General features: G+C 36.5%; 4 protein-coding genes, 1 long non-coding RNA gene, 1 other non-coding gene and 2 pseudogenes across 44 annotated transcripts; 2 read left to right on the top strand and 6 right to left on the bottom strand.

Moving 5' to 3' along the window:
• Nucleotides 1–3,102: 3,102 nt before the first annotated feature.
• LOC130456027 (U4 spliceosomal RNA) lies at nt 3,103–3,216 on the bottom strand (annotated as a pseudogene).
• A 22,990-nt stretch (nt 3,217–26,206) lies between these two features.
• UNC80 (unc-80 homolog, NALCN channel complex subunit) lies at nt 26,207–256,615 on the top strand. 31 transcript variants are annotated; one of them, XM_056808099.1, is made up of 66 exons: nt 26,207–26,840; nt 27,818–27,866; nt 30,658–30,814; nt 33,879–34,180; nt 40,394–40,517; nt 41,276–41,349; nt 46,075–46,214; nt 68,428–68,689; nt 70,448–70,582; nt 71,500–71,716; nt 72,806–72,946; nt 76,527–76,795; nt 78,886–79,287; nt 82,740–82,886; nt 94,884–95,031; nt 101,459–101,607; nt 104,809–104,975; nt 105,939–106,031; nt 111,236–111,444; nt 111,813–111,919; nt 114,872–114,968; nt 118,274–118,446; nt 130,042–130,254; nt 138,180–138,351; nt 143,911–144,044; nt 154,445–154,610; nt 159,544–159,747; nt 160,731–160,831; nt 161,613–161,813; nt 164,385–164,492; nt 168,848–168,986; nt 176,470–176,651; nt 178,631–178,762; nt 184,313–184,499; nt 185,605–185,736; nt 186,589–186,732; nt 188,877–188,977; nt 192,286–192,321; nt 196,123–196,209; nt 199,501–199,684; nt 200,948–201,042; nt 203,671–203,760; nt 204,269–204,370; nt 207,748–207,928; nt 208,900–209,168; nt 211,298–211,432; nt 214,997–215,135; nt 216,416–216,512; nt 218,268–218,438; nt 220,572–220,664; nt 222,557–222,592; nt 222,983–223,201; nt 226,533–226,733; nt 229,244–229,367; nt 230,325–230,450; nt 231,698–231,821; nt 232,623–232,829; nt 235,403–235,587; nt 237,096–237,261; nt 238,162–238,341; nt 239,703–239,841; nt 245,073–245,129; nt 252,401–252,482; nt 252,577–252,688; nt 253,735–253,940; nt 255,976–256,615. In XM_056808099.1, exons 1-66 carry the CDS (start codon nt 26,749–26,751, stop codon nt 256,249–256,251), a joined length of 10,089 nt encoding a protein of 3,362 aa, XP_056664077.1. In that variant the 5' UTR covers nt 26,207–26,748; the 3' UTR covers nt 256,252–256,615. The 31 variants fall into 31 exon arrangements, with proteins under 31 accessions (XP_056664077.1, XP_056664080.1, XP_056664088.1 ...); XM_056808102.1 differs by having other exon boundaries at nt 111,236–111,450; nt 138,180–138,315; nt 185,608–185,736; XM_056808110.1 differs by lacking the exon at nt 192,286–192,321 and having other exon boundaries at nt 82,740–82,871; nt 138,180–138,315; nt 185,608–185,736.
• Nucleotides 256,616–260,546: 3,931 nt separating this feature from the next.
• On the bottom strand, nt 260,547–278,205 carry LOC103103731 (uncharacterized). The gene is made up of 3 exons (XR_001624340.2): nt 278,098–278,205; nt 264,446–264,513; nt 260,547–262,087 (listed from the first exon to the last, which is right to left on the bottom strand). It is a non-coding gene; the product is annotated as an uncharacterized LOC103103731 (long non-coding RNA).
• A 14-nt stretch (nt 278,206–278,219) lies between these two features.
• Nucleotides 278,220–318,853, top strand: RPE (ribulose-5-phosphate-3-epimerase). Of its 4 annotated transcripts, none has more exons than XM_056808135.1 (6): nt 278,220–278,436; nt 285,065–285,144; nt 286,768–286,907; nt 288,952–289,086; nt 292,251–292,337; nt 309,574–318,853. In XM_056808135.1, exons 1-6 carry the CDS (start codon nt 278,315–278,317, stop codon nt 309,574–309,576), a joined length of 567 nt encoding a protein of 188 aa, XP_056664113.1. In that variant the 5' UTR covers nt 278,220–278,314; the 3' UTR covers nt 309,577–318,853. The 4 variants fall into 4 exon arrangements, with proteins under 4 accessions (XP_056664113.1, XP_007501865.2, XP_007501866.2 ...); XM_007501803.3 differs by having other exon boundaries at nt 308,230–318,853; XM_007501804.3 differs by lacking the exon at nt 309,574–318,853 and adding an exon at nt 296,375–298,622 and having other exon boundaries at nt 278,233–278,425.
• LOC130455856 (voltage-dependent anion-selective channel protein 3-like) lies at nt 287,578–288,938 on the bottom strand (annotated as a pseudogene).
• KANSL1L (KAT8 regulatory NSL complex subunit 1 like) lies at nt 298,471–426,965 on the bottom strand. Of its 5 annotated transcripts, none has more exons than XM_056808133.1 (16): nt 426,773–426,963; nt 411,623–412,760; nt 394,140–394,281; nt 378,837–379,034; nt 367,469–367,590; nt 349,988–350,153; nt 327,385–327,550; nt 322,985–323,095; nt 321,563–321,700; nt 317,188–317,306; nt 314,711–314,835; nt 312,712–312,763; nt 303,891–304,003; nt 303,034–303,237; nt 301,561–301,738; nt 298,471–300,202 (listed from the first exon to the last, which is right to left on the bottom strand). In XM_056808133.1, the coding sequence occupies exons 2-16, from the start codon at nt 412,729–412,731 to the stop codon at nt 299,972–299,974; spliced, it is 3,174 nt and encodes a 1,057-aa protein (XP_056664111.1). In that variant the 5' UTR covers nt 412,732–412,760; nt 426,773–426,963; the 3' UTR covers nt 298,471–299,971. The 5 variants fall into 5 exon arrangements, with proteins under 5 accessions (XP_056664111.1, XP_056664109.1, XP_056664110.1 ...); XM_056808131.1 differs by having other exon boundaries at nt 349,988–350,192; nt 426,773–426,961; XM_056808132.1 differs by lacking the exon at nt 426,773–426,963 and adding an exon at nt 414,567–414,730 and having other exon boundaries at nt 349,988–350,192.
• Nucleotides 303,104–303,170, bottom strand: MIR7339 (microRNA mir-7339). Its single transcript, NR_127558.1, has one exon. It is a non-coding gene; the product is annotated as a microRNA mir-7339 (primary transcript).
• Nucleotides 426,966–444,044: 17,079 nt separating the features above from the next.
• On the bottom strand, nt 444,045–491,216 carry ACADL (acyl-CoA dehydrogenase long chain). Of its 2 annotated transcripts, none has more exons than XM_007501802.3 (11): nt 490,933–491,216; nt 486,634–486,789; nt 485,491–485,628; nt 482,675–482,839; nt 477,398–477,464; nt 473,603–473,767; nt 472,990–473,091; nt 463,746–463,859; nt 452,715–452,842; nt 450,391–450,477; nt 444,045–444,781 (listed from the first exon to the last, which is right to left on the bottom strand). In XM_007501802.3, exons 1-11 carry the CDS (start codon nt 491,055–491,057, stop codon nt 444,688–444,690), a joined length of 1,341 nt encoding a protein of 446 aa, XP_007501864.2. In that variant the 5' UTR covers nt 491,058–491,216; the 3' UTR covers nt 444,045–444,687. The 2 variants fall into 2 exon arrangements, with proteins under 2 accessions (XP_007501864.2, XP_007501863.2); XM_007501801.3 differs by having other exon boundaries at nt 490,972–491,152.
• Between the last annotated feature and the right edge of the window lie 215 nt (nt 491,217–491,431).

Genomic DNA, 491,431 nt, shown 5'->3' with positions numbered 1-491,431 from the left:
GGTCAAGAACACCTCAGTTTGAATCTAGGATACTTCCTAAGTGTGTGACCCTGGACAAGTCACTTAACCCTATTTGCCTAGCCCTTGCCTTCCTGTCTTAGAGTTGTTATTAAGACAGAAAGTAAGGATTTTTTTAATGTAATTGGGAAATGTGTGACTAGGTAAACAAAAAAGAGAATGCAACAAAGATATTGGGAATTTGTGGTTTTCTAAGTTGATATGATGCCCACAGGAATCCATTCCTATTTGAGTTTGACACCATTGCCTTGGACACCCAAGTTCCTCCAGACCTCAGTAAATGAATAAGTCCCAACAAGCCGCCATCACTCTAGCCTTCCAGTTTCTGCTCACTTGGTATCCTGAGGACTGTCACTACCAGGCAAACTTTCTGTCCTTCCCTATCCCTCTCCACTCAATTGTAATTTATCCATCAGTCCCTCCTCTCCAATGAACCAAAGTGTCACTACCTAGTGAAGCCCTCTTAATAAATGGGTTAGTAGGGAAGGGAACTAGCAACAACCTGTTAATGAACATATTTTATCTATGGCTTCCAGAGCCCCAGGACCTACTGTCCCACCCTTGCTTTCACTAATTCCAAAAGATCATCAATTTAGAGTTGGAAGTAAACAGAGGGTGGATCCAAACTCTTCCTTTTCCAGAGAAGGAAATGGGCAGATAATCTATTCTGCCTTTCCAGAGTCACTACAGTAAGGTGAGAGGCAAGTAATTTTGGGCAAGGAGGTAGTTTTCAGAGCATCCAATCACCTCTGGTAGGCTGCAACCTGTTAATACAGAGAAGAGTCTATGATAGAGTAAGGAAAGTATCTGACTTGGAATTAGGAAAGGCTTGAATATAATACTATGTGAAGATGGACAAGACAATCTCTAAATCTCACTTTCCTGACCTGAAAAATGAAAATAATTTTCCCTCAGTGGGTTGCTGTGAAAATCAAATTTGATAATGATCATAAAGTGTTTTGTCCAAATTTTGTCTGTGGGTTGGGTAGCTGGGTGGTACAGTAAATAGAACAATGAGCTTGGAGTCAGGAAGACCTGTATTCCAGTTTGACTTCAGATACTTACTAGCTGAATAACCTTGGGCAAGTCCTTAACCATGTTTTCCTCAGTTTCTTCATCTCTAAATTGAGCTGAAGAGGGAAATGGCAAACCACTCCAATATCTTTGCCAAGAAAACACCAAATGAGTCTTGAAACAATTGAACAAAAAGTATGGATAGAGGGCTGGACTTGGAAAGGGGGAGCCTTCCTTGGCTTAAAAATCTGTCTCAGATTCTATTTGTTCATCCACGGACAAGTAACTTAATAGCCAAATATCCTCTCGACCTCTCTATCTATAGAATAGTTATAACACCAGCTATTTGTAGAATTATTTTGACATGAAATGAATGAACAAATTTTTAAAAAGGCTTTTCTTAAGTCTCTTAATGTGGGAAACACTATGTTAAATCATGGACATACAAGAGTGCAAAAAGGAAGAGTTCTTATTCTCAGAGTTTACCTTCTAATAGGGGAAACAATAAACATTTGGGAGTGGTGACCAGTAGGAGGTAGTAAGTAGGACCATGGAGTAAATTGACACTTAATTTAGGAACAATGATAGAGGGTTGTTTTCTTTCTGTTTTGTTTTGCTGGGGTTTTTTGGTTCATGGTTCCAGGACTAGAGCAAGACTGGACAAGACTGAAATAACATGCAGACCCTAGAGATTGTGGAAGAGAGAACCAGAGAAGAGGGAGTGAAGCTATTTACTATCTGAAATGCTTACCATCAGTGATTATCCCATTCCATCCTATCCACTTCAGTTTTCATTTGCTAATAAGAAAATAAAGTTGACAAAATGAAAAGTCTTGCCCTGGTCCCCTGGATTTTCATCTTTTGTCCTTGCTTCCATTTAAGACTCTTTGGAAGACACTGAGTTGGAAAGGTCCATGTGAGTTGTCTAGTCAAATCCCCTCATTTCATAGATGAGAACAATGGAGGCCAAGAGGGGTAGATGTAAATCAGTTCTGTGTTTTTAAGTGCCTGCTGTGTTTAGAGCACTGCACTCACCACTTGAGGCACAAAGAAGAAAAAACATCAAACAGGAATTTCTGTGTGTTATGTTAACTTGGAAAATAATTTTGAAGACAAATCTATCTTAAAATAAGAGGGATTTATTGGGAGAGGAAAGTTAAGCATGCATGTGTGGCTAAGTCCCTCCCAGCAGGAGAAACTGCCCAGTGAGGGAGCTGTGAGCTGGGTTTTTAAAAAGGTTAAAATCACCAGTAGGAAAGGGATGAGGGGTTCTTGAGCAGTTAGTAAAGAAGGTAGGGATGTCCAAAACAGGAGAAGGGATTATCATTATGTCCCTAGGGTTCCTTCATTAGAATATCTGGTTAGTCTATCTATTCAACTGATCTCATCAGTGTGGCCAGCAGTTCTGAGTAAGCAAGGATGTGATCATTACTTAAAATTACTATACATTATAAATATTTTAAATATCCATGGTTAACATTTATTTTTCAAAAAAATGGTCCCTCTGTTGCATTCATTATTAAGACAATAAAAAAAATATCACTTAAAGAAACTTGGCTCTCTTTCTCCAATAGCCTATCTTGAATGATAGCCTAATGATCAGCTGGACTACCAAAGGATGTCTCATTTTATTCATTCAACCCTTCAGAATATTTGCTTTTAGATTGGGAAGTATGTAAGGTATGGAAGGTATGTAAGGTGGAGAGGATGTAAAGGAGAGAGTCTGTATTCCTACAAGAATGTGTAAAATCTCAGCCAGCTCTTCATTTGGCAACAGTTACTCTGCTTGGTTTTGATCCTACTAACATCATTAGCTTTAGCACCAGTACCTCTGCCCCTTTTCAGGTTCCTCTTATGTATTGTATATTTTATGTATTATAAAGCTCCTTGAGGGCATGGATTGGCTTTCTTTTATTTTTTTATATCCACAGCCCTTAGCACACTGCTTGGCATTTAGTGTTTAATGTTTATTATGTCATATAGAATTGAAAAGCATTTCATCCAATGCTCTACATTCAACAGCAGAGAAATGGAAAAGTACAATACTTTTTTTTCCTTTCCTTGCTTTTCCTATATTTATTTCCAATATTATTTCCCATTTGGTCAGACTTTTCAGTTTTCTGTTAGCAATAATCATGCCTCCAATAAACATCATTGGCTACAATACTGCCACTGTGCAAAGCTCTTTGGTCAGTTTTCATATACTCATTATGCTCTTCACACATAGGAATAGTCTGGTTTATTACCATTCCAACAACTAAGAGCAATCTACAGAAAATCTGTCCTCTACTGTCAGTCAGCTCTCACCTTCATTTCTCTTTCACTTCAAAAAATAGGTGGAAGTCATGATCACCAACACACGAGGTGGACAATTGCTGGGAAATAGATAATATTTGGCATGACATTAGCAATCCTAAGAATGAAAACATTAAGAACCTTTTTTGGACACTAGGATAGAAAAGTAGACTAAAGACAGCATTGTTGGGAGCAGCTAGGTGGCTCAGTGGATGGAGAGCCAAGCCCAGAGATAGGGGGGTTCTGCGTTCAAAATTGACCTCAGACATTTCCTAACTGTGTGACTCTGGGCAAATCACTTAATCCCCATTGCCCAGCTCTTACCACTCTTCTGCCTTGGAACCAATATGGAGTACTGATTCTAAGATGGAAGGTAAGGGTTTTTTTTTTGGGGGGGGGGGAATAGCATTGTTTTTGGCTTGGTATTACCAGCACCCAACCCACTTGTGCAGAGTTTTTATTTTTGTTTTTGGTGAAGAAAAGGCAGTGAGGAAAAGGAAGATTCTGGTGAGGAAATGCCCTCTACTCACCTGCTCTATAATATTTTGCCTTAGAGCCTCTGACACTGAAAAGGTAGAAGATTTGTCTAAGGCCACTAGACTATATCTAATTCTAAGAGACTTGAACATCACTGTCTTCTAGATTCCAAGTGTGACTCTGTACACTGGCTGTGTCTAATATTTACATTTACTAAATATTTAAGAAATTGAATTAAATTGAATAAAAAGAACATGTCTCAAAGTCATAAGATGATAATAATAATTTGGAAGCTGGATGACTTAGTGCATAGAGTGCTGGGCTTAAGAGTCAGGAAGAATTGAATTTAAATGTGGTCTCAGACACAAACTAACTGTATGATCCCAGGAAAGTCATTTATTTCAATTTTCTCAATTGTAAAATAGAAATAATAACAGGACCTCCTCTCAGGGTTGTTGATCATATATTCATAAATCACTTAGACCATAGCTAGTGCTATATCAGTGCTTTTTCCCTACCCTAAAAGATCTAGCATTAGCTCAAGACTCTGCCACTTATTTATTACTTGTGTGAAAATGGGCAAATTGCTTCCCCTCCCAGTACACATTTCTTCTTCTATAAGCTGAGTAGTTTAGATTTGATGATCTCTAATGTCATTCCCAGCTCTAAATATCCTATGATCTTATCCATATCAGAGAGTTAGGGGGTGCATTTTCTAGAACCATCCTTCTTTGTAGTTATTTGAATGGCTTGAGTCAAATTTTTCAGCTAATCCATTCTCCCTGAGGAAGCATCACTAGTTTTGAATTGGCATTCAGAAATTATTTCCATATTCTCATGAATAGTTTGTAGAAAAAGCAGTCTCTCACCTCTTGAAATCTTTTTCATTTAAACCAGATAAAAGCTTTAAAGCTCATTGGGTTCATTGTCAAAAGGGCATTTCTCTTAGATTTAGTAACCCAATCCATTTGCAATTTGAACTATATTGGACAGCTGAATTTACTTTTATTTTATTTTGACATACCTCAAATGTTACATAACTTTGACTTTCATTCTAGATTTCTCCACATTTAGGAATCAGAACCATGAGGGATATTCCTATGGGGAAATAAAGTCAGATTTAGATAGATATTCTAAAGCTCTCAGAAGGTAAACGACATGCCAAAGCTTAAATATGTCAGAAGTGGGATTTGAACTCTTGTCTCCATGACTTTGAGGCCAGTTTTCTATCATCTGTACCGTGCTGCCTCTTATGCCTACTTTTAAAGTCCAACTCAAGTGCTACTTTCTTCATGGGGTTTTCTCTGATACCCTCACAGAAATTAGATTCCCCCTTCAAAAATCATCATCACCATCACTAAAATTTACATAGCACTTTAAGGTTTGCAAAGTCTATCTCATTTATAAATATTATAAATGCTACCTCATTTGATCCTCACAACCATCCTTCGAGGTGGGAGATGAGGAAATTGAAGCAAGACTGGAATTAGTGACTTGCCCAGGGTAACAAAGCTAAGAAATATCAGAAGTTGAATTTGACCTCAAGACTTCCTGACTCCTAGCACTCTATCCATTGCATAGGAATGTTCAGTTTAGATCTCTTTTATGTCCCTATTTTATTCTATTTTCTATCATACTTATTTCTCTATCCTATATTCCTACATCCTTTCCACCATTAAATAGTAGGTTCTTTGAGAGCATTGACAACTATTTTTCATTTTTACATCCCCAGCACCTTGAACAGGAATTTGTACATAAATTTTTATTAAATTGTGTGTGAATTAAATATCTGAGGAACCTTTGACCCAGTCCAATCCCAGAGGACTCACCACAATAAGTAGCCACAGGAGTTACAGAGTCCTGTGTCTTACTCTGCTAGTGTGGCAGGCCAGATTCCTAATCAGCAGAAGTCAGAAGTCAGGGGATGGGACCTATGGGGACTAAAGGTCAATTGAGGGATCCAGAAGGAAGGCTTAGCCTGAACTTGAAAAGCCACCTGAAGTTCAGGGGAGGCTTGGCCATTCCTTTGTCCTTTTGAAAGGATCTCTCTCTTTCCCAGCCATCTGGATTATCTATGTAGCTATCTCTAGCAAGCAGCATGGTGGAGACCATGCTAGACTGGAATCTAGGACCTGATAGAGCAGAATTAAGTTAGAAAATTTAGTAAAAAGTCTCTCAAACTAATTTTTACTCCTAACAATTGAATTGAACGTTTTCTGTCTTGTGAACACACTATGGCACATAATTCTGCTTAAGTTCAGGAGCCACTATGTAAAGCTACCATGTTGAAACTTAGCCAATTACTTTCAGAAAAAAATTAAAATAAAAACTAAGGCACATGAATTAGTTAGTCAGCTCTATAAAACATGACTGTTATCTCTAATTCTTTTTAATAAACTCCAAATGCCACCTTCCTCTAAATGATCTTTTACTTTAGTCCTTCAGTGCCTGATCAAATCCATCACATAAAATGACCTTTACTCATAGCTTCACCTTAACTTTATTCTCACCAAAAGGGGCCACTCTAATATAACAACCTCACACTGACTTTATTCATCAGAGGAATTTTCTCCTTATGACCTAAGTTCACAAAGTCATCTCTCAAAGTTACCAACCAGATTCATTCCTCCAACCCAAACTCAAAGCACCCAATTCAGTTAATCTCATGACTGGCACAGCCTTACCTCTGGGGCCCCTTCTTACACACTCTACTTTACATGCATAGCCACTCAGAATCTACCTTTCTTGACTCCATGGATATGGGACATCGAAACATGCCTATTGGGATGGTCATCATATAATTCATGAGAAAGGAAAATGCTACAAGCATAAACACAGTTAATATGGGGGATCTTTCTATGACATTTTAATTTTTCTTTCTATAACAAAGAATTTGTTCCAGAGATTCTATTAATTCAGTAAATTCAGATATTTATTGGCCCCTATGCTGCTATAGAGCCTGAGATAAGAAAAATAAAGTGTTGTTGCAAAAAAGTATACTCTTCCCTAAAGAGATAATGTTGCTGTGGTTAAAATAATCTTGAGGGACTGATTTGAGAGCAAGAGTATTCGTTTATTGATTAGGTCAGCAGTATAACCAATAAGTGACATGACATTCGAAGTGACTCAAGACATTGATGGGTCTGGATCAGGAACCCATATATACTTTGGGGAGCTTGTTATTCAGCTCTTCCCTTGGACATCCCAAAATATCTCTAACTGGTGAAAAGATACTTAGGAGGCAACTGTCCATCAAACTCTCAGCCCTTCCCCATCTCCATGTTATTGGGTTTATGTATCCAGGAAAAGAACCTTTGTCCCCTTCATTTACGAACCAAATTCTGTTAAAAGGAAGACATTCTTTGGGATCCCTATGGACAAAGAAAATGCAAAAAGAAGCAGACTGGATCAAATATCTGACCCCAAAACTCAGACACAGAAATACACAGTAATTCTAATTTACAGGAATTGATTGGGGTCTTCATAATCCAGAGCCCTGATGTAGGAATTAATATAGCATATGAAAAATAAATTCTCACAATCCCCTCTCTGCTTCTTGGGGAAACTGGGCCACAGTTTCCCCAATGAAGCACCCCAAATATGATGACTATACATTTCACAGAGTGCCTAACTATAATGCTGGGGCATTTCATAATATGAAGTTGAAAAACATTGATGGATGTGTTGAAAAGTAGCCATTAGGGGACATTCCCCTTTTTTTGGCACAAGAATCTTACAAATAAAATAACAGTGCATGAGAGAAACATGAAAGGGAGAGGTGATCCAACCCACACTATCCAGTCCTTTATGGCCAAAGTTCCAACATCTTATGATGCAGGGGTCAGATTTCTGGGGACATCTTTTGTTATCATCTTCTTAGGCCATCTGGAGATTTTAGTCCTCAGAGCAGTTTCTTTTGCAGTTCTGCTTTCTCCTGGTTCAGGTAACTGATAACATCTTTCTCCAAAATTATTTGAAAAATAGATCTTGATACAATTTAACACAGCTACCAGATTTTGCATTATGAATAGTCAGGAGATAATTTAAACCTTAGGATTATAATTTTATTAACCTAAAGGATAACCAATTATAAAACTCTACACTAAAGAATTTACATTTCCTATATTTTTTGCTGTTGTTAATATCTGTCTGAACCAGGTACTTGCTTGGGAAACTGCCAATAACAAACTGAAAGGAAATTTAAAAGAATCTATAAGGATTTAATTAGCTTTTCTAATAAAAAAATTATATAAACCCAATTTCTTCAATTTGGTACTAGAACATGTACAATGCCTTAGAAGCAAATTAGAAATATATAATCATCTGATCTACTTTCTTCAAAAAAAAAATTTCAATTATTATCTCATCGCTTCCATTATTTATTCTTGAGATTATTTATGTTATTATTTATTATTCATCTTAACCTTCTCAAAATTTCTCAATATCCAAATAGGAGGATGATATTCTGCTGAGAATCTCATCATTTATAAAATTCATAGATGACTTGTGGTTTCTATGCCTAAACAATATGACGGAAGATAGATAAAATAAGGGAGGACTCTGGAAGTGAATAGATTGCTCTATAAATTATGGGCAGATAATTATATGTTTTTATATCCTTCAGAGCAGGGAACTAGAAAGGAGATTGAAATTTCTGCTATATTTCAGAGACTCAGGAACTCAGTGGTGAGGGCACTGTACAAGAAGATATCACAAACCCTAACTCCTCCATCTTTTAGACTTTTGAGTTTCTATGGCTGAAAATATTAATCACCTGTAGACTAGAGACTAGTACTCTTATGGTGAAGTCCTTTGAACTTAACTGTATCAGTTCTTGGAGAATAGACCATCTCTGAGTCTATCCTCAAAATTTTTCCCACTTGCTATAATTGGTTGATTCTTATGGAATACAGAGCATTTCAATGACAAGATGTAGTTTTAGAACAGGACGTTAGTAAATATCCTTATACACAACACACAAATGCAAACTCACTCACTATTAAATTGTATAAAAGAGTTGTGAATTACAATAAATCATGGGGTCCTTCAGCTTAGTGAACTACCTTTCTCCTAAGAAGAGAAACAAATCACCAATAATGTAGGGTTATTAGAAGAGTATATACAATGACAAAGCAGCAAACGAGCAATTTCTCAACTGAACTTAATTAAGTCCCCTCCCCCTCAATCTCAGATTCATTATCTTAGCAGAATTTTTCTCTACATGCTTCTAGAGAAATAGTTCTTCCACTCAAAAATCCAGTTATTTTTTTAAAACAAAGTTAATCTTTGAGAGCTATTATTATTAAGATATTAGAAAGAGAAATACTTTCTGAAGTGATCTATCTGTTCAGAATATTTTTAAAAGATGAAAAAATATGTAAATGGACCTTAATATGACCTTATTGTGATAAATAGTACAAAGACCTTTCATATATATTCAGAACTATTCATATAATTAGAATCAAAATGTTTTGCTTTCCTTATTAGAATGTTCTAAAAATGTCTAGGTGGTTGCTTGTGTATAATTGTGAAGAAATAAAAATGTATTGCTTTACGCTAAGGAAAAACACATAGTTTTTACACTAGCCCCATTTGCAATGAGGTCATCACCTTCTAAATGCTCATGGCATATTCATTTGTGTAAACAGCTAAAGCCAAGGGTGGTACTTGGCTATTTCTGGTGTCTTGCCATGACAAAAGTTGGAACCATGGCAACCACATATCACGTGGTAAGTATTTTTCTGAATATCTAAGCTACAATACTTTCAGAAAAGCCATGAACCCCTCCCCCACTTTAAAAAATCCTTTTAACAAAGTTTTTTTCTCCCCAAAATGAACATCATTCCTAGTCAAGTTGAACCCTATTCCTGCCCTTTAATGCAATGCTTCTTATGACTGTCTCTTTGTATTTTTAAATGGGAATGAGAGATCACAACTGAATAATAAAACTTCAAAGGATAACTGGGATGGAAATAAAAATTGATCCTTTTCTGTGGCACTACTTATTGAAAATTCAAAACAAAACCCATTTTCTATTCATGTAAATTAGCAAGCAAAGTTTCTATGAGTTCATGGACAGAGAAAGTTCCTGATGTAAAAACTCCAACTATCAACACAGACAGAAATTACAAATTATCTATAATTTATAATACAAATGATTAATCAACTTGTTTATTATCACATAGCTAGTGCCATAAACATCATTTGAACCTATGTCTATCTGACTCTTAGTCCACTACTCTACTAAGCCAGTAGTGTTAAAATCAGACAGAAATGGGTTCATTCAATCATACATAAGGATCCATATGATTTGCATGTTGAATTAGTTTTAAAATAGAATGCCATATTCATTTTACTTTATTTTTATATTTTAAATGTTAGATATCTCACAATTGCATTTTAATCTGGTTTGGGCCACATCAAGCAGTGTTGTTGATCTGTTGGCAGTGCCTTTGAGAATTATTTAAGTTATATTCAATTGTATGCAAAGGTATGCAAAAAGGTATAAAAGATCAAAATGAATCCCTTAGGAACAGAGTTTGGTGTTTTCAGAGGTCTATATAACAACCACACAAAGGTAAATGCCAGAAGTCTATGGTTATTACTTATCCATTGTAAAGGGGGGAAAGGGGTTATTTTTAGAGTTGGACTTGATTATTTAAGACTTTGGTAGCCAGGAATTTAATTAATTCCAAAGAGATTTTATTTACAATTTATTTACAAAATGTAGAAAGAGTTAAGCAAGCAATCAGAGAGAGGATAAGGTAAGATATCTAGCCTGAGAACTAAGTAATTTACTCCCAGCAAGGAGAACTAGTTTCAACTGGCCTCAGCAAAGCTGAGGACCTGGGAAGTCTCTTCAGAAAATCTAGCAGTTAGGAGTCAGCTTGTTCACTCACTGAGTGTCAGTCCAGTCAGTAGATTCTTCTGCCCTTCTTCACCAGCCTCAACTCAAAAGCATGAAGAATTGAATTCCAGCAGAAGTGGAAGTCCAAGTTGAACTCCGCTCCAAGGATCCCTGTTCCAAGTCAAACTCCACTTTAAAAGACATTTTCTCTTGGGTCACTTTCCCTAATTCCACATCTACCAATCACAATTGATGCTCTACTTTAGGACTGCCTAGAAAGCAGTCAGTCGTTTCTCAGTTGTCATCCACTATCTCACACGTGGGTCACAGATCTCCCACTTCATGATTAAGTGGGATATCTGCACTTTTGGTGATTAGATCTAAAAATCAGAAGGTCTCCATACTTAACTTTTAAGTAGGGTATTTACACTTATGGGGATTAAAACCTAAAAATAGACATGAGTTACAATTTAAATCTTCACAAATCTTCAGGGAAGAGTTAAGTACCTTCGTTGTTACAATCAGAAGAGAACCAAATCCAATCTACACATCATATATTCAGAATATGACTAAGGAATAAGCAAAAGTCACCACAGCTGCTCTCTAATATCTTGCAGACTTTAGGAATTAGATAATATCCAATATTTTAATAGTGCTTTACCACTTACAAAGCAATTCTCATCTTCAATCACATCTGAACCTCACAATAACCCTGTGAGCTAGGTGGTATTGTCCCCATTTTAAAAATGAAACAGCTAAGGATGAGAGGTTAAGTGACTTTCTCATAGTCTTGCAACTCTTATATATGTGAGTCAGAATTCTGACTCAGGTCTTTCTCCAAATCTAACAAATTTTGAACTATGCCAAATAGTTGACTAACAAAAAAATTTCATTTAAAAAATAAGTTAATGGAATATCTTCATAAAAGAGGCATGTTAGTAGTAGATAGGGTTCTAGCATTGGAATGATCAAGAATTGGTTTCACATATTTCTACTGATACTTACCAGCTGTATGAGCAAAAGCAGGTCCTTTAACATCTGTGTGTCTCAAGCTACCTCCTAAGTGACATTTGTATATTACTTATAAATCAATCTCAGCCTAGATCAGGGAAGCAAGTTCCCATATGGAAGGAGTTCTTAACTTTTTGTGTGTGTTATGGGCTCCTCTTGGCCATCTGGTGATGCCTCTGGACTCCTTCTCAGAATAATGCTCTTAATGCACAAAAAAATACAGAGGATTAAAAAGGAAATCAATTATATTAAAATACAATTTTCAAAAAAGCAATATGTCTTTGGAACTCAGGATAAGAATCCACACTTTATAGGGAGATCTCCATGAAAATATTACCCATGCCTGCATATCTGTGTTTATTAATTACCTAATAATTTGTTATGACCTCATCACTCAACTTTCTCAAAAATTATAAATATTCAATACTTTCTTAGTTGTATTGCTCTTTTTAAAAATATGAAAAATATTTCTCAATATGCCCCTACTTCTACCCATTCCATGGGAGACATCCCCTTACTACAAAGAATACAGAAGAGGGGGAAAAAAACAGTTCAGCAAAATTAACAACATATCAAACAAGTATGACATCTTAAGTAGCATTCCTCACCTATAGTTCCCCACCCCTAAAAATAAAAGATATGTATATATATTATTATATGTATTTTTGGAAACCAAGCTTGGACAATACAACTAGGACCTGATTTGTGTAACTAATGAATCCCATGAAATGTTTACATGTGTTTGAATTTAAATTACCCAAAGTTAAAATTATGTAAAATATGGCAATTGGTTCCAACACAATGGAAATATGCAGAGTAATTGAAATAATGGAACCTAGAATGGATTCATTAATCACACTAATCAGGTTGTAACTGTATAATTTCACAGCGTTCAGTTTCCACTTTTTGGGTTATTGCTACTTGGCTATATGTTTTCATTGTTTTAATCATTGAATATATTGTTTTCTTAGTCTACTTAATACATATTGTATCAGTTCATATGTCTTTCCTTGCCTATTGGTATTCTTTGTATTCATTCTTTCTTAAGAGCAAAATAATATTCCAAATTGGAAGACAGTGTGGGAGAGACTAGGAATAGATCAACACCTCACACCCTACACCAAGATAAATTCAAAATGGGTGAGTGACTTAAACATAAAGAAGGAAACCATAAGTAAATTGGGTAAACACAGAATAGTATACATGTCAGACCTTTGGGAGGGAAAAGGCTTTAAAACCAAGCAAGACATAGAAAGAATCACAAAATGTAAAATAAATAATTTTGACTACATCAAATTAAAAAGCTTTTGTACAAACAAAACCAATGTAACTAAAATCAGAAGGGAAACAACAAATTGGGAAAAAATCTTCATAGAAACCTCTGACAAAGGTTTAATTACTCATATTTATAAAGAGCTAAATCAATTGTACAAAAAATCAAGCCATTCTCCAATTGATAAATGGGCAACGGACATGGATAGGCAGTTCTCAGATAAAGAAATCAAAACTATTAACAAGCACATGAAGAAGTGTTCTAAATCTCTTATAATCAGAGAGATGCAAATAAAAACAACTCTGAGGTATCACCTCACACCTAGCAGATTGGCTAACATAACAGCAAAGGAAAGTAATGAATGCTGGAGGGGATGTGGCCAAGTAGGGACATTAATTCATTGCTGGTGGAGTTGTGAACTGATCCAACCATTCTGGAGGGCAATTTGGAACTATGCCCAAAGGACGACAAAAGAATATCTACCCTTTGATCCAGCCATAGCACTGCTGGGTCTGTACCCCAAAGAGATAATGGACAAAAAGACTTGTACAAAAATATTCATAGCTGCGCTCTTTGTGGTGGCCCAAAACTGGAAAACGAGGGGATGCCCATCAATTGGGGAATGGCTGAACAAACTGTGGTATATGTTGGTGATGGAATACTATTGTGCTAAAAGGAATAATAAAGTGGAGGAGTTCCATGAAGACTGGAACAACCTCCAGGAAGTGATGCAGAGCGAGAGGAGCAGAACCAGGAGAACATTGTACACAGAGACAAATACACTGTGGTATAATCGAACGTAATGGACGTCTCCATTAATGGCGGTGTAATGTCCCTGAACAATTTGCAGGGATCCAGGAGAAAAAAACACTATTCATAAACAAAGGATAAACTATGGGAGTAGAAACACCGAGGAAAAGCAACTGCCTGAATACAGCGGTTGAGGGGACATGACAGAGGAGAGACTCTAAATGAACACTCTAATGCAAATATTATCAACAAAGCAATGGGTTCAAATCAAGAAAACATCTAATGCCCAGTGGATTTACGCATCGGCTATGGGGGGTGGGGGGGAGGAAAAGAAAATGATCTATGTCTTTAACGAATAATGCTTGGAAATGATCAAATAAAATATATTTTAAAAAAAGGAAATGGCAAAAAAAATAATATTCCATTACATTCATGAACCAAAGCTTAAGGAGTTCTGAAATCTTAGACATCTACTTTATTTCTTGTTCTTTGTTACTATAAAATAATTCTTCTAAACTATTTTGGTCCATAATTGACATCATTGTGGCATGTGTCTATGAGCAGAATATCTAAGTTAAATAGTATGAAATTTTAATTACTTTCTTAGCAAATTTCAAATTGCTTTCTATAATACATAGATTCAGAGCTCTAACAACACTTCACTAATGTGCCTTTCTTTCCACATCCCCTCCAACATTGATTATTCACATCCTTATCAATTTTCTGGATGTGAAGAAAAATGTCAAAATCATTTCAATATGCTTGCTTCTTATTAGTTATATGGAAAAAATTCCACATAGTTGTTAAAAGTCTATAATTCTTTTTAGAATTCATTGTTCAGATCCTTCAACCATTCAACCACTGGGGAATGGTCATAAGTCTCCAAGGGTAGAGTGAGATTCCAAGGTGAAAGAGTTTCTTTGGTAGGGTAAAAAAAAAGTACTATTGAGAATCAAGATTACAATCTATAGAATGGTATACAGGCATACTTCATTTTGTGGCATTTCATTTTATTACACTTCACAGATTTTACTTTATTTTATAAATTGAAGATTTGTGGCAACCCTTCATCAAACAAGTGTATCATTATCATTTTTCCAATAGCATGTGCTCACATAATTCTCTGTGTCACATTTTGATAATTCTCACAATAATTTTAATTTTCTCATTATTTTTATATCTTTATGGTGATCTGTGATCAGGGATTTTTATGTTACTATTATAATTGTTTTGGGGTGCCACCCACTATACCCAAATAAGGTGGTAAACATAATTGAAAAATGCTGTGTGTGTGTTCTGACCAAACATTTCCCCATCTTTCTCTCCCTCTCCTTAAGACCCTGACATATAACAATATTGAAGTTAGGCAAATTAATAACCCTACAATGGTTACTAAGTGTTCAAGAGAAAGGAAGAGGTGGTCCATATGACAAGCTTCATTGTTGTCTTATTTTTAAAAATTGCCACAGCCACCTCAGCCTTCAGCAATCATCACTTTGACCAGGTAAGCATCAGCATCAAGACATGACCCTCTATTAGCAAAACAACAAAAACAAAAACAAAAACAAAAAAAAACTAAATGCTCAAATAATAGCTTTTTTAGCAATGAAATGTTTTAATTAAGTTATATACATGGATTTCTTTGGATATAATACTGTTACACACCCATTAGACTATAAGTATAATATAAACCTAACTTTTATATATACCAGGAAACGAATAAAAAATTGCCCATTTCTCTTTATTGTGATATTTACTTTATTGTAGTGGTCTGGAACTGAACACACAACATATCTCAGGTGAGCTATGATGTTAGAATTCATTGGTATTTTGTTGCATATATTCCTTTTTTATTCTTTCTTAGGAGAGAAGGCTCTCTGGAAGAGAGGAAATGGACATATTGAGAAATTTAGGTGATGTAAATAAAAATATTTTAGTTCATATCTTATTATAAGATTAATAGTGTTTTTTCTCACAGCAACTCTTTGAAGTAAACATTACAAATATTATTATTCCCATTTTATAATTTGGGAAATTGGGATCAGAGAGATGATGGAATACAAGATTGGAGAGCTAGTAAATATGGGAGCTGCTACCTTATTCCAAGTCCAGTGTTCTTTCTACTCCATCATATTGATATAATACCCATGATTTTAGTTCATGTTGTATTGAAAAATACAATGTTAAATATGAAGATGGGCGATTGGTTTCATTTTAAAAAAATTTTAACTGCTTTTTGTATTTTCTTCACTACCTACCTTTGATAACAAAGTGTAAGCTTATATAATTTTCATAATAACAGATATGTCAAATTGTGCTTTTAATCCCAGAATCAAGTTTCTGTAAGAAATAATAGAATGTTTTCATCTTTGAATATTTTATGTTAATTAAATACATATTGGAAATAAAGGAAAAGGCATTACTCTACAGTTCTTTTATTTGTGAAATCTTACTATTCAACTTCTAAATTAATTTTTTATAAAATTATATTTATGTATTTTTTTAATTGTGGCAACTTCAAAATCACCTTATCTCCAACATGGAGACGAGAAGAGAGGCACTTTTTAAATGTCTATCATAAGTCAGCAACTTTGCTAAGCATTTTACAAATATACATAGATCCCTCCAGTTTAGCAAAACAGAATTAAGCAAAACAAAGCATACAATGGTCTTCTCTGGCAATTATGCTTCACTCTGCGCCTATAGTCTATTCCTTTTCTTCTGAGGGGAGACAGCTATGTTTCTTAGTTCTTTAAAGTCAATAGTAATTGATTGATCAGAGTTCTGATATATTTCAGTCTAGTTTTCCTTGATATATTATGGTCATATTATGCTATTTTCTTGCTTCTGTTTTATCACCTTGTACTAGTTCATGCAACACTCCATAAGTTTTTTGGAATCCTTAATATTAATTTATTTTGGCAAATTAACATTTAATTATTTACATATACCACTAATTATTCAGTCATTCTCCAATTTATGATCAAATACTACTTTCTATTTTTTTAGCACCACAAAGGGGCTGATATAAATATTTTTGCATGTATAGAAATTCTCCCTCTTTTGTTAATCTCTTAGAGATTGATCAGAAATGTTATCACTAGTCAAAGTGTCTGTAAAATGTAGATATTTTTCTAATATAGTTACAAATGGTTTTCAAGAATGAGTGGGCCAATTTACAATTTCACCAATAATATAATGTACTTTTCTCTCCCTTCCCATTTCAATATTTGCTATTTTTGTCAAGATATAAGGTAAAGAGTATACGGTAAAAACTCATTGTTGCTTTAATTAGAGATTTAGAGCATTGCCTCATATTGTAATTCAAAATTTGTATTTCTTCTTTTGAAAATGCCTGTTTATAGCTTTTGAACTCTTATCTTTTAGACAATGACTTGTTCTTATGTGGGATGGAAGTAAATCTATTATTTCATTAATATGGGAAATCTCTGTTGAGTAAATTCACTCTACTAGTGTGAATTAGCACCTTCTTTATAACTTATCTTAATGAGTTGCCTGGAAAACTAAAACATTCATTTACCTATACAGGGTCATTATAGACAGTCTGTATCAAAGACAGGACTTGAACTAGTCTTTCTTGACTCTAATTGACTCTTAAACCACTACACTACTTTTCCCATTTAAATAGGAAGATGTTGTTTTTACATATTTATATCAGTTCCCCAAATGTAATCTAACTTTAGAAATGTCAGCTATTGGCATTAAATTGTCCTTCAAAATTATCAAGAATTCAAAAATATTCAAACAAAATCAAAACTGAGAAAATATAGGGAAAAATAAAATATCTCATATCAAAAGCAATTGACCTGGAAAAAAGATCAAGAAGAAATAACTTAAGAATAACAGTATTACCTAAAATCTATGAACAAAGAAAAGAGCCTTAATATCCTATTTCAAAAATCCATTTAATAAAATTTCCCAGACATATTTGGATAGGAGAGAAACATGAAATTAGAAATAATCCAGTTAAATCAATGCCAAAATTCAGAACTTCCAAACAAAATAAAAAATACTATTTGCATTCAAAAAGGAAAAAATCAAATATCAAATAAGCACAATCTTAATCACACAAAACTTATCAGCTCTTACATTAAAGAAGCTATAACATGAAATATTCCAAAAGATAAAACAAGTCTACAAACCAGAATAGCATACCTAGCAAAATTAAGTATAAAATTATAAGGCAGAGTGTACTTTCAGTAAAATAGAGGATTTTCAACTATAAATATGGAAGTCAAGAGAAAAATTAAAAAGATAAACATAATGAACAATAAAAATAATATTTAAAAGGATGAATTGTTTATATATTAATGCAGAGCAAATATTAAAAGGTATCTTTTAAAATACTGGGTTCAGAAGAGGTCATTTAGTTAGTCAGTTGGGAAAATAGACCTATAAATAGCTTTTTAGAAACTTTTAAGATGTTATAAGAGAAAAGAAAATAGAAGGGGAAAAGGAGGAAAGATGTGGTAACAAGATACAAAATCAGGTTGCATGGTAATTAAAATCATATGCAAACATGGAATGAATAGAGGGAAGGGATATCACATGGCTTTCATTTTTGTCTAAACTGATCAAAAAAGTAGCAGAAAATTATTTTGTATTGGTATATTTCAACTCAGAGTGATTTTTTTCTATGTCCACATCTGTATATATTCTATCTAATCTATCTACGGAGTTAGTTATTTTAAGTCTTTTTAAGTTCCTTTCTGATAAAGACATAGAATAGAAAGAAAAAGAAAGGTAAACACAAGAGTATATTCAGGGAGAGATTGGTCATAAGCAAAAGAAACTGTAGAGGGGTGATATAGATAGAGTATAAAGAAGAATAAGTTAAAAAGTAAAAAAGAAAGGGTAATAATTTGAAATAAAGAGTAAAAGGGGTGATTAGAGATAAAAACATAATAGAATAGAATGGAGAGAAATAAAGAATTTACTAGCTTTATGGTGGATATCAATGTGATTAACTCACCCATAAAATGAAAGAATTTAGCAAAATGGATCTGAGAGAAAAATCTAACAATCTATCATTTAGAAGAAACCAACTTGAAACACAAAGACTCACTGAGAGTTAAATTAAAAGACTGAAGCAAAATCCATCATTATGTTTCAAGTGAACATAAAAATGCAGGGGTAACAATTATGATTTCAGGCAAGGCACAAAAAATAAACTTGATTTAAAAAGATAGAGAAGGGAAACTATATTTTGCTGACAAGTAACATAATAAATTGATTTTTAAAACAAGATATGTGTAATCAATGGCATAGTTTTTAAATACTTAAAAGTATTAATAAATCATAAGGAGAAATAGGTAATAAATTATAGTAGAATAATGCCCTAATTTAACTCTATCAGTTCCAGATAATTATAAAAAATAAGGAAGAAATTAAAGAACTGATTAAAATCTTATAGCAATTAAATATGTTATATCTCTGCCAATTATTAAATAGAATTAGGTAACCACATAATATTCAGCTGCCTTTACACAAATTGGCCATCTCCAAGGACATGAAAACATATAAATAAATGCCCCAAATCAAAAATATTACACATATGACTTGCTAATTACAGTTAATTAAAATTATAATAAAGGACCACTGAAAAAAGAAACTAAATAATAATACTAAAGAATTATTGTGCTGATGAACAAATAGTAGAAATGATAGAAAATTTCAATAAATGATCACAATGAAATAACACCACAAAATGTTTATGATGCATCCAAAGCTGTCCTCAATACTCCTGTTAACTAAAAAAAGAAAAGAACAGCTCAAAGAATATGGAATTCAACCACAAACACTATGAAGCAAATATATTAAAAACTTAAGCACCAAAATATAAATCCTGAAAAAAGAGATGAAATAAGTAGTATTGAAACTCCCCAAAAATAGAATTCTTATATAAAAGTAGAAGCTGTTTAAAATAAGAAGAAACAAATGATTAGACGATTTGATTACAAAGAAGAGGAAAACCATATTTGCCAGTTTCAAAGGTGAAAAATATTTGCAGCAAATGAAGATTAAATAATGAATATTATTGGAAGTCATTTTGCCTGACTATCTGACAATAAATTCAATAACTGAAATAAAATTAATATTTGCAAGAAAATAAATCTAAACTAACAAAATGAGAAACAGAAGAGTTTAAGCAGCCTGATTTCAGAGGAAAAAAATTAAACAAGGCATTAATGAACTGTCAAGGATTAAAAAAAAAAACACCAGAACCAGATGGCTTCATAAGCAAATTTTATCAAATATTCAAAGAACAATTAATTACATTATATAAATAATTTGCAAAAATAACCAAAGAAGATATCCTACAAAATTCGCTCTATGATACAGGAATGGTCTTAATACATAAAACAGGGAGCTGACACTAGTGTCCTGATTGTTCCACAAACAAAACATTCCATCTCTTCTATATATCATCAACAAAACTCAGCAGAAAGGAATAGAAAGAAAAAAGCCATTTCAAAAATCTATAGACAACATAAAATATTGGGGATTCCACTTTCCAAGGCAAACCCAGGAACTACATGAACACAATAATGAAACACTTTTCAAATAAAGACAGACCTGAGCAACTGAAAAAATATTAATTGTTCATAGGTAGCCCAAGTCAATATAATAATGATAATTCTACCTAAATTATTTATTCTGTGCCATACCAATCAAGTTTCTAAAAATTTTATAGAACTAGGAAAAAAATAAAACTTATTTGAAGAAGCAAAAGATAAAGAATATCAAGGCAATCAATGAAAATATATTACTTGGGCAATACTATGCCCAAAGAGCTATAAAACTCTTCATGTCCTTTAACCCAATAATACCATTAAAAGATATGTGTTCCAAAGAGATCAAAGAAAAAGAAAAAGAACCTACATGTACAGAAGTATTTATATGTACAGAAGTATTTATAATACCAGAGTATTATAAAAGCAGCTCTTTTAATAGATGCAAAGATTTAGAAATTGAGGGGATACCTATAAATTGGGGAATGGTTGAACAAGTTGTTTTATGTGATTAAGATGGAATTTTTATTGTTCAACTGTTCATTCTCTTCTGATTCTTTTTGACCACCTGGATCATAGTTATTTCTGGGATATTCTTGGGAAAGGTACTGGAGTGGTTTGCCATTTTCTTCTCCAGTGGTTTCAGTGAATCCTTTTTTCAGATAGTCAGAAGTAAGTGACTTGCCCAGGATCACATAGTTAGGAAGTGTCTAAGGCCAACTCTGAAGTTCTGGTCCAGCACTCTATCCACTAAGCCACCTAGTTGTCTCCATCATGATGAAATTCTATTGTGTTATAAGAATGATGAGGGATGGTCTCAGAACCCCTGGGAATACTTGTATGAATTTATGCAAAGTGAAACAAGTAGACCCAGTCAAACTTATTATATATTAACAGCAATATAAAACTAAGATAAACTGTAAAAGGCTTAGCTTCTTTAATCAATATAATAATTCATGACAATTTCAAAGGACTCATGATGAAAAATGCCATTCACATTCAGATCAGAATTGAAGAATTCAGAGTGCATATTGAGGAATACTTTTTTAATTTATTTTACTTTTCTTACCTTTTTTTTGCAACATGGCTAATATAGAAATATGTTTTGCACGATTTCACATACATAATTGAGATCATATTGCTCACCTCATTTGATCTCATAACAACACTGAGGAAAGTACTACAAGCACCATCATTTTGTAAATAAGAAAATTGAGGTTCAGAGAGCGTAGAGTCATACAACTCCATAAGAATGGAGGATAAGATTCTGAGCAGAAGAAAACATAATATATTTTTAATAGTTCATTTATACCTTGTTCAACTTCTTACTCTGAAATTGGGCTGCTTAAACTTTCTATTTCTACTTTTGTAAATTTAGATTTTATGTTTTCTGAGTGAAGGAAAGTGGAGAGCCTAGAATGAATGAGTGAATTTGTAATTCAATTTTTGAAATGAATGTTAAAATAAATAATAAAGCATATTTTCAAAAATCAATTCATCTCTCAGCTCTGGGCATTTTCTCTGCCTATCCTGCTTTTAGGAAACATTCTCCCTACTGCATTTTGACTACTGATCTCTGTATTCTTTTAAGATTAACTAAAATTCCATCTTCTACAGGAAGGCTTTCTTCCTCTTAGTTCTATTGTCTTCTTTCTTTTAGTTATTTTCTGTTTATCTTGTATAACACTTGCTTTATATGTAATTTATTTTCATTAGATTGTAAGCACCCAGAATTTATAGGGATTGTATTTTGTTTCCTTTTATCTTCAGGACTTAGCACAATACCTGAAATTTAATAGACATTTAATAAATATTGATTGAGCTATGAAGGAACTACTAGACAAAAAATGATTGAATATTGGGGAGAAAGGTGATGTCTTTGAATAATCTGTATGAAGAAATTGGAATAATCTGATCATAGAAAGGAGATGACTTTGGTGCAGATAATAGCCACCTCTTCTTCAGAGAGTTGAGTTAAGGAGAGAATAAAGATAAAGTTGAGTAGTTTTGAGATACAGAAAAGAAGAGAAGAGAGAAACTATGGCAAAGAACCTTTATTTTCTTGGTAAACTATGAAATCATATCCTCTGCTAAGAAACTGGGTAAAGGGTGCTGGAGCAAGTTTGAGGAAAGGAGAGAAGAACTGAGATAGTATCTATATGGAATGTGATTGATTAGAGAGGAATACAAAGATTGCTTTGATAAAAATAATAAGTAATCAATTGCCTTATCAATACTTCAAAACTACTGATAAAAACAGAGAAAGTGTGTTATTCACAAAGATAAAAGTTAAAACAGCAGAAAGTAAATACATTAGGGACTAATTTTAAGTGGTAATATGTCAAGGGAGTTGTTTCTAAAGAAGAAAATATAGAAATAGGCAACAGTGGTACAGTTAGAGCTGGAATAATGATGAATTCAGATTACTATCCCACATTTGAACCTCAATTTTCTCATCTATAAAATGGTGATATTTGTATACTTTCCTCAGTGTTGTTGTGAGGATCAAGTGAGATTTTCTAACTTTAAAATAATTTGCAAACTTTAAAGTAATATGAGCTATTATTATTCCACTATTGCATTAAATGCTCTGATGATAAATGTTTCAAGTATGTTTTTGGAATAATAAAATGCTACTTGCTCTGTCTAGGAGGAAAAAAAAGTCAAATGTATAAACTATAGCCATAAAGAATCACATAATTTTGGTTATTTCAAGAGAATTTTTAAAATTCTACTTAATTTATTTTTTCACTTGATCTATGATTTCATTAGTGTGGGGTACCCCTGATCAGGAATTTCCTTTACCAATACATATTGTGACCTTTTTTGCAACTGATAGTATTAAAGAATATCTGCATCGCTGAGACATTAGGTGCCTTACCCAATATCACATAACCATTGTATAGTAAAGGTAGGTAAAAAATATTGACAAAAACTTGTCCAAGGAAATATAGAAAGTATATATATAATAATTGTGTTAGTGCCTTATTGAAATATTATACATATATGCTTTGTATTTGTTTAACTGTTAAAGAAATATAGTTATATAGTACTCTTGTTTTTACTTATATTTTGAAATGTTTGTTTGTTAATGGTAAGTTCAGTCTTTTCTTGGATTCTCTACTGACTGCCCAAACTTTATCTCTCCATCCTGGAATATGAATCTTCATTCTCCTAACTTTGGCAAATTCTACTCCCAAACTTTCATCTGAGGAAGTGGCTAAGGCAGGTATGCTCAGCCTTCTCAGTCCTCCCCCCGCCCTTTTTTTTCTTTTTCTTTTTTTATTTATAATATTTTCCATGGTTACATGATTCATGATCCCCCCCCCCTTTTCCCTCCCCCATCCCAGAGCTGACAAGCAATCCCATTGGGTTATACACACATCACTGTTCAAAACCTATCTCCATGTTATTAATATTTGTGATAGAGTGATCTTTTAACATTAAAACCCTAATCATATCCCTATCTAACCACATGATTGATCATATGTTTTTCTTCTGTGTTTCTGTTCCCACAGTCCTTTCCCTGGATGTGGATAGTATTCTTTCTCTGGATTGTCCTAGGTCATTGCATTGCTGCTAGTAGAAAAGACTATTACATTTGATTGTGCTGTCATGTATCAGTCTCTGTAAAATGTTCTTCTGGTTCTGTTCCTTTCACTCTGCATTAATTCCTGGAGGTCTTTCCAGTTCACATGGAATTCCTCCAGTTCATTATTCCTTTCATCACAGTAGTATTCCATTGCGATCAGATACCAGAAGTTATCCAGCCATTCCCCAATCAAAGGAAATCCCCTCATTTTCCAATTTTTTTGCCACCTCAAAGAGCACAGCTATGAATATTTTTGTACATCTTTAGGGGATACAAATCCAGCAGTGGTGTGACTGGGTCAAAGGGCAGACATTCTTTTAAAGCCCTTTGGTCAAAATTCCAAATTGCCCTCCAGAATGGCTGGATAAATTCACAGCTCCACCAGCAATGTATTAGTGCCACAATTTTGCCACATCCCCTCCAACATTTATCACTTCCCTTTGCTGTATAATGGTCAGTCTGCTAGGTGTATTTTGTATTATTTTAATAAGACTTAATCAATTTTTGTGTATTAATAATTAACCCACTATGTATTGGTGAAGCCCCCACTCTCCAAGTTTGAGCTTCTTCAATCCTGTAACTTGCTGACCATGGAGGAAAATGAGTCAACTTTATCACTGGATATTTTCCCAACACAAAACTTTCCAGAGGATCATTATGGAAGGTTTATGGAAATCCCCCATTCTGAGTCAAACCAAGCTTAGTCCATCCATCCAGTCTTAGTTTAGCTTGCATCACTGGACTATTTTTGGTACTACTACCATTTCTACTGTAAAAAAGAGCTGGCCTGACTGTCATATACATCTTTGGCTACTGAGGAACCTTGAATCCCTTTTAATGGTGATTGCTAGCCTTGCTAACAAATTGATCATGCTCAGATTTTTTTTCCTCAGTTTCTCTTTATCACAGATTTTTAGCATGACAACTGCATTACTTCTATTCATACATTCATTGACATTTTGGAAAGAGTACTCTTATGGTTATTACCATTATTGCTACCCATTTGTATTTCCTATTATCATCTTATTCTCATTTCTAAAAGGATATATTATATATCTATGAGACTGCCCTCTCATTTACACTTCCTCCTTTTTTAATTTACAAGGTTTCCAAAATCCATTATTTCACTAATAGGATTTTTCTTTTGTTCTGAACCTTCTTTTACTAGTTTTTCAGAATCAAAATTATTTTTATTTTTAATTTGGTATATTCCTATTTAATTTATTAGATTTGTACCTTATTAAAAGTTGGCACTATGCAATTGCTAAAGAAAAATCAAAAGAGAATGTTGTGAAATTATAAAGAATAAACATTGCTTGAAGGAAAAGATTTCAGAAGATGTTTCCCACACTACCCCTTTGTAGAGATGGGGAGAGAGTTCCGTAAGTGTTGCACATTTCACATATTTTCAAACTTTTTTGATGTATCCCTAACATTTGTTGATTTTTCTTTTTTTTTAATTAGTATTTGTTATATGAGATGGTTATTTTTGAGGAGGAGGATAGATAGTGGGAAAAATTATCATGATGTAAAAAAAACCTAATTTTTTGAAAAATTATCACTATGAAAAGTAAATGGGGAAAACGGTCATGTGCCAAAAATATCCCTAAATCAGAGACCATGCTCTTCACAATGAATATTTCTTATTACCTTGGTGTCTATTTACCTCATTCAATTAAGTGCCTATGATTTTACTTTTCTGCTTAATAGGTGACGATGATATGATGCTTTGCCCCCCAATTCTAGTGTTTTATTTCTAGGCCAATGAGTCTTCTGGTGCTGCTTTCTATCTATATTTTTGCTTCTTTCCATATTTGCTTTTACTGCTTTAATATTCCTAAACTCCATATAATTCTGAAACCTTGATATTCAATCATTTTGACTCTGGAAGCCCAAGAAAGAGAAGCTGACCAGGGAAAGAGCAAAATGGTGCCATTCAAATGTATCCAGTGGACCACAAAAAAATAAATGGCTGCACGAGATAATTATGTGTGCTCTTCCTCACACCAATTAACTTTCACCCACAACTGATTCATCTTGGTTTCTTTGGTTTTTGTCTTTCTCTGAAAGAAACAGTACAGGCAATGTCGGTTTCCTGCTGACATTTTAAATTCTCACATCACAGTAATTTGCAGGCTTCCTCTGACCTGCCAAGCTTGCAGTTCTTCCTGGTTTACACTCCCCCCCCCCCCCCCCCCCCGCCCTTCTATGCACCCTTCCAGTAGAGCTCTAGGGAAGGGAAATGTGTGTGCCTCTTTGTGTGTGTGTGTGTGTGTGTGTGTGTGTGTGTGTGTGTGTTGGGGTGGAGGTGGAAGTGGAGAGTCAAAAGGATGCACCTGATCTCGTGGCTAGAGGTGTGAGTGATGTTAGTGTCAATGACAGCTCCCAAATGCTCCTCCTTCCCAAACGGTGCTTCCCAGTCACTGCTGTCAGGAGGTCAGGAGACAGTGGACATTCCTGGGGTACAGCTAGTAGGAGAGGAACAGTTTTACTGCGGGATGTAGAGGCCAAGTTAGACGAAAAAAGACGCAGGGGGAATGCTAAGAGTGGAAGCTACCTACCGCTTCAACGGGTTGCTGCCTGCTGCCTTCCCATAACCCTTAGCTGAACTACTGTGTGCGGGTCGCTGTCCACAGTGGGAGGTGCTGAAAGCAAAGGAAGGGAGAGTGGGGGGCGAGGCGGACATCTTCTTCCTCCCCCCTCCTCCCTTCGCTGTTCCTCCAATCCTCCCCTCCTCCCGCAGCCATTTTATACTGGCGGAGGGGGGCGGGGGAAGGGGAGAGGGACGGGAGATCTGGGCGGAGAGAGCCGGCACTGCCTCGGGGAAGGAGGGGATGAGAGTTGGGGGGAACAGCGGGAGGAGGAGGAAGAGGAGGCGGCGGCGGCTACCGAGGAGGCAGTGCTGGGTCCCTCAATAGGGCTCACAGGAGCCACCATCATGGTGAAGAGGAAAAGCTCCGAGGGCCAGGAGCAGGACAGCGGCCGAGGCATTCCCCTCCCCATCCAGACCTTCCTATGGAGGCAAACCAGGTGAGGGGCATAGAGACACGCCGCACTGCGCGGTCCTAGAATACTTCCTCCCCGCTCCCCCCCAACCCCGATTCCCTGGGCCACTGGAGATGCTCTGGATGGGGCCAATGCTCTGCTGCTGTTGCTGCAGCACCAATGCGTGCAACTCCCTCCCCGGGGAGGAAAAAAGCAAGCCTTTGGAATCTTTTTTAATGAAGTTTGAGCACATACAGACAGGAAACTATCAAATATATAGATATAGATATTACATATATACATATATATCTTATTTGAGGATCAAGGAAGGTACCTGGAAAGGGAAGAGGGGGAGGAGAAACAAGGAAGATAAGCGTGCTTATGCGTACTGATTTCTCCTACACCTCCTGCTGTAATTTTGGACCTGTGACCTGTTGTTTGTCCAGTTTCTCATATTGAGAGAGTGCCCGTTATGACCACTTGTTACCATTTTTGCTTTCACGTAGACATGCTTGTCATCTTCCTGGTCAAAGCCCTTGAGGAAAGCTTTTCAGAGAAAGATTGCCTCTTTTTTTTTTCCTTGGAAAGGCCCAAATCCTTTTCCAATAAGCAACCTCTAAAATATATAGCTGCCAGATGTAAAAATGGATTCTGAAAATTGTGGCTTTCAATTCAACTCCAAGTCTAAAAAGATGTAATCATTTTCAATTTTCAACAGTATTAGTAGTACATTTGAAGTACACCAAGTAGATAACCATTTCTTCTAGAAATGTACTCTTACTTTTAGGTTAACAATGAGCACATGACCCTTGAATATAGAATTACTGTATAAAAACAATGACTGTAGCTGACAACAAATGATTGTTCATTAGCTGTTCTTAAACATGCCATTTGAGTCTTATGACACTATGCTTTTCATTTTGTTAGCTATAAAAATACAAAGGATATTTAATGATTATATATAAATAATATTTTGCTTTGATTGCTATTGCTTCAATTTTTAAAATTTGTTAATTTTTCAGTGCCTTTTTGAGGCCCAAACTGGGGAAACAATATGAAGCCTCCTGTGTGGTATGTGATTTTCACTTTTTAACTGACAAATCCATCCTAGTCACTGTGATAAATAGAAGAACCTGTGATTAATTTCAGTAGTAGATGCCTATGAGACATATATGAAATACTCAAGGAAGCAAAATAATATGAACTTGTGGATTTTTTCATGTGAATCATCAAATTTGTATGACAAGTTGAAAAACATATAAAGATACAAAGCATCAGAAAAGAATGTTCATAAACAAAAGATAATCTTCAAGTTATTTTCAGAAGTTTTCAGCTAGCCTACTTGGTCCAATAAACTCTACAATGACATAACTTCCAAAAACTAAGTTGGGGAACTTATTTGACTACTAGCAAATTATATTAGTAAATCTTCCAACAAACAGCTATACTACTGTGTAGCTCTGTTGTCTACATGGGAGAGTGCATATTTTCAAGGTTGTTGATAATGTTTCATTTCCACAATAACATTTATCCTCCCAAACTCCCCATAAAAGAAACTAGACAGGCACTATCCATCTCATCTTACAGACTGAAAAAATAGAGAGAGAGAGAGAGAAATGGAGATCTAGTAGAATGGCAATGGAATTCACATAGAACCAAGATAGATATAAATTGAGATCTAGTTGAGAACATTACATCTCTATTGTCATCCACAATACGTATATGAAAATTTGTTAAATGGCAGATAGGCATACCAACCAAAAATGGCCAAATGGGGCCCTAACCCAATCAAAAATCAGTAAGAGCAACTTAAATCTTTTATAGCCATTAGCTTTTGCTTGAAGTACACAATTTGAAATTTCTTATTCAATTTTTTTCTAAATGATCAAAACAGAGTTCTTAAAGATACATTTTCATAGATTCATTGCTTCATGATTCTGCTTAGCTCAGCTCAGAAGTAACTTTATGTTTTTATTACTATAAATTCTCTTTCAATGTGTATTTATTCTTTATCTGCCTTTCAGTAGTCCTAAATTTGCTCTTTGTACTTGAACTGGACCCATCCATCTATAATTTGGCATACCTATTTGGCAAATGTCTATTTATAAATGAAATATAAACACATGAACCAAGGTATGGAGGAAAGAGGGAGTGGGGAGAGTGGGGGTAGGGAAACAAGGTGTGTATGCAAGAAAAGAAAATTATTTCCAGGATTGGGGAAAAAAAAACAGTTTCTTAAGCAGCATATTCACTTAACATGAAAAGGACATGACTATATAGAATTTATACATAGATCATTTTAGATGCTAATTTTTTGCTGTAGGAAGTATTCTCAAAGATTATTTTAGGTGTTTTATTTAGGTGAATCTTTTATACTTTTAAATTCCTAAAACACTTATCCTTTAGTTAATTAATGCTTCAGATGCTTGGAGGCTGAAGAATTTAAAAGTATTTGGATCTACAACACAAGCACAATCTAAAGGCCTTTATTTAGCTTGTTAAGAGAAAACAAAAGGCCACAACTCTGATCTCTCCTTTTTTTCTATAACAGAATCACAGAATAGCTTTGATTACAAGGTCTTTTTTTTTTTATCTTTCATATGCATGTGAGGTAAATGGGTGAATTGGTACTTTGTAGGGTTTTAGCTACCAATTTGGTCATTTGTTTTTTTATCTCAATTTTCCCCAGCCTTAATTCCAACTCAATTCCCTATACATATTTGAAGTAGAGAGAGTAAAATAATAAAATCTCATTCTGGAATGCTTAGAAAAAGCTTAACTTTGTTAACATTCCAGAACAGAACATAGAATAATTGAAATCATTCATTCAAAAGTACCTTAGATGTGGGGGCAGGGTGTCCTACATCAGGAACAAATGCCAGCTCTGACTTTAGAGACACTTGAGAGTCAGTTCAGATGATCCCAGAATTAGGTTCAGTAAGGAGGTATTGTGTTTAAGATCAGAGGTACACAAAAGCAGAAAACATTTATTGACAACAATTTTAACCATGAAGACCCTTAAGATATTTGGTTCCTTCTGTAAACTTCAAGAAACCTCTATGAGTTACTCAAGAATATTTTAATTAGCATATTTCATTTTTCATTCATATTTCATTCTTGATTTTAAAAATCAAGACCAAACTAGCTTCTTTTCCCCATTGTATAGAAATTAATATCTACACATATGTATTTCATGCAAACTACAAAAATAGACTTGAAAATTTATAAATGGAAAAGTTATAATAGATCAATATTTACTTGAATACCTATAGAGATATAATTTTTAAGGTGACAACATTGAAGATTTTGGGGGCTTAGAATTGGTATCATAGATAGCATGGTATATTAGAAAAGTCAGAAGACCTGTGAGTTGAGTCTCAGACTAGCAATATGACCTTTGGAAAATCATGTGTAGAATAAAGGGATGGGACTAGATCACCTTGGAGGTTACTTCCAGATCTAAAGCTAAAATCCTACATGATCATAAGAATTAGAATTGTAAAGAACCTTAGAGATCATGTAGTGAAATCATTTTATTTGACAGAGGATGAAACCGAGGCTTAGAGTATTTTAATGGCTTTATTGGCACGGTCACAGATCTATGCTATGTAAAATTCCAACCCAGGGCCATTGACTCCAAATTGAGTGCACTCTTTACTGTACTGAAACCTCAGCTTTATAAGTTATAAAATACAGAAACTTAAGTTTCTCTACCTATATCATAAGGTTACTAAGAATAGGAAACACAAGAATGTATTTAATGTGTTTTGTAGACTGTGAAGTGTTATGTCAATGTGAGTTATTATTTTTATCTTTTAAAAATACCTGTTAGCATAAGTATTTTCTTTTCTCCATCTTCTAGTCCTTTGAACGAGTTCTGGTAGAAAACAAGCTCCATGGCCTCTCTCCAGCCCTTTCTGAAGCCATCCAGAGCATTTCCCGCTGGGAGCTGGTCCAGGCTGCATTGCCTCATGTTCTTCACTGCACTGCAACACTACTCTCTAACAGAAATAAGCTAGGTTGGTCCTCCATCATGTGCTATTCAGTGTATACCATTACCTGCCTATGGGAATTCTGGCTGAACCAATGTGTTCTTAGTGTGGTTCTCAGAAAACTAATGACAAATCATTCTGTAATGACAACCTCTACCTGTTGCCAATTTTTGTCTTCAGAACCAGCACTTTTGCCTCTGGATCCATTCCTTTCCTTTGTGACCATGGATTTATGCATCCATCTCTGAAGACCTTGCCCTGATAGTTACATCCTATTTACATCTCTTTGGATCACAGTTGTATTTTTAGTTTAAGGACTGGTGATTTAGATGTTACAGGAACTCTTCCTCCCAGAGACTTTCACAACTAACCTTTAGCTTATGCAGCGGTTCTCAACCTCTCAATTTGTAGCAATGAGAATACACAATGCATATCAGGTATTTACATTTCAAATCATAACTGTAGCAAAATTACAGTTTTGAAGTAGCCACCAAAATGATTTTTTGGTTTGGGGTCACCGTAACATGAGGAACTGTATTGCGGGGTCACAGCATTAGAAAGGTTGAGAACCACTGGTTTATAGTCTTGAGAGAGTATCCTGAAGTTAAGTTATTTATTTGCTTGTATTGTGCAATTTTAGCTCAGGTCATCTTGACTCCAAGTCTGACACTATCCATAAAGCCATGTTGCCTCTCTTTTGCTTTTTACTTGTCCCTTAAAATGAAGTGTAATCAATATTTTAAAACCCTTACCTTCTATCTTAGAATCAATACTTTGTATTGGTTCTAAGGCAGAAGAGTAGAATGGAATATAGTTAAAATTATATAAATGAGGAAAAAGATTCAGAAGGTTAAACAAGTGATATATATACATATATATACATATATATATATATTTTTTTTTAGAACCTTATCTTTCATCTTAGAATAAATACCGTGTATTGGTTCCAAGGCAGAAGAGTGGTAAAGGCTAGGCAATGGGAGTTAAGTGATTTGTCCAGAGTCACACAACTAGGAAGTGTCTGTGGCCAGATATGAACCTAGGACTCCCCATCTCTGGGTCTGGGTCTCAATCCACTGATCCAATCAGCTGCCCCTAACTATATCTTTTGTTTTAAAAAGTTATTTTATAATCTTTGTTGTTAGTTTCACTTCTATATTTTCTCTACTTGAATTTATTAATGAAAATAACCACATTAGGTCTCATATAGCAATCTCTGAAATCATATGTTAAGCCTATTAATTGACACAACTGTAAAAAGAATTTCTCAGCAAAATATACTTGGTATATACCTTTCTGTGCATTTCTTCAGGTAATCATCAATATATTGGTATTCCCAGTGGCAGCTGGACTGAAAGATTTTATGGTTAATGGTTACAATCATGTAGTGGGAGAACCTAGTATTATCCTTTGCTGCTCACATGAAATTCATAGAACCAGGAAATCTTTGACCTAACCTAGTTCTACTGCCACATGTGGAGGAACACTCAAAACTGAAATCCAGTCTTTCTGAACTGACATCCAATTATCTGACATTAAGCCAATATTTAATTACCTTTGAAAATTCACTAAAGGAATGGGAAAGAATATTTCTAAAGTTTAATATCTCTGATTCTTGTAAATGATTTTTAAAAAGATGTATTTTAATGATATAGTAATATAGTTTACCTTGTATTTGAAGGAATTTTGAAAAAGATTATAATTATTATCCACTTTGAGCAAATTTCATATTATGAAATTGAAAGGCTAATTCAGATAAATTATGGAGTGATTATTCATTTTATAGTATAGGATTCATTTAAATATTGAGGCCCTTTTTATATCTTATGAAAGAAAAAAATTAATACTAATACTGAGCCCTACAATTTAGGCTCAAATGTGCCAGAAACAATTTTATTTCATTAATACTAATCTATATCCAAGGAATTTCTAACTTGGAGACTATAATGAATGACTAACATAGCCTCCCCCAGCCCTACCACACCCCAATCCCTTTAATGTGACTCTTTGTTCCAAGAAAATGTCAGAAAATATTTATAGAAAATCTGGATGGACAAAGGAAAAATATGTTAAAATGCAACCTGGTAAACATTACCGAATTATCCAGTAAACAGCTTACATAGACCACCTCTCTCACTCCTAGCACTACACAAAGGGACTTCCTTCTTAATCCTTTCCCTGTAGAGAAGAGTGTTAGCTCACTAATCCTCTCTGGTGGGCCAGTAAAGGAGACTGTGCTTAGATGAGTCAATATATACATTACTTCAGAGGTGGGGAAGGAAATTATATAAATCAGACTAGATTTATTCTTTGTTAAAAAGTTTAGTACTGTCCTTAATCCATTTCCCTAAGAAAGCCTTGTTATTCAAGAGGCATTTCCAAGGATTTTGAACCATCTTTAGAGAAGAACATTTGTTAATATTTTCAAGTTTACTAAAAATGTTTTTATATTTTTATACAACCTACATGAATGAAAACCTCAACCCAAAAACCCTTATATAGCCATTTTTAATCTTTTTTTCTGCCATGGACCCTATTGTCATCCCCTATGGACATCTTCTCAGAATAAAGTTTTTAAATGGATAAGATAAAAAACAGGGTTGCAAAGGAAATCAATTATACTGAAATAGTTATCAAAGTATTTTTTAAAATAAGTTCAGGCACATGTAAAACCCAGTGGAATTAAGAATTGACTATGGGTTGGGGGTGGGAGGAAGGGAGGGTAAGAACATGAATCAGGTAACCATGGAAAATTTTTCTTAATTAATCATTTAAATAAAATTTAAACAACATAAAAACAAGTTCAGGACCTTGGGCCAAGAACTACTGCTTTATGATATTGTTCACCATTGCTTTGGGTAGCTGTTAATCCCTTGAAACCAGTAAATCTTTAACAAGTTGTTTCATTGCATTCAATTGACTGTTATTTTCAACACCCTTAGAAAGGGGGGAAAGCTAAAGCATGGAGTGCAGGTCCCCTCACCTGGTAAATTAGTAGCAGAAATCTCACAGTCATTTGGAACCGATTGCTTAATCCACAAAGTCTCTAGTCATGCTCTAAAGATGTCACCAGTAACTCTTTTTCATTCAGGTCATCAGGATAAACTAGGTGTTGCAGAAACCAAGCTCCTTCACACCCTGCACTGGATGCTGCTCGAGGCCCCCCAAGATTGCAACAGTGATCGGTTTGGGGGTGGTGAAAGAGGCTCCAGTTGGGGTGGTGGCAGCAGTGCCTTCATTCATCAAGTTGAAAACCAGGGATCCCCAGTGCATGCTCGGCGAAGCAGCTCCCATGAAGAAGAAGAGAATAGTCGTAGGAAATTCTTCCAGAACTCCATGGCCACTGTCGAACTCTTTGTGTTCCTATTTGCTCCTTTGGTGCACCGAATCAAGGTAAGGAGACTTCCAGAGAGAAATAAAGCAACCTCAAGTAACCTTCCTACCTCTGTAAGACCAAGTCTTGGTAGAATCATTTTTGCATATCAGTTCATAGGCAGAAAATGTCTTTTAAGACTAAGTGCTATTTAATCAATGAAAAAAAATTATAAACAATTAGAACTGGGAAAAAGTGGAATGGGCTGGCTCAAAGTGATCGGTTGCCCCATATGTATAGAACAAAGTTTGGATGGCCTCTTGTCAAGTGTAGTAAATAGTTGCTTTTGTTTCATGTTGGTCTAGATGGTTGCTTATGTCCCCTTCCACTCTCAAGTCTGTGTGACTCTGTAAACAGGTCCCAAAGACAGGGTGATGTTGTCCCCAAAGGAACAGATTATTCTTGATAGACATTGGCTTCTTGATACATAGATTGGGAAGGGAGGTATATAGGAATAGGATGACCTGGAAATGTTTCTACAAAATGAGAAACCTTGAGTCCTGATAACCTTTATAATCTCTGTAGCTCTATCAGCACAGCTCCATAGTCTAGTATGATATGTTCTAGGGACCCTTCCCAGTCTAGTGTGACCACTTCAGGGTCTTATATTCTGTGATTTTAAGTGAGGAGCTTTCTCTCAGGCTAGATTTAATCTAACTTACGTATTTCAGTTTTCTAAATGATCTAAAAAAAGTATATCTTTTTTGTTGTTCTTGTTCAATTGTTTCAATCATGTCTGACTCTTCATGACCCCATTTAGGGTTTTCTTGGCAAAAATACTTTTTGCAGATCAGGAAACTAAGGGAAACAAGGTTAAATGACTTGCCAGGCTCACACAATTAGTCAGTGTCTGAAGCCAGATTTGAACTCAGGGAGATGAGTCTTCCTGACTCTAGATCTTGCCCTCTATTCACTGAAAGGGTCATAGCAAAAGTTAGTCACACTAAAATCAAAGTCAAGTCTTGAGCCTAATAATGACCCCCAAAGACTGAGGGGAAAAATTTGTATATATTCACATCTAACCTTCAAATTAATATAAAGAAATATAATTAAAATGGCTATTAGTGGTGGCAATGATAAAGTAAAGAAGGCATAAATTTAACATTGTAAGAGAAGAATGTAAGAGGTAGCATGGCAAAGAAGGAGTTGGTCTCAGATTTTTTTAGATCAACTCAGATGACCCCATAAGAGACTTAGGTTCCCCTCTAACACTACTAGCTGTATGACTGGACAAGTCACCTAACCTCTCAGTGCCTCAGACAACTCTTTACATTCCAGAGAGATGGAGGAGATACCAGCATGTATTAATAGTAGAAGCAGCTGGGTGTTGCAGAGAAGAGAGTACAAAGTCTGGAATTAGGAATTAGGAAGACTCATGAATTCTGAGTTCAAATCTGGCCTTAGACACTTACTAGACTTACCCTGGGTAAGTCATTTACTTCACCCCTATTTGCTAATTGATAATTTGTTGTTGTTGATAATTTGTTCATTATCTGTAAAATGGGGACACACTAGAGAAGAAAATGTCACACCGCTCCAGTATCTTTGCCCAGAAAAGCCCATGAACTTAAGATTTGGACACTACTGAATAACTGAACAACAGCAACAAATTCATTACAAATTCTGATTTTAAATGTTATTTTAAAGTGTAAATATTTTTTTTAATTTAAATTTGAAACTTGAAAATTTTATGTTTTGTGGAAAAGTGTATGGCTCTTTTAACTGATGAAAACTCTAAGCCAAATATCTTCATCTGTTCCAAGAGAGAACCTTAGGAAACAATGAAAAACAAAGTGAAGGATGGGGGCCCAGCAGTACCAGGTCTTAAACTGTACTATAAAACAGCGGTCATCAAAACACTATGGTACTAGCTAAGAGACAGAAGGATAGATCAATGGAATAGATTTGGGGCAAATGATCTCAGCAAAATAGTGTTCGATAAACCAAAGACCCCACCTTTTGGCACAGGAACTCACTATTGACAGGAGAGAACCTTAGATGCAAAAGAACATAATTGCAGACAAATTCATAGCAAATAACCAATTGAGGGAGCAGGATTGACAGGCCTCAAAAGAAAAGTTTTAAGTAAGGCTTGGTGGAGAAAAACTATGTAATTTGAAAACATAATGTAATTGGATATAAGGAAGAGAATATCAGAAACTCATAGGTTAGTGAAAACTAAATCCATTGTGATTAGTAGAAAACAGTCATATTGAAATAACATATGCTATTTTATATTTTTATTTCCTATAAAACATATATTAGCATTCTCCATTTAAATTTGTTGTCATATGTCTAAGTATTCCCAAAAGCCCATCCACAGATCCCCTAACTTTTGTGTGGGGATTCTCACCCAATTCATTGCTATCATTGCTCAGTACTCTGTACCAACTTTTTGTCCATGAGACTGAACATTACTGAAAAGCAATCCAGCTCTTCCTCATGCACAAAAATCAGGTTTTGTTGTGTGGCAGATAAATCCCTGGACTTGGAGTTAGGAACACTGAATTTCAAATTCTCTGGAGACAATTACTAATTGTATGACCCTAGGTAAATCACTAACTTCCTCATTCCTGTGTTTGTTTTCCACTATAAAATGAAGATAATAATCAGACCTTCAGATGGTTGGTGGTTGTTGTAAAGCTCAAATCAAATAAGTTAAAATAGATGAAGATCCTTGCAAATCTTAAAGTGGTTTCTCTCTCATAAAGTGGATCTCCTCTCATCCCTGAAATTATTTTGGGCTTTTAACATCCTTTGGTCCAAATCAGGAGGGCTCATTTTGGCTCTACCTGTTGCAGCCCTGGTGAAAAGGCATTTTCTATATCTCCTATTGACATGGTATAACATCTACAACAATGAACCCTATGCTACCAAGGATGAAAACCAAGATGGTACACAATATAACCACACGCTAAGGATCTGTGGCTTCTTTCTGATGCCTACTGATTATTTCCACTCCTGCCTTTCCACAATTGCTATTTTCCCATCAATAGCCCCCAAAGCAGACAAAATGGGTTGGGGAGTTTTTCATCAAGAGCTGAGGAGGTCACTGAGCAGAATGTGACAGTCAAGCATGTGTTTTGGTCATGTCAATTTGGCTGGTCCATAAAGAATGAATGGAAGAGTTTTTAGTCAAGGAGTCCAGAGAGGAAGTTCTGGTAGTGATCTAAGTAAAAGTGGATCAATTAGGCACTATGATAACTTATGGAGATACAAGTATAAAAGTGAGTTAGTCAAGGCCAACGAGGTGGTTCAGTGGTGGAAAGCCAGGCCCAGAGATGGGAGATCCTGGGTTCAAATGTGGTCTCAAATACTTCCTAGCTGGGTGACCCTAGGTTAGTCACTTAACCCCCATTGCCTAGACTTTACTGCTCTTCTGCCTTGGAACCAATATACAGTATTGATTCTAAGATGGAAGGTAAGGGTTAAAAATATATGGGTTTTTTTTTAAGTTAGATAGTTTCTGTTGTATAAAAGATGAAATTTTGTTAGGGAAAAGGAGCATAATATGTTCACATAGATAAGTAGATACAGGATACACACCAAATGCACAGTGACTGGGAGGCAGGGAAAAGATGGACAGAATAAAGAAAGACTCTGAAAGGAAGAGTACTTGAGCTGAGCCTGAGAGGAGATGGAGTTACAAGAAGTATAGGTAACAAGAGTGAGCATTCTAGGTGAGAAGAGTAGCTGGGCAATGACAAAGTGACAAAAGATGGAGTGTTATCTTCAGGGAACATGGTGGCCAGGTTTTACTGGAGCAGAAACTGTGTGAGGGAGAGTAATGGGTAATCAATCAGGAAAGCATCTTGAGCAGGGAAATGGTATAGACAAATGAGAACTTTAGGACTCTCATTTTGGCAGCTGTCTGGAGGATGGATTGGAAAGATCACAGATTGAAAAGGCAGGCAGACCAAATAAGAGCTTATCACAAGAGTTCAAGTGAGAGGGAATGAGGGCAAACTATGAGTAACAATAGCTGATGAGGATAAATTGGCAAGACTTTGAAAAAGAGATTGAAGGTACAGTTTTTTTTTTCCTTAAGAGAAGATACTTTAATTTTCATATTTCTACTTTTATCTTTCATGATTATAAAATAAATATCGCCATAGATATATTTATTTATTTGTTTTTAACATTCATCTTTAAAAATTTTGAGTTTCCATTCCTCTACTTTCTTCTCTTAAAAAACAAAACTATCAATAAAAAACTTGGCAGTGAATAATGAAAAATACCCCTAGACACAAAATCCAACTACAAAAAAATGAAAAAAAAAAGAAAAGCTATTGGTCTGTGAGCTTGTCTCCATCACAAAATAACCCTTAGTAAATAATATTTCTAAAGCAAACATGCTCTTTCCTCTCCTATTGCTTAAACACACCTCCTAATTCTAAAAACAAAAACTGAGGTGTGCTTCCTTGCCACTTAGAATTTTTTCTTTTGCAAAAGCGTATACAAACAAGTCATATAAAAAATGAGGAAATAAAAATATTTACTTACTTTTTATAATTGAATTTTATCTTATATTTAGATCTGAATTTTCTCCCTCCCTTTTCCCCTTTCCGTTCCCAATTAGAAAGTAAGCAAAACAAAACCCATTACCAATATGTATAGTTACACGAAATGAATTTCCAAAATTATCCATGTCCATGCTTCAATTTTTCACTCTCTCTAGAGGGAGATTGCAAAATTCTAGAAGTTTCTTTCCCTTCTTCCTCTCACCCAGTAGTTTCTAATAATATTTAGCATTTCATTCATCTTTTTTAGCTTTCCTGGGAATGGACTGAAAGCCAACCCAGACAATAGGTCTCCCAGGGTGTGTGGTATTGTTGATGCAAGTTTTATAGGTTGTAAAAGAAACATGGATAATAGGATATTATTCCCACTTGTTTTATGAGTGACAGTAAAATGGCAACATTCCACCTACCACCAACTCATCCAATCGATTACATCACCAATATTTATGAAGCACATTCTATGTATAAGAACACTGTTTCTAAGGTAATAGAAGAGAAAAATCAGAGTATGATCCCTACTTTCATGGAGTAGAGTGTCTAGATGTGGAGAAGAACTAGGTTCTTCTTCTGGTATCATTAATGAATGAATAAGGCATTTATTAAGGGCTTAGTTTATACAAAGCAAAGCACTAAGTTCTGGGAATACACATTTCCTTGTTCTCAAAGAGCTCACATTCTAATGGGGAGACAACACTTCAGCTACAAAACAAATAGAAGGCTCAGAGTCCTCTGGAAACAATGGCAAAGCAGATATTAATGTTTCCTTTTCCATGTTATATTCTCTGATAAAATATCAGTTTCTGATGTTGATGTTGACCCATTTGGTAGTTCCAAGGACTTTGGTGGCCAGAACTAGCTTTTTTAGGCTCTAGCACCTGCAAGGCTACATCTCCCCAGAGGTTCCTTCCTAGGATGATGGCCAAGGACACTGGGATAGAACCATTACTCTTCTCAAGGTCTTGGACTTAGTGCTATCTCCCTCAGGGTTTGAAGGAGGATAATGATCAAGATGTCTGGTGGTGGTTTGATTTGCTTGGCTCATGCTCCCTAATATCTGTCCCTCACGCTGCTTTCCTCCTTGAGCTATATAAACTTACTTGGCTTATGTTAGTTGAAAGATGGTGGGCATGGTTGGGCACCCCTTTCCCACAGGTGTTGCTTCCACAAATGATAGCTGTATGGTCTATGGTAGAAACAGAAGCTGTGATTTTAGTGCTGCCACTCCCTGGGTTTCTGTGATTATCTTCTTGTTGGTGGTAATTGGTTAGCAGTCATGCTGCTCATGAGAAAAGTGGGATTCCTCCTTGCCATTATTTCTCAATCAATCAATAACCATTTAATAAGTGCCTAATATGTTGCAGGATAGTTTGGAAGTTGGTATGGTTATGGGGGAGCACTGCTCTCTCAAAGGTCTTGGCCTCAGGATGCTCAAGTATCTCCATCAGGATCTCAGAAGAGATGGTGGTCAAGACTGTGGTCTTTTTTTTTTTTTGGTGGCATGTGTTTGTTTTGTTTTGGTAGTTTGTTTAGTTTCCTGGCATATGCTACCTCTTGTCTGTCTCCCAGTATCAATACATCAGTTAGGCTGGCTTCCCTGTCAGATTCTTACTCTTTTTATTCCATGAAACTTATTTAATTCACCCCTGATATGAGTAGCCTTTTGTCCCCTTCTTAGGATCTAGATTAAGGATCTTGCTTTTTCTTTTCCACCAGGAATCTGACCTGACTTTTCGATTGGCCAGTGGTCTTGTTATTTGGCAACCAATGTGGGAACACAGACAACCTGAGGTCTCTGCCTTTACAGCTCTGGTGAAACCTATCCGGAACATTATTACAGGTAAGTGATTAGAGTCCCAATATATCCCATAGAGTCCCAGTGAGGCAAAATAAATAAGATTCTCTTGGGAATTTCCTTCTTTGCTCCTTTCTCATTTGGCATGAGGATGATAGGATGATTTTTTTTCAATGAAGAGGTCAATTCCTTCTGATAGATGACTTTTGTAGTTCTTATGAAGAATCTTTCAATCAACACACACTTATTAAGTACACTTAGTAATACAAAACCTAGCAAATGTATTTCTAGGTAAAAAGTGATGGTAAATTTTGATCAAATAGTGATAATATGTTCCTTTTCTTCTTTTATAACTTTGGTAAGTTAGCAGCTCTCTTTGTGATTCTTCACAAATAAAATGAAGCCTTTCCTGATAATTTGATTCAATCCAAGAAGTGCCTATTATTTACAAGACACTCATATTACCCCTTGTCCTCAGAGGAGAGTATAACTGAGTCTTATTTTGAAAACAGGTGGACTTAATAGAATTAATAGTTTTCATGCATTATATAAGTAAACTGCTGAATCATTGACAAAACCGTGTTCTATAGTAGCAAGCTTAAGGGAATAATTTAAGTAAATTTTAAATTTATAAGTATATTTTAAAATTAAACATTTGACTGATCTCAGAACATGTGTTCAAGAAAATATCTTCATTAGTTCTTCATTTTGCATAATATGTCATATTCCTTTGTTTTGATGATAAAATGAAATTATAAAAATCCTCACTTCAACCCTTCCATGAATTGTTTTTATCCTTGTAGCCAAGAGAAGTTCTCCAGTCAACAGTCAAAGTCAGGCCTGTGATTCACCTAATCAGGGCACAGGGCACTCAGAGGTAAGTTTATTAATATTATGTTAATGATATCCCTCTGAAGAACTCTTTGATGCCCCTTTCTGGCATCAAAGTAGCCAGCAGGATACACAGGGGGCAGGTCCTACCAAGCTGGAAAGACTTCAAGTACAGGCTTATCAATGACCTGGATGTCTATCATCCAAGAACCAGCCTACCCAAGCTCAGAAAGGCTTATGTAAGGGTGAAAAAGGGGTTATTTATAAAAGGTTAGAGTGGATTCTTTTAAAAATAGGGTTGCCAGAAATTTAATGTATTCCAAAGGGATTTATTTACCATTTATTTACGAAATATAGAAAGAGTGAAATAAAATCAGAGAGAGGTTAGGGTAAAATATCTAGCCTAAGTACTAAGTAATTTACTCCTGGCCCCTGGCTCAACCTGGGCAGGGAGAGTTAGTCTGTAGCTGACCTCGACAAAGCTGAGGACCTGGGAAAGTCTCTCTCAAGAGGTAGGTCTCTCCTGAGCCTAGTTTTTTTCAGTAAATCCAGGAAAGGAGTCAGCCTGTTCACTCACCATGTGTCAGTCCAAAGGAAGAGATTTAAGAACAGCCAGGGTCTCAGGTTCAGTCAACAGATTCTTCTCCAGTCTGGACTACAAAGAATGAAGAAGTCCCTCTCATAGGAAGTTCAACGCCAAATAGAACTCCAAGTAAAAACTGCACACAGGAAGTTGACACTCATTTTTAAAGACACTTTCTTTTGCATCACTTCCTGTGCCTTCCCCTAATTTTACATCTACCAATCATGGTTGAAGCTTTGCTTTAGGACTGCCCAGGGGCACTCAGTTTAATTCTGATTCGTCACCCACTATTACACACATAGGTCACAGACCTTAATGATTAAGTGGGATGTTTATACTTTTGGTGATTAGATCTAATAATGGGCAGATCTCCCCACTCAACTGTAAGTAGCATGTTTATATTTTGGTGATTTCATTTCCACAATCAGAGGAGAGTTAAATTTAATCTTCACACTTCTTATCTCTTCATTCTGTTAATAATTAATTTTGATCCATAATTCCATAATCAAGATCTAAGGGAAAAAAGTACAATAAAATAGTAGATCTAGAGTTGAAAAAAAAAACCCAGAAAGCTCTCTGGTCTTTTCTCAAATTTTGGCAGCAATTTTGAGAAGAATTATGGTGTAATGATTTTCTATCCATTATAGAATTCCAAATTCTGCCTTCAATACTATATCACTTAAATCCTCTGTGCCTCAGTTTCTTCATCTATAAAATAAAGAGCTTGGACTTGATGACCTCTAAGTTTCTTTTCAACTCTAAGGCTATGACCCTATGGTCTCAGAATAAGTTCTAAGAAATTACCTTTATTTTACAGAGGAAGGAACTGAGGCCAAGTAGCTTACGTGACTTGCCCCAATTTATATTGAAAGCAAGACTTGCAGTATAGTTTTCTGATTCTAGAGCATTTGGCAATGCTTACACTAAGGGAATTATATTTCCTTGAATGTATAAAGTAATAACGATGATGTATATAAAAGTAATACCTTGAATATCTCTATAAGTTCTCTTAAAATGCTCCATTGTCCTCTTCATCCATTCCCTCATTCAGTTTTAATTAAATATACACTAGGTACTCAGCATTGTGCTAGATGCCATAAGAGGATACAGAAAAATAATATGTCAATCCAATTTATCTTCTATACTTTAGAGTCTTCCTGGGGGCTCAAGATCTAACCAGTATATACCAGCTCTAGCCAATATGTAATTACATGTTAAATTAAAATTTCTAACTAGAGAAGAAAGAAAACAGTGAGATTAGTATATTTTAGAGGCTCCATGGAGAGAATGGGAAATTGGGAGAATAGGGTGTCTTTGTATAAATGGAACAGAGAAGGAAGAACATTTTAGACAATGGAGTCAATTCAAAGGTGATTCAAAGGTAGTGAAAATAGCAGCCTAGCTACGGTGGAAGGCATGGATTGGGAAATTGTAAAGAATAGGATTGAATTAGGTCAAATGGAGCAAAGTTATAAAAGGTCTTCAAAGCTATTCATAGAGAATTTCTGACCACAAGGTTACCTGAGCTGGAGATAGACCACGGAGATCCCACATATTGAGTCAAAAAGCCCTGAAGTTTATACCAGACCAAATAATGATTTTTTAAAAATCTGATGATATATTACAAAGAGGGATTTCTTCCATCTCTGAATTGTACAAAAAGTAACCAGGAGCCAAAGGACAACAGGAAAGAGTGTTACCAGAGACTTGAGGAAAAAGTCTATCTGCTACCATAAAAGGAAGTGACAAGAGTCTGAATACAAATGGAGATATATCATTCTTCACTTTATTTCCTCCATGACTTTTTCTCTAGAGTAAACAATATGTGTCTCCTTTTACCACATAATGAACATGGAAATATGTATTACTTGATAATGTATGTACAGCTATCTGGTATTACCTGCCATCCTGGGGAGGGGAGAGAAGAGGGAGGGAGGGAGGGAGCATAGATCATAAAATGTCAGGAAACAATTATTTAAAAGTGTATTAAAATGTAAAAAAACTAATATTTTTATAAAGAGAGCTACCACCAAGCCAGCCCCCAGAGACATGTGTAGCCTGCAAGGCTCTGTATGTGGAGACAGCAAGAGCATAAAGCTAACATGGAAAATTCATCTGCGGGACCCTTAAATATTCCAGACATTAACTTTGGATAATGATTGGTATTGCATAACAGCCTCCAGACAAGGACAATCCAAGTCCAGACTATCTGCTGTCCTTAACACTCACCTGAGATGCTATAGAAGGTCCTGAATATTCAGTACTGTGACCATTAAAGATCTATGGGAGAGAGGCCACGTCAAGAGGTGAAGGGCTGTGCAGGAACCCAAGCAACCCAGGGAGCTGAAGTAGGATTGACCTCCATACCCAAGCACACAGAGGGGGCCAAAACTAGTTCCTGGCACAAAAGTCCAATTCAATAACTAAAGCTGAAGAGATGAATAAATCAAAGAAAACATCATTCATTATAAAAATAGAGATCACTGGAAATATGGAATAACTGTAACAATGACAAACAGACTCAGAGGCAGGACTATGCTAGAGCCAGCTCAAACAGGTTTGCCAAGGCATATTGTTAAATTTTCAGAGTGATAATTTGCACCTTAGAAATTGGCAAATACTGCAAATCAATTTGACCTATTGTTTTGTTGACTGTCTAGACTAAGAAAGTGATAGAGAAAATGTTAATACAATGCAGATCAAATCTAAAAATATATTATATGAACATTGGGTATAGGGGAACTGGATAAATATTTACCAATACACCCCTGCAAGGTAACCTGCATTTTTCACAAGAATTATAAGAATATAAAAAATGAAGGAAGAGATAAGAAATGAAGTAGAAGCTTTAGAGGAAAGAATTGGGAAAAGAATAAATACTTTAGAAAGAAACTAGTAAATATTACCGATGAAATGAAATCCTTGAAATTTAGAATAGACCAAACAATAAATGACTATGCAAAAGAAAGAAATAGTAAAATGAAATCCAAAATTGAGATAATTGAAGAAATGTTAGCTGTCTTATATCAGAAACAACATACTTAGAAAACAGGTGAAAAGAGATATTTTAAGAATCATTGGACTCTATGAAAGTCATTAAAAAAAAACCTGAATAATATATTCCAATACAACAGAAATGAAAACTGTCTAAATCTATTAGAAGAAGGCAAAGATAGGAGGAAAAAATCCACTAATCCCCTTCCTAAGGAAGTTCAATAGAAAAATCCCATGGATATTGTAGTCAAAATCCAATGCTCCTGTATCAAAGGAAAATACGACAAGCATCCAGAAACAAGCAGTTGGAATACAAATGAACTAGAATCAGTTATTATTATTGTCAATGGCTCTTATCACCAAAGCCCATGAGACTGAAATCTTATGTTGTTGAAATAACCTTATCTGTGATGAGACTGATGAATGTGCAATTAACCATCATGGTAAAGGTTAAATATCCAACCAGAAAGATGGATTGGGTCTTACCTTTGATGAATGACTCCACAGAGAGAACCTTGTCTTTCAAATTTAACATGCAGTGCTTGCTTTTGTAGGTTTTGCTCTAATGCTTCACAGGTCTATTTTCAACATCTTCTCTTTATATAATTCACCTGATCTTTGTTTGATTAATTCTTTCGGGATTGCTCCTATCTTCCAAATACATATTATTCTGGCACATACTTGGGAAAGTTCCAACAGAAGACCATAGGATATTATATTTCTGTGGGAATTTTTTTAAATTTATTTATCAGATTTTCCTGATTTTTTCCCCTCTATTCTTTTAAGTAATCTTGTCTTCTAAAGGATAGCTATCTATGAAGAGAAAAGGTGAGGGATAGGGGAGAATTTGCATAAAATTGTAAAAATTGAGATAGCGATAAGAATTTATTTTAAAATGATTTTTGTTTCAAAACATCAAAAGATATCAGTAAAAAGTTATCTTAAAGAAAAAAAGATCCTCAGATAAGCCTGATTAGTGACTGAATAGCTAGCCTGGCTTATAGTATGCAACAGATGGGGAATTTGAAGAACAGAATGTTCTAAATTTGCAAATTTGCACTTGTACTGCCATGATCAACTAAGAAAAAAATACTTTTAAAAACATCAAGATTCCATATATGTTAAATACTAGATTGTACTAGAATATGCATATGGAAGCAAAATTAATTCCTGTTGGTTTCTCCAACCCACAAGGGTCTGCAGGTAGTAGGTGAATCATTCCAGTCAGATTCCATCTCACCAAGAGCCACCATTTCGGGCTGCCATCGGGGAAATTCTTTTGATGGAAGCATGTCCTCACAAGCGTCTCTAGAGAGAGGTCCTGCACATTCCAGGTGAGGACTCTTGATATGAAAAATGTATATATATGTGTATGTGTGTGGACATGTATCTGTGTATGTATATGTACATATATATAAATTTTCATGTAAGACAAAGTATAGATAGCCAGTATATATATATACATATATATAGGTATAGTGTATTTGTGTGTGTATATCATAAATATTGAATATTTTAATACTTCTTTCACCCAAATATGTAAAACATTGTTTTTATAGCATGTAATTTTTCCTAATAAAATAAAATCAGTAAATACATGTGAATCAAGTTCCTGAAAAAAAAGAAAATCCCTCAAAATTTCACAAATCTTCTCTTTGGAGTCCATATTTTTTTACAATATCTTTCTTATTTGGGTGAATTGGGAGAAATATCTGATTGAGAGAAAAGTTCCATGTGAGAATATTCTTAAAGAAATCCAGTTCTATTATTTTCAGTTAAATAGAAAGACTTCACAAGAGGTTTTAAAAATGTTGCCTAGTGTGATAGCTCAAAATGAGTTTATTATACCAATTATACATAAATGGGTACTTTTAAACTGCTTGAGACTGTTATTATATAGAATTTAAATATTCTCTCTATAATCTAGTTTATGAAGCTAATTTGCTTAGCTAATACATTCATTTTTTGTTAAGTATTTATCAACACCTTTCTGAATAAGTAGATTTTAGAATTAGTATTATTTTGTGACTCAATTTAATTCAATAAATATTAATCACTTAGTATGTACAGGACCCTTTACTCATGCTGGAAAAGATGAAAATGGACTCATCTCTAAAATAATTTGCAATTTTTTATGAGGAAAAAGCATGTAGACAAGTGATAAACAGATTAAAACATGATGAATGAATAGGAGAGGTCAAAAACATGCCACTGAATCTCAGAGAATCTGCTTGTGCTATATCTTGACTAATAATGGATAAATAATTTGTAATAATCAATGAATTTGTTCTTACTGGAATAAGTATATAATAATTGGAATCATTTATTTTTTCTATTTTATTTTTTAATTTTAATAACAAATTTCCACTTATGTTTTCCAAAGTCATATGATCCATATTGTCTCCATCCTTTCTTCCCTCCCCCCTCCTGGAGTTGACAAGCAATTCGATTTGGTTATACATGTATTATCATGCAAAACATTTTTTTAATATAATTGGAATTGTTTAAGGAAGATTAGCATGTCCCCTTGAAAGTCTGACTAGAGCCTTCCTTTCTTAAATTATTATATGATCCACCTTCCTTGTCTATGTCTTGTATGTATGTAATGGTTTAAATATTTTCTCTCATATTAGAATGTAAGCTTCTTGAGGGCAGGGACTATTTCTGCCTTTTAAAAAAAAATCTCCAGTGTCTTGTGTAAAGGATTGATACATATTTGTTAATTGAGTGTACAAATGCCTGCATGACAAGATAATAATAATAATAATAATTAGCTAACATTTATATAGCACTTACTATGTGTCACGTACTGAGCCAAACACTTCTTGGATAAGGAAATGGCAAACCACTTCAGTATGCCAAGAAAACCTCAAATGGGATTATGAAGAATCAGACATAACCGAAAAAAAATGAAGAGCAACATTGTTATGTGCTTTATAAAGATCATCCTTGTAGCTACCCAGGGAAGCAGGTATCTCCATCTTAAGATAAGGAAACTGAGACAAACAGAAGTTAGGTGATTTTCCTGGGGTGTCTGAGGTCAGATTTGAACTCAAATCTTCCAGACTCCAAATCTGGCTCTCCGTCCCCTCAACCTATTTTAATTACTTGGCAGCGTATCTTTTTCATCCTATTAATTATCCTATTCTATTAAGCTATAAGCTCCCTGGGGGTAGAGACTGGTTTTATCTCCAGAACTATAATGTCTAGCCACTCAAATCACATTCCCTTTATGTTCTCAGAGTCAGGGCATTTCTTTTCCACATCTTAGCATAAATACTTAATAGATGATCTTCCCAATGAGCCAGACCCCTTTCCTTTGCTTCTTTTTATGGTTTTTCGAATGCAGAAGTAGTACTAGAGTTGTCTGTATATTTTTCTTGCAATACATCTTCAAGACTACTTCTCCTCCCATTCAAGCCATTTTGGGCAAAACTAAAGGTTATTTATCTCATACTGTGTCCTTCCATTGGCCTTGGGGATGATTCATAAAATTTCAATTATTTCAAGATCATGATGTTCCATGCAACCAAATAGAATTACCTAGACAAGAAGGGTGTTAAAAGGTAAAGGGAAGTAAATAAGCATTTATTGAGCCCTTTACAAATATTATCTCATTTGATCCTCATAACAACTCTGTAAGGTAACTGCTATAATTAGCACCCATTTTGCAGATGAGGGAAGTGAAGCAAAGAGAGGCTTCTATATCTAAATTTAAGCTCAGGTCTTCCTGACACTAGGCTCTGCACTCTATCCATTGTGCCAGCTAGCTGCCTGTTAAACAGATGGGCTATCTAGCAGTGAGCTATTTGAGAACATTGAAAGCATTGCAGTTTGCCCAAGGTGATTATAATATAACAGACATAGATAATAGAATCCAGCAGCCAGAAAAGATCTCGGGGGCCACCTTGTCCAAATTGTACCTATACAAGAATCTTTGCTGCCATGTGCCCTATAAATTGTCATTCGACCCTTTCTTGAAGACCTCCAATGAGGGAAGAATCCACTTTCTTATTTATTCATTGTTAGATATCCTGGTGATTGGAAGTATTTTTTATTTAATTTTTTTATTTTAAAATATTTTTCAAGGATGCATGATTTATTTTCTCTCTCTACTTTTTCCTACCCCCTCCCAGAAATAACAAGCAATGATTGAAAGTATTTTTTAACATTTTTAATTTTCTAAATTTTTTCACATCATCCACCTATTGTTTACTACTTCTTCCATTTGAGACCACAAAGCATTCATTTTTCCATGTGATAGCCCTTCATATACTTGAAGACAAGCTAGTAGGTTCCCACCCCTTCCAAATCTTCTCCTCTCCAGTTGAAACATTCCCAGTTTCTTCAACCAATCTTAATATGTATTATCTTAAGAACCTTAATACTTTTCCCACTTGCACCCCTTGGTGAACCATTTCAACAAAACATGGTCCTTTTCTCTTGAATACTTTGCTCCTTATCACCAATCTTGTCTTCTCAAACTTTAGTCTTGCATTTCTCTCTCACATCCTCTGCCATTGTTTTGACCCAATTCTGCTGAATGAAGCTGGAGAAAATAAGAAAGCCATGGTAAATGGGATCTGCTACAGATTCATATTGTAGAATCTCACCTATATCCTCATTAAAATAAGGCATTTTCATCTGCATAATTATTCCACTCACAACAACCATTTTTCCAAAAGAATTTCCATCCCTCCTCAAACCTTTCAACTGAGGTGTTTTCCTCATATTTCACTGAAAAAAAAATGAGCCCTTCTTCAAGAATTCCCTCTTCTCCCCTCCTGATCATTTCACATTACCCAGATGCCTTCTGTTACTATTTCTGCCTTCCCTCCTTTCTCACATGAAGAGGTGTCTTTCTCCTTGCCAAGGCTAACCCTTCCACATGCACATGTGATCTCATTATGTGTTGTCTTTTCCAACAGATTGCCACCTCTTTTTATCATCCTCACTTTCACTTATCAATTTGTTCCTGTCTCCCAGGTGCTTCCCCACTGCCTACAAGGATACCCATGTCTCCTTCAACCTCAAAGAACCCTGCTCATCCAGGCATCCCTAATAACTATTGCCCCATCTCTCCTCCCTTTATGGCTAACCTCCTAGACAAGACCATCTATAAAACCATGCCTCTACTTACTCTCCTGTCATCATTCAACCTCATGATTCAACAAATTCATTTCTCCAAAGTTATATTTTTCTCTTAAAGAAAAATAAAGGCTTTTGCTCAGTCTTCATCTTTCCTGAATCTTCTTCAGCCTTAGATATGATCTCCTTCTTCTCCTCAATACTTGCTTCTCTGTAAGTTTCCATGACACATTTCTATCTGGTTTTCTTCCTACCTATCTAACCATTTCTCAGTGTTCTTTTTCTAGATCATTACCTCTAATGGTGAGTGTCCCCCAGAGCTCTCTCCTGGATTCTCTTCTCTTCTCTTTCAAAACTATTTTACTTGAGGATCTCTTCAGGACCTGTGAATTCAAATGTTATCTCTATGCTGATGTTCTTCCATTTACTTATCCAACCCTTACCTCTTTGTTAACATCTCCAACTGCCTATCAGACATCTTGAACTGTATGTCCTATGGATAGCTTAAATTCAGTGGGTCCACAAGTGAATTCCTTCTATTCCCTTCTTATTCTTATTTCTCCATTTTGCTTAAGAGTTCTACATCCTCCCATCAACATTCACCTATGTTTCATCTTGGACTCCTCTACCTTTAGTCTTTCTCTCCCCAACACCATCCAACATGTTGCTCCATCATGTTAATTTTTCCTTTCTAACAGCACTCATACATATCCCCTTCTCTCCTCTTTGACACCATGACCACTGTATAGGCCTTCATCATCTCACACCAGGATGACTGCAATAGACTATTACAAAAAAAAAAAACCTCTCCTTACAATAGTCCATTCTTCATGCAGCTTTCAAAGTGATCTTCATAAAATACAGATCTGACCATGTCACATTTCTATTCAATTAATCCTAGTGGTTCCCTATCATCTCCAAGACCAAATATAAAATGCTCTTTTAGTTGTACAAAATCCTTCATAACATATTTTCTTTCTTTGTCTTCTTATACCTTATTTGCCTCCATATACTCAGTAATCCAGTAAGCCTGTCCTCCTTGCTGTTCCTCACAAAAGACATTCCATCTCCCAACTCCAGATATTTTCACTGGCTCTTTCTCATGCCTAGAACTCTCTCCTTCCCCATCTACCTCATGACTTCCCTGGCTTCCACAAGTCTAAAATCCTACCTTCTGCAAGAAGCCTTTCCTTATATCATCCTTAATCTTTATGCCTTCCCTCTATTGATTATCTATGATTTATCTTATATATGTCTTATTTACACAAGTTGCTTGCATGTTGTCTCCTTCATTAATCTGTGAGCTCCTTAAGGGAAGGGATTGCTTTCATGTTCCTAGCACTTAAAAGTATTGTTCTGAATTCTCAACCACAAGCTCTTGAACATTGTGTCTCTTAATGCAATATAAGGTTATATTTCATTTTGTTTTTATTGGAGAGGGGAAGGGGATTAACTGCCATATAATATTAATGACTCATATTGAGTCTGAGGTATTTATTGATCCTCAGATCTTTTTCAGATTATCTACCATTTGTCCCCCATCTTGTACTAGTAAAGCTGATTTTTTAAACCTAAGTCAAAGATTTTAAATTCATCCCTAATAAAAATCATTACTATTATACTGAGCCCAATGTTCTAGCCTGTGTATCTTGTTTTTGGATTAAGGTTATCATCTACTGTATCTGCTTTCCCACCTACTCTATGTCATCTGAAAATCTGATGAACATGCCATCTGGACTCTGTACTGTCACTGACAAAACTCATAACTATTATAGAACCAAATATAGATATGTGACAGCATTCCATTAGAGACCTCCTTCATGTTTACTCTAACAGCCAGCAAAGGGAAAAAAACAGTCCCCCTCCAGGTAAAATCAGAGAGAAAATGAATCAGCCCAAGGCCAACGGTCTCTGTCCAGTAGAATTCCAGAATTCTGCACTCTGCTACTCCAAGTTCTGCCCTCTGTACACTTCATGTGCTTAAATCCTCTCTTCCTTTTAACATGATCCAGTAGAATTTATGTAGTTAATGTGGCCCCACTGGTGTAGAGACTTCTTCCTAGAATATGAATTGCAACCTATTCTTGTCTAGCCATCATTTATGGTTCTTTTATATGTCCCATGAATTTACCATAGGGATACTTCTAGGAGATTTCTTCATAAGCTCAGCACATTATGTATGCAAGTAGGGCATATGTATGGTCTATCCATTACCCTTCACTAAATAATCCATATTTTTGAATCATGCATTTCTCTAAAAACATCCTTTTTACATAGTTCCTCTTGTGTAATTGGCCAAGTTAATTTTCCCTCAAACCATTTTTTTATCTATAGACAGGGCTGGATTCCAAATTGTTTCAAGTCTATCTTGAATGAATGAAATTCACTTGGCATTTTTCAATACCTTTTTAATATTTTATTTATAAATTTGAGAAAATAACATAATTCTTAAATAATAACCCAAATGATACCAATTATTAAAAAACACTTCCAAGCTCTTTGATTGTCTATGTCAGATGAAAAGTTAAATCACAATATCAGTCTTCTCCAAGAGAATATCTCCTCAATAATTCTTGAAATTTCAACATCTCCACAATTTGTGCCTTTACTATTGCCTTCAGACATGTTCAAATCTCCTCAGTCTTTAAAAACCTTCACTTGTCACTACTGTTGTCTTATTTATCTTTTTAAAATGTTTTACTTTTTCAATTACATGTAGAAACAATTTTTGACAAGTGTTTTCTGGCATTTTGCAATTCAGATTCTCTCCCTTTTCACCTCCCCCCTGAGCTCCCCAAGGCTGTAAATAGTCTAATAGAGGTTATACTAGTGCTTTAATGCAGTACATATTTCCATATTTCTGATGCCATATCACTACTGTATCCTTATGCTATCTTTCTATATTTCTCCTTCCTTTCTCAGACAAATTTGTGGTAAAATAATTTTCTACACTCACTGCCTACATGTTCTCATCTCACAAGCTATCCTCAACTCTGCCATATGGCTTTTGACTTCATCAATCAACTTAAAATGTTCTCTTGTTTTTTTTTTCTCAGTCCTAACTCATTTTGACCAATGTACTCTTTCTGCTCTATCTGATGCTGTTTACTACTGTATCTTTGTAAATTCTTTCCCCCCTGTGAGTTTTTGTAATACTGTTCCCTTCTGGTTCACCTCTAATCAGTCTGATTGATCCTTCCCAATCTCCTCTGACTCATCATCCACTTTGTGGTTAATAACTACCTTTAGTCCCCATGGTTCTATCCTGGGTCCTCTTCTTCCTCTATGTGTTCTCTCCTGTTACTTTATCTACTACTATGTGTTTCATTTTCATTTCTGTGAAATTATCTCTCCCAGGACTTCAGTCTTACATTGCCATTTATCTATTGGAAAACTCAACTTGGATATTACAGAGATACCATAAACTTAGCAATGGCTAAGATTGAACTAATATCACCCCTTAAATCCTCCCCTTAAGTCATCCACAATTACCTAATCAAAGTTATCACTATCCCTCCGCCATATTAGACACCTAACTTTGGCATTATCCTTGACTCCTTGATCCATTTGCCCCATATATCCAAATAGTTGCCAAATCTTAGTATTCCTGACTTCACATCTCTTGCATCTGACCCCTTCTGAATTCTCACACATGTATTATCATAATTCAATCTCTCATCACCTCTTGATGAGATTCTTACAACAGCCTCTAAATTTGTTCCTCTGCCTCCTCCAGTCTATTCTCTCTCCAGTCTATCTATTTAATACTTGGCTACCAAAGCAATTTTCATTAAGCACAGATCTGGCTATAGGACTCCCCTATTCAATAAATACCATTTACTCCCTGTTGCCTTTATCATAATATATGAATTCCTCTATTAATCTTTTTAAGTTATTCACAACCTGTTGGCAACCTATCCTTCCATCATCATTGGGCATTATTGTCCTTCCTGTACTCTGTGATGCAGACAAACTGGCCTCTCTGTTTCTCATACACAACACTCCAACTCCCATCTCCATACATTTGCACTCTATTTCCCATTCTCTATTTCTGGAATTAACTGCCTCCTTGCCTCTACCTCTGTCTCTTCATTTAAGATATAGCTCAGACAGTATCTTTCGTATAAAGTCTATACTTACTGATAACTTTGATTTGTTCTTCTGAAAATTGCCTGACCATGAACTTTGACTGTTTATCAACTGTGGAGGTTCATATTATTATGAATTTGGCTCATTTTCCTGTGTATTTGAGAAATTAAACCTTTTTCAGGTTTTCTATAAAATTTTTCAACCAGTTTCTGGTTTTCCTTCTAATTCTGGCTGATTTGGTTTTGTTTGTGCAAAATCTTTAATTTCATGCAATCAAAATTATCCATTTAACCTCCTATGGTCCTCTTTTACTTCTTGTTTCATCAAGAGCTCTTCCTTATCCATAGATCTGACAGGTAATTTCTTCTATGCTCCCTTACTTTATTATATCATGTCTAAATCTTATACCCATTTTGACTGTTTTCTAGTTTCCCTAGCAATTTTTGCTGAATATAGATTTCTCAACAGAAAATCTTTGGATCTTTGAGTTTATTAAATACTAGCTTAATGTGGTCATTTATTTGTATATTTTGATTGCTAGTATAGTTCATTGATCACCCACTCTATACTTGAACTGTCACCAGATTGTTTTGATTATTGGTTTGTAGTATAACTTGAGATGGAGTACTGCTAGGCAAAATTTCTTCACTTTTTCATTGATAATCTTAACCTTTTGTTCTTCTAGATAAATTTTATAATTTTTTCTAGCTATATAAAATAATTATTTGATAGTTTGATTATTATGGAACTAAATAAATTAATTCAGATAGTATTGTTACTTTTAACATATTGCTTGACTTGCCAATGAGCAATCAATATTTCTTCACTTATTTCTATATGTCTTCATTTATGTGAAAAGTGTTTTTAATTGTGTTCATATAATTCTTAGGTTTCATTAGCAGGCAACTTCCAAGTATTTTATGCTCTTTCATTTATTTTAAATGGATTTTGTCTTTCTATTTTTCTCCTGGTTTTTTGTTGGTAATATATAGAAATGTTGATGATTTTGTGGGCTTATTTTATATCCTTCAACATTACTAAATTTGTTAACTGTTTCTGATAGTTTTTAGTTGACTCTTGAATTCTCTAAATATACCATCATATCATCTCTAAAAAGTAGTAATTTTGTTTTCCTATGAGAAATCCCTTCAATTTCTTTGCTTGTCTTATTGCCATAGTTTTCTTTCTCTGTTTCTGCCCACCTTGATTTAGCTATCAAAACCATATTTGTGCCATAGAAGGAATTTGGCAGAACTCCTTTTATGCCTATTTTTTCCAAACAGTTATGTAATATTGCAATTAATTGTTGTTTAAATGTTTGGTAGCATTTGCCTATAAATTCTACTGGTCTTGGGTTTTTTTAGTGAGCTCATTTATAACATATTCAATTTAATTTTCCAAGAGAGTTATTGAAATAATATTCTATTTTCCCTTTTAATCTGAACAATTTGTATTTTCATAAATATTCATCAATATCATTTAGATTATCAATTCTATTGGCATATAGTTAGACAAAATAGTTTATTTTTAAAAAATAAAACCAAATCATGGTTATTTATTAGTCCAATGGTCTTTTGGGCTTTTTTTTTTATTTTTATTATATCAATCTCTCCTTTTATCATTGGGATTTCCAGTTTGGTGTTTAATTGGAATTTTTTAATTTGCTCTTTTTCTAATTTTTTTAGTTGCATGCCCAGTTTGTTGATCTATTCTTTCTCTCTTTTGTTGATATCAGTTTTCAGAGAGCTAAAATTTGCCACAAATATGGTTTCAGCTGTATCCCATGAATTTTAGCATGTTGTCTCATTATTATTATCTTTAATGAAGTTACTGATTGTCTCTATGATTTGTTCTTTGGCTGACTCATTATTTAGCATTAGATTATTTAGTTTCCAATTAATTTTTATCTATTTTTAATGACCTATTCATCTCCTTAACTTCTTTCTTGTTTATTATTTTATGGTTAGATTTATGTAGGTCTGAGAGGGATAAATTGAGATTCCCTACTGTTATAGTTTTATTGTCTATTTCTCTTGTAACTCATATAACCTTTCCTTCAAGAATTAATGCTTTTTAGTGCCTCTCTGTTCAGTATTGATATTACTTTGTTTTCTATGGTAGCTTTTAACAAAATGTATTTTCCCTGATTATCTATTTTAATTATGCCTGATTTTGCTTCTACTTTGTCTGAGAACAATTCCCATTCCTGTTATTGTTTTTTTAACTTTGACTGAAGCATAATAGATCTTACTCCATCCATTTATTTTAACCTTGTGTGTATGTCTTTCTGTTTGAAGTACCTTTCTTGCAAACAACACATTGTTGGATTGTGTTTATTAATAAATTCTGCTCTCTACTTCCATTTTGTAGATGAGTACATCTTATTTACATTTAGAGCTATGATTGCTAACTGTGTATTTCCCGCTAACCGCTAAGAGAATAAGAATTCTCTTATTTATGCTTAATTTAATAATAATAACCTATTTATGCTAAATTTTTTCTCTGTCCTCATTTCAAAAATCTACTTGGCTATTCATCATAACCTCCCATAATTTGGTCTTTCTCTTGCTACTTCCTCTTTCTTAGTTCCTTCTTCTCCCACTTCACTGTTGGAATATGATGAATTTCTATGCTTAAATGTGTTTGTGTGTATGCGTAATATATGGGTGTACATATATTTATATACATGGGTATATGTAGATACATATTTACAGACATATATGTTATGTGTGTAAAATTCCCTCTTTGAGCCAGTTCCAATGAGAATAAAATTGCCTGCCTCCTTCCCCCACTTTCCCCTCCATTGTAAAAACTCTTCCTTGAATGTCGCTTTTATGTGAGATCATTTTCTCCTTTCTCCCTTCTCTGGATGTATCCCTTTTACTCACCATTGCATTCTTAATTTTTGTTGAGATCATCTCAATATAATAGATTTACACCTATGCCCTCTCTCTGAAGACTCCTTCTAACTCTCCTTTAAATAAGGAACCTTCCTAGATGGATAGTGGTAGATTGGTGGTAGTCTCTCGGTGACCGAGAATGACTATTGTCTTTGTGCATTATCATCTATTGATGTACCCTCATGTGGCTTTGAAGTCCAAAGGCTAAGGCGCAGAGTTTGTGGCACATGGAGCATGGGATGCCAGTTGTTACGGGAGGTGCAGTTGTGGCCTGTAAAAACAAGTTTATTGAGAGTAGGGAAATTATGAATACAGTCCTAAATCTATCCAGCTATATTTCCTCCCCTCCAATCTATGCCCCACCTCAGGGAGTTTGCTCTTCTGATCTTCTCAAGCCCTTCTCATATCTTCCTACTCTTATCTAAAAACCCCAAAAGCTATCTATCTCTAAACTAATCTATGTACTAGAGAATAACAAAAAGAGGAAAAGGAAAGGAATCACAGATGAATTTGAGATCTTATCTAATGCATGAGGCTGACTGCTCTAAGTAACCAAAAGACCCAGATGACAATCTTTGGATTACCTTGACCAAGAGAATTTCTAGCAGATGGATCACTGGCAGATGTTCTCTGTACTTTAGGGAAAACAGTTCACTCCAAAGCAGATTCTCAACCAAGGAGTCACTAATATCTCCACGAGACTATGCCTACCAAGAGAAAATCTGTCAGAGCAAAACCTCCTTCCAGCTCAGTGGAAACAGGGCCAAGAGTGAATGACAGTTAATGCCAGTACAAAATTCCCACAATCCTTCTTTCCTCAGAATATTCTCCCAGAGCTCATATCCAAATTCTCCTCTTTTCTTCTTAAGGCTAATCCATGAAATTGGCTCTATCCCTTACCTACATTCCTATGCTTAATAAGGATAAAGTTCCTTAGGAATTAATATGTATCATCTTCCTACATAGTAATATAAATTGTTTAGTCTTATTAAGTTCATTATGGCCTTTTCCTCAAGTTTACCTTTCTTTTCATTTCCTGGGTCATGTTTGAATGTCAAATTTTCTATTCAGCTCTGATCTTTTTATCATGAATTTGAGTCATCTATTTCCCTGGAAAGATTATACTCAGTTCTGATGGATAGGTTATTCTTGATTATAATCATTGCTCCTTTACCTTCTGTAATCTCATATTCTACATTCTCACCTCATCTCTTTGTAAAGGCAGATGCTAAATCTTGTGTGATTCTAACTGTAGCTTAGTGATATTTGAATTACTTCTTTTAGCTACTTTCAGTATTTTTCCCAGATCTAGGAGCTTTGGAATGTGACTAGAATATTCCTGAGATTTTTGATTTTGGTATCTCAAGAGGTGATTGGTGAATTCTTTATATTTCTTCTTTGCCTTCTGATTCTATGATATCTAAGAAGTTTTCCTTTATAATTTTTGAAATATTGTTTCTAGTTTCTTTTTTTTATCCTGGGTTTCAGGTAGTCCATAATTCTTAAACTGTCTCTTTTCAATCTATTTTCCAAGTCAGTTGTTTTTTCAATGAGATTTTATATCTTCTTTTTTTTCCCTAGACTTTTGACTTTATTTAACTTTTTTCTTGATATATCATTGAGTCATTAGGTTCCACTTGACTAGCTCTAATTTTAAGGACTTCTTTTCAGTCTCAACCTTCCCTCTCTTAATAGAAGATTTCTATGATCAGTTTCTTTTTTCTAGTTTATTTCTTGACTTTCAACTTTATGTTAGAGTTAGAATATCTTCATTTATGGGGCAGGGGGATGGCTATCCTAACCTTCTGTGGCTAGGTCCATTCTCAGTAAAGCAAAAACAGATGAATGAAATAGAGAGACTTCTATTCTCTCTATTTCTCTCACTAGGACTACTGTTTCCCTCTGACTTCAAATCATAACCACTCCTAACTGCCCTGGACTGGGTAATGGGTGAAGCAACTGCTAAATGGAACCCAATCTTTCTCTTGACACTAGAATAAGAGTCCTCCATAATGTCTTTCTGACCAGGAGTTTAGTACCCTTACCACTCTTGAAGTCATCACTGCTGCTGCTACTGCCAGACATAGAGAGTGCTACCACTTCCTTTAGTCCACACAGTTTGTACTGCTTTCTCCTCCTCTTCCCCTGCTCTCAGCCAGCCTCCATCCCAGTGTTCACAGGCAAATTTCTTGGACCTCCTATGCTGTCCTGGGCTGAAAAAAATGAGATGCTATGACTTTTTTTGTTGTTATGCTCAGAATTTGACTTGAAGATTTTTTAAAAACTTGTTCACACATTCATTATATTTGTACACTCTTTCCTCATTCTGTGAGTCATATGGCATAAAATTTGAGCAATGACCAAAATCTTCCTCATATTGATTATTCTTGCAAAGTTTCTTCCCTGAAGGGATTATATTACATTTAAGCATATCTGGATACTCATTGCATACTATATCATGTGTATCATATTTATGGATATGAGGAAAGAGTGTACAAATATAATGAATGTGTGAAGCCCTGTAATGAAAGTATAAGCATTACTCAACATCAGGGAATTCATACTGAAGAAAAACATTATAAATGTAATGAATGTGGCAACGCCTTTAGCCGTAGCACATTCCTTACTCAACATCAAAGTATTCACACTGGGAAGAGACACTATAAGTGTAATGAATGCAGTAAAGCCTTCAGTCAGAGAACCCACCTTGTTCAGCATCAGAGAATCCACACTGGAGAGAGACCCTATGAATGTAATGATTGTGGAAAAGCCTTTAGCCAGAGATCCCACCTTGTCGAGCATCAGAGAAACCACACTGGAGAAAAACCTTATGATTGTAATGAATGTGGCAAAGCCTTCAGGGACAACTCATCTCTTATTCGATATCAGATCATCCATACTGGAGAAAAAACATATGAATGCCTTGAATGTGGAAAGGCATTCAGTCATAGCTCAACCCTTACTCAGCATCAGAGAACACATACTGGAGAGAAACCCTACGAGTGTAAAACATGTGGGAAAGCATTTAGTCACAGCTCATCCCTTAGTCAACATCAGAGGATCCACACTGGAGAGAAACCCTTTGAATGCAATGAATGTGGAAAAGCCTTCAGTAACAGCTCATCCTTTACTAAACATCAGAGAATTCATACTGGAGAGAAACGTTATAAATGTAGTGAATGTGGAAAAGCCTTCAGCCAGAGCACCCATGTTATTCAGCATCAAAGAATCCATACTGGAGAAAAACCCTATGAATGTAATCAGTGTGGAAAAGCCTTCAGCGAAAACTCATCACTTACTCGACATCAAATAATCCATTCTGGAGAAAAACCACATGAATGCAATGAATGTGAGAAAATGTTTCGGCACAGCTCTTCTCTTAATCAGCATCAGAGAATTCATACTGGAGAGAAACCCTATGAGTGTAGTACATGTAGGAAAACATTCAGTTGCAGATCATCACTTTGTAAACATAAAAGACTCCATATTGAGAAGTTATATAAATGAAATATGTGGTAAAACTTTCAACAAGAGCTTATCCTTTATAGATACCTGAGAATTGCTACTGAAATGACGTACAAATGTTTACTATGTTTTCTTATAAAGTATATCTTTTTAAAAGTTACTTCATTAATCATCTGTATTTTCATCTTGTGTGGGTCCTAATTACTAATGAAGATTGTGACTCCTTTATACTAAAAAAAAAAAAAAACTTGTTCAAAAGATTGGGTTGGGAGAGCTGAGTAGAAATAATCAATTCCTTCCACCATCTTGGCTCTACCTAGATTAAATATCTACCATGCCAACCCACATCTCTCTCCTAAGGTCCAATCCTAAATCAACAATTACTGGCTGCACATATCTATTTGGTTATCCCATAGGTATCTCAAACTCAATGCATCCAAAAAAGGACTTAATATATTTTACACCAAAACTTGTTCTCTTTAACTTCTATACCTTTGCCAAAGACACCACCAAGCTTCCAATTATCAAAGTTTCACCCTCAGAATTATCCTCTATGCTTCCATGTCCATCGCCCCCTCCCCAATACTCAGTCATTTCCCAAATCCTTTACATTCCACCTTCACAAGGTGTCTTACCTCCATTTACTTCTCTCCATTAATATAGCTACAATTTTTGCTCAAGACTTCCTTGTTTCTTACCTTGGCTATTGTAGTAGACCCCTACATGGTCTCCCTGTATACAATCTTCCAACTTCTCTCTCTTATTCACACATTTATTAAAAAGCTTTCTTCTTCTTAAGAAGTTTTAGTGGCTACCTAATACTATAGCAAAAACTCTGGCATTTAGAGCTCTTCACAATTCTCCTCCAGATTATTTTTTCATAATCATTTCTCTTTCCTTCACATCATGCACTCTAACTTTCAACTAACAACATTATATCTCTCACACTCATGCCTTTGAAGGATCCCCCATCCTCAAAATGCTCTCCAACCTCACTTTCAAGTCTGGCAACTCCTAGCTGCCTTTCATACTGAAGTGCCACATCCTAGGAAAGACTTGTACTGACTTCCCCAATTAGTGTTTTCCAGTGCTATTCAGTGAATTATTTTCAACTTATTTTGAATATGTATTGTAGTTATTTACCCATATATCTGTTATCTGCTCCTTCTGGCACAGTGAATAGAGTGCCAGGTTTGGAGTCACAGAGACCCAAGTTCAAGTCCAGCCTTAGACACTTACAAACTAAATTATACTAGGCAAGTCATTTAAGGGGGTTAATAATAGTACCTACCCCACAAGGTGGTTGTGGGAATCAAATGAGATAAGGATAACAAATCTTTTAGCACAATGGCTGGCACATAATAAATACTGTATAAATGTTATTTATTTGTTGTTTCTATTATTATCATTATTGAAGACAGGGACTATTTCATTTTTTTTTGTCTTTGTAGTTCTAATGTCTAGGTTGGTCCATAAAAGTTAGCAATAAATCACCATATCATTAGTGAATTAAGTTGAATTAAATTTCATGGTAAAATTTCAAAGCCATAAAATTTAAAACTTACATTTCTTACATAGAAAGTCCTCTCAACCAAAGGTTGAGAAATCTAAAATAGAAAAGAAATATTTGCTTTTTATTTGTAACAAAATTAAATTTGAATTTTTCTCAATTGCCACCTGATGAAGGACAACTTCAACAGAGAGAGAGGTCTGTGTGAAGAAAATGGTGTTTTTGTGCTCTGGCCTTCATACACACACACACACACACACACACACACACACACACACACACACACACACACACACACACACCACTGTTGAATTAGAAATGAGTCAGTGGCCTGATAGAGAAAATAAACTATGGAGTCTTTCCATTAAGCTTCATTAGCTTGTTGCCATGGAACTGACAAAGCCCATAGACTTTTCTAAAGGATAGTTAAGGTCTGAACATTGGTGGAACCCATTTATTAATCACAGGAGAGAACAGAAGAGAACTTCAATAACCAAGGATATGTATATCCTGGCAACAGAAGCTGTTTACTCCTGCCAACCTAATCCAATTATAGCATCGCTTTCATCTTAATCTTGAGTGAACCAAACATAGCTGGCTATTCCCTGAATTCTACACTCATTCCATTGTGGTGCAAGTTCCCTAAATGAATATGAAATTCCATTTTTAATTACCAAAAGAATAGTTTTTAATTTCTGATTCATTAAAAACACCTCATGGGGTCAGGGCTAATTCTCATGGTTCAGAATTTACATCAATCTTTCTTGTTTTTAGGAAGCTAGCCTCCTGGTCCCAGAACAAGCATCTTGTAATTCAACAATCAAGCTTTGTAAACTCTATTAAATAGGGACCTAATAACAGGAAAATAGCCACTAAATTTCCTTTTTAAAGGTCTTCTCTTTCTATATTTTTAAAAACCCATACTTTCCATCTTACAAATGATAATAAGAATCTGTTCCAAGGCAGAAACATGGTAAGGGCTAGGCTATTGAGGTTAAGTGACTTGCCCAGGATCACACAGGTTCTCTATATCTTTTGCATTTAGAAAAATGGAGTCTCTTCTTTCTTTTCCTTTTTTCTTGTCAATTCTTTTTGATTCCCTTGTTTTAAAAGTCTATTTTTGATCAAACAAAAAGTTTGATTAATCATACATGATTTGGCTTTACAGAATGCCTCCAATTAAAAAAAAAAACCTGTATGTGAATGAACATCTGAATTTAAGGGTCAGCTAGGTGGCTCAGTGGATTGAGAGTTAGTTAGGCCTAGAGACAGGGGAAGTCTTGGGTTCAAATCTGGTTTCAGAGACTTTCTAGATGTGTGACCCTGGGCTTTATTAATCTTCTGCCTCAGAATCAAGCACAGTATTGATTCTAATATGGAAGATAAAAGTTTTTTTTTTTTTAGAAAATCAATTTTAAAACTAGATAAAATAGAATAATACTCAGGTTACAGAAGGATATTTCTCTTTATAAAATAGTTCACATAGCAAGAGTCCCCTTTTTTGTATCATAAGGTTCCTTTAAATCATGGCTCCCTGGTACATCTCAAATATGCATTTAGTTAACAAAATTGATTTATGTCCAACTTTTCAACAAGACATATTTATTTTTTTAACTTTTTAATTTTTTCCAAATATGTGTAGAAATAATTTTTTAACAATTAGTATCTGACATTTTGAGATTCAGATTCTCTCCCTCCTTCCCCCCTCCCCTTACTTCCTGAAGTAGTAAATATTCTGATATAGGTTATACCAGGGCAAGGTATACACTTCTTAAAGCAAGGGGAAATGGCTTTAGAACTCAAAGGTTGGTGGTTTGGGCATAATTGCTTGTTCTACTTTCTTCAATTTTTTTAATTCTTTCTTATGCATAATGACTGTCTAGGTGATGGGGGAGGGGGGGGAGGAATTGTGAAAGGAAACTATTCTACCAAAGACCTAAAACTCTTTTTCTTATTGTCCATGTCTACATGCACAATGGCCCATAATCACATATTTTCCTTGATCATTCAAATAATTGTTGATAACTGTAAATTTGTACTAATTAGTTAGTATCCAGTCAGTTCTAGGCAACGTGGTCAAACCAAATAAGTTGGTGGACAAAGCAAGCAGGGTAGTTCTTTTTTTTTTTTAATCTTTACCTTCCATCTCAGAATCAATATTGTCTTTTGGTTCCAAGATAGAAGAGGCTGTGCAATGGAGGTTAAGTGACTTGCCCAGGGTCACACAGCTTGAAAGTGTCTGAGGCTAGACTTGAATCCAGGACCTCCAGTCTCTAGGCCTGGCTCTCAATCTATTGAGACACCTAGCTACCCCCTAGATATTTTTGAGACAGATATTGACTAATTTAGATGATTGGAATACCAAATGGTAAATGCCTCTCCCAGACTATCTTACTCATTCCTCAGAAATGACATGAATACTGTTAGAATCAAGTACACTGTAGTAACAATGTATTTACCTATTCATCCAAGGTAGGAAATGGCTAATAAATTCCTATAAGTTGATACCTTACTGGACAGAATTGTTTTGAATGCTGGGATAATAAAATAGATTTTAATAAAACATAACCATTGCAGAGGGGGAACATGTCACCAATTCTTGTGAAATATTCTCTTTCTTTTCAAATATTCCTATATTTTTATATTATACTTTATACACATGATACCCTTCCCAGTAAAATCCAAGTTCCTTAAGGGCAATCATTATTGAATTTTATCTTTGCATTTTCATGTAGGATGGTCTCTGACAGGCACTTGACAAATGTTTATTCATTTGAATGCACAAAAATGTCACAATTTATTTTAATGCCAAATACAAGAAAATCTTCTACTAAAAAATAATTGTTTCTATGTTACCTTACACTAATTCAAAATACATATGCATTGATCTCAGAAGGCTAATAATTAATTATGACATATTAACCAGTCTGACTTTTATTTATACTGTTCTTTTTGCCGAGAAATTGAATTCTGAGTTACGCTAAACTGATAATGATGTTCTTAGGTAGCTTGGAGGAAGAATGGACCAAGCTCTGGACATGGAAAAATCAAGACTAAAGTTCAGATACTACCCAATAAACTTATTGACTGTGTGACCCTAAGCAAGGGACTTAACACAACTTCAGTCTTCTCCTCTCTACAAAATGGAGATAATAATGTTACCTTCCATATGGGATGTTACAAGAATTTAATACATAAAGCAAACCTGAAAGTGTTATATCTAAGTTATTGTTATTATTGTTATTATTTGATATTATTCTTCTTCGATATGAACGATAAGCATCTTGGTTTTAACTTCTCTCCATAGTATATTTATTTCTGTCAATGGCCGTATTATCCTCACCGTGACCCAAGGCTCCCACCCTCAGTCATCTTTGTCTCTTCCTTTCATGGAACAATTAATCTCCAACTTCAGGGAAGGGTGCCTCCCCAATATGTCTCATTTCTATCCCAATTTTTTATTTCTACTGCAACCAATTTTTTCAGATGTCCATCACCTCTCATCTATTATAATAGTCTCTTAATTAATCTTTCTATCACTTCTCCAATCTATCCATCAGAGCACTGCCAATGCACCATTTTAATCATCTCACTTCTCTCCTCTAAAACTTTTAATGACTACCTATTGCCTAACACTGACATTCAAGGCTATTTCCAGTCTATCTCCAACCTACCTTTCCAGCTCTGTCTCACATTGTTCTATTATATTTGATCTATGTTGCACCTAAATTACTATACTTTCTGAGTTTCTTTATCCTGCCTGGTCATCTCTCCATATCTTCATTATTGCTATTTCCTATGCCTATAATGAATTCCCCCACTTAAATTTTCTCAGAGAACTTTGGAGCTTTTGTTGCACCAATAGTAATAACAGGCATTTATAGAGTAATAATTGTTCATAATCACATTTATAGAGTAATAACAAACATTTATAATATGTATTTATTACATAAATGTATTTATGTATGTTTTGAAAATCACTCACTTTTGACATTTGATTGTCATTTTTCTTCATGCTTTATCGTGTTTTTAAATTATATTAAAATCACTAATAGAAGGCCTCTGGTGCCTTAGGGTAGATTCTCATTAGGAGACCAGATTTGCATAAAAATAACAAGAATGAAGGAAGTAAGGATGAGCAGGTGTCTGCATGGATGTAAGGAATGGCTACATTAATAAAATCATGGATTCATTGTAAATATTAGATGATAAATCCTTAAGAATAAGGGATGTGTCTAATTTCATCCTCATATCATCAGTGTAGTGCTCATACTAGACACTAAATAAGTTCTGGTTGAATTGAATTGCATTGAAAAGCAAACCAAGTTAAAGATTGGCCAAGAGAACCATCCCAGGCTTTGTCGTAAATGAAAATTGTGGAAATCATGATATTACTTCATCTAGCACACACCAGTGCTCTTGAGATTGGTTCTATTCAGGTTTAGCCAAAACATTCCATGTCAAAACTCTGTCTACGGGATACCAGATGTCAAGAAAATCTTTTAAATTCAGCCTACTTTTCTATTGACAGGACAGTAAATGTTTAGATATTTAGAATCCCCTCACTGTGAGGAGATTGATTTTTAAAATTTTATTCAAATATTTATTATTGTGTAGCTACAGTCTTGGCCTGGCAAAATATTCCCTGAAGATGAAAAAAAGGACTATTTTATGACTACAAACTGAGTCAGCATTTATAGTGGTTAGAGAGCTAGCCTTGAAGTCAGGAAGACTTGTGTTCAAGTCCTACCCTGCACACATATTGTCTAAGAGGGCTTAACTTCTCCATGCTCAAGGCATCATTCTAGTACTCTAAACTACAGAGAGGGTGCCAGCCCACCTGCACTGAAGTTTCTTAATCTGGGAGTTCCCTATACCAATGAAATCTCAGTTCCAGTTTTTATCCCTAATTTCTAATGTGTTCCATTCTTTTGCTATATTTCACTTAAAAGATCCTTTAAAGAGGAAAAGTTAGGCTAATTCCTTGATGTTCTCTTCCTTTGAAGGACTCCTGGAAGCTGGCTTCATCAACTGATACTAAGAAAGTTGCAAGCCTCCAAGCCAAACATGATGGAACTGGGGCTCCCACTGCCATCCCCCCTCCTTAGTCCCTCTTATGACCTTTCCCCCTGCAAGTCTCATTATTCCAATCTGATTTCACCTGTATAGAAATGTGGTTAGGGAACAGAGATTGAGGTGAGGGTGCAGGTCTTTGATATTTGCCCTCCTTCTAAGCACAACGTGCTTGGCTCTTGAAAAAATAACTTTTGACATATCCCCTTATCAAAGAGAAGAATCCTTGATCTGGATATCTGAGCCTGTTTTTAAGAGTAGAGGGAAACCCATCAAATCCAGATTGAATGGCTGAAAAGATCTGATTTCAAAGAATTAAGAGAAGCTGAGAAACTTCAGAGTTAAGTCTAAAATGTGACTTTCTCTAAGTGTTGCCTGGGGGCACCAGGAATCTACCTCATTGCAAAACAGAGACAATCTCATGCAAAATATGCATGAGATTTGGTGAGATCTTGTGAGTTTGTAGTGTATTTTAATTAGATGGAATGGGATGAGAGCATGCCAAGAAGCAATTAAAGCTAAAATGTCACTTTCCCTGAGTATTTCCAGGAGCCATCAGAAATCTATCCTATTGCAAAAATGGAGATGATTCCTAAAGTTATGTGAGATTTGTTGAGGTACAATGAAGTGTATGGTTAAGTGAGAATCTACTAACCTTGAAATTACTAATACTTATCCTTCAAGTTGGAAGTTGTAGCTTCCTTCAAGGTTAAATCCAACAGGTCTTGGGGGCAGCTGGGTGGCTCAGTGGATTGAAAGCCAGGCCTAGAGATGGGAGGTCCTAGGTTCAAATCTGGCCTCAGACACTTCCCAGCTGTGTGAGCCTGGGCAAGTCACTTAACCCCCATTGCCTAGCCCTTACAGCTCTTCTGCCTTGGAACCAATACACAGTATTGATTCCAAGATGGAAGGTAAGGATTTAAAAAAAAAAATCCAACAGATCTTACTTGATTCTCCCAGCTATTAATTCCCAACACTCTGAAAAACACTTTGTATTTATTTAGTATATCTTGATTTACTTATCTGTAATTATATTGTGTCACCTGAGGAAAGTAGTTCTTAACCTGGGGGCCTTGAACTTTTAAAAAATGTTTTAATAATTATTTAAATGTAATTGATTTACTTCATAATCCCATGTGTTTTATTTTATTTATTTTAAAAATATTCTGGTTTCCGTAGTCTTCATCATATTGCCAAAGGACCCATGCTGTAAAAATCAATAGACAAATTAATGACTGAATATATAGACGGATGAATAAATGAGCTAAATTAGAACCTCCTACCCTTGGTGAATATATAAGCTCCTTCTGCATAGTGGCTACTTGTCCCTATATCCCAAGCACTTAGCACAGTGCATGACACATGACAGATTTTTCCTAAAAGTTTACTGAATGATTTCTGATTTGATTTGATATGCAACAGGGCTTCTCTGGTGATACCTCCTTGCCAAAGGTCCCGCTATGCCACCTACTTTGATGTTGCCGTACTACGCTGCCTGCTGCAGCCCCATTGGTCAGAGGAAGGCACTCAGTGGTCCCTGATGTATTATCTGCAGAGATTAAGGCATATGTTAGAAGAGAAGCCAGAAAAGTCCCCAGAGCCAGAGATTCTGCACCTGCCCAGACCTCGAAGCAGTTCCATGGTGGCAGCAACTCCCTCGCTAGTGAACACTCATAAAACCCAAGTAAGAATATTTTTATTCACTCTGGAACAATCACTTTACAAATTACCAAACACTGGGGCAGGGAGGTGGCACAGTGGATTAAGAGTCAGGTCTGGAGTTGGGAGGGCCAGGTTCAATTATGATCTCAGATACTTCCTAGCTGTGAGATCCTTAGCAAGTTACTTAACCCAATTTGCCTAGCCCTTGCCCTTCTGTCTTAGAGTTGTTACTAAGACAGATGATAAGGTTGTTATTGTTTGTTTTTTTTAATTAAAAAAAGGGGACAAATAGGTGATTCAGTGGATAGAAAGCCATTCTTGGAGACAGGCAGTCACGGGTTCAAATTTGGTCTTTGACACTTGCTACTTGTCTAACCCCATGCAAGTCACTTGACTCCATTGCCCAGTCCTTACCCCTCTTCTGCCTTGGAACCAATACTAAGTATCAGTTCTAAAGTGGGATGTGAGGATTTATTTTTTTAATTTTAAACAAGTTGACAAGTATTTACTTTCTTCTATTTCTCTGCAAATAACTGTCATTGCTTTGTGGGCCTATTATATTTGAAGGATTGCCCACAAACTTTTATTTTTTCCTGTCTTTTGCTGCTAGAGTTTGGGCTTTTTAAATCATTCTTTTGCAATAAATTTAACCCCCAAACAAGAAACTATTAAATTAACTAACATACATTTAAGGTTTTTACTGATACAGAATGGAATGTTCTACTAAAGGAAATATTCTGGTAAACTGAGCTAAACATATATGCCACAATTAAATAGGCAACTTTTAAAGCATTTGATTAAAATAAAGATGCTAATGCCTCACATTTATGAGCTTGTGAATATTTACAAGCCGCTTTCCACACAGTTTTTCCATGGGGTATCAGCAAAACTTATTGATGCCATTTTAGGGATGAAAAAACTGATACAGTATAAAGTGACTTGTCCATGGTCACTTAAGCACTAAATATTATACTTGTGCTGAACATTAGTGACTTGATTTTTTAAAGTAAATGTAGATATTTGAGAAAATATGCCAAATACTTCTACCTTTACTCAGTAACAGATTCTGAAATTTGTTTAAAATGAACCCATTAGTTTATTTTTCTTTCACTAAAAAAGTAACAAAGTACAGAAAGTTTGAGGTAGAGTTAAGGGGCTCATGGGAACATAATTTTAGAGCTGGAAGAGAAAGCATCTAATATCACCTTTTCACTGTACAAAAAGCTTTCTAAGATTTCAAATTCAGTTAATTGAAAGTATCATCTTGGAAAAACTCTAGCATATGAATATAATTGTGGAATTTTGAGAGCAAAGATTAAAAGAGTAGCTAAATAAGAGGGGAGCTTGATATAGTAAAAATATGCACTTTCACCTGTTGGAGGATAATTCTAGCTAAAGTGGGTGGCTACTTGGATGAATCATTGCAGTGAAAAGTCTTCATTGCACCTAAAATCTTGGTCTTTCATTTTAATACAACCAGGAAATAAGACTTCCAGACTTCTAGACTATGCAACACCACAGCATGGTGTTTGTCCCCAGAAAAGTAGGACACAAAGTTAATAATGCATGAAATAAGATCTTCTTGCAATGACAAAATGCAGTAGTTGGGAAATGCCAGGCTTTAAAAGTTCAATACTTAATGGGCAATTTGAAAACAAATAATCTAATAACTCCTCACAAATAAGACCTCAAAAAGAACTGCATCATCTTAATATTACTTACAGGAGTTATCCATTGGCTTGATTTTTTTTCCACATCTGACTTGATTGTTTTTTTTAAGGATCTCACCATGAAATGTAATGAGGAAGAAAAATCTCTGAGTACAGAAGCCTTTTCCAAAGTGTCCTTGACCAATTTGCGTAGATCTGCAGTTCCAGATCTGTCTTCAGACTTGGGCATGAACATTTTTAAAAAGGTGAGTGAAACTAGCAAGGATGTCAAATGTATTATGGAAGAAAGACATAAACAACCCTAACTCAACTAGATACCTAGAAAGACGCAATATTGTCCCACGGAAAAGAGTATAGATGCCCCAATAGACAATGACAGTCCTAATTTTGTTTACTGCTATCATTTACATAGGAAGATGGTATGCCATGTACATAGGTTTGATTGTGTCTTTTTCCCAGAGCACTGACAATGTGTATTCATTCACTCACTGTACCTCACCCAATTCTCCTTTTGTGTCCAATGCCACTTATTTTCTAACTAACTACTTTTCATGACTGGCTTTCATGTTATGAGACCCATTACTTTGCCTTTCTTGTTACTGGGCTAACAGACCACAAGTATAAGCGAGTGGAAAAAACCACCTGTGCCTATCTTTGTTCCCTATTTTTAGGTAGTAGGCAGCTTTCCAGCCAACGGGCAGACAGATGAGTCACTGATGTCCAAAATAGAGCAAGGGAAGACACATGCCAGTCAATACTTCAATGAAAGATATCTGTTTTCTTCCCTTGTTCTGTTTTGGACAGCATCAGTGGTTTGTTCTATGTCTGTCCTTTTCCCAGAATATTATCTGTTTTTTTTTTTTACTACCAATTTTAAGGTCTCTAGATAACTGAACTGAGTGCAATCATTTCTGTGACCTTCTCTCCCCTCTACCTATATCCCTACCCCTACCCTTACCTCTCTCTCTCTCTCTCTCTCTCTCTCTCTCTCTCTCAATCTCTCTCTCTCTCTCTCTCTCTCTCTCTCTCTCTCAATCTCTCTCTCTCTCTTTCTCTGTTAATCTCTCTCTTTCTCTCTTTTGTCTCTCTGTCTCTCGGTCTTTGTCTGTCTCTCCTTCTGTCTCTGTCTGTCTGTCTCTCCTCACCTCCCTCCATTCTGCAGTTTAAAAGTCGCAAGGAAGACCGAGAACGCAAAGGTTCTATCCCATTTCACCATACGGGAAAGAGAAGACAGCGTCGAATGGGAGTGCCTTTCCTGCTTCATGAAGATCACCTGGATGTGTCACCCACACGCAGCACCTTCTCATTTGGGAGCTTCTCTGGACTTGGAGATGATAGACGTGGCATTGATAAAGGAGGCTGGCAAACTACCATATTAGGTAACAGCAAGGCTCAAATGTTTTTTGTGATGTCCCAATCTAATATTCTAAAGAATATAGAATTTCAAAATCATTCTGGAGAAGCTAGATAAAGATCTTGAAGTACAAGTTCCAAGTATAGAATAATTCCATGTCTTCACAATCAAAACAGAGCAAATTTCCTTTGAGGGATCTAGAGAACTTCCAGAGACCTGGCATTAAAGTGCTTCAAAGGCCTAAGAGGCATTTTGGATCCAAAGTTAGTTTAATAACCCTGATATATATATATATATATATATATATATATATATATATATATATATATATATATACATACAAATACCATTTTATAATGTAATAATGGAAATAATAATGTAAGAGAACAATAGGGAGGTTGATTAAGGTTTCAGAATTAGGAAAATTAGGGTTCGTGCTCAGCCCCTAATATGACATACTATGTGCCCCTGGGCAAGGCAACTAACTTCAGTGTTTCCCAGAAAACTTTTAATAACTATAAACTGCAGGAGTGGCTGATCTGCATAGTTTGAATGATTTTTCTCACCTGGAATTTCCCCATAGCAGCAAAATTACGGGTCAAAAAGAAAAAAGTAATAGCATCAGCTAACATTAAGAACCAATAGTTGGGGGCATCTAGGTGGCTCACTAGATAGAGCATCAATCCTTGAAATGGAAGGTCCTGGGTTCAAATGTGAACACAGATACTTTTTTAGCTGTGCGACCTTGGGCAAGTCACTTAAGTCCTATTGCCAAGTCCTTAGTACTCTTCTGCCTTGGAACTGATATTCATTATTGATTTTCAGACAGAAAGTAAGGGTTTTAAAAGGAAGAACCAATAGTTGACCTATTATATAACAGGTGGTTGCTGAAATGTGTGTTAGAATGGATTTGATCCATCCTCAGGAAGCTTCATATAGAGACTGATCCTAAATTTTAAGGAGTGCAAGATTGTCTGTATTTCAAGCTAAGCTCCATTACATTCTCATTGCTCCTACCTCCTCCTATGTCTTTTTTCAAAGATAAAGAATAATTAAATAGTTCAACAGAATCCTTTACAAATTAAAAAAAAAAACATGCCTTTTTTCACCTTAGGCAAGTTCACCAGACGGGGAAGTTCTGATGCAGCCACTGAAATGGAGAGTCTGAGTGCCAGGCACTCCCATTCCCATCACACACTTGTCAGTGATTTACCAGATCACTCAAACAGCCATGGAGAAAATACTGTCAAAGAAGGTATGTTCTGTGTTCTAAAGAGAATTCAAGTAAGGTTGAGGTGGGGGAAGCAGTGGCCCTTTTTCTGTTTCTGAATTGGTAGTATATAAAAGCTGTCAATGAAAATGTCTTCTTCTATTCTCTACTTGGGCATACCTTATTCATCCTAAAAGGATTCCTACTCTATGTCCTACTCTACATCTATTTTATCTAGCAGGGATGCCCATCAACTGGGGAATGGTTCAAGAAGCTGTGGCATATGATTATGATAGAATATGGCCATGCTCAAGAACATGACAAAAGCTTATTTTTAATGGAAAGACCCACATGAAATTATGAAGAGGGAAATGAATAGAACCACAAAAACATTATATCCAACCCAACAACTGAATTATTGTTTGAATAATGACATATGTAGGTCCATCTCCAGAGAAAAAACTGATAAAAAGAAACAAGAAAACATAGTTTATATATATATATATATGTATATATATATATATCTTCTGGTCAAATGCTGCCCTCTCTAGTGTAGGGAGGGCAAGGAAGGAGGGAGATACATGGAAATTTTCATGTAATATATTTAAAATCAATAGCATGTAGCAACTAGGTGGTACAGTGGATAGAATGCCAGCCTTCAAATCAGGAAGACTCATATTAATGAATTAAAATCTGGCCTCAGATATTGCTAGCTACATAAGCCTGGAAAAGTCACTTAACCCTATTGCCTCAGTTTCCTCATCTGTAAAATGAGCTGGAGAAGGAAATGACTAACTACTCTAGTATTTTTGCCAAGGAAATCCCAAATGGGGTCAGAAAGACTTGGACATGACTGAAACAATTGAACAGCAACAATATAAAACTAGGGCACAAAGTCAAAGACTTTAAAGAGCCTAGGGGAATATAATTAAGAAACAGAATCTAATATTTCCTATGTCCATCCTCACTAGGAAATATTTCACCTGTAACAAAAACAGCTGAGGGTGGGGCTTGGGGAGGAGATTGACTAAGGGTAGACAGAGCACACTGTGATGGAAAGAGATTAAGAACATGACAGGGATAGTAGCTAAATGAAGGAATGCCCACATAACAACTAGAGTCAATGAAGAATCTCTAGGTAGCATTTAGGGTTGGCACTTTGGGGCAAAAGTCTTATTTGATTCATGTAGTTTTTAGCTCTGTTTCTCTAGGTTGCTAAAAAGGAAGTAGAAAGTTTTTTACCCTAACGTGAAAGCTACACAATGTAAGGTTGGCTTCCAAGGAGAATTGAGAGTGTGCATCATGGCATATCCACACGTTACTGGCATCTCTGACTTCTTTTAATCTCTTCTTGGTTCCCAAATGATTCAATAGTGGCTTCCATCATGACATTTTTTTCCCCAATCACCCTTGATTTTTTAAGAGTCCTTTTCTCTACCTAAAACACATGGGTAATAAGTGATTAGAAGGACAAAATGGACATGGTCAAAAGAAAATATTTTAACTCAAATAGATAAAATTTTGATCTTTGAATTCAGTCAGTGATCCAAAAATCCAAAAATTGATCATTTGTGGAGGACTAAACTATTATCAGTAGAGGGAGGTTCCAAGATCATCCCAAGGGAATCATGGTGGAAAATGCTTGCAGTCTCATTGTAAATCAAAGCATGCCATCTTTCACTTTATTTCCTTTATGAGTTTGTTTTAATATATGTGTTAAGTGTCATCTTCCATGACATGAGGAACATGGAACTATGTATTACATGAAAGCACTAGTATAATGTATCTGACTATTTACCACTACTGGAAGGAAAGGGAAGAGGGAGGGTAAGAATCTGAATTGTAAAATGTCAGAAAACAATTGCCAAAAAATGTTCTACATATAATTGGAAAATTTTTAATAAAAAAGAAAGAATGTCATTTCTCTGAATGGTCAACTAGTCAGTGCTTTGCTACATTTCGAAGGCCATTCATAAATGATCCTGCTTAGACTGTGAGAACCCAGCCCAGGAATTAGGGGACCTATAAAAACACAACTATAAGAATTAAGTACAAAGTAGAATAAATAGTGAACAATGTTGAAGAAAACCGATCAGTTGTGATGAGGGAAATTAATGAGTTAATCAATTAATATTAGACAATTACAGAATTTCAGAGTTGGAAGGAAATGCACAGGTCATGTAGACTAAAAATACCCAGCAAGTATCCATCTGGCTTTTACCTAAAGTTCTTCAGGAAGAGGTTATTTACTTCCTCTTGAAGTAAATTTATTGAAGTTTAGTTTTTTCTTCCTTAACTTAAGCCTAAATGTGCCTCTGCAACTCCTTACACACATCTCATAGTTCTGCCTTCTAGGACCAAGTAGAACAAATCTACATCCTACATTTCAGTCCCTTAAATACTCAAAGACAACTATTATGTTCTGTATGAGGGTAATGATGAAATGATTTATCATTATGATTCTAAAATGGTTTATTTAATTAATTTATAATATCAAAAATTGTTTTCTGACATTTTACAATTCAGATTCTTACCCTCCCTCTTCCCCTTCCTTCCAGTAGTAGTAATACTTTAAATAAATCAATGTTAAGTCCCTCCATTATTAATATACTAGGCATTATGGAAAATACAAATCAATCTATGGACATCGAGTGACTTCTATGTGTCAGGCACTTTACTAAGTATTAGAAACGAACATCAGGAATTAGACAATCTCTGTCCTCAGGAGCTTACATTCTATTAAGAAATAATAAAGATTAAAAAGAATAATGCATGGTCCCTGTCTTCATGGAAGTCTGCCAAGGAACATATCATGTGTACAAATAAATATAAGGTAGCATGTAAAAGTGCAATGAAAGCATCAAGCTGCAGGCTCTAGGAGTTTAGAGAAGGAAACTTCCAATGGAGAATCATAGAAATAGGATTTAGAAATGTTGGAAGACAGGGGTTCCACAGGAAAGAGCATTTGATCCGGGCTTTAAAGACAGGTAGGAATTAGAACAGGAGGAGCTGTGCATGATTGGGAAGGAGATGATAGCATGCAAAGACCCAAAGACAGAAAAAGGTAACGGGTTCAAGTACTAAGCAGTCTCCCTTGAAATGAACACAAAGAAAAGTAAAGGGAAATAAGATTAAAAAGTTAGGCTAAGACTATTCTGTATCAAATTCTGTGCCCTCCTTGACAATGTTCAGCAATTTAAAAGCAATAGTAGTGGAGATGTGGTTAGAGTGGAGGATTGGTAAAATGATTTGGATGAAAGGACAAGGAATCTAGAATATTAGAGAAATAAGAATTATTTCAATATAATTGGTTCCTTGTGTATTCTACTCTGTTTTATTTTTTAACTCAAAACCATGCTTGTCAGGAGGCCATAGATTTCAGCAAGCTGCTAAGGGGGTACATGACACAAAAAAATTAAGAAACCTTATTTTATGTGTTAGCACATTTGAGAGTGGTGATATCCTCGTAATTTCTGTAGTGGTTTAGCCCAGTTTTAATATTGTAGCAAGAGATCAGAAATCTATGAAGCTAAAACTGTGGTGATTATCCTTGTGTTTATTGTGGATACGAAACAATGTTGTGAGCTCAGAAGGAAACTGTAAGACATTGTTTTCCCTTTCTCAGTACGATCTCAGATCTCCACCATCACAGTCGCAACTTTCAACACCACCCTGGCATCATTCAATGTGGGCTATGCAGACTTTTTCAGCGAGCACATGAGGAAGTTATGCAACCAGGTGCCTATCCCAGAGATGCCCCATGAACCTCTGGCATGTGCCAACCTGCCCCGAAGTCTAACTGACTCCTGCATCAATTACAGCTATTTAGAAGATACTGAACATATAGATGGGACTAACAATTTTGTCCACAAGAACGGCATGCTGGATCTTTCGGTAATGAACAAAGGTTAAAGTTTCTCATACTATAAACTAAGAAATGAATATTTCTTTGTGGGGTTTATTATGCTATAAAATGAGCAAATATGAGCTATTCTGATTGTTGTCCTTGTTATATTTATTACCAGAATTAAAGGGAGAATTGTGAATTTCAAGGAAAATTGAACTTAAAACAAAATAAATTTGTATATGTGAAACCCTTTACAAAACTACCTTCTACCATGTATTCATGCTTCAGAAAACTTTAAGTAGCTGTGATTTCATCAGTGCACTTGGAGGACTGACCTTCAAGGAAGAAAGACTTAGATCCCTGACACATACTAACTGTGTGACCATAAACAAGTCTGGCAAGTGTGTGGTGTCTGAAACAGCAAACACTTAAATGTTTATTGACTGTTTGACAGTCCTAACATCTCAGTATCCCAGGAAGCTCTTTACGACTTGAATTTACTTAAGGATTGTCAATCTATACTGATTGATGGACGGATCTTCTGTACTTGAAAGTCCATAAACAATCAGGAATGAAAGAAAGAAAGAGAGAGACTCAGTCAAACAGACGGAGACAGACAGACAGGCAGATAGATAGATAGATAGATAGGTAAGGAGAGAGAGAGAGAGAGAGAGAGAGAGAGAGAGAGAGAGAGAGAGAGAGAGAGAGAGAGAGAGAGAGAGAGAGAGAGAGAGAGAGAGAGAAGGACAGACCAACCAAGCGATGGATGGATGGATGGATGGATGGATGGATGGATGGATGGATGGATGGATGAATGGATGTTCGGATAGACAGAGAGAGAGAGAGAGAGAGAGAGAGAGAGAGAGAGAGAGAGAGAGAGAGAGAGAGAGAGAGAGAGAGATTCACATCTGTGTTTGGATATTCCAAACTCTTGGTACAGTTTTAAGCTATTAAAACACAAAGCTGCACTAAGACTTTTATGACACTAGATAAATGGAAAGATGGATAGCTATAGATAGAGATTGATTGTGTATACACACACACACATTTATATTATATATAATAGTTTATGAAGAACTGGCCTCAGAAGGAGGAAGGCCTGGGTTCAAATCCTTTAGTGTGCCCACTGAGCATTTATTTAATTTCTCATACCCTCAATAACATTATGTGACTATCAACTGCAGATCAACTGATCTGTTTTGGTAAAGAGAGTTTCCTAACTTGTTTTTTTTCTACCAATGAATTCACAGATATGTTCTTCCTCCCAAAAGAAAGTGTATAGGTGTAAATTACATATGGATATCATAGATGTGTTATATATATAAAACATTACCTATTTCCTTATCTTTATCTATATTTATGCCCACATCTATACTTATATCAATATCATATCTATATCATATGTTATATCATATCTATATCATATGTTCACATATGTAGCCATCAATATGTATATCTCTAAACATATGTGCATATAGATAAATAAGTATATACCTCAGCTTTGATGACTATCTATGTGCAGAGAAAAATTATAGAAATATTTTTTGCTTAGAGTATTTGGTAATTCTACTGTCACTCTGTCTCACAATTCTCATCACAGAAAGAAAAATAGTCTGTATACTTCACAGATATTTTGGGAAAGCTTAGTAGAATAGTAGCAATAATATATTTGATATTCTTTAGAAGATATATATGCTGTCATGTTTTGCTGACTAATGAAATACTTTTAAAACATCACACACATACACATCCTAGGCATGAGTCTATGCAAAAGGCCATATCAATATGTCCAAAACTATTTGGACATTGGAAAAAATTCACAAAGCAGAAGAATTCTTAGCTCAGAACTGTGTTAAGGGAAATTGGGAAAATTCTTTCCTCTAGTAGACTATGAGATCTATGGGAATAAAGACTTCTTTAAACTGTATTTATATTTCTAGTCCTTAGCACTGAGCCTATCACACAATAGTAATTTTTTTCCAGATTATGCATCAATACAATTTTAATAATAGTTTTATGACATTTTGCACATAGTAGGTAGTTAATATAATCTTGTTGGCTGACTGATGATTGACCAAATTGAACAGGTCAAGTGACTCAATATCTTTGTGTGTGTGTTTCCTTGTTTTCTCCTCAGGTGATTCTGAAGGCTGTTTATCTTGTCCTGAATCATGACATCAGCTCTCGCATCTGTGATGTGGCACTGAACATTGTTGAGTGCTTGCTCCAGCTTGGTGTGGTCCCCTGTGTAGAAAAGAACAGAAAGAAAAGTGAAAACAAGGAAAATGAGACTTCAGAGAAGAGGCCAAGTGAAGGGACCTTTCAACTCAAAGGGCCTTCTGGAAGCACAACATGTGGATTTGGGGGTTCCTTGGTTAGTGGAACTGGAGATGGTGGTGGAGAAGAAGGTGGAGGTGGCGATGGAGGAGGTGGTGGAGGTGATGGAGGAGGAGGAAGCGGAGGTGGAGGAGGAGGAGGAGGAGGTGGTGGAGGAGGTGGAGGTGGCCCTTATGAAAAAAATGATAAGAACCAAGAGAAGGTATGGTTGAATTCCATTGCATGTTATACTGAAATATCATCCCATGCTTATGCTCACTGCTCGTTGGCAAAAATTCTATTGAACTAAACCAATAACTACTGATTATTTTTGTTTGGTATTGAATTGGGACATGTTATTTCATCAGTTGAATTCAGTAATAATTTAAGTGCCTTCTATATACCAGGTACTATGCTGAGTGCTAGGGATGCAAAGTCAAAAAAAATGAGTCTCTGACCTTCAAGGGACATTCTACTAAAGACATTCCAGGTGTGGAGACTCTCCAGTGATGTATTTTGGAAAGTCTTCTGTAATTTATAGTTCTCAAGAATTTCCTGGGACATGATGTTTAAGTGTCAGCCTGGAAAGTGGCTAATAAAAAAAATGATTGATATGGAGAAAATGGTCCTTTGTGCTCCCAAAGGTACCTCAGTAAAATATTTAGATGAAATTCCAAATTTTTAAAAGTAGTCTTGCCAACCAGACAGTATTAGTGACAATGTACCCTCCTATTGCATTGCATGAGACATTGTCATAAACCACATGCTCCTATTTTTCTAAAAAACCCCTAAGAGTTATTTTCTCTTTCAGCATATTCTGGACATCGGTTAGTTCACAAAAATCTGAAACTGCATCAATTTGCTCTGTCTCATTTCCTTTTTTTCTAATTTAGGACATAGTTAAGGAGCTTTTGACAACCATTGTCTTAGGAAAGTCTCTCTAGACAAAAGGGAAGAGCATTCATCTACTCAAGACCCTTGTTTGCTGCTCCATTCCTTTATCAAACTCAATCTTTCCCTTTAGCCTTAGGGATAAAACAATAAACCTTGTTAGAGGCTACTAAGCCTAATTCCCATGCCTAACTTCAATTCACATATTAGTTTTCATTGAATACCCAAACAGTAGAACTTTCACATTCCCTGTACCAATTCTGGTTCACAGGTCTATTTAGGAATAGAAATTAACTATACGAAGTTTGGAATTTACCTAATATTTTCTGCTGGTGCATACTATAATCTCAGATCTAAACTAGGGATTCTCTATCTTTTTTTTTTTTTACTAAATATCACAGGACTCCTAATGATGAAGTTCTTCTCTTTTCTCTTTCTCCATCCCAAATTCCTCATGATTCAGCCTTTAGAGGCAGACTACTTCCTTCATTTGCCTCTTGACTGCCAATCACTATTTGCCCTTTGGTATTCTTATTTTTTTAAACCCTTACCTTCCATCTTAAAATCAATATTGTGTATTGGTTCCAAGGCAGAAGATCGGTAAGGACTAGGCAATGGGAGTTAAGTGACTTGCCCAGGGTCACACAGCTGGGAAGTGTCTGAGGCCAGATTTGAACCTAGGACCTTCCATCTCTAAGCCTGGCTCTCAATCCACTGAGCCACCCAGCTGCCCCCAGGATTCTCATTTTTTATTTTTATCTTTTTTGTATCCCTCCTCTCCAGTATGTCATTCTTTTCCTAACCTTTTCTTCTGCCCCTGAGGAGTCTTAAAGCCTATCCCTTTCCAATTCTGCAGGCATCCCAGAGGACCCTTTAAAGATGCCCCAAACATTGCTTTTGGGCAACAATGATTTGGACCTCAGTACAGGGTGGAATTGATTAAGTTTGAAAAACCCATTAATAGTATATAACCTTCACAACTAGTAACTACATAGGATTTAATGAGAATATCTCAGGTTATAGAGATTCAAATTTATAAAGACTTTATAAATGTATATATTATATATGTAATATTATATAATTACATATTGTATAATATATTATGTTGTTTAATATATAATTATATGTAATTACATAATATTACAAATATAAATCCTGATTACTCTTATCTTTCATATGCTATGTATCTCTTCTGCATATCCATAATCTTTTTTACTATATTTTTTAAAATTAATTAATTTGTTCCATTAAAATACTCCATTAACTCCCTCTTATAGGCTTTTATAAAGCAAAGAAAGCTATATGTAGAGAGGGAAAATATGGTCCTAGAAATGGTAGTAGGTTGCTAAACATGTTCATAAGAGGTCAAAAAGAAAAAAAGAGAAAACTGAAGTCATAGGGCAGCTAGTAGGCTCAGTGCCCAGAGATAGGAGGTCCTGGATTTCAATCTGGTCTCAGTCCCTTCCTGGTTGTGTGATCCAGGCAAGTCACTTAGCCTCTATTGCTTAACTTTACCACTCTTCTGTCTTGGAACCAGTACACAGCACTGATTCTAAGATGGAAAGCATTGGGGTTTTTTGTTGTGTTTTTTTTTTTAATGCCAATTATATAGTTGTTGGGATTTTTTAAGTCAAACTAGTAGTTTCTGGAATAACATTGTGGTGATCTATTTGAAATAATAGGAGCTCTTCGTGTATAATGCTTTGGAAAATAATCTGTTTAAGGTTCAAGAAGTATTTTGGTATTGACTTTTTTAATTAGAGAAGGTTTTATTTCCCCCTTAGCATTTCATTTCCATTAAAACTTGAAAGATCACTTAATTGTACAAACTGATAACATATAATTCCTCTACTGGTGAAAGAAAAAAAAGATAGTAAGGCAGGATATCAGATTTCTCCCTGTGTTTGCCACTACTCTGCTCTAGGACCTTGGGAAAATTAACCAACTTTTTTCTAATCCTCTTCTCCTATTTTTAAATAAATAGATTTTTCTGTCCTCCTCTTTGTGGATATGACCCTAACTCCCATACTTATAATGTTTCCTTTGAAATCCCACTTTTATTTTATAAATAAATCTAAAAATAGATATAAAATAAATTTATTTTATAAATAAATAAATAAAATCTTATTTTATTTTATACATTTGAAATCATTATTAGGAGAAAGTATTCCTTAGCTTTACCAGACTGACAAAGGGATCCTTCTCACAGACAGACAGACAGACAGACAGACAGACAGACAGACAAAGACAGAGAGAAAGAGAGACAGAGACAGAGACAGAGGGAGGGGAGAGAGAGATTAAGATTAGGAACCTTAAAGTTTCAAAGATTACTGGGAACAGTCATTTGGCAAACTGAAATTGATTAAAAAATTGTGACCAATTTTCAAAACTTAACATTCCTCACCTTGTGCTGGCATGGAGTTGTGCCTTCTGATCAGTTATCTTATTCAAGAAAAAATTATTTTATTTTCTCAGTGATTGCCACCGTAATCATACGTAGTTATTTTTCATGGCATCAAAGACTTGTAAAAGATGTACCAAATGTGTGGAGTAGCTTGGCTTGTTTTAAACAATATATATACCAGCTAATTTTGGAAAAAAGCTGCAGTTGTAGCTATCAACAGCTGACTAATATTCTTCAGGCTGTGGGGATTTCCTTGTAATAGACAGTATTTTAACTGGGGATCAAATATGGTAGCTTATTCAAGGTAAATGCAGAATTAGCCCAAGGACATGAATGGGAGTGTTAAACCAGTGTTTATTCTTCTCTCTCATGGGTACTAGGATGAAAGCACACCTGTAAGCACCCATAGGCTTGCTCTAACCATGCTCATCAAAATTGTAAAATCTTTGGGTTGTGCCTATGGCTGTGGAGAAGGACACCGAGGGCTCTCTGGCGATCGTCTGAGACACCAGGTATTCCGAGAGAATGTAAGAGAATTAAAGTAGATTCCATCTCCCTTCCCCATCCCTCCCTCCAGCTTATAGGATTCCTTATCAATGAGGACCCATAGTTTTCTATTAAATTGAATGCTTTGTAGCAATAATAATGTCATGAAAAAGAAATTATCTTAGTTATCTCAGGGCATTATAAAACCCAAATCGAGGAAAGTTTAATTAAGAAAATGACTTTTGCTACTTGTCTAGTGCAGGCTGGCTGGCTCTAAATTGAGGGAAAGATTTATAATTAGAATATGTGAACAGGGGTTTGAAATACACATTGTAAGTGAATAAATTTAACCAATTTCAAGTGTCAAAAGCCAAGTGTTTGTTTTTTTTAATCACCTGGCTGGATATAGTGGTCACGCACTTTAACTCTGGAAATGGGGGAAGGATTAAATATTTAATATTTTATTTTATTAAACATATTATTTAAGTATTGATATGAAATTCTGTGGAAAAAGTGGACAGCCAGTACCAGTAGTTAGTGTTATATCTCATGGTTCTGTTCCAGAACTGAATTAAGACTTTATTTCAAGACCAAAGTTGGTGAATTTGAGACCTTTATGAAACCTGAAACTCTACAGTTTGGGTCTGATGAACATTATTCCAGGGGGAAAATTGGTAACTTGTCCTGACGTGCACCATTTGCATCTTAATCCTCTAGATCAGAGGTTCCCAAGTTTTCAAGTATGAGAACTCAATATCAAAGAGATTCTGGGACCCCTACATGATAGAAGCTGGACAATTAGAGTCCATTGACTGGGAAAGTACATGATGGCAGAAAGCTAATCTGAATTTAATAATTCTTTTAAATGAATTTTATCTTCTTAATCACAATAGCATCCATATGTATTTGTAAAATAATATTTATATCTAAATTTATTTATTTACAGCTAGATTTATTTAATCTTCAAAATGATACTGCTTGAGGCATATTTGGACTTGCAAGTGACCCATTATAGTAACTCCAAGGTCCCCTACCTAAAGTCCACAGACTGGGAACCCCTGCTCTAGATTATTCTTTTACTTTCACTTTCAGACCAAAATAAACTCTGAAAATAAAAGCAACTGTTTGCTGAAATAGCTTGCTTTAAGTTGAAACATGGTTACAGCCTTTCTTTCTCTTGGCCTTTATTTTAAAATAAGAGATATAGGCAAACCTAAATCCAGGAGATCACTCTACAAATTTGGTCCAAGTTTCAAGATCTTGCTAACCTGAGTGCTAACCCAGTTTTAATATTAGCTTTTGTCCTGAAACATTCACTCAAAATTATTAGCATGCTGTTTCTTTAATTAATTTAAGGGTCAATCTTGCTTTTTCCCTTTTCTTCTATTGGAAAATATATATATATATATATATATATATATATATATATATATATATATATATATATATATTGTGCTTATTTTTAAATTTTTAGGTTATAGCAGAATTCATTTTTGACACTTTTATCTGGCCTTGGACTCTAACATACATTATTTATTTATTTTGAAGACCAGTTCTGCAGCCTACTTTGCAAATTTATTTTTTTTAACCTTCCTTTTGCTTCTCAATTTGAGTGACTATGTTTTGACTTAAGAAACCCCCTCACTATGGAAAGGATCAGTTATATAAGAAAAAAACCCATCAAAGTGAAGGGAGAAATGTTCATTTGTGATTGTCCTAGTTGGAACTGAGTTAAAAACTTTTTGGTATTGTAAGGGTAAAAAAAGGGTTAACTTTTTAAAAGTTTGGATTTTATATTTAAGAGTTTGGTCACCAGAGATGTAATTCATTCCAAAGAGATTTTTATTTACAATTTCATTACAAAATATAGAAAGAGTGAAGCAAGAAATCAGAGAGAGGATAAGGTAAGATATCCAGTCTCAGCATTAAGTCATTTATCTCCAGCCCCACCCCTGGTCAGGGAGAGTTAGTTTTAGCCAAGGACCTGGGGAAGTCTCTCTCAAGAGAAAATCTTTTCTGAGACCTTTCTCTTCGGAGAAAAAGCAGCAGTTAAGAGTCATCCTTTCACTCACCACATGTCAGTCCAGTCAGCAGATCCTTCTGCCCCTCTATACCAACCTCAACTCGAAAGCATAAAGAATTGAATTCTCATAGGAAGTAACAGCTCCTTTTAAAGACATTTTTTCTTGTGCCACTTCCTGTGTCTTCCCCTAATTCTATGTTTACCAATCACAGTTGACTCTTTGTTTTAGGACTTCCCCCCTGAACAGTCAGTCAATTCTGATTTGTCACCCACTTTTTCACATATGGGTACAGATCTCCCATTTAATGTGTGAAATGCGTGTTCTTACCTTTTTTGGTTAAATCCAAAATGGGTAGATCTCCATACTTAACTTTTAAGTACCCTGTTTACACTTTGGGGATTAAATCTAAAAATAGACAGGGGATTACCATTTAATCTTCACAGTCAAGGAAAAGCCAAGTCCCTTCATTGTTACAATCAGGGGAGAGCCAAATCCAATCTTCACAGTAGCAAGCCATTTGATCTAAGTTTCCACACTCTATAGAACAATATCAACACAAAGAGGAGGAATGATTATCATTGCTGACAACCCCCAAGCTCCTTTCCTAGACAAAGAGTCCCTATGAGAAAGGTAGCTTGGTATAATGGAGAAGAGACTGGCCTTGGAGAAAGGAAGACCTGGATTCCAGTCTTATCTCTGAGATGTATTGTTCTGTATAAAACTATATCAGGGCAGGGACTTCCGGTTAAGATGGCGGCTTAGAGAAAGCTGAAGTTCAGATCTCCGGAAAACCCTTCCCGACCGATCTCAAACTAGAAGCTCCTAAGGCGCCGAAATTCAAAACGATCAACAGCACAGACCCTGGGAACCCTCCTCCTGGACCTGGACCCAGTTCAAAAGGTACGGCTCCCCTTAAAAGCCAGAACCCGAGATCCCTCGGACCTCAGGGGTAGGAGCGCAGAGTCCAAGGCTCCCGGAAGCGGCAGCCGCGCCGGGCTCAGAGAGCAGGGTCTGAGGAACAACAACCCTCAGGGTCTTCTACCCAAGTCCCAGTCCGGGTGAAAGTTACTGCCCTGGGCTTCCGCTGCAAAGAGCCGGTCGGTCAAAGAGCCACTCGGTCCGGGTGAAAGTTACTGCCTGGGGCCTCCGCTGCAGAGAGCTGGTCAAAACAACAGCAACCCTCAGGGCGGGCAAGACAGCCTCACGGGCTGGATCCTGCTATCCAAGTCTCAGTGAAAGTCTGTGCTCTCGGAGCTTGGGGAAGCGGCAGCCCATCCCCCCGCAGGCCGAGGAAACAGCCTCACGGCCAGGGATTCTGAAGGCAACTTCCGGAAATCGAGCCAGGGGGAGAGTGTGGCCTCGTGGTCCGACCCTTCCATTCCAGTTCCAGTGAGGCATATTCAGTTTAACCCAGGGAACGCTCATAGAACCAACATCTGCCCAGGACTAAAGCCTCTGATCACCAGACAAAGACAAGAAAAGCCAATCCTCCACGTTCAGAGATGACAAACTCCACAGAAGCACAGAAGCCCCAAAATACCAAGAAAAATAAGAAGAAAGGGGCGACTCTGGACACATTCTATGGAGCCAAAATACAAAATACAGAGCAGATAGAAGAAGATATACAAGAAAATTCTCCAAAATCTTCCAAAGGAAATAGAAACTCTCCACAAACCCATGAAGAATTTGAATCAGAAAGGACCAAAAAGATGGAAGCCCTCTGGGAGGAAAAGTGGGAAATGATGCAAAAGAAATTCACGCATCTACAAAACCAGTTTGACCAAACTGTAAAAGAAAACCAGGCTTTAAAGCAAGAACTAATAAAGCAAAGCCAAAACACCAAGAAATTAGAAGAGAACATAAAATATCTCACCGACAAGGTGATAGATCTGGAAAACAGGGGGAGAAGAGAAAATTTAAGAATAATTGGACTCCCAGAAAAGCCAGAAATAAACACCAAACTGGACATGGTGATACAAGATATAATCAAAGAAAATTGCCCAGAGATTCTAGAACAAGGGGGCAATACATCCACTGACAGAGCTCACAGAACACCTTCTACACTAAACCCCCAAAAGACAACTCCCAGGAATGTAATTGCCAAATTCCAAAGCTATCAAACAAAAGAAAAAATCCTACAGGAAGCCAGAAAAAGACAATTTAGATATAAAGGAATGCCAATCAGGGTCACACAAGACCTTGCAAGTTCTACGCTGAATGATCGTAAGGCATGGAACATGATCTTCAGAAAGGCAAGAGAGCTGGGTCTCCAACCAAGAATCAGCTACCCAGCAAAACTGACTATATACTTCCAAGGGAAAGTATGGGCATTCAACAAAATAGAAGACTTCCAACTTTTTGCAAAGAAAAGACCAGAGCTCTGTGGAAAGTTTGATACCGAAAATCAAAGAGCAAGGAATACCTGAAAAGGTAAATATTAAGGAAAGGGGAAAAATGTTATCTTCTTTTACTCAAACTCTCTTCTATAAGGACTACATTTATATCAACCTATGTATACTAATATGTGGGGAAAATGTAATGTATAAATAGGGGGTAAAGAAAGACCAAATAGAATAATGGTTCTCACACAAAGATTCACAGGGGAAGGGGAGGGGAAGAAAACTCCTATAAGAAGGAGAGGAAGAGAGGGGGGGGGGTTTACTTAAACCTCAATCTCAGGGAAATCAACTCTGAGAGGGAAAAACATCCAGATCCATTGGGATCTTGAATTCTATCTTACCCAACAAGGGTAAGGAGAAGGGAAAACCAAGGGGGGGGAGGGGGAGAGGGAGAACAAAAAGGGAGGGAAAGAGAGGGGGGAGGGGGAGGGAACAAAAAGGGAGGGACTAAAAAGGGAAACATCAAGGGAGGGGACAAGGGGGACTGATTCAAAGTAAATCACTGGACTAAAAGGTAGAGCCGAAGAAGAAAAGGTTAGAATTAGGGAAGGCAATCAAAATGCCAGGGAGTCCACAAATGACAATCATAACTTTGAACGTGAATGGGATGAACTCACCCATAAAACGTAGACGAATAACTGAATGGATTAGAATCCAAAACCCTACCATATGTTGTCTTCAAGAAACACACATGAGGCGGGTTGACACCCACAAGGTCAGAATTAAAGGATGGAGTAAGACCTTCTGGGCCTCAACTGATAGAAAGAAGGCAGGAGTGGTAATCATGATATCTGATAAAGCCAATGCAAAAATAGACCTGATCAAAAGGGATAGGGAAGGTAATTATATTTTGTTAAAAGGGACTCTAGACAATGAGGAAATATCATTAATCAACATGTATGCACCAAATAATATAGCACCCAAATTTCTAATGGAGAAACTAGGAGAATTGAAGGAAGAAATAGACAATAAAACCATACTAGTGGGAGACTTAAACCAACCATTATCAAATTTAGATAAATCAAATCAAAAAATAAATAAGAAAGAGGTAAAAGAAGTGAATGAAATCTTAGAAAAATTAGAATTAATAGACATATGGAGAAAAATAAATAGGGATAAAAAGGAATACACCTTCTTCTCAGCACCACATGGCACATTCACAAAAATTGACTATACATTAGGTCACAGAAACATAGCACACAAATGCAAAAAAGCAGAAATAATGAATGCAGCCTTCTCAGATCACAAGGCAATAAAAATAATGATTATTAATGGTACATGGAAAACCAAATCTAAAACCAATTGGAAATTAAACAATATGATACTCCAAAACCGTTTAGCTAAAGAAGAAATCATAGAAACAATTAATAATTTCATCAAGGAAAATGACAATGGCGAAACATCCTTTCAAACCTTTTGGGATGCAGCCAAAGCGGTAATCAGAGGCAAATTCATATCCCTGAAAGCTCATATTAACAAACAAGGGAGAGCAGAGATCAATCAATTGGAAATGCAATTGAAAAAACTCGAAAGCGATCAAATTAAAAACCCCCAGCAGAAAACCAAATTAGAAATCCTAAAAATTAAGGGAGAAATTAATAAAATCGAAAGTGATAGAACTATTGATTTAATAAATAAGACAAGAAGCTGGTACTTTGAAAAAACAAACAAAATAGACAAAGTACTGGTCAATCTAATTAAAAAAAGGAAGGAAGAAAAGCAAATTCACAGCATTAAAGATGAAAAGGGGGACAGCACCTCCAATGAGGAGGAAATTAAGGCAATCATTAGAAATTACTTTGCCCAATTATATGGCAATAAATACACCAATTTAGGAGAAATGGATGAATATATACAAAAATACAAACTGCCTAGACTAACAGAAGAGGAAATAGAATTCTTAAATAATCCTATATCAGAAATTGAAATCCATCAAGCCATCAAAGAACTTCCTAAGAAAAAATCCCCAGGGCCTGATGGATTCACCTGTGAATTCTATCAAACATTCAGAGAACAGTTAACCCCAATACTATACAAACTATTTGACATAATAAGCAAAGAGGGAGTTCTACCAAACTCCTTTTATGACACAAACATGGTACTGATTCCAAAACCAGGCAGGTCAAAAACAGAGAAAGAAAACTATAGACCAATCTCCCTAATGAATATAGATGCAAAAATTTTAAATAGGATACTAGCAAAAAGACTCCAGCAAGTGATCAGAAGGATCATTCACCATGATCAAGTAGGATTCATACCAGGGATGCAGGGCTGGTTCAACATTAGGAAAACCATCCACATAATTGACCACATCAACAAGCAAACTAGCAAGAACCACATGATTATCTCAATAGATGCAGAAAAAGCCTTTGATAAAATACAACACCCATTCCTATTAAAAACACTAGAAAGCATAGGAATAGAAGGGTCATTCCTAAAAATAATAAACAGTATATATCTAAAACCAACAGCTAATATCATCTGCAATGGGGATAAACTAGATGCATTCCCAGTAAGATCAGGAGTGAAACAAGGATGCCCATTATCACCTCTACTATTTGACATTGTACTAGAAACACTAGCAGTAGCAATTAGAGAAGATAAAGAAATTGAAGGCATCAGAATAGGCAAGGAGGAGACCAAGTTATCACTCTTTGCGGATGACATGATGGTCTACTTAAAGAATCCTAGAGATTCAACCAAAAAGCTAATTGAAATAATCAACAACTTTAGCAAAGTTGCAGGATACAAAATAAACCCACATAAATCATCAGCTTTTCTATATATCTCCAACACAGCTCAGCAGCAAGAACTAGAAAGAGAAATCCCATTCAAAATCACCTTAGACAAAATAAAATACCTAGGAATCTATCTCCCAAGACAAACACAGGAACTATATGAACACAACTACAAAACACTCGCCACACAACTAAAACTAGACTTGAACAATTGGAAAAACATTAACTGCTCATGGATAGGACGAGCCAATATAATAAAAATGACCATCCTACCCAAACTTATTTATCTATTTAGTGCCATACCCATTGAACTACCAAAATACTTCTTCACTGATTTAGAAAAAACCATAACAAAGTTCATTTGGAAGAACAAAAGATCAAGGATATCCAGGGAAATAATGAAAAAAAACACATATGATGGGGGCCTTGCAGTCCCAGACCTCAAACTATATTACAAAGCAGCAGTCATCAAAACAATTTGGTACTGGCTAAGAAACAGAAAGGAAGATCAGTGGAATAGACTGGGGGAAAACGACCTCAGCAAGACAGTATACGATAAACCCAAAGATCCCAGCTTTTGGGACAAAAATCCACTATTCGATAAAAACTGCTGGGAAAATTGGAAGACAGTGTGGGAGAGACTAGGAATAGATCAACACCTCACACCCTACACCAAGATAAATTCAAAATGGGTGAGTGACTTAAACATAAAGAAGGAAACCATAAGTAAATTGGGTAAACACAGAATAGTATACATGTCAGACCTTTGGGAGGGGAAAGGCTTTAAAACCAAGCAAGATATAGAAAGAATCACAAAATGTAAAATAAATAATTTTGACTACATCAAACTAAAAAGCTTTTGTACAAACAAAACCAATATAACTAAAATCAGAAGGGAAACAACAAATTGGGAAAAAATCTTCATAGAAACCTCTGACAAAGGTTTAATTACTCATATTTATAATGAGCTAAATCAATTGTACAAAAAATCAAGCCATTCTCCAATTGATAAATGGGCAAGGGAAATGGATAGGCAGTTCTCAGATAAAGAAATCAAAACTATTAACAAGCACATGAAGAAGTGTTCTACATCTCTTATAATCAGAGAGATGCAAATCAAAACAACTCTGAGGTATCACCTCACACCTAGCAGATTGGCTAACATAACAGCAAAGGAAAGTAATGAATGCTGGAGGGGATGTGGCAAAGTAGGGACATTAATTCATTGCTGGTGGAGCTGTGAACTGATCCAACCATTCTGGAGGGCAATTTGGAACTATGCCCAAAGGGCGACAAAAGAATATCTACCCTTTGACCCAGCCATAGCACTGCTGGGTCTGTACCCCAAAGAGATAATGGACACAAAGACTTGTACAAAAATATTCATAGCTGCGCTCTTTGTGGTGGCCCAAAACTGGAAAACGAGGGGATACCCATCAATTGGGGAATGGCTGAACAAACTGTGGTATATGTTGGTGATGGAATACTATTGTGCTCAAAGGAATAATAAAGTGGAGAAGTTCCATGGAGACTGGAACAACCTCCAGGAAGTGATGCAGAGCGAGAGGAGCAGAACCAGGAGAACATTGTACACAGAGACTAATACACTGTGGTATAATCGAACGTAATGGACTTCTACATTAGGGGCGGTGTAATGTCCCTGAACAACTTGCAGGGATCCAGGAGAAAAAAAAACACCATTCATAAGCAAAGGATAAACTATGGGAGTGGAAACACCGAGAAAAAGCAACTGCCTGAATACAGAGGTTGAGGGGACATGACAGAGGATAGACTTTAAATGAACACTCTAATGCAAATACTATCAACAAAGCAATGGGTTCAAATCAAGAAAACATCTAATGCCCAGTGGACTTACGCGTCGGCTATGGGGGGTGGGGGGGAGGAAAAGAAAATGATCTATGTCTTTAACGAATAATGCTTGGAAATGATCAAATAAAATATATTAAAAAAAAAAAAAACTATATCAGGGCAGCTAAGTAGAACAATTAACAGAACACCAGTAGAGTCAGGAGGACCTGGGTTCATACTGGCCTTGGATACTTCCTAGCTGTGTGATCTTAGGCAAGTCACTTAAATCTGCTTGCCTAGCCCTTACCACTCTTATAAAACCTAGGATAGAAGGAAAGGGTTGTTGTTGTTGTTTTTTAAAGACTATATATTACTGACAAATTGTCTATGCAAAAAAATGGTGGAAGTTTCTATGCCAGGAGTAGCCCATATTGATAAAATAACAGGTCCTGAGGCAGGGATGGTGGAAAAAGGAATTCATAGAAATTTCAGGGAAGCAGAGAAAATACTCAACAGAAAGTTATTAACTCAGTCTGCAAATATTCCATGTGTTAACTTGGGACCTAGTTATATACTTATAATAGCAAATAGATTTGCCTGTGGATTTTAAGTAAATATGGTAAATAATTATACGGCTAGCTAGACAATAGATTTTCCCAGAGTAAAGCCTAAGAATTTACTAAAAAAAAAAAACATAAATCATTTTAAAACTAAGAATTTCTGAAATTTTCATTTTGGAAACTTCTCTAGTGTCCCCTCAAAACAGCTAAAAATATTTTCTCACTCTCCACTACTGTCTACCTCCAGCAAATGTGTTAAAATGGAACTGAAAATTATCAAGTTACTAAATGTTGAAATAGTTATTGAATTGGAAAAGAAGCAAATAGCTTCTAACATAGCCTAATTGCTATTATCCCAAGTGACTAAATGGTCTAAAATCTTCAAATTTTCTTAAAACTCTTTTAAAAGGAACAAAGTACACCATTTGAAGACTATTTTCTAAGCTTTATTATGAACTGCTCCATGGAATTTTTTAGAAGTCCTAATGGCCTCTGAATGATTGAGTTTGGCAAAATACTTTTAAATATTTTTAAACATTTATTATTTATGTATTTTAACATTTTTTCTTTTAAATTTTGAGTTCCAAATTCTCCATCACAATCATATGTCACAACTTGTTCATCCATTCAACTGATAAGCATCCCCTTGATTTCCAATTCTTTACCACCCTAAAAAGAACAACTATAAATATTTTTGTAAATGGACTTTTTCCTTTTTCTTTGAGCTTTTGGGGTATAGACCTAGTAGTGGTATTGCTGGGTAAAAGTTATTGTATGCACAATTTTATAGTCATTGGGCCATAGTTCCATATTTTTCTTCAGAATGATTGGACAATGATTAGACCAGTTCACTATTCTATCTTTATCGTCTCTGTGCTGAGAACTCCCTAAGCTTCTTGCTAATGCTTTTACTGCATGTTTGGGCTCCAGACAGGTCATCCCCAGGGGCTGGTATCATAGATATCTGCTAATCTCTTAAATTTTTTTAGTCTGAAAAAAATGTCTCTCTGTTGACTGTGGTTCTCCCAAATTTGGTTTGAGGCATTATTTTAAAATTGTTTGGAAAAATATTAAGAGAGTTCAGCTGGGTGGCTAGCCCTAATCTTCCATCTTGGCCTCACAGTTACTGGGTACTTTCATTTATTTTAGAGTAAATGACATAATTTATACATTAGCATTTTCTATTTCAACATTTTCTTTGCAAAAATTACAGTGCCATGTGACAAAAATCATTTCTATAATGAGATTTTTTTTAATCCAGCATTTTTATTTAAAAGCATGCAATTCTATTCTGTAACAAATAGTATTTATTTTATAGGTAAATAAATGACAATTTCACTGAAATCTAATCAGCAACCTGCTTGGGAATAAAGTTTGGTTATTCTTATTTCCAGCCTTCAAAAACTACTGTCTTTAGAGAGGGAAAATAAAACAACATTAGGATTATTTTACTTTGTGTAAAAAAAAAAAATAGGTAAAGTTTCTATTCACTGTGATTTAAGGATATAGCAAGAAACTTCCTAAAGATTCTAAATGTTAGTCTTTTCCAGTTAATTTAAAATTTTCTCAGGCTTCCATGTCAAAGAGATTGTTTTTTTAGGGTTAATACTCAAGGGAATATTTCATATGCCCCATCCCCAGGTCTGCCTTCCATGATCTGGCATCTTGGTATTAATTAATAGAATCCCAGGGCTTAGGGTCACTCCTGGAGAATCCCTTTTTAGGTCTTCCCTTTATTTTTGGTGGCCTGTTATTTTCTCTACTCTCCCTCCACCATGCTAGATTTATCATGATCGATTCCCAATTATTTTTATTAAAGTGTATCATTTGCTAGTCCTATATGTCATCCCCATAAAACCAGGATCTCTGCATTTCCTTAGGCTAAGATGCTCATGAAAAAGGCTTCAAGGGTCTCCTGTCACTCCCAGCTACTACATGGACATAGAATCTTGGGAATTAGGGCTAGTAAGAACCCAAGAGACTCTCTACTACAACCTCCTCATTTTGATAGTCATTTTCTGGAGATAACAGTCATGTTTTCATGAATGTCTACTTTGAGCATGAATGCTTGATTGGATGGTTAACTCCTTGAGAGTAGGGGCTATTCCAGACCTATATTTAGGATCTTAGGTTTAGAGATTAATGGTACCTTTGAAGTCATTAAGTCCAGTTGGGAAAACTGGAATCCAGATTAGTAAAATGACTTACCGAAGATCATGTAGGTAAATAAGGGACAGCTTCAGGATTTGAATTCAGGTCCTCTGACCTCTGATCCAACATTCTTCCCACTATAGCATCCTCAGCTCCCACCAGAGGGCCTGGACATAGGAATTGCTAAAAGGTTTGTTGGGATCAATGGGGCTAGACAGAGTAGCACTAGCCAAGATGAATTTATACCCTTACTTTCAGAGGCTTCTGGATGGTCGGGGTTGGAGGAGGAGGGGGAAAATGATAACGGTCACTTAAGTAGATGCTCTTGACTTTTTTACTTTTCTTACTTCGTTGCAGGCCCAGAATTGCCTCACTAAGCTTTATAAGCTAGATAAAATGCAGTTCCGACAAACCATGAGGGACTATGTGAACAAGGATTCCCTCAATAACGTAGTGGATTTCTTGCATGCTTTGCTAGGATTCTGTATGGAACCAGTCACTGATAGTAAGTATGGATGTCGCCAAAAGGACTAGGAGAGACCATGGTGAGGTAGGCCATGTGCTATTTGGAGGTCCTCTCAAGTTCCTCAAGGTAGAATGTGTTTAAAAATATATAAGCATGGATTTCCAGGGCCAGTTAAGTGAAGAAAAGAAGAAGGCTATCTTTCAAGACTTCGATTGGGGGAGATGCTGTGGAAAATTGTATATTTGTCAAGTATGCACCAATGGGAAAATTATTGATTGCAAAATAAATTTGCATTTTTATTATTGCAGGAAAATAACCCTGACTGTGCTCTAGAATAATTTATTGTCAACAGTGCTCTAGTGTGATTTCCGATAATCCTGAGATCTATGGTACACAATTAGCAAGCTGACATTAGCTAACATGGAAAAGGGAGCAATTTGTTCCTTTTAGGGAGAGGAATTAACTAAGTTAATTCAAAGTTCAGCCAGGTCCATTGATCATGGACTCTGATTTGATTAAAGGCAAGACCTCAGCCTTTAGTCATTCCCTAATCTTTGCAGCCAGTAGTCAAGCAAGATATATCTAGATTTGGCATCTCTACACTGGAGTGGGCAGGTTTCTGGGGATCTTTATTCTTAGTTCTCAGATGGCTAGAAAAATGCATATGCATATATATGGCTACATAATATGTGTGTATACATATATACTGATACATAGACACATGTAGAAATACAATAAACAAAACAGAATTGTATCTCTTACTTGAAGACTGACTCTAATGATTTTTTCATTACAGTATTTGCCAGAATAAACAAATTATACTAACATTCTATGCAAGTATAGGTAAAGAGTTCTATATTGTTTCATGGTTACAGGGCAATAGGTAAACTCCTCTAGAGGATGTGGGATCAAATCCCAGCTCTAGCCCTTACTACCTATGTGGCCTTGAGCACATCATGCCTCAGTTTTCTCATCGGTAAAATAAAAATATGGGATCAAATGGCCGCTGTGGTGTTTTCTAGCTCTAAATATTTGATTCTTTAACCACTATTCTAGTAGGAGCATTCCTTATAGTAATATAAGAAGACCATCTGGAATAGACCAAACATTTCAAATATATTTTTAATGAAAATTCAGCTACACATATACTACAAAATAATTTGTACTCAACAGTGTACTAAGTATGATTTCCAATAATCCTGAAGTCTGCAGTAAGCAATTAGCAAGCTGATTCTTAACAGGTTAAAGTAAGCAATGTGTCCTTTTTAGGCAGAGGGATTAGCTACAAGTTAATTCAAAGTTCAGTCAAGAATGATTAGTTGATCATGGATGCCAACTTGATTAAAGCCAAGGCTTCCAGCCTTTTGGCCATTCCCTAAGATTTGCAGCCCATAGTCAAGTGGAGGCAATGAATATTTATAAAGCACTTATTAACATGCCCAGCACTATGCTAAGAGCTGAAGATAAAAAGAAAAGAAAAAAAAAGTCCTTGCCTTGAAGGAGCTTACATTCCAATGAATATGTATTAGTAATAAGTATTTAAATTCTGGATTGGAATATCAATGACCTGTTGGGAAAAGGTTGCTAACAGCCTGCTTCCTTTTCTACATCCTTGGGCATTTGGCCAGCACTTGGGGGTACTGCTGGGCAGTAAGGATTGTGCAGGTCCACAACTCACCAAGACTTCATGGATCCCCAGATATTGCTAGCACATTCCCTCCCCATATCTTTTGGGTCTTTATGGAAGGGAGGACCAAATGACTAACAACCTTTAAAAACGGCATATATCACCACACTTCCTTCTCTTCTGTTTTCTGTGGTTTACCTCCACGCTGGTTCTCACATCTTTCTTTTCTTGATTCGAACCCATTTCCATGTTGTTGGAATTTGCATTAGAGTGTTCATTTAGAGTCTCTCCTCAATCATGTCCCTTCCACCCCTGTAGTCAAGCAGTTGCTTTTCCTCAGTGTTTTTACTCCCACAGTTTGTCCTCTGCTTGTGGATAGTGTGTTTCTCCTAGATCCCTGCAGATTGTTCAGGGACATTGCATTGCCACTAATGGAGAAGTCCATTACGTTCAATTGTACCACAGTGTATCAGTCTCTGTGTACAATGTTTTCCTGGTTCTGCTCCTCTCGCTCTGCATCAGTTCCTGGAGGTTGTTCAGTCCCCATGGAATTCCTCCACTTTATTATTCCTTTTAGCACAATAGTATTCCATCACCAACATATACCACAATTTGTTCAGCCATTCCCCAATTGATGAGCATCCCCTCATTTTCCAATTTTGGGCCACCACAAAGAGCGCAGCTATGAATATTCTTGTACAAGTCTTTTTCCTTATTCTCTCTTTGGGGTACAAACCCAGCAGTGCTATAGCTGGATCAAAGGGCAGACAGTCTTTTATCGCCCTTTGGACATAGTTCCAAATTGCCCTCCAGAATGGTTGGATCAATTCACAACTCCACCAGCAATGAATTAATGTCCCTACTTTGCCACATCCCCTCCAGCATTCACTACTTTCCTCTGCTGTCATGTTAGCCAATCTGCTAGGTGTGAGGTGATACCTCAGAGTAGTTTTGATTTGCATCTCTGATTATAAGAGATTCAGAACACTTTTTCATGTGCTTATTAATAGTTTTGATTTCTTTATCTGAGAACTGCCTATTCATGTCCCTTGCCCATTTATCAATTACATCTTTCTTTTCCTCTCTTATCAAGTCCTAGTTTGGACCCACATCCTCTCCCTGTGTATTATTTTAATAGCTTCATATCTTGTCTCTGTGTCACCATCTCTTCTCCATACCTCCAAATACATCCTTCATCAATAGTCATGCTAATCTTTCTAAGGCACAAATCTGACTAATAGCTCCACCATTCAAAAATTGCTTTTCTGTTTGATAATTCCTCCTACCTGAAATGCAAATTTGTTAGCTTAATCTTTTAAGGAAGGTTCTTTCATGATTTATCACCACCTTTCTTTCAGTCTAATCTCACATATTATATTAGTCCTTTTCATGCCTTTTTATGTTCCATCCAGACCATATTATGGCTACTACTACTATTACTACTTCTACTACTACCATTACTACTATCACTTACCACCACTACCACTACTACAACCACTAAAGCTTCTACTACTGCTGCAATTATTACTGCTACTACTACTACTACTACTATTACTACTACAACCACTACTGCTCATATTTAACATTTTATAGCACTTTAAAGTGTACAAAGAGCTTTGCATATATTATCTCATTTGATCCTTATTCTTAATATCCTGTCTTCTCCCACTCAATTAATAATGATAATAATTTTAAAAATATTATATTAATAATAATAGCTAGCAATAACTAGTGCTTTAAAGCTTACAAAATGCTTATAATTATTTTTTTCTTTTTTCTCCCAATAGGTAGGTGCTATTATTAGATAATTCCTCATTTTCCACTTAAGGAAAATGAGAGAGATTAAAATTAAGTGACTTGTCTAGAGTCACTAACTAGTTCATATATTGAGGGAATTATGGATTGGAACAGTAGTTGGTTAATTGTGAGAATTGAGTGAACCACACTAATTCCAAATCTTCTCAATTCTGTAGCTAGCTCAGTTCCTTTTCTATTCAATTATGGGTCTATCTAATTTCTTTCTTCTGAGAAGACTTTATTCAATTGTGGGAACTGGGAGAAAAGCTTATTGCACTGTTTGAACCTAGCCCTACATGGCTGGAAAGCTAAACCACCTCTACCTCCTGTTTAGAGATTCTTAATTAAGGACCTAAGTCATATTGACCAAAAAATGGTCAGATCCAAAGACTGATGAAATGAGTTTTCTTGTTTAAGATATTATATATCTTAAACAATGCATGTGTATTTTCTGAAAACTGTCCTCATATTGATCAATCGGGTATTGCATCCCTGTTCCTTTATCTGAACACAGACACTTGGGGTAAGGGGGACACTTCTCTTTCTGATTTCAGGGAACTGCACCTTTTACTCTCCTTTTCTAAATTTGGAAAGTCCTTAATCTGTCCTCCATTTAAAAATCAGATTAACTAATATTATATCCTGTTTAATTGTTTCTAATTGGCATTTTGATTAAACTTTTAGCGAATAAAATATATTGTATTATAAAAATATGCTATATACAAATGTTTCTCCCCCTGTTTTTGAGGTCCAGCCATGAGCTGAGGAAGAGGCTTGGTCTCAATTTGTTAGGCAATTGGTATGCACTGTTTAATAAATCAAAATGCTCTGCAAAGCTCAAACCTTTGTTTTCTCAAGCGTTTCATCTTTTACCTACCACAGTATGAATCAGAATTTGAACTCAAGTCAGCCTGACTGCAGGTCTAATACTCCTCCCAATTTACAACCTATCTACTTCCATTCTATTTAACAAACATTTAATATGTGACTGTAAGCCCCTCCCCCCACAAAGACCAAACATTCAATGGGGGGAGATTATATGTACATATATAAGCATATATGGGTCACCAACCTAGTTCAAACTACAGTAGTAAAAACAGCTTTTACCTGGGCCATTAAAATTGCCTTTTAATTGGTCTTTTACCTTGTCTCTCTTTTTTCCCCCCCAATTCATCCTCTACACATATCCCAAAGTAATAATCCAAAGTGCAATATTGATTGTCATTCCTCTACTCAATAAACTCTAATGAATCCTAGTGACCTCCAGGGTTAGAAGCAAATAGCTGCATGACTTTGAAAGCATCTTATAGCTTGGGGGCAGCTGGGTAGCTCAATGGAGAAGAGAGCCAGACTTAGAGACAGGAGTTCAAATCTGGCCTCAGACACTTCCCAAATGTGTGACCCTGGACAAGTCACTTAATCCCCATTTCCTAGTCCTTACCATTCTTTTGCCTTGGAACCAATACATAGTATTGATTCTAAGGTGGAAGGTAAGGGTTTTTTATATACATATATATTTTTATACATTCTATTACATATTTTATTATGTATTATTATATTGTATGAGATATATTTATACATATTTTACACATATACATATATATATAACAGCCTGATGCTAATCCACCTATCTAGCCTCCTTATGTGTTATTGTAAAGTCTTATTATTCATTATTTCCTTTCACAAACTTCGTGATCTAGTCAGATTGGCTTTGCTTTGCCTTCCACTCATCTTCTATTCGATTTTCCCCTCCTCTTTAATCCTTTTATCCCTGAATTCCTCCTTACCTTTAAATCCTTTTATATCAAGGACCAGTGCATTATCACCTTTTTCATGAAGGTGTTCCTCTTTCCTCACTTGCAAGTGATCTTTCCCTTCTCTAGATAATATCTAAGTTTCATACTTTGTGTCTCCAGTATGTAACATAGTCTATTGTGCATATACCCACATGGCTTCATAGATGTTTTATTACAATATCTTAAACAATGCATGTGTATTTTCTGAAAACTGTCCTCATATTGATCAATTGGGTATTGCATCCCTGTTCCTTTATCTGAACACAGACACTTGGGGTAAGGGGGACACTTCTCTTTCTGATTTCAGGGAACTGCACCTTTTACTCTCCTTTTCTAAATTTGGAAAGTCCTTAATCTGTTCTCCATTTAAAAATCAGATTAACTAATATTGTATCCTGTTTAATTGGATCTCCCAGTGTGAGCAATATTAGCAATGGCAGATGACTTGGCTTCCAACTTCCTGCATTTAACAGTTGTTTGAGATTCAGAAAAGTTGAGTCTCCCAACTAATGATTATTAAAAGTGAAATCTGATGTCCACTGTGTCATACTTTTTCCTTGAACATGGTTTGCCTTGGGTTTAACTGGTGCCTAATAAATGTTTGTTGGGTTGAAATGATTTCCTTGTCAGAATTTTCCATTTTTTCCCCTTTTAGCCTCATTTCATACTTCCTGTCAGCATTTCCTTCCTACTCCTTGTTGAGTACAATAGCTTAGGCAAGAAGTATAGCAACCCTTCACTGAATATGTGGGTGAACCCTATAAGATATCATTTAGACCGTGGGGGTACCATTTCGAACAGAAGAGATCATTGTTAAAATAATTCTATGTCTGAAAGTCTTTCCCTCCCACAAAAGATTAGAATTATAGGATCATATATTTAGAGTGGAAAGAGAACTTAGAGTTCATCTAATTAAACCCCTTCATTTTATAAATAAGGAAACTGAAGCCCAGAGTCTTCTACAAATATTACACTACAGAGCTAAGATTTGAACCCATGTTCTCTGACTCACATAGCATTCTCACCATTTCCACCTTTAGATGCTATCAAAAGATTCTCTAAACAAGATGAAATAATTATCTAAGAGAAAAGGCTGTAAAGGGAGTGCTGTTTATTTGTTTCAAAGTCTACAGGGTATTATTATGACTTTTGTTTCATAACGTGTCTCCTTTTGCTAGTGAATTGTTTGCAAGATCCCATTGTTCCACTAAGCAAATTGCCTTTAAATTGTGCCTTTGCTTTCCAGATAAAGCTGGGTTTGGGAATAACTTCACCACAGTGGACAACAAATCCACAGCGCAGAATGTGGAAGGTATTATTGTCAGTGCTATGTTTAAATCGCTCATCACCCGCTGTGCATCTACTACGCATGAACTACACAGCCCTGAAAACCTGGTGAGGATCTCTCTGCAGAAGGGTATGCCATCTCAAATACATGAGAGGCCTTAAAACCAGAGCAACAAAGAAGAAAGGAGGAAGGGAGGCTAGAGAAGTGGGGAAGTTGGGGCAGGGAATAGTAGATGGGTATCTTCTATTTTGTCACTGTTCCTTCAGCACCAGCAGTAGGTGATTCACTGAGGAAACTTAAGAGCACCCTCACTCTATAGTCCACTTTCCCTGGCCAAAGAATTCCCAAGATGGAAAAGAGGAAAGTAGAGGAATATTTATTAGCTATTCATCTCATGAAGATTTTTTAATCATTTGTGAGATGTTTGCAATGGACTTTGAGCTCCAATCAAGTAGGTACAGATTTACTCAGACTTGTTAAGTCCAACCTTGGCTCAATTGGGGAAAATTTTGACTGAATTCCACTCAGAAAATGAATTTACAGATGACCAAGAAAGTGGACTAGAATAGTGACTATGAGGCTGTCCTTAAATCCTATAATTTTAAAACTGATGATTTTAGAAAGATCTTGGAGAACAGAATGCCCTCTTAATAGATAAACAGTCTACAAAGTGACTAATTTCAGATAGGGCAAATATATAAATGGGCTTTGCTTGATTATATTTATTCGCTATTCAGCAATGCAATAATCCAGGACTCTTCTGAGGGACTTATGAGAAAGAATGCCATTCACATCCAGAAACAACTGTGGAAGTAGAAACACAGGAGAAAAACAACTGCTTGATCACATGAGTCAATGGGGATATGACTGGGGATAGAGATTCTAAACAATCACCTTGGTGCAAATATTAATAATATGGAAATAGGTCTTGATCAATGACACATGTAAAACCCAGTGGAATTGCTCATTGGCTATGAGGAAGGGAATGAGGAGGGGAGGGAAAGAACATGAATCATGTAACCATGGAAGAATATGCCAAATTAATTAATTAAATAAAAATTTTCAATTAACAAATAAAATGGGAGAAGAAAAATAAATAAATAAAAATAAAAGCTGAATCTTAATGAGGAAGAGATTAAAAATATATATTTGTTCACTATTTGGGATACCAAAAAATAAGAAAAAGAAAGGAATGAATGATAATGAATCATTTTTAAAAACACAGAAGGAGCAGAAAGAAGTTCAGAAGGGGATACAGACAAGTAAGACATTGTTGGAACTAATGTTAAATTCTTGACAGAACAATCCATATGTAATGAAGTTTCACAATTTTACATGCTGTCTGCCCTCTTTTTCTTTTCTTTGAACTGGGAAATGTTCATGTTTTTGTTGTATCAAGTTCATAATGACAAAAAATTTTAATCATAACAGTGATAAAGATTACAACAAAATGCTAATGGTTTTATGAGCACTATTCCAAATTATATTTGCTTTAGTAATGAATGCAAATATGCTATGGAATGATTGCCACTGTATATTAAATGAAGGTTATAATCTGACATCTAAGATTCCTAATAGCAGGACTGGGTTAATTAAACTCCCCTCAGGATCTTAAAGAGTCAACTGGGACAGGTGTGCAAGAAGTTATTATTTAATTGCTTCCCAAAAAAATTGTGGCTTGAGACAGTGCTGCCAAAACTGATTTTAATAGGTGGCTGAAGATATATTCTGCATTCTAACTAGCTATATATGTTACAGCCTCATAAACAAATTCTGCCCATTGGCACATAAGTGAGCCTGTGAGTAAATGAAGCACAATTCCTGCCCCAATTCAGAAAATCACTTAGAACTCTAAAGATTCAGATTCAAAAAGAGAATAAACAAAACAAGACCAAATGGGAACTATTTTTCCTGACTTGCAAAATCATCAAATAAAGGTCCTAAGTTACTGAATGCCTCATAAAAACCTTTTAGAGAGTTTGCTAGTCCCTTCTCTTACCCCTTCCCCTCTACTGATCACACAAATGACAATTTCATCACAAATATCAATTTTTCCGTCTGTTAACACATAAGTTGGGTTTGACTGACCAAAATGATTCTTTATATTCATACAGAATGGCTATTTAGAAAACAGGGCTAGAAATGGGCAGATTTTTATAAGATGCCATGTATCCTGACACCTAAGTATTGTTTTCTGATGTCTTTGAAATAGTCAGGCTTGTTGCAGAAGACCTTCCAATGAGAATTATATCAACTTTAGCTATGATGGAGAGAACTAAAAAATGCTTTTAGACAAAGGCCAAAAACTGGAATCAAACTCCAAATCAAAACCCCCTCCCTTTTTACTTCCTCCTTTGATCATAATTATGAATTATTAGTAGAAGCCTAGGAATTAAAAGGCTGGGGCTATACTATTATAATTTTATATTGCATCTGATGATCTTGAGGTCTAAAGTATTCAAGCTGACCTTATTTTAAATTAATTATATTTTTTTCCAATTACCAAAAACCTACTCTGTCTACCTCCTACCCAAATTCCCCCTGGGAAAAAAATGCTATAAATATGCATGGTCAAGAAAGACCCATTCCTTAATTGGCCACATCCAAAGTACATATTTTTCATTTTTCCACCCAGAATTCATCAGTTCTCCAAAAGCAGATTTTATCATTAGTCTTCTAGAATTCTGGTTGGCCCTCCTGCTCATCATTATTTTTAAAGGTGGTTTGACTTTACAATGCTTTTCTTTTCACATACATTTTTCTTCCTAGTTCTGCTCTTTTCACTCTTCATTGATTCATACAAGTCTTCTCAGTTTTCTCTAAAATTTCTCTTTTCATCATTTCTTATAACACAGTGCTTTTTTATTACATATCTCATATATGCAAATATATAGATTGTATATACGTGTATGTGTGCATGTGTGTATAAATGTACATAGAAACATCACAATTTATTCAACCATTTCCAACTTATGGGCACTTCCTTAGTTTTCTGCTCTTGACTACCACAGAAAGAGCTATTATAATTATGTCACACACATGACTCCTTTTCAAATTTCTCTGATGAAGGAAAAGTCTAGAAACACTTAATTTTATCACCCCCAGAGATGCAGGATGAAATTGTTCCTCAAGTTTTCACTTGAAAAATGTGCGTGTATTAGCACATAGCCTCAGTGATAAATCACACTTTTTTTGAAAAATTAATTTCAGCACTATTCCAAGCCCTCTTTTTCAGGCTCCAGAAGAAAACTCTCTAATGATATAACTGTCTCTCTTTTCTGCTTCACCTCATGCTTGCCATTCCATAGGGACTTTACTGTGACATTCGGCAGCTGGTTCAGTTCATCAAGGAAGCTCATGGAAATGTTTTCAGGAGGGTCGCCCTGAGTGCCTTGCTAGACAGTGCAGAAAAGTTAGCCCCAGGAAAAAGATCAGAGGAGGCAGAACAGGACTCAAAACCTTCAGGGAGCAAAAGGTATGTCTGTCATTGGGAAGGGAACTCATTACATGTTTCTATCAACCTTATGGCAAGATAGTATTTTGTTCCTTTGCATTTTATGTTTAATGGGTGCTTGCCCTGCAAAATTCACAAGTGAAGTCTTAAATTTTATTAAATTTTAAATTAAATATTAAAATGTTGTTTGGTGTGCAGCTAGATGGTTCAGCGGATAAAGAACCAGGCATAGAAATGGGAAGTCCTGAGTTCAAGTCTAGCCTCAAGCATTTCCTAGCTCTGTGCCTCTGAGCAAGTCATTTAAACCCAGTTGCCTACCCCTTACTGCCCTTATGCCTTGGAATCAATATTCCGTGTCGATTCTAGAGGGAAGGTCAAGGTTTTTTTTTAAATGTAGATGGGAAATTTTTAACAAAATAAAATATGATACAATATAGATAATATTAATTTGAGGTTTATTTTGTTAAATGTTTAATTTTAATCTGATTCCAACCTTGGCAGTGTTGCAGGGCATTTAGGCCACATGTTTAACACCTTTGCTCCTGCAGATAATTCAGCAAGACAATGCGTTTAGAGCTTCTTCATACAAGATTTCACAGGTCCAGCATCCATCCATCCCAATGCCAGAGGCAGAAGTATAACTTGTCAGTGTTCTGGACAACTGTTTAAGACTATAAGTTGGAGAGAAAGTATTCATATGCTTTGGTAAAAGGAGCTTCCCCCTCTGGGAGTTCTTTATTATCAATAAAATAGGTCCAGTCCCTATCGTGCATTTAAAAAGGACAACCAAGAGCTAAATTTACATTCTTTTACCTCAATATAAAATATATATTATCAAATGATGGCATTTTCAAGAAGATTAGCGATTGTGTTTTCATTATTTGTGTTATCATTTTCAAGCACTTTTTTTTTAATAAAATGACTACCTACTTTATTGACTGTACATTAGCCCATTTTAATGGGTGACATGAACTATTCCCTCAGGTCAGAGGCTGGAATTGATAAAGGCCAGGGATCATCAGCACCTGATGAGTGTCGCAGCTACATGTCTGGCCGTCCCTTGCAAACTCCAGAACAGTAAGTAGCAGAGAACGTGGTCCCAAAGAAATGTTGCAATAGTTAGTAAGGGAAAATTCTACTGCAAAATTATTGAATCATCCATTTGAAATTACTTGTATCATTTGTTTTCTTGGCCTTTCTATCTTTCTCCTTGGGGACATTGTCTACCTGACCATTTCCCTTATCCTTTATCTGATCTAGTCCTTTTGCCTTCAGAAATTCTTCAAACATGTTCTTAACAAGAGTCTCCAAGTTTGTGTCCACTACCATGATCTGTGCTGTGCATTTAGGAATCACAAATCATTAAATGTTTTTAAGGTAGATCAGAGTTTGTATTGCAGCCATGGAAATGATGTAGATCTGTGTCAGAATTTGCCAGAGAATGGTTTCTTTTTGAAATGGCATCTGGAGGATGATGGAACATAGTGGTGTTGCTTATGTATCCTACAGAATCTACAATCATATTTGTCATTTTGCTATATAAGATATTATAAATCCAATAGCCTAGAATAGCTGCCAGCACTACTACCCCACAGATCACTTGTTTGAACATCTTTGCCTTTAGGAATTGTGAAGTTCAGTCAGTCTGGGTGCCAAATTGTAATAAGAAATAATAAGGGACTATATTGATTGGTAATTGATAACTAATAGATCTGGCTGTTATCTTCTTTCTTCTGACTTTCCCTCCTCCCTCTTGCCTCCCCCCTTTTGGTGATTCTCCTTCTGGTTTCTCTAAATCACTCAGGGTGAGTTTATGATGTTTCACAGGAAATACTCTTTCTCTTCTTTATCTTAAGTAAAGGGTTTATTTGGGAAAACAGGAAGGGATAAGGAATGGAGGTAAGAGGGTTGGGGATTTCCCTAATACTACAATGAGTCTGGGTTGGAGGATGTTGGAATATAGTTCAAATTGAGAGAAATGGCTGATAGGTCTGGAAGTTCAATCTCTATCACAACAGAACAAGTTAGAGAGATATCTGGACTTTTGTCCTTCTTTCTTCTGCCTTCAAAGTCTCCAGACCATATCTTTTCTGTCTTCAAGGTTAAAAGACATAACCCTTCAGTTGGTCTGTTCCTTTCCTTCCAACTGCCTTTCCCGGAAACATTCCAAATAGAACCCTCTCATTTGACTAACAAAAGCAACTGCTTCTGTCTTTTTGCATGCTTTCCCAATTTCTCTCTTCCACACTTTCTAATGTTTTTTACCTTCACTCTAGACTAAGCATTAATCACTTTAGGAGCCTCTTGAATTCTGTTTTTATTGTGTTCTCTCTCCATTATATTCTGTAGACCATGAATGAATTAATTTTTGGAAAATCCCATTTTAATTCTCCTCAAAAATTTTCAGTTGCTTCCTATAATCAATAAGATAAAATTCAAATTCTTCAACATGGTGACCAGAATCTCTCTTAATTACACACCTCTTTGGCTTTCAAATCATTTCTTTTTTATCTTTTTTCATTATTTCGTTCTATCTCAATTTTAAAATCTATTTTGTCTCCAATACTATTAATAATTTTCATAGTCAAGCAAATTCTTACATTATCTATATCCCCTCAAAAAAAGTCTCATTCTGCAACATGAGCCCATTACATCTGTCTCAGGAGGTGGACAGCAGACTTCATTCATTGGCGGGCCTCAGAAAATGTTCATTATGTTAGTCAGAGTTTATGAGCTTTTCCAAATCATTTGTTTCACAATGCTTACTGTTGAATACAGTTTCCACCTGGTTCTGCTCACTTCATTTTGCAACAATTCATACAATCTTCTCAGGCTTCTGTGAAACTGTCCTTTTCATAATTTCTTACATATTATGATATTCAATCATATTTTCATGCCATAATTTGTTCAGGCATTCGCCCAAATTGATTGGCACTCCTTGAGCTTCAAGTTATTTGTAAGCACAAAAAGCATTGCAATAAGTATTATTATACATATAGAATTTTTGCCTCTTTTTTTGATTTATTTAGGTTAGTCCAAAGAGTGATATTGCTTGGGTAAAAAATATGTATAGATTATCAGTTATTTAGTAACTTTTCATTTTTTTCCAGATTGCATGTTGATACAACTTTTAATAATCATTTTCTGAAATTTTGCAATCCATGTTTTCTCTTTCCCTCCCATCCTACCAGCTTCTTTAAGACAGCAGATAATATGACCTAGGTTGTACATGTATTATCATATAATACATATTTCCATGTTTGGCATATTGTAAAAGAAAATACATATCACTTATGCTAGAAAAAAATTTCATGGAAGACATAAAGTGAAGAACGGTATACATCGATCTGCACTCAGACTCCATCAGTTCCTTCTATGGTGGTGGATAGCCCTTTTCATCATGAATCCTTTAGAGTTGTCATGTTTATTCTTGACTGTGGTCCTTTGTGCCTGTTCTGGAGGGAATATCCTTCATCTCTGTCTCTTCCAACCCATATTTTACCCATCCTTCAGGACACAACTAATCCAACACTATTAGTCCTCTGACTGATGTGGTCCCCTTTCTTCTTTCCTTTCTCCATATTTTTATAGTACTTTTTGTTAATAGGAGAGAATTTGTCACTTTATCACACATCAAATAAATGAGAAAAGGAATGTAAAAACACTTTGAGCTGAAAGTTGTGGGTCATTTGGGAGGACTATGTTTTTACTAGTGCAGGAATACTTGAAAAGATTTGCTCTATGGATGAGTCTATTGAATGATGAAGTACTAGTAGCCAGTGGAGTGAAGGGGCTACATTATCTTCCTTGTGAATGAACATAGCTTCCCTTCTTTTCCAACTGGGGTTCATACCCAATGTCTTTCCTCAGTTTCTCCACTTTTCACATTGGCAAACCTTAAATGTATCAAATAAATGTTCTCATGATATGATAAATTACTTGGTAGTTGTTAAAAAATAGAAGTAATGCTATGAAAAACTCATCATGATCCTTTCAAGCAATAATGGAAAGCCTATTTGTTATTTAACTGATTCTGTAAATATAAACCTCTCTTGATTTATTAATTTCTAATCATACTTTATATTAATCATGATGTATTTCAGCAATCTCTTAAAGCAGCATCTATTTTTACTCAAAACAGAAGACATATTGAAAGGGAAACTAAGGCATAAAGGAACAAAAACAATTTCAGGCAAATCCAAGGAAAGATATTGGACTCAGACTCACAGAAACTCAGAGGTCAAAGAGATATCAGAGACCATTTACTGATATCTATATATGAATGAGAATTTCTATAACATTTCCAACAAATATTCTTGCAGTCTTCTCTTAATATGTCAAGGCAAAAGGAAAAATAAAGCAACGTAATATTGTGCTTTCTTCCCTCACTTGGCAGCCCATTCCATTGATTTCTTCCAAAGAATTTCATCCATGGAATATTAGCTGTTCTTTCTTGGAACTCTTTGAAATGAACCTTCCCAAAATATAAAATGCATGTCAGACATATACTGACCCAACACATCCTACATGGCACAGTTTCCCAAGTTACAAAATGTCCACTCCATTTGGGAGCAAGAGCACTTGTGTGGTGATAAAGGAAGGTCTCCCTAGGGGAGTAGCATGATAGTGATGAGACCAGGGGTGAGAAGCTGGCAGCCAGGACACAGCTGACTTACTCTATCCATGGCAATAATATGGGACAAAGAGTTGGTCACTGATTCTGCGCTTTATCCATGAACAATACCTTAAGTCTACAACTGGCCATACACATGGCTCCTAACTCTCTCCTGTAGGTCCTATAGCACAAAGCCTCAGTGCCCTGTATTATTTACATCTGTACACATATCTCCTTACTTTTTCTGTTTCTTATTCTCCCTTTTTCCCTTGTTCTTTTATCCTTCTTTTTCTACAAAGGTTACATTGACTAAGTAATGCTCAAATGAATACTGGTTTTTAGGTTCTTATAGCTCTGGAATTCATTATTGATATAAAGCCATTAGACAAAGCTGACATACCACCCTATCATGATGGCAAAGCTGATAAATGGTCCCACTAGATGCTTTTTTCCCCCTTCAGAGAGCTTATTCATACACTGATCAGAATCTTATGAATTCTCTGAAGGTAAGAAAATGCATGTGACATTAATATTTTATATGATCCTGCTGAGGAACTCATTTCTACAAACTAGCATAGGTTCATTTTAGAATCAAAAAATAAAACTTGGGGTTAACAAATAAGAATTCAACGGTCACATATCACTGGTAAGCTTTGGGGAGATGAAATTGGATTTTATATAAGTTTCAGTGTGAAAAAATAAATCTTTTACATAGCACCTAGGAAAGATTCCAAATCTTGTCTCCAAGGGCTGCAAGAAAATTTTAAATTATTGTTTAAAATCTTATAAACACTGACTTTATCAATTGTTTTTGGTTCGTGTTGATTTCCATACACTACTTCAGCCTCTCATTTTCCCACATTGGAAATTTTACTCCCTAAGCTTGGTAATAACTGTTATCAGAATGAAATGTCTCTGCTACTATCTCACAGGCATTAAAACACTTGTCAAATGAAGCACATATATATATACATATATATTTTTTAATAAGTAAAAGCAAATATATGAGGACTCATCCATTTGACAATGTGATAATGGCTCTAAGTATCTTTGGGAGAAACCAATACAGTGGTATGCTGGTAAATGTTTAACAACCAGCTCTCTATGCGGGGTTTTTTTTTAAGTGCATGTACTTTTAGATTTAATCTGCATCATTTTTTATCCATCACTTTCTTAAATCTAGGCAATCCGCAAACAATAAATCTAACTCTGATTTGTAGCATTTGTCAATTTCTGAGGTGTAAATGCTAATGCTAAAAATTTAATAATAATCTCTCAGGAGTCGGTTCAAGCTGGAGAGTATATCGGATTACAGCTTTTGAGAAAGGCACTGTGATCTAGTGGAAAGGGTTATGCTGGGAGCAAAGAAACCTTGATTGAAATCCCATCTCAAACTAACCAGCAGTATGACGCTTAGCAAGTTATTTAACTTTTCTTTGTCTCTGAGTTTTAATAAATTTCTAACTCCCTTCTAGTTCTAAGATCTCTTATTTCACTCTTCCACACACTATGGTGCTTCTGTGTTCATAAAATATAGTTATATAAAATTATATATGAGATAACACACCTTGGCAAGTTTAGGGAAAAGATGAAAAGGAAGGTAATTTTGTATAAGTGTAGAAAGTGATATCTGCTGGTATTGATCCTAGATTTTATTTACTCACAGTGATGAACAGATGCAAGGGGCAAACCTAGGACGCAAAGATTTCTGGCGCAAGATGTTCAAATCTCAGAGTGCAGCAAGTGACACCAGCAGCCAGTCAGAGCAGGACACTTCAGAGTGTACCACCGCTCACTCTGGAACAACCACCGATAGGCGATCGCGGTCACGGTCCCGAAGGATTTCACTCCGAAAGAAACTTAAACTCCCCATAGGTAAAAGTAGGTCTATTTATTTATTTGTTTATTATTTATTTTGTATGTTGGCACTATAAAGGGGGCTAGGAATTCCACCCTATCAAATGAAATAATATTGCTAATTCATCCTGTCAATCAATCAAAAAACTATTTAGTTATCTACTATGTTTCTAGGCAGTGTCCTAGGCAGTGGACATAATCATCCTATTTTGAGCCCAACCTGCATATTTTCATCCCAGATAGATAGCTTGAATAATTTCTCAACATTCATACTCTTTCCTATTGTGATACTTTCCCTATTGCAAGGATATATATGCTAGAATTCTTGCTTGACTGAGTTTGGAGAAAATACCAAACTCTGTTAATAGACTTTGTTTATTAAATAGGAAACTGGTTAAAGCGATCATCTCTCTCGGGTCTAGCTGATGGTGTGGAAGATCTCTTGGACATTAGCTCAGTTGATCGTCTGTCTTTCATCAGGCAAAGCTCAAAGGTAAAATACTATCACTTGTTGGGAAAGCAGCATAAACTAATAAAACTTTCAGCATTGGAGATACCATAAGATCATAGACTCAGAACAAGCAAGTACCTTAAAAAACATCAAATACAAATTTCCCATTTTATAGATGAGAAAAAGTGAGCACAACTAGTAAACATGAAAGCCAAAATTTGAATGTAAGCCTGCCTTACTTAAAATATAGCATTCTGCCCATGACAACTCTCCAGGAGTTCACTTAAACATGATTAAAGATTCCTTTAAAGTAAATAAATTTGGAGAAGATCAAAGAAAAGCAATGAAACTGATACCATCTATAAAAATTTACTTTAGAGGTAGCTAGTTGGCACAGTAGATAGAACTCTGTGTTAGTTCAAATTCTGCCTCAGATTTACTAGCTTTGTGACCTAAAACAAATCCCTTCACTTCTTTCAACCTCAGTTTACTCATCTGTAAAATGGGAGGCTCAGATGTTCTAGCCACATCTATGATCATGGCTTGATAGATTGGTAGAACAAATGTTAGAGGATCAGAATTCCAAACTTATTCTTGATGCTAATTTGATCATGAGCAAGTTCTTTAGTGTCTCTGGTCCTTAGTAATTCCCAAAGTGAGATGAAAGAGTACTAAATAAAGGGTTAAAGGTACTGAGTTCAGAATTCAACTCTGGGGTTGAGAGATGGAGTGTCTTGTGTGAGGAACAACAAGAAGACCATTATCACTGGTCTGTAGATTTGATAGGAGAGAACAAGGTATAAGAAGATTGGAAAAGTGGGAAAGGTCCAGCTTGGAAAGACCTGGTCCCTCTGTAAGATGAAGTTGAACTTGATAATGGACTCTGTGGCTCTTTCCAGTTCTAGATTTAATAAACACTGAACAAATGCCTGTTATGTGCCAGGGTTGTACTAAGACTTGTTATACAAAAAGAAGTAAAAGACAATCCATGCCCTTATGGAGTTTCCAATCTAATGAGAAGACAACATGTAAACAAATATATACAAAGCAAGCTATCTCTAGAATAACTAGGAAATAATCAACAGAGGGAAGGGGCTAGAATTAAGGGGGTTTGGGAAAGGGTTCTTGGAAGGGGGGATTTTAGTGGGGACCTAAAGTGATCTAGGGAGGTCCATCATCAGAGTGGAAGAGGGAGAACATTTCAGGCATGGGGGAAGTCAGAAAAAAATTCCCAGGGCTGAGATAAACTATCTTCTTGATAAACCCACATAAATAATCAGCATTTCTATATAGTTCTAACAAAACTCAGCAGCAAGAGTTAGAAAGAGAAATTCCATTTAAAATCACCCTAGACAATATAAAATACTTAGGAATCTATCTGCCAAGACAAACACAGGAATTATATGAACACAACTACAAAACACTCTCCACACAATTAAGATTAGATCTAAACAATTGGAAACATATTAGTTGCTCCTGGGTAGGATGAGTTAATATAATAAAAATGGCAATCCTACCCAAATTAATTTACTTATTCAGTGCCATACCTATCAAGCTACCAAAAAACTTTTTAATAAAATCTGTCTCTGGTGTGGAGGATCTTTTCCTTCACTTGGAGTCCTTTTTTATTGTTTTTTTTTCCCAATAAATCAACAAGCATTTATTAAGGACCTTCTATATGCCAGGCAATGTTAGTTTCTAGGGATTTTAATTTTGCTTGGTTTTTTTTATTCCAAACCTACTATCCCTAAGTCAAAAGGAGTCTTCATATGAACAAATGAAGTTTTCAATTAATCATCATAAAAGCAGAATCTTTATATCATATAATAATGTGGATAAGACTAATTTCAGAAAGGAAAAGTAGTTTAGTAGATAGAAAGCTGGCCTGAAAGTCAAAAAGTAATTTTTGGGGGACAGCTGGGTAGCTCAGTGGATTGAGAGCCAAGCTTAGAGATGGGAAGTCCTAGGTTCAAATATGACCTCAGACACTTCCCACCTGTGTGACCCTGGGCAAGTCACTTGACCCCCATTGTCTAGCCCTTACCACTCTTCTGTCTTGGAGCCAATACACAATATTGACTCCAAGACGGAAGTTAAGGGTTTAAAAAAAAATAATTTTTTTTTCTGGTCTTGCCTCTGACATATTGGCTATATAAGCCACGGGAAATCACTTAAACTTTTAGCCCCTCAGGTGATTCTCTAAGTTTATAAATGGCCAAACAGTTATTGCTCTCCATTGGTGAATGGAATTTTCTCACTGTTGCTCCCTACACTGATGAAATCACACCTCTGAAGAAAATTTTAATAAGAGAATAAAAAAATAAAAATGGATGAGGGGTGGGGGAATTTTTGTTTCTATGACCTATTCTGATATCTTTTCATATTATTTATTTTTTAAAAATGTATTTTACTGCTCTTATTATTCCTGCTTTGTAACTTTGAAGTAAAAAAAAAATCTGAGAACCATTGGGCCAAGAAGAACTATGCTTTATTTAATTCTCAGAACAAGAAACAGATAAACATAGTACAGTATTTAAAAATTAATTCGTTTTAAAAACTAGCCTTTCTGAGAGAATTATCTGATTCTATTTGGCCCTCTTTAGCATCCGATGTTTTATTTGAAGTTGTTTATGTAAAGGAAGACCATGGGGTTTGTTTTTTGTTTTGTTTTTTTGCTGATGACTGTGCATTGAGGCTCCCTTGAGTCACATGCTAGGAAAAGAACATCATCATTTTTCACCAAATTATTTTTACAATGCTTCATTGTCAAAAATCCAATCTGTTCTCTGGCTATTCTAACATTTATTTTGCAATATTGTTATCAGCATGTGAGAATATACTACAATAATTAACCCAGCTTTTTTAGATGAATCCCAAAGCACTCAAAATCAATTTATGTGTTAAAAAAATTTTTCATGGCAAGGAGTAGTCATACCAGAACATGTTTCCATCTAATTTAGCCTTATTTCTTAGACCAATTTTCTGTTTTCTCAGGTTAAGTTCACCAGTGCAGTGAAACTATCTGAAGGAGGCCCAGGAAGTGGGATGGAGAATGGAAGAGATGATGAAGAGAATTTCTTCAAACGACTTGGTAAATGACATGTAACCATTAGAAATCTATCTAGGCTACATCACACTGAAAAAGAAATTATGGTTCCATTGAAAAATCTATTCCCATCTCTCCTTTTGTTTTCCTTTCTTTTTCTGCTTACCTACCTTCCTTTCTCTCCATTACTGCTTTTTTCTCTTGTTTTATTTTCCTTTATATCATTCCTATTTGTTGTCTTCCTTTCCCATGCCATTTTTCTTTCTGATTTGTTATAACGATCATACCATAATACCAGTCCAATCTTAAGCATCACTTGATTTAACTTTCCATAGAGAGATAATAGATGATAAATATAAGTATGTATATATTTTACATATGAATACATATGTGTGTTTTAACAATTTCCCTGACAACTTTTTACCCAGCCTCTGTTTGAATAATTTTTAGAGTTAGAAAGCTTATTACTTGACAGGGCAATCTGTCCCTTGATAATTGTTGTTGTTGTTCAGTCATTTCAATTGTGTCTGACATTCTACAACCACATTTGGAGTTTTCTTGGTCAAAATACCGGAATGTCTTGCCATTTACTTCTCCAACTCATTTTACAGAGGAGAATACTGAGGCAAACAGTTTTAAATAATCTGGTAGATGTCTGAGATCAGATTTTAGTTTGGAAGACTCACCTTCCTGACTTCAGACCCAGCACTTTATTTATTCACTGTGCTACCCACCTGTCCAGCCTTGATTATGACTATAATATTCCTCCCTGTCACTTTGGCCAATTCTACCCTTTATTTGTATTCTAAAGCTATAGAGAATAACTGCTGTTTCTCCCACAAGGCAAACTTTGAAATGCTTCAAGACAATTATCTTCTCCTTTTTTTCTTCTGTTGTCTGATCTAAAAATGCCCAGATGCTTCAACTTTTCTTCATATGAGAGGATTTCTATTGTTATTGTTATTCTGATAGGTCTCTGGATTTATCATGTTTATATAATATTCAAAATGTAGCATCATCAGAATGAAATCTAGTGGGACTATTACTTCCTATGCTCTCTGCATATGTGAATATATACATATATGTATACATATGTATATGCATTTGTACACATATTCTTTGGCTGATGGGCTGTATTGTTCTGGAGAGGTGGAGTAGAGGGAAGGAAGGAAGAAAAGGGCAAAAGCTTTTATGTACTGCCTACCATGTGCTAGACGTGCTAAAAACATTTTTACAAATATTAAGACATTTGATCAAAATGCTATTTCATAACATTCATATACTATAGTTTGTTCAATTGTTGCCAAGCTAATCAATAATTATTTTTTACCAGTTGGTTTCGCTATAACTAAAAATGTCACTGGCAACTTCCTCACATATAGGACCATTTTCTGTTTTTTACCTCCATGGCGTATATGATCAGGAGAGGAACATTGAAAGAGTATGACTAGTTTAGTGACATCTCATAATTTTTCACATTGGTATCCAGAAGTTCAACTAAATTATTAGGGCTCTACCAAGAGTTTATTTGTTTGCCTATCTTCCTAAAGCCCATTCAACATCGATTTCCATTTTTATACTCTTTTTCAAACTGGTAGCATTATGCTAGAGCATGACTGTAATAACTTTTGTCACTGGCATACCACAATTGAACTGACGCTCCAGTTATTTTTAGACAAACTACTATCCAGTAACTCCTCCCTCCTACTGAATTTTAGAAGTTGGGTTTTTTAGCCTAAGTATAAACTCTATATTAATCCCTTCTAGTTTCATCTTTTTGGTTTCAGCACAATTCTTTTTGAATCCTTACCTTGGTTTCCAGTGTGTTGGATATCCTCCTCTGCTTTGTGTTCTCTTTAAGTTTTTGTTTGTATTCCATCTGTCCCTTTATCCAAGTCATTGAGAAAAATTATTAAGCAGCACAGAACCAAACATAGGGAGATGATCAAGGCATTCTGCCAAACACCTAGTTCCAAGTTGACTTTCAACCATTAATGGCTATTCAATTTGTTAGCCATTCATTCAATATTGGTCACATAAATCAATTCTCATCTAACCCTCATCTCTCCAATATTTCACACCAAAGTAACCTGAAACTTTATCAAAATCTTTGTTGAAATCTAGAGAAACTGGACAGCATTCTCTAGATGTTCTGGATATTAGCTTTTTAGAAAAAAAGAGAGGATTGAGGTTTGCAAAGCATTTTATATTCTTTTAATTGATATATCATTTTAAAAATATTTTATTTGTTCCATTAAAAATTGAAAAGATTAACAGTCACTTTTTAAAATTTTGAGTTCCAAATTCTCTCCATCATCTGTTTCTGATAAAGTTAAAATAACTATTCAGTATTTGATTTTCTAGATGTCCACTAATATTTCTTCTTAGCAGTATTTTCTAGAATTTTGCTAAAAGTTTAAATCAATATCAATAGTTTAAAGTTTTTACTTTCCAATCCCTTTCCTTTTTTAGAAATCAAGACAATATCTGCCCTGAACTCATCAAAATCACACACTAGCTTCCTTATATCTTTACTTATCTTGGACATCAACTGACTACTAGTCAGTTTTATTCTGTCCTTTTCAGTTCGAAGAATATTCTTTCTTAATGAAAACAGAAGAAGAAGAATTAAATGGCATTTTTTCTTTATAACCATCTCTTAATCTTATCTCATCACCCCCTAACGATTGTCCTGTCTCTTTGATCTTCTTTCTCAAAGTAAAACATCAACAACCCTTTTAAAATTATATTTAGCTTTCCTGAGCAGTCAAAACTCATGCTTAACTTAACATACTTAACATTCCTAATACTGTTCTTTCCCCATTATCTGCTTTTGCTTCTGTTTTCCACATGTGGCTTTTAAAAATCTAAGTTAGTAGAGTAATTTCCTGTGCATCCACATCAATCTCTTCAAAACGTTTCCACTTTTCCTAGTTATTACAATTGATTCTCTTTGTTTCATGAGAATTCCATTCTTAAAAGTCCTCATCATCTGACCTCTCTGCTAGAATTTTCATCCTTTAGGATTTTACCTGTATTCTGAGCCTCAGATCATGCAATATGGTCCATATTTTAATATATGCTGTCCTTATATATTTTAAACTGAAACCACATTTTTTAGCTACCAGATTCACTGACTATCTGCAGTCTCAATGAATAAGTGTATTCAGGTCTTCACTTAACACATATTAGGTGCTTAATAAATATTTATTGATTGATATTTGTCAAATATTGATTTAGATTGGGAGAGAGGAAATTGGAATGGGGATGAGTGAAAAAAATTATTTTCAAAGTTCTTCTAAATCTGTGCTCTAATTCTCTCTCCCACTTGATGTTGTCTGCCTCTTCAGGTTGCCACAGCTTTGATGACCATCTGAGCTCCAACCAGGAAGGGGCAAAATATAAGAATGTGGTGAATCTGGGAGCAATTAGGCAAGGCATGAAGAGATTTCAGTTTCTGCTGAACTGCTGCGAACCAGGTACTATTCCTGATGCCTCCATCCTGGCAGCTGCCCTCGATCTGGTAAGTCATTTGAAGGTTCTGCCTAATGCTTTCCTCATTTTCCAAGTGACACTGTCAAGTGAGATAAGCACAAATAGTGAAACTCAAAGCTTTCTCTCCATGTCAAAGCAAAGAGTGGGCAACCTGGGTCCCAAATGGAAAGAGTTCAGTTTAGGTAAATATTTCCATATGTGACTCAAGTTCAGTTTCCAAATCCTTCTATGTACCTTCTACTTTTAAAACTACTAAGAATGGTGATTTATTGATATATCCCATAATAACACTAGATAAGAAATTTTAAAACATGAGGAGAGAGCTTTTCTGGCAACTTTCATATTTATTCAAACTAAAGCATTTGAAGACTTTATTAACAAACCAAGATCTTCAAATACAGTTTTAATTCTGTACTTTTACAGATCCTAGTTCATGAGATGGCATAGGGCTAAGAGATTATAAAGTTTATCTCCCCCTCCCATTTTACAGAGAAGGAAAGTGAGGCTCTGAGATGTTAAATAAGGTCATAGTCACACAGTCAGTAAGTAACAGAGCAAGTTATTTGAATCCAGGTCTTCTGATACTAAATTTAATACTTTTCCCACTTTGTTAGATTAAATTCCTGCCTGGGGTGTAAATTAAAATGGATTTAAAAGGTCTTAGAACCATCCTAGATTCCATGTCATGTCTTAGAAATCATCCACCCCTTATAACGTAATTCATTTAAATTGTTTTAGTGTATTTGCAGCTTCATAGAGCTAATTCTTATGTTAGGCAAAAGTCTTTTGCAGTGTGTAAAAATAGAATTTCACCCTCCAAAGATCCTAAATGTTAAATGTATTTTTTTTTATCATATAAGATGTTTAACTGTCAACCATAAAATGACAGAATTTCTGAATTGGAAAACACCCCAAATACCATTCAGTCTAAACTCTCATTTTACAAAGAATTCCCCTCTACAACTTTCTAAATATTGGCTTGGCTAGCCTTCACATAAACACTCCTGGTGTGCCTCCAGAGGCAGCCCATCTTGCTGACATCAAATCCAAGTAAGCCTCTGCAACTTCCATCCACCACTTTTGGTGGCTCTTTGTAACTTCCATCCTTTGGTTTCTTTGTAATGTGCATTACAAATCTAATACTTCATCCACATAGTAGTCCTTCAAGTACTTGAAGACAGCTATGTTCCTCTCCCTAACATTTCACTAAACAAAATATGATCAGTTCCTTCAATACATTTTCCTACGGCATGGTTTCTAGTCCTTCCACCATCAAGGTTGCCCTTTTCTGCTTCAGTCCTTTCCCTGCCCAGGGTTGAGGACAATATCTCAGATATAGTCTGATCAGGGCAGATTTATTTTTTATTTGAAAGGAAATATTTTAAAGAATTTTTTCTTTTAAAGAAATAAAGAAAATAGTTTATTTCTAAGAAAATATTTTCAAGAAAACTTTTGGTTTTTTGAAGATATTTTAAATGTTCATAATTATTTCTTTAAAGTATGCTATAGTAAATTAAAAATTCAAAATCATAAATTTGGAAAAGTCCTTGAAATATCTACTCTATCATTTCAACTTCAGGATGAATTAAAGTTAGACAATATGAGAGTGATTTGTATGTCTCCTTTTTTAAAATTTTTTTCATGAGAGAAAAATAGATATCAAAGATTCATTTTCTAGACCTTGGGATAACTACAGGTAGGTTCTAATCCTGAACTCAGACCAGTGATACTGGTGATGGCATAGACATGGCAGAACTAAACTGGAGCATGAGGCTGGACCAAGTGACAAGCACTAAGTAAGATCCTAATAGCAAAACCCAGGACACCAAATTAGAGCAGGAAAGGAAACAGGCTTGATCTTCCTAGATTATGAATTTGTGGATCTTTCTCTTTCTCCTACTGCAAAGCAGATTGGTCCCAGAGATTAGGCTAAACCAAAGGTAGGGATTTTACATCCACAGACCCTAAGGAAGTTATGTGGCTCATTTATTCTCTGATTGACTTAAGTAAAATCTATTTAATCTCTTGGCTTTTAAGACAGTTGAAGATGACGAAAAACCTCAAAACATGATTCATTTAAGAAGTATGGAATAACTGAATCCCCGAGCAAAAATACAAGTATATTGATGAATTATTGGCTCATTAATTAGATTTTAACTCTGATTTTTTCAATTATTGTTTGACATCCAAAGTTGAATTAATCAAATTGATTGAGTGAATATAATTACAGTTTTGAGTCTTTTTTTAACCTTTACATTCTATCTTAGAATCAATACTATATATATATTTTTTAAATATCCCAGAAATTTATTGAATGTTTTGCTTGAATACACTGAATGTAGAAAGACAGATTTTTTGCTTTTGGTGCTCCTGGTAAATTTCAAAGAGGCACTAATACTATGTATTGGTTCTAAGGCAGAAGAGTGGTAAGGACTAGGCAATGGGGATTAAGTAACTTGTCCAGGGTCACACAGCTAGGAAGTGTCTGAGATCACATTTGAACCCAAGACCTCCTGTCTGGACCTGGTTTTCAATCCACTGAACCACCCAGCTGCCCCTTAGTCTCTCGTTTTACACAAATATTTTTTATGAGGCAAAAGCTTCCAAATCCCTATTTATCTTTCAACAAAGAAGGTCCTATGTATTTATTTCATATATACGTATATATATTATATAATACAAATGTTGAGAATCCATTCAAAATGGGCTTAATAACCACATGCCTGTGGCTCTAAGGCATAAAGATTCTGGAATCTGTTGTTTGCTAAAATGCTTTATTTAATATTATGCAGTTGTTCCCTGTAACTCAGTCCAAAGGTCTGGACTTGAGTAATCATAAAACTGTTCTTTGCATTTGTTTTAAATCTAAAGCTTAACCACAGTCTTTTAGTTAAAGAAAATAATTTTCATTATTTTATATTTTTAAAAACACCAATGACATTTTGCCATCTTAGTCATATAATCTAAATGAATTTTTTGTTTTTTAGGGGAAAAGTTCCTAATACACTTATTAAAAGTACTATCTAATAACAATTACAGAAACATATAAATATGTACGGACTTCTGGAATGTTCAAAATTTATGCAAATGAAAGACAATTTATTTTAAATGTGTCCCCTCACATTGTTGCTATGACAACTGGCAAAAATTAGGGGCAATCAGCTCCAGTTTCAGGTCCACCCAGTCTCTATTAACATTTTTTTAAATAAAAAGTTAACAAGAACTGAATGTTACTTCTTTTAAAGATATTTGACATTTTTGAAAGGGCTTTCATTCCTTTCCAAAGCTTTATGTGTATAAACAAAGCAAAGACAATTATACAAACAGTCAAGTAACAGTATGAATAACAGTTCATTTAAAATATATATTTTAAGCTTGAAAAATCCACTCAATATTCTGGTAGGAAATCTGAGTATTTTTCTTATTTAAAAAAATGAGGAAACTGAGACCCAGAGAGTAGAGTTCTTTGCCAGGGTTCATATTCCTAATAAACGTCAGAAGCAATACTTATTCTAAGACCAGCATGCTTTTTACTAGATCGGACTGAAAAAATGCATCATGTTCGGAATAGTCACCACAGACTCTTTCCAGAGATAATCTCTGTCAACTAAAATATTGCTTCTGACCATAACTACTCTACGAATGGACAGAGGGAAAAGAACTCTGTCAGATGCCTGACATTTCATTTAGGAAAGAACTTAATACAGGTGAAGCAGTAAATATGGAATTACAAATTCCTGCATTGTAGTAGGCTTGGAGTCGGTGCATAGCCAGAAACACATCTCTTGTTTACTGTCAGTGACTTAAAGTCAGTTAGCATGCTGTATTCATTAAAAGTGTAGCCTGCTACATTAGGATGTATTATATTATTTTAGTTAGGAGGTCAAAAAGATCCATGTAACTGCCTAATGTGTGACATAAAAGATTAGATTCTACATAATAGTATCTGTCCACCACTATATTCTGGCAGGAAAGGATCAATTAGTGGCTATTTTTTACATTGTAAATTTAGATACTCTCCTTCAAAACATAAAAAATGGGGTTTGTGCCATAACTTCCAGCTGACAACAATACTCACCAGGACTTCCTAGCAAAATAAAATGAGAATCCAATTATTTCACCATTTTCTGCTTTAAAATACTGCTGAAGATCTAATCTTTTGGTTTTAAAAAGAAAGATTTTCATTTCAGCCGGTTCATGCTGGTTAATTTCCCTTTGGAGATCAAAAGTTGAAAAACAGATGATAAGAAAGGAATAGTGATGTCCCTCTCTGATTTTGCCACAAATTGAAGGTCAAATAGAAATCCTCAAAAACTTCTCCCAATTAACTTTATTTGATTTGAAATATGTAAAGAAATAAAGTGGAAATTTGTTCTGATTCTGTGGGGTGGGGTTGGAGGCTAGAAGTAACACCTGCCTTTGAAGATAACTTTGTCATGGTCATCATACATTTACTATACATATTACATTTGAAAAGAATAGGGTTTGACTCACTGTAAAATAATAGGCTATTAAAAACAGATTCTACTGCACATTTCACATAGCACTTTTACAAAAAGTACATGCTGCCAAAATGAACTGATTTCCCAATAACCTACTCCAAATAGCTTGAAAATTACTTTTTTAAATTAAGTTTAAAATCAATTGATCTCTTTAAAAATGAATCTAAGTTAATAAGATCTACTTAAACAATAGTCTAGTGAAAGCGTAGATGAATTTCCTTGTCATTGAATTAAGGTTTAATATTGTTAATTTCATGAAAGACTTAATTATTTTATGAGGAAATAAAGCACGTCAAGTAATTATTTATCTACAAACTTATAAGAACTGAATCTTTCCTACTTGGAGTGGGTTACTGGGGACCCTAACAACAACTTCAGTAGAATCCCCCTTTCTCCACTAGCCTTGAAGAGTATACAAAGCTCCTTCTGAGTTTATTATCTACAACTTATTAATTACACCCTCACTATGAAGTTATTATATCTTCTAGTTAAAAAGAAATTTTGTATTCTGATTTATTTACCAAGGAATCTTCCCAATGCACTTTCCCTTAGTTTTCTTGTCCTATATCCACATAATATGTGATTGGGGTTGAAATTAGAGAGTCCCAGATCCCCTAATATCAAGGAGGTAGTTTTCTACCAATTACTCCAGATCCTTCCAAGATTGAATACATTTGGAAAAAAGCAACTGTAACATTTTCCTCCCCAGCTCAGACTGAGGGAAAATAACATGTTTCTGTGAAAGCCAAAGTTCCAGGTCATTTCAGAACTGTTATTATTTGGTCTTTGAATTGCATAGAAAGCTTTTCCCAAGCAATTGAAATTGCCAGTTTCTCGCTGGGCTGATGAGGACTGATGAGGCTTCTGTGGTTCAGCCTGCTCCAATCTGACCGTGTCAACATGGCCTCAGAAAATAGAGCTAACTGTGGATACAGTTGGATGAGGAGCTGCATAATGCACAGAAATGCCTGGTCCAGCCAGATTGAAGAAGACCACAGATGTGACTAAAATGAATCTAAACTTGAAATGGTTTGGCCAAGGTCTGTACTCTCTGTTCATTGAATTGAAAGGGCACTTCGTTCTCTGGGGCAATCAGTGCCTTTCACGAAACTAAAATTCCTCCTAAGATTCAGTAAATTTTTCTTAGGGTAAGAATAAAGTTTTTTTTCTTAAGCAGCATCTGCAAGGCAATATGAACATTATCTCCCATTCATCAGCTGATGTTGAAAAAATTGAGAAATGAAAGTGGAAAGCAATAAAGAGGAAGGCTTGAAATTTGAAGCCCTCTGGTTGTAAATGTTATCGGGTAAAGAGCTGTATGGCATAATGACATTTTCAGATACCTGAAAATTCAACAAGATAATTTTAACGATGGAGGTCATCCCCTGTATTTTCACACATTAAGTTTTTTTTCTTTGGTATCATGGGAATTGTGAATCATTCATTGTTGGAATACAAGCATTCAGGTGGCATCAGTTCAATAAAAGGAGAAGGTAAATGAAATGTCTTCTGAAGAGTAGTTTTTAAAATATGGCTACTCTTATTTCAAAATAATAAGAAGAATTCTTTTTGGGAGTGCCAGTACAATAGAATTTTTGCTTTGGTGTTTAGTTTTAATTTTCATTGTAGTAACCTGTGGTTCTTTTCAGCTATGCAACATTCGCCTGATTCATTTTCTCTCCATTTGTGATGTGTTTCTCTGTGATGTCAATTCATCCCTGTCCATTCTGTCATATCTCCATCTTTCTCTTGCTGCTTCTTCAGATTGCACTGCGCGTTAAGAGGTAAGATCTATCAAAGGAGGTGAAAGTGACATATTTAAGTCCAGGAAGAATCCTCTCTCCAGGGAGTTCCATTTTTCTGCCTGAAAATCAGCACTTTAGCACAACTTTTTGTGAGAATCTTATAAAGACATTAGTTCTGTCTTATTCTCAAGTGTCTTGTTCCCTTCTCTGCACATGTTGAGTTTTGAATCAATGTTATGGAACAACCACTGTTCCACTAGTCCACACATCAGAGAACTTTTTTGGCACTTTGATTGACTCTCTCCATCTTCTGTAAAGTCATATACACACTGCAAAAGCAAGGGAAACATTTATTAAGATCGAACATGATTTCATTGACTATATGACTCCAGGCCCTATCACAGTATCATAGCAACACAGAGTTAAACCTGAAAGGGGCTTTAAAAGTCATTCAATCCAAGTCTTTCCTTTTACAGATGAAGAACTAAGATTCAGAGAGATTAAGTATATTGCCCAACATTACACAGGTAGCAAATGGCAGAGCTGAGATTTGAACTTTTCCTTCCATACACACTGCCTTATTCTTGAGATAATGTATGTAAAAAAACTTTGCAAATCTTAAAGCACTATTTAAATATTTTCAAATTTTGCCCAGTTTGTCTACACAGATTAAATTAGTCAACTAGATATATCTACCCATTACAAAATATATTGGGATCAAGTACTGTGTCATTAAGGGCATATGGTGGAGCTGAAATAGAAAGTAGTCTCTATTCAAACAGTAACCTTGGATCAGAACTTCCCCAGGTCCAATTAGTAACAATGCCTGATTTTTACTCTGTGAAATGCCTAAGAATTAAGAGCTGGTATTATTGCTAACAACTTGAATGCAACATCCTCACTCTTTTCTTGTAGTAGACACTATTTTGGAAAGTAATTCTTTTGAAGAGTGGTTTTTCTTGATGGGACGAAGTAATCAGCATCTACTAACTTTCTGAGACTCAAAGCTATGGTCCATCCATTAAGCCCTTAAATTCCTCACCTTGTTACTTTTGTTTTGTCATCTGAGAATTAAGAGAAAGTAAAAAGTAGAATCATTTTTACATGGATTTGGATTAGGGTAGAAGAGTCTTCTCATTAATCTTAGAAGTCAAAACATACCTCTCTTAATAATCTCCTCCTACATTCACATGAATCATCTTCTCAGGTCTCCAGTCATCATGCATTAAATCAGGATCCCCAGATGTTGAAAGTATGTCACAATATGCCACATTAGAAATAAACATGACTTTCATTGTCCTTCAAACTACACTATTTTTAAAACCCTTACCTTCCATTTTGAAATCAGTTCTATGCATTGGTTCCAAAGCAGAAGAGCAAAGAGAGCTAGGCAACGGCTATTAAGTGATTTGCCCAGAAGTGTCTGAGGCCAGATTGGAACCTAGGATCTCCCATCTCTAGGGCTGGTTCTCAACCCACTGAGCCACCCATCTGCCCCAAACTAGCATTTTTTAAGCCAGCTTTTCAAGGAAGCAGACCGGTTACACCCAATTTAGAAGTCTCTCAGCCTGCTAGTCAAATATGCATAGGATTTATCAATCAAATATCTAGAGCTGGAAGAGTCCCCAGAAGCTATAAAATCCAATATCCCTCTTTTTCCAGTTGAGAAAACTAAGACATAGGGAAGTTAAGGGACTTGCTGAAGGTCACACAAATAGTAGGTATCACAGATAGAACTTAAACATAAGTATTCAATGCTATTTCCATTACACCATTCTGCTTCTCATTTTATATAGTTGTGTTCATGTCCCATACCTATTAATAGGTATACTTCCTCATGAGATCAATGTTTGTCGATGTGAAATCATCATCATATTCTTCAAGTCAGTTCCTAAAATTTTTCATAAGCCTCATACATATAATATAGTTGGTGACAGATTTTTAGGACCAATGTTTGTTTGCTCTATTTGTGTATAGTGAGTAATGTATAGAAGTATACTTTGATCCAATAAAGAACATTTCTAGGCATTATAGGAAATAGTCACTGAGAAAATTTTGAAGAAACCTTCCTCAAATGAACCAGTGTGACAAATTCCAAACAATCAATACAAATAATACAAAAAATAATTTATTTCTGTTTAAATAACTTTAATTTTTTAAAAGCCAGAAAAAACATTCACAAAGGATCAGCAGGCATTAATCACAATTTCCTGGAGGTTTCTGAGCAAGCTTTGCCAAGAGACCAGGCATGTCCTCAGGCAGCATCATAAGGAATAGAGTTCTTGACTACACCTTTGTCCCCACACCTACCTTCACCTGGAAATGCCCTAGAATTTTATCTGTCATTCTGTATAGATCTAAAATGATCCTTTTGCATATGCTCAGCACATTTATTGATTGATTGATGAGGCTGATGGTCCATCACTGGACTGTAGAGATCAGAAAGAGTTTAGATGGGCTTCTACAGTAATTCAGTCATTTGACTCAATTAGGCAGGCGATATCAATAGAGTCATGCTCTAATTACTCTTCTTGTGGTAAAGAATGGGAGAAGTCCTGGTCTACTCTACCTTGAAAATCTTAAGGAATTCTTTAAGTAAATGATGCATGAAGGAAATAGAAAGATGGAAAGCTACTAATAGAAAGTTGTAAGGGAAATGAATAGTGATAAACTAAATTTTAACTTTGAATTGTTTAACAGCAATGAAAGCAAAGAAAAAGAAAGCATTGGAGCACCCCAAATGTTCAAATGGAGTGCCCAAAAATGTAATACAGTAATAATAAATGAAAAAGGGAAATGTATTGAGATTGCTATAGCATGATACTAAGATGTTGATAAACATCAGAAGGGATAATACAAGGTATAAGAAAGAAATTAAGATAACCAATGAAGAAGAAAACAGAGAAGGAAAAGGTCAGAACAATGGTTGAAAATGAATATCTTCAATAGGAAGCAAGGGGGAAAGGTAAGAAGGAAGGAAGGAAGGAAGGAAGGAAGGAAGGAAGGAAGGAAGGAAGGAAGGAAGGAAGGAAGGAAGGAAGGAAGGAAGGAAGGAAGGAAGGAAGGAAGGAAGGAAGGAAAGAAGGTTTTTTAAAATACCTGTCCCAATAATTGTATATAAAAAATAAATCATAGTCTTGAAATTGAAGAGCTGTGCTTAGTTGTCTATTTTATATGTCTATTAATGTATTCTAATTCTACATATAGCCTAGTAAATATTTCATATTAAAATGGTTCCTGAAGATAATACAAATCAATCATTATTGAATTCATTGGATAGGGAGAGAAAGAACAACATGATGGATCTGGGATTCTGTTTCAAATCATTGCCAAAATAAAGAGAAAGATTAAACCACATCCACTATATCAGTGGTTCTCAACCTTTCTAATGCCGTGACCCCGCAATACAGTTCCTCATGTTGCAGTGACCCCAAACCAAAAAATCATTTTGGTGGCTACTTCAAAACTGTAATTTTGCTACAGTTATGATTTGGAATGTAAATACCTGATATGCATTATGTATTCTCATTGCTAGAAATTGAGAGGTTGAGAACTGCTGTACTATATAGTATAAATAAATATTACTCACACTTAACTCTCTTCTCTTAGATCTTTTATTTAATTCCCTATGGACCCATCCAGTATGACAATATATTATTGCTAATAACTAAATTGAGATAGTAACTTACAAATCACTGATATTTTGTTTTTTAATGAAAGTAGCTGACAGTATAAAATGTTTATAAGAGTTGTATTAAATAGTAGTTTGTTAGTTTTCATTGCCTTCAAATAATACCTCATTTTTTTAATTACTGTGGTTTGTAGCGAAAAAACTTAAGATCTCATCCTTAGAAGGATTATAATGTCTTTGGTTCTAAGTTCACATTTAAGCTCTTGGAACCTCAACATTCTAGGAATCCTATCTATATCCTTCCTCACCTATAGCCTGCTTTTCAAAAACATCTCAACAGTAGTTGTTGGAGAGGTTAGAGGAAATATTTCACGTGTTCTCCAAAATGTTTCTTATGAATCAATTGGATAGTTTCCTTTTTTAATACACTTAAAAGTTAATGCCTACTTTTTTCATGTTCTTCATATAGAATAATGAAAATGGATCAATTTACTCCAAGACTATGTGTTCTATTTTGTGACTAGTCAGAAGGTATCTTGTGTTATAAGCTGGTAGTAATGTTATGATAATGAGGAGGAGGAAGAAGAGGATAATAGTATTTAGAGCATATAATTAAAAATATTTGTTTATAAGTTAATATAATTTATAGCAATAATAATTGTATTTACATTTATTTTAAACTTTGCAAAGTGCTTTTCATACATTATTTCATTTGCAATTCATAATAGAACTGTGTATACAGGAACTTTTGCTCCCATTTTGTAGGTGAGAAAACTAAGACAGAGAAATAAAGTTGTTAGACCTGGGTCACATAGCTATCAAGTGTCAAATACCAGATTTGGAACCCACAACTTTTAAACTCTAAATCAAATCCAGTCTCCAATTCCACATGCTGTTTGTCATGATATCAATGGCCACATCCTCCTGTTAAAATAACAAAAACAATAATAATACCTTACATCTGTGTAGGGTTCAACAATTTATAAAGCATTTCATCATACACAGTCTCATTTGACCCTCAAAACTCTGTGGGGGTAGACTGAGCAAGTTTTAAAAAACTTTTTTTTTCCTATAGACCATTTCACAGATGACTAAACTAAGTCTCAGAGGCCATGTAGACAAACTGAATAATATGCTTCAGTGGAAGGTAGCCAAGATCTTCTCTTTAGTGGGACAGTATGAATTTTATTTTTTGTTCTCTTCATACAAGTAGAATTTGAGGGAAACCAAATGGTCAAGAATTCTATTAAAATAAAGGCTTAAAGGACTAGAAATAGTTTGCCTGCTTCATAATAAGGATCATTCTTCCTCCACATATTCAGTGAAACCCCGCACTCTCCCACATACCTTGGTTTGCATGCCAAAGCATGACACAGCTGCCCCCTGAATGTACAAAAGTGGGTGGTGGGTGGTGGGTGTGGAAAATTTTGATGAGCTAATTGTGAAATCAATGAGCTCAAAAGCAAAAAAACTTGCTTGAATTTTTATTCTTCTTGATCCAAAGTTCTTAAGCCTCTGGACCACATGCCACCACATTAGACGGAGACCATTTTGGAAGTCCAATATGAGAAAAATGAAAAAAAGTATGGAGGTATAAACAAGCAGATTAAAACAGTTATTTGTTCACTCTGAGGTCTTCACAAAATTACCATTTCCCAAATGACACATTTATTTCCTACTTGAGCAACTGCCAGGTCTTTGCTTTAATCGTATCTAATTTCCCTTTTCCCTCCCATTCAAACCAGGAAGCTCCAGTGGTGGCCAGAGCAGCGCTGTTCCTGGAGTGTGCTCGCTTTGTTCACCGTTGCAATCGTGGAAATTGGCCTGAGTGGATGAAGGGACACCATGTAAACATCACCAAGAAAGGTCTCTCCCGGGGCCGATCACCCATTGTGGGCAACAAGCGGAATCAAAAGTTACAGTGGAATGCAGCCAAACTCTTCTACCAATGGGGAGATGTGAGCCACAGTTGTTTCTTATCTTGTAAAATCTGAGTGAAATCAATTAGCAAAGACTTTTCATAGAATAGGGTACTGATCATTTTAAAATATCTTCTCTAATCATTGAAATATAAATTAAAAAGAAAAGTGGGGGGCAGGGGGGATTACAGTGGTCTTTGAATTCATTCTGTGAGAATGGGTATGGTATCACAAAAAGAACTTGGATGATTGAGATCCAAATTTCAGGTTACCATTCATTCTGGTTTAGAAATCCAGGTCGGTTTCTATCTGTACAATTATTTCTCCCAGTACGAAAGGACAAGAGAATTAAGGCCAACATTATAAGCAAGCCTTACAATTAACTAATGAAACATGTTCTTCTTGAGGCTCAGTTTCCCCTCCCTTGAAACAGAAATAATAATGCCTGCCTTGCCTCTTTCTGACAGCATTTTTGCAAAGATTGTACTTCTAATTCAGAGGTAGAAAAGACCCCAAAGTCCATCTAGTCTGACCTTCTCACTTTACACATAAGAAAACAGGCCCAAAGAAAATCAGTGGCTTGTCCAAGATCATATAGGCATTATCAGAGGTAGGATTAAAATCCAAATCCTCTCACTCCATGGCCATTGCTCATCATTACACCCCCATCTAAGAGCCTGGTATGCCCCTATACTATTCCAATAGATAGATCAGATCCCTGAAAATGTATCCTTTTTTAAACAATTAACTGGAATAAAATACCTAACTTCCAATCGTAATTCAATCTAGCATGTCTATTAATGTATGCAAGAACTTAGAAGGGTCTTCTTTTTTTTTTTCTAATTGAGTCCTGCCAAGAAAAGCCAACTAGATATAAGATTTTAAGGCTTGTGCTAGCTACGTATGCTTGTGTATATGTGTATGTGAATTCATATTTAGAATTAAAGTAACTATTTTTGTGCTCTTAAAAGCAAGTCATCTAGATTGATAAAAATGGTATATTTTATACATTTGTTATTTAAAAAAAGTTTCTAGTTCTGATATTGAGAGAAAAGACTGCTACCTGCCTGATAGGATAACTGCAGATAACTTTGTTTTTATCTAAGAAAGCTAATATTTGCATTTATGTGACTCAAACTAGATGGGGATGAGATAAACCTGAAGCATTCCTGGAGGCATGGAAGTGCTAATGGATGTATTACTTCCATTCTCATATCTGAACTGATATAATGTGAATTGGAGGCAGTGAGGCCTAGTGAAAGGAATAGTAGGCAAAGCACGGGGGTTGGCATGTCTGCTTCCTTATTTGCATAATGAAGACATAACTCATCATTTTTCTGTCCATTGTCCCCATCCAAGTCTTTGAGGAGCAAAAAACCTTTTTAAAGGTTAGATAGAAAAATAAATCAAATATATATATATATATATATATATATATATATATATATATACATGTATATATAACCAATTCTCTAGAGCACTGTGAGGTTATCTCTCAGAAGGATGGTATCATGTTCCTATGGAAGCAGTGGAATGGTGAAAAGGGTTTAGGATTTAGAGAATCTGGTTCAAATGCTGGCTTTGCTACTCACTACCTGTTTGGCCAAACTCTCATGGCTTCGTCTCATTCATAAAATGAAAGGAATGGCCTAGAAATCAGGGACTTCTTAACCTTGAGATTGTGAACTTGAATTTTTCTTTTTTGACATTTTGATGACTTTTGATCATTTTATTTCAATTTAATTCCTTTCCTTTGCATCTAAAAATATTATTCTGAGAAGGGGCCCATCAGCTTCATTATACTGCCATAAGGGTGCATGACACCAAAGAGGTTAAGAATTTCTAAACTAGAAAATCTTGAAAAGCCCTTGCAGCTTGAAATCTTTTGATTCTATGAAGTGAATTAAAGTCTTCCAAAGCACTGTGTGTGTATTCTCTTACTATATGATGGCCAGCAATAATTCTTTATTCATTAAGGGTACCTGCTCTAGAGTTTCTAAGGTATAGCTATTCCCGTTTTTTACCTGAGAATACCTGGGCTCTAATAATTTAAACTAAATAGTTGATCCTGGTGAAGGTAATTTAAACCTAATGATTAAACTTTATTTAAACATGAATAATGGAGAGAAATAAGGATATTACTGGATAAAGATCATTACCTTTTAGAACTGTAAGGATCCATGGGCTTTTCTCCGAATATCTTTTTTTTTTAAATAAAAGGCAAATGTTCATTTCTCTTTTTATAAGTAACTTAATACCCCAAATAGAAAAGAATTAGAAATTCTTAGGTAAAAATTAGGTACCTGTCACTGACTGATTATAAAATCTCCTCATCTAAACAAGTGCTTTCCTTTAACTCCAGAGAAAGTCTGTGACCTTTCTATTAACTCCAGGCTGCCCCAAGCCCTTTTCATAACTCCTGGCCCAACCTGTTCCTTGAAGCTCTTGGTATAATAAATTCTGATATTTCTCTAAACCTATTACTCTGTGAACACTAACTAAACTTGCCTGCTCCCCACCAAGTTGGTCATTGGTCTATGGTCCAGAACTCCAAGTTCTCTCTTAGGATTATCATAAGGAGAAAAGGAAAGAGTTGTGTATAAGCTTTTGGAAAGTGAAAAATTTCTGTAAATATATGATTACTGTTGAGGTGCGGAGACTAGACCTGTGAAATTATTAGTATAAAGAACTTTTTGGTTGAGGATTCCTACTAATGCACAAAGGGCACCTTCTCTGCAATTTATGATCTTAAAGAGTTGCTAAGAGTACCAAGACATCAAATGATTTGTCAGAGGTAGTATTGGAACCTGGACCATCTAGAAGCTACAGCTATTCTCTGTCCACTCACCCTGTGGCCTCTCAGTAGCTTCTAAATGAACAAGTTGTTTCAAAAACTATTCAGAAATCCTCAGTGGATTGTGGTCCTTCCTTGCCTTCTCACTAAAGCATGCATGAGTAATGGCCCTTTGTTATTGTTGTTTGGTCATTTCAGTTGTGTCTTTTTGTGGCCCCAGTTGGGTTTTCTTGACAAAGGTAATGGAGTGGTTTGCCATTTCCCTCTCCAGCTCATTTTAAAGATGAAGAAACTGAGACCAACAGGGTTAAATAACTTGCCCGAGTCATATAGCTTTCAAGTATCTGTTATATTTGAACTCATTTTCCCAACTCCAGGCCCAACTTGTATCCCTTAGCAATACAAAATGTTTTAGAAAAACCCAGTGATTCTGTACCTCTCTCCACTCCAAAAGTCAGTGAGGATATTCAGTCATCCTCCTCACTTGGGAGTTTTAACAGATGGGAATCAAGCATTGTAGCTATGCAGTTCCTCCCACTGGGATTATGTTGTGTGTTCTTGGGCACAGGAGAATTTGAAAGTCTGTCACCTTTGTGGAAAGAAGTTGAGCTCTTGAGACCAAGAAGTTATTGGACTCCAGATGTTGTTATGAAAAGATCATCCCCACCTGCCTGTTTTTATGAGTTTTCTTTTGTATTTTCCCCTTATTAGTCATGCTTGGCTGGAGCTTATCAGATTTAGAGCTAAAAGTGAATTATTTTGCTGGAACTTTTCAAATCGCCCAGTTAGTTCTTTTTTCCTGATGTGTTGAGTTCACCACTTAATCTGAAAGGTAAAGACCAGCTCATGCTCTCTCAAGGTACAAAGAATTCAACTCTAATTGCATTTTTTATTTAGGGTACTTTGACAAAATCCATGTCTGCCTTGGTTTGGTATTCATCAAAGAAAAGATTATTACTTAGTAATTTGCTCAAAATCTTGATGTGTAATATTTATTGGGGAAAATGGGGAATTGGAAAAACAGGGGATAAGGAAGGCTTGTAGCAAGGAATGGAGGAGTTTAGGGAGAGAGGGAATATTGCTGCTGGTGAGGCAGAGGTGAGAGATTTCCCCTGCTGAGAGGCAGCAGCAGGGATCCGATAAGGACCGTTTGTCTTTAAATGACTGAGCTGATGTTCAGCTTCCTTTATGCCCAGAAAAGATAGTCCACTTATTTGACTGTGATATTCTTTTTTTTTTGCAGCTCATTTTTTTTATTTATTATTTTTTTTAATATGTTTTTTTTGATCATTTCCAAGCATTATTCGTTAAAGACATAGATCATTTTCTTTTCCTCCCCCCCACCCCCCATAGCCGACGCGTAAGTCCACTGGGCATTAGATGTTTTCTTGATTTGAACTCATTGCTTTGTTGATAATATTTGCATTAGAGTGTTCGTTTAGAGTCCCTCCTCTGTCATGTCCCCTCAACCTCTGTATTCAGGCAGTTGCTTTTTCTCGGTGTTTCCACTCCCATAGTTTATCCTTTGCTTATGAATGGTGTTTTTTTCTCCTGGATCCCTGCAAGTTGTTCAGGGACATTACACTGCCACTAATGGAGAAGTCCATTACGCTCGATTATACCACAGTGTGTTAGTCTCTGTGTACAATGTTCTCCTGGTTCTGCTCCTCTCGCTCTGCATCACTTCCTGGAGGTTGTTCCAGTCTCCATGGAACTTCTCCACTTTATTATTCCTTTTAGCACAATAGTATTCTATCACCAACATATACCACAGTTTGTTCAGCCATTCCCCAATTGATGGGCATCCCCTCGTTTTCCAGTTTTGGGCCACCACAAAGAGCGCAGCTATGAATATTTTTGTACAAGTCTTTGTGTCCATTATCTCTTTGGGCTACAGACCCAGCAGTGCTATGGCTGGGTCAAAGGGTAGATATTCTTTGACTGTGATATTCTAATAAGAGAAATTTTAATAACCAGTTTGGATTGGAGAGATATCAGGGAAAAAAAGAAGAGAGAAGTCCCTAAATAAGGATGGAGTCTTCTTAGCTTTGGAGCTGAGGCCAGGCCTCACAGGCTGGTGGAGGGTTTCTCCCACTCTCATCCTCTGTGGTAGTTTTGCCAATTTCAGAATCTAAGCAGTAGACAGAAAGCAACAAGAATAGTTCTAACTTTCAGAACTGGTTGGGCCTGTATCTTCTGGATGAACCAAGTAGAGGCACTCCTAATCCAGACTGAGAATCCAACGCTCCTCCCACCTCCAACACCAGGAAGGAAGGAAGCCTGGAAGGAAGGAAGTGCTAGTCACAAGCTCCAACTGCCACTCCCAGTTACCCCTTCCCCCATCAACTGTCAGTCTTGACAATTTCCTCTCTATGGATAGTCCCACTGTTGCTTATTCCAACACAATGGCAGAAAGTCCAGAACTTGTTCTTGTTTCCTTCCCACAGATTTAGGCAGAATTCAATTGAATTTAACATAACATATTTATTAAAGCATCTACTCTAGTGCTAGGCATTGAGATGCAAAGCTAGATAAGACTTAGATCCTTCTCTTAAGGAACTGGCAGTCTTCTACACAAATAAGTATGATAAAGAGCCATCAGTGCAAAAGATAGATCTAAGCAAAATGCTATAAGAAAATGGATGACAAAAGAGTTCATTTTCATGGGAAGTGTAGGGTTGTTGAGAGAGGAAAGGGGAGAAAAATGGAATTAAGGAAGACTTTGTAGAGAGGGCAGCATGTTAGCTGGACCTTGAAGGAAAGAAATGGTCCTCAGTAGTTAGAAATAGTATAATGGGGAAAAAAAACTGAGCTTGACATCTAGAGAAACGTGGACTCAGATCCTAGCTCTGATTTTTGCTTGTTGTATAAAGTAAGATATCACATAACCTTTTGGTACATCATGCTTTTTCCCTATTATAAAACTAGATTTTTTAAAATTTTTATTTAATATATTAATGTCTTATTAATTTAACATTAATATAGTTTGTATTTGTTTATATAGTAATATATTATTATACTTATTATTAATATATTTTGCTTTCATTCTGCCTTAATTTCCTCTTATATAAATCCTTTCCCACTTCGAGTCACCTCATAATAAAAAATTAGTTTTAAAATATATATAAACAAAAAAGGAAATAAAACAAAATACCATGAATGCGTTAGAAGAAATTGACATTTTATCCAATTGATAATAGAATAATCACATGTATGACCATTCCCCATATCCAAAGTCCAGTCAAAGGTATCTCCTCACATCTCTTTTTCAGGGCCAGGCTTCTTCTTTAAAATTTCGTAACACTGATATTCTGTTTGTCTTTTTATAGATATTATGTATTGTTTTCCTGGCTTTCTTTTTACTTCACTTTGCAACAGTTTATTTCCATAATAAAACAATTTGTTTTTCCATGCCTTTCTATTCATCATATTCATCATTTCTTACTAAATACATTCATCCACCACAATTTGTTTAGTCATTCCCCTCATTGATGGCCATCTATTTTGTTTTGATTTCTTTGATACCACACAAAGTGCTATTAATATATTAGCACAAATAGAACCTTTCTTTTTTTTTTTACCAACCTTATAGGGGTATATAACTAGCATTTTTTGAATATTCAAAGATGGTAATAGTGGAATAGGGCAGGGAAAAAATAGCTATTTTAGCACTTAAATTCATTTTTGAGCCACTTTTCAGGACATCCAAGGTTGTCTAACAGTTAGCTCATTATAATAAGGTCCCTGATTTGTTCATAACAGGGTTCACCACTCCCACTGTTTCAATAAGGGGTAGTGAAAAGACAATTTGGGAAGCCTTGATGACTTGGTCTCTTCTTCCCAATGGGGGGATTGGTAAAATAGGGTAAATTGGTAAAATTAGGGTAAATAAGGATGTGTAAATTTTGGCAGTGCTCTAATAAGAGACAATTCTGAGTTTCTGGATATAATGTTGTTATAAACTTTCATAGAGTAGGACTCTACCCATGTGCTATTATTAAGTTACTTTAAATAGTTCCTATTCCTGATGTAATAGTTGGGTATTATAGCTTGGTACAAGCAGCTAGGTGGCACAGTGGATAGAATGCCAATCTTTCCTGTATTCAAATAATCTGGCCTCAGACATTCACTGGCTGTGTGACCCTGGGCAAGTCACTTAACACTCTTTGCCTCAGTTCCTCATCTATAAAATGATATGGAGAAGAGAATGGTAAACCACTCTAGGACTTTTGCTAAGAAAACCCCAAACGGGATTGAGAAGAGCCAGACATGACTGAAATGACTGAACAACAATAACATCTATGTGCAAAATGTATTTGTTTTCTAGTTGATTTTGTTTTTCTTGCTCATTTGTAATATCACACAAGAAAATCCCCCAGACTATACAAAAGTAGACTGGGAAAAGTGCTTCCCTGAGTGGTATACAAAGATAACTTCCATGACTGAATACATTAAAAATTCCCCATTCATTACTATCCAGATAAGTATCATCAAAGAGCATTATCAGAAATCCTCCAGAGGATCAAGACTTGGTGTTTGGTTTTTTGTTTGTTTGCTTGTTTTGTTTTTTGTTAGCAATAGCTTCTACAACAAATCATTGCTTATTCTCTTAGATTTTTGCTATTAAAAAAAAAAAACATTCATAGACAAAAGAGAAATTTGGATTTGTAACATGTTCTAATGGATAGAGAGCCATCTTCTGACCTGGAAGATGTGGGTTGAAGTCCTGCCTCTGAGCCTCATTGGCTGTGGGACCCTAAAGTCATTTAGCTCCTTAATGCTCCAGGCATTTCTCTCCGTTGCAGGGAAACTGTACTCTCTGCATTGACAAAATAATAATAATAATAATTCCTCATTTGAAGCTCTTTTACCAATGGAATCTCAGGTCCAGTGCTATTCTTTCTCCACACAGAATTAACAAAGAGTAGATTGTTTGCATGGAGTTATTCATATAAAAATTTAGCCTAATACATCTTAGAGACACCATTAATGTTTTCTGTTTCTTGGTTTCTATATATGTAAAATCAGAAAAATGGTACTGCCAAGGCATGCCATGCTTGGAATGATTCACCAATATTACATTCTCTATAACACTAAGACCCGATTCTCAGAAACTGAAATTGTATGCTTTTGTTTTTGTTTTTTTGATTCTTTCCCCTCTTTATGGCAGGCAATTGGTGTCCGACTGAATGAACTGTGCCATGGAGAAAGTGAGAGCCCAGCCAATCTGTTAGGTCTTATTTACGACGAGGAGACCAAGAGGAAACTGAGAAAAGAGGATGAGGAAGAAGACTTTTTAGATGACAGTAAGGAGACTCCCTTTACTACAAGAACCCCTGCTTGTAAGAACCTCTGCTTTAGAAAGAGCACTTAATTCTCTTTTCTCTTTCATATTCTTGCCACTTCCCCACATGCCCTCACCCTTTTTTGCTGTGCATGACTGTAAAGCATGTGGACAGGGGCGCTGAAAAGATCACAAGGGGCTATAGAACAGAGGTAATGAATCATACTCATGCTGTCTCCCCGCCTTTCGCCTTTGTATTTGTCCTTTTGCATTTTGCTATCACACAAATATTAAAAATTGATTCTATCCCCTTCAGAGAGAATAGCCCTATTTAAAGTGGTGGAAAATTACTAGCATTTCTGAAACCTCCCTCCTTCTACCTCCTTTGTTATTTTGAGACTGACATGCCATCAGATAGCATAGAGAGAAATTTTTAACAATGAAATACTTTTCAAATCACCGAGGCCACTGAAGTATTGAAATATTTAATTGAATTATGTTGCAGCATTCAACATCCAATTGAAACCTAGAAAAAATAAATTCACAGGTGTTAAAAATGTGAATGCCTGTCATTCTGTATTTATAACTGGAAATCAAATTCAGGTCTCATGCCATAGAACTTCAAAGAAGTTTGTATATGTCCTTTCCAAGACCATTTGTGTACATGTGTTCTACTGTACCATATCCGCATGCATTTGTGAGTGTCCCATCACCTTTTCTGGTTATAAGACAATAATATTAAACTTATGAACTTCATTTCTTATGTTGAGAAACAGTATGGCTTGGATGGTAGAGAACAAGCCTTGGATTCAGGAACCTGTTCAAGTGTTGCCTCTGGTCCATCACTTAATTTCCCGTTCCATAGGCAGCTCTCCAAGACTCCAAGTTGGGAAGCGGTTCTTCCCTTTTTGGTACATGCAGTTGGACTTTTTACCCTGGGTGTTTACTCTGTCAGGGAAATCACAGATCTGGACCAAAGAATAAAATGCAGCCTAGAAGATTGAGAATATCTTTTTATGTATTTAGTTATAAATGTAAGAACATGATTCTAGGTTAATTCAATGCACATCTATTAATAGCTCAATCACTTCTATAGTGCTTTAAGGTTTGTAAACCGTTTTACCTATGTTCAGTCATTAAATCCTCACCACAATAGGTTGATAAGTGCTCTATTATACCCATTTTGCAATTGAGGAAACTGAGGCAGAAAGATTAAGTGACTTGTGCAGGGTCACACAATTAGAATTCAAATGCACATCATCCAGATTCCTGAGTCCTACCCCTGTGCCACCTTGCTGCCATCTGTGCCAGGAATAGAATAACAGTATAAATAATTAAATGAAATTTTCCAAAATGAAAAAATAAAGAAAAAAGAACACTATATTAGACACATCCACTGAGGACCCATTTCTGAGATGCCTCCCTCCACACTCGTCTGAGAGTCCAGTACAGGCCACGAGGCCTTGCAGGGCCCTCCTGGGACAGACTTCAGTCTAATTGTTTAGTAAAAGCATTTTGGTGGAGAGCAGAGGGAGTCCTGGACCTGGAATCGGGGGGACACATGTTTAAAACCTTCTTATTGGCTGTGTCAAGACAACGTGAAATGATCGAAAACCTCCTTAGGTGCCGGGCTCTGTACTGATCCCTATGACATTAAGAAACACAAAGGCAAGAGACGTCTGTGCTCGCCAGGAGTTCACACACACACATACACACACGCACGCACACACACACACACCCGCACACGCACACACGCACACACACACAGAGTAAATTAGTGCTACTTAAAGGAGACCAGGAAAGACTTTTTGCAGAAGAGAGTAGGAGTTTTTGGGACTGGAGGTATGTATTTTAACCTCGCTGAAACTCAGCTTCCTCATCTGTAATAATAATTGGTGGTGATAATAACACTTATTAGAAGTCTAGATGTCTGTAGGCAACAAAGTGGCTCCGTGAATGGAGAGCCAAGCCTGGACAAGGGAGGTCCTGAGTTCAAATGTAGCCTCAGACATTTCCTAGCAGTGTGACCTTGGGCCAGTCACTTAACCCCATTGCCTAACCCTGACCACTTTTCTGCCTTGAAACCAACACACAGTATTAATTCTAAGACAGAAGGTAAGGGTTTACATTTTTTTTACTTAAGGTGCCATAACAAGTAGGGCGTTGTACTTGGGAGCAAACTCTGCTTCAGACACTAACCGTGTGACCTTCTTTATGCCTCAGCGTCCTCATCCATAGGAGGAAGGAATTGGTTTTAATAGCCTCCCTTCAAGATCCAAACCACTGATCCTGTCCTTCCTAGCACAGCCCTGAATTTCCAAAGGTCCTTCAGAGCAGGGATGGCTTAAAGAGAGACTTGCCTTCTCAGGACCATTCCTTATGGGAGGCCACTAAGGTAGACGTGTATATATTTCAGCCAAGAAGCTTCTGTCCCCTTCCCTTCGTCATAGGCAGGGTTCTGAGGGACCAATTCCTAATGGAAGCACCTTTGTGTTCCCAGTTTTAGCTCAGAGAACTCTCAATACTATGCTGCCCAGAAACAGCACAGGGACGTCCACAGGAGGCCTTGGCAGAAAAGAGGTCCTTAAGGTGCATCCATCACAAGCCCTTTGTTCAGAAACGCTTTCCTGTGTGTGGCCCTGCCATGATGAATCAGGATGGTGGCCTTAAGAACAAAATGCAGAGAGAGAAAATAATGCAAACAGCCTAGTAAATGTCACTTAGCAACGTCTGAAAAGCCCAGCATCCGAGCTAATTGCTGCTGTGACTCAACCACAGAACACAAAAAGCATTTTCAAAAATCACTTCTGCCACGATGCTGTTGCTAGGGAGCTCAGAGATGCTGTCTCCATGGTCCCTGATGGGGAGAAATGGACCGCTGCTCATGTGGCACTGCCATTGGTCGATGCCAAAGTCACAGCAAAGGATGGTCTTAGAGAGCAGGGGCTCCGCTAGGGCAGATTCCCTAAACGCCCATAGGCAGCCAGCATCCCTCTAGGATATAATATATATACATATAATACATATATTATAATGTGCATATATAAGATACATATGTAAAAATTTATAAATATATATTACAAATATGTTTTAACTATTACATATATGTATATATATATATATATTTACAAGATAATCTCAGAAAGAAACCATTAGCATTAAAGAAGACCAGGAAAGACTTTTTGCAGAAGAAAAGAGAAGCATTTGTGACTGGATCTATATATAGTAATATATGTTAAGTTCACTATTTTAAGGAATAGTTTGTATTTCATCATGCCTGTCATCTCAACCTAAATGCCTATCTTATCTTTTCTATGATAACATTAAAATTATTTTTCTGTAAAGAAAGAAAAAAAAAATATATATATATCCTGTTCCCTTTCTATAAAAGAGATTAGGAGGCCAGTTAGATGGCTCAGTGGATTGAGAGCCAGTCCTGGAGATGGGACATCCTGCATTCAAATCTGGCCTCATATACTTACTAGCTACTGTATGACTCTAGACAAGTCATTTAGCCTCTGCCTTCCTCCGTTTCCTCATCTCTAAAATGGGGCTAATAATAGCTAGTAAAGTTGTGAGGATCAAATGAGGGAATGTTTGCAAAGCATTTTGTATAGCTCCTGGTATGTAGTAGGTACTTAATCAATACTTATCAACAGAGGTCGTCACTTGATTTTTTTTCTAATAGCTTTGATTACAGAGCTTTTTTGTCAAAATGAAAACTGGAAACAAGGATACAAAATAGTTGATTAGCAATTGTGTATTGAAAGCAGTAAAGGCTTCCACAATACGAAACAAACCAGTTCTGAGTTTCTCCCAAGATAAAGTTTAACAATTCTAATTTCTTCAGTATTTATCAAAATACAAAAGAGAAAAAAAGTAAAGATTTTTTTTTCTTTTCAGATTGCAAGTCTGACCCTTGTAGTATGGGAACATTTGACACATAGAGAGATAGGGGGAATTGTTCCAGAATCGAACTGAATACATCTAGAAGGAGTAACTCCCCAAGCTCCCATGCTCAATTTATTTTCTTCCAAAACCTAGATACCATAGAAAAATACCTAGTATTCTTGACTGTGTCTTATCTCCAAGCCAAGCTTTGAGGCTAATGTAGGCTGGGCTTACTATAGAGAGGTTTCTGGGACAGTTTCAAACAATAGCACCATACACTTAGCAAAAATTAAAAGGCTGTGTTTCTTGTTATCCAAATGTGTCAAAAAGTTGTTTTCTCTCTTCTTCAAATCTTTACTTTCAGGGGCAACTGGGTGACTCAATGGATTGAGAGTCAGGCTTATAGATGGGAGGTCCTAAATTCAAATCTGGCCTCAGACATTTCCTAGCTATGTGACCCTGAGCAAGTTACTTAACCCCTATTGCCTAGTCCTTACCATTCTTTAACCTCAGAATCAATACATGATTCTAAGAGGGAAGGAAAGGGTTTAAAGAAATAAAAAATAAAATTTTAATTTTTAAAAAACTCCTTACTTTCTGTTTTAGAATTGATATCAGGTATCAGTTCCAACATCATTCTGTTCCCTCTACCTAGCTGGTCCTCTAGAGCTGCTAAACTAATTTATGTTGTGCATTCCTCAAGGTAAAAGTGAAGAACATTCCATAGTTGTACTGTAGTCATGGCAACATATCAAGTAAATGGTATTAAAACCCAGAAAAATAGAGAAGGTTTAGGTCAGCAAAGCTTCTCTGTATAGACAAGCCATTAGATTATCTGGTTGCTGCTAAGCAGATCTTATTTTATAGCTCAACATTGAGCTTGTTTGCTTTCCATTACACAAATATGCAAAGGGTCTGTGATTTCTTCTAGTTTGAGAATTCTTTCTACCACCAAAGACCATTGTTGTCTTCAGGGGGAATAAATTCTAGGGAGCTGGCTGAGGCAGAAAAGGAGCAAACACTTATTATTATGCACCTACTGTGTGCTTTGCACATATCTCATCTGATCCTCACAACCTTGGGAGGGAGATGGCATTATGGTCCCCATTTTATAGTTAAAGGAACTGAGGCAGATGGCAGAGGGGAAGTTATTTACCCAGCATCCGAGGGCTAATAATTGTCTGAGGTTTGAGCTTGGCTCTTCTCCATTTCAGGTTGAGTTTCCTATCCTCTGCCCCATCTAGTGGCTTTTTCTCAGCAATACAGTTAGTAAATCAAGATTTAAGCTATTGGGCTTCCTTCTTGGCTACAAGACCAGCATGTCACTTGGCCAGCCTGTCCTACATAATTAAGATAACCTGAATCTGTTTGAATGACAAATTAAAGAATTTTTAGAATTCAATTTTTTTTTGAGCATTTGATTCTTAAACCTAGGATCCTTTACTCTCGATAGGGTCGATATAGTACTCAAATATCTAATGGGTTATCTGATGACATGATTCTGAGATCATCTCTAGAAAGTTGCAAAATGGACAACTATTATGTGTATAGATGTGAATAGACAGCCTTCTGAGGAATTAAAGTCTTCCACTTGACATTGATTGGGAATGCTTCCATGTTTAGAGATACACTTTGATTTTACACATGTGTAATGGTGTTCATCAGACTGAACCTCTGCATCATCCTTTGGGCTCTCCTCTTAACAAAGAAATGCCCTCCTTCACAGGTACTGTGAACCCCACCAAATGTGGCTGCCCCTTTGCCCTCAAGATGGCAGCCTGCCAACTTCTACTAGAGATCACGACCTTCTTAAGAGAGACTTTTTCCTGCCTCCCTCGCCCACGTACTGAACCTCTGGTGGTAAGTGAAGCACGGATGTTGAAAATAAGGAAAATATTTAGACAAGCGCACACAGAGGTTCATATGCTTTCTCAGCTTGCTACATTTTCTATGGCCAAATGTACAAATATAATTTTATAAGTTAATTCAACCCAAAGATTCTCATGTTTAAAAAAAAGTGGATTCTTTTTCCCCATAATCCTATCAAAAGTTAATTTTCTGCAGAGAAATCACAAAAGGGAGCACAGCTACAGAAAATAATTGACCCTTGTTACTAGCCTGTGAAGATAAAAGGGTTGCCTATTTGAGTAAGAAATGCTGTAGTTATTAACGTGCCTTAAATTTTTCCAAAATGGCAGATTGTGTCTTATAACCAAAATGTGTTTTCAAAAATAAAATCTGTGCTTTTGCCTATGTTTTTAACTCCTCTGGGGGAATATTTCTCCTAGTAAACACATTATCATTTAAGCCATAAGTAATAATGGTAATGATCACAACAATAAAAAAACTCAATTTTTTTTTACAATAAAATTTGTGCTTTTGCATATCTTTTTTATCTTTTGGGGGAATGTTTCTCTCAGTCAGTACATTATCATTTAAGTCATGAGTAATAGTGATAATGATAAAAAAATAACATCAACAATAATAAAAACCCACCTTTTTCAACAAAATCTGTGCTTTTGCCTGTTTTTGACTCCTTTAAGTGAGAATTTCTTCCAGTAAGCACATTGTCATTCAAGTTATGAGTGGTAATGATCATTATAACAATAGCAATAACAGTAGTATTTACAGAGCACTTTGAGATATTCAAATCTTTTATAAATTTTATCTCATTTTATCTTCACAACAACTTGAGAAGATAGATATAATTATTATCTTCATTTTACAGATGAGAAGACTGAGGCAAATGAAAGTTAAAGGATTTATTTGTTCAGGTCATCTAGCTAGTATGTATCTGAGGCAGGGTTTGAACTCAAGGCTTCCTGAATCCAGGTCCAGTGTTCTGTCCAATGATCTGCCTATAATTTGTCTTCTGCAGGCTAAACATCTTCTACTTCCTTTAATTAATCCTAATATGGTATGATTTTTGAGTCTCTTTGCCATCTTGTTTGCCCTTGAGCTTGTTCATAACCTTTCTCAAATGGAGCATTTCAAACTAAACTTGATATTCAGATGTTATCTGACCAAGGCAAAAAAGACTGGTAATATCACATCACCAGTCTTGGTTGCTGTGCCTCCATAGTCCTTGAGAGTCCCAGAATCTTAAGCAGGTAAAGAACAGGCTAACTGCACTTTCCTTATCTCGCATTGGTGAATGGATTTTTTTAACACAGTTATGAGACTGTTTATGAGACTATATTTATGAAATATAGTAGTGATATATATTATATATAAATAAGGCTTTGTTTAAAAGACTAATTTTGAAATATCGTAGTGATATATATGTGTGTATATATATATATATATATATATATATATATATATATATATATATATATATATATAGTCCTCCTGGATAAAGAAATGGCCTTGCATTGGGAAGGATTGAGTTCAAGTCCCACCTCTCACCTAAATAGGCTGTATGCTACACTGGACAATTTACTCAATGTCTCAGTACACTAGGCAACTCTGTAATTACTCATTTCAGAGTAGAGACTAATCTGCAGTAGTCACGTAAATGTTCTATACCAGTAAAACCAAATTTTGTCCCCCAAATCATATTTTTAGATTCAACCCAGTGCTCATTTTTCATGCCACTCTGCCATCCAATGGACTGGCTATTGCTCTGAGCATTTTGTTATCTGCAAGTGTGATAATTCTATGCCTTTATCCAGGTCTTGGATAAAAGCAGAACAAGACCAAATGCAGATCCTAAGATATTGCAGCTTCCAAATTGTAGTGGAACCATGAATTGTTACTTTTTGAGATATCATCACTCAACCCCTTCCAAATCCAAATTCCAAACTGTCCAGTTGACACCTATCCATCTTTTCAACAAGAAAAAAAAATGAAGACTTCATCTTTTGCTAAAATCTAGCCTCCATATATCAGTTCTAGGGTATTCTTCCTGTCCAATCTCCCAATAACACTGCTAAAAAAAATTAGTTTATCTGGAACAACTTGTTCCTAATGAAATATACCAGCTTGTTGTGATCACTGCTAGCTTTTATTCATGCTTACTAGCCATCTTTTTATAAAAATCTGTCAAAAAAGCATTTATCAAGCACATACTATATACCAGGCATTGAACTAAGTGTTGCAGATGCAAAAAAAAAAAAGGCAAAAACTATCTGCTCTCATGAAAATTGCAATGTAATCAAGGAGGCTATACTTATGCCACCATGTACAAACAAGAGACAGCCAATGAAAACACTGAGCTGAGAGATGGCGTGTATTGGGTAAAGGAAATGAAGGAAGGCCAGTATCATTGGGTCATAGAATATGTGGTAGGGAGCAAGATATAAGATCGGGCCAGGTAATGAAGGGCTTTGAGAGAAATATTTTATATTTAATCATAGAGATCATAGGAAGTCATTGGAGTTTTATCAAATATGGAGATGACATGATTGGACTTGGGCATGAGGTGATGAGGGCTTAGATCAGAGTGGCCATGTCAGAGAGAAGGGGACATAGATAAGAAATGCTATGAAAGTAAAATTGTCAAGACTTGCCAATAGGTTGGAATTAGGAAATAAGAGTAAGGAGTCAAGGTTTAAACCTAGAAGTCAGGGAAGATATTAGGGCCCTTGGCAGTAACAGGAAAATTCAGAAAATAAAAGGACTTGAGGGAAGATTATGAGCTCAGTTTTGGTGTTTAAGGTGGCTGTGGGACATCCAATCTAAGGTATCCAATAGACAATTGGAAATAGGAGACTATAATTCAGAAGAGAGATTGACTGGATGGATAGATCTGGGAATTAATAGGATAGAAATGATCATTGAATCTATAGGAGCTAATGAAATTACCAAGTGAAATGGTGTGGAGGGAGAAGAGAAGAGGACTCAGAATAGTCTTGGAGAATACCTGCAATTAGTGGATCTGACCTGAATAAAGGTCAAGTAGAACTAGGAGAGAGCAGTGTCTCAAAAACCTAGAGAGAAGAAAGTATTAAGGAGGAGAGGAGATCAAAAGTGACAAAGATTGCAGAGAAGTCAAGAAGAATGAAGCCAAAGAAAATGCAATGAGATCTGGTCATTCAAAGATCATGGGGAAATGTAAAGAGAATAGTTTGAATTGAATGATGAAGTTAAAAACCAGACTGCAGAGAGTTTAAAAGTGAGAGGAAAGGAAATAGAGATAACAATTGTACATAACCTTCTCAAGGAGTTTAGTCCAAAATGGGAGTATCTGGGAGCATGTGGACAGACTGAACAGGAGCTTCATGAGGACAGGGGAGACATGGGTATGTTTGTAGAGAGTAGGAAAGCAAGCAATAATTAGGAAAAGATTAATTATTAGTGAGAGAGCAGGGATCATCAGGAGAAGATGGTATAGAATGGGATCACTTGTGCATGTAGAGGGGTTAATTATGACAAGGAAAAGGTCTATCCTTGCATGTAAGACAGGGGTAAAAGGGACATTTTGGTGAATGAAACCTGAGTGAGATGAGATGAGATGAGATGAGATGAGGAGGGGAGAAGAGGGAGCTCTCTGTAAACAGCCTCAATTTTTACAATGAAATATGAGGCAAGCTTCTCAGCTGAAAGAGTTGGTATAAGAGCTATTAGAAGGAAAAAGCCACTGTGGTAAGTGAGATAGTAAATCAATTAGGAAGGGGTAAAAGGATTGCCTGGCCACACTGAGGACCCAGTTGAGATTCCACAACATAAATCTGTATAATGGATCTAACCACTAAAGTTTCATTGTTTTCTCCAACTTCATTCAATGAGTAGGGGTAAAGACAGTAGATGGTGATAATAGTCCATGGCAGGGTCAGATTAGTGATAAAATAATGGAGTAAGGGACTCAAGAGAAGAAGATAGTGTAGAAGTAAACTGGTTCACCAAGGGGTCAAAATGGAAAAAGGAGGAGAATATTACTAGAGCAAAAGTAATGACCTAGAAATTGGTCTGGAGTCACAATAAGGATGGAAAAGCAGGGTTAAGAGTCTCACAGCAGTAGAAAAGGTGAAATGATAACAGATTGGGATCAAATAAGTGAATTTTAGAATTCCTGAACCTATAAGTGGAACACTTGTGAATATTAACAAGATCAATGGTATAACCATCTTTATATGTAGCTATGATATGGCAGAAGAACAGGAAATGAACAATATGAGTAACTAGGAGGTTGAACATATGTTTATATATTTAATATATAGTTATAGTTATATAAACTTAACATATTATAACATATATACTTCCTCAGATGTGTAGATAGATAGATAGATAGATAGATAGATAGATAGATAGATACTTCTTCAAATACCCCAACCTCCCAGTTACATTAGGGCAAATCAGGAAAAGCTTCTTTTGGAAGATAGAATTTTGCCTGGGACTTGAAGGAAGTCATAAAGGCCAGATCAGAGATGAGGAGAAAGACCATTCCACTCATAGGGAGAATGTTTGGGAAATCAGTTGGTACCAGCCACTAGAATCTTGATTAGTTGGTAAATATAGATTGAATGAATTCCAAGGAAGTAAATGTCACTGAGTGATGGAAATAGAGGGAAGACTTAAAGTGCCATCAGGGAGCAAGAAGGATTCCAGCTTTCACGCTAGGACCATTGAGTCAGGAGGTTTAAGTGAAAGTAAAGCCACTATTAGAAAGGGTGGCCAGGGAAGCTGTGTTAGCAGGAGGGAGCCAGTGGTTTCCAGATTGAGTGATTTCAAAAAGATGGAAGAAGCAGGAGAGGGAAAGGTTTCAGATGAAAGCAAGTGTTTACCTTGCAGCAGGTATTCCAAAGAGCATTATGAAAAGTGCATTATGAGTAGTGAAGACTGAAATTCTTGAGAGGCAGTATTTCTTAACTTTAAAAACAACTTGTTAATTGTTAATTGACTGGTCAAGGAATCCTACCCTAGTCAAATGATTCTTTGAAAATTCAAATACTTCCAACCACTCTCTTGGCCCAGGCATCTATATACACTTCTTAGGAGCTCATAATTCAGCTTCTCCCTTGAACATCCCAAGACATGTCTCATTGGTAAATAGCTAATTAGGAGGTGGTCCATCATAATCCCAACTCATCCCCAAACCATGAAAGTCACATAAGCTTAAAGGGAATCCTTGTCTCACTATTCTGTTAACTAAATTTTGTTCAAAGGTTCAAAGGTGGGTTCAAAGGAATCCTTGGGATTCCTAAGGACAAAGAAAATGACCCAGACCCTAAATGAAGGAATACCCTGAAGTTCTCTCTGACCCATGGCCCTTTTATAGAAATTAATATAGGATATGAAAAATAAATCCTTCCAATAGCTTCAGAGTGGTGGAAGTAGATGAGTAGGCAGTGGACAGAGAAAAATTTTAATAATTTACAGCTGGATAGGGATTCATTCTTACTGGGATGGGAAAGGAAAAGTGATGTGGGAGTTTGTGAGAATTATGATGGTATTGGTACTTTGTTAATCATTATGGAGTGAGTGTGGGTTAAGTGATCGGCATCCCCAATGAACAACGTGTAGCTGGAAAGCTATTAAGGGGCAGGGGAGAAGAAGAGGTAGTATTCACAAGGAGCAGCAGGCTCAAGTAGAACATTGAGGGAGATTATGTGATACAATGGTGTATCTCTCCTTACCCTCCAGACAACTGGTGGGGGTATGAAATTGTGGCTAGAAATCTAATTCAATCTTGCCTATAATTTTTGACTATTCTTCCTTTTATTGAAAAATTAGGATTCTCTTTGTCATTTCTAATTCTTAATATTAGAACATGCAAGAGACCATTGCAAGCATCACTCTGTCCCAGCATAACATTTTTTTCAGTACCTTAGAATGCAATTATTCTGCACCTTATGAAGTGAACATATCAGAAGCAGAGTGCTCCTATTCTCTTGGGTTTCAACTCCTCTTGAACATTTTTTGTTCCTTTCTTTCCCATTCATACAGCCTTCTTACTGTGAGAAAACATACCAAATAGGAAAGGAGGCATTGTTCTATCATGATCATTTCATCTCTCTCAAGAAGACATTTTATCTCTTTTTCCTTCTCATAGCTTTTCTTTATTGTACTTACATTTTTCAACAACCTCACTCTGAGCTTTCATGCCCAATACCATTCCTGAAGGACTGTTTCACATTTTTATTCCTTCTGTTACCTCCATCTCCTTACTTTGAGTCAACCACAAGTGATGAAAATACCAACTATCATTTCTAAGCTCTTCAGTTTCTTGCCCCAAACTATTTTTTATAGATTCCTGCTGAGAGTATAATTTATCTTCATATGAATCAACATCTGTGGGCTGGATGGCATAAAACCTTCAAGGTGAGCTTTAATAGTGAACCTGAAGGGAGTTTGGATGCAATCCAGAGACAATAAAACCAAAAGGAGTCAAGGAAACATTCAAAAAGTCAGGGTCAGTTTGCCAGATGGTAAAAAACAATGTGACATCCTGAGAGAAGCCAACACAGCAAACAGGAAATTAAATCAGGCACAGAGAACATTGATTCCGATAACTTTTTGAGATAGAAACCAACAAAGAGAGAATCTATTTTTTTATGATGTGCCAGGCCCTGTGCTGAGTGCCAGAGATACAAATACATTATATTATAATACTGTAGGAAAAATAGAAAGGGGATCTAGAAAGAGGATCTAAGAGGGGAAGGTAAGTGTCCATGTGGGGGCAAGGCAGCCAGTGGGAAGGTAGAATAGAACAGAGAGGGACCCGAACAGGGAATGAAGGGAGCAGCATGGCTGGGGTGCCTCAAGAAATGGTGATCCATCCAGGTCAAGGGCTCTCCCATTAAAATAGAGTGTCCTCCAGAAAGAATCTCCCTGCAGGGCCAAGGCAGCAGCAGGCACACTGAAGCCTTTGGGAGAGTGAATTAAGCTGGGAATGAAGTGATCATCACTTCACTTTAAACAGAGTCACATTGAGAAACTGTAGCCAAAAAGCCATCCAATTTTACAAAGATTTAGTAAACTCTCTCAATATGAAAATCAATTTAAGACTTTGCATATGCATAATCTCTTCAAGAAAATTATATTCTATTAGTGGAGTGAACATAGATACACAAAATCCTACAAAATATTTATTGCAAATAAGGTCAGTTAGATTAAGTCATTGGCATCCCCAGTGCAGCAACCCAGAGACAGGCTGACCAATGAGGAGGCTCACTAATAGTCTAGGTGGTTGATAGGTGATGACTGTTAAAACAAAAGGGGTGGCTGTGTGAGTAGAAAGAAGGGAGAGATGGGAGAAAAGCCATTAGGTAGAAACTGAGAAGACTTGGTGGCTCATCAGATAGGTGGGACAAAGGAGGAAAATCAGGAAGAGCAAGAGTATAAACCTTGGTGACTTGGAGACAGAAAGAGGCAAGTTTGGAAGAGGGGTGGGTTTAGAGTAAAAGTTAATAAGCTCCATTTTGAACATGGAATGAATAAAAAAAAAATAATGTAAATCTTTCACTGAACATTCATGAGTTTAAACGGAATGGCTCCATTTGACATTAATGAATGCTCCAAAGCTAAATCCTAAATTTGTCATGAAAAGAAAATTAGCATTCTTAACCTGATTAAACCAACATGAAGGGTTATAAATGCTTGAAACTGCTTTCTAAGAGATGGCACTAAATTGAGAATGAACAATTGAGAGCTAAGCATAAATATTGCCCAAACAGAAATGCTCTAAAGATTTAATAAAAGAATGGCAGCAGGAGTGTTTGCAAACCTCTAGTGTATTTGATTAATGTAATAAAATTTGCACAGCTCTGGAAACCTACATTTGGCAGCATAATATGGGGAATAACACCATGTCTCAAGAGGTATAGGAGTAGGTCTTTTAAGAAATTCAACAGGAAGCAGTGAAAAGTATGGGTTGTAGAGGCTGCCAGGGATGAAAAAAAGGAAGGAAGGAAGGAAGGAAGGAAGGAAGGAAGGAAGGAAGGAAGGAAGGAAGGAAGGAAGGAAGGAAGGAAGGAAGGAAGGAAGGAAGGAAGGAAGGAAGGAAGGAAGGAAGGAAGGAAGGAAGGAAGGAAGGAAGGAAGGAAGGAAGGAAGGAAGGAAGGAAGGAAGGAAGGAAGGAAGGAAGGAAGGAAGGAAGGGAGGGAGGGAGGGAGGGAGGGAGGGAGGGAGGGAGGGAGGGAGAGAGGGAGGGAGGGAGGGAGGGAGGGAGGGAGGGAGGGAGGGAGGGGAGGGAGGGAGGGAGGAAGGAAACAAGCAAGGAAGCAAGGAAGCAAGCAAGGAAGGAAGGAAGCAAGGAAGCAAGCAAGGAAGCAAGCAAGGAAGGAAGCAAGGAAGGAAGGAAGGAATCCCTATTTTACCAAAGAGGAAATTAAGGCAAAGTGACTTGCTTAGGATCATATAGCTAGTAAGTATTTGGGGCCAGATTGAAAGTGAGATCTTCCTAATTCCAAGACTGGCACTCTATTCACTATTCCACCTAACCACATGGGAGACTTGAGGAATAAATGAATGATCAAGTAAATAAATGAATGGTGGCAGTATGTTAGATGCTTAAAAGTGAAGGGAGATATAAAAATAGGCACATATCAAAGTATTTTCTCACAACCTTGGGAAATATATAGTACAGATATTATTATGCCCATTTTAAAAGATGAGATTACTGAAGGACAAGAATAGGAAGTGATTTCCCTGTGGTCACAGAAATAGAGGATGCTTTAGAATATACATGCTCATAAATCCTGAGTCCAATTATCTTTCCATTATACTTCAATTAGATATCAAGAAACTTAAATTTATGTCTTTTTATCTCTGAAGAGAGCCCTCTTTCTTCTAGATTTTTTAAAATAAATTAATTCATATTCAGTTGTCATCATCAAATAGCAATTTTGGGTGCCTCATAATGCTCAGGGTAACAGCAATCATTCTGACACTCAAGCTAAATCTCCTTTAAAATGGAAATGTCAGGCACAAGTAACCTTCTATAGAATCATTTAACTTAAAGAATATAATAAATATATTCCTTTATTAGCCTTGCTTAGGAGCCCATCCTCTGTATTTTGCTTGGAGTTTCCTTCCATGCTGTATTTTTCTGGTCCTTAAGTAACATTGCCCAATGAGTGAAGACTGGTTCTCCCAGGCTCCAAATCATACTGGAAGGAATTTTGCACCTGGAGTGAGAGGACCTGTGTTCAAATCCCAACTCTGCCATTTACTATACTACATGACCTTGAACAAATAACTTTCAGTATCTGGGCCTCTGTGGCATCACCTTTAAAGTGAGATTAGACTATAATCCGTATGGTCTCACCAACACTAAAATTAAATTCAGAACCAAGCCTGTGCCTATAGTGTAGCCAATATGATTGGCACAGTGCTAGAACTGTGATGGAGGGCTATTAGATAGTTGCCAGATTATTGGAAGATGGTAGGGAGCTACAGATTCAAGAACAGTTATTTAAAGCCTAAATCTAACATTTACATCCATCAGAAGAGATCCAGTCATTAAAATATAACTAAGGCATACACAGTAACAGCAATAATGTATCATGATCAATTGTGAATGACAACAATTATCAGCAAAATTGATAGCAATGCAATGATCCAGGACAATCCCAAGAGACCTATGAGAAAGAACGCTATCCATAGCCAGAGAAAGAATGATGGGAGCAGAAATGCAGAAGGAAAACATTTGATTTTTCACTTGTTTATATGGGTATTGGATGTGAGGGTTTTGGTTTTTAAAAGATTATTACAAATATGAATAATATGGAAATAAGTCCTGAGATAATACATGTGTAACCCAGTAGAATTACTTGTCCGCTCTGAGAAGAGGGAGGAAAAGAAAGTGAATCATGTAACCATGGAAAAATACTTAAATAAAAATTAAAAAGAACAATTATCAGCAATACGAGGATCTAAAATAACCCCAAGACTCATGGTGAAAAAAGCTATCTACCACCAGAGAAAGAACTGAGGGAGTCTGAATGCAAATGGAAACATACCATTTTCTACTTCATTTCTCTTATGAGTTTTTTCTTACATAAGAAGCATACATATCTTCTTTCACCACAATGACAAACATGGAAATATGTGTTGCATGACAGCACATGTATATCCTACATCATGTTACTGCCATCTCAGGGAGGGAAGAGGAGAGGAAGGGAGAGAAAGGGCACAAATTGCAAAATGTCAGAAAACAATTATTAAAAATTGAATCTATTTGCAATCTTGAAAAGAAAAATATAATAAAATTTTTAATAGATATAACTCATGGAATTCTGAATGCTAGTCAGTTTGCTCCTTCCAGTCCAGTTCTCATCTTGGAATAAACCTTTAAACTGTCCGCCTTGGTGTTTCAGGACCTAGAGAGCTGCCGACTCCGGCTAGATCCCGAGTTAGACCGGCACAGGTATGAGAGGAAGATTAGCTTTGCTGGAATCCTGGACGACAATGAAGACTCAAAGGATTCCCTCCACAGCAGCAGTCACACCCTCAAATCTGACACTGGTGTTGAGGAGAAGAAAGGTATGTAAAAACAGAGAGGCTTTCTTGCTTCAATATTTCTTGCAGTGCATTCAGTTTGCAAGAAATGTGTGCCAGAAAGAAGCCATTAATATTCCCAGGAAGCTCCCATGTCTTTGGCTGCTAGGGCTGGGCTCATACAGTGACAGAGACCAAGGCAGCTTGCTAAGTCATGGGAACACTGAGATCAGGACTTGATTCCCAGTGATGGAAACAAAAATGAAGGAAACCAAGGCAAGGCTTTCATTTATTCCTAATCTCAGTGGCCCTTTCAAGGTTTCCTTCAAAAATGAAAACAAGAGAACATTGCCTTATTTCAAAACAATAATTTCAGTTTCTGTTGTAAGTGTTGGTGTCATCTTTGTCATACTGTTTATAAGGGATAATCATGTTATTTAGAAAAAAGATGGAATTTCTGCATACATCATAAATTAATATGATTAGAAGTTGGTGGCATTCGATAAAACTTACATAGCAGTTGTATGACATTGTATGGACTTTACAAAGAACCTAAAGGCTTATAAATCATTGAAAAATGAAAATTAAGGTGAGAAGGAAGAGATAGAAGAGAAAAAATAAAGCTTGTTAATTAAAAAAGGAAAATTGAATTAAAAATTAAAATTGATTTTAGAGCTGCCCATCTGTATTTGGTAAATATAACAGAATGCCTTCCATCTTTTTTTTCTTAAGCACATCTCATACTAATTTCTCCATACACTGTCATAATACAAGTGTTGCAATACAAAATGCAGTCAGAATTATTTGGCATATTCTCTTAAAAACTATATAGTGATTCAATTCATTAAACTAGATAAAATAGTTGGGAGGAAGGGAAGGGGAAGATATTCCTAGGCAATGTGAAGCTTAGGTTCAGGAAGACCTAACTTTGAATCTTGCCTCAGATTCTTACTTAGTAATGAGACCACTGATCTCATTTAACTTTTTTTTAACCCTTACCTTAGTTTAGAATCAATACTGTGTATTAGTTCCAAGGCAGAGAGGGCTAGGCAGTGAGAGTTAAATGACTTAGCTAGGAAGTGCCTGAGACCAGATTTGAACCCAGGACCCTCCCATCTCTTGGCCTAGCTTTCAATCCACTGCACCATCTAACTGCATCCTTGTTTAACTTTTTTCAACCTTAACTTTGTCATTTTTAAAATGAGAGAAATGTATTCAATGGTCTTTAAGGATTCTTCCCTCTATAAATCTATGATCCTAAGACCCTATAAGTTTTGTACACATCTATATAAAGGCTAAGCCATTTTAAAATAATTTTATTATGATAGTGTAGCTTAGAGATTATTTTAATTTTATGATTATCATTAAGAACACCAAAACATTCTATATTTTTGCCAAAATAAATCTGCATAATACCTACCCAATAATGATTAATACCTATTTTCTGCTCTTCTATAAATTCGGTACCTCTGTAGGGGAAGATTATTCAAGAAATAATTTTTTTCCCTCTGATGACATTTTCTTGTCAGTCTTCTAACACCCTGGCAACTTTTTTCTTTTCTTTTTTTAAATTTTAAATTTTTAAATTTTTTCCATGATTGATGTTTTCTCCCTCCCCTCATCCCTCCCCACTCTCGGAGTTGACAAGCAATTCCACTGGGTTATACATATATATATTATATATATATATATATATATATATATATATATATAATCATCACTCAAACCCATTTCAATATTATTCATTTTCATTAAAGAGCAAGTCTTTAAAATCCAAACCCTAAATCATGTACCCATATAATTAAGTGATAAATTACTTGTTTTTCTTCTGTGTTTCTACTCCCACAATTCTTTCTCTAGGTGTGGATAACATTCTTTCTCATAAATCCCTCAGAATTGTCCTGGATCATTGCTATTAGTAGCCATTTCAATTGCCTTTAATCATCCCACAATGAAGAAATGACTAATCTAAGAGTGAAATATGCATATATATGATTAATATGAAAATCAAACTATACATAGATACATGTGTGTATATACCAGTATACATATATGTATGTATGTATATAAAGGAGGAAGTATTCCATGAAGATTCTCTTTATCAAGAAGACTAGCTGAAGGCTACCTTATTTTGTAGGCTCACATTATCAGCTGCTAAAACCAAATTGAAGGTTAAGACCAGAACTCCCTAATGGTTTAAATGATTCCATACCAGCTGTTTTCTCAAAAACTAAGCACGGATAGGATTAATAGCTGAATAAACTGCTTCTGATGACCATTTTGGCTCTACCAAAGATAGTTGTAATGGGAGATCCTCTTTAGGGGCAAGAACTGCCTAAAATCTGTGACTGCCAAACCAGACCACAGCACAGAGCTCATCATGTCATTCCATGTAATTATGCAATACTAGAACAATACCAATGATTGTAATTAGTTAATTGAATCATCAAAAATTAATTACCAGGGTAGTCAATTATAATGAAATTTTGATCATAGAGAGCATGTCTGGGTCACTTCCAAGTTGGTGGTGCCAAATTAGGTTTGCTTTTGGCAAACTATCTTTTAATTATATTTTTAAAAAGAAATGAACTCAATGAGCTCATCAAATGATCCCAGTGTGGGAAACTAGGAGCCTGCCAATTCTTCCTTGGTACCTCTAGTAGAGCAAATTGCTTCAGAATTACCCACCTTGGTTTTGTTCCCCAAGAGATATCATCAGCTATAGTTTTGTCTGAGAATAAATGACAGGAAGCCTAGATGGGGATGATGATGTAGTCATGTGGTCACTGAAAGTCCTTTTTGGTAAGCATTAGCTCTGGGAGTTCTCAATCACCCTGGGGAACCTGTCAATCAGCTTCAATATAAGTTCATTAGACAGAATGCACAAGAGCATATATAAAGGTGGAAAGAACACTCAAATCAGAGGATTTGTCTACCCATTCCTGAAATCCTCATTACCTAGAAAATCTACTTAAGAATCCACTTCATTGGACCAATGTAGTCAAAGCAGAAACTGAAGTATGAATTGATTCATTTGAGACCATCAACCAATTGGACAAGTTTTTCTTCTTCACATTCCTGCTGATTATTTGCTATCACAGAAGTAAAGGCTAAAATTTGTTGTTGGAGGGTCATCAAATCTTTTATATGTGTAATTCAGAGGGAGAAAGGAGCATACGTGCATGCACTTCCCTGCTTTCCCAATAGTAAATTACTGATTCAATAGTTTGAAATCCTTATTTGGGGATGCCCGAAAATGTCCCTTTTTATCTTATGGGGGGATATCAACCAATCTCAGAACAAAGTATATTTTAATTACCTTTACATAATCACAGTGCAGTTTTGGTTGAGTGGTTCTGTGAAATCAAACAAATGGTGGGGTGTTGCCATCCCAAGAATAAGAATTCATATGAATCTACTTGTTTCCTTTCAAATCCACTGTAGTGAAATTGCTTTGAGAGACAAAGGCACATATTAGCAGTGATGCAAATTATAATTTTATTCTGTTTCTACTTGCTGCAGGTAGGAAGAAACAAAGATGTAGTAATTAAGCCTAAACAACACTGTGGAAAACATACACTGGAGAGTTTTGTGCTATAATTAAAATGTAGCCTGATGTTATATAGTCTTCATTGGCTGTGTCCAACTGTGCTTTGGAAATTATAATCTTCTCCAGATCTATCCAGATGTGCTAAAGGAGTCCCCTAAGGAATTTCCCAACCATATAATTTTTAGATAATTTTAGTCTGAGTTGAAAGAATGAATCAGAGAAGGAAGAATCTACATTGGTCCACAGTAATTCTTCTGGGTAGGTCTATATGCCTATAAAGACATATATAGCTGATATTTTAGTATCCATTCATTACATTAGCTTATACAATTGCCTATATGTTAGGTAACTGTGGGAAAATGTCACTTTTCGGACAAATTCTTTGTTAGATTTGGGTTCAACAGAAAATTTCACCTAATTTGTAGTTATTTATCCACCTCAGTAAATAGTTTGAGTATCCTGTTCTCCTTGTTCCTTGAGAACTCGTCACCTAAATATGGTCCCTGGTTCATTCATGTCTCCTTATGCTGAAAAATCTTCTTCTAACCCTTCCGAATAAGAATGAATGACAACAGCCATAAAGTCTTCAGAAGCATGACCTATATCTATATGTATAGACTCCCATACCTATAGACATGTAGATACGTAAAGAGAAGGCTTGAAGGGAAAAGGTCAAGTTTTCACGTCTAAAATTGTTTTTTTTTTCCTCTACTGATCAATTTCTCTTACTCACAGAACACTAAAAGATGAATAATGCATGTTCTTCTCAGTACATGTAGACTGTCAGGGTGACTCAGGGTGTTGCAACATTTGGACTCACAAGGAGGATCATGGGAAATCAGTAGGGGCATTGAAAATGGAACCATTTCATATTCATGCTCACCAAAAACACCAGCCCGAAAACAGATCCCTTAGCAGCCTTGCTGAAGACCTACTGCTGGCACGGAGAGAGAGGAACCACTTGGGGTATTAATTACTTAAGGTATTCCAAAATGAATGGGTTTACGCGGCTGCTCAAAGAACCGTGTAAGTCCCATTACAAAAATTGCATTTAAAGATTGTCATCATCCATTCTCTTGACTGGAACAATAATGAAATGTGAATATATTCAATATCCTAGATCATGCTTGTGAACCTGAGGCAAGGAAGGGAGCAGGTTGGTCCCAGACTTGATCATCCGTGTTTGCTAAACGCCTTTTTTTTCTCTGATCATCAATGTAGACCCTGCTCTAAATCTGATTCCCGGAGCTCGACCATAGCAATGGCTTTGGAGGAAGCCAGCCGCTTGGCCGAGAAAACAGTTTCTTTGCATACAGGGCAACAGTGAGGGGGCAGGGTAGGGCAGGGATGAGATGGGGAGGGCAGGGATGGCCACCAGGAATGGAGAGGACTAAGCGGGGGAAGACCTATTTTATTCTTTTAATGCAGTTCCCAGCAGGAAGATCAGGCTAGGAGGCTCCCGCCTGCTCCACATTAAAGGAACCCGCAGTTTCCGGGTGAAGAAGGGGGGTTCCTTATCCAGTATTCGCCGAGCCGGCAGCTTAAAGAGTACCAAGCTATCACGGCAGGACTCAGAGTCTGAGAATGAGGAGCTGCAGCTGTCCCAGAGCAGGGACACTGTCACTGATATAGGTAACATAGAGGAGATGGGTGGACAGGGAAATGGGAGGAGAAAAGACAGCGTCCTCTGGTAGCTCTTGGCCGAAGAGATGGCCGCCAACACCCAAGTAAATACGTAGCAGTGATTCAATAAGGGAAGATTAGGCAAAAGGTATTCATTAGTCAGAGGTGTTGACTGCACCCCAGCAAGACAAATCCATTAGCTGAAGAGAAAAGCAGCCCCACTGTTAGCTCATGATTGGACCTCTTCATCAGTTGTTTGGTTCCCCATCCATTGGATGATCGAGTCTAGAGACAACCCCCTAGCATTGTCTGGACCCTCGTGGAAACTTGCTTGGCAAGGCTAGAAGGATTTGGGAAGAGTCCATTTTTAGGAGAATTTCTCCCTCTTGGGTTCCCATGGACAAGATTGGTCTGGTGAGTTTAGGTGCAGGGTTCATCTCCCTCCTCAGCTCTGTGTACTCAGGGGTCTTCCCCCCCAACACTGATGCCCCCGTGGGGCAATAGCACTAGTCAGAGCTATAGCAGTAAGATGGCGGCAGTGGCAAGAACAGGAGCAGCTCCAGACTGTGAGGTCACCGTGTGAGGGTTGGTGTTCTTGTTCCACTTCAGCTGCCAATTCTGGTCCATGATGTGGTCACGGTGAACTCAACAACACAGGAGTTTTACTTATTTTTATCTCTTTTCCCCCTTTCTCCATATGTGAGCCATGGCCTGCCCTTCTGGTAACCATGAACTTGACCTGTCCTTGTCACTGCCAGTCCAGTGGGTGGCCAAGGGGGAGAGATCCCCCTTCGGTCTCTAAAAACAATGATTTTCTGTTCGGTTTGTTACCCAGCTGGGCAAAGGTGGCCTGCCTGCAAATGTTTTCCTTTGGATTCACAAGCATGGACAATGGTACTGCACAGTCACACACACTCACTCACACACACACACACATACGCTCACCCCAAAAGGAGAAAAATAAAACATTTTCTGGTACTTTTCTTTTGAAGAAGGGAGCCCCTGGAGTGCCAGTGAGCCAAGCATCGAGCCTGAGGGGCTGAGCAATACTGGCACGGAAGAAAACTACCACAGGAATATGTCATGGCTCCATGTAAGTAAAATCAATAAGCATTTATTAGACCCCCTACAGTAGGCAAGGCATTATGTTGTAAGTAGTGGTTTATTTTTTTTAATTAACTTTTTGGCCTTCCCTTTTAGCAAAGGGAAAGAAATGTCACTAAGATAAACATTTTTATACCACCATAGACTAGAAACTGGCAAATATCTGTTATATCTATTTCAGCTAAAAACCAGAGAATAGCGGAAGCTGATATTATACTGACATATTCTGTGCTAAGCCTGCCAGTGACTCCAAGATCATCTGCAGGCCAGGATCATGAGATATCTACGCCTAGTGGGAGTACAGATGGGCTGTCATGACCAGTTCATATACTTTAACCGAAGCACAGTCAAGGACCAGATTTTTCCAGTCTCTAGGGATCCTTTGCTGTCTCCCCCGCCCCAGGATGGTCATTTTCCTACTCTTTCACATAGTTTCTTCTACAATTATAAGGCATTAAATATTGCTTCATTGTTTAAGATCTCTATTTATCAATACTTAGAAACTAACATGCATACACATGTAATAAATAATAAAAACAATACACATCTATTATAGATGGATTATTGACCGGATTGAGTTATAAACAGTCATTTGCCAGTCTTTGTTTGCTTCACAGGACTTCTTAGATAAGAGGTTAATGCTGGTAGATAAAAGCAAACTGGTCCAGAAAGGAAGCATGCTCGTTAACATTCTTCTAACCACCTGCAGTTTCCCTTTCCAAATCTTCCCTGGCTGTTGGGAAACATCTGTAGGACTTTTTGTGTTTCAGGTTATGATCTTATTGTGCAATCAGCAAAGTTTCATCTGCACACACATCGACTATTGCCACCCTCACTGCTACCTTCACCACAGTCGCTCCTGTGCCCGCTTGGTGCGGGCCATCAAATTGCTTTATGGGGATACTGTGGATTCCCTTCGGGAAGACAATGCAGTCCATAATGTGGGCTTTCGGGGCAAGAAGCAAAAAGAGGTAAGAACATCAATTAATGTGGCATATGTTATGATTTACATTTCTTTGATAATTCATGAGGCGGAGTATTCTTCCAGATGATTGTTATTAACACAATAAAACTTTGAGACACTACCTCAAAAATTGAGGGAAAATTAAATTAACCAAATTCACTACTGAGAGAAACAGGTATACTCCTTCATTGTTAGTAGACGTAAATTTTTAAGATACTTTTTTGGAGAGCTATCTGCACATGCCCAGGAAAAGTTATAAAAATCATATTCTTAGACTTAGTACCAATCTGTTGCTGGGAATATACCCTGGAAAGAAAAATAAATAACCCAAGAGAAGCTATTTGTTCAAAGATTTTTTTAAGCAATATTATTTGCCATTGCAAAAACTGGAAACAATGAGTGTCCAATAACAGAAGAATGATTAAATAAAATGTGAGCCATTCCAGAAAGGAAGACACAGCCAACCTGGGAACTTTCCTTAAGAATGAAGACAAGTCGTCTAACTTCTTGAAGGTTCGTTTTGTATATCTGTAAAAATGCAGATTTTATTTAAGAAGAGAAGAGGACACTGGTATGCTATTCTGTCCTTTGACACACATTCAATGTATAAACATGAGCAGGTTATTTAACTTTGCAACGCCCTCTGAGTCAACTCTGAAAGACAGCCCAGGCTTAAAGGCAGGTGCTAAGCTGTGTTGATAAAGGGACTTGCCTCAGTGGAACCCAATGGAAGCTCAGGTCTTAGCCAAAAAATAAATACTTGTCCTATGTACCTCATCTTATTATGAGGAAAACACTGTGCAAAGCATAAAATGCTCCATGGAGTATCCCAAAAGCTTTAAGTGGTCCGAGGTGCAATAAGACTTGTGGGACATGAAGTATAAATGCAAGTTGTTTTTGCTGTTGTCATTCTTACCATTATTCAGAAGTGAGGCTAATTTCCCCCAGCACTCCTCTTTGTGAGATTTGAAAGCAGCCTCCAAATTAACTTATATAAGCACACGCTGCTTTATGCTCTGAAATGCTTTTGCGTTCCCAGAAAAAAGCAGTACATGACTCTCCTTTGCACAAATTATAGATGTTCCAAAGTCTGCACCTGCCTGCTTTTTGTCTTTGGAGAGCACGGCATGAGCTCTGACTCACTTGTTTCAAAAGCACATTCTTTGGGAAAGATGGAGCCATCCTATTCACAGAAATTCCGTGTGGTAAGCCTTTGGGGTCAAACTCTTGAAAGACTCTTCTGGAACCCATGGGTAGACTCAGTGTTCACTCTTCTCTCAATAACTCTACCTGTAACCCCATTCAAGAATGAGGCAGAAACACGATTCTTCTCCCTTGGCGTGGGTTGAAGAAGCAGCTCTCTTCAACCCACGCCCGAGGGGGAAAGAATGAACTGAAAGGACCAGCATGTACTGGCTTGGAGAAGGGAGAGTTCTGTATCTCCTCCCACATGATACAGCCCCTGAAATATAGCTGAAGGTCAAGAGAGCTTGGATCAGAGTGAATGAGTTATCTGTCCCCATTCAGGTACGGCACCTCCCACAGCTTCTCTGGTTTCAGAAGGGCCCACCAACAATTTTTGTATTAGTTAAAAAGTTTAAACTGGTGACTTTTCTATTGCTGGAATAAAAGGATAACAACGGTGACAATATAAGAAGCTTTTAAGCCCTTATCCCAGCACTTTCACATTTGGTCCACACAAGTAACCTGGTGAAGTGGTGTTATCATTATCCCCGTTTTACCAAAAACTCACCCAAAGTAGTTCGTGTGACTCACTCTGGGTCGCCTAAATAGTTTGAATCCTACCTCTGACTAGCTGCCTAGCCCTAATCAAGTCATTCAGCCTCATTTTCTTCAGCTGTAAAATGGGGAAAATAGTAACACCTAAATCACAAGGATGTTATAATGGCCAAATGGGAATATATGTGGAGCACTTGTGCTAACCATGAACAGCTGTATAATATTAGCTTATCATCAAATGTCTAAGGCAGGACCAAATCCAACTTGACCTAGGCTGAGAGGTTGCTCAGCAAGACAGGGAGAGGAAATGTTTTCTATATTCTAGGACTAGATGTTCTAGGGCCAGATTAGAACAGGGAGGGGAAATGTTTTCTGTGTTCTAGGACCAGATTAGAACAGAGAGGGCAAATGTTTTCTGTGTTCTAGAACCAGATTGGAACAGGGAGAGGAAATGTTTTCTGTGTTCTAGGACCAGATTGTAACAGGGAGAGGAAATGTTTTCTGTGTTCTAGGACCAGATTGTAACAGGGAGAGGAAATGTTTTCTGTGTTCTAGGACCAGATTGTAACAGGGAGAGGAAATGTTTTCTGTTTTCTCACGACCAGATTAGAACTCCCCCCCCCCCCCCCCCCCCCCCGCCCAAGATCATTAGTAGAGTGAATCTTAAATGGCCTTTTGGTTAATGAAGATGTCTACCCTTAGTTTCCAGAAACTTTTGGGCTAGAAGGAGATCTGATGGAGAAATCTCTACTGGAGAGTGGTTTTCCATTGCTTATAGATGTGTGCACACCTGAAATCCTTCTTTCTTTTTATAACGTATATGTCATGTTCTTTTCAGTGCTCAGATAAGTCATGCCTGAGGACACCCTCTCTGAAGAAGAGAGTTACGGAGACTAACCTAGAAGGCAAAAAGGACTCTGGGATGTTAAAATACATCAGACATCAGGTATGGGTCATTACATCACATTTATTAGTAACATATTTACAGTTATTCCTAAAATAAAATATATAAACATAGACAATAAGCATTAAATGCTTTGTATGAAGCACTCTATGAAGCATTGAGCATATGAAAAGAGGTAAAAGTCTCTGAACTCCTTGAGTTCACAATCTAATAGGGGCACAAAAAACAAATATGTACAAATAAGCTATGCATATTATAAGTAAGAAATCTTTAAAAGTGGGAAGGCATTAAAATTAAGAGGAGTTTGGGGAAGGCTTACTGTAGAAGATGGGATTTTAGTCAAGATTTAAGGGATAACAGTAGGCAGAGATGAGCAGGGGAGAACATCCAGAAAAAAATGCCAAGAGATAAAGTGTCTTGTTTACAGAACAGCAAGAAGATTGATATCACAGGATTAAAGAGTATGTTATGGTGATTCAGGTGTAAAAAGAGGGAAAAAATGGGTGATGAGAAGATAGGTTACGAAGGGCTTTGAATGCCAAAGAGAATTTCATATATAACCCCAGGAGTGATGGGGAACCACTTGAGTTTATTGACCAAAGAGAGAGGGTGATATAATCTCTGGCTCATTTTCTCAGAGCAGAAGAAAGCAGGTGGCTGAATGGAGGATGGATTGGAGTGATAAGAGACTTCTGGCAGGTTGACCAACCAACATGTGATAGTCCATGAGTGGGGTGATGAGGTCCTGTATCACAGCAGAGAAGGGAGTGTATTTAAGAGATGTTGCAAAGGGAAAATAGTGAGAGATAGTGAGGAAGCAAGGATGGAACTTAAGTTTTGATCTTAGGAGGACTGGTGGTATCCCTAACAGTAATAAGAAAGTTTGGAGAGGAAACTTTTCAGGGGATAAGATAATTGGTTCAGTTTGGGATATGTTGCTTTTAAGGTGTCTCTTAGATATCCGATCTGAGATGCTTTAAAGTTAAGTGGAAATTAAGACTGGAGGTTAGGGAAGGATAAATAGATTTGAGAATCATGAGAATGGAGATGATAATTAAATCCATGGTTGCTGATGAGATCATCAGGTTGAAGTAGTATAGAAGGAGAAGAGAAAGCACCCAGGAAAGAGCCCAATAGGATATCTATGGGTAAAGTCTCTGACCTAGATGACATTCTAGCAAGGGAGACTGAGGAATGATCTAATGGACAGGAGGAGAACAAGGAAAGGGCCATGTCCTGAAAACATAGAAGAGAATATCAAAGAGAAGAGGATAATTAATACAATCAAAGACTTCAGAGAAGCCAAGAATAGTAATAATTGATAAAAGACCACTGGATCTAGCAATAAGAGATCACGAGTGACTTTGGAGAAAGCAAATTTGGTGGAATGATAGTCAGAACTTTGATTGCAAATAGTTAGGAAGAGAAAAGAGACAAGAGGAAGACACCCAGTATGGGTGGCCTTTTCAAGTAGTTTAGCCACAAAGGGCAGAAGAGAAATAGGACAATGTTTAGGGGGGATGAAGGATCAAGGGAGGATTTTTGGAGGTGGAGAGACATGAGTTTATTTTAAAGGCAATAGGGAATGTGCCCGTAGACAGGAAGATATATGTGAGAAAGTGAGACAAATAATAGAAATAGGAGGTCAATTATGAAGGAAGATGAATTAGCCTTGATAAGGATTAAAAAAAAAAAAACCTTTTCATGTGAGACAGGGCTAAAAAAGGAGTAACAAAAAGCACTTGAGTGATATGAGATGAGGAAAAAGGAGAAGAGAAGGCTCATAGCTATAATGACCTCAAATTTTCTGTCAAATGTGAGGCAGGACTCTCAACTGGAAAGTGTGGATGACAGAGAGAGACAAAATATTGCATCTCTCTCTCGTCCACAGAAGATGTGGGGAGGGAGCCATGGGAAGCCAGAAAAGAGATGAAAAGGGTTAGACCAGCCTCTGTGGAGAGTAGTATAGTGAATGAATGGTGGAGGTGTACGAGAATTGCCTAGCAACAATGAGGGCTCAGTTGAAATTGTGTAACATAAATTTAGAGTGGATTCAGTGAGAACAGTTGCATGATTTTCTCCATCTTCATTCAGCAGCACATATGTAGGAGCAAAGACAGAAGATAGTGGGAGTGAACTAAAGCTAAAATTTAGTAAGGCACCATCATATCACAATATGAGGGGGCCAAGAACTCAAATGGGAAAGGACAGTGTAGAGTCATATTGGTTCATTAAGAGGTCAAGCTGGGAAAGAGAAAAGAGCAAACATACCTACAAATGGTCATCCCTGTTGAAGTGAAAAAGATTGCAGCCCCACTCATACCCTGCCGTGCTCAGAATAAATTCTTCCTTAGTTTATGGCCAGGGATCTATGCCAGTGAGGCTACAAGAGGAGTTCTCCACTACGGTTCTTAGAATGGAAATACTCCCTCTTTTAATGCCTATCAGAAAGCGAATTCTGCCCTTCTATCTACATAGAGAACTAAAGGGAAAAGAGTTTTCTGAATCCTAGGTTCTAACTTAGATCACTTCTTTCCACAGAAAAAATGTTTCTACTTGTCATCAAGTTCCCAGGCTAGTTCACAAAACCTGGAGAAAAAAGTAGCAGAAATGGTTACTGGTGTTAAATAGGACTACCTTGTTACCTAATTATAATTTGTAACATTATTTCAATTGGAAATATAATTTGGAATCCCTAACAGAAGTACACATCAGATTTTGGAAGAGCCCATTTATAAGTTGGGGGCAGCCTATGTTTTTAGAAAAGAAATGAATCCATAGAACAGAATTTAAGAGTTGGAAAGAACCCCGGGGGCTACTAAAACAACCCATGTATAAATGATTGTCCAGCCTCTACTTATCTTACTCAAGGCAGGGAGGAGGCTGAGGGGAATGCAGTATACCTTAAGGCAGCTATTCAGCTTTTTGGACAATTCAAATTATTAGGAATTTTGGGGGGCATCAAGCTTAAATTAGCCTCTTTGTAACTGATACCCATGCCCATTGCTCCCAGTTCTGCCCTCTGGGGCCAGGAGAGCTATTCCAATTCCTTCTCCGTGTGACAGCATTTCAGATAGTTGAAGACAACTATTTTATGTGCCCACCCCGAATCTCCTTTGCTCCAGTCCAGATATATACTGTGGTTTCAACCGATTCTCTGGGTCCAGCTTTCACCATCCTAGCTGCTTTCCTCTATTCACTCCCCAGCTTGTCAATGCCTTTTTAAACCATTGTGCTCAGAATGGAGCACAGTATTTTGACAAGGGCAGAGTACAGTGGAGACTCTTCCTTCTTCTAGAGGTCATGCCCCTCTTAATGAAGCTCCAAAACTTCATTGGGTTCATGGTCATTGTTGTCATTGTTTTCTGCCATATCTCACTGCTTACTCAAACTAGTCCAGCTAAAATCCCCATATCTTTTCAGCCAATCACTTAAGAAGCATTTATTAAATGATGGCTTTTTGTCAGATATTGTACTAAGCACTGCGAACAGAAGAATAGTCCCTACCCCCAAAGAGCTTACATTCTAATTTTTTTAAAAAATACCCGAGGAAGAAGGGATATGTCAGTGTAGGGTAGACAAAGTCCTGTAGAAATAAATCAGTAGCATAGCAGAAAGACATCTGCCTATCCATTCCACCACCACCGCCATCTTATTTTTGTGAGATTGATTTTTTTAATCCAGATATACTTTTCATGTATCCCTACTGAATTTTATATTTTTGGATTCAACCCAATGTTCTGGCCTATCAAGTTCCTTTTGGATCCTGATGCTTTCATCCACTGTGTTAGCTCTCCCTCTCAACTTGGTGACGTATGGAAATCTATAAGCATATCACTTAATATTTTATCAAAGCCACCAATAAAAATTGGCATAGGGTCAAGCACAGTTAGTTCCTTGAGGTGTACTACATTGGTAACTCCCTGCCATGTTGACATTGTAATGGTAAGAACTATTCTCTGCCATCATTCCTAATACTCTGAGAGTGTAGTCGTAGAGTACAAAACTATGTCTATAACCCATTCAGTGCAGCCTGATCAAAATCAACACAGAATATGGACATGAAGAGGTGTTTTCCCCTTCTTGTGCATCATTCTACTAACCAAAAAACAATTTGCTGACTGATTCCAAATCTGCTCCTATAGATGCTAAAATGTAAACTTATTTTTAATGAGTCTACGTATCACTAGTCCTAAGATACTCCTTGGCTTGATAGTAAGTCCTAATATACCTCATCATCTAAATAGCTTCTCCTTTAGGTAATGTTTCATTCTCACTTTGAGAAAGAACTAGGAAAACAAATCTGACAGTCTGTCAAATTTGGGAAACTGTCAGTGTTATCCTCATTTGAAATGCTTTTGAAATGTGATGGGGTTTTTTTTCATTCTTTTCCCAAGGTAATGAGTCTGTCCCCAGCTCCTTTGTCTCTGCTAATCAAGGCAGCACCAATTCTGACAGAGGAGATGTACGGAGACATCCAACCCGCAGCCTGGGAGTTACTGCTCAGTATGGATGAGCACATGGCTGGAGCTGCAGGTAACACAAGACAAGAACCACCCACGGAGTCCTCTATTGCTTTGCTACAGCTCATATTTTAAAATGAGAGCTTTATGAATTCAGATTTATCTCCTCAATCAGATAAAATGTCATATTGCTCTAGATATAGTGGTGAACTGAGAGATGGGTCCCAAGTTCTAGGAACCAAAGGATTTTAGAGCTGTAAAGACCAACTCTCTCAGTGTGTAGAAGAGAAAGATGAAGTTCAAAAGTTAACATTAACCCCAAATCAGATAAATAGTAGATAGCAGTCTGGAGATTGACATCCAAGCCTTTGAAAGCCAGGATGGGGATCATCCAATGACTTTCACTTCTGTTGAAGAATTGAAGAATCCTGTATGTATAAAATATGACTTTATCTTATAACTACACTTTCAAAGTATTTTCCATAAAAAAACCACAATTCTAAGTGATTTTTCTTCTCCCACATATACTGTGCATCATTACCATCATCAGTGGATACTTATTGGTTTCCTACTGTGGGCAAGTCACTGTACAAGGCATTTGAGGTATAGAAATCACAGAAGTTACTGACAAAAATGTTAAAGCCGCCCATAGATTAAAAAATAATAATAGTAGATGATGGTGATGATAATGATGATGGGAATAAGCATTTATGTAGTTTCTACTATCCTCATAACAATCTTACAAGGTAGGTTCTATTATTATCCTCATTTATCCAGTTGAGCATCCCTCAGTTGTCCCAATTAAAGAAACTGATGCATAAAGAAGTCAAGTGGCTAACATAGCTGTTAAATGTCTGAGATTTGAATTTAGATCTTCCTAACTCCAGGACAATGCTCTACCCAGTGCACAACCTAGTTGCCCCTTCTTTAAAAGCCTAGAATACTACATTGGAAACCTCTTTTCATGTTGCCATTGAACCATTAATAACTATTTTTTAATTTGGCCATCGCTTGCTGACACTCTCTATGTATACAAATAAAACAGCAATGTAAGATATCATATACTAGGTGACAGGTGATGGGCAAAAGAAACAAAACAGAAGTAAAGAAGTATTTACTTAAAGTTGGGGGAAATGCAAACAGAAAGGATGGGACTTGGCATGAGTCTTTTGCCCAATTCTAATTTTTAAAGAATGATTTTCTTCCATAACTTTTTCAACCTCCTTTTTCATTTGGTCAATTCTACTCTTCATGGAACTCTTTCCTTCCTTGGATTTTTTTTTACCTCTTTTTCCAGTTGGTCTTGACCTGAGTCTTCAGGGATGAATAGGACTTATATAATCAAAGACAGGGAGAAAAGTCTAAGCCATAGAACATTGTAAGCAAATAGATAAAAGCAGGAGTGTGAATGAGATGTTTGCAGAACAATGAAAAAACAATGGATTATTAGGGGAGTAGTAGAAGATGAGGAGTCTCAAAAAGTTTTAATCCAAAATGACTGAAAGAATAATGGTACTATTGATATAAAGGGGAGAGTCCAAGGGGAAAATTATTTTGAGGAAAAGATGATGACCTTCATCTGAGACATGCTGACTTTAAAGTGATGACTGGGCAAATCTGGTTAGAGACATGCAAAAAGTACTTGAAGATGTAGAGAGAAAGTCCTGAAGAGAGGATAAGAGGAGAAAGTATATGGAGAAATCACCTTTCTGGGGTGATACTTGAAGCCATGAGGATGGATGAAATCTTTCCTAAAAAGGGAGATGAGTCTAGAACAAGAACAGAACATTGAGCATTCAAGAATGCCCATGTAAACAAAGATTCTTGCTATGGGACACCAGGAGGAGCAAAGGGACTTGGGGAAGAAAGAGTGAAAAGGCAACTACTCCCCTTGAAGAGAGATGGAATAAGAGTATAGTTTCAAAGCAGCCAAGGTAGGGGGGCTTTCAAGGAGAAGATCATTAAGAGTGTTATATAAGTTAAAGAAGGCAAGAAGAACAAGAAGTGGGAGGATAGGGTGGATTTGGTATTAAGAAATCATGATTTCTCTTTCATAAGAAATAATATTTTCCTTTTGTCTTATGTAGAAAAATAAATTTTTATTGATATAGTTTGTCTTATTCCTTTCTCTACCTCTTCTAGGGCATAATGCCTTATAACAAAGAAGAAAAAAAAGAAAAAACTAGCCAATACACCAAAAAAAGTTCATTATTGTATATAGTATTCAACATCCTTAGTTCCACACCTCTGCAAGAAAGGGAGGGAGGAACTTTTCCATAGCTCTTACTTAGGAGTAAGCTTGGTTAGTATAGTTCCATGCCATTAAGTTTCATTTTTTGTTATTTATTTCCATTTCATTACTGAAGTTATTGTGTATGTTGTTTTCCTGGTTCTGCTTGCTTTTCCTTGCGACAACATTTTATATAATCTTCCAATGCTTTTCTGTATTCATCAAATTCATCTTTTTTCTGGCAATGCAGTAATATTCCTTTACATTTATGCACCATAACTTAAATATGAGGAAATTGAGACTGAGAGAGATTACATGACTTACCCAGGGTCCCAGAGCTAATAAGTATCTAAAGCAGGATTTGAACTCAGATTTTCCTAACTCTAGGACCAATGCTTCAGCCAGAGGTAACGATAAAAGGAGGTAGCACATTCCAGGTATTTGAGATAGTCAATACATAGAGAGAAAATGGATTATATAATGATCACATAGAGAGAAAATGGATTATATAATGAACAAAGTGAAGACTATTTTGCCTAGATCTTAGGGTGAAAGATGGGGAATACTTTCCAGTGAGGCTGGAAATGTAGGTTGGGGCCAGGATGTCAAGATTTGTAAAAACTAAGCAGAGAAGCTTGCATTTTTGTCCTAGAAACAAGAGGAAAGCACTGGCGTTGATCAATAGGATAGTCACAAGGTTAGATCAATATTTAAAGAAAATTACTTTGGAAGCAGTATGGAGGATGAACTGGAAATAGTAAAATCATTTGGGAGGCTGTTTGTTGTAATAATCTAGGTAAGAGATGATAAAGAACTGAAATAAAGTAGTAGATATATCAGGAGAGGAGGACATATCCAAGAGATGTTACAGATGTAGAAACATCAGATTTTGGCAGGATAATGCTAAGGTTTTGAACCTCAGATACTGGAAGGATGATGATGTCTTTCACAGAAATAGCTAAGTTTGGAAGAAGGGAAGGACCAGCATTGCCTTTGTTTCCAGTTCTTTGCTCTTGCTACTACTGCTATTACTACCAAAAAAAAAAAAGTGCCATTCTAAATATTTTGGTGTGTGCATAGGACCTTGGAAAGAGCATTTTCAGTGAAGCAGTTAGGACAGATGTTCTATTACAAAAGGATTGATAAATCAAGAGGTCATGGGTAAGTGGTAGCAGAGAAGGGAGGTTATTTCAAGAAGCTGAGAGGTGCTGAGATCTTTGGCCTCCACTCAGTGGTCTGCCGCTTAAATCTTTTAACTGTTGGTTCTGTAGGGACAAAATGAATACAGGGCTAATTTTTAGTTTTAATTTGCACTATTACTATTTTCTCAATCATTCTCTTATTTCTAGGCAATCTTAGGCAATAATTTAAGCTTTGATGTGTAACATTTGCTGATTTCTGAGGAGCAAATAATTACAGCAAAATTTTAACAATCGGCTCTTTCAAACCAGTAAGATCTGTTTCCAATACACCCTGCCTCTATCCCAAGTAGAATGGAAATCTAATAATCAAGTGCCTAGAAATAAGAAAATTTAAGAGCTAGGAGAGACCAGATTCAGAGGATTTTAAGTAGAACATCTAATTTAATCACATAATTTTTCAAGTAAACAAGGAAACAATCTCAGGAAGGACATGTGAAATGCTCAAGGCAATCCAATAAACCAACAACAGAAACCAAGAGTAAAACCTAGATTAGCTCCCAGTTTATTTCCCTTTTTATTACACTATGATAAGTCATTCTCCTAGAGTTTTGGGGAACTATGCCATGGGAACCTGACATGTAAAAAAACTTAAGTCAAAAATTCTGGTAAAATGAGTATAGTCAGTATAAATCTTTCCTGAATCATCCCTCACCAGGTAAGAATCTTCTCCTTTCTCAATCTCTTATGTCTACCTGACCTCAGACCTGAGTTCAAATCCTGATTCGTATGGTTACTAGCTAGATATGTGACTCTGGGTAAATCATTTATTCTCTCTCTACCTAAGTTACCTCCTATGCAAAATGGAGATAATAATAGCATCTACTTCATAGAGCTGTTGTGAGGATCAAATGTGAGAAAACATTAAGCTTTACATAAATTGAATCTTTTTGTTGTGTACATAGCACTTTCTAACTTATATTTGTTTGAGTACATGTCATTCTTATACTTGGCTGTGTGCGTCTTGAGAGTAGTCAGTGTTGACACAGGAAGACAGAATCTCAGAGTTAGAAGGGACCTCAGTGACCTTTCAGTCCAAATCAGACTCTAACAGGAATCCTCACTATGACACTTCTGACAAGTAGTCATTTGGTTTTTCCATGAAGTCTCCCACTGAGAGAGAACCCCTTCTTCTCTAGATAGCCCATCCCTCTTTGGGGCAGCTCTGACTTGTAAAATGTTTCAGGGCTTCAAACCTAAAGTCTCCTCTTTTCAATTTATACTTATTTTTCCCTGTTCTGGGGCCAAATAGAATATATGTCATCTCTTTCCCACACAGCAGACTTTTCAATACTTGGATGCAGATAATATGACAACCTCCTGTCCTTCTGCTAAGCAGCTTCATTCCTATCAACCAATTCACATGTGGCGGACTTTTAGCTCTTCACCATTCTGGTTGCTTTTCTCTGGACATTCTCTAATTTATCCTTGACTTTTCTAGAATTTATTTTTCATAACTGAATATATTGCTCTAGAAGTGATCCAACCAGGGCAAAGTATAATGCAACTGAAGCTGTGCTTCTCTCAAACTTACACTAATTTGGGGGGCAGCTATATCATGCTATTCATTCATATTCTTCTTAGAGTCCACTAAAACCCATGCATCTTTACAATTAAACTATTATGCAGCTTTGCCTTGCTTGGAAGGGGAGGACCTTGAACCCAAGTGAAAGGCTTTACATTTATCCCTATTTATTTTATTTTATTTATCCTAAAACTCAAACTTGCCAAGGTCTTTTTGGATTCTGACTCTGTCATCCATTATATTAGCTATCTCTCCCAGCTTTGTATCTATAAATTAGATAAAGATGCCATAAATGCTTTTATCAAAATCACTTATTAAATTTTTTCAAATATTAAAAATAAAAGTATCTAGATAGAACAGGATGAACCACAGATCCCTGAGGTGCTCCACTGGAGACCTCACATGTTGACATCAAACCATGAATGACTACCACAAGTTCCAAGTTCATCTAATTGTACTATCTATTCCATATTTTTTATCTTTTTCACAGAAGTAGCATGACATAATTTATCAAACACCTAGTTAAAATTCAGGTAATTTAAATCACTAACATTCTACTGATTTGCCAGTTTAGCAATCCTTTAAAAACAAAAAGGAAATTTCATGAGACTGACATGACATATTTTTCATTAAACCATGCTGGATCTTTGTGATCTTCCTCTTCATTTTCACTAACCATTTCTTTAATTAATAATACATCTTGGAATTTTCCTGGGGCAGCTCAGTGGTAGAGTGGATAGTCCTGGAATAAGAGGATCTGAGTTCAAATTTGGCCTCAAATATTTACTAACTGTGTGTCTCTGGGCAAGTCACTTAACCCTCTTTTGCATCAGTTTCCTTTCCTGTAAAATGAGCTGAGGAAGAAGCAAACCACTCCAGTATCTTTGCCAAGAAAACCCCAAATAAGGGCATGAAGAGTCAGACACAATTGTACAAAAGAATTTTGCCAGGGATTGGAGTCAAGACAATGAACCTATATCATTTGTAGGCTTTGTTCTCTAGACTTTATTGAAAACTGGCTTTCCTTCTTCTAGAGTTCCTCTCCCTTTATCTATATTATTTCTCAGAAATCACACTAAGTGGTTTCTTTAGAACCTGAGGATATAAACCCAGGTGTCATAACTTTATCAAAGATGATTATATGCTCTTGAAATCTCCTTATTTATCTTGAGTGCCAATTCATTGTTGGCCATATTTTTAAAATATCAGTTCAAAAATCACTGTATTTTCACCTGTGGATATCCAATTCCTAGAAGAGTGCCCTGCAAATAATATGCATTATAAATGTATGAATGGGGGGGGGGGTAAATTTTTAATAATGGGGGAAAATCTAGCTTTCAGAGTTGAAAGAGACATTAGAAAGTGCTTACCTCATTTTACAAATTGGGAACTTGAAAATCACAGAACTGAGTTATCCTTTGGTCCTACAGTATTCTACAGTCTCTCAAGTTGTAAGTGGCAGCTCCATTATTTAAAGACAGATACTTTGCCTTCAGATGAAATAGTCTCTATTACTGGGAGAAACATAGGATTAAATCCCATGTCAGACATGTAGTAATCATACAACAATGATTTTTTGAGGCTGAGATCCCCATCTTTCAAATGAAATTTTAGCTGTAAGAGGCAGAAGAGTCAAGGGAATGTTTTTAAGACAAGCAAAATCTGACAACACATGTAGAAGAGAAGTGAAAGCAATAGAGTTAGCAAGTTCTATTTCTATCAGAGTCACTGGTTCCTTCTTCCATGGCCCATGATTTGTTATCCTAAATATAACTTATCATTGTTCATGATGATGTTTCTGATTGCTGTTTGTTTTCTCGGAGACTCACAAAATCTCTTTCAGCATTCTTCACTTTCTTCATTTTAGGAATAATAGAATCACAGAGTTTGAGGTTTGAAAGAGACCTCAGAATTCATGTAGTCCACTGTGTTCTTGAAAAAAAGTTCCCTACAATGTACCTAATTAGCAGTCACCCAGCCTTTGCTTAAAGGCCTCCAGAATGGGGGAACACATTCTACCTCAGAAGACAGCTCATTCCACCTCCCCTAGATGATTATGAGTTTAATTATGAGTTCTCCCTTATGTTCATAAAGTCTGAAGTAAGTTTGAAATATGGATTTTTTAATTATCTGGAAAAGTTAACATTTTTATGCACTTATTCACTTGAAAGAACGTCTTTTTCTTCAAACCTTACAATATTTCACCAAAGCTGTTTATTTAAAACAAAATTTCACTTTGGATCAAATGACAAGAGCAAGAAATTAATTTTAAAAGAATAACAGCTTGAAGTCTGCTTTAAATAGGTCAATGGTTAGAGTTATATGATTGGAGCCCATCGACTAGAATAGTTCTAGCAAAAGTCACCATACTTTGGCCCTGTTAAAATGTCACTGCACTATGAAACCATAAATTGGGAGCTGGTGGGTGGAATAAAAGATGGTGTTCCATGCCCTTCTCTAAAACAAGGGGCTTTCTTGCCAGTATTGTTGGACAGGTTTCATTTCCCCTAAGGGTTGTTTTCACCAGAGCTTGGAGGGTTGTTTTCCAGACACATAAGCCCAGTGACATGTCATTGATTAATGCTGGATTGCTCCCTTCTAGCTGCCATGTTCCTGTTATGCGCGGTAAAAGTCCCAGAAGCTGTTTCTGACATGCTGATGTCAGAATTCCATCACCCAGAGACTGTGCAACGGCTCAATGCCATCCTCAAGTTTCATACTCTCTGGAGATTCCGCTACCAGGTGTGGCCTCGGATGGAGGAAGGAGCTCAGCAGATTTTTAAGGTAAGGATGGCTCAGTTATGAGAGGTACATCACTGTGCCCTGATTCCAAGCTCTTTCAATAAAAATAATGTCAAACTTTTTCAGAAAATCAGTTCAAATGAAAAACATTTCAATTCTGTTTAAGAAATGGTAGGGCATCTGCTGAAGCTGGTTCACTGGGATAATTCCTTTTTTATTATATTTTTTCAGTTCCAAATTCTCTCCTTCCCTCTCTTACCCACTAATAAGAAAGAAATGCAAAACCCATTATACTTATGAAGTCATGCAAAACATTTAATGGAGAAATTACTAAAGATTCAAACATCCTCATACCAGCTCATCTAAAATAGTAAACTATAAATAGAGCTTGACTATAACAATATTTATATAATACTTTAGGGGTTACAAAACATCTGCTTAGGTATTATCTCTTGTTATCTTCCTGATAACCCAACAGCTGTTATTATCCCCATTTTACAGAGAGGTAAAATAGCTTGTGCATAGTTATACAACTAGTACAAAACCAGGTCTCCTCTGACTGGGTCGAGAATACTTTCTATCTATATACTCATTGATATCTCAATGGCAACTTTATAGTTGTAATTATAGAGTTTTCCATTATAAAGAGCCAGAAGAATAAAATCCCTCAATGGTACTCAGCCATAGCCAAAATTATCTCCTTGTGTACTAGTAAGGTGAATGAAATGACTTTCAATTAGAAAAGCTCTTTTTAAATCAGAAATGACTGCCCTTTATATAGCATGGCTATAAATTCTGGGTTCTAATGCAAATTTTCAAGGTCTCCCTTTAAATATTTTATCTATTAATGATTAAAACTGCACTAAGATTTTTGAGACACCCAATACATGAGGTTGGGATTGAGGTTGGGGGATAGAGAGAGAGATGATGATGATGATGATGCAAGAAAGGAAGTGATTTCGTGGGAGAAGGCCATAGCATTTAAGTGAATCAAGGAGAGCATCTTATAAAAGAACAGCTGAACTTCAAAGGAAACTAAGAACTCCAAGAGACAGAGGGGTGAGGTGGGAATCCATTCCAGGCATAAGAGACAGCCCAGAACAAAAGTAATGAATTGGGAAATGGAGTGCTAAGTGAGAAAAGTAACAAGAAAACCAGTTTGGGTATACCTGGAGGAAAGTAACGTACAATGAAGCTAAAGAACATAGGTTCAGACCAGGTTGTGAAGGGCTTTATGTGCCAGAAAGAGGAGTTAATATTTGATGCTAAGGAGCTAATAGAGTTTATTGGATTTAGAAGAGTGATACCTTCAGAACTGTGCTATATAAAAATCCAATAAACTTTGATAGGAGAGAGAAAGGTGAGCTGACTATGCAGATCTAAATAACTGATTTGCCAACACATGGGGTTGTATTTAAATCGAGGGTTTGTGGAGCCTTCCAGAGGAGCTCTGAACAAGAAAGGAAAGGATCTTTCTGAGAGATCATTTTGTCAGTGATAGATTGGGGGTAGTGGTCCTAACAATGGACTTGAAGTCTGAAGACTAGAGCTTGTCTCAAGTCTATACTGTTCATGCTGTATGACCTTAGGTAACTTTTTTTTTAACCTTGATTTTTCTTCTTCTATAGAGATAATGTTGATTCTACCTCACAGCGTTTTAGTGAGGGTAAAATGAAGCAAAGGTTGAAAAACATTTTAGAAACTGCAAAAACAAATGCAGAGGGAAGGTGGCAATTAGTCCAACAACTTTATTTTATGTGTGAGGCAGCTAAAGCCCAAGGAACCTAAATGTCCTGACCAAGATCTCACAGCTGGCTAACAGAGTTGGCACTAGAAACCCATCCTCTGTCTAATGATGGTGTGTAAATTCATTTCCTTGTCATCAAAATCTTGAAGTAGCTTAGGAGCTACCATCAGAGCCCCACACCATTGGGACCGCTAAAGGCAGCCATCACAACTCTGCCCCCTTCAACACTATTTTCTTTTTCTACCTAACAACCTCTGTTTCTGTCTATTTACAGATTCCTCCTCCTAGTATAAATTTCACTCTGCCCTCACCAGTATTGGGAATGCCTTCAGTCCCCATGTTTGACCCCCCATGGGTACCACAATGCAGTGGGAGTGTACAGGACCCAATTAATGAAGATCAGTCGGTAAGTGGCCCACAAATTTATTTCTATAGCTTCAGGTGACAAAGTCACAAGGAGATGAATGAAAATATAAACTTTGTCAATGTGTTCCATTTTTTATTTTTTAAAGTTACGTTGAGCAATAAAAAATAAATACATAAATCTTTTCTTTAATTAATTGATTTTTTTTGTTATTGAGAGAGTAGGAAAGACTAGTAGTACTAACTGTTGAATTTTGCACTCTGATTTTCTTCCAGTTAGTAGACCATACAGGCACCACAGAAAGCATACTAGAAGAATATGGCTATAGATTGTATAGCCATTGGGGATCATCATTTTTGCTTTTAGAGTTCCTTCAGCTTGTACTATATGAGCTTAAGCCCTATTCTGCCCTTGTAGAGTTATAGTACAACACAAGATGCATGTTTGGAAAATCATGCAATTTGGAGAAAATGCAAATATGTGTGTGTGTTAAGTATACATGTATAGGGTTAATAGACATGTATATAGACAGGATCTCCCAAAATCGTGGTATAGTTTTCATCTTTAACAGCTTTGGGGACACTGTATATTAAGTTAGAGGCTTTAGGGGCAGCTGGGTAACTCAATGGATTAAGAGCCAAGCCTAGAGATGGGAGGTCCTGGATTCAAATGTGGCCTCAGATACTTCCTAGTTGTGTGAGCCTGGACAAGTCACTTAACCCCCATTCTTCTCATCTTACCATTACCTTAGCATTCTTCTGCCTTGGAACCAATACACAGTATTGATTCTAAGAAAGAAAATAAGAGGTTTCATAAATAAATAAGCAAACAAACAAATAATAAACAAAAGAGGCTTTAATAAATGCATTTTTTATTTTTGTTTTCAACATAACAACTGTCTTGATTTCCTAATGCAAAATTGATTGTCCTCTGGACATCCCAGAATGTTCTTCCTACTATTCCTCTCCCCATCCTGGCTTCCCTGGTTTCTCTTGTAATAGGAAGAGGACATTTGCAAAAGAACTGTGTAATGCAAACATTAGAGTGATTGACAGGATCATGTGACAGAGTCACATGGGAGACTAAAGGTAAAGATCTAAGTAAAGATTCTTCTGGGAGTTGTAATGATATATCCCCAGTGTCAGTACATTGAATCATTGCTCGTAAATTACAAAACAAGTCCTCCCAAGAAGGTTCATTGGACAGTCTAGCATACAAAGAAATGCATGTTCCACAGATAAAGGACCTAAAGTTATCATTTTTAGGTTGTAATTTTGCTACTCTCTCTGGTTTTCCAGTAGCTCCAATCACTTCCATAGTACCAACAGCTTTACAATCTTTAGGAAGACTTTGTAAAACTGATTTACTGGCTCCAGTATCCACCAAAAGATCATATATCTGATCCCCTATAGTTACAGAAACATAGGGTTCAGTGCTATTTGGAGGTTGGAATGTTTCAAGAACTGTTACAAGCACAATAACATCAGTACAAAGCTCAGTCATTTCCTGTCCATCCATGTCTACATCTGCTTGAATTACATTACTTTCCCAGGATTTTGTATCATTTGGTCTTATATTACTCTCATTGGTCCTTAAATTCTCCAACTTAGTATCATTGTTCTCATTTACAATTTCATTATTATTATTTAGTTTATATTCTTCATTAATTTCTCTTATTCTGCATTCATTAATATTTTCTATTAAATTTATATTACAATGTTCTTTCTCTGTACAATTATTTATACTAATTATATCCTCCTTTGATTCAATTAATTCATTTGTATCACCATCTATTGTATTTTCATTACCCTCAATTTCATTTATCCTCAACTCATTTTCATTTATACCACACTCATTTCTTGATTCATTTTCATATGTCATAGGGGAAACCTTCATAAGGCACATGTACCCTTATTCTGATCACCTTTTACTACCTGGTTGTACTTTGTTCTAGCTTCAGAATTTACCCATGATTGCATAGTATCTATATTTGGAGCTTGTTGGCCCTGGCAACATGCATTTTGGCATTAATTAACATATCTGTCTTGATTATTATTATTGTTATTCCATCTGTTGTTATTTTTATAATTATTACTCCGATTATTGTATTGTCTATTAAAACCATTATTCCTATTAATTTGCCTTCTGACTTGATTTCTGAATCTGCAGTCTCTGTACAGATGTCCAAACTGATCACAAAGGAAACAGTGCCTAGGACCTGATCTCTTCTCACTAGGCCTATAGTTATTATTATTATAATACCTTGGCTGCACAGATCTCAAAGCAGCCACTGCCTTTATTTCCTTAATTTCACTTTCCTTAGCTTTCATTTCAGCTTCCCTTAATTTTATTTTCAAATCTTCAACAATGGAATCCCTATCATCAGCTTTTTCTTCTGGATCATTTGTTAAATAAGTAGCCTTTCTCCTCAATTCCTCCAGATCAAGTTCCTCCCAATCTGGGTGATTTGACTTAAAGAATTGTCTGACCCTTGGAACTGCATTCTTCACAAAGATACCTTTGATGTGGACAATGGTGCCTTCTTCAAGTGCATCATCCCCAATAGAGTTTCAACTGCCTTGGTTATCCTTTCCAGGAAAACCTCAGGTGCTTCAGATACCTTTTGCTTTATGACCTCAAACTTGGACCAAGCATTGGGCCTCTTTGTATATCTCCCCATAACATCTGGGATTTCATCTCTTGCTTTAATTAGCATATCATGTCCCATCATCTGCAGTATCTAGCTTCAAATTTTCTGGTCATGATTGTAACAGAGGGTCTGATCTCATCTCCTCTATAAACTTATTTCTCTCTCTCTTAATTAGGACCTCTTTCATTAGGAGAGTAAAATCATTAAAATCAGGGTCATATAATTTAATTGTCCTACGCATCTCCTTAATCACTTTATTTGGCTCGTCACTAAAATTTGGGGTTCTCCTTTTAATGGATTCAAGGTCCTCCAGGGAAAATCTTTTGTGAGTTCTAACCTTATGCACCTCATTCTTTGTAACCACTGGCAAATCTCTAAGGGGACATAGATTCACTATTCCTGCTCCAACCTATTTAGCCTTTTTCCCTTATTGCTTATATAGCTGTTATCATTTCCATGTCCCAGGTTCATAGTAATGTTATTCATAAAGTGTTCCAGTGTATCCATTTGTTATTTCATGTGCATGATCATAATTTTCAAGTTAAAATCCCTTTTAAACCAAGCTACTAGATCTTTTAGCTGATTTCCACAAATACACAGAGGCACAAGACTTGTACATGACACACCCACCAATAACAGTAAGGGGAACATAGACCATTATATCACATAACTTCATGTCCATTACAGACTTCATACAGTCCATCTGAAATATAGCATGACAATAATTTGGGAAAGTTATAAATATAAGGAATACACATAACATATTCACATAACAAAATTAACATATTCCTTAACATTCTTGATGACATGTTAGCATCCATAGGTACAGTAGAATTTAAAACAATATTGTTACAATGTTCTTTATACATAAAACAAATAAGATGTTACAATTTTTTTCAAATTTAAAAAAACAGCTTTTTTTAAGATGGCCGCTCCATGATGGTTGCTGGAAGTCTGTGATGCAGTAAAAAATAACTCCCTTGGGCAAGCCAAGCCCTCAGAATTCTATTTGACTTTCCCCCTGAGCTCCTAACAACTTAGAGAGGTTTTAGAATGTCGACTCAAACTGAACTTCCTATGGCTACTTTACTATACTTAAGAAAAACTATAAACATACAATGAACATACAATAAACCTAGCTGGCTCTGCCAAAGCTGTAATAATGGGATTTGGTAGGGGAATGAACAAGAAGAAAACAATAAAAATCTCAAGTGGAGTCCAATCAAATGGGCCAGGATCTTCAGATGAAAATTGTCCAAAGCAGGTCCAGTGGAGAAGTGGGTCTTCAATCCTCTGTTCTAGCTGCCAGCAGCCAATTCAAAAGATTCCTCTCTTAAACTGGTGTCACCAAAAGTCAGAAACCTGTCAAAACTCCAATCCCAAGGTCCTTCAGGAGAAAAGTAGACCTTAGAATCTTTACCCAGATCTTGACCCTTAGGCTCCCTTGTGACTCTCTGTCACATGCTCCTGTCAATCACTCTAACGTTTGCATTACACAGTTCTTTTGCAAACATCCTCTCCCTATTACACTCTTCAGGCCTCAACTAAAACTGTACCTTCTACAGGAAGCCTTCCCAATGCCTCTTAATTCTACTGCCTTTCCTCCACAAATTGCTGCCTATCTATCTAGTTTGTAGCATGCCTGCACATTTTGTTTTCTTCTTGTCTCCCCCATTAGATTGTGAGCTTCTTGAGGACAGGAACTATCTTTTGCTTTTTGTTGCATCTCTGGTGCTTAGCATTGTCCTGGGCACCTAATAGTTGCTTAAGAAGTATTTACTGACTACTGACTCAGGTCTCACAAAATTATCTAAGAATTTAAGTTACAGAGGAGGCAATATTCTACATTAGAACAAGGGAGTTTGCTTTGCGCAGTGGGAGTTTTGTCTATATCAATCAAATCATAGTTTCAATTTTAAAAAAAGACATATCAGAGAGAAAGACGCCATAGAATACCTTGTACCTCTTGTCACAAAAAATCTTTTCTTCCTATAAAAAAAAAAAATTTCAAAGGTCAGTAGGACTAAGTCCCTTATGAAATCAGTCAAAAAAAAAAAAGAATTTAGTAAGCACTTATAAATGCCAGGCACTGCTCTTAAGTGCTAAAGATTTAAGGACAAAAAACAATCCTTGCCCTCAAGGAGCCCACATTCTAATGGAGGAGACAACATATCTGTAAGTAGGTACCTACAAGGTAGACATAGGAAAAAATGGAGGGTAATCTCAGAGGAAAAAGCTTTCTGAAGAAAGTAAGATTTGAGCTAAGTTTTAAAGGATTCCAAAGAAATAATTGCCCTTAATTAAAACCCCAGAAGAAAATGGAGTGGATGCTACTGTTAGAAAAACACAGATATTCCTAAAGAACTCTGCTGAAAAGAATACTGGATCTGGAGTTAAAAGACCTGTTTGAAACCCAGGCTAAACTACCTACGACCTGTATGACCTTTGTCAAGTTCCTTAACTTAGTTCCTCAGGGTCTTCATTTGCAAAATGAGAATATTGGATTAAATGACTTCTAAGGTTTTACATTTAGCTTTAAAATCTTATTATATGAAGTGGGACAGATTTAACCTGTACAAAACTAAGAAATAAGCTTAAAGGAAAAATATGGGATAATTGAAGCTATCACTTTGAAATCTTCCAAGAGTAGTTATTTGTTTATATAGTTCCTTTGAATTTGATACTTAACATGGAGTTCTTTGTGTGAACCTTGATTTACTTTTTGTGCAGACATAATATTGATTTGTATAAGGAACTCTAATTAAGGAAATTCCATCTCCTAGAGCAGATTGTCAAATGTTCTGAAATTTAAAATCTGAAAGTTGTGTAGGGCAAAGAATGTTTAATTGACTTGCCCGGGTAATCCACCACACAATGTAACCTGTCAAAATCCTTACCAGTTGCTATGAAATAAATTTGTTTCTGTCTTCAACTACCCTCAGAAATCTTTTTCTGCCCGAGCTGTATCACGGTCTCATCAGAGAGCAGAGCATATCCTCAAGAACTTACAGCAAGAGGAAGAAAAGAAGAGACTTGGTCGAGAAGCCAGCCTCATTACTGCCATTCCCATCACCCAAGAGGCTTGCTACGAGCCAACATGCACCCCCAACTCAGAGCAGGAAGAAGAAGGTGTGCTTTAGTTTCTCTTAGAAGTACAAGATGATAGAAACTAATAGTGATTTATAGAAAATGGACTTGATTTAATGGCTTACCATTTCAGACTGCTTGGTGAAGGGAAAAGCTAAAGAATCAAATCTTCCATTCTACTTTCCCATCCATCACCACCATCAAAAGAAAATGGAAGAATTTTTAAGAACAAACTCATCCTGTTTTAAGTAAAATATACTACCCATGATGAAAAACCAATCAATTAAATGAATTAAAATTTAATGAGGTTAGAGGAAGATTCTGAATCCTCCAAGTATCAATGGAAAACTTTTTTATTTTTAATAAAACATTGCAGAGTTAATCTTTGTTAACTATTTCAGTGGTACTTTTGTGGTGATGTGCCAAGTTATGAGAGCACTATAAAGGATCTATGAACCCAGAATGGACCATTTCAGTACATAGGCAGCAAACACAACCAATGACATATTGCTAAGAAATTCTCCCTTGAATTGGGGAGTTTGAACCCCTTCAAACTCACCTATGCAAGGTATTTGGTAACAACAGGTAAAGAATAGTTTGGCAGATGGCTCCAGGAGAACAATTTCCTAATTACTCTTTTTTTAAAACCCTTACCTTTCACCATAGAATCAATACTATGCATTGATTCTAAGGCAGAAGCATTGCAAAGGGTTAGGCAATAGAGGTTAGATGACTTGCCCAGGATCACACAGCTAGAAAGTACTGAGACCAGAATTGAACCCAGGACCTCCTGTCTCCAGGCTTAGCTCTCTATCCACTGGGCCACCTGGGTGCCCCCTTTCTAATTACTCTTAAGATCAGTGGTCCCCTTCCAATTATTCTTAGGATCAGTAGTCCTGCATAAATCTTGGAGGGACTCCTGTCTTTTGATCTGGATGAGTCAGTGTGTGTGTGTATGTGTGTGTGTGTGCATGAGTGTGTGCACACGCATGTGTATTCACTTGTGTGTTTTCCCCCAAAGCACAAATTGAGTCACCTAAGTCTTGTTTTGTAAAAAGGAAGGATACTATGAAAATAAAAATCCTAGCTGTTATAATGCTAACATTATTAAAAAAACAAAATTTATATTCTCTGTTTTCTCTGTCAGTAGAAGAAGTCACTAACCTGGCATCCCGACGTCTTTCCGTCAGTCCATCCTGCACATCAAGTACTTCCCATAGGAATTACTCCTTTCGCCGTGGCTCTGTTTGGTCTGTGCGTTCAGCTGTCAGTGCGGAAGGTGAGCCCTGCTGGAAATATAATTTATATTGCATTCTTCTTCATAATTTCTCATTTAATCTCATTTCTCATCATTGCATTTTCATGGATAAAGAACTTTTTGTTTCACAGTTGGCTACCTAAAAACAACATGAGATGTTGTGCAACAAGATGATTTTTCACCCAACCTTTACAATCATCCTTTACAAGCAGAGCTCATCTTTTTTCAAAATTATTATTATGGAGCTCCATTTCACTACGTTGGTGCCCACCTTTGGTTGAAGGCAGTTCCACACTGCCAGGCCAACTTTTGGCGAGTAGGCTTTGCTCTGGCTTCCTGTTTTGACACTGTTTTGCATTTTTTTAAAAGGCAGACTCAGTTACGTCTGTATTATGAGAAAGGCTCAGAATGCCTTATTCAAGAGAATTTGCTTAGCCTTTATGTCCCATGGAAGGAAACTAAGCAATGGCCTAGAAGAACACTTTCCATTTCTATTGGGGATCCCGTTCTCCTCAAGTCACTCCTCCCAGCTGGCCCCTGCTCACTTAGGAAGGTATCTGAAATGATTGATTCAGACATCCCTATTTCTGCCTCTCTGAAAAAGGAAGAGTTCTTACGAGGAGATGTTTTATTCATCACTTTCCTACACACTTTTGAAAGAAGAAACTTGTCATAATTTGAGTTTTAAGTTATTACAGAATGACGTTACCTTAAAAAATTAGAAATATTTTCTATTTCTGACTTGTTCTTTAAGAACAGAATAGCAATTAGCCAAGTAGACAGATAGAGATAAACATTCAGATTTGTAGACATCAATCGTCAGAGATACAGGTACAGAGAGATATCCATTTAGATCTCGCCTCCTTCCTTCAGATGAAGAACACACCACGGAGCATACGCCAAACCACCATGTGCCACAGCCCCCTCAGGCAGTGTTCCCAGCATGCATCTGTGCTGCGGTCCTGCCCATCGTTCATCTGATGGAAGATGGAGAGGTTCGGGAAGATGGGGTAGCAGGTAGGATTTTTGAAATTTAAATGATCTCAGCCCCTTACAAATAGGCTAAGAATCCACCATACTTTCATCTTTCCTTGCACAAATTACTTCTGTTTCCTTTAGAGATTTCTCTTGATTTCATGTTGTAAGATTTAGATTAATATCCAACACTCCAAGAATTATATTTCATAAACTTTATTAATAATCACTTGAAGTAGAAGGAATAAAAAGGAAATCAGAGTGAAAAAAAAACAAATTATCTAACAAAATTAAGACTACATGAGCTATAGTCTCCTGGCTCTCACCTCACACCACCTTCACCAAACCCCATTACAGGAAGACACAGAGAGGTGGGGCTACACCAAATTCATATCCTCTCTATGTCAGCACAGAAGTGAGAAGGAAGATGGGATGCTGGGAATTGGAGTTCTAGGGTACAAAAATAATGTGGAACTCTGTCAGGAAAGGGACTGTTCTGGCCTTCAGCCAAGCAGTCAATAAATGTTGAGTGCCAGGCACTGTGCTAAGCCTCCAGGGTACAAAGACAGGCAAAAGTGGCCCCCTGAAGGCACCAACATTCCAAATGGGAAGACAACATATCCATGATGAGGTACACACACAACACATACAGATCATCTTAGAGAGGAATCTGAGTAGGAATAGGAAGGACCCCCCTACAGAAGCAGGAATGGGAGCTGAATCTTGAAGGAAGCCAGGGGAAAGTAAGAGGTTGGGAGCTAGGAGATGGTGAAGGGAGTGTTACAGGGTTCCAAGGATAGCAAGTAGACCTTCCTTTGTATCTCGATTATAGAAAACCTAGAAGTGCACAAATTAAAAAAGGACCAAAAAAAAAAAACAGGAAGAGAACAATTTATCAAGAACTTTCATTGCCAGGCAGAGAATTTTATAATTGCTCTTCTAGGTAAAGGGGAGCCACTGGGTTTATTGATTGGTGGAGTGCTAGGGAGGAGGTCTATGGTCAGACCTAGACCTTAGAAACATGATAGAAGCTGGATCCAGTGAAAAAGAAACTGAAGCCAGGGAGATCAAGTAGATATTCCAGGCAAGAGGGCCTGAACTGGGGGCAGGAAGGGCTGTGAATGAAGGGGTATATGCAAGAGATGTAGAGAAAGAACTGAGCAGATTCTACCATGATGTGGATCTGTGAGGAAAGTGAAAAAGAAAGAACAAGGATAAGGCCAAGGTTCCAAGTCAGGGTGACTGTAAGGATGGCTCCCTAGAGAGTAATACAGATGCTTAGAAGTAGTAAAAATGATCTATGAATTCTATAGCAGCTATGAAAGCCAAGCATAAAGAAGTTCAAATTTCCCCCAGAGAACCTGACAATCGTGCGACTGTTCATCATAAATTAAAACGACACCCCTACCCTTGGCTCTACCATCCACAGAGTACATTGTTGAGCTGTTGTTCTAGGACACTGTGGCACTGATAATCCTTACTCCTGAATCTCATGTCCCTTTGGAACATTTGTGTCCAGACTGGTTGGACTTAGAAGTCAGGTTTGCACGACAATTTGTCTAGCCCTTCTTTCTACTTCATCATGCTGCTTCCCCCCAATTTTAATTTTTTTCATTTATTAATATTAATGAATTTGATTCTTAATATTAACATGTTAATTTAATTTAACAATTTTATAGAATTATAATAGTCGATATTCATATAATGCTTTAATGTTTGTCAAGTGCTTTATGCACATTATCTCATACAACTAGACAAGACAATACCTAGATTATTATTACTGTTTTACAGATGAGGAAACTGAGGCTCAGTAAAGTTGAATGACTTGGCACAGTCACCCAACTAATAAGTGTCAGAAGTACAATCTGAAGCTGGATCTCCCTCACTCAGAGTCTAATTCTCAATCCACTGTATCTCAATGCCTCTATGATACATGTTTACTAAATATCTTCATATATTCTATGTTAAAACCATTTTATACCTCCCAGTAGAAATCATACAGTCTATTCCCTCCTTTCCCCATGTAGAAGAAAATGCAAATCTGCTAAATGGTGCATAACCATTCTGTAGACCTTTCCAAAGGCAAAAAGAAAATGGGTATGACATCACAAGAAGTGTTCGGTATTGATCATCTCCACAAGCACCTCAAGGTTCCTCCCTGAGATAATGCTCTTTTTCTTTAAAAGTGAGTGCTGTAGCCCAGCAGGTCCTGTGGAACTGTTTAATTGAAGATCCTTCGACAGTCCTTCGACACTTCCTAGAAAAACTCACCATAAGCAACAGACAGGTAAATTACTCTTCTGTTGTTTTTGTAGAAAAGGAAATCAAAATACATGCCTACATAGCTCAGTTCACCAGCGGTATTCCTATAAGTCTGGGGTTTGCCTCAACATGCCGCCCTGGGAAGTGATGTCTCCTTTGTGTCACTTTTGGGATTGTCATCTTCTTAATACAAAAAAAGCACACATTCCAAATGAAATATCTTTTTATACTATACCAATTAGATATTGCATATGTTCAAAGCAAGGGGCATATAATCAAATGGACTATCAAGGTAAAGAGCAAGAAAAAAGTTCCTCAAGAAAAGGAAGACATTCTCACAGGTTCTCCTCATGAAATGGGAGAGGAAATGGGATAAGTCCTGCTTCCAGACACCTCTTGGGATTCAGTGAGTTCAGTCCCTCAGCAGGCTTAGGGTGTTTCCCTTCTGACAGCAAAGCCTATTTCCCTCTGACTTGGAGCTGCTGCTGACACAGGCAGCTGTAATGATCCTCTGCTACATTGATTCCCAATGTGTGGTCTTGGGGGTCTCTGGGACCCTTTCAGGGACCCTGTGTGATCAAAACTATTTCCTAAGAACATCTCTTACTTCCTAACATGATAAATATTGATGACTGTAGACCACACAAACAAAAGTTCTTTGGTGGAGGTGGGGAGGGGACAAAATGCTCAAATGCCCCTGACCAAAGGGTTCTTCTCCATTAAGTTGCTGCTACCCTCTGTTGCAGAGCTCTGCATTCCCCACTGAGCAACTGTTGTCATCTGCTGCTAGGCTGCTGCTTCTTCCATCAGGCAGTGCTATCACTCTTTCAAGATGCATATATCCTCCAAGATGCTGTCTGTCATTGTCTTCTGTCTTTCCCTCTTGGTGATCACCACCACTTCCATGGCTTCGATTATTGCCTTTATGCCAATAACACCCCAAATCTCTATCTCTAACCTCTCACTCCAGGTCTATAATTCCAGTTACCTGCTAGAGAGCTTTGCCTTGATTTTTCATCAGCTCCTAAAACTAACATGTCCAAAACCAAATTCCTCATCTTTTCTCCCTCCCTAGAATTTGCCCTTCTACCTAACTGCTTTTTCTGTTGGCAGCCACACAAGTCATAGAAGTGCATAAGGTATCAATAATGAAATATTAAATTGTGTTATGTATACTTTTTAAACTTAGATACATTTTTTAAAAATAATTTTTGAGAATTTCCAATATGTCTACTCTGTATGGTCTACTGAAAATCTCAATCCAATTTTAACAACATTTATCAAGTAACTAGTCTATGCAAGACATTATCTGAGTTTGGGGGATACAAAGATAACAATGACAAAAACTTAAAAGTCTATGAAGCCTTTTCCTCATCCTTTGAGATAGGCAATACAAATGTTATCATTCTCATTTTATAGATGGGGAACCCGAGCCTCAGAAATATTAAGTGGCTTTCCAGGGTCACCCCCAAAATAAGTGAAGAAGCAAAGACACGAATCCTGATCTTCACACTTAGACACTTATTCCCTTTCCATTCTAACTTAGTGAAATGACACGTCACTGGCCCCAAAGAGCTAGTGATTTGTGAACCAAAATATTTGATTAACTAGAACATATCCTTTGTCAATTTGTCAATATCATGTATTGATTCTACGATGGAAAGTAAAGGTAAAAAAAAATAGTCTACCTACCTCTGGTTGTTGATTACTGTTAAAAATTAGCTCCTAAAAAAGAAGCAATGTTGTAGAAGGTTTAAGTAATATTTCATGACTCTTCCATATTACTTTATGATAGGTAGTTAGCATATATAGCACTGGATTCAGGAAACCCATTTCTGATACTATCTATGTAATCATGGACAAATCACTAGCTTCTGGAAGCCTCAGTTTACTCACCTATAAAATGAGGGCAATGTTTTCCCTACCTCTCTCGAAAGATTTTTGTGAGGGCACACCATATAAATGTGAGTTATTATTATTTGGGGAACTCATCAAATAAAAATAAAATTGCAATGTGAGTAAAAAGTAAGGGAAAACTTCCATTGAATTATTTGTCTATATCTAGTTTCTACCATACTGTTTTTCAGTTTTTCCAGCAGTTTTTATCTATTCTTGTCCCCAAAACTTAGATCTTTGGGTTTATCAAACACTAGATTGCTATGATCTTTTACAGTATATATTGTGTACTAATCTATTCCTATGATCCACATTCTATTTATCAGCCAATACTAGATTGTTCTAATGATTAGTGCTTTGTAGTTTATTTTGAGATTTGATATGGCTAGGCCACCTATCATCCTTTTTTTTCCCCTTACTTCCCTTGATACCCTTGATATACTTGACTTTTTGTTCTTCCAAATAAAATTTGTTATTTTTCTGGCACTATAAAATAATTTTTGATAGTTTGATTGGTATGACACTGAATAAATTAATTTAGGTACAATTGTCATTTTTATTATATTAGCTCAGCTTACTCCTGAGTAATTCATATTTTTCCAATTGTTTAGATCTGACTTTGTATGGAAAAGTGTTTCGTAATTGTGTTCATTTAATTCCTGTTTGTCTTGGCAAATAGACTCCCAGGTATTTTATAGACAATATAAAATTGTCTACAGTTATTTTAAATGGAATTTCTCTTTTTATCTCTTGCTGCTGGACATTGTTGGTAATATATATATATATAGAAATGGTGATGATTTATATGGATTAATTTTGTATTCTGTAATTTTGCTAAAGTTATTATTTCAACTAGTTTTTTAGTTGATTCTCTTAAGTATACCATCATATCATCTGCAAAGAGTGATAGTTTAGTTCCCTCATTGCCTACTTTAATTTCTTGTTTCTTTTTTCTTCTCTTATTTCCATAACTGGCATTCCTAATACAATATATTGAATAGTACTGTTGATAATAGACAATCTTTTTTCATCCCTAATCTTATTAAGAAGACTTCTAGCTTATCCCCATTACAGATAATACTTGCTTATGGCTTTAGATAGATACTACTTATTTTAAGGAAAGCTCTATTTATTCCTATGCTTTCTAGTGTGAATAGGAATGAGTATTGCATTTTGTGAAAAGCTTTTTCTGCATCTATTGAGAGAATTATATATTTCTGTGGGTTTTGTTGTTATGATCAATTATGCTGATAATTTTCCTAATATTGAATCAGTCCTGCATATCTGGTATAAATTGAACCTGGTCATAGTGAATAATCCTTGTGATATATTGCTATAGTCTCCCTGATAGTATTTTATTTAAAATTTTTGCTTCTACATTCATTATGGAAGTTGGTCTATAATGTTCTTTCTTTGTTTTTGCTCTTCCTGGATTAGGTATCTGCACCATATTTGTGTCATAAAAGGAATTTGGTAGGACTCCTTCTTTGCCTATTTTTCCAAATAGTCTATATAGTATTGGGATTAATTGTTCTTTAAATGTTTGGTAGAATTCACTTGTGAATCTATCTGGACCTGGGGATTTTTTCTTAGGCTATTCATTGATGGCCTATTTTCTTTTTCTAAGATGGGCTTATTTTAGCATTCTATTTTCTCTTCTGATAATCTGGACAATTTATAGTTTCATAAATATTCATCCATTTCACTTTGAATTTCATATTTAGTGGCATATAATTGGGTAAAATAGCTCCTAATTATTGCCTTAATTTCTTCTTCATTGGTGGCAAATTTACTCTTTTCATTTTTATAATGGTCATTTGATTTTTCTTTTACTTTTTAAACTCAAATTATACAATAGTATCTATTTTTCCATTTTTTCATATAATTATTTCCTGCTCTTGTTTATGAGTTCAATAGTTTTATTACTTTGAATTTTATTAATTTCTCCTTTGATTTTCAGGATTTCCAATTTCTTTAGTTGGAAATTTTTAATTTTTTCTGTTTGTTTTTTTTTTAGTGCATATCTAGGGTTTTTTGGTTTGGGGTTTGTTTGTTTGTTTGTTTGTTGATATAAAGGTTTAGAGATATAAATTGTCCCATAAGTCCTGCTTTAGCTGTATCCCATAAATGTTGATATGTTGTCTCATTGTTGTCACTCTTCAATGAAATTACTGATTGCTTTTATAATTTGTTCTTTGACCCACCCATTCTTTAGAATCATCTTATTTAGTTTCCAATTAATTTTAATTTGTCTTTCCATGACCCCTTTTTAATTATAATTCTTATTGTATTATGATCTGAAAAGGATGCATTTATTATTTTTGCTTTTCTGCATTTGGGTTGTGAAGTTTTTATGCCTTGATACCTGGTCAATTTTTGTGTAGGTGCCATGTACCACTGAGAAGAAGGTATATTCCTTTTCTGTTACCATCCAATTTTCTCCAGACATTTCTAAAATCTAACTTTTCTAAAATTTCATTCATCTCCTTAATTTTTTTTCTTGTTGAACTTTTTTGTTGTTGTTGTTTGTTATTTATCTAGTTCTGAGAGAGGAAAGTTGAGGTCCTCTACTAAGACAGTTTTACTGTTTATTTCCTTCAGTAGTTCATTTAATGTCACCTTTAAAAATCTGCATGTTATGCCATTTAGTGCCTATGTGTTTAGTATTGATATTACTTTACTGTCCATTTTACCTTTTATCAGGATGTAATTTCCTTCCTTATCTCTTTTAAGTAGATCTATTTTTTTTGCTTTAGCTTTGTCTGAGATCATGATTACTACCCCTCCTTCTTTATTTTACTTCAGCTGAAGCATAATAGATTCTGCTCCACTCTCTTACCTTTATTCTATGTCTCCCTGCTTCAAATGTGTTTCTTATAAACAATATATTATAGGATTTTAGTTTTAAACCTGCTATGATTTCCAACTGTGTATTCCCCTCCATCCCATTTTCTTCTTTTGATCCTACTCTTTCTCTCTTCCTTAATGCTGACCTTCCTCACAAGCACCATTTCTCCCATATCATCCTCCCTTCTATAAGTCCCCTCTGTTTTTTATTCCCCTCCTTCTTCTTTATAGGGTAAGATAGATTTCTATGTCCAACTGAATAAGAATGTTACTCCCTCTCTGAGCTAATCCTGATGAGAGTAATATTTAATTATTGCCCATCATCACACTCATCCTCCCCTCTACTTTAATAGCTTTTTTCTCTTATTCAGATGAAATGATTTACTTCATTCTGTTCTCCCTTCCCTCTTCTCTCAGAAAAATCCCCTTTTTTGCCTCTTAATTTTTTTATCATGTCATCATAGTCAATGTATTCCCATACCCTCTGTCTATGTATACTCATTCTTAAAGTTCTTAGGAATTAGAAGTATCATCTTCCCATTTGAGAATGTAAATGTTTTGGCCTTATTCAATCCCTTAGTCTTTCTCTTTCCTGTTTACCTTTTTATATTTCTCTTGAGTCTTGTATTTGAACATCAAATTTTCTCAGGTCTAGTCTTTTCCTCAGGAATACTTGGTAATCTTCTATTTTATTAAACTGTAATTTTTTTGCCCTGAAAGGATATAATCAGTTTTGATGGGTAGATAATTCTTGGTTATGAACCTACTTTCTTTGCCTTCTGGAATATCATATTCCAAGCTTTCTAATCCTTTGACAAAGAAGCTGCTAAATCCTGTGTAATCCTGACTGTAGCTCCATAGTATTTGAATTGTTTCTTTCTGGCTGTTTGCAGTATTTTCTTCCTAGCTTAGGAGCTCTTGAATTTGGCTATAATATTCTGGCATTTTCATTTAGGAATTTCTTTCAATAAGTTATCAGTGGATTCTTTCCATTTCTATGTTATCTCTTATTCAAGAATATCAGGGCAGTTTACTTTAATAATTTCTTATAATGTGATGTTGAGGATTTTTTTTCATCATGACTTTCAAGTAGTCTGATAATACTTAAATTATGTCTCCTGGATCTATTTCCAGGTCTGTTGTTTTCCCAATGAAATAGCTCATCTTTTCTTCTAATTTTTTCATTCTTTTGAATTTGTTTTATTTTTCTTGATGTCTCATGAAGTTGTTAGCTTCCACATACCCAATTCTAATTTTTAAGGACTATTTTTGAACTTCCTTTTCCATTTAACTGATTCTATTTTTAAAGTATTTATTTTCTCCATTGAATTTTTGTACTTCTTTTCTCTTTCAGCCAATTATAATTTTTAAGGAATTCTTCTCTTCAGTGGATTTCTGGGCCTCTTTTATTATTTGGTTATTTCTGCTTCTTAAGGTGTTACTTTTCTTCCTTTGTCACTTTCATTTCTTTTCCTCATTTTTCTTCTGCCACTCTAATTTTTTGAAAATTTGTATGAGCTCTTCCAGAATATGAGACCAATTCCCATTTTCCTTTGAAGTTTTGCATGTAGCTGCTTTGATCTCATTTTCCCCTTCTGGGTTTGTGCCTTTTGCTTCCTTTTCTACATAATAATTCTCTATGGTTAGGTGCTTTTGTTTTGTTTTGTTTTATTTACTCACTTCCCCAGCTTTTTTTTCTTGACTTTCATTTTCATCTTAAATATGGGTTCTGTTCCCAAGATAGAGGAGGCATGCTCTTTTTTCCCCATTATTTTCTTGTTGCTACCCTCAAATCAAGTTCTGGTTATTTGTAACTTTCAATTATTCCAAAGTGGTATGATGGCCTATAGGCTAAGAAGCCATGTCTTCTGACTGATTTTAGTTTCCCTCAGGGACTGCTACTGGCTTGCACTGCTAGGCACACTGTTGGGGCTCAGGGACTCATTGATAGCTTGTGCTGGGGTTCAGACCTCATTGAAAGTTTGCATTAGGGCTTGGAACTTATAGAGGTGGGCATGAAGGTGCTCTGCTATTTGCTTATGCAGCGTCTGGGGTCCTGCTTTTGGCCTGGGGCCAGGTTCAGAACCTCATGCAGCAGGGGAAGCTTGCGGTTGGCCTAAGTGGGGCTCCTCGGTGTGGCCTTATTGCAGACTGTGCTCCCCTCTTACCCTACCTTCCAAGTTGTCTTTTGCAGGAAAATTGACTCACCCCATGCATATATGTTGGTTCTACCCCTCTAGTTTTCATTTTGAAGTTTTATGTTAAGGTTGGTTGGAGGGGATTTTCAGAGAGATTTGGGCTTTTGCGCTTCTACTCTGCCATCTTGGCTCTGCCTCTCACTAAATTCTTTATAGGATTAGATTACTTAAAAATTGGTAGCTAGAAGAAAGATGATCCAGTGTGTCTGAACAATTTTCTGTCTTTCAGGATGAGTTAATGTATATGTTGAGAAAACTTCTCCTGAATATTGGAGACTTTCCAGCTCAAACATCACATATCCTGTTCAACTACCTGGTGAGTTTTATCAGGGAAGTAATATGTGCTTGCCCATTTCCCACTAAGAAGAAGCAGCATTTGGTCAAGTAAAGATGTATGTACTTTCAGTATTCAACATCAATATACTTGCTTACCTTGGCTTCTATAATTCTATTTCTATTTTTTTCTATTTCTATTTCTAAAAAATCATGAATTTTCAAAGTATAGATTATTCTGGGAATTTATGTCTTTCATATTACTATTCTTTTTCATTAGTAATAAATATAAAGGACATGTCATAAGAAAGCTAATGATTACTGGTAGACACTAACAGAGAAAAACCATAGAGAGATTATCAGAATTTTCCAGAAAATCAGAAATATACTTAGCAGTTAATGTATATTACAATTATGAAAAATATATAAACAAAGAAAAAAGAAGTATAGTTAGTGGATACAGAGACTGCCTTACAATAGGTGTCTGCAGCAAGAAGCAGGAGTTGGACTCTCAAATCAACTTTGTAGTTTATGATTTGAAAATAACATCTAAAGTAATTGAAATTTTTTAATAATTCATTTTACTGGAAAGGTAAACTAATAAAAGGGGAAAATAGAGAGAGAGAGACAGACCAACAGACAAACACCAAATCAGTGATGCATTCATGACCTTGGACAAGCCATTTCAATATTCAATTGTTCAGATTCCTCATAATTAAAATGGCGATAATATTTACACTAACTATATCATAAAATTGTTGTGAGAAAAGCACTTTGAAACTTTAGGGCACCATGGAAATGTGGGATATTCTGATGATTATGATAAATACATGTGATTTTAATAGGTCCCTTTCCTCCACCATCACCAACACCTCTTCATGTTCCCATTACTGAAAATAATAGCAACTCTGCTTTTTTACTAGTTATGTCAACCTAGGCACATTGGTTTCCTCATTCCTACAAAATGAAGGTATTATGACTAGATAATCTCTATCAGGCTTCTGCTAACAATTTGTGTATCTCTGAAACCTATAGAAAAATAGGGAGGTCATGGGTGGGAGGGAATACAAGTGACTAGGCTGGTGTATATTGGGGAATAAAAGAAACTATGCCCTTATCCTTCATCCCCATCATTTTTTTAGCCAGTATTGAAGGGAAAATTGTATATACCATGTTGATTCTCCCCTCTGGCACCTGAAAATCAAAGGCCATCAACAATCATAGATTCTATTTGTATAATTCTGTATTATTTTGAAGGATCTGGGCTTTCACAAGTGGGAGCACTCCCACTCCTTCGAACAGTGCTAGTTGTAATCTATACATTTGACTTTGTTCTTAGGAGACAACATGGCACAATATTAGCTCTGCATTTAGAGGAATTAGGTTCAAATTCTACTTATACTTCTTTCTTTTTGTGTGGCCTTGGTCAAGTCAATTTGGGCTTTGGACCTCTATTTCCTTGTCTATAAAATTAGGTGGTTTGACTAGATGGCTTTGGAGGTTTTTTCTAGTTCAAAATCTACAATACGGATATATGATGATCTCCTCAATATGATCCCATAAAGAACAAAAGATCAAGAATATCAAGGGAAATAATGGGAAAAAAATGTGAAGGATGGGGGCTTACCAGTACCAGATCTTAAACTATATGATAAAGCAGTGATTATTGGAACAATTTGGTACTGGCTAAGGGATGGAAGGGCGAATCAATGGAATAGACTAGGGATAAATGACCTCAACAAACTAGTGCTCAGTATGATTCCATAAGCCTTGTCATAAGAGGTTGATACATTTTACGGAGGATTTTACTCTAGACCAAGAGTTCTTGGTGTCATAGGTTCCTTTAGCAGTCTGGTGAAGGAAGCCTTTGGATTCTTCATAACAGTGTTTTTAATGCATAGAATAAAAATACAAAGGATTTCAATTAAATCAATTATATTTAAATATATTTATCAAACTATTTTTCCCATCCAAGTTCACAGACCAACACTGCTCTGGATTTCACAATATTATATGAACTTTATATTGATGTTTTTCAGTTGCTTCAGTCATGTTTGCTTTTTTGTGACTCCATTTGGGGTTTTCTTGTCAAAAATACTGGAGTGTTTGTTCATTTCCTTCTCTAGCTCATTTTACAGCTGAAGAAACTGAGGCAAACAAGGTTAAATGACTTGCTCAGGGTCACACAGCTAGCAGGTGCTTGAGGTTAGATTTGAGTTCAGGAAGATGAATTTTCCTAACTACATTGGGCACTCTATCTCCTGTGTTACCTGGCTATCTCTGAACTTTGTCAAACACTTTATAGATCCAATCTCATTTGTTCCTCCCAACAACCTTTGATGCCCGTAACATAAATTTTATTGCTCCCATTTTGCAAATGTGTAAGATCGAAGAAACAATGGCAGGAATAAATTAAATGACCAAGCCAGTATCACAGTGGTATTAACTGGGACCACTGAAAATTATATCATGTTTCCTGATTCCAAATCCTGGGTGCTTTTCACTATATCACAGTATCTGAAGGATAAGATACTCTGTACATATGGATACATCTGGTGAGGACAGAGAAAGGAAAAAATAAGTAACATTGACATATTTCTTCCAGGTCTTATGGGAGGGCATGGGATAGTTTGGGGAAAGGGGTTAGAGAAGCAGATAATAGAAGCCACTCTTTGATGCCCAACATCAGAATTATTCTACACTTAGACAAATACCATCTGAAATGCAAATCATTTCAACAATCATTTATGAAATACCTACTACATGGATAGCATCTAGGTAAATATGATTCGTGAAGTACACATAAGCAACCTCTAAAATACCCTTCATGTGACATGGATAGGGCATTCTACTCTTGTCTCAATGATTTCTTCTTTCAGTGTTGTATAGAAATGGATTCATCGGTTCTAGGGTCAGTTCCCAGGTACCAGGTCACTAGAATACCATTGTGAAAACTATTAGAGGTAATCATAGAAGAAAGACTTCAAAGGATGTTAGAAGAAAATTGTTTTGTTTTGAAGGCTGAGGAAATATTAAGAAAGACTGAGGTCATTCACTTTACCAGATCTAGTGCCCACGGGTGCAGATATTCAGCTACAAGATTTTAGTTTCTCTGGTATTGCTTTTATCGGTAAGATCATAGTTAGTAGAAAGGGAGGAAAATCAGTCAGAGACTCATGACCTGGATGACCACAGATTTATGGCTTGGTTTTATACCATAATGTCACAATCATTGGCTGAAGACTACAATTTGTGTGGCTTGGGAGACTAACAGTGAAGTCACTTGCCGTGTTCTTCTTGACTGTGTCAACTCTTTGCCTTCTATGCCTTCCAGGTAGGATTGATCATGTATTTTGTGCGCACGCCCTGCGAATGGGGAATGGATGCCATTTCAGCCACTCTGACTTTCCTTTGGGAAGTGGTAGGGTATGTGGAAGGTCTTTTCTTTAAAGACCTCAAACAGACAATGAAGAAGGAGCAGTGTGAAGTAAAGCTCCTAGTCACTGCCTCCATGCCAGGTAAGACCGCCACTCTTGATTAAGAAGTCAATATTTGTTAAGCATCCGCTTATGTGCCAGGCATTGTGCTAAGTGCTCGGAATACAAGGACAGGCAAAAGACAGTGCCTGCCCTTAAAGAGCTTTCAATCTAACTGAGGAGACAACATGCAAACAAATATGTTGCATTACTATAATTTTTCTTTCTTTCACTTTCTTTCTTTTCTTTTATTTTTTCCTTTCTTTCTTTCTTTTTTAATATTACATCTACTCTGTTTTTAAAAAATTATAAAGATCCCCTTTCATGAGAAAATAATCCAGGTCCTATCTCCCTTGGAATCCAGTACATTAAAGAAATCTCTCTTAATGCAGTGTAGGGAATGACAATAGTGCCTTTAAAAAGTCAGCAGTTGCCAAATTAAAAATGGAGACATGAGAACTAAGATCCATGTGAATCAGTCCTTGAAGAGCTGCCAGTTTTGAACATTTAAAAGGTCTGTCAGAAAGGGGGTGCTGCTGAATTTGAAAGGCCTTCTGAATGGAATTTTGGCAAGTCAAAGAGTCAAGTATTGTGTTTGTGGCAGGAGTCCCACGGATTTGTAACCTGCATAGGTGACTGCTCAATGAAAAAGGGAAAGATCAATAATCATGAAAAAAAGAAAGTTGCAAAATAGTGAGGACAATCATCCAAACTCTAGGATTTAAAGGATTTTAGATGACTTCCTTTTCTGAAATCTTCTATAGTCTTTTACACTAATAGTGATTATGATATTCTATATATATTTAGGAGTAGAGAAATAGCACATCATTTCTAATATTCTGACTATTGTCAGTTAAAAGGATCAAGTTAGTATTATAGCAAAGTAATCTCTTATTACTGACACTACTCATTTTTTAACAAAGCTCAACATTATATCATTTTATTGTGAAAAAGTTAGACAAATTTACAGTTAGAAAATGGAAGTGCATGAACATAATAACTTCACGAACCAAACAAAGGAGTTTGAACCATGTTTCAAATCTTTAGTCATTAGATGAGCTTAGTTTTCTTTCTTTTTTTCCAATTTATCTATTCTTGGGGCACCATATGCATTAAAGAATAGGCTGTTTGTCTCAAGTAATGACTTTGAAGTGAAATATAAGTGCCAGCAATTAAAATTGCCTTTCTCAAAAATGATGACTATTAATGATTGGAATTCTCTTGTTGTTCTTATGCACATCTATTGAACAAGTATCCCATTCTATCACAAATGTAACAGCATATGAAAACTTTCCTTTTCCTTAGGCACAAAGACTTTGGTTGTACACGGGCAGAATGAATGTGATATCCCAACCCAGTTACCTGTACATGAAGATACACAATTTGAAGCTCTTTTGAAGGTAGAAATGACTTATTGGAAGAAGTACATAATTTCCTTTTTAGCGATGTATTCATATCAGTGAAGATCTAGTCCAGAATTTCATGGAGTCTTTGCTAGTTTACATGAATTCCTAAATTTGTTTCCTTTGGGAAGAATGTTTGGGGAGGGGGAAAAAAGAACTATAATGTTCTGTGCATATTATTTTTCTTTGCATGGGACTTTGTGCTGATATTTAATTTAAAATTAAAATGTCAAGAGTTTGTTCATACTGTTAGATACAAAAGCAGCTTTGCAGCAGTGGATCCAGAAACCCAACCCAAGTGTGAACAGAATCACTTTGGTTGTAAGAAGGCCACCAGTTTAAATCTACTTAATTCAGCAAGAATTTATTAAATGACCACTATACGTGAGGTCTTGTACTGTAAACTGGAAATACAAAGACATAAACATAAAAGATATTATCTTCGAGGCAGCTACATGGCTCAGTGGATAGAGCATCAGGTCTGGAGTCAGGGGGACCTGGGTTTAGATCTGGCCTCAAATACTTCCCAACTGTGCGACCCTGAGCAAGTCACTTAACTCTATTTGTGTGGCCTTTGTCCATCTTAGGGTTGTTACTAAGACAGAAAATAAATGTTTAAAAGAAAAAAAAATGTTAAGGTCTCATCCTCAGGGATTTTGCATTCTCCTGGGGAAAACATGTACACAAATAACTAAATACCATAGACATAGACTTAGTCTCTCTAACAGAATTATAACTCTAGGCTCAGATCTGAAGAATGACCCCAAAGGAGTAATTTTTCTCTTTAACTAATAGTCCTCATCTGGAGTTACTATAGAAAAATCTCTTATGACATTCCAATGGTATTGTTCATCCAGAAGTTTCCCTAAATGTAAACAAAATGGGTCTTCAGCCTTTAGATAAGCTCCTCAAGAAGCACATGAGAATTGGATATGAGATAACCTATATTTTACCCCACAGAAAAAAGTGCTTAAGATACAAAGGATTCATAGGAGCCCATGAGAGGAGAGGCAAGACACAAAGAAAGAAAATAGAGAAGGAAAAAGAAAGAAATAAGGAAGGATGATAGGAAGAAAGAAAATGTTACAGGGAAAAGGGAGGGAAATTTTACATCTTTTCTTTGCCTCTATCCTTTCAGATAACATTGAGGGACCTCCCAAGAAAAATGAAATTCATCTATAATTTATACTCTGATTTTGTTAAAGCCTTCTAATTGGCCTCCCTGCTTCAATCCTCTTCTCTCTTTAATCCAGTCTTTTCCTCACTGCCAAAATAATCCTTCTAAGTCACAGGTTTGACCATGTCACTCCTTCTTTCAAAAACATTCAGTGCCTCCAGCCTATATTTCTAGCCCTGTTTCTCATTACTCCCCTTTAGCCTAGAATATACACTACCATATCTTGTCTAGATCTTAGAATCCTTATCTCCTTTAAAAGCTCAGCTCAGGTGCCCCTTTCTCCTTGAAGCCCTATCTTATCACCCTAGTCCTGAGGACTCTTTCTAGTTGAATCTAATCTGTATATTCCATTCTGGTTATTATACCCACCAATGGACTGCAAATCCTTGAGGGCAGGAATTATTTCATTGTGTCTTTGTATCCTAGCATAATGGTCTGGACATCTAGATCTTTGTCAAATTGAATTCAACCAAGAGTAAACCAAATGAACAATAAACCTCCATTTATCTAGAGGTCAGATTGCAAGCAACTTCAACTAGTGTGTGAATCTAAAAACAGCAAGGGAATCGGCTAGCTCTGGGCCAAGGAGGAAATAAAGATCATGAATTGCAGAATTGGAGAATTCCTCATTGGAGAATTATGAAGCCATCGTCAATCTGTCATCCAAACAATTAAATGCATTAGCTTAGAAGCAGCCGTGAAACACTGAGTTCTAAAAAGTAATAGATTTCAGTGGAAGGCAGAAACTATAAAAAGAGAAGAAAAATTATGAGTGCTAGAGACAGGCTAATGAAGTATCAAACTTTATAATAAATCATATTGTCAATCATGTTTATCATGAAGATGCCGAACCCTCTATATTTAGTATGCAATATTTAATCCATCCATTAATAAACATTTTAAAATCGCTCACGATGTGCCAGGCAACGTAAAACTGAGCATACAGAGATAAGCAAAAATAGTTCTTAACATGGGGGAAACAACACTCCAATAAAGAGGTACATTCAAGATATATTCAGAACAGACTGAAGTTAATTTTGTATTGAAAGACTCTAGCAGTTTGAGGCGTTTGCAAAGACCTCTTATAATAAGGGGCATTTGAGCCGTGTTTTAAAGGCTGCCAGGGATTAATAAGGGGGGAGAGCATGCCTCTTGTAGCGTACAGCTGGTACAAAGGCATGGAGATAGTAGAAAATCTGTTATGAAAATTTCAAGCCAAGTCAGGAAGCATTCATTAAGCACCTACGGTGTGCCAGACACACTATGCTAAGCTTCCCACAGAAATCACTTTTTAAAACATTTGTAACTTCAAAAGGCAAGTCAATTTTGTGGAAAAAAATCATCCATGTGAAATAATTGCTCAACCATATTATACAAATAGCATGTTACCAATATATAATTTTACACACTATATGAACTAGTATATATATTTGTTGTTGTTGTTCTAGGAGTGTCTAGAATTTTTTAACATACCAGAAACCCAATCAACACACTACTTTCTTATGGATAAACGATGGAATCTTATTCATTATAACAAGGTATGGACTGCTATTATAAGACTCACTTGGAACTATTTTTAATGCTTCTCATTTCATCTTTGTAGCTCACCTACATCTAAGAGATAAAAGAAATGGACTAAATATTATCTTCTGTTATGTCTATCTCTTGTGCAATTCTTATTTCACTTTCCTAAATCATTAAACTTAAATAGTTCCAACCAGTGATGGGAAAAGCCACAGAAAGACAATTAACTTACCCATGAAGTGCATTTCTTCTTTTGGGGATGACCACTTAGTGAATTACCTGCTTCTCAGGATAGTTCTGCTTCTAATATATTCCCTTAGTGATCTGGAAAAATTGATCCAGCTTATTCCGAGAGAGTACCTAAGTTGTTCTGTTTCATTTGGAACAGGATGACTACACAGAAGACAAATAAATGTGATTTTTGTTTGCCTGACCTTCACTTTTACTTTCTTCTTAATATAGAAAAAAATAACATTTTGAAAATTTTTTATTTTTCCTTTTTTTTATATGCTCCTACTACAGACTTATGTGCGTGATATTTATCCTTTCCGGAGGTCCGTATCGCCTCAGCTGAATCTTGTACATATGCATCCAGAAAAAGGCCAAGAACTCATTCAAAAGCAGGTCTCCTCAACAATACAATATTCTTTTATATTCTGAATATAAAAGTTATCACCTATTTTGATCCTTTATAGAGCCTTATGTATAAAACATTTTTAAATATGTTATATATGTATATATTGATATGATGAGTGTGAAGTAGAAATTCAGAATTGCTATATTGATTGAATTTCTTGAATTTCTCTTCTACTGAATTAGATTATTTTTCACATGGCTAGTGATAATTTGCATTTCTTTCCTTGAAAACTGCCTAGTCATATCTTTTTACCATGTGAATGATCCTTATTCTTATAAATTGAATCAGTTCCTTATTGGAAATGAGATCTTTATCAGAGAAATATGTTGCCAATATCTTTCCTAGTTACTTGTTTTCTTTCCAATATTAATATAATTATCTAGCATTATATTAATTATATAATGTTATAATTAATAATAATGTTATTTAATATTATTTTATGCCAAAACTTTTCATTTTTATATAATCAAAATTATTCCATTTATCTTGTCACCATCTTTAACTCTTGTTTGATCATGAACTCTTTCCTTATCAGTAGATTCAAAATTTAATCCTTTCCTCATATCTCTTGAAGTTTCTGTGGGATGTGAGAGGTTTCTTGTTAACCAGAAAATATATAAATATAAATCTAATTGAAAAGCACTAGAAACACCTCAACAGAATCATCTTTCAGTGATTTTTTTTACATAAGTGAAAAAGAAAAAGAAGGACAGAGAAGGAAGATGGAAAGAAACAATAGATTTGGCATTCAAAATCTTAATTTTAGTCCCATTCTTCAAATTGAAAAGCTGTGACCCTGAGTAGTCATTTCTTTTCTAAAGACCTCAGTTTCCTCATCAACAGTATGAAGTACTTTTCAGGTTTTGGAACTTATGTGTGGAGAAAAGCATAGTAAACATATTTTATTCTAAATCAGATGGTTTAGAAGCATATTTAATGTTCTTACAATATAATAACTGGATAATATAACTCAACAGTGTGCCTAAGATTATTTTAATAAAGTACTTAAAAATCAAATATGTAAGTATCAATACCACCTTATTTTGGCTCATGGGGCATATCACTGAAATTAATTAACAAGTTAACTCAAATTAGATCTTCTGATTTTCATATTGATTTAGTATTTATAATATATGTGGTCAAAAGTTTTAATAATTTGTTATCACTTTGGTCATCCTATACATAAAAAAAACAAGTTAGTTGAATCTAAGCCAGAACATACAATAAGGGCTAGCTTCATGGAGGATTTCAATAAGACTTGCATGAAACTGGGTCCTTTCCTGCCTTAATTATAAATATTGTCAGCATTAATTTGCATAATCAACTATTTTCAAAAAGAAAAATAATCATCTTTACACATACACACACATATATATGCAAGTATGAATTCATGTCTTACACATGTTCTTGAATGATATGGAAAATTTCTAAGATCTTTAATCTAGAAGTCATTCTAGCCCCCTATTCCAATGAAAAATGAGATAGAAAAGTCTTCACAATGAAAAATTGCTTTATTCAACTTTTACCAAGAAAAAAATAATCAGAAGACTAAGCACTCAAGTTAAGAAATGTTCAAGGAAAATAATCTTTTTTTTTAAACTTATCCTAAGGTGGCACTCTAACATACTGTCATATTTGTTTCAGTAATGGTTTATTTTAACTATTTTTTCCTCCTCTTTTTGTACACTTTCTTATAAAAGTTGGGTCTGGGGAAGGGTGATTTTCTAATATAGAGTATCCCAAAATTCTATGTGCAATTTTGAGCTATAATAGCTTAAATAGCTTTAATAATTCCATCCACTAACTGATCTGTTTTCTAAGTTTGGATTGTCATAGCTTATGTTTCCTTAAAGCAAAAATACATTTAACCATGAACAAGAAAGACAGTCCATTGCAATGGACCAACCTAGGTGCAAAAGAAGAGGTGGGATGATGGTATGGATAAGGAGGAAAAAAACTTGGAATTAGGGAATCTTAAGTGGAGTCCCTGCTAAAGTTTTAATAGCTTAAAGCTGCACAAAGACTTTGGGGATACACTATTTTAGAAAAAATTAATTAAAATATTTAGTTAACCCAAAATGGTGATATTTCAAAATTCCACTATTTTTTATTACATGTTCTAAAAAATCTTCACTTTATAAAAGAGTCCTCATCCTACATATAAGCCAACTGGATTCTCAAGTTTTTCTACTTGTTCCTCCAAAATGAATGTTACAAAATAAAGTTGAATGTGCAATGCAGGTTCTGAAGTATTATGGATAAAAGAGGGAAGGTGAAAGGACTTCTACATTCTTTTAATTGCTGAAACTGTGCCTTGAAACTCCATTTATTAAAATGAGGGGACCAACAGAGGAGCAAGAGATTTTTTTTAACTTGAAATTCATTTTTTATTCTCCTAGACAATTGTATACAGCTTGTCACATAAAAGTAGTAAATTCTCAAAGAAAAACAAGCAATAATTTTTGCCTCTTATTCACAGGTTGGAAGGAAAAATTTTAACAGAACAATTTGCTTAGCCATTCCCCAATCAATGGGCTTCAGCTTTGTTTCTAGTCATTTGCTATCCAAAAAGTACAAAGACTTTTTCCCCCAGTTGACTCCTTCACAAGGAAATTTTTTTTTTAAAGCAAAGAGAGCCCTAATCCATCCTACTTAAATTCTGAATGGGAGCTGTACATCTTTGAAGGCATCTAAAGATTTTTTAAATTGATTATATGGTTTGTTTATTGATTATGGGTGGTTAACTGATCCCTTAGGTTCAGTTAAATTAAGACAATGGTGAGTGTAATAGGCAACAGCTAAAAAAATTAGAAGAAAAAGTGGCAAATGTTGGAGCAGTTAACTGATTTCCATATGGAATTTCTTATTTCACAACACAGAAGCAGAGATCTGAAAAAAAAAACTCAATTTCAAATGTTAAAGGTAGAAAGATAGACACAGATGGATGGATGGATGGATGGATAGATAGATATGAGAGAGCATTCATTAATCACTGTGCCACTGTGCTGGCCATGTGCTAAGCACTGAGTATACAAATGCCCAAAGAGGAAGGAAAAAAAAATAGTCCCACCTATAAGAAGTTTATGTACAAGACAAAGTATAAAGGGAAGCTGGAATATTGTGCTTTTCTATATATACTGTTGTACTCTGTGAGAGTTTGAAATATATAAGAAACTCTTTTCTATGCTGGAATAGTAGAAGGAAGAAGTGAATCAATGCAAATATTCTTTAATTTCTCTGTAGAGCTAAGAAAAAATGCTCCCTGCCTTGTTTTCACCAAGGTCTTTCTTTTGTCTTTCTACTAATGGACTTGGACCCTTCAAGACTTTTAATCTTCTCTGGTTTTCATTATTGGTTTGAGTAGGTGTTTACGCGGAAGCTTGAGGAAGTCGGACGAGTCTTGTTTCTCATATCCCTCACCCAGAAAATCCCCATCGCCCACAAGCAATCCCATGTTTCAATGCTCCAGGAGGACCTTTTGCGCCTGCCTTCCTTCCCTCGAAGTGCTATTGATGCTGAGTTCTCATTGTTTAGTGATCCTCAAGGTATGGGGAGGCCATGGTAGCCTCTTTTTTTTCTGCCTTCCAACCTCTCTACTTGATATCAAGGGGCTTCTTTGTCATGGTTCTGGGGTAGTTCGTTGTCTGTTCCACAATGCATGGTGGATGAGATTATTGTGTAGAGGACAAAAGCTGTGTAGTATATAGAAGAAGGAGCCCTGGTCTTGGATTCAGGTGGCCCAAATTTGAATCCTGGCTCTGCCACTGATTAATTAATTAGATATATCTACAGGAATTCCTCTCTGTGCCTAAATTTTCCTATGTTTAAAATGGGGATAATGTTATTGGTACTACCTGCTTCACAGACACGATTTGAGAAAAATAGTTTGCAAATTCAAACATGCCTTTTTTTTTTTTTATACAGACCTACAATTTCAATGATATAAAAAATCTATGGTAAAGAAACTGTACTGAGAGATGGTAACTGTTCTGCAACTTGTAGTCTTAGTCACCTAAGGCACTGAGAGGTTAAGAAACTTGCCTAGCAGAGCACAAGCAATATATTCAGAGGTGGAACTTATTTATTTAATTACTTAATCAATATTCCTAATAGATTTGAACGCATGTCTCTAACAATAGCAGCTATATGGCTCAGTGCAGAGAACACTGGGCCTGGAATTAGGAAGACCAGAGTTCAAATTCGGCCTCAGACACTTACTGGCTATGTGACTCTGGGCAAGTCACTTCACCCTGTTTGCCTCTGTTTCCTCATCTGTAAAATGAGCTAGAGATGGAAGTGGCCAACCTCTCCAGTATCGTTGCCAGGAAAACCCCCATGGACAATGTGGTCCACAGGTTCATGAAGAGTCCAACTCTTCATGAACAAATGAACAGCAACCACTTCTGACTCCAAGGCTGGCTCTCCATCATGATATCCTGCCCCTGTGAGTTCTTCTTGCCTTCTCAAGCTCACCATGTTGGCACAGCAATTATTCTGTCTCTGTTGCCTTCAACAGCTGGGAAGGAGCTCTTCGGTCTTGATACTCTTCAAAAGAGCCTCTGGATTAAGCTTCTGGAGGAGATGTTTCTGGGGATGCCCAGTGAGTTTCCCTGGGGAGACGAGATCATGCTTTTTCTCAATGTTTTCAATGGCGCTCTTATCTTACACCCAGAAGACAGCGCCCTGCTCAGGCAGTACGCAGCCACTGTCATCAACACAGCTGTCCACTTCAACCACCTTTTCTCCCTCAGCGGCTACCAGTGGATTCTCCCTACCATGCTGCAGGTGAGTCTCAGTGTTTTCATCTCTCCCTTCTCAGGTTCAGTAGAGGAAAATGTCTTTGTCTGATGGTCAAGCAAGAACTTTGACCGAGCCTTTCAAGGGATCTCACCAAATTCTCACGATAATTAAATCTATCAACAAACACTTATTGTTGTTCACTTTATGAGAGATGGGCAGCCAAGTGATGCAGTAGACAGTTTCTCAGGAAGACCCAGGTTCAAATTTGCACTGACACCAGCTGTGTGACTCTGGGCATTTTACTTAACCCTGTTTGCCTCCATTTCCTTATTTTAAAACCAGTTGGGGGAAGGGGGGCACTGGGTAGCTCAGTGGATTGAGAGCCAGGCCTAGAGATGGGAGGTCCTAGGTTCAAATCTGGCCCCAGACACTTCCCAGCTGTGTGATACACAGTATTGATTCCAAGATGAAAGGTAAGGTTTTAAAAAAAATAAAATAGAATAAAACCAGTTGGAGAAGGAAATGACAAACCACTTCAGTATCATTTCCAATAAAACTCCAAATAGGGTTGTAGCCAGACACAACTAAAACATGGAACAACAAATGTGCCAGAAGCCAGACACATTCTAAGGCAAAACACCAAGAAAGAAACAATCTCTACTTAGAAAGTGATTATATTCTCTTTTTAAAATATTTTTTATTAGAGAAAATAAAAAGTAATTCCAGAATTTGGACTCTTTAGCAATGAAAGTGAGCTAATTATTACTCACACATCAATCCCCAATGAAGTTTCACTTCCCTTCAATCCTTATTTTCTTTTTTTTAAGGGCTTATATTCTAACAGAGAAGTGGCAGAGAACAATAACAAAGATATACATGGATGTTTTATATATATATATATATATATATATATATATATATAACAGAATAACAACAAAGAGAACCAATAGACATAAATGTAAAGTAATTAAATACATCAGAATTTGAATGGCAGAGCACTACTAGTTGTAAGATGAGAAAAGTCTTCTTTGGTCTCTCCTCATTGGATTTTCCATGGTCTCTTAGGTATATTTTCCCCCTTTCTCTTAAAAGAACAACTTATACCCTAGGTCTTTTATTTCCCATATTCAATAATAAATTATCATGGGAGTATCTGGGTGGTTCAGTGGATTGAGAGTCAGGCCTAGAGACAGGAGGTCCTAGGTTCAAATCTGGCCTCAGAAGCTTCCCAGCTACATGACCCTGGACAAGTCACTTAATCCCCATTGCCTAGCCCTTACTGCTCTTCTGCCTTGGGACCAACACACAGTATTGATTCTAAGGCAGAAAGGAAGGGTCAAAAAACAATAATAATAATAAAATGTCATTATGATTCTATGTAGTTAAATAGCACAGTGGGTATAAGTACTAGATTTAAAGTATATCAATAGTACAAATATTTATATTTTATAATATATATTTTATAAATAAGGGATAGGGAGATAAAAATTTCATAGGCCATAGATGGTACCATGAGAGAATGCTGGGCCTGGAGTCAGAAAGATCCTTTACCTGAGTTTAAACCTGGCCTCAGGCACTTCTTAGCTATGTGACCCTGAGCAAGTCACTTATTCACCAACCCTATTTGCTTCTGTTTCCTCATCTATAAAATGGAAAATGAGAATGGAATGGAAAATAGAAAAGGAAATGACAAACCATTCCAGCATCTTTGCTGAGAAAATCCCAAACAGGGTCCCAAAAAGTCAGACATGACTGAAATGACTGAGCAGCAACAGTAACAAGCACTTATAAAATGTCTACCGTATATTGGGCACTGTGCTAAGTGATTTTTAAAAATATTATTTCATTTGACTCTCACAACCCTGCCAGGCACATGGTATTATTATCCCCATTATACAGTTAAGGAAACTAAAGTTAACCGAAATTAAGTGACTCACCCAGGGTCACACAACCATGGTACCTCCAGCCATATTTGAACTCAGGCCTGACTCCAGGCCACCAACTGCCTCCTAAGACTCAGAAAATTTAAGGGACTTGCCCAAAATCTCACCATTAGCAATGACAAAACAGGGACCATCACCTTGGTTTTTCTGACACCAAAGCCAGTGTTTTTCTATACTATGGACTCATTTAATGCAAGCAATGACTTCCCCCCACCCTTTAACTTTACTCAGGTGTATGCAGATTATGAAAGCAACCCACAACTGCGTCAAGCCATTGAGTTTGCCTGCCATCAGTTCTACATTCTTCATCGTAAGCCATTTGTGCTCCAGTTATTTGCTAGTGTGGCACCTCTCCTAGAATTTCCTGTGAGTAAAGTCTATCTCTTTCTTTGATCTATGGGACAACAGTAACAGAATAATTCCTTTCTGTTTCATCCAGCAAAACATATCCCAATCTATGGATAGCATCTCACAGAAAGGCAAAAAATGGTTATGGAAAAAAATGAACCTCTAGTCAGCCTTGCAGGAGACCGAGTAAAATTAAGCCTTGCCACGAGCTTTCTGTAGAGAAAACCAGAAGCAGGACAACAAGTAGATCTGAAGCAGAACAGATCTGCTAGCATTTCTTCCTAGTGATCAAGCTCAAAAATTACTGGTGAGCCACAACCTTTGGTTTGTATGCCTTCAGTACTTGGCGAACTATGTGAATCAATGGTACGTTAGAAGATGGAATGAGAGAAATGCTGCTGGATATGACAAAATATACATCGAAGAAATATGTTCTTGAGGTGACATAATCTTAAAGGTACTTTAGGATCCATTTTAAAGATATCTCAAAAGAAAGAATAGTCCCCCAAATGGAAAAGATGACAAGGATACTTTATGTCCTTCCCCACTCCCAACAAAAAGAAGACCAAGAGAACATCAGTAATTACCTCCTCATATCCCTATAGTCTTATGAAAAAGAGTCTAGACAGGCTTTGAGAAATCTTTGATGAATGCATGCGATTAATCATCATAGTTAATATTGACATAGCATTTACTATTTGCCAGGTACTGTGCTAGGTGCTTAATAATTATTATCTCATTGAATCCTACAGGAACCCTGCAAGATAGGTGCTATTTTTACCCTCCCTTTACAGAAAAGGAAAAGGAGACAAGCAGGGGTTAACTGACTCCCCCAGAATCACACAGAAACTAAGTTTTCAAAGCTAGATTTGAACTTGGATCTCCCTGGCTCCAGATTCAGAAATCCATCCACCACATCACCTGGGTTGTCCCCTACAATTAGCCTCCTTATATGCATTTCCATAGCAGCCATCACTTTATAGTTGGACAATGGACAGTTTTAAAGGTGTAAAGAATAGAAAATTCTTCTGTCTATTGTTTATATTTCTAAAAGAATTAGAATCAATAGAACAAATCACATTTTCAAACACTCTTCCCCAACCAGAGATCTTCCATTAACATTGCAAAGTTCTAAGAGACTCCATGATGGGCATCACCAAAGAGATAAGTGCTTAAGTGAGGTATAAAGCAGAGATATGTCCCCTCTCTGATGGCTGATGGCATGGACATGTCCTATGCTGAGTCAGACTCAAAGGATGCTCTGTTAAGGGTTATGCTCGCCTAATGACTTTACTCACAGATCGCACTGAGGGCTTTTATCAAATCTCCAAACACGACAAAACCTCCTTAATGTAACCCACTGCAATGCCACAGAAATTGGTTTATCCCCAACATATAAAGTCAGTTTTAAAATGCATATTGCCAAGATTTCCCATATTTAGATAAACAGCTAGATTGATAAGTTTGTTAGTATATACATACATGTGCTTGTGCATGTATGCATATATATGTGCATAAACACACAAGTTACAATATATAAATACACAAACATATATTTTAGAGTCAACTGAGTAGCACAATGGATAGAGTATAAGGCCTGGAGTAGGGAAGACCTGAGTTTAAATCTGGTCTCAGATACTTATTAGATTGCAACCCTGGACAAGTCACTGTGAAAGGGAATTCCTCATTCTCTTTGTCTATTTTTAATCAGTCTACTTAACCCATACTTTATTCATATTTAACCCCTACTTAACACTCTGTTAGCCATCAAGTAAGAGAATTCACAAGTCACTTACTTGGAGAGCTCCACCATTTTAACCCACTCAATCAGAAACTCGTGACTCCTTTGATAAAAGTTGACACCTTCAGAGGGTGAGAAGTGGATCCCACAGACATTGCCCCCCTAGGCAGTGCTAGGCAATTTGGAAGCCGTGATTGGCCCCTGTGAAGAGGGGAAGGGACAAGAAGTGAATATAAATAGTCCTGAACTTCTTTGGCTGTAGTCTTAGGCTTGAATCTTCAGCTTAGAGAATCTTAGACTGGGACTGTGGCTTGGAGCTATGACTTGAGACTTTAACCTCAGACTCTGGCTCTTTGACTGCTAAGACTGCTCCTGGATCTTCTCCTTTGGAGCTTCGGCTTGGGTGAGTGCGTAGCTGGCATTCCTTTCCTAGCTTCTGGAGAGATTAGTTCCAGAGGAGGCCATGTGGGTGGAACACTAGGTCCTTCAATCAAGAGTTAACAAACCCTGCCAGGTTGAGCTGAGCACCAGAGCAATATTTAGTGTAATAGGCTAGACATCTTCTCTACCCTCTTTTCGCATTTCTCTACTTCCACTCTTTCTACCTCTTTGTAAATAAAAGCTATTAAAAGTCATTTTAACTTGAGCTATAGTATTTTAATTAGGCAACCATAATATTAATTTAGAATTCTTATATATTTAGTCAAACTCTTAATTTAATTCCTTACATCACTAAACCCTGTTTGCTGACAATTCCTTATCTGTACAATGATTTGGAGAAGGAAATGGTATACCATGCTGGTATCTTTACCAAAAGAAAAAAAAAATGGCTCCCAAAGAGTTGAAAACAACTGAATAACAAATATATTTTAGGTGCTATAGATGTCCACAAAGAATACCCAAAATTTAGGGAAAATATCAGACCAGGCCATATTTGGGAAACAGCTTCTAGAGACTGCTTGTTGCCCCCAAAGCCCCTAGAATCAGAGAGAAGGTCACACAACCCCATAGTGTCTCTATGAAATTACATGGTTTAGTTACAAATTACTTGGTTTAGTAACCAAGCCCAGTTTTGTGTTCAACTGATTTCTCTAAAGGGAAAGGCTACACACTTTCTGTAATAGAAAGAAATTGGAAACAAAGTCTATATCCATCATTTAGAGAATGGCGAATGAAACTGTGGCATAGGATTGCAGTGGACCATGGTTATATTGTAAGAAATTATGACTATGAAGAATACAGAAAAGCATGGGAAGATGTTCATGAACTAGAGCAAACAGAAGCAAGCGGGACAAGGAACACACTGTCTACACAATGGCCACAATAATGGGATTGGAAAGAACAGCAACAAAAATCAGGACTCGGTGCTGCAAAATTATAATAAATGGTCCTGGCCAAGTTAACTCTCAGAGAAGATCTGGAATGATGGGCCTCATTCCTTCTTCACAGGGGTAGTGAACTCTGGGTATGGAATACTGCGTAAATGTAAATGTTGGTCCTTGTTAAGGAGCTGAGAGTTTTGCTGAACTGCTTATTTTTTTTCTCTTGTTTCTTTTTTGTTATAAGGATAATGCCCTGTCTCTAATAGGATGAGAAGCTAAGAATAATAGTAGGCTAGGAATGTAATGAGAAAAAAATAGATTTTCTTCCAAAAAAAATAAAGGAAAAGGCTACAGCCCTAAGTTATCATACTGCTTTATTTCATACAGAAATGGATAAGCAAACATGCTTGTTTTTTTTTCCTTTAATTTGACATTTGAATCTTGATTAAACTGTACAAACAGAGGCTTTAATATGAAGGTGAAAAATTAGGTTAAAAAAAAGCTTTGTCATTTACACAGGATGCTGCCAATAATGGGCCAAGTAAAGGTGTATCGGCACAATGCCTGTTTGATTTGCTGCAGTCTCTGGAGGGAGAAACCACTGATATACTGGATATCTTGGAACTGGTAAAAGCAGAAAAGCCTCTAAAATCATTAGGTAAGAAGCAAATCTCTGAAATCCTTATATTTTCCCAAAGTATAGATTTTTTTTTAATTTAGACTTGGGCATCAAGCCAGCAGGAGATATGTGGGCCAATCATGTGAATTGCATGGGGACATTGCACTCTCCCTTATTCTCTTGATCACCATGAAATACCACCTCGAGAAAGTGAATCTAACCTGTGCCCTGAAAACATGAGCTATGCAACATGGATTTTGTAGCTAACACTACAGTCTTTAGAAAACAAGAAACTTTAGAAAACTTCACTTCTTTGTTTTTTTGGACCATCTCCTAATATTTGTTCTGAAGGACTATCCCTATAAAAGGGCCTTTGTTATTGTCCCAAATATACAGTCCAGTTAAAGGCACTGTTTCTAACTTCAATTCCATGAACTTGTTTGGTTTTTTTTTAATATTTTGAGTACATATTCAACATAATTGGTTTCTTCTATAATCTATTTTCTATTTTTTTTAAGTGCTTATCTGAGAAGGGGGCCATAGACTTTCCCAGACTACCAAAGCAAACCGTGACACAAAAAAGGGTCACATTTGGGAGAGAAGGAGGTGCACAGCAAGGTGACTCAGTGGATTAAGAGTCAGCCCTGGACATGAGAGGTCCTGGGTTCAAATCTAGCCTCAGAAACTTCCTAGCTGTGTGACCCTGGGCAAGTTTGTTAACTTCCATTAGCCCATACCACTCTTTTGCCTTGGAACCAATACACAGTATTAATTCCAAGATGGAAGGTTATGGGTGTGTTTTTTTTAAGACAAATGATCTTTTCTTCTTATCCTTAGACTTGGAGAAGTAGCTTGGTATAGTAAATAGTTTGCTGAAGACCTGGAATCAAAACTTGACTCTGGCACATATATTATGTGACAATCAGAAAGTCGCTTTATTTGTCAATGTGGTAGGCACCTCTCTAGAACTACAAGTTACAGATGAGTTGCCAAATTGCATTGGTTCAGGGAATTTCCACATCAGGAATTTCCTACACTGATGAAATAATAAGTAGAGATCCTGCCAGACTCTAGACTTGCAGAAATGTGCAACAGCGTCATCTTCTGTTTCTAATCTACTAAAAAAAAATGAAAAATAGCAAAGTGCCTTATCTAGAGGACTGGACTGTCAGACTGACAGAATGAAGAACTGAAGGATGGAGGAAAATGTTCTCTTTGGGATGAAGGTCTAAAAGGGAGGTGGTGGTACCTTTATCTTTATTGTCTTTATCACCAGCAGAATTCACTGAGCTGGATTCCTTCAACTTTTGCCTCTGCAGATTTCTGCTATGGGAATGAAGATCTGACTTTTTCTATTAGTGAAGCCATTAAGCTTTGCGTTACTGTGGTGGCTTATGCTCCAGAATCATTCAGAAGGTAACTAAGAAATGTTCATCTGTTTTGGGCCTGGTGATAACATCACCTGAAACAGTGGGAGACGAGGGGGGGAAATGATGTAGGAAGCATGGTGCTTAATAAATGGAAAGAAGTCAAAATTACATTGAAAAATAACAAGAAATCATCATTCTTTTAGATGACACAGTAGTGGAACCATCATATGTAGTATCTATTGACTCAAAATCTGGTGTACTATATAGTGAGGAAAATATTTAAAGTAATGTTTATTAGGTGAATTTTTTAGCCACACTAGTACATTTTTCAGAGATACTAGTAAAACTTATTTATTTGAATGCCCCTATTTTGAAATCAGGAATGATTTAAAGGGGCTGAGTGGAGTCGTTTGATATAGGATAAATTACTACTATAAATGATTACTTGAAGGACAATTTAAACATATACAAAAGAAACAACTATTTGTTTTTTAAATTAAGTTTATATAATTAATTTAAAATATTTTTCCATGGCTACATGATTCATGTTCTTTCCCTCCCCTCCTCCTCCCCCTGCCCCCATAGCCAATGAGTAAAACCACTGGGTTTTACATGTGTCATTGATCAAGACCTATTTCCATATTATTGATAATTGTACCAGGGTGATCATTTAGAGTCTACATCCCCAATCATATCCCCATAAACCCATGTGATAAAACAGTTGAAAAATAATTATTTTTAAATACATATACACAAGCACACAGAACCATCCATTCACCTACAAATAATTGACAAGCTAATTAAAAAAAAATACCGGCTATTCATTTTAAAAGATCTCTAAGAACAAGACAATTTGAATGAGTGAACTATGCTAGCCTAGTTTGGGTTGCCACATAGACTTCAAAGAAATCTAGCTACATTTCATATTTTATATTGTGAAATTTCAGTCAGAAACTATTTTTGCTCCAAAACCAAAAGTTCATATATTTGTCTGGGAAATTATTTGCTTTTAGTATCATCTGGAACTCTGAGCTTCCCTTTACACTTTCTAACTTTATGGTTTACTGTTCATCTTCCTCTTTTATTCCCACCAACGTCTCACATTTATCACAATAAATATACCTCTTCCTCCCTTTCTTTGTTCTCTTCATCAGTCCATCCACTTTTTCATTTCATTAGTTTCTCTATTGGCCTTCATACATGCCATGATGAATTGTTTTAGTTCTATACTCACTAGCAGTCCTCATCAAATAAACAGCTTCCACTCCCAAATACCAAAACTATGATTTAAACTTGATGTCTTGGATAATATTTTGTTTTTCCATAGTCTCAGCATCAAAATTTCATTATAAGTCATCAGTTTCTCATATGAAATCAAAATACCCAGTTTGGGCCTTGGGAAATATCCATACAGATAAAATAATAGTGCAGAAATATTCATTTATGGAAATGCATAGCATCAGAGCTAAAGAAGGTTGTTTGTGTTCTAAAAAGCAGTGGGAAGAGCATTGGTTCTAAAGTTGGGAATGTGGGTCAAAAATCCCTTTTTGATGCCGACTGGCTATGTGACCTTGGACAAGTCACAGACTCCCTGGGCCTTAGTTTCCATATTCATAAAATATATGAGTTTGGATTCGATATCCTTTGAGATCCTTTCCAGCTCTAGATCTAAGGTCCTACGAAAGGATTATTGGAGACCCTTAGACTGCATCATTCTCATGTTTTATTTTTCCATTGCCTCAACTCAAGCAAGTGTACAGAAGCAGAATGTGAAACATGATTTACTTTTCTTTTGATGAAGCCTTCAGATGCTGATGGTCTTAGAAGCTTTAGTTCCGTGTTACCTACAAAAGTTAAAGAGACAGACATCCCAAGTGGAAACAGTCCCTGCCGCCCGAGAGGAGATTGCAGCCACAGCTGCTCTGGCCACCTCCCTGCAGGCCCTCTTATACAGTGTGGAAGTTCTCACCAGGTAATTCCATTCACAGAACTATCTCCATTTTTAAATCATGTTACCAGTAAGAAAGAAAATGCCATGACTCGAAAACTCCAAGCACACCCGGATTCATTTCCAGACCTCCAATTTAATAGAAACTTGGGTTTTCGTGGCTTTCCCTTGGATTGTATCCCTTTGACCTTTGACGTATCAGTTCAGAAGGAAATTTTATCTGGGTTTTTAAGGAAATAGTAAGGATGAAGAGAAGCTATTGGTGTATCACTGCAATCCCTAAAAGTGCTTTGATTATGGATTTCTTATCATTGTTGAGGGTTTACCAGTCCTAGTTGTTTTAAATACGGCCGAGAGAGAGAGAGAGAGAGAGAGAGAGAGAGAGAGACTAAGTGACCATAAAGTCTCTGAAGGATCTGACATTATTCTGTAGTCATTTGTGAGGCCAAGTGGAAGGGCTGACTATACTAGTCTCATACATATTTTCCATTTCTTATCTAGAATTATTAAATTTGCAGTTCCTATAGATTTCGATTTTTAGTGCACAAAAACTGTAAGAGAAAATTTATGTTGGTTTGTGCAGATTTTACCAATATGTTGTTTTAATTATCATGGTTATAATTGAACCTAAATTACATCATAAAAATGACAATGTTCTTATAGATTCATGAGGGATGGAGGGGAATAAGCATTTATTAAGCATCTATTGTGTGCTCAGCTTGGGCATATCACTTCAGTCAGTTTGCCCTGGTTTACTCGCTGGAAAATGAAATGGCAAACCACTCCAATATCTTTGTCAAGAAAATCTCAGGGGGGAAACTGGGTAGCTCAGTGGATTGAGAGCCAGACCTAGAGACGGGAGATCCTGGGTTCAAATCTAGCCTCAGACACTTCCCGGCTGTGTGACCCTGGGCAAGTCACTCAACCCCCAGTGCCTAGCCCTTACCGCTCTTCTGCCTTGGAGCCAATACACAGTATTGATTCCAAGGTGGAAGATAACGGTCTAAGAAAAGAAAAGAAAAGAAAACAAAAGAAAAGAAAAGAAAAGAAAAGAAAGCCCCAAACGGGGTCATTTGGAAACAGACAAGATAAGAATGACTAAACAACAAAAAACTATGTACTGAGGGAAGGAAAAGGGGGGAAAAAGCATTTATATAACACCTGCTATGTGCCAGGCACATGTTAAGTAATTAATTAATTATGACATTAATACAGAAAAATACAGAATTGAATTCAGGTCTTCCTGACTCTAGGTCCAGAGCTCCACTGACTGCATAATTAAATTACTCTAGAGAATCAACGTTCCCATTAAATACTTTTCTAATCCGATCCAACAAGCATGTATTAAACTCTTCCTTTATAAAGCATGGGTAGTGCTAGGGGCTGGTGATACAAAGACAAACCAAACTAAACCAGTTCTTGTCCTCTCTATGATCCATATGAAAAACACGAGTTCATAAATCGAATCATTTGAAGAGCAAAGAGACAACACTAAAAGGGAAGTCAGAGAAAAGGCTGGGAGGCCCTAAGAGGTCGAGGCTCTGCATCCCGATGACAGTCTAACAGTCACTCCAGCCCTGGCTCGACACTCTTGGTGCCAAGGATGCCTTTGTCTTTGCATACTTCAGAAATACTGTTGACTCGCAATGAGGACCTCAAAGATCTATACAGACCAACAATAACTCACCTTTATGTAGCCCTTTCAGGTTTTCAGAGTGTTTTCTCAACACAGTGAGGTAGGTATGGTAAGTATTATCTCCGTTGTACAGATAAGGAAACTGAGGCTTGGGGGGTTAGAGGACTTCTTTATCCTTGGTCACACATCTGGTAAGTGAATGAGCCCCAATTTTAGATCAGCTGAAAGCGCTGCAATTGGAGCCAAGGGAACCCCAGGCTCAGATCTCAGCTGGGCCACTTGCCACCCGTGTGCCTAGGAACGAGTCCCTTAACTTCCCTGAGCCTCGACTTCCTCCTCTGTCAAAAACCGTGGGGGCGGGTGAGGAGGCTGGCAGCGGTGGCTTCTAAGGTTCCTTCAGGCTCTGGTCCTCGATTCTGTCTGTGGTAAGTTCGCGTTGAGTCTAGAGCTCTGCCCACCCTCGTCAGGCTCCCTCCTGGATGGAGGCGTCACTCACGGCTTGTGGCTTCATCTTTTCCCAGGCCTATGACAGCCCCTCAGATGAGCAGGTGTGATCAAGGCCATAAGGGGACCACTGCCGCTAACCACACCATGTCGTCAGGAGTGAACACCAGGTAATGCTCCCCAATTGCTCTTCTGCATCCTTCTCTCTCTGTCCACATTCCTCCTCATCCCACACCATTGGGCTCGGTCTCAATCATGCCCCGCTGCGCATTAAATGGAGCTCTGCAAAGTGCCCCGGGGAAGGACAATTCTTGGCACCTCGGAGGTACTTCATTTCTCTACCTTAATTTTTTTCTTCCATCTTTAAATCAAAGGGTTGTATTGGGTGGCCTTTAAGGTCCTTTCTTATTCCAAATCAGGGATCCCCAAATCTCTTGTTTTATCAATGGGGAAACGGAAGACCAAAGAAGCTAAATGTCAAGGTGTCATCAGACACAAATTAAGGATTTGAACTCAGATCCTCTGACTTCAGAGGCTGTAATCTTTCCACAGGATTGTGATGCACAGAGTTAATTTTCTAAACCTCACATACATCTTACTCATACACCAATTGTAAATACTTTAATGGTCTGATCTTTTAGACCATTCAAAAAAACTCTAATCTATTCATTAGTGCAAATAACTTACTAGTTTACTATAATGAAAATAATATTTTAGAGGCATTTGGGGGAAACTTTCTGACTAAACACAATTTTAGGGAGTTTATTAAGAGAGAAAGATTTCCTCAAATATCTTGATTATCATCAGCCAGTGAATAATATGTCTCTAAAGCAGTTTTCTCTTTCTTTCTTCCTTTTTCTTTCTTTATTTTTCTTTCTTTCCTTCCTTCTTCCTTCCTTCCTTCCTTCATTTCTTCCTTCCTTTCTTCCTTCCTTCCTTTCTTCCTTTCTTCCTACCTTCCTTTCTCTCTTTCTTTCTTCCTTCCTTCCTCCCTTCCTCCCTTCCTCCCTTCTTCCCTTCCTTCCTTCCTCCCTTCCTCCCTTCCTCCCTTCTTCCCTTCCTCCCTCCCTTCCTTCCTTCCTTCCTTCCTTTCCCTTCCTTCCTTCCTTCCTTCCTTCCTTCCTTCCTTCCTTCCTTCCTTCCTTCCTTCCTTCCTTCCTTCCTTCCTTCCTTCCTTCCTTCCTTCCTTCCTTTCTTCATTCCTTTACCTTCTGTTTTGGTTTTAATTCTTAAGACAGAAGAGCCATAAGGGCAAGGCAGTTGGGGTTAAGATACTTGCCCAGGGGGGTTACACATCTAAAGAGGCTTTTTTTTTCCCTTCAGAAATCCATTTGTAGAGAATATGGAAAACAAAGCATCACAAAAAAGACATTTGGTCAATAGTCATAATTCCTTAAGCATGCAAATACAGCACCTAAGTCAAGGAACCCAATTTGCATGTACTTCCTATGGACAGGGGATATTAGCCAGTGGGTTGGCAAGCCTCGAGCTCTTTTTGGCTTGATGACAGCAAACATGGTGGTGGTAAGCGAGGGTTTAAACTGGCTGATTAGCCATGGGCACGCACATGGTCTTTATTTTGTATCCCTCTTATTCCTTTATTTTCTAATGATCATTAATAAATATCTTAAAATATATAATTTTATTATTGAGATTAAATTTTAATTTTTACAGTTGAAAAGCATTCATGAGGCCAGTTTTGAATTCAGGTCCTCCCAAGTCCAGGCCTGGGGCTCCCCAGTCACCCCTGCAGTTTTCTTTTTCTAGTTCACCACTGATAAGAGTGTCTTCAAATACATTTTTCTCTTTTGTACATTTTACTTGTAAAATATCGTCAAGATTCTTCCCTCCGGCCGAAGTTGCCTGGACCATATTTTTATTCTCAAAGTGTACAGATCTGGTATAATAGACAGGAACTATGGTTTCACCTTTCTTAGGTTTAATAGATATGTCATTGTGTGTTGATAAAGGTATGTACGCTGATGAAATAAAGCCTTAGCTGCCCCGTGGGAAGGGCCGTGTTGTTCCGATAATGATTCAGGCTACATTTCTCACTGCCCAGGTACCAAGAGCAAGGAGCGAAGCTACACTTTATCAGGTACGGTAAGCCTTGCATCCCATCTCACTCACTCGGCCATCCCGGGATGAACTCCTCTGAGCTATGTTACGGTACATCGGATTTCAGTGAATTGAGGCAAGGTAACACCTTTTCTGGTTAAACCGATGGAAGGTGTCTGAGGCCAGGAAAAGCAACAGAACTCCTCAGGTTGGAGGGACCCTCCTTCCCGATGCTGTCTCACTTCCTTTGTTCTTGCAGAAGGGCTATTGCTTTACAATTATGTGGCTCTATCAGTTCAGCAGGAGGGGTTCATCACCATCTATTCCTTTTGCTCACCTGCAGCTGCCTGCCTGCCTGCCTGCCTGCCTGCCCCACAAGGCTCGCCCCACTTCACCAACTTTTTTTATTCTTGCTATTATTCCTCCCTAGGGAAAACCTACATTTGTTGGAGGAAGGTCAAGGTCTTCCTCGGGAAGAGCTGGATGAACGAATTGCTAGGGAGGAGTTCCGGAGACCCAGAGAATCTCTGCTAAATATTTGCACTGAGTTCTATAAACATTGTGGACCAAGGCTAAAGATCTTGCAGAACCTAGCAGGAGAGCCTCGGGTCACTGCCCTGGAGCTGCTGGACGTAAAATCTCACATGAGGTACTGTCATTACTGTCCAAATGAGCTCTGTCTCTAGGGCTGTGTGGAACTCCAGAGAGACAAATTGGAGTAAAACGTGATTTGTTATGAGAACATCTGGCGGGAAAATCTTGTTGTTTGGTCATCTAGATAGGCATTCTATGTAGTTATGCTTGATTTCCAGCAAAATGGGAAGGTTCCTGTATTGGGAGAGCAATACAAGAGAGTGGAAACAAGTTCCTGGGGGCAAACAACCAGAATCAATATATTTTTTCAGTAAATATAGAAAAGTTAAAAAGAAAAAATATTAACATTTTTCTAGTCACTATTATAGTCAGTGCCCTAAAGAATATGAAAGAGCATTCCAAATATGGGCATGAGACATTTTTCAGGTATCTTAAGGATTGTATAATGTAATCCTCATTGTCTACTATGAGATGCTTTTTTAAAAAAATTGGTTGGATGACTACCAAAGCATTGATCATCAAAAAGAACCACCCAATTAGAATTCTAGTGAACTGGTGCCTATATTGCTCAGCTATATTGTTAATGACACACTTTCAATGGGAAACATTAAGCCACAATGTAGCATAATAAATGTAAATCTCACAGAAGAATATTCACAAAAATCATCAAAACTATATTAATGAGCAAACTTAAATTCTCAATGTCTAACGAAAACATGGAGTATAGTAACTACATAGGGTTGAGTGTCCCCAGTCTATTCCAGTATGCTGGAGCATCTTTAAAGAAGCAAACGCAAAGGGAGTTTGACAAGAACTAAAGTTGTTAGATGCAGGAAAATTTCATTCACCACTACTATCTTCGATGGATTTTATAGGAGATCCAGTTGTGTGGTATATTTTTTATTGATATTCTATGGCATATGGCATTCTATAATATATGAGGTGTCACAAAAACAGAAGTGCAGAATGACAGGAGCAAAAGACAAATTATATGACTTAAAATAAGAATTCATGAGTAATGAGAAATAGATCTATACAAGTAAGTATATGTAATGGCTGCAGTTCTATCTATAATATCAAAATGAGCCATATTTAACTTCAAATGACCAAGCAAAGATATCTATAACAAGATCCTATGTTATAATTCATTAAAATGAAATTTATTGTTATTGAACTTTGGTTGGCTAGAGAAGGAGACTTTCTTGACATCAATATATCTACTTTGTGGTAGATATAGATATAGAAATGGAGAAAGGACAAAATTTATACAATGGCATAATGAAATACAACTCTTAGGAAAAGAATAATATGATTTATCTGAGCAGTGATATTACTATATCAGTAATGGACCTGGGTAATGTGGCAGTTCAATTTGAGCCAATCTCTTAAAGAATTTACTAAAAGATCTGGCCTTTATACTTAAAAAAAAGCTTAATGGATAGTGGCCCAAATAGAATGAAAATACCATTTGATATGGACCTGTTGAGGCAATGTGTATTCACTATTTCCACACAGTATACATCACTGTATTTAGAGCCAAAAGAGATCTTTGAGATCAATTAATTCAACCCCATTCATTTAGCAGAAGAGAAACCAAATCCCACTGGAATGATTTGGCCAAAGTCACCTAGGTCATCAGTAGCAGGAGCAGGATTTGAAGCCAGTTCATATTGACTCCAATTTGGAGGGTTTTCCATTATACCAGTAACTGAGGCACATATTCGCCATTAGAGATGGTTCCTACCTAGTTATCCAGGATTTTTCCATTGTCACATTCCACTTTATATGAGCTTACTCCTTTCCTGGTCACCTTCCTGAATGAAAATATGCCTACCCCAGATCCCATTTGCCTAGGGTCCTACTACGTAACTTCTTTGCAAATCCCACATATTCCTCATATCTATTGGTGACAATGCATATAATAAAGGCCTTTAGTACCTTAACTCAAAAGAGTTTATTTGAAGAAATTTTAGGTAACACTCATTAATTAGGTAATTCTCATTAAATTAAATAAATAAAAATTAAAATTAAATTAAATACTCATTAGGTAATTCTCATTGAAGTCCTTTGAAGAAAAGTCCTATAAAGGACTCAAACCTCTCAACTAGAGGTCTGACCAAGTGACCCCTGAACTTATTTCCAACTCTGAAATACTATGATTTTATAAATTGTAAGAGGAATATTTGGAGGGAGTTGAGGTGCAGAACACGAAGGCATTTTATTGCCCTTTAAATCATATTACATAAGTAACTGTCTAATTATGACTAATAACACTCTGAAGCATTCAAAAATCATTTACTGAGCCCCAAATTTATACAAGGTGCTGTGTGGGATTCAGAGATGACAAAGACACAGTTCCCACTCTCAAGAAGCATACATTCTACGAGAAGAAAAAATATGTGCACCTATATGATAATATAAAATAGCATATTATAATAAGTGACTATAATAGGTGCTTCCTCTCTCCACTCTCCCACTCTCCCCTCCAAAAGGAAACAGAGACATTGAGGAAAGAGATTTTTCCAGCAGGCTGGGATTAAAAAATGCTTCATGAAAGTGACAGTCCCTGAACTGGCCTTTGAAGAATAGGTAGAATTTCAACAGGGATAGGCGAGAGACCAAGAAAAAGGAAATATATTCTAGATACAGAGGCCACATAGTACAAAAAGATGGCCTAAGTTCAGAGAAAAAGGAATAATTCATAGCAGAATCACTGCAGTATATAAATAGGAAAAGTTAAAGATAAGGCTAGAGCCACCCTGTGGAAAGTCTCAAATGCCACACAAAAGAGCTTAAGCTTGATTCATCAATGCATCTGTGGCACCACGAGTTCCTCCTCTGGACTGTTGGCCAGCAACAGCAGCAAATTCAGTCATTTTCAGGAATATTTTCATCTTGTGTTTCTCATTCAATTCAAATTGTCTTTAATAATTTATTCATTCATCTCAGCTAATCAGAATATTAAATTACCCAGAAAGCACATTGCTAATCACTTGGGAAAATAAGAACTTGCTATATATTAAATTTCTGTACGCTTATTCTCAGCCTAATAAACATGATTTTTTTCTATTCAATGAAAATCTGTATTCCCTAGATACCAGCACATGCATTAAAATTATCATACATGCTTAAACACATATGTCTGTATACTCACATAGATATAAGCATATGTATACTCTGATGTATGTCTCAGCCGTCAGAGGACTAGAAAGACTGCAAGTGCACAGCCATGGAAATTGAGAGTGTAAGATGGGGTATTGTTAATTCATTTAAACCAGCAATGAAAAAAGTCTATGATTCTGACAAGTGGGCAGCTATCATGCTGCTCTATGGATAAACTCACATTGTAGAATCCCGGGCTGCTTCTTAATGAGCAATAATTTTAGGTTGGCGGAAATTGCACATTCCCTTCTGAAACTGGCACCCTACGATACCCAGACAATGGAAAGCCGCGGGCTCCGCCGCTACATCATGGAAATGCTACCGATCACTGACTGGACTGCCGAAGCAGTGAGACCTGCTCTTATTCTCATCTTAAAGAGATTGGATCGTATGTTTAATAAAATTCACAAGATGCCTACCTTGAGGTGAGCAGGTATAATGGAAACAAATATTTGGCCTGTCTCTAGTGTTACGAGCCTTGATGGTCAAGCATGTCATTTTATTGATGCTGTCGTATTGCACGGAATTGGAACAATGAGTTAAATATAACATTGCTGATCTCACATACCGTTATTTTTATAAATTGCCTTCGTCATAAGTTCTCATTTGCAAAGGCAGGAGAGAAAATACTTAAAGAAGCAAAGGTGGAAATCTCAAAATCTCCTCTTACCTCTTACTATTATTAGTATAGAGAAAACAATGTTTTAGAGAAATGTAAACTATATATAAAATTAAGCTAGGAGACAGACTGAATTTTACACTAACATAGCAACATATGTGCATTTAAACTTATCTATGAGGCTAATCTGAAATTAGAAGTGTTCACATACAAGTTCAATTTCAGTAACAACAAACATTTATTAAACACCTACAAAGATAAAAAAAGATAAATGAGAAACAAGTCTTCCCTTAAGGAACTTCCAGCCTATTTGGAATCATAAAATAATTTTTTTACCTGATTTTTTATTTCATGAGGAACTCTCAGTGAGGAAACTCCCTCTTCTAATGCAGAACAGCACATATTAAACAATTTATAGTCCTAAGTGTTTCCTGCAGCTTTGAGAATTTAAAATTATTTTCCCAGGGTGACATGGTAGTATATCTCAGAGATAGGCTGGAACTCAGGTCATCTCCCATCCACCACACTGCCCTACATATCCAAGTTTAATACAAATGAGAAAATAAGGACATAAGGGGGCTATAAGATTCTTTGAGATCAGATGAGGGGGAGATCATTTTTGAGTTGAAGGAATCACTTCTAGTGGTAAGGAGTATTTGACCTTTATAAAAACTCTCCAAGCAGAGTTTAGTGAAAGTATTGAATTTGTCATACCAAACCAAAGTACAGGTATCTCAAAAATCTAAAGTAGTTGTAAGCTTATAAATTCATAAAGTAATACACGAAGATAGGTTGACCCCCAGAAATAGTCACAAATATTTTGTCCTTTAAAGAATAGATTTCCTTTGTGAAATTAATATCTCTGGTACCAAGCCAACTGAAAATTTAATTCTTCCCAATAATCCTATGCCCTCATGTGCTGAGAGTTCATTTAATAAAGCAATGTGTCAACCAGGTCTAGTAAACTAGGGTTATGGTAACTATGACAATCATCCAGACTTGGCAAAACCAAATTGGACTTAGTGAAAGTATTTCTCCTCCTTTCCAACTGACCCCAAAGTCTTGCTCAAAATTTGGTGATATTTTCTAAGTGTCATCCTCCAGAACTACTCTAATTCAGATTCTGCCACTCCTCCTCTTAAGTAAACTTTAGTAGTTTTGGATTTTCAAAAGGAAATGCCAAAAACCTTTTCTAATGTTTGGTGGTAACATAAATTTGTCCATATTCTTCACCTACCATGTCCCCTCCCATCTCAGTTTCCCACCTTACTGTCTGGAGTGGCTAGACTAGGATTGATCTATTTTTACTAAACCATTAATGTCTTAAGTCACTTTCTAGGCTTTTCCCCTCTATGGATCCTATTAATCCATTCTTGTCCTAGCTTGCCCCCAGATCTTGTAAAGGATGAGACTGACTATATTGTTCTTCCTGGGTACCTTAAATACTTCAGCTTCCAGGAGTGTCAGTCTTAGCTCTTTTATAAGCTATACATTTCCATTTCAAACCAGATAGCCAAAAGATTTTCTGATTATTTGAGGAAGAAAAGACAAGCCATGTGACCCCTCTTCATGGAAAACTCTGAAACTGATATCGGCTTTGGCAAAGCCAAAATTCATTTATTTTCCAACATTGTCAAAGCAAAAGAATACAAAAATTAAGTTCTCAGTCTTTGACTACCTTGCAGTTACCAAAACAAAACAAAACCAAAAAACCTACATCAGGTCAGTTTATGAAACTGGAACCTTACCATATCAGCTTAGATCCTTGTCCTCCCCCTCAAAAAAATCACTTCCTTCTTTGAATATGATTTTCATGACAGCAGGATCTAAAAAGTGTCCCAAAACATAATTCCCTGATGTATCAGTCAACGGTATCTATCCAAGTGCCATCTAATGAGACCAGTTCAAAAAACGTGAGATTCATTCAGGTGTGCTCCCCTGCAATGACTCACTCCATGAAGGATTTTCCAAGATGACATTCTCAAGACCCTCTTTCAGAGAAAAATATTAAGAGCTTAAAATGCAACCCATTCATCATCTTTGTTTTTTCTTCAATAGATTTTGTGTCATTAGTCAAGTGAGGCAGAAGTGCCTCTGCTACGTTTCCAATATCTTCTTCCCCTCCCAGTGTGCTCTGTACTTTTGGAACAACATGGGTAAAATCCATCCCGTGTAACGTACTTTGTTGTCTCAGATACCCATCCTGTCTTAAAATGTCTCCTCCTCCTGTCAGAACCACTGTGTCACATTCACCTTGTCTCCAAGCATCTAAGAAGGAGGAACAAGCAGCTAATGGCACCTACTGTTGTATTCCAGGCGACAGGTTGAGTGGGAGCCTGCCAGCAATTTGATTGAAGGGGTTTGTTTGACACTTCAGAGGCAGCCAATCATATCCTTCCTGCCTCACCTTAGGTCACTGATCAATGTCTGTGTCAATCTGGTGAGTAGCCAAGTGGCAATCTTCTGAACCTTTACTAAACTTCACTCTGCTATTGACTTCTTTGGACTGAAGATTACAGATCAATCACTTTGCCCACCCCTGCCCACTCATGTAAGCAGACTGCTCAGGTGACATTGTAAATGAGAAGGTACATTTTCAGAGTAGTTCATGGGGAGATGCTGGGACTGATCCCTGTGGTAATGGGTTTCAGGTATGTTGCTTCCCACGTACTACTTTGAAAATCCACCTCAGTATGTTGCGCTGAGAGTTGAGGGCTGCGAGTTGGAGAGTGGGGTGGCGGAGACTGCACAACTGGCTAATATGAGGGTCAGAAGGGATATTTCAAATATCCAGAGGATTCTTTTCTCCGGGGGTGGGGGGAGTACAAAATGGCACTATGAGTTGGCCAGGCTAATGTTGATATGAATGAAACCAATTACTCTACCATCCAAGTAATATCTAGAGTCTGGTCCTGAGGTTTTGTGCAATGTGTAGATGCCATGTTAGAGCATTTCATCAGATCAGAGCACCTTAGATTAGCTTGATGCTTAATTTGTAGAGTGATAAACTCTGCATTACCAGAATGCCTGATGCAAATAGACCAGTTGTCATTATCACCTTCATTAGAACATTCACCACCAAATATTTTTTGAATAGCTTTGAATTAAGGAGTAAGTATGTCCAATCTCCTCATTACATATAATGAGATGGCTTTTCAGTTCATATCTCATTGTATATTTAGTTGGATCTAAACATTGTACAATACTTAGGATGGATTAATGGAATAAACAGACCAGACTCCAGATATTACATGCCACAGGAAGAAAGCAACAGAAAAAATGGAAAGCAAAATGTCCAACCTTGTAATTCTATTTTACCAATGAGTTTAACCCTTCAACTGTACCTGCATGAAAATGCAATTGTCAAGGCTGGTCATGTGCTCTGTTTGTATTTCAGGTGATGGGAGTGGTAGGACCTTCCAGTGTTGCTGATGGATTACCCCTTCTTCATCTCAGCCCTTATCTCTCACCACCTCTGCCCTTCAGCACAGCTGTTGTCCGGCTTGTAGCATTGCAGATACAGGTGTGACTGCCTGGCCTGTTGTCAGGCTCATTAACTTTTTGGTTGAGGCACCAGATCATAGGTGCTCTCTTTATTGCTGCAAAGGCTGGGCAAAATCTGTGGAAAAAAATACACATCTACACACTACCCACTTTATGTAGGTTTAGAGCATCAGCCTCAAGCTTTGTCTTCACTAGTGTTTCTTTCATTCTTCTGAAGATCTCAAAAACACCAGAATCACTTGACCCTGAAACATTATAGGAAATTTTTCCAGTATATAGACATCACAGGAAAAGAAAATACCATTCACAGATAATCAGCTAACAATGTTTGTTTCAAAAAAAGGTCCATTATCGCCCTAAATATTGAAAGTCTGGCAAAAAGATTCAAAGATCATTACAAATACATCTTCTTTTTGGTATTGTTATCAGACTTTGAATATTTTAATTTTTTCTTTAATAAGAAAATTTTTTGTCAGTTGAATATCTGTGTGTGCTTAGGATTTTTATCCCTATTTATTTCATCTCTGCCAGAATGGCAAGCTCCTTGGCTTGTCTGCATTTCATTCAATTACAAAGAGAAATCATAGTCATCATAAAGGAAAACTGTGTCCCAAAGAAGTGTACAAACAATAGCTGACAAACTGGTGTGAAGGAGGTGACTGGTCCATCCATCATCCAGCAACCAACCGTATAGAACAGCCACCCAGAGCATGTATAGATTGTAGAGGAAAGGTTAAACTCAGAGCTATGATTATCCCTTAGAATGCAACAGATGACATCCCTAAAATGATGCGGTTTCAGTTACCCATGTAAAGATATTATCTGTTTCTTCCCATGTTGCTTAGCTCTTTCTGACTTGAAGAGTGCCCTGCTCAGGGGTAAGAGGACTTTTTAGTCAGACCTGACCTGAATGACTCTCAAGTGGCAAGTTCTTCTCTTCCTCTTCATTCGCCTCTAAAATAGAGGGCATTGGCGGGTAGAGAGGGAAAAGTAAAGGGGGGAAATTAGTTTAATCCACAGCATGAATATTGTTTTCCATGTCATTTTCAAAGCTGTATCCCTTGCCACTCTCTTTTTAGGCATATTCACACTTATGGCAAATGCATGGTCAGATTTCGATTTTGAATGAATCCAGTGTCCTACCTAGCCCACAACCATGCTCACAGTTTACAGGAGCAACAGGGAGAATCACCACCTGTGTTGTGTTATGAAAAAAGAGAGGATAGAGGTCAATTAATATCTCTTTTTTTTATTATTACTGCGCAGGCTTTAAAAGAAGATTTTCCTTTAAGCCATGTGATCTCCCCATTCACCAATCAGGAGAGAAGGGAAGGGATGCTTTTAAATCTGCTCATCCCATTTGTGCTCACAGTAGGATCTGGAAGCAAAGGTCTGATTAATTTAATGAAAGGAGATATATTGTTGTTATTGTTGTTGTTGTTGTTGTAATTGGTGTTGTCTTCCTAAATGACCAATGTGTGAGTTTCTTCGAAGGCTTTCCCAGAAGGTTGCCTGAGGGATTTAACCAAAGATACCTTAGGAAGTGTTTCCTTTCTTTTCAGTAGTCACTCTGGAACAACAGTTTCTCTACTGCACTTTCTGGATTAGATTTTTCCCTTTGGAAATGATTCAATACACCAAAAAGTCAGGAGGATGTGGCTAAGCTTAACTAGCATTGACAGAAGAAGTGCATCCATTTGGGGAAGGCATTGGAGGGTGGGATCTCTCTGGGGGAGGGAATGTGTATTGACCGTTTTTGGCTACCAAAGAGTTGATTTTAAATCTGTCAAATGTCACGTAATCATTTTGCATTCTCTCTCTTTCTCTTTCTTCTCCTTCAACCTCTTATGGGGATTTGCCCTTTTGAGGGGAAGAATTTATCTCAGATATAGGGGAAACAGTCAATGAGTATTTATTTGAAAAGAGAAAGCAGGTAATTTCTATGAGACCGCTGAGCCTTTCATGTTCTGCTATGAAAAATGTGCCTGGCTACAATAACATTGTCTTTGTCCATAGGAGAAGCCGTGCCTCTCAGCCTTATGAGATGGAGGAAAAGTCCTCAATGATAAATGTTCTAGTTTGAAAATGAAAACAGACTTGAATTTACTATGTGTAATGGGGGGGAGGGGGAAGCATGCATTTTGATTGGTTTTCTTTCCACTTCCCTACCCCAAATTCTGCCCCTCTTCAGATAGCCCATGGTTAGAGCAGCCTGAGGTCCTTCTGCTGCTCCAGACGGTTATCAATATCCTCCTACCTCCTCGAATCATTAGCACGTCCCGCAGCAAGAACTTTATGCTGGAGAGTTCCCCAGCACACTGCTCCACCCCTGGAGATGCTGGGAAGGATTTGCGTAGGGAAGGGCTGGCTGAGTCTACCAGTCAGGCTGCATATTTAGGTGAGTAACCAGCTTTGCCATGACAAAAGTCATTGATACAGTGCCAAACAACACTAAAAAGAATTAAAGATGAAACTAGTCCAATATGACATGGTTTGGTTTGGGAGTTTGTTTGTTTGTTTGTTTGTTTAAACAGATTATTGGCCCAATTACTGTCTATGAATGTATCTTCAAGGACATAAGGACTGGTTTGCTTGATTTTTAAAATGGCATTTGGAAAAGTAGGGAAGGTAGCTATAGTGAGGCCTCTCCTTTGATTCCTGGGCAATGAAAACAAAGAATGATCCATTATCGTTTGACTAACATGAATTCCTCAGCTAATCTAGAAGACTAGGGTCATAATTAACTGCTGGACCTACCTCTCCAAACTCATGTCTCCTTTTGGCCTAATGCAACTCTTCCTTCTAAGGAAGCCATTTAACCTAACCTCCTACCACCTTTCCCATGTTATTTCTCCCTCTCTGTCTTTCTGTCATGTTGATCCTGATCTGCATTATTGTGGCCCCACACAGTCAGGTCCTTGGTCAAAGTGATGGCTAAAGAACTCAATTATATGTGGCAGCAAAAATGAGAATTGGCAGACAGGAAGCAACAGGGAAGAGGAAGCCTTGAGAAGAGAACGGTGCAATAGCTGAGACTATATCTCCAAAGCTTTTCCTTCTGTAGAATATTTTGGTCATTTCTTGAAGTAAATCTTGGTGGAGATAAGGGAGGTTAGGAAAAAAAGATAAGAAAAGGTGGTAGTTGGGGCAGCAGAGTGGGCGGGTTACCATGGTGTAGAGTATTTGTGGTTGGATACACTCTGAGAAAGAATTTAATCACCCATTCTCATGTACCTGTGGCAAAACCATGCTACCCTCCTCTTCAGAGAGTTGATGGACACAATGTACAAAGTGAGAAGGATTTAGATGGGTCAATGAGGATGTTAGTTTTGTTTGACTATATGTATTTCTTATAAGAACTTTGTTTTTTCACTTTAGAAGGGAGTAGGAGAGGAAGAAAATAGATTTTTAATGGAAATAAAAATTTTTAAACCCTTACCTTCCATCTTAGAATCAATACTTTATATTGGTTCTAAGGGAGAAGAGCAGTAAGGGCTAGGCAATGAGGGTTAAGTGACTTGTCCAGGGTCACACAGCTAGGAAGTATCTGAGGCCATATGTGAACCTAAGACCTTCCATCTCTAGACCTTGCTTTCAATCCACTGAGCCACCCAGCTGCCCCTGAAATAAATTGTTTAAGTATGTTTGAAGTTGATAATTAAGGAGAAGGGAGAAAAGTGTATATTCAGAACTAAACTGCATTGGTGACTCAGCTGTCATGAAAGTGGAAATATGTGGCTCGGAATTGGAGACAAAAACCACCAATGAGACTGAACTGAATTCAGATTTGGTAGAAGATGAAAGAAGGCAGTAAACATGGGATTTTACTGCCCTTTGGAAAAGACAGGATAAATAAAGCTCATCTTACTAATTAAAATAGGATCTTCTCCATACTTCAATTGAGAAATTCAGGCATGATAAAAGCTAACCTCCATATCTATGAAAGTAATGGCCTCAGAAATAGAAGAAAGGGTAGCTTTAAAAGTTGGTGCAAAAGAAAAGGCAACTAGGAATTCCTGAGTGCAAGAATGGTTTCATTTTTTTCTTTTTGTGAGTCAACCAATTAATAACTAGTTCTTAAGTACCAACTGTGTGTAAAATAGCAAAGATACAAAGGCAAGGTTTGAAAAACTCCTCTACTCTCAAGATTCAAGATATCCCTAACACTTAACGCCTAACACATAGTTGATGTTCAATAAATTTTTGTTGATTGAATTGCAATAATTAAGTATTTATTAAGTGTTTCTGGGCCAGGCACTATGCTAAACAAAAAGAAAGCCTCTACCATCAAGGAAATTACTTTCTAATGGTGAAAGACATTTAATACATAAAACAAAGATGAGAAGAAGGGGCAGAAGACATGGTGACAAAGGCCAAAGAAGGAAAGAGACTGATCTTGGTCCTTCCTTAAAATGGAGGTTTCAAGAGGATCTTTCAAGTGGAGGAAGAGGGGCCCTGAGGACAAAAAGAGAAGGCAGATGATCCATGATGGCATGGTCCAGAGGGTTAAATCTGGTTGGTCTGGATCATTGCTCAAAATGAAGGTTCCAGGAGGAACTTGTTCATTTCTGCTTTGGAGGTCAGTGATAACATTGCTGTCTGCCAAAGCAAGACTGTACAACTCTCAGAAAATAAGAGATTACAAATCATGTTTTGAAAAATCTCCTTAGATTCTTTTCCTTATTTCTTACATCTGGGTCTTACAAGATTTTGGCAAAATGTATTAGAGAAGAGTATTTAAGTTATCTTACTGCAAAAGATGGAATCTAATTCCTGTGCTTGCTACATTAAAAGACTTGACCACTTATAAAAAGACTGAAGGGGGAAAAAATCTGCCTCTGAAGTCCCTGACTTTGTTGAAAAGCTCCTGAGTTATTTGTTAGCTAAGTATGAGTCCTGTAACCTCTTTCTTGTCCTAATACCAAAGCCAGCTAGTCATGCCTTTTTTTTTCTCATTTTCTCCACCTGCAGCTCTGAAGGTGATTCTTGTTTGCTTTGAGAGGCAGCTTGGCAGTCAGTGGTACTGGCTGAGTCTGCAAGTCAAAGAGATGGCACTAAGAAAGGTGGGAGGGCTGGCCTTGTGGGACTTCCTCGACTTCATCGTTCGAACTCGGATTCCCATCTTTGTGCTCCTAAGGCCCTTCATTCAATGTAAGGTGAGTGTTTCCTCCTCTTGAAGTCCATCAACTTACCAAATGGTGCCTAACAACTAACCATGCGTTATCTGTGGAAAAGAATATTATTAAACTTGCAATTTTTTAACCCCTTACTGTCTGTCCTAGAATCAATACGATATATGGTTTCCAAGGCAGAAGAATGATTAAGGGCGAGGCAATGGGATGACTTGTCCAGGGTCACCCAGCTAGGAAGTGTCTGAGGCCAGATTTGAATCCAGGATCTCCTGTCTCTAGGTTTGGTCCTCAACCCACCAAGACACCCAATTACCCTCAATGGTTGCAATTTCTACTACAATGTTTAGATAAAGAATCTATGAAGAAATACAGGTTTTGTATCTTATATCCTGAAGGTCCGCTAACCGAAGCTCAGGAAACACTCAAGAAATTAAAATTCCAAATGTTCTCCCCAGACCAGGCATTATCACAGAGTCTCTGAGTCTCCAGGAGGTCCCAGCTTCCAGGCAGGAAAGCCTGGGAAGAATGGTTCTATTCAGGGGAAGTTATGGACCTGGGTTCGAACCCCAGGTGTGCCATTGACAACTTAGATGATTTGGGGCAGACTTCTTCCCTGTTTTGGAACTCTGTTTCCTTTTGTACAAAATGACTGGCAAAGTCAACCCAAGAAGTGAGGCTGAGAGTGGACAGTGAGCCGTCTGACCCCTTGGACAGGGCTCTTAGCCACTCTAATAGGGCTCTTACCCTTTTCTGGGTGACGGGCTCCTTTGGCAAGGTAGAGCCCAGGAAGTTCTCTTCTGAATAATGTTTCTGAATACATAATGCAATATGCATATGATAACAAAAGAAATCAATTATAGTATAGAAGTATAGAAATCAAATATAGTATGCAAGAAGCTATTATCCAAATATTAAGTAAGAAATGAGTGGACAGACCTTCAGTTAAGAATCCTTATACTACAGACTCTAAACAATCACCCTAATATAGATAGATATTAATAATATGGAAATAGATCTTGATCAATGATACATGTAAAACCCAGGGGAATTGCTCATTGACTATGGGAGGGAAAGAACATGAATCATGGAACCATGGAAAAATATTCTAAATTAATTAATTAAATAAAAATTTTCTCATTAAAAAAAAAGAATTCTTGTGCTATAATGGATAAAAGATTAGACTTGTTGTCAGGAAGAGCTGATTTCAAATCCTGAATGACTAGCTATAGGGCTCTGGAAAAGTCACTTAAACTCTATAAACTTTAGTTTCCTCAAATATAAAATGAGTTTAAAACAGGCATGTCCATCCCAGGCTTGTAGGAGATGTGTACAAGGTTCTTCTGGGTACTTTAAAGCATTGTATAAATGTGGCCTGGAGTTATTACATGGCTGCACTATTTTAAAATATTTATAACTTGAAAACCTTCCATACTATCTATTATCCCACTCTCCTCACGTACAGCTTCCCTAGGAAAATGACTCAGCATTATGAATGAAGGAGATCCTATTGTTGTTGGTTTTTTCCCCTTCAGCTTTTAGCTCAGCCTGCTGAGAACCATGAGGAGCTCTCTGCCCGACAACACATTGCTGACCAGCTGGAGAGGCGCTTTATCCCCCGGCCCCTCTGCAAGAGTTCTCTCATTACTGAATTCAACAGTGAACTTAAGATTCTGAAAGAGGCTGTGCACAGTGGGTCAGGTAAGGATGCTGGGCAAGAACCACTACACTCTTTGGTCATTCCAAAGCTTCTCCATACCTGGATGAGCCAAGCTTCCAAAAAAGGTCTCTTTCGGTACAAAAGGCTATAAACATGCATTAAGCACTTTCTATGTGTCAGGCATTCCCTTTCTACAGCTCAACTGAATAAAGAAGGTCCTTGTTCTTCAATTTCCTAAAAATCTGCTCCCACCCCTCCTCAGTTGAATCCATATAAAACACCGTTTTCTGTCTAGAGGAGGCACCCGTATCCTGTACATGTGGAAAGTAAAAGGCACATTTCTGCCTTCATTGCTTAATATGACAAAGTGGCAAACAAAGAAAAATGATGAAAATATAATCCAGGCTTCGTAACATAATACTTACTGTTTAGATATTTGCTTTAAATATGCCACCAGGGTTAAGGGATATTAAAATTCATTTATTTTCTGGGGGAAAAAAAGGTTTGTCTTGGATTTTATATTCTGCTTTTTAACTGTGAACTGCATTGGAAATACAAATTTGAGCATTTTTTTATCAAGGTACATAAGGTAAACATTGACAAATTGGCAACACCAATAGCCTACAAATCAAAAGAAAAAGAAATAAAATCTGGCAAGAAAACAATATGAACACATTTCCTAGGTAATCCTATAGGTAACCGATGCCAATGTCATTCTCTATATATTTGTAAGTATATTTTATCCAAGACTGATCCTTCTTACTCTTTTTTATTAATATTTTTATATTCCCACTCTTTTTTCCTGCTTTGCCTTTCAGTGAAAATGTTTTGTCACATTGTTCACCTTTCCTAAGTAACACACATCATTGGAGAAAAGCTTTGTCATTTTTTAGAAACCCTAAATAAATGTTTTCTATATTCTGTTTCCCATCCATAAACAGCCTACCAAGGGAAAACCTCCATCAGCACAGTGGGCACCTCCACCTCTGCTTACCGCTTGAGCCTGGCCACCATGTCCCGCTCCAACACTGGCACTGGCACTGTTTGGGAGCAGGACAGTGAGCCTTCCCAGCAGGCTTCCCAGGATACCCTGAGTCGGACTGATGAGGAGGATGAAGAAAGTAAGCAACATGACAAATTTGAAAAATGGGGTTTTTCAGGCTAAAATGAAAGTAGGAATAGAATTTATTGACCTTCATGCCTTTTCTAGCTCTTGTTTCTTTGGATTCTTCAAAAATGCCTCCATAATTATTCAAACACAGAGTAATCATTGTATAATAAACTTGTCTCCAAAGTTCTTAAATTGTATTAAGTAGTCAAATTCTAAAATTTTTGTGGTAATTGTCCAAGGATACTATACAAAAAAGAAATGCACTTAGAAGTCCCAAACTTCATTTTTGCTCACAACTTCAACCTATTCTACCAACTGTAAGGCTTTTTGTTTGTTTCTTTGTTTTGTTATAGTTTTATTTTTTGTTTTTGTTTACTGAAACAAAAATAACAAAGAAAACAATTTGAATTAAATTTTCTTTCCTAAGACATTGTGTGCAATATAGCGGAAAGAACCCTGGACTTGGGAATCAATTATCCGAGGCTTGACAAAGATGTTATTGGGAAAGTATAAGCCATAACACATTGCATACATGAGCTATTATTATTTTCAAATGCATGCACTACACAAAACCACCAAAATAACCCTAAACTAGGCAAAGGAACTGGGGAAATGAAGCCAGAAGACCAGAAAGTAATCCCTAAATAACTGGAGCTGGCAATACCAGTTGTGACCTAAGATATCAACATATATGGGGAAGTAAAATTTGAGTTTGAATGAGAGATAGTGCCTTAAACAAGGACATGAGTGATGTCCTTCTATAGATATCACAAATCTAGCATCATGATGTTCATTGTGATATATATTGTGTGCATCACAAGACATGGATTTTTTGGATAAAAGTAGAGTATAAACAGAAGCATAAAAGTAAATAATTGACTCTTTAAAAGAATGTTTATTTGATACATGCTAATTTTTAATCTGCATCATTGACATTTTCTCCAACACTTTCTTAAGTCTAGAGTCTAAATTTTTTTTTAAAATCTTGGCAAAACAATAAATCAAGGTCTTATTTGTAACTTTGCCCAAGGTGTAAACACTCACACTGAAAATTTAACCATCAGCTCTCTCAAATCATTTTGAACTGGCTCTGCACACTCCTGAGCATATGGATATTTTATAGGCTATTAGAATGATTGGGGAGGAGGAACCCTTTCTGAATTTAGAGGCTAAAGATTTCATTAAAATAGGGAACTCACTAGATAAATAAACACCCTTTACCAGTGTAGGTCAGCTGAGGCTCTCCAATTAATGATTGACATTCTGAGCATTTTCCGATTTTCTGAGCATTTGGTACTGAGGTTTTCCACAAGAGTTTCTGTACCAATGTTGCTACTTCTTCTCACCTCATTTCCCTCTTTGCCTTTTTAGATGACTCGGTGAGCATGCCCAGTGTGGTAAGTGAACAAGAAGCTTACCTCATGAGCGCCATTGGAAGGCGGCGATTCTCAAGTCATGTCTCCAGCATGTCTGCACCTCAGACTGAGGTGGGAATGTTGCCCAGTCAGAGGTAAAAAACTCTTATTTTGTGTATTACCTTTTTTAAGCCTAAAGTAGCCATTCTGGAACTTAATCTGACCACAGTACCCCACCAATCAAAAACTTCAATGCCTCTCAATAACTTTCCACTCAATTACTTTTAAGATAAATTCCTCTGCTGCGCCCTTAAAGCTCTTCCCAGTCTGGCCCTTTCCTCCCTTTCTGGCCTCTTACACATCAGTTCCCCCCTACACACACAGTGCCTTTGTCCTGGCTGTCCCCTATGCCTGGAATGCTCTGCTCCCCACTCCCCAGCTGCTAGTGCCTTTCCTTGTCATTTTAAATTGTATCTCTTCTTTCTGTATCTTGTATAGATTTATCCATGTGCATGTTGTTCCTCTCATTAGGGTGTAAGCTCCTTGAGGGCAGGGACAGTTTGCACTTTTTCTCTGGATCCCTAATGTTTAGGACAGTGCCTGGCACTTGGTAAGGGCTTAATAAATGCTTGTTGATTGATTGGTTTACTTAGCTCAAAATGAAAAGGGGAGAGTGCATTGGGATCTTAGACATGCATTTAACAGTTATTTGCCACTTTAATTTCATCTATATAGATATAGATATTCTCCTCATTAGGGATATAGATCCCTCATTAGAACTCCACTCCACTGATAGTGAGCTAAAGTTCCAACAATCTCTTTAAAGTTGAGCATTTTTAGTGTATTTTATATATATATCCTTCTTGATTTAAAGTTATGCTTATTTTAAAATGATTGATTTGATGTTTGCTTTAGTCTTGTTAGTATGATTTTAGGGAGAATGTAAAATTCCTAAAATTCTTCATAACGAGCAATTTGCAAAGTGGTTGCTTGACCTGGATAAATTTAGCTTTAAATAGACATAGAGACATACTTCTTGTTCTGAATATTGTCCCTTGAAAAGGCTGGGTCAATTAAGACAATGTGTCTCCTTAACCCACTTTGACTGACCCAATCGATCCGCCATCCCATCCCACTTGGAACTGATCAAGGTATCAGAGCTAAGAACAGTGACTGATGGTTTGTCTCAGTCAACTTCTACTCTTAGATCCGAAATAATCTTGTATCAAATAGGCACTTGGCTTCCTTTCCTGGTAAAGAACATTCTCTCATCACTGTCAGGGCTCAGAAGACATGTAATGCTTGAGGACTTTTCTGGAATAATGAATTTGGTGAATTGTATCTTCTCTAGAAGGCGCCTGTGCTCAGTCTGAAGTAGTCAAGATGTGGGACTTTGGGCAAAGCATCTACCTCTGGGTTTTGGCTTCCTCATCTTTAAAATAAGGGAATTATTCCAGATTCTCTCTGAGGTTCTGTCTAACTCTTTTAGTCTGTTCTTCAAGATGAGATTTGACAGACTGTAGCGAGTAGGAAGCTCCAGTCTGGCCTCTGACACCTACTGGCGGGGTAACCCCAGGAGAGTCACTTAATTTCTCCACGAATTATAAGCTTATAAATTGCAAATAAATTGTCCATCTGTCTCAGTGAAGGGAGTTTTCATACCAAGGAGAATTCTCTACAATGATGAAATCACAGACCCAGATGAAAAACATTTCTGGAAAGCATTCCTTCCATGGTGTTAATAATATATGAGAGTGAAAACAAGAAAAATCCCAGATAACTGAACAATATAAAATTCTGTTGCAGGAAGTTAAATGCCTTAAAGGCAGACTCCATATTGCCCCATCTTTCAAAGGATTGCTCTAGAAGGTGTTTGATTTCTCTCTGTTCTCTGTCTCTTTAACTCTTAACTTGTCATAATCACATATATATTGAAGGAAGAAATAACAAACTCTTTGTCTTAGATCTGACAAACTTTAATTAAAAAAAAAAAAAACTCAGAGCTTCTCCTGCCAGAAATTAACTACCCCCAAAACCCTGAATCTTCTCAAAGTTCCCTTCTTGGCATACGATTGATCCTTATATAGACCAATCCCATGCCTGGAAGTAGGGTGTGTGGACCTTCCCTAGCACAGGATTGGCCCAATTCAAGACCAATCCAATGCCAGGAAGTAGGGGAGAGGGGACCCCTAGAGCACACTGGGGGATGTAGTTCCCCTGGCCACAATATTTTGAAACTCAAAACATGAAATAGAAATCAGGGGTCATGATAATTTCAATTTTTAAAAATTAGTTTTCAGCTAAATATAATTATGAAAGTTCTCAAAATTTGGTGTAAGTTTTAAAAGCATTTACCAAACCAATGAAAGATAGCATTGTGCAGTAGTAGATAGAGCACTGGGCTTAACATCAGGAAAATTAGACCTCAAATAATTACTACCTGTGTGACCCCAAGCAAGTGACTTAATCTCTCTGGGCCTCAGACACCTCTTCTATAAAATGTGAAGATTGGACTCAGTGACCTACCTGTATGGTCTTTTCAAGATCTAAGTCTATGATTCTATGATATGGCTCAGTGAACAAAATGTTGAAACTAGAGTAAAGAAGACCAAAGTTCAAATCTGACCTCAGATACTAGCTGTGTGACCTTGGGCAAGTCACAGAACCTCTGCCTCAATTTCCTTATCTGTAAAATGTGGATAAGAATAGGATCTACTTCCCAGGAGTTTTGTAAGACTCAAAAACGTTAATATTTATAAAAGTATGTTGCAAACCTTAAAGTGCTCTATAAATACTAACTAAAAAGATGAAATTAAATTCATGAGGTGAAGTTCAAGTTAGAAAGATTTTTAGAAAATAAGAGATTAGGAGGAAATTAACAATTATTTTAATGAAACATCTATGAAGTGTTCTATCCATAAAGCACATTATATAAAAGTATGTTATGATGGCTACCACAGGAGATCCACCAAAAATGCTAGAGAACTTCCTAACTTTTCCTCAATATCATGACAATACCAGTGGAGCAATTTCTATCACTTTGTCTTCTCTCCTTTTTCTTGCCTAGATATTATTCTAAAGAAATGACTAACCACAATTGATCATTTTTAATTTTTTCCAAACATTTTTCAATTTTTTACTAACAAGAATTGGTGGGGAAAACTTGTGAATCAAACATTGCAAACTCTTTAAAGGAAGTAATATTTCATTATTTCATGTAGCATAGAAAGCATGGTGTGGTGGCAGAAATTCTGAAGGGATCTAGAGCCAAGTTATTCCTTCTCTGCTCCTAAATATGTAAGGGACTTCAGGCAAGTTAGGGCACTTTTCAAGCTTCACTTTTGTCATCTGTGATATTAGAGGATAGCAGCTGATTGTTTCTAATATTAGTTTCCAGCTCTAGACCTATAATCCTATGAGATAGTACTTAATCAACAGAGTTCTGGCAAAGGTGGACCGGGTAAATTTATTGCTTCTCATTTTCCATGCAAAATAAGAATGTAACTTCTTGTCCATGTGGAGATTAGCCTTAAGAGACAAGTATTAGGGGACTCCATTTTTTAACTTCCTTAGTAAGTCTTTAAAAATCTGATTTCTAAGCTCATCAAAATACTACAAACAGGGGGCAGCTGAGTGGCTCAGTGGATTGAGAGCCAGGCCTAGATAGGGGAGGTCCTAGGTTCAAATCTGGCCTCAGACACTTCCCAGCTGTGTGACCCTGGGCAAGTCACTTGACCTCTATTGCCTAGCCCTTACCACTCTTCTGCCTTGGAGCCAATGCACAGTATTGACTCCAAGACGGAAGGTAAGGGTTTAAAAAAAAATACTACGAACAGTGAACATATATTTGATGGTCCAATAACCTATTAACATGTTCTTTTGAGAACCAGCAATGAACTATACTTAGCACAGAAATAAACAATGGGATGAAAACACTTATAGCGTATAAGTGGGATTTTGACCATTTCGACGTCATCCCCAGAAGTCCCTTAGTATTTCCCAAAGTTCCTTTTAATCTCCCCACCACATTGCGTGGTCATGTTTGTATAAGTTCTGAGGCTCCGTTTCCCTCTCTCTCTTTTTCTCCCGACTGGACTGGTTTTATGTAGTTCTTTTACTTTTTTTATTTTAATAAAACTTTTAAAATATAATAGTTATTGAACATTAATTTTAATCTTAACGATATCCTACCAACCATTTTCACCAAAAAATATATAAACATTTAAAATACAAAATTTTCAACAGTCTTAAACAAATGCAAATATTCCTTTCATCATTTTCTATAAGGATTTAGTTTATACCCAATGGGAAAAATGGGGGCAAGCAGTATGTCCTCAGTATGTTCAATTGCCATCCATCTGGGTAGATGGATAAACAGAACTACAATCTGGACAGACTGAAATTGGAGAGGCTGATGGAGATTTCTATATTTATTCATTTCTACTTGACTCATTAAATGGAAGGTAGAGGGAAAAACAGGGTGTTTTTTTTTTCATTTTCTACATTTGGAGAAGTAGAATATTTCCTAAAATTCTATCTTTTTAGTATAATTCTGCAAACTTTGAAGCACATCTAGACTTCTTAAATAGCAGTAATTAATTCAGTACAATCAAACAAGTATTTACTGAGTGCCTATGACGTGCCCAGCACTGTGTTCTACAGTAAAGTATAAGACAGAGCCCCAGTCCTCAAGGAAGTCTCTGCAGCAAGGAAACTCATGGCCTGTTTATCTTATTAATCTCTTCTTGACCAGCTGACAGTTTCCCTCTTTTGACATCTACTTTTCAATCATTATAATAGATGCAATATTAATTGCTAAAGGAGAAGATGATTTGAATTTGTGAGGATTTCCCAGGTTAAATCCCTTCAATTTACTTGCATCTTCATTGTAGTGTTAGCTTGGGCATATATTGATTTTGCTTTTTTGTTTGTTTAAAATATTAAAGAATCAAAAGTTGGTATTAGGAGCTCATGGTAAGTGGTTTGGGGTTCTAATTGCCAAGGAAAAATAAAAATTCAAAGAGAGTGATTTTCAATGAAGCTGCAAGTAAATTAATCAAATAGTTTCAAAATAAATATGTTTTGATTTTTTGTAGATTGTTTCTAGACAGCAAGACGAAGCTCATACATTGATTTGGAGTACTCTAAGTCCCAACACCTGACCTATAGATGGCTCCTTTAAATTAATATCCAGACATGTTTTTCATAACCCTGTGATTCCATGTCCTGATGAACCCAGTGTGAGGCCAAATGGTTGATTGTCCTCCTTTTCCTTCCTTGTTCTGTTGATTTTTTCCCCTTTTTTAGTTCTTAAAAAAATAGACAATTGCATGCTTTTTTTGCATTTTCTTTCCCTAAATGCTTCATCTCCCTACCCCTCCTGCAGTGAACCTAATGTCCTCGATGACTCCCAGTGCCTGGCCGCTGAGGGCAGCCTTTCTAGGTACAGTGTCAATGCTACCTGTCTGTCAGTGTCTGTGCTGGGATACTAACTGTACCCTGTCTCTCTGTCTCTTTTTCACCCCCTTTCTCTCTATTCCATTCCTTTCCCCATGTTGTTCATGGATACACCAGTCTGCAAGTCAAAGGTGTAGCAAACCTTTCTAGACTTTTCAGCTATATATGGCAAGACTATAGTGGGGAAGGGGGGTGGGGGGGGGGGAAGCCCAAGAACAGTTCTGTAGTGTTTTATGGGCAATCTGTATATCAATCTAAACAGTCTGATGTACCAGTGTTAAATTTTTCCTAGTTAAATGTTTCCCTTCCACACTAATATTCATTAATAATTTTCCAGGAACCTCATCAATATGTCTAATTTAAGTATGACAGTCAAGAAATCCTTTATTAAAATATTGAGGGGGAGGCTAAGTAGGTTGTCTAGAGATGGGAGGTCATGGGTTCCAATATGGCCTCAGACATTTCCTGACTATGTGACTCTGGGCAAGTCACTTAACCCCTGTGGTCTAGCCCTTACTGCTCTTCTGCCTTGGAACCAATACACAATATTGATTCTAAAACAGAAAATAAGAGTTTATTTTTTTCATTGAGACAGAGTTTTAGTGGATACCATATTTCATTTGAAAATACTATGAGAATAATGTCAATTTTATGCATGTTAATTCCCTTTTTGAATTCATTTTATAGAATCTCTTTCATACTTTAGGAAGCTTTTCCAAATAGAACTTATATGAGGAATTTACAACTCAAAATAAATCCAACTCATCTAACTAAAAATTGTCCAGTAAAATCAGCATAAAAAATGTTCCTTGGTTGAATTAGAAAAGTTTTATGATACCAGCACAACATACAATTATCATTCTGTAGATCTAAAGATTTTTAAAGAAGGGATGGACTGCACCTTTAACACTCAGATAAATGACATCAATGGTTCCTACCATTGTACTTTCATAGTCATACCTCTCAACTGATCCTCATTGTGGGGGGAGGGGGGAGACAATGCTTCCTGTCCATAACTAGTGTTTTTACTCCATTTCAAATGAATATCTGACCCTTTAAGTCTTGCACTTATCAACTGTTCCATGCCAGTGTCTCTTGTTATATAAGTAAAGATGAGGAGATGTTGAGAGGCTTTTCTTGTGACCATTCCCTTTTAAGAATTTTGTCACTTTTTTTTTAAAGCATTTTGTTCAGATTTCACATTTTTCTTTCATGTTAAAAATTAGAAATTCATTCCATCATCAGATGTATCTTTTTTGGTTAGATTAGATTCATGACATTCATTTATGTTTGACAGCCCTAACCCAGAAAGTTCAGTCTCTTATCATTGATGGAAGAGCTGCAGAGCTAAGATTTGTTCCCATTGGCAGAAGCTCAAATAAGGGTTATCTGGCATAAACAAAATAACAAAAAAGGAACAGTTCTCAAGATGGTTTTGTATAATTATGCACAATTTTTCTAAAAAGCAGATAATCTATAATGGAGTTAAAAATAGCTTGTCTTTTAAGAAACTTATCTGTCTACACTTAAGTTTATGTTTAAACAAGACAGCATTCCTTAAAAACTCCCTTGAAATTCTCTCAAAATGCTCTAAAGAATTTAGCATTAAAGAAATCAAAGTGATTCATTGTCTAACCCGTTTTGCTGACTTGAGAAGGGCATAATGCATTACATCAAATTTCCATTAGTCCTATTACATATCTGAAGTCAATGTGTTTTGGTCATATGTTACAAATCTTGCCATGTGGCCAGGAGCTATATCATTTAAAGCAAGAGGCAGGAATTGGGTCAAGAGAATGGGTCAACTCTTAATATTCTCTAAGGGAATTAAATACCTCAACCCAATCTTCCCTGGTTCTACTGTTGTTGAAAATAAATCTAAGATCATGTTCAGGCAAGAATAATTTTGTCAAGCCAACAGGTCAGAGTGTTTAGAACTTGTCTAGTCTTGGTTACAGAATAATCTGACTATTCCCAGTTAGGCTTCTTCTGAATATCCATATGGCTTGAAGCTAATTACAGATAGCTCTTGAACTTGAAGACAGGAATGTATTTTGTTTGCTGAAGGTAAACCAAGTTATTAGAGCAGTGATGTTCTACTGAGAGGCAACGTATAGACTTTTGCCACATACCACCCAAACTTCACCATGTCATCAAGTTCTTAGCATTTTACAAGTCGGGTTTTGTCAATAGAGCATGTTTCTGATGAAATAGTCTTAGCCAACATTTCAAAGTATCTGTAAGATAAAAAGAACAAAAGAATTTCCTTTTCACGAGTTAAAAATAAGTATCAAAGAATCCCTTTCTAAATATGTACCCACCTATTTTGAAAACTAAATCATGGTTAGGCAGAATATTCATGAGAATAAGGTAGACTAAATCATGTGAGGTAGCATATTCAGCAGAAAGAGATGAGATGTGGAGTAAGAAGACCTGATTATAGTCCCAAAACGTTAATATCTTCCAGTTGTGTGATTTGGGGCAAGTCAACAACAAACTCTCTGATTTTCAGTTTTTGTTATCTATAAAAGTCAATCCCATGCCCATCAGGGTTGTTGTATCTAATAAGATCATATATGTAAAAAGTCATTGTTGTTGAATTGTTTCCATTACATCTGTCTCTTCATGACTCTATTTGGGGTTCTTTTGGCAAAAATACTGCAGTGGTTTGCCATTTCCTTTTCCAGACATTTATAGATGAAGAAACCGAGGCTGAAAGGGTTAAGTGACTTCCCCAGGGTCATATAGCTAGTAAGTGTTTGAGGCAGGATTTGAACCCAAGAAGATAAGTCTTCCTGATTCCTGGCCCAGTACTCTATCCATAGCACCACCTTGCTGCCCCATGAAAATGTTAGACTAGTTTAAAAATATAAGGTGTTATGGAAGGAAACTACAACTAGTGAATAGGAATAAAAATGTTATCAGCTCTTCAGTACCAAAATTTCATGATCCACAGTTCTTTAGGTTACAATGTCTTTAATATTGTGGGTACTTGATAAATATTAAACGGGAAGCATATGTTTGTGGGGAAGGGTAGAATTTTGTTTCCCCCCTTTTTTGTGAATACCCCAAGCCATTTTCTGTGGCACCACAGTTTGTTACTGTGGTGGAAAGCTCACCTCAGACTTAACAATTCTTCTGTATGGGATGCTCCATTTGGAAAATCTCCAGTATGTACATATAACTTAGCTTGTAAGTATGACTAAAAAGAAAATAAAAGCACCTGCTCATTTTTCTTGTGCTGATCTCACATTGTAGTTTGTTTATTTCTCTTTTCTGTTAAGTATGGTCTTTAAGTCAGGGAAAGTAGCTTTCAATAAGAGCTCCGTGGTTCAAATTTTGTACTGCCTTGATGACCATCCTGAAGTCTAAAACAATTCTTCATGCATAATCTTGTCTATCTTTTTATTTTATGTAAAATCTATGATGAGTGTCGGTTTTGCTAAAATAGTCTCTTGCAGATTAGTGAATGATACAGACAGTGAATGATTCCTCTGGAAGAGGGAAATGCATACCAAAATCCTTCCAAGACTGTCTTAGCTCCTCTTGCAATTAAATAGTCCTTATAATTTATTCTTTTGGTGGGAAACATGTAGTAAGATTCTCTTTTGGTTTTTGGTAGCAGAGAGGGTTTTATTTGCTGTCATCCAGCAATCTCTTCAACTGGAAATCCTGCTTATATTATTCCTATAAAAATCTAAATTATGTAGTACACAATTGCTATGTTTCTTATCACCTTAAAAATGCAGGGGGCATCTGGGTGGCTCAGTGGATTGAGAGCCAGAGACAGGAGGTCCTAGGTTCATATTTGGCCTCAGACACTTCCTAGCTGTGTGACCCTGGGCAAGTCACTTGACCCCCATTTCCTAGCCCTTACCACTCTTCTGCCTTAGAACCAATACATAGTATTGATTCGAAGACGGAAGGTAAGGGTTTAAAAAAAAATGAAAGTGAACATTTCTCTCAAAATGTAATTCTAGAAAATGGTGTTAGCTTTATATTAGAAAACTCTCTGGGCTTTAGAATATACATGTTAATAATTTCTCCCTTGATAAACATTAAGGCAAAAGAGATTAAGTATCACTCTTTTCTAAGACTCAGAATTTCAGATGAAAAATGTAATAGGAAAGTTTATTTGTTTTGGGGGACAGAGGTTGTCCACTGATAAAATTAATACTGATTGTTCTTCTCTTATACATGATATCTGAGGTATCCTTCATGTAGAGGACTATGCTGATCTAGAAACTTTCATGATTTATGATAGGGTCTATAGTGATATAGACTCTGGATTTTTGTTGCAAGTATACAAATGATCCACATTTCAGTTATATAGGTGACCAGAAGTCAGGTATTTTAACTTAAGAACTTAAATAAAATTAAAATGTAACATTTTTGCTCTGTAAAATAAGAAATAAATCTGGTTGTTGTAGCTCTTAAAGCCGAAAACACCAATAGAGTTACATAGTATTCATTTTCCTTTACTTCTTAAAGATAAATTCCTTTAAAATGCAAGACATAATGTAGACAGGAACATGGCAATTTATATATTCACCTCAAAATACATTGTCTTGGCATTTCCAGTTCTATATATTTTCCTGGGTAAAAATTCAAAATTCTACAGAGCTGTTACAGATTTCCCTTGTTTTGTGTAATATGGAGATATGCCTACACTGAAATTATTTTTGACTTGTGATTGAAGGTTGTTTTAAGCATCTAAAGAAGAAATTTGTGGTATTAGATTCCATTCTACGCAATGGCTTCAATCATTGTTAAATCTCTCTCTATATGGGGCAGCTGGATAGCTCAGTGGATTTAGAGCCAGGTCTGGAGACAGGAGGTTCTAGGTTTAAATCTGACCTCAGACACTTCCTAGCTGCGTGACCCTGGGCAAGTCACTTGACCCCAACAGCCTCCCTTTTCCTCTCTTCTGCCTTGGAACTGATATTTAGTATTGATTTCAAGATGTAAAGTAAGTGTTTAAAAAATATCTATTTATTATAGTCTGTCCAAACTATAGAAGTAAACATCAGTGCTTTAGTGTCAGAAGAAACATATTATCTTATTATCTCACTTACTATCTTAGGTGTGTGTTTTCAAGGACATGTCTAAGATTTTCATCTTTTAAATCATTTATACAAAGTACTTGCTCTGATAATAAACTTTGTATAGTTATTTAAGGTAAGCCTTAAGTTTATGATCTCTGATTTGGAATTCTGACCAGGTTGCTAACATTGTACAATGATATCTATTACCCCTGACATAAGATGGTTTTTTCCTTCTATTTCATACAGTTTTCTCACATTATAGTATATGACATTTCCATTATAATCCTACTATCAATTCCTATTTATATAGCATTTTTAATGGTACTTCAAAACTCCATTATCCCCTTGATATTAGTACTGCCTCTAGTAATGCAGATCACAGTTTTCCACACCTCTAAATTCCTCACTTGGTCTTTAGATCACTAACAATAATCTTCTCTGTATTTTGCTGGTCGTCAGACAAAACATTTTCCAACTGTAGTTCATTTCAGTAATGGCTGCAGTGCTCTCCCACATAGATGAGCTTTGTTCTTAATGTGGAACTTTGGAGACTCGCCTCACTAGGAATTACTGATTTATTCTAAAAGAATTAAGAATAAGATCAAGCAATATGGTAAATATGGCCATAGATAGCATGGCTTATTTGGAATATCCCGGCATGTTAATGGTTGATTTTGTTCACTATCTGATAATATGACCCCAAATACTAGTTTGGCAATGTTGTAGTTCTTTCTTTTTCTATGCCTCTCCCACCCCTTCATTTAGCTAAGTCCTTAGGGGAAAGAGAAATAAGTGGAGAGATAATGTGAGGAAGTGGATAAAGAGCCAGGCTTGAGGGTGGATTCAAATTCCGCCTCAGACACATGCTCAATAGGTAAATATTAGTCACTTAACTTGCCCCTGCTCCAAAGAATTCTCCAAAACTAAGTTACAATGCTTCAACTAATCCACATTGGTAGAGGATATTTTCTCACTTGGAGGTATTTCCAAATATCAGTGAAATCACAGATCTGAAAACAACCACACAAAAAAAGTAGTTTTTTCTCTTAGACACTTCTGATTACTAATCACTTTATACAATGCCTAACTCTGAGCTATCATTAGGTAACAGCTCTTTATTAAGAACAAGGTAAAAAAGATTAAACATTAAATGAGTATTGATGACATCATTCTCTGAATTAAGTTGTGTTCCAGTGGTATAATACTTTCCCCCTTGTTAACAGCACTTCCCCTATGTGCTTATAGTTTAGGGGAAAACTGGCATTCATAGGTCAATTGGCCATCCACAAAGAAAGATCACTGCCAAGTTATATTTTACTATAAAGGATTCAATTCGATTCAACAAACATTTATTAAGCAACTACTGTGTGCAGAGCAATATGAGTAGAGAGAGAGATAACAAGCTTAGAAAATACTATCCTTGCCCACCCTCATGAAGCATTGACCCAATGACACAAATATCTCATTGATCCAGTAATTCTCTTTTAGGTTTAAGAGTAATGCTATGGAAATATTCAGAGTGTATCATTGAAAAAAGATAATTTAAGATACAAGGGAAAGTTAAATTTCAGTGCATTTAATGGGATTTAAAGCTCTAAAAATAAGTTAATTGATAGCTTTGATAGACTATGATATCAAAAAATTTTAAATATACCTACTTATGACTATGTTTAATCACTAGTCTCAAAAAGACTTCAGGCTGCAAACATAGATTGAATGTTGATCCTGTTCATGTGTCATGCCCCTTCACCTAAATGGAACCTGTGTCTGTTGTGTTTCACATTTGTTCATTTTCTTTTATTTAAATGGAAATTGTTTTAATTAAGTGTCATTATCAGAGAGAGCTGTTTCTCTTTCCTATCTCTCCCCAAATTTGAGATTACAAAATGCCATCTTATATTCTTCCTGTGAATGGTATGCTCCATAATCAGGGTATGCCATAGGTGGTTATTTTGGTATGAGGTGCAACATCATCTGTGGCTGAAAACAAAGAACCTCAATTTTGGCAGTTTGGAAATACGGGGCCTTGTGCCAAACACCATAACTCCTCAAACATTTGGAAATCCCCACCTAAGGATGCCCGTCCCACCTAGCCTTCAAAGATAGCTCTGTCTTTGAAGTGACTGTGTCACATTAGTGGTTTGTGGTCACACTGGCTAGGGCCAATTCTCTGTACTTCTTTGTTTTTGTTAATACTCCTGATTTTTAACAGGGTGGCAAGTATACAGAGTGAACCTGGCCAACAGAATCTCCTTATTCAGCAACCCCTGGGAAGGAAGAGAGGTCTAAGGCAGGTAAGTACTTGAGGACATACGTGATCGTATTCAAGACAGAGCCAGTGGATTCTCTCAAGTTTCTCTTGCCTTTACCCTATTTCATTTCTTTTAGCTAAGACGACCCCTTCTGTCTCGTCAAAAGACTCAGTCTGAACCTCGAAGCCGCCATGGGGCTCGGCTCTCAACTACTCGCCGAAGCATCCAGCCTAAAACAAAGCCCACAGGTAAGGCAACATTCACCCACGTGACAGTGTGGGTACACAATGACATGTTGTAAGGGGAGCGGGTGCCTGGATATAGAAGGTGGTACATAGTTTAGGGTTATCTTTTCCTTATTGTAAAGAGATGATGGGAGGAAGAGTTCTGTGCATACCAACACCGTTATTTTCTAGATGTTGGGAGATTCCACATACACATACCCTTTTCTCTCCACCTCCAGAAAGTAATATACTATTTGGTTAAGAGAGTTTATTTTTAAAAGGTTGATACCTTTTCAATCAAATAAGCAAGCCAATATTCACTAAACACCTACTATGTGCCAGGCGTTGTGCTAAGCACTGGAGATACAAAGAAAAAAGTGACAGTTCCTGCCCTCGAGCTTACATTCTAAGGAGGGAGACAACATGTACCAATGTAAGTATATACAGAATATATACAAAATAAATACAGGGTAGTTTTGAGAGGGAGGACACTAGCAGCTAGGGGTATCCAAAAAGCATTCATGTAGAACGTGGCACTTGAGCTGAGTAACCAGGGATTCCAAGAGATAGCACTGAGCAGGGAGAGAATTCCAGGCATGGAGGCTCATTGGTGCAAAGACCTAGAGACAGGGTCTTTAATTGTTAAAAATTATTAAATGTTTAAGATGGTGCTTAGAAGGAAGATAAAAAAAATTAAGGCAGATCCTTTTCTAGGGGAGGTACCTCATGTATACACATGCACAAAATACAAAAAGTCATAATGATATGCATCCATCTGCCCATACAAAAGGCCAAATCCTTAGCTCATTAATTAAAGCCAAGTTTGGACAGCTGTCATAAAGGATAATGATTTATTAGCTTAATGCAGTAAATCTTAATGACTTCATAAAAATAATGACTACAACAGATTTTTTTTGTATTATAGAGGCATTAAATCAAAATATTTACTTTTACTAACAGATAATAGTAATGCCAGTAAAGGCGGGAGAGCTTAGTTCAGATGAATGAGAGCTGAAAATGTCAATTGTGTTTTTCTGTTCATCCCCCATTTTCTGCCTCCCCGGAAACAGATCAGAAACGATCAGTGACCTTCACAGAAACTCAGCCAGAGACGGCACCTTCCCCAGCAGATACCCTTCCTGCCACCACCCAACAACAGTGTTGCAGCAAGAGCAGTCCTGGTCAATCTGGTAAACCAGAAGCAGGAGAGAAACCAGTCCTCACATCTTCCCCCGCCACCATAGTTGCTGATCGGCACAGCCAGAGTCCCTGCCAGGTAATGAATGGCTCTCATGATACCTTGAGACTGACTTCCCTTTAGGTATAATTTGAACATGCAGTGGTTTCCTGATTTTTATATTTTATGATCAAGCCTGAGGCAATTAACTTCATTTGAGAGAGCACTACTACTAAAGCTGAAATCAATAATTATTCTACATGAGGTACTTTACTTGATGGAGAAGAAACATTTTGGGTACAAATTTTGAGAGAAAGCATTTTGTATGGAACTCCAAAATATTCCTTTGAGGCAACAAGGAGGCAGGGTGGATAGAGTATGGAGTCTAGAATCAAGAAGAACACTATCAAGTTTGAACACTACTTCTGATGTGTAACTCAGCTACAGTTTACACATCTATAAAATAAGGATAATTCCACTTTGTTATAGTCATTTCAGTTGTGTCTGATTCTTCATGACCCCCATTTGCAGTTTTCTTGACAAAGATACTGGAATGTTTTGCCATTCCTTTTCCAGCTCATTTTACAAATAAGGAAACTGAGACCAGAGTTAAATGAGGGTAGTAAAGGTCTGAAACCAAATTTGAACTGAGGAAGATGAATCTTCTTGACTCCAAACCCAGCACTCAATCCACTGTGCCACCTAGCTGCCCTAACAATAATAATAACAATAACAGCACTTACTTCAAAATGCATGTAAAGCACTTTGCAAAATTTAGAATGCTATAAATGTTAGATATTCTTTTTGAAGTAATGGGTAGAAACATTTGATATGACAAGTTTCAGAGAAATGACTGGTATAATACAAGAGCGTTTAGAAGAAGAGCAGCAGAACCACACAGGGATAGAAATTGACAAAACATTTTTACTACTGATGCAGGGAGGAAAGAGAAAAACAGATGCCAACAAGGGAATGGTCTCATAGTCTCAGTGTGAAGGCCCCATTGCCCTGGAACTATGAAGTGGCTTTTGTACTCCAGTGGAAAGCTCAGAGCTCCTCATAACCCAAATTTATTAGATCTTTAGACAAAGAGCCAGCATGGCACCAATAGGAGACTACTGTACTATCCATAGAAATATAGTTGAGTGAGGATATTTTCTAAATTGCCATATAAGGAGTGAAGGAAGATGCGGGCATACAGGGAATTTAACTCCAGCTGTGCCATCTCACAAGACACAAAGAGACAGAAGGGGGAAACTTAATAACCAGTCTCTGGGCTTATTAGCTTTAGTATACATGCTGGGGTTCTGGGGCCAAAAAAAGCAAAATTAATTTTCACCAGACTATGATTGCCTTTGTTGAAATGAATGATTCAAATATCAAAATGGAGCTATACATATGTATGTATAGACACTCAAAAGTACTTGCCAGAAACAATTTTGCCTAAAAAGCATTGATTAATTTATATGTGGCCTTAAAATAAAGTCTTTTATACTTTATATTAAAATGAGAAATTGTATTCTATTCAATGCAACAAATATTTGTTAAATGCCTAGTGTGTTCAAAGTACCATACTAGGAATTGAAGATGGATACAAAGACAAAAATGAAACAGTTCTTATGCTCAAGGACCTTACATTCTCTGATATAATGTATATACAAATTAAAACATGAGATTTTAAATAATAAAATAATTTTAAGAGAGAGGGAGAAAGCAAAGAAATTTTTTATGAAGCCATTTCATAAAAGGGTTTAATAATGCTAAGTATTATGATTATAGTCTTTTCTATGACATTCTGAGGAAATTAGAGAGGTATCTGAAATGGAATAATTATTTTTGAAGCTCTTTGGTGGTACATGGAATCATAATTAGTGTTGCAGGTCATCCAGTCCATTTCTCTCATTTTTAAGATGAGGAAATTGAGAAACAAAAAGGCTAAGTGAATTACCCTAACTCAAATATATAGTAAATAACAAAGCTGGGACTGAAACCCATGTCCTCTGACCCCAAATCCCAGCAATCTTTCTCCTATATAAAACTGCCTCTAATCTCTGAATGCAAAATTTTGGCACTTAGAAAGAATATTTCCTCTGCCTTGTGAAGGTCTCAAACTTATTGGCTATCTTGGTTCTAGAGTAAGGACCATCCCACTGAAGAGAAAGTAAAGGAAAAAGAAGATGATGCTGAGGTCACACAAGGAGCTACAGCACATAGCCCGTCATCTACCCAGCTTTCAGACACTGAAGACTTCGCAGGACTTGAGACCACAAGCTTGCTACAGCCTGATGACACCATTCTTCATATCAGTGAGGAAAATGGGATGGAGAATCCTCTATTAACAAGCCAGTTCAGTTTTACTCATATTGAACTGGGGGAGACAGATATTGACCTAGATGAATCTCATGTTTAATTTTATATTTAATAGGGGTTAGGGGAAGAATGAATTATCTTGCTGAAGCACTTACATTTCTCTAGGTAAGACAGTGGTGACAGATTATCATTAGCCAATTTAAAAAAGCACTTTAGATCCATAGAGGGCACAAATCTAAGCAAGTTCGCTACCAATCCACAGAATATTTTTTAAAAATAATAAAATTAATTAGACTCATTTGGTTTTGTGAAGACCACATATGCCATAGAAGAATGGGAGAATGAGCCATTTCCATGCATATAATTTGTCATTCATTAAGCCTTGAGCTATTACAAATATACTGTAAACATCATGTTATCTAAGAAAAAGGACAAACTTACTAATATATTCTAAAAAAAAGAAACCCACTCTTTGAAAATGTTGGTCACATTTACATCTCACCTGAATGTTATTTTTATAGTTTCAAAATAAATATATAACTTATTCGTGAGTAGCAAATTATATTTAAGATGAAATAAAATACCAATATCACAAAGTTAAATAGAAAGAAAAGTCCACTGCTGATTTTCCTAGTAAAAAAATAATATCATTAAGGAAAAGTGTAGTTTTTTGAGGGATAGGCTTTCCCTTTCACTTTACTTTATAAACCAGAATGCTAATGTTATAAGAACCTTCTGTCCATTTCAAAATATAGCTATCTGGTTATACAGTATTATGTGGGGAGAGGAACAGTTCTTTACAAAGCTAAAAATTCTTTTCAGAGACAGAGATTATGATTATGTGAAGGCCAAATGTGAAAACAGTGGCTAAAAGGGATGAGATTTCTTATTATAGCCATGATTATATCAAAGTATGGCTATGGAGGCAATTGGAAATATGTATTTATTCTCAGGAATAGTAGTTGTTGTCGATCCTCAAAGACCTACTCTCCTATGGCTACTGTTAGTACTGTACTGAGGTTATTAGAACCAACTTAATAGCCTTTCCTTTATGATAACAGTATTCCTAAGGGCCTCAAAGGAACATACATTTAATATACAAGATAACACTCTAGAAATGAGAAGATTTCTCCATCATTTAGGCCAAGTCATAAGTTATTCCTATTCTTATGGCTTGCACATGGGCTTTTCATATGAAGTTATTTCCTTAGTGTTCAAAGAAATATGAAAAGAGAGGGATTGATCTCACTATGATAAAATCATAGGATTATGGATATCACAATTCAAAGTTGAATTTAAATGTTTATATTAGAAAACGACATGTCTATAAGGCAAATTACAAACTTATGCTTCTCTGATTCTTTGACTTATGCCTAAATTAAAATGCTATGTAAATGCAAAGTCTAATCCTAGAGTTGAAGTTAAACATAGACCTTATGTTACAATGAATTTTAAATTATTCTGTATGTCTATACTTTATCTATATTGGTTATATACCCTATCTGCATATACAGAGGAGGCTACTAAACCTAAATCTAATACAGAAAAGGCATTCTTCTAGTAGAGATACTTAATGAATCAGCTTAAAATTATATTTTGAATGATGTCAAAATGTAATCTAAAGACATTCTTAGCCCTGTCAGAGAATACGATGTGATGTATCGCTAAATAAATGATGAAACAAATACCTGCCTAAACCTAGATTAAGTAGAAATTCAAAAATTAGAGAGGCCAAATGTACTCTTATTTATTTTACAGTATTTCATATAGTTTGCACTTATTGCCATCTAACCCTCCAATGCAGGTACATATCTATTATAAGGATTTTGTGAATCTCTCAAGTAAGCTGGTATATTTCTGCTATTTAGAAAATATGCTGCTGCTCAGTTAGTGTTAGAGGCCTTATGTCTATGTAATTTTCAAGTGTCTGGGTTGTGTGAACGTCTTTATGTATGTGCATGTTCCAGTCCAGTTTATTGATTCAGATTAGACATAAACATAATTGTACAGGAGAGCAAAAAAAAAGGGGGGGGCGGTTATGGAGGGAGGTGGGATGTTAAGGAACAACGTTACTTTCAACAAGTATCTTAAGTACAGTTTCATATAGTTATCAAAGCACAGGACTCCTTTTAAAAGTGACATCATGCCTATTTGCTTTTTATCTAATCCCTCCTTGCTTTTCTACTGTTGATGTCTTTTAAAACTTCTTCAGTGTTCCAAATATCAGTATAGGTAAAAAAAAAATAGCCCCTCTTCTAAGAAATATGGCCTTATTTAGAGGGAGTGTTGACCTACTAGGGCAATATCTCTGCTTCTAGGTGTATTCAGGTTTGTTTGTTTTTTAGACGTCCTAAATTATGTTGAATGTCTATGTGTATGGGTAAAATATTTGTATGTATGTACATAAGATTGTCATAAGTTGTATTTTCAGGATTATTGTTGTCCTGGAGTTTAAAGGTATAGGAAGGGAGGAATAAAGATGAAGAAAATTATACAGAATTTTAACCATTTGCTTAATGTTCAAAACATTGAAAGCAGGTGCTTTTACTGAATGGAAGTCTCAATGTCATTTATCTTGACAAAGTAAATAGAATAACCTATTTCGAATATAGGGATCATTTGTTAAAACATTCATATATATAAAAATGTATTGATTTATGTTGGGGAAAATATAACAAGAGCCCTTCATGATGAATGTCTTCAAATTCAACAAATTGCTCCTTAAAATAACCCAAAAATGTCCAAGCCTAATTTGTCTTTTTAGATCACTTAAACATACCTATTCCATAATGGTCGATGATGGTTCAAATGAATTAGATTTAATTTATCCAGTTCAAATGCTTGGGATAGATGGTTGAATATTTTTCTAAGAATCTCCTACTTGCAAATTGTGAAACATTTTTCTCCAGTGTATCATGTACCCCAATGGTGTCAAACTCTAAAAGTAGGGGTCACTGTACTATACATAAGGATCCCAAAAGGCTGCATATTAACTTAGTTTTCAAATGTTACATTATCTATGCTCTATTGTATTTTTGTTTGTTTTGTCAAATATTTCTCAATTACATTTTATTATGGTTCAGGCCACACTCGGGAGTGTTGTGGGTCACATGTGGCCATGGGCTGCATGTTTGACATCTATGACGTACCTCATAATCTGTTGACTTCATATAGTACCTTCTATTTTATAAAAGAGGAAAACTGAGTCACAGAAAAGGTTGTAGTAATGCACGTAGGAATTATGCTGATAATATATACTTTACCAAAATTCTTCAAAGTGTGATGGGGAAAAGAGCCTGTGAGGTATCAGTTTCAGGCTAAACCAGGGTGAATCTTGGTTTAGGGAGTCAGTATGATCTAGTAGATAGAGCAATGAATTAAGAGGCAGATCCCAATTCAAATCCTTCAGTGAAGTCAGTTAATTAACATCTTTTGGCTTCAGTTTTTTATTGTAAAATGGGGAAAGGAGTGAGAATTAAATGATCCCTAAAGTCCCTTCTAGCTCTAAATCCTGTGCTCCACAGTTTCTAATTTTAAGCTTTTAACAATTATTACAGCATGACCACATGGCCCTTGTTTTGAAAGAGGAGCTCACCTTCTAGTCAACAAAGGGCATTCTTTTGCTCTGTTATCTGGCTAGGAAAACATCAAAGATAAAAGCAAGGTGCTGGGAGGAAGGATCATAAAAGGACATTATTTCAGCTCAATGCATAAATTAAAAGTTCAATCTCAAGTTATCAGAATAATAGAAACCAGAGGCTGGTGAATCTGCTCCCTGGTTCAGTAAATCATGCAGTGGTCTACATGACCTATACTTTACAATTCCATACTTTTAAAAAATAATATTTCATAAATTAGTCCTCCTTATTTGCCTCAGCTTCTAATATCAGCAATAGACTGGCGCTGTTTTAGAAAGCTTTGATTTTTCACTCAGGGGAATAAGAGCAAATTGAAGGTAGAGTGTACTTGATTAGGTTTGAGAACAATGTATGTGTTTTAAAGAATAGAGAAATCTGTCAGATTACTGCACAGTTTGTCCCAGAGTATTTTTTTATAGTCATTACAACAATAGGATGAACATTTTCCCATTAGCCATCTCAAAGATTTATGTTAGAGGTAATAATAAAAGATTGAAATTATCTATTTTCCCCAAAATGAATAACCGTGAAGACTGTATGTTGAATGACCAAAGAGCATGGATATGAAGAAGTATCATGACAAATACCATATGAAAAGTATTTGAAAAATGTTTATTAAATATATTAGAGTCCATTGTTTGAATATGCACATATAATAAAGTAAATATAAAAGCATTTGAAATTACTGTGTTAGTGTACCTCACTTCCTTATGTCTACAATTTTGACTTACTCTAGAATGGAACTTAACCTTTTATATGTCATGGACTCCTAAGAATAATGTTGCGTTGTATTTTTTTTAAGTGCATAGGATTAGAACAGAAACTAATTATATTGAAGTAAACTTATAAAAATAGTTTTCAAAAATAAGTTCACACAACTGTATTATAAAGCAGTAATTATCAAAACTATCTAGTACTTGATAACAAATAGAAAGCTGGATCAGTTGAACAGAACAGACATTCAACAAAGAGTGATAAAAGATTATAATAGTACCTTATATATGACAAAAGTATAGATCCAAGTTTTTGTGATAAGAACTTATTATTTGTTTAAAAATGCTGAGATAATTGAAAAATAGTTTGGCAGAAACCAGATATAGGCTAATATCTTACACTATTCATTAAGATCAAAATGGACACATGACCTAGATATAAAGAGAGATATCATAAGCTAATGAGAAGAACAGGGAATGTATTACCTATTAGATTTATGATAGGAGAGGAATTTATGAATAAGCAAGAGAAAGAGAGCCTTGTTAGATGTAACCATTACAGGAAAAATAGATACTGTACAAATAAAACTAATGTAGCTAAGATTAGAAGGAAAGCAGAAAATGGGGGGGGGGGAGGTTGATATTTTATAGACAGTTTCTCAGATAGACATCTCATACCTAAAATAGAGAACTTTGTCAAATTTGTAAAAATAAGAACCATCCCCAATTGATAAATGGTCAAAGATATGATCAAATAGTTTTTGGATGAAGAAGTCAAAACCATATGTAGGCTTTTGAAAAAAGTTCTAAATCATTACTGATTAGAGAAATGCAAATCAAAAGAATTCTGAGATATCATTTCACATTTATCAAATTAGCTAAAATATAGAATGGCAAAATCACAAATGTTGGAGGGGATGTGGAGAAATGGAGACACATACGCTGTTGGCAGAACTGTTATTTTGTTCATTTTGGAGAGAAATTTGGAGTTATGTCCAGTTATAAAACTGTGTGTTACCTTAGACCCAACAGTATCCCTATAGTATCTGTTTCCCAAGGAGATCAGGGGAAAAAGGAAAAGAAACTATATGCTCTGAAATATTTTTATTAGTTCTCTTTGTAATGGCAAAGAGCTGGAAATCACGGGGATGACCGTCAATTGGGGAATGGCTCAACAAGCTGTGGCATATTATTAGGATGGAATACTACTGCAACATAAGAAATAAGGAGTGAGTTAATTAAAAAAAAAACTTAAGACCTACATAAAATTATGAAGAGTGAAATAAGTAGAACCAAGAAAACAATACATGTAGCTACAGAATTAATATTTGAAGAATAATTTGTAAATGTCCAGCTCCAGAGAAAGAACTGACAAATAGAAACACAAAGGGCATAATTTATGTAAGAGAGGAAAGCAGACTTATCATGCTGGAAGGAAGGGCATGAAGGAGAGAGAATTCAGGAGAAGGAACAGAGAAACTGAGAAGATCCAAACAGTTGAACTCACTTCTGTTTGGGAAGCCCACCGGAGAGGTTGATCTGAGCAAACCCCTGAGCCTTCAGCACCCTCCTGGGAAGCCAGACCCTAGTATCCAGTGGAAGACAAACCATAGTGAATAAATAGGACTTTGCCAGAAAGCCATTCACCACAAGATTTCCTCTCAATCCCTCTAGAGAGCCTTGAATTTGATATCATAGCTAGGACAGCTAGGAATTAGGACAGCCCTTATAACTGACCCTATAGGGTCAAGCAGGCAAAGCCTGACCCTGCAGGCTTTGGGGAGAAGGGGTTCAGTTGTTATTGTCAACATGGAAATCTAGAAATCCCCAGTTTTTTTAGTTTGAGGGCAGAAACCCCAAGTTTTGACCTTGTCTCCGGAGAGGTTTCTCCCTGAGGAAGGTCCTGATTCACCAGACAATGGACATCCTGGTAGTTTTGGGTGGGAACAGCTAATCCTGTCCAATATTAAGTATCTCTTTTGTCCCTATGGTTTCTCCCCCTAGGCTAAGGTCCATTACCAAGGCAGCCCAGCCCTGAGCTGGGGCTTTCCCTTTTGTGCCCATTGTGGGGCATCAGCCCCTCTCTGTCTGGAACTCTTCATTTTCCTTTCTTACCATTGTAAAGTCAGTCTACTGTCCATCTCACTCCAATCCCCCAGGGCATCTAGAGTGGTATATAGGTTCCCCAAATTCTTTTGTTCCCTGGAGTCCATCCTGAGTTGGTGGCACTCCCAGGGGTCAATGACCAGGGCGTCCAGACTCTGTGCAGTCTCAGGGAGCAGCTCTGTGGTCACAATCTAGTAGTGCTAACCCCTTTTTCGCTTGATTAAAGAGTGATTTTGACTATTTAATAGTTCTGCGTTTTTTCTATTTGACAAATAGCTATTTGCTAGATCAAGTGTCTGCTTCAGAGTCTCCAAGAAGAGAGACTTTGGAGTTTGGGGGGAGGAAAGTTACACTTCTCTCCTTAGAGAAGGAGAGCTGTCTGTCCTGTATTTTATTTCAACCAAGTCTCTGAGGGAACAGTAACCTGTGATTTTGAAGGCAACCACAGTGGGATTTACCAGGGAAAGAGAGGGAGAAACCATTATATCCCCTCTCTCCACCTCTTGGCTCCATTCCATCTATACCACATTCTGGTCCTGAATTCAGTGGTGGGGGAACTCCATTTCTCTCCCTCTATTACATTTACACATACATTTTTGTTGTTTGGGGCTGACAAAATGGTGCAGGGAGGGGAGGAAGAAGGTGAGGTACCTAGGAATTTTAATGTAACCAACCAAGTAATTTCTAAAAAATTTTAGAGCAAAAAATACATTTATAGACCTCAAGTAAAGAAACTGCTAGAAATTCTTTATTCTCAGTGTATTTTGTTTTATGGGCATATATAGCTTTGTCAGCATGTCATGTTGGTACCTACATTACAGTGGAACTGAGTTATACAAACATTTACTAAATATATTTTCAAGAATACACAGGTGTTAACACTTAAAATTATCTTGATAGGCTGATTTGGGGGTAAGAATGTAAGTTTATTTAATATATCAGGTTCATTGGTTAGGCGAGCATCATAACCAATAAAGTGACAGAGCTCTTCACTCTCATGACCAGAGATGACAGAACTGAATCAGCCAACTTAATAAATAGGAGTTCACTATTCAGCCCCCTCCCTTAACCATTTCAAGATATCTTTAATTGGTGATAGATAATTAAGAGGTGGTCCATTAACCTACCTCCCCCTCCCCCATTCTGTTTGTCTATTCTGGTCACACTTACACAGGAAAAGAACCCTCCCCTTTATTTATTAACCAAATTCTGTTAAAAAGGAAGACACTCCTCAGGATTCCCAAGGACAAAGAAAATGCAAGAAACTGCAGGCTCAAAGGATAAACTATGGGAGTGGAAACACCGAGAAAAAGCAACTGCCTGAATACAGAGGTTGAGGGGACATGACAGAGGATAGACTTTAAATGAACACTCTAATGCAAATACTATCAACAAAGCAATGGGTTCAAATCAAGAAAACATCTAATGCCCAGTGGACTTACGCGTCGGCTATGGGGGGTGAGGGGGAGGAAAAGAAAATGATCTATGTCTTTAACGAATAATGCTTGGAAATGATCAAATAAAATATATTAAAAAAAAAAAAAAAAGAAACTGCAGGCTCTCTGTCCCAGATCTCTGACACAGGAATACACAGTCATTCTTCCTAATATACAGGAATTAATACATAGTAGATCAAAAGTAAATTCTCACAAAAGAAAGGACATAAGACGCATTTATTAAGCTCCAACTAAGTTCCAAGCACTGTGCTAAGTATTTTATTAATATTATCTTATTTGATCCTTGCTACAACCCTGAAAGGGAGGTACTATTATTATTATCCCCATTCTACAGTTGAGGAAATTGAGGCAAACATTAATTAATTTGTACAGGAACATACCTCTATTAAGTGTCTGAGGCCAAACTTGAACTTGGGTCTTCCTGACTCCAGGGCCAGCACTCTGGGCACTGAAAACACAAAGATGGAAAATATATGGACTGAAAAAAACAAGCTGGGTTCCAATCCCCACTTTGCTACTAACCGTACATAACCTTTGGTGAGGTGAAAAGGATAGTCATTTGGAGTTGTCAACTAGGAAAAACACAGAACTATTAAATAGTCAAAATCACTCTTTAATCAAGGGAAAAAGGGGTTAGCGCTGCTACTACGACAACAGAGCTGATTTCCAAGACTGCACCGGAGTCAAGACGCTCTGGTCACCAGCCCCTGGGAGTGCCACCGACTCAGGATGGACTCCGAGGAACAAAAGAACTTAGAGAACCTATATACCACTCTAGATGACCTGGGGGCTTTAGGATTAGAGGGACAGTTGATTGACTTTACAATGGTAAGAAAGGAAAATGAAGAGTTCCAGACAGGAATAATAGTGAGGGGCTGGGGCCCTACAATGGACACAAAAGGGAAAGACTCAGCCTAGGGCTGGGTCACCTTGGTCATGGACTTTAGCCTAGGGGGAAGAAACCATTGGGACAAAAGGGATGTTCAATATTGGATGGGATTAGCTGTTCCCACCCAAACTACCAGGAAGTTCACTGTCTGGTGAAGAGGGACCTTCCCTCAGGGGGAAACTCTCCTGTGACAAGGTCAAAACCTGGGGTTTCTATACTTAAACTAAATAAACTGGGGATCTCTAGATTTCCATGTTGACACACCCCCCTTTTGGTCAAGACTGAACGTCGCTGACCAAACATGGACAAATGAGTAATGCTATATGGAATTGAACTCCATCCCCTACTGGTGAGAAAGTCTAGGGACACAGATATTGGTGATTGGCATTTGGGGGCGCTCCCCAATGCCACCGGCACATTGACAATTGAGCCAGAAAGGCAGGCAGTCTGCCTTTGGCCAAAAACTGACTAACAATCAAAACACTACCCCAATTCCCAAATTCTTAAGTCTTTCACTTCTGGTGGGTCCTGATGATGCCTTCAGCCTCCTCTCTCTCAGACTTCTGTCCTCTGGCAGGCTCCTCCTTTGGTATCAGCCAGCTTCCTTGCTGCTGCAAGAGAAAACTTAAGAGAGATCTATAAACACATTCTTTAACAGGACTTGATCTACTCCCTATATGCTTATTCACTATAAGGATTATCCACACTGCTAACCTCAAATCTGTAATTCCATCTTATTAATTTTAATAATGTCTTTTCCACACAAATCATAAAATCATGTAATTTACATGCTTAATTAGAAAGATTGCCTTACTTTACCAAAATATAAAAATCCTACAAACTGTAGAAATATAAAAGCAGAAAAATTCTCACTATTAAAATGCTTCTAATTTTTCCTAAATTTAAAACCTTATACACTCAACTCACACACCCCCCTTTAGGGAGGTTGAGATGCTAGGGATTTTGAAATTGATTTCATTCCTTTTAGCTACTTAACCATAACCATGGTCCAGATTTAAAATATTTATCTTCTATTACTAACAATCATTTCTAGGCTCCATCATTTCTTCCTAACCTCTTCTGATACTACTTTGAGACAAATTAGCACTCTGGAATCTTTGCTGCAAATTCTCAGCTGTCACTTTCAAACCGTAGTCAGGTAAAAATGTTCCCTTTTAAAACTTTTCTTACTTCCACTAAGTTTGGGGAATAGCTCTGTCCTTTCCAGGTTCTCTACTTAAAAGGGACTTTGCTCAGGGTAAATAGAATCTTCAGGGGAAATAAAAATAGTTTTATGTCTGCTACAGAAACATTTCTAGTCAATGAAAATGATGAGACCCAATACTTATCCGGATCCAATATCTTGGGGCTCCTTCAGGTTTCTCGTAGGGATGTCTTCAAGAATCCTTCAGATTATAGGCTACAGGAAAATCTTGTCCAGGCTTTTGGCTCTTAAGAAATGTCTTGAAATTAAACTAATAGGTTTTAATCACTTCACCCACACTTCAGAATTGGGGTGGTAAAATACAGGACATTCCTAAAAAATTTTAGAATTTCCCAGGTGAGAAATTCCTTTATTAGCGGTCATGTGCCAATGATCATCAGAAATAATGATCACAAAACCATTAGTTCTCTCCACTAAAAAAAAGTAAAAATTAGTTATCAGTAATCACTGGTCTTTTAAAACAAAAATCTATTGTAATGGTTGCACTCTGGAAATTTACCTTAAAAATTCAAAAATTAGTTTATAGTTTATGATCCTTTTACTTTTTCAGAATCTAAAACCAGTAATATGTTTTTCCAAACACAAAATTTAGGATTACTAAGAAAGCTTAGAAATTACCTTTAACTCTGAATACTTCTACAATTCCTTTCTTTTCTTTCTTTCCTTTTTTTTTGCTCTAATTTACTTTTGGCTCCAAGTTTCCCTTTCTCTTATCCTTGCCTCAAGCCACTTTGGCCTAAGGCTAAAGCCGCTTCTAAAGAGGAAATTTGTTGGTCAGTTTAAAATGTTCTGGGCTTCCTTACCATTTAAAGCAATACCCTTTTCCCCATTATTTCTTGTCATTTACACCAATTCAATGACCAGTCAGGTCTGCAGTTGACCATCCTAAAATGAACTTTCTTTACTCCAGAACTCACACTTTGCTATTTGAAAACAATTAACAGCTTGGAAAAATGTAAAGTTATAGCACTCAAATAACCAATTAGTACCTAGAATAAAATGCACCTTGTTACTAATATTAACTGTGCTTGATACACAATATTTCACCCATTAACAAAACCAAAACTTTGGGAAGAAAAATTAGACCTTAAAGTTAAGAATTTCTGGACCTCCTTTTGCCTCCTGTTGGATATTCCCATATCCAGATCACCAGTTCTGGTCTCACCTCTTCAACTTTTGGGAGCAATTCATTGTTAACACAACTTACAGACATTATTTGCTAACATTTAAATCACAAGCATTTGATTATTAGCGAAGTCTCCGCCTAAGGAATCCATTAGACATACAATACAAGCAAAAGCCCACAGAAAAAAATTTGAGAAGAAATCCAGAACTTAAATTCTTAAGCTTCTATGAGCTTTTTTTTTTTGCAAAACTATTTAAATAATAAACCATTTAAACCTCAAACCATTGTATCTCAATTCATGGAGAAACTTTCTCTCTTTTAATCAACTTAAAGCAGTTACTCAGACCCTCAATTGAACACTCAAGGCTCTCACACCCCAAACTTGAGTTTCCCATTCAAAACTTTCAGCCAACCATTCACGCCTCTGACCAGCTCTCCTGGCCCTCACCTCTCTCTGGTTCTTACCCTTCTCCTGGTCTATGGACCGTTCTGACCTGGTTTTTCTTCGAGTGTGTCCCTCGAGCCTTTGGTTGAAGACTTCTTCAATCTCTCGACCTGCTTTGCTTAACACAGACTGCAGAAACAACATCCTTTCCTCATTGAGTGAACCCCACCTTGGCCAGCTTACCTTCGGATTGGCCTTTGTCATTGCTTGCCACTTCTCTAAGTACTTTCTTGCATCAGGTCCATACTTTGAAACCATATAACTTTCGGCCGTATTTCTTTGGGCTACAGACCGCCCCACCAAATTTTGGGACAACAGACAAGCTGTTACCCATGTCCAATGACTATGGACAAATTGACTAAGGATCCCTTAATTAAAGAGCGAGTTATTCCCAAACCAGAGATGCGAGTCCTACCTCCGAGAGAGCCGCTTACCTGGCCCTTGCTAACCGGACTCCTGACCCAACCCCAAACAGGTTGTGTGTGGTACCTCAAGTCTGGGGTCCTCGTTAGCTGGAGGGCTCAGGCCGCGGGGACTTCGGATCTCGCTGGGGCCTCCATTAATGTCAACTAGGAAAAACACAGAACTATTAAATAGTCAAAATCACTCTTTAATCAAGGGAAAAAGGGGTTAGCGCTGCTACTACGACAACAGAGCTGATTTCCAAGACTGCACCGGAGTCAAGACGCTCTGGTCACCAGCCCCTGGGAGTGCCACCGACTCAGGATGGACTCCGAGGAACAAAAGAACTTAGAGAACCTATATACCACTCTAGATGACCTGGGGGCTTTAGGATTAGAGGGACAGTTGATTGACTTTACAATGGTAAGAAAGGAAAATGAAGAGTTCCAGACAGGAATAATAGTGAGGGGCTGGGGCCCTACAATGGACACAAAAGGGAAAGACTCAGCCTAGGGCTGGGTCACCTTGGTCATGGACTTTAGCCTAGGGGGAAGAAACCATTGGGACAAAAGGGATGTTCAATATTGGATGGGATTAGCTGTTCCCACCCAAACTACCAGGAAGTTCACTGTCTGGTGAAGAGGGACCTTCCCTCAGGGGGAAACTCTCCTGTGACAAGGTCAAAACCTGGGGTTTCTATACTTAAACTAAATAAACTGGGGATCTCTAGATTTCCATGTTGACAGAGTCAAGTTCTGGCTCCGTTGTTTACTTTGTGACCTTAGGTGATGGGCATCATCTCTCTGGATCTCTATCTCCTAATGTAGGAAATAAAAGTCCTGGACGATCTCTAAGGTCCCTCCCAATTCTAAAATTATGACCTTGTTACCTCATCTCTGGGCTACTGTTGCCTCATCTGAAAAACAAAGGCAATTGACCTGGAAAGTCTCTTAAGGTTTTCTGCTCTGAAATTTGTTCTATTTGTGCTATTCATGATGCTGCTTCATCAGCAGCAGAAAATAACTGAAATGGTGATGATTATAATAAAATGTACATGGTGCTTACCAAGTGGAAAGTGCTTGATAATGATTATCTCATTCGATCCTCATGATGACCTTGGGAGGTGGGAGCTAGTGTGCCCATTTCAGAGGAAACTGAGGCAAACAGAGGTTAAGTAACTTTCTCAGGGTTACACAGCTAATAAGGCTCTGAGGCCAGAGGAAGATGCCCAAAGTGCAAGCTCTCATGGGTTCTGGACAAATCATAAAGATTTTTTGTATGAACCTGCCACAGACCATACCTTATCTTCAAGATACAGAAATGTCCATCATTAGAACACTGGCTACCCTGTGCTGGATGTTTTTGGACTCAGTACAGGAAGACTAAAACATGAAGGAAATTGGATCTGCTTTGCTAGAGAAAATGTGCACACAATGTGTAAGGGTAAATGTTAGGGTTGTGACTTAATCTAAATTTAATTGGTCACCAGGGAAAAATCCCAAATAAAATACTTAAGTCAGTTTTGAAAATTTTATGGTGGTTTAATTAATATAGAGGGAAGGAATTAAGAAGAAGAGAGAGGTAAAAGGGTATAGGATTTCTCCAGCCTAGCCTGTTCCAGGGGGAGTTCAAAGACCTCCATCAGTAGGTCTCTTCAGAAGATTAGAGGCTTTCTAAGAGAATAGTGTTTTGGAAAGTAAAGGAGAAAAGAATCAGCCTAAACTCCAAAAGAGCTCAGAGAAGACCCTCACCTGAACTAGGCTACTAAGGTTCCCCCAGTATTTGTATCAAGGAAGCTCACCGCCAAACCCGGACAATAGCTGCCGCCAAGATGCCAAGATGCTCAGCACACTGCTGCCAGCCACCTCTCCGCGAAAAGCGGCCGGCAAGAGGAAGTGGCAAGAAATATATAGACTGTTTTTTTATATCACTTCCTGCTTCTCACATGTACCAATGGTAGCTTACGCTTGACTTAGGACAGCCCAGAGGTCTGTTTCTGATTTGTCATTTGCTAGCATATGTCTATCATAGGCCATCCTTCTTGATACTTAATCCTTATCCAGTAGGGGTGTAGACATTCCTGTTTTGTTAGACTAAGCAGGGTGGAGTAAATTGAAAATTCACAAATGTGATCAAAGATATTCTTCTATAAAGGAAACAATTATTCATACCAGTTAAACAAAACCTGCATGACTCTCTGGTCTTTCAGCTTCTTCCTTCTCTCCTTTTCTAATCCATTTTCCTCTTCCCATGCCAAATGCTTACTCCAATTGTATCTGAAACTGGCTGATCTCAGTTCCATGAGGCATTCCAGGTAACCCCTTGATTCAATAAAACTGAGTGAATGGGGGAGGTGAAGTAGAGGATGACTGACTAGATGATAAAGTCATCCACAGAAATAAGAAAATTAAGAGGAAGAAGAAGTTTAGAAGTAAAGAAGAATGCATTTTGTTCTGGATATGTTGAGTTTGAGAAGCTATGAGACAGCCAGGTAGAGCTAAATAGCAGATAGACCAGCAGTAAGCCAGAGACAGAGAAGGACCAGGGCAAGAATGTGAAGATGATCCCGAGAAGATTGTTAGGAAGAACAAGAAGAGAGTGGTATCATAGAAACCCAAGGAGGAAACTATCCAGGATAGATGATGGTGAACCATGTCAAATGTTTTGAAGAGTAAAAAAAATGATGAGGACTGAAAAACGATTATTATATTTGGTAACTTAAGTGTCAAAGTGATGCTGTTTCACCTAGCTTTGGGCTATTTAGAATTGCCTTTGTTTTGTGAATCTTAAAATTTCTCAGACTCTACCTTAGAACAAAAGGTTAAGGTTATTCCCCATTTAAACAATGGAAGTACTTGATCAGGAATGTATTGAGAACTTTACATTAATCCACCCATACTTAGGCATACCTTAGGGGAAGATAAAGTTGTAAAACTCCTTACTGAACAATGAAAAGTACTTAACCCATACTTAAAGTAAAGCTAAAACCCTTAAGATGGGTCTATTTTTAGACCTAATACAAAAAGGTGCTAAGTACTTATGAAGGTCAAATTAATCAAATTAAAAGTTTAAGCAAGCTTAACAAGAGGTGTGAGGTTTTAGTTTACCCAGAGAAGGTGATAACAAGGTGTGAATTAAGAATGGTCAGTCCTGTGAAAACATCTACTGTGATTGGTAGATGTGAAAACTTAGGGGAGGTGACATAGGAAAAAATTCTCATTAAAAGGAGGTCAGAAAGGCCTCTGAAGTTAATTCACCTATGGAGCTGAATTGGAGGCTGGTCTCTGTCTCGATGGCTAAAAGGTAATTCAGCCTTGAAAGCTGAAGTGGAGTTTCCTGAGCTATACTGGAGGGTCTCTCTGAACACTAGAGTTTTGCTTGGAAGGATCTTGTGGTGAGTTGATAAAAGAGTGACTGATCTCTCTCTTAAGGCTTAAGCCTAGGCTGGCCTAGGCTGGCCTAGCCCTTTTCTCATTATTTCCTCTTACTCTCTCCCTTTCCTTAATTCCTTATTTGTATTCATTAAAATCTCCATAAAAACCCAGCTGACTTGGGTATTTCATATTTGGGAAATTTTCCCATGGCGACCACTTTATTTTTAATATAAAATCAGGACACAAAAAATTATCTTTACAGTTTTGGCAATTCGAAGTCTTGAAACCATATTTTCGCGGTCACAGTTTAAGGCAACCACTCTTTTGTCTATTACAGTTTCTAGATTTTGATAAGAAAAATCAGGATTAACCTAATAAGACAATGACATGAGCTCTATAGGTAACCCTGCAAATATTCCTTCACAAGAACTGTTCAGATTAGCCCTGAGCAGTCCCAGAATAGAACCAAGAAGGGAAGGAGCTTACAGGTTTTATAGTATTTTATAGTATTCTATGAAAGAGGGGAGGAGATCTCTGGGATAGGACAACAAGGGAGAAACTTCTGCCTAGCAATGGATATTCATCATTGGAATATGCATAAGAAGAAAGAGCAAGTTTGGAGGTGTAGATAATAAAATTTGTTTTTAGATATATTGAATTTGACACGCAAACTTAAAGAGGCAGCTAACAAATACTTTTCAATGAGGGCCAAGAGTGCAGGAGAGCAGACATGGATAGAGATACAGATTTGAGAATCATTTATCTAATAGAGATGAAAACATGGTAGTAGATTAGATTAGTGTGAGAAGGAAAAAAGAAAGAAAAGTATAGAACCTAGGTAATCCTATGTAGTATGAACTCCACTCAACTGGAATTCCCTGTATCTCCCTCTTGGTTGTGTGAGGTATTTAGGGATAGTCAACATTATCCAAATATAATTCAAGTCACCTTCCAATACATTCTCTGCCAACAAAGCAGGTCTAAAGGTCTTGCTCATCTTGAATGATTGAAAATCTGTTACCCTAAAAAAGAACTACATATCCCAAGAGCCCACTGACTTCCTGTCATTATGTACTTCCTGTAGACAGAGGATAAAGGGTGTGGGCTTTGAAGGCTCCTTCTCTCTGATGTAGAATCAGTATTGCTGGTGATGAGTGGAGTTTACTAAAAAATGGCTAACCAGCCATGGGCATGTGGTCTTTATTTTGTATCTTCTTTATTCCTTGATTTCTAATGATCATTAATAAGTCTCTTAAAATATAATATTATTATTGAGCTTTAATTTTAAATTTTACAATCTACAGCATTGGAATCATGAACTAAGTGAGGGGGTGGCTATGTTTCTCCTTCTTTTTTTAGGCCCTGTGGGCTCAAGAATTGGTTTTGGGGTTATAGGCCTGTTTCATGTTTCCTTTTCCATTGCAGACACAGGGAACTCAAAGCCATGGTGACCTTAAAGTCAGGAATCCAAGTTCAAACACAGCAGAAAAGCCTTATGAAGCTAGGATTCTGGGACTCAAGCCTGTAAAAATTAAATTATATCTCTAATAATAAAAATATTATATTTTATGAGGTTTATTAAGGATTATTAAAAGTCAAGGAATAAAGAAGATACAAAATAAAAACCACGTGTCCATGACTGATTAGTCCATTCAAAATCCCCATGTTTAGCTTACTTGCTACACTTGCTACATAATTGCAATGGAAGAGCAGAGACGTGGGAGGCTTTACTGCCAGTTAAATACCAATTGTGATCTCGCCTACCTGGGGACTCAGGAGAGATTATAGGGAATTCTGGTAAATACCAAGGACTTCTGGGGATTGAAGTCTAGGGTTCAAAATTTCCATTTTTACAAGCCCAAGGGTATTTTTGACTTGGGACTTGAAGGAACTAATGATATGTAGTAGCTAACTTAAACTGTGAACCTATTGTCCCTTCTCCCCCTACCTATTAAGGTGCTATAAGGCGGGAGGGGGATTATCCCACCCTATATCACACCAAGATGTTAGGTAGAATATTTGTCTGTTTACTTTCGAAATAAATATTCCCTTATAAAAGATAATCTAATTGTTAAATTGTTAAATGGAACCGGGACACAAAGGACCTCTGAAATTGAGGAATCATAATTGATGAGGGTGAATTTAATATAAATTGTATCTCATTCCACTTGAAAGCCCATTTTGGTTTGGTATCAACCTGCCCTTTTTCTGGGCACACATATGTACTATGAGAGGATGCCAGAGACCTTCTGCCTCCCTGACATCCAAGAAGAGGCTGGCCCCTAGCCCCTGATGACTCCTGGTATCCAGAAGACTGGGCTCTGATCTAGACTGAGGTCAAGTTTGTTCAACCAGAGACCCAGAAGAAATTATGTCAATGGCTTTATATGAGAGAGAGGAAGCATAGTTCTCTTGGCTCTGGAGACTTACTGGCCCTGCAGCTTTTAGGCTCAGCCAGGTGATTATGCAATTCTCTTTCTCTCCAACTTTTACTAACAATATGCAGTTTCTAGAGAATTTTAATTATAAGTCATTGAAGTCAATGACAGAGAGACTAAGTAACCTTAATCCTCCTAAAGCTACCAAGAAAACCAAGGGAGGATTAAAAATGTAACAGAGCTGGGCTGGCCTTTAGGTCATGAAGGTGTAAAAGGACCAGTATTTTGCAGCTTCTTTCCTTTCACTCACAATAAAGGGAGGCTTTACCTAAAAGAAAAATATGCACTGAGGACCTCATTGACCACTGAACCTACTATTCCCAGGCAGTTTTGTTATAATTAAAATAGGTGTCTGCCATAAACTGTGGCAGATTAAAAGAGTTAAAATGGTTGGGTGTCATAAACTGTAGTGAGTTAAAATAGTGGAAGATATAAATTATAGTAGATATAAGAGTGGGTGAGTAAAATTGTGACCACAGGAAATGTGTTTCACTACAGTGTCTTGGGGTTAAATCAATATATAAGGTGGTTGCCAGGGAAATATTCCCAATTATGAATATACCCAAGTCAACTAGGTTTTATAGAGAATTTAATTAATAATACAATGAGGAATTAAAGAAAAGAGAGAAAGAGAGAAAAAGGAAATAAGTATGAAGGGCCTTAAGCCAACATGGCCTAGACCTGAGTATTGAGAGAGATCAGTCAGTCAGTCTTTTATCACTCATCACAAGGTCTGTCTTAAGCAAGGATTCTAGTGACAGAGTTTCCTCAGAGAGAGTTCCAGCCAGAGTCCTCCTCAAAGAGCCTTCCAGCCAGAGACTGTTTCAAAGGGCCTCTCTCAAGAGCCTCCAGAGGGACAGAGTCCCCTCAGAGGAGCTCCAGTGAGACCTCCTTAGAGATTGTCCTCCAAGAGCTTCCCTTCTTCAGAGCCTCTCTCAAGAGATTCTCCAAAAGGATTCTCATCAGAGCTCTTCCTCAAAAGGATTGATTTCAAGAGATTCTGCTTTCTCTTATATAGGGGGTTTTCTCCTATGTCACCTCCCCTAAGTTCTTCCATCTACCAATCACAGTAGACGTTTTCTAAAGGACAGCCCATTACTGCTGGGTCGACTAATCCCTTTAGTAAGTTTGAATCAGAAAAAAACACTGCTGGGTCGACTAATCTCTTTAGTATGTTTGAACCAGAAAAACTTCAGAATAAGTTTTCACCTCTTTGCTCCTGGCAGGTTTACAAGTTGCCTGACCTTTAATAGGTACTTAGCACCCCTTTGTATTACTTCTAAAAATAGGCATGGCTTAAAGAACTTTTTGCCTCACTATAAGTATGGGCCCAAGTACCCTCATTGTTTAGCAAGGAGTTTTTTCCCCTAAAGCAGTCCTTAGGTACTGGTAGAGTAGAGGTCTTCCCAATTCTAATCTAAATAGAGTTCTCACATCCAAATGTGGAATGTTCCCAGGGGGGAATTGTTCTAATTGAGAATTCCCCAATGGGGAAATTTTTTAACATTCACAAGTCTGAGAAATTTCAAGATTTACAATTCCCCCTGATGATCATTGGGAGACTAGTCTCCCCATTGATCATTTAACATAATCATTTTGTAATCCTAAATGCACTTCTAACTAAAGATATACACAATATTCAATTTTTCTAAGAGGAATTAGAATAATGAGGGAGGAAATAGAAAAGAAAAGAAAGCAAAACCAATGTTTTTTCTCTTCTTTTGATAATTGACTTGACTTGAGAGAGGCTCTGGAGAACAGAAACTCTTGGAGGACAATCTCTAAGGAGGTCTCTCTGGAGCTCCTCTGAGGGGACTCTGTCCCTCTGGAGGCTCTTGAGAGAGGCCCTTTGAAACAGTCTCTGGCTGGAAGGCTCTCTGAGGAGACTCTGTCACTAGAATCCTTGCTTAAGACAGACCTTGTGGTGAGTGATAAAAGACTGACTGACTGATCTCTCTCTCTTAAGATTCGGGTCTAGGCCATGTTGGCTTAAGGCCCTTCATACTTATTTCCTTTTTCTCTCTTTCTCTCTTTTTTTGTGTTATTAATTAAATTCTCTATAAAACCCAGTTGACTTGGGTATATTCATAATTGGGAATATTTCCCTGGCAACCACCTTATATATTGATTTAAAAACAAGACACTGTAGTGAAACATATTTTCTGCGGTCACAATTTACTCACCCACTCTTATATCTACTATAATTTATATCTTCCACTATTTTAACTCTTACAGTTTATAGCTTTCAACCATTTTAACTCTCACAGTTTATGGCTCTACTATTTTAATTATAACAGTTTATGCCTCCCACTCTTTTAATTATCACAGTTTATGGCTTCACTAATTTAATTGTTACAGTTTCTCATCTAAGTACTAATCAGGCCTGACCTTACTTAGCTTCTGAGGTCAGATAATATTGGGGACCAGGTGGTAGTATTTTTTCTATAAAATGTGGGAAAATACGGAATCATAAGTTTAAGGCTGGAAGGGACCTCTGCATTATATTGACCAAGAAATTGAGAAGCAGGGGCAGCTGGGTATCTCAGCAAATTGAGAGCCAGGGCCTAAAGTTAGGAAGTCCTAGTTTCAAATCTGGCCTCAGACACTTCCTAGTTATGTGACCCTAGGCAAGTCACTTAATTCCCATTGCCTAGCCCATGCCACTATTCTGCCTTAGAACCAATATACAGTATTGATTCTAAGATGGAAGAGTAAGGATTTAAATAAAAAAAATGTTTTAAAAAGCAACTGAGAAGCAGAAAGGTTAAATGATTTGCTCAGTGCCACATGATTTGTAATTATCTGAGCTAGTTAATTTGAACTCCATTATTTCATGGAGTTACCACCTAGATTTTTTGTTTTTTGAGGCTGGGATAAGAGGAGACAATAGCAGCCAATAAGTAAGGAAATACTGAAAATTAAGGAGAGATGTTATTTTTTAAGGGACAAGTTGTTGGAGAAGACAGATTAGGATCATGGGTACCAGTAGAGGGGTTGTTTTTTACAAGAAAAGTCATCTTTATTTTCTGACACTGTTACAAAGGAGATAGGGATATGCAGGATGCCTGGTATAAAAATGGAAAGAAAAAAAAAAGAAAATAGAGCTCATAATGGATAGAAAAGAGAGTTGAAATAAATGTAGGATCTGTAATATAAATAATCAGAGAAAAGGAATAGTAAGGCAGTGAGGTCCTAGTTGAGGGCAGTTAATCTCTCTAACAGCATTCTAAAGCAAGAGTAGAAAAAAATAAGAAGGATCTTGGGATGGATCCAGGGCTAGAATTAGAAGAGATGAAAAATGGGGGTTGGGAATTCAAATATAGAGATCATGAAGTTAAACAGGTTACCTATAAGGTCAAGAAGAAAGTATGGTAATTAAAATAAAAATAAAAGTGATGGCCTAAGCTAAGTTGGGAGGGAATGAATAACTAGAGGTTGCAGGGAAAGTGAAGAATGTTTCAGAATTGTGAAGCATGGAGACAAATAGCAATGAAGTCTGAGCTAATATGGATCTTTTGACTTGGTCTAATGGTGTCCTATATTTTTTATAAACAGCTGGTACACTGAAGACCAGCAGTGCAGCTGTAATCAGAAGAGTAAAGCACAGGTCTTTCAGAATTCGGAATCAGGCTATTTTTGTCGGTGATGACCCTGAGGGTGACCACTCTAGTGACTGAGTTAGTGGAGTTAGAATCTGAGCAATTGAGAAGTAGTTAAGACTGAAGTCTCCAGGTAATGAGGGAGGGGTCGGGAGTGTGAGGACGATCTTAAGCCAGTTCAAGAACTTAAGCTCTGGAAAAAAATATATATATAAAGAAAAAGCAGTTTAAAAACAGAAATAAGCAGAGGGAAACTTTCGAAGTTTTGGTGACTTTTTAATGATTGTGGCAGGTCTGGAATTGGCAGCCAGGGGCCAAGTCCGTCAGTCAACATTTAAGTGCCTACAACCAGCTAGGGGCTAGTTGGAATACAGTCCCACCCAGTCAGGAGCCCCTTAAGCAGTCTGTTGGAGGCCTGGGTCACATCTCAAAATTATGTGTTTAACTGCATAAAATAAAACCAGAATGTTATCTAACCGGCAATAAACTTAAAACCAAATGGGCTTAAATAAATATACTTAAAAATAAACACACCTAAAAATCCATTTCCAAGTGGGGTAGTGGACTGGCCACGCAGCAAGACCAAGCCACCACCCGCAGCCTCGCTTCCGCTCAGAGAGGAGAAGTCGGGACTTCCTGTTCCCGAAGGACAGCGCCTTCCGGCGTCACCCGGAAGACTTGATCAGGAAGGGGAAGACGAGAGTGCTTGCGCTCTCTGTTAGAAGCATAGTCCAGAGGATCAGCACCCACCATGGCGTCAGGCTGCAAAATTGGCCCGTCCATCCTCAATAGCGACCTGGCCTGCCTGGGGGCCGAGTGCACCCGGATGCTGGATTCCGGGGCCGACTATCTGCACCTGGATGTAATGGACGGGTAACTTCGCCGGGGAGCGGGAGCCGGGGCTGGGGTGGGCCGGGACTGCTGCACATGCTCCTCTGGGAAGGCCTAGGTGGCCGCCCGGGCGCGTGTCTCTCCCTAGTGATCAGAGGGTCAGAACATGGCTCAGACGCCTCTCTAACCAATATAGATTCCAGGCAAGGAGAACGAGGCCCCCAAGGGATGGAAGGGACGTGCCCAACGCCCTGGCAGCAAGGGCAGTGCTCTTTCCACCACACCTAGTTGTGAACTCTCCCTATTCAGTCGGTTCTCTTTATCTAGGACTGATCTAGATGAATGTTAACCAAAACTTTATGTATTTGTTTTTAATAATAAGAATTTTTTCGAAACTTTTTTAAAGAAATGCCGTTAAGGTCATGTTTTATACAGCAGTCATTTGCCGATACCGTTTGTTCCAAAGATCTTAGTACAGTAATAAGCTCTTTTTTAAAAATCAGTTTTTAAGGGCTTAATGCGATGGCGCAGGCTGACCTATTCTGTTATCGGTATGAAGTGGTTATAACTATTAAGTGGTGGTGTAGTAGCTGTTGGATTTCCAGTTTTGGAACTCGTTTTGCCAGGGAGTTTTGCTTGCATCTTTTGCAACATTTTACTTGGTCTTGGCCTGTCTTGTATTTTTCATAAACATGTGGAACACCAAAGACCAACAATTCAGCAAGAATCACAAGAGTAATAAAAGCGACTTAAAACCACGCTAAGACTTTTGGGACACCTTTTATATTTACCCATCTCCATCAACACTCACAGCTAGGCCTTAAGATATGCAATATTTAGTGGATAAATAAGATTTTTATATAATATACAATCATCTGTCCTTTGACTTTTGCCTGTCCTTCTTGTTGCTTTAAGGGAGGTCTAGAACAATGGTTTCTTTGGTATAGGAACACAGTGAAGAAATTCCCCTTACAACCCACATCTCTAGCTTTTTAATTTTAGAAAGTATCCCTAGGGTCCTACAGGGGATATAGCTGGTACAAGTGGACAGAGTGCTGGACCTGAATTCATCCATTCTTACTTACCAGCTCTGTGTCTGTAGGCAAGTTAATTATTTTTAATTATAGGCAAGTTATTATTTGTTCGCCTCAGTCCCCTCCTGGAAAATGGAGATAATAATAGGACCTATCTCCCTGGACCTTTGATTTCTTTGCTAGTGGAAATTGCCAATGCAAGTTGTTACCTTCTCCATAACTTACAGTTAGAGCATAGAGAGGTTATGATGTTTCCAGCATCATTGAGTCTGTATGTCTGATGCGGCTTTATTCACTATATTGCAATACCCTCTATATGATTATCAAGAAAACCAAATCCTCCAGAACAAATGCTTTCACACCTAATACCATGCTTTCTTGCCTGATATATGCATTGTGAATAGAAAAATCCCTGAATAATTCCAAGCCTACTATTTGTCTCTAACTCTTTGTTTTTCTTTCTTCCCTGGCCCATATTTACCTGAACCACTAAGGAAAGCTTTCTCCTGTTTATCTTTTTATTATTCAGAGTATTCTCCAATGGGGGAATTCTACAAATTCAAATTTAACAAACAATGAACAATTACTTGGTGCTAAGCTCTTTGCTACCTGGGGAAGATAAAGGTTTAGATAAATTGACCTTATAAAGTAGCCAATCATTTTCTTAGAGGTTATCACCTAACTATTGGATAATAATGTAGTTAAAAGCTGAAGTGACACATTCATTCTGAAGTATCTCAACTATGCTATGGAAAAGTCCCAGGGAGAAAGTCCTTACTAACCAGGAAGTTCAGGGAACACTTTGTGGAGGGGATGGCATTTAGGTTGGACCCTAAAGGATGGCAAGACTAGATTTAGAACTAGAAGAGACTTTAGAATTCATCTAGTTCAACCTTATTATTTTTACCGATAAGGGAACTGAGACTCTGCAAGAATTAAATAACTTGCTTTTGGTCATGGTGTAGCAAGTTACTGGGCTGAGATTTGAATGTAAGTCCTTTCACTCAGGTCAATGGCTCCTTCCACTGAAGTCTGCTTTTGAGGAGGTGAGAAGAGAGAAAGGGTGTTCTGGGGCCAGGGAAAGGGGTTAATTAGCTAAGACATCAAGGCAGGACTCAAGAGAGATTGTTTAAGGGGACAGGAATCTGGTTTGATGAAGGCATGGGAGGTGAGGTAGAGGGATTGGCATTTTCCTCAGCAGGCAATAGAATCACTCAAAAGAGTTTTTAAGGACATGACAAGATCTGTGAATGCAGCAAAAAGGATAAATTTAGCATGAATGATAGGGGAAGGGGAAGTATAAAGGGATTACTGAAGACCTGTTAGGAAGCTATTGCAAGAAGAATTTAACAGTCTATTCTGTAAAGATAAAGCTAGTGACCAATAGTCACTGTTTAATAATGGTGTTTTGTAGCACCTTTCTTTTGAGAGCTCTGAGCTGGAACCTTTTTTTTTTAAACCCTTATCTTCCATCTTGGAATCAATACTGTATATTGGTTACAAGGCAGAAGAGTGGTAAGGGCTAGGCAATGGAGGTTAAGTGACTTACCCAGGGTCACACAGCTGGGAAGTGTCTGAGGCCAGATTTGAACCCAGGACCTCCCACCTCTAGGCCTGGCTCTCAATCCACTGAGCTACTGAGCTGCCCCCTGGAACCTTTTAAATACTCAGAAAGTTTAATAAGTTGCCCCAAAACCTTTTTGTTATCTGGCAATCAAAGCTATTTTTACTTTTTTTGTTATACAACAGTAAACCCTTAGATTGTATAGATTTTTCTATATTTCTCATGTTTTCATTCAACCTGAATTTTTATTAAGCTCCCAGAGGACTTTCATATTTTATTTGATCTTCACAAATACTCATTTGAGTAATTAATGCTACTCCCATTTCAAATGAAGGAATGAATGAAAAAGGTATTTATTGAGTATGTACTGTGTGCCAAGCAAAAAGGGATATTGATGTTCAAAGAAGTTGTAACTGGTCCACAGTTAAAATGGCTCACTGGCCATTACTACCTGCACTTAACCAGCTTACCATATTTCAGGCATCTTTTATATTCTGTTGCCCTTCCATATTCTTTTGGTACTCTTTGGTACCGTACCTTCAATACAAAGTAATATATAGGGTTTTGGGTTTTTGTTTTAATTAAAAGCCCTTATCTTCTGTCTTAGAATCCAGGCAGAAGAGCGGTAAGGGTTCAGTGATTTGCCCAGGAGTATCAGAGCAGATTTGAACCCCAGCTCTTTCCTCCTTTCAACTCCAGGCCTGGACCTCTATCTACTGAGTCACCTATCTGCCCCCTAATCGCCCTTCTTTTTTAAGTTGTTTTTTTTTTCCCATTGTGGTTACAGTCCCCTGGGTGATGGGTGGATCACTGGACACACCTAGAACAGGAAAAACAACCAAGGCAGTACTAAAACCGAGCCATTTAGGAGGCCAGAGGAACAAAAGATTACTGAAGACAAATAGGTTTAAAAATTTTTTTTAAGAAACACCCAAATGTTTGAGTGTTGTGTCAGACATAGGAAATGGAGCCAGTTAAAACACCAGCCATATATTTTTGTAATTTGTTAGTAACTGATAGAAGGCTGACCCTTGGGGAGGAGGGGGGTCATTATTTTTTTTAATAATCTATCATTTTATTCTCCATTGGCAAGTTGAGTTGTTTTTTGTTTTTTTTTTTTTTTGACGGAGAGTCAGGAGACAGTGTTTATGCCCTGAATTCTTTACAGTCTTTCTATCTTGTTTCTAAATCCTGAGGTGACCACTGATAACTCTTAACTAATCAGTTTCTAACATTAGGAAATGAATTGGGATGAGAACCCTGAGTTTTAGCTGAGCTTCTGTACTGTTATGAGAACCCTGAGTTTTAGCTGAGCTTCTGTATTGTCACTGTGGTTTTCTTTTTCTCCTAGTTGCCTTGGCTTATTCTCTTTCATTACCTCTTACATCATTAGAACTTGGATCCCTTCTCTCCAGGTCCGTCCCCTCAATCCATATGGTTATGGCTTTCTAAACAAAAACTTAACAAAAAGTACCTTAATTGATGAGGGAGGGAGTAATATTAAGAAGGGAACATTCGAGAGCCATTATTAGAGTTCCATGCCTGAAGGTCCAGAGAAGTTCCCGAGTGGTAGAGACCTGTAATATAATGACCTTCTTTGTGCAATTATGGGGACTTGTGTGGATTCTAATCAGTTAAATTCAGTATTTTTGGAAATGGCTTTCTGTTGTTATGAGGAGCTGTCCCCAGAGTGATTCATAGGAGTAAAGGAAAATGTCTGACATTATTTTCAGACAAGAGTTAACTGATTTTGAAGGGACCTAGGTCCAAGTCCTATCCCTACGGTCATATATAGTACAACTTTAAACCTTTTACTACTTTTGACTTTCTAGGAGACATGGAGAGGTATGTGGGGCATCCAGTTTGTTTAGGTATATAGCAGCAAAACTACAAAATGTCAGTGACATAATGTAAAACCAGGAACTAACCATTATATCTTTAAAATCACAGACCTATCAAAAGGAAAAGGGGGTCTGAATGTTAGCTGTAGGTTTACATATTATTGCTTGTTATTCTTTGCTGACTTGGCTCATTTCATTCCCTGGGTTAATAGTTTCTGAGATGTAAAATGAGAGAATTTCCCAGATAGAAATAATTTACATTAGATAGGTTAACAGTTGAGTGATTCTTAGTGAATAGGATAAAGAATTACCCAGGGTAAGATTGGGAAGATAAACTCAACTAAAGTCTCTTCATTCCTCATCATAACTTGGAGATGAGTCCTTTTTTCTTCTCATTCTTCAAATTCTATCCCTTGATAAACAGGCTTACTAAGCAAGAATAGAAGGCATGCTTTTGAATGATCAGTCTAGCTAGATTCTGAAAGGCACATTATTACATTTATATAAATTCATTTTATATATTTATATAAATTCTCAAACCATCACCCAAAGATGGCCTTGTTTGGAAAAAAACATGTACACCAACAGATTAATCCTACAAAGGGAAAGTAATCTTCAGCTACTTATATATAGAGAGAGAAGGGCTCAAAGTGGAGTAGTGCTTCTTAAAGAGTGACTATTGTTTATATCAAAGGAAAGAAGTGTTAAGAACCACCAGATTCACTGAAGTCTTTGATCCTATGATTCTTCTGTTTTCTGTTCCCTAGAGAGTTAGAAAGAAGGAAAGAAAAGCCTTCAGAAACTCTTTAATTATAAGAATAGCCAATGAACAATGCATCCAGTGTGCACTTGCAAAAAAATTCACTTACCTGAAACTAGTATTAGATTTAAATTTCTTTAGCCTTAGGACATAAGTTTAATTTCCCTTTTTGTCTGTCTAGCAAATTATACTCATCTTCAGTGAATAAATAATGTAAACTGAGGGTCAGTAGTACCTCTTTGTTTTATAGTCCACTATTTCAGTCAGGTGAAAGCATTTTACAGTTAATAATCCTCTTAACAGTAAAATAGAAAGCACTCCTTATTTGTAAAGGGGTTTGTCAAGTCAAGTCAAGTGCCTAAGCTCTTACCACAATTCAGAGCCAGGAGCCTGGAATACTATAGTTTGGGCTTTTTAGTGTACTATCCATTAGACCTTACTGCTTGTCCTTATGTCTCTTGCTCCAAAAGGTAGATAAACATAGGAGTCCTATTCTTGATCAACCTTGAAAATCAGTACTACTGGGGTAGTGTCAGAGTGACCTAACCTCCAGATTGCCAGTTTGACTCAAAGTATCTGTGAAGCTGTCCTTAGAGTAATTCACTTTCACCACCTCAACTGTCCCTTTGAAGCTTGTAATATCCAAATTCATGGCATTAACCTTCTGCTTGCTGAATAAATGTTTGATTTAAAATCTTACCTGCTTTATTAATATAAATCTTTTGAAGCTGAATATGTGCCAATGAGGGCAGTATAGTTCATGGTCAAGAACATTACATTTGGAAGCAAATATGTAGGAATCCATATACCTATAATGACACAGTTTTTGCCAGTATGCTAGACTGCTCTGGTGTTAGCATGCACAGTGGACTCAAATTCCAGCCTTCCCACTAATTGCCTTAGTTAGGCAAGCCATCTAAACTTTCTGAATTTCATTTTCTCCATCTATCAAAGGAAGATTATTCTTTACTTGCCCTGCTAACCTCAGAGTTGTTTTTATAAAATAATACATTTAAAAGGTATAAAATACTCCTAAGGATGATGTATTTGTTAAAGTTTCTAAGTGAGCATTGATTGTTCTTAATTCAACGACTTCAAGCATGTTTAATTTTGTTTCATACTGACACTGTAAAGTGTTTGGTCTTTTTTGTTGTTGTTCCTATCTTCCATCACAGAATCAATATTGTGTATTGGTTCCAGGGCAGAAGAGTGGGAAGGAGTAGACCTTAGGGGTGAAGTGACTTGGCCAGGGTCACATATCTAGGAAATGCCTTGAGGCCAGATATGAATCCAGGACCTCCCTTCTCTAGACTTGTCTCTCTTACACAATGAGCCATTTAGCTACCATTTGACCCTGTGAAGTATTAAACTGTTGTCATCTCACTGATTTCCCCATTACCTTTCAGTCTTTACATTGAAATGTTCAGAAAACAGTTAATTTCATTAAAATAAAATTTTCTTTATTTTGTAGGCATTTTGTTCCCAATATCACTTTTGGTCACCCTGTAGTAGAAAGCCTTCGAAAGCAACTAGGCCAAGACCCTTTCTTTGGTAAGTAGTTATGAAATTTTAAGTACAGTGATGTAGCCAATTAAATTAGATTCACAACAGTTTGTTTCTATGTCCAATGCCATAATGGAGAGAAAACGGTGTAAAGGATGGCTATTATTGACTATAGGCACCCTAAATCCAGCTTTTTTTTTTTTTAATAAAACCTGAATATGGCCAGAGAATTGTTTATTATATTTCACCCTTCACAAAATGTTTCATATTAGGAATACAGCCAATGGGAGTGTTGTCATGAAATTTGCAATCATTACATCTACATTTCTTTTAAATATAGAATTTTAGGGTTTGTTTGCTATTTATTTTAGTTGGATGTTTAGACAGTTTTTCTGTCTTACCTCACTGCTTTCGACACATATTTCTCCCACCATACTCCCAACTGGTAATTTAAATTTAATTTAAATTAAAAACTAGTCATTTCAGTTGGTCTGTATATATGGCATATTTACCAATATGTTTAATAAGGATATTAAAATAATAAAAATTAGCTTATTTTGATCCACACCATATTTATATATATCTACATAAATGTAAATAGTTCAAATTCTCAAAATCTGAAAGCTAATGATATGTGTTTGCTGTAAAAATTCTGGAAATTGAGAAATATTACTCTCTGACTAGATAATCCATATATTCAGTCTTTGCAAGTTTTCTATTGGTTCTTCTAATGAGATTATTCAGTAATTCAAGCATGGATGAGCATTGGGTCATGTTTGTGGATATCCTCCATTAAATTTATATGCTGATGCCTCAGTAGAGTGTAAGGGGAAATTTTTTTTTTGAAGGATCCCTTAACTTCTCTCTTAGAATCAATACAGTGTATTGATTCCAAGGCAGAAGAGCAATAAGGGCTAGGCAATGGGATTAAATGACTTGTCCAGGGTCACACAGCTAGGAAGTATCAGAGTCTATATTTGAACCCAGGACTTCACATCTCTAGTCCTGGTTCTCAATGCACTGAGCCACCTAGCTACCCCTTGTAAAGATGATTCTTGAGTTCTCATACATATAATCAGCAACCATTTATTTTTAAACTTTTGCCTTCTGTCTTAGAATCAATACTCTATATTGGTTCTAAGGCAGAAAAGTGGTATGGGCTAGGCAATGGGGGATAAGTGACTTAGCCAAGGTCACCCAGCTAGGAAGTGTCTGAGGTCATATTTGAACCCAGGACTTCCCATTTCCAGCTCTGTTTCTCAATCCACTGGGCTACCCAGCTGCATTCCAAGAAGTATTCTTGTGAAGTTCTAACACCTCAGTGCCTAGTGTGCCTTTTAAGAAATTAGGAATAGTATTTTTGAAAATAAAGTTAGTCAAAGCAACTGGACTGAACTAAATTTACAGAAAGAAATTCTACTGGAAGTTAAAATTTTGAAAATCACATTATCAAATTTTAAGATGTTTCAGAGAGGGATACAAGAAGTAAGAAGATAGTCATATTGTTATTACCCCCTAAAGGGCAGTTGTTATAATATCAACAGGTACTAAAACACTTCTAATAATCCCACCTCATTGATAAGTAGTATGTAATGGCTGGGACTTAAAGTTGATTACAGAATACAAATTAATTTTCTCTTTTTTCATACTTAATTTTGCTGTCCCTTTCAGACATGCACATGATGGTTTCTAGACCAGAACAGTGGGTAAAGCCAATGGCTATAGCAGGAGCAAATCAATATACCTTTCATCTGGAAGCTACTGAGAACCCTGGAGCATTGATTAAAGACATTCGAGAGAATGGGATGAAGGTAAGAATTAGTGATCTATTTATTTATTTTGTGTGTTTTTTTGGTTATTCCTTCTTTTGACTAAAGAAGATGGAGGAGTATGTAAGAAATAACAGAAGTTGTAACAAAAGTTACTATCTACTACCTGGAGAAAATAAGTTTTATTTGGCTTTGCCAATGTCTAAGATATACTGTCTTTCACATAAACTTTGTACCAAACATCTGATTCACCTTGTAGGGTTTCAAGAGACCTGAGGTTTGTTACAGCTTCTGCCACTAGCTAGTTATGACCTTGGTCAAGTTGCTAATGAGGAAACCTGGATTTCCTGATCCATAAAATGAGAAGTTAAGGGTTACATACTAGGTAATATTCCTTTTAGCTCTTAACATTCTCTGGTGTTTTCTTTTTCTTTTCCTTTTTCCTTTTTTTTATGTTCTAAATTTGATGCATTTGTTTTACCTTGAAGCAAAACCAAAGCTTTCACTTTAACACAGAGACTAATTTGATAAAAGGTCATGAAAAAGTGATGGAGGATCCTGTTATTTCCTTTATAATGTGGCACTACACTGTTGGAGAAGAAATTTAAATAACACTGAGAAACTCAATGGTAGTACAAACATTACAACTTCCATGCATGCATGCCTTCAAGGATCTCTCTCTCTCTTAAAATAGTCTCTAAACATCTAGGGTTCAGTGGGATGATGTTGCAAGAATTCTTTGGAAGGATAAAAAGTTTACATTGTTGAAATTTCGCAGAAGAATATTAAGCCCAAAACAGTGGGTTCATTTCTCTTCATTTCCAGGGATAGATCTGATATTTTACTTTTTTTTTTTCATCAATTAAAGCTGATAGTGTTAATTTTACACCTGTTCCAAGTAGGTTACAACCAAGTCCAATAAAGCTGGTTATTCACTTTACCAGATAGAGAAATTTGCTGATTCAGCTTACACCTAGCAGCAATGCCAAAATGGGTGTTGTTATTGTCAGCTGTTCAAGCAAGATTGATTGAAGTTTCCATCTTCTCATTAACTTTTTGGTAGATTGACCCTCCAAATTCAGTGCTATCTTTCGTGTGTGTGTGTGTGTGTGTGTGTGTGTGTGTGTGTGTGTGTGTGTGTGTGTGTGCCTGTGCCTGCGTGCGCGCGCGCGCGCTCGGGCGCGCACTGGAAGTCAGCAGCTTTATAAGCCAAGCAAAATTATTCTGAGACAATTTGATTTGGCTGTTTCAAAACTCATCTAACAACCAACAAGCCATCCTTCATGAGCCAATACAGCCCAGCCATAGATGATCAGTCTGGGAAACTAATATCAACATTTTCACCAAGACTGAAATAGCCTCTTCTATAGGAGATCTTTAATTTCCCACTCTTGCCTGTATTTGGCACAAATATAGTGAATAGTCAGCTTCAAAGTGCCAGCCAATTCATTCTCCATGCTGATTTCTGTCCCCGGCATATTGTCTGTGTTCCATTTTTGAATGAAGGCCCATAATCACAGATCTTGTACTTGATTTCCAAGTTACCTGAAGCTTTCCCTGTATCACTATATGAATGACCAGATTGTGGAAAATTCCACTTCACTGGAAGATTTGGTTCTAAGATCTTTTTTAACCATACCAAACCCATATTCTTTGTTGAAGATATCCTTAGCTGCCTTTCCTAGGTCACATTTATTTGGTGTGGTACATGTTTCTTCTCTGACTGAGGAGCCACTTTCATTTCTAGGGCAAAGCTGGAGGTCTCTACACTAACCTGTGTGCACTGTCTCTGTGTTTTCTTAATCCTTTTTAAATTAAAAAAGCATTCTGGTGATATTTTCCAAAAATTATTTCTGAAAAATGATAAAATTAATGTACTTATTTCCACTTGCCTTCAATAATTTATATACATACATATATTGAAAATGCCACTGGAGACTTTCAGCTGGGCATGATTATCCAAACAATATTTATGGAGATGGAATTTGCTAGCTTAGAAGTTTTTTTATGTCTAATATATAAAATATTTTACTGGTGTAATGTTGTGATAGTGATTCACAGATTAATATGCATCCCTTTATTGTAGGTTGGTCTTGCTATTAAACCAGGCACTACAGTTGAGTATTTGGCACCATGGGCCAATCAGATAGATATGGCCTTAGTCATGACAGTGGAACCTGGCTTTGGAGGGCAGAAGTTCATGGAAGACATGATGCCAAAGGTAATAAAGGGTGTGCTCTTCAGAGGCAACTGCTTATGTGTGTGGTGGAAATAACAGGTTCTGTCTTTTCACAAGTTTTTTTCTTTGGCCTTTGTGAATATTAGAACACTTTCTTTTTCCTCTTTGTTGGTGCTAGGGTCATTTTGGCAACTTGCTGAGTCTGTGACTTACATCTCTTAGTAAAAACTCACTCTCTTAGCTCTTTGTAGCATCTCCAAATAAGAGTCTAACTGTATCTGCTCCTCAGATTCAACCATACTTGATTTTTCTTCATAGCCACTGTCTCCAGGACAAAGTTAAAAAACCCCAAAACTTCAAGTTATTCCCAAGGGATAAACAACAACCATCATTGTTGTTCCTGAACCTATTTTTGCTGTTCTCTATTAAGGACACTAGCCACGATGCTTCCATTCACCAAGGTTCTCCACCTTGAAGTCATCCTCAACTCTTCACCCTTCTTCATCTTCCACATACATTCTAATGCTAGGTTAGTACTTCTGCCTGTACTCTTCTCTGGCTACTACCTTAATTTAATCTCTCATCCCTCCAGTAGTTTCTTTTAGCCCCAGATTGTATTTGCTCCCCCTTTCCAATGCATTTTCTTATAGTCTCCCAAATTATCTGCACAAATTTGTTATTCCTTTTCAGGAATATAAATGTTTCCTTCCAGAAAGACATAGTTTTTCATTTCCAACAATTTTCTGGTGCAGTTTAGTATCACTTTTCCTTGAATACATGTGCAGCTTAAATAATAAGTAGTGCCTCTTTCTGAGCCATAGAGTACTAATGGCTGCATGGATTGAAGTAGTGTCTTATAAATGACCCATAGAATGGCTGAGATACAATTGGCACTTTTAGTGCATTAACAAACTTCTGTACACTCTACATTGTCAATTCACATGGCTCTGCTGCCTAAGGTCCTGTGTGGCCACACAGAAGACCCAAGAAAAAGCATGTGGGCCATGTTTTAAGGTGTCTCAGTTCACCCTCTCTCCTACTTGATGGACATTTTCCCAGTGCCTATTCAGTGGCATTCAGCTTCTGGTATTCAGATGTCTGATTCTTTGATCAAGTGCACATTTGTGACCATCATGTCCTTTAGAACCTCTACCATCCCCTCAAGCTGTCAACCTATACTCTCCAGACACCTAGAAAAATCACCTACACTAGCTGCCTTGTCTTTGCAGTGTGGCTTCTGATCTCATCACTCAGCCAAAACTGCTCTCCAAAATTAACAACATTCTTTTAATTGCCAAATCAGATGCTTCTTCTCCTCTTCTCATTTCTTAGACCTTACTGCTGAATTGAACCTTTCTGATTGCCCTCCTGAGTCTTCCTGACACTCACTACTTTCTTCTAGGTCCTCCTGCCTGTGTTGACTGCCCTTCTTCAATCTCCTTTGTTTCTGACTATGCCCCCTAATAGTAGCTGTTCCACAGGGTTGCAACCTAAGCCCTGTGTGCTGTATCTCCTGGTGACCTCAGCAGCTCCTCTGAGTTTTCATTCTCTTCTCTGCAGATTACTGGGCTCTCTGTGTCCAGCCAGTCTCTCTCCTGAGTTTCAGGCTTACATAATCAATTGCCTCTGGGGCATTTCAGTAAGTTCAGTTCAGTAAGAACATTATCTCCCAAAGGGCACCCTCATATATATGGTCTGCCAGGTTTGGAACTCAGCGTCCTCTTTGACTCTTTTCACCACTTTAGATTACTCAGTTGCCAGGTGTGATTTGCTGTACTTCTCCACAGTCTCTCACACAGGATCCCTTCTCTCTTCTAACATAGCTCTCATCTGGATTATCATTTTCTTGCCCCAAGCCTCTCCTTATCTCAGTTCTCCCTGCATGCCACTTCTTGAGTGACTTTCCTTAAACCCAAGATCTGATCATTTCATGCCCTTATTTAAAGCCCTGGTTAGCTTTGAAAGCCTTACCTAATCTGACCCCAATCTTTCATCCCCTTTGGACTTGATGTCCCATCCCCCACTTTGCCATCCAATGAAGCCAGCCTTCTCTCTGACTCCTTGCACACAATACTCCATCTCCTGTGTAAATTGGTGCCTGTCCATTCTCATATACTTGTTTCTCATTCAAATTCAAGTTCCTTTAGAGAAGGGATTGTTTCATTCTTTGTATCTCTAGGCCTGGTGCAGAGTGTAGGTACTCATAAATGGTTGTTGATGGTCAAAAGTTGATTTGTCTACACCCTGACATCACTGTTTTGGGATGTGGCTGTTATTTCTCTTTGGTTCTAAGTTGCTTTCCCTTTCTGGAAAGGGTAGCTCAGTACATACTACCAGGTCATCTCTCAGCAGACTTGTTTTGATCTCCTGAATTAGTTTGAGTGATCAGGGAAACCTGTCATTTAACCTAAGAGGCACACCTGGGGAAAAGCTATTTTCTGTGGCCTTGGTAGGCTTCTTCTGGGCCTGGCCTGCCTTTCCAGACTTTCTCGCACATTACATCTGTTCATGGACTCTGCGTTGCTTCCAGCCTCACTTGCTTGCTGTCTCTTAACCTTGATGCTTCATCTCCTGGTTTTGATCATTTGCTGGGGTGCCCCTCTGTGCCTAGAATGCACTCATTTCTGCCCTCTGCCTTTTAGGATCCCTAACTTCCTTCAAAATTCAGACTATGTTCCTTTTTCCTTTAAGAAGTGTTTTCATCTCTTTCGCTGTCACTTTGGTCTCTTTTCCTCCTTCAGTTGCCTTATGTATACCTATTGCCATGTTTCTTGCCCTTCCCTTTTTAAAAAAAGAATGGAAGCTCCTGGAGAGCAGAGACTGTCCTTTTGGCTTTTAAACTCAAATCAAATGAAATGCTATATGTAAAATTCATTGCAAATCTTAAAAGTGTTCTGTAAATGTTCACTATTATTATCTAAAGTTTTATAAAGTAGAAGTGGTACTTTGCAAATAATAGAAATTTAAATGTATCTCTGAGTGATTTCTAGATCGAGAGTTTTAATATTAAGCATCCTTTAACCTTAATATAATATTTCAGATTATTTTTCCATAGGATTTTAATACTTGTAATTTTTTTCAAGACTAAGCAAAACAAAATGGCTATTTTTTTAAAATTTTGATGACCATAGTGAACATTTTTTATTAGACTGCTTCCACAAACTTCAGACTAGGATTCACAGATTTTTCCTGTCCTGTGTTTCTAGGTTCATTGGCTGAGGACCCAGTTCCCCTCTCTGGATATTGAAGTAGATGGTGGAGTAGGTCCTGACACGATTCATAAATGTGCAGAGGTAATTATTTCTATTTAGCTGGTTTGGACATATTTAGTTTTCTTCCCCCCATTAGATTATAAGCTCCTTGAGGACAGGCAAGGAATGTCTTTTGCTTCTCTTTGTATCTTTAGTGCTTAGCACAATACCTGGGGCAAAGGAAGTACTTAAATGTTTCTATACTGATATTTATGGTGGGTGGTGATCCACTATCAGTGATCTCTGAGTTCCTGAGGAAAAGGGACTGAGGAAGGCAGATGCCCTAATTTTTAAAAAAGGAAAAAAAATAGAATAGAGTCATCTTACTTTAGACTGGCGAGTTTTACTTTTATTCTTGGCAAAATTTAGAATATGTTTTTAAAAAGACGGTTAATCAACATCTAGAAGAGAAGTCCAGGTAGCCTGGTTTCATTAAGAGCAAGCCATGCCAAACTAATTTCTTTCTCTGGCAGGTTTCTTAAGTTGGTCCATTAGGGAATGTTGTAGATAGTTTACGAGCAGAACTTCTTATGCCCTTCTTGTGACAAAATAGAGATTTGAGTTAGGTAGTATTAGGCTGATTTGGAGCTAATTGAATGGCTAAGATCAATGGTACAGGAATTGCTGGTTTGGGAAGAGATCTCCAGTGCCACAATCCAAGAATCTGCAGTTGTCTTTGCTGTTCAAAACATTTTTATCAGTCATTTGGATAAAGGTATAGATAGTTGTATAAACAGTCTTTTATTAAATAGCCACTTTGTGTCAGAAGCTGTGGTAAGGGCTAAGCATACAAGTAAAAGCCTGCCCCAAAAGAATTTCCATTCTATCCCAGAAAATAGCATGTATGTATATAAACCCATATGCTATAAATGCAAGGTGGTTGTGGCAGGGAGAGCACTAGACTGAGGCTTTTTGTAGAAAATGGCCATTGGTTGCAATAAAGGATTCTAAGAAGCTGAGGTGAGGGAGGAAGAATGCATTCTAGTTTTGGCAACCAGCCAATGCAGAGGTACCAACGAGGGATGGAGTGTCATTTTGGAGAAACAGCAAGGCCAATTTGGCACAGTGTGAGAAGGGTAGTGGTGTATAATGAAGATGTCAGATAAGTAAATTAATGCTGGGTTGTGAACGTTTCTTTTTTTTTTTTAAACCCTTACCTTCTGTCTTAGAATCAATACTGGGTATTGGTTCCAAGGCAGAAGAGTTGTAAGGGCTGTGCAATGGGAGTCAAGTGAGTGAACATTTCTAAAAGCCTAATTGTTTTTTGTTTGCCCCTAAAAGCACTGAATTTGATTGAATAAAGGAGTGAAATTCTCAAATCTGCATTTTAGGAATGTCATTAGTAGCTTAGTGGAGGAAAGGTGAGAGTGAGTGAGGAGAGACTTGTAAAAGGGGGAAAGATGGCAAGTTCCATTTTTGGACCATTGATGTCTCTGGGATATCCAGTGTACAGTAGGTAGTTGGTGATGGGACTAGAGACCATGAGGGAGGATAAATGGCCCAGGTCAGAGATATGACATGGGGGGGGGGGGGTTCTCTCTCTCTGAGAGAAAATGAATGGACAGACGGCAAATGGTGAAAGGTGGAGAATAAGGACTGAGAAGACTGACAATTGATTTTTGGTTACTGGAGAGAATACTGAGTTAATAGTTGAGATAACTTAGTTCTTTATAGTCAGACCATAGATGGTAGAGAGTTAAGAGATGGAGAAGAGAAGAAATGAAGAAGGTATAGATTGTAACTGAGAGATAAAAGAACATATATAAATAGTCTGAGGTTATTGGTGGTGCAAATGTTCTTAGGATTAAGAAAATTCAGGCATATTATTAAGCAATAGGAAGGGACAGTTAGAAAGGGGGAAGGAACTGTTGCAAGGGCAATCTGGAGAAGGCAAGTGGGGTTGAAAGGAATATGCTGCTTGGGGTGGTGGGGAATTACAGGCTTTGATGAGAAGGCAGATTGCAGGAGAGAAGAGGGGATGGTGTTGGAGTTCTGAGATGTTGAGAAATGTAGACTAGGGAACTCCATATATAGCTTCAGTATTTTCTCAGTAAAGCACAAAGCAAACTTAGAGGGGACAGGATGGGACAGGTCAGATGGTGTGCTCGGCTTGAGAGGTTTGGAACAGCCTCTGGAAAATAGGATAAAATATAAATTAAGGAGGAGTTCGTTAAAATATTGCTTTCAGTGAGGGACAAATTGAGATTCATTCAGCATGCTTAAGTGATTTCTTCTAGCTTTAATTCAACAGCAAATGGATTGCAGCAGAATAGTTGGGTTGGGGAATGATCCCAGGACTGGGGTCTGGCAAGGTATGAGCATTGATAGGTCTGTGGGCAAGGACTCGAGAGGAGAGTCATAGAGTTAATTGAATTTTTAAATTGGGAGAATGGTTAAGTGAGAGCTGATGAAATGGATCTAGGATTGAGGGAAGGAAAGAGATCCTCCTAAGAAGAATAGGTTTAGAAAGGAGTAAGATACAGTGAGAAATGGGATGTCAGTGGCAGCAGGGCCCTGGCCTACTTGATAGCCAGGTCAGGGAATCCCCATACATTTGCAGGTGACCTAAAGTTGGGAGTAGCAGAAACTGATGTTTCTGTAGAGCTTCACAGGTTAAGGTTTTGTTCAAATAGGAAGACATGAAATTCAATAATAGGTATGAATGTAAAGGCATCCGTTTGGGTTAAAAATCTGCTTCAGTGGTACAAGCAAGTTACAGTGTAGTTAAATGGCATTTCATCTAACATGCTTTTAATGGCCTGCATACTCAATGTAATTCAAGATCAATGTGGCATTCCAAAAGGCCAGAGTGAACTTAGGCTGCTATAGAGAGGAATAACATCCTAAGACTTGTAAGAGGCAATATTTCTGCTCAGTTTTCTCTTTCAGGCCTCCTCTGTAGAGGCGTATTCAGTACAGCAGCTTCCTTAGTTCAGACCCTTCTCTCCTGTCGCCTGGGCCTGCTGTAACAGCCTTCTAGTTGGGTGCCAGCCCATCTTCCATAATACTCTAGATTGGCAGTCCTAAAATAGAGGTCTGGCATTGCTGCCCAAGAAGCTGGAGTGACTCCCTCTGCCTCTAGGATAAATTTCAAACTTTGTTCAGCAGCCCATCTCTCCAAAGTGATTGCATATTAATCTTCATACCTTTAATGAGCCTCCATTTCTTAGCTGTTTTCAGGGTCCCAGATACCACTTCCTACATGAAGCTTTACCCAATTCCCTAGCCATTCTCTCCCCTCCATCCCTCAAAAATTACTATGTGGTTACTTTCCTGTAGGTGTTGCATTTACTTATCTCTGCACATGTAGCTTCCCCTAATAGTATAGAAACACCTGGGGAGGAATGAAGGACTGGTTTTGCACCTACCTAGTACAGTCTTGCACATAGTAGGTACTTGATGTTTGTAAAATTGAAATGGGTATTGATTAGTGATTGTGGCGAGGATGGCCACCAAAATGGTGATGGACCTTGAGATCATGCAAAATGAGGAATACCTGAGAGTGGGGAATGAGTTGATGCAGATGAAGTATTTGAAGAATTGCCATATAAAAAAGAATAGTTTCCAGAGGCAGTGGAGGTTTTCAAACAAATAGTGGATAGCCACTTGTTAAGTTTTGTTAATGCATTCTTGCTCAGGTAGTTTGTTCCAGAAGTAGCTTCTGAAGTACAGTATTTGGATCATGTGATTCTGTTAATTAAATTTATGACTCAAAATAGAAGAATGAAAAACATTATTAATCAAGATTTAAAGTTTAAAGTTTGGTGGGTTTTTTTGTTTTGTTTTGTTTTGTTTTAATCTCAAGTGCTTATTTGGCAAATACTAAAAAAGTCATCATAGCCCAGACTTTTTATATTAAAAAGTTCAGGTAAATATATGGACACGTGTATACACACACACACACGCACACACCTTATTTATCCTGACCTTTGTGAATGTTGAAATTTCCTTAAAACATATATATGGTGACTATTTCCAGTAGTTACAGTAGTATGTATTTGATTTCCAGTCAGTCAGATGCTGAAGATTGGAAACATTCATCTCTTCCATTAGCTGACTTCCATATTTCTCTGTCTCAGGCAGGAGCTAATATGATTGTGTCTGGTAGTGCTATCATGAGGAGCGAAGACCCCAGATCTGTCATCAATCTCCTGAGAAATGTTTGTTCAGAAGCTGCTCAGAAACGCTCTCTGGATAGATGAGATTTCCAGGCAAATATCCTCCTGTGCCCAGCCCACCTCCTCAATAGACCAGATTATTCAGCCTCATTTTCACCTGGTGCACAAGAACCCAAGGAGCTCAAGAATCATGCTGCTGCAGAAGTGGGGCCACTGTCTGTCCCAAGCAGTTAAGCCTTCATCTTGTTGACTTCAGCATATATACCGATATGCTGAGGTCAAGAATGGAAATAGGTGCATATGTGATAATTACTAGGTTTTTAAAGAGTTGGGAATTAAATTTTTATGTGGCCTAAAGTACAGAGTTTTTACTAGAAGACTTGATTTTTTAAAAAAAAGAATATATTATGTTGCCTTGTCTTAAGGTTGAAAAAAATTTTGTCTCAGAGGCAGAAGAAAAAAACAGCAGCTGCTAACTGTAAAAGGACTAAAATGGGTAATACTGCTCCTCTTGAAAGTATTCTCAAATGTTTCTGCATCATTATAAAAGGTTTGCTTTACTCATTAGCTTTCTTTAGGAAACAGTTGTCTTTGTTTGGGGCATCAATTGATTTTCATATATGCAATTTCTTTGTGTGGCTGGGTTTGGTTTCTTGGGGGGAAAATCTAAGCCAAATGCTTTTGAGTGGAATGAGATGATTCCTTTCTAAGTTTCTTTATCTCTTTCCCCTCCCATCATCCCTTTATACTTATCTTGACCACATTTTCATGTGATTGACCACTGTACCTTGTTTTCCCAGTTGACCAAATGACACAAACCATTTTCAGCCCCCCCCTCCCCTCTTTTTTTCCCTTCATTTTGGGCAGTAACCTACTTTGGAACTAAACTATAAGACGACTGAGGATTATGTTGTTTACAAGAGTTTATTTTTTATATACTTAAAAAAACATTTATTTCAGGCTCCTTCTTGCCTATAGCAAAATATGTTCAATGCTTGTTGGACAGAAAGCCGACTTGTCTCTTTCTCCAGATCAGAAGTATGGCCTCAGATCCTTCAGGTGGCTGGGTCCAAAAATACAACAGTTTAGGACATCATTGTCTAGGAGTGTCCTCAGGTCACAAGGAAAAAGGTAGCGTGGACTATTCCAAGTAACTTTTAATTGACCACTTTTTAAAGAATTCATAATTTGATTATGCTAATACCAAGTTAGATCAGGAGTGTTTTCATTTAGTTCTGGACCTAGTGTATCCTTACATCTTACAGAGCACTCGGGTGCTTCTTGTATCCTGGATCTCATTTCATTCTTCTGACACTCTTAAAGGAAGCAGAACAGTTATTGTCCTCATTTTACAACTGAGGAAACCAAAGCACAGAGCAGTAAGTTAAGGCAACACATGGAGGTTATGTGGATAGAGATTTGGAGTTCAGACATGGGTTCAACTTGCATTACTGGTTTGATGTCAGGATCTCAAAGTCCTCTTCCAGGGTCTTTCAGAGCCCTAAATGAATGAACCTAGGTCCTTATTAGAAGTATGTCTGATCGACATGGTTTTATTCTTTCACCTCCGGTGGTAATAATGCAGAAGAATCCACTGATCAGAGGTTTATTTATAACTTCTGTGCTTGATTAAATATTTAGGTAATAACTGTAATGGCTACTTCAAGGAAAAAGGAGTAGAACTTTAATTATCCTCAGGTTAATGTGAATTTTTATGTCTTTCATTACGGTATATTTACTGTAAACACTTGATGTTTGTTGAATGAATGAATGAATAGGATGGGGAACCTAGAGTTGCATAGCATTAAAGAGGGATTTTGTGTTTGTTTTTTTAAAAATAGGACTATTTTGCTTACTCTGTGTGATTTGGGAGGCAGAAAAAGGAATATTTTGTAACAATAAGGATAAAACTTCACAAAGCAAAGTACTGAAAATTAATTGTACTACCAAGCTGTGTTCTTTTTTTTGAAGTTTTTTCCTTGACACTTTATATCTTATGAAAGGGTGATAGTATGGATCGTTTTAGTATTTTAATCACATTCACACTACAAAAGACATATAGAAATAACTTTAATTAAAAAACTTACATAGAAGATCATGGTATCAGACATGACAGCAAGATTCAAGTTTTAATTTTCTGGACAAACTTGTGTTTGTGAGGCTTTTGTTTTTGTTTTTCTTTAAAAATAAATGTACAGTGAAACTACAAGCAGAGGCTTGTCAGTGTTGAAATTTGATTGAACTCCCCCCTCCCCCCAAAGGGTCCAATATCAAGTTTTCCAATTCCTGACAAAAACTGTGTCAAATCACACAAACTAGGCCAGCTGGCCAGTGTTAGTTTAGTAAGTATGGGTACTACAACTTGAAGCAATAGTTTTTCCTTGAGAAAAAGTGATTTCTATAAATTGTCCTCAACTGCTCCATACAGCAAAAATATAATGGTATGGTAGCTTAAAAAGGATTCCATTTAAAATGCACACAACTTGGTATAAATCGTATTAGCCTCATTTTATGATACAAGTAGATATGAATGGACAAATCATCATTTGCTTTTAAAGCAAGGTATGGTAAGGAATTTAGAGATTCATTAGCTAGGAATACACCAAAGCAGTATTTTCAAGCTCATTCTGATGATTGTTTCCCTTTCAGTGAATTATTTTAAATATGCATATTTTAAAGACCCATTCAGGTTCTTGTAGCACAGTGAAAACAAAGTAGTAAATATAAGGAAAGCCAAAGTTAATATCTCAAAGACATGGTGACTTAATGTACCAATTAAACTCTAATGAGTGAACAGAAACAGTCTGTTGTGTCTAACAGAAATCAGTGATTTAAAAATAAAAGATTATCTCTTTTGTATATTAAGAATTTTATAAATGACTTCCACTTGTTAATGGTAGTAAAGCATGTTTAAAAAAAACAACAACCTCCCCACCCCACCCCCATAGTTAAGACCTTCAGAAGTCTGTATTTAATTAAAATCTTTCTGTGTTTATGGATCTATAAAGCTAGATTTTGGTTCTTATATCTTCAGGGTTGTTCATATGTGGATTTTAAAACTGAGTTGCTAGCCATAACAGTACTTTTAGTATATTTAAGGCAGTTTTATGAGTTTAGTGTTTTTGTTTCTTGTGTATTTAAAAAAAAAAAACATTATGCTACAGTCTGACACACCAGGACCATACAGTACATCTTAAAGGAGAAAAAGTATCAGTAACAAAAAGTAGGCATTTGACACCAGAATTCAGGAAATAATTAGGTTATTTTCTTGGTGCCAGTGATTTGGCCTTGCCTAATAAGAGCAAATGACTATTGCACCTGTGGTCTGAAGACCAAAAGAACTTTTTTCTCTTGTGGATCAAGAAGGAAAGAAAGTGTCATTTTTTTTTATTTTTAACCTGTCTCTTAGCACGAAAGATTAATACATTACATGCTGTTTCTCTAATGCATTGAAATTTGTGAGGTTTCTTTTGTTGTTGAAGAGTGTTGAAAGGGAAGGGTCTGCCTTGTTTTCTCCAGTTTAATTAGCTTTTTTCTTATGAACCACTAAGTTCCCTGTCACCTATTTTTCTTTAGACTACTGAGTCCTAGACCAGGAGGTTTATAATCTTCCAGTCTGTCTACTGATTGCTTTTTTGGAGGATGACTGTGATCTGACACAGTACTACAGAAGACTTCACCAGGGAAAGCTGTGCTTGGCCTTTCAACCTGATAGTTTTTTTCATCTTGGCACAATAAAGCTACCTCTTCATCCTTCAGTGGAAAAGCCCGTCGTTCCCACCACACAGACTGAAAAGCAAAAGGGGAAAAAATAGGATTTTCAGTTGAATTACAGCTGCTTGTGTTTGAACTCTTAAATCAAATTTTACAGAATTATTGTTAGGTTCTTTTGATAATGGAAAATTAATTACTCCAGGTACGTTTTTGCTGATCCTTGAATACATCACCTAAGCAAGAAAATACAAGCTCAGTGTCGATGCCCCTATCATTTAGGTCAATAATGTAAAGCCACCTCAGGAACATTAATTACAAGATCTTTGCTCTTGGAGAGTAGTAGAAGCTATACGCACTACTCATTTTGTAAAAGTACAAATTAAAGGTGTTTCTTAGGGGGTAAAGGCTACTTCCTACCCCTTGCCTGATCGTGCCTTCATCCTCAGGGTCACTTTGTCCTGAATCCCACCTATTAAAAGGCCACTGCACACAAACACCTTATTTTGCTCCAAATGAGAGAATGTATATAGTTTAAGACAAGCATAAGAAACTGCAAATTCTTCCTAAGAGAGTACAGGTGGAAAAACTCAAGACTTATTACATAATATGTACTAATGGTATGGTTGTTCATCCTTTCTGGCTGTCATTTTATCAACCACCTTTGCGTCTTGGGATTCTTTTACCTCTTTTTACTTAAAGCAGTTCTTCCATTTTTAAACTGGCTAGCTGAAAGATAATCCTTTAATCCTTTCAACTTGTAGCAGGGAGACCAAGCTCAATTTTGTATGTTATTTGGCACTGAAAGAATCACAAACTTGGCATAGCCTGCAGGCCAGTGGAATTTCCTGACCCACTAGACTTGCTGAAAGCATTTTATCTAAGAATTTTGTAGTCCTTTTTAACATTTAAAAATATAGAGTATTCACAACATTCTTAACTTTCATAATGGACCACAAAGTTCTTGGTCACCTATTTTTCTTTTAGATCAGGAGATTTGTAGTCTAGTTTGTCTACTGATTGCTTTTTTGATGTTAATAACATTTTGCATGCAAAGGGGAAAAAAATTTCTGAAACATTAACTTTAAGTTGCTAAGGAGAAGCAGCATAGTATATTAGATAAGAAAGTCTTAGAACCAGGAAGGCTTCTGACATACTATCCGAATGACTGCACAAGTGAGTTAAATATTCTAGACAACCCTCCAAGATTAGAAGCTTTAGAGAGCCATTCCTCATCCTGGAGTTCTCCCTATCCCTCAGGTCATCCAGTAAATTAGCAGCAGCAGGACCAAACATTGCACAAAGAACTTGGGAGTCAACATCATTTATTTAGGCCACAGAAGAACAGTTTCCAAGATAAGTATCTTCTACAAAGAGGTAAAAGTATGGGAAATTATGCATTACCCATAAGATTTTGCTAGGAATGAGTTCCCTACCTTGGCTTCTTGATTTTTGTTTAACAAAGGCGAGGTATGAACACATAGACCATGCATTTCAGAAGGAAACTCAAGGATGGCTTCAGAAACACAGTTCTCAATAGCATTGATATCACTGTGGTTTTCTTTTAATATTGAGTCTTGTCCTTGCTGCCCTTCAGCATTTTTGCCATAAGATCTAATGGGAAAATAAAAATCATCAGTAATAGAATTTATAGATTGTTCCCTTAATTTATATAAAGCAAAAAATTGAGTCCAGAGTTTTAACAAATAACACAAGGGATCTTATAAGTAATTTAATGTGATTAGACAAACCACAGCCTTCCTTCCATAAAGATCACCTTAATGGTAGAGTCATCAAGGTACTATTAGAAACTGGCAGCTGTATAAGGTGTAAATGGGGTGTGGGGTGCTATTGAATCACTTTCCCTTTTAGGTTTAGAAATGGCTCATCTCAGGATGATTTTAGTAAGCTGACCTCTTTGCTCCTGCTTTCCTAACAAAATTCACAGGTCACCTAATCAAATACATACCTGTACAGAAAGGCAGGCTCCAACATTCTAAATAAATTATCATAGTTGTTCCTTAGAAACCTCTGCTGTTCTCTAGGGTTGTGATGGCGAGCCTATGGCACACTGCTCAAAGGGGCACATAAGGTATCACCCACTATAGAGTTCATTACTAGAAAGGCAGAGGGACTTGGGGGAGAGCTACTCCCTTTCCCTTCTCCACCTGAGGACATTTTCTCACTTCACCTGCCCCTCTGGCCAGCAGCCCACCCTGTCTGGTGAGGGAGTACACAAAGTACACAGCACAGAGTCTGGTTGGGGTAGGGGGCATGCCATGCAGTCTCTAAAAGGTTCACCATCATTGCTCTAGGACATTGCAGATTATCTCTGGCTCTTTCCAGTCACTAGAAAGGATTTTCTAAAAACCTAAGTCCTCTTTTCTTGACTATTGCCCACTGCTCCTAGGTCTGATTAGTCAAAGAGAACAAACTCACATGATCTATCCCTTCTACCTCTACGTGCAAGCTGCTATCATATGCCTTCCCCCAAATCTTATTTTCTCCATACCAAATATTAACAGCATTTATATAGTATGTTAAGTTTTGCAAAATGGTGTACAAATACTGTCTCATTTGACCCTCACAACATTCCTGCAAGGTAGGTGCTATTATTACCATTTTAGTGGTTTGCCCACAGTCCTATAGCCAGCTGGGTAAATATCTCCAATTTTCTTAAATCATATGTCTTTATTTTTCACATATTTTCAAGGCCTTTCTTCCTGTTCTTCCTAAAATGTGCCCAGAATTGAAGAGAATACCTTAGATAATACCTAAATATATATTGTCTTTTAATAATCAGTAACAAATATGCTTTTCAGCTTGTCAAATTTTTCTGATGTTATTTTGTTTTTCAAAGGGCTTAAAATTATACTGTAAAAACTTTTTTTTTTAAAAATGGCAATTACCTGACCCCTATTGCCTGGCTCTGTGTTCCAATGGTATTCTGTAATGGTTGCAACGACACCCATGAAGGGCTCAATTCATATCTTCCCCTACACCTCTGCAGGGATAGATCTCTAGGCTGTGGAGAAAGATGTGAACTGAGCCTTGTACATGCTAGGACATCTCTTGGAGTGAGTGTTCTACAGCAAGGCTGGACATCTTGAGACCTAAACAAAGGAATATGTTTTTAAAATGCTAGTTATATTAACTATGCCACTAAAACTAAGAAAAAGCAAATGATTTCAAATTCTGCATAATGAACTAGGAACTCTCTTGCTTATTTATACCTTGGCTATATTTTTATATTATCTCACATGTAAAATTCAGTTAAACAAATTCCATTTATTAAGACTGCCCAGAGGTTTTTCATTGAAACCACTACCTCTAGATTCTGCAGGTTCATTGTTAAAAGATATTTTCTTAAAAACACATCTGATGAAACAGTAATGTTCACATTTCAAAGTAATGCTAAATGAAATCCATTAATGATTATCCTATTTTAGCCTATTTTATCTACAGAGAACTAAAATATTACTCATAAGCCAAAATCAGCTATCACTGAAGTTGGTGAATACATATGTGACAAGCCCAGTGCAGAAGTGTAGATTTCATCACTGCACCATTAGCCGTAACAGCAGTATCCTCAGCTGTGAAAAAGTCTTTGCTTCTTGTGAATAAGGAGAATGGATGTTGTGTTCACATGCTGCGACTAACCCAGTTTTCCAAGGGTTTTTCTTTTGAGTGCTTGCTTTCTAATACGCTCATTATGGGATCCTGGATGACTTCTGTTTTCAGGTCTCTTTTAATTTATAACACTCACCTGCTATTTCTTCTGTGCCACTTGCTTTGTTCCCACAGTGACCACCTTGCTTGCTCTCTCTCTTCATATTTTTTGTGGCGTAGGGAGAAGACTTCATCAGAAAGATCTTCTATCTGGAATTAGAAATAAAAGTTTACTGCTGCTTCTGTGAGGGACATTACAAAGAATGAGCATAAAGATCTTTAGTGCATCCTTTACAAGACAATCTGTGGAATAGTAGGATCATAAATTTAAAGCCAAAGAAGACCTTTAGAGGTCTTCTAGTCCAACCTCCTCATTTTACAGATGAGGAAAGGCCTCACTCAGGCCCATAGAGATGAAGTAAAATTGACTAAAATCATATTGATCATAGCAGAGCCCAAGTCTTGTTGGACTCTAAAACTATTATATTTTTATTACACCAGAACTCTAGAATAAATATGTTCAAAATAAAACACAAGAATAAATCTATTCTCTATTCTTTTAAGGATGACTTCAAATTCTTTAAAACGGTAAAGTTTGAAAGCTTAACTTGTGTAATCTTAGCTATATTCAGACTCAGCAAAACTGTAAGTTTTTTGACTGCCTGAACTACTTTCATACTTTTTCTATTCCAATAACACTCAGTAAAGTGTTTGGTGTACATCTCTAAAATACTTTCTAATTCATTAATTGTTAACGTTAACTAAAACTGAGAGCCTCGAATATATTAGATTTTTACCTTACAAAAAATTCATTCTAGAGTCAAACCTGCATTCAGATCCCAGATCTCTGATCCTATGATTCCACAAGTTCTCCTGTGAATGACTTCAGGTCCTGCCCTTATGGAGCTTACCATCTAATGGGAGTGAGGAAGGTAGGGATATGACACATAAATAACCATAATTCAAAACAATACATGATCAGTGCATAAAAGAAATACTCAGTACTACATGAAGGTAGGGGAAGGAAAGGACAGGACTGCTCAAAGGGTAGTCAGGTTGGGGTGTCAATTCACTGAAAAAAGCAGCATTTGAGTTGGACTATAAAGAACACAGATATTTAATAAGGTAGGAGACTTTCAAGTATATGGAACTGTGCAAGCAAAGGCACCAAGATAGAAAAGAAAAGAATGGGACATAAATATGGTGGATAGTAAGGAATTATTGAATCTAATTGGGAGTAGAAACTACATCAGAGGTGTCAAAACTTGTGGCTGAGAGCCATAAAACTTCCAAGTGATTTTAAGTCATATGCAGGGGCAGAGATCTGTTTCTATTTGAGTTTGACACTACTGGACTACAAAGGAGGAAGTAACGTGAGATAAGATCAGAAAGTGAGGGTGCCTAAAATGTAGAAGGCTTTGAATGCCAGGGAAAGGAATTTGAACTTTTATTTGAAAAGCACCAAGAAATAAAAAATAAAACCATAAAGGATATAAGAACCAGAAGGTTCCTTAGGGATCTAATCCCACAACCTTATTTTACAGATAAGAAAGGTGATGTTCAGAGGATGGACTCACCCAATGACACCAAACTAGTTAAATAGGAAAACTAGAAAGGGAGCCCAGGCTTTCTGACAGGGATACTACAACCAGGTTAAGTGTAAAATCTTGTTAGAAGGTACTTCCAAAAATCATTACAATACTGGTAATAAGACTGAGCTTTGTGAGCACAGAGCCTGGTTTTATGTTTTTTTAATCCTCCTAGTGCTTAATACCTTGTAAATAAATGCTTGATAAATACTTGCTGATCTGATGAAACAACAAAAACAAGAATGGATACCAGAGACACGAGCTAGGGAAAAGAATTGAGGCAGTGGGAAGAGTCAAAGATAAAAAATACAGTAGACATGGTATGTGGTGGTACTCTTAGTAAATAAAGTCAGGTTTAGCTTGGTGCGAGAGTAGTATCTGAAGTGCTGGCTGCTTCCTCACCTCTACCTACTGTTGGAATCCTTCACTTCCTCCTGTGGAAAGACTTCTTTCTCCCTCTGGAAGTTATATTTATTTTGTCCAAGTCTTATATACCACCATTATTAGTAAGAGAGAAGCTGAGGGAAGGTTTGTTTGTTTTTAACCCTTTCAGCTAGCACCTAGAATAGTACCTTGCCCAAATCATGTACTTAATACATATTGAATGGCAAGAAACGTCCTTAGGCAGCAGCTACTGCTCCTGAATTTGGGTGAAGTACAGGTGAAAGATACAATTTGAAAGTCATCTGCAAGAGATGGTAGTTGGAGTAAATAAGATTGCTAAGAGGAAGAGTAGAGACTGAATATTAGAACCTTGGTGAATAGCCATTTGAAGAAAGTCAGAAGAAGGTAAGATACCAGTGAAAGAGGCAGAGCAGAGGAAGAACAGTCAGGGGAGAGTGCTCTCTCCGAAGCCAAGGTAGGAGAGGATATCCAAAAAGGAGAGAAGGCACATATGGTCTATGCCTTCAGCAGCTTATGGTCGACTGGGTCAGGGGAGGGGAGATAATAATGTATACAGGTTAAGGAAATAAAAGGTCATTTGAAGAGGGATCATGAGCATACTAAGTGTGGACCGAGAGAGATATCTAAGCCTTAAATTCTAGTAACTGTTGTGGAAGGGGGAGCGTATGGTCAGCCAGTGCAAAAGCATGAGGACAGGAGATGGATTATGTAATTGAAAGCATAGCAGGGGGCCAGCTTGCCTGAAAAGGAGTACAGGAAGAAGAATATGAACTGAGTCTGGGAATAAGCCGAACTGTGGAGGGCTATAAATGCAAGACTGAGGAATTTGTACTCTTATGTGGGAGAACCAAATGGGAAGGCCTATGCCTTTGGAAGATTATATTAGTAGCTGACTGGAGAGACGGACAACAGGAAGACAATTATGGAACATACTGCAATATCTAGGTAATGAGGGCCTAAACTAAGGTAGTGGTTATGTGAAGGAATGGCACGGGCAGAACTGACAAGACAGGCTTACCAAACGGATGTGGTGAGGGAGGGAGACAAAAAAGTCATGAATGACCCTGAATTAAATAACTGGTGGTAGGAAAAAATGGTGCCTTCAACATAGAGAAGTTTAGGAGACTGGCAGATTTAGGGCAAAAGAAAATGGATTTGGGGAGGAAGAAGTATATGTTTCCTTCTCAGAGGTTCCTTTCCTTCATACATTTTACAAATAAGGATCCAACTGTAGAAAGTTAAGTCAGGTAGCAAATAGCTTTAAATATGTGTGTGTGTGTGTGTGTGTGTAATTTATAAGATTAAGCATTTTTTGGGAAAAAGTCATTAGAAAGAAAGAAGGAATGTAGGAAAGAAGATAAAGAAGCTGCAATAAGATTACCTTAATCTTCTCAAGGAAGTATAATAGTTAAAAGTTGGTATTAGAATAATAATAATTTATAATGATAATCACAAAAATAGTACTGGTTTTGTGCCAGGCATAGTGCTAAAGGCTTTTATAATTATTATCTCACTTGTTCCTCACCACAACCCTGGGAGGGATATGCTATTACCCCCCCTTCCATTTTATTATCTCAGTTTTATAGCTGAAGAAACAAAGGCAAACAGATTAAGTGACTTTCCCAGGGTCACACAGCTAGTAAGTGTCTGAGGCTGGATTTGAACTAGGTCTTCTTGACACCAGGCCCAATGCTCTCTCTCCACTGTGCCACCTTGCTGTAATAATAAGCAAAAAGCAATAAAGGCTAAAAACTATGTCACTGGTAAGGAATACATTGGAGCTTTGTTTTTCTAATCATGCCAAATAACCCTGAACATGATTTTCTTTCCTGTTCCCTCAAGGATGTGTCTTGATTGATTAAGAACTTCTCTAGACAGATAGATGAAATAAATAATAAAATTTTATTTTAATGAGCAAACCATTTAAAATTGTATTCTCAGATGAAACAGGTGATACCCTGTATCTCTATAGTTCTTTTGAACCCTGGAGAAGGCAGAAGGCACACCCTTTCCCCTGTACCTTTTCCCTCCAAACTCCTGTGTTCTGGAGCAGTGGGGTGGCTGGAGGATACCGCTCTGTTTTTCCCAACCTTGATCACAGGCCTGATCCCACCACTGATCTACCAGAGCTTGACCGAGATTGCTCCACTTGCCGGTGCTGGGCTTGGTTTAGACACTGAGCTGCTAAGAACTCTTGTTCTTAGAACAACACTTAGAACCCGAGTGATCCCCCAGGATCAGGGTCTACAGCCTCCATCCTCCACCCCTCCACCCCACACACTGTGTCACTGGAAGGTGAATCCTGTTGCAGATATTTCAGGTGAAAAAAATGTACTCTATTAAAGGAAAATGAATCAAGAGTTGAAGAAAATAGTTGTGAAAATTAACTGTTCTCTAATGAGCACATAATCAGGAGCTGAGATATCTCTGGTCCTCGTCCAGGTAACAACCACATTGTCACGAGGATGCTACTGCGTCCAACGCACAGAACACGTGCCTGTAACACAGCGAACTTCCTTGTAATACCACTTGCCATAATGGTGATGTGGAAGAGGCATGAAGGAAGAGAGAGAAATTTCAAGCATGCAAGACAGAAAGCTGGGGCCATGATCTGCCAATCAAGGTGAAGATTCCAAAACGGAATGTTCCCAGGAAAGACAGTTGGAGCCTGGCCAGAGGAGATGAACTGAAAAACTTCTCTGGGGGTTTTCTGATCAAAGGAGACTGGTTTCATCTGTCCTGGGTTGACTGACCTGCATATATCACCTTTTGAAATGCTCTATGGTCAGCCACTTTGGCATGGTAGAGCCACCTTACTTGTCCATGTTAAGAGGGGAATGTGTTCTTTATGAATACTTAAAACAGATACAATGTAGGATTGAAGAACTGAGGAAACTGGGTTTGCTTGTGCAAAGAATACCTCTAGATTTTTCGTTGCATAAGATAAAACCAGGTGTAACAACCCCAGCATCTATAAAGGTTGATCAAAGAGATCCATGGTTCCATGCTTCACATGTGAAATTGCATCACACCCATAATACTGAGTAGCCCTAGGAAAATAATCGGTAAGCAGTAACAGTCCCTACTGAAAACATAGAAAAGCACATGAGAGAGGCAAGTATGCCACCAGAACACAGACTAGAGAGCCCTGCACATGTTGAAATGATTAAAGGATAGCGCCCCTGAAGCAAATAGAATTTCATGAAGGAATACAGCCTGTAACACAGACAATAAGAGAAATATACATTTAGAACACTAGCAGCCATAAGAAAAAAACCTATATGATTTTTATACAAAGTCTGCCAGCCAACCATAGTAACAGAACATAAAGAAACAATGTTATTTCAAATGAATACATGATTCTTTAAATTCTATCTCCAAGAAATAAGTACAATAATCATACAAGAAATAATCACAGTAACCATATAATAAATCTAGTGAAAGGTGAAACAACAAGAATTCCTATATTCCTAGATACTTCAAATTATTCTTTACTCTTTAAAAAATCTTGAGAACTTATGCATAATGCTCATATCCACCCATGAAATATACATGTACAGCTTACTTGCATTCATGAAGCTGTACATATGCAAATCTTACCCTCATGCATGAAGAGAACACATATAAATCTTACTTTCAGACATGAAGATTGATAAATTCTAACAAACATTCATGAAGATTCTATCTTACTTCCATGCACATGTAAATTTCACTCTTACCTGCATGCACATGTAAAAACCTAACTTGCATACATGTTCGTGTGTTCCCGGTTCCTGATTATTCTAGTAGATCCTGATTTGAAGAACATGTCTTCAATCAAGACTAGAAGATGAAGAGTGGCATGCTGACCAGAGAGGAAGACAGAGTTCTACAAGCAGCATAAAAGGACATAGAAGGACTTTGGAACTTTGAAATTTTGGAACTTGTGATCATAAGGATATGTAAGAATGCATCATACGTGTTACCACCACATATGCATTCACATGCTACATAGAATTACACTTTAGGAAGACATCTCATGGAATGGGCAAGTATACAACATGCATAATTGCATAACAAAAAGACACTTTTTTGTGGAAAATTCAAACATTTCTTTTCTGCATGAGATTGCACAGAAATTTAGAATGCTGTACATATGTAAATCTGTACTAAGTACAACCTATGTGCACATGTAAATACTAAGTTACTAACGGACTAATTTAATTAGGATAGTTAATTAATATTCTAACTACTAAAAATACTGACAGCCTAGTGAATTTGTTCAAGTCTTAGGGAAATAGAGACTGAAGTATAGAAGTTAGATTGCATTATGATTGCAGGTTAGCATTTGTTAGTATTAGAAGAATTTTCTTGGTTAAATTTAGTTATTAGGAAATAGGACAAAATTGCATATTCTGTATGTTAGTGAAATCATTGGAATGATTTGAAAACTTGTTATAAGGATTTGTTATGAAATAACTATGTCATGTAAATCCCTTGCCTGAACTATTTTCCTATCCCACTCTTAGCTTAGCACTAGGTAGGCAGAATAGCTAAGATAAGTTAGGATTTTGTTATTTGGGGGTGGTTAAGAGAATATTTCATATGGTACAGGGTTAATAATAGATAGATAGAATTATAATAAAGGTAAGGATCATTAAAAAATGTAAGGTGCATTTTTTTTAAAGAAAAGGGGAGAACGTGGAAGAGGCATGAAAGAGAGAGAAATTTCAAGCATGCAAGTCAGAAAGCTGGGGCCATGATCTGCCAATCAATGTGAAGATTCCAAAATGGAATGTTCCCAGGAAAAGCAGTTGGAGCCTGGCCAGAGGAGATGAACTGAAAAACTTCTTCTCTGGGGGTTTTCTGATCAAAGGAGACTGGTTTCATCTGTCCTAGGTTGAAGGGCCTTTGAGGGGGCTTCTGGAATTAATCTGAGAAGAAATTAACTTTTGTTGGTGGCTTTGTGTAATTGGAAGAAAGAAGATTTAACAGTTGTCCTTCATCTTTCTGACTGTTTCTGTCACAGCTGTGACAGGACTGATATTTCCCAAAATCCTCCCAATCCTCCTTATAGATTAGAGACACCTCTATCCCTCTCACCTCAATCCCCATCCTGTTGTTCCCAATAAACCCCCTTATTTGAGAAAGGAAAAGAAAGGAGGTTTTCCTCATGAATCCCACAGTCCACTTGGGGGGGGGGTGAAGCCAAAAGGCTTCAAGAAGAGGGTGGTGAAGGGAATGGTCGAAGGGAGGAGGAGGGTAGGAAATATCTTGATCTATTAGCCATCAATAGTGATCAATAGGCAAACCCAAAGTAACTCCTCTAGCAGCCTCTCTCTATCTCTCAGAAGTACTTCTATCTCCATTTTAACAACTAGGCACCTTGAGGTTTCCCCTGGTAGTAGTGTCTCCATTTATAACTAGGCACTCACAGGTTCCCCTAGCATCTCTCTAGTCAAGCCAGAGTATATCCATTTACCACAACCAGGAATAGTTCAACCCCGATTGTCCTTCTTTATTACAGTACCAAACCTGTTTACTGCTTCACAAAGGATACTTCACTGTGAGAACCAGCATAAATCATTAATTACTAAACTGAATACTGTAAAATATCCCCAAACCAAATAGAATATTTTGTCTTCTCCCCCCAGATTCCTTCCCAAATGAATCTTTGGCTATTTATACAGATTTATTTTCATTGTAGTATCATCTGAAGAAGAAATACAAAAGAATAATTTTACAATCAACATTAATGCCCTTTTGGGTGGACTCTCTAATGGCCAACTAGGTGGCACAGAGGATAGAGCACCAGATCTGGAATCAGGAAGATCTGAGTTCAAATATGGCCTCAGATCTTTATAGCCTATGTGACAGTGGGCAAGTCACTTAACCTTTGTTTGCCTCAGTCTCCTCAATTATAAAATGGGTATAACAAGTCTCTACCTCCTGGGGTTGTTTTGAGGAACAAATGAGGTAACATTTGTAAAGCCTGGAACAGAGTAGGTGCTACATAAATGCGAACTATTGCTAAAGCCACACTATAGCTTCAGTACCAGTTGCCTAGCCCAGTTGCCTAGCCTTTGCTATTCTTCTGCCTTGGAGCTGGTTTTTAGTACCAGTTACTTCTATGTTACTTGATATTTAGTATCGATTCTAAGAAGATAAGAAAATAACTGCATTGAGCCTCCTATGATTTCACTCAAGGACCCCGGGATCTCTATTCCTTTTTCAAATAAACACGCCATTGGAGAATTTTATTTCTGCTTGTGCCCCACTAGCCTCCCTGGGTGTGCGGGGAGAGAAGGGAGCAGAGGATGAGGTGCCCTCCTGCTGCTTCTGTGACCCCCAGAGAAAGCGGCCTCTGCCTTTAGAGTTTGAAATTGTCCCGTAGGTGAAAGAAAGCATCTGCAGAAGAAAAATTTCTGACTTTCTGTTGGAACTTTTCTTTGCTAAGTTAAAAGATTATTTTTTCTACTACTTTCATGCAAATTCTTGAACTCTGAAAACTTCCTTTAATAAAATGTGCCAAATTTAAACTGTTTTAAGATGAATGAGGACATCTAGGAAAAAAGAAGCCACATGCTTTGTTCAATAGAGACATAGATTTCTATTTGATTTATTAATTTAAGAATTGCATATAGAAGCAAAGCCAAAGTGAATAGCCTATCACAGCCGTGGATAAAAACAATTGTTTTAATATTAGCCCATTTTCAGAAGAAAAAAAAAGGAAAATGACATAGATATTATATTTTAATTTCTCAGGGTAATGGAATTAGGTGTAACATGTAATCCAAAACAAATGAAAAATGCTCAAACTTGGCTAGTTTAAAAGTCTGTTGCTCCCTCAGAACCTCTCCCCGTCTAAGGTTTTCATAAGTTCAAATTCACTTTTAGAGTATACCTATAATTTGCATTTTTCCTTTCAATAAAAAGGTAACTTACTTCTTCCCCTAAATGAAATTCTTCCAGAGGCCGCAGATCAACAATCCTCCAGCTGTTGAAGATATAAATGGGTTCAAATATTATTCATTTACCAAAGTTGAATTCTTAATTTTTCTAATCAATTGATCAACCAGTGAGCATTTATTAAGCACCTACTACATGCTAGGCACTGTGCTAAGTGTTGGGGATACAAAGACAAAAACAATTCCTGCTTTGAAAGTTTAAAATTCTCAAGAGAGAGATTTTCTTATGGTATATACAGAATAGAGACAAAGATAAGGTACTTCAATAAAAGGACGGTCATTAAAGAAGGGCACTAGTACTTGGGAGCTTATGGAAAGAAGTCATGTATAAGATGTATCTTGAAGAGAGATTCCATGAGACAGAGGTGAAGAAGGAATGCATGACGGGATAGCCAGGCAAAGCTACTGAGACTGGAGATGAAGTACCAAGTGTGCAAAAGAAAAAAGGCCAGCTGGGCCAGATGTCAGAGTACAGGAAGAGAAAGAACATAATACTGAGGCTCCAAAGACAGGCGGGGCCAGGTTATGAAGAGCCTTAAAATCTAAATGGAGAATATAAACAGAAATAAAGTATAGGTGCTTTCCCTTGTTATTTCCATAATCTAGTCTTCTTTTAAAACTAATGAGATTTTAAAGAAAGGAAAAAATTCCAAATGAAATTTTGGCAAAAAGTCAGGAAAGTCAAGTAGAGGCTTCATTTCTCCCAAAAGAATGAACCCTAAACTGACTGGCTTAATGTTTGAACTCACAGATAATTTTGAAACAAGCTACAAATAAGTTCTTTAAAAATATAACCAGAAATATTTCTTTTCCACTCACATTACTTTATCTCACTCTCTCTAAGCTTTAAGTAAACACTGCTAATCTTATTCCCTCACAAGACAAATCAAGGTAAAGCAATAGTCAGTATTTGTTAAGCACTTGTTAGGTGGGAATTAATACTGGGGGAGAGACGGGCAGTAAATAAGACATAGTGACTGCCTTTAAGGAATTTATAATTTACCAGAACATTCATACTATCCAGGACCCAGTAGGCTTAAGCACCAAAACTGAATTCCAACTTTCTTATGCTTGGACTCCTGTCCTAGTCTCTTCACTCATCTCTTGACCCACTTCCGCTAAGCTTTGCCAACTCTAATTAATCCTACATGCTACTTTTATCATGGTATTCCCCTATAAATAACACAGAAGTGAAAACCATGCCGAGAACATAAGGCTCAAACTTCTTACCTTAGAATTCAACGCTGTCTGTCCAGTCTAACCTCATCTTCCCAAGGAAAATTGTATATTCATTGTATCCTGAATTGCATATTTTTGAAAGTGTCTCTGTTCCTGGAATGCCTCCCCTCTTCCCCTCCAGTTACAGAGATCCTACACTTTCTTGCTTACAGCCCTCTTGAAAGCTGAGACCCTCCTTTTTTATGAAGCTTTCCTATGTCATCCCGGTATCTAGATTTTCTGAATCCATGATGCTTAATCTCACTAACAATAACCTAGCGATATAACATTTGCTTTCTTCTAATCAACTTGTACAGTTATTACAAATATTATGTATTAATTTCTTGTTTCATAGTTAAATTGTAATGGTGGTATAAACAAGAATATGAAACCTCTTCCATTCCTTTACCCCCATCCCACACTATTGTCTATGTATAAATGCCCTACAATTAATTCATATCTAATGATTAAAGACTAAATTTAGACTAGGCATAAAAGAAACAAAGTGTTGGTAAAGTAAGGGCTTTTAATGAGAACTCAACATTTGCATAAAGATTTGTACTTTATTTTAGCACCAATGAAAAATGTTTACACTTTGGCTTTTTTTTTATGTTAACCCTCAATTTTTCTTTCATGATAAGGGGAGGAGAAAAAGCAAAATATGACACTTTTATAAGAAATATAACACTATTTTGTTGTTGAAATACAACACTTTCCCAAGAATAATTAAAAAACAATCAGGAAGAAAAAATATATACCTTGGAGTAAGTATTTCTTTATATTGCAGCTTCTCCAACTTGGCTGGGGCCACTAGTGACATAGGAATCACAATATTATCTATGTCATAAGAGCTCTCACTTCTTAATCTCCGCCTTGTCGTATTCTGCAAAATATAATTTTGCGACACAATCTATAGTTAAATTGTGTCTATCATAATCAAGATAAACCTAAAGATTGAAGGAACAGATTCTTTTTTTCTAATATTTATGTAAGTTACATTTAAGGGGTTTGGGAATCTGGCTCTAAAATCTGAAGAAAAAAGAACTGGGAAAGCCCAACTTGGAATTCATATTAGTAATCTAAATACAAAATATGTATTTAAAGTCACATCCTTTTTTTTTTGGTTGGGGGGGGGGGTTCAAGAATTCATTAGAATTGTCCTATGCATTAAAATCCAAGCCCAGTTTTGTGTGCCCATCTTTTCATGGTTCATTCAACTTAAGTCAAAAGAACCCTAGCATCTAATTGCAGCCACCCAGAGCAGGCATTCCTAACCTGCATCCATTAACTATTTTGGGAGTAACTAATAATAAATGAATAAATAATGATAGTAAAATTGGTTTTCTTATTTTATGTTATACATTTTGACATTATTCTGAGAAGTGGTTCAGAGACTTTGCCAGATTGTGAAAGGGGTCCATGCCACACTTAAAAAAAAAAAGGTTCAGAACCTTTGACCAAGGGAAAAAAGAAAATAAAGAGTAGAGAAGACTTAATTTAAAAATCTAAAGCATCCTGCTAAGTCTTCCTCTAAAATTTTCACCTTAAAATTATGATTGGTCTTATAGTCCAGGCTTTTTATAGATTGATAAATAGAATTGTTTAGTGTGGAGATCCGCCACATTTCAAATTTACTATGCTTTAGCTTATTAACATGTAGGTTAACAAAAGAAAGGGATAATGGTACTCTTTGCTACATTAAAAAATGCTACTAAATGGAATGATTGAATTTATAGTTTGCCATATTTTATCAAGCTGGGGGAGAAAAGGTCCTACCAGAATTAGTTGATACTAACCTAGAAGTCAAAATCTCTACATTTTTCTATTTGGAATAATTCATTTCCTTCAGAACTTAGCAGAGTACCTGGCACATAATAAGTGTTGAGTAAATGTTTATTGACTGATTGATTTAGGGCAGCATATCAGCTCTGTAAAAAGAAGAAAAGCTTATCTTTATTTTTTTTAATTGGTAGCAACAAAGTTGGGGTGGAAAGAGATCTGGCCCTATAGTCAGAAGCCCTGGGTTTAAAGTCCCCCTGCAACACTTCCAACCTCTGAACCATATATTTTAAGTTAAAAAGGCCCTTGGAAGTTCCTCATTTTACAGATAAAAAAACTGAGGCCCATGAAGATGAAGTAACTATGGCCTTGATTTCACAACCCGTGCTTGTTTTGTACTACCCCATACTGCCTTTTCATTTCATGACTGTGTAACCCCAGACAAGTCACTGCATCCTCCTCATCCTTAGGCTCCTCATCTGCAAAGTAGGAATATTACCAGACACTACCTTCCCCTAAAGGTTTTTTTAAGGACAGTGCTTTATAAAGCACTTGGTAAATATATGTTGGTATTGTATAATGAAAGTTCTGAGCCCACTAAGTGATTTTCTCTAACCGTCAAAAATGAAGGTTAGGTTGGCCTAGATTATTTCTAAAGTTTCCTTCCAGCTTCATTTTGCTGCCTTCAAAACAAATCTGGCCTCAGAAATTATTTTCCTGCCTTTACTACCTCTTCTCCTGAAAAAAAAAATTCTGAGCAAGTTTTCTTATTGACAAGTCTATTTCCACTTTGGAAAGTATGGGCCTAAGAAGCCCCTAGAAGAGTGAACTTTACTTTCAAAGATTTTAGTTCAATTCTGAGTGCAAAAGTGGATTTTGTATATGTATGTGTATATGTATGTTATATATATATATGTGTGTGTGTGTGTGTGCATATATATATATAAATATATTCCTAGAAAAGAAGAAGCTGTAGCTATAGGACAATGTGTGGCTTTTTTAAAACACACACAAAAAAGTATGTTTTGCTTTCATAAAATTCAGGCCTCAAAATATGATCATTCAAATCAGGCTAATACCAAACATCCCACCTTTTAAAAGTGAACTTGTGGTTGTATTATGGAGCTTATTATGGAGCTCAGCAACTGTGTTATAACTAGTCTTGGAGAACTGCCTGGGTTCTGAGAGAATAAGTAACTTGTTTGAAGTCATATGACCACTATATGACAAAGGCAGAACTTGAACTTGGGGCATTCCTAACACAGAGCAAAGTCGTTATACGTTGTGGCATATTGCTATCTCAACAATTCCCAAGTGGTTAATTAATATCAAGGGCTGTTACAGATTAGCTAAGATGCTTTATCCACGGAAAGAGCCCGCAAAAATAAAACATAAAAACAGTTTATTTTTAAGACTCTTTGTAATACAATTTTAGTAATCAATTAAAAATACATACTTGTGATGAATTCTGGGTTGACCTAGATATCATATTGATATTAGTGACCGCAGTAAAACTGTTATGGGACCCTGATTCCGTATGTTGTAAAGTAAATTCTTCAAACCTATTTCTTTCCCCTGTCAGAAAAGAAAACATCAAGAATGTAATAAATTAAAAAAGGGCTGATGGAGCAAGAAAAGTAATAAATCACCTCGATACCTAGGTTCCACATTATACAAGAAGCCTAATCACAGCACTCCCAGCAGGGAATCAACGAACTATAGAGATCTGATGAGACTTTTAGTCAATTATTCTCTCCAAATGCTTGTCACAGCCAAAAACAAATCTTGTTTTATTGACATGTTACAAAGTGCTATTACTTACCATCTTAATAATTGTTCCCACAGAAATGTTTTATCACCTGTGAATTACTGTTTTATGCCTGAGATTAACCTGATTTTAACATATTATGAAAAGTTAGCCTTTACAATTTATGAACAGTGATTATGATCAACCTAGTAATTACAAAATCTTACCAAAAAATTACAAAATTACAAAAAAACAAAAGAAATCACAAATGGTTACTCTGAGAGTTGGGAACTTGGTGATAAAACTAGTGCCCAGTAATACCACATGGAGAGCCGTTACTAAACCCTGAGAGGTCCCTCGCTGTGGAAGATGTACAAAGGGCAGCACGGCTATTGCGCCATCAGGAATGATGAGCCAGATGAATTCACAAAAACATGGAAAGTCTTACAAGAACTGATGTAAAGTCAAGTGAGCAGAAGCAGGAGAACATTGTATACAGTAACAGCAATATTACACTGATCCACTGTGAAGGACTACATCATCATCAGCCAAGCAAGTCTCCGAGATAACAACCACCAGGACCTCCCTCGGGCACAGAGCATTCCATCTTCCCCTCTTGTTTCCTTCATGAGATATCTATCGCCCTTGGGATGTGTGTCTTCTATCATAACATGAGCCATATGGAAACAGCATCACATGAATGTATGGCTAGGAAGTGGCGCACCCATCCAGTGCCAGTCTGGATATGCTGGTTTTATTAGGCCTCTGTTAGGTCTACATAATAAGGCTCAGCTCTGCAGCTTGCTAGCCAAAGTGGTGACCTAAGATTTTGTTTTCCTTATTTTTAAATTGGTGATAATACTACTAACACTGCCTGCTTTGTGGCATTTGGAGAGGGGGTGGAGGAGGATGAGGGGGAAACAAGCACTTGATAAGTGTGAATGATTATTACAAGGTAGCTTATTTTGTTTAAGCATTTTCCTTATCAATAAAACCAGAGGATAGACTGGGATCATCTCTAAGGTCTCTTTAATCTCCATGTCCTGTGATCCTATAGTACTAAACAAATTGTGGAAATCAATAGCTTTTTCAGAATATCCTGAGTTTTCACATTCTTGACATAAACAATTTTATTTGAAATATTTCCTGTTTTCTCACTTCAATTTGCACTCTTCAAGTTCATTAACACTTTAAAATAAATGAAATTTGTTATTGCTTTATTACCAAGGAAATCACACATCCATTGCCCACCTCCCACCCCCACAAAGACCTTACTCATTCTACTTCCTTTGTCAATACTATGACAAAGAGCACAGGGCAAGTAAGGGCTTGAAGGACCTTGGTAAGGGCTTAATTTTTCTTTTTTTTTTTTTTACATCAGACCTCTAATTTCATTTCTTTAGGGGAACTATCTAGTAGGGCACTTCTAATAATGCAGGTTAACAATTATCTGCACCTTATAGTCTAGAGTGACAGTATGCTATGAGTTGTAAGCACTGACTTTGGAGATAGGAAAGCCTAAAAGTTCAAGTCCCACCTCTGACATACAGTGGCTTTCTGACTCTGGGCAACTCTTGGTATTTCTCAGCAATAACCTGAAATCATAAAATATTCAAAGTAGTAGACTCTAAATTGAAGTTTCATTGTACCATTCAGTATGTTATCCAAACGTGTAAAAATTAAAAAAAATTTTTTTTAATTTTAAAATTTAAATTAAAAAAAAATTGCCACAAGTGGGCAAAATAAGATGTACCTCATATATGATCATCTAAGACTTTCCTACTTGAATTAAACATCCACAGGACAAAGAATCTTAACAGCAGATAATAAAAATATAACAACAACAAGCATCTTATACCAGCAAGTTGAGAAGTCTTTGAGTATAGACCTGGCAAAGACTGTGCCTATCATTTAAGAATCAGACTACAAGGATCATCACAATGTAGTTATTAGCTAGCTAGTTCTCATCATAGCAATTTACTAAATAATCTATTAAAGCATATAATGGTTGTGATATGACTTGAGAGGGTATCACACTAGTGAAAACAGATCTTTTGAATTATGGAGTTTATTTCTTTGAAAAAACAAAATAGGAACACGTAGCTCTCACTGACAGAACTACACTGATTTCTAAGCAAATCTCATTGATTCAGACATAATGATAATAGGTGATGACAGATTATCTATTATCACAGATGACAACAACACATCATCAAATAAAACACAGAATTTAGGTATTTTAATATTATAACTTGTCACGTTCCATGATTTATAGCCAGATAGCAGCATCAGAGGAATAATAGTGTTAACAAGATGGGACTTTGTTTTAGGAGAAAGTCTGAGGTCATTTAAAGTACTATGTAATTTCCCAAATGAAATCCAACCTACTCTCTTCCTCTGTTTGATTCCAAGCCCAGTTCGTTATTCATCCACAGTATCCCTGTAAGATATGTTCTGACATGAGTATATATTCATGTGTGTGTGCACAGATCTACATGTACACATAAAGATCAATTTCATATTTGTATAATATAAAGATTTGGCTAAATATAATAAAATAGACCCAAGATTTACATACAGATGTAAAGTTGGTCAACACATATACATATAAAATAGATATAGATATGCATACATATACCCTAAATCCACAGTCTATGAAGAATCAAAATTGAATGTCTGAAAGGGGAAGGGAGATATGCCATGGTTATAAAGAGATTTCAGCATATTGCAAATGACAAATTAAATATATGTACAAAGTATGAGACAAATAATCAAAGCGATGTATGACCAGAACAAAAAGGAGGCGGGCCTGTCCTGAAGAGCAGGGATGCCAACCTTAAATAGAAATGAGAATCTTTAAACTCCAAATAAGGGTCCCCTTGGGCTGGATACTTAGTTTTAAATTTTAATGTTATCTACATTATAGTTTTATTTATTTTATTAAATATTTCCCATGTACATTTTAATGTAGCTCGGGAGTATCATGGGCCATGTGTTTGACACATTTGACACAAAGCATCAGAACATCCTCCATGTAACACTGGGATCCAGGTGAAAGGGCCCACCCTTCCTTCTGGAGGACTTGGCTTGGAGAGCACTTTACACATTTATCTCATTTTATATTTATATATTTATATATATATATGTATATACATTTGTATATATAAGCTATTGGAAAATGAGAGGTGTCATGGGTGATTATCTGCAGCATCAGAGAAAGTTCTTGAGAATCAGTGAAATTCTGGATATATTATCGATGAAGTACAAGCATAATAAATTAAAATAGTTTTCAAAGAATGAGGAAGTACACTAAAAAAGTTGGTTGCTTTAAGATTGAATTATATGTTGACAGAATTTGTATTTTTGCTTATATGTCCTTTTCACCGAGCACAGTACAAGGCGCTTAGTAAATGCTTACTGGTTAACTGGAGCACACTCATTACCAACATGGTAAAGCAGCAGTTTGGGCTGATACAATTATACCGTCAAGGCTCTGCTCTCCTTCTTTATCCCTATTAGCTGCTCCCAGCCTGCACTTTTTAAAGTTCTTAGTCTCCCCCAAGAGATACATGGGCAAAGGCAGGGCCAAGGGGCTCTTTGAGCTTCAGGTAAGAGCAGGGAGTCACAAGGACTATTGAGAAAGACAATAATTGGGGGCGAGGGGGGGGCCCTATGACTTCCAAGTGATTCTTGTTAACTTTCAAGAAATCTCAGAAGAGTCTGTAATAAATAAGACATTGCCAGCAAGCACCTGCATTTGAAAGTAATGCCCCTGAGGTATCCTGAGAGATACTTGTTGCCAACCTATTGCCCAGTTTAAGATGTGCAAAGGAAGTCTAGGAATCCATGAGTCATAGAAATACAATCCTCATATCAAGTGGGGCAACAAGGAATGAAATTCTGGGGAGCCACCAGTAAGTCAAAAAGACAATGTTTTGCTCACCGAGAATTGAGAACTGATTTGTTCTTCATGTTATGACAGGCAGCAATATCTTGGTTTCCTTCTGAACTGACAATTATCCTGCATGATAGGCCGAAGGGCTGGGTTGCTTTTATATCTCAGGTTTTTACTCCTTTAACTTACCTATTGCGGTTTCACTTAAGTGCCTTTTTTTCCTTCCCTGTAACAATTGTGCGGAGGTTTCTGATCTGGTCTGAGGTTTGCATACGGGAGAATATCCACTCCTCCATGGGGTAAGGGGAGTACTCTGTGAAATATGTGCTACAGAAAAGAAAAGAAAGTCAATATGGCCTTTTAACAAATGAATCAATACAAATAGATAATGGCAGGTTCAATTAAAATCTTTAGTTTAAAAATATTTGAATATACAGGCTCAAATAGTCAAACAATGCCATAACAGATGAAAGGCAAAAACTACAAAATCCAAAAGTTCATCCCCACATGAACCCAAGCAATTTATTGAGATGGAGAGAATATGCATACCAGCAACATCCATTTCAACTTGGGCTACTCCTAGCTCTCCTCTCCTCTCCACCATCAAAAAAAAAAAAAAAGGATTCCAATCCACCATCACCGGTTTGAGTGTTAGGGAAGGATATCTTGCCTACTACCAATAACAAACTGGAAAAGCAAAGCAAAGGATTTTTCCTACTGTCAGGGTCTAGTGAGCAGTTACACAAAATCCCAGAATACAACCAGCTCAGTTTCTTTGTCTCACGTGAGTTTAGTTCTTTCCCTGCACTAGGAGTCATTAGTCATCTTCTCTGTATTGTTTAACTGATTCAAATCACAGATTTTTCAAACCTGCCATGAAGTTCGAGATTGTGAAGATTCCCTCCCCTCCTGCCTCTGCCACTCAGACAAATATGCTTCAGTGTTCTCATCTGTAACACCTCTCACTTCAAACACTCTGCTGGTTAATCTTGTTTAGCTCAGTAAGAGAAAAATCTCAGCCTTCTCTGATCATGAAAAAATATTCATTGGCAAACACTTTCACAGGGAAAATTTTTGTTTCTCAGTTCCTAGAAGTGTTATCAGCAATATAGGCAGAATGCTGTACTTAAAAAAATACAACTTTTCAAAGCCTGCCAATGTCAAAGTGTTAAAATAAAAATCATGAACAGCCAGAAAATCAAAATGTTGGTTAAAGGTTTCGTTGCTTGTTCCTATAAAAATCTGCTAATACTGAAAATTTTACAAGAAAATAGTGACCAATAGAAAAACAATTCATCAGAACACCTACAATGAAGGTAAATTATTGTTCCTGAGGAACATCTGTTAATTTCCCAACAACTAACATGTCATTATATCATAGGATACTAGTAACTTTCAACTTAAATTCAGTTGTGTTTCAATTTTAGCTCTTTAACATAAACAAAGTTTGAGTATGTACAAAAATATTTCACACAAGTATAATTTGACAGTCATAATTGTGGTCTGTAAAACAAAGAAAGAACTTAAGACTGTCATTCCAAAGTAGAAATAAGCAGGATGGGATTGAACTAAAAATACCTATAACTCTAAAGATTTTTCCATATATCATACCAGTTGAAGGAGATAAGATACATTCTTCTTCGAGTAATGTACTTTCAGCCGGGTCTCCTTTGATTTCATTCTTTTTCAACAGTGTTTCAAAATGTAAATGAAGTGGAACATCTGCAAAATGAAAGTAAAAAGTAAAAATATGTTCCATCAATAAATGTTTCATTTTGTGGGTGAAAAATGTTTTCTTTTTTTTTCCTTTACAAGCTGCATATTATTTTAGGAAAATAATAATAGTTTTTAAAGTTATAAATATCAGATTTAGCAAAGAACTTTTCTAAACAATAATATTCAAGACATTAAAGATATATTACTATCCAAGATTGAGTAATTAAAAAAAAAAACCTTTATCTTCTGTCTTGGAATAAATGCTGTATATTGATTCCAAGGCAGAAGAGTGGTAAGGGCTAGGTGATTGTGATTAAGTGACTTGCCCAGGGTCACACAGCTGGGAAGTGTCTGAGGCCAGATCTGAACCTAGGACCTCCCTTCTCTAGGCCTGGCTCTCAATCCAATGAGCCAATTAGCTGCCCTTGATTAGTAATGTTTTTGTTGTTGTTGTTTTTTTAGTCTAGGAAAAATACAGTAGATATAGGCCCATAGGCCTATATCAACAATTTAGAAATATTACATAAAAGGGCCTCAAGGGTTCTTAACTTACTTGTGATTGTTTGATTTCTAGAAAAGAAAACTAGATGTTCCAAATGATTCTACTAACGGTGTCTCAGAAGTCTTAGTGCAATTTTAAGCTGTAACAACTTCAAAAATATAAATGTTACAAATGTATAAAAAAACTAATATATGAAAGGTTTATTTTAAATATGGGCATTTCTCACTGAAATTTAAACATAACCAACATTTTATGCTAATATATCACTCTAGTTGACTTTTAAACTTTGTAAAAATTCATCAACTGCTTCTCAGTGAAAAATAGGATTTCATTTGTAATTTTAGCTTTAAGATCATCCAAAGAAAGAGGTTTTGATACATAGCTGACATTTTTTGACATGATCTGAAAAGAAAGAGTCTAATAGATATAGATTAGGTGACCAAGATAATCAAACAAGATCTCCTTTATCAATCCAATGTTCTAAGAAAATGTCATCCAGAAACTGTCAAAATACCAAATGATTACATTAAAATAAAAATTTTATCATTCATTTCAGTTGTAGAATTATTCAAAATTCACAAAACTAAAACAGTCAAAATTAAATTTAAATAAACTTTCAAATAACATTTTTCATATGTTTGTATAATTCCTGGTTCTAAAGTGATTTAAGTTTAGAACTGCCTGCACTAAAATTGTTGTGGCATTTTGTAATACACAAACTAGATAGACTTAAAGCTCATTGCGTACACTACACCTTGCAGTTTAAATCAATGAAGTTTTATTGAAATTTATAAAATATCATAAAGTGACTAAAATAATAGTGTCAAATCAGTAATATTAAAACTACAGTATGACCGTCTTTGCTTTCACAAAAGTTAAATATCTTCAGTGATAGATTCTCCCTCTTTTAAAGATGAACAAAGAAAAACAATATGTCATTGTATACTCAAGTACCTTGTACCTGTCTTCTAGCTAGGAGAAAGGAACTAACCAAGGAAATGAAACATACTTTGCATGTCAATTCATTTTAATCTACTAAGGGAACAAGAACATTTATTTACAAAGATAACTAATCTTGTTTTGAGATGTACTTACAAATTACCTCATAAATTATTTCAGATGTATATTAATTTTTCAAAAAGATACTTAAAGAAATAATAGTTCTCTGAAAAAGCTAGTTATAACCTAAATTATAACACCAAAATGCAGTAGAAATCCAACAAGGGAATCTGCCAGAGGGGATGCTTGGTTAGGACAGAGAATTTGAAGTTCATGGGAAGGAAAAGCTGATCTAGGTGTGATCCTTGCTTTAAAGACAATGATTTTCAAAGACAAAAGTATCAAAGTTAGGTAGAAGAGAGAAATGAGAGGATAGGTACTATTTTAAAAGTGGTAATCTGGAACTTTATCAAATATCCATTCAGTCTAAAACCAGAGAAGTTTGCTTTGTGGTATGAAATAAACAAGTCTGTGGGTACTTATGTGTGTGTACTTATATATACATGTATGTACACACATGTATATGTACACACATATGATGAATGTGTCCTCTAAGGAGTTCATAGTTCAGAATAAAAAGACAGGATGAAATAATTATAGCAGTCCTAGATTCCAAACTCAGCAGCAGAGGATATATGGCAAAATATCTCAAGTTCTAAAGAGTCAATATGCAAATAAAAATTAGAATTACACTCTCCCTCAAAATGTTGACTAAGCATTTAAATACTAATGATTCCCCAGATGGCTAACAAGCTTGTTTTCTGAAGAAATATGATCACTGATAGCTGATTTGGGAGGTAATATTCTTAAACTCCTCCCCAACTAAAACTTAACTTTGTGTGCCTGTCAATTACATACTTCTTCAACCAAGAACATCCTTATTTGTTGTTAGAGAAAACCTAAAAATGCCCAGGTCAGTTGTTAAAAGAGACCTAAAAATGTGCTCCCAAGAAGAATGTTAGGAAGAAATCAGCTTGAGCATATCTTTGGATAAAAACTTATTTGTAAGTAACTGGAGTTTCTTCATAGATAGGCTAAAATCATCTGTTTATATATTTTGGGGGGTTGAAAGGAAGATCAAGCTAAAAATAACCACTATCAAGCTTATAAGATTATGCTGACATCCTCAACAGGATAGGTTCAGACAATGGTGCTTTATTGAAAATGTTAGGGGAGAACAAGCTGGTTGACCTGCAGATTTCAAATAAGGAGTCCTTAAGAACTGTAATTATGGTTTCCCTTCTTCCTGAATGAATGCCATGACTTTAGAAGGCACAAGTAAATCCAGCCTCATCAAAAAAGAAAATGCAATTTGATAGTCCAAAGAGAAGGTACTTTTTTAACACAAATTAGACCATGAAGTTTATGACAAAAGGACACATACAGATATTGGTACTACTTAATGTCTTTCACCTTTCTTTAGATAAAAAATATAAAGATCTCCTCCTATCAGGGAAAAAGATGGGAAAGACAGAGAAGAATTATGTTTTGGTTGCTATGAATGCCAAACACAACTGGAAAGGAACTAGGCATGAGCCCTAATGATAGCATTGTTCTTCAGGACTGTCAAGAAATCAAGGGTTTGGCATTTCACTAATCCTTCTTGTGAAAATCTTCCAGGAAAAATACTTGAACAAGTATAAATATATGTTAAGAACCAAAGTGATGTTCATTTGCATGAAAATCGAGCAAAGAGCCCCTTCAGAAGGCAGGAAGTTAAAGGTGAGAAATGTGAAAGGTAGGGCAGAATGGCTAATAACATCTTTTCTAAAATCTTGGGAGTCCCATATAGAAGGAGAAATAAAAGAAGGTTTGGGCCCTTAGATGATAATCCAAACTCTAAAGTAAGAAATAAAACATTTAGGTCCCTAATATAGAGAATAATAAATAACTCATGCTGACATTTGACCAAAGTTGACATTTCTGGAGCACTTTGAAGTTTCCAAGGTGCTTTCTTCACAACTCTGTAGTAGGTTTATAGTATAAGTATTTTTATCCCCATTTTAGAGCTGATAAAATTGAGGCTAGGTTAACTAGCTGTATTATAGTCTTATCTAAGATATGAGTAAAACTCTAGTTTCTAGACTCTAAATCTAGTATTCTGTCCATCATGCCATACTACCTCTGAGCTTTCAATGACCACTGAAGGTAGAGAAGGCAAGAAATGTTCTTTTTTCCCTAATGTCTGGCAGTTCAAATGTGATCATGGATGGAAAGTCCTGAGCAACAGAAAATTAAAATCCAGTAGTCATTGAACACCCTTCTTTATTAGACACCCCATAGCTAAAAGAATTTAAGAAAAGATAACACAAGAGTAGATGCCTGAGATCATTTTATTCCATCTTTGGAAAAACTCAGATAAGGCAAAACGCAGATCATTATTATTTGGTTAAGAAAACTGTATCTATATATAATACTGCATTAAAATTTTATATTGCTAAAAATAAAATAGTCCAAAATGTAAGGAAGAAAATTGCATTTTCTTACCATTGAGAAACAAATTTTGGTAATGCTGACAGCATTAGCAAAAAAAATGTGAAAGATTTAACTTATCCAAAAGGAGGTCAAAAGTTTGAGCCTTTCCACCAAAATAGTTTCTGGTTTATTTTATGAATTTATTAAGCAGAGCTAGAATATTAACTTAGTATAGAATTAAACTTGCACAATTCTGAGAAAATTTTTGTTTCCAATAACTAGTAAATGAGACTAAAAGAAATATTGAGAAAACTGTTAATTTTCAACAAAAAGAAATAAATTATTAGTCTACTTGGAAATTCCTTATAAGGAGATTTACCTGATGGGAGTGATAAAACAGAATGGAAAGAAGAATCTAGCTCTGGTACATGTTGCTTTAATATCTCAGACTTTGTATTGTGATCACAATTATTCCAGGTTGAAGCTGATATCATGCAAGACATTTGTCTAGCATTATGAAATGGAGTTTCTTTGGAAGGCAAAGCCTGCAAAGAAAAAAAGACAAAATAAAATGAAGTAATAAACTGAAATATAAATTTTACTTTCTAAAACCCATCTAGCATGAAGAAAACTTCAATGATAGTAGCAGTGTCATAGAGCAATAGAATATTGCTTATTTAAAAGGTCACTTTTGCAAGAAGCCTGGTACATAGTAGGTACTTAATAAAGGTTTATTGACTGACTAATTTTTTACAAGAAGCATTTTCAAATAATCTAGAAAAGATAAGGAAACTTGGTAAATTTTCTGAGGTTCACTCTAAATTTATATTTGCCAATGCCCTAGTTAATTATTTCAACTGAAATTTCTCCTTCAAAGTTACCAAAGATCTCTTAGTCAGCCAACAAACATTTATTAAGTGTTTTCTATTTGCCAAGCACTGTGCTAAGAGCTAAGGCAGAAACAGAAAGGCCAATCCCTGAACTCAAGGAGCTCATAGCCTAATAGGGGAGATGACATGCCAGCAACTACAAACAAATAAGCTATATACATGATAATCAACATAGGAAAGGCACTGGAATTAAGAGGGGTGGGGAAAGGTTTCCTATGAAAGGTGGGATTTTAGATGAGACTTGAAGGAAGCCAGAGAAGCAAAGAAGCAGAGATGAGGGAGAACATTCTAGGCATGGGGGGACCACCAGTAAAAATGTTCTGTCAGGAGATGGAGTATCATGCAAGAATGATAAGCAAGCCATTGTCAATGGAGAGAAGGAAAGGAGGGAAAGTCTAAGACATAAGACTGAAGAGGTGAGGTAGGACTTGTTAGGAAGGGCTTTGAAGGTCAAACAATTTCATCCCAGAGGTGATAATGAACCCCTGGAGTTTATTGGGGCAGCAGAAGAAGGAGGGATGTGACATGATCAGACCTGTACTTTAGAGGGATCACTTTGACAGCTGGGTAGGAGATAGACTGGAATGAGGAGAAACTTATGGTGAGGAAGTCAACCAGGTATGAAGTAATGTCCAGGTATGAGGTGATGAGGGTGTATACCAACGAGAGGGCAGTTTCAGAGGATAGAAGAGGGTATATTCAAGAGATGTTAAAAGCTGTAGGCCTGCTATGAAGGAGAAGAGAAAATGAGGAGTTGAAGATGATATCTGAGTTGCAAGCCTAAATGTTTGGATGGTGATGTGCTTGACAGCAAGAGAAGTTTGGAATATGGGAAGGAAGGTTTTAGACATGTTGAATGTAAGATGCTTACAGTGCATTCAGACCGAGATGTCCAATAGGCAGCTGGAGATGTGAGACTAGAGGTCAGCAGAGGATAGATAAGTAGATCTGATCATCAGCATAAAGATGAGAATTAAATTTATGGAAGCTGGTGAGATCACCAAGTGAAGCCCAAGACAAGAGTCCTGTGGGATACTTATGATTAGCTGGCATGAACTGAAAGAAAATCTAGCAAAGGATATTGAGACATCAGATAGGTAGGAGAAGAACTAAAAGAAAGTGGTGTCATGAAGATTAGAGCACAAAGAAGATCAAGAAGAAGAGGGTGATGGACAGTGAAGATGAGATTGAGGAAAGGCCATTGGAATTAAGAGATCATAAGTAACTTTGGAGAGAGCAATTTCGGTAGAATGATCTTAGTTGAAAGCCAGACTACAAAGAAGTAGTACAATGGTCTTCCTGACCTCTGTGGCTTCTGACACTGCTCATCACCTCTTCCACACTACTCCTTCCTTTTTTGGGATTTCATTACTCTTCTCACATGGTTCTCCAACTAACTGCCAGTCTACTAGTCTTCCAAGACTGTCAGGTGCTTTCTTCTCTTTTTTTTCTTTGTTTATTTTCTTTTTTCTCTCACTTGGTGATTTCATCAAATTCCAGGAATCCAATTACCATCTCTATCCAGATGACTCCCAGCCTCCTTGGTGAGCTCTAGTCAAACATCACCAATTGTCTCTGGGACATTTCAAACCAGATGCCACATAGGCATCTCAAATTCAGCAAGTCCAAAACAAAGCTCACTATTTCCCTCTCCCCTCCAAGTCCACTCCTATTCTGAATTTTTGTATTACAGTTGAGGGTACCACCATCGACCTTCCAGGCACCTCCTTTTAAAACCCAGGCATCAGGCTTGACTCTCACTTACTTCCTATGTTAAAGCTCATTTCTTTCTCAACAATCTCTCTCAAGTACATCCACTTCTTTCTTTTTTCTCATCCACCCTCTTACTTCAGGCTTCAATATTTCTCATGTGGAAGAATGGGATACATTTCTACTTGGTCTACTCTCCCAACCCCAAGTTTCTCCCCACTTTAATCTATCCTTCAAAAAGCCACCAAGTAATTCTACCAAAGAGTAGGTCTAACCATGTTCCTCCCTTATTTAATAATCTTCAGAACTTCCCTCTTAATTCTACCATCAAATATGAATTCCTCTTCAACATTTAAAGCTCTTTGCAACCTAGCTACCTTGCACTCCAGCCAGATGGGCCTACCAGTTGTTCCTAATACTACAGGCCATCACTAGTCTCCCTCTTTTTATATTGATTATCTCCAATGTCTGGAATGATTTTCTTCATTTCCACTTCTTGGAACTTCTATTTCAAATAAATTGCCTACTGTCTATGCCTTTGACCTAGAGCCTCTACTACAGGGCATATGCCCTCAAAGAAGTACTATTAAGAATACTCCTATATAAACAAAATAAATGCATATTGATTTCAGAAGGGCTAAGAATATTATTTTCCATAAGTGTAAAGTGGAATTACTGTGCTAAAAGAAGTGATTAATATGACTGCAGAAAGCAAAGAAATATTCACAAGATCTGATACAGAGTAAAGTGGCAACATCAAGAAAGCAATATACACAATTACTATAATGTAAATGGAAAGAACAAAAAGCACAAAACAATTAAAAGTGAATGTTGCAAAATTACCAAAAACAAACATGGCCCCAAGAAAGAGCTCTAAGGAAATACCACTAATTCACTCTTTTTTTTTTAAACCCTTACTTTCCATCTTGGAGTCAATACTGTGTATTGGCTCCAAGGCAGAAGAGTGGTAAGGGCTAGGCAATGGGGGGCAAGTGACTTGCCCAGGGTCACACAGCTGGGAAGTGTCTGAGGCCAGATTTGAACCTAGGACCTCCCATCTCTAGGCTGGCTCTCAATCCACTCTTTTTCGAAAGTAGGAGGTTCACAGGTATAAAACTTTTGACAATTAAAAAAAATATTTTTATCTGTTTCACTGATTTTTTTCTGTTCCTCTTTTTTATGGCTCTCTTGGTGGGGAAATGGAAAGGAATACAGGAAGAAATTTAAGTGATACTATAAAAATTAATTCCCAGGCATCTTACCCTCTCTTACCCCCTCCACACAACATAGAGAAGGCATTAACGGATTAAAAAAAAAGTATATGTCATATCTTTCGCATTTCATCAGTTCATTCTCTAGAAGTGAACATTCACAAGTTATTCTTCAAATATTAATTCTGTAGCTTTATAAAATTTTTCCTTGGATCAACTCATTTTGCTTTTCATTATTTCATGTAGGTCTTTCCAAGTTTTTAAAAAACTAACCTGTTCATCATTTCTTATAACAAAGTAGAAACCCATAATAATCACATACCACAATTTATTTAGCCATTCCCCAACAGATGACTGTCCCTTCAATTTCCAGTTCTTTTCTACCATAAATGGAGTTTTTATAATATTCTGGTACATGTAATTCCTTTTCCTTTTCCCCTGACTTCATTGGGAAACAGACCAAACAGTGGTATTGCTGGGTATAAGGGTCTACAAAGTTTATAACTCTAGCTCAATTCCAAATTCCTCTCAAAATGGTTAGATCAGTTCACAGTACCACCAACAGTGTATCAGTATCCTCATTTTTCCATGTTCCATCCAACATGTCATTTTGCTCATTTTAGCCAATATGTTTATGTGAGATATCTCAGAATTATTTTGATTTGCATTTCTCTAATCAGTAATGATTTAAAGCATCTTTCAAATGCCTATAGAGCTTTGATTTCTTTATCCAAAAACTATTTATATCTTTTGATGGTTTATCAGTCCAGGAATGGCTCTTATTTTTATCAATTTGACAGTTTTCTCTATATTTTAGGCTTCTAATTGAGAAACTGGCTAAAATTTTCCCCATTTTTCACCTTTCCTTCTAATTTTGCTACATTTTATTTGTATAAAGCCTTTTTAATTTCATGTAATCAAAATTATCCATTTCTCTCTTATTTATTCATAAAATTTTCTCCTATCCCCAGTTCAAGTGCCCAGAGGGCAAATTCAAGCTGAATGTAAGCCTCCCCAACCCCCCACCCCCTTAACCAGAGAGAGCTGAGGGAGAAAGTGTTTGCTGTGGGTGGCTGGACAGAGGGGTGGAGCACACAAAAAAATGTCCTTAGGAATTGGGAAGAGGGGGGATGGAACAGCTCTCCACTCTGCATGAGTGCCACAGCTTTGCCAATGTGGCTATAGAGAGTATGTTCCCAATTCTTCTAATTTGCTTATATCTCCCCTTATGTCTAGGTCACGTATCTATTTTGATCTTAGTGAATGTTGTAAGATATTTATACCTAGTTTCTGCCAATGTACTTTCCAGTTGTCCCAGTAATTTTTACCCACTGAGTGAATTCTTATCTCACAAATTTGGATCTATACTTTTTCAAATCAAAGGTTGGCATAATCTTTCACCACTGTTTGTAGTATGTCTGTTCTGTTCCACTGATCTTTCTATTTCTTAGCCAGCACCAAATAGTTTTGATAATTCTTGCTTTATAATATGATTTAAAATCTGGTACTGCTTGACCGCCTTTCCTTTACATTTTTTTTCATTAATTACTTTGATAAGTCTTGATTTTTTTGTTCTTTCGAATGAATTTTATCATTTTTTTTCTAACTCAAGAAAACAACCGAATATATGATTTTTCAGAGCAGGGGAAATTTTAACTTTTTCTTTGCATAATCAGCACTTAGCTCTGTGCCTGGCATATCGAAAGCACTTAATAAATGTTTGCTGATTAACTATAGTACAGACACTCAATCTCATTACATTTTGAGTCAAAGGACCTCTCTGCTACTTTCTCCCTATGTGACACTGAGTCAGTACTTTACAGTTCTGAGTCCTACCATATCTAAAAGTGAGTCTCCTAGGTCCAAATCTATGATCCTCTGAATCACTCAGTCTTTCTACCTTTTCGGGGAATCATGAGGAATCACGGAAAAAAGGGGGTTTTCCTTATTCCTTCTGAAAATCTTAGCAGAGGGCACAGCGTTAATAGGCAAAAATGTCAAGACAAAAGGATTAGGTTATTGACTAGACCATGGGTCTAAGCAGGAGATGCAACTGAGCCTAAGGAACTTCATGTTCCCTTCCTTTGGCTGTACAGAGTGAAGCTCAAGTTTCTCTCTTCCTCAAATTAGACTGCCTAGTTTACCATGTTCAAGTGTATAACAGTATTTGATTAAAATATGAGCAAAAATTGACTATGTATATTATTAAGAAACCTACATTTTTAATTCAAAGTTTTCATTTCATAGTGAGTTTCACCAATACCACATCCTATTTAGAAATCAGGTATCTTTCATATGCTAATTTTAAAATTATTTATGTTTAATGAAAACTTTATGAAGTTTGTACCTACATAATCCACAAAAGGCACCCACATAACATATTATCTCATTTGACTATAGGACTGGTGACATTCAAACAGCACTTTAAAGGTTATAATATAGCTGCTTTACAATAACTCCTTGAATCAGGCAATGCAGAGATTATATCATTTTTAAGATAGAAAACCAAGTTGTAACAGGTTAAATGACTTAACCAAGGTCATTTAACACCAAGACTAGGGGGTTGTTTTGCTTTGTTTTGATGACACTATACTCTGATGATGCTTTTCATTTTTATTTTGAAATATTTTTGGACTTGAGTACAGCATGGTATAGTGGATAGAGAGGAAGACAGGGGTTCAATACTAACTCCGGTGCCTACTGCCTTTGGGACCCTGGCCTCCATGGGCTAAGAGATCTTTTAAAACTTTTAAAGTACAGAGCAGATATTGGTCTATTTGGTAAACAGAGTTTTCTCACCTGGGAGTTTCCTATGTAGACAAAATTACCACATTCAGTCACTACCCCTATTTAGATATCAAATTTCCTTAATTATCCACAAGTCTTCCCTAACCCAAATAAACTTTTAGTTCCTTGACTGTTATTTTTAATCCTTAGGGATGCTAGGAAGAGTCTATGCTCAAAGTTAAATTCCACTTGCTGCTATGTACCTTCTCCCACTTCTAAAACTCAATTAAAAAGCATATGAACAGGAATTTATACCTAGCACCTAATGCTATTCTTTAATTGATGTGCTAGCAATTTTGATTCACCCCACAGCTACTCTTTGCATTTGGTGGTATATTTCCACAAGGTATAGCAAAGCATAGTATTTAAAATAAACAAAGAAAAAATGTTAAGACCTCTAGGGAGAGAAAGAGTGCCATAAACAGAATATAAACTAAGTTCCTGAAGGGATTTTTTTAGGTCATTTCTTTTTTAATACAATTTTCTGATTCTAGGAAACACTTTGGACAGCCTATAGCCACTATTAGTAATGCTCATAAAAAAATCTACCTTTGGAAATAAGTACTTTTATGTCTCTGTCTCTGTCTGTCTGTCTGTCTTTCAGTAGTTAGTAGGTTTTGGTAACCAAATTCAAGAAAACTTTTAAGAAATTTGACCATTCCTCACCAGAACAGAAATATAGAATGACTCTCTCTCAATTACAGCATTACCTATATACAGTAGCCCAATTTCATTATTAACCAATAAATAATACTTCTTATGTACTCACAGTGTCTGACACTGTGATAAGTGTTGTACATAATGGGATAAAAAGACAAATAAGTAAAATTCCAATAAAAAATAACAAATAGCTTCTGAGTCCTGGTGTTCAACAATAACCCTTCAGGCTTCTTATCCTTCCCAATCTCAAAAATCCTAATTACTCACAAAGAAATCAAAGGTTCCAGTAGCTTAAGTGCTATCACAGAATTTCCAAGTTGGACAGGATCACACATGCCATATAGTCTAATTCATACCTAAAAAATTATCCCCTCTATAACATAGTCTGTAAGTGATCATCCCACCTTTAACTGATGATGTCTATGAATGGAAAACCCACTATCTCCTATGGCAGCTCACTCAAATTTTCAAGAATTCTAATCTTTAGGAGTTTTTTCTTTTAATCAAAATTAAATGTGCCTTTTTGCAACTTCTACCCATTGTTCCTGCTTCTTCTCTAAGGGACCAAAAGAACAAATCTAACCTCCTTTCAATCTTCAAACACTTGAAGACAGTCATCAGGAATATTTCCTTTAACCCTTCTATTCTCTAGGTTCAACTAAATACTGTGCTCCAGGTTTCTTCAACTGAATTTCATAAAGCATAAATTAAAGCCTTTCACATCCTGATTTTTGGATCCCTGAAAACTTCCTAATGTCCATCCTAAACTGTGGTATGCTAACAAAACACAATACTCTGGTATGAGTTCTAACTAGAGCAAGATATGGTACAAGTATCACCTCCTTATTTCTGAATTGAGACAGCATGGTGTAATGGCTGGAGAACTAGACTTGGGAACTGAGAAGACATAGCTTTAAATATAGCTTACCTGTGTGAGTCACTTCACTTTTCATGGCCACAAGTTTACAAAAGTAAACACTTTTCCACAATATTTTCCCTCATTTACATTTTTTTAAACCCTTACCTTCCACCTTAGAATCAATACTATGGATTGGTTCCAAGGCAAAAGAGATTGGTTCCAAGGCTAGGCAATAAGGGTTAAGTGACTTGCCCAGGATCACCCAGCTAGGAAGTGTCTGAGGCCGAATTTGAACCCAGGACCCCCCATCCCTCTCTAGGCCTGATTCTCAATCCAATGAGTGACCCAGCTGCAAACCCCGCCCTATCCCTCCCTGCCAATTTATATTTTGAAGCAATTTTTAATATTCACTTTCTGGCAATGAGCTCCAAATTCCTGCACTGTCTCCTCCCCCTACTCCTCCCTGAGATGGGAAGCAATTTGATTTTGGTTATACATGTTCTATCATGAAATAAATATTTCCATATTCATCATGTTGTGGAAAACACATATCACTAAAACATTTTCTTGAAGAAAATTAGAATGAAAAATGGTATCTTTCATTTTTATTAAGTCTCCATCAGTTCTTTCTCTGGTGGTGGATAACATTTTTTTTATAATGAGTCTTTTGAAATTGTCTTGGATTAATGGATTGCTGAAAGTAACTATCATTCACACTTGATCATCATCCAATATTGCTGTTAACTGTTTTCCAAGTTCTGTTCACTTCATTTTGCATAGGTTCATAAAAATATGTTCAGGTTTTTTCCAAGTTTTCCTGTTCACTAATTCTTATTGCACAACAGTATTCGATTACAATCATATACTACAATTTGTCCCCAATTGATACATATCCCGTCAGTTTCCAATTCTTTGTAATAACAGAGAGCTGCTTTAAATGTTTTTGTACAAATAGGTCCCTTTCTCTTTTTTTGGATCTTTTTGGGGCATAGATCTAGTATTGGTATTTCTGGGTCAAAGAGAAGGCACTGTTTTATAGCCCTTTGGGCATGGTTCCAAATTGCTCTCCAGAATGGTTATCAGTTTACAATTCCACCAACATTGCATTAGTGTTCCAATTTTCCCACAGCCCCTCCAATATTCAACATTTTCCCTTTCCGTCATATTAGCCAATCTGCCAGGTATGAGGCCATACTTCGGAGTTGTTTTAATTTGCATTTCTCTAAAACTTGAAGTCTGGTATGCTCAGCACCCTCACATTTTTTCCCCATTAATTTCCTTGATAATCTTTGACCTTCTGTTCTTCCAGATGAATTTTTTTTAGCTCTATGAAACAATTTTTGATTATTAGAACAACACTGCTATTGAAGACCTATTGAGCAAGAAGAACAAAGCCTTTATGGAGTGGCAAAATAACCCAAACTCTGCTCCTACAAAGGACAGATTCAAGTCTCTCCAAACCATGGTGCAGCGTGAGATCAGGAAGATGCAAGACCGATGGTGGGAAAAAAAGGCAGAAGAAATCCAGCGTTTTGCTGATATGAAAAACTACAAACAATTTTTCAGTGCCCTCAAGACTGTCTATGGGCCATTAAAACCCACCACCACTCCCTTGCTATCCTCTGATGGTGACACTCTCATAAAAGATAAAAAAGGCATCAGCAACAGGTGGAAAGAACACTTCAGTCAGCTTCTCAACCGACCCTCTTCAGTTGACCAAAGTGCCCTTGACCAGATCCCCCAAAACCGCTCCATTGAACAACTTGACGTCCCTCCTTCAATAGAGGAAGTCCAAAAAGCCATTAAACAAATGGGTGCAGGCAAAGCAGCCGGTAAAGACGGGATCCCAACCGAGGTGTACAAGGCCTTAAAGGGAAAGGCGCTCCAGGCATTCCACATAGTGCTGACCAGCATATGGGAAGAGGAAGACATGCCCCCAGAACTCAGAGATGCCTCCATCGTAGCCCTATACAAGAACAAAGGGCACGAGCAGCCTGTGACAACTACAGAGGCATCTCACTACTCTCCACTGCTGGAAAGATCCTCGCCTGTGTTATACTCAATAGACTCCTGTCATCTGTTTCAGAGCAGAACCTGCCTGAATCACAATGTGGCTTCCGACCAGATCGTAGCACCATCGACATGGTCTTCACGGTGAGGCAAATGCAGGAAAAATGCCTTGAGCAGAACCTCAGTCTCTACATTGTCTTCATAGACCTGACAAAGGCGTTTGACACAGCGAACAGGGACGCATTGTGGGTGATCCTCAGCAAGCTCGTCAAACTGATCCAACTCTTTCATGTCGACATGACAGGGGAAGTCTTATCTGGTGGAGAGACTTCTGATCGCTTCAACATCTCCAATGGCGTGAAACAAGGCTGTGTCCTAGCTCCGGTACTATTCAACCTATGCTTCACCCAAGTATTACGACATGCTGTGATGGATCTAGACCTGGGCATCTACATCAAATACCGACTGGATGGCTCACTATTCGACCTTCGCCGCCTGACTGCAAAAACAAAGACAACAGAGAGACTCATCCTGGAAGCTCTCTTTGCAGATGACTGTGCTCTCATGGCCCACCAAGAAAATCATCTCCAGATCATTGTGGACAGGTTCTCCACCGCAACAAAACTGTTTGGCCTGACTATCAGCCTCAGCAAAACAGGTGCTGTTCCAACCTGCACCAGGGAGGCCAACTAACCATCCGTGCATTACAATTGACAGCATGTGGCTTTCTAAAGTCAACACTTTCAAGTACCTGGGCAGCACCATCGCCAACCACGGGTCCCTAGACCACGAGATTAATGCCAGGATCCAAAAGGCCAGCCAGGCACTCGGGCGGCTGCGCTGCAAAGTCCTCCAACACAGCGGTGTAAGCACTGCGATGAAGCTCAAAGTGTACAACGCAGTGGTCCTCAGCTCGCTCCTGAATGGTGGCGAGACATGGACACTGTACCGGAAGCACATGAAACAGCTGGAGCAATTCCACCAACGATCCCTCTGGTCAATCATGAGGATCCAATGGCAGGACCGAATCACCAACCAGGAAGTCCTCGACAGAGCCAACTCCACCAGCATCGAAGTCCTGGTCCTCCAAACCCAGATACGATGGTCTGGACACGTCATCTGCATGGACCCACAGCGAATATTAAGACAGGTATTCTACGGTGAACTGTCAGCTGGACTCAGGAAACAAGGCCGACCAAAGAGAAGATTCAAGGATCAGCTAAAGTCCAACTTGAAGTGGGCTGGCAAAGCAACTAGAACTCGCTGCCTCTGACAGAAGCAGCTGGCGAGCCCACATTAACCATGCCGCCACCACCTTTGAAGATGAGCGACGTCGACGTCTTGCCGCTGCGCGTGAACGCGGACACCAGGCCACAACCACAGCTCCCGTAACAACTGGCGTCCCATGCCCCATGTGCCACAAACTCTGCGCCTCAGCCTTTGGACTCCAAAGCCACATGAGGGTACACCGTAGATGAAACTGCACAAAGACAATAGTCATTCTCGGTCACCGAGAGACTACCACTTCTACTACTACTACCAGCACATCATCTGCAAAGAGTGATAATTTAGTTTCCTCACTGCCTATTCTAATTCTTTCTATTTCTTTTTCTCCTCATGCATTTCTAGTATAATACTGAATAATAGTGGTGATAATGGACATCCTTGCTTCATTCCTGACAGTACTAAGTTTCTAGCTTATCTCCATTATAGATAATACTTGCTGATAGTTTTAGATTAACACTATTTATTTTAAGGAAAGCTCTATTTTTTACTATGTCCTCCAGTATTTTAATAGGAATTGGTGTTGCATTTTGTCAAAAGCTTTTTCTCTATCTATTGAGGTAATTATATGACTTGTTCATTTTTGTTATTGATATGTTCAATTATGGTGATAGTTTTCCTAATATTGAACCTGCATTCTTGGTATAAATCTCCCTTGTCAGAGTTTGTGATATTTTGCTATAATATCCTTGCTAGTATTTTATTTAAGATTTTTGTATCAATATTCATTACAGAAAAAAATTGGTCTATAGTTTTCTTTCTTTGTTTTCGCTCTTCCAGCTTACTTTTTTTAATAAAAGGTTTTATTGAAAGACTAACACTGAACAATACCAACAACTAAAATTACTTAGTAATTGTTTACATTTAAATTAATATCAATTTTTAAATCATCAGAATAATTTTATAGTCACTCTCTCTTAATTCAGTATACTTTACCTGGGGCACATTCACTTTTTTCAATATAACCGATTTCTTCTTTGTAATGCTTTTTATCTTATTTTATGAATTTAAAAACATTGTTCTGAGAAGGGGCCAACAGATTTTACCAGACAAAACAGGTCCATGTTGCCAAAAAAAAAAAGTTCACTTTTTCTATTACATGCTAGGTACCCTGCTAATATGATCTCATTTGAACCTCACAACATCCTGGGAAGAAAGTGCTATTATTATTCCTATTTCACAGTTGAAGAAACTGAGGCAAACTGATGATACATGTGACTCAGGCCTTTCTCTGGTTATGCTGAAGAGCTATGGATTTGTTTTCTTGCACTGGTATTTGCTTACTGGTGGTCTCCTTTCCTACTGTGGGTTGCTAGTTCACTTTCTATGTAGTTCTGGGGTAAAGGATGTCACTATATTTCCTCGATGAATTAAAAAAAATTTTTTTCTGGTGCAAATTTCAGGCAAGTGTGAGATTTACATAGGAATTTCTGTTCAGAAAGCCATCTTGATTGGAAGGCAACTACTACTTTAAAATAATTTTTCGAAAAGTGGCTAACTGATGATTTTTAAAAAAAAAAATTAGACTCCAGGGGGCAGCTGGGTGGTGTAATGGATTGAGCCAGGCCTAGTGATAGGAGATTCTGGGTTCAAATCTGGCCTCAGGCACTTCCCAGCCCTGTGACCCTGGGCAAGTCACTTAACCTGAATTGCCTAGCCCTTATCTCTCTTCTGCCTTGGACAATACACAGTATTGATTCTAAGATGGAAGGTACACTGAGTGTGCGCTCTCATTCTCTCTCTCTCTCTCTCTCTCTCTCTCTCTCTCTCTCTCTCTCTCTCTCTCTCTCTCTCTCTCTCCCCTTCTCTCTTTCTGTCTCTCTCTCTGTCTCTCCCTCCCCTTTCCAGTTAAGTAACTTGGCTTTAATAACCATCACTAATATAGGAGGATGCTTCTTTTCTCAAATTTGATCAGTTAGAGAAATGAACCAAGCACATTGTTGAAAAGTAATTTCCATATCTCTGGCTCTTCTTGCCTCTATTTGTCATGGCTCAAAGTTCCTTCTTCAATAAATAGAAATGCTTATCTTTCCATTCCCTAACTCCTCCCTGATCTGGATTTTTATTGTTCTGGCCCCTTCAAGTCACTACAAGGTTGTTATACAGATAAATGAAATGTTAATACATGTACTTCATAGCATGTAATACTGAAGAACAAAGGAAGGGAACATATTTCTATATCTGTATGAAGTACATGCTCAATGCCCTAAAAGAAAATAAAGCCCTTACAAAAGTAATTCAGAGTCTAATTGGCATGCATAGCATTTTTATTTTCTTTTGCATTTGGCTTTGTTATACAAGAAATAAGAAAAGAAACAAAAGCAGATATTCTTTCAAAATCCAGAGTAAATGCTGAACAAAAAAAAGATTCTTTTTAGCTAAAAAGATTACTATTATGGAACTGTCATGGTCAGAAAAATAATTTTTAAAAAGTTTTAAGGAAAGGCAAAATATAATTAAGATTTCCATAAATGGCTATTACATAATGACTTATTCTTCATATGAATATTTTTTTAAAACACAACTCTCCTAATTCAAGTGAAATGGTCAAAGAATATGAAGTTTTCAAAAGGAAATACAAACACATATCATATGAAAAAATTGTTTAAAATCACTAGTAACTGAAGAAATATAAATTAAAGCAATTCAAAGGTATCAACTCATGCCTTCAAACCATCACATTAACCAAGATAAGTCAAATTTAGTATTGGGCTTTGGGAAGGTAGATATGTTAATTCATTGCTGGTCGAGTTATGAATTGATCTACCTAATGGGAAAATCAATTGAAATCATGCAAGGAAAATTATTAAAAGTTTCTATTTTTAGTCAGATATATATATATATGTCTTGAGGGGGTTATACCACAAGAAAGTTAATGTCAACTAGAAAAGGCCCTTGTGTATAATAAAATATTGACAGAACTACTATTTGTGATAAAAAAGAATGCAAGAAACAAGATATTTATCAAATAACTATAGGGAATGGCAGAATAAACTGTGATATATGAATGTAATAGGATATTATTTCACCAGAAGGAACATGAATATGAAGAATCCAGAGAAACATGGAAAACTCAAGCCAATAAATATTTTACTAAGTGTTTGGTATGAGCAAGGTGAAAGGCATTGTGCAAAGTGAACAAAGAGGAACCAAAATGAAACTAAGCACAACATATGAATAAGAAACACTAATAGGCAACAAAAATCAAATCAAATATAAGACAATGTTGGTACCATCTTAGAGTAAAGCAAAGTCTTTGTTTTTCTTAACAGTCCTTAAACTACAAAAGCGGAAAGTTATTTGTCTTCTTAGTTGCAATCATACTACTGCTAAAAACTGCAATGGAAGTAACACGTCTGGGTGTTGAAAGAGAAGTATCTGTTATATCAAAACATACCAATTAAAAAGGTGATTCTCTAGTTCATATGCAAATTTAGTCATCATAATACTGTTCTTGCTTGGTTCTCTAATGCTGTTTTATACATGTTGCTTCCTTTTCTTTTTCTTTTTTTGTCTTAAAAAATACTATTTATTATATAGGATGGGTTTCTGGGAAAAGGAAGAGGAATACTGGGGAAAACTATGATCACATAAAAAACAAAAGACATCAATGAAAATTTTATATTTAAAAATATGGTTATCAAAATAATTTTTTAAACTCTTACCTTCTATCTTAGAATTAATATTGTCTATTGTTCCAAAGTAGAAAAGTGGTAAAGTCTAGGCAAATAGAGGTTAAGTGACTTGACCAGGGTCACACAGCTAGGAAATTTCTGAGGTCAGATTTGAACCCAGAACCTTCCATCTCTAATTCTGGCTCTCAATCTATTGAACTAACTGGCTACTCCCTCAAAATAATTTTTAAAAACAAGTTCATAAGCCCTAGGTGGAAAACTCCTATGCTAGAAATAAAAATGACCAGAGATCACTGACAAGTGTTTTGGGGTTTCATAATGCCTTGAAATACCAAAGCACTGGCATCATCCTATAATTCTGCCCCAATCTAGAAGGAGAAAAAATACAAATTTAGAAGGATAACTACTTGTAGTAAGGAAATGATTACCGAAGTCCAGGAACAAGGAAAAATAAGGTCCTGCACCTAAAGTAACCTTGGAATTTCCTTCAGCCTACAAATAATTGTGTATGATCTACCACATCTAGTTGTTTAAAAAAAATGTATGATCAGTTACATCAGTAGGCTGTACAACCTGACCTCAAATATCATTGTGTCTTTCTATTACAATAGATTCTTTCAACTGGATGAAATAATCACTATTCCCATGGCAGTCATTTATTAAAATTAAAATACTCAAAAAAGAGTAATTTCCAAAATTATTTGTGAATAAGTTTTTTATAAATTAGCAAACCAATCACTTATTGGAACCCAGAGAAAATTAGAAAATAAATACTTAAGTTATGATTTGGAAGGACAGGGAGGAAAAGGTAACATTTGGGAGCACTAGCCAGATTGTGGCACAGCCTTAGGAAGATAAGTTTACATGGAATACTACCTGATGACACATGAGGTCACGAGGCCACAAGGGCTGAAAGGAAACATGAAAAGGTTGAGAGATATCAAAAGGAAAGAGACAATGAAACTTCAAATTGTTTGCCATGGGGATATGGTCTAAAGTGAGTTAACTGACCAAATATTTTTAATCATTTATTCTCCTCATCATTTCCTACCCTGCTTTCTGACTCTGTCATCTCCAGATCCTCATCTTTCTGCAAGATGAAATCATCACAGAAATTTACACTTCATCAGGTCATTTCCTCACACCTGCTCTCATGACTTCATCATGCTCCTGTGCTGAATATCCTCTCCCTCGATTATACATTTTCAATTTTTTTTATATGTTGTCTCCCCTATTAGATTGTGAGCTCCTTGAGGACAGGGACTATTGTCCCTTTCTTTGTATCCACCACACTTGGCACAGTGCCTGGCACATAGTAGGCACTTAACAAATGTTTGACTCTGACTTTCTGACTCTTCCTTAAACACTTATTTATGCATACACACACACACACACACACACACACACACACACACACACCACACACACACCCCAATTGTATTTCAACAAAATTAAAATTCACTTCCCTAACCTAAAAAAAAAAAATTATAGTAAACTGCCATCTGGTATTACTTACTTTATGTTCTTCCCTGATAGAATAGATGCAGGCAATTGTGCTACGTTAAATAACAGCCCACAGAACAGAAGGTGCTTCCTTAAAAATATTACAAGTTCACAGTTAGGTAATAATATTTTCCTATTTAGTTGTCACATAAATAAGAAATATTCATTGAAAGATTATTAGTAACAGCAATATTGTACAATGATCAATTGTAAAACTTAGCTGATCTCAGCAATACAATGATCCAAGACATTTCCAAAGGGCTTATGATGAAAAATGCTATTCACCTACAGAGAAAGAACTGATGAAATCTGAATGCAGATCAAAGCATACTAAATTTTCACCTTATTCTCTTCATTTTTATGTGTCTTCCACAACATGACTAATATGAAAATATGTTTTATGATTGCACATGTATAACCTATATCAAATTGCTTGTCATCTCAGGGAAGGGGCAAGGAGAGAATTTGGAACTCAAAAAAAAATTTTTTTAAGAATATTAAAGAGTTTTTTCACATATAATTGGAAAAAATAAATTACCAAAAAATTATAATATTATTTATATCTAAAGTAAGAAAAATGTATCAGTATTATTTTGAATGATAATCTTCACATTTCAGGTGAAACCCTTGACTCAACCTTGAACTGCTATTCTATCAACTTGTTATATTTGCTTATTCATATTTATATGCCTGTAGTATATCAAAAGACATACTAATAACCATGACAATATATTAAAATAGCAATGTACTAGGTATTTTATGGAAAATGAAGACACACGAACAAGGTCTAAACACATTCCCTTCAACAAATAATAAACACCTACTATATACACACTAAGTGTTGTATTCAGAGTTGTGGATAAATGGATGAAATTCTCCAAAGTCTTTGTAAGTAAATATGAGACATTTATCATACAAAAAATTTTATACAAGGTAGAATGTAAAAGAGAGCTATAAATAAAGTTGAGAAATTACTTCCAGTTGGGAGAAATCAGGGAAAACTTTTTAGTTGGTTCTTGAAGGGAGGGATTAATCAATAGTCAAAAGTGTTTTCTAAGAGTTGGGATGACCAACCTTTGCAAATCACAAAGAGAGAACAGGAGGAATCAAGGGAGAAAATATTCTAGTTGAAATAGAACGTGTATAAAAGGCTGAAATACAGCTAGCATTTTGGACTTCTTTTTTCTTTTCCTCACCCTTCACTTTAGTTACCACATTTTGTCTATACTACCCCCACAATGTCTTTCATCTCTCCCTTTCTCCCAATTCACACTGACACCACCTTAGTTCAGCCCTAGTAAAACTACTCACTTAGATACAATAACAGGCCCCTAAATTAGTTCTCTGCCTCCAGGCTTACTCTTCTTTGATACAGTCTTCAAACAGCTACCAAAACAACCTTCCTACAGCACAGTTAACCATGTCTCTCTCTGGTTTAAAAATCTTCAGTAGATCCCTAATGTATCTGGAATAATATCTAAATTCTCTAGCTTGGTCCTTGGACCTCTCCCAAATATGGCTTCAACCTGCCTTTCCAGATTTATTTCACATTCCTCACCTTCATCCATCCATCCTATGTTCCCATCAAATGGAATAACCAGTTGTTTCTTAAACTAAACATACCTTCCACCACCACCATACATTCATCCATGTTGTCCCTCCATACTTCAAATGCTCTCTTCACTTCCTTTCATAATCCTCTGCTCAGGTGACACCTCTTCTAGAAAGTCTTTCATGATCCCCTCAGCTAAAAATGTTCTCTCCTCAAATAGTTTACAGCACGTTGTACGTTACCATTATGATCCTCCTCCTCCTCTGTCTCCGTCTCTTGTTTCCTTCCCACCCCTTTATCATCTTCTCTTTATTTTTTCTCTCCTTTCGCCAGGAATCACTCATAGTTAGGTAGCTCTACTATCTCAATTCACCACATTAGTCATCTCTTAAGAAAACAAAACAAACAACTTAGGTACTTCATAAATGAACAAAAGGTTTCTGATGGCAGAATCCTGCCACTGCCTTGATTAACTTCTGTTAGCTGCTAAAAGAGTCAGACTTCTCCTCCAAAGACAGTATTCCGAATTCACAGACTTTTCTTACTTTCTCTATTCCAGCAATAATCCTTTTCCCACTCCGTCTACTTCTTTCCTGTACACAACAACCTCACATACAGACAGAGATGGGGAATGGCCCTGTGATTTCTTTTGTATGAAGAACACTGAAATGAAGAAACTCTTTCCCAAAGCAGGTCAACAACTCCTATCCAATTTGTTGTCTTAAAGAATTGCCCAGAGCAAATGTGTCCAGATTAAAATGTAGTTGAGAAATGTTTCTCGAGAGTTCGTAGCTGAGTTTGACACTACAGGCCTAGAGTATTGAAAGGTTAAGTGACTTCTCCAAGTTCACACAGCCAGTGCAGACCGAAGATCGGACTAGAATTCATATCTTCCTACATCTAAAGCCAATTCTCATTCCACTATACCAAGCTGGTCACATGCAGAATTAGTTCTAAATTCTTTTGGATTGTAATTTACATGAGAGTAGTAACCAGGTCTTTAATTATCTTTTTTGTTTCCCTAAGAATGTAGTATAAGTAAATGATTATTGAGTGAATCAACCTATTTATAGAGTCATCAGAAACTTTGGTTTACAAAATTGTATATGTGTGTATATATACACACACATACTTGAAATAATTTACCGATATAGGCTCATATTTTGCTCTATTTTCTTGATACAGGTTTAAGAGGAAATGCCTTTTTTATCTATTCAGAGAACTACCAAGTATTGTTTTAATGAGTTTTTGAGTTTTAAAATATATATTTTTTGGAAATTGATTCCCTTTAGAAATTAGAATTAGGTTTAGGAGTTAGTTTGAAGCCTTCCAGAAATGCCCACATTATGTAAGACTCTACAGATCCAAATAACTAAACATCTACCAGTTAAATACCAGATAGGATGAAGAAGTTCTTTCCCTGAAGAGGGAAAAATGAGTACTTTTTTCACTGAACAAATATCACTAAAGGATTTATATTCTATTATTCAAGCATGGTATGGCTATCATCTTTACTTCTTCTCTCCTTTGCCAAACCATGAAGAGCAAATATCAACTACTCTATTCTAGAACCGGACAGAGGATTGAGGAGTGAGAAAGGCCAGAGCTCTAGCTTTAAAACTTAGTGCAGTTAAAGCCCACATGACAAAATTTCTCTTAAAAAGCCTGTGCTCAAGAGTATATACACTTTCACCATCATCTTTTTCTCTATTAGAAGTACTTCTCCTGCACTGACCATTTTTGTCCATTTCATAACAGATTTCTATGTACAACTAATTCTACAATCAATTAGATTGTAATCATCATGGGAACACAGAAAATATCTTTAATTATCTTAGTATTTCCCCTAAATTTAGCATGGTGCCTTGCAAATAATACACGTGCAATAGATGATTGTTAAATAAAGGATTATCTTTTTAACTCCCCTAGAATTTAGCATAACTTTTTTTTTTTTGCAAAAGAATGATGATGAAAGAGATCACAGGAATTTGACACCTGATAAAGTTGGCTAGAGAATTTAGTCATAGATAAACTTTAGATGAGAAAAAGAGTCATTTGGACTCCATGGCCATAGCCTAAGCACTACAGGAGCTTACTTACACTAAGTGAAAATAAATTTTGTGTTTTTTAGACTTATAAATCAAAACATGAATGTAATGATAAAAAATGTATACTTGAAAATGAATATGAATAGACCAGACCTGTTTTACCCTATGTCCTCTAGGTGCTACTCATCCAGCTTTCACTTATCATGAAATCACTAAATAGGGTGCTTTAATTAGCCTTCTTCTTTACCCTTTTAGTTTTCCATTTACCACCAGTGTTTTCTGGTCAGCCTCTCCACCCATAGGACTTACAAATAAATCTTGGGACTGTACTATTGCCATAGAACCGTACACTGCCTATGCTTTCCATAGCTCTCTGATCTAACTATTAGGCTTGTGGCTGGTGCCAGAACAGTCTTCCCCCAGTGCCTACCAGCTTCCTAATCTTACCTGACACCGCAAAGCAAGAAAACAAGGGCACAGTGTACACAGCAGTTACTGAAGAGGCCAGAGGACAGACAATCTGGCAAGTAAGTACCCCAGAAAGATGCCACAGGAGATCCCTTAGAATGCAAACGGGGAGACACTTAGTCTGAAGAATAATGAAGCTGAGGGCTTACTTAGGAACCAAAGGTAAGACATTGTCACGTAGCACTACGGAAGCAAGGACGAAACAGGGATGGTGGCACAGACTCACTTGTGCTCTACAGCACCCAGGAGGGCAAGCAAAAACGTCTTTACGATTAAAGCCGGAAGGTAGGACTGTGTGAATCACTTCAACACAAGATGAAGTTAGTTATAGATGATTTTTTGAGGGGGTAGTTTACATCGGTGTGGTAGCACCTAGCAAGGACATCCCCTCTAACAATGTAGACCAGCAACTATTCTGGTTGTCAGTCAGCCAACAAGCATTTATTAAGCACTATATGCCAGAGGCTGTGCTTGGTCCTATGGATACATGGAAGGCACATAATATGGTCGCTGGCCTCAAGGAGCACACATTATAATGGAAATACAATATAAGACATTGAGAGTAGACGGAAGGTCATCTCAGGGGGAAGGCTCTTCTTGGGACAGGCCGAGGAAACGGGACAAGAGGCCCAAGAAAGGCCTCCTGCAGAAGGTAGGATGCGTAAAGTATGAGATGAGTCTTAAGTGATTTACTTCAGGTCAAAAGACCTGAACCCAGGTCTTTCAGTCCTCCATCCCCCAAAACATGCTGCCTCTACATGAAAAGGATGACAGTAAGTCAAGTTATTTATTATATATTATTGTAAACATATATAGGAAAGTATTTTGAGCTAATAATTCTACTTTTAATCAATCACATTTTTTAAATCTCAAGCGTCAATTTTTAAGTAACCACTTTTAAAATTAATTTAAGAATTACCGTGAAGGGGCAGCTAGGTAGCACAACTGATAGGTCAACAGGGCTGGAATCAGGAAGATCCAGGTTCAAATTTGAGCTCTGACACGTCATACTGTGAGACCGTGGACAAGTCATTTAAGTTTAACTGCTTAACCCTTGCCACTCTTCTGTCTTAGAATATTAGTATCTATTTTAAGAGAGAAGTTAAGGGTTTAAAAAAAGGAATTAACCCTAAAGTTAAATAGATTCTTTTTTCCCTAGAGTGATTTTATAAGGAGGGATAAAATAAACTACCCAAAGGCCCCAAACCTTAATGAAGTAACACTTATATTTACAATTGATTTGGCTTCTCATGGAACTGAAATAAATTCTCTTAACTTTCATTTAATCACTTTTGTAATTTTTAATTTTAGTCAATCTTTTATTTCATCAATTTGGAGAATTCCCTATATATGAACTCCTTCTACCAATGCAAATCAGCAACTTATTTGTAACTTAGTGCCTTAGATATAGTGTAGTGGGCAACAAGAAGCTATTGTCAGAGACAAAATCTGAACCCTGGTCTTCCTGCCAACACTATACTTTTTCAATAATATAAGGTAATTAGTTAAATCAAAGTATGAAAAGATAATTTTAAATACTTATTATAATAAATAGTAATAAATGTTAAGTGACAAAAACAATAAGGTCTTCTTATGTTATTATGTATCATAAAAGAAATTAAAGTTCATTTATTTCACCTGAAACACTTGATGGTTCTGGTACTATATAATTTGGATAACAAAAGGGAGTTTTTCTAACTTTGATGCTTTTAGTAAAATAAATTTTAGCTGAATTAAACAAACAATGATCAAAAAAATGATAAGAGAAAGGAAGCAGAATTAGTGGAGATAGGCAAATAAGGAAGACTGAAGGCCAATTTCTTTGCCTCTAAAATATTTACCAGTTCTACAAACTTTCTGTTCTAAAACACTCATGAAATATTTGTGAAATTGACATTCTGCTTATCTTCACGAGTAAAATTACTTTTTAGAAACAAGACTTGTTAAAAATTAATTTAACACATTTGTGGATAAATATTAGCAGTGTGATCAGAAACCTTTTATTTTGCTGTATTTTATCATCAATTCAATTACTGATAACCCTAAACTCAAATACATTTGTTATAAATGTTTAATTCGCTCTGGAGCTTAGAACTCAAAGAGCCCTTAAAGATCCTCTAGTTTAACACGCTCATTTTATAAAGTCCCAATATGTTTCCAGGATCATAGAGTTAGTAAGTAGCTGTGTCAGAATTAAAATCCAAATTTTTTATTCCAAATCCAAGTCTTTCCACTAGACCATGCTGGATGTAATGATTTTAAGAAATTGTGTACAGTGAGTATCCTATCATCTATAATATAGACAAATGTTGATATCTTTATTCATGTATTATTTATTCTTTCTTCCCACCAAAAACAATCTTACCTTTGGAATCCAATAACAAGCAGGGCTCAATCTGTAGAGTTTTCGTTTGTGGAAACTCTGAAGAGGTCTTGTTCGTGCTGCTGTGCTCATGAGAGTCAAAGATGGAGATCTCAATCTTGTTCTGTCTTTTCTCCTTTTCTTAATATGCTTCTGGTTAAGTAACCAGCTACTGGAGGAAGAGAGTTCATCTAAATTCTCTGAAGCACTGAAATGCCATGAAATAATTGGGAAAAAAATCAGACAAAAAAAGGAAAAAAACCTAAATTTAAATTGCTGTACCACTATTACAACTGCAGAAAACTTATCCTAGACAATTTTGTTATGATGATTAGTAGTAGAATTGAGAGAAAATAATTAAGAACTTAAAATTTCAATTCCACTCCTAGTACTGAAAACACTTCTTTTTTATCTTTTGAAACAAATGCTTCTCTACACCAAATAATTATTATATGACTTAAAGAACAAGACTTTTAAAAATGCCTGATAGAAATGGGCATCTATGCCTCCCCTTATTTTCCAATAGTATGTCAGTCAATTGACAATCATATTTTAAGCATTTAGTATATACCGGGCATTATGGTAAGTGCTGAAGATACAAAGAAAGGCAAACTATATCTCAAATATATCAAAGAAAGTAGAAAAGGACACTCCAAAAATAATGATAGAAGTTGTTTTTTTTAAACAAAGAATTGTAAACTAAATAAGGTGGTACTCCTCTACTGGGGAAGATTGGTCAAATGGTCAAATGATGATATATGAATATAAGGGAATATTATTCTACTTTAAGAAATGGTAAAAGGCAATGTTTGAGAAAAACCTGGAAAGATTTGTATGAACTGATAGGGTGTGAAGTGAGAAGACCACAAGAATAATTTATATAATATCAACAACACTGTAAAAACAACTGAAATACCAATCAACTGGTCAATGAAATGACCATTCATGGTTCAAGAGGACTGATGAAGATACCTCCTGACAGATGTGATTTTTTTTCTAATGGAGAAAGGAAAAAAATTTTTTTTGACTATTTTTTTAAATTTCTAAATTGGGTAAAATGTTTTTAAAAGGCCAAAACAGTCCCTGCCCTCAGGTAGCATGCTGGAGTATACAATAAGTACTAGATACATAACATTGCTAGACATGTACAAGTATATATCCAATATAAATAGAAGGTAAACTGAGAGGGGAAGATATTAAAAGCTGAGGAACAATTAAAGGCCTACTGGAAAAGATGGGATTTGAGCTGAATCTTGTAGGAAGTCAGAGACTTCTTATAGGTAAAGGAGATATCTGGAGACATTCCAGGCATAAGGGAGAACCAGTGCAAAAGCACAGAGATGGGCTGCCATATTCAAGAAATTGCTTGTAAGCCAAGGTAGCTGAATCAGAGGTTTCATGGAAGAAAGAAAAGTATAAGAATTCTGAAAAAGTAGTAAGGGGCCAAAATGTGAAGGGCTTTAAATGCCAAACACAGTGCTTCACATATGATCCAGACATAATAGGAGCCACTGGAGCTCATTAAGGAGGGCGGTGACATTGTCATACATAGAAAAAAAAAATCCCCTTTGCAGATGGACTGAAGTGGAAAGACTTGATGTGGGAGACCAGTGAGAAAGTCACAACAAGCTAAGAGGCCACAAGGATATGAACTAAGAGGGATGGCTGTGTGAATGGACAGAAGGGGATATATAGATGAGATGTGGTGAAAGTAAAACCGGCAACAGATTGGTTAAAGTAGAGTGAGAGTGAGCAGTTAAAAACAACACCAAAATTGGGAATCGAGGCATCTGGAAGGATAGTGGCATCTTTGACTGAAATTGGAAAGTTATGAAAAGGGGAAGATATAATGGGAAAGAAAATGGATTCTGTTTTGGACATGTTGAGTTTGAGATGTTTATGGGACATTCGTTAAGGTAGCTGGTAATGCATGGGAACTACTTCCATAGATATAATAATTGAACTCTTGGGAATTTGATGAAGTCACCAAATGAGATAAAGTAGAAAGAAAAGAGGGTCCAGGGCAGAAACTTGGGGGACATCCACAGCTGATCAATGTAAGAAGGATGAAGAACCAGCAAAAGATCTTATCAACCAAATAAGAGAACCAGTAAAGAGCAATGACAATAAAAAACCAGAGGAGAAATATTCAAGAAGACGGAGCTTAGCCACAAATGACAGAACAATGGATATCACAGGTGATAGAAAGAAGTAAAGGGATTATTAAGGATGGGCATATGTGTAGACAGCACAGAGGGCGATGGTAGGTACCTTCTTCACAATGAAGCCCTACTACTAGAGCCTTTCCATTTACTTTATATGTATCTTCTTTAGGTTTATATGTGTGCATGTTGTTTCCCCATTAGAACGTAAACTTCATGAAGACAGGGAATGTTCTATTTTTGTCTTCATATCCTTAGTAACTATCATTGTTGGCAACATGGCAAGCATTTTAAAGAGGCTTGTTGATTAACTGGACAATAAACTCCATTAATTCTTTATTATCTCTAAGGTCAAATATAAACTCTTCCATTTGGCATTTACAACCTTCCACAACTTGGCTCCAACCTACCTTTCCAGGCTCTTTATATATTACTCTTCTTTAGGTATTTTTATCATTCAGGCAAACTGGCCTTCTTGACATTCTTTCCAAAGGAAATTCTATTTCTTATTACCATGTCTTTCACAGGCTGTCTCATGCTTGGAATATTCTTCCTCTTTACCTCTGCCTCTAGGAATCCCTAGTTCACTTCAAATCCAGCTCAAGTACCACCTACAAAAAGCCTTGCCTAATCTCTCTGACTATTCTCCTTTTCCCCCTATATTACAATTTGTTTTGTAATATGTATGTATTATTATGTAATATGTATGTGTATATATGTAGATATACACACATGCACATAAAGACATAGATATACACACATAATACATATGCTTAGGAGGTATTTTAGAATCAGATATCCATGTGCAATCGGAATCAGTGCTCAACAGGTTGAAACTCAGTTTGATATCAAATTAGAAGACTAAAAATAAATGAGAGGTCGCTTCTCGATTTAAATTTATGATCCTATGAGTCTAGGAGAACACTATCTGAGATTACAGACGCTCTGCTCTGACTAGCTTAATTAAATATGAAAAGGCTCAACTGATCACTTGGTAACAAATGATTTGGCCATGGAGATCCATGCAAGCAATTTTGTGTAACCCCTTTCCACTTCTTCAGTAGAGTAAAAATATGTAAAAGTTATTAAAAATCAGTCTCTAGACCATCTATAAAACATTTACTTGACTGCAATGCTCGAAACATGAACTCCCTATACAGTGACTAATAAATTTACAAATTACTAGGGGATATAAACTGCTATCAGCCTCTCTCACTATAAATGAAACCAGAAAGCAGAGAAGGAAGGTACAGCTAATAAGAGGGCTCATAAGCTTCTCTTAGAAAAAAAAATAAATAAAGGTATCAGTGGAGTTTATTTTTACCATTTTTTGCAAAAATAAAAAGAATCACCATTTCTTGGGGAATCTGGTTATCTTGTATTTCAGTTGCCATAAGAATTTTTTAAAAATCACTGAAAACAAATGAAAACTTATGAGTCAATATCTACTAAAGAGAAGAAAGGTAAAAAAATTATGCAAAGAACTTTATGAGATTCTCCAAATTAAATGAAAATATGGTTTTATACTTGATGATTTCAATGCAAACATGGGAATTAGTGAGGGTGGTAAAAAAAACCATAACTCGAGTAAGAAATGAGTGAAGCCAAAAACTTTTAGCCTATACAAAAGTCTCATACCTAAACATTAAGAATATTTTATTTTAGAAAATAATTGAAAGGCACCTATCATGGGAAACACTGAATAGCATCAACTTCTTTTTCAAGGCCCCACTCTCCTGATGGGAATGCTCTTCCAGAGGATTTTCTATAAACAATGAAGCTCTCTTTGCAGCAGATGTTATGGTAATTAAATTATATCCAGTGTTAAAGATCTACAAACATTCCAAAAGAGTTTGGCCTAACCATCTACACATGAAAAATCAAGTTTGTAAAGAATGCCAATTGTCATATATTTCAAATGTTTAATATTATTAGTTTATATATCAAACAAAATACAAAATCATTTTAAAAAATAATGCCATTTTATACTACTTATTCAAACAAGTGGGAAGAATTTTCAATTGTTAAGTTACTTATTTATAAAAAATTAAATGCTCACTATTAAAAATTCAAATGTGTGAAAGCAGAGACCAAAATATGTTCTAAAATACTTTAAAATATAAATTCATTTATAAAACAAGCCAGAATTCACACAAAACTGTCATTTTGAACTCTTGATTTTTATTTACTTTTATGTTACTGCTAATTTTTTTAAAACCCATACCAATCAATACTGTGTTTTTCTTCAAAGGTAGAGCAGCAGTAAGGGCTAGGCAATGGGGGTTAAGTGACTTGCCCAGGGTCACACTGCTAGGAAGTACCTGAGGTCAAATTTGAACCTAGAAGCTCCAGTCTCTAGGCCTAGCTCTCAATCCACTTGCTGCCCCCTGCTAAATTTTTTTTGAAAAAATTATCAGAATGCTTTCTCTCAAACAAAAGGGGGATTGATGTTAATTAAGATTAAAACATTGATTTTGGTCACATTCAATAAATAAACCATATTCTTTTCAATGAAGCTGATTTGGCACATAAACTACATTAATCACCACAGAAAAGAAGTTACTACACATTCAGAGTTTCTTAACCTACAGCAAGAATCTAAAGAAACTCTAAACAAAAATAAGAAACAGACCAAAGGATGACCAAAGAATATGTATATTATCAGAAGAATGACGTTCAACTCTTCTAGCTTTAACTTTAAATTTATGGGTCAGCAAGATAGCTCAAGGTTAAGAACCAGGTCCAGGGATGGGAGGTTCTGGTTTCAAATCTGGCCCTAGACACTTCCTGGCTGTGTGATCCTAAGCAACTCATTTAACCCCCATTACCTAATCCTTAATAATTTTCTGCATTGGAAACAATACACTATATTGATTCTAAGAGGGAAGGTAAGGGTTAAAAAAAACCCTTATATTACATTTCAAAAAATTATTTTATTATAGAAGAATCACCATTTCATAATAAAATTATAATAGATTATCATGCTTAATCTATCATATATTAGTTTACTATGGTATCTCCACCTGTGGAGAATTTGTAATGTAAAATAATCAAGAATGACAAAGACAAGCACATGTACAATTATAAAAACACTAACCAAAATAAAACATACTGCTTTTAATGAAAATAAGTTTGATATTTCTGAACAAATTACAACTTAAGCAAATAAGCAGTGTTGATGTGAAATAATTATCATAATGAAATAGTAATTTAATTGATTCACTAGAAGTGCATGTTATTTATTTCATGTCATGTCTAAAAACACTTTGAAGCCAAAAGAAAAGCCAAATCCAGACATTATTTCAAAGTTTAAAACTTCACTTGTTTGGAGGTAATAGAAATCAATGGGGAAAAGTCATTTACAACATTTTCAATAGTTCTAGAAGATAAATTCTAACCTTTACTCTTTGCTATGGTAAAGTAAGTTATACAGTGCTTTTTTTGTTATAAACTTTGTCCTCAGGTACTTAACTTTGAACCTTGATGCCAAAGTTATTTTTAACTAAAAACTTTTTGATAATTTTTTGGTGCATAAGATCAATCAAAAAGTATATTAATGAATTGATTAAAAAATAACTGAGTAAATTTACTTTTAAAAAATTATAAGAACATTGGAGCCTTAAATATGAAAGCACAAAACAAATGAAAAATAAATTTAATTCTATAGCCTTTAGCTGTCTTTCAATACTTACATGTATAATTACTAATTCTGAGAATTATATAGTATATATTATAAAAGTATAAACTGTATAAAGTATAAAATGTATATTTGTAAATATGTGTTTATATACTACTCTTATGCTATATAATATAAAATGAATTTTAATGAATTAGACTAGAAGCAAAATAACACTCTGACAAAGAGGTCACATCTAAGTAATCTCAACCATTTACAACATAGCTGAGAACTTATAAGAAAAATAAAACTTTTGAGGGCAAAATAAATTCCATAAAAGCCACTCACTTTAAAAATTTACTAAGCAGCAATGGCTTCAAAGGTTCATATTCACAAAGTCCATTTTTCACAGTCAGTTAATGAGCATTTTATTAAGCACTGACCATATGCCAGGGATCGGCCTAAGCATTGGGGATACAAAGAAAAACAAAAAAGTCTCTGTCCTCAAGGGTTTCATGATCTCAAGGGGGAAATAAGAAGCAAATAAATATATGCAAACAAGCTATGTATAGGATAAATGGGAAATAACTAACCAAAGAAATATACTAGAATTAAGAGGCATTAGACTCCTATAGAACATGAGATTTTAGCTGGGACTTGAAGAAAGTGAGGGAAGCCAGGAGGCAAAGATGAGAAAGAATTCTAGGCATGGGAGAGCAGGCTAGTGGTAGTATCAGAGAAGCGGAGGTGGTATATTCAAGAAATTTGGCAAAAGTGAAATTGACAGGCCTTGGGACAACTTGGATATGAGAAGTAAGAGACAGAAAAGAGTCAAGGAGGACAACTGGGTTGGAAGCCTGTGGGACTGGGAGAGTATTACCCTCAATAATAATAGGGAAGTTTAGAAAGGGTAGCATGTTGGGGAAAAGTAATGAATTCCATTTAGGACAAGTTCAAGTTCAGTGTCTAAAAATCTGTCAGAAATGCAAGACTAGAGGTCATCAGAGAGGTTAGGATAGAATATATGGCTTTAAGAATTGTCATTATAGTGATAATAATTAAATACATGGGAGTTGATGAAATTCCCAAGTGAAACAGCACAAAGGGAGAAGAGGAACTGGTCCAAAATAGAGCTCTGTAGGGTAATCATAAGAGACTGAGGAGGGGTCAGAGAGATTAGAAGAAAACCAAGAGAGCAATGTCTCAGAAACTTTGGGAATGAGTAAAATTAACAGTGTCAAGGGTTGCAGAGAAGTTAAAGAGGATGAGAAATGAGAAAACGCCATTGATTTTGGCAATTAAGAGACCACTGATAACTCTGGAAAGGGCAATTTCAGTGGAATGAAGTCAGAAGCCAAATTGTAGAGTTAGGAGTGAAAAAAGAAGTAGAAGTACATAGTGTAGACAGCCTTCTCAAGAAGTTTAGCCAGGAGGGGCAGAAAAGATAATAGAAAAAGGGTTAGCAAGGGCTGAAGGATCAAAGGAAGATTTTTTTGAGGATGGAGGAGAAAAGAGAATGCTTATAGGCAGGAGGGAATCCATCAGGTGAGAAGGAAAGACAAATGGTAAGTGACAGAACATGTTTGATTTTAGACACAATTTTAACGCAGCAATAGTTGAAAAAAAAGTGTTAACTTACAGTGAGAAAAGCAAAAACGTATAGCTATTTGTATCATCTAATACTAAGACACTAAGACTGTTTTACCTTCCCTGAATAGCCTCTGAGGTTAGTGTATTATACCCCATTTCCACCCTAAGTCATCAAAAGAAGGTGAAATTCTCTTAAATATACAAGTAAAGAAATATATTTTTAAAAATTCCATTTAAAACTAATGAACTTTAAAAATTTTTTTGACATTAAAGATGTGGGGTTTTTTTTAATTAAACAAGGGGAAACACTTATAAGGAAAAGCTCCTTCCCTTGTAGGGATCCTTAATATTGCCTATTGATTAATTACTATTCAAATCTCTCTTCTCATAATCTCACTCTTCCAAAGTCACATTTTTTTAGGGGCAGAGCCAAGATGCCAGAGCATAAGGGGCATTCAAGCCAAACTCTCCCAACATTTTCCTCCAAACAGTTTCAAAATAATGAGTTGATTCAAATTCTCAAGTGGTATAACCAACTAAAGGTTGAGATGAGACATTTTTCAGCTTAGGATAACACCAGAGGCCATGAAGAGAGGTCTATAGCACTGATGTGGTATCTGGCCAGGAGCACAATACAATGGCTACACTGACTGTGAGCCTCTGAGGTAGTTAGATGCAACAGCAAACTTGGGAAATCTCATTGTCCAGATATGGCAAGAGGACTGAATACCTGGTCAGAGATAGGTTACAAGGAAGACCTGGATAGAAAAGTAGGTACCATTTGGCAACACTATTGACCATTACCCAGTTCTGGGATATAGATCCAGGGCAAAGAAGAACATCTGTGGGAAGAAGGGATAGGGATGCTAGAGGTCACTGTTGCAGGGCAGAGGGAACAGGGACCTTAGTTTTTGGTTCCAGTGTCAGGGAGGAAAGGACCAACTATGCTTGCAATTGTATAGGAACAGGGATTCTTTCTGGATAAGAACCAAAATGCAGACCAAGAATGCAATGACCATACCTCTCTCCAAATCACACTGTCTTGGAAGTCCCCAAAACTAGCTACTAAAGAAAGAGATTTTGTTTAAAGATTTTTAAAAATCAAATAAGAGTGTTAGAGTAAAAAATGGGAAAAGTGAAAGCAATGCAAGAAGCCAAGAAAATTAGGTATAGAGAAATCCTTCTAAATTAGAATTGGTCAAGTGGGAGAAGATGACACCATAAGACATCAAGAAACAATAAAACAAAGTCAAAAAATGAAAAAAGAAAAGAAAAATAACTAGCTAGAACAGAATCTATTATGCTTCAACTGAATTTTAAAAAGCAGGAGTGGTAATAAAGATGTGAAACAAAACAAAAGCAAAAACAAAGACTAAAATAGGGAAAATGCATGTTGCTAAGAGATAACACAGATAATGAAGTAATAGAAATATTAAATGTATGCACCAACTGGCAAAGCATCCAAATTATAAAAGGAAAGTTAATTACAGAGGAAATAGAACATAGGATTACACTAGTGGAGAGGTTTTAATATAGCCCTCTCAAAACAAGATAAATATAACTATAATATATATATGTATATATAAGAGAAGTTGAGATAAATATAATTTTAGAAAAATTAGATATTACTGACCTCTGGAGAAAACGGAAAGTGGAAAGGGCATATTTTTTCCCAGCAAATCATGGCACCTTCACAAAAACTGGCCATGTTTTAGCACATATACACCTCACAAACAATGCAGGAAACCAAAAATATTAAATGCATCCTTTTCACACCATAATAAAATAAAAATTATAATCAATGAAACATCTTGGAAGCAAAGACTAAAAACTTAATTGGAAAATTAATAATCAATGCTAAGAATGAGTTGGTCAAAGATCAAATCATAGAAAACATCAACAATTTCATTAAAAATAATGATAACCATGAGACAACATTCCAAAATTTATAGGATGCAGCCAAAGTGGCACTTGGGGGAAAATTTATATCTCCAAATGTTATATCAATTAAAGAGAAAGAATAGATTAATGAATTGAGTATGCAATTAAAAAGACTAGAAAAAAGAACAAATTAAAAATCCCTCAATTAAAATAATTGTAGAGTTTTCAGAAGAAATCAAAACTATCAATAGTCATGAGAAAATGCTCTAAATTACCAGTGATTAAATTATTTTAATTAAAACAACACTGAGGTACTACTTCATACCCATTAGATTTGCTGACATGAAGGAAAAGGAAAATGATAAAATGCTGGAGGGGTTGTGGAAAAAACTGGGGTTCCAATGCACCATTGGCAGAGTTTTGAACTGATCTAACCATTCTAGAGAATATTTGGATTTGTGCCCAAAGGGTTTTAAAACTGTGTATACCTTTTATCCAGCAATATTCCTACCCAAAGAGATCAATGAAAAGGGAAAAGGAGTTGTTTGTATAAAAATATTTATAGCACATTTTTGTGTGGTGGCAAAACCTAGAAACTTGATGGGATGTTCATCAGTTGGGGAATGGTTAACATGTAGTTTAGAATTATGATGAAATATTGTTGTGCTATAAAAAATAATGAAGAGATGGTTCCAGAAAAAAACCAACATTTTTGTTATCCATATCCAACTCTTTGTGACCCCATTTAGAATTTTCTTGGAAAAGATAGAGTGGTTTGCCATTTCCTTCTCCAGATCACTTAACAGGTGAGGAAATTGAGATAAACAGGATTACACAATTGGTAAATGTCTAAGACCAGAATCAAATTCATAAATATAAGTCTTCCTGATTCCAGGACCAGCACTCTATCAACTGTGCCACATGATACAGAGTGAAGTGAGCAGAAACAGGAGAAAAAATGGAACACTATAACCGTAATATTGTGGTTAATGATCAACTGTAAAAGATTTAACTACTCTGAACAATACAATTATCATAGACAATCCCAAAGAATTCATAATGAAGAATGCTACCTACCTCCAGAGTCAGAACTGATAAACTCTAATTACATTGAAACCCCCTTTCTTTTGTTTTTTTTTTAGTTTGAGGTTTTTTTCCTTTTGCAAAATAGTTAACATAGAAATATGTTTTGCATGATTTCATATGTATAATGGATTATTGGTTGCTTTCTCAATAGATAGAGGAGGAATTAGGTAATTTTGGAACTCAAAAAATGCTAAAAAAAATTTTAAGACACTAAATTTACTAACAAAAATTATACATTGTGACTTAATAGGATTTATACCAGGAATGCAGAAATAATTTACTATAAGGAACCTATCAGTATAATTGATAATACCAATAACAAAAGTAATAAGAACTATATGACTATATAGTTATAGAAAAAGTCTCTGACAAAATGCATTTATTCCTATTAACAACACTAGAAAACATAGTATAAATGAATTTTTTCTTAAAATGATACAAAGTGTCTACCTAAAGCCATCAGCATGGATCATTTGTAATGGAGAAAAGCTAAAAAATCTTCCCAATAAAATCAAGAGTAAAACAAGGATGCCCATTATCACCAATATTATTTAATGTAGTATTAGAAATTTCTAGCAATAGCACTGAGAGAAGATATTGATGGAATCAGAATGGGCGAAGAAGTAATAAAATGATCTCTCTTTGCAAATGGCATGATGGTATATGTGGAAAATCCTAGCTATTCAATAAAAAGCTAGTTGAAACTATCAATAATTTTAGCAAAATATCAGGATGTTAAATAACTCCACATAAATCATTAGCATTTTTACATACTACTAACAAAGTCCTGCAAGAAGTGATAGAAAGATACTCCATTTAAAATAACCACAGATAGAATAAAACATCTGGAAACATATCTGCCAAAACAAATGTAGGAACTACATAAACATAATTATAAAATACTTTTTATACAAATAAAAGTCATATCTCAATAACTGGAGAAATAATAATTGTTCATAGATGGGTACAGCCAATATAATCGAAATGGCAATCCTATCTAATTTATTTATTCAATGCCATCCCAACTAAACTGCCAAAAAACTATTTTATTAAGTTAGGAAAAATAAAACAAAGTTCATTTGGAAGAACACGAGATTGAGAATATCAAAACCATTCATGAAAGAAAAAAAAAACAAAGGAAAGAGGACTAGTAGTACCAGATTTTAAATTGCATTATAAAGCAGTAATTATTCAAAACTATCTGGTACTGGTTAAAAAAAAATAGAAAGGTAGCTCAGTGGAAAAGAAGAGACATACAACAAACAGCAGTAAAACGATTTTCATAATCTTATATTTGACAAAAAGCATAGATCTAGGCTTTTGGGATAAGAAATCACTATTCAGTAAAAATTGTTGGGAAAACTGGAAAGTGGATTGGCAGAAACTAGGAATAGATCAATATCTTACACTATTCAGTAAGATAAGATAAAAATGGATGCATGATCTAGATATAAAAGAAGATGTCATAAGTAAATTGGAAAAAAAGGGAACATATTACCTATCATATTTATGGATAGTAGAGGAATTTATGAGGCAACAAGAGATGGAAAGCATTGTAAAAGGTAAAATGAATAATTCAGAATATAATAAATTGAAAAGTTTTGTACAAATAAAATAAATGTTGCCAAGATTATAAAGAAAGGAGAAAATGGGGGTGGGGTTAAAGACATCCTCTCAGATGGCAGTCTCAAATCTTAAAATGTATAAATAGCTTAATCAAATTTATAAGAATAAGAGCCCTCCCCAAATTGATGGATGGGCAAAAGATATGAACAGAAAATTTTCGTATGAAGAAATCAAAGCTATATGTAAATATATGAAAAAATGCTCTAAATCACTACTGATTAGAAAAACGCAAACCAAAATAATTCTGAGATATCTCACACCCATCAGATTGGTTACAATAAAAAAAGGGCAAAACGCCCAAATGTTGGAAGAGATGTGGAAAAATGGGGACACTAATGTACTGTTGGTGGAACCAGGAACTGATCCAACTATTTGGGAACAATTTGAAGTTACACCGAGATAATTGTGAAACTTTATATTCTTAGACCCTGCAATATTATCCATGGGTCTATTTCCCAAGAAGTTCAGGAAAAAAGAAAAAGAACTCATATGTTCCAAAATATTGATAGCACCTCTCTTTGTGTTGTCAAAGAACTGGAAATCAAGGGGATATCCATCAAATGGGAAATAGCTAAATGAACTGTGGTACATGATTGTGATGGACCTCTACTGCATCATAAGAAACTATAAGCAGGTTAATGTTTTTTAAACTTGGAAAGGGCTAGGTGGCTCAGCTGATTGAGAGCCAAGCCTATAGATTTTGTAAAATTTGGAATAAAAAACTAAAAGAATTTTTAAAAAGGAAAAAAGATGCTAAATTGGAGCAGCTTGATGGTTCAATGGGAGAGAACCAGGCCTGATGATGGGAAGCCCTCAATTCAAATTTGACATCAAACACTTCCTAACTGGGTGATCCTGGGCAAGCCACTTAACTCAAAACGCCCTTGGCCCTTACTATTTTTTTTTTTTGCTTTGGAACTAGATACTTAGTATCAATTCTAAGATTAGATGGTAAGAGGTTTGTTTGTTTTTTTTAAACACTAAATCAGTTATTCTTTCTTTATTATTACTTTCACTGAATTTTAAGCCTTGCTTCAATCTCTCTCTCTCTCTGTCTCTTTTTCAAAGCACAGAAGGTGAGTAACAATGTTCAAAATTATAGGTTCAGGCATCATTACATTCTTGTTTCATTTTTCTGGAGAAAAACCCTGAAAGTATTAAAGTCTCAGATGCTTACTTCCTAGTTAATGATTACAAAATCCTTTAACAAATAAAATTCAGCAATCATCTAATATAAAATATTTGTTTTAAAAATGAGGAAACTGAACCCTAGAAAAATAAAGCTACTTAAGCCAAGGATAATTTCAAAAATGCTTTTAAAAATCAGGTATTTTACACCAATATATGTACCTTATATGTATTTAAAACACTAATAAACCCACAAATAATTAGAATATTGTATAAAATATTTTGTTTCTAGAAATATTTTGAGTCAGATAAGTAGCAGCATTAAAAGAAAAACATGAAGAATTTTTCTCATAAAGAATGCATTCTATAACTATTAAAGCACATTGTCAAAAAAAATTTTAAGCAATGATGCCAGTGATATAAAATAATTCTAAGGTTTATAACAAAAGATTGAGAATGATAAGAGGTATCATGCATTTTCATAAAACTCATATCAAGATAGGTTTTTATAGTCTGAAGAACCATATTCAACAATTTCTGACTATATCTAGGGGTGAGGCAGCATGGTATAGTGGATAGAACTAATCTTAGATACAGAAAGTCCTAGATTCAAATTATACCTCAGACATATATTGTCTGTGTGGCTTGGCAAATCAGATAAACTCTAGCAACTCTCTACTATTACAAACTGAGGAGCAGATGACACTCTGCTTTGGTAGAGAGAGATTCCTCATCAAGAATTCATTAAATAAATGAAATCACAGGCCTGGTCCAAGAAAATACCAAAAGGTATAACTACTAGGATTTGCTTTCAGGAAATAAGCACTTGAATTGACATATAGATTTGGCACACAATATACAGGCACAATCCAAATATGTATATTTTTGGACAGTATCATCTGTGCTTTGTAAGACATGATTTGTTAAGAATAGCCTAATGTATGCTAAAACGACTCCATTTTAATCATTCTTTTCCTCCTTGCCACATACACACATGCTCATCAATCCTTTTACAAGGAAAAACATTTAGTTTAGCAGCTGGCTTAAAATTACAATATGTTGTCTTTTAAGGACTCTCAAGCCTGCTCTGCTTTTCTTTTTTTCAGATGAATTATAATAAATTCAGCTCTAGCCCCTTACCTCTACTCTGTGTGCATCTCCCAGCCTCAATTGTGTTTCTTGTAAACAACATATTGTAGGATTCTAGTGTTTAATTCAATCTGCTACCTGCTTCTGTTTTATGGGTGAGTTCATCCCATTCATATTCACAGTTACGATTACTGTGTATTCTCCTCCATCTTATTTTCACCTTTTGACTGATTTGGCTCACCTCTTCCAAAACCTTCCTATTAGTGTCAAGAGCTCCCAGTTCCATCCTTCCAGTCATTCAAGCTTTCAATTTTAGACTCATCATCACAACTTCATTTTAACTCACCCCAAATATTCAATAAGTGTCTAATTTTTTTTATTTCTGTTGCTACAGTATCTCTGACTATCCTCTTTTTTCTATTCCCAGAGCCAAAACTGCATTTCAGATATTTATAACTTCTCACTTGCACTACCAAAATAGTCTTATAATAGGTGTCCCTGTCTCAAGCCTCTCAGTTCACTCTCCACAAAGTTCCCAAGTGATTTTTCACAAAATGCAGGCCCAACTATGTCATCCTCCTACTCAATGCACTCCAGTGTTTCTCTATTACTTCAATGATCAAATAAAAACTTTTCTGTGTGACATTTAAAATTCAAATCCTTTCCTATGTTTCCCATAATCTGGTATGTCCCCTTCTTCCTCCATTTACTCTATGGTTCAGGCATACTAGGCTGCTTACTGTATGCCCATACTGAATGCTCAATCTCCTGTATTTATCTTTACATGGCTGTCACCAATGCTGCAATCTTATGCTTTTTGACCTCCATCTCAGAGAATCCCTAGGAAAGACTTAAGTCAAACCCCACCTTCTACAGAAGGCTTTTCCTTGGTCCCTCAGATACTAGTATCCTCCCCCTTTAATGCATCTTTTATGTACATTACATGTAATTACATATGCCCACATTATAATCTCCCCACTACAATGGAAGCTCCTTGAAGGAAGATGACAACACCTAGAATCATGCCCAACACATGGTAAGTCCTTAATAAATGCTTTTTTATGGACTGATTAGAACAAGGATTATTTTTTCAAAGTTTATTTAGTATCTCGTTTTAAATGATGTTACAGCTATGGTACACTTTTTTGGTATGGCAAAGAAGATGATTAAAAATAAACTATAACTATTAATGATAGCAAGCAATACACACAATAAATACAACAATGTAAATGAAAACTATTATGCGCAAGGTGAGGGGAACCACAAATGTGGGAAAATGCTTATATTTTTTTGATGTATTGATAGGTTTGCTATCTTTAATACCTCTTTTCCTTTTTATAAAAAAACTGTAATAAGGAACAGCTCTCTTGGAGAAGGAAGAGGGATATTGAAAGAATCTAGGCAATGTAAAGCTGACAAAAGATATAATTAAAATCTATTAAAATATTACTGAAAGGTAGTATTTATAGAGTACTTTTAAATTTTCAGAGTATTTTTACATAAATGTTTTAGTGATTTTCATCCCTCTCAAAAAATCCTTGGAGATATGTTCTTATGATATTATCAAACCCATTCTGTGGAAGAGGAAAACTGAATTTGACAAACTTAGTGATGATTTCAATAATACCAAGTTGCTTCTCAGTACAAAACTTCATCATTCAAACTCAAACATTTTCTCCTATAATAATGTAGGGTTATGAATCTCAGAACCATTCAATTCCAAAGAATCTAAGTTGCAGTTATTTCAAATGTCAGTGGAGATGTGATGATTAAGTTTGCCAATTGGGATTTAGCCCATTACTACCTTTTAGTCTGATTCTGATCCCAATTCACTGTCCACGTGAAGTGCCTACCTCACATATAATTATCTACCATTGGAAAAAGAACAATACATTTTCTTTCTCCACTGTCTCCAAAGATATCCTATATTCACAAGATGATGTATGAGGATATTAACAAAGAAGTAATCAAAAAAGAAGACGGGCAAGTCATGTAGCAAAAGTGAAGGACAACATAGACAGACAAAATGCTATTTTAAAACACCAAAATAATTAAAAAAGATCTAGAGAGAAAGGTCCTTATGAGGTTATATAAATCTTGTGCAGAGGATCTATAGTAGAAAACAGACAAGAACTTCATAGAAGAAAAAGGCATGGATTGGATACAATCAGCATTTATTGAGGGTGTTACTATTTCCTTTGGTAATAAGATCATAAATCCAGTGATATACTTTGGATTCTAATACTAATTTGAGAAAGATGTAGTATAAACAAAGTGATATAGGAAAAGTAAATCATACAAAACAGGTGTGATAAACAAGATTACAGATTTTAAGTGAGGAAATATTTTAGAGGCCACAGAGTTCAACAACCTCATTGTATAAAGGATGAAAGTGAGGCATACCAAGATTAACTGACTTTTCAAGGATCACACAGCTAGTAGGTTTCTAAAAGAAAGATCTGAACTCAAGTCTTCCTGACTCCAAATTCAGTGCCATATCCACTACACCATGATGCTGCTAAAGATCATACTGAATGATGAATACTTTGAATTCTTATCTTTTATGCCATTTTAGAACCATAATAAGATATTATAAAATTATTTATGACCTTTCACATTAAGTATTTTTAGTTGAATTGTTATAGTTATTTTCAGAAAACAAATTTTACATTACAAAATCTGATATTTGAAAAGCCAAACTGGAAAGTTGTTTTAGTACAGTGGATTTGAAACATAAAAGATATATACCAGTTTTCCCTTACTATTGTCTTTCATGGCATTAGGTTTCCTTTAAGAAACTTATACTTTCTTTAGATATGAAAGAAACTAGAGGTTTTTTTCTTTTTTCAAAAGAGAAAGATAGCCATTTGAAACTGTAAAACACTACATTTGTCTATATAAGCATATGGATAAATAGGGTAGGGTATGATTCCATATTTAGGGCTAGAATAACAATGTAATAGCAAATTACTAATTAAATTTCTTCATTCAAAAATTACATATTTCTGAGGCCTATTCTTTTACCATTCATAAATTTAACTTTAATGTCTTTAATTTTAATCTAAACCAGGGTTAACAAATTTAGATACAAGGTCCAAATTCAGTCCCTTTGACTATTTTTGTCCAGTCTGCAAGCTAATGTATTAGTCGACACCTATTTTAATCTAAAATTATTTCTAAGTCATTAACAGTTCTGCTTTAACAATATATACATAGTTAGAAGGAAGAGGTAGACCAAATTCTTTTGTAAGCATAAAATAAGACAAAACACAGGCATAAACAAAAACATATTATACCATCACCTACCTCCGAGAAATGCCATTGGCCAGTCTTTTATGCCTACAGGGCTTAGAAGAAAGGGGTGATGAAGTTGGGGATAAGTTGAGTGGAGCAATCAGACTGTTGATTATTTCAGTCAGTTGTGCACTCTGCAAAAAAACAGTCATCTTTTCAGTATTTCTATGCATGAATTTATACATTATTTATCTTTCAGAACTCCAATACCAGAAAATGTTTAATTTTTCCTGAAATAACATGTTTACATTTTTAATAAGGGTTTTAATCTTCCAATTCCTATTATTGGCATTTATCTTCTTATATATGCTTCCGCAAATGTAAACAGCTGAAAATATTACCTCCTTTATATTATCCTTATTCTACTATCTTCACTGTTCATTGTCTTCTTTAACCACAAATGTTTATGCTTGGTTTGTATTTTAATCTATTTGATCTTGATCCCAATTTTGTTTAGATTACAGGAAGATTTTTTTCTCAAAAAATCAAGAGTGGTAGGCATGGTTAGAGAGTGGTTTGGTTGAAAACAAGATCTGAAGCCCATTTCTTAAAAAGAAGGTAAATGCACTTACAATAAAAATCAATTTAACCAATTCAAAAGATACCCTGACCCATGAAGCTAAGTGCTAGATATATAAACACAAAAATAAAACAGTCCTTCTCTCAAAGGAACTTGTATCCTCCTACAGTTGGGGTGTGGGGATCTGACATGGACACAAACAGATACAAAAATGAGATAAAGTCACTTTAAAAGGGAGAATATGTTCTTATTAAAGGGGGGGAGGGAAAGGTATCAGTGTTAGGAAGAGCATACCTTTTGGAGAAGGCAATACCTGAACTGTGCTTTGAAGGCCATAACGCGCAAAGGCAGAGACAAGAAAGGGTATTTCATATAGAGAAAACGGAAAATGCATGGGGTTGGGGAAAAGAAAATCAATCAATAAACATTTATTAAGTCCTTCTTAGGTACTGAGCACCATGAAGCTTCTATTCTAATAGAAGGCACTGTTACTTATATAGAAAGCAGATTCAAGGTAATCTAGCAAGAGAAGACACTCGGATCTGTGCATGGGGGAAGAGTCAGCCAAAGAAGACTTCATCATAAGGGAGGTATCTGAATTGAATCTTGAAGGAAAGCCAGGAATCCAAGAATTATAGGTAAGTGGGGAAGAGTCAAATGGGGAAGGTTGGAAGAAAGGTATTTTTAGGAGAAGAGAGGAGTTCTATTTTGGACATATTGAGTCTGAGGTGTTTAAGAGATCTCTAAGTAAAGAGTAATATCTAAAAGAGTTGGTAATGCAGGACAGGTATTCAGGAGAGAAATTAAGGTGAAAAGGATAGATTTGGGAGTCGAGTGCATAGAATTAATAATTAAATTCAGAAAAGCTGGTGAGATTGCAAAGGGGGAAGAGTCAAGGTAGAAGCAAAGAGGGACCAAGCCTAGAAGGGAGAATAACATTTACAACCACTACCTTATTTATCTTCACATTATCTACTCCAGGAAGTGGTTGTTATTTTATATACATTTTCTGAGGTAGAAAGAGGTCAAGTGACTTGCCCAAAGTCAAATAAATTTTCTAAGCTAGTATATGTCTAAAGTGGGTTTTGAATTCAGGTCTTCCTAATGCCAGGCTCCACCTGGCTACCAAGAAAATTAGGCTACAAGAAAAAGTAAACAAGACCTAACAGGTGTGATAAGAGGAACATAGACACAGAGCCAAGAGGGCCCTTAGTGGCCACTGAGTTTAACACTCTCATTTAACAAATGATGAAAGTGAGGCACATACAAGTTAAGTCACTTTTCCAGAGTCACATAGTAAGTACCTAAAGGTAAGATTTGAACTCAGGTCTTCCTGACTCCCCAGTTCAGTGCCCTATGCACTTGCTGTATTATGTACTACATCAGGCTTCTTCTAAAGACCACATTGATCTCTGAATAATATTGATTTGACTTGCTATATTATCAAATTGCTTATGCCTAGATAATTTATAACCTTTTCTGTTAAGCATTTCATATATAACCATCTCTCGAAAGTCAGTATATTGATGACTGGTTATCCATGCAGAGTTTCTCTGTCACCCACGATGCTTATTTGATGCTTCTTCCTAACAATCTAAATATGCTCACAGAAATAATAACAACATTTATGGAGGGATTTAAGATTTTACATTTTACATTAAAGATTTACATTTTACACATGATATATCACTTGATTCTCACCACAACTGTATGAATTAAGTACTATTTTTATCTACACTTTGTAGAACAGGAAAACAATCAGAGAAAGATTAAATTACTTTCCTATGGCCATAGAGCTAATAATCCTGATCCCTCCAAACAGCCTAAACTATGGTACCAATACTTCAGTGTTCCAATGGGTTCCTGATCTTTGAAATCTAAACTTTCTTATAGAGGTACAGATCCAGTCACACTTTTTTCCATCTACTATGACATTTGTTCATGTTGTTCAGCTATTTCAGTCCTATTCAACTCTCCACTCGAGGATCTTTATATTGACATAGTTTGCCATTTTCTCCTCCGGATCATTGGACAGATAAGGAAATTGAGGCAAACAAGGTTAAGTGGTGCACTGAGAGTCAAACAACTAGATTCTTAAAGCCAGATTTGAATCCACAAAGATGAGTCTTTCTAATTGTAGGCCCAGCACTCCACACATTAAGCCACCTACCTGCTCCTCTGATATCTATTCATATCTTCCTAAAATTTTCATGATGATTCCACCAGTGGGCCAATGTCTTTCCAACAGCACATGGATAACAACAGAGATTGCAAACCATCCACAAAGTAATTGCTTGCCTTATCTCCAAAAGTGTCTATTTCCTTGTCTGCTTATACATCCCTCTAAAAATGTCTATTTTATGCTGCTTTTCCAGCAGCTTCTTATTCATATTATGGACTTTTCAAAACTCCAGACACCCCTGTGGGGGACCGGTATAGCCCAACCAATTTAAATATAATTAGGAAATGTTTATCAAAATAAGTAAAAACACGATGCAATATAATGTTCAATTGTGATTTTCTCAGCCAATATGAAGCCCACAGGGATCAATTTCTACTTGAGTTTGACAATAGGCCTTCATTTTCCTATTCACATTTTTCCTGAAATAAAAATTGGGCTGAAGTTTCTTCTTGAGTTTTTATGAATTTGGGAGTCTCTACATGGCAAGCTTCTATTAAGAACTCATTATGTGCCAGATGCTCTATTAACTTCTGGGATGAAAAGATCAAAGTACAATAGTCCCTGTCTTCAAAGATCTTAGATACTATAGAAGTAAGAGAAGAAATGCACAAATGTACAAAATGGACATGTTCCAGGTATAAAGTAACTGGGGGTAGAGAGAGAAACCTCAATTACCTTCTCACTTTTATTTTTTCTTCTAAAAGGGATTTTGTTTTGATCTTTCCCTAATAAGGTGATGTGACTGTGTAAAGAGAGCAAAATTTAAAGCAATTCTCACATCAAAAGAAAAGTTGTTTTCCATTTGCAAGAATGTAATCAATTTCATTTTTTGTGATTTTATTTGGTGCTCATAATGCTTTCAATCTCTTATGCTGAGGAAAATATTCATGATAGATGGCCATGAGTCTTAGAGAGTCTATAATACTCTGATATCTCATTTCTTATTCTTGAATCATGTTTTCTAACATATTTTTCACTGTCTTTTTCATTTAACAAGTATTTAAATAATGTGTTCATTTATTTCGAAGATTGTAGTAAATTTTTCCTTCACAAAAGATAATGAAGTATAGCTGAAATTGTTGTTTTGGTAGTCTTTCGTAAATATTTATTCTGAGCACTGCAATAACCCATGAAAAGATATTGCTCGTTACCTTTGAATACCTGATAAAAGAGACTCTTCTGATTCATTTAACTGCTTCTGTAAAGAGAATCTATGAGACATCTTTCAATTTAACTTCTATTACTTTTTGTAATAGAGGTCCTCTAATGGTATGTACATTAATACTGCTTAGTACATGATCATTTCATACATTTATTGGACAAGTACCCATTGGGTAAGAGGCACTGCACTGAGCAGTGAGGAATACAAAGACAAAAATTAAAGGGTCTTGTCACAAGAAGGAAATTCTATACAACAAAAGCAGAAATTAGAGGAAATTTTATATTTCTAAATGCTTTTATTAATAAAATAGAGAAAGAAAAGATTAGTGGATTAAGAATGAAATTTAAAAAATTAAAAATCGCCAACTAAATACCAAATTAGAAATCCTAAAAAATAAAAGAGCAATAAAATTGAACATAATAAAGCCACAGAGTTAATAAATAAATCTAGCAGTTGGTCTTATGAAAAAAAATCAACAAAATTGATAAACCATTGATTAACAATAGAGAGAAGAGAACTAAATCATTAGTATTAAAGATGAAATTAAAGCAATTATTAGGAGTTATTTTACTCAATTATATGAAAATTTAACAATGTAAGAGAAATGTAATACTCACAAAAAATAAACTGCTAGACTACTAGGGCAAAAAATAGAATATCGAAATAAACCTGGTTAAGCAACACGAATTGAAAAAGTAACGATTATCTTCTTAAGAAAAAAGCATAGGACCAGATGGATTTGCAAAGGGAATTCTACCATATGTCAATTATTTTCAACATTAAATAAATTACTTGAAATAACAAGTAAAGGAGTTTTACTCCTTTTATAAAAGAAGTATAGTACTGATACCTAAACCAGGAAGAGCAAAAACAGAGAAAGAAAATTATAGACAAAAATCTTAAATAAAATACTAGTTAGAAGACTACAACAAGATGTCATAAAGATAATACATTGTAACCAAATAGGATTTATACCAGGAATGTAGAAATGGTTTAATATAAGGAAAACTATCAACACAATTGATAATATCAATAACAAAAGTAATAAAATCCATATGATTATATGAATAGATACAGAAAAAGCCTTTGACTAAATACAAAACTCATCCCTAATAAAACACTGAGAAGCATAAGCATAAATGGAGTTTTACTTAAAATAATATAGAACATCTACCTAAAACCATCAGCAAGTATTATTTATAATGAGGAGAAGCTAAAAATCTTCCTGATACATTCAGGAGTGATACAAGGATGCCCATTATCATCAATATTATTTAACATAGTTTTGGAAATGCTAGCAATAGCAATGAGAAAGGAAATTGACAGAATCAGAATGAAAAAAGAGATAATAAAATTATTTCTGTTAAAAGATGACATGATGTTATATGTGGAAAGTACTAGAGATTCAACTAAGAAGTTAGCTGAAACTATCAATAACTTTAGCAAAAGAGGATATAAAATAAACCCACAAAAATCATCAGCATTTTTCTATATTATTAACAAAGTCCTGCAAGAAGAGATAGAAAATAACAAAGAGAATAAAATACCTGGGAGTATACCTGCCAAAACAAAATCAAGAACCATGTTAACATAATTATAAAACACATTTTACACAAATAAAATCACATCAAAACAACTAGAAAAATGTTTTCATAGATGGGTAGAGCCAATATAATTGGGATTACAATCCTACCTAGACTAGTCTACTTATTCAGTGCCATCCAAATTAAAAAGTTATTTTATTGAGTTAGAAAAAATAATAAATTCACATAGAGGAAAAAGAGATTAAAAAAATCAAAAGAATTTTGAAATGAAAATGAAAAGAAACCATAAAGAGGGCTAGCAATACCAGATTTTAAATTGTATCATAAAGCGGTAATTATCAAAACTATCTAGTATTAATACTAGTTAAGAAATAGACATGTATCTCAGTGGAACTGAACAGACATACAACAAACAGCAGTAAAAGATTATAATAATCTTGTATTTGACAAAAACATAGATCCAACTTTTGGGGACAAGAAATCACAATTTGGTAAAAATTGCTCAAGTAACTGGAAAGTAGTTTGGCAGAAACTAGGTATAGACCAACATCTTATACTATTCATTAAGATAAGATCAAAATGAATATATGATCTAGATATATAAGTAGATATCATATATAAGTAAATTGGAAGAACAGGGAACATATTACGTTTCACATTTATAGGTAGGAAAGGAATTTATGAATCAGCAGAAGATAGAAAGAATTGTGAAATCTAACATGCGCAATTTTGAGTATATCAAATTGAAAAGGTTTTTGTGCAAATGAGACGAATGTTGCTAAAATTAGAAGGAAAGTAGAGAATTGGGGGAGAAAAATTTTATAGACAAGCTTCTCTGATAGAGGTCTCATAACTGTTGACTTGGAAATAACACAGAAGTACCAAAGTAGTCAGAAAAACCACTCTTTAATCAGGAATAGGGATAGGTTCAATATTCGGCCAACACACAGAGTCAAGCTCCTAAAAATCACACAAAGCCAAAGGCTCTGGGACTCTTGGAACCATATCCCTTCAGGAGAAAGAACTGCGCTAGGTGCTAACTCCCTCCTGGGAGAAGACACGCTGCTAGATGAGTCTGCCAACTCCAAAGAGGAACAGAACTGGGGGGGGGGTCCCTTATACCCTCTAAGAACTGGGTAAGGGAAGCCTGCAGAGACAAACTGCAAAAGGTTAGCAAAGGGATTAGTAGCCAGCCCCAGGGGTATCACCAAGTGTTCACTATAACCATTACAAAGGCAAGGGTCCAACTGGGGAGCTGGGCTATGGAGAGAACTTTAACATAACAAGAGAAGTTTATAAAACAAATAAAAGGCATTTTTAATAGGTCCTCAAAACCCACCCACACTAGGGTCCCCAAACAGCTCAAGGTCTACAGTTCAAACCAAAACACGTGTGCCTAGTACTGAGGGTTTCTCAAAAGGGTGGGGAGTAAACTGAGGCATCCAAATTTCCTGTAGATAACTAAAACAGAGAGAGCTTTATCAAAGTTATAAGAATAAAAGCCACTCCCCACTTGATGGCTGGGCAAAAGATATGAATAGACAGTTTTTCAAATGACAAAATCAGTCATCTCTGAGTATATGAAAAAATGCTCTGGAGCACTGTTAATTAGAGGCACGCAGACAGGTCAATTCTAGGAAGACATCTCCCACCCACCAGTCTGGCTGGAATGATGGAAGGGGGAGATAACGGTACTGGAGGGGATGTGGAAAGGTGGGGACACTGGACACTGTTGGAGGTGTGTACCTGTCCAGCCATTTCAGAGGGCTATTTGGAGTTACGCCCAGAGAGCTGTCTGACTGTGTATGTCCTCGAACCCAATGGCGCTATATGGAGACTGCTGGGTCTCTTTCGGGGGGGGGGGGGAAGGGAAGCCCCGATATTCAGGGGTATTTGTAGCAGTTCTCTTTGTGGTGGTAGGAAACTGGAGGTGGAATGAAGGAGGAGGGGGTGCCCATCAGATGGGGAACCACTGGACAGGTTGTGGTGTACAATTGTGATGGAATACTACTGAGCCATTAAGAAATAATGAGCAGGCTAATTTTTTTTAAAACTTGGAAAGAACTACATGAAATGATAAACAGTAAATGAGTATAAGCAAAATAACATTGTACACAACTACAGAATTAATAGTAGAAGAATAAATTGTGAGTGTTACCTCCAGAAGGTAAACTGCAAGGTGAAAACAGGAAAGACTTAATTTGTAAGAACATGTCTGTCTCCTGGATGGTACCTTCTATGGTGCAAGGAGGGTAGGGAAGGGCTGGGTAACTTGTGGATGAGTTTTATTGTGGAGATATGAAGACAAGTAAGATAAACATTTAAGGGATTTGTGATTTCATTTATATACAATATTCTTTTTCTTTGTATATGGAAATGCTTATTTTATTTGATTTTTTTATTTGGAATTAAAAGAAAAATAAGAAACATTCTATGTGGGAGAAACAGTATATACACAGAGAAATAGATACAAAATAAATACAAAGTAATATTGAAGTTAGAGGAGAAAACAACTGAGAAGATAACGAAAAGTCATGTGTAGGAGATGAGCTTGAGCTGAAATGAAGCTAGGAATTCCAAAAGGCAGATGCATTCCAGATCAAAGGGACATTGCAAGCAAAGACAAAAATATGGGGAAAGAAGTGTCATGTATGGATATGGAAAAAAAACGGGTTTGGCTAGAACACAGAGTACATGAAGTGAGTAATTTGCAAAAAATCTGGAAGCATAAGGTAGAGGAAGATAGTGAAGATAATGTCAAACAAGGAGGTTACATTTGTTCCTACAAGCAATAGGGAAGCACAGAAGATCATTAAGTAGAGTGATAACAGTCAGACCTGTGCTTTGGGAATGTCACCTGGATATCTATGTGAAAAATAAACTGGACAAGAGGGATGGTTGAGGCAAAGAAACCAATGAGAAGAATAGCATAATCGTTCAGGTAAGAGGCTTTAAGAGCCTAAACTAGTGAAGCGTCTGGTGAGTGACACAGGCAGGAGAGATGAGGGAGTTAGAAAGTCTTGGCAAGTGTTTAGCTATGGGGAGCAAAGAAGGCAAGAGAAAGTAAAAGTTCAATGATGACTGAAGTCACAAATCTCAATGAATAGAAGGATGAAATAGTGCAGCTAGGGAGAGGGGTGGGTTTAAAGGTTAAGTGTAACATTAAGTTGGACATGCCCAACAGCAGTGGATGATACTGAACTCAAAAGAGACTAGGAGCCATTCAGCATTGTTCATGTTTTTCTTGGGTTATTCTGACCAAAGATTTCATTACTAAGTAGTCAGCCTAATAAACTTCCATATAACCCCATGCAAATGCAGCCAATATAGGAATATCCTAATTTATGAAATTCCAGCATTTGAATTACTGATACGAGTATGGGATTGAGGCTACCCTCCTCTCCCTGAGCTGCCATTATTGATAGGACACCTTCTTTCATAATTGCTCAATGCCTCTCTTCCTCTCATAAGAGCCATCCATGACCCTCCAAAAGTCAAGAGAATCTGGAAAAAAATTAAGATGTGATCTTTAAGTCACATAGATAACCAAGAAACCCCCAGGGTAGAGAGAGAGAAAAAGAAAACTTATGGGGAGAAGTTGTAGCTTTGGAATAAAACTATGGAATCAAAAGTAAATGAAGGGGAAAAAAGTAGACAAAGGAACAAAATGTAAAAAAAAAAAGCATTTTAGAGAGTTGGCAAAAGGAATACACTCTTAAGCAAAACTTAATATTGCCTTTGTATATTCCTATATTTTGTTGTTGTTGTTTGGCCCTTCAAGTGTGTCTATCTTCATGGCCCCATGGTCCATAGCTATCTATGGGATTTTTGGGTTGTCTTTGGCAAGGCTATTGGAATGGTTTGCCATTTCTTTCTCTAGTGGATCCTTTTTTGACAGGCAATCAGAGGTTAAGTGCCCAGGTCACATAGTTAGAAAATGTCTGTAACCACATTTGAACTTAGAACTTCATGATTCCAGGGCCAAGATCAAACAGAGAGGAACTATCTGAGGGTAGATTTGAATTCAAGTCTTTCTAACTCCAGACAGCATTCTTTTTTTTTTTTAACCCTTACCTTCTGTCTTGGAGTCAATACTATGTATTGGCTCTAAGGCAGGAGAGTGAATAAGGACTAGGCAATAGGGGTCAAGTGACTTGCCCAGGGTCACACAGCTAGGAAGTGGCTGAGGCCAGATTTGAACCTCGGACCTCCTATCTCTAGGCCTGGTTCTCAATCCACTGAGCTACCCAGTTGCCCCCTCCAGACAGCATTCTTAATCACTGAGCCACCTTTGCCTCTATATCTTCCCATATACTATCTAAAATTCCATCATTTAAAATGTTTTAAAAAATCAGATCTAGAGCTGGAAGAAACCTCAAAATTTATCTGGTCCAATTACTTCATTTTACAGTTGAGAAAACTGAGTCTTACATGAGGTAAGTGACATCCCCAAGTTCACTCAGATAATAAATGTCAGAGAACCTCATTTATGTTTACCAGCAACCACTTTTAAAAAAGAACTATATAGGTGAAGGCTTCATCAACTGACTTTTCTTCTACCACCTAGCAAATGGAGAGAAAATCATCTAATAGCCAATTTTGGAACATGAAGTACTTTCCAGAGGATGGAGAGCATGGGTAGAGATAAAACTATCAACAGTAGGAACTCAGGGCAGCATAAGAAGACTGGGTGACACTGGAAAACCAGAGAAGGACATATAAAGGGAGAGAGAACAATGCCAAAAACTAGCTCCCTGTGGGAATCTCCAGATCCTGAAAAAAGAAAGAATTCTAATCCCTCTGTACCATAACACTTCACCTGCTGCAAAGACTTAGAACTATTAATAATGTAGTTCAATTACATTATTGCTTAGAAAGGTTTTTTAAGGCATTCCTTAAAACCAGCACAATTTAGTTCCTATAAAACAATGCCTCATCATCTTTTTTTTTTAAACCAGACCTACAATTCCATTGGTTTAGAGAATTCATGTTAGGAATTCTTTGATTAAAGCATATCAATACCTTCCTTGCAATGTACTTACAGTTTAAGTCATACAGAATTACCCAGTGAGCTCTTTGTTAATAAAGGCATACTGACCTCAGATTTTCCTGTCTCCAAGGCCAACTTTCTACACATTACACCATGCTTCCATGCATTTACAGTTCAAAGTAACCTACATGCAAGTAAAGTTTGTGAATATATGTTGGCCAATTGGTGATCTGCTTCTAAAGGATTTGTTTATCTGTAATTTTAGATTAGCTGTGCTATGGCTCTCCTTTATTAACAGAGATAATTAGGAGTGGTCATATGTATTTAACTAGAAGTTGACCCCTGGGATATGAAAAATGTCACATATCCAGACATGAGTCCATAACAGTTTCCCAGATGGCTAACTAGGAATATTATATCCTTGAAAGACCAGGTCGATTGCAGGGTCTCTTGGGAAGTCTAACTTAACTTAAAGACCGTATGCACAGTAAACCTAAGATCAAAACAAATCTCTGAAATTACCAATCAGAGGCTCCAAATAACAAGGGAGATTTCAGAATTAAAATGACCTAGAAGGCACATTTGAACCTTCTATTTATACACAAGTATTTCATATAAGAATACCTATTCCATGTTTGACATTATTATGAAGAAAAAACAGCTTATTGTCTGAAAAGTCTATGAGATAGATAGAATTGTCTTGGAAGAAAATAGATTTTCACTTCAAAACTATCATATTGTGGCTTTTTGTCATTTATATTTTAGATTTTTAGATATTTGAATTACAGCAATATGTAAAGTGGAAATTCTACTAAATTAGTGACACAAGAAGTGATCTATAATTATAATTAATATACTGTATGTTAATAGGAATAAATAATAAATATCCCATATAGCCAAAAATATACTGTTGTCTACTTAAATGCTTTCAAAGGTATAAAGCACTAACTCCACATGAAAATCTACTCCTATTTCACTTTACCTGTTTTTCTATATTTCGAAGAAGTAGTGTAGGGCTACTTGGTGACATTTCAAAATCTTGTTCTGGTAAAGAATCTTGTCTCTCCTGGGGAACCTGAGAATTCCCCGTGGTGTTTAATAAAGTTCCTTGATCTGTCAATTGTATCTGCTTCTTCAAAATATCTTTCGGAAGTTGGCATTCTTCTAGGATCACTGTCCCCTAAATAACAGCAATTAAATACAGTTCAATTGAGGACAAATTAATTCTGTATGATTTTTAGAATTACATATAAATTAAGACTTCCTAGTACTGAAGAGATAGAAAGTGAGTATAATTTTGAAAACAAGATATGTATTAAAGCGCATATAACAATAAATCAGATTATCATTTGTGTAATTTCTTTCATTACTTTATAATCAGTAAATATAAAAGCACAACTTAGAGCTGAAAGTGATGTTAGATATACATCTAGTCCTATCCTTTCATTTTACAAATGAGGAAAATGAGTCTGACAGGTCACATGACTTGCCAAAATTCATCACATTAGTGACCACCAAAATGTGAAAAAAGTAATTACCTTGCCAAAGAATATCTGATCACATCACTTTCCTGATAAGGAATCATTTTAGCTCCCTATTATCTCAGAAATAAAATACAAACATTTCAGCTGAACATTTAAAGCCCTTCCAATTCCTATCTATATTTATTACACATTAATCCTACTTGCATATTTTACATTCCAGCTAAACTTGCTCTTCCTTTAATTCAGCAGTCTATCTCTTACTTCTTTGCCTTTACAAAGACTTTCCCTACATGCCTAGTATGATCTTTTCTCAAAATCATTTCCCAGAATTCTTGGTTTCCTTCAAAGATCAATTCAGTTTAACTATCTCCTATGGGAAGTCTTCCCTAGTTATCCAGGGTTTCTCACTCCTAAAATTGTATTCTTTCAGTAGAATGTAAGCATCTTTCATAGTCAAAACTCCTAGAAAAAGCTCTTTACTCAGTGCCTAGTACAGTGGAAAGCATGATGGCATGGTGCATTGGAAAGAGCATTTGAACCTAGAATCACAGGACTTAAACCGTGGCTCATTGTTACCTTGGCCAATCACTTTACCTCTTTTGGCTTCAAATAACTCCTCTGTAAAAATAAGGATTTGGGAGTAGATGATGTCTAAGGTCCCTTTCACCTCTTGATCTGTGATCCTGACCAGTCATTCACTATACAAACTCTTGCATAATAGATTCTTTGTCATCATAATTATACAAATGACTCTTTCTAAAATTACTGTCTTAAGTAACAAATCCAAGAAGCATTTTGCACAGTACCTGACAGATAATAGATGCTTAATAAACATGAATTGACTGAACTTTTATAGCCTCATCCTTCTTGATCTCTCTCCATCATTTGATGTTGCTAATCATCTTCTCTTCCTAGGTACTCTCCCCATCTGGGTTTTCATGACACTTTTTCTTTTTTCCTACTACCTGGCTGGTAGTCCCTCAGTCTTCTTTCTTTTTAAACCCTTACTTTCTGTTTTAGAATCAATACTAAGTATAGGTTCCAAGGGATAAGAATGTGGTAGTTAAGTGACTTGCCCAGGGTCACACAGCCAGGACATGTCTGAGGCCAGATTTAAACCTGAGACCTCCCATCACTGGGTCTGACTCTCAATAGCTGCCCTCTTCCCTCAATCTTCTTCCTTGGATCATCACCTATGTCTTGTCCTCTGAGGACAACTTCTATCTTGAGCCTTGTTCTCTCTCTCTAGAGGATCTAATTGGATACCAAAAATTCAAGTAATATCTCTATATGATAACTCCCATATCTATACAGCCAACTTCTCCTCTGTTAGGCTTCAGTCCCATATAATCAACTAACTGTCTATTGGACATTTTCAATTTATAGGTCCCAAAGGCAGTTTAAAGTTGCTATGTACAAAATAGAACTCATAATCTTTCACTAAACTTATGGCTCTGAAATTCTCTGTATTTCTGTTGAGGGCACAATCCTTTAAGGCCCCCAAGTCTCACAATCTCAGAGTTGTTTTTAACTCTTTACTCTCACTTATATAGTATGAATTGCTGGGAGTAGGGGGTGTGCATGCATGAATGTGTGTGTGTGTGTGTGTGTGTGTGTGTGTGTGCTTCTCCTTAGGTAGCCTGTTGGCCTTAATGTGGACACCAGATTGGCTTTAGCCCTTCTGAAGCTCAGAACTCCTAAATTGAAATAATAGTGACAGCAACAGGCTCAGCCTTCCAGACAGCTGGGATTACAGATATGGGCTACCACCTTCCAGCTCAAATCTGGCTAATTCTACTTCCACATCCCTCAAATTCATCACCTTCTCACATCTTCTCTCACCTAGAATACTGCCATACCTTCATGATTAATAGTTTGACTGCCTTGATCAAATCTTTCCTTTCTCTAATCCATAAGTCTATACAACTGACAAAGTAATATTTCTAAAGCACATGTGTGACTTATCTCTCCCCTTTCCAATAAGCTCCAATAGTTCCTTTCTATTGCCTCTATGATCATATATCTTATAATCAGAGAGATGCAAATTAAAACAACTCTGAGGTATCACACCTAGCAGATTGGCTAACATGACAGCAAAGGAAAATAATGAATGCTGGAGGGGATGTGGCAAAGTTGGGACATTAATTCATTGCTGGTGGAGCTGTGAACTGATCCAACCATTCTGGAGGGCAATTTGGAACTATGCCCAAAGGGCGATAAAAGACTGTCTGCCCTTTGATCCAGCCATAGCACTGCTGGGTTTGTACCCCAAAGAGATAATAAGGAAAAGTACATGTACAAGAATATTCATAGCTGCGCTCTTTGTGGTGGCAAAAAATTGGAAAATATGATCAAATATAAACTCTTCATAATCTGGCTTCAAACGACCTACAATTATCCTCTTTCAATAATTCTTCTGTCTAGTCAACTACTAGCTGTCCCTCATATGCATTTCACCTCCAGCATGAATACCTTTGAACCATTCATGGTGCCTAGAATGCACCTCCCTCTTCACTTCTTAGAATGTTTTCTTTATAGTTCAAGCTTAAATACCACATTCTACATGTGACACCTGATTCTCCTAAGGTACTGATGCCTTTTCCAACAAACTATCTTGTATACATTTTCAATATATTTTATATCTGCATATTTGAATATAGAATGTAAGTTCTTGACACCTGAGGCTATTTCAATTTTGTTTGTGTATTTCTAACACATAGAAGGTAGTAGTTGCCAAATAAATGTTTGCTGAATTTAACTGTGCTCTTCATCCCTCAAAGCATTCAAATGTTTAAATGTTAAGGGGACTCTTACAAGGGGTAGAAGTACTTTACATTTAAATCATGCTTCACATTATATAAATGTAGTAGAGTACTGTCAATTGTGTCATCTCATTTAATGTCAACAATTGTAGTAGATTAACACCATTACATAGACAGATCAGGAGAATACCTTCTACAGACTGTATCATCTCATATACCTTTTTAGCTTCTAAAATTCTTGTCCATGTTCTTCTAGAAACTCTCTATTAAGGGACTAAATGGTAATTAGAAGATTTTTTCCTCTGAATATTTTTGGAAGAACAATGCACAACTCAGTTTATTATTATATTATTAAAATCCCTCAATCTCATTATATGATAATTTTTTTTCTGATTATAATTGTCCTTGATACTTTGATGCCAGTAGGATAGTATTTGTATTAAAAAGATAGGCTTTAGAAGCAGTGAGCAACTTGGGATGATTTAAAGTCTTGTTCAATTCCCTAAATGTCATTCAGTTTGATCTTCTTCTTATTCAATTCTAGTATTAGGTCACATTGTTCATAGAGAGTGCCTGTCCAAGATGTACGTACGATACATACTGACAAAATAACACAACAAGTTGCCCATTTAACAGCATGGCATAATCTGGTATAGTGGAAAGAACATTGGAAAACTAGTTTTGAATCATGACTTTGATACTCACTAGTTATGTAAATCTAGACAAATAACAATCTCATTGAGACTGTTTCCTCATATGCAAAATGGGTTGAATACACTTCACTGAGAAATAAGGAAAGAACTTTGTAAACCTTAAGTACTTTAAAAAATGAATAAAATTATGTTTTGTCAACCATTTTGTTTTCTTGGTATTGACATGTAGAACAATATTGGCATGCTGTAATGAAAAAAGTACTGGATTTAGAGTCAAAGACATCCAAGATCAAATCCCATCTTGAACATCTGTCACCTACAGGCAAGTCATTTAACCTGAGTTTAACTTTGCCCATGTGATAGAACTGAGAGAATAATTATACAGTCTCATCATATGGGGTTGTAGAGATCAAAGGAACTGTCAAATATTTTAATTAATGAAGTATATCTCAATGAAAATAATATAAAATCATGTGCAAATAAAAACATTTAGAGAACCTAAATGTTAATAAGAAGATGTCTTCTGTATGGACTCTGCATAAGAAATCTTATATAACACTGGACATGCATATGTAGGTATGTATTTATCTTCCTGTTTTATGCCCTGGTTGAGAACAATAATCAATGGATCATCAAATAGTTGCTGTCAGACAATCTTATCTGATTTCCAAAGTGTGGAAGCCATGATGCTTGAGAAGAACCTTTATGGCTGTATTTTGTTCCATCAAGTTAAATGTTTGGGTTTTTTAAATTAACGAGTCAACAGAATAAGATGCCATATTTTCTGCAATTTTTGGTCAAATTATATGGCTGTAAAAATGTGTTCAGTTTCAGAAAATCATCAATGGACAGTTCTTTTCTCAAGCTTTCATCAGAAATAACTTTAATATTTGCACAGGCAGTTCATTTCATAAAATGATAGGTGAGAAAATTCATCAGTAATTATTGACATCTCTTGGTTATTCTCAAGGGGTTCATTACAATTGCTTATATTTTTCATTCATTGTCTCTTTGATTTATCTTAAAGACATACTCTCATGCTTTAAAATTATGTTGCCTCCAGCATACATCTAGATGGATTTGGTCAAGTCCATTCCCTCTTCCTAAATTAATCTTTTAAAACAACATTACTGCTTTCTCATCTAGTACTTCAGTGACTAAGATGACAATTCAAATATTGTTGCTTATGAAAAGATATCATGATAGATATACTTGCAATTGTTGCTGTTTCTACATATATTTGTTGCAGTCCTAATCTGAACATGATTTAGCTTATAGTTGGTTTTCAAATCAAAGCCTTTAATAAGCTGCTTTTCTCCTCTTTCTCTCTAAAAGACAATGATGCCTGTAATCTCCTCCCCTCTGCAGTGGTTAGCAAGTAAGCTTCCACTCTAAAGATGTATTAATTGTCTTTTGATGATTATTGTCTATTGAGTTTTTATGCTTGGCAAGATCAATTATTTGCTGGCTTATGTGGTTTCTGTATTCTCTGGGTGTCTTTACTGTAAACTTTTAAAATTAGTTAAACATCTCAGTGAAATAAAGGATGAATCAGAATCATTGTCCTTACTTATACATTTTTCATTTCTCAATATTGTTCAGTTGTTTATTCAACTATAAAAACTGTGTATTACAGATATAGCATAAATCTCATTGTTTTCTTTTAATGTGCTATTGATTTTCAAGTCAATGATCCAACTATACAAAGAGACATGGACCCTGAAACCACTCTTGTCAATAACCAATTATTTCCTATCAAAAGGCAATTTCATTTTTTTGAGTTTGATAACCCCATCATCTTCTCAATTTAAAGAGTAATCATAATATACATGTATGAATTTTGGAGTACCTATATATACATATATATACACACATATATATATATATAATTAGCTTTGTAATTTCTTGGTTGTAAAACTACATTTTCACCATTTTATTTCCTTTCCACCCCAAAGTTTATTCACATTGAGCTTACTAAGTATCAAGGAATATTTTTACTTAGAGAATGAGTGCTGGAACTAGAGTCAGAAAGACTTCCACCTCACATACAATTACTAGCTTTGTGACCCTAGACAAGTCATTTAACCTTTGTCATCCTCAATTTTTTACCTATAAAACAGGAATAATACTAATAGCACTTACCTTACAGGCTTGTTGTGAAAATAAAAGAACACTTGTAAAGCATTTTTCAAGCTTTCAAGGGCTATATAAATGCTAGCTATTATTATTTTCCTAGAATTTCTCAGCTTTTTCTTCTGCAATAGATCATGATGAGGTAGAACATTTAAATAAAATCATTGCATAAAAAAAGGCAAAAAACTTATGTAGAAGTATAAAAATACTAATAAGTGTTGATTAGCTTACAAGAAAACAACATAACAAATGTCAAACGCATCATTCTGGAAAAGGAACATTAAAATCTGGTTAAATGATTTTCTAGCATTTTGCAGGGAAAAAAAAGAATATAATGCTTCTTTTTAAAGGGAATAAATTGCCAGACTCATATTCGGCCTACACTAAAAAAACCAAGAAACACTTAAGTTCTGTAGAATATACAGTATTGAGGATATGCAAAAAATTCTGGAGGTAGAACATAATGGACCTATATAACATAATCATAATTTAAACAACTTTTCCTAGGACTAAGTTATATGAACCAGATACTCCAGCTTAAGATGTACATTGATGATTATAAATTGGCCCAAAGAAAGTTAATTGGGAAACTCAGATCTGCTTTGTTGATCAGTCATAAATTATTTTTGATTTTAGTCATCCAAATTCTACTCATTGTCCAAATGAAATCTTACTATTTTGTTTCCTTTAAAAAGAATATTCTTTTATGATTATTCGGTGGCCTTACAAGGGAAAAGTACCTCAAAATAAATAATGATAAATTAGTCTACAATTGCATTTCACACCTAAAAGCTATACACTGTCTTATATAAGAATTCAATTGACCCTGGGATGCTGCACTGCCTGTCCCTTAACTGACATCTGACAATATGATCAATTCACCTTTTACAGTAAGCAAATTATAAGAACTGTAGATCTCATTTGACATCTGAGCAGATATCTATTAAGGAAAAGAATTTACTACAGTAATTTAAGATGTAACCTCCACCAGGGAACAGCTAAATAAAATGACATCTAATTTTACAACAAAAATAATGGCAAAGGTTTTACATTTATCTTTTATCCTGTAACATTACTGTGTCAGAAAACATGAAAGACATGAAATTTACTAACAAGTTTAGTTAACAAAGAAGTCCTTAGTTCCAATTCAATCAGCAAATGATCATAAAAACAAAAAAGGATCAGGAGCAGGTGGATTGAAAGCCAGGCATAGCTGTGTGACCCTGGGCAAGTCACTTAATTCCCATTGTCCAGTCTTTACCACTCTTCTGCCTTGAAACCAATACACAGTATTGATTCCAAGACAAAGGTAAGGGTTTTTAAAAAATATAGGTTAATTTGATGAATATATCAAGATTACCAAAACACTCAAGCTGAACATGTTGCCACTTTTTCTTGCTTTTTTGTCAATATCTTTTGTGGTTTTAAAGATCTCATTAGAAAAGATTTTAGAGCTTTCAGGAACCTCAGAAATCATCTAGTCTGTCTCAGATTATTTATGAGAAAAACTAAACCCAAAGTCAAATAATCGTCTTATATCACATGGGACTACACACAGCATTAGACTTAGAACCAGAAAACTGATTCAGATTCCGCTTTAAACAAATAATTGCTATATAAACATAAGCAAGTTATTTCAGCTCTCCTAGCCTGTTTCCTCATTGTAAAGAGCAAATAAAAATACATTTAAAATTTGTTTCATAGTGCTGTTATGAATAATGTGCTTTAAAACTTTAAAGTACTATATGAATGTAAATCATTATTATTAGTCATAGCCAGGACAATGGCAGTCTTCCAGAATAATATTCTTCACATTTCAAAATAATGATTACTAATCACTGATTACGAAAGATTGCTACTTAGGAGGTTAATGCAAATCAGATTGTGATAACATATGGCCATATGCCTGTCACCCCTGTTGCTGGGTAGGCTGAAGCTTGAACTCAGAAGGGATGCACTGCAGTGTGCTAAGCCAACTGAATGTCTGCACTAGTCCTGCATCAATTTGGTAAGCCCCTAGAAATAGGGGGCCATCAGCTTTCCTAAAGGAGGCAAACCAACCCAGGAGAGAAACTGAGCAGATCAAATGACTCTTGCCCATGAGTAGCTACTGTACTTCCAACCTGGGCAAAATAGAGACTTGTCTTTAAAAAAAATGAGTGCAATTCTCTGATTCATAGGTTATAAATTGGGGAGAAACTTTTTATAAGTTTATATGAAGTTGAAATTCCGTTTAATGCATATAGACTATGCACAACTTGCACAGATTTTAAGTACTATTTTCAGTCTCCATATTACTTTCTTTTGGCATAAGTTACCTGACTGCTCATTAGTAATTCTGCTTAAATAGCTTTAAGTCTTAAACACAGAAGATATTATACTAAATTAGGACAACTGAGGTATTCAGCCTAGGATTTTATCTTAGAGTTGCGCTGATGCAATTTTTTATAGAAGATAGCAGTGATCCTCCAGGTAAACTATATAAAGTAAAAATATACATAGTTTATATATACATAGAGCACAATTTTATGTTCCTAAAGTATCTGTTAATAAATATATTATTAAATATAGTTATATTTATATGTATTATATTAATATATACATATATATATAGGTAAAAATTTTTCAATGAAACTTTTCCTCGATTTCCCTTTCATCTTCCCCCAATCAAAAAAATGTTGTTAGAAACACATGAAGCAAAAAAAAATTCCCACAATGACCATATCCAAGCAAATATTAATTTTAATATGTATCCTGAGTCTTTTTGCCTTTCTATAAGGAGGTAGGATTAGAATATGAGTCCTCTGGAATCATGACTGCTTTTTGTATTGCTTAGAGTTCCTAAATTTTTCAAAGTTGTTTGTCTTTATAATATTGTTATTCTATAAATTGTCTGCCTGGTTCTACTCACTTTGCTCTGCCTCAGTTGATACAAATCTTCCCAGATGTCTCTGAAATTAACCCCATCATCATTTCTTAAAACAAAATAGTATTTCATCACATTCATATACTATAACTTGTCCTACTATTCTCAACTGGTAATAACCCCTTTAGTTTCTAAATCCCTGCCAACACAAAAAGTTGCTATAAATGTTATTACATTTTCCCCCTTTCTCTAACCTCTTTGGAGACATGTACCTAAAATGGTATTGCTGGTTCAAAGAATATGTACATTTTAATAAGTTTTAGAGACATAGTTTCAAATTGTTTTCCCAGAATGGCTAGACTAATTCATTGCTTCACCAACAGTGCATTAATGTACCCATTTTTCTAGAGTCTCTCCAATATTTATCATTTTCCTTTTTTTATCAAGTCTGTTAATCTAATGGGTTTAAGGTAGAACCTCAGAGTTGTTTTAATGTTCAATTCTCTATTAGTGATTTACAGCATTTTTCACATGCCTATTGATAGTTCAGATTTATTACTCTGAAAACCTCTTATTCATATCCTTTCAGCATTAAAAGGGGAATGAGTAGTTAAGTCTTAAAATTTTGAACCAGTTCCCTTTGTTTCTAAGAAATGAAATCTATATCACAAAAATTTGCTACCAAGATTTTTCTAATTTACACATTCCTCTTCTACTTTTAATTGTACTAGTTTTATTTGTGCAAAAACTTTTATATTTTATATAACCAAAATTGTTCACTTTACCTTATATAATTCTTCTCTATCTCTTCTGGATCATGAACCCTTCCCCTATACATATTTTGGCAAGATGTCTTAAGTCAGTTATCCATTTACAGTTTATCTAGAGGTAGCTAAATGATTCAGTAGATCAAGTGTAAGACCTAAAATCAGGAAAATGCGAGTTTCAGTCCTGTCTCAGACCGTTCCTTAATTGTTGTGACTGGGCAAGTGATTTAAATTTTCTGTGTTCCAATTTCATCATCTGTAAAATGGAAGCAATAACAGTACCTACTTCCCAGGGTTATTTCCTGATTAAATGAGCTAACATATATAAAGATCTTTATAAACCTTAAAGAAATATGTAAATCCTAACAATTATGTTGATATATGGTGTAAGATGTTGGTCTAGTTTCTGTTAGAATGTTTTCCAGTTTTCCTCAAATAATAAGTTCTTATCCAAAAAGCTAGAATCTTTAAGTTTTCAAAATTTAGGCTACTATTAGCTCGTTTGCTTGTATATACTATTCCACTAATTGATATCCTTATTTCTTAATGAGTTCCTATTTTTCTGATGAATATTGCTTTGTAAATATGTAGTACTGCTAGGTTCCTTTCCTTCTCATTTCTTCCCCATTATTTACCTTATGATTCTTAATCTTTTGTTCTTCCAGATGAATCTTGTTATTTTTCCTAGCTCTAGAATATTATCCTATGGTAGTTTCATATGGCACAGAATAAATAAATTTCAATAATATTCTCATTTTTTATTATTTTGGCTCAGACAACCCTGAACAATTTACATTAATATCTCCCTTAATATGCCCTCCCTCTTCTTCTCTCCTCTTTTTGTGATAGTTGTTGTTCTAAGTCTCTTTCCCTTCAGTTTCACTGTTAAGTAGAAAGTATTTCTGTATCTAATTTGTGTATGTGAGTGTTTATAAGTTTTATTTCCTCCTTTGACTAGTTCAGATGAGAATGAGGTTCAAGTGTCATCTGCTTCTTCTACCCTTCCCCCATAATACACCTTGATTATGTTAGAAAAATTTCCCCATTTTCTATCCTATTGTATTCCTTTCCTTTCCTCTTTCTTTTCTTTTTTTTTCTATTAAGACCACCAAAATATAACCGAACCACTTGCAGGTCCTCTGTCTTAGCAGGATGATGATGATGATTATGAGTTCTAAGGAGACACATTATTTGGCTATATTATACATTGAATAGGCTTTTTTTTTAAGTCACCCTGGTGCTGGCTGTCTTTATTTCTTGCCTGGATTATTGCAACAGCCTGAATGTTGGTCTAACTGGGCTCATATCAATCCTAACTATAGTTCATCCACCACTCCTTCATTAAACTGATCTCAATAAAGTGTATATCACTCCTCTTATTCAATAAATTCTAGTTAATTTCTATTACCTCCAGGATTAAATATAAAATCCTCTTGTGTGGCTTTTATAACTCTTCGTAATCTGACCCCTTTGTACCCTTCTATTCTTTTTACAACTTATTTCTTTCAACATATTCTGCAATCCAAAGACACTGTCTTTTTTGCTGTTCCTTACCTAAAACAATCACTCCCAAATCTGAACATTTTCACTGGATGACCTCCTTTCTCTCACTTCCCCTCATCTCCTGGCTTTCCTAGCTTCCTTCAAGTTTCAGCTAAAAACCTTCTGCAAGAAGCCTTTCTTTGTCCACTATCACCAATCTATTGGATACATACATACATACATACATACATACATACATACATACAGATAGATAGGTAGATAGACAGACATATAGTTAATTGATAGACAGATAGATGGAAGTATGGGCTTATAGATATATCTGGTTTGTACATGGTTTTTTGCTTGTCATCTCCTCCACTAGACTGTAAACTTTTTGAGGTTAGGTACTATGTCCTGCCTTGCTTTGTATCCCCATCACTTAGCACAGTCCTTGGAAAACTCTAGGCACTTAATAAATGCTTATTGAATTGTTGGTTTTAAAGACTAATAGCTCCACATTGAAGATTGAGGATGCCATGCTTAAAACAAAGAGCACTGAGTAGCAGCCATCAAATATCTGCTGGCCACTCCCAACCTAGAAAGAGTAATATTTGAAAGCCATTATCTGGGAATATTTCAAGAAGGATAAGGTCATGTGAGTTAGACTTTGAAGAGTAAATGGGTTTTTAATAACCAAGATGGAGGGGCAAGAAACAGCATGATCAAAGGCACAGAGGAAGGAAAGAACAGGATGAATTACAGGAAAAGCAATCAAAAACTCACACTTATATGTTACTTAAAAGTTTATAAAGCAAAATCTTCAAAACAATCCTACTAAGTAATATAAACATTTTTATTATTATTTTATAAATAAGCCAACTAGGACTCAGAAGAATTATATGTCTTTTAAGTGTAAGGAACTGAGGATGCAAAGAGATAAAAGAGCCCCTACTTCAGAATTTACACTTTTCTCAGAAACAACATGTACTAAAATAAGCAGAGTAAAAGAAAAACTCAGTCAGATTTCCTTTTGCTAAGGGACCATTAATAAGTGGGAGATTCACTAGGAAATGGCTCCTAAGTTCGGGCATTGAAAATATACAAGGCTATTTTGAGGCAGAAATGATGAGGAAGTCCATTTCAAGCAAAGGAAACAGCATATTAAAATGTACAGAGGCAAGAGATAAAAGATCATCTTTCAGAGAACAGTCAGTAGTCTGGTTTGGCTAGGACAGTGGAGATGTGAAAAGGGGTGTGGAGTGACAGGAGGCTGCAGGAACAGCAGATTGTTTTAAGGCTTTAAATGCCATAAAGTTTATATGGAAAGTCATTGAATGCTTTAGAAAAAGGGAGTGATATGGTCAGGTCTGATATGTAGAGGATAGATGGGAAAGGGTTACAGAGACCAACTTGGACACTACCATAATGAATGAGTCAACAGATGAAGACCTAAATTAGGATGGTAGTTCTGCAAGTGAATGAAAAGGATCACTGCGTTTCTCATGGTCACAGTATGGAAGGGACAGCGGAGGCCATTAATCTAAGCCTCTAATTTTCCAGTTAAGTAAAATTTGAGCCTTAGATTTTAACCTTGATCTTCAGATACCAAATTTCAGATACCCAAAGGGAGCACACAGGGGGTAAGGTAGGTCACTTACAGGTGGCAGAGCTGGAGGGGAGGGGAGTGCTTAGGCCACTCCACCTCCCTATACTTGCTGAGGACATTCCTCACTTCACCCTCCCCTCTGCCCAGCAGCCCAACAGGAGCTTCCTCCTCCCCCTTTTTTGGGGAGGGGAGTGTATTGATCATGTGGGGGAGAGGGATACTCAATCTGGGAGATGGGGTGGGGCCCAGCACTCTATCTCTAAAAGGTTTGCTATCACTGTCCTAAGGAAACATTTCTCCCCAGAGCTAACCGGCTGTTTTAATAAAGCACTGTACAATATTACCTGTCAAAGAGAATGTGGTTTTTATTCCACAATTTCTAAATCTACCTCTGTGCAACTTCTACCCACTCATCCTAGATTTGGCCTCTTGGGTCAAACACAGTTAAGTCTAACCCCCTTTCTGCACCCTTATTCTTCAAGTGTTCAAAGATAACTATCAAAATTCTCCCTAAATCTTCTTTTTTCTGGCTAAAGTGCCTCAGCTCCTTCATGTCAGAGGGGCTCCCCTTTCTTGTGCAATGAACCCCTCTGGCAACAGTCTAGTGAAGTCTAATGATCCCTTCACAGAATCATATCTTACGTGCTTAAAATAAAATAAACAGGATTACCATGGACACAAATTAGACACATGCAATTATAAAATAATTTTTAAACATGTTCAAAAGCTTTATTCTATTGCACGACTTCAAAAACCCTAACCAAAGTAGTTAGTCTCCTTTTAACCATGACTATTGTGATCATATATCATAAACCTCTGTGTGTTTGTATGTATGTGAAAACAGCAAAGACCTAATGTCTTGGCCAAACTCATAATCCAAGTAATTCTCTTCTGTTTGGCTAAACCCTTACTTTTTCCATTAGAAATATAGTTCCTTTTCCCTTCCTGCCATTGCTACAACTGTTATTTTTCACTTCTAAATAACTGACATCTACAAAAGATGGAAGATACTTCAGAAGTGTGCAGACATTTTTATAAAAATGTGATTTTAAAAAATGTTTTGAGTTCTTTGATCAAATTTTTCTTCTCACACATGTAAAACAATCAGAGGATTAATCAATTCATTCAATAAACATTTATTAATCACTCTTCTAACCACTAATACAGATACACAGTTTAGATAAAACACAGTCCCTGCTGTCATAAGGCCTACAGCAGGTAAATAGGACAAATGTATGTAACCATAATATACAGTATTTCATTTTAGGTAGTTTAGAGAATTGCAAAACAAAATACTATGAAATGTTATTGGGAAAAGTTGATTACCATTTGGGGACATCATGGGAATGGTGGCTGAATTTAAAAGGACTGTAAGGATTGAAGAAGACAGAAGATATTTCAGTCAGAGAAGACACTCTGAACATAAAGCAATGAAAAGTAGTATATCAGGTCTGAGTAAAGTGTATATGGAAAGGCTGGAGTTACCAGACTGTAGGAGGGTTTGGAAGTCCAGACAAAGGAGCTAGAGCTTTCTTGACAAAAAAGTAGTGCCATCAAAAATTCTGGACAGAGGAATAACAAGTCTAGATAGATATGCATGCTAAGTAAATTATTCTGACAGTAGTAGGAAAGATAGATTGGGAAGGGAAGAGGGAATGGGTGAAAAAGAGCCACCAGGAGGCTACTTTAATAGTCCAAGGGTGGTCTTGGGAATCTGCTCATGTGCTGGCAGTGGGAAATTGAGAAGAGGGCAGAGTTTTAATAAATATGTGGAGGCTTAGTAACTACTGGAATGGGATGTGAAATAAAGGAAAGTTCAAGATAATTTCAAGGATTCTACCATGGAAAATTCACTGCTGTAAACAGAAATAAAATCATAAAGGAGGGGCAGGTTGGAAAGATTAAACAAGATTGGTTTGTTGAATATTGTACCTAGGGAAATTATACATTTTTACAGTACTAAAAACACAGACAATGCCTTTAGGCTTTTAAAGACATGTTAATTTTGAGGTGTCAGCAGAATATTCAGACAGAAATGTCTTGTCAAGGAGCCTGTCAGTTCTTTTAATTTAAAATTTTACATTTTTCCTAAATTTAACACAGAAAAAAAGTATAACAAAGTGTACTGTCTTGTCTTTAAGCTAGTATTTTTGCTAGGAAAAAAACCTAGGAGCCTAGTTTTAGTAAATAATATTCAGTACAATTTCTCACATGTAAATTCTAAAATCAACAAAGTAGGTACTTAAAAATATATTTAAATAATTACTAATTCACTTAAGCAGAATCATCTGAAGCAAGGAATAATTTAGAAATGGTGACAGAAACTTCTTTAGAAAAAAAAAGAGTGCAAAAAAGAATTTAAATTTACATTAATATAGCAACATGTTTTAAAAGGCTACTAAAAATGTCAATTTTTATAAAATTCCTTAACAATATTTAAATTAATTATTTTTATTTTTCTATGAATTATTCTTTGTATAAACAGAATATTAATCATTTAAAAGAGCCCATTTATGAGCACATAGACAATACCTTGGTGGCACGTATCTGCCTGTGAATGTCAGTTAGCTGTTGGATTTTGTATTCTAGCTCCGAAATCTGGGCCTGAAGCCACGTCCAGCGGCTGCCAACTCTAGCTCTGTCTACAAGCCACTTCCATTCAGTACTATAGTTACTGTGAACAAGATACAACAAGGTTAGCCAGTGAAAAAATACATGTATATTTCCATAAAGACAGCTTTAACATCTCACTTTTATCATTAATTCTAAATTTCCCTTAAAAAAACACTTTCATTCAAGGTTGAATAGAATATAAATATAGCATATAAAAATTTAAACAATTTCATTTTTTTCCAGCTACCCCTTAAAAGCATAAAGGTATTTAGTATTCTATAATGTATAATTTCCTTAAATATAATAGTAGAATAAACCAGGGCAGAAAACTCAGACCATGATATCAATAATTTATTATAAATTCAATTCAGTCTTCTACTGTTTATTAGTTTTCAAGTATATGATTTGATCTATACTAGATCTAAATTGTTTAAGCAAGGCATAATAAAGTCTTCTGCACACATCTTAAGGCAAAATAGGCATAAACTTATTAAGTTAATTAGGCTATTAAACAAGCCAAGTATGAAAATTCAAACTACATATTTGTTGTCAAAGCTCAGAGTCATGAAATTTAGAATCGGAACTGATGTCAGTGGTCATCTTGTACAATATACACCCTTAAATAAAAACCTGTTAAAATATACCCAATAAGTAGTCAGCCTTCCTTGGCTTTCAACTCCAAAAGTTTCTCTAAATTCTGAATAACTCCTACTGTTTAATCCTATTATAATAGTTTCTATAGGACCTCTGTACTGTTTAATTGATGAAACTGGTTATAGAAAATATGCTATATATATCCACACTAGTTTATAAGATTTAGATATAAAATAGTTAATGCCTAGCCCTCTTTTAATTAAAAAAAAAACAGGGCATGTGAAAATAAGTATACTAAACTTGGGGAAAGGTTTCTCCTGTACCTTTTTGCTATTAGTTTGCTTTAGTAGATGACTTGTACATTTATTGGATTTTTCCCCCCAAGTCCTTTTTGTGAAATGGTTGGTGTGGGGAAAAATAATAGCAATTTGACAGAATTACTAAGATTATCAAAGCCTCAGCTATAACCCAAATCTGTTCAATCTAAACATAGAAATGCTATTTTTATTCAGTCTTGTTTAACTCTTCATGACCCTGTGGGCCACAGCATCCCAGTACTCTGTGGGGTTTTCTTTGTAAAGATACTACAGTAATTTCCCATTTCCTCCTCCAGTGGATTAAGGCAAACAGAGGTAGTGATTTGCTCAGGGTCACACAGCTAGTAAATGTCAAAGGTTGAATTTAATTCAGGTCTTAGTGAGTCCATGTCCAATGCTCTATCCACTGAACCACAATGCTGCCTCTACATGAAAATAGGTCCAAAGAAAGAATATGACAATAATATACAATAAAATGATTACTTTCCCTAGAGAATTTATGTAAATAAGTGGATATGAAACAGCATGACAGGACAAAGAGAACACTGGATTTAAAGATTTGGCCAAATCAAAGATGATTTTAAAAATGGTCATGTTCTCATCAGAAAAAGACAAAATATGTGGTTTAGTTACAAAGAAGAGACTCTCATTTACTTCTTTTAGTAGGTCAATAAGCATTTATTAAGTATGAAAAAAAGTTAAAGACAGTCCTTTAATGGGGAAAACAATAAGTAAACAAATGTATACAAACAAGCTACATATAGGATAAATAGGAATAGTTAAAAGAAGAAAGGCATTAGATTTAAGGGAGATTAGGAAAGATTTCCTATAAAAGGTAGGCTGTTATCTAGAACTTGAAGGAAGTCAGAGGAGCTAAGCAGGAAACAGAAATAAAGAAGGAGAAAACTTCAGATCTGAGGGACATTTCAGATATAGAACCTAAGAAAATGCCTAGAGCTGAGAGATGGGGTGACTTGTTCCTGGAACAGAAAGGAAGCCAATGTCACTGGATCTAAGAGTAGGTGGTAGGGTATGAGGTGGTGGTGTTGCTTTTTGTCTTTTGTTTTTGAGGACAAATGATATGGAGTAATGTCTTGATTTGTATGTAAACTGAATTTAAGTGAGGCAGAATTACACAAAGTTATCAGCTTCACTATCTCTTCCATAGTAGAGGAAGCCCAATAGCAAGACAAAATCAGGACCACTGGTAAAGGCCTAAGAGGTAGTAGATGACGTTGGTGTCAATGTGTCTGCCCAAGTTGTTCTCATCCACCTAGTCTTCTGGGGGAAGACTTCACATGTTTTGAGTAGACATTGTCTGTCAGTTACCCTCAACCTGGTTTACCCATCTCCTGAAATGGTTTTACTGAAGTGTAGCTGCTATGTATGCTATAGCTTCTTGGAGCCAGTGGTGAAGTATAAGTTGTAAAAAGACTGTGAAAGTATGGGGGAAGGGCTATTAGGTTATGAAGGCTTTGGAACACTAAACAAAAGGTTTTTGATCCTGGAGGTGACAAGTTGCCACTAGAATGTATTGAATACGAGGATGACATGGTCACACCAGCACATAAGAAAAATCACTTTCATGGCTGATTGAAGGACTGGAATAGGGAGATTTGAGGTAGGCAGGCCCAACTATTACATGGCTATTGCAGTAATCAATGTGTGAGATGAGAGACTGCATTACAGGGGTGGCAGTGTTAGAGAAGAGATGGAGGCATATTTGAGAGATGTTGCAAAAGTAGATTTCACAAATCTTGGCAATAGCTTGGATGTGGGAATGACAGATAGTGAGAAGTCTGTCACAAAGTAGATACCCTAAAATGTTCATTGATTTTTCCTCTGATTCAAGAGATCATTATTTCAGAGGTATTTCTTCTCTGTCTTACAAGGATAACAAATTTAGTAATGTAAAGCAGAGTATTTACTTCAGAGTTACTCTTATAAAGTCCCTATGGTGTGAAGGATAACATTCTTATCTTCTGTTATTAAATGCTTTAGTACTTGGCATAGAATGGCTTTAAGAAAATAATTGTAATACTGCTGATATTTAATGCCAATTGGGATTAAATTATTTTAATTTTTGTCCTCAGTGTTGGTTCAATAATAACAGAAATTTCTATAAATGTTTGTTTTGTGGCTACTTCTCAAAAAATTATTGTGCTAGGTGTTGAAAGAGGAAAAAATATAAATAGTACAAATAATATATTCCAAGGGGAAAGGTGATGTATCAAGCCTAAAAATGTAATATGAAATAATTTTCTTAAATGTTTGTCTTCATGAAAAACAAATTCATTCAGAATACTTCACACTTCTATGATCAATCAAATGTCATTTCCCATTTCATTCCCAGAGGAAACCACAAAAATACCAGATATTTACATAAAAAACCTGACCTTAGCTCCTTTTTTATGATATCAGCAAATAAGAGTTGTCAATTATTTGGATGTTACCATTAAGTAGGTTAAATGAGTAACTGTATTTTTCATCCAGAATTATAGAACTCCAGAATCTCAGAGTTGGAAAAGATTTGAAAGAACATCCAGTCCATTAACTGAAAAAAAAACATGACCTGTTCAGTATACTCAAGCAGAAATCATCTAACCCTCTGAAAGTCTATGGGAGAGAACCTAATTCTCTTCCCTGAAATAGACCAATTTCTAATCATACCTCAAGTATAAATCTGTTCCTCTGCAATGTCTGCCTATTGCTCCTCTTACAACCCTATGAAGCCAAGCAGCACAAATTAAATTGCTCTTTCACATGAAAGCCCAGTTGCAAAATAAAAGTCAGGACGACTGGAGATGCCCCAGGATACAATGGGTTCTGCTTCTATCACCTTTGTCGTCAGAACAACATTGTTCCCATTTGCCCATTCCACTGGAGGAAATCTTCATATGCTTGAGGTAGAGATCCTCCTAGTCATTGATGGATTTGAAGCCTCAAATCCAGATTAATCTCAACCTGGTTTTACCCTCTCTGCCAAAAAAGTATGTAATGACTGCTGTGCATGTTACATCTTTCTGGTGACACATGTGAGAGACAGACAACCAAAGCTCTGAAAAGAACTTGGCAAGCCCTCATGCCAGAGGTGCTAGTCCTCCCAGAGCACTTATACACCTGTGTATTTTAGTGTGGAATCACTAAAGGCTTTTGAGCAAGAGGTTCCATGCCTTAAGCAGATTGCTTTAGCAGCTGCATGGAAAACATATTGGAGAGAGGAAAGAAGAAAAACAAGATGAGGCAGGAATTAGGAGGTCAATACAGCAAACCAGATGGTGATGAAGAATTAAAATACAGTTGTGGTAGTGTGAATTGAAAGAAGGGAGCAGATGTTTAAAATGCTATAGAAATAGAAAGGACAAAACTTGGTAACTAATTACATGAAAGGGATTAGAAAAAAGGGGAAGAGTCAATGATAATTCCAAGATTACAAGTTTAGGTGATGAGGTTCTCCTCAACATTGTGATACACTCAGTAGAACTAACTAAGATAATTTGGAAGGAAGTGTTAGAGGAAAAGACAATCAGATCTATTTTGATCATGTCCAAGTTTGAATATTCAAGAGAATTCCAGCAGGTAGTAAATTATGTGAGACTAGAGTCCAGAATAAAAATCAGAAGTGAACATGTGATTTTGGAGTCAATTTTTATAAATGAAAAACCCAGGAAATCTGAGAGAATAGCAAGGGAGAAATCACAGAGAGAAAAGGGTGCAAGAGAGAGATCTGAGAAACATCCTCACTATGGGGGTCATCCAGCAAAAATGTTAAAGAAGTAGTAGTCAGAAAGGTTGAACAACAAGATGAAAGAAATGTTACCAAATCCAAGGGAGCAAGAAAGGATAAAGTCAACATTGTAAGAAATCTCAGAAAGTCCAAAAGGATGAGGATTTCTGAAATACCACTGGATTTAACAATTTGAAGAGCATTCTTAACCTGACATAAAGCAATTTTAGTGGTAAAGTTAAATCTCAAATTCTAAAGGTTTAAGAAAAAAGGGAATGGCAAGGAAGGGAATATAGATGGTTCTTTCTAAGATGTCAGCAGTGTAAGCAATATAGAACAATGGAGGGGACAACATGGTCAAGTGAAGCTTTTTAAAGGATTGGGTAGATCTGAGCATGTTTATAGGCAATGGGAAAAAAAAGTCAGTAGATAGAGGGAAACTGAAGATAAGGCATTGGGAATGATCAATGAAGCAAGCTCTTGGAGGAAATGAGAGAAGATGGGATTGAGAGCTTTGACAGGTGCTGATTCTTCCTCTGAGAGAGGAGTAAAGGAGGCCAGGATAGAGGGAGATGTAGAAGGATTTTGATGTATGGTTTAGGGTAGAGTTCATTTCCCAAGAAATGGACTCTTTTTCTCATTAAAATGAAATGCAAGAATATCTTGAAAGCCAGAAGAAGGAATTATTATTAATGGTTTGAAAAGGAAAAGTCCGATTAACTGGGAAAGGGAATGGATAGGTCATTTAGGGAAGACTAAAAGTATTACTGCATATCAGTAAGGCTCCAATTGAGACCAGATAATATGATTTTATAGTAAGCATTGTAGCCATTTAACTTAATAAAATAACTTCCTCTAGCAATTTTTAGCAGCTCTGGAGCATGAACAAAGAAAGCGGATGAACACAATAATCCAAGTTTGAGGACTAGCAGGACCAGAATGGTGGTAGATAAAATATTAAGATCAAGGGTAGAAAATAGTATACAGTTGAACTAAATAATTACAGAATAAAAACTTAAAAAAAAGTAACGTGAGAGCAGAGGTGATAGATTATGAATACAGTTGGGGAATGGAAGAATTAGTGGCTGTGGCTTAGACAAAGATTAGATATTGGAGAGGAACAGGAAACTGTCATCATAAGAGTACATTTTCAGAGTTCAAACTCATAGAATACAGAACGGAATGGAAAAATGGCTGTGAGCTAACCATTGGATTCCTTGAGAAATAAGAGAAAGTGACATGGAGGCCAGGCTATTATAGCAATGTAGATCAACTGTTATAGAAGAATGAAGTGAACCTTGAGGAAGAAAAGACTTTTGGAAGATGTTAACAGAAAAAGGATCTAGAACTTGCAATGTGGAGCAAAGAAAATGCCAACTTCTCTTGGCACAATTCATCATGAGAAAAGGGATAATCAGCAGTGGAGAGGATGGCCAGTGATTCACTGTCTTCCAAAGGCAGGAAGGTTTCAATCTGAAAATGCAAAAAGGTCAAAGACAAAGGAAAATTTATTCATGATTAAGAGGTCCACAGAAAAGAAAAAGGATTGCAAAGTAGTTGGAATCAATAATATTGAGAATGAGTAGAAGGGAAGAATAGCAGGAAAGGACATTTTTGCCCTAGGAGATGGAGACTCTGAAATATTAGAATTAAGCAGTTGCAGTTGCAAATATACCTGGTATTAGGGCTTCTGCTTCCTATGGTCTTGTGATGGTGGGAAGAAAGTTACCTCTTTGGTCACAAAGAATTGAGTTTGGTGTCAATGTTCAGATTAAAGGTTTGGTTCCCCAGGGGCACAAGCTCAGATTCAATACTTAGATGGTAAAGAATGAGGCGAACCCAGAGGATATCCCACAGAGTACTTCATATTATTTCTAATAATTAATAATAAATAAATCTGATAAAAATAGTATTTTACAAATAACATTCCAAAATAGAAAAAATCCATTTATCTGAATGAAATACTTGAAAATTGAATTTGATTTTTTAAAAAGCACATTAGAATTAATTAATGTTTGTAATAAAATGCAATTCCCATGAAAATGCTTGATGTATATGGTAACACAAAGTGAATAAATAGGAACCAGTGAAACTTCTGTGATTTACACATAAATCAACTGTTAAAATGTTATAATATATACAAGTTCATCATGACTGATTAATGAAGACTTAGATGCTATATTTAAAATTTCATTAGAGAATCCTTTAATTGAATCTTCCTCTGTGAAAAATTATATGATAGACAGCAAAATGATTTCTTAAACAATCCTCAAGGACTTAACAGATGAAAAAAGAAACTTTAACACCTCATTATATTACCTTTATACAATTTCTCCATCCATTCACTCCACTCCCTCAAAAAAAGATACCTTAAACTTGGATCATGCACTAGATTCTGTGTCAAGTCTGATACCAAAGTGCTGGTTCACTTATGGTCTTCAGTGTGGCAACTGAATCCCTAAGTCAGGAAGGTAGAAGGTGAGGAAGGATCCAGGTCTGAGATAACAGTTTGAATTTTTTCCAGGTCTAAACACATTGTCAGATCAAACTTTCCCACTCCAAATGAGGTGTTTGAGACTTGGTAAAGACAGTACTAGGAAGAATGTGTGGATCAAAGAACAAATCACAGAAATAATAATTTTATTAAAGTTTATGACAACAGATAGCATGCCAAAATTTGTGGGATGTAGCCAAAGCAGTTCTAAATATCAATAAAAAAGGAGAAAAAGAAGATCTACAAACTGGACATGTAAATTTAAAAAAAAAACTAGAAAAGATCCAATTTAAAACCAAAATAGAGATCCTAGAAATCAAAGAAAAGTTTAATAAAACTAAATTTTTTAAAAATTTGAACAAACATAAATAAAACTTGGGTTGACTTTATAAATAAATATAGGAAATTCTGATTTTTTTTTCAAAATAAGAAAACAAATAAACAGTATCAAAAATAAAAAGGATAAATTAAAAAAAACAAAGAAAAAGAAATTAAAGCAACTACTAGGAACTATTTTGCCCAATTATGTGACAGTGAAACTGACAATCTAAATAAAGTAGATGAATATTTTCAAAAATATAAATTGTCCAGATTAACAGAAGAGGGAATAAAAGACTTCAATAACCCTCTTGGGGAAAAAGTAATTGAATAAGCCATAAATTAATTCCCTAAGGAAAAAAAATTCCAGTACCAGATAGATTTACAAGTGAGTCCTATTAACTCTAATACTATATAAAATGTTTGAAAAAATAAAATAGGTAAAAGAGCAATTAAGACGGCTTACTAGATAAAGACTGGGGGTCCTGAGTTCAAATCTAACCTTCAATACTTCCTAGCTGTATGACCCTGGGCAAATCACTTAAATGCAATTGCCTAGCCCTTATTGTTGTTCTGCTTTGGCACCAATACTTGGTATTGACTCCAAAATAGATGATAAAGAGTTTCTTTAAAAATAGAAAAGAAAAAAATAAGGAAGGAATCATACCAAAGCCCTTTTATGACATAAATATGGTTTTGGCATTTAAACTGGGAGAGCAAACCAGAGAGAGAAAATTACAAAACAATTTTCTCTAATGAATATTGATGCAAAAATTGCAAATAAAATACTTAGTAAGATTACAGCAATACATCATAAACATAGGATCAGGCTGGATTTATACAATAATTAAGGGCTATTTCAATATTGGGAAAACTACAAGGAAAACTATAAGGATAATTATACTGATAATAAAAACATTATAACAACAAGGTAGAAAAAGCTTCTAACAAAATGAAACATCCATTTCTATTTTTAAAAAACAACCACAGAAAGCATAGGGATAAATGAAGCTTTTCTTAAAATGATAAATAGAATATATATATATATAAATATATGTGTATATATATATATATATTCTCTATAAGTAAAATATAAAACCAAGACAAAGTAATTTCAATAATGGGGATAAGCCTTTTCAATGAGATTAGGGGTGAAGCAAAGCTATCTACTATCTTCATCATCATTCAATATTTTACAGAAATGCTAACTCTAGCAATAATACAATAAAAAGAAATTAAAGGAATAACCATATATAGTAAAGAAACAAAACTATCAGTTTTTGCAGATAATATGATAGTATACTTAAGAGAAGCCTAGAAAAATCAACTAAAAATTAGCAAAGCAATTAAAACCTTTTAGCAAAGTTATAGGCCATAAAAATAAACCCATACAAATCATCAATATTTTTACATATTACCAATCAAACTCAGCAAGAAGAGTTAGAAAAAGAAATTTCATTTGTGAGTCTACCTGCCAAGAATCTTACAGGAAGTATATGAACATAATTATAAAATACCTTTCACAAAATACAGATCTAAATAACTGGAGACATATTAATTGTTCATGAGCAGGCTGAAGCAATATAATAAAAGTGAAACTACCTAAATTAATTTACTAATTCAGTGATACACCAATCAAATTATCAAAGAATTTCTTTAAAGAGCTAGAAAAGAATCATGACAAAATCAATCTGAAGGAACAAAGGATTAAGAATATCAAGGGAATTGATGAAAAAGATGTGAAGGAAAAGGACCTACTGGTACCAGATCTCAAACTATACTCCAAGTGATAATCATCAAAACAATTTGGTTCTGGATTATAGTGGTTGATGAAAAGAATAGATTAAATACACAAAATATAAAAACAAATGATCATGGTAACCTATTGTTCAATAAACCCAAAGATCCCACATATTGAGCTAAGAAATCACTTATGTAACCAAAACTGCTAGGAAAACTGAAAAGAAGTCTGGCAGAAACCAGCATCTCACACTATATAACCAGATAAACTCAAAACAAGTACAGGATTTAGATATAAAAATGGATATCTTAAGCAAATTAGTGGAGTATGGAAGAAATTGCCTGTCAGATCGATGATCAGGTAAAAGTTCATGAACAGTAAGAGGAAGATACATTAAACTAAAAAGGTTTTACAAAAAATCAAACTAAAACTAAAAGAGAAATGGGAAAACTTTATAGTAAGTTGCTCTGATAATGGTCTCATTTCTCAAATATATGGGGAAAAGACCCAAATTTATAAAAAAATAAAACCTACTCCCTAATTGATAAAAGATCAAAAACTATGAACATCAAAAGTCAGATAGAAATGCTCTAAATCACTAATAATTAGAGAAATGCGAACTAAAACAACTTTAAATTATCATCTCATATCCATTAGATTATCTAAGAGAAAAGGAAAATGACAAATGCTGGAAGTAATGTGGGAAAATAGGTACACTAAGTCACTTTTCATGGAGCTGTGAAGTAATCTTAACCATTCTTGAGCATAATTTATGAAATATTATTTAAGAAATGCCAAGGGAGACAAGTTCTCTCAGAAAACCAGAGAAGACTCATGGGAACTGATGGATGCAAAGTAAAGTGAGTGAACAAGGAAAGTAATGTATAAAGTAATATTATAAAGATAATCAACTGTGAAAGACTTAGTAACTCTGATCAATACAATGATCTGCCACAATTCCAAAGGATGTACAATAAAAAAAAATTTTTTACCTACTTGCAGAGAGTTATCTGATGCACTTGGAATACAGACTGAAGCATATTTTTTCTCTATTTTTCTTGCTTTTTTTTCAGAACATGGCTAATATGGAAATATGTTTTCCATTACTTCATATGTATAATGGGTAATGGGCGGGAGAGAAAATTTGGAACTGAAAATAAAAATGAAATTAAAAAAAAGAAAAAGACAATACTTGGTCTTAGCAGGAGGTCTCTGTTTTCCTGCCTAAAGGAAAGGTGCCTGAAGCATTTGTCCCAAAGAACAATGAGGTTGGGAGTTGCCAAAAGCCAAAAATAAATTCAAAGAAAGCTGACAACCGTGCTAGAAGCTCAGAATGATAAAAACACACAAATGCTTATAGAATTTAGCATAGGAAATTATTCTCTAGTCTTATTACCAACGTATAGACAATCCTGTGTCTCATGTACAACACTTTCCTTTGACTCATTATCTGGTTTTTGACCCTGCTCTATTCTAATGCTTCTAGATGTCTAGCTCCCTATGCCAAATTCCTATTTACTATTCTTAATTTGTTCTTTTGAGCCAGAGGCAGTAGTATAATAAAGATTTGGATTCAAAATATGGAAGAATTTCTAATATGTCTAACAATGTAATTGATTGTCTTTCAGAGTCGTAAACTCCCCATCAATAGACATATTCAAACAGAGGCAGAGTGACTATATGCTAAAAATTGTTTTTTTGGGAGGAGTTTGGAACTAGATAATCCCATCATATGGATACACAATATTCTGATTCACTAAGAGTTTTAACATCTCCCTCTACATACAAATTTTTAGTAGGAGGGCATCTTTAATTTAGCAATTTATTTAGAAGAATGATGAATGAATCAATCACTAATGAACATTTATTAAAGACTTACTACATGTCATGTACTGTGCTGAGTGATTTTGATACCAAAACAAAAAAGGTAAAGACATTTCCTATGCTTAAAGAGGTCTCATTCTAAAGGTAAAATGAATACCAACTGATGAGTGATAAATAAAACTTGATGGCATACCTACACAGTGTTGGTAGAACTCTGAATTGGTCTAATCAGCTGGAAAACAATTTCAAATGATACAAAGAAAGTGACTAAAATATGCAAACTCCAAGACCTCAAAAAACTTACTGGGTATATGCCTAAAGAAGATCATTCATTAGGAAAAAAATCCTGTATACAATGATCCCTCACCTATTGTGGGAGTTACATTCCAGAGACCCCAGCTATAGGTGAAAATATGCAAAGTAGCATTTTTATATTTTTTAAATATATATTTTAAGGCTTTATAAACCCTTTCCACTCTCCTACAAACCTTTTCCACACTTATATTACACTGAGCCAATCAGTGTCCAGGATATAGAACACAGTGCTGTGGTTGGTTGCCTTTCATTCCATCAGTCAATAGTGTGAGATGATAAGTGTAACTCCTGTATATGGAATTGGATATATACACACATTTTTTTTAACCCCAGATACAGCGAAACCCTGATAAGTGAACCGCGATATAGTAAGGGATAACCGTATACCAAAATATTTATAGTACCAAGGAACTTGAAACAAAGTAAGATGCTCATTGATATTACTATACTATAAAAACCAAAAAGAGAAAGAGAAAAAAAGGGAAGAAACTTATAAACTGATTAAAAGTAAAGAAGTAGATTTAAGAATAACAATACAAATGGCAGCAACAGGAAAACAATTCAAATTGCAATGAAAACATAATGTGATGCATCTTCCTCTCTTTGCAATGGTTGGTGAGCAGGAATATGTAACATTGCAAATGTCAGATTTTATCAATATGTTTATAAGTTTTATTGAGCCTGATTTTTTCCTCCTTTTTATTCTTTGTTACAAAGGATTTTATTCTTCTCAAAAATGTAGGTGGTGTAAAGACAAAAGATATCAACAAAATCTATTTTAAAATACCTACATATATAGATGTACATACATATAAATTACTGTAAATGGATGGAATATATAGCTTTCAGCTCAAGAATTCATCCAACTCAAATCTGCTTATGTGATCTTATGATCTCAATAATGTGATACTGGTTTAAACAGCATAATAATAAAAAAGGCAGGTTGGCCCCTTGAAATGCTGACTTGAGTTGTTACCCTGTGAGTTAAATCATAGCTATTATTCCTACAGATATTCAGTAGGGATGAACTGTTAAAGGGTAGCTTGGTTAGGTTAAGAAAAAAGAAACAAATAATGAATACAAAATACAAAAGTAAATTAAAATTCAAAAAATCAATAAACATTTATGTGATCTAAATTAGACATGCCATATACTGGCTCAAGTAAAAGCAATGGGGTATGGTGGTGGATAAAGTGCTACAACTGGAATTAGGAAGATTTGAGTTCAAATTCTATCTCAAACACATACTAGTTGTGTGACCTTGAGCTAATGTGTCTTTGAACAAGTCAATTAACTTCTATCTCAGTTTCCTTAACCACAAAATGGGAATAATAATAGCACCTATCTCTCAGGATTAATGTGAGGCTCACATGAGATAACATTTGTAAAATGTTTTGTAAAAAAGCCTTATAGAAATGCTACATATTCTTATTTATAGTATATCATTAACACAATATTTTTGTAATTATGTTTTTATTCAATTATTGATATATGCATTATATGTTAATATATGTTTACAATAACATAATATTATTAATGTTATATTATTGTATTGAAGATGTAATGTTGTAAGAAATAGGGTGAATAGTTACCCCAAGGAGTTCCCCAATAACTTTTTAAATTGTTGCTTACTACTTAAGGACTGCTTTATTGCTAAATATATTGGCTCTACTTTGAGGATTGAGCTCTTACCTAAGAAAGAGAACAAGTATTTATATAACATCCCATGGGCCAGGCACTGTGCTAAGCACTCTTACAACTAACTTATTTGATTCTCACAGCCTAGCAGGTAAGCGCTACTATTATTATTCCTATTTTATAACAGAAGGCACTGAGGCAAACAGATTTCAAGTGATTTGTCTAGGGTCATATAGCCCTAGTGACCATATTTGAACTCAAATCTTCCTGATTTCAGGCCTAGAACACTGTGTACTATGGTACCCCTTAGTTGCCTCTAAGGATTCCAGAAAGACTGGATGCCATACTTTGATTTTAAGAAATATAATTTTAAAAGACCCAATACAAACACACACACATATGTGCACACGCTGTATTTTAAGAATTAAGTTTAGTATGAGCTTTTAGTTTTATATATTAAGACAAAAAAGGCAGAAGAAAGTTAATTGGCAATTAATACAGAAAGGGAAAGACTAGTTGAGAATGTCTTGTAGACACATGTATGGAACTATTAAAATTCCTCCTCTTCGGTGACACTATTCAAACATATTTCAAGAAGGCAGTGCCAAGTTCTAATTTATTATGATCTCAGAGCTTATCTAAAGAATAGGCTATGAAATTCTAAGATCTAAGAATTCCTTGCAAGCCAGAGCATGCAAAACCTTCCTTATATGCTAAAGCTTTTCACTTGGTTTCCTTTTTGAGCTTTAAAATTTTTATTAATAGTTTTTGTTTTTACATCACCATTTCCAATTCTATCCCTCTCCTCACCCAATCCAGCAAAAATCTTCTTGGCTCACTTGTTACTTCCTCCTAATACTACTATATTATTCCAGGTAAAACATGACTTGCATTGTAGTACATAATGTGTGACTGAAAAGACTCCTAGATTTGGAGACAGAAGAGCTGCATCAAACCCCTACACTGATATTTACTACCTTTTGCGACTTTTGTCAAATCACCTCCCTTCTAGGAACTTAAACATCCATCTTAGTTATGAACAAGCTCATATCTGAAAGTCCTTTCCAGCTCTAGATCCTCTAATTCTAGAGAATCTAGTGCCAACCACAGAGAAGTCTAGGCTGTGTTTAGGTGGGGGAAATGGGGCAAAAACATCAATGTCCCGGCCATCAAAAAAAAAAAAGCAAGTTCAGATGATAATAATTTGTGGCTTATACCTAAAATCTAAAATTTTTAAATGATTCCCAATTACGTTTGACCCTCTTCTATTGATTATGAAGTTATCTGTTAAACAAATGAATATTTTTTAGTAGGTACCTATGATTGGCAATACACTGTTAGAGGCTAGGGATGCAAAACACATTGTAATGTCCATGAATAAATAACCAAAATTCTATGGATTTTAAAAATACAGTAATTAACTTACATTTAAAAGAAAACAGGAACCATGTTACTGATCTTTGTATTTCTCCTGGTACTTAATACAAAAAGTAGGCACTTAAACATTTGTTAAATGAACAAATTACAAAGTTAAAACAGCAAATACATTTCCTTTTTCAACCAGCAAATGTTACTTGAAAAGTAAAAGTCAAGATCATGACCAAGGAATCTTTTTTATAACAAAGGTAAAAGAACTATAAAAATGAGGGGTGGGGGGAGAAAAATCAATCAAAGAAATTAATCTATGACTGCTTTAATTGCATTTATTTTAAAAAGGAACAATATGTTTAAATAATCTGCCTTTTTAAATTAAGAACTAAGAGAAAAATGCCTATATACATGCCAAGTACAGTATATGAAACTACAAATACTGTTACTAAAAATCTATTTAACTTTGTTTAGACAGACACTAACAACTTGATGCAAACTATCAAAAGTACTTTATATAAAAACTAGATGTCTTCTGAGACCGAGTCATGTGTGTGCATTGCTGAAGTATTAGGCAACATAGTTTAATAATTATTGTTTAATATTAATATTATAACTCATATTTTATATATTTATGTTATTTATTACTAATATTACTATCATATTCAAAGATTAAAAGGCAGCTAAGTTGCTCAGTGGAAGGAGTGCTAGGCCTAGAAGGAAGATTCATCTTCATGAGTTCAAATCTGGTTTTAGACATTTACTAGCTATGGGACTCAGGGCAAGTCACTTCACTTTGTTTGCTCCAGTTTTCTCAACTACAAAATGATCTAGAGAAGGAAATGGCAAACCATCCAGCATCTTTGCAAAGAAAACCTCATATGGTGACATGAAGAGTTGGACACTAGTGAAATGAATGAAAAAAATTTTATGGCACTCCTCTAATCTCGTCTAGCAACCTTATCAAAAAAGGAAATAAAAGGCATGACCTTATTGATAAAATTATTTTGAAACCTTATGATTAATATATCCTTTACTACATGTTTGTTAATCAGCCTTTTAATAGCAAGTTTTAGCTTTTCTGACCTAGTCTTTGGTGGGAAGACTCCTTAAAAAAAAAAGTGAAGAAAGATCTGCCATCAATGAAGTGAAAACTAGGTCATATAGCATCAACATTCACATAGAGACCCAGGAAGAGATTTCAGAAAGTGCAGTCTGTAAGTTCTATAGAAAAATCTATAAACTTGCCATGAAAAAAAAGCAAACTACAAATATGTAAACTGGCACTAATCCTAATGCTGGCTGACAATGAAGCAGGAAATGTTCCATACTGCATCCAGGCATATTTTCCAGAAAATGAAATTAGAATAAAGATACCACAAAGAAACTACAATAATGCTTATCTTCAATCACTTTAAAAAGCTAAATGTCAATGTGGATGAAAGCTAAATTGAACTTTGTTATTACAATGAAATTATTAAACTGAATCATGATAACAATGTAGACATGTTCTAAAGTTTTGCTAGGAATCTAGTCAAGCTCCAGAGTCTGCCAACTATGAGACTGAGATTCACTGAACTTAAAAAATATATATATATATGCTTATACTTCCAGTTCTCTTGAACCTATATTTTGCTTCCAAGCTGTGACATTTCTATCTTTGGTTCTTCGGTCCTAACCCAAGGTCAACTATTTTAGTGATACAGATCTTCTATGTTCTTGAACTCTCAATTTTCTCTTGCTCCTTTTAGGTGCTATCTCTTTCATGGACAACTTTCCTAATCTCCATGTTTAAAGTGAATCCAACCTCTTTGAAAATTGGAACATCATATATTTTCAATATATGACATTAAAAAATCTTGGTGACAGAACTAGAGCTACAACTTTATAAACTGACCCAACAGAAACTAAGTTTAACCTTTTATCATAACTGAAAGCCAATTTCTATAAGTGATCCAGTCAACAATGATTTATTAAGAGCCTCCTCTGTGCTAAGCACGTGCCAAGTACAGTGCATGCAACTACTTTAAATGCTGTTACTAAAAATCTTCCACATCACTTCGCTTAAACAGACACTACTTGATGCAATGTATCAAAGTATTGATGTAAAAACAAAACAAAAAACTACATTATATGGACTTAATTTGCTATTTTTGAAAGCACATATACCAAATGGTTTCAGTCCTTTGACCCTCCCTGTTCTTGAGGACTGAAAATAAAAGTATAGTGTTATCAGAAAATTATTAAAAATAGTAAATTTATAATATTAGAATTTGTATGTTTTAGAAGTTAGCAACACAATATATTCAGTTACTACATGATTTCTACTCTATCCATATAAGCTTTATAACTAGAATATCATTATGTTCCTTTTCTTAAAGATAAGTCACATAAACTAATAAATCAAGTATTCAATATTTGATTCTCTCCTTCATTATAAATTTGTAGAGTTCATGAAAAAATTAATCAGTAATATATTTTAAAACAATGTTTAAAATGAGATGAAAGTCAGGAGAGAAGAGAAAGAGGATGAGTAATATAAAAATGTAGTTAAAATACTGATATTCTAATTTTTCATAAATCAGGAAAAAAAAGCCCTAGCTGAACTGAATTCTGGAACACCAAAACCAGAATTGAGCTCGAGTTTGGTCAGTCACTTCGGTCAAGATATAAAATAGTCAGACTGGATCACATTTGGAGTAAGATTAAGACCTTGGCCATAAAATAACATAAAACACAAGTGGATACCCAGATAGGTAGGAGGGAAAATCCACTTACCTACAAAGAGTTTTTATTACCAAAATTAATTGTTTCTCCTATTAAAAGAAATTGAATAATATAGGAGGACAAATGGCATATGTACATACTTAACTGTACTAGGTAGACAATGCAAAACCAAAGGTATGAACTTATACTTTTTTTCTTTTACACAATTTAAAGGATACAAAAATACTTATCTAATTTAGAAAAAAAATTTGTTATAATATTCTACTAAACTTAATGTGTATTAATGCTGGGTACCAAACAATTGCTAAATAGCCAAAAATCTAGCAATTTCACACTTACACCATGACACTTTTTCTAATGGGCTTCTCATCCAAATCTTCATCTGAGCTGCTGTCAGTTGCATCAGAGTCTAAACCCTCTTCAACATGAGACAACAACCCTGCAGCCGATAGTGCAAACTTCTGAATTTCTGCAATGGTGCACTTCCCAAAACCATTTTTGGTATCTTTCCACAAATCATTCTCTGCATTAGATATGCAGACTTCTGGTTTAATTTCGGTGCATCTGTGGAAACTATTGTCCAGAATTCTGGCAGGTTCATGAAAGATTCTCATTCTTTGGGACTGATGTTTCATAGAGAATTTCATTTGTTGACCACAGTGTTTAACAACATGCTTTGCCAGGAGCATCTGCAAATGTTTCTGAGTTCTTTTGGCTTGGCTAAAGAGAATTTTTTGTTTGCTTACACAATGAAGTAAACGAGCATTTACTTCTTCTTCTTTCTCAGTGGCAGGGGAGCTAATAAGTACATTTGTGTGCCCAGGCCAAGCTTTCTTTTGGGCACACTGCAAAAAACTCTTTTTACTCTCAGTACCAGTAGCTTTATCCAAAAGACCATTCTTTTGGTACCATTTACAGTTTGGAAGCTCTATGTTTTCCACACTACTGACTTTGGTTACACTGGAATCCAAAACACTTGGCAAATCAGTTATGCACTGACTTGTGGTTTCTGATAAAGGTTCCTGTTTGATGAAATCTTCAGAATTAGGAGGACAAAGTCTACTGAGCCTAATGCTGGTGCCATTTCGCAGTGTATTTTTTAGCTTATTGCCATTAGGGTCTCCTAATTTCTTTTGTGTATAATTTTCACTATACATATTTAATGAAGAATTAGAACTCATTAGAAAGACAGTCTGATAATGTTTTGAAGGCTGAGGAGAGCCAAAGTGTTTCAAATTCACAAAATTAGTATTAAGGCTAGGTTCAGGAGTTGGAAACCCCAGCATTGAGCAATTAATCTGTGTAATGGAGTCTCCCTTTAGTTTTTCTTCAACAGTTCCTGGACTTTCCATACAAAGTACTGTGTCAGACTCCATGGTTCTAGATAAAGAAGATGACAAGTGGATACCATGTCCCTTCATTCCGGCCTCTCTCAAAGCTGGGGTCATGGCGACTCCTATGGGTAATTGCAGGAAACCTGGAAATAAAATAAGAAAATGAGTAATGAAATATTTACACATTTAAACAGCAAGTTTTTACACTGGTTCATAACTTTTTCTGGACATAGTGCTGCACATTTCTGATTTAAAAGAACAGAATGGAGTTCCTTCTCCTTCTAACTCTCCCTCACCCTCAGCTTCTTCTATGTTAGTCAGACTTTAGATAGTTCATAAAGGTGGCAGTAAGGACAAAAAAGTACTGTTAATTTTGTTAGTGAGGCCCAAAACACCCACCCAACACCTAGACATCATATACATATTTATACACAAAACAAATTCTCAAGAAATATCAGAATGAATGAATTAATAAATACATGAAGGTTAATGAAGACATTTGTATTTAAACAAACTTGCATCAGATTCAAAGGAAAAAATTTCTACCTCTGAATCTAGGTCCTTACCTTGGATATGACCTTTAATTATATAATTTCAATAAATATCAGAATTAAATACTTTTAGACCTATATATTTAGTTGTTTTACTCCTACATTGATCACTATAATATTCAGTTTTAAAACTTATTTTAATCACCTGTACTAACATCTAAAACTAAAAATATTCTATTACAATAGTAATCTTCACTAAATATACAGACCATGAAAATAGTCTCAATTTATAAATATATCAATCAATATATCAATAAATCAATATATTTTAACCATTATTAGAAACTCTCCCATTCTCAAGTGTACATATTTTTCATAATAAAACCCATGACTAAACAAGAATTTCTTTTATTGCATAACCAACAGATAGTCTAGCCTTTGCTTGAGATTTTCAAATGAAAAAAGAAAGTACTAACTATTGAGGCAGCTATTCTATTTCACTTTCAGACAGGTCTCATTGTTAGAAAGGTTTTTTATTATTATATCAAGTTTAAATTTCCCTCTCTGCAATTTCCATCTCTTTATCCTTGTTCTGCCCTCTATGGCCAAGAATAATCATCCATCCATGAGATGACTCTTCAAATACTTAAAAGGAGTTATTACATTTCCCCATAAGTCTTCGCTTAGCATCTCTTAAACATCTTCAGTTCCCTCAACTGATCCTAGTATGGCAAAAACTGGAGGCTCTTCATAATTCAGGTTGTCTTCCTCTAAGTACATTTTGCTTGTCAGAAAGAAATACTTAAAATCACAAAATATTAGATCTGGAAGGGGCTTAGGCAATTATCTAATCCAACACTTTCATTTTATAGATGAAGAAATTGAAAAGCTTCTTGGTTAGTGGCACAATCAAAACTAAAACCCAGATTTCCTAACTCCTAGTCCAGTGGATGCTTTATACTAATTTACACTACCTCTATAAGATTTATCTAAGATGATTATTTTAACAAAACACAATCTCTCATTATGACAGGAGCTATTAAACTTTACCTTAGAGGAGCTGCTAGGCACTGGCATTTTAGAGATGACAAAATCTATACAGCTTCTAGCCAACATATTCACAGTAGATACTAATACTTAAGTATACAAACAAGCAAAAGATTTCATAAAAAACCTGGTCTGATATGTAAGGAAACACATCTTAAAAAAAAAAAAAGGCTGTCCAATTAAAGTCCAAAACAAAAGAGACACAAAAGCTAAATTTTATCTAATGTATCCAGGAATGAAAGTAATGATTAAGAATCTCTCCATTGGATCCCTGAAAATGATCCCAGAAGGGCCCCCAAATAATCCCAGATTAACCTCCCCCGTGTTACCAGTGTCTGGAGCTACTTCTCCAACTCCCACTAGCACTGGTGGTGGGGTCTTCAGAGAAGAGTTGACCACTATTACTCTCACCTTGCTTCAGTTGTACCCCATCCAGACATATATCCAGGCCTTCTATCCTCCTCCTCCTGTTCTACCTCGCAAAACAAAAACAAAAACCACTCAAAAATAACCTCAAGCTTTTTAAAGATGTGTGTTTTCACACATATATGTTTGTATTCATATTATATATTATATGTGATTAAATAATAATTATGTATTATTTGCATAAAGGTATAAAATATGTGCATATAGGAATTAATTGAATCTAGGATTTTACAATCCCTCTACATTTGGATTTTGAATTATCAATAAGTAAGAGACATCTAGATTTTGTTTTGAGCACATATATTCTATAGCACCAGTTGTCATACAATATATTGAGAAAGTCTCTCCTCATGCCTTGAAATGTATAAGTTGCTTTTATTTTTTTACATTTTTAGCATATAAAATAGATCAAAGCATAATAGGATTATAGATTTTAAAGTACACACATTCTTAAATTAAATATTGCTAAAACATTCTAACAATGGGTGCCTTAGAATAGATGTATATGTACACATACATATATGCTCAAAACAAAATCTAGACTTTCCTCATCAATTAATACTTTAATTCACAAATTCAACAGTATTATAAAATCCTAGATTTAGTAAACTCATTTTATTACATAATCATACAAGAAAAATTCAAGTTTAACAAGAAGTCTTCTGTGTATTCAAACTTCTACCTTGAATAAGAAATATTCATGTACATTAAATGAGCAGATATTAGGAATTTACTTTTTAAAGGTTTATTACACCATATGGAAAAAATTCCAAATCCCAAATAATAAAAATGCAAATTCAAACAATTTTAAGGTTTTACTTTCCAACCATCAGACTGGTAAATATGACTCAAATAATCATTGTAAGAGGTACCAAAGAATGGGCAAACCAATACAGTATTGTGAGAGGTGTGATTCTGGCCAACTATTCTTGAAATCAAAAGACATCAAACTATATAAACCCTTTGATCCACAGGACCCAAAGGGACAAAAGAGATCCATACGCACAAAAATATTTATAGCAATCATTTTTGTTTCAAAGACCTGGGAAGAGGCTGCCCATTAATTGGAGATATGTAATTTCACCCATTTCTCTCTCTCTCTCTTTTTTTTGTAGATGAATATGTTTGTGTTTATTTTTTAAGAATTACCCAAAAGGGGGGGGGGGACCAATCAATTTCCAAAGCAAGTCAGACAAGAAAGTCCCAGTTTTATTATCACCTATATTTTCTAGAGCAAGTAGTATAATAATGACTACTATGAAGCATTGAGTTGCTGAAATATCTTTTAAATATAAAAAAGATTAGTGCCCAAGGGAATATGCTAACTATTATTATATTCTAATTATGTTTATTTGGTATGAAGTATAACAATTCTTAGATGACTAGATTACTCAATTCATTAAGTGATATTATAGGGAGTACCAAGAATGTTCAATTTACACAACATATTGAAAAACTCAGAGTTTCTTTTTAAAAAGGCATAGTCTTTTTTTTTTTAAACCCTTACCTTCTCTTTTAGAATTAATACTATGTATTGGTTCTAAGGCAGAAGAGTGGTAATACGGGCTAGGTAATGGGGGTTAAGTTACTTGCCAGGGTCACACAACTAGGAAGTATTTGAAGCTAGATTTGATCCCAGGACCTCTTGTCTCCAGGCCTGGCTCTCTAATCACTGAGCCATCTACCTGCCCAGGGCCTAGTCTTTCATATATACTTAATTCTTGATTATTAGTGTTCAAATTATGTACACGCTTTTAAAAAGAAGTTCTTTGATGTCCAACTGGATCCTGCAGAATCTCTCTCCAGTGGTTCTTCCCAATTCTGAGTTCTGCTGTTCCAATTATTATCACCTTTGATAAATATTTATACTCACTGAAAATTCATCCTAAATTTGGTATTAATCACAATGCTGAAAAAAAAATCACAATCCTTTCTTCCTCAAGGAGTTTAGTTCAATAATAAAGAGAGCTTCAAAACCCAAAATTCAGTCCTACAGGTATTCATTGAAATGTCTACAATCTGTCAGGCATTATTCTAGGTGTTAGAAGGTAAAAACACAAAACTAAAACCTCCACCAGGGATTGATATTCTATTGGGGGAAAACTACATAAACACAAATAAGTAAATACAAAGTAATAAAAGGAGGGATTCACTAAAACCTAGGGGAATCATGAAAGGCCTCTTGTGATAGATAGCAATTGAGCTGAGTCTTGAATAAAGGACAGGATTCCAACAGAAATAGAGTGAAGGCATTTTGGGAATGAGAGATAGCTTGTGCAAAAGCACATATGTGTAACACAATATCATTAATACAATGTCATATTGGGAACAGCAAGTAAGTCTGATCAGTGAGAACAAAGTGTGAAATGGGGAAGACTGGAAAGAGGCGACAGAGTAGTGATGATGAACCTTAGAACCTCTTAAACATCACATGCCATGCCCCCCCTCCCCAAGAGACTGAGTGCCCTTCCTTACCCCAGAGGAGGGAGGAAGAAAGAGAGGGGAGGGGCAGCATGGTGGAGAGGGAAAGGGAGAAGCTCCACTTGAGTTGCTCTGCCTTTCTAGTAACTAACTGCCTGGAATGGCATGCATGTCTACAGAGAGGTCTCTGTGTGCCATCTCTGGCACATGTGGCATAGATTCACCATCATGGCTATAGAGAGTCAGCTTGTAAAGACTTTAAATGCTAAAAAAAAAGGAATTTGTATTTTATCCTCTAGAAAATGGGGAGTTACACAGAAACTTTTTGAACAGGGGCATGATATGGACAGAAATGTGATTTTGAAATGTTAATTAGACAGCTGTGTGAAGGTTAGATTGGAGAGGAGAAAGGTTGGGTGTGGAGAGACCAATTATTACCAATTGCTATTACAATAATTCAAGGAAGAGATAAAAGGGGATTGAATTAGGATGATAATGTATGACTAGGAATGAGACAAATATGGAAAAAAATTGGCAATTGATAAGATACAGGGAATGAGGCAGGAATCTGAAGAATGGAAGTATCTTCCACAGAAATAAAGAATTTAGGAGAGATGATTTTAGGGGGAAATATAATGAAATCTACTTTTTAAAAGTTCTATCCAAGCTTCCTATAGAAGACAGAAATAGAATTATTGACCAAAGAGGAAGAATACAGGTAAGAAATAAGGGAGAAGCCACATTGAAAAATAAATTCTTCATGACTATTCTACTTGGAAATTGGATTATCTAATTACAAGTAGATTCTTGAAAATGTAAAGTGATTTGTGATTTGAACAAATGTAGTTACTCCCTCCACTAACAAAGGTTCTCCTTTGAGGAGTCATTATGGTTGTGGAGATACCACTAAATTCCCAAAGACTCTGTCAGTAGAGTCCAAGTTCTAGTAGAGCCTGCAAAACTAGAAAATACTTCAAATTTTGGCTTAGAGATGGATTGTACCATCTAAGAATAAATCTAAGAGCAAAAAAGTTTATCAGAGGATGAGGTACTAGATGATAAATATTTTGGCTCCAGAAACTTATGAAACTACCTATGGGTTGCTTAAACTACAGAATATCAAATTAAATGTTTGGAAACTATAATGGTACTCTTTCAAAGAATAAAAGAACGATCAAAACACTGTCAACTCTATGCCATGTGTTTTGACAAATAATGAGCATATAGATAACTATATTTTGGCAATTACTCTTTAACAAAAGAATTCTATAATTACATTTGGCTTTAGGTTAATTAAAATCATTTGCATCAGGCAAATACAAAAAGTTTTCAGTTTTTCTTGGTAACATTAATAATTAACCTTAAAAATATAAAAACTGGCTATAGATAATCTTCAAACTGGCAATCTAGAGTCAATTTCACTATGCCCATTAGAGAAGTGATAAAATTGATGAGGTTGCATACTTCATAAAATTCTGAAAAGGGCTTGTCATGCTCAAGTTTACTCTTATTATAAACAAAGTAAAATTTGTTTAATTAAAAACTAAAATGGTTCATTCATTGCTTCAGACATAAATTCTAATTCTCTTTTAATTTATGCTTTAACATAGGAACCATTCTTTATGAGCTAAAAAGAGAATAATTATTTGCACCTTTAAACAAAACCTCTGTTGCTTCCAAAATGTTTCCATTAGTTAAGAGAGTATATTTTAAAAATATTAATATTTTAGTATTTGTCTTTAATCAAATGAAATCTGGCAAACTGCCAACATGGAATATTTTGTCAAATGTGTACTGTATGGGTTGCCTAGACCTAGAAGAAAATACGGTATTAATATTTACTAGATTGGGCTTGATATTTAACAAGGAAAAGCAACAATAAAAAAGTAACAAATTAACATTTACTGAGTTGGGCTTGATACTTAACATAAGTAACAAAAAAAGTTAAGAATCAAAGTATCTTCTTCATAAAAAGTAGGTGAACTTTTTGCAAATTTTCTAGGAATGTTGAAAGCATACCATTTAGTTTAATGATCTTAAACCTATACTAAGATATATCCCTAAGAAAATTCACATTTAAAGGCAAATTTCAAATTTTTGTTTACCTTATTATAATAAATCTGTGATTTTTTATAGTCTACTAAAGGTTTTTTTTTTTTAATTTTCAATCCGTAGATATTTAAAACTCATAGAATTGTAATGTGGATAATTTTAGACCACCACTAACGTGTAGTTTTAAAAAAGAGAAAGCTTTATTTAGGAAAAAGAAAGCCAAGGCACTTGCCTGAATTTTTAGAAGCTCAAGGATCCTACAAGGATTTATATGTGTGTATGTGTATGTATATATACACTCTACTACTGAGATATGTATACATCTTTCTCTTTGACAATTTTCCTTTAAAAAAAGGAATAGAAAACAGAGTTTAATTTATAGGCTAATAAAATAAAAGGGAAAGCATTTATGCAGATTATTGCCTTCCACAGTTGCTCAATAGGAACACGTAAACATAGTACTACAGTGTCACATTTTCCAGATTTCTTCATAGAACAATTTGGAAAGTCTCAACGTACAGGAGTTTGCTACAATAATTGGAATGTCCTGGATGTTTGTAGTTGGCTCAGTTCTTTAAAAGTTTGTAAGTAAGAGTTTATCTTAGTGAGAAATTTTATAACTAAGAAATTCTTCTGCTTAAAAAAAAAATTACCTTAAAAGGAATTTCTCTTTGAAACTATGGGAATTCAATTAAAGATAAAACAGTTTGGGTGGTCACATAAAACATCAAACAAAATATATTTCGAGTATATCTAAATATTTTGCAGTTATCAGTGCATGACTTAAAAACATGACTAAAGAATCAAGTTATCTACTTTATCACTGTTAGTATGTAAACCTAGATACAACAAGTTTACATTTTAAAGTTCGTTGCCAAATCAGCTCAGCTAAATACTTTAATCTCAGATTAATTTTATGTGACAGAACATGTAGAGTACAGCAACTAAAAATATTAAATGTGGGCCTCATAAATATGTCTAACAACCATTTGAGAATTAGGGGAGAAGAGTTTAGGATTAGGTACAAAGTCATTATTAGAACAAATAGATGATAAGAGTTAATAATGGATTTTTTAAAAAGAGGAACATTCAAAACTATTCTCTCAAATAACATAATATTTAATAATATCTAAGATTTATATAATAATATCTAACAACTCTGAGGTTTTCAAAGTACTCTACAAATGTAACCACATTTGATCCTCATAACAACCCAGCAAGATAGTTACTGTTTTTATCCCCATTTTACTGATAAAGAAATTGAGACTGACAAGTTGCAAGCTAGTTGATGTCTGAGACAGAATTTGAACTGACTCCAGTACTGGTATTCTATCTATTTTGCTACCTGGCTGTCTAATCTAAAAAATGTTTATATCCATTTGCAGGTAAAAAGAAATGCTAGAATACTAAATAAAATGAAAATTTATTAAGATTCTAAGAGTAACTTGATGGTTTAGGAAGAAATTTTGAAGTTCATATTACCAAAAAGCATTTTATTCATGCCTGTATGGTACAATAATACCTTATTTATCTCAGATGAGTGACATAAGGTGATCCTTATAAATCAATTCTCCAAGTAACTGAAGCTTGCCCTTTTAGATAACAATATTTCACATTTATCTACCATCCTAAATAGAATATTGAACAAAATTTAAACTTTTCTTGATGTCATTGTTAGGAATATCAATTGTTATACTGTATCAAAAAAGAAAACCAGTCCTTAGAGTTAAGAGAAGTGTTATTAAAATGGATTATTCAAATCAGTGACTTTGTTAGTTGATTCTGCTTCTTCCAGTTATTCCGCTTATCACTTTTTAACTGTCAACTTCTCAGTGTTAAGCCCTTAATCGACTTTCAGAGCCTGGCTCCTTTTAATCTATAATCCTAGCCACTATGTTTAACAAAAAAAAAAAATTAAGACTGAGTCCTAAAGATGTTTCTAGGCATTTCCTGTATTTAAAAAGTATATAGATGGACTTTCTTGACTTTTCTTCTCAGAGCAAGTTTCAGGGCTGATTTTCTACCTCAGTTTTACTGAGACTAATGGAGTCTGCTTTCTCCGGTGCCTCCCCAACCAGCTCCTTCACCCCATGGAGAGCTTCAAAAGGAGGGAATCTCAGCTTGGGACCTGAGTCAGTGATTTCTCTATATGTGGGAAACATTCTATGTTCATCACATCTCCCCAGTTCTCTTTAGGTGAATCTAAAGCTAGTACCACAAGCAAGTTTAATCTGATCCACAGGCACCAGATCTCCATGTATTTATTAAGCTAAATTATTCACCAACTGGATTCACCCTGAGGTCCCCAGTGCTTACATAAATACCTCTGCTAATACTGGCCATCATTATCACTTCATCATTACATGGAGCATGGGACCTTGCAACCAACTACTTCCCATCTAGTACTTTTCTAAAAATTTCTTTTTAAAGGAAGTGGGGACCACATCTGTGATTTCATTCTTGTAGGGCATTCCTGGTATAGAAAATCCTACCATCAAAATAGATGACTAATATCTCTTTAATTTGTAGTCTTAAGAGAGTTGCTTGAGGCACTAATGGGTTAAATGACTGTCCATGGTCACATGACCAGTATGAGAAATAGGACTTAAACTCAAGATCTTCCTTACTCCAAGAATGTAGCTCCCTCTCCACTATACCACACTGCTCCTCTTTACCTAGTCCTATTATAACATAATGTACCTCCTGCTCCACTAATATCTGTGATTGAAAAAGCATTGTCTCCCAATGCAAAGACCTCCCTCCTTCCATTCACCTCTCCTTGTCTTCTCATCCCTATTCAATTCAACTCTACTCCTCTCAAATCACTTTCATCCTCTGCCCTCACCTTCCATCATATGATGAACCACTCGAACCACTCATTCTATGGTTAACAAAGTCCCCTGCATTCTGGATGTCTTCATTTTGTACTCTGTCCTTCTTGCATTCATAAACAGAAACCTAGCTACTCTAGAGGACACCGAATTCTTGACTTCCCTCTTCACTGTTATCTATTCCTTTCTATGCCTCTCCTAAACACTGAACCTGAAACAGTTGGCATATGAAGCTCTGCATTGCCTTTTACTTCCTCTGATACCATCAGTCAACAACCTTTTCTCCTTTGATGTTGATTCCTTCCATCTATATAACATAGTCCAGATCCTTATGACTATAATATACCAGCCAGAGGCACTCTGCCTCTTTACCAAGAAGTTCAATACCTGGGGGCAGTTGGATAGCTCAGTGGATTTAGAGTCAGGCCTAGAGATGGGAGGTATCTGGGTTCAAATCTGGCCTCAGACACTTCCCAGTTGTGTGACCCTGGACAAGTTACTTAACCCCCACTGCCTAGCTCTTACTGCTCTTCTGCCTTGGAACCAATACACAGTATTGATTCCAAGATGGAAGGTAAGGGTTACAAAAGAAGACGAAGAAGTTCAATACCTAGCTCACAGTATCCCCTTGGTAGTCTATATAACATGACTTAAAGCTCAAAGACTATCTGTAGGGAGCTAAATATTGTTACTGAGTCATATCTGGTCAATACCCTCATTTGGGATAATGGGTGTAATATTTGTTTCTTGGCATTCTGTCATCTAGCAACATGTGGTACCTACATTATACCCTATGAAGCTATTGCTTATATCCTTCAACATGGTTGTATACAATATTTCTTTATCCTGAATTCTTGCCCTGCATTAAGAGCTGTATATTAGAGATCTCTTCCAGGATGTCCCATCAACATTTTAAAGATGATGTTTGTTACATTAAAATTTTATTTTCTTTTATTTGGTAACATATGGTATCTATTTGGTCTCATTTCTAGCTAAAGGCTATGAACATTTTTATTTTATTTATATTATTTTATTTGTTTCTTACATTAAAATTCCCAGGTATCTTGATTCTGCCTTCACAATGCCCCTCAAAATGCTTTCTTTTTATTGTGATGGCCTCCATACTAAATCAGACAAGATCAGGACCACTACCCTGAATTACTACACTATCTTCCATCAGTCCCCCTGATTCAGTCACCCTTTATTTAACATACAATTTCGAAAATACTATTTATAAGGCACAGGTCTGATAATGTCATTTCTCTGCTCAAAAACTTTCCAAGGCTCCTGAACTAGAGTATTTCTAATATAAAATACAAATTCCTCAGTCTGTTAACATTTTGGGACTTCCAATCTAGCTCCAACCAACCTTTCCAATCTGACTACACATTATTTCTCTTGATGAACTCTAAGTTCCAAATAAAACTACAACATGAGTTTTTCCTGAACTTAATCATCTCCCATTTCTATGCATTCACATAGGCAATTCCTCATATCTGCAATGCACTTGTTCCTTCCAGGCTCAGCTCTTATACGATGAATTCCATGGAAACCCCAGTCATTAATGTTCTCCCCTTATCATACCTCATATTTCACTTGTGTTCATGTTGTACACATTTTGTAAATCCTTAAACAGACAGTAAGCTCATTGAGGAAAGGAGCTATTTTGTTTTTGTCTCTGTGTTCACAGCATCTAGCTGGAAATGAGACCAAATAGATACCACATGCCACAATAACTGTCCATATTCTACACCACAGAATTTGAGAGAAATCAGGCCATCTTGCTAGAAATATTTGTAAAATTAAAACAGAATCTAAAACCTTTTTCGTATTTGAAGATAAATATATCCTGAAATAATTAAGTAAATATAAAATACTTTTAGGAAGGAATAGCAACAAACAGAATGATCAGAAGAGTCTCCTAGACAGAAGGTCACACCTGAGCTGGGGATTTCAAGGAATTCTCAAGAAGGAAGCTAGTGGTACTAAGAAGTGGAGGTAAGGAAGAACACTACAGGTATGAAAGCTAACCCTATTCAAAGGAATGGAACCACTAGAGAGTGGAATTGAAAGGGACCTCAGTTGCCATATAATTCAACACGTATCTGAATAGGTATCTCTTCTATAAAATACCCAATTTATGACCATCCAGCCTTTGCTTGAAGAACTACAAAAAAAGAACTCCCATTACCCCCTGAGGAGGTCCACTCCACTTTTGGGCAGCTGTAATTATTAAGGTGCAGATAGCTAGAGTAGATAAAGTGCTGTACCTGGTATCAGAGAAACCTGAGTTCAAATTTATCCTCAGCCATTTACTAACTGTATGACCCTGAGCGTGGGGCATGTCAATTAACCTCTGTTTGCTTCAGTTTCATCATCAACCTTCCAAGGTTGTTGTAAGGATAAAAATAATAATATTTATGAACCACTTTGCAAACCTTAAAGCAATATGTAAATACTAATTATGATGATGATTAACATCATTCTCAAATTTGATTCTCTGCAACTTTTACCTATTGCTTCTGCCCTCTGGGGCCAAAAAGAAAAAGTCTAATACATCTTCCAAAGGATAGCCTTTTAAATACTTTAATAGAGCTATCATATGTTTTCTCAGTGCTAAAAATTTTCAGTTCTTCATATGATATGGTCTCAAGGTTCTGGTATGGTGGATGAAATCAGAGGACTTTGGTTTAAATATCAACTTTGCCACTACACATGATGGTAGGCAAATCACTTCAAATTTTCCAAGCTTCAGTTTCTTCATCTATAAAATGACAGCTTTAGACTAGAGAGCCTCTAAGATACCTTCCAGCTTTAGATCTGTAAGTATAAAGTGGTTAGGAATGAGAGTACAGAGAGAAAATATTTTCATCTTAGTTTGTGTGAACTCTGAACCACAGGAACAACAGAAGCAAGAGCTAAGAGTCTGCCTGCCTGCCATAGCATAAAGGAAGAAATAGTTGCTTAGTTCCCTACCCTTTGGATTCTGTGATGACTGAACATGATGTCTGGAATTGAAGAAAAGTATTGGGCAAATAGCAATAACTAGGACATAGATTATGGCTGTGGTTGCAGGGAAGAAAAAAATAAAATGAAAGCCAGTAAGATTTACCAATAGATCAAATAAACAAACTAAAAAGAAGAAAGGCAGCTAAATTTCAATGGAATTTAGTTAAGAGACCAACAAATGATATTTGAGGATTCATAGTCTCTTTACAATCCTGTTAGAAAACTTTATGAAATGTAGTAATAAAAGTGCTATGTTACTTGGTAACTTCAATTATACACTATATGCCAAGGAGATGCCTTGCTTAAGATCAGAGATAATGTACTATTTATATCTCTAAAGAGTCTAGAAAAGTTTTATACATATAGTAGGAAGTTGGTACATATTTACTTAATTTTCAGACTCTTGTTCAAAGAACTTTTATTTCAGAGAATTTTCCACCACAACTAGACATGCTTTTTTGGTCCAAAATGTATATACTTTTTTCTATGATATATATATGTGTGTGTATATATATATATATATTCTATGACATAAAGAAAAAAGGAGCTTTGTCTTTCAGGACTCTATCTATAAATACCTCAAATTGGGGTTTTTTGTTTAAAAGCAAACATCACCCATAAGTCAGCTGATCCATATTCCACATGACCATTATCAAGTTACAAATGACCTAGTCAGTGAAATACTACATTCCCTTTTCCCCAAACCTATCAAGTTTAGGGTAGACAAAAAAGGAAATGCCTATAATGAAAACTAAACACCAGTTTGCTTGTTTAGTATAAATTCTTAGGCTTTTAGTAGAGTACTAGTTCACAGAATCTGGAGCTATTAGTGATCATCTAGTCCTATACCCTCATTTTTAAAAATGAGAAAACTGAGGCATAAAAAGTAAAGCAACTTGCTCTCCAAGTCTCACAGGGAGTAAGGAGAACTAATTGAAGCTCAGACCCCCTAATTCTAAATCCTTCCTAAGCTTCCACCTTACCACACAAGGAAAGATAAAAAACCTCTGCCAAAACACTGGCTAATTTTTAATATTCTACTTTGATGGCAAGGTCAGACTATTCCTTCCCAACCCCACTTCCTACTGGGGGTGGGTGGGTGGGAGGATTACATTTACTATTCTTTCCATTTACAAATACAGGCTCAATTCTTCTAACAACTCCATTCTAGGAGTTTGTCCAGGCCAGGCTATGCAACTAGGAAAATAACGACCCAAGGGAACAACACATGTATTAAAGTTCAGAATATAAGATGTTCCTTTTCATTTTCACTCACGCTTATACATACATACACACACACAGAATCGCAGACACACAAAGTCACTGCTGCCACGGCCACACCCTCCTCACGTCTTAAAAAGAGATCCAGAACGGTTAAAGATAGAGGATATAAGACTGGTACCAAGGAAGGAAAGAGGAGGGGAAATACGAGGGGAAATACAACCACGTGGTATGCTTTTTGCGCACGCGCCAGCCAAAACAAAAGCGATGCAGGGCAGACCACGCCCCCTTCTCCACGTGACCCACAGCTGGTCCGCCCCAGCTCTCAGCCCCGCCCTTCTCTTTCCCTCCTCCCCGGTCCCCTCCCCTCAAGCTCTCCCCAGCCAGTTCGGTTTTGGCCGTTTAAATTGGGCTCCGGTCCCGACCCCTCCCAGCGAGCGCGAGCTTCTGCCGGGGACCCTGTGGCTAACAGCCCCAAGAAGGCTCGGAAGTTGATCGGGCGGGTCCCCCTGCCTCCTGGTCAAGTCTCCTCCTGCCCCGCTTCTCCCGCCGCCCCTCCCCGCGCTGCGGTCCCCGGCTTCGGGTGCTCCCCGCGCCCCTCAGGGACGGCAGAGCCCTCTCCCCCTCAGTCCGACGCGGAGACCCCGGGCCACTCGCCTGCTGGGGCGCCCCCGCTCCCCGCCGCCTCTGCCGGCGCACCGTCGGTCCGGCCGTGGTGGGAGCTGCTGAGGTGGTCTCTGGCCGCCCGCCGCCTGCCCGCCTCCCCCCCGCCCGGGGCGCCGCTAACTCTCTCCTCAGCTCGCCCGGGCCGCCGCCGCGGTTTAACAGTCCGCTGGCTGCCCGCAGCTCAGGACGGCTCGGGGGATGGAACCTTGCCGGGGGAGGCGGGGCCCGGCACGGAGCCGGCCAATCGCAGCGGGGGAGGAGGCCGCACTATGCAAATTAAAAGAGATGAGAGGTGGGGGGGGAACCCCGGGGAAGGAGGCGGGACCTGCAGGAAGCATTTCGGAAGTTCTGGAACCCTTCTGGGAGTCCGATTCCAGCAGCGCTGCTCCCCTTCTTTCCCTTCTCCCAATCTGTGCATCATCCTTTCCCTGACCAGATTCGCAAAAGGTTGAATAGAGTTGCTCCTCTGCTTCTGCTGTAGAATGTCGGGTACCCGACAGTGCCCTCCAACCTGCTCAATGTAAAAGTAAGGCTTTCACGAAAGGCATCACCTCTCGGAAAAAGTCAGACTGCTGTTTTGCAGGATAGGGTAACTATTGCCTATTTGAGACTGCATCCTCTTTCCGATCCACGCAATCCCCGGCGCTCACCTGGACTGGTTTCAAAAGCAGCTGCCTTTCACTGTTAAAAAGTCAAGGGCATCCGAACATCTATCACGCCAGCAGTTCCAAAAAGTTCGCATCCTCGACCCCATCCCCTGCCAACCCTGGAGGTCTTTAAATCACTTAATTTTAGTCTCCCCAAGACAGTCTCCTCCCCAAATTTAATGCTAACTAGATTCTTGTAAAACCAGGAGGCTTGTCATTTGAGAGTTTTCACATCTAGATGATAACGTTACGAAAGTTGGGTCAACTCCGTAGTAGTGCAGTCAAAAGAGACAATAAATAGAGTTACTTGACTCTGGTTATCTAACAAACTCCCACTCTGGGGGGCCTGGTTTCTTTGTTCCACTAAACTACAGTTCTGCATTTCTACAACTCAGAAATCTTTTTCGGATCAATCATTCTATCTCGGCGCTAAATATTTTTATATTGCACCTGTGATTTCATTGATGCGAAGTCACTTTTGGTTTTTGGCCCTGTCGAGAAGTTTCTTTGGTTTAGGAAACTTCACCAAAGTGGAATGGTATCTTCCCTGTAATTTCTAGAATTTCCACAAGCCCCGAGGGGTTAAAATGCTTATTAGCCCAGGGTCATAAAACCAGTATATGTTAAAAGAACTTAAATCCCGTTTTGCCTTAGCTCTAAAGAGCTGACTATCAGATTCCCGGCTAGTAAATTGTTTGCATTTTTATTCCTAGAACCTAGCTCAGTGCTTGGCACGTAATAGGTGCTTAATAAATACTCGATGATTGATAATGTCAGACTGCTCCTTTAGGCAGTGGCATTATACATTGCTTCCTTAAATACTAAATTTACACCTAATTCATTAGAAAAAAGTAGCTCATGAGGATTTTAGGCTCAAGATAATGATCAACTGCACTTGTCTCTGCAGCTACATTAACTTAACAAAAGTGTGGGAAAGACCCGGAAAAGTGATTTATAACAAAGGAGTATAATACTAAAGATTGACAAATGGGAAATTGGTGGATCAATTTATAAAAAACAGATCATGGACTTTGTAATAATTATGAAAAATTTGTACTTTGGATGAAGTCCAGATTCATGATATTTTTTGGTATAGGGAACTCCCTCAACAAATGCAGACTCACAAGTTCTGCAATTTATGTTAGAGCTGTCTGGAAGCAGTGAGAGGTTAAGGGATTTGACCAGGGTCACAGCCGGGTTTGTCAGAGCTGAATTTATTGGTGAGGATAATAGCAACCTATAAAAAAGTTACTGCAAAATATTTCATCAGTCACATCAGTCACAGTTCACACATCACACATTATGCAATAAGAGGAAAAGTTTCCAAAAACTGATTTATTGGAGAAAAAAAATCGAGCAATGCTGGGTGGTATGAGTAATCAATGAACCACACATTTATTTATTATCTTCTATGTGCTAAGTAGTGTATGCACATAAATCAACATAAGATGTGGTCCCTACCCTTTAAGAGCTTATCACCTTCTTGAGCAGATAAAACACTTAAAAAGATAAGTAAAAATAAAAAGTTAGTGCCAAGAAAATGAGAGAAATAAGTGTCATTAGAGTCCAAGAGAAGGAAATAGCCTGGGTTTCTAGTTGCTCTAATAGAAGAAATACCCATATCATCAATCTATTTAAATATTTGGGAAATAAAAAAGAAAATCAGTTTCTAAAATACACATAAAGTAGAGCTTAAAAAAAAAAAACTAAAAAGAGCTTCCTACTATGATAATAGCATTTAGACCTGCTGGGAATCTGGAGAAAGAATTGAGTATTGAATATTCAGTAATTTGCATGTTGAAAACTGTTATCCAGATCTAAGCTTCATCTTTTCTCTTCTATCTTCCTGATACTTTCTAGTTCATGCCAGAAAAATCACACTGGGATTATTCAAGTTAAAAAGCCTATTTGCTGACCTGCTCCAGCTTCCAGACAACTGTATCCATCATTTCTCTCCTCCCTCCCAAACTTCCTCTTAATTATAATCATATCTCACATTTCTATAGCTTTACATTTTTTACATTACAAAGTGCTTTATATACATTAACTTATTTGATCTTCACTTCAAGTCTGAAAAGTCCATATTTTAATTATTTTATCCTTTTCACAAATGAGGAAACTGAGAGTCAAAAATGTTAAGCAATCTGCCCACAGGCACATAGACTGAAGAGCAGAGCTGGAACTTTAACACCTGATGCTCTAATTCCAAATCCCATGCTCTTTCCATTACACAATGATTCAAGTGGTCTTATTAGCAATGTATTCGCCAGGACTTGTAGTGAAGTTTTGGGACTCTAAATCTATTGTCCTGCCCTCTTCTCATATTAGCAACTTATTTTAGCCCTTTGTTTTTCATAACCAGGTTTTTCATAACCAGGTTTCAAAGTAAGAGAGTAAGAAGGGGGTAAATCTAAGGAGTTAAAAAGGTTACATTAGAGTGGAGAACAGGATCATCAAGAAATCTCTTATACCAACACCCATCTGGTTCCTAAAGGCTCACCTTTTCAGCATATTTGATTTCTCTCCATTGCTTCACATAGGTAACCCATCACTGAATCTTGCTAATACTTTTCTTGTCTCATGGATGCACTCCTTTTGTCTATCTATACCACTCTGCTATCCACTCTTTATCAGTTTGCTTCCAGTTTATTTCAAGAAATTTTAGCCTGCTTTCTTGCCTCTGGTCTCTTTATTGCTCTTTATCCTCTATATCTTCTTCAAACATGTATATAGAAAATATATGTACATGTATAAATGTATATACATATGTGTGTATATATGTGTATACATGCATATAAATGAGATTAACTTTCCTTAAATGTTTTTATATAATTTTGAGACTCAGGAAATGGGCCAGTATACAGTAGTACATACACTGAATCTAAAGTCTAGCTTCCAGACCTACTGCCATCCTTGCCACCAAAATGACTTTCTCTATTTTTTCCTTATGCTCAGGGAAGATCAGCTTTATTTCTCACTTCCCATAAATGAGAACTCCTAAAGCACAGGTATTATTGGTTTGCTTTTCTGCTCAAAAAATTCTAGTGGCTCCCTATTGCCTCTAAAATCAGACAAATTATTCTGTTAACCATTAGAAGCCTTTCTCAATCTTGTTCCAGCCTACCCTTCCAGGCTTATTACACATTCCTCCCTTTCATTCACTTTACAGTCTTGTCAGACTAATCTACTTGCTCTTCCTCATATTTGACTTTCTATCTTCTTCCTCCAAACTAAAAATGAACTTCCTTCTTACCTCCACTCCCTAGATTCTCTAGCTTCCTTTAAAGTTCAGCTCAAGTACCACCTTCTCTGTGAGGCCTTTTTCTGTTTCCCCAAGCTATTAGTACTATATCCAAATAATATTATATTTACTTAGATATGTCTTTATTTCTAGAGCACTTAGCACAGTGCCTAGCACATAGTAGGTGTTTAATATATAGAGGTAGTGGCACAGTGGACAGAATGCTGGGCTTGGAGTCAGGGAGAGAAACCTGATTTCAAATGTGGCCTCAGACATTCTGTGTCTATGTGACCCCCTACGCAAGTCACTCAGACATTGTCTACCTCAGTTTCCTCAACTATAAATTGGGGATAATATGGCACCTACTCCTTCATTGTCATGCTAGATTGTTTTCCTTCTTTTACTTAATTTACTGCATTTGTTTCACATTGCATTGTTTCTCTGAATTTTCCCCTTCATTATTTCTTTAAAAAACAATCCTATTCCATGACATTCCTTTACCACAATATTATTCATCCCTCAGTCAGGAAGCATCTGCTTTGTTTCCAGCTCTTTTATACCATAAAAAGTACTTCTATAGATATTTTTCTGTATATGGAACTTTTCTATCTTTTATTTTCTTAAAATATATGCCTAGCAGTGGGAATTCCAGTTCTTAGCATAGAGTCCATCATATAAAAGGTACTTAATAAATACTAGTTGATTCATTTATTAGGACAAAGGTTTAGGCATTTTAGTTACTTTTTAGAAGTTTAATTCCAAATCAAAGCAGCTACATTAAAAGATTCTCAAAAAAAAACAAAACCCTGCTCAATCAGCAAAATAAGGGTTTATTGAGCTTCACTGATGTAATTAATAACAATTATTGGTACTCCTCCAAACATTTATGAGCACAATATTTGACATTACATATCATTTCATTTGAGTTATAAGGAAGCTATTTTATTGTGATGCCTTGAGTTAGATTTTCTTCCTTTGAAAACATATCTCTAAAATTATGAAAAGTGAAGAAAAATTATTTCACCTTCATTCCTAACAAAGCTCTATTGCCCATACTTTTGTATCACTTTTCTGGTGCTGATCGCTTTGAAAAGGCCCTTGAGCTACTTTTTGTAAGTGGGTAAATTTGTGTACAGTCTTCACATCTAGTCTGCAAATTCTTCTAGGACAGAGATGCTGTCTTCTTTTTTCTTTTATGACATTCTGTTCAGTCCTTTGTTTTGTTTTGCTTTTGTGGGGAGGGGAACAACTAAGTGGCATGGTGAATAGAATTCTGGATCTGGTGTAAAAAAATGAAGTTCAATCCCACTCTCAGATATTTTACTACCTATGTGACCTTAGGTGAGTTGATTAACTTTTGTCTGCCTTAGTTTCTTAGTTCTTAGTTGCCATCTGTAAAATGGCGATAATAATAGCACCTACTACCCAGGATTGTTGTGAAAATAAAATGAAAATGTGTAATTTACTTTGCATACATTAAAGTAACATAAAAATGCTAGCTATTATTATAATAATAATTATTATTATTGCTTAAAGCACAGGAAGTGGACACAATATTTTAGTCTATTGTATTTCTAAAGTAGAGGCAGCCTGTTCTTGAACTGAGGTAAATTGTCATATGGGAGTAGGTATTCATATATGGTTTCAAATGGCAAATTAAAGAGGCAGGATAGCTCATCTGTAAACATTACCTCTTTGGCAAATTATTAAAGCAGTGTTCACAAGCTTTTCATTGTAAGATACATATTTTCTACATTGAAATTCCTATACTTGTAATAGCACAAGTGGGGGAGGCAATAAAAATGCTCAAGGGAATTTAGGCAAGTCTTTCAAAAAAAATTACACTTGACTACAAGTAGATATAGAAAATGAAGACGGAAACAGGAGGGGGAGAGAGACAGAGACAGAGACAGAGATAGAGAATGTAGGAGCTATAATATTATTGTGAACTGTACAAGAGGGAAATGATTTATTTTTTGAAGTTATGACTGAAGTTCCAATTCTTTTCTTATGTTCTCTTTAACTAAATATTGACTTTCATTTTCTTTACTTATACCTGGTGTCCTAACTGCTCTAACTTACTGAGAAGAGTGAGGGTTTTCAACAGGAATCATTTCTCAATTCTTATCACTCTCACTTTCCTTTCTAATCACAAAAGAGAAAAAAATTTAACAGTTCACTAAAGCCAATATTCTTTCCCAATTAATCCATTTTCTTCCATCTCTACCACAACCTTATTCCAGTAATAATGCTTTTTTAATTCATATACCTTCAACCTCTTTCTTTCCTTCTGCCAACAAACATGCTCAGATCTCAATAAAAAAAATCCTCCAAAATCTTTCCTTGATCCTTGAACTATGCTCATTTTCCTATATCCCATATGATTCACTTAAATTCTTGAAAAAGTTATCTTTCCCCAACATTTTCCATTCTAGAAAGCAATTTGGAATTATCCTATGAAAGTGGCCCTTAACCACTGCTAAGCATGTACCACAAAATGATCAATGATTAAAAAAAAAAGATCTCAAAGAAAAAAAAATTTAAGCAGTATGTTTTTGTATTAAGAAAGGATTGGAAACAAAATGGATATCTATTAACTGAAGAATGACTAAAATGGTAGATGAATAAAATGGAAATTAACTGTTTTATAAGAAATTATTAATATGGTGAATATAAAGAAACCTGAGAAGAATTATATCAACTGATAAAAATGAATTAAGTGGAAGCAGGAGATCAATATACATAGTAACTACAAAGAAAAACAATTGATTTTTAATTCTGTGAAATTATAATGATCAAGTTTGGCCCCCAAAAAAGAGATATGAAAAAGTATCTCCTCTTTTTTTTTTTTGCAGAGTATATTATAGATAAGGAAGACTGTAGAAAACTTACTGATGTGTTGGCTAGTTTTACTGCACTATTTTTCTTGTTTTTCTTATTTATTATAAGGGAAGACTCTCTGGATTAGGGTTAGCCAGATCATACATTGGTAAACGCACATAATGTAAAAACAAAAAAAATCAATAAAATTATTTTTAAAAGAAGAATTACTTGGAGGAATGGAAGAATGATGTGATTGCCTTACTATGAATTGCCTGAGACTAGAAATATCCTTCATACTTTCAGAAAGATGGTTGGGTAAGAGGATCTTTTTTTTTTCATCTCAAATAGCTAGGAATATGCCAAATAAAAATAAAATGTTTAAGTATAAAGAAAGTGGGAAGAAGGAAGAATTTTCCACAAGGACATCATCACAAAAAAAAAATCAGCAAAGAAACTGAGAGCTAGCTCCTAATACAATAATAATTTAAAAATTCTATCAGGTAAAAAGTGCCAGGAAAAAAGTCCCAAGTGAAGAGAATAATTCTAAAATGACTACAAGTAGCAGAAAAGAAAACAAAATGTCCACATTGTATAGGGTGACTAGGCTTAAAAAAGAAAAGAAGGAAGAAATAGAATAGAATTATAGCACATAATGAAGAGCAAAAAGAGAAGAGATAACTTAGAAGCTAGAAAATCTTACCAAAGTAGGGAGCAGATAGAATAAAACATTTAATGTTATGAAAAGAATTATTTAAGACGTATCAAAAGGGATAAAAATTAGATGTGATATTTCTTTATTTTAAAAAATGAGTTAAAAAAGGGTCTCCAAAAGCCATTTGGAATCATTGACCTCTAAGAAAATCATGAAGAAAAATAAAAGACAACATTATTTTTCAGGAAATCATAAAATAAAGTTTCCAGAAGTATTGGAATCAAAATGCAATGGTAAATTAACATATCTACATGATACAACCAGAGAAGAATCTGAGGTTTACCTAACAGAAGAAATTTGGTCATGTTCCAATACTTCTAGCTAAAAGACAAAATGTGATAAGTGGTAAAAATATATATAGATCTTGAATCAAGGAATCAATGCAGAAATGCACAGGTCTCTTCACTCTATGCAGTAAATGAAAGAAAATGCTACAATAAAACAAAAGGCAATGAAAAAAATGGCTTACGTAATAGTGACAACAGAGAAATATTTTTTGATGACTTAAAAGTGTTCCTTTTAAGAAACTCAGTTCTAGACAGCTTTTGAAATAAAAATTTGACAGGAGAAAAGAAATTGAAGAGAGACAAATGAGAAGGATGAATTGCTCTAAATTCAGTGAACAAACACTTATTAAACACCTTCTTTGCGCCAGCACTAGAGATACATAGAAAAGCAAAAGATAGCCTTTGCACTTGAGGAAGTATCAACCTAATAGGAGAAACAACAAGCAAACAAATATGTACAAACAACAAGCTAATAGTTGATGAATAAGAATAATTTATAGAAAATGTAAGAGTTAAGAGGGTTTGGGAAAATCTCCCTATAGAAGGGAAGATTTTAGCTGGACTTGAAAGAAACCTGGGAAGACAGGAAGCGAGACTCAAAGGAACCAAATAATGAAAATAGTGCTTACATACTAAAAGGAGATATCAAGACTATTAACCCTTAGGAGTCCCATGTCATCTAGCAATCATTCAAAAAAGTCAATTTCTCAACTTGGATGTTCAAACAATTCTAGTACTCTGATGAAAGACAAAATACTAGAAGAAAGGGACATTGAATTGCTCATCCAGGGAAGGTAGGAACATTCTTACAACCTTGGCTTTTATCTCCAAATGAGATAACATTTGTAAAGCACTTAGCATGGTACAGTATTTGATACATAGTGGGTGCTTAATGATGCTTATTCTCTGCCTTTCTTGCTCTGTCTTTCTTATCTTGGGTATCAATTCCTTATTAGCATTTAGTATTATTAATAGGAACATTTAAGAGACTTCAATAAGAATTTATAAGCAATTACCCTTCCTTTTGGACACTAAAAAACATACCCTATGTAAAATGGAGAACATAATTGTCAGTATATATATATACATACATAGGGTATGTTTTTTAGTGTCCAAAAGGAAGGGTAATTGCTTATAAATTCTTATTGAAGTCTCTTATGTATATGTATACATACATAAGTATATATATGTATGTATATGTATACATACATAAGTATATATATGTATATATGTATATACACATATGTATATATATATGTGTGGTTTTATTTGGCTTTGATAATCAGAAGTTTGTTGAACAAAGATCTCTAGAGTTGCATTCATCAAGGAACTTTTATGATCTTAAAATATATTAGGAAAAACCTTGTCAGAGGAGATTTTTTAAAAAAACTTGTTTTACCAAATCAAATGCTTTTTTGTAAAATACAAACAACAAACAGGGTAAGAGTTCATATTTCCTATATTTTTCAATTAACTTCAGCTTTAATATGGTGAGTTCCTTAGTGAGAGGTCCCCAAGTGGGAAATGGTACAGGTGAAGTTCCCATGTAAATAAGATTGGGTACATCTTTGAGTACATCCTGCACTTCCAGCCTGGATGAAATATGGAGACCTAGGCTAAAGGTCCCTGAGTACCTTTAAAACTCTGTTACCTCTAGCATGGTTTTCTTCTGAATTTATTTAGTCAAATTCATCTGTCCTCCATAAATTAAAATGAAATCCCCTCCTCTCCCAGTCTCTCTTGATCTATGTCAAGCTTTCCAAGCTTTTCCTTTTTATTGACCTTTTCCTGTCTATGGCTTTTTGCTGTTTTTGAAAAGCAAAATTATGCTTAATATTCTGCCATTCTTCTCCACCATGTATTGATAATGATCCTGCACTCTTAATGTGTTGTTTTTAATTGCCCTGTCTCTTTAGCATGAAAGAAAATTGTATTAGTTGGCAGAGATGATTTCTGCTCTTTGGATCTCCTCATGATTATAATCAGATTAAATGTTGTTACATTTATGCACTTCCCATTTTTTTAGAGTACATGATATGTTTGAAAATATTGGGTCAGAAATGTTATAATTGCATACAGTGTCATCTCACCTTTACCCTTTCTTCTAATTGTTACCATCTTTGGCTTTTGCTCTAATTAGTCAATAGTCTGATTGCATGTAATGTTTCCTACAGCAGTCATTTGTAACTTTTGGTCTATATGGCAGGGTGGGAGGGGGTTGGGGGAGGAAATGTGATATTCCATTTTTCCCATGCCCCATGCCTCTTTTCTACTTTATTCAGAATATAAAAACATGAGACTTTTGAGAAGTTTCTAGATTTTAGTCCTTAATTTTTAGCCCCATATTATATTTTTGAAATATTTATTCTTCCCATTTGCATTGAAGCCACAGTATACCAAATTATATGCTGATTTAGATGATAAGTACATACCATATACTTAAAGGAATTTCTCTGGAGAGAATTGAATTGACCTAGAGGAGCCATTCCATAGAGAATGCTCTTTATCAAGAGGACTTGTAAAATTCTCCAAACATTTTATACCATATATTTGTGTGAGTAAATATTGTCAATTTATTCTTAAGTTGAAATACGGAAATAAATGATGCAGAATCATATATGACTATGTTTGATATTGACCATTGCTTTTTTAAAAAAAGATCAACATTAAAATTAATTTTATATATGATTATTACAATTGTTAAAATATTCTAAGTCATAACTTATTTTATTAAAATGTTATTTGTATTCCACTAGATGCATGAGATAAAGTGAATAGGAAATCTTACAGATAATATAGGGCACATGGGGTCTTCTTAGATTCCTTTTTTAAGAGAGTCATAATTATTTCATAATTATTTTTCATATTCTACTTAGATTTTTCACAATTATAAGTAGACTAACATTTTATATTTTATAAACATATTAGGTCAATTTTTATTTGAAACTTTGAGAGAACAAAAATTATTAGAATAATTATCAGCACTTAATGAATAAATATTTTAAAAAGAAATATATTCAGTTACTCTGCCGGTTCACAACACTTTTTCGTTGCCTTTGAAAGGAGTTCTCGGGACAAAAGACACTGGGAAACGCTCGTCTAAACGACAGGACAGGTCCATTTTTTTCTGAGGCCCCAAGGTAAGGCTTTAATGAACCAAAGAGTGTGCTAACAAAGAGCCTGGCTCCCCTTTCATTGGAGGCCAGGGTGTCCGGTGCCTGAGGACTGATCAGTGACGGGCATATAACCTCCTAGTGGTCACTCCAGGCCCTCGTGCCCCTAGTCCTGGACTTCTGCAAGCCTCCCTCGCAGTCTCCCTGTCTCTATCGATCTCGTCCCCTCTGCAGGGCATCCGTCCAGAATAATCCTCAGGTACGGATGGGATCCCGGCCCTATTCTGCTTAAAGCAAAGACGACGTTTCTGGTTCTCCCTTCAGACCCTCCCTCTGACCAGACGTCACTTTTCTAGCCGTGGACGGCTGTCGCCCCTGCTCTCCGCTCCAGTTGAAGTGGGGCGCTGAGGTGGCGCTCTCCAGACGCAGCCCCGCGGACTCTGCCTCTATTGACCTCCTCCTTGTGCCCGCGGTGCCTTCTCTTTCCTGGTCCAGTGAGCCGGAATTCCCCTTTGTCCTTTAAATTCCGGCTCCAGCACCGTGTTGGTGCAGGAAGTCCTCTCCGAGGCGAGGCGCCCCGCCGGCCCCTCACCCTGTCAGTGCCCTTTTCTCCGCCGCGAGCCCTTCAGCACCGAACGTTGCTCACCCTGTCTCCTACTACTTAGCGGCAGCGCGCGGCAGGGGCGCGGATGTGGAGAGCCTGGCCTGGCAGACTCTGCCAGGTCTGAGAGGTTTGGGGGCAGCGATGTCGTCTCTGGAGGGAAGGCCTGGGAGCCCCGCCCGCCTCCCCTGCCCTAGAGCATTGGGAGGACCCCAGAGGCTGCGGGCTCTTCTCAGGGTGACCCAGCTCTGGGGGCCAAAGGAAGGACGAGAGTCCGAGTCCTCGCGGAATCCCCGGGTGTACAGTTTTGTGCCCGAGACAGAGGACAGACGTAGCTCCTCCGCTCAAGAAGGTTGCCCTCTCCTTGGAAAAGCCAAGTAACAGTCATCAGACATTTTAGGCGCCCAGGAAGGAACGGTGGCGGCCATAGTGGCTCCAAGGTTGGGCCTTGGAGGCTGGGTTGGAGCTAGATAAGGAGAGAGGAAAGGTGCCACTCGGGCACGTGCGACCAAGCGCTCTTCAGTGAGAGAGAGGGCCAGCTTGAGTAAAATGGAGGGATAAGAGGAGAGAGAGAACTAAAAGTAGTTGGATCGAGGTAAGAAAGGACTTAGAATAGAACAATGAGTAAACTTCTTTGGGCAATGCAGAATTAGTTAGAATTTCTATTTTTTAAAATTAAAAAAAAAAATTAAAACCCTTCCCTTCTGTCTTAGAATCAATACGGTGTATTTGTTCCAAGGCAGAAGAGCGGTCAGCGCCAGGCCAGGGGGGTTAAGTGACTTGCCCAGGGTCACACCATCAGTAGGCCTGGCTCTCAATCCACTGAGCCACCCATTAGTTAGAATTTCTAACTAATTCTAACTAAATTTCTAACCCAGCGGCCCCCATTAGTTAGCATTTCTAAGCAAAACAGTAGTGTGATGGGAAGCGTGATGGGATATGAAGGATCTTGTGTAAACAGGTTTTCGAAGGGACTTTAACCTTCACACTTTTACACATGAGAAAATGGACCCTACAACTGAATCCAGATTTCCTGGGGCGGGTCAGAGATCTTTCCGGTGTCCCTTAGTGCCGCCATGCTTCCATTCACCCACGTTTGGTGACCTTTCTGGCATCCTCATCTCCTATATCCAATGAGTGGCCAAATGTCATGGTTTCTCCCTCTATTGACGTCCCTTGCATGTGCCTCCTGTTCTCTGCGCTCACAGAGCAACCATTCTTCAGAGGTCTTTATCATCCCCTCATTCTCTTTAAGGCAACTTAACTGTCTGGCTGCCCCTTTCCATTCACTCCTGTGGCTTGTTCACGCAGTAACCTCCCCCCCAGCTGCACAAGCAAAACGCAAAAACTCTTAAAAAATAAAGAGGGGGCAGCTCTGTGTGGATCGAGAGCCTCGGACCCTTGGTAGCGGTGTGATTCTGGGAAAGTCACTTAATATTGCCTAGCCCTTAACCCTTTTCTGCCGCTATTGATTACACTAATCAAATCAAGGTTACAAAAGCAAAGTCTAAATGTCCATTTTTCGTTGTTTCTGGCTTCAGGGCTGAGGTATGCTCCATGCTTTTATTGTTCTTTTGGGGAGGATGGATAAAAAGGTCATAGTGGACAAGAGGGAGAAAAAAGGTCAGAGAACAGAACCATAAACTGCTCTCAGAAGAAATGAAAGTATTCTGGAGATACTCTAACAACATTCTTATTTTCCGTTAATTCCTGCTTTTCCCTCTTATTTATAGGTTTCTTCCATTAGAATGTGAGCTCCTTGAAGGCATGGGCTATCTTTTCACCTTTCAGGGTCTTTTTTTCTTTTTAAACCTGTTCTAGTATCTAGTGACTTGCCCAGGGTCGCATAGCTAGAAAGTGACTGAGACCCTCTTTGAACCCAGGTCTTCCCGACTCCAAGCCTGGCACTATCCACTGTGGTACCTACCTGCCCCTTCCTCAGTGTCTTCATGAAGATCTCTAAGACAAAATTACAGGAAAAAAGTGTCCATGTGGAAACTTTAATGAAGCAAACAAATGGATATTTTTAAGTGTCCGTCTACTTCAGTGGAAGGTGTTTTGATGAAAAGGGGTCTCCAAACCAGTGAAATCACAGATCCACAAGGAGTACCTGTCTGTGCCAAATAGTGTTTTACAATGTGATTGTGTAGACACGATGTACATATACACGGATGCCATTAATCCATTACCTTTTAAACATTTTCCCCTTTATAATGCTGTCGTTTCTTTCTTCTGAAGTTCAGATAAGAGGACCTTGTTCATAAAACTTCATGGAGAGCTTGCTTTTGTTTTTAAGGATGTGATAAATTCAAAATGTAATTTTCTAAGCTGTCCTACTTGTATGCACTCCCTTCTGGACTACTTTGGGTTGGCTCCTATTTTTTTTGAGTGGAGGCAGAATTGGAGGAAGAAAAGGGTCTTAGTTTCAGCCTCCTCTTTTTCCATATCTTAAAATTATTCTCACATGGCAGCATTTCCCATATTCCTCAGGCAGCTGGACAGGGAATCCTCTCTTAGAATAAAGGGTTTTGTTAAGCAAAACAAACCTAGGGACCACATTTGACAGCACGTGCCTCATGCCAAACTTGTAGATGATTACCATCTTTCTATCAAAAGGAGACATATTTCATAAACAGTCCATTGTCGCCAAGATTGGTCACTGCCCAGACCTACATTCTGCTGGCTCTCAGCATCATCATTTATTATAGTCATTTGATATGTCATTCCCTTGGTTGCACTTACTTTGTTCTGCGTCAGTTCATAGAGGTCTTCCCAAATTTCTCTGCCTTCTTACTGTTTTCCCCTCAATGTAATAACACTTCATTAAACTGACAAATAAAGCACTTTTCTTTTTTGCAACAGCAAAGAATGCCAAGAATATTTTGGTTTCATGGGATCTTTCTCCCTATCATCGATCTCCCTGGGGATATCTGACTGGTGGCGAGATCATTGGGTTGAAGGGTACGAATAATTTAGTGACTTTTCTTCCATAGTTTCAAATTGTTTCACAGAATGGTTGGCTACTTTACAGCTTTGCCTATGTGCATTAATGTGCCAGTCTTCCCACAGATCCTTCTACAGCATATATTTCCATTTTTATCGCCTTTAACAAACAATATGATGTATATGAGCATATACTGATGGTAAATTTGAACAGTACAAACCTTAGTATAGAAACCTCTCATTATTATCAATCCTGTAGAGAGGACAGAAAACGTACCATGTTACACACACACACACACACACATACACACACATTATTGTCTTAAGTTCAAAAGTCAATATAGCCAAAAAAGATTTTTAAAAAATTATGCTAGAGTGAACCTCATGAAAAGCCTTTCCTAATTTAACTAGGTTGGCTAGCAGGCACGAGTCAGAGGCATCGCCTCAACGGGCCCATCTCTGCAGTCTTTCAAACTTGATAAATCCTGTCAGAACTTGCTCTCTGTTGGAAGAATCTTCAAGAGCTCAGGCAAGGCCAGCTCTCTCAGAACTTCAGAAACATTTGAATTTATAGCTCTCACCTAGTTTACTCATTAAAAAGATTATGCAATACAAGAAAGGATGCAATATAAAATTCTAAGAATTAGGGTTTCTCCTTCTGATGATCAGCGATGTATCTGATACACATTTGACTACTCAAATTGTGCAATAATAATTTTTTATATTTTAGTATATTTATATATAGATACAAATGCCATTTCAAAGTTATCCCTTATGAGTCTAATTCTGTGATATAGAAATCAAGGACTGAACTTTCAAGTAGAGTCTGATACCTGAAACTGGGCAAAAAAGAAAAACTACAGTGACATAAAAGCAATGCAAAAAAAGGTAACAAAATTCAGGTCACATAAAATGGGCAGCTTTAGAACCAAAATGTCAAATCAAAACATTTTTTTATTAATCTATGACAAATGTGAAATGTAAGGGAAAATGACTTTCCAGTAGTTGTTTGTTTTTTGGAAATTACTTTGTGGAGAGTCTGGATATTTTTGAGTCTGTTGTATCAATGCAAAATGTACTAATAAAAACAATTTCAGATTTTAGAATTCTTTAGCATGATTTTGTAAACCTTAAGTAGTTATTCCTACAGTTTTTAATCTGATTTTTACAAATTTTCATTTCTCACAGAGAGATACTATTTCTACAACTCAAACTAATCTCCAAAAATCTTTATATACAGTTGTTTTATCTTCTGATGACATTAATTGGTTGCTTGTAAGAATAAGGCCTTGGACTCTTTTGGTCTTTATATTATGGAATTTTCCTTAGGAAATGGTGACAATTTTATATTTATATGGTGGTCCTTTTATGTTTCACATTATTTGGCATCAATATCTTGTTTAAATATGTCAGGTAGTTGAAATTGCTTAAATTGCATGTTCTCTCTTCTCATTTGGTATTGATTTTGATTATTGCTTTCAAAAGTTGATAATTTAATGGTACAGTGAGCTGATTTAAAAAAGCTTCTGCATTAGTAACCAGTCATTTCCTGTTCACTACAATATTTCATTTATGATGTTATTGAATGCTTGCCATGTCCAGTGGCTCCACTCTTTTCCCTAAGAAAAGTCATGATTCATAGGCATGAAGCTTCTCTTTGGTCTATGAACTTTTGGCCTTTTTTGCTGTTTGATCCTGATCCATGCTTTCAAAACATTTTTTGCCATCCTCTTTGCACTGAAGTTGCTGACCATTAAAGTATATGTTGATTTAATGTGGAGGATCTTTGAAAAATTTCTGAACCACTCCATCTTTTCAATCAATGTTGATGTATACAATGCGATTATTTTCATGATGATCTTTTTCACAAATTTTCATTTTAAGTACAACAGAAGATGAATAAATATCCTACAGAAAAGTTTCTTACTGTCTTTAGAAGCCACCAATTCCTTTATTGGTTTTTACAAGTACTTGTGAGTTTGAGTCACCCTTCAATTTGGGTATAAGTTTAATTTACCTCCAAGTTTGGAATTTTAAGAATGGATTTGAATCAATTTTTTTTTACAGCAATATGCCCTCAGATTGGTTGCTGGAAAATCACATTTATATCAGACAAAAGAAGTTAATGCTTATAAACAGTCTGAAAACTGTGATCCTTTGTATTCTCTGATATCATCATTGCAGAAATATAGAAAGGGCTGTACTAGTTGGTATTTATTCTTCTTTAATAGGTGGGCCACAGTTAAAGAATTTGTTACCAAAAGTTCAGTCTATTGATTACAAGTCAGTTTCTCTGTATTTACCTAGACTGGTCCTTGGAAGACAGAACAGTCCACTGCTGGTTGCAACACTTGAAATCTTTCTAGAAAGGCAGGACTTGTTAGAGTGTGGGCTTTACTGGAAGAGACTTAGAGAACCCAAAGTCACTTCTATACCAGGAAGAAGCATCGGAGTAGGGCTTTGTGGACACATTTTAAAATTTCCTATTTAGTTGATGGAGCTCCCCATTCTAGTCTGGCAGGAGCTTTCTGGGTCCTGATTCAAAAATGTTACTTGCTAGCTATCCCTGCCAGGACTGTTTTGTCTGAAAATCTGATGAGGATGCCATAGATATGTTCATCCATATTTCCAATGATAAAAATATATTCCCTCGGGGGAAATTCAAGGTTAAGAAAATGTTTTTTTCAGAGTCAGAAACCACTAAGAAAAGAATTCTACCCTGGAGCATGGAGGAATAGGCATGGATCCACAGTGAATAGGCACATAAAATTTAGGAGACAACCAGTTTCCAACAATCCCCCTCTCCTATCCAGGCAGAAGTTATTTTTTAAAAAAAAGAAGCACAATGGCAGACATACCACTTTGGTTTTCATGGTTATCAAGAATAAGTTGAGTCTAAACATTAAAAATAGTTTAATGTTTTGCTAACAAATACAAAATATGTTCTTAAATAATGTGATTAATTTGCAAATCAAAAATTCCATATTTATTGGCATTAATTATTTTGTTCTGAAAATACAGGCCATTCCTTTGAGACTGATGAAATGAACCAAAATTTTCAAAAATGGGTAAGTGGGCTATTACTAAGTGACAATTCTCTTATAAATTCAAGTGGAAAGAGCAGTTACTAAATAAGACCTTGCCAGGCACAGAAACTGAAGAAATTAGGTGGACAACTTAAGCAAAAGTCAATTGGAATTTTTCCAAATTAAGTTGGACTATGTTAATTCAAACTCAAATTAATCTTATTTTAAAATTTAGATTACATTTAAGTTTGAGCCACTCAGATACTAAAATGTATTATCTTTTTTCCTTCTCAGCTTATGTAAAATGGTATTAAAATTTAAACCTCCCATTTAAAAATTTCAGAAGTTAGTGTATAATGAACTCTTCCTCACAATGTAATTTTTCAACTCCAAACTTTGTTTCATTCTGCATAAAAAAATTAAAACGTATTTTTCCTTTATACACTGTACTCTATCATGAAGAAATTTAAATCCACAACAGCAGTAATTGGCTTCCAGGATGTGAGCAGATGTTTACTTGTCACGTATGATGTCTCTAGCAATCAGCTCCTTCATTATTTCATTGGTACCACCATAGATTGGTTGTACTCGGGCATCCACATATGATCTGGGTAAACAAGAAGGGTGAGGGAAGGTAGAAAAAGAATGAATAATAGAGGTCTTAGAACTTGTAAATTATGGACTATCAAGTAATGGGTAATTATTTTAAAGTGCATACTATTTAGTTCCCAAGAGAAGAGAGGGGAAATACTATTTAAAAGTTTTGTTTTTTGACAGAGTTGTACTATCCCTGGATTGAAATAACTATATAAGATATATTTAGTTTTATAATCCAATATATTATGAAAAATAACAGATAGATTGAAACCCACAAGAAAATTGCAAAGGTAATCAGGCAACATTGTTATATATTTTTGCCAATTTAATCTTCTAACAACATAAATACAGGACTAAATGAAAGTTAAAAAAAATTTAAATAAAAGAGAAATCTAAATTCCCTTTGGGTGTCAGCGTTTCTAGGCGTAATTGGAATCCAAGATTATTGGAAAAGAAAACAAAAAAAAGCTTTACATTTTTCCTCAATAATCTTCCCATAGCCATAGCTATAAAGTCAGTGTTTTAGAAAGGAAAGCTCCCTACAGAAATAACAGAAGTTTTCTGAATTTACAAAAGGTTAATATCTGCACTATAATAATATACAAGGATAACAGAAGGAGAGACTGAGTCTTCCACACAATGCTCTAAGTGTAACTTTACCTGTGGTAAAAGTAATTATACTGGAGGTATCTGGGTGGCTCAGTAGATTGAGAGCCAGGTCTAGAGATGGGAGGTCCTGGGTTCAAATTTGACATCAGACACTTCCTAGCTGGGTGATCCTGGGCAAGTCACTTAACCTCCATTGCCTAGTCCTTATTCACTCTCCTGCCTTGGGTCTAATACACAGTATTGATTCTAAGGTGGAAGGTAAGGGTTTAAAAAATTATACCAATTATCATCTTGCATTTTCCAGTGTTCTTTACTTTTTATTCTCCTCTATTTCATCTCATTTTATCCTTATAGTTCTGTGAGCCACTTTACAGACAAGGACATCAAATCGCAGAGAAATGTAGTAACTTTGGCTCTGCTAATTAATGGCAGTTATTTAGTGGTAACATTACTAATTAATACCAGTGCTGAGAGTTAGAACCAAAGTTTCCACACTCTTAATCCAGTTCTCTTTTCACTAGTTCATACTACCGTTATTAGTCAAGATACCAAGGTTAACATTAGCTTAGTTCTCTTTCAGAGAGAAATGTTCCAAGACTTTTTATAATGTCTCTTTCAGGAGTGGAAGATGGGCTATACAAAACAGACAAATACAACATGTCACTTCCATGGAAAACGTGGCCAAAGAGTTCTGTGATCCAACTATTCTTTCCATATACCTTATATTCTTGGATATCCCCTCACAGCTTTTAACATGGCAGCTGCTACAAACAGTAGACACTTAATGAATACTTGATTTTAAGCATTACCTAAGCTAGTTTTAAAAGTCTGAACGCACACCAGTACTGAGACTTCGTCGTAAGGACAGTGGTGTTTCTAAGAGCTTTTTATTCTCTCTCTCTCTTGCTCGGTTTGTCTCCGTCTCGTTCTTATTCTCTCTGTCTCTCTCCTCTTCCTCCCCTCCAGTTCTTTTTTTCCCTCTCTAACCTCCTTCCTTTAATCATTCCTTCCCCCTCTCCATTTTCTCTTCTCTGCCCCCTTTCAGCTGCCAAACCTAGCACTCAAAATGGTCACGTTCTATTTTGCCAACCCCAAAGAAACTAAATAGTGATTTATCTTTGTTTTTAGGACTGGCTTGGTCATTTCCCCACAAACTATAGACCTTTCAAAGTAGCTCACACTGATTTCATAGGACCAAAAATTTAGAGTTGGAAGGAACCACTGAAGCCAATTAATACAATTCCTCATTTTTCTGATGACAAATTAGACCTATGGAAACCTAAGGTCCTAAGGTCCAACGGGTAATGAGTATCAGAAAGGACTTGAACTCAGGGTCTGACTTCAGAGATGGTGTTTTTTGACTGTACTATACTGCTGCTCTAAATCAGTCAGTCAGTCCTTTATAAGTTACTGGTTAAATCCATCCATAAACACATTAACAGGAAAAGAAACAGAAGGAATGTTAATCATATCTGGCTACAAAGTCCCAAAGCTCATATTGCTTCTCTGATACTGTGAGAGGTCTTGAAATGATAAATCTAAGACAATTTCATGGAACTGTGAGATTGAAATAAACTGATTTCCTTTCCCTATAAGGGAGTGGTATGGAGAAATCACAGGCCACCCTGACTGGATTTGGAGACTAAAGATGTGAGATTGAATACTAATACTTCCCTTATTCTACTTGTGACCCTGTACAAGTTAACAATCTGTTTTCTCAATAATAACACAAATATTTCCGTGATCTCTTAAAAGTACAAAACCCTATTCTAGTATTTTAAGGTTACTTTCCACATACAATGAAGACTTATCAACACATAGCTTAATGTAACACGGTAACTTCTCTCCTATCCTATGAGAAATAACACCAAAGACTTTTTCACTGAATGAGAATTATGGCAGAGTGGACACAAATTGGCTGACCATGGGCAAATCGCTTGAACTCTCAGTTCCCCCGGCAATTTTCCAAAACTCAAGGTTGGAAACGATTTGCAATGGTACGAGTATTCTCTTCCCCTATTCTAGAGAATTCATAAGTCAGTTTGAGGAATCTAAGATTAGTATGTTAATACATTGTGATGTTAAGGGCTATGTAGCTACATCCTTCTTAATCCTTAATTCTTCCTAATGCTTAGGAGAAAAAAAAATAACCCAACTCATTTGAATGTTCGCATAATCCTGGACTGCCTGGAAAGTTAATTATTCTTTGGCAGAAACAGGAATCTCTCAGATTCAAACAACTATGCCCAACACACTACTAGGCTGTGACTTTTACTTTTAACTGACCTAAAAGGGATGACTTCTGAGAACACTAAGACCAACAATTCTGTCATACTCAAAGCACCTAGATTTTTGACTTCTGTCCATACTTTTTCTGTACCTTCCTCAAAAAGCCAAATTAATATTTAACTACTTCATATCAGTGACTAGAAATAGAGGCAATAGTTAAGTGAAAGGGAAGCACACAATCTTTCTTCATTTTACTCTGTTTCCATTACAACTGCTGGTATAACATGTCCAAATTTTCCCTCCTCCACAAAAGGATCCACTCAAGGGACAAATCAACCATTTTATTACACATTCCATAACAGTGTTCTACATGGAGAATAAAATTTGTGTGAACTGATTTGGCAATTGTTTTGGAATAGGAAACACAAAAACAAAATGTTACAGAAGAATGTCATTTAAAAAAAAAACTATTTTGTCACTTTGAATCAGTCATTAAATATTTATTGTCTACTATGGGCCAGGCAGTGTGCTAAGTTCTGAGGATACAAAAGGGCAAAGGGGAGCTGCTGTCTTGAAGGGGATCACAGTCTAATGACGGAAAGGATAGTTAAGCAAATGCATACAAATAAGCTACATGAGGACATACATGGAGAAACTCAAAAGAGTGAAGAAACTAGAATTCAGGGGGATCACATAAGAGTTCGTATGGAAGGGGGATTTTAGCTGGCACTTGAAGAAAGCCAGGGAATCCAGGAATCAAAGATGAGGAAAGGAGAGCATTCCAGGGATGGGGGACAATCAGTGAAAATGTCTACTCAGGAGATCAAGTCTCTGGTAACAAGGCACAGAAAGGAGGTCACCATCACTGGACCAGAGCATACGGAAGGTGGAATGAATAAGAAGGCTAGAAGGTAGGAAAGCATCAGGTTCTAAAAGGCTTTGAACCTCAAAAGGAAGCTTTTACATTTGGCCCTATAGGTGACAGGGCTTACTGGGAGAGATGCTATTAACATAAAGTCAGGAGAACTTGGATCCAAATTAGAGAGAGGAGGTGACAGAAAGTGAGGGGTTGAGGATGGCATACAAGTTTATTTCTAATTTCCCTGAGATAAAGGGATGAAAATACCTGCTTTTAATTAAGACCTTTTGGAGACAGCTTCCAGATAGCAAAAGATGGCCTAGTAGAAATTTACCTACTGTATTTTGTTTTATTTAAAGACTAAAATAAATAGGCCATGATTAATCTGCATCGCTGGTTACCAAAAATGAGAAAATAACAGGTTATGTGCATGCAATTTCTATTCTGAACTAGTTGATGAGGGTGTTTTGTTTTGTATTGTTTTGATATCATTGACAGCTGCTATTCTCATTAGGAACTAGAAGCACATCAAAATGGTTATAAGTAAGCCAAGCAACATGAAAGGTTGTGAAAGCCCAGAACTATACACGGTTGAAGCTAATTTTAGGAAAAAGAAGTGGGTTTTTTCCCTCCCTTCAGATAATCTAATAGTTTAGGTAAAATTAGGAGAGTTTTTATAAATCCCACAGCTTTCTCCCTATTGAATTAGAAAGAAAGCAAATTTTTATATGTGTAGCCTGAATTCTTCTTTTTGTGGAGACCGTGTGTAAACTGTTAATCTGGGTGAGTCAGAGAAAAAACACATTCCCTAGCTCAGTGAAGAGAAAATGCTGTGGGAAGACCAATGTGGCAAACACAACAGTGAAGGGAGAGAGTTAGTTATGGGGAGGGAGAAACCTCTGGAATGTGTTTGTCGGCCTATTTACAAATTGGCATGTTTCCACAGACAAGTTATAAACATATAACTTAGTCAGGATAGATAACTTTAAACATTCTTATTTTAGGTCTTCTACTAAAAGGAATTGCATTATTGTAATTTTCCTGAAAAACTAACTTGAAGAGTTAAGATATTAGACATCCCTTTTGAAGCTAATTTTTTTAAGTATTCAAAAAACATAATGGCTATTAGTCTTATTTATTTTAAGCTGAAAAGATCAAGTGGATGAAACAAGTCTCCATAATGATATTCCTGTCTCCTTACTTTCCTGCATTTTCTTTCTTTCTTTCTTTATTTTTTTAAAAGCCTTACCTTCTGCCTTAGAATCAACACTAAGTATTGGTCTAAGGCAGAAGATTGGCAAGGGCTAAACAAACAGGGATTAAGTGACTTGCCCAGGGTCACCCAGCTAGGAAGTATCTGAATCCGGATTTGAACCCAGGATCTCCTGACTCTAGGCCTGGCTCTCAATCCACTGAGCTACCCAGTTGCCCCCATTTTCCTATATTTTAAACCTGATTTTAAAAACTTTGTCTGAAGGCCTTATTTCTTTTTTTTAAACCCTTATATATATACTGTATATTATATATATGTATATGTATATGTATGTATATGTATATGTAAATATATATATATACTGTGTATTGGCTCCAAGGCAGAAGAGTGGTAAGGGCTAGGCAATGGGGGTCAAGTGACTTGCCCAGGTTCACACAGCTGGGAAGTGGCTGAAGCCGGATTCGAACCTAGGACCTCCCACCTCTAGGCTTGGCTCTCAATCCACTGAGCTACCCAGCCGCCCAATCCACTGAGCTACCCAAGCAGTGTTGCTATCATATGTTTTGTCACACTTGAGGGTCATTCTCAGTCATCTGGATAATAGATAATTTTCTCTGCACTTTATTTACAATCTATGGAATTCATGATCTTTATTTGCTTATCTTCAAAAAGAGTATAATAAAACTTTTTCTTCCTAAGAAATACTCACTTTGCAATAGGGTACTCCCACATGTATCCCCATCCTCCATGGAGCTGCACACAATCATAAGCCACACTGTTTTGTAGTTCAGATGCCCTAATTGGACAAAATACAGGAAGAAAAAAGGAGTTTAGAAACTAGATTCCTGTGGAATGGTCCCAAATCTGGGAACAGAGTATTTATGTCTATGTAAATAAATAAGTTTTTGGAGCCATTTAACTCTAAGACATAGATCTATCATGTAGGCTGCCGATCAAAAATGGTCAATTTTATTTTGTAAGTTTAATTGAATTTTTTAATGAACAAAAATCTGCTCCCCCCCCCCTTTCCCCTTCCTCTATTCCACACTCCCCAAAGAAGGCAGATTTGAAAAGATTCAGTTCTTATTAGATGGAATTAAAATGTATAATTAGCAAATGTTTTCTATATAACATAGCTGTCCATCCAAAATACATATGAAAATAAAATTTAAAACTCACACATAAAACCTTCTTGGTTAATTATTACATTTGCCAGGTTTTAATTAAAGCTGTATCCATGTAGATGAGATAAGCATAAGGTTTATCCTATTACATATTGAAATAATTCAGGCCAAAAAATGCTACCATGTTCAGGATGAAGGTGTTTACTTGACTTAAATTACTCAGATTCTGTTTTACTAAGTATTCTCTGATTTCTTACTACCAAATTCATTGGCAGTTATAAGAGTAATTTTTGTCAATCATAAAAAGACTGACCATTCTTAGGTAATAGTGAAACTCTAAGGAAGAAATGCCTATTAAAATTACATGCCTTTAATATAGCAAAAACATATTCATATACAAAAAGAATTAACCTTGCATATATACTTGTTTTTTAAGTACAATATCATATGGAGAGCTTAAAAAATGAAGTGCTGGATTTCTGCCCCCTCGCCCCAAACTCACTGACCTTATGCTAAAATTCCATGAGAAGACAATGGGATAGAAATGTTATATATCCTACCAAAAAATGCAGCATAACACTGAAATTTCTCCCCTTCCAAGTATGAAGAAAAGGACAAAAAACCAAAGCAAACATGTAATATTGAGTACAGAAACAATTTCCTATCTCAAACATTTTTTAGCTCAAAAGGTTATAAAAAGTTTAATAATTCAACTGTTTAAAGACAGAATTGATAGGAACCCTGGGCGCAATGACATTTAGAATTTTGGAAGTATCTTTGCTAAGAATTATGAAATATTTTCTATATTCCAACTAATTATTTCCTTGCTTCATCTCTTAAATATGAGTTGTAATGGATCAGGTCTTTCCAAAGAATGTTGAGGAAAATGGATAGCAAAGCATTTTGAAATCTGTCTATCATTTGCTTTGTTATATATGAAATTAAAAGGGGAGCATCAAAATGTAAAATATCTCCCCCAAAGGCACCTTTTCCAAATTTCTATAGGCTATTTTTCAACCTGCAATTAAATTATTCGTATAAAAACATAAGCACTATCCTGATTATTTCTGCTTGCTTTGCTTTTGGCCTGACTGAATTTAGGTTAATGAATAATGACAAGTTTTTCCCCCATCATGATTTCAGGGTAATAGGATATGAGAGTGTTTATTTTTTTAAAAAAGAGAAAGTAACTTGCTATCTCTGACTTTGTTCCTATGTCCTTGGATCTTAAAAATCAATATGAAGTTTGAGTGAACTTTTTCTTTTGCTCATACTTAGACAGCCAAGAGCAGAACCCTTCTCTCAACTCAATCAAATTGGGCGTTTCTCCCCTATCTTAAAATGATATATTTATTAAAGTATTTTTCCATGGTCACATGATTCATGTTCTCTCCCTCCCTCTTTCCTCCTTCCTCCCAGAGCTGACAAGCAATTCTACTGGGTTATACATGTATTATCACTCAATATCTATTTCCATATCATTCATTTTTGTAATAATCTTTTACAACCAAAACCCCAAATCCTTTACCCATATAAACAAGTGATAAATCATGTTTTTCAAAATGATATTTTAAATGTCTGATTGGACATTAATTCCTTCTCCTTTAGGCAAATGCCTCAAGTAACTTTGAAAATGGATAATTTCTTGATGGGAACTAGTCACTGATCCTTGTTCATCCTTCTAATAATCTAATTAAGAGGACTAGTCTAAACTTCATTACCAATCCTCCTGACAGATGAATTCTCAGCCTGGCTTAAATTACCTCAATGCGACCTTTCAATTGGCCTATTACCCTTTTGCACTGATAGAGCCTCCTCTCTCTGAGAGGCTCAGAGTTAGGGGTGAAACTGGCCCACTTCCACAGCAGTCTGCAAAGACACCACCCTTCAATTACTAGAACATACATACCAGTATTTTGCCATGGAAGCAGTGGCGGAGTCCAGACGTTTTGCCTCATGCAGCTGGAGACAGCTGTCCACAAAAGCCCTGGTCACACAGATGTGTGTTTTCAATTCAGCTAGTTTGTGTTGCACCGTCTTGTGTCCGAAGGAGGAAGAGGACATTTTTTTAAAAAGGAACATGTGAGACCTTTTAAATGCATGGTTTCTCAAGAATCATAAACAACGTGGGGGCCTTCCTGCCTCCAAATGGTTATGTTATATTTTGTTCAAAAGTTAAACTCTTACCATTCAAATTGGGACATCCAAAATTTCAGTGCTGGGGAAAATTGCAAACACAGGGAGAAAAAGATGGAAGAATTAACAGTCTCTTTGGATTTTAGAACATGAGGTCATACTTCCTGAGTAACAGTTATTTCTTTCAAGTTGGAGCCCCATCTTGTGGTGCAATACTTGACACACAGCTATTAAAAAAGATCTGAGTTAGCCGCCATTCTGTACCTTCTTTGGAAAATGAGATTGTTTCTTTCTTCTGCATTGGCCCCAAGCAATGAGATTCACAGCTGCCCTTTCTGTTTCCCAGTTGAATTAAGTAGTTTGCTGGCAAAGGTACTTTTCCCCTGATGAAGATGGAAATAAGGAGACCTATACTTTCTTAAGACCCAGATCCCTAATGCACTGAGCAATGTTATCCCATTTCTTAGCAGTTTCTTTTATTAAAAAGGTTTTTTTAAATTAAATACTTAATGAACAAACCCACAAAAACAATCAAAGATGCCTACAAAGTTGGCAAGAATAGTATCACACCCAATCTACAATAAGGCAGAACCTGTATTAACAAATAGCCTAAGAAAATACTCCTGGTTCAGTCTTCTTAGAGGACACAGCTGAAAGTTCTGACTACTTTGACTAGGGCTTTTCTTCCGCCCTTCTTTCTTTAAAAAAAGGGGGAGGATATAATTGTAGCCCTATTTTTTGTTTGAAGTCCAGCTTCTTGACACATACTGACTGTGTGAACCCAAGACCCAAGCAAGTCACTCTCTTGGTGCTCTAGGCAACGTTCTCAGACTCTAAATTGTACAGAAGGTATAACCTGCATGGAAAGACAATTTCCTCATCTAGGGAGTTCCACGTATTAATAAATTCACAGATGTGGTACCAGTTCCCATCTCTATAGCTGTAGGTACTGTCTATAAAGGTAGCCACCCTCTTCCACTCTCCTAGCAGCATTGTCTTGGGTTATTCAGAAACAGTGTATACATATGCCAAGGCACGTCCTTGGTGGCAGTCACAAAGGAGGGCTGTCCTGGGCCGGAAGGGAAGATGCCTGACTCGATAATACTGCTCCAACAACCCTAGAACCAGTTTTATTCCAGCCACGTTGTTGGGTACTTAAATGAACCTGTTACCCCTAGAAAGGGAGAAGAAGGAAAGCAAGAACATGGTTTGGTCCAGGAAGGGAGACAAGGTTGGTGATGGAGAAAGTTCTGAAAGGTAGGGAAGGCTTATAAACTTAGATATAAAAGTTTATCTCCTGAAGCATTTGCTACTGTCTATTGACTCAAATTGGCTTTCCCAGTGTGGGGCTGTCCCCACTCTTTTTGCTATTCATGGCACATGACACACTCAGCTTCATCTCCCGACCCCATGCCTTTGCTATGACTATCTCCCATGCCTGGAATCTTTATCCTCTTTGTCTCTACACTTGCTTCAAGACTCAGTTCAAATCCCACCTTCTACAACAAACCTTTCCCAGTTCCCTCCTCTGCTAGTGTCTTCCCTCTGCAATTACTTTCCATTTAAACTGTATACCTTGTATGTATAATTTTTTTCCCTATTTTTACCCCCATTAGAAAGTTAACTTCTTGAGGCCAAGCGCCAAGTTTTTGCTTTTCTTCATTTCTAAAGCACTTATCACAGGGTTTGGTGTGTAGTAAGTGCTAAATAAGTGTTTGTTGACCCATTTCATGACCACTCTGCTCTCTAATCTTATCTTGGAATCAGAGTAAGTGATGCCTTTCAACAGAGTAGGAGACTAGAAGTTTTTTCTCCTCTCACTTTTCCATTCTTTTTTTCTTTCCTTCTTAAAATCACAAACTTCTCTACCGTAGAGTGGAAAGCAGAACTCTTTCACCTCTAGGTGCCCCATTAAACAAATTTAGCGGCCAGTCACTAAATGAAAAAGAACAAAAGAAAAAAACCTTCTACCACTGAGATAGAAATGGATAGAAATAGAAATATGGAAGGATCAAGCTCACTGAGACTAATTCTTTCAAGGGAGAAGCTGCTCTTAATGAATGTCAGTACCTTTGGATACTAAACTGAACTCTAATGAAGCCTATTTGGAATTCTTACTTCTCATTCGAGTTTGGGCTCTTTATTAGCCGATTGCAATCACTTAGCACTTGTTTTTTCTGCCTCCCTCCTCCTTTTCCCCCTAATCCATACTCCACAGAGTTGTCAAAGTGAATAAAATCCCACAGCATAGGTGTAACCATAACACATCCCTGCTCAACACCCTCCACTGGCTCCCTGTGGCCACTAGGATTAAATATGAACTGCTCTGATGTTCATTTGAAACCCATCATAATCTGGCTTTCGTCAAACTCATCAGATGTCATACATAGTTCTCCCATGACCCCTTAGTCTGTGAGCTCCTAGATGGCAGGGACTATCTTTTGCCTTTCTTTGCATCCCCAGTGCTCACCCTAGTGCTTGGCACATAGTAGGTCCTTAATAAATGTTCACTGAAGACTGACACACCACCACAAACTTCCAACTTCCCCCTCAGTGAGTTTTTATCAGCTGGGGCACCTGTGGACACTGCCTAAACAAACACTCTTCTGTTCTCCAGAAACTTACCCACACTCCACTATTTCCACATAATTTAATCATCAATGAAAGTTAGCAATAGAAACAAGGTATTTCATTTATAGTCCAGCTTTCTATTATTGAATTCTAAGCTCCTCGTGGTATTAAAACATGAATTCATGCTAAATATATAAAAATATTCAAATAATACATTGAAAACATTTTGTTCTTTATGATACATTTTTTAGAATTGGAGTTGGGAGAGACCTTGAAGGCTTAGCCCAACTGAATTTGTTAATTATAAAACTAGTTAATGAAGAAATAGCTAAGCTAGTTTCTTACATATCAAGATCATAATGTTTGACTACATCCATTGTTTTCATAACTAATGGTGAGAAACTGGCAATGAATCATGTTCTTGGCATGTTCTCTCTCCAAACCACAATTTCTTCCCTTTTTATGTCAGAATCTCCTGAATCCAGGAGAATAAAAGATGTGGGCCCTTCACTGCTTTGGAATGGACCAAGATTCACGATAGAAAATTGGATTTCAATTCCAACTATATACAAGTGGGTAGTAGGAAAAAAACCAGGCAGGGGAATGGCCATTGCAACTAAGCACTCTTTCTGTGTTTCTCTCAGCTGTATTTTTCTATCCAGCATAAAAGTGGTAATCTTGTTGCTTTCAATTTTAATTGCATATAAAGTCTGGATTAGTAGGTCTACAAATCCTGTAACCAAAGCATTTGTTAAGACTTTAGGCCTCTGTTCAACAATAAGGTTCATGGCATATTTCCAGAGATTATATAAAGTATCCAAAGGTTGTTTAAAAAGTATAAAATTGTATAAATTGATTAAATTGAGTAACAGGGAAATCCTTTCTTATCAAAACTTTTATTTCAAAGTGGTTGTAACTTATATTGCTCTTGAAATTAGAGGCTAAGAAGGCTCTCATTTCTCAAAGCACTTTAAAATCAGCTACTTAAGCTGGGTAGCTGTGGAGAACTGTCTGAGAGTGAGGGAGTCAGGACAACTTGGATTCCAATTTGGCTTCAGACCCTTACTGGCTGTATGGCCTAGGATGAGTCCCTTAACTCATCTATAAAATGGAAATAACAGCATCTACCTCCCAGGGGTTTCCAGGATCCAGTGAGATTTTATATACCATATGGTACTTTGTGAATCTTCACGTGGTATATTCATGCTGGCTATTATAGGGATAAAAGTTAGATACTGTGAAATATCTTAGAAATATTCCTAAGCCAGCCCCTTGCTACCTTCGCAGGCTTCTTAGACTTTACTCATCCCTGTGTGCTCGGCCACCCAATGGCCGGAGCTTTCTTGCTCTCCTTGTAAGGTTCTGCCTTTGGACTCAGACCTTTTCACAGATGGTTTCCTAGGCCTGAGCGTTCTCCTTCCTTGTCTCGCCCTACCAGCTAAGGCCTTGTGCTGTGCCCCCCCCCCCCCCCCCAACAGGTTTACTATCCTTAACTCTTGGGGTAAATGGGTTTTGCTGTCCCTGCAAAGAACATCGTTCCCAAGTGTGCTGATTCATGGTGTGGGGCTCGAGTGTGAGCTCCAGGTCTGGGCAGCAGGAGTGATCCCCGAGCTCTGGGGGAAACCTTGCCCTGTACCTTCCTCTAGAGACCATCTCCAGCTTGTACTAGCTGTCTGCATGTTGTCTCCCTCACTAGACCGAACTCCCCGAGAACAAGGACTGTTTTGTCCCTCTCTTTGTATCCCCAGCAGTTACCCTGGTAGATCAGTTCCCAAGTACCAGAGTGGTAAGGGCTGGGAAGCTGGGGTTAAGCGACTTGCCCAGGGTCACACAGCGAGGAGGTATCTGAGGCCAGATTTGAACCCAGGACTTCCCCATCTCTAGGTCTGGCTCTCTGTCCACTGCGCTTTCCTGCTGCCCGGAGGCCACAGTTTTAAATTCAATCTGGACCATCACTTTCTTAAATCTAGCCAATCCATAAACAATAAACAATAAACATAAACAATAAATCAAGCCTAACTGATTGCACGGTGATAGGGTGCACTGAAAGCGCTTACACCGTGCTCTGGGAACTCCTTCCAGTCAGCTCTAGCACACTCCTGGCCGAGGTCACAGGCCAGGTTTCTGTCCACTCTCCATGCTTTTACGCCCCCCCCCCCCCCCCAGACAGCTGGGAAGCAGAGGCCAGAGACACGCACCCATCGACCCATTCTGGGTGGCAGCACCCTGGCTGCAGCCTCAGATGACTTCTCTCCTGCAAGGAGGAGGAGGAAGAGGGGAAGGATGAGAAGAAAGAGGAGGAGGAGGAGGAGGAGGAGGAGGAGGAGGAGGAGGAGGAGGAGGAGGAGGAGGAGGAGGAGGAGGAGGAGGAGGAGTTCAGGCACAGACAGAGGAGGAAGGAGGTGAAGGGCTCCAGGGAAGAGCAGCTATCCTGTGCTGAGAGTTTGCTGCAGGTACTTCATAGGTTCAAACGTCCCAAGTGGAAATAAATGTCAAAGGTTAATGGTCCCAACTGCCCCTTTAGTAATGAAGAAAAGGAGGCCCGGGAGGTGACTGGTCCAAGGTCATGAGGGCAGTAAACAGCAAATAGAGGGTTTGGACCCAGGGCCTCTGATTCTGGACCTCATTATTATCGCCTGCCTTAACAGGTGGGAAGTTGCCCATTCCTGGAACCCTTCAAGTAGAAGACACATGACCATTTTCTGTCAATCATCATTTAGATAAAGGTTGGAATACAGGTTGAATCCCGGAGATCTCCAATTCTATGATGAGAAGTACCATTCTGCTAAAACTGTCAAGTCAGCAAAGACGTCACAGTTACTAATAAAATGTTTTTCTTTACTCCATCCTCATCCTCCTTAACTATTCTGACACATTTGACTAATTCCTCTTTTTAGGCAAACAGGGTTAAATGACTTGCCCAGGGACACACAGCCAGTAAGCATCAGAACCACACTTTAACTCGGGGCCACAGGACTCCAGGACTAGTGCTCCCTCTATTGGGCCACTTAGCTGCCCTGCACACTTCTGTGGCATGCTCTTTCTGATTTCCGTTCCTTTCTCAGTTTCCATGACTGGTTTCTCCTTCTGAGTTGCTGTTACTGTTTTCTCATCTCCCTTCCAGGGATTCTGCCTTCGACAATATCAGTTTGGAATGATCTATTCCCATGACTTCAATGATCACCTCTACACAGAGGACTCCCAAATATAGAGCCACAGCCTTTCCCATGAATTCCAGCACTGAATTTCCATGTTTCAATCAGACATGTCTACCTAGTTGTATATTCCAGAACTAAATTTATCTTCTTTCCTTCCCTCAAATCTGTACCTCTTCCTAACTTGCTTATTTCTGAATAGAGAATCACCATTTAACTAGTCCCCAAGGCTAAAAATCTCAACAACTGTCTTTTTTTTTTTTAAACACTTACCTTCCGTCTTGGAGTCAATACTGTGTATTGCAATGCTCCAAGGCAGAAGAGTGGTAAGGGCTAGGCAATGGGGGTCAAGTGACTTGCCCAGGGTCACACAGCTGGGAAGTGTCTGAGGTCAGATTTGAATCTAGGACCTCCCGTCTCTAGGCCTGGCTCTCAACACACTGAGCTACCCAGCTGCCCCCTCAACAACTGTCTTTGGTTTTTCTTTCTCCCTCCCTGTCCTCATCTTGCCAAGTCCTTGACTCCTGCAACAGCCTCCTAATTAATCACCCTGACTCTTGGTTCTCCTTCCTTTCATCCATCCTTCACACAGTTGCCAAAATAATCTTTATGGGTCTGACCTTTGGATTCTCCTCCTAAAAACACAAATTCAGCCTCTCATTCAGGACCCTGGACAAACCAGCATTAATTTTCAGGCCTTATTTTCTGTCCCTACTCTTCATACTCCCTACTTTTGGGACAAGTTAAGCTCTCAGTTTCCAGACCTTATCTTGGCCACTTATGGTGCCTGTTATATTTTTAAAAGAATACAAAATAACAACTATAACAACAAAAAACCATGGCTCACAAAGTTTAGTGTCCAGGTCAGATAAAGAAGCCTGACTGTTATTTCTAGCAAGTGGAGGAAGAGGCACAGGTTATTCCACAGATATGTCTCATGAGTCAGAATCTTAGAACCCTAGGCTACAGATTTGGAAGGGACTCCAGGGAAGGAGGAAACTGAGGCTGAGGGAGTGAAGTTCATATAGGTAGTAAGCATCCAAAGTCAAATTTGAACTCAGATCAATTAAGGTTCTTTCCATTATAACAATAACAATTTTTGTTTTAACAGATTCTGATCCCCAGTAATTTCTGTGAGAATATGAAGTAGAAAATGAAGAGCAGTTTAAGTAGATTATCACTTATTTGCAGTTGCCCTTGGAAGTAAGGAAGAACAGCTTATCTTTTTCAAGACAAGAACAGACTTGATTATTTGTTATTAGCCTTAATAATTTGTCATTAGCTTCAGAAAAGTGCAGGAACAGGGAGTCTTGCTGATTATCTGCAGAACGCAGCACAGGGTATGGGGAGAGAGAAAGCTGGAACTTAACTGCTAAATTTATCTGAAATGAAGGACAAAAAGATCCCCTTTCATCTGCACCTCTTTTATTACTTTCATGTCTTAAATCCTTCAAGTTTTAGGCCTAGCACCATACATATCCTCTGGGATACAATCTCTGATCCCATCCTCTTAGAATCATTCTCAGTGTGACCCCTTCTTTCATATATACCTATCTTAATGCAGCATCTGCCTAGGACAGGCACTGCAAATGGACAATGAATGGGCCCAGAACTAAACAGAAGGAGGGGAGTGGACTGGAATGCATTCAATAATTTCAACATACCCCCCAACATAAAGGCCCATCTTTCTCAGTCAGTCAATAAATATCTATTAATGTTTGGCTATTCCTTCTCTCTCACAGTCCTCATTCAATTATTTGCTAAGATCTTGGCTCCTGTAATAGCCTCCTCATTGCTCTTCCCACCTCTGAATTTTCCCTACTTGAATCCATCCTTCAAAGAGTTACCAAAATAATCTTTATAGATCTGACTTTTGGATCCTCTTCCTTAAAATACAAATTCAGTCTCTCATTTACTGTGTTAAAAGCTGAAGATACAAAGTAAAATACAGTCCTTTTCCTTACAAAGCCTTCCACCTATTAGGAGAGAAAACGTGCAAATAATTGTATGCAAACAAGCTATATACAGGGTAAACTGGAAATAATCGACAGAAAGAAAGTATTAGAAGCATGGTGGAAGCAGGTCAGGGAGCCAGGAGCAGATTAGGAGCTGATCATTACAAGCGTGGAAAACAGTCAATGAAAATGGTCAAAGACACCAAAAGGGGTCCCGTGTCAGTGATCGCAGGGTATAGAGTTGTGGGAGAAGAGGGGGAGAACATGAAGTGTAAGAAGAGTGGAAAGGTTGGGGGGAAGAGGCTGGCCAGGCTATGAAGGGCTTTGAATGCAGCCAATGGATGCTATTAAGTGGAGGATTGAGAGAGGGTGGTCTGACCTGCTTTTTAGATTCTGACAACTGAGTAGAGGACACACCACAACGGGGAAAGGCTTTCAGCAGGGAGGGCGGCCACACACTACTGAAATAACCTGGGTATGAAGTTGAGAAGGGCCTGCACTAGGATGGAGTCAATCCAGAAGAAAGAAGGGAGCATAAAAGAGTGATGTTAGGAAGGTGACATTGCTGGGACCTGGCAAGAGATTGAATATGGAGGAAAAGGCGGTGAGAGAGGGAGGAGGGAACTATTACAGGTTCCTTGTGTTGGGGACTGAGAGAATGGGGGACCCCACAATAGTGATCAGGAGCTAGAAAGAGAAGAGGTTTGTGGAGAAGGACAAGAAGTTCTGTTTTGGACTTGCTGAGCTCAAGACATCTATGGGACATTTCATTTGAGGTATCCAGTTGGCAGAAGACTGGAGGTGATCCTAGTGGTCAGGGCTAGAGAAGTCAAGCTGAGAACTGCCAGCACAGACATGGTAACTGAATCCATAGGAGCTGATGAGATCGACAAGCAAAACAGTATTCTCATCATATTATGGATGAGAAGTTACGATTAGTAAGTGTCAGAGCGTAAGTGTCCTTTATCTCCCCTAAAAATATTTAGAAACAAATAATTTAACGTATTTAAGGGAGATAAGGATATTTCTATATTTATTTATAAATACAAGAGAAGAAAAGAGGCCCAGGACAGAGCCCTGGGAAATGCCTATAGAAACCAATATTCTTAAATTGATACTCTGTGGCTATGTGTTCATGAAATAAAAATTATAACCTACACTTGAACAAAACTGTGGGCAGCTGAAAGAACAGATAGATGCTCTTGGCCAGAGCACTGGGACTTTATAGGCTTCAGATAGCATCCTGACAATGATGACTTTTTACACACGGTAGGAAGTATAAAATGTATCATTGAGGACCATACTCGTGTGTGTGTGTGTGTGTGTGTGTGTGTGTGTGTGTGTGTGTGTGTGTGAGATTTTCCTTGACCTTTTCCAAGTCTGACACTGTGAAACACATCCTTCTTCAGTCTCTCTTTCCTTGGTATTACTTCACTGTGTTAGAGTACAAATGAGAATATAGATCCACCACAGGGGGAAGGTAAACACCCAACTTAAAAACCTTGGGGCAATCTAGAAACTACAGAAGTTAATGTTTTCTTCACTATCAGTAAAACATTAAGCAAAGCATTTGAGTGTGAAATGTCAAGGTTCTCTGTTCATCTCATTATAATCTTAGATTACTCATTCCCACAGGGCACAGGTTGCCCAACTCATTTTTAAATTAAAAAAAAAATCAAATTTCAGTTGGTATTTTTGGTTTTTATATCAGTTTCATTTCTGAATTTACTCCCTAAACATCCCTTGTAAAATAAAAAAAAGGAGAAAAAACAGCAACATCATCAGTACAACAACCAAGACTGCAGTATATAAATGCTTCATATCTACATATCCCAGTTCTCCAAGGAAGGCTAACTCACTTAAAAAATAATAGCATAGTAATATACAGAAAATATGGATCAATCAGTGCTTTAGAAGAAAAGGAATCAAGCCTAGAGATGGGAGTTTCTAGGTTCAAATCTGGCCTCAGACACTTCCCAGGTGTGTGACCCTGGGCAAGTCACTTGACCCCTATTGCCTAGCCCTTACCACTCTTCTGCCTTGAAATCAATACACAGTATTGACTTTAGAGTGGAAGGAAGGTTTTGAAGAAAAAATAAAGAAGGAAGAAGATAATCTAACTGAAAATTAATGGGGAGTCATTGAAGGATTTTTAAGAGTATAAACGACTGAAAAGTTTTCTTTTAATCATTTCAGCACTTACAGAATGCTTCCTAGGTGTTCAGCAAAATCTCATAAGGAAAAAGAAAACACACTTTCTAACTATAATGAGGACATGGCAAGATGCCCAAATAGACCTCTAAGACTCTACTCATGGCTGGAAAATCACTTAAATATTGAAGTGGTGGTAAGAAAGATCCATTGGATACTGTATGGGAAAATGAGCAGGACTGAAGCCAAAGAGAAGGAATTTGTCAAGCTCATTGGGGTAACGGTATTCTTGTTTAGGTATAAATTGGACTAGCTGGTTTCTGAGGACCCTTTCATCTCTTAGACTCTTGGATCCTCATCTTTCTCTTCAAATTATGGATGAGAAATTGTGAGCAGTAAGTGTCAGATACAGCAAAAGTGTCCTTTATCTCCCTAAATATATTATAAACAAATAATTAAATGTGTTTAGGAGATATAAAGATATTTCTATATTTATTTTAAAATGCAAAAATGTATTTAGAGGAAATAAAGGATACCTTTGTTGTTTCTGACACTTTTTATTCCTTTAAAAATGGACTATGCCATTCATTTGATTTTAATAGGTCACCACTGGCAATCACTGAATAAATGGTGATTATTACTGATCTTCATTTCTGAGGCAGGTAATAACCATCTGAAAATCTGAAACAACTCTTTTGAAGTTGTCACTACTAAGTAGAACCAAGCAAATGAAGGAGGCTAGAAATGGAGATATGGAAATCATACTTCTCCAATATTATGTATCCCTAGATATCCTCTTTTCTGGTGGCTGACTGTTGCCTCTTTGTAAGGCCTTGTCCTTCAAGCTCACATGAAATGCTGACTAGATCTGAACCATCTTATATCAGAAATGTGCTTATTAGTATGGTGAAACATTCAACAATAAGAAGAAACACAGAGCAAGATGTTCCAAATTACTTGAACTAAGCTTACCTGGATATGTGCAACCGTTTTCCCAAAAGCTTTTCTTTGTTTGACATAATTCCTTGTTTCTTCAAACATAAATTCACAGGCAGAAATGGCAAGATCAGCAATTGCTAATCTTTCCTGTAAGGCAAAAGAGAGGAACCCTAAATATAATTCTGGTTACTCGTGAAGATCCTTCCAATAAATTTTTACTTATAGTAAGCCCCCAAAATAATTTTTACAAGTCTAATATCTAAACCTCAGAAATATCATATTTTTAGCAATCATGAGAAAAAGATTTTAGGGGAAAAGCTATATATATCATAAATATCATATCAACAGATATAGCCTACTTATTATATGACTGCTATATGCCAGGCACTTGTGTTGGGTACCACTGATGATAAAAAACAAGTACTTATTATGTATCTGGATGAGATTCTTCTACTCCTAGATTCATAATAACTATCAGTATATGAAAATAATCAATGATATTGTACTTAACTAAAAATATGTTTGTTCAGTTATTTTTCCAGTTGTGACTCTTTATGATCTCATTTGGGATTTTCTTAGCAAATATGGAGTGGTTTGCCATTTCCTTCTCCAACTCATTTTATGGATGGACAAGCTAAGGCAAACAGAGTTAAGTGACTTGCTCAGGTTCACACAGCTATTATCTGAGATCAGATTTGAATTCAAGAAGAGGAGTCTTTCTGATTTCAAGCCCAGCACTTTATCAACTGAGCCATCTAGCTTCCCTTTAATTCTTTACCATAAATATTAATAATATAAAATTATAACATGAATATTAAATAATAATGATTCAAGCTATGGTACCTAACACTCCAGGAAGAATGCACACTGGACTTAGTCCCAGGAGACACCTAGTTTTAAATTTTAATACGTTTAAAGCTGCACAAAGACTTTGGGGATATATATAGTTACAAAATAGATAAGGTAATTTTGGTAGGGAAGGCACTGGCAGTTGAGAGGTTCAGTAAAGACTTCATAGGGGGCAGCTGGGTAGCTCAGTGGATTGAGAGCCAGACCAGACACAGAGGTCCTAGGTTCAAATCTAGCCTCAGACACTTCCGAGCTGTGTGACCGTGGGTGAATCACTGAACCCCCATTGCCTAGTCCTTACCACTTTTCTGCCTTGGAATCAATACACAGTATTGATTCTAAGGTGGACGGTAAGGGTTTTTAAAAAAAAAAAGACTTCATGAAAAAGGCAGCACTTTAACTGAGTCTTGCAAGAACCTTGGGATTTTGTGAGCTAGACAAAGAGGAATTACATTCCAAGATACTAAGGGCACCAGACAGTGTGAAAGCATGGAGATGGGAAATGGAGTGTTGGGTATCAGGAACATGAGGTAGATTTGTTTGGACCTATCGCTTTATGGACCATCTGATGTGTGATGGCAGATCATGTGTAATAAAGCTGAAAAGCTGGAGTCATGTTTTGAAGGCCTGAAATACCAAATAGAAAAGTTATCGTTGTTTTTAGAGACCATTGGGATCTGGGAAGCATTTGGATGAAGATGATAACTCCATGGCTTGGATATAATGAGTTACAAGTAAAAGAGTGTGTAGAAAGAAACATGGGAATCCAAGACAGAAGTGGAGTGTCACTGTGTGATAGAGGCACAGACCATTCCATGTATCAAAACCTGGAAAGGAAAGCCAACTTTTCCCATGTTGGAGAGGGAAACTTGACTGAAGAGCTAATCATTCTCATCTTGCTCCCAGAAAACGGAGTTTAAGACGTAATCTACAGCTCAAAGCAGGATAACCCTAAAGAAGGGAAGGAAGCTCTGCAGAACTTAAGTCATAGCTAGAACCTTAGGGAAAAAATCTGTCACTGGCAGTCCTAGAACAGGAAAATTATTTTAGCTCTCAGAAACCCCAAAGGAGATAAAAACAAAGCATGGTGAATGGAGAACAAGCCAAAGGGAACATAGATCAGAGGGAATCAGAGGTCAGAAAGTTTACTCCAACTCTTTCCAAGGCAGAAATAGAAATGGCTTTGGTAGAGTTACAGCTTCACATAGAAGCCCAGATTAAAATCCTAGAAGGATCTGCCTGACTTTATCTTTATGGTCACCCAGGCTGTGACGGAGGCACCCTTTAACAGATTTTAGGATCAGACTAATTTTTTCCTTCTATTTGGAGAACAAAGCTGGAGGGTTGAAGGTGGACTCCTCTGGTAAGGAACTTGCACTCATCTGGAGGAGCAAGATTGAACGGTTGAGTCAAGTTAGTCCAGAGATCTAGTCTAGTGCAATTGTAAGCACCTATCCCTCACTCTGGCTCATGCTACAGAAATATCAGCAATGTATATCTGAGCAAGAATATCACAAACTGCTTGCAGACATCTAGGTGTGCTGAAGAAAGGGTATTAACTGCTTCTTGCTGGGTTGGTCAGAGGCACATCTATTTTCAGATGACCATTTTGCAGCCAGAACTCTCTCTGGATGGATCTGAATGATTCCTAATCAAAATTGATGATAGAAAGAACTCTAATATCCTTTTGCAGGAGAAAGTGGGAGAAGGAATTGTCAGTTCAATTTCAATCCCCCTTCTGAAGGAAGCTAATATGACTAAATATAGGAGAATGACCTAGAGGGAACTTGGGGTACTTGTCCCCCATCGTCAACTTATGGAATGCTTTTTTACCCAAAAAATTAGGCAAAAAGTTAAATCTACATACAAATGAATCAAAGATATCCCATAAGCCACTTATTTTAATAACTATGGAAACCTAAAAATAGTCCATTATAAAATATAAGAAATTCTAACAATTGTGATCAGAATGGAGAGTTATATCTCTTGTTGGATTTATCTGTGGGATTGCTATATAGAACTATATATACATACTCTATATATACACTACCTAAAATGGAATGGTAATACCTATCATCTGGGTAGGGTGGTGAATCACTGTATAGCTCCAAGTACTTAGAATAATTATGTGCTTATACAATAAATTAAGAGAAATGGTCCCTGTGCCTGAAGGGGGGGAAAATGCACAGGCTAACTTCTCTATCTAACAGTAGGAAAAGATCCACAGGTGCTTCTGACTGTGGGCTGTGTTGAAAGTAGTTCCATCCCAACTCTTTTACACATACAAAGTGGTCAGCTTTGTCTGATGGAATGTAACAGTTACCTTGGCACCAACATGTGCTAGTCTGATCACTCTCTGAGAGGCAGTGGGGTATCATGGAATACACACTGGACTCACTCTGAGGAGATTAAGTTAATCCTGTCTCTAACATTTACTAACATTGTGAACATGGTCAAAGTCATTGAATGTCAGTTTCCTCATCTTTAAAATAGAAACAATATGCATAAAGTAAAGACATATAAATGTATATAAAGTACATAAAGAAAAACTTAAATTGCTATAGTAAATAATAACTAATGTGTTTGAAGAGGATAGAGGAGTGCAGCTCTCTACAGGTTAAGCTTTATTAACTCGAACTAAGAAAATGACTTTACCCATATTAAACATTTGCAAAGCTGAATCTGCCATTCAGCATTAGTTAGCTGACAATGTCTAGCCTGGCAATCTGCTGCCAATCTTGGCCTTTTTAAAATATAAAATCTCTGTTTACTATAAGGACGATTCACAAACTTCCTGCTTCTCCTATTAACCTTTTGAGTATTGGTTGCCTAGCGTAGGCTTTGGTCATCAATACAGAGTTTATAAGGCTCATTTAGGAGCTAAGCCCTAAGAATTCGAGCAGTGTCATGTTATTTCCAAATGGCTGAATAATATGCACTGAACATGGAATGGTATTAAAAAAATTTTTTTTTAATCCTCACCTTATGTCTTATTGATTCTTAGGCAGAAGGATGGTATGTACTAGGCAATTGGAGTTAGGTGACTTGCCCAGGGTCACATGCAAGGTTTAATAATACACTTTCGTAGTTCTGTGAGCTAACCATTCTTTTTCTAGTCTATTTCATAAGAAAGGCTCAGTCACTAAGACAATGTTCTTTTCTTTTTGTTTTCTCTCTAAAACCAAGCAGTGCCCATTTAGAACTTTGTTTCAAAGTTCTCAATAACGTTTTAAAGTTGAGCAATCTTAATCCAAATCCAAAAAAATGATAGGCCATGGAACCTAACAGTTTAGCAATAATGCCTTGGGGCTATATTTTATGTGTAATCCTGTGCTACTGTGAATCTTAAAACTGCTCAAACTCTACCTTAAAACATTTGGTTAAGGCTGTTCCCCATTTTAAACAATGAAGGTTCTTGGTCAGGAATGTATGTGAGAACTTTACATTACTCCACCCATACTTAGGCATACTTTAGGGGAAGATAAAGTTGTAAAACTCCTTACTGAACAATGAAAAGGTATTTAACTCATACTTATAGTGAGGCAAAAGCCCTTAAGCTAGGTCTATTTTTAGATCTAATACAAAAGGGTGCTAAGTACCTATGAAGGTCAAATTAATCACTAAAAGGTCAGGCAACTTGCAAGGGGCAAAGAGGTGTGAATTTACTCAGAAGATATAATCTACCCAGAGAAGGTGATAACAAGATGTAAACCTGCACCATCTACCAGGGCCATTCCAGGAAACGGAATCTCTTCATTTGAATTGTCTTAAGAAGAGTCTGAAGATCACCACCAAGGCCCTTTCTCAAACCAAACCGCAAGCATTCAAACCACTACAGAGAGCACAACACCAATGGGACAGCCACATTGCTTAAATGCTGTAAACATTTGCCTAAAAGATCATTCTACTGAGAGCTCACCCAAGATAAGTGCTTATGTAGAAGTCAGAAGAAGTGATAAAAATATACTCTAAAGTTCTCTCTGAGAATTCTGGTATTGATTGTGAGACAGGGGAGACACTAACACAGGAACGCATGGCATGTCTGCATGAAAGTGCTGTGCAATGAGCAGAGCAGAATTGCAGTAGCTCAAAAGAAATGTGAGATGCACAGATTTAGAGACATTTCCATCCCAAATGTTCATATGGGTTATTTGCGCCCGACCTGTTGGAGCCTTCTGAGCTCATATTAGCCTGAATCACCATAGTTGGACATAATGAGCATTGACCCCAATGTAGAGATGACATCTTAGTCCTCTTCAAGTACAAAGGCCAACAATCAACCAACCAGTTTTATTGTCTATTTCCTTTGGTAATTCATTTAATTTTTCCTTTAAAAATTTGAATGCTTTGTCATTTGGTTTATCTCTATTCAATATTGATATTACTTTTATTATTTTATTATTTCTTTTAGCAAGATGTAGTTTCCCTACTTATGTTTTCTAATTAGACCTGATTTTGCTTTTGCTTTTTCTGAGATCATGATTGCTTCCCATGCCTTTATTACTTCAGGTGAAGCACAATAGAGTCTGCTCCAACCCTCTATGTATTTCTGCTTCAAGTGTTTTTTTTGTAAACAACTTATTTTTGAATTCTAGTTTCTAGATTCTGAGCTATTCCTTCTGCTTTTGCTTTATGAGCAAGTTCATCCCATTCACAATTATGATTACCAACTGTGCATTTCCCTTCACCTTATTTTCTTTTGTTTATCTTTTTTTTCATCCTGGCCCTCCTCAAAAATCTTTCCCCCCCCTGACTATTGCCTTCTTTTTTGTCTTCCTTTTTTATCATTCCTTTCTCTTATCCTCCTATCCTCTTTCTTGTTGGGTAAGACAGATTTCTATTACTAATTATATATATATATATATATATATATATATATATATGTATATGTATATATAAATTTTTTTCCCTCTGTTTGTGAACAAATCTGTGAGGTTTAAGTGTTGACCCATCCCCCACCTTTTCCCTCTCCACTGTAAAAACTCTTGCTTGTGTGTCTTCTTTAAATGAGATAATTTCCCCCATTCTTACTCTCCTTTCCCTCTTCTCCCAGAGCATCTTTCTTTCTAACCGATTTTTTTCAATTTCCCAACATAATTGATCCCAGCACCTCCCATCTTTAGGCCTGGTTCTCAATCCATTGAGCCACCAAGCTGCCCAACAAAGTCTAATTTTTGAGAAATTCTTTTTTTCGGTCAACTTTTGTTCCTTTTCCCATTTGGCCAATTCTGCTTTTTAAGAAATTATTTTAATCAGTGAATTTTTCTACCTCTTCTTCCATTTGGCCAATTATGTTTGTTAGGGTGTTTTAAAAGCATTTTTGTGCCTCTCTTACCAGACTTTTAATTATGTTTTCCTAATTTTCCTCCTTTTCTTTCATTTATTTACCTAATTTTTCTTCTACTATATTTAATTTTTAGAATAATTTTTTTTAGTTCTTCCAGGAATTCTTATTTGATTTGCTTCTAATTCACATTTTTCTTTGAAGCTATGCTTTGCAGCTGTTATAACTTCATTGTTTTCTTCTGAGTTTGTATCTTGATCTTTTCCTGTCATCATAGTAGCTATGCTCACATTCTTTTTTTGTTCTTTATTTGGAACTTTATGCTAAAGTTGAACTATCTAATCCTGGTGTGAGGGGTTTGGAGGCAGGGGGAACTCTATCTCAGGCTTCAGGCTTTTTCATACTACTGTTTTCTGAGCTAGTTTCAGGGATGTAGAACTTTTTGATGCTTCCAAGGTGGTGTGATCTGGGGATAGGTGGGTCACCGATTTCTTGGTGTACACTCTGATCAGGAAGGGTCCCTAATTCATTGGGTTTGCAATTGATATTGCTCTTCAGGGGCCCTGCTCCTTTGGGAATGAAATTGATACTGTCCCTCAGGGATTCTGTTCCCTCTTGACTGAAAGTGCTTCTGTATCATCCTTAAATGTGCCATAGATGTCAGTATAGACAATGGAGTTGCCAAAGAATCCCCCCCCCCCCCCCCCAGGATTCTCAATCCCTCTTGACTAAAAGTGATCCTCTCTGACCTGAAACTATGACTAAGAAGAGAGTACAGGCAATGGAACTTCCAAATAGTGTCTGGTACAGTGTCCAGTACTAATTTTCTGACCAGTTGCCAGGTCCCCTTACTGTTACTGGCTCGAGAGCTATCAAAGTTTTTGCTTCTACTGTTATCACCACCTAATTCTACCATTGGTGTTTCATCCATGGGAGCTCCGGGCCAGCCTCCTCCCCTATGTCAAAGATCTCTTTCAAACCTCCTAAACTGGCTTGGGCCAATTGTTTTGGTCTAATTGTAATGTTTTACTTTGACATTTTGTTGGCTCTGTCATTCAAGAATTCAATTTGAGGTGTTATTTTAAATTTGTTTGGAGGGGACTGCTGGGAGAGTTCAGCTGAGTGCCATCTTTGCTCAACCCCAAAATATCCCTTCCTTTTCTCTTTACCTATTTTCCCATTACTTCCTTATTGAATAAGATGAATTTCAGTATCCAATTGCAAACATATATTCTTTCCTCATTGAACTAGTTTGGATGAGAGTGAGTTTTAAATGTTGCCTGATCGCTCTAACTTTCCTTCCTTGGAGACCTACTAATGTGATAGAATTTTCCCCATTCTTTCTTCTCCTTTTCCTCCTCTCTCAATTGTATTCTTTTTTGCCACTCTTCTAATTCTTCCTTTGAAATCATCATCTTTTGAAATCATACTTAGGTCTTCTTTCATTAGACTACATCTAGGATCCCTGGTCATGATAAAGTTCTGAGAGGTTTACAAATATTATATCTCCATATTAAAAAAAACAGTTTAACCTTCTTTTGTCCCTTCTATTTATATTTATTCATATTCTCATTCATATTTACCTTGTTATTCTTCTCTTGAATTCCATGTTTCAATACCAAATTTTCTATTCATCTGTGGTCATTTAGTCAGGAATGCTTGAAAGCTCTTTATTTCATAAAACATTCATTTTTCCCCTGTAGAATTATACTCAGTTTTGGGGGCATGTTATTCTTGATTTAATTCTAGATCCTTTGTCTTCTGGAATATACTGCAAGGTCTCCACTCCTTAATTTTGGTGGCTGTTAAATCTGTGATCCTTACTGGGGCTCATTGGTACTTTAATTATTTTGTTGTTGTTGCTTCCAGTATTTTCTCCTTAACTTGAGAATTCTGGATTTTGGCTATAATATTCCTGGGAGTTTTCATTTTGAGGTTTCTTTTAAGAAGTGATCAGTGGATTTGTTCAATTTCTATTGTATCCTCTGGTTCTAAGACAGTGATAGTTTGATTTTCATTTCATTTGGCTAATTATAATTTTTATCTTCTTCAGTAAGGTTCTGTACCTCTTTTATCAAGCTATTAATTCTCTTTTCATAAATTTCCTGGTTAGCTCTCATTTCTTTTCCCACTTTTTCTACTACTATTTTTATCTGTTTTCTCAAATGATTTTTTTTGCTCTTAAATTTTTTTTTCTTTATCTCTTGTTTTAACACTTCTAGGGTTTCTTGCTGAGTTTGTGCCCAATCTGCATTTTTCTTTGAGGCTTTGCTTGTAATGATTTTCATCTAACTGTCTTTAGTTTGTGTCTTGATCTAACCTGTCATTATAGTAGTTTTTTATGGTTGGATTCTTTTTTAGTTTGGTCATTCTTCCAATATATTTCTTGACTTTGGACTATATATTAGAGTTGGGCTCTGTTCACTTCTGGTGGGGAATATCCGCCCTGATCACCTGCTACTTTCACAGCTTGGTCTGAGGACCTACAAGTTTTTAGTATTTCCATAATGGCATGATTCTAGAAGTCTGTTCATTGCTCACTTGGTTTGAGCTCTGCAGGTTCTGGGCCTGATTTAGGTCTGTTAGTTTATGTGTAATTGAAATTTATAATACTGTTGGGTCTAGCTCTCTGGAAGGTTCTGCAGGTTGAGAGCAACTGAACTTCTGTCTCCCTTTTGGTCTTAGTCTTCTGCCCTGGTTTTTCTACTGCAGGGTTATGTTGTGTTACATTACTTTCTGGAATTTGTTTTGTGCTTAGTACTCAGTGAGGTCCTTGTGTATGGTCATGGTTGCTCCTCTCTACCTTGGATCTCTGATGCAGAACTAGGGATTGGGTGACAGAGCTGCCAGATGGCCCCTGTCCCTGCTCCTAGTGCTATTTCAGCAGTTTTGGGGATCTTTTTGTTCTAGTACTATCTGCCCTGGCACTCTATCTTCATTTCCTTTCCATCACTGGGTGTCAGACTGTGTCTGTACTGCTACTACTACTATACTATGCATTGTTTACTTTCTCTTAGCTTTCCTAATCAGAATTCATTGTGGCATTTTTCCAATTAATCCTATTCTATTTCACATTTGTATGATACAGAGGTAGAAATGTATATATTTATACAGGATACCAGCATGAATATAAGATGACCTCACCTGTGGGAGCTCTGCCATGAGGTAATAGAAGCCTTTGTTTTCTTCTCCAAGAAGGGCACTTGCTGGCAAACGGACATCTTCAAAAAATAGCTCTGCGGTATCCTTTTTAAAAAGGACATAAGCCAAGACAAATAAATTATAATGTACAGCCATAGTATTTATAAATGCAAGGAGACAATATCTTTCCACATACTTATATGTGAAAAGAAGGACAAGAAATCTTGAAATATACTTGAAATATACTTGAAAATTTTTACTTGGTGACTCATGACTCAGGTGGCAAGTTAATAATAATTAATAAAATAACAATAATATTAGCACTTACATAGCACCTACAATGTCCCAGATATTGTGCTAAGTGCCTTTATAAAAATTATCTTATTTGAGCTTCACAACAACTCTGGGAGGCAGGTGCTATTATTATTCTCATTTTACAGCTAAGGCAACTGAGGCAAATAGTGGATAAGTTACTTGCTTAAGGCCACACAGCTGTTAAGTGTCTGAGGCCAGATTTGAACTCATTTTCCTGGCTCTTGGTCTCCTGCACCACCTAGAATGTTCAATATTAAACAAGCATCATTATTAAGCAGCTATCGCTTATAGTACTGTTTACCTGAGCTTTTAATCCCATTTTATGCAGCTTCCGTCCCTTGATGAATCCTTTCATTCCATTTTCCACTAGGAAAAGACTAATTCCATGGGCAGGTGAGCGAGCTTCACGATTAGTAACGGCGACAACGATCACTACGTCACACATCCACCCATTGGTGATGAAGACCTATAGGAAAACATAAAACATCAAGATACTTTCTAACGCTCCAGAGAGACAACTTGATGTAATGTTGGGAATGGAGGCCTCATGGCCAATAAGATCCAGGTTCAAATTTCATTTGATACCTATTAGCTGTGTGATTCTCGAAAAGTCAAATTAACTTCTTAGTACTCTAGGCAACTCTCTAAATTGGAGAGGAGTCCATGTGCATTGGCAGGAGTTCCCTGTACCCACAAAGTCCCAAGTGCAGTCTGTATCCCTGCCCTATTGTGTTCCGCATCTGTGTGCTGGAGAGGAAGACATGTATTTCAGTCAGAATACACTGCTCCTCACCTCCATACAGTCAGCTGAACAATGACGAACTTCATTCCTTAAAAAGGAATGGAAGGGGAAACATCCAAGTGCTGCCAAGAGCAGTCTCTCAATTCTTGTTTGGCCAAGATTGCAAAAAATGAGGGGCAGAGTGCTTTGTTTTCAAATCAAAAACTTAATTATGTATTCACTGTACAGTTAGAAACTAGTTTAGAATCAAATATCACTGAAGGAGCCTGAGGCAAAACCATGTCACCACACTGTGGCATTTACATAACAATATTTAAAAGGCCAATTCTGTGTAATTCAACAGATTTTAACCACAAATCTTTCACATTAGGAAGACAAAAAAAAAGGTTAATGGTCACAGGCCTTTTTTCTCTGGGTATAATGTATAAATAATACAAACTGTATAAAAATTAAATACAAAATAACCTGGATATGGGAAGGGGAGGGAGGAGCACTCACAACTGGAAAATCAGGAAAAGTCTCTTATAGAAGGTGGTCCTTGAGCCTTTAAAAGAAACCCAGGGTTCCAATAGGGAGGAGATGAATGAGGGAACATCGAGCAGGCCAGTTTGGCTAAAGTGAATGAAAGGGAGGAATGTGAAATTAGTCTGGAGAGCCTGAAGTCTCTTCTCAGCAGAAGAGAAAAGGATGAGATAAAGACAAAGAACAGAACTTGTCACCAGGCAAGTCATACTAATAGCATAACACTTCTAGAGGGTTGTACAGTTTACACAGAACTTGCGTGCTAATGGCCATTTAACCTCTACAATAATCCATGGAGACAAAGAGCAGAGAACCGCAAATTTACACAAATTAGAAGCATTCTAATCCAGTACTCTCAGATGAAGAAACTGAGGCCAGAAAGAGTATGTGTCTTGCCTTAGGTTGCACAAGGAATAGGGTCAAACTCAAATACTGCTTCCAAATCCAGCAATCTCTCTAGGATCTATTTTATAGATGGGGGAACTTCAAAGAGACCAAGCTAATTCATGATAGTAGTGCTACTAGAACTTGGTCCCAGTGGTCTTTCCAGTTTAATTAGATTCAATTCAACAAATATGATGAAATGTCTACTATTTAGAGGACAAAAATATAACTTCACCTATGTAATGGATAAACTGATGCTGTTATTGATAAGCTAAAGTAGTTATATTAAACCTATTTTGTAGATGTTTGTTAGGGGTTAAACTATTGTGCAGGTGGTTGATAAATGTCCCAAAGCTTTTTGATACAACCCTTATTTATTATCATGAGAGTAGGGATAGGAACAGGAATTAGGAATAGAATAGGAAATCTCTTAACCTTATACTAAAATATCTAGATAACCCCCCCCCCCCCAAATCTAACTGCTTTCTTGGCAGTTTCTTCTTGTCTAAGTAGCCTCCTTAAACTACTCTCACTATCTAAAGTATTTTCTCTATCTAAACTAACCTATGCTAAACAATGAACCTTAAATTGATATATAAAATCAAACTGTCAGATATAACTGTCAGAATCTCTTGGCAGAGAGAAACTGATGCAGGCCCAGCTCCCAAGTCAGAGAGAGTGGGCAGAGCCCCTCTGACAGCTCTTGCCCTTTCAGGAGAAAAGCTCTCCAGAATCAGATTTTAACTCTACTTTGTAGGTATATCTCAAACTCTCAAAAGTAACTTTCTCAAAAGTGACTAACCGATCTTTTTTCTGAGAGAATGACCCAGCAACTCCGCTCCCAAGGAAGTCAGAGCAATATGGAGCCCAGAACTAACTGCTTTTCCTCTTTTATGGAGGGCTTCTTAAAGAGACAGAGACTTGAGCTATTTGCTCTGTCTCTTAAAGCAACAGAGTGATATTAATTAACTTCCTCTAATCTAGAAATTTTGCTTCTAAGGAGACAGAGCGACCATTAAATAAATTCCTTATAACACCTATATCCCTAACTCTTCTTTCTTCATAATTCATTATTGGGTTCCCACTTTAATTTTAAGCCCAATTTCCTGAGAAAGGGCCCTAAAAAACCTGTCTGCTGTTTGATGCCACACAAAAAATTTCTACTGCATTTTGCAAAGGTCTTTGAGGTTAAAAGGGGTATATTACCTCCAGAGAAGAGTCCTATGTTAGGCATGGGGTGAGGAAGAGTGTGATGACTTAGGCATTTCACTCCACTTTAATACAAAGTTTCTCTCTGTATCTAGATAGATACTTATCCATAACAGGGAAGAACATACAAGACACATAAGTCTGACTGAGGCAGCCTAAGCAAAGATGAAGAGGCAGGAGGTGGTATGGTGTCATGTGTGTGGGACAGACAGAAGGTCAGCTTGGCTGGACCTTGGCATGAGGGCAGGAAAATGACAGTGTAGGATAATTCAGAAGACAGCATAGGATATAGAATAGTATAATAACAAGATAGGATAATGCCCAACACATAAGTGCTTAGTAAATGTTTATTGACTGATTAATTGAAGGAGTAGGTTGGAGCCATGTTGTAAAGAGATTTAAGTCCTAAATAGAGGCATTTAGATGAAATCTAAGAAAGCATCAAGTAGTAATGAAGAAGGCATCCAATACTTACACAGAAATTAAGAGTAATAAGCAAAAACTAACAACCTGAATACAAGCAGGCAGATTTGAGCTCAGAGCTGTCACTTGCACTTTGGGGGAATGGGACTGATGACAAGAATATGACTCTGGGGAGAGTTACTGTACTTTATTCATAAGGCACAAACCTGACAGAAACAACCAGGAGGCACAGTGGATAGAACCCTGGGCCTGGAGTCAGGAAGACATGAGTTTAAATCCAATCTCAGACAATTACTAGCTGTGTAAGTCACTTAACCTGTCTGTTTTAGTTTCCTCATCTATAAAATAATACATAATGTACACAATAGAAACTATATTTTACAAAAAATACATAGTCACAATGTGCTAAATGTCACAATGGATAGAGTTTCAGGCCCAGAGTCAGGAATTCGAATCAGGTTGAATTCAAAACTGACTTCAAATCTGGCCTCAGATACTAGCTGTTAACCCTAGGCAAGTCACTTAACCCTGTTTGCCTCAGTTTCCTCATTGGTAAAATGATCTGGAGAAGGCAATGGCCAGTCACTCATATCTTTATCAAGAAAATCCCAAATGAGGTCACAAAGAGTTAGACACAACTAAAACAACTGAACAACAATAAATATAAAACATAAAAAAATGCAAGTATATCAAGTAAGAGAGCCCCTACTCTCAAGGAACTTATGTTTTAATGGGAAATAGGACACATGGGAGCTAAAAAGAGGGTAGGAAACTGGACTAAGATTGGTCTGGTTAGAAGTACTAGCTTTTACATACCTTGCTACCATTGAGAATCCAGTCACTTCCATCTTTCTTTGCATTTGTTCTTACTCCCTGTAAGTCACTATAATTGGTAAGGAGAAAAAATGAAAAGAAACAAGTGTTATCACCCAGGAAAAATCCAGTGATAAAAACAATGCAAAAATAGCTGGTTTAAAAACATGAGTCAATTAATAACTGAAGAGTGAATCAAACTCTCTTTGTCTATCAATCAGCAACTTTTAAGTTAATCAATCAAAAAGTAAGTATCCCTACTTAGTACCTTACCAGTCACTAAGTATGAGAGTTCACAAGTCACTTGCTAGAGTGGGTGACAGTTCCAGAGGCCACTGCTCTGCACCTGGGCAGTGCTAGGCAAATTGAAAGCCTGTGATTGGTTTCCATAAAGTTGGGGACAGGAAGTGATGTGGAAAAAGAACTATAAAAAGTCCTGAACTTCTTGTCCAAGGGACCTCTCCTTTGGAGTTTGTCTTTGGATTCACTCTGAGTCAGTGAGCTAGACTGAAGTAGGAGACTCTTTCCCTGGATCCTGTGACAGCTTGCTGGGTGAGTAGCTGGCATTCCTTTCCCTGGCTTTTAGAGAGATTGGTTCCAAAGAATCCTGCCTTGACTTTGGAGGAGACTGAATTGGTGGAACTTTGGCTAAAGACACCACCGGGACCTGGGCTGAGCCAGACACAAGAGCAGCACTTAGGGTGGTAGGCTAGACAATTTTCTACCTTCTTACATTTTTCCTCTTTTGTTCTTTCCAACTCTTTGTAAATATAGCTGCCAAAAGTCATAAACTATAATATTTTTAAATTGGTGTTCACAATATTATGTTAGAATTCTCACATTTATCATAAAACTTAAATTAAACTCTTACATAACTATGGTGGATTTAAACAGGTCTTTAAAATGCTTTTTCAGGGACATAAAGGAAAATACTGCCAACTTCATATTCTAGAAATTATCAAAGCTGCATCTTCTGTTGCATTAAAAAGGAGATTATATATATATATATATATACATATACATATACACAGAGTAATGTGAACATTAAAGGGAAATGTCTATGAAAATGGGAAAAAATGTGTACAGGGCATATTAGAAAAGTAGAAAAACCTCATTTTTGTCTTTGTATCCTCAGCACCAGTGTAGTTCTTGTCACACAGAATAAATAAAGATAAATGATTTGAGGGCATGATGTGAAAGCACTTCCATAAGGCCTAAATTCAAATCTGACCTTTGACACTTACTGGCTATATGATCTTGGGTAGTTCACTTAATCTATGTTTGCCCTTCACAACATGGCTCCAAGCTACCCCTTCAATTAACCAATCAACCTGTAAAACATTTATTAAGCACCTATTATTACCAGGCACTGGGCTAATGTCCTTTTGGCATTATCCTATTTTATTTCCCTGTCCTCATACTAAAATCCAGGCAAACTGACTTTCTGTCTGTCACCCATGGCATTATATCTCCTATCTCTTCATCTTTGCCCTGGCTCTCTCAGTTCTAGAATTATGGAGGATTTACCTCTAATATTTTCCTACCTGTTTCTCCATCCTGGAATGCACTCTCTTCCTACCTCCTCATAGAATTTATTTTCCTTTAAGACAGTTCAAGCTCTCAAAATTTAGAAGGAAATGAGGGTTGAAGATTCTTCTTGCATGTAGTTATAGTTGCAGAAAAATATTTTTTTTAAATAGTATTTTGTTTTTTCCTTGGTTGCATGTAGAAATCGTTTTTGACATTTTTTTTTTAGTTTTGAGTTCTAAACTCTCTCCCTCCTTTCCCCCCAACTCCAACCTGAGACAGTGGGTAATCTGATATAGACTTTACATTAAAAAATGTTATTTAAAAAAAGACTGTGCATGATGTGATATATGCTAGTTGTAATTTTGAAATGATAGTAAAGTCCATACCAAGTTTGTCAAATTTATATAAATTCTACTTGCTAATAAAAAGAAGAGTTAATACTAAAAAAAATACAATACAAACAATACCTTCTCTGGTGTCCTCAGCAACTAGTGTTGCCCTCTCTTCCAAATACAGTGTATTAAACTATATAAATGAGGAAAATAATAGCACCTTCCTCATGGGATTGTTCTGAGAATCAAATGAGATACAACTTGTAAAGCCTTTGGTACAGTGTCTGGAACATTTATTGTTGTTGTTCAGTTGCATCCAGCTCTTCCCAACCTCGTACACCACAACACAATATTGTCCACCACAGAGGGACTGGAATGGTTTGCCATTTCCTTCTCTGATGGTTTAAGGCAGCTAGAGGCTTAACTTGCCAAGGGTCACACAACTATCAAATGCCTGAAGATGAATTTGAAATCGGGTCTTCCTGAATTCAGGCCCAGGGTTCTATCCACTGGGTCATCTAGGTGCCTTGGCCTAGTACACAGTAGGCACTTAATAAATGCTTGTTTGCTCCCCCCATTTCATATTTTTTTCACAAATTCATTTGGTTTTCTTTTAGGATTCTCAGCTTCAGAAATCTCCAGTGGAAAAGGCTGGAAGAGAGCAGGACATATGAAGGAGCTCTTTATTTGAAAGGCAGTAAGGCTCTGTGGTCCACAATGCTCCCACATATGGCCTGAACCAGATGAAAATATAAATGGGAAATATTTTTAAAATAATTAAAAATACAATAAAACAATGAATTCTATATTTTATAGACTTTGAACTTTGTAAATTTGTTTATATAAGAGGACAGATGGAAATTGAGACTTATATGTAAGACTGAATGTGATGAAATAATAAAACACAAGTAATTTCACATATTAGGGGAATAGCATGCATCACTACATAACTTGGAAGAAAGAAGAGATCCGTCAGTCAACATGAGAAGTGGAAATCTGAAGAAACTTGATATGTATTAATTCAACACAACACTATTGGACACAAAACACAAAATCACAAACTGACATATTGGGAGACCTTGTTTAAATAAACAAGTGTCTGAAATTGTATTTATGCAAAATGTAAATATGTATATAGTTAGTTCCATAAGGTTTTAGGCAATTAGAAAGCTTAACAGTTATTTCTATTTGACTGACCTTCAGGATGTTGAACAATGTATACTATTGTATTATATGTAAATAATCTCTATAAATAATGTATATACTATAATTAAGTTAGTAACATAGTGATAGAGTCTGTAAATATATAGCATAGCAAGTATAGATTAGGTTAGAGATTAGACAAGAGACTTAGATAATAGTTATAGTAAGTAGAGAATAGGTTAGGAGTAAGCTAAATTGAACATAGCATACACGATTAGTTATACATAGGAATAGACTTAAGCTGCATTTGCAGATAGTAAACTTTTAATTGTTTATTGTTAAGCTGATGCTGAAATTGTGTTTAATGGAAATATATATAGATAAGATAGTCTGAAAATAATATATATATAAAATAGGAAAAATTTGTTTTAGTTAACTTAGCAAGAGTAAGTAGTATTAGCACTAAGATCCAAATTTCTTATAATGGTTTTGTTCAAACATTTATTGTAAAACCTGAAAACTACCTTTACCCAAACTTTCCTGCATAGAATTCCTTAGAGTAGATTTAGTAAATTAGTAACTATGATAAAAATAAGTGACCTTGGGAAGGTCACAACAAAAAAAGGGGACAATTGTGGAAAGGAAATTAGAACAAGTTCTGGACTTTCTGCCACTGTGGTTGGAACAAGCAACAGTGGGAATATTAGAGAGAGAAGAAATTGTCAAGACTGACAGTTGGTGGGGGAAGGGGCAACTGGGGGTAGCAGTGGGCCTTGTGACTAGCACTTCCTTCCTGGCATGGGAGAGGGAGGGGTTTGGGCTTCCCAGTCTGGATAAGAGTGCCTCAATTTATTCAGCCTGAAGAGACAGACCCAACCAGCTCTGAATGTCTGAACTCTTCTTGTTGCTTGCTATCTATTGCTAAGATTTTGAAATTAAGAAAACTAGTATAGATATAGCGTAGGCAGGAATAAGAGAAACCCTCCATCAGTCTGTGAGGCCTGGCCTCAGCTCCAAAGCTGAGAAAGACTCCAATCTTATTTAGGGACATCCCTCTTCCCTTTTCCCTGATACCTCTCCAATCTGAACTGGTTATTAAAATTTATCTTATTTGAATATCGCAGTCAAATAAGTGGACTATCTTTCCTGGGGCACAGAGGGAGCTGAACCTCAGTTCAGTCATTCAATTACAAATATTCCTTATCGGACCCCTGCTGGGTGACCAAATTCTGGGGAAAGGCTTGTCCCTCAGGAGGGATGGTGTTTACCTACTCTGGGGCAACTTCAGCAGCAATCCAGAGAGAAAACATCCCTGCAGACTATCATAAGTGGCTCATTTCTTGGACACCCCATTTGGTTCAAAAATAGCCTCTCAGCAGGGGGCATCTCTCTCCTTTTCCTCACTGGCAGCCATATTCCCTCTCTCCCTTCAACTCCTCCATACCCCTGCTACAAACCTTCCATATCCCCCGTTGTTCATATCCACCCATCTTTCTCTATAAATATTATAGGAGAAGGCGTCACGGAGATGCCTGTAGAAACCACAGACTGCACCAAAACATTGAGAATGAACTTTGGGATGTGGTGAATTGAACTGTGAGGAGTTGAATGCATTTATTTTTAATGTATACTCTTATGCCAAAGGGAATTGCCCCCTTATTGGCTTTTTGTCAATGCACCTAGCAATCACTGGTTTTGTTCTCTTTATCTTTTATTTCCCTCTTATCCCCAGATTATTGTAATTTCCCCTTAGAAAGTACAACATTGTATGTACCTCTAGTTAAAGCTCTTTAGAGATACAAGTTGGTTATGTGTACTGATTCATTGGGGAAATTATGTATGTAAATCTGGGAGATTTCTACATGCTCGTTTCCCAATAGAATCACGGCGGGGATTGTGTCATTAGGATTTTCTCCCCAGGACTCTAAATCCCAGCTTCCCATGTTCCTTCTCACATTAAGTGCTAACATAGGAAGGATATAAGTTTTGTGTAGCCCCACCTCTCATTCTCTTTTCCCGTGAACTCAGCTGGGAAAGCTGGCTTTACTCAGGCTTTTACTTTTGTCCTTTTATTTCTTTTACTTCAAGTGATTATTAATAAATCTTATAAAATATAATACTTGAAGTTATTGGATATTCATTTAAATTTTACAATATGAAGTATAATTGTTTTCCCTAAAAATACCTGTTAAAATAGGCCCTGAAATTCTTGGCAAACAAAGGTCCTCTTCTGGCAAGACTGCTAAGAATGTTCAGACAAAATCTGCTAGCTTACCTTCCTGCCCCAGGTTCCGTCATAGCAATGGCTCCAATACATTTGCCAGCAGTCATCTCTGGGATAAATCGTTTAATCTGTTCTTCTGACCCATAGTTTGCAATATAGGGCATGGCAATGTCTGAATGAAGAACAAATCCTGGGCCTGTACAATTTGAGTATGCTCTTATAAAGTAAGGAGGATAAAGAGGGAGGGAGAACAAGGGGAAAAAATGTAAAGCCTAAATTTTTTAAATGTTCAAGTCTTCTAGTGCTGCTTGATTCTGATATTAATTTTTTAATTAATTTATTTAGTAAATTTAGAATATTATTCCTTGGTTACAAGAGTTACATTATTTCCCTCCTTCCTCTCCTCCCACCTTTTCCACAGCTGACATGCAATTTCATTGGGTATTACATGTGTCCTTGATCAGAACCTATTTCCATGTTGTTGGTGTTTGCATTAGGATGTTCGTTCATTTAGTCTACATCCCCAGCCATATCCTCTCAACCCATGTATTCAAGCAGTTGTTTTTCTTCTGTGTTTCTACTCTCACAGTTTTTCCTCTGAATGTGGATAGTGGTTTTTCTCGTAGATCCCTCCAAGTTGTTCAAGATCACTGCACTGCCACTAATGGAGAAGTCCATTACGTTCGATTGTACCACAGTGTATCGGTCTCTGTTCTGGTTCTGCTCCTTTCACTCTGTATCAATTCCTGGAGGTCATTCCAATTCTCATGGAATTCCTCCACTTTATTATTCCTTTGAGCACAATAGTACTCCATCACCAACATATCACAATTAATTCATCCATTCCCCAACTGGAGGGCATCCCCTCATTTTCCAATTTTTTTGCCACCACAAAGAGCGCAGCTATAAATATTCGTGTACAAGTCTTTCCTTATTATCCCTTTGGAGTATAAAACCAGCAGTGCTATGGCTGGATCAAAGGGCAGACAGTCTTTTAGCACCCTTTGGGCATAGTTCCAAATTGCCTTCCAGAATGGTTGGATTAATTCACAACTCTACCAGCAATGCATTAATGTCCTGACTTTGCCACATCTCCTCCAGCATTCATTACTTTCCATTGCTGTCATGTTAGCCAATCTGCTGGGTGTGAGGTGATACCTCAGAGTTGTTTTGATTTTCATATCTCTGATTATAAGAGATTTAGAACACTTTTTTATGTGTTTATTAATAGTTTTGCTTTCTTTAACTGAAAATTGCCTATTCATGTCCTTTGCTCATTTATCAACTGGAGAATGGCTTGATTTTTTTGTACAATTGGTTTAACTCTTTATCAATTTGAGTAATTAGACCTTTGTCAGAGGTTTTTGTCATGAAGATCATTTCCCAATTTGTTGCTTCCCTTCTAATTTTGGTTGCATTGGTTTGGTTTGTACAAAAACTTTTTATTTTGATGTAATAATGTTGACCCAAACCTAATCTCTCCCATATTGTCTTCCACAGCAGTTTTTATCAAATAGTGGGTTTGGTCCCAAAAGCTGGGATCTTTGGGCTTATCATAGACTGTCTTATTGAGGTCACTGTGAGGTCACTTACAACAAGTCTATTCCACTGATCCTCTTTTCTGTCCCTTAGCCAGTATCATATTGTTTTGATGACCACTGCTTTATAGTATAGTTTGAGATCTGGGACTGCAAGGCCACCTTCCTTCGCATTTTTATTCATGATTTCCCTGGATATCCTTGATCTTTTGTTCTTCCAAATGAACTTTGTTATGGTTTTTCCCAATTCAGTAAAAAATGTTTTTGGTAGTTCAATGGGTATGGCACTAAATAAGCAAATTAATTTGGATGGGATTGTCATTTTTATTATGTTAACCTCATTCTACCCATGAGCAGTCGATGTTTTTCTAATTGTTTTTTCCAATTTTCCAATCTACTTTTAATTGTGTGGAGAGTGTTTTGTAGTTGTGTTCATATAGTTCCTGTGTTTGTTTTGGCAATTAAATTCCTAAGGATTTTATATTGTCTAGGGTGATTTTAAATGGAATTTCTCTTTCTAATTCTTGCTGCTGAGATGTGTTGGAGATATATAGAAATGCTGATGACTTATGAGGGTTTATTTTGTATCCTGCAACTTTGCTAAAGTTGTTGATTATTTCGACTAGCTTTTTGGTTTCTGATATTAATTTTAAAAAAATATTTTGATGGATCTACAATCTCTGAGTCCTTCCCTCCAACCATGAAACATATAACCCATTTAGAACAACCCAATGTTCTTCCATATATCTTGTTATTGTATGGATGTCATTTGGTTATCCATCAGTTATCCCATTCTCTCTCATTCTATGACTGGAACATATTATTTTTTTACCTCTGTTCATAAAATTTTTGATATAAATAATTGTTAAGGATCAAATGCCAGTCTCATAAATGGATTTCCATGAATATTTGACTAAAATGTTTTTGATAACAAATTTTATTGTCTAAAGATTGAACAATTTAGAAGATACCATCTCCTTCCCTGCTCTTCCCTCATCCCCGTGGTCCAGTGATATAATCAGAGTGCTTGAGTTTCAAAGGAAATGACATTGATGTATAAGTAGACAACGAGATAATGCATTCTACTTAGTGTAAAAAGCACTCAACTGGAAGCCAGAAACCCTAGGTTAATGGTAGAGCTTCATCCCTAAGTAACCATGGATAAGTCACAAAGCATTCTGGGTCTCAGTTTCCTTATCAGAAAAATAAAGACATTACAATAAATGATGCCTAAGGTCTTTTCCAGCTCTAGCATACTGGGATTTATTATTCATCACAGAAATATCGATCAATATACTTAGTAAATAAAAATACAGTCCAAACACTTACTGTTCTTCCCAGGCAACGGCCATGGAAAGCACATCTCCACCAACACCACCACATTTCTCTGCAATGTTGATACCCAGCAGTCCTTGTTTTCCTGCTTTTTCCCAAAGTTCCCTACTTACCTCTCCAGCTTTTTCCCACCTACAAATAAAAAAGAGTTAAGAATTAGAAAACTTCCCATTCCCCAGGTCATCAGATCTTCTACTTTATCTTCTACTGGAGTCAATCTGTCCTGTGGCTGACACCTTATACAAGCTCTGGTGCTGTCTTACCCTGTTCCTTCTTTTTTTCCCCCCTGCCTTTTCTCCTCTCTTTCCTCTTCTCCTATAGACATGTTAGCCCTGTCTAGCACTCAGTAGAAAAGACAGGCAATGCATGACTCTACTGATAGCCTTTGAATTAAATAAAGTACTATTCTTTTGCCTCGAGTTTGAGCATCAGAGGATGTAATTAATGTAAATTAATATATGTCAGTCTTTTAAAGTGATTTCAATATCACATCCCAAAGTTGGAAGGGCTTGAGAGAAAGCCTGAGAAAGGGCAAGAAAAAAAGCAAAGAATCCTGCTCTACTGTCCTTCCAGCTGGAGAAAAGGAAAGCAAGTGAGCCTACAACATGGCTTCCAAGAAATGGAACACTAAGAAATTCAGGCCTATATTTATGACTTAAATTAACCAATACAACTGCTAGTGGTATACATGCTAACTGCCTTCAAAAAAAAATCCCACTGATTCTTATCATTGATTAGAAAATGAAGAATTGTTAATTACTGAGGGAACAGGAGAACAACATAATAGAAGATAAATGGAATATCACTGCAACATAAAAAATGATAAAAAAGGGTGGCTTCAGAGTAAAGTGGGAAGACTTATACGAATTTGTGCTAAGAAAACCATTTAGAAATGATGTAGAAAGACATCAGAGTGATTTTTAAAAGGCTGAAAAACAACAAGAACAAACTCATAAAAGAACTTTGAATCAAACTAAATACTTCTGGTCTAGCTCTTCATCAACAACAGTGTACTAACCAATAGCCAGGCAATGTTCCAGGTCCAAGATATATAACATAGACCACATAAGGAAAAGATGCCCAAGCTACATCTAAATTAATGACATTCCAAATATAAACAAAAAATATCTTATTTACTCTGTGTGATATGGAATAACTTCCTCTTGAAAGAACTTTCGGACACTTTCCCTGAAGATGTCATGGTCTGAAGAGAAGATTCTTCGAATGCCAATATCTGTGAAGTTTTTGGCAGAAGAACTTTCTAGACGACCTTCCCTTCCCGAATGGGAGGACCTAAAAAGAAAACATTTCAAAAATCCATTAGCAAATCTGCTTTATGTAGTCTGACATGTCTCCCTCCCCCACCCCCAATTAGGCATCTACAACTTTGTTAAACCATGAGAAGTTACACCTTTTCAGGAAAGTCACTTCAGGACCAGAAATATAATATGCTGGATGGGATACATGCATAGGCATATAATGATAATAATGAATGTAATCTTAATAAAAACTCAACATTTATATTGTTCCTGAAGATTTGTAAATCACTTTACATAATATGCTATCTCATTTGATCCTCATTACCATAGTAGGAGATAGCTGCTATTTATTATCCCCATTTTATAAATGAGGAAACAGGCCAACAGAGGCGAAATGACTGGCTCCGGGGCACACAGCTAAGTAAATGTCAAAAGTAAAATTTGATTTTCAGGATTTCCTGATTCCAAGTTTAGCACTATGTCCACTGTATCTATTTATCTAAATATAAATAGACACACACATACATGTATATATAGATATTCATATCTATATAGACACAGAGAGAGATATAAAAGATAGATAAACAGATAGACTGATTTGCGGTGAGATGGAGAGTAAGGGAGGAAGGATTTGGAAAGGAACTTTACAGAGCACCTGGGCCCAAACTAGTAGGGTCACTTTCAAAAATTGTAAAGTCAGCTTCTGACTGATATGTCAAAGTTCACCTTTGAAATTTTATGGAGATGGGTGTAATAATCATTCTGTGTTCCTGTACACTGCAGGGGAAGGGCAACTCCTCTGTACTAGTGGAATTGATTCTTCACTGGGAGTTCCCTAAACCAATGAAATCACAGGAAGAAAAAAAACTGTAGGAAAAAAAAAAGAACATAAATAAGTGGAGGTTTTAAAGATAAAAAGGTGAGAACTATAAGGCAGACCTCCTAAAAGATTCAGGCCAGATTTCTATTCAAAGGCAACTGAGAGCAGTTTTTCCCACACCAGGAGGAAGAGGCAACAAAATTGACATGAGAGACTAAGGGAAAATGTCTCTTTTTCATTCTAAGAAATGAAATTAAAGTGTTGGCCAATTTTGCCTTAGGAAAGAAACTATATTTTAAAAATTGCTACACCTAGGTTTGCATAAGCTACACCCAAAGTAAAGAAAGCAAAAGCAGCTGATTTACATGATTAGAAGAGCAAGTTCTACAGGATAATTGGGTAACCCTATTAAACTTTATTCACTGATGGTAAAAGTAAAAAGAAATCAATTTAATTAATTTTGAGTAAGAGTCAACTATATGCTAGGCTCTCTGCAAGTCACTGAAGATTTGTTTGTTTCTGACTGGATTTACTGATTTCATTAGCACCGGGGACTTCTCTGAGGCAAGCCCCTCTACCAATCCAGAGCAGCAACTCCTGGGCAATTTATTATTATTTTTTTGACTTCAAGAGTGCACTGAGAATTTAAATCTGGAAGCTAGAAACTGTCGGAGGCTGGGATTGGGGATGCAGGCCCAAATACCCTTTTTTCTTACCTTCCCCCTTCCATTTCCCCTCATCACTTCTTCCCCTTGCAGTGGGAACAATGATCAAAGCAGTTGTGCCATAACTTGCAGAAAGATAGCGTCACATAAATCAATTTGAACTCCCTAGACTAAAACTTCCCTCTTGGGCCACCACTCCCCACCAGGTGTCTTTCTCTAATTAGAACAGAAGATCCTGCATGGCACACGGGGCATACACACAGAGATATATTTGTATCCCAAGATTTAGCATTTTAAAATTTCTTTTTCATTTGTGCATTTCATTTCTTTCAGGTTTCTGACTTTGAAATCAGTCCACTGCACTGATGCCCCTCAAGGTCCAGAGGCTATAGAGACCCCCAGATGCCTCTCAGGGCCCAGAGACTACAGAGATCCCAAAATGTCTCTCAAGACCTAGAGGATAGAGAGACCCCCAAATGGCTCTCAAGGCCCAGAGGCCAAGAGACCCCCAAATGCCTCTGAAGGCCCAAAGACTACAGAGACCCTCTAATGCCTCTGAAAGGCCCAGAGGATAGAGATCCCCAAACTAATAAGTCCTGCCCTCAGGGAGAAAGGGGAATACCACAAAAGAAGTGTAATACTAGATAAAGTATGGTGAGCAACAAATGAGAGAAAGGAAAGGAAAGGAAAGGAATCCAGATAAAGTGGTCTAGGAGAATTTGAGGCAGAAAGGAGCTAGGGCCATCAGTGGCCATCAGCCAATCAATCAATCAGTCAATAAACAGAAGGTACCTACTAAGTGCCAGGTACTGTGCTAAGTACTTCCTCAGGAGAGGAAGCACAAGATTTTGGAAACTGAAAAAGGAAATGCTTTTCCTGCACAGGGGCAACTGGGTGGCTCAGTAATGAAGTGCTGGACTTGGAGTCAGGAAGACCCAAGATCAAATTTGGCCTCAGACTTGTATTAGTTATGTGACCCTGGAAAAGTCAATGAATCCTGTTTGCCTCAGTTTCCTCATCTGTAAAACTATATGGAGAGGGTAATGGGAAACTGCTCCAGTATCTGCTAAGAAAACCCCAAAGAGGGCCATGAAGAATTAGATAAGATACAACTGAAAAACATTCCTGGGGGATGGGGGTGGGGTGGGGGGGGGTTCTGGAGTCTATTTGAACAAGAGGTGAATCCCCCAAACCACAATTTCCAGAAACTTACTGACTGAGTAGAACTCATCTCAGAATAATAAACCATTACTATTAATCCTCCTCATGGAACCTTCTCAAAAAGATGAGAATGAAGGGGCAATGAGGAAGCTCAGTGGATAGATAGAGCACCAAGCCCAGGGTCAGAAGGACCTGGGTTCAAGTGTTTGAGCACTTTCTAGCTGTATGACCTTAGGCAAGTCATTTAACCCCTTCCTCTGGCCCTTGCCCCTCTGCCTCACATTTGTTACTTGGACAGAAAGTAAGGGTAAAAAAAGAGCTTGGAATGAACTAATACCTGATGTTACCCAGCACTCTCAGGAACCAGGAACAAGAACAAGTGGGAAGGAAGAAGGGTGACTCACATACCTCTCTTTATCTTGGCCGGCTCTAGTGAGTTCTACATTGGAGTGTAAGCAGGCCCAGAGAGCCTTCCATGGGATGTGACACTGACTGGCTTTCTACAGAAGGCCCAAGGGTAGCGGCTCTGAGGCTTTTGGGGGAGAGATGAGGGCATTTTCACTTCTGATACAGAAAATAGTGACAGTCATTGCCGTCCTAACCAAAAGACTTTTTTTGGGGGGGGGGGGGGTAACCTCCGTAATTTAAAGAAAGTAAGGCGAAGAGTTCGAGAACCCCTCGGTACTTTAGATGGACTGATAAAAACCACACTTCCCTCAGAGTTTCCCCTAGGGAGGCTTTCGGAGGCCCCAGGTTTCCTCTGACAGGGGTCAGCCCCTCAGAGCCAAGCCCCACTCTGTGGGCGGTCAGGCAGAACACACGGTTTAAGCGCCTACTAAGTGGCTCACCATCCACTGGGGTAGCCTAAGGCTCTTCTCCATTTGGAGCATCCCTCCCGTTTTGGGGCTCCAAGAGGCTGCTCAGAGCTTGTCCTCCCCCTTCTCCCTTCTCCCTCCCCTCCCCCATCTCGAAGGCGGCCTTTGCCCCAGGGCGGCCCCAAAGAGCTAAATTTAGCAGCTGCACCAGCAAAGGCTCGCTTGCCTCCCCCCAACCTCCCTTCTGTCACTGGCAAAGGAAGCCAGAATTCATGACCACGGTCAGCAGGAAGGAGGCCAAAGTTCACGTCCCGACCAAGGCCCTTCCAGGTTGGGGAAAGGAGGCCAGAGTTCACCCTCCCGATGGGCTGGGTCGGGTCCCGCTCTACAACTGGAGGAAGGGACCGGTCTACACTGTCTGAGCCGCTTCCTGTAGCGGGGCGGCGACCACCCGACACTCTCTCCCACTAGGCGCGGAGCGCGGAGGCCCCACAGCTGGCGCGGAGACGGGGGTGGGGGGTGGGGGGGGGAAAGGGCAGAGCTCTCCCTGCTACCCACCCTGGGAAAGTCACCCACGCCCCAGCGGGGACGGGTAGGGGGCGGTTAGTCCCGAGTAGTGCCCAATGCCCAGGCGTTTCTCGGCACTAACGACGGGATCCCACAAACTTCCCTTTTCCGAGGGGCTGCGATCCCCCCGCCTTTCAACCTCTTCTCACCTACCCCCGCCCCCAGACAGGCCTTGGCCAGGCACTCGCCTAGTATTCGGGTCGGACCGGAGCAAAGGCTGGACGGTCAGACGTCTCCAAGCTCGGAGGGACCTGCAAAACAGCCGAGAGGTCATGGTCAGGGTTAAGGTGCGCCGAGAGAGTTCTCGGAGAAAGCCCGACCTCGAAGCACTCTTATCCTGTCTGCCGCTGGGCGGGGTGCGAACCGAAGCGCCCTCTAGCGACCGGCAGGGATCCGTCCCGAGGAAGCTGCCCTCTGCCTCCGCTCCACCGGGTCATCACAGGAAAAATGAACCTGGTTCTCCTAGCCACCCCCGGAGCTCTGGGGACCCAAACCCAACGCCCCTAACAGGGTTGCCTTCAGGTGGTCAGTAAGTCCCCAAACATGAATTAGTTACGTTTATTTAGCTAGTCAGGAGGTAGATAAAAAGGCAAGTATTTATTGTGTCCTGCTATGTGCAAAATGGCAAACCACATCTTTCCCAAGAAA

The sequence above is a fragment of the Monodelphis domestica genome, chromosome 8 (genome assembly GCF_027887165.1).
Source record: "Monodelphis domestica isolate mMonDom1 chromosome 8, mMonDom1.pri, whole genome shotgun sequence".
Classification (NCBI taxonomy): Eukaryota; Metazoa; Chordata; class Mammalia; order Didelphimorphia; family Didelphidae; genus Monodelphis; species Monodelphis domestica.
Note: the sequence above shows the minus strand (reverse complement) of the source record. Positions and strands in the feature narration are given on the sequence as shown.

What these genes read in the sequence shown, in the direction of transcription:
- UNC80 (XM_056808099.1), top strand. Translation starts at nt 26,749, where the DNA reads ATGGTGAAGAGGAAAAGCTCCGAGGGCCAGGAGCAGGACAGCGGCCGA. An exon ending in AAACCTTCAGGGAGCAAAAG is followed by an intron (nt 104,976 to 105,938) that starts GTATGTCTGTCA and finishes CTATTCCCTCAG; the next exon opens with GTCAGAGGCTGGAATTGATA. An exon ending in TAAAATACATCAGACATCAG is followed by an intron (nt 164,493 to 168,847) that starts GTATGGGTCATT and finishes TCTTTTCCCAAG; the next exon opens with GTAATGAGTCTGTCCCCAGC.
- RPE (XM_001364621.4), top strand. Translation starts at nt 278,315, where the DNA reads ATGGCGTCAGGCTGCAAAATTGGCCCGTCCATCCTCAATAGCGACCTG. An exon ending in AGGCCAAGACCCTTTCTTTG is followed by an intron (nt 285,145 to 286,767) that starts GTAAGTAGTTAT and finishes TGTCCCTTTCAG; the next exon opens with ACATGCACATGATGGTTTCT. An exon ending in CGATTCATAAATGTGCAGAG is followed by an intron (nt 292,338 to 296,374) that starts GTAATTATTTCT and finishes TCTCTGTCTCAG; the next exon opens with GCAGGAGCTAATATGATTGT.
- KANSL1L (XM_056808131.1), bottom strand. Translation starts at nt 412,731, where the DNA reads ATGACCCCAGCTTTGAGAGAGGCCGGAATGAAGGGACATGGTATCCAC. An exon ending in TATCTTATCTCCTTCAACTG is followed by an intron (nt 321,701 to 322,984) that starts GTATGATATATG and finishes TCTTTTCTGTAG; the next exon opens with CACATATTTCACAGAGTACT. An exon ending in AAAGAAATACTTACTCCAAG is followed by an intron (nt 312,764 to 314,710) that starts GTATATATTTTT and finishes TATCTTCAACAG; the next exon opens with CTGGAGGATTGTTGATCTGC.
- ACADL (XM_007501802.3), bottom strand. Translation starts at nt 491,057, where the DNA reads ATGACCTCTCGGCTGTTTTGCAGGTCCCTCCGAGCTTGGAGACGTCTG. An exon ending in GCCGTTGCCTGGGAAGAACA is followed by an intron (nt 482,840 to 485,490) that starts GTAAGTGTTTGG and finishes TTACTTTATAAG; the next exon opens with AGCATACTCAAATTGTACAG. An exon ending in ACGGAACCTGGGGCAGGAAG is followed by an intron (nt 477,465 to 482,674) that starts GTAAGCTAGCAG and finishes TACCAATTATAG; the next exon opens with TGACTTACAGGGAGTAAGAA.